Source organism: Pelodiscus sinensis, chromosome 21 (genome assembly GCF_049634645.1).
Source record: "Pelodiscus sinensis isolate JC-2024 chromosome 21, ASM4963464v1, whole genome shotgun sequence".
In the NCBI taxonomy this organism is placed as follows: Eukaryota; Metazoa; Chordata; order Testudines; family Trionychidae; genus Pelodiscus; species Pelodiscus sinensis.
This window is the reverse complement of record NC_134731.1, coordinates 21,052,371-21,629,086: the sequence shown is the minus strand read 5'-3', so window position 1 is coordinate 21,629,086 and position 576,716 is coordinate 21,052,371. Positions and strand designations below refer to the sequence as shown.

Below are 576,716 nucleotides of genomic sequence, written 5' to 3'. Positions count from 1 at the left end.
AGGATCAGGGCCAGTGTAGACGCTCTTTTCCGGCTTTTCTAAAAGCCGGAAAAAAGCGGCGGACATTTTTATTTAAATGCCGCGGGGGATATTTAAATCCCCCGCGGATTTCCCTATTGCGATCTCTGAAATTAACATGCCCCTTCTGGAAAAGGGGCCAGTGTAGACGTAGCCCTACAGAATAGAGGGGTTGGTTTGTTTTCAAGCTATAGAAAGGAACTAATTTGTACTACATGTTTGGTGTTTTGTTAATATTTCCGTAGAGTCCTGCTTGCTTAAACTCTTTCAAATTCCATGACTATTCCCTAAGGACAAAATTTGGTCAATGGCAACATACCCTTTTTTTTACATGCTGAAAGAGGCTTTAAATGATCACATCAGTGCTCTTGAATTAAAGAAAAAAAGACAAAAACAAGGGGCACATATATTTGATTTCAGAGGAGCTGCTCTATTTTACACCTTCTGAGGATTTGGTGCTTTATTCTTTTAGAAAAATTAGCCTCATACATAGAATATGGTATAGTCCAACATAAGAAACTTGCTCAAAAGGAAATTGAGGATTCAGTCACATCAATCATTTGAGTCCCTATTAACTTTCATTAATAATTAGAATTTAAAAAATACACTTAAATGTTATCAGGCTTTCACTTGCAGAAGCAGGGATGGTTGTTGTGTGGCATATGAACTGGAGATCCAAAGAAATATTGCAAACCAGAGAAATCATGCATGTAATTTATAGGCCTCAACTTAATACTAACATATATTTCTTTAAAAAGATGCTGTTAAGTAACTTCAGAACCCAAACTGAGACAATTTAAAAAGGGGATAGGATAGAAGGCTGGAGACAGGATTGGTTAACAAACCTAATACAATTAGATATATTTGTATGGGACCTATCTCTGTTCCCCTTTCTCATATGAATAGCCCCTTGAATTCACAGGTTTATCACTCAGCTGATTAGGCAAATAAGTTTCTGCCCAGGAACACCTGAATTTAAGTAGAAAGAGTTTTACTGTAATTCCAGACATCTCTTCAGTGTTGGAAGTCCAGGCAGATTACAGGTTGAACCTCCCTGGTCTAGAACTCTCTGGTCGTCCAGAATGATTTTAATTAGATGGATATTCACTTTTCATGGGCCAAGATTCCCGTGGTCCCATAAAGTTTGTTGACAGCCACCAGACCTAGCTCCCAGTGTTCAGTGCTGTTGTTTAGCTCTAATTTACCTCTCAATGTCTTCTAACCGCCCAGTAAGCAGTGGAAGTGTTGGTAATGCTGCTAGACAATATTGGCCTCCTGTGGTCCAGAAAATTCTCTGGTTTGGAACTGGTCAGATCCTGGAGGCTGACTAGAGAGGTTCATCCTGTAGTATGAAGTTAGTGCATGATTACACCTCACCTTCACAGTGGAAAACCAGTTTTGCATCTTGTAAAAACAAGCTGCTGAATTTGTGATCATTTCCACTTGATATTTTACAGTTAATTTCATAGAGGTGGTTGTTAGCAAGAGAAGCAAAGCAGTTTCAAAACTGTTTTTTTTAATTTCTACTGTGCCTTTAAAAATTGCTTTGGAACCCTTCACTGTAAGACCTAGGGGAGAAAATTCTTGGCTGTGCAGAACAACTTCACAAAGGAAACACAGTGTTATGTGGCTAGTGAGTTATGGATATGACACCTCTCTAGGGGAATAAATGTGTTATTCTTCTGTATAAACATATCACACAGCTCTTTTTATCCTTCATATATTAAACTGAGCTGTCATGCTAAATTCGATCAGTGTTCATAAGGTGATACTTTTCAAGCTGCTTTTGAAAGCCAGTTTTTATTCAAGCTCATTCAAGTAATCCTGTCACATCCAAGCCGGATGAGCCAATGTCATGAGCATTTTATGGAAGCTGTGTGGCTGAAGCAAATCAATGGGCCAGGAAGAGGGGGATAAAACCAATCTATTTTTTCATCTTGGTGCCTATGAGAGAATGACTTCTATGTTAAGGTGAGCTGGAACCTATTGACAATGGGACATAAAAATCCAGCTTTACCATCATGTCTGTTTCTTCTTCCTCTTCCTCGTTTATTTATCAATTTTTATTCAGTATTTTTTTAAAAAAACCTCCCTTATTACCTCTCCTTAGTGGTAATTTTAGTAGGTAAGCAGTATTATATTAGTTATATGTATTGTATACAGGCAGTCCCCGGGTTACATGGATCCGACTTACATCGGATCCCTACTTACAAACGGGGTGAGGCAACCTCGCACTAGCTGCTTCCCCCCAGCAGACCAGGGAGACGCGAAGCTAGCACCCCTTCCCAGCAGACCAGGGAGATGCGAAGCGGCTTTTCTCGGCAGACACCTCAGCTTGAGAATAAAGGACTGAGGGAAGTGAGGTGTGGGAGAATAAAACTGAGCTCTGGAGAAATGTTTGGCTAGAGTTTCCCCTACAATATGTACCAGTTCCGACTTACATACAAATTCAACTTACGAACAAACCTACAGTCCCTATCTTGTACGTAACCCGGGGACTGCCTGTATATGTTATGAGAGGGAGAGTCCTATGCCAAGCAAAAATACCCCAGTGTTCTGTGTATTGGAATTAATAGGCTGAAAATATCCTAGTGCAAGCAGTAACTACTCTCCGAGGGTGTGTCTACTCAACACCCTAAATTCGAAATAAGAATAAGAGTTGTGCTCTGCAAACTTATTTCTGTTGTATTTTGAACTAGCTTATTTCAAAATTTGGTGTATTTTCACAGCACCAAAATAACATGCTATTTCGACACAACCCTTAACGCTTGTGGAAAGAGGGTTACAGGGATGCCAAAATAACGTGCCAGTTATTTTGAAAAATATTTAAAAATAATGGGTACGTTTAAAAGACACGGGGTAGCTATTTTGGGGTACCTCTCGTATCCCCAAATAGCCCCGCTGTCTAGAGAGAGGAAGGAAGGTCTTATGGTTACAACGTTGGACTGGCACACAGGAGAGCTGGATTCTGTTCCCAGCTCTATTACAGTTTTGATTACGAATGCTTCCGTTTTTTGGGGATATCCAGTTTGGGACACATTGTACCTGGTTTTCAGAGGTGCTGAGCCTCTGTAGCTCTCATTGACTCCTTTAAAGGTCAATTCAGCCCCAAACATCTCAGATTAGGGAGTTGTGCAGTGAGGCAACAGATTCAGCGACCACTTTGGAAAATGTTTACCTTAGACTTTCTGCATGCCTCCCTCCATCCAGTGAGATAAGGGTCCCTACTTCACAGAGACTTTCTGATAAATGGCCTTTTTCATTACATGCATTTAATGCACAGAAGGAATTTAGAGATTCTGTTGATGAGGATCACTAGTAAAGCCTCGAAATAAATATATACAGTTGTCCAGCTAACTGTGGTATAAACTATGCTCAGTAAGGCTATGTCTACACTATGTAACTATTTTGAAATTAGTAAATTCAACTTAATAACTTCCAATTTCACAAATTCAAACTAGTATGTTCACACTATGGGACACCTTGAAATTAGAGATGGAATAGTGTAGCCAAGTAACCGATAAGCAAAAGCTTATAGGTTAATGCTATAGAATTCACGCATCTCCCCATCCCCCCCTTGCCTGTTGATTTTTTAGCATGCTGGCCAGCAGCCCGGCTCAGTCCTGGCTCTTGCCAGGTCTGGGACCTACCCCTGCTCAGCTCTGCATTTAAAGTGTATTAGGAGCCAGGTGGGCAGGCATCCTGGAGCAGTTTTGGCTCGCGCCGGGTCTGGGAGCTCACCTCCCACCCCCGGACAGTGGCTGCGGCCACCCTGTGCTGCTGCCTCTGTATCAGAGGCAGCAGCATGGGGTGACAGGCAGCCAGTTTGTGAGGGGAACTGGTTTTTAAACTGGCTCCCCTCATGGACCAGCTCCTGCCTGGCAACCCACGCTGCTGCCTCTGATACACAGGCAGCAGCATGGAGTGGCCGGAGGCTCCTCGGGAGTGGGGCTGGAGCGCACTGGCTGCCGACCCCACCCCTGGGGACCATAGAATGGTGGAGTAACTGATAAGAATTCATGAAGTTAATCGACTATTCAATTAAGCAATATTTAACATCCCTACTTGAAATTAGTCCGAGGCAACTCTGTTAATGTGGACGTTCTACCTCTATTTAGAGCCCGAGGAAGCACTAGGGCAGTGGTTCCCAACGTCATGCCCCCTTTTTGAGAACCCCTCATGCCCCCCTCCTCCCCCCAGCAGCAAAACTTATTGAGCCAAAACAAATAAATAAAGGAGCTGACCGGGACCGAAAAACAAAAATAACAGCAAAACTTGGGCGGCGGGAGAGAGAGAAATTAACCGGGGGGGGAAAGGGGGGGGGCGGAAGAGCGCTTGGGTCACCTCCCCTCCCCCAGTTTGTAACAGAGCTGGGAACAGAATCCAGCTCTCCTCCTGCAATGAGGAGTAATGGTAGTTCAAATTAGGAGCTTTAATTCCACGTGTAGCCGCGGGCAGATAGTTCGAACTACAGGGCATTTAAAAATGCATATTTAAATCCCGGGCTTCATTTGCAAGATCGAATGACTACATTAGCCACCCTAGTTGAAACTAGGGTGGCAGTGTAGACATACCCTTAGTTAGGTCATTAACCTTGCAACTCTTTATAGCTTCTTAGCTAGATAGGTTAGAAAGTTGAGTTGTGTGTCTGGAAATTAACCATTTTTGCTGTGGTTATTTGTTTCTATAGGTGGTTGGCTCAGGATGGAGTTTTTACAATGTTGTTTACAATGCCAGGGGATGTTGTGAAGACTAGGACGTTGTAAGGGTTCAATAAAGAGCTAGATAGATTCATGGAGGGTAGGTCCATTGATGGCTATTAGCTAGGATGGGTAGGAATGGTATCCCTAGGCTTGCTTTGTCTGCAAGTGGATGACAGGAGAGGGATCACGTGAGGATTACCTGTTGTGTTCCCTCCCTCTGGGACATCTGGCATTGGCTATTGTTGGCAGACAGGATACTGGGCTAGATGGACCTTTGGTCTGACCCAGTATGGCCGTTCTTATGTTTTCTCTTCAGAAATTGCATGTTATTTCTTTTTCATTTCATGGGATTTTTGCAATAGGTTGTGGATATTATGCATATCACCTCTATCCTGTAAAGCTACGACCCTAAGCTAAGTAAAGAGGCTCTGTAAGTGTACATCTACACAGCAACATTATTTTTTAATAACTGACATTATTTTGAAATAACAAAATGTGCATCTACACAGCAAACCATTATTTTGAAATAATGTTGAGCTGGAGGACGTCTTACTCTGACTCCTGTAACCTTTATTTTACAATGAGTAAGGAAAGTCGAAGGAAGTGTGTTCTTCCTTGGACTTCCTGCTGTGTAGACAGCGCCAAAAGCCAAGTTAAGCTGTTTCGACTTTAGCTACACAATTGACTTAGCTGAAGTTGCGTATCATAATTTGTCTTATGCCCTGCTGTGTAGATGTGCCCTGGGAGAAAAAATCTAAATCAAGGACTTTCAGTCTGATACTCCACATATACAGAATTTCAGAGGCAAGTTGTGATATGTGCTCTGTTTAACAGCTGAATTAAATACATTGTTTTGTGTGAAATGTTGAAGCATTTTGCTTCTATAGCTCCATGTCTACAGAAGTGTCAACAGGTTGTTCAGTTTCACTGAGTGATTCTTTTCATTGATCTTCACATTTATTGTTTACAATTAAATCCAGTTCAATGCAGGAGACAAACATTTTAACAGGCAATCGCAAGATCTTTTGTACCAAAAGACATTCTTCTCTGTTTGATGCGTAAGTACAGTTTGTCACAAGGCTTGCTATTCACTTGTACCGAATACGTGTTTAATTTGGACTGAGTAGTATCAGCAGATGACAGAGCAGCACATAATCATATTCTAATTTTCTAATATATATGTTTTAATTTGGATAATCAAAAATTTCATTACTGTCCTTGAGATTCAGGATGAAAGACAGTTACATGCTGAAAACAGAAACATTCTGTTTAACGTATACTTTATCCAGTACAGCAAATGGGTGACTCTGAGGCTGTTGTTTTTTGAGATAGGTGAGACACCTAATACAATCTGTCCTTTCCAATAATAATTTTCTGTCTCTATCTTATTTCAGTTTGAATAACTGTTGCAACATAAATCCCTATATCTTCAGACTGATTCTCCCAGATGGACAAAATAAGAGCAATTTACACCAGATATAATATGGTAGAGAAGTTTACATCAAATATAAAAATTTATACCAGCTGAGGATCTATCTTCTCTGTAGCTGAGTGAATAACAGATTTTTTGCTTTGCCTGCAGTTCCAACCCTCTCCTCCCCCCCCCCCCCCCAAAAAAAAATCACACCAGGTCAATCTGAAACCAAACATTTTTGGCAAATCAAAAAATTCTGTAAAACAATGTTTTGGTTTAAACAATCTGTTTTGTTTCCATCTGAGCATTGTAAAAATAAAACCAGAAGAAACCGCCAAAGGTAGAAGAATAGCCATTGCTTCTCTTCAGACCTTTAGCCCAATGGTTGAAGGACTCACTGGGGTAGGAAACCTAGTTTCAGTTTCTGTGATGCAGAGCAGGGATTTGAATGTGACCTATCCACCAGGTTATGGGATATTCTGAAGGAGGTACTGCTCAGTCTGTTCTCTTGAAGCTATTACAAAGCTCTTACAAAGAGCTTCCCCCTTCAAAGTGAACTTTAAGGTGGCCAGTTGAGTTATGTCCGGATTCCAACTCCCTTTTACTGCCTGCATGGTACAAAGGATCCAGATTTCAGAAGAAAAATATTTCCACGTTTTCTTCTGTGGAGACTAGGAAAACTGATAAAGTGATTTCAGGAGGATGCCACATACATACTTCATTCCTTATACAAACCCTGGTGGTTTAATTAACGTGTGTTTGGATGCATTGTGTGTTCTTTCCTGTGTACATAGCTATTTACAATATTTTTATGGATACTGATTGATAGATATAAAAAGTAGGGTTGTAAAATGCCATTTCATTAGTTTCCAATTAAACGTTAAGTTTAACCGGTTCACTGATTACACAGGTGTGTGCGGGAGGGCAGAAGCTGCTCCAGTTTGGCTTCTTCCAGCCTCGCACAGACTGGGAGTCAGCAGCCCATTACGTGTGATGCTTAACGAGTACCAGGTGAAGCGGTTATCTGTTAACATCCCTGGTACGCACGCACATATATTACCTATTACAGATAGACTCGTGGAAACACACGTGTGCATATTTTGAGGTGTATACGTACAGAGTGTTGGTATTTCACACGCAGGCCTGTGGTTGTATTACAAGTCTTCACAGTCTTCATTTCTTGAGTGTGGTTGAGGAGATACTCACGTAGCAATCATATTATAATATTATGCCCAGTTCTCTGGTGGTTTTGAGCTGACAGAGCAGGCGTGGGCAACCTGCGGCCCATTGGGGTTCTATGTGTGGTCCACGAGACCTTTTGTTTACTGTTGCCCAGGGCAACCAAATTCCACTGGTTTGTGTCCATGTAGGTTTTTCCTCCTGGCGTTACGCACGTGAAGCAAGGGCATGTGAACAGAGGTGCATGCTGTTTGCACGCAGCATTGACTGTGAGAGCTATGCGTCAAATCAGAACGCTGCTACGGTTCCATCGGCATACTCTGCAAACTCTAGGTACAGAAGCGCAGCTGGCAAAACTATCTTAGCCCAGGAGACCATCTTGGTTACAATGGTCTTGCAGCCTGCTGAGATGGAGGGCTGTCAGCATGCTAGAGGAATAATTGTGTTGTCCAGTGGTTCTCAATCTAGGCTGTTTGGTAGGGATGTAAACAGTCTAGGTTGAGAATGGTCTAGGTTGAGAACCTGTCCATGGTAGGCCCCTGCAGGGCTGGAGTATTCCCCGGCCGTTAAGGGTGATGTTTACCGGTTAACCTGTTAACCTTTCAAATCCCTACTGTTGACTGTTGTGGCCCACATATATGGCCCCCGGCAACGTCTACACTGCTCCCGTTTTGCGAAAAAAATATGCAAATGAGGCAAAGCATGGAATATTGCCGCACCTCATTTGCATAATTAATTAGGCTCCATTTTTGCACAAAAACCCCCTCTTGTACAAGAGCCATTCTTCCTGAAAAAAAATGCGGACGATCGGCTCTTGCGCAAAAGCCTCTTCAGCAACAACAGAGCCTCATAATTATGCAAATGAGGCACAGCGATATTCCACACTTTGCCTCATTTGCATATTTTTTGTGCAAAATGGGGGCAGTGTAGACATAGCCCCTGTGTTTTATGTAGGCTGCATCCAGTACTACCTGTGTGGTCCTGAGGATGTCACATGGGCTGCAGGTATGTGCTGATTGGGTTGGAGGTCAAGAACCACTGATGTAGTCGCAGCAAACTATCTGGTAACTTCATTTGGATTGATCTGAGATCCGTGTCCCGTAATTTGAGAAATCGCAGTATTCTCTGCTTCACGTGAAAAGTGGCAAAATTAAAAGACGGTGGGTGAGAGAATAGAATGCAGATTCCCCATGCACACCCTTTGTCTGCTGCTGTAGCAGATGGGTTTTTTTCCAAATACTTTTTAAAAATTCTTCTTTTAATAAAACTCTCTCATAGCTAATTGGCACAACATCACTATTGTAGGGAGAGGAAATCTCTGTCAACATACCAGTGACATAATTATTATGTTTCTAATTACTGGTTTGGTAAACCGACTTTTTCCAAACCTGTATATTGAGGCTGCTTAATAATAAGGTTGGGGAACACACCATATTTTTTCATTTGCTTGGATGGAAAGAAACTCCTGTGTGGTCTGAAAGAGAAAAGAAAACTATGCAATGAGTGGCCAATATATAAAGAAATAAAGTTCTCCTCCTTCCAATTTCCAGTGGTTAGTGAATTAAATATTCAAAAATAATGGTGCCGATAAAAAGTCTTAGAAGATTAAGGGAAAACTTGTATCTGTGACCTTGAAATGCTACTGCTGAAGATTTAAAACCTTCCACAAAAATAATAAAGTAGATAACATTCATCATTGCGCTGGGATTTTAACTCCCTAAATAGGATACTGTGGACTACATTGTTCTCGACGGACTATATACATTAATTATTGGTTATACAAAGATATATTTATTTGGAACATGGATACAAGAAAAACTTCTAGGCTTTGGATACCATTTTGTGCTGTAGCATACATGTAATGGTTGGTAGGAAATAGCAGGTTCAGTGTTTGACATCTCCCAAATAAATTAAATGGGGAACAACTAAATGTTGCATCCCCTAAGCTGTTAACTAATGCACCTGGGAATGGTAGTTAAGGGGCTGCACAATGAAGATATAAATAACAACGTGGAAAAACTACACAGGGGACACCACGACTTCTAATGTCTTTTTCTCTAGGGGAGAAGTAGGTATTGTGTAAGGAATATCACTTCACAGCAGAGGGCTGTGCTGAATACATTTTGTGCACCCAAGAGAGACTAAAAATATCAGATAAGAAGGTTAAATGAAGGGCTCTGAATGCAAGGTATTTCCCCTGGAATTGGTGGTGTCACCTCTGCTGTGTTTTCAGACCACCACTGTATTCACCTAGTAGGCAGTTTCTAATGATAACACAAATCCCCTAAAGCCATAATTGGCATGCCTTCTCACTAAAACTCAGCTAACACAACTTAGCCCTTTGGGGACTGGGGACATCTATCCATGTCCTCCGAAACAATCTCTTGCTTTTGCCCCGCTCTTTCCATACTTGGGCCCTAGCTTAACAAGTGCCATGATTTTGTTCTGTTTAACTTCTAATAGCATTTGATCAAACACAACTGATCCAAAGAATTAATGCAAACTGAGTTTCTGGTATTGATAATCTACAATTTACCCTCATTGAGTTACGCCTTGGGCACACATCAGAGTAACTACTTGTTATTCTTATAGAGTCTTGGTGCTGCTGTATTTTTCTGAGCCAGATTCCCTGCATCTCTTATTGCAAACTGCAAAGTGCCCTTTTGGTCAACTTTAGGGGCACCAGTAGTCAAAATACATCAGTATCAACTAGGTATGTTAGGGTCTGTCTACACTACAAAGTGCATTTGAACTAATAGCTGTTAGTTCGAATTAACTTTCATAGCATCTATACATGCAAACCGCTAGTTCGAACTTAATTCGAACTAGCAGAACGCTTAATTCGAAATAGGTAAACCTCATTCTACGAGGACTAACGCCTAGTTTGAATTAAGCAATTCGAATTAAGGGCGGTGTAGCCATTTAATTCAAACTAGTTGGAGGTTAGCCCTTCCCAGCTTACCCTGGTGGCCACTCTGGGCCAAACCAGGGAAACTTTTCTGCCCCCCTTCTGGCCCCGGAGCCCTTAAAGGGGCATGGTCTGGCTATGGTGCTCGTGCCAGTTCCAAGCCTGCCAGCACCCAGCCAGCAGACCCTGCACCTGGCACAGCATGAGCCAGCCACCCGCTGCCACCCAGCCCTCCGCCTCTTCCCAGGACCAGGCAGGTGGCTCCCAGGAGCCTGCCCGGGGCCGCAAAAGGCAGGTGCACGCCTGGTCTAGTGCGGAGATTGTGGACCTCATCGAGGTTTGGGGGGAGGCCTCCAACGTCCATGACCTCCGCACTAGGCACAGAAATGCAGCTGTCTAGGGCAGGAAAGCTGCCAGCCTGGCCACCAAAGGCCACATGCAAACCCAGGAGCAGGTCTGCATGAAAATCAGGTTGGTCCAGTGAGACCCCCAACCCTGAGCCCTGAGCTTAGAACGTAAGAACATAAGAACGGCCGTACTGGGTCAGACCAAAGGACCATCTAGCCCAGTAGCCTGTCTGCCGACAGCGGCCAACACCAGGTACCCAGAGGGGATGGACCGAAGGGGATGGACTGAAGACAATGACCAAGCCATCTTGTCTTGTGCCATCCATTCCTTGAAGTAGGAATAAGAGATCCTCCGGAAAAGGGCTTTATTCCGGAGGATCGCGCCAGTCTGGACGCTCTTTTCCGGCTTTTCCCCAAGCCGGAAAAAAAGCGGCGGCCATGTTTATTTAAATCCCGCGGGGGATATTTAAATCCCCCGCGGATTTCCCTATTCCAAAGTTAGAAATTAGCATGCCTCTTCCGAAGAAGGGGCCAGTCTAGACATAGCCTTATAGTTCTAGCCTTCACAGCCTCCTGTGGCAAGAAGTTCCACAGGATGACTATGTGCTGTGTGAAGAAGAACTTTAGTTTTAAACCTGCTGTCCATTAATTTCATTTGGTGTCCTCTAGTCTTTCTCTTATGGGAACTAATGAAGAACTTTTCTTTATTCACCCTCTCCACACCACTTGTGCTTTTATAGACCTCTATCATATCCCCCCTCAGTCTCCTCTTTTCTAAGCTGAAAAGTCTCAGTCTCTTTAGCCTCTCTTCATATGGGACCTGTTCAAACCCCTAATCATTGTAGTTGCCCTTTTCGGAACCCTTTCCAAGGCCAAAATATCTTTTTTGAGGTGAGGAGACCACATCTGTATACAGTACTGAAGATATGGCGTACCATAGTTTTATACTTCCCCTCCTCCCCCTTCCCCTGGCTTCCCCTTCCACCTCCCTCCTCCCAGGTTTCCCCTTCCCCTCTTCCACCCTCTCTCTTTCCCTCTCCCACCTCCTTTTCCCAATCTCCTCAGAGGTTAATCCCCCCCCTCCAGTTTTGTTAAATAAAGAGAGTTTCTATTTTTGAACACACGTGTCCTTTATTTTGTACATCAGGAAGGGGGGCTAGGGAGGGGTAAGTGGAAGGAGGTGAGGGAGGAATGGGGTACGAGCCCCCGATAGGGAGGACTGGGGTGGCTCTGCGGGCTCCTCAGGCTGGAAGCTCTCCTGCAGGGCCTCCTGGATCCTGACAGCTCCCCATTGACCCCCCCCCCCCCACCCCCTCCGATGGCAGCCTACGGCAAGTGCAGCCAGGCTGATGGCCGAGTGCTGTGATGTGCCGAGTGTCGACTAGCGGTAGTTGTTTCCCTTCCCTGTATCAGAGGCACCAAGAGGACGGGGAGCAGGTGCCGTTGCTGGGGGGAGCCAGGTTAAAAGCCGTTCCCACCAGCACCATCTTCCTAGCTTACTCCACCAAAGTGCTTGCCACTCGGATGAGGTAGCAAGTTGTTCAGTGCCACCGAAGTACAGGCTCCTTACTGGGACACATTTGTCTTGTTTTAAATAGTGATAGAAATGTAGCCGTGTTAGTCTGGGGTAGCTGAAGCAAAATGCAGGACAATGTAGCACTTTAAAGACTAACAAGATGGTTTATTAGATGATGAGCTTTCGTGGGCCAGACCCACTTAAGTGGGTCTGGCCCACGAAAGCTCATCATCTAATAAACCATCTTGTTAGTCTTTAAAGTGCTACATTGTCCTGCGTCTTGTTTTAAGATTTTTAAGTCTCGGCATGACAAAGCCCTGGCTCGGTTGTTTTAGTTGCGATTGGTCCTGCCTAGAGCAGGGGGCTGGACTTGATGACCTTCTGAGGTCTCTTCCAGCTCTATGGTTCTATGATTCTATGTTCTCGTTTTGAAACTAATGGCTGAATAATCCAGTTATATACATTACTAGCTGATTTACTGGCATTACTCAGGTTCTTAACTCAATGAAGAGAGGTTTTTTTTATGTAAACAAAAGGAAAATGTACATGTTTTATTGAAATTATTTGTATTTTTCAAACACATAGTGTTATTTTAAATAACTTAATTTTTATTTTGGATTTCTGTAAAAAAAAAAAAAAAAGACTATTAAAATGCATCCGCTTAATTTTTTTTAGTACATTTTTAAATCAAGTGTATTTTTTCTTCATCCTTATACACGCTTATCATTTGCTGTGTTTTAACAAAAAAGACAATCTGGTTTTTAACAACATTTTCTTCTAGTTTTCAAGCCTTAAGCATTCATTTAGCTGTGCCAAAATCGAGCACTACTCCAAATTTCTCAGTGTTATCTCTTTTCTGTACGGTCTATTGAGAAGCCATCCTATTTCAGGTTCATTCTATTTTTTCTGGCTCATCTTGGTTCAGTCTTTTTCACCATTTGCTCAGTTATGTCAATTTTGAGGATTGTGCTTGATTTATTGATTGTGTCTCTTTTCTTTATGAGAAGCAAACCTGTTCCAGGCACATCCTGTTCTCCTAGCACAACCAAACCCTTATGTTGCTTTAAAGTTATACGAGGAAGCTGTAGACTGAATTTGGTGGTCCTAGTTCTTACTGTTTAGGAGGAATTCTTGATCAAACAATCAAACTCTCTAACTATATAGCAGACTAGAAGATTTACCCAACATTGCTTCGGTCTTTAACTCAATTAGTTTTTTGGAAAATACTAGGAGGCTGCGCCCTCCTGCTCGCTATGCTTGCCAACCCCCTCTCTTTGTGGGTAGGTGTCTGGCCAGGGGGTGGGAGCAGGAGTGGACTGGAGGGTGCAGGGTGTTTGCTTCAGGAGTTCTGGGTGAAGGAGCTGCAGGCTGTTGGCTTGGGGGGTATGAATGACGGGACTGGGGGTGCAGCGTCTCGGTGGAGGGGGTGAGTGAGCGTGGTCTTGGCAGCATGGTATGTGAGGGGGTTGTGGGTGTAGGGTCTCGGCGGAGGAGGTAAGTGAGCAGGGAGGGGGATGCGGGGTCTCAGCAGGGCAGTGAGTGAGGGGCTGGAAATGAGAGGTCTCAGCAGGGCAGTGAGTGAGGGGCTGGGAGTGAGGGGTCTCGGCAGGGCAGCGACTCGTAGGGTTGCCAGGTGTGCAGTTTTCTACCGGATAGTCCGGTATTTGCACCGTCTGTCTAGTAGAAAAATTCAGAAAATACTGGACATGTGCAATGTCCGGTATTTTCTGAATTCCCAGCTGGGCGCCAGACGGAAGCCTGGCGGGGGCGGGGGCGGGGGAGCGACTGGGAGGCGGGGCCGCGATTGGCGTTCGGAGCCCTGTGGACCCATGCAAAAGCGGGGTGGGTGGAGTGGGACTCCCAGCCGCTCCCCCCGCCCGGCTTTTGCACGCGACCAGAGGCTCCCAGCGCCAATCGCGGCCCCGCCTCCCAGCTTCTGCTCGCAATGAAAGGGAGTGCCTGCCAGGGGCATGGCCCGAAGGACTCCGGCTGTGACCAGTGGCTGCACCCCCCTCCCGCCCCGCCAGTATTGCTTCCCGCCCCCCTTCCTCCGGGCCCCCCTCTCTTTCTGTCTAGCCCCGCGGCCCCAAGACACCACCCCCCACCAGCTCTGCTTCCCGTCCCTCCCCCTTCCTCCCGTCTAGCCCTGCGGCCCCCGAATTCCCCCCCCTCCACCAGTTCTGCTTCCTGCCCTGCCCCCCTCCCGTCCGGTTCTTCCCCCCACCCACGACCAAGTGTGTCCGTTTTTTTGGCGGGGTCTACCTGGCAACCCTAGCAGCAAGTGAGGGTGGGAGTGAAGGGTCTCAGCAGGGCAGTGCATGAGGGGGCCGGGAGTGAGGGGTCTCAGTTTGTGGGGGGGGGGGGGCACTTGCTTTTGTGTGGCTCCCAGCACCGTACCTCAGGCACCGCCTATCGCTGCTTTTTAAAATCTAGCTCATTTGTGTTGCATTAATCTCTTGAGTTCACTATGATTCATGGAGAACCTTAATTTTCATACTACTCTATAAGCTGAGAGTTTGCCCTCTCCTGCAGAGCCGACTGTGTTCCCTTCTGGTTCCCTTACTTCCGAACCTAGAGAGATTTGCAAACCAGGCAGTGAACATGGTTAGAGACCCAGAAAGGTTCTGTGTGAGGAGAGACAGAACAGACTGGAAATGCATCGTGCTGCCAGCAGACAGCTCCCGGGGCCTGCCAATGCCACACACGCCAATGAATAAGCAGGCCCACAATGGAGGCCCGGATGGCGGAGGGGACCCGGCAAGGCCCAGGGAGGGCGGGGCCCGGGTGGTGGAGGGGACCCAGCAATGCCCAGGGAGGGCGGGGCCCGGGTGGTGGAGGGGACCCAGCAATGCCCAGGGAGGGCGGGGCCCGGATGGTGGAGGGGACCCGGCATGGCCCAGGGGAGGGCAGGGCCCAGATGGCGGAGGGAGGGCCGGGCCCGGATGGTGGAGGGGACCAGGCATGGCCCAGAAAGGGGCCTGGGGCAGTCCCGATGGGCGGAGGGGTGACAGCACCCCAGCCTGCCTCTGTTGAAGACATTGCAGACCCAGTTTTTCCACAGTTGTTAAGCCCCAGTTGCCTGCAGTCGGAATTGCGCATGCCCAGCGTTTCTGAAAATCAAGCCCCCACGTGCAAGTGCAGTCGTGTGAGACTCTCCCTCTAGCAGAACCTTTTTAGAACATTTGGATTCAATATAATCGGATACCGTTCAGGTGTTGAGAATGGATGAGCATGGTCTCCACTGCACGCTACGTATCACTAAAGTCACTGTTATTAACGAGTGGTCCTGTGGCACCTTAGGCTACGTCCACACTGCACATCAATTTCCAAATAAGCTATTCCGAAATAGTTATTCCGAAATAGCTTATTTCGAAATCGCAAGTCTACACTGCAGGGAAGTCTCGACATTAGTCCGAGGCAGGTTTCCCTAATGTAGACGTGCTATCTCGATTTAGAGCCCCAGGAGGCACTGGGGAGGAATAACTTAGCCCCTCGCTGGGGCCATTCTATTTCGAAATAGCAGCAGTGGAGTGTCTACACACGCCTTTTTTCAAAATAGGCATTATTGAAAAAGGTTACAGTGTCCCCCACTTTATTTACTTTGTTCCAGTTGGACCTCCTTGGTCTGGCATCCTTGGGACCCGACTGGTCCCGAATGAGGGAATTTTCTATATCAGGGGAGGTCGATTCTGGCTCCTCTGCTGCCTTCCTCTGGGCTCTCCTGGCGGGGGGGGGGCTACCAAGCTCACAGCTGGACTCCCCTCAGGGTCGCTAGTCCTGCTGCCGGTCCCTACTCCCCACCTGTCCAGGTTTCCTGCCTCACCACTGGTCTGGCTGTGCTCCCAGCCCTACTCCCAACCCCACTGCTGCCAGACTCCCAGCCGTCCTGCTCCTAGCCTCTGGGGTTCTCTGGTCCAGCAACATCTGTGGTCCTGCAGGTCCTCCCGGAGCCATGGGATTATATGAATATGTCAGCTTTCATTTTTAAAAAACTGTTTCCAGCCCTCACATCTGCAGAGAGAAGCTTTAAAATATGAACCTGAAAGACCTGAAAAGGAGAAGCATATTAAACCAATCCTAAACTGTACAATAATGTTTTCCTTTTAGCCAGTTGGATGATTTTGGGGGCCTGACATGATTTTTGAAGGCTTGGTCTTAGCAGTATTTCTACTCTTTATCTCAGTGATTACTCACATATAGATATAAGCCTGTGCGTAAGCGTTTGCTGGATCAGGGATGTGGTCAATTTCTGCCGTTTATTATTTGCATTTTCACAGTGCCAGGGAGCTCTGTTAATGGACCAGCATCCTGTTGTGCTAGATGCTATGCAGATCTTTTCTGAAATAATAGAGGCAGGGAGACACTATATACAGAATTGTGGATGGTGAAAGGAATATCAGGGGCACATGTACTGTGGGAAATGACTTTTAACATGGTTTTTGAAGTTGATACGATTTCCAATTGACATTATCCCTGTAAAAGCCAACTATGACATTGTCTAGAATGGAAGCGGGCCAGTGGCGTCGCTTGGTTTGTCTCACCTCTTTGCACACGTAGCCATTTTGTGTTTCTTCCTCTCAACATTGCAGGTCAAGAATTAGGGGTCAATACACTACCTGAAAATGACAACCAAGGTGCTAGGGGGCTGGCTGTCCCAAAAATATCAGGCTTAGAAAGGAGCCAAGAGAAGAGCCAGGACAGCAGTAAAGAACCAATACTCGAGCCTGTGGTGCCTAAAGACACTTGTCCTCAGGTTTCTCAGCCTTTGGCCCAGCCTGAAGCGCCTTCCCCAAGTCCTGTACTGGGTCAGCGTCCAGAGGTTCCAGCCCAACCACCGCAGTCTCAACTCTCACAGCCGCTGCAAGGTCCAGAAGAAGCCCAGCGTCCGCCTGTACCTCAGCCTCAAGTACAACGTCCACCCAGGCCACAGTCCCCTCTGCAGTCTGTCCATCAAAACCTGCCGCTGGTGCAGCCTCACCCTTCCTCACAGAGTCTCTCTCAGCCTTTGTCAGCGTATAACAGCAGCAGCTTGAGCCTCAACAGTTTAAGGTGGGTACCGTCTGAACTGTGGCCCAAAGGAAAGCCTATTAAAATGTGGTGAAGATGCCCCGATTGTTAGCTGAATAGGCCCCTAAGAGGACATGCTTTTCAGGGACACTCCAGAAAGTTCAGAGGGGTTCACAAAAGGTGCATAGTTAAAGCACATTAAACCCCTGTGTGGATGCTCCTTCAGTGATAAAGTGGCCTTAGTTTCCTTTAGCTCAACGGCTCTCAAATTTTATGGCACCGCAACCCCCTTCTATTAATAAAAGTTACAACAAGACCCCACGAGAGGGGGGCATTGGCTTCAGCCCAGGGAGTAGGCCTCAGACCCAGGCCCAGTGAGCCTAACGCCAGCCTGCGTTGCAGTAGGGTCGCAACCCACTTTTATTTGAGAACTGCTGTGAGCTGAATCCCCTTTGCTGCATTGGGGTGAAGACCTAATGACAAAAGCAGAGTTACTACGCCGGCTCGGTATATCTATCTTACATCCTTTAAGAGCTCCCGTTACTGCAGCATTTAGTATATTTATCCTCACCATCAGGGCTTGCCGAACCGCGGCAAGCCTCACTCGCCAGGCACGCTGTCTGCATGCACAGATCGCCCAAACCTGGCTCTTCCAGGTTACAATCTACTCGCCACAGGTGAGTAGATTGTATTAGTTGTCGAGCCCTGCTCACCACACTCGGGCGAGGTATTATTGCATTTCTACAGCTGGGAAATGGAGGCACTGCGCGGCTAAATGTTTTGCCCCAGAACACACGGAAAGTCCGTGGTGCAGCAATTACTTGATCCTAAATCTCCCCAATCCAATTCGTGTCCCCACAGCTGGACCCTCTTCCGTCTATCCAAGCTGGCGCCAGTTAAAACAGCTTTCTAGCTGCTTTTGCCTTAAGTTGGCGGTGCAGAATGTGACCCGAGAGTGCTCAAGATCTTGATTTACCTTGAACCAAAATCAGGCTATTTTCCTGTAGGATCCCATGCAGCAGAAGTATGAATGATGAAATAGTGAAAAGTAAAACAGAGCACTAACTATTTTAAGACATTAAAAAGTTGTGTAGTAGTTCATTCAACTGGAAAACCCGCAACCAGTACATACACAAATATTTATTGCTGTGTAATCTACCTAAGGCTTCATGTTGTTTTCAAGAACCTAAAAGGGTGTTACAAGGAGGAGGGAGAAAAATTGTTCTTCTTGGCCTCTGAGGGCAGGACAAGAAGCAATGGGCTTAAATTGCAGCAAGAGAGGTTTAGGTTGGACATTAGGAAAAACTTCGTAACTGCCAAGGTGGTTAAACACTGGAATAAATTGCCTAGGGAGGTTGTGGAATTTCCATCACTGGAGATATTTAAGAGCAGGTTGGATAGACATCTGTCAGGCATGGTCTAGAACAGTGTTTCTCAACCTTTTTTTATAAAGTACCCCTTAAAAAATTGTAAGTATCCCCAGTACCTATAGTTTTTAGACACACACCATTTTTTTCTACCATTGCAACCCATTTGTTTAAACAACTTAATCGTAGCTGGGCGGGCGATGAAATTTGTGGGTGTAAAAAAGTACAAAAATAATAAAACGCTGTAAAACTTAACACACAAATTCAGTTTTCTCCAAATGTCAGTTGTGTTGACATACCCCCCAGACTTCTCTCGAGTACCCCTAAGGGTACTCGTATCACTGGTTGAGAAACACTGATCTAGAAGGTGCTTGGTCCTGCCGTGAGGGCAGGGGACTGGACTCGATCTCTCGACGTCCCTTCCAGTTCTAGTATTCTATGATTGTGGGAGGAGAGAGGAAGGCATTCATGATATAGACATCACCATTTTTCCGGCACACCTCTCATCTTCTACAATCTTTCATTTTATTTAGTGATAAAAGAAACTGAAACGGATTTATGAATGTGAAGATCACTCTTTTGAGTTCAGTTACCTGAAACAACAGTGCGGGAGCATTTGTGTAGAAAGGAATTGACAAGTAATAAATGTACACAGGCGATTGTTCCTTTGTGTGTCATTCATGTATTGCTTCAAGGCTGATACCATTTAGCTTTCCAATTCAGCCTCCTGCCACCTCCATTCCTCTGACGGGAGAGTCGATGGGAGGTAAAAGATACCGTAAACACGAAGGGGGCAGGTGTCAGGGAATGTCAAAGTTCCGGTGTTCTTAGCGTGCACTCAAAGGAAATTCAGGCAGGTGTGTGATGGGAGGAGGGTGCAGAGCGTCATGAGACTTTTCTTCCTTTCTTTCCTGGCTTAATTATTTCCCCTCCACCTCTTTTCATTAACAGCAGCAGCAGAAGCAGCACTCCAGCCAAGACTCAGGCCCCTCCTCCACACATAGCCCACCACCCTTCCGCGTCACCATTCCCCCTCTCTTTACCTAGCCACAGTCCATTGCACACCTTCACGCCCACCCTCCAACCCCCTGCTCATCCGCATCACCCCAATATGTTTGCCCCTCCTACGGCATTGCCTCCTCCACCTCCATTGACTTCAGGGACACTGCAGGTTCCAGGACACCCCGCTGGTAGTACTTACTCAGGTAAGAGGAGAAGAAAAACATTTCCCGCGTGAGACATACAGCGTAGCGCCTGGTTTTACATCGCGTGATTTTTTTAGCCAGTAGAAAGGGGCTGGCTGCATGACAGAGGATGTGCCCATCGCTGATATGCTCAGGGCTGTGTTAAAATGGGAACCACCAGTCCAGCGTTTCCCAAAGGTATTCCCTCCCCTCTGGGAAAGAATATTTCTGGGAGGCTGTGTTGTGTGTTGCTTTTTCCCCCCCTGCATGGTAAGATCATGGTAAAGTGCCTGTGTGCCGGCCCACATTACATAAACCCTTTGGGGAGCTGTCTTCACTGCACAATTAACTTGAGTCCTTCCACTCCAGTTAGCCCAGAGTGAGAGCAGGACAATCGAGGCACCGTACCCATCTTGGTGCTGTACTCGAGTATGACACTAAGAGGTCTGGGGTGGATTCCATGATGCTTAGTGCTATGGTAAGATGTGTCCCTTCTCTGTGAACTATTGGGAGAACTTTTTCCTGGAGCCACGGAAGGAATTGTGGGAAGGCGCTGGAGGATTAGCTGCGCTTAAGTGATGGTAACATTACACAGTGGTCATGTTAGCAGCTGACAAGTTAGGCTCAGTCAGTTTTTAGCTGGTTTAGTCTTGGTCCAGGAAATGCAAGTTAATAACCCCACATTCCCTGATAGAAGGACTTTTGCATGTAGGCCTGTCCCGATTTAGAGACAACACTCCCATTATAAATCGAGTTAAGTTTGCAGTGAAGACAAACCTAGGAGAAAGGGGAAATTGGTGGTTCTCATGCCCCGAGTGCATTTGGGGAAAACCCTCATGGTTTGTGACACAGTGATTGGTAGCAGATAGTTTTCTCCTAATAAGGAGAAACCTAAAGTTAGTTTTGGCAGCCAAACCCAGCAGCCACCCATAGGGACTGCCAGCAAATGCCTGAGCTCACAGCTTTCTTCTTTGTTTCAGAGCAAGATCTTCTTCGGCAGGAACTCAACACTCGATTTTTGGCCTCCCAGAGTGCAGATCGTGGGGCCTCCCTGGGACCACCTCCCTACCTGAGGACCGAGTTCCACCAGCATCAGCACCAGCACCAGCACACACACCAACATACACACCAGCATACCTTCACGCCTTTCCCCCACGCCATCCCGCCCACAGCCATCATGCCAACGCCAGCACCGCCCATGGTGCGTACCCCAGGCAGAAATGTGAGGATAAGTAGAGCACAACTCTATTCTTTATTACAAATACAAAAATGTCCGTGTTAAGAGAAGAAAATGCTGTTGAGCAAGATAACCCTTTGCCAGAGACTCCTTCCTCAAATGGGTCCTGGTAACTAACTTTAAGTACCACGTTGCAGCATTTAAGCTGATGATGTCAGCCTGTTGACCCTGCGTCCTATAGTGCTTGGAATATGTAATGCTTTTCTGGTGCCTGTTCCCCTCCTCTATTGTATGAAGACCTCATATTCCTCAGACGGATGCAAGATCCAAAGCATAGACTTATGCAAAATGTGCTTGTTATGTATTTGTTTATCACTGTTGGTTGCTAAATAATAGAAAGGCAGGCTTTGATATTACCAACAGAAGCGAAGGTATGAACAAGGAAATACAAAGTAACTAGTTTGTGCTTTGATCCCTTTGCAGTTTGACAAATATCCAACAAAAGTTGACCCCTTCTACCGTCACAGTGTGAGTTTTATTACTGTGTTTAAAAACTGACTTAATTGCTTTTCCATACTGGGCTGGGTTTGCCACTCAGTAGCAAGAGGAAATTTCAGTCTGTCCTTAATCATCACTCCAGAAATGATCATTATCATTCTTAGTCACTTTAGCTTTTGCTTTTAAAGGCTTGCATTTGTGGTGCTTGTTTCTGATAAAGGTGCAGTCTCATCTTTTTTAATCAAAAGATCTTTTGCATATAAACCATTTAAAGGCAAACTGGATGTGAAGATGAGGCAGGAGAGCTGTGTGCCCCATAAAGCAGGATGCACCAGTAATTTCATCACCGTTTTTCAGTTGTGTCATAAGCCATTAGCCTGAATTTCTTCCTAAGAAATGTGTAATGAAATGACAAACCACCCTACATACCCTTCAGGGTTAGATAATCCAATAGATTTACTAATATATTTTATTTCACTATATAAAAACTGAATCCTCATCTTCTGTGTGCTTCAGATTTCAAAAGTCATACCGTTCCACTGGGCTTGTTATATTTTGAAAGCTCTATTTTATGACGGTAATGAAAATGTAGCCCTGTGGTTAAGAGCTGCAGGATAAAAACATTGTAATGTAATAACCGATGTGTTATAAATCAAAATATATTATAAATCAATAGATTTCACTTAATTTTCAAGCTTTTTGTTTTCACAGTTGTATCATTGATTCATTTCCTGCTGAAATGTAGGTTGCTCTTTCCCATTGTAAGAAGCTTCATCATTTTGGGGGACAAAACAAGTACTTGATTGGCTGTAGAGATACTTTCTAAGTCTCTGATGATGTTTTGATTAGAGAACGAGTACTGCATCAATATTATTCAGAAATTTGTAAAGCACTTGGCTTTTTGTGTTGGCTCTGTTTAGAAGTGGAACTGGGCAAGAAAAATGAGATGATTGGGGTTTTTTTTGTTTGTTTTGCTCACTCTGGAACCTGTTTAGGTCCAGATGCTGAAAAAAATTACTCACGTACTTAACTTTGAGTCTCTGAATACTCCCTCTGACCTTCCATAAAACTCTCATCTGTGTAATTCTAAGCCCATATATACATGTTTTGCAGGATCAAGGCCTGTATATGAAATTGTGCAATTGTGCAAACATGCATGCATGGGAACAGTTTACTCACATGAGTGAAATCACTCACAAGCTTGAATGTTTTGCTTGAATCAGGGCTTCCTTCCTTAGTCATTAGGTTTTACATCAGTTTATAAGACACGTTGTCAGTGCGGCATGTTGATTCAAGCAAGAATGCAGAACTGGAGAAATAGATAAATGTGCATTAAGCAAATAAAGAACAAAAGCCAATGATGAATACAGGAAATCACTGAGTGAGTAATCATCCATATAAGCTTTTTCAAACTGATGATGGTGTGTTCTCTTATGAAAACTGCAGTTACTACAAATCCTACCAAACTAAATCACGAGGTTTTCCTTCTAAATGTAACAAAGGGCGTCATGTTGTAATCTGCTTGTGCAGGGGCAAAATCCTTAGCTAGTGTAAATTGGTGGGTCTCTGCTGTAAGGTCTCACATCTTGCCACTCTCTTCTGCAGGAGACAGCTTTCCTGCTGGTAGAATGAAACCATCTGCACCAAGCCTCTCTCACCGATATATTGCTGTTTACCCTGGCACTTATGTCAGTCAAAGGGGTGTTTTTTCACACCTTGACCAACAAAAGTTTTACCAACAAAAGTGCTAGTTTAGCCCTGTGTTCCCTTTAATTTTTTTCCATCTGTGGATGCACCAAATCATATGCAGATATGCACCACCAGTACAAACATGCTACCAGCTGTGGGCGCTCTGTTAATCAGCTGGGCGGTACCTGAATCTCTCTTGGGCAGCCGCCCAAGTGCCCAGCTTACAGGGAACACTGGTGTAGACATAGTCTTAGAAATCATTGCCCTTTCTGATTGATGCTCTGTGAAGTCTGTTAAGTTTTTTAGCCTTAGGAGTAGTCAGGCATTTTGTCACATATTGTCACTGGATTCATATTCTTATTTCAGCTAAGACCTAGTCTACAGTAGAAAAAATGCTTGCTGGTGTATACTGGGAAATTCTACTAGTATAGATGTAACTTATACTAGCACAAGAGATGTAGCTTGTACCTATTCCCCAAGCGATAAAAGCTATACCCCAAAAGCACTTTAGGTTCCTATAACTGCAGTTACATTTGGTATTTTGGCACTATGGAAATGTCTTTTAAAAAATCGCATCCCGACTGTACCAGCAGAAGTTTTTAGTGTAGGTCTGCCCTGAGAATTAGACTAAGCTCAAGAAAATCTGGCAGTTGTCTTAAAGCCAAAGAAGAATCCTTGACCATATAAACGATCACGGAAGCAGAACAAATGTGAGGCCCTTTTTGGAGTTGAATCCAATCTATAGTAGAACTGGAAATGCACAGGGAAGGAATGTAATGTGGTCTGGTGCAGAGGCTCAAATAATTTGTTTCTCCTTTCTTGACCTCCTTGGTTATAGTATCACTCTCTGTTTCAGGTCTTTACACCAGTAAGAAATTATCCTTAACTGTTGATGTTAGGTCAGTATTAGAGAAACAGCCACTAAGATTTGCATTATGGTTAGAGTGCACTTCAGGGGAATTTAATTTCACTGCACAAGTGGCCACTGAATTTTCTAATGAGGAACGCTAAAGAGGAAAAGTGTGCGCAAATAGATGATATTGAAGGGCAAAAGGAAACACTGAGGATGGAAAGTTATTTATAAAAGCCGACCTGGTTTGATTGATTAATTGATAATTGAGAAATATCATCTGTATTTTATAATAATTCTACTACTACTTTCACTTTCGAAAGACCTGCTTTCGAAAGTGACATCGGAAGAAGATATGCAAATTTCCGGGGAATTTGCATATCCTCTTTCAAAAATAGAGTGTAGTCTAGACATAGCCTAACATATTTAAAACACATTTTAGGCATTAGAAGTAAAGGAGGACACTTGTCTCTAATAATGACTTTTCAAATGCCTTCAGTTGAAGATTAGCTAATCTGGAAATGTTTTCTGCAGCATCAAAAAAAGTGGACTCAAATAAAACAGAGTTAAAAGCGACGGTGGAAATGTGTTATGAAAGAAGGAAACTTCATACCACATGTTTAGATAATAAACGTTTGGGAACAGATACAATATTGAAATCATTTGTCAAATCTCAGTCACTATAATATGATTAACTGACCTTGCAAGAAGATAATGAGGGGGGAGAGGAAAGGAACTCAGAAAAAAAGTGTCTCTTCATGTACAAAGGTATATTAGATTAAATAAATTGGCCAAAACTTTTGAAATATTTGGTTTGCATGGGAAGGTGTCTTACTCAGTGTAGGCCCGTTCTGCAGGTCCAATCTTTTATTTTGCCCAGTCCCACTTCTGTTCAATTAGCCATTAACTCATGGAACTCAGCATTTATTTTGATCTTAAAAGTAGCATGCACAAGGCTTTATCTTAGAAGAACTCTGTTAGGAAGTGGATTTTTAATAGACATACATGATGTATGTGCCCTCTAGTCTGGGTTTAAAGCACCACCAAATCGGCGTTTTTTCACATGTGGCCATGAAAGTGATTAGGAGCAACACCCAGGTAAGATGCCAGGGTAACTCTTCAGTGAAGATGTACAATTAGATCACGCTGTCATCCCCTGATTCCTATAATAGGCAGCCGCCCAAGTAGACTCATTGACTTTAGTGGAACTGAATATGCGAGGAACTGTTCCTTGGTGTGTCCAGTCTGACCACAAATGCAAGATGAAATAGATGGTTAGGGTTGATCCTGGTTTGTTTTCAGTTTGTATTTGAGCACTACAAAGAAAAACTTTTATGACTGAGCCCATTTTGTCGCTTCAAGGCCCATAAGAAGGTGCCTTGACGCCATCTGACTATATTTCAGGGATATGTTCCCTAGGGATTTGTCTCTCTCTGTGCTTCAGGACTCTAGAAATTGATACTCTAAATTTGGAATTTTTTTGCTGCCACAACTACTTGTTTAAATGATGGGCTTTGAGAAATCAAATTCTCTCTAATATCAGATGTGACAGGATATCTTCTAAGACAGGCTAATGAAGTAGGAATTGTGTGTATTTTCTCATTTCTTACAGATACTATTAAAATCTAAAGTACTAATTGAGTTTTAATGGGGTAAAATCCTAGAACTCATGAAGATATTTTTTTTCAATTAAATAGTAATTTTCTATTAGTCTTATTTGGTTTAGTCTTCCTCCCTCCTTTTTGATATAGTTTAAAATGTATTATTTCGATCCAATTTAAAAATTAACAATTGCAAAAAATCTTTTTATATTATGATGTCCTCACCCAGGGAATAGCTTGCTGACTATTGGATGTATAAACTACTTTTAAGTTCTAAAGTAAACATTCATGACATTTGTGAACATTTCATTGACTGCTTTAACTAACATTGTTGCACACAGATCACGTCTTCAGTGCTTTTCAATTTTCTCTGTGTCTTGTTATACAGGAATGCTCCTTTCTTTCTTTCTTTCTTTCTTTCTTTCTTTCTTTCTTTCTTTCTTTCTTTCTTTCTTTCTTTCTTTCTTTCTTTCTTTCTTTCTTTCTTTCTTTCTTTCTTTCTTTCTTTCTTTCTTTCTTTCTCTCTTTCTTTCTCTCTTTCTTTCTCTCTTTCTTTCTCTCTTTCCATCTACTTATGTTTTTTTTTATCTTTTGATTACAGCTGTTTCACTCCTATCCTCCAGCTGTATCAGGTATTCCTCCAATGATTCCTCCCACTGGTCCTTTTGGCTCACTACAAGGAGCATTTCAGCCCAAGGTAAAAATCAGAATTACCTGTGCATTCATTCACATTTGGCTCAGATTTAGGGTTTGGATCAGATTGAAATATCAGTTACATTAATGTAACTGAAGAGTAATTCCACAGATGAGAGCTGGGTAACTCCAGTTTTACATTGGTAGAACATACGAACAGCCATCCTGGGTTAGACCAACGGTCCATCCAGCCCAGTATCCCGTCTGCTGACAGTGGCCAATACCAGATGCCCCAGAGGCAGGGATCACAACAGATAATCCTCACATGATCTCTTCCCTGTCACCCACCTCCAGAGAAGCAGAGGCTAGGGACATCGTTCCTACCCATCCTGGCTAATAGCCATAGTGTAATTGAAATGGGTAATAATTTAACTGAGTTCAGCTTTATATTGTAGTAGCTGAGTTCAGAATCTAGCTAAAACTTATTTTCAAATATAATGTGAAAACTCAGGCATTTAATAAACAAGTTTTTTTAAATTCCTTTTTTTGAATGTATTGTTATCTGCTAATTCCACTGCCACTGAAAACCATTAACCTGGTTCTCCTCCATCATCGAAAACCCTGGACCCTGGTTTTCCTCTCACTTATATCAATGTCTATAGTTATACTCTGGAGATCAATCTTCCGGGGTTCGATTTAGTAGGTCTGCTAAGGACCCGCTAAATCAAACACTGATGGCAAGTGAGGTGGCGAGGAGTAAAGGAAGTCGATGGGAGAGTTTTTTCCATTGACCTCCTGTGGTGGGGCTGCTGCAGAAAGTCCATTTAAGGTACGTCAACTCCAGCTACGCTATTCTTGTAGCTGGATTTGTGTATCCCTCCCCCCAGTGTAGACCTGGCCCCAGTCATGAACCAGTATAATTCTTTTGGCTTTAATGAAGTATCCTTGAGTAAGAAGAGAATCAGATTCTATAGCCCCATGGTCTTTTGTTGGATCAGGGCCTAAATATCTACAGAGAAGAGCCTCTCTTTTTTCTTAAATAGACCCATCCAGCTTATTGATTGAATATGTAGATTGCAGTTCATTAGCGGAGTTCTTCATATGTATGATAATCAGGCTGTTAACAACTCTGCTGCTTAATTGTTAGTTGTACTGCAGCTGATTTCTATGCTTTTTTTTAATGTGGGAAGTTACAATGCCTAGAGGTGGTACTTCCCCCAAAGTAATGCATTTGACTGAATATTTAAATCTAAGCCATGGGCAAGGCTCTTTGTTTGTTTAACGAAGTGTTGCCATTTTTTGATAGCTGTGTGTTAACCAATCATTTTAGTGGTGTTTAAATCATTGGAACAACTAAAAAAAATTACCGATAAATTGTATATTGACAATGAAGTAAGAATCCTTAGTTTGTTTCAGTGTCTGGATGCCACAGCCATCAGTGGATTATTTCCAGGTGATAAAATTGATGAGCATGACAATAGAAGCTTGATGCTCCAGACACCACTGCGGACATTATATAAGTGTGGCTAATCAAGTTTTGAACTAAGGCCTGAACTTTCATTGTAACTATTGCTCTTCTGTTCTTTGTCTATTTACCCTGTTGTGAATAGCCAGAAGACCTCAGACAATGAAGTTTGGAAAATTGAGGCTGTATGATATATTTTACTAAACCATGATGTGAATCTTCCCTTTTAACATGCCACCTTTATTCTTTAGGGAGTATTAACTCTAAACGGGGTAGTTTTCTAATGATAGTTTTCTTGTGACATTTGTAGACTTCCAATCCTATTGATGTCGCAGCCAGACCTGGAACTGTCCCACATACCCTCTTGCAGAAAGACCCAAGGGTATGTTGGAAGTGTTACGCCAGATGAGATCGGAATGCCGTTCAAATTAATGATCCAGATAAATATTAGGAGTACAAGAGCCTCCGTCTTCGAATGATAGAATTGTAGGGTGGGAAGGAACAGTAGAATTCCTCCAGCACTGAGGCACAACCGTCAATGGTAGCTGGAGGAGCGTCTTAAGTTAGGTCTACACTTACAGCAGCTTGTGGAGTACAGACACTGCTCACCTAGCCGAGAGAGGTATCAACAGCAGAGTAGATAGTGATGCCTCGCTTAGGTAGGAAGAATAGAGTGCACTACACATTTGAACCCTAGGGAACGTACCATACCTTGCTCTTTACATGCCCGAGCAGGGCCTCCTACTTCAATACAGATATTTTTAAAAGCATATTGTTCCCACCGTCTTCCTTCTGTTGGGGCTTTACCCTGTAGCAGGGAGAGGTTCTGGCAGTTGGAAGGATCAAACCTTTCCCTGCTTCCTCCCCTTCCTTTCATGGCCTTATGCAGCTACACACTGCAGTGACAAGCAGCTAGCCTTTCACGGCAGCCAGGAGCCTATATACTACGCACTGCCATACGTGTAGACAAGGTGCTAGAAATGCTTCATCCTGCACCATTAAAGGCAGTGGGAATTATACCATTGACATCAATGGGTGCCGGATCAGGCTCAAAGCAATTGAAAGGCCTGGCCTTTAATCATCATCACAAAGCATAGACCATGCAATGGAAAAGCCCTTTTCTGTGACATCCTCCCACCTCAGAAGTAAAAGGATCAAAGTCCAAAATCTATCATATGGTTTATAAACATCCATAGGATTGATGCTGATAGGCTGCAATTCTTCTGCAATGCTCGATAGTGACGTGTATTCCCATATTTACTGTACTACTGATTAGGCTGATGAAATACTGGTGCACTTATCATTTGGCGCACTTGCATTTTTAAGTCCAAATTGCACCCATTATTTATTTATTTTAGCCTTAACTGCTTAGCTGTCGGTATTTTTCCATTTTGCAGCCAAATTAACCCTGGTGTTGAACGGCCAAAGGAAGGCTAGGAATTTATGTACACATGTTGCTTACTATCAGGCTATGTCTACACTACAGAGTTTTTGCACAAAAAACAGCTATTTTTGCTCAAAAACTTGCAGATCATCCACACCTCAAGCACGTTTTTGTGCAAAAAAACCAAAAGAACAGAGGGGTTTTTGCACAATGGTTATTCCTCTTTCTATGAGGAATAACTCCTTTTTGCGCAAGAGTTATTGTGCAAAAAGGTGTGTGGAAAGGGCAACAGAGCTTTTTTGCGCAAAAACAGGAAAGAGGAAAAAGCACAGTTGCCCTGGTGGCTATTCTGTGGATAGCTATCAGAGCTTTCTTTTGAGAGAGCATCCATGCAGTGTGGACGCTTTCTTGCACAAAAGCACGCCGCTTTTTCAATGTGCTTTTGCAGTGTGGTCGCGCTCTTGCGCAAGAAGGTTTTGCGGAAGATCTCTTCCCCAAAAAACTTCTTGCACAAGAAGCCTGTAATGTAGAAATAGCCTCAGTTACATCATTCTGTCGGTTTTTAAGCAAAACTCGCAGTTTGAAAGCAACGGAAAAAAACCAAAACAACCCATGCTGCTATAGATGGCTGGGCTTTTATGTGTTGCAAGGCAATTTGCAATTGTTGATTGATGAGTTACACTGGATCCCAGTTGAGCTATGAGTTATGCTGGGTCCCAACTGAGCTGTTGCTGCACTTTGGCTTTGTACCAAAAGAAAGTATGCTTTTTGGTCTCTGTGAATTCTGTGTACTTGAAAAGATAATGAGAGAATCTTCCATTAAGTCATTTAGCTGTATCCTTCCTTTCAGCTTGTAGCGTAGTTTTGATTGTTCCAAGATACTATATTATGCAGTCACTGCTTCCTGCAAAGCATCTTCTTATATCCGTAAACCACTCTTCCCTTTTAACACTCCATTTTAAGAGGGGTATCCAAACATACCAGAAATAACTAATAAATTGATTTTGTATTTTCATTGTGAAATATTGAAACTAGTCAAAACCTAAACAGCTGATGTATGAGCAGAGGAGGAGGAGGACAGAAAATATTCGGCCAAAAAAAAAAAAAAAAAAATGCATATTGTGTAAACATTCTTTATCCACATTTGTTCCAGTGTGAAAATCTCTCTTTTAAGTCAAAGCTGATCCGTTGCAGAGAAACCATCGACAACCGGTCCATGCCAGTCTGTATTGTCTACTCGAATTGTATACGTAGAGCGCCAGATGCCCTTTTTAAAAAACCATACTCACTGAATGGACACAGCTGCTGGTTTGTGGTGGCACTTTCAAAGTACCATGCCAGCCAGTTCCAACCCAATCCTTTCCAGCAGGTCTGCAGAAAGGTGGCCAAATCCCCTTCCCAAACACCACCCTACTCAGCCCCTTTAGAAATAATATGAACAGAAATTTGCCCCAAGGCCATGGCCGTGTTTTCTCCAGAATAGCAAAGTTTCCATTTTTATAGTGTTAAATAAACAAATTAATAATAGTGCTGGAGGGCAGAACACTCTTCATAAGACTTGTTTAGTTGCTTGTCAACACTTAAGTACAACAGTCACGGGGGAGGGAGGAAAAGATTGGCTCTAATACCGAGGAAAAGGGCTAATTATTCTCCAAAAGGACTTCATTTGAAAGTAAAATTATAACGTTTTAATTTTATCTCCTAATGAAGCAACACAAATTTGTTAATTAGAGCAATTGTTTGAGTGACAGGCATGTAACCAAGTTGTCATTTTTTCTTCACAGTTGACAGATCCGTTCAGGCCCATGTTGAGGGTAAGGAACCTTCCTCTGATACACTCTTCCCAGTGGGTTAAAAAAGGAGACTAATTAGGAAGGAGTGCCCTGTTACAGCAGGAACATTTTGTGGCATGTTTGTTAAACAGCGTGGTAGGTCCCTCTGTACCTGTATCTTGTGGTCGCTCAAGTGAAATATGCATGGGTTTGAAGTTGTTTGTGCTTCGTCCATGACCTGCAAACATGATGAATTCAGGAGGTTAAATATGACAAGCTTTCTGTCTTTCTGGATCACAAGGTTTATTGAGCCAAATCTTGCTGTACTAGCCAGACGAAACTCCACTGTTTTTTCGCCTGAGAAAAGAACGCTGCAATTAGCCTTTTATGATCTATTTTGCAGTATCAGTCTTATTCAGTGCTGTACCATATTTGGACTAAGACAACTGTCCTATCCCAAGAAGCTTACAGTTAAATTTAGACAGACACTTTGGATGAGACCTGGAAAGCCAAAAATTAAAAGGATATCTCAAAGCATTAATGATGCCTTTTTTTATGTGCAGAAAGTTGGGAGGGTTTTTTTTTTTTTTTTAAATAATTGCTTGCTCTATAAAAAGCTCTAAAATCACCTCAGCACAGAATATAGGGCTATTTGCCATGTTATGCTACCCGTGAAGTACAGGCTTGTAAGAATACTACCAAGTAGACAGCTTTTAAGTCACATGTGGCTTGAAGAATTCCCCTCATCCTTGTGACCATTTTTATATCTGAATAGATATTAGATGTGGAGTATATACTCTTAATTAGGAGTGTTTGGGAATCCCAGATGTGTCTTTTAAAGAGGAGACTTCCTGAACTCTTAGCAGACAAACAAATAGCTCTCAGGTGTTCTACAGCATGTGTTTTAGTAACAATCTGAAATACGGTTTAGAGGACAGACTCAGAAGGTGAGGTTAAGTAGGACTTCACTCACACAACAAGGGCGAGTTGATTGGCAAATATCCCACAGCTGAAAATAAGCTATGAAAGGACACAAAGACAAAGTTGACTAAGGAGGGAGTCAAAATCATTTTAAGCACTGGGCTGATTTTAAAAAAAAGCTATTTCTTTTCACCTCTTTGCTGGTAAAGCTGAGGTTTTAGAATCATGACTCTTGATGTAGCCTTGTGAAGTGCGCTAGTTGTGCAAATTAACTGGTGTGGGTTAGCAATTCCGCATCGCTGATTTCAGCGGAGGTAAGCAGCATTCTCAGCCCCCTGCATAGCGCTAGCTGACATCAAAAGGTTGTTCAAGTTGATAAAACCAAGATTGGAAGTAATTCTAGTATTTCTGGAAGGCTAAATGAAGCCCTAATCTAGGGGCAGAATCTCACCTCCACTTTGCAAAGGAAGCCGAGACTCCTTACAACCCTTTTGATCTGCCATTCTCTAGCCCCCAGAGCCACCTGGAGCAAGCTGCATGGTGCTCCGGCAGCAATTTAAAGTGGCCTGGGACTCCATCTGCTGCTGCTGCTGCTCTCAGGAGCCCTCAGGCCCCAGTTGCCCCCTTTCGCCACTCCTGTCCCCTGCATCTGTGACCCTCCTCGTGCAGGTGACAGGAGTCGAGAGCGAATGCCTGGCTATCTCCAGTGGGGAGATAATCCCCTAATCAAAATCTAACCTGGCACGGCACCTGGGAGCCATACGCAGCACCCTAACAGCCCCTTGACTCTGGCTGCTGCAGAGCAATGGCCCTCAGGGTTTCTTCTCATTTGTGACTAACTTTTAGGGAGTCCTTACTATAAGCTTAAGGAGGCGGCTTAATCAGTGAAGCTTGTAACCTATAACCACAGCAAAGTGTCGTGTGTCTCTGAGGGTTCTTGAGCTAATGTCACTTCTTTGTTTCCCCAGAAACCAGGAAAGTGGTGCGCGATGCATGTTCACATCGCTTGGCAGATATACCATCATCAACAAAAAGTCAAGGTCAGTCCCTTTGGCAGTCGAACCCCTGTGGGGTGTGCACATCTGGGGTGGAAAGGATTCACCACTCATCGCGAGCTGTGGGGAGCACGGAAACATTTTAGTCTCCTATTTCTATTTCACATTGGTGGCTTAACTGACCTGTAAGATCCTGGAAGCAATCGCTTGGGAAATGCCTGTGGCCAGGGTCACTATGGGTACGTCTACGCTGCAGGCTTATTTCGAAATAAGCTATTCCGGTATAGTTATTCCGACATAGCTTATTTCGAAATAGCACGTCTACACTGCAGGGGAGCCTCAAAATGAGTCTGAAGCAGGCTTCCCTAATGTAGCCACGCTATCTCGATTTAGAGCCCCAGGAGGCACTGGGGGGGAATAACTTAGAATGGCCCTGGTGGGGAACTATTTTGAAATAGCAGCAGTGGTGCGTCTATACATGCCTTATTTCTAAATAGCTGTTTCAGAAGAGGTGTTATTTCTCATAGATTTTGGAACAAGCTGTCCATTATTTTGAAATTATTTTGAAATAACGGAATGGCTGTGTAGACACTCGCATTGTTATTTCGAAATAATGCTAGTTATCTCGAAATAACGGTGCAGTGTAGGCGCACCCTAGAATATAAACTTTCAGGGCGAATGGGTGACTGAGAAGAGCTCAGTGGCGGTTGTATATGACCCGTGTGTGTGTGTGATTTGTTATAAATTTTTTACTTTAAAGATATTTCCATTATATTCATAATGGAAACCCAAATAATTAATAAATCCCTGCAGGTAATTAATAGTCATTAAGTTATAGAGACTCTCTGCTGTGAATAGTTTCATCTGCAGATGGAACAGTAGGCTGCGTTGATTCTCTGTTCGAAACTTACTGTCCAGAACGTGTAGCAAAATAAACATGGTGTTCCTATCATATTGGAAACCCTGAGCATAACAAGCCAGATCTATATGGTATATGGAGATGGTAAAGAGTTAGTAAGACCTGGAGCTAATAAAGTTTAAAAACAACCCTTTTAAGCAATGTTGACAGGTTAATTTGCTGTGGTAGACAGATCTCTCCTCTTTGCTTCCTTATGTTTCCCCTGCCAGCGATCTTCATTCATCTTCCCATTACCAAAAAAGCAATTATAGACCTAGAGAGTTATATGTCTGGCAAAGGATTTTTTTCTAAAAATGAAATGATCATTTCCATTTTTTTTACATCCTTTGACTCCTCTGTGATGTGATGTGATGCTCAGCAAAAGGTCATGTTGGCAAATATGTAAATCATACTACGGGCTTATTTTACATTGGTGTTTATTTTATCCAATGCTTCAGTTACACTCACAGGTTGAAATATGCAGAGTAGAACTGCGGAGGCTTTTGCTTGTCTGTGTGAGGCTGAGTCTATTAGCTTTCCAAACATAGCCAGAAAATGTGTTTTATTATTTCAGTTCAGTCTCAAAGTTATTTTTCAGACTTGCTGGTAGCAATCGCCCTCCTCGTTATCCAAAAACGTTCATTGGTTTCTCTTTTTTATCACTTCCATAAAACACAGTTTGCTTCCCGCTCTCCCCACCCCCCGAAGTTAATGGAACTGAGCTTTGCAACCTAGAATGTTAACATCAAACACAACACTTGTGCTGATATGGCTTGTTATGGCTATGAAGAGAGATTAAAAAGACTTGGACTTTTCAGTTTAGCAAAGAGGAGGCTAAGGGGGGGATATGATAGAGCTCTATAAAATCATGACTGATGTGAAAAAAGTGAATAAGTTATTTACTTATTCTCACAATATAAGAACAAAGGGTCACCAAATGAAATTAATAAGCAGCAGGTTTAAAACAAACAAAAGGGAATTTTTCTTCAGTGCACAAACAACCTGTGGAACTCCTTGCCAGAGGATGTGGTGAAGACTAGGACTTTAACAGGGTTCAAAAAAGAGCTAGATAGATTCATGGAGGTTAGGTCCATCAATGGCTATTATCCAGGATTAGTAGGAATGGTGTCCCTGGCCTCTGTTTGTCTGTAAATGGGTGACAGGAGAGGGATCACGTGAGGATTACATGCTGTGATCCCTCCCTCTGGGGCATCTTATATTGGCCATTGTCAGCTGACAGGATACTGGGCTGGCTGGACCTTTGGTCTGACCCCTTATGGCCGTTCTTGTGGTGTTATGTTCTTACAGCCAGGTCCACATTAGGGGGAAGGTCGGCTTAAGGTACGCCATTCCAGCTATGTAAAAAAGTTAACGGGAGTTGGCATACCTTAAGCCAAGCTTCATTGCCGTCCTCGCAGTGGGAGGCTGACGGGAGAAATGCTCCCATCAACTTCCCTTACTCCTCCATGCAGCCTGGCCCGACACTCACTAAAATCAATAGGAATCTTTCCAGTGATTTCAGTGGGCATTTGATCAGGCCCATAAGCATTGAGTTAACTTGAAATGCATTCTGCAGGATGTTCCCAAACAGGGATCTTTGCCTGTGTCTGGGGCACCATATAAAGTACATTAGCTCTTCATCAGTGCTCTTGTAAGGCTAAAGCCCTCCATTCAGTAAATGCTGCCTCGTTCTCAGTACATCTGTGGTGTTCCCCTTAGGAGAGCAATTCAGAGGTGTTTTGTGTTTTTCATTATTATAGCAGCACTATTTATACTGCTGCAGCTAACGTACCTGCCAGCTTTTGCTGTTCTGAGCAGCTATCTTCAGGGATCTATCAATGAGTGGTTGGATTTTTGGTTTTTTTTTTTTTCTAAGATAGGCTAAATATATGGCATGCAGGGCCTTGGTTGACAAGTGTGCATTTCTACGACTAGTTTTTAATTATTTGAGCACTAAAATAGTACATCTTGGAATGATGTGCCCTTAAATCAGATATCATTTGCATTTTAATATTTTGCAGGCTATTAGACCCAAACATATGAAAAGCCTTTTCTTGTTCGGACATCTACACGGACACTTTATTAGCACTTGAAACCCAGCGACTAGGCCTGCACATTAACTTGATCGTAACTTTTTAATATGCGTATTTATATCATTGTAAAATCCATACTCCGAGCTGGCAGAGTACTAAAAGGATTGATTTATGAGCTGCCGCATCCTTCAGTATTACGTGTGTTCAGGGCTGACAAGGGGAACGAGGGGAGGGGCCAAAGGGTCAGCTGCCAGTGATTTAAAAGGGGGCCTGGGCTCCTGGCCTCCACCACTGCTGCTACCTCTGCAGCACTGGATGGCACTGAAGGGCTGGATCAGGGAGGCTGGTCCCCAGCCCTGCCCCTTTGCAGGTACCTGGAGCTTGCCCCTCCCCCTTCCTGGCATGGTGAAGTCTCTTCTTAGATCTATGTGTATATGTCTGCACTTGCTCTCTATCTCGAGATAGGGATGCAAATGTAGTGTAACAAAATTGCTAATGAAGCGTGGGATTTAAATATCCCATGCTTAATTAGCGTAATCGCATCTGGCCACCATTTTGAAATCACATTATTGCAAAATAAAACGCCCCGTGTAGCTGCGTTATTTCAAGAGAAAACCCTTCTCTCGAAATAACTGTTAAACCTCATTGTATGTAGCCTCAGTCATTAACTTGCCCAGTTCTGCCTGTGTTTTCTGTCTAGGGTCACTGTTAAAGACTGATATTCATCTCAGACAGGAGTGGGGAAGAACTGCCCTATGGGCTAGACGTGGTGAACTAGGGTTTGTCATTAGCAGGCCGCCAGATGCTTTATTTACCTGAGCATCCATAGGTAGAGCGGCTTGCAGCTCCTATTGGCAGCATTTTGCTGCCAATGGGAGCTGGGAGAAATGGTGGCCCTGCCCATGCTGCTTCCTGCAGCTTCCATTGTCTAGGGATGGCAAACCGTGGCTAACGGGAGGTGCAAGCATTCGTACCTGTGGGCGCTGAAGTAAATAAGCATCTGGTGACCTGCCAGCGGTGAACCCTGTTGAACCATGTCTTGCTTTCAGGCTGCATGTTGCCCACCCCTTATCTAGGATTTGGCAAATAGGGTTGGGAGATTCACTATTAAATTTGTAGGCTTACGCTGTAAAATTAACATTAGTGTGTGCGATTCCTGTAATTATGAAAACGTAAGTTGACAAGATGACTTGTAAGCTGGTGGTATATCCATAAAACAGCTCAGGCTTGTACAAACATAGGCAGAATATTGTCCAATCTAACTCTTTCCCTGGGTTTTGTTTCTATTATTAGGTTAGGCCTAATTGATTTGCCCAGTTAAGCATGCGTTGGAATCCCTCGGAAGGCAATGAGAATTAAGCAGCACTTGCTTAAGTGCTTCACTGAGGCGGAGCCTTTGAAGGCACGTCTACACAGCAAAAATGCCCGGAGGCAGCAAGCCTCAGCGCCCGACCCAGCAGGTTTGGGCTGGTGCCACAGGACTAAAAATAGCAGCGGGAGATTCGGCTTGAAGCCTTGGTTACAGAGCCCAGCTCCAGCACAAGCCTGAACACCTGTGTGGCTATTTTTAGCCCTTGAAGACAAGCCCCAAGTCAACTGACTTGAGCTCTGAGGCTTGCAGCTGTGGGGATTTTTTTTTACTGACGTACCCTAAGAACACATCAGCCTGAGCCTGAGAATTATTCCCCCTCTCTGCCCTTCGATGGTTCTGGCTGTTGTGACTGTCTAGAACAGTGTTTCCCAAATGGTGTTCCACGGAACCTCAGGGTTCCGCAAAGGAAAATAAGGGTTCCGTGAGAGAGATAAAATTTTGTCATTTTCACAGGAGCTACAGTCAAGAAAAGAAGAAAAACCATTATTCGCATTGAAAACTGCCAATATAATGCATATTCGTTTTTGAGCTTTATTTATTGTACACATTACATGTGATTTTTGTTTTTAAATATGTGCAGTTAAATTAAATGTTGATCTGATCACCTTGTTTAGCATTTGTTTATTATTATCCTTACTTATTTGTGGTCTACTTTTTCACCTCCATATATTAGACTATTATTAGGGGTTCCGCAAAATTCTTTCGTGTTTTAAAAGGGTTCCATAGCCAAATAAAATCGGGAAACACTGATCTAGAAGAATCACCAGAATCTCTTTGCATCTCTGTTCAGGATCCCAGTATCTGACATCCTGTTACAATGCCATTCCCTGGCAAGGCATCTTTCCATGTTCGGTGTGACAGCGTTGCTGGAACCATGTGATTCTGAGGGCGCCTTGTACCGCTCCCACTTAGAAGGTCTCTTTTCAAATCCATTTCAGAAACAGATGCAGTCTGATCCGCACAAGCTGGACTTTGGCTTGAAACCCGAGTTCCTGAGCCGGCCACCTGGTCCCAGCCTCTTCGGAGCCATCCACCACCCGCATGACTTGGCCCGCCCCTCAACTCTCTTCTCTGCCGCTGGTGAGTACTCAAGAGCTCAGAGGTTTCTGCGTATCGAATACTAACGGGATGGCCGATGCCGTGGGTGCTACAGGAAACGTTAGGGAGCTCGAGGCCAAAACCTTGAATGACGATTGCGCTGGTGAATCTTGTAGCTGTTTTCCACAGGAAAAGGCAGGACCCCAATGAGATGCCGGGTGTACACTGAATGGTGGAAAACATCCACAGGGCTGTAGCTTATATCTGCATATTAGAAATATGACCAATTTGGGGGTCTCTGTGCTTTCTAGACTGCAGATTTCTGCATCCCCTTCCATCTAGCTAGGACCCCTTATTTAACAATATGGGAAGGACAGTATGGCTGCAACCCCAGGCATCTGTTTCTGATCTCTGCTTGAGGGTCACAGGGCCCAGGTGGAGAACACCTGCAAAAGAGAGTGAATCAGGCTGCGTCCAGGGACTGAGATAACCTCTCCCTTGTACATGTGCTCTCATTCATTTCACAGCAGGCGACCGTGGCTGTAGCCAAGAGCACGGTGGTTCATTTAGTGATTCAGGAAATGGTTTCCTTTGGCTTTGCTTGGCAGGTGCTGCTCACCCAGCTGGAACCCCGTTTGGCCCTCCACCCCATCACAGCAACTTTCTCAACCCAGCCGCTCACTTAGGTAAGTGCAAGAACTCGCGACAGGCGATCAGGAATGAACTAAGCTGAACACAGCTGGGAAATAATGGATAAGCACAGCTTGTGCCCTGCCAGATTCCAGTGTGGGCAGTTAGGTTACGTCTTCCTAAATAGCCGCTGGAATGACAACTCTCTATGATGTAGTAGTTCACCCTCTATTCTAAGCTGTTTTAAAGTGCAGCGGTTCCCAACCGCCGGTCCGCGGACCGGAGGCAGACCGTCAGCCTCTGTCTGCCAGGCCGGGGCGCACTGCCAGGCACTCCCCCAGCTGCTAATGAGCCCCTCCCGCTGGGGTTCCCCACGCAGTAGCAGGGTGAGTGGCCCAGCCAGCAACCGGGTGCACTGCGGCTGGAGCTTCAGTGAGGCCATGTGATGGTCTGTGCTCAGCAGGGGCCCAGCTGCCACGGCACTCAGCAAGAACCCAGCGTGCTGTTGGCTCTGTGCTCAGATGGTGTCTGGGAGGCAGTGCCAGGGCTAGGTGAGGGGGACAGGGCAGGCACCGGGGCTCCGGGGGCAGAGCTAGTGCTGGGGGGGTTCTGGGGGTGGGAGGCTCTAAGAGGCGGGGGGGGGGGAGGGGCTGACACTGAGGGGCACTATGACATCCAAGTTTGGGAACTGGCACTGGGGGGCTCTGGGGGTGGGGGTGGAAGTGAGGAGGGTTGGGGGCAGGGCTGGCACTGGGGACAGGGCAAATGTTGGGGTCTGGGGGCTGGCACAGGGGGATCCTAGGGAACCTGTGCAGTGGGGCTCTGGAAACAGGAGGCTGGCACTGAGCCATTTGGGGCACAGGGGTTGGCACTAGGGGACTCTGAGGGCAAGAGACTGGCACTGGGGTGGAATGGGGTGCAGGGGACTCTGGAGTCAGTGGCTGGCATGGGGGGGGCAGTGGAGGGGTGAGGAGCTGTAGGGGTTAGGCTGGCAATGGGAGATCTGGAGGCTGGGGCTTTTTTATACCGCGGACCAGCAAACCCATTCTCAAACTTTTGGCAGACCGGTAGCATTTTATTTGCATACTTGAATAGTCATTATTTGCATAATGAGTATGCAAATGTGGAAATATAATGTTACCAGCCTGCCAAAAGTTTGAGAATGGGTTTGCCGGTCCCCGATATATAAAAGATTGGGAACTGCTGCTCTAGTGGACATAGAGTATCATTAAACACCTGCCTCGCTTTACCCCTCTCCAAAATAATGCCCGTCTTATTTATTTATTTGTTTGTTTGTTTGTTTGTTTTCCTTTCCATTATGAAGACTATAAACTGCTCAAAGACTCTTCGTGCCCTACTGGCTATTCAAAATTTACAAAACTAAATAACAGCATCAATCAGTTCACTCTTTTCTATCAGGCTGGAACCCTAGGTACAAATAACAACAACCCAGAAATAATACTAGAAAATCACATTGAAAATGATCCACCTGGAATTTTGAGTGAAGACAGATACGTCTGATTCAGATTCACTGTAGTCATGACTACCAGAGATTTAAACTCTCTTGCTAAAATAATGATATAAAGTGAAATTGCCTGCACTGGTGAAAAGCAGCCACCATGATTTAAAAAAAGGAATAATTCAAGTCATTAAATGAAAAGCCATGTTCCGTGTCGACACAGCAGTGTTGCAAAAATACAACATGCTGCTCGTGAATCTGAGTGTGGGATCTGAAATTCGTCTTTCATTTCTAGACAGGCAGAGATTGAGTGAGCCACACAAATGACACCCTCAGCTCATGGGAAAAGTTTGTCACTCTACATAGGAATCCTTTAGCTTATCCCTTAGAAAACAGCAGGTCTGGTTCTCCTCTCCTTTTCACCAGGGTAAATCAGAAGTGACTTCACAAAAGTCACGAGACTTCTCCCACTGCCAAGTGAGAAGAGAGTCAGACCCCCAAAACGTACCTGTGTTGTACCTGGGTTAGATACTTAAAAGAAAAATAAAATTAAAAGACTGATCCAACATTTCCCAAAGAGTCTAAACTACTTTTCCATATGTAACATTAACAGTAACCTTGCAGCATGGGAAAATGGGGAGGTCAATCCCATGATTCAATAGCGTAGTAAATGTGGACATTCAGCCAGTTTGGCTATTCTAGCTGTGCCCTGCGTCTGGTTTAGGAGATGTGACCAGCGCTTAACCTAAGGCTATTCCTTAAAATCCAGGGTGCCAGTAATTCCTTGTTAGCAAGGTAAATATTTCACGAGCCCATGGCCTACATAATAGGGGTGTCAAATCCTGTTTAAAATGTTAACCAGTGGGCCCAGCCAGGTCAGGCACCGGTTACCTGGTTACCCCAGTGAGCATGCTGGTAAGGCAGTGCTTACCGGGTAACCAGTTTCCCAGGAGCAGCCTCCTGCACAGGGCCACCAGCAGGCAGCCCGCCCCGCATGGCTGGCAGCTAGGAGTGAGATCCCTGCGGGCCAGGGGGTGCTCCCGCTGGTCCCGCCTAGTATCCCACTTAGTGGGTTAACCACTTAACTATTAAACTAACCTAACATTTAATCAGTTAAATGATTAGCCGGGATTTTACATCCCTAGTAACCGATTAACCAGTTAACCCTTTGCTCCCTCTAAAACAAGTGGTTGTAGTGGAATAAAAAGGGATTAGTTTCAGCCCTTAATGCATTGGCAGTCACTCTCCAGAACGCAGGAACCCCCAGATAGTGTGTTCTTTGAAGTCCTGCTTTTGTTTGGAAGCAGAGATTTTCTAATCAGATGGTCCCATTTGTACTGTCATTGAAAAAAGATTTTTTTTCTCTGAACACAGCGGGGATGTTAGCCGGTAAGCATACCGGGAAGAATGAGACTTACCAGTATGCCTCCTCGTTAACCAGTTAACCATCTTTTGCCAGTTACTCTGACACTGACCAGCCACACCCAGCTGCAGCAGCCCTGGCCACAACAGGGCCAGGCCACAAGACCCTGCAGACATACCAGGGCCGGGCAACAAGAGCTTGGTTAAAATGGTTAAGTGGTTATGTGCTTTCATTTAATAACTAAACCATGGTAACTAAAGGTGTTAAAATGAGTTTAATCAAGTAAACGTGTAACTGCTGAAAATTTCACCAGGAGCCAGTGCCAGCTTTTAAACAAGCTCCCTGTGCATACCAGGAGCTTGTGTTTAATCGTGGAGGTTAATCGATGAGCTCAGGCTTATCGGTTAACTGCGTACCTGGTTACACTTTCACACCCCTAGAACACTGCCATATTTTGGATCCTGTTCAGCCAGTGATAGATGTGGTCTGTGTGATGTAGCATTAGTGAACTCTCCAACTGTAGTATGTTTGCATGAAATCAGGTACCACCTTGTCCGTGTTTTTCAACTGTTCCCGTTTGATTTCAGAGCCTTTTAATAGACCAACTACGTTCACCGGTCTCACTGCAGTGGGTGGTAATGCCTTCGGAGGACTAGGGAACCCAACAGTTAGTGAGTAGCCTCTTTCTCTAGAAATTTGCCTTTTGATTATTTTTGTTCATCGTGTGCCTCAGGCCGTTAAGTGAAGTTGACTATCTGCTGTGTCAAGACCAATTAGGTACATCATCACAACAGGTAGATCAATCTGTTGAAAAACAGATTAGATGTTTAAAAGGTGCAATTTTGTGCTCAGACACAAAGTATTATTATTGATGCTTGGGTGAAACCCACCACCAACTGGTGGCTTTACCTTAGGTACTTTAAAAGACAAACCTGGAACCCATGAATTTAAGTAACTTGAGAAATTCCTAAGAGTTCATTGTAATGTTCAAAAATAGTTAAGGTGTGTTTCTTTACCTAGCCTTAGATGAGGATATTTTTTTCCTTTTTCATTCTTTATCCAGAAAGTGAACTTGAAAACGTTCACTGGTTATATGCTTCTTTGCACCTACATCTTCCATAGTTTTAGCCAGGCACAAAAGATTGGTCCCTAAAATCACACTTGTCTACCTTTTGTCATGCTTCTCCCACTTTCAAAGCCATCATTATTTTCATCATTCCCATCTTGAAAAGCTAGAGCTAGAAGACAATGAATTAGAAGCCTCAGCTTCCAGACAGCAATAGTGGGTTAATGGCTAATTGCAGCTACTCAGAATCATGTCAAGAAAGTGAAATATGCCAGAGGGGAACCAGAAAGACATGATTTTAAGAGCTTCTCCGTAATGAGCAGCCCCGGCCAGAAATAAATGCCTTGTATACTTTTGAAAAGCTGAGAGTGCCTGTTTTCCAAATTCAGTTGTATACAACATGTGTTTCAAATGTGGCAGTTTTGCAAGATCGAAGGTGTTTGCAATGGTCTTGGACTGAATCTGGCAAATCCTGTAGCTTGAATTGGTATAATTTTCATTCCCTGATGCCTCCAACATGTTTGGAATAAGAAACGGGTCAATTTTGCTGGATACGTCCTCCCTTTATGCACAGTATTTGCATTTTGCAGTTCAAACAGCTGTCAGTTGCCTGTCCCGTGTCAGGAATGAGACCCTCTAATGAATCTCTGTTAATCTCCTTTCCTTTTCCAGCCTCCCATAATATGTATTCATTTTAACTCTGAGTGCTGTAAAAGTTTGTTTGGTAAGTACCTTCCCTAAAGCAAACCTTCTTCTTAAACCTTTTTGTTTTCCACTTCACCATTTCAGCACCCAACTCAATGTTCGGCCACAAGGATGGCCCCAGTATGCAGAGTTTTAGCAACCCTCACGAACCCTGGAACCGACTGCACCGAACTCCTCCTTCGTTCCCGACCCCTCCGCCCTGGCTGAAGCCAGGAGAGCTGGAGCGCAGTTCATCTGCTGCAGCTCATGACAGAGATAGAGATGTAGATAAACGAGACTCATCTGTTAGTAAAGATGACAAAGAAAGGTACGAAAGAATGCTTCCAAGAATTGTCTAGTTCAAAGCGTGGGGCTCTGTTCCGCTTTTAACCCTTCCCAGCCTGGCCCCTTCTTAACACACAGTTTCCACAGCCTGACTCATTCACTTAAGACTTGCAGAATTACCACAGTCAATGTGGATGGTGCTAGGGTAGTACACACTTTTTGTTCAGGTGCTTAGAAGGCTAGATGGTCCCCCTCTCCTTTGCACCAGTGTTAATGAAAAGTAACTTCACTGAAGTCAGGCGAGTTCTGCCAGTGTAAAGCAAGGCTAAAATCACAGAGTTTACGGTCCTTTGCAACAGATTTCCTAAGGTATTTCATGGCCTAAATATATAGATAGATGCCCAGTGCTGGGCAATTTTTTTGCTGACAAAGGTGCCAGGAATTTTTTTGAAACACGAGGCACCTATCTGCATCTTTAAGGTCATCTATATCTTTGTAAATCTGGGTTTACATTAATTAGCAACATTTTGTAAAGGGATTAATCCTTCATTTGCAACATTTAAAAGAAACAATTACAACACTGGAAACAGCTCATGCATGTCGTGGTTCAATGATATAATAAGTCTTAATTTTCGTACAATACATTACATTTTCCCAGAGTTCTTAAAAAAAACCAACAGATTTGCATGGGTTTTATACATTTCAAAGCATTGTTTTAATTCAGTGCCTTACATGGACTCAGATTCTAGCATAAACCTGTCCAAGCTGGAAAGGGTTAATGAAAATTAAAACATGATCAGTTTTTTTCTTCAGAAATGTTCCCATTATAATGACGTCAATAAAAATTCTTACTAGCATTTAAGAACCAAATTAAGATTTTTGTCAGTCAGTTTCATGTCCTGTTTGAAAAACATGCAGAACTGATTTCAGTTTTTTCAACAAGTGTAGCTTAGCAGCTTTCCTGTTAAGACAGGATAGTAGTTATTTTGCGAAGTGATAGCTAATTCATATTTCTGTCTTTGATGAATTTTTTGGCTACTCTACTGAGTTATTATGAGTAACTTTTTTTCAAGGATATCACATGAACATGTTGATATTCTAAAAATAAAATTTAAGCACTTTTTAAGTAAGGCATGCTACAGATCTTTTTAACTATATTTTCAATTTGGAATATTTTCTGTGATAGCATACCTCATTTTCTTCACCTCTATAGTTTTAATGCTTCAGAGGAAGTTGGGAAGTCAGTCCTGCAGACACTTAGCCATGTGAAGAATTTTACTTATGGGTGTGGGTAGATTTAAGAAATACATGAAAATTTCATTTGGTATGTGTTTTGTTACAATGTTGTCTGTTGCAGACAATCCCTTTCAGAAATATATTCCTTGCCAGCTGCTTTTGCATCACTCTGAACTCCATGTCATAGTTTCAAGCATATTTATTTTTAACAATCAGCCTAATCTGAGAGTCTGAAAAAATTAAGCTTCATTCATATGTCATACTTCTTTACAGTTTTATAGCAGTAGAATTTTGATTTCTCTAATTTAGTATGATCATGTATCAAAAAGAAAAAATGTGGTTTTTTTCAAGACTTTTCCTTTGCAATACAGTAACGCTATTATCTGTACTTGAAGATACTGAAAAATCCATTCTGGAAATGTACTAGCAACCTAGCTACTTCTGGGGCCACCATTCCACCATATCATAGAATCATAGAACCACAGAGCTGGAAGAGACCTCAGAAGGTCATCAAGTCCAGCCCCCTGCTCTAGGCAGGACCAATCCCAACTAAATCAACCCGGCCAGGGCTTTGTCAAGCTGAGATTTAAACACCTCTAGGGATGGAGACTCCACTACTTCCCTAGGGAACCCATTCCAGTGCTTCACCACTCTCCTAATGCCCAACCTGGACCTCTCCCACCACAACTTGAGATCATTGCTCCTTTGTCTGCCATCTGTCACTACTGAGAACAGCCTCTCTCCATCCTCTCTGGAACCTCCCTTCAGGAAGTTGAAGGCTGCTATCAAATCCCCCCTCACTCTTCTCTTCTGCAGACTAAATAGACCCAACTCCCTCAGCCTCTCCTCATAGGTCATATGCTCCAGCCCCCCATACTATCTGCTCGCCTTTCGTACATGAATTAATGTATTCTCACAACATATTAGCTTTACTTTATGGTTGAGAACTCGAAGTCCAGAGAAATCAACTAATTTGCTTAAGTCTGGGACTTATCCTAGTGCCTGTAGCGCAAGACTATCCTTACTTTTATGAAGGGTTTAGATAGGCTCAGATAATTACCAAACAATATTCAGGCTACATCTAGACTGCAAGCCTCTTTCGAAAGAGGCTTTTTTGGAAGTTACTTTCAAAAAAGCCTCTTTCAAAAAAGAGCGTCTAGACTACAATCAGTACTTTCGAAAAAGCACAGTTTGCATTACATAGCGCCTTTTTTCGAAAGATATTTTCGAAAAAAGGCACTATTCCTCGGAAAACAAGGTTTTCCGCCGTCAAAAAAACTGCCGTATTCTTTCAATTTACTTTCAAAAGAACATGACAGCAGTCTAGATGCAGGGGACGTTTTTTCGAAAAAAGGCCCCTTTTTTCGAAAAAACCCTGTCGTCTAGACACACACCCTTAGTTGATTACATTAGCCTGATTAGGCAATAGTGCCTGATTCTGATCTCATTTACACCAGTGAATTACAAGACATTCCACTGAAGTTGACACAGTTGCATTCATATGAAAGCAGCATAGGAAAATCACAGTCAGGCCCAGAATTTGCTGTATATATACAATGTTATATTTGGATATACTACATTTTTTATCCTTCAGTGTCACTTTTTTGTGTGAAGAAATCCACCACTGCAGTATAGCATGTAGAAAGAAAACAATTGCTAGTGAGTACAAGACGAGAATCCTTGTCTGATAGGTAATCGAAAAGGCACCAGAGAGCAATTTGCATTTGTGCAGATGACATTCAAGTGGATGTAATCCCAGAGCAGAAAACATCATAAGCTCTTTTATATCCATAAATACAGTAAATAATCATAGTGAGATGTCTCAATAGGCACCTGGCAATAGGTAGTTCAGCAACAGTCAGTACATGTTGTATTTAGTAATAACAGTACTTTGGCTGTTAACTTCAGGATCCCAAAGCAAATGTTGCCCGGTCAAAATACGGGAAATGAGTGTACGGAAATTAGGCTAAGTTAACGCAGTGAGCCTGTGGCAGGCCTGAAAATAAATCTGAGCTTAAATGACTCCCAGTGTCCAGCTCTACCCACTAGACTACATTTTACTTAGCTGAGTTATTTTGTAACAGTAGATTCTTAATGTTTCTTGAGGGAATGTCATCAGTTTGTGCTGGTGGTTTAATTGAATAGGACAGAATTGGTAGAGAAAAATGGTTATTTCATTTGTCCAAAAGGCTGGTAATTGGACACATTTATTCATCTTGGTTACAGAAAGCATTTCTTTTAAGCACAATTGTAAACATCTAAATTACAAAACAAACTGATTTAGCATCAGCCGAGGCCTCCATAGCTTCCACTTAAAATAAAAATGCCAAGAAGTCCCTAAATTACTCCCCCATGCAAAAGATTATCTAATAGGTGGTCATTGCAGAGGGCAATGAAAGTCCACAGACTTAGGCTCTTCTGGGGAAACAAGAGACTCATGACTCCAAGTTGAGGGATGTTCATTAAAATGCTCCGCCTCCAGCTGTTCAAATCCAGCTTTTAATGCCTCAGCTAATCTCAGTTGTTGGTACAGAGCATGAGGAGAGCATGTCTCTAAAGTATCCAGGGTCCCAACGCTGTTAGAAACACATTGCTGGGCAGCTCCATTTTGCTAGGACTTAAATTTCTGAGCAGATGTCTGATGTGGACCTATGAAGTTACAGCTGCACTAATCTAGTCTGGGGGTAGCAAAGGCCTGGAGGCATCAGCAAGAGCCATATCCAGGAGGTTACCCGTAGATGAAAGGATGTCTTCCTCTTGGCTGCTGCTAAGTGCCCTTCCAAAAGCAGCTGTGTTCTATAAGCAGGCGCCCTGGACAGTGCCACTTATTAACAAAAGGCAAGTCAAGGTGCTGAATGGATAGCGCAGGGTTACTACTGAAACATCCCCTCTGGCTGTGCCCACCAACCTGCAAGGTGGGACTTCCTGTCTTTTTGGATTGAGCTTCAACCAACTAGCCTCCCCAAAGCTTCCATCACCGCTAGACACTGAGAAAGCAGAGAGGTGGCCTCACTTGGCTGGAGACAGATGATGATACTGTTGCGGCTACCTTGTTGTCCTTCCTAATAACAGAACTGGATTCTGAAGTGCCCTACATCAGAGAATTCCCAACATTAGGCTTCACACAGAGCAAATAGCGAAACGACTTCATTTATCACAGCCAGAAACTGTAGCAGTGTCAACTATATCTTCTTGTTGTTGGTTTCAATGGAAAATTAGTCTAGCGAGTGCGCTACCTGAGTGGCCCTCTTACATCTCAGTGGATCGCAAGATTCTTGTGACCAAAGGACAGCTGATAGCGTAGAGCTAAAAGGATCAGTGCAGCTGTTTGGTCTTCATCTGTCATCAGGAGGAGATGGTTGTCTAATGCTGTTTCCGTACCATATGTCGATCGAAAATAAAATGGGTCCAGGAAATGTGGAGACTTTCTGGCAATGCCAGAGGTGCATGGCTACCACCCCCTCTCTGGTCTTCTCCAAAAAGGCAGGATAGAAGGGAGCATTGAACATGAGTGTCAAGAATTTGGTTACATGATTTGTAAAGCAGCTTTAGGGGTCTTCTTTCTCCTGGGTCTAAATAAATAGAACAAACACGGTGTAGAGAAGGGTTGTTCTAACAATGACACGTATGCCTCTGCCAAAGAAAATAATGCATTAAAATAGCATGTGTCTAGCTTTCTGCACAACAAGGAACAGGGAGTCAGGACCTTGGTACTTTGTTTTATTTGCAGAGTTTCTCAAACCTTAAACCTTTATACTTTGCTCTGTCTAGGGAGAGTATTGAGAAGAGACACTCCAGTCATCCTTCGCCAGCACCTATTCATCCATCGAACTCCCTCGGACATAACCGCAGCTCAGCTGAGCAGATCAGAAGCCATCTCAATCCTGAGATTCGAGAGAAAGAGAAACCCAAAGAACGAGACAGGGACCACTCTGAATCTCGAAAGGACATGAATGTGGAAGAACACAAGGTGAAGGATAACTATGCTTCAGAGAAAGAAGGCTTGAGCCATGAAAGCAGGGTGGTGGAAGAGTCTAAACAGATGTCCAGGGTACCTTCACCCTACGCTAGGCCCCCTGTTGTGGAGAGCACCAGGCCTAATAGTACTTCCAGCCGTGAGGCTGAGAGGAAGAACGAGCCTGCGTATGATAATCAGAAGAAAAGCAGTGAAGTTAAAGTGAAGGAGGAACGGAAAGAAGACCACGATGTTCCACATGAAGGACCTCAGACTCATAGGTCATCTGACCAACTGCCACCAATATCTACATCTAACGTCCATCCAGGTCCTTTAGTGTCTATGCCCATGACTGTAGGCGTAACTGGCATACACCCCATGAACAGCATCAGTGGCCTGGATAGGACACGCATGATGACACCTTTTATGGGAATAAGCCCAATCCCAGGTGGAGAACGTTTTCCCTACCCATCTTTCCACTGGGATCCAATGAGGGATCCTTTGCGAGATCCTTACAGAGAGCTTGATATTCATCGGAGAGACCCTCTGGGCAGGGACTTCTTGCTAAGAAATGATCCTCTTCATCGTCTTTCCACGCCAAGATTATATGAAGCCGATAGGTCATTCAGGGACAGGGAACCTCATGATTATAATCACCACCACCACCATCACCACCATTCTCTGTCCGTGGATCCTCGACGTGATCACGAGAGGGGCAACCACTTGGATGAGAGGGAACGGTTACACATGCTACGGGAGGACTATGAACATGCCCGCCTGCACTCAGTTCACCCTGCCGCCTTGGATGGTCATCTGCCTCACCCAAGTTTAATCACCCCGGGACTCCCCAGCATGCACTATCCCAGAGTCAGTCCCCCGACAGGACACCAGAATGGCATTCTCAATAAAACTCCTCCCACCGCAGCTCTCAGCGCCCCTCCTCCTCTTATTTCCACTCTGGGACCTCGGCCTGGGTCTCCCAGAAGGACTACTCCTCTGTCGACAGAGATGAGAGAGAGGCCTCCTTCTCACACCCTTAAGGACATTGAAGCACGATAAACAGAATAAGATATAAGGAGAGACTGAACATGATATAAAGACCTTCTTGCTAGTCATTGATACAGACTGTGGATGATACCCCACTGTATAAAATGTACAGACCCAAGCGCAAAGATTTTGAAATGGGTTTTTTGTATATTATATGTTGAAATTTTCCAGATCTTTTAGCTAAGTCCATACGTACCTTGTGTCTCCTACTCTATTTTCTTTCTCGTTTAAAAATTTCAAAATTTGAACTGAAGAACAAGCATCAAAACATCATAATTTGGTTAAAAACAAGCCAACAACAACCGTACAAAGTTCTTTCAGACCAGAAATGAAGACAATTGTAGATAGCTATGTAAAAAGATTGCTTCATGGGTTAATGGTTCATATATGCAAAAAGGGTAAGATGAAAGCTTTACTTTGTACAAATGTAAATAGATAAAATTAAGTAACATAAAACATTAATACTTCTTAAACTGTGCTATTTGCAAACTTAATATTGATCAACACAGTTTGCTTATACTGTGTTACATATATTGTTATAGACAGCTAAACCCCTTCAACTATGCAATGAATTTTAAGGCTTTTCACAAAAGCCTGTATAACTGAAAGGAGCCTTTTCAATACCCAACCTACATAAAGTCATATTTTCCCTGAACAAGTTCATGATACAAATCTGTTTTCCTTGCTTGTTTTGATGAAGAAAGGACCCATCAGAGGTGTAGTTCTCCATATGAACCCTGGCACCAAGATGCTAATGTTACTGTAGCTCATGTATTTCTTAGGTCTTGTGCAGGTTAGCAAAATATAATCGTCGACACTGTAGTGTCTAATATGATGTATGGTTTTTTCAGACTTATTAACCTGGGTTAAACAGAGTAACATCAAATGTGAGATACTTCCTGAAAAGTTTATCAGTTAACATGTCAAGTTTATTTTTGGAAAAAATGTCTGGTTATAGCTGTTTGACTCTGTTGTTCTGATCAGTGTGCCATTTTTATCTATACACACTTTTTGGGGGTACGTGAATTTAGCTACACTGAAACAAATCCTACAAGATAGCTAATACTTTCCCAAAGTGATGGATCTGTTTTCACTTTGGATCAGTAGTTTAGTCTGAACTCCAATGCAGATTTCATAATGGAATTTATTGTGTTTCAGTTGGTAATAACATCTGTGAAGAGCTAATAGGTCAGCTTTGTTTTTCCTTGATCACAGGAAAAATGGCACTTTTAAAAAAAATGCATCGATCTTCTGAAATTTCTGTCTTTTCATAATACACTAACTTATAATGCATTACGTTTCTTGTCTAAATCTTTGGAGAGAATATGACTTTATCAGAAAGAATACAATATCTTGTCTACTGGACTGTAAAATATATGTATGAAATAAAATTAGTTCCATTGGTCTTCTAGTGTATTAAAGTGCTATCTGAAGTTGTTATCTTGTTTTGGCAAAAAAAGAAAAAGAAAAGAAAAAAAGTCTAACTACAGACAGTTGTTTCTAATGATCAGAGATCTATTTTAGTAGTAAACTGAAGGTTTAGTTGTGAGCTTCAGATTTTGTGAATTCCAGATGTTGTGCAGTGTTTTTTTTAAAGAACAAAAGGAAAAAAATTAAAAACAAAAACAAACAAAAAAAACAAAAACAAAAAACCCAACCCAGAAGAATATGTACACTGGAACCGTAGTGGTAGCTTTCAGTATTGTAAAGAGATTGTTATATACAAACCTTTTTGCTGTTTATCCTGTATGTAATAAAAGTCCTTTCTAGATCCTATGTGAAAAGAAAAGTGAAGCGGCTCTGAATCTTCAGCATGTTTCCTCATCAGCGAAGACTTGTGTAATGTAAATTGTGCCATGTTATTAAAAAATGTGAACTAAACTGCCAGGTGCTTCTTTGTGTGGAGTGCCCCATCATTGCTACAGGGAAGAAATCATATTTCTTCCTAAGACTGGACTTTTGTTCCTAAGAAATAAGCAGCCATGAGAAAAATATAAAAGAAACCCTCTATGGGCCACAGTGTAGAAACAACCATGGTGCTATAACAAGGGGAAAAGAAAGAGGACGACAAATCTTTAGTTGAGTCCCAATTGTGCAAGGTATTTGAATGCCTGCCTTATCTAAGTGAAGCCAGGTGCTCAAAGTTAGGCATGTGCCTAAGGACCTTGCTGAATTGAAATGTGAATGTAAATTAGTGCAATTCCACTCAAGTCAGTAATGTGTTGCCAATTTACACCACTTGAGGATATGACTTTAAACATTTTTCCTCCATTAAAATAAACATCTTGGGCTTTCTTTCATGAGAAATGTCAGTTCATAGGAGATTGTTTTTAATTAGTCTATGAATATTTTTATGGCTAAAAAATTAGTCAGTCCCATTTATTCCTGCTCTTTCCTGCAGCTGTTCTGCTTAGAAATATCCATTCCTGCTGATGTCCGACTTTCAGTGTTTTAGTTGCGTTTATTATAAGCCCTTTGGAAGCCTTTAACCAGGCAACTTTTACCAGGAATTATGATGCTGAAATTTGTCATCTTGAACAAGACCTGAGTAATCTGTCCTCTCCCTCTCTAAGGCTATGTCCACACTACAAAGAAAAACCGGAAAAAGATATGTAAATTGTAAACCATAATTTGCATATCTTTTTCCACTTTTCTTCCGAATGAGGATTTTCTGACATTTGGCCTGCCTACATGGGGCCAAATGTCGGGGAAAAAACCTTCTTTCGGCACATCCCTTCTTCCTTGCGAAATGGGGTTTATAGGGATGCTGACAAAATGTGTCCACTTTTCCAATTTTTTTTTCAGAAAAGCAGACGCGTTCCTCCGGTATTCCAGAAAAGCTCCATAGTCTAGACGTTCCCTTATAGACACAACATGTCTCTTTCTGTAAGCCTCATTGCTTGTATACAAGCCTACATGCAAGTTGTTTTGCTTGTCAAATTATACTCATATATCTTTACTCCCGTGAAACATTATTGTCCAGAGATATTGTCTCCGTTGTTACACTCATATAAATCTGATGTTTAGCACATCTCACTCTACAATTTCATCTGTGTAGAAGAAAGCCCTATCACTTATTTAACATTCAACTTTGTGTGAACTCTGCATATTCTTGGCAGCATGTGCAGTTGTTGCATAATGAAACAAAATTGCTTCCTTTTCTTTTTGTATGGAAAAGGTCTTTTGGATCAGTATAATTAAAAATCGTTCTGACTTTCTGAAGGAAGCCAGAGTCCTAGATGGATCTGGAGGAATGAAAACTACTGAAGGAAGCTTGTGGAATTGAAGCATCTGCAGTAGCAGATCCATGGGGAAAGGACTTCAGAGGAGACATTGCCTAATGACTATACATTTATGTAGAGTCTGTCTTCCAGAAATATCCCAGGGCACTTTGCACCTCACATGACTGAGGCCATAATTTATATAAATCAACTAGGGGTCAACCTTTATTCATTGAGAGAGCTCCCGTGATTCTTAGCAAAATATGTTCCTGCTTATGGATTTCCCTTTCCTCTGAAGCCAGTGGACACTCGGTCATTCTCAGTTGTGGCATACATGAGAATGTGCTATTACCCGTAAAAGATGAAACAAGGTTTTAACATATTTTTAAAATAAAAGTCTGAAATGCAGACTTTAGCTGACAATCGTTTTAGCAGCGTTTCTCCGTTCAAGACCCATCTTGCTTAAATCCTGTTCTTGAAATGTGTAACGTTAAAGCAGTTAGGTTTATTCCAAGCCCAGCAGAAATAGTTATTGACCACGGGGTATATGGACCACAGGGGCGTCATGTATCATACAGCATGAAACACTCCCAAGTATAGAACATCCTTGTTTTGTTGGTGTACTACGCCCCCACAATCCACTGTGTTGGATTCATTTGTCAAACCTCTCTCCCTCCCAGGAGTTTGCTGTTTTGCAGATTTCTTCACATCACCAACAGGGATGCCAGTTAATGCAATGTGTGTATGAACTGATTCTTTGAGCACGGTCATAGCATTTGGTGCAATGTTTATCTTTTGCCTCACGTAATTTTTTGCCTTCTAATTCTCTTCATTGTCTTTGATTACTAGATATGTAGTTCCAGTCTGGTTTGCTGCTACCCAAACCTTATCAATACTGTAATTTCCTCTTGGCCTTTGTGCTGATGATGGTTTCTTTAATACCTCACCCCAATTAAAGCCATTGATACGCAATAATAGCAATTTTGGGTGATTCTCCCCTCCCCAAAGATCTTAGGTCTTTGCAGCTTTTTATTCCTTATTGCCCCGATCTAGACAGGGTAGTGAAAACAAGGAAAAACAACTGAAAGTTTAGTTAGATTTTTTAACTAGTGTTTTCCTTCTCTATGAACGGGACTTCTTACATAAATATACACACTGGTACCATGTGGGAGTACTTTAGCTCTCTATGCATGCAGGTGATCTCTGCTGAATGCTGCTTAAATTGCTGGCTAAGTAGTATTCCATTTAAAGATACTTGACTTGCTGAATCACGTTATGCCCCAATTCTCCATCTGCAAATTCCAGATAATATTTATTTTCTCCCGTGCTTTGGCTTTTCTATTTAGATTATAAACCCTTTAGGGTAGAATCTCTCTTTGACTATGTATCTAGCACTATGGAGCCTTAATTGTGAATGGAATACCTATGTGCTACTGTGCTATAAATGACAATAATTAGGCAGCATTAGGGACTCTAGTGAAGCTTGGGGCCCCACTGTTGTAGAAATTACATTTCCACCCCCACTAACTGGGAAAGAGTCTTGTGCAATGTAAATCGCATTCCATTTTCAGCACGATTCATGTGTAATCTACTCTGGTGTCTTATGCTTTTGATTTTAGCCCAATCGCTTGCCATTACTGTACAATGTACGATAGTTAGTTGTAAGAGAGAATAAACTCCACTGCACAGTGCAGTCGGTTAGGTGTCTATATTAAATGCACCCAGTAGGGTGCAGTAGTAATGGGTACTTACCCAATAAGCTGCAGAACATAGGACTATATAAACTCCTTCCTGCCCACATCCTCCTTTTCTAGCTGCCTGTTAGTGCCTCTCCATGCTCTGTTGGCTCCTGCTTATCTGACAATCATATCTGGTGTCATCCAGACTCTTCAAGTAAAGAGGATTCTACTGTGCCATTATTGCTATTTTACAGCTGCAAGGTGCAGAAAGGGATTAGCCTAAGACACAGACAGGAGTTAGCATTAGAAGTTCTGTTTTCCTATCAGAGGGGTAGCCGTGTTAGTCTGGATCTGCAAAAGCGACGAGGAGTCCTGTGGCACCTTATAGACTAACTGAAGTGTAGGAGCATAAGCTTTCGTGGGCAAAGACCCACTTCGTCAGATGCATGTAGTGGAAATTTCCAGAGGCAGGAATAAATATGCAGGCCAGGATCAGGCTGGAGATGATGAGGTGATCCAATCAAGGAGGATGAGGCCCACTTCTAGCAGCTGATCTGGAGGTGTGAATTCCAAGGGAACAGAAGCTGCTTTTGTAGTTAGCAAGCCATTCACAGTCTTTGTTTAATCCAGAGTTGATTGTGTCAAACTTAAAGATGAACTGTAGCTCAGCAGTTTCTCTTTGAAGTCTGGTCCTGAAGTTTTTTTGCTGCAGGATGGCTACTTTTAGATCTGCAATTGTGTGTCCAGGAAGATTGAAGTGTTCCCCTACAGGTTTTTGTATGTTGCCATTCCTAATATCAGATTTGTGTCCATTGATTCTTTTACGTAGGGACTGTCCTGTTTGGCCGATGTATATAGCAGTGGGGCATTGTTGGCACATGATGGCATATATCACGTTGGTGGATGTGCAGGAGAATGTACCAGTGACAGTATGGCTGATCTGGTTAGGTCCTGTGATGGTGTTGCTGGTGTAAATATGTGGGCAGAGTTGGCACCGAGGTTTGTTGCAAGGATTGGTTCCTGAGTTCGAGTTATTATGGTGCGGTGTGTAGTTGCTGGTGAGAATATGCTTCAGGTTGGCGGGTTGTCTGTGGGCAAGAACCGGCCTACCTCCCAAGGCCTGTGAAAGTGAGGGATCATTGTCCAGGATGGGTTGAAGATCACTAATGATGCGTTGGAGAGGTTTTAGCTGGGGACTGTAGGTGATGGCCAGTGGTGTTCTGTTGGTTTCTTTCTTGGGCTTGTCCCGTAGCAGGAGGCTTCTGGGTACACGTCTGGCTCTCTCAATCTGTCTCCTCACTTCCTCGTGTGGGTATCGCAGTTTACAGAATGCTTGTTGAAGATCTTGTAGGTGTAGGTCTCTGTCTGAGGGGTTGGAGCATATGCGGTTGTACCTCAGTGCTTGGCTGTAAACAATGGATCGTGTGGTGTGTCCGGGATGGAAACTGGAGGCATGCAGGTAAGTATAGCGGTCGGTAGGTTTTCGGTATAGGGTGGTATTGATATGACCGTCACTTAATTGTATCGTGGTGTCCAGGAAATGGACCTCCCGTGTAGATTGGTCCATGCTGAGGTTGATGGTGGGGTGGAAGCTGTTGAAATCATGTCAACAGATCAGCTGCTAGAAGTGGGCCTCATCCTCCTTGATTGGATCACCTCATCATCTCCAGCCTGATCCTGGCCTGCATATTTATTCCTGCCTCTGGAAATTTCCACTACATGCATCTGACGAAGTGGGTCTTTGCCCACGAAAGCTTATGCTCCTACACTTCAGTTAGTCTATAAGGTGCCACAGGACTCCTCGTCGCTGTTTTCCTAGTGGGTCTATGTTTCTATTCAGTATTTACTCCTCTCCACTTTACTTCCCCTCCACTTACCTATCCACCCACCCGTCCGTCTCTCTCCTCTCTGGATTACAGGGATTTTTTACAAGAAACTGTTAAAACCAAAGGAAGAGTCTGGTGCATTTATTTATTTAAAGATAATGGGCTCCAATGGTGTAAATTACCAGCAGAACTAAAATAGTGTCCTGGCTCTGGATTTGCTTCTGGAAATAGTGTGATGGAGATCAAGGCTGTCCGGTCATTCCTTTCTCTCTCTCTCTCTCTCTTTTTTTTTTTAAGAAGATCACACAGTAGATGCCAAGCTTATTAAAGTGGTAGAAATGATTAACTTGTTTGGATTGACAAGCTGCTTTTCACTCTAGAACCAGAAAATAATTTAGCAACAGTTAAGCAGAAACGCAGATCTAGCGTATCGAATATTCTCATCACAAAGAGCCGCCCCCGGCTTGCCTATTTCCACCTTCAAACTCCGCTTCAGTTCCTATTAAAGTCAGTGGGAGATTTTCTTTCACTTCAGTGGGAGTTTAATCAGCCCTAAATGCCTTGGAGGCAGATTTCTAAAGGTGTCTGAAAATGCAGATGGGCAGCTAATGAGATGACTATCTGTCTATAGGCACCTAAATGTCTTTAGAAATCTGACCCTCGGCACATGGAAAGACCAAGTCTGTAGGATATTTCAGACTAAAGGCCTGAATTTTCCACTGTGGCTAGGGATTTGGGCAGGGGTAGGCAAGATACGTCTCGCGGGCCAAATCCGGTCTGGCAAGCCACTGGATCCGGCCTGCGGACACCTTGCCGGGACCCTCAGGCACACAGCTGCCACCGTTTGAAACGCAGGGCTGCTTTCTGTGCCTCTCTGGAGGGAGGGGGAGACTTCGTGTGATCTCCGACCCCCAGCCCAATCCTCATCTCCTATTGGCCGCAAACAACCAGCCAATATGAGTTGAGAGTTTGACCTCGGGTACTGGAGCAGCACAAGCCTCTTTCCCCATCCTGGAGCTGAGACACACGTGGAAGGAGCAGTCTGTATTTTCAAGCGGTCTGGGGCTGCAGCAGGCAGGGAGCCCAGCCTGCCTTGTGGGTGCTGCAGGGCTGCTGGCCGGGAGACACTTAGGTAAGCACTTCCCAGGCAAAGCCTGCCTCTGGCACCTCTGCCCCTCCTGCACCCCAACTCCCTCCTCCAGGTCACCATCCAAACCCTCTGCACCCCCTGCCCCAGGTCACAACTCCCTCCCAGATCCTGTACCCCCTCCAACACCTCTCCCCGAGGCTAGAATCCTCTCCTGCACCCAAACTCCCTCCCAGACCCTGCACCTCAATCCCCTGCCCCAGCTCACATCCAAACGGTCTGCAGTCTGCACCTCCTTTCCCCAGGTCACAATTCCCTCCCAGACTTTGCATTTCCTCCTACAGCCCCTCCCAAAGCCAGAATCCTCTCCTGCATCCAAACTCTCTCTCTCTGATTCTACACCCCAGTACCCTGATCCACGTCACAACCCCTCCTTCACCCAAACTCCCTCTCAGACCCCACACCCTCTCCTCCCAACCCCTTACCCTGGGCACCCATCTGCACCCAACCTCCATCCTAGTCCCCACACGCCCTCCACAGAGAAGTGCAGCTCTTGACGACTTTCCAAACTCTTGGAGTGGCCCCCACCAAAAATCATTGCCTGCCACTGAATATGGGCCCTGTCCAACCTGAGAGTATGTCTAGACCGCGTCCCTTGGTCGGCAGAGGGCTGCAGATTAAGCAGGTCGACATTGCAAATGAGGCAGGGATTTAAATATCCTGTGCCTAATTTGCATAAAAATGGCCACCACGATTTGCCGACTCAGCACTCAAACCCTCCACAGCTTCAGCTACTAGCTCCCAAGAGCTGCCCTCTCTTGTATCCGCTCCCTGGTTGGGGAGAGGGCTAACTCGGGCCTGCCCTCTGTGAGTGGTCTAATGAAGGAAAATGGGGGTCAAAATCTCTACCGGCTTGTGCCACTGTTCCTCTCACAGCCGGGGAGCTGCCTGTTTTACCCCAGCAGGGCATTTGGCTCTTCTGCACCAGCCCTCCCCACTTCCCCTTCACTCTTTCCCTTGACTATCTTCTTGGCCCACCTCAGGAAAGCAGCAACACTGCCCAGAGCTTGTAAATCTGCCCCTGCCTGGCTCAGTGGAAACGGGGCTGAGGGACTTGGCAGAAGATTGACTGGAATGGGACTGAGTTCCCTCCGTGAGGCACCAGGAGAGGCGCAATCTTCCAGGGCCCGGACTGAAGAGGGCAGGATGGTACCTGGCCGGGATGCCCACACTGTGCTGGCTGTCGGTTGTGTTCAGGGTGCTGGCTCTGCAAGGTGAGAGGGAGGAGACAGGCTGGTTTTGACCACAGCAGAGCTGGGCAAAATACAACCCCTGGGCCGAATCTGGCCTGCCAAGCCTCCGAATCTGGCTCAGGGAGGCAACAGACTCCCTGCCTGCTCAGAATAGCGGCTGTGGACCCTGCTCACCTGTGAACAAGCCCGGGGGGAGGAGGAGCGGCTTCGTGCGCTGCCCCCACCCCTAGCACAATCAATCGGCCAATGGGAGTTGCCCGTTGGAAGACACACATGGCCCCTGCAGTCAGTGGGGGAGAGTGGGGGGAGGAGGCAGGCAGGGAGCCTGCCTGAGAAACCTGCAGGGCTGCTGGCTGGGAGTTGCTTGGGTAAGTCACCCAGCCAGAGCTTGCCTCTGGCACCCCCGTACCTCCCTCCCCCGCCCTTTACCCCCCTACCCCGCATAATCCAAACCCTCTGTCTCCCTCTCCTGCACCTATCCCCCTACCAGACACTGCTTCCTAATCCCCTGTCCAAACCCCTAAACCCTCTCCTACCCTCCAGGTCACAACCCTCTCCTGCCCTAGGTCACGGGTCCAAACCGCTACACCCCAGTCCCAGGTCACAACCCCCTGCCAGCCCCCACCCTCCCTCCTGCACCTCAGTCCCGTACCACAAGCGTCCTTCTGCTCCCAAACTCCATCTCAGAGCCCCTGCATCTCCTCATGAATATCATGGGAGGGTGCGGCCCTTGACCACTGTCCAAATTCTTGCCCGCTCCCAGCCCCCAGGCATGTGGGGGTCCCCTGAAGTGTCTCTAGCGGTGTCGCTCTTCCCTCGGAGTCTCCTCTGCATGTTGGCGGGGAGGGAGGCCAGGCACTCGCTGCCCTAGGAGTGGGCAGCCGCCGCCCTGTGCTCGCCTCACAGTGCTGTGGCCTGAGTGGGGAATGCAATAGGGAGAAGCCTGCAGGGCCCCCGAGGAACAGAGCAGGGAGGCCGCAGCGGGTGAGGGGTGTCAGCCAGCTCCTTGGAGGGAGGAGGGTGGTTTCACGTCGTGGGGAAGAACGAACCCAACAGGGGTCCCTGGAGAGAGGCATTTTGTGTGTGTGGCTCACAGCTCCCGTCACTGCCTCACCGGCCCACACACCAGTGGCAGACTCCCCCCTCCCCCCAAAGGCACCAATACTCCCCAGAGCAAGTTCTGCCTCTTCCTAGCCAGCAGCTGCAGCTGTGAATTCCCCTGCTGAGTTTGCTGCGGGGGGGGGGGGGAAGGGGACAGCCCCCTGGTTCTCTCTCATTGCCCTGCCCCGGGAATGAGGGTGAATTGACCTCCCTTGCGGTATCTGGTACAAAGAGGGCAACATTTGTGCTAGGGAGCCAGGCAAACCCTCCCTTGTTCCTTTCCAGGCTAGTGCCTGTCAGGGTATGTGACCAGGTGCTTTGCCTGCGTCTTAATCTGTCCCACTCACGCCCGTCAGACAGACCTGTGCAAGCCGGCTGGCTGGACACACACCCTGTGAAAGCAGATTGGACTCTGACCGTCTGAAAACACCGGAACTAGGGCTGGAAGAGGCCTGAGGAGGTCATCCAGTCCAGCCCCCTGCCCAAGGCAGGACCAATCCCAACTATCCCAATTTTGCAGCTGAGAATGGGGCTGTGGTAAATGTGCCAGGCCTAACCCTGGGCTATCACCCTGCAAGCGCATCAGTGATGAATGTCAAATCTCCTGTTCCTCTCCTCCCCAGTTAAGCAGCTTCTTAATAAGAATCTCTGGAAAATTCAGCCTTGAACGTGTGTGTCATCACCAGCTTTGGCAATACGTTATATGCCGGATCACCACGAGATGGCGCCAAAAGTATAAGAAGTGCTCTCTGAAGGCCGGAAATCCAGAAACCGCCACAATCCATGTGGTTGGACTCTAAAGAGAGCAAAGCTGGTCTCAGTTTTGAACGGTGTTGTTCACCTCCCGTGCTGAAGGACTGGGGCTTTGGCCTGGGCAGCGTCTTCTGCAGAGGGGCTCAAAAGGGTTTTGTATAAAACGTAACCCCTCAGCACTTCGTGTGACATTGACCAGAAACATCCCTGCTTCGTAGCTGGGTTACTGGGGTGACAGAGAAGTAATGTGCCAATGCAACAGCACGCCAATGGCAGAGCCAGGAACAGTCTTCTGCTTTGATAGCGCTCACGATTCAGCCCTTTGGACTCTATATAGTGGCTATTATGACTGCATCACTGTGCAACTGCTGGATCATTGTCGTGACTTGGGGCACTTACCCCAGCGATGCACTCAGGCTGTTTCCCGAAGCAGGAGTTTATCGTTGGAGCAACATTATTAGATTCCCTATGGTTTTAACTGACTCATATTCCACTTAACTCTAGTTTCGCTGCTTATAGCGCACTTGGAGCTTTGCAATGAGCTCTGCTGAATACATCACTGACATTTACTTGCATTTCTTTGGAAATTATCTTCAGCAAAAATACTGGGGAAGCAGAAATTTGTGAGCGTACCTACTAGATCCATGTCCACTTTCCATGGTGTTTCCATGCTCCCATTAGGACGCCTTGATTAAGTCTATTTAGACTATTGCAGTGTTTCTCACCAGTGGTACGAGTACCCTTAGGGGTACGTGAAAGAAGTCTGGAAGGTACATCAACGGAACTGAAATTTGGAGACAACTGAATTTTTGTTTTAAGTTTGACAGCGCTTTATTATTTTTGTGCTTTTTAACACCCGAAAATGTCATCACCTGCCCAGCTATGATTAAGTTCTTTACACAAATGTGTTGCAATGTTAGAAAAAAAAAATGTGTGTATCTGAAAACTGTAGATACCGGTTTGTTTGTTTTTAAAAAAAGGGGTACTTCATAAAAGGTTGAGAAACTCTGGACTATTGTATCAAATAGTGGACTATCTGCGTTACAGGAGCATCTCATTGTACTGTCTGAGACATCTGCACAAACGCTTGTGAGGAAGTTCAGTGTTGTTGCTCCCTGTGACAGGGCGCCTGCCCTGCACTGGGCCTTTAAGCCCCAGGCTCAGGCCCCGAGCCTGAGGGAAGCTGGAAGACCAGCTGAGATGGTTAGGCTAATGAGCCCAGCTGCCAGCTATAAAAGGAGAGGCCCAGTTGCTGGAAGAAGGAGGGCAGGGCTGACTGCAGAGGCAGCAAGAGCTCCTGGGAGGGGTACAGCTGCAGGAGACGGACTGGAGAGGGAAGCTCTCCCTCAGCAGTTGCCAGGGATGCCAGGAGAGGCCTGGAGGAAGGCAGAGGCGAGTTGGTGTCACCTGGAGACTACCTGCTGAGGGGACGCCGGCCGGGAGTTCACAGCCAGCTGGGCAAGGCCAGGTAGGAAGTGGCCCAGGGCAGGAGCGGGAGGCGCCCCTCTAGGCCCGAGAGCCTCGGTGGGTTTCGGCTAGCTAGCCCCACCGAGGGAGTGACCCTATACCCGGTCGCTCACAGGGCCCTGGGCCGGGACCCGGTGGAGTAGGGTGGGCCCGGGTCCCCCTACCGGGGGGGTGCCCAGCTACGACGAGGATCTGTGTGTGGACTCGGCCTGTTTAAAGGGCCAGTATAAACTGCTGTGAAGCCGATGATGAGCAACCCATACAGACTGTAACTCGCCCTGAGATGGGCCATGTGAAGACAGTCAGGGGGCACTGAGGCTACTGGGGGGCGTGCGCCCCGTGACACTCCCAGATTTAAGTCTCAGCTTGACAAAGCCCTGGCTGGGTTGATTTAGTTGGAGTTGATCCTGCTTTGGACAGGGGGCTGGATTTGATGACCTCCTGAGTCCTCTTCCAGCTCTAGGATTCTGTGATTCTATGACTTCACCACCATCCAGGGTGTCTCCTCTTGGTTGACTCTGTGTTCCCTGCTGATTTTTGTTTTTTTCCATAGACATGACTACAGGAGGCGGCAGGGTCACGGGTGTTGGTGCTGTCTAACGTTCTTTAACGTAGACCGTTTCCAACTCATTGCAGTTATTATTGTACTGTCCTTTGTCCTTGAGGATCAACGTTTCAAGGGACTAGGCCCCATATGTCCCAAGCCAGAGGGAATGGTTTTGCAGTATTCAGAAGGGAGGCTATGTTTCTTTCCATTTCAAATAACTGCTGTCCCATTAATGTGAGGTTTTCTGAGCTGTTAGCACCCACGGCTACGGAACCAATGCTAACCACACCCGCACAAGGAAACTCCCAGCGTGACATTAGCTATACTGACTGCAACACACTGCTGGTGGGATTGCTGTGTGGCTAGACAGGTTGGTCGAGGGTGTTTTGCCACACTCCTGAATAACTGACCTATGCTGATATGTATTCAGCGCGGATCCAGCCTGCAATGACGAGAGAATCCACGTCCCGTGCTACAACTACAGTTAAGTGTTTCCATGTATTCCCTGTAAAAGCGCTGCTAGAAAGCGGTTGTTTCTCCAGCTAGGCTTGAATGAAGTATAGGCATTTTATGGTTCAAAAGGGAGCATTGTTTTTGCTTGGACGCCCCGTGGGTAGGAGGCCTACATTTTCATTGAAACGCTTGGCCATGCAGTACTTGGCGATGTGCTGCAGAGGGCACCGTGGATGAGTTAAAACTGTCCTTGTGCAGTGGGTGATGTCTTCAGGCCCAGCGTATGGGGCGTGGGCCAGTCGCCGGAGCCCTGCAGGAAGTGTTCAGACAGTAGAGGGCGTTCGCTTCCCAGACTTGCGGCCAGGAGGAGCTGCTCATTATGCTACTGCATGGAACGCAGCCTGCTCATGGCTTGTACTTTTCATTTACCATAGAGAATCCCTTCTCCTGGCTCTGCGAATGGTTTTGAAGCGGAAGAGCTGGAATCTCTCAAATGTATTTGCTTTGGGTTTTAATTTTTAATCCGGGCACCCGGGCACCTTCGCACACCGATTCCCAACATGCCCCCTCCTCGGGCTCTTGGCTACATTCCATGGGCTTGCTCCTGTGTTGATTTGCACCCGTCGGACTCGCTGAAATCCACCCCAACGAGTGTGAAATCACAGACCTAGACGGAACCGTGAGAGGTCATCAAGTCCAGTCGCCTGCACTCCCGGCAGGACCAAGACCCACGTAGCCCCGTGGTGCCCAACCTTTTTTATACCGAGAACCAGCAAACCCACTCTCAAACTTTTGGCAGACCAGCAACTTTTATTTACATATTTGCATATTCATTATGCAAATAACAAATATGCAAATATACAAATAAAATAAAATGTTACTGGGCCGCCAAAAGCCCTGGCCCCCGGAGCCACCACACAGAGCCAGCTTCAGCTCCAGAAGTCGCCACGTGGCAAGCGGCTGCTGCAGCTGAAACCGGCTGTTGGTGGAGGCTCTGGAGCTCTGGGCTGGGGTACACTCCGGCCCCCTGAACCACCCAATGCCAGCCCTAACCCTAGGAGCCCCCCACCTCTCCACTGCCCCCCCCCAGCACCAGCCACTGACCCCAGAGTCCCCTGCACCCACCCCCCAGTCCAAACACCTTATTGCTAGCTCCTGCTCCTTAGAGGCCCCACCATCAGACCCCCCCTGTGCCAGCCTCCTGCTTCCACTGCATCCAACTCTCCTCAGGGCCTCCCCCAGTGCCAGCCCCCTGTCCCCAGAGCCCCCAGTGCCCCACTCCAGATGCCCCAGTGCCTCCCTAATGTCAGCCCCCTTAGGGAACCCCCCCTTAGAGCTCCCCAGTATTAGCCATGCCCCTGGAGCCTCACAGTATTAGCTTCATCCCCAGAACCCCCAGTGCCTGCCCCGCTCCCCTCACCTTGCCCTGTGCTGCCTCCAAGCCACCAGCTGAGTTCTACTGCCCAGGTCACAAAGACTGCCTTGCCTCGCAGTGAACCACTCTTCCACGTCTGGAAGGAGGCCCTGCCCGGTGCTGGTTGGCTGGGAGGAGAGGCAGGACACGCCTCCCTCCACAGCCATGGCAGGAGGGGCGGTGGGGGGCAGTGTACCCCAGCCCTGCATCCCAGAGCTGCTGCGGCCTGGCAGCCAGTGGTTCACGACCTGGCACCGGTCCACAGACTGGTGGTTGGGATCCGCTAATGTAGATCATTCCTTACTGCTTCTCTAACCAGCACTTATGCTACCACTCCAGCCCGGTAGGAAACATGGCGGGCTATCTGTGCCCTAGCCAGGCACGCCTGAACTATCCCATTCTTCTGACTTCCTCAGGCTTCTTGGGATTGGAATAGAACCCCATCCAAGTACTACCCTTGTTTAGGATTGGCTACAAATATGCCTATCTAAGCAAGTATCTTGGTCACATTTCTGAACACACTAATCCAGCTGCTAAAATCTATAGTTACCCTTCTTTTTGGAGGAACTAAAGGAAAAGGCATGCCAAGTGCCATTGGTTTTGTTAGTAAAAGACAACCAAAAAATCCCCTCTTCTATGTGATATTTTATTAAGGATTTCCAAACTGGCATGCATTGCGTTTCTGGGAAGCAAGGGCAAGTGATCGAAACAGAGGTCAAGGCGTCTTGTCTCGGTTTTCAGCCTTGCCTTAGATTGCTTGCGTGACTGCAATTTGTTGAGGCCTCTGATATGGTGCAACACTTAAACCCAAGTATTGTTACAAGTACAAGTAGCCCCATTTAGGGTATGTCTACACTAGCCCCCTAGTTCGAACTAGGGTGGCTAATGTAGGCATTCGAACTTGCAAATGAAGCCTGGGATTTAAATATCCCAGACTTCATTTGCATGTTCCTGGGCGGGCATCATTTTTAAATCCCCTTAGTTCAAACTGACTGCCCACGGCTACACGCGGCAGTCAGAAATTAATCCAAACTAAGTCCTTAGTTCGGATTAACTTCCGACTGCTGCGTGTAGCCGCGGACAGTCAGTTCAAACTAAGGGGATTTAAAAATGGCGCCCGCCCGGGAACATGCAAATGAAGCCCGGGATATTTAAATCCCGGGCTTCATTTGCAAGTTCGAATGCCTACATTAGCCACCCTAGTTCAAACTAGGGGGCTAGTGTAGACATACCCTTAGAGTGGGTGGGGGAAAAAATGTTTAAAAGAAACTCTCCATTTTCTATTAAACATCTGCAATCGCAAATTGTTCATTGTACTACCCCCCACCCCTTTTCTCTCCCTTTTCCATTTTGTGGTGAAAGCAGGGAGAGGGCAAGGGGGAAACCAGCCAAATTTGTTTCCGAGGCTGAATGGTTTTCCTGGATAATGACAAGAGTGAAACGTTTCCATGTAAGGCTACGTCTACACTGGCATGATTTTCTGCAAATGCTTTTAACAGAAAAGTTTTTCTGTTAAAAGCATTTACGGAAAAGAGTGTCTAGATTGGCACAGATGCTTTTCCGCAAAAGCACTTTTTGAGGAAAAGCGTCCGTGCCAATCTAGACGCGGTTTTGCGCAAAAAAGCCCCGATCGCCATTTTCGCCATCGGGGCTTTTTTGCGCAAAACAGTCCTGAGCTGTCTACACTAGCCCTCTTGCGCAAAAGCATTTGCGCAAGAGGGCTTTTGCCCGAACGGGAGCAGCATAGCATTTCCGCAAGAACACTGACAATCTTACATGAGATCGTCCGTGTTCTTGAGGAAATTCAAGCGGCCAGTGTAGACAGCAGCTGCTTTTGCAGAAAAAACTTGCCAGTCTAGACGCAGCCTAAGTGTTTTGTTTTAGAAAACAGGCCACTTTCTGAATGTCAAGCTGTGGTGGGGCAGCTGCTGCACACTGGCCAGACAGGGTTAAAGCAGGCAGGAGGGAGCCTGCGCAGTGCCCAGGCCAGTTCATGGGAGGCTTTTAAGGAGCCAATCAGAATGTGGCTTGCTGGGGGCAGCCCTGTATAAAAGGAGCTGCTCAGGAGAGTGTAGTTAGTTAGGCCCTGACCTGGGAAGGTGTGGCTCCTGGAGAAGCCCCTTTGGGAGAGCCGTGCTAGGCAGGTGAAGGGGGGAAAGAGGGCAGGTCCTGCTTGATACCTGCCAGGCTGCTGCCCGTGCCAGGAGGGTGCAAGGGGTCACAGGGGAAGAGGCCCAGGGAACAGGAGGCAGTGAGGAGGAATAGAGGAGGGCAGGACAAGGCTGCCACCAGAGGGTCCCTGGGTCAGGATCCAGAATAGTGGACGGGCCTGGGTCCCCTCCCCACTTCCTCCTTGCATCACATGTGGCCACCAGGGTGTGGCCTATGAGACAGAGAGGCTGGGCTTGGAGGCCACAGCTGGCCACAGTGGTGTGTGAATCAGGGGACTGCTGGGAGGAAGGTGTGGCCCATCCAGACTGTGGCTTGCCCTGGGGCAGAGGGGCTTGGCTGGGAGGCCACAGTGGTAGTAGAGACTAAGGCCTGCCAATACCACCCCGGAAGAGTGATGAGAGATCATTGGAGTGGGCACTGCCAGAGGGTTGCCAGATTGTCTCCCCAAAAATACCAGACACACGGTATTTTTGTCGAGCAAAAAAAAAAAAAAAAGGAACGCAGGATAATAACGGATAATAAATACGGAGACTCCCCCCGCCCCTGCCTATTCTGACGTGCCCAGAGTGGCGATCGCAACCCCACCAGGCTGGGAGGCGGGGCCACGATCGGCACTGGGAGCCTGTGATTGTGCAGAAGCCTTGCAGGGGCGTGGCTGGGACTTCCAGCTACTCCCCCCGCCCCAGCTAGGCTTCTGAAGTACCCAGAGCGGCGATAGCAGCCCTGCCTCCCAGTTGGGACTCCCAGTGCCAATCGTGGCCCCGCCTTCCAGCCACACCCCCCACCAACGCCAGGCTTCCGTCCAGAGCGCAGCTGGAAAAATCAGAGAATACCGAACATTGCACATGTTTCTGACTTTTTTACCGGACAGAGAGCACAAATACTGGACTGTTCAGTAGAATACCGGACACCTGGCAACCCTGCGAGTGTCCTGAAGAGGATGCCGTGGTCGGAGAGCAATGTGGGTCCAGAACTGGAGTGTGGAGCGAGGGGGGGAAGACACCAGCCGGAAGGAAGTGTGCTATGGACTACAGAACTAATTCCCTGGAGCTACCAGAAGGAGGTGCCGCAGTGGTGAGTTGACAAAAGCTGTTACCCCCTCCATTCCCCTTGCAGCCACTGGGTCGGTCTCATGCATATAAAGCAATGGCAGCGTGGAGGTGCTTTGCTAAATAAGGTTTGTGGTTTAACTCGGTTTTGTAAAGCGAATATGTTATTTGCCTACTCGCTGGGGGTGCTGAGGTTCGAATAATCTTTGTAAAGCACCAAGGGCATGTCTGCACGACAGAGAAGATTGACCCTCCAGAGGTTGTTCTAGCATTCGATGTAGCGGATCTAGTGTAGACCCCCAAGTTGAACGCTGAGGGCAGCTCCTGCCAGTGTCTGGTACTTCTTGATCTGAGAGGAGTAAGGGAAGCAGCGTAGATGCCATGGTGGCTCGGCAGAAGGTAAGCCGAATCCAGCTACATGTTTTTGCACCGTAAGCTGATCTGTCTGCTCTAGTGTAGACCACAATTAGAGACCTGCTGGTGGATGGAAGACAGAGAACAATGAAGTCGCATTATAAACTTTTGGACTGGGACACTAAATACATTGGTTCAGTTCTGGGCTGTTCCACTGGCTTGTTGGTGATGTTGGGCAAAATGAGTCTCTGCCTAGATTCTGAAGGACACAAATCCATGTTCTGGGTGTTCCTAAATCTCTGACTGCCAGAACGTGGGTCTGGACAAATGGGGTCGCTCCCTCAGCTGATTACCCTGTTCTGCTCATTCCCTCTGAAGCATGGACCAGGGAGCTTGCGAACAGGAACAGCTAACAGGAGAGTTTGGAGAGGGAGTTCTCCAGGTAAAAGAGGAGTAAAAACGGGACCCTTGTGGAGTTTCTAAAAGGTTTGAAATCTAGAAGCCTCTGTTAATTGGCTGAGCCTCAGTCAGGGGGAGGGGCTACCAGAGCTATATAAGCCTGTGACTCAGCAACCAGGGAGCTTGTAAACAGGAACAGCTAACAGGAGAGTTTGGAGAGGGAGTTTTCCAGGTAAAAGAGGAGTAAAAACAGGACCCTTGTGGTAAGTGGCTGCCTGGAGTGTGTGTTTGTGTGTGGGGGAGGTATTTGCTGTGTGCTGAGCTTCTGTTTGGTTTGTTTGTTTGAAGGAGCTTCTAAAAGGTTTGAAATCTAGAAGCCTCTGTTAATTGGCTGAGCCTCAGTCAGGGGGAGGGGCTACCAGAGCTATATAAGCCTGTGACTCAGCGACCAGGGAGCTTGTGAACAGGAACAGCTAACAGGAGAGTTTGGAGAGGGAGTTTAATGGGGGAGGGTAGAGGGCACTAGTGACTTCTGACCTTCTTTAAAAACATAACTCTTAGAATAATCTATATTACAGAGGTTTAAAAAGAATCCCAGTTTACACTTAAACTTATTCATTAGAAAAATGGAGACAGAAGCCCAGCAGCAGAGTGGGGGCTATCCTGTTTATTGCGTCGAGTGTAACATGTATGATTACCTGCCCTGTGGGCGGGTGGCGTATGTGTGCACCCGTTGCAAGGAGCTCTTGACCCTCAGAGACCGAGTTCGGGCTTTGGAGGCCAGGGTGGCTGAACTGGAGGAGCTAAGGGAGGCAGAGAGCTATGTTGATGAGACTTTCCGGGATACTGTAGGACTGTCCCACCTCCAGTCTGAGAGCCCCAGTGCTCTTAAGGAGGATGAAAGTCTCAAGGGAACAGAGCATTCAATGGGAGCAGAGGGAAACCATCCCGTAGTTGGGACCCTCCTCCCAGAGGATGTTGCGGTATCCTCTCGCACTGAGGATACCTCTGAGTGGGAGGAAATGCCAGTTAGGAAGAGGCAGGTGTTAGTAGTGGGTGATTCGATCATTAGAAACATAGAGGCTGTGTCTACATTGGCACCCTTTCTGGAAAAGGGATGCTAATGAGACACTTCGGAATTGCAAATGCCGCGGGGGATTTAAATATCCCCCGCAGCATTTGCATGAACATGGCTGCCGCTTTTTTCCGGCTCGGGGTTTTGCGAGAGAAAAGAGCCAGTCTAGACGGGATCTTGTGGGAAAATAAGCCCTTTTCCGGAAGATCCCTTATTCCTACTTGAAAGTAGGGATTTTAATTACCCCCATATTGACTGGATAGATGTCACCTCAGGGAGAGAAGCGGAGATAAAATTTCTCAATGGCTTAAATGACTGCTTCTTGGAGCAGCTGGTGCAGGAACCCACAAGGGGAGAGGCAATTCTCGATTTAGTCCTGAGTGGAGTGCAGGATCAGGTCCAGGATATAACCGTTACAGGACCGCTTGGGAATAGTGACCATAATATAATAACATTCAACATTCCTGTGGGGGGAAGAACACCTCAGCAGTCCAGCACCCTGGCATTTAATTTCAAAAAGGGGAATTACACAAAAATGAGGAGGTTAGTTAAACAGAAACTAAAAGGCACAATGACTAGAGCCAAATCCCTGAAAGCTGCATGGAAACTTTTTTAAGACACCATAGTAGAGGTCCAACTTAAATGTATACCCCAAATTAAAAAACATAGCAAGAGACCTAAAAAAGTGTCACCGTGGCTTAACCACCATGTAAACGAAGCAGTGAGGGACAAAAAGGCATCTTTTAAGAAGTGGAAGTCCAATCCTAGTGAGATAAATAGAAAGGAACATAAACACTGTCAAATCAAGTGTAAAAATGTAATATGAAAAGCAAAAAAAGATTTTGAGGAACAGCTAGCCCAAAAACTCAAAGAAATAACAATGTTTTTTAAGTACATTAGAAGCAGGAAGCCTGCTAAAAAACTTGTGGGTCCCCTAGATGATCAAACTATAAAAGGAGCAATCAAGGATGATAAAGCCATTGCGGAGAAACTAAATGATTTCTTTGCTTCAGTCTTCACGGCTGAGGATGTTAGGGAGATTCCCGAATCTGTACCGACCTTTGTGGGTGATGAATCTGAGGAACTGTCCCTGATTGAAGTGTCATTAGAAGAGGTTTTGGAACATAGAAAAAAACTTAGTTAACAAATCTCCGGGACCGGATGGCATTCATCCAAGGGTTCTAAAAACTCAAATGGGAAATTGCTGAGCTATTATCTGTGGCTTGTAACCTATCCTTTAAATCGGCTTCCGTACCTAATGACTGGAAGGTAGCCAACGTGACACCAATATTTAAAAAGGGCTCTAGAGGCGATCCTGGTAATTATAGACCGGTAAGTCTAACTTCAGTACCGGGCAAATTAGTCGAAACAATAGTAAAGAATAAAATTGTGAAGCATGTAGAAGAACATAATTTGTGGGACAAAAGTCAACATGATTTCTGTAAAGGGAAATCCTGTCTTACTAATCTATTAGAGTTCTTTGAAGGGGTTAACAAACATGCGGATAAGGGGGATCCAGTAGATATAGTATTCTTGGATTTTCAGAAAGCCTTTGACAAGGTCCCTCACCAAAGGCTCTTGTGTAAATTACATGGCCATGGGATAAGAGGGAAGGTACTTTCTTGGATTGAGGATTGGTTAAAAGACATGAAACAAAGGGTAGGAATAAATGGTAAATTTTCAGATTGGAGAGGGGTAACTAGTGGTTTCCCCCAAGGGTCAGTCCTGGGACCAATCCTTGTCAATTTATTCATAAATGATCTGGAGAAAGGGGTAAGCTGTGAGGTAGTAAAGTTTGCAGATGATACCAAACTGTTTAGGATAGTCAAGACAGAAGCAGACTGTGAGGGACTCCAAGAAGATCCCACCAAACTAAGTGCAATTTAATGTGGATAAGTGTAAAGTAATGCACATCAGGAAAAATAACCCCAACTATATGTACAGTATGATGGGGGCTAATTTGGCTACGACAGATCAGGAAAGAGCTCTTGGAGTTATCGTGGACAGTTCTCTGAAAGCTTCCACGCAGTGTGCAGCGGCGGTCAAAAAGGCAAATAGGATGCTAGGAGTTATTAGGAAAGGGATAGAAAATAAGACACAGAATATCTTGCTGCCCCTGCATAAAACTCTGGTACGCCCACATCTGGAATACTGTGTACAGATGTGGTCTCCTCACCTCAAAAAAGATATTTTGGCCTTGGAAAGGGTTCAGAAAAGGGCAACTAAAATGATTAGGGGTTTGGAACGGGTCCCATATGAGGAGAGGTTAAAGCGACTGGGACTTTTCAGTTTAGAAAAGAGGAGGCTGAGGGGGGATATGATAGAGGTCTATAAAATCATGCATGAGTGGTGTAGAGAGGGCCGATAAAGAAAAGTTATTTATTAGTTCCCAGAATAGAAGAACTAGAGGACACCAAATGAAATTAATGGGTAGCAGGTTTAAAACAAATAAAAGAAAGTTCTTCTTCACACAGCGTGTAGTCAACCTGTGGAACTCCTTGCCAGAGGAGGCTGTGAAGGCTAGGACTATAACAGAGTTTAAAGAGAAGCTAGATAATTTCATGGAGGTTAGGTCCATAAAAGGCTATTAGCCAGGGGATAAAATGGTGTCCTTGGCCTCTGTTTGTCAGGGGCTGGAGAAAGATGGCAGGAGACAAATCGCTTGATCATTGTCTTCGGTCCACCCTCTCTGGGGCACCTGGTGCTGGCCAATGGTCAGCAGACAGGATACTGGGCTAGAAGGACCTTTGGTCTGACCCAGTACGGCCGTTCTTAAGCATCTGGCACTGGCCACTACTGCAGACAGGATACTGGGTTAGGGGGACTATTGGTCTGACCCAGTATGGCTGTTCTTATGTGCCTCAGTTTCTCCATCTGTATAATTGCAATAATGATACTGATCTTTGTGCAGTGCTTTGAAATCTGCTCCTGAGAAGTGCTTTATAAAATCACAGTGGTGGAATTTGTTGTAGGTTTGAGTGATATCTACTGCCCAATTTGCGACCCGAACAATTTTGACTAGAGATGCAGTTTGTCAGTGTTTTGAGGTTGGGTTTGCTGGTTTGCTTGTAAGGATGGCCTATCAGGGCGAGCATAAGATTTTAAGCATTGCTCTGCAAGGATTTGTATACGTTCATACTACTTATCGCTTGCAAAGCACAAAATCAGTGACGTAAAATTCTGCGCTAGACAAATGTCATAGAATGCTTATTTAAAGTGGAGGTGTCATTTTTCTCCTGTTCATCATAGTTTTCAGTTTACTCTAATTGGCATCCAAATTGCTGTCTGCATAATAAAAGGAAGCATACTTAGTCTCCATTAGATATTGCATGAAACAGACAGATCTGTTTCTATTTGAACACCTAGATGATTTGTCATGTGCTTCCTGAGGCCAGGTACTCATACACTATATCAGAAGTGGTCAAACTTACCCACCATCTGAGCCACATAGGACAACCTTTAGACGTCTGAGAGCTAGAGCACACGAGCCGGTGTTTGGGGTATCAGCCCTGCTCCTGCCGAAGCCATGTCTCCTGGCACTCTAGTGGGCAGAACAAGCCCCCCTCTCCCTACTGGGCAGACGTCCTGCGACCCTTCTCCCAACCTCATCATCCAGCTGCAAGGGAGAGGTCCTGAGCACCCAGCCCAGTGTGGCAGATGGTGAATGGGGGAGGGGAACACAGGGGCTCTGCGAGCTGCATTTCAATGGTAAGAGTTGCATCTGGCTCACAAGCCACAGTTTGGCCACCCCTGTACCATTTGCTCTGGGCCAAACAGAACCTTGGCAGGGGGCATTAACTTCAAACTAGGCATATGCCAGAGCTGAATTTGCTGGTCTATGTATGGCAAGTTTATGAGTGCGTTTGTGCTCTGTCTTACACAGAAATCCCTGCCTCAACCCAATGTCTATACATGCATGTTTGGCGGGTGCATAGGCGTGCGCAGCACATGTCATTAGGGTGTGCACCCAAAGACTTTTTTTAAAATGTCCTTTGACCCCCCCCTTAGTCACACCCCGACCCCTGTTAACCACGCCCCTGGCCCCCATTAGCCACGCCTCGGGAGGTAACCCTCTCCGAGCAAGATGGGCACATGACCAAAAGTAAAAGTGGTATGTGACACCCCCCCACAAGGACTTTTCCCACCATCCTCCTACCAATAGGGATTAGTTTGGCCCCCACCAGCCCCCCTCCCCTTCATGCAACTATCCTGCAATTGCATTAACCCAATGTGTGTGACATTAATGCAGGGGTGGAGAGGCTGGGGTGGGGGGGGGGAGGAAGGGAAGTGTTCCCTCTAAGGGTGTGTCTAGACTGCAGGCTTCTTTCGAAAGAGGCTCTTTCGAAAGCATCTTTCGAAAGAGCCTCTTTCGAAAGATCGCGTCTAGACTGCAGGCGGATCTTTCGATAGAGGAAATCCGCTTTTTCGAAAGAGAGCACCCAGCGAGTCTGGATGCTCTCTTTCGAAGACAGCCTCTTTACATTGAAGAACGCCTTCCTTCGAAAGAAGAACTTTCGAAGGAAGGCGTTCTTCCTCGTGAAACGAGGTTTACCGCCATCGAAAGAAAAGCCGCGTTCTTTCGAAATAATTTCGAAAGAACGCGGCTTGAGTCTGGATGCAGGGGAAGTTCTTTCGAAAAAAGGGTACTTTTTTCGAAAGAACCCCTGAGTGTGGACACGGCCTAAGAGTTTTCTCCCATGAGCAGAATGAATTTTGTGTTGTGCACCAGTACTGAGTTCATGTGGCTTGTTTGGATGTGCCATTGTGGCACCCAAGTTATTAATAAATATCTACCTTTCCCCTCTGCTGCCATGTCTCCTCCCCTTGCTCCATCAACTCCCCTGGTGCCTGCTGGCCCCCAACCCCACAGAGGCCCTGGAGGTTTTTCGCCTTCCTCTGTAGCATGGGGTACAGATCACAGCGGGAGGGTTCTCTGCATCTTGGGGTCTTCAAAGTATTTGAAGGCTTCAATATCTGAGATATAGGTGAGAGGATTATTCTAGGAGGGGTGGGTGAGATTCTGTGGCCTACACTGTGCAGGGGGTCAGACTAGATGATCATAATGGTCCCTTCTGACCTTAAAATCTATGAGTCTATGAGCTCTATCCAGAGTGCTAAAAAAATGAGATTCCTTAGAAGTCAACCCAGAAGCAGAAGATTCTGTAATGCTGTTACTAGAGGAGGCTTTGTTTCTTTGGTCCATCATGGCTGCTGATTTCAGAACTAGTTCTAGCACTTGTTTAAAGTAATCTGATGCAATTCAGGATCAGTAGATCTGGGGAGGAGGTGCACATGGGAACCAGTCAGGCTGTGGCAGATGCCTTTGGATGCAAAATAAGCTTTCTTTGCAACATGAAGTTCTGAATTGCAAGCCCATATAAAAAAACCCCGGTTAAAAAAAAATAGCCAAGGAGTACAAAAGTGTTCTCACTGAAGCTTGCTGAGAAACTTCTGTCAAAAGAATTTACTGTGTTAATTCTGGCGACCTGTCAAAAATAATATTAATACCTTTTGGCTATTGGGTATCAGAGAAACCCCTGGAGTTTCTGAATCTGCCAAAGCTATAAAAGATTTATTACAATGTTGTCGGAAAAGTTAGGGCAGAATTGCCCTCTCTGATCCCTGCTACACAGCTGCTGTTTTCTAGACTCTAAGCTGGGGACAAGAGAGAGATGGATGGTCTTGTGGCCAGCGCACCGGAAAGGGAATGGGGAGAGCTGGATTCGTCTTCCCAATTGGACACAGAATTTGTGTGACCTTGGACAAGTCATGTAATTTCCCTGGGCATGGTTTGCAGCCGTCTGCCTGTATATTGCATTCTTCGTTTTGGTCTTGTCTAGTTAGCTCTTCAGGGCAGAACTGTCTGCTTATGTTCAGCACCTAGTACACTGTGATCTCTCAATACTCTTGCAATACAAATGGGAACTGTGTAAATTCCATACATGGAAGGCGTGCTAATGGTATGCTATTGCAAGCAGCACTACAGAGGAGAGAACAACGGCATGGGTCACGATTTATTTCCCATCCCATTCCTTCATCCCTCCCCTAGATGTCTTTTAATATTGTCCTCACATTATAAGGACCGGTTGGATACCTTAGGAGCCTGCTAAGCTACAGGCAGTTGATGGTGGAAGCTTGGGAACTGCTGATCTCACAGTTCTTTAGAGTTGTTTGAAAGAAAATATGGCCCTGACACTGAGGTGCTGCAATTGGCCAGCATACAAGTAGCTGTTTTACATTTAAAACTGCATGAACCTAGACTTAGGTCTTGTCAATACTAACACCTTGCCACCGACCTAATGCATGTGATTTGAGCTACGCAAATAGTGTGGTTGAAGTTGACTTACTTACTACAGCTTCTTGCATGCGTGCGGTAAGGTCGGTGGGGGCTGATCTTCCATTGACAGCCAGCCAGCCTTCCCATCCTAGTAGAGTACCGGAATTGACAGGAGAGGGCTCAGAGATTGATTTATTGTGTCTAAGCAGACACGATAAATCAACAGCCAGTGGATTTATTGCTGAACTGTGGATTCCTGGCATACTGGAAACAAGCCCTGAGGTAAAGCCTCTCCTGGTTTCGTCTGTGTAACTCCCAGGAACAGCTATGGGAGTTTGTGTCCATACACAAAACAAAGCAGGGAATAGATGTTTGTGTGACTGCACAAGAGACAAATCTACTTACAGACCACAGTAGTCTATCGACAACACATTGCCACTTTATTCTGGGCAACCACTTTAGTGTAAGCTATATGCTTAGGTTGAATAACAGTGGAGGATGAGTGAAAATTAGAGAGCAGCAGTGTATATCCCTGGAATGGTGGCTCAATTAAAGGGTGCAGTAATAAAAACAATAACGGGGGGCCGGAGAGAAGCTAAAGAACAACGTGTTTGGAGAGGCCTGGAAATAGGTGTAGGGAGGCTGTACAGGGGAAGGTTTGTGAAGTAACTGTGATGAGATTGTAGGAGGGGTGAGAGACCGCGGCTGTCTGCATTCTGAGCTGAGGTGTGATACCCAGTTGGAGGAGATGCAGCCACGCTAGGTCAATGGGAGTTCTTGTGCTAGAAGTACAGTGTAGCTGCCAGGGCTGGTCCTAACCAATTGGTGGCCCCAGACGACCACCCGACTCACCCGTAGGGTTGCCAGATGGTTTAAAAAAATACCGGACAAAAGTCTGTCAAGAAAAAAAAAAAAAAAACCAAGCAAGTCAGGGAAAATTTGTCGGCAGCCCCTTGAAAATGGCAGCCCTGGACAACCGCCCGGCTTGCTCACCCCTAAGACTGGCTCTGGTAGCTGCAGCAACACAAGAGGTAGATGGGGCTAGCCATCCTCAGTGTCTGCCTCTTACAGATACTAGGTACGTAGGCTGGGTTGGCTTGGGTCGGATGGTCTATGGAATTGATAAGAGAATTTGGAGTCACTTTCCCTCCCACCTCTTAAGTCCTGGCTTCAGATCTAGTGTGGCTCAGTACCCAGTGGGCAAATGTGTCTCTTACATGCATTACCAGTGTCAGCATTTTTGTGGGGAGAGTGGAGATTTTGGACATCTGATAATGCATTAGTGCAGGGCCACTCAACTTTGGAAGCCCTGGGGGGGCCACAATGATGCTCACAGCACATGCCGAGGGCCGCAACTTAAGCTTATTCTATTCACTCGCCGTTGTGGAGCGTGTTCCTACTGGAGGCCATGTTCAAAGAACCCCACCTGTGGGCTGCATGTTGAGCCCCGCGTAAACCCAAACCACACGGCGGGCCACAAATAAACGGGCTGCATGTCGAGTAGTCCTGCATTAGTGGATTGCCAGGTAAGAGAGATTAATTAATTCTGGCTGCCTAGGTACTGAATAGCCCTGGCAGCTGGAATACCTGAGCACCTCCCAATGGTATCTGTATAGCCCTGCGATAGACTATCGTCATTGTACACATGGGGAATTGAGGCCAACAGAGATGGGAGCTGCACGTGGCAGAGCAGGGAATGGTACCCGGGTTTCTGAAGGGCTTGGCTAGCATGCCAACCACTGGATGAGCCATCGCCCCCTTGCCCAGGTCACTGTAAATGTTGTTGGCTGAGGCCAGGCCTAGCCCAGGTGGGGCTTGGAGCCACGTCGGGAGCGAATGTCTGCGAAGCACCTGGGTTGGCATTTACAGTCATTTACGACACGTCAGCGCTGAGTTGTGGTAAGGCCGTGAGGGGTCACTGAGGACGTTCCCATCGCCACAACGGATCTTTTCCAGTCACAGCTGAGGTACTGTGGGCAGTGGTAAGAGAGGACATGGGGCGGGTTGAGGGTGTGGGGGAGGAGACACACCAGCCTATGCCCTTAGCCTGGCAGAGGGCCGGGACAACCCCCTTTGACCCAGGCCAACCTCTCCCCATCCCTGTCTCACCTCTCCCCACCCCCGCCCTGCCTCTTCCTCCCAGCCCCCCGCCCCCAACATCGCTTTGTTTGCCACCAGTGAGTGCAGGGGATCATCCTGCCTCTCCCCCGAGTGATGCTGCCCGTGAGTGCAGGAGGGACCTGACCCCTGCGGTGGGCACCAGGCCTCTCTCCTAGTCCCCTGGGCTGCCCAGAGAGTCTGCCCCTTGCCTCTCCTGACCATGGCACTCGGGGGAGGCACATGCCTCTTCAGACCTCCCCTCGCACGTCACCCCCGTGTGTGGGTGAACTCCTTCACATATGCTGTTTGCTCTGCAGTAAAATGAAGGCGTTCGGCCTCCAACGCTGGCACCTTTCACCAACCCTAAATTCATTTACGTTGAGCTTAATCGCTCTTTTTTAATAAGACCGGCCTCTTGCTGTTTCAGCAATAATGATCAGAAGTTAGAAGAAGTTAATCTGACTCTGTAGCCCCATGGCCTTATTTGTTAGTAATAAACCATAAGGCAAATGCTCTGTTGTGTTATCTCAAAAGTGCAGTTAACTTAATTCCTAATCCTTTAAAGAGATGCTGCTGCTTTTAATAATGTCCTTTTGGCTTCTGCTTTGCTTTCAAGTGACAGGAGAAACGTAAAAGCAAAAATGCTCAGGGCGGGGAAACTAGATCATCTCTACGTTTAAGTTAATTTTTGGTTGCTTCTGCAGCAACACGCAGGGAGAGGGAGTTTTGCCTAATAGCAGAGCATCACGTTGGTAATAAAGCCGTTACAGGCTGCTACACTGATGACTGTGCAGATCTAACATCTGCCAATGCATGGGCCAATGTAAATAGACACTATGGGGGAGAAATGGAATATTAGTCAAGCCTTATGTCTTAAACATTGGCAACTTCATTGAGAGCCTGGTTCCAGTCCAGCTGGTAGTATTTCTCTGAGCCCAGTCTCACTGTCCTCGTTTTTTACAGTTGCTTGCTAAAGCTGACTATACATTTGAGTAATTGTCAGGGACAGGTGGGCTGGGCACAACAGAATAAAATACGCTGTAGGCAACCAGCCCGGCAGGGGTGGTCTCGTTCTTTTCAATGCAGTGCAAATCAACAGTCACTGTGCTAATGTGCAGGACTCAAAGCAGGAGGCGTACAAGCAAGGACAGTATCAGGGAACTACTTAGCAATGCTTCTATCTTCTTGACAAGACGGAAGACAAACTATTTCCCGGATCCTGCTCTGGACGTTGCATGCAGACTGTCTGCAACACACACAGCTACGGGGCTTTATCTTCGCCCACTGAAGCTGGGCTCATCGGCTTTATTTCTCTTTGTGAGGCTAGTCACTCGTGGTGTAAGGCCACTGCAAGTCAGGTTGAGTGGAAACAGTCCCCTCTCTCTCTACCCTGCCCCACGGCCACATTAGTGATCTCGCCCCTCTGCTTTCCCTTCACTTTTACACCTCTCCAGCAAATTAGCCCCTTGAAGTCTTTGGCTTTACTAACATCCCCAACACTCATCTTAATCCACTCAGCTAATGGAATAGGATTCAAAACCCAGTAGGTTTATCCTTCACGATGGATTGGATAATCCCTACACTTTATTCTACTGTCAATTTTCTTATTACCCTTTATTGGCTCCAGATGGCCCTGTTAGATTTCAGTTTCCCCTTTCTGCTGCATGCACATTTCTGCTCCATAGTCTTCCATCCTCGCCCTTTCTACACTGTTCACAAGCACTTGATGGAAAACGTCAACAGGGTTAAAAATACCTTGCTAAATACAAAGGAGGCCCAATTCCCCACTGCCTTGTACACTTGTGTAGTTACTTAATGATAGTCAAAGTTGATGCCAGATGCCCCCAAATCAGAATGGTTGGGTGTGGGTTGCTATGGCAAGAATAGTTGGAGCTATAGGTAATGTTTCTACGTGTCGGGTTCTCTTCCCTAGGTTTAGGGTTCCCTTGGGTAAGGTTTCCCATCCTAGGGTTACAGTTTCTATGGGTAGGGTGAGCAGCCAGGAGACTTTTTGCTTTAGGGTTAGTGTCCCTATGGGTAGGGTATTTGGAGCTAGGTTTTGTGTTCCTGTCATTGGGGTACTTAGAGCTAGAGTTAGGGCACTATGTATAGGGTACTTGGAGTTAGGATTATGGCTATTATGAGTAGAGCACAGAGTGAAGATTGGGGCTCCTATGGGTACGGTACTGAGGGCTCCTATGACTGGAACAAATTCTACTAGCTCTCACATAACGTTTTTCATCAATAGACCTCAAAGGACAGCGATTTTATATGTGGGAAAACTGAGGCACAGTGTGGTGAAATGAATTGGGTCCTGACGCCATGATTCTCTCTAGTGCCAAGTAATTTTGGGTGCCTCAGCTTTAGCTATGTAGTGAAGTTCTGGGTTTTTTTAAGGGTGTTGGCCACCCTCGGGTTAGAGGACTGCCCTGGTTCCAGCTCCTGCGGGGGCGGGGGTGGGGGGAGTAAGCTGCTGAACCCCAGGAAGTCCCTCCCAATCAGCACCGGAGAGATGGGGGACCACGACAACTCGCATCCTAGAGCTAGTGCCCTGTACTTCCACCTTCACATCGGGGGTGATAATTGGCGGACCCATGTACACAGGTGACCTTGGTATTAGCTGGCTGGGCTTCACCACTTTCCTGGAGATTGGGGTGACTACTCTCCCAGAGACTGAGGGCCGTGGTCTCTACCCCGTCTACCCTCACTGGCTTGGTATAGTTGTGAGGGGTAACCGCAACCCTCACCAGACTGAGCATGGAGAATGGGTTGTCCCACCTCTGAGACTGCACTGAGTCGGCTCCTCGAGGTTGGGGTGGCCCAGTTCCCTGCACCTAGAGTGTCTTTTCTGGCTCCGAGGAGGGGTCAGCCTTCCCAAGGTCCTTCTCCTCCCCCGGGACCCCTGTGGGCCTTCACGCCCTCTTTTCCCCTGCCTAGGGCTCCCTGGGCCCCTGGGGGTGGAATTAACAGCCTATCTCACAGGGGCCCTCCCTAGGGGGGTGGCTCAGCACCCTGCCTGCGAGCTGCTGCTCTACCAATGTGATTGTCTCATTGTAGGTGATTGGGTTGGGTTGGTCTGTCCACATGCGAAAGTCTGGAAGCAACTTCCATATAAACGGCATGATGATCAGGGTCCCCAGGATCTCCTCTGGGCTATGTACCATGGGGCACAGCCATTTACGTGTGAGGTGGACCTGACCAAATAGTTGGGCCCTCGGGGGGTTTTCCTCTTGGTACTCTGAGCCCAGGCTGCTGTAGTCATCCCTGCCCGGGCCTGGATCTCTACCTTCAGACAGGTATAGTTGGCTACATCCTCAGCATGCAAATCATAGTAGGCCGTCTGTGCTTCCCCACAGAGGCATGGGGTGAGTATATGCTGGCCCCCTGTTCCTCCAGCCAGCCTCCTTGTGAGCAGTTCACTCGAAGGCCATGATAGGTCTTTCGTCTTCCCTGAGTCATCTTAGGGAGGCAATTCCTGGCTCTTACAGCTCTTGTTCCCTCTATCCTGGGTGGCTGGACAGCCAGTGCCCTTAGCTGGCACTCCATTCTCCATCACCTCTTGGAAGAGGGCTCGATCTGCGGCCACCTGGTCAATAAGTAGCCAGTTGTCGCCTGTTGCAGCCAGGTGGCCACCTGCTGGGTGGCTGTGGCCTGTTCTAAAGCCTTCACCAAGTCCTCCATTGTGATATACCCCAAATCTTCCACCAAACGGGGCAGGAGGAAAGCACATATAAGAAAGAAAAAAAGGGGAACCCCCAAACCAGCACCACAATGCACTTTTTTGGTGGGTTTTTTGTTTGGTTTTCCTTTTCCTTTTAATCTGCTGTGCTGTGAACAATCCCACCGCTGACACCAGTTGTGGTGGAGCTTGGGCTGTGCCCCCTCTGTCCTGAGTTTTCTGGTGGATTTTTGTATGCCTCAAAGAGGCTCATGGTGACACTACCACAGGCTCTTGTTTCTCTCAGAGGCAAGGGTACCCTGCACCATAGGCCAGTCACTAGCTTAGAGGGAAAAACTCCTCCACGGTCCAAAGGTCCTTTTCCTCTCTTGGTGACCTACCAGCCAGGGGAAGAGTTGAGGGGAAACTGGTCTCACTCACTCACTCTGGGCTTTGGTCAAGCTCCCTATCTAGCAGCTTCTAGTGGGGCTCTTGCCCTTGTGCCCACTGAATAGCAGCCCCTCCCTGGGCCACTTCCCCAACCACTCCCTCAGTGCCTCCTCCCTGGAGGAGGAAAACCCTCCTGCTTGCAGCCTGTAGATTTTTGCCTCCACTCAGTGCTTCCTCTTCTCCTTCCCCTGCCTTGTCTGAGGGGAAATCTTTTCTAGTGGGCCAACAGGCCTTAATTGGTGGCAGGTGTTCCATTAGGCAGCACTGGAGGCCAGTGCCTAATGAGTTTCAGGTGCCCGCCTGGCCGGATGGCCGAGCAGCAATGTCTGGCAGCCTATTCAGGGACCATGAACCTACATACACAATTACCCTGCACCAAACTCCTGCAGGCCGTTGCCTTCGGTCTGTCACAAGGGTCAATGCCTAGATTGCTTCATTGCTCTCTAAGGCTATGTCTAGACTGCAAGCCTCTTTCGAAAGAGGCTCTTTCGAAAGATACTTTTGAAAGAGCCTCTTTCGAAAGAGAGCGTCTAGACTGAACGCGGAACTTTCGAAAGAGCAAGCCGCTTTTTCGAAAGAAAGCACCCAGTGAGTCTGGATGCTCTCTTTCGAAGAAGCCCTATTTACATTCAAGAACGCCTTTTTTCGAAAGAAGCACTTTCGAAAGAAGGCGTTCTTCCTCGTGAAATGAGGTTTACCGCCGTCGAAAGAAAAGCCGCGTTCTTTCGATTTAATTTCGAAAGAACGCGGCTGCAGTCTAGACGCAGGTGAAGTTTTTTCGGAAAAAGGCTACTTTTCCCGAAAAAACCCCTGAGTCTGGACACAGCCTAACAGCGGTCGCCCAAAAACGTGAAATATCCAAAGTCATGAAACGATTTGTGAAAATCTTGGCCTGCCTACAGTAGGGAAGTTGTCAGCCGCTGAGCACGCAAGTTTGGCTTGTGTCCAACCATTGATGGTATTGATGGCTTGTCCAGAGCTCATCACATCAGCAGAATCCCTGCTACGGCTGCTGATGCTGCATCTCTAAAAAGACACCTTGGAGGCAGGGCTTTTGAGCAGTGCAGTCATGGTATGTGGTGGAGAACAGCCACCTTGCTGATTGCCGGGGACAAGAGTGGGTTCAGACATGCCTATCCTCTGCAGAGTTTTCACCTCACCATCTTTATTCATGGGAAGACCGATGTAACCAGGCATCAACAGTGCCTGTCGCTCTGGGCTGGATTGAGGTGCCATGCCTTGTTCTCCTTGCTGAGAGGGCCACATGCCAGTCTCCTATTGGAGGGCCCTTCAGTTGGACCGAGGCTTCTCTGGATACATCTAGCTTTTGTTGACAGAAGTTTTGTCTAGGCTTTTGTTGACAGAAGTTTTGTCGACAGACAAAGCTTCTGTCAACAAAGAGGGTACTTCTAAACTACATGGCTCTGTTGACGGAGCCATGTAGATTTGTTTGTTCGGCAAAGGGAAATGAAGCCGCGATTTAAATAATCGCGGCTTCATTTAAATTTAAATGGCTGCCCTGCTCTGCTGATCAGCTGTTTGTCGGCAGATCGGGGTAGTCTGGACAGTCCCCTGCCGACATGAAAGCCCTTTATCGACCTCCCTGGTAAACCTCATCCTACGAGGCATAACGGGGAGGTCGATAAAGGGCTTTCAGGTCGGCACGGGAGCGTCCAGACTAACGTGCTGAGCCGACAAACAGCTGATCAGCTGTTTGTCGGCTCAGCGCTGCAGCCATGTAAATTTAAATGAAGCCGTGATTATTTAAATCGCGGCTTCATTTCCCTTTGCCGATCAGCTTAATCTACATGGCTCCATCGATGGAGCCATGTAGTTTAGACACACCCAGAGCATCTAAACTACATCCAGGTCTGTCGACAAAGCAAGCTGCTTTGTCGACAGGACAGTGTAGACGCAAAGGACAGTGTAGATGCAATAACACCTTCCGTCGACAGAACTCTGTCGACAAAGGCATTATTCCTCGCAGAATGAGGTTTACAGCTGTTGATAAAACTGCTGAATTCTGTCGGCTTGCTTTGTTCAGGAGAGGAGGCCTCACCTGAACTTCCAGTTGGTGAGGGACCGACTCCTCTACACCAACAGAGACTGCACTGTGAAGGACCAACTCCCCCGTGCCAGCCGAGACTTGAAAGGTGCAACTATATAAGGGTATGTCTACACTTGCAGCCTATTTCAGAATAGGGCTGCAAATGTAGGCATTTGTAATTGCAAATCAAGCCTGGGATTTAAACCTCATTGCAGGAGGAATAACAGGTAGTTCGAAATAGGGCTTTATTTCGAACGCCCATTTCACTGCCTCGTGTAGACGTGGGCATTTATTCTGGGCTTGTAAATTTCAAAAAATGGCACCTGGCCAGGAAGATGCAAATCAAGATATTTAAATCCTGGGCTTGATTTGCAATTCCGAATGCCTACCTTTGCAGCCCCATTCCAAAATAGGCTGCAAGTGTAGACATACCTTAAGAGCTGATGATTAGATCCTCCAGGAGTTACAACATTCCCAATGACAGGTTCACCCCGTTCCTCCAAAACCTCACTCTGTGACATTAACTCACTGTTTTGTTAGGAGAGGGGGAGATGTTTGCCATCTGCTTGGCAGTCTGCTAATATCTGCACCAAAACGTTTTGAAAGCAGAGTTTATCCTGTTTTTCCCCATGCAGGCTGGCTGTGGCCACACAGCAGTATGGTCTGGCAGAGGTTAATGATTTCTTAAGCAGGATCTACCTGAATAATAATCAATTCCACCAGCGTAGGCAATTTCATGTTCTGCCTCATTCTGCAGTTGTCATGGAATTTTAAAGACATATTTTTCTCATAGTGTGACAGATATAAGACATTTCATCGGTTTGACAGTTTCTACATAAGCACCCTATTTTCATCTCACAAAATACATTTTTTTCATTTTCAATACCAACAGTTCACCTTTCTTTTTAAATCCAATGCTGTATTGCAAGGAGAAAGTAGAGGGACAGAGCAGAAGAAACAGGCTGACAACAAGAGATTTTTGGAAAAGCTGTCAGACTGAAGTAATAAAGGAAGATGAAATTGAGAGGGGAGAAGAAAGGTTGTATAGTATATGAAGATTAATCAGTTTCACTTTAGCCCATAAGTTTAAGGAAAAATATTTTTATGCTAAAACTTGAGGACTGCAGTGTTTTGTTTTTATTTTTACTCGCGGTAGCACTGGGTCGGAACCTCAAATCTCCCTTTGGGTATGTCTAGACTGCAGGCTTCTTTCAGAAGAAACTTTTTTCAGAAGAGATCTTCCAAAAAAACTTCTTCCAGAAGAGAGCATCCACACTCAAAAGCTCATCGAAAAAGCAATCTGCTTTTTCGAAAAAATAGCTTCCACACTGAATAGATGCTCTCTCACATTTAAGCTGTGTTTACTATGGACGGAGTGGCCACTAGGGCACCTGTGCTTTTTCCTCTTCCCTCTTCTTTCAAAAGAACTCCTTCTTCCCCACACACCTTTTTCCAAAAGAGCTCTTTCGGAAAAGGTCTTCTTCCTTGTAGAAAGAAGATTACCAATGCTGGAAAAACCCCTCTGTTATTTTTGGAAGAACATGATTGCAGTGTGGATGTAACTCAGGTTTTGTTGGAAAAACAGCAGTTTTTCTGACAAAACTATGTAGTGTAAACATACCTTTTGAAACTCCTTGGAATGGGTTACAACATGAATATACAGATAGCCCCTCTTGTCTTCCTGCATTTAGGTATAAATAGAAAAGTTTTCTGAAATTTAAGGTGTTTACACGGCTCCTATTTCAGTAGTATCTGAGCTCCTTGCAATCTTTTAATGTGTTATCCCTCCAACACACCTTGGAGGTAGGGCAGTGGAATTATACCCATTTTACAGATGGGGAGCTGAGACACAGGGTGACGAGGAGCTAGATTCACAAAGAGGTCTCAGTGTCAGTATTGTAAGTATTTAGGTGCCTGGCTTCCTAGTGGAACCAATGCCCCTGAGTTAGGTTCCTGTACAAGACACAGTGATAGGAGCTGGGTAAACTTTGCTGTTATAGGTTAAGCCTAAAAGTTAAGCACTTCTTTGAACAAAGGCATACGTGAGTCCACCCAGGTGTTTGAACTAAATGGGCAGAGGGCTTTGTGCGGGGTGGTATTTGGATACAGGAGGGTGCGGGGGAGGGAGGACAGTGCAAAGCAGGACCAGAGAGACTAAAGTAGAAAGCAAGCCAAGAGGTCCTAGTGTGGGAGCATAGTGTGTGGCCCTGGGAGAAAGGGTTTTGGATTGGTGGTATTGGCTGAAAGAGGTCCTTTGAGTAAGGAGAGTGTTGTCACAGCTGCACTGAATTTCCCCTCCGTGTTTCCCCCAGCGGCACCACCTCTGTGCTCCCCAGTTCTCAGCTGTTATCACCTTTATTGAGCAGAGACCTGGGTCTCCCTCCCTCCTGACTGGGTTTTTTCCAGGCTGCACAGTTCCCTGTCTACACTGTTGTTCCCAGCAAGTCAAACTGCCTAGACAGGCCAGAATCCTGACTTTGCTTTCTCTCAACCTATGAACCACATTATTGACCTCAGCAATAAGATACCAGACATCTCTTTGTATGCACACTGGAGTCACAGGCTACGTCTAGACTACATGCCTCTGACGACAGAGGCATGTATATTAGGCTATCAGGCATAGGAAAATGAAGCGGCGATTTAAATAATCGCCGCTTCATTTAAATTTACATGGCTGCCGCGCTGAGCCAATCAGCTGTTTGTTGGCTCAGCGCGGTAGTCTGGACGCGTGGGTGTCGACATCAAAGGCATTTGTTGATCTCCCAGGTATGCCTCCTGGGATGAGGTTTTTTTGCGGAAAAACTTGCCAGCTGTCTACACTGGCCACTTGAATTTCCGGAAAAGCACTGACGATCTACTGTAAAATTGTCAGTGTTTTTCCGGAAAAACTCCCGTTCGGGCAAAAGTCCTTTTCCGGAAAAACTGTTCCGGAAAAGGGCCACTGTAGACAGCACAGTAGTCTTTTCCGCAAAAAAGCCCCGATTGCGAAAATGATGATCGGGGCTTTTTTCCGGAAAAGTGCGTCTAGATTGGCCACAGAAGCTTTTCCGGAAAAGCATCCTGCCAATGTAGACGCGCTTTTCCGAAAATACTTATAATGGAAAACTTCCGTTTTAAGCATTTCTGGAAAAGGGTGCCAGTGTAGACGTAGCCATAGTGTCTGTCCCCCTCAATTGCTGGAGAAAACTGCCCAGCACAAAGGAGGGAAAAACCAAAAATTCCTTTGTCCCAGTTTGAAATTCCTACCTACATTCCTTTTGGCCACTCCACCTGGCTAGGTAAGGGACATAGTTAACCCCTTAGTCCCCAGGCTGCTGGCTAACTCTCATGATCATGATACCTGCCTAGACCATTTGTATTTGTTCTTCCCCCTAAAGCATTCATGGCTTCATTTTATATGCAGTTATGTGGGATGGGTCCACCTTTTACCATGCACCTCGTTCCTCAGTTACCCCAGTGCAACCATTCTGATTTGGGAGCCTTTTTAGGTCCACTTTGCTGTGGAATGAATGAACTTGCACAGTGCAGGGCAGTGACGAATTGGGTCTTTTACATCAAAATTAGCTTATAGAGTTAGGAGACTTTGCTATAAGAACAGCATCTGTGGGCCTAAAAAGGCTACCAAATCAGAATGGTTGAAAGGAACGAGTTACTCTCTCACTGTGTTGTAATCTGTGAGCGCAAAGCTTGGACACCAATGTTAAGCAGGCTCTGACTATGTCAAGCTGTTTGCAGACTCTCTAATTCTGTTTTCTTGACAAAGACCCTGCTAGAATTCTCACTCGGATCAGTGCTGCTCCTGTTTTCACTATGCTCAATCTTTTTCTCGACCAGGCACCTCTCTGGTCTGCATTTCTGAGACCTGGTGCACATAGCAACATTGATACAGTTGTTTGAGGGATGTGTGTGTTTGTGGGGAGAGCAGTTCTGCATTTTCAGGCTGGTGCCCTCAACCTACCCTGCCAGCTTTCATTGTCTCCCTTACAACCGTTTCACTTCACTGGGTGGTTCAGTTGGGTTGATATCCTCCCAGGGAAAAACAAATTATGCCGGTAGCTTCTTTGCGAGGTGTGATTACGAAACAGCCTGTTCACTCGGAGTGTCGGGTAAACCTTGGGAGCTCTGCCACACTGTTTTTAGGCAATTCAGGAATTTCAGACCAAGATATGTTTCCAAATGAAAACGCCCCCTCCTTTCAAACAGCTCCACCAGGGTCATGCCGCAGGAAATTGTAGAGGGAGCATCTTTAACACATCCCTGATCTGATGTCACACAGGAAATCCACACTTCTCAGGGTAACTAGACTTATAGCTGCGTTTCTCAAACTGTGGGTACTGACCCACCCAACTTAGAGGGGGGTCGTGGTATCACAAAGTTTGAGAACACCTGGATTATAGAAATGTAGGCACTGTAACCATGGTTTGGCATGGTCTTGTGATCCAACAAGGGGGCGCTAGACTTCAGAGAACTGATTGTGAGCGCAAGCAGGGCCTGACATGTATGCGCACACTAATTGCAGATGACTTGTCTGGAGCAGCTCCTAATCAGATCACTGACTCTGTGCTGACAGACTGATGAGTATGGCTTTCTAGTTTGAAATGGTAGTGCTCACAAACAAACAAACAAGCAAACAAAGGCTTGTTCAAAAACTCGAATTCACAAACTGGGGCTGTCTCTGGCAATAGCTTACCTACAATTTTTAAAAACTTGCTTGGCAAGAACTTAGATGTGGAAATAGTGGATCAGCTCTCCATCTAATATAAATTGGCAGTGAAGTCAAGGGAGCTACAGCAGCTAATACTCTGGTGGCTTAAGATTAAACAAGAACTCTGTTATCCTTAACTAAACCATGCTCAATCCATAGCTAACGGGCATACACTTCTCAAGGGTTTATTAGCTATTACAGGTATTCACAGTGGATAAAATTCATTTCTGTGGAGGGCCAAACATGCTACTTAAGCTCCTGTTATGCCTTTATTAAGAACTTCCATGTTCACATGGCTTATGTTTGAAATTGCATTGCTCAGAACATACTGTGCAAACTAGAGTCAAACCCTCAAATGTCCCTGTTTTCCTTCTTAATGCATAGCAGAACTATATCCGACATTCAAACCTAGTCAACTGACTTTTCCAGCTGCTGGAGGGCTGTAAGGCCATATCTATGCTATGATATTAGGTTGATTTTATTAAGGGTTTTTTTTTAGCACCCAATTTTGAAAATTCGAAGGTGCATGTCCCCACTGGGCACAAGATTTCGATGGGAGTGCATCCCTAGTAAGACGAGTACCTTAAACTCTGACAATGCACTGTGGATAGCGATCCCACTGTCCCTGCAACTCCTTTGCATTCTGGGGTAGGCTCCATGTGCCTGATGGGCTAGAATCATCGCAGCCGGTGGTTCTGGGTAGATGTCGTCATCAACGCCCCATAATGCAATTTTCTCCTCTCTCCCCTCCTGCTGGAAAGCAATGGCAAACATTTTCTTTCACACCCTTCCTCACCCCTAGTTATCCATGCAGATCCCATAGCAGGGCAAGCTATGTTCCACTTCAAACTGCTGTGGTGAGCATTGCAAACACCTCATCCATTGTGCTGCGGTACGTCCATAGCCTAGCCAGGATCCAGGTGACTTTCGCTGCTCTTTGAGCTGCCCCTCTGAAAAGCTGGCCACATCTCCAAGGACTTAAATAGTCACTTGGTACCACACTTTATGCGCACAGGTTTTAAAAAAACATTGCCCTTATCTGCGAAGTGCCATTTTAAAAGTATGGGCCAGACCCACTTCCTCAGATCAATATGTGGAAGAAAATCGGCACAACCCATATATACCAGAGTGATACAATCAAAAAAATGAACACATGTGAAATTGGCACATCAAATTTTAGAACAGAGTGGGGGTGAGGGGGGAAGGTTAGTGTCTGTGAGGTAATGACAGGGGTGATAATAGGGGAAGTTTCTGTGAGGTAATGACATTAGGGGTGATAATTGGGGAAGATAAAGATAGCTTTATAAAGATAGCTTCCCCAATTATCACCCCTAATGTCATTACCTCACAGAAACTTCCCCTATTATCACCCCTATGTCGCTACCTCACAGACACTAACCTTCCCCCCTCACCCCATTCTGTTCTAAAATTTGATTTGTCAATTTCACATGCGTTCATTTTTTTGATTGTATCACTGGTATATATGGTCGTGCTGATTTTCTTCCACATACTGATCTGAGGAAGTGGGTCTGGCCCACGAAAGCTCATCACCTAATAAACCATCTTGTTAGTCTTTAAAGTGCTACATACTTCTGTCTTTTGTTTCAGCTAGACCAGACTAACACGGCTGCATCTCTATCACTATTTTAAAAGTAGGCCTTGAAAAATTAGGAGGGACCATACATGTAATGTGGCTTTGGCTTGTTTTGTATCTAAACTTTTTGGCTTGTTTTGTATCTAAATTTTTTTAGAAGAGTCTATTGTACCTGTAGTTGGGATGAGATCTGATGTAGCCAACCAGTTTACATCTCCATCGAATTTAAATGGGTTGGAAAAAAAATAAGCTCTTGAAAAGGAAAACCTTGAGTAAAACTTAGCTGTAGCACATGGATATTACATTGCTGGCTACAGGGCCGGATTGAGACCTTTAGACTCCCTTAGCACTGAAAAGATTATGGTTCTCCCCCCCCCCCCCCCCATATATAATTCAAAATAAAAACAATACTATACCAAAAAAATCTTTTTTTTTTTTTTTTTTTTTTTTTTTTTTTTTTTTGTGTGTGCCCCTGCTTTGCTGGTGCCCTAAGAACATGCTTAGTCTGACTATTGGGTAATCCAGACCTGGCTGGCTAAGACGGCCAGTCTTCTCTAGGCAGAGGAAACCAATCTGTCGTACTAAAGGGATAACACTGCACCAGCTGAGCCTTTCAAGCTAATACCTGTAGTAATTTAAGAGCCACCACTGACATATTAAGAATCAGAATGTTACAAGTAGGGGAGAAGTGCAAAGAGATAAAAGAAACTAAGTATCAAGTTGTGCATCAATAATAAATTAACAGTAATCATGTGACCAGTATAACTAGGCAAATAAAAGTAAATTCTAATTTGCTTGGAGAGCAATTGTCTTGTTCAAAATACTCAAGAGGTTAACAAATTCTCTGCGTTCAGCCCGACTCTGCTGTGCAGCTGGGTAGACTTCCAGGCTCCAGCTATAGTCCTAACTCTGGACCTTTACACCCCGGTGGGCCCTAGAACTCAGGGTCCAATCGCTGCCCAGAAGTGTATGCAGCAACGAAACAGCACTGCAGCTGGGGTCGGCTTTGCTGTGCAGACAGACCTCTAGGATCTCAGTGCAGGATTGTGCTTTGTGCCGGTAGTCCTACATTCAATTAAATGAGGCCAGGTATAGATACAGGGTTCTGATTGTATAGAGCTCATTGTAGGATCAAGGCCAAAATCATAAATGCAACCAAAGCAAATGATTACTTTGCATGACAAATTGAACTCCCTTTAACATCACCTGAGATCTGAAATGGTTCCTCCAAATGGCAGCTGATGAGGAACTGTCTGAACACATCCAGCAGTGGGAAGTGCTACTGAAATGTTTTTGACACTGTGTATAGAGATGTCAAGCTTGTTTCTAATTCATTTCTGGTGAATTTACTTGTGATTCAAGGTGACTGTCCTACCAACTAGTGCACCTGTTTCAAAGAACACACCAGTTCTAAATACATTTGAGATGAAGTATGAAGGGTTTTTTGTGTTTTGTTTTTTTTTCAGAAGCAGAGAAAAGCTAAACTGGGTTTTGGAGTGGGTACCTACCTGCAAAACTTACTTCTGTATGTGGGTAACATCACATTATTGTAAAGCTGTTCCTGCCACCGTAAATATTAATGGCAAAATCTGGATGTGAGAGATCATTTGGAATAAGAATTTTATTCTTTGCTGTATTTCTATCTTGGGAATTAAAAAGGACTGCATGAAATTCAAATTATTGTTTAGGAATATGGGTCTGAATAATATTGCTAAGAATAAGTGGGATCCAATTATATGAAATATCAAGGAAGACTGACAAGTAGAATTCCCTGAACCTGAACTTGTGGGGTAGATCTCATGCGGGGAAGATGACTTCTGCCTCACAATTACACTTTTCTCCCTCAGATGCTTCATCTGGAGGTTAGAGAGGCACACTTTAATAAAATGGAGGCCTTTAATTCCCCATCTTTTGGAGAGGAAAGTTGGCAAAGCGTTAAGCTTTTCTATTAGGCACAAGCTAAAATCACTTCAACTGCATCTTGCATAGCAAACTGTCCTCCTTTTCTCAGTGTTAGCACAACGCTTGTCCATTTCCATTTCACTTACCCTCAGGCTCGGGTGTAAATTTCTGCTGAAATGTAATGCTGTAATTGCCTTGCCGTTTTAATCACATTTTAAATAGATAAAAATGACCTATCGATACGTAACGAACAGATGCCATGTAATATTTTATTCATGTTTTCAATTATTTCTGTTTGGGAATTGCTTGTATTTTGTTTTTTAAACAGGATTCAAAGAGCTGTCATTTCACCTATTTATTCTCAGTTAGAGTGTTTCACTTTATCAGTTGCTTGTGACTACCTACCTTTAGTTGAAATCAATAAGATTGCAATGGATTTTTACTTCATGCTGTAGTCTAAAAGTAATAAAATCCCCGTTTAGTCCAGAAGGCATAATTTCTTGTGGCAGGCTTCCATACATTCTTATACGAGCATTGGATGGTCACGGTTTTAACAATCAACATTGGGGGAAAAAAATTGCTAAGCAGGGCAAACATTAAAATCAATTTAACTCAATTGACCTCAAATGCAAATTAATAGAATACTGAGTTTGTGAGGATCCTGTAGACTACATTCCCACTTGTAACATATCTGATTCTTTGTTATAAATAATCAGACCCTAGCACATACAATATATGCCACTTTTAATTCAAGGCTTGGAAACTTAAAAGCTGGGCAAGACAGGTACAGAAAATTATCGGCATGTTACAGCTGAATAAATTGAGTCACAAAGTTGAAGTAACTTGTACCCAAGGTCATTCCATGAGTTCTGTGGGAGCATTGATCTCACAGAACAGGAAGCAATAAAGGTAGTCTGGTATGCTGTATTGATTTAAGGTTTTATTGATTTAAGGTTTTATTGGTGTTTCCATTATGAACCTTTTGGGGATTCATAGGTCTGCTACACAACATCTGTCCCTCTTGAAAACTTAGTTCCTGCTATTTCAAACCAGAAAATGAGCTTCCTTAAAGTTGTCCTCTCCCGGTAGGGTTGCCAGGTGTCCGGCATTGGCTTGTAAAATGTCAGGTATTTTCTGTCTGTCTTGGGACAATCTTCCCCTGCTGCATCTGGCAGGGATGGGGGGAATTTTGTGTGGGATAAAAGGGGTGCAGCAAGTCTTTTTGTGGTGCGGTTGCTATTTTATTTATTTATTTTTTTATTTTTGCTCAACAAGTTTGTTCCTCTGTTTTGGTGGGGTTTTTTTTTCCCTCAACAACTTTGGTCCTGTCCCCTGCCTCCTGCCCCCTTTTTTTTTCTCAACCAATTTTTTTCCTGCCATGTTTGGTATTTTTTTGGGAAAGTATCTGACAACCCTACTCTCCAGAACTCTGCCTGCCACAAAATATTTAGCATTTGCTGCCCTATCAAATGAAAGGGAAATCTTTCTATGTACAATGAGGTAGTGCGGGTGGGATAGGTGGGAGAGGGGAAGTAAGAAGGATAATGGCACATAACCAATGGCATGGGGAAACCTACCATGGTATTTGTTGCTCAAATGCAACTTGCAAATGAGGTGGCTGGATGACTGCAGGTCAGCTGCTAGAAGATGATAGAACAAATAGGGATTAGCTACATACCATAGGCTACATCTACACTACACAGAGAATTGACTTAAGCAATGCAATTCCAGCTAAGTGAATAAGATAAGTGACATCAACATACCTTAAGTCGAGTTACTGTGGTCTCTACACTGGTTTGCATGTATCAATGGAAGAAACTCCCCCATCAACTTCCCTTGCTCCTCTCGTCTGTAGAGCAATCTGTGGTCGATGTGGCATGTCTCACCAGACCCACTAAATCAACCGCCAGTGGATTGATTCTCAGAGCATCGATTCAGGCTGCAGTATATAGATGGCAACCATCCCAAGTAAGGTACTACTGTGTCTTTGATTACAGAGCCTTCAACCCGTCTCTGTGAAGAGCCCCGTGGCCTATCCAAGGTTTCTCATCAAACTGGGATGGAGGAAGAGCTTTGTTGGGCTGGCATCTGAAGCTGACATTCTGACTCTGATCTGCACAGATGTGCCTGCACAGTTGTGATGCCTGGATTTCCATTACACTGTGAATGCTCAGCTGCAGGCTTGGAAAGTTGGCAGGTGGGGGTCACAGAGACCCTGCCTTAGACATACCTTAAGGCACTGGAGTGGAGAATTACATTGTCATTTGTCTTAATGGAAATGTTGACTCATCTCCTTCTCCTGTAGGTCTACATGTTATTCCCCTTCTCTCCTGGGTCTCTGTCCTCTGCCTCATTTAAGTCATGCATTATATATATATTTTTTCTCCTTCCCTTTCCACAGCCAGGTTTCTGTTAATAGTAGCGGTAGCCTAGTATGATATTGGTTCTCCAAGGCTGAATTGAACTTCATTCTGGATCTTTAAAGAAGCCAATTGGCATTTAGGGGGTGGTTTTTGTTTGAAATCTTTTGTCAATGTTCCCTCTAATTTTTTCCATCCATGTGCAGAATAAATTTTATGTGCACCGAGGCATGTGCAGATGTGCACCACCAATAGAAACACACACTGCTGGCTATGGGCAGCTGTGGGCACTCTGCCAATTAACGGGGTGGCCCCTGAATCTCTCCTGTGAGGCTGCCCAAGTACTCAGCTTACAGGGAACACTGGCTTTTGTAGCTCATGAAAGGGCATGGGTGGTGGGGGAAGGCCCAGCTGGGGAAGGCAAACTCACCCCCATCCCTATGGAGCCAAGTCCAGTCCCCACCCCAAGTTACTGCCCTCAGCCCCCTGAACATCCCAAGACCCATTAGTTTCACCATCCTATCAGGTGGTGTGGCCCCAGCCCTCTGGACTGGCTGGAGAGCTGGGCAGTCACACCAGCCCAACCGAGCGACTGGAGAGCCAGGCAGCCCTGCTGTGGTCCAGCCCTCCTGGGCAGCTGGGAGCATGAGCAGTTTTGGGAAGGCAATGTCTTCCCTTGCCAACATTACCCCCACCGCCCGTGTGAAAGGCTAAGGAATGAAGGGCATGTGGAGAGTAGTTGCAGGGGAATTAAACCATAAGGGATGAACACAGTGTAGGATCTATGGGTGTGGAGTCAAAGTATGCAGTGTAAAATTGGCATTTCCTATGGTCCTGAAGTGCTTGCTTAAGGAAATCTTCTCTCACCATCCAGAGGAGTTTGGGCAAGTCTCGGAAGCCAGCTTTTAGAAGTAAACGTTCTGAGAGTCAGAGGTGGATGCAAAGAAGAGCTGGTGGCAAAACGAGCCTTGAGGAGACGTGGTAATCTGTACATAAATTCTTCCCTCCTGCCATCATCCAGAGTGACTGAGTCTTCTCCCGAGGGTTGCTTAAAACGTATTGGTGATAACAGGGCCTCAGTTTATATTATTTCCCATGGTCTAGATAGCCCTGCAGGGAAGATCTGTACTTTCCACTAACTGCTTCTCTAAAGGTGTCTCTCAGCGGCCATCTTGTCTTTAAACAGGCGTTGCTTTACTGGATGAGTATTCTATTTCCAAATTGGCCACTCCCACTTAGTTGCGTGGTTGGGCTACGGAGCCCATGGGCGGTAATTTTGGCATGCTCGTAGCACAGAAGTAGCTGGGGGTAGTGATGGGGGAGGACAAGGCAATGATATGGAGATTAAGGATGTTGTGGATTCACAACAAGCTTGATAACAAATTCCATCTGCTTGTGGTTACTCCTCTTCCACAGATTGAAGTGCATTGGGCTGTGTATGATTCTGTTCATTTACCTGCCCCCCCCCCCCCCCCGCTTCCATGGTGAGTTGTTTAATAGACTAACCTCCAACCCGTGTGTGTTTGTCTCCGCATGCTGCTTTGCAACAGCCTGTTATTAGTCTCTCAACACGAGGGATTGTTTTGCATCTGAGTTACTTGAACACTCTAATTTTTAAAGCTGGTTCCAGCGAATCCAGGCTTCCCCCTTCCCTAGGTCATCCTAAAATTATGACGTGTAGGTGCAGCTGTGTAATTTTCTGCTTTAATTTGTTTAATTTAGCTGAGGCTATTAGCTCCCTGGTGTTCATGGCATGTGTGGGGCTATATAGATTCCTCTATGCTAATATATGACCATACTGCATTCTCCCCTGTAGCTCATTTGTGAACTCTTTGATCTTGGAAGTCAACCCAATGGGGATAAGAGTCCAATATGGTCCCTTTTTAAATGGAGCTCTTCTTTAAAAAAAAAATACAGTAATGATCTCCATCACTGTAGAGATGCTGCCTGATGTGATAGTGGTTATGTCTTAAAGACTCTGCTTTGGGAGAGCTAAGCATCCAGTGTTCTCTCTCATTTTTTTCCATCCATGTGTGGAATAAAGTTTATTATGTGCCCCAAGGCATGTACAGATGTGCACCACCATTACAAACATATGCTGCTGGTTGTGGGCACTCTGCCAATCTGCTGGGTGGCATTTCAACATCTCCGGGACGGTTGCCCAAGCGCTCGTCTTACCGGGAACACTATCCACAGACGATTCCTCTGTACAAAAACTCAAAACCACCCATTTGAATGCCTCGTCTTGGGTTGTTTCCCCTCACACAGAGCAGGGCATTCCTGTTGGCCTGGGTCAATGAGGGACCACTTTAAACTTAGTGTCTTTTCTTTAGAACTCATGATTCTTAATATGTTCACTTCTCACTGGAATAAAGTTGTTTTTTCATCACAACTGAGCCTCTTTCCCCAATTAAATCTGAATATACAATCCTTAACTTCTATTCCTTGTATTTTTTCCCTACGGGGGCGATTAGATTCTGAACAAACAGTTTACTGATGAGCCTCCATAGGGAACCAAAGCCCAGATGTATAATCTATCAGAGGCATTGTACTATTGTTAAAAAGTTAATGCCTACAAAGGGTTTTGGCTTCAGTAATATTGCTTTGAGATGCACCCGATGAGAATTTTCAGCCTCACTGGTATTTTTATATTTTCTGATACAGGGTTTTCTTTAGAGTTTCCTTTCCATTCTTGGTGCTTTCTGATAGATATACAGGGTTCTGCATCCAGCCATCATGCAATACTCCTGGCTAAAGAGATGTTAATCTACATACACATCTGAAAGTCACTTCCTAATTCATGTGGGAAGTTACAATTTACTTGTGCGAAATACTCTCTTTTCTGCCATAACTGCTTGCACCAAGCCTCTCAAGTTAATGTACCACCTTGTGAAATATGCAAAATGGCTAAAAGTTATCTATCCAGGTGGTAAAGGACACAATAACTGTCTAGGAGCAGAACTCGCTAGTTCACATTTAGAAATCAGTCTGATGCAGCTGTATTTCATGCCTTCATCTCTCTTTTTAGGATCAGTGTCTTTCTCTGTTAATCATGTTACAAATGTGCTTCTTAATATTTGATGCCCTGCAGCTTCTGAAATGGGAAAGAACATTCATTTCTGGACACTTATTCACGGATACCCTTCTTTCTCATTATGCCAGGTAAACCTTGAAAGGCTTTTCACTCTGTTCAGGGCAATTCAGGAATCGCTAACAAAGATACTTGTCCCAGCTAAAAAAAAATCTTGAAACTGGGCCAGAGCAAGGAGCAGAAAAGGGAGACAGCTACCCATAACGTTCCTTTTCTTTTCTCGTTTCTTTTCTTTTTCTTTCCTTTTCTCGTTTCTTTTCTTTTTCTTTTCTCGTTTCCTTTCTCGTTTCTTTTCTCTTCTTCATTTGTATGTTCTATTACAGTAAAATATGTGTGTTGGGAGAACGGCAGCATGCAAAGCTGCTTCCCCTCCCCCACTCCCATAAAGTGGGGGTTTCCTGGGAATGTGGGGGTACGCAGTTCCGTGTGTGCCTCCAGGAGCAGAGCAGTGGGTAGTTACTCCATCCTCACTCCCTCATGCCCAGACCTCACAGCACCTCCCCGGCTTGGCCAAATCTTTAATGCGGCATACACTGTGTCCCAGGATTGTTACATTAAAGATGTTCAGGTATACTAACATGGGATGAGATGCTTAGCTCAGAATTGATGCCAACAGATTGAGGTAGGACGGGTGTTTCTGAAGGGGGTACCCCCTCTCCCTCCACCTACCTGTTGTGATACCATTTCAACCAGCTTACTTTACTGTGTGTGCCATCATGCGGCTGTTCAGACTTAGTTTTGCGAGGAAGAGAACATAGCAATGATTATTCACAGAAAGAATGCACCTTTGGGTACATCCACACAGTGGAGCTGTTCTTGGCTACCGGAAGTATGCCGAAACAGCTACTCTGCGTCTCTTGAAGCAACCTGTTATTTTGGAACGGATTTCAAAAGAACAGGTGGCTTCTTCTGACATCCCTCATTCCACAAGGCTTAAGAGGAATTTCAGAATAGCGAGTCATTTCAAAATTGGGCGCTGTGGAGACAGCACCAGATTATGAAATAAGCTATTTTGAAATACACTCGAAATGAGCTACGCAATTTGCATAGTCCGAATTGCGTAGCTTATTTCAAGCTAAGGTTGCTCTGTAGACGCACCCTTATTGTCTTGTCAGGACTAGGCACACACAGTCTTGAGATTCCTGGTCTGTGCCCTTCCATTCTCTCTGTCCGCACAACTTCCTTCCCGAGAGTAAGTGCATGGGCTGTCTCTTGTGCTATCTTTAAAAACTGCTCTTCTAGGGTATGTCTACACTACCCCGCTAGTTCGAACTAGCGGGGTAATGTAGGCATACCGCACTTGCAAATGAAGCCCGGGATTTGAATTTCCCGGGCTTCATTTGCATAAGTGGGGAGCCGCCCTTTTTAAAACCCCGCTGGTTCGAACCCCGTGCAGCGCGGCTACACGGGGCTCGAACTAGGTAGTTCGGACTAGGATTCCTATTCTGAACTACCGGTACACCTCATTCCACTACCTAGTTCGAGCCCCGTGTAGCCGCGCTGCACGGGGTTCGAACCAGCGGGGTTTTAAAAATGGCGGCTCCCCGCTTATGCAAATGAAGCCCGGGAAATTCAAATCCCGGGCTTCATTTGCAAGTGCGGTATGCCTACATTACCCTCCTAGTTCGAACTAGCGGGGTAGTGTAGACATACCCCTACTGACTCGGGCCATGGCTTAGGGCAGGGGTTGGCAAAAGGACCTCTGCACAGAGGCCCTGCTGCTCCCCTGCCTCCAGGCCAATTAGGGCTGGGGGGCGGGGGAATGCACACAGCCTTGTCCGCTCTGTCCCCCACCCTGCACTGCTCACAATGCTTTGCATGCTCCCTCGCCCCCTGGCCCTAACTGGCCTAGGGGCAGGGCAGTTAGGGAAGTCTCCTCCCATGCCAGAGGCATGCGCACCTTGGCGGAACATGGGGTGGGGGCAAAGGCACTCCCTCACCCCCAGAACAATCATTGTCTGGGGGTGGGGAACCCAAAATATCTTGACCCCGCCCCTTCCTGTGTGGTCTGGGGCTACTTCACAAATTTCCGAAGTGGCCCCCGGCAAAAAATTGTTGCCCACCCCTGGCTTAGGGTAATGGAAGACATTCATTTCCCCTACCACGCCCCAGCGGTCAGTGTTGCTGGTAGCACGTACAATTTTCCCTATTGCTTAGGTGACTAACAATGTGCAATTAAATAACCTCAGTCTGTGCCACATTCAAAGCAGAGCTGGTCAAAACGACTTCTTCTAATGAATATTCATGGGGCATTTACCCTCCTCCCCTGCTTTTTTTTTTTTTTTTCCTGCTCATAAACCATTTGCAGTCTGGTCACAGCTCACCATAACATTTCCTGTGCCTTCTAGGCAGCTATCTGACTGAGCAGATGTGCTTGAGTAGCACACAATGGTAGGTTTTGTAAAAGCCGGTTAGCAAAAACCTACGGATAGCCTCCCACATTCCTGCAGGAGCTCCGGGCTGACTGATTTCCTGCTCACTGGGGGAGAATGGTGCTGAGACAGGCAGCTGTCCTGAACCCCAAGAGATCTCACAAGGCTGTGATGGAAGGAAATGATCCAAGGACCCTCTGTAAAAGCTGCCCCCAACAACAGGGGTGTGGAGGAAAGGGAGAATCGGTTCTGAACATGCTCCCCCCCGCCCTGTTCTCCCCAGAAAAATTGCTACGGGAAAAGAAAGAGGGCAGAACACTGTTCTCCACAGATGGGCAAAGCATTTCCTTTACTCTTTATGGACAAAGCCATCCATCTGAAACTCTGCGCATATCTGCTTTACATCCGCGGATGTAGATGCAGACCATGTGTGCACATGGGGTGCAGATGCACAGGGCTCTATTTATGGATGCCAGTTTGCCATGCTGCTTTCAGTTTCTGTCAAATCTCTGGGGGGCATCCATTCGATATTGATCTGGAAGCCCAGTAGTCTCTCTGGGTATGTCTACACTACCCCGCTAGTTCGAACTAGCGGGGTAATGTAGGCATGCCGCACTTGCAAATGAAGCCCGGGATTTGAATTTCCCGGGCTTCATTTGCATAAGCCGGGCGCCGCCATTTTTAAATCCCGGCAGTTCGAACCCCGTGCCGCGCGGCTACACGCGGCACGGAGTAGCTAGTTCGGATTAGGCTTTCTAATCCGAACTAGCTGTACTCCTCATTCCACGAGGAGTACAGCTAGTTTGGATTAGAAGCCTCATCCGAACTAGCTACTCCGTGCCGCGTGTAGCCGTGCGGCACGGGGTTCGAACTAGCCGGGATTTAAAAATGGCGACGCCCAGTTTATGCAAATGAAGCCCGGGAAATTCAAATCCCGGGCTTCATTTGCAAGTGCGGTATGCCTACATTACCCTCCTAGTTCGAATTAGCGGGGTAGTGTAGACATACCCTCTGTTCTTCTGAGCAGTGTCCTTTCAAAGGAATAGCTGGTATATCACACACTGTTTCCTAGCTGCCTCTCCTCTGCAGGTAGTCATTGCGGATATCTGTCTTTTAGCTGTTACAGCAGTGCCAATCCCCTAGCAGCATTTCAACTCTTGTGGATTCCTATAGGCTGGTTTTCATTGACATTTAATGAAACTTTCTGGGGCATGCAGCCAGGCAGTTGTTAACTTGGGATTTAAAATTACCTGAGCCCTGTATCTGTTTACTAGTTATGGCACTTTTGGAAATCCCCTTTACTGCAGCTTTGGGAGGGATAAGCTAAACTGCTGCTGCTGCTGCTTCCCCGCTGGAAGAAGGTCACGGAAAATCCTACAGTGACACAAACATCCACATAAATCCTTCATCTCGAAAACTATTTGTAAAAATTACAATTGTGATTGATGCACAGATTTTGAACTGAGACAAATTTACATTGTTCTGCCTCTGATGTTCTTTGCCTGTGTCTACACTTATCTTGCGATCGATGCTCCAGAGATTGATCATCTGGGGTTTGATTTAGCAGGTCTAGTGAGGGCCTGCTAAATCAACTGCTTATGTCACCCCAGTTGACCCTGATACTTCATGGTATCATGAGAAGTAAGGGAAGTTGATAGGAGATTTCCCTCATCAACCTACTGTAGTGGTCATGTGGCAGAAATGTAACTTAAGGTATGTCGACTCCAGCTCCGCTATTCTCATAGCTGGAGTTGCGTTTCTTAGGTCAACTTTCTCTAGTACTGTAGACCTAGGCTTTCTCTTATGAATAGGGCAATATTTTACTTAATCTAATAGTAAAGTCTACTCTCTGCTTTTATTCTCTATGTTGAGTAATGAGTGAACAGGGCAAGTAAGAAGTGAGTTAAGAGACAAACTGCATGAATGACCTCATCACACAGTTCACTAATTCAAACTTACTTCAACTGCAGTTGCTATTCTTAACTCACTGGCTGCCACTGGGAACTGGATAGACATATAAAACCCTTCTCAGATCTCTTCCTCTGCTATTAAACTATTTTTTTAATCTCCTGAGCAATAGTGGGCATTATATTTTGTTCTGAAAATGTCCGATCTGCTGGCAAAAAAAAAAAAAAAAAAAAAAAAATCAGAAAATATACAACTAAAGTTTATTCACACAAAACGATTGTTTGATTTTTATACTGTTTTTGTATTTGTGCAGAATAGTTTAGACTCCTTCTGACAGAGAATGCTATATAAATGTGTGGGAAGACTAAAGGACTGTATTAGAATCCCGTCATTTTCTCCACTGAAGGCACAGTTTCATTCTACCTCTGTTATCTGGGATGCCCTAGTCCCAGACAGTTTATTCTGGCCTTAGACAGTTTATTCCAGTGTTTAACCACCCTGACAGGGAGTTTTTCCTAGTGTCCAACCTAAACCTCCCATGCTGCAATTTAAGCCCATTGCTTCTTTTTCTCCCATCTCCTTGTAACACTCTTTTAGGTACTTGAAAGCTGCTAGCATGTCCCTTCTCAGTCTTCTCTTTTCCAGACTAAACAAACCCAGCTCTTTCAGTCTTCCCTCATAGGTCATGTTTTCAAGACATTTGATCATTTTTGTTGCTCTTCTCTGGACCTTCTCCAATTTGTCCACATGTTTCTTGAAATGTGGCACCCAGCACTGGAGATAATACTCCCGTTGAGGCCAAATCAGGGCAGAATAGAGTGGAATAATTTTTTCTCATATCTTGCTTATGACACTCCTGTTAATAAATCCCAGAATGATGTTTGGGTTTTTTTCAGCAGTGTCACACTGACTCATATTTAGCTTGTGGTCCACTATGACCCCTAGATTCTTTTCGTTAATACTGCTATTTTATATGCGTGAAACTGATTGTTCCTTCCTATGTGGAGGACTTTGCACTTCTGTGTTGAATTTCATCCTATTTACCTTAAACTATTTCTCCTGTTCGTCCAGATCATTTTGAATTCTACTACTATCCTCCCAAGCACCAACAACCCCTCCCACCTTGGTATCATCCTCAAACTTTATGAGTGTCAAGTATCAGAGGGGTAGCCGTGATAGTCTGAATCTGCAGTTTCTGGATATTTCCACTACATGCATCTGACGAAGTGGGTCTTTGCTCATGAAAGCTTATGCTCCTACACTGCAGTTAGTCTATAAGGTGCCACAGGACTCCTTGCTGCTTTTGCAAACTTTATGAGCATACTCGAGAGAATGGCATAGAAATTGTTGATGAACTTATTAAAGGGAATCAGTCCCAAAACTGATCCCTGTAGAATCAGGGATCTTGTTATGCCCTTCCAGCATGACTGTGAACCATTAATAACTATTTTCTGAGGATGATTATCCAACCAGTTATGCACCCACCTTATCTAGGTTGTAGTTCCCTAGTTTAATGATAAGAAGGTCATGCCAGACTATATCAAATTCTTTATTACAATCTAGGTATACCACACCCACTGCTTCCCCCTTATCCACAAGGCTTGTTATCCTATCAAAGAAAGCTATCAAGTTGGTTTGACATAATTTGCTCTTTACAAATCCATGCTGTTACTTATCAAATTATTATTTTCTAGATGTTTTCAAATGGATTCCTTCATTATTTACTCCATTATCCTTCCTCACACAGCAGTTAAGCTGACTGGTCTGTAGTTTCCTGGATTATCCTTATTTCCCTGCTTGTAGATGGGTACCCTTTCCCAGTCTTCTGGAATCTCTCCCATCTTCCATGACTTTCCATTTTGTATTGAATACTAATTCTTTAAGACCTTCAAGTGGAAATTGAAAGATCTCCATTTTGGGAAATGGATAGTTTTACCTATACAGCCACAGTTTTAGTTGTTATATAACCAACTCAAATCTGAGTGAATGCTTGGTGCAACAGTATGAACTGCAAATGGGAACAGGCTATTTCTTTTCCTAAGTCTCACATGCTTGCATAATAGTGAATCAAGTGTTTTTCCCCCTCTCCCGTTTGTGGCTCATCCACAGAAGACAGCTGCCTACTTCTTCTTCCATGTAGTGGAATTAATCCTTTAGGTGTATTGATGTCAGTTCTGTGTTTTGATGCTGAAGGTTCTGCATTCTAGTCTTGCTTAGCACTATGAGAAGTGGTTTTGTTTGGCAGAAAGGGCCCTGGCTTGGGTGTCAAAACAAGTGGGCTCTATCACTGATATGCATTTCACCTCTCCATACACCTGCTTCTCTTCTGATTTGCTCCATCTCTTCTGTCGGTATGCTGGGAAACTCAGGAAGGGATCTACTGTGTACAGTTTCTACCACCAAATAGTTTAATCTTAGTTGATGGCTCTAGACAATATTGTAATGCAAATAACTAGTAAGATGCTCATATTCTGCAGTGATGGAAGTGGCCTAAGAGCTGCGATAAAACAGACATCTTCCATCTGTCTTAGAGAATCTGATATCTTTCTGCCTTGTTACAATTCAGGAATAGCGCCTAGAGTTCTTGCAAATGTATGAGCTTATGTTATAGTTCTCTGCCAAAACTGTTCAGGGATGATCATTTTTATTGTCCTGATCTCCATTGTCTGTTTTTCCTTATGATCTCCACAGCTGAATTTTTCCAGTGTCCATTTACTAATAAACCAAATGGGATCAAATTACTGCTTTCACAAAGAATTCCCTTCTCTATTCAGTTTGCTAGTACGTATAGTGGGGAACTGCCATTGTAGAATGCAGGGGGAGAGGACAGATGGCAGAGGATGGGGTCAGATTTACTGTATTTTAGGCCTGTGACTTCTTCTGTCAGTTTCTCAGTAGCCGTACTCTGTATTTGGCTGATAGCTGTCTTTCTTTCTCTTGTCTTGATGACCAACCTCAGCAACAGGGCTCAATGTTACTTGTTCCCTATGTCCAACTCTTCGGGTATGTCTACACTACAGAGTTTTGTTGGGAAAACGGCCATTTTTCCGACGAAACTTGAACATCTACACTGCAATTGCGTTCTTCCGAAAATAAATCAAAAGAATCGAGGGTTTTTTCTGGCATTGGTAAATCTCTACATGGAAGAAGCCTTTTTGAGAGAAAGCTCTTTCAGAAAAAGGCGTGTGTGGGCGGGGAAGGGGGAGTTTTTTCGGAAGAAGAGGAAAGAGGAAAAAGCACAGGTGCCCTGGTGGCCATTCTGTCCATAGCAATCACTGCTTACATGCAAGAGAGCGTCCATTCAGTATGGATGCTCTCTTTTAAAAAAAAAAAAACAGATCGTTTTTTCGATGCGCTTTGGCAGTGTGGACGCTCTCTTTCAGAAGACATTTTTCCGGAAGATCTCTTCCCAAAAAAGCTTCTTCCAAAAGAAGCCTGTAGTCTAGATGGAGCCTTCCATGACGGTTCTCAGTCACAGTAGATCTTGACGGTAGCCTAATGCAGTGTCCTCGAAGACCAGTTGCAGATTACAGCCCATATGACTTAACTAAGGTAATCAGTACTGATTAGTTCAGCTGAAACCTGAAAAGAGGCCCAGTTGCTATTTGTCGCAATAATGGGTGTAAATGGAGAACCAAGAAGGGATGCCCTGACAGTAATCTATTGCACCTTGTCCATGTGCTTCCTTAGGGGATATATTTCTGGTGCTTTCTCTAGTCCAGTATGAAATGACTTTCGTCAGTGATTGATTTCATGGTCTTCAAAGTTTCCCCTGTCTGCTTGGTGTTCCTGTGGGCAAGGCTTTCTAGCTCCCCAAGCTCTCAGCAGTGTGTTGCTTCTAGTATAGAAAAGTTGCATTTATCTTGTTTATTCTCTCTCCCATTTTTGTGACAGCTGAATTAGACTGGTTGTAACAAAATGATTTAAGCCCTCTGTCTAGCCCCGAGGGCTGAAGACTGACTTTTTCCAAAAAAATTATAAATTCAAAGGTAATTATTACCTTTCACATCTTACCTTTTCCATTTCTTTTGAAGCCATCATTTCTGTCCTTCAGTGGAATGAAAATATTAATTTTCAGCCTCACGGTTGATGTAAAAGGCTCTTACTTTATAAATGGCTTCCCGTGCTCTTAGTGGAGAAGTTACATGTACTAAAATAACTTGAAAACAACAAAAAGTCACTAAACATTTAACCAACTCTTAACATCAATGTCTAGCAAGTGTCAAATGAGAATTCTGTGGAATTTTTTTTTTCCTGGTGATTATACTTTCCTGCTATAAAATTGTGCTCTAAAGACTGATGAAATCTTCTATTAATGTGGTCTACAGAGCTGCTTGTGTACGGGGGGGAAGAATCCATCAATAACACTACTACCTGTCAAACATATTCCAGCCATATCCACTCAGAGGCTCTTATATGGGTGTATTAGCTAAACACCCTCAGCAACTGATCATGCTAAGTTTGAGATAAAGACTAAGGTTGTGGTTGCATGGATAAGCACTCAAAAGACAGGAAATGCAGGAGTTCAAGTTGTACATACACGCTTAACTTGACCTCCTTTTGTCTATGCTTTCAGAAAATATTTGAGAAACAGAATGTTATGTTATTTAACAACAATATGTCAAACTATGTAACTAACTTATACGGTACAACCCTCCTTTAAAAAATGTCGTGACGCTGAAGAGAATAATGTCAGTCTGTGCATTGTTGCAGAAGCTTCGTATATAGAAATCCAGATTGTAATTCTGACCATCAGGGGGAGTCCATATAGAATTATTTTTCCTTTGGTGTTGATAGGGGGGATCTGGTAGGTCAGATCGATGTTCATTGGTGGTTTGGAAATATTCTCGGAGGCGGCGAAAAAAAGCCTCAAGGTCACCACAAAATTGTATCTAGTTTGTGGGGGACGTGGGGCAGAAAGAGAGACCCCGGGACAAGACAGACTCTTCTACCGGTAGATCCCAATCAACTGGTTGGTGACCACTGATTTAGAATATTCTTCTCCAAAGGGAGCTCTGTTGCTTTAAAAAGTTTGCAGGATTAACTCATTAGCCATAAAAACAGTGTCATCTAGAAACTTTGCTGGTGATTAAGATAACTCTTTGTAATATGATAAGAGACAATAATGCAAAATTTTACTTTCCTTGCTCATGTAAGTAGTCCATTCATCATCTCTGTCTTTCTAGCTGAGATGATCTACAACAACCAAAAATTGTAGTCCCCTTAATAACAAAAGCACATACTGATTTGATTTTTATCTTTATTATATTTTTCAAATCTCCTGAAACCACAGGTCTTTTCAAATGTTGGCAGCATGATGCATGTTACTGAAATGCTATCTCTGCCTACTAGGAATGTGTTAGAGCACGGGCAAGCTAGATAGGTGGCATTCTTCATCTTCGACACGGAAAAGAGATGCCTGAAAAATCTGAAGTTCTGACCTCTAGCAAATCCATTAAGAGCAGAGAAATAAGTTTTGTGATGTCGGGCTTCTTCTAGAAATGACAGGGTTTCCAGTCAGCTCTGTAAACCAGAGTTAGGTCTCGGTCCCGTCCCACATCTTTAATTTGCAGACAGGACTCTATGATGCAGTCTGCTACCCACTCTGGCCCTGCAAGAGGTGAATTAGGCCACGTGTGCCCAACCAGCTAATTAGGCTGCAAACTGCTTTAGCCTGGAGACTGCTAATTAGAGAGCAGTTCAGGTGCAAGAGACTGGCATGGCTTATATCAATGCTTCTCATCCTTTCCCGGTGACTGTATCCCTTTCAGGAGTACCCCTATGTTTTACCTCTTTCTTACAAAATCAGACATAAAAGTACAAAAGCGTCACCGCACGCTATTACTGAAAAAAATTCTTGCTTTCTCGTGCTTCTCATATTATTATAATTTTAATCAACTAGAATATAAATATTGTATTTCCATTTCAGGGTATAATATGTGGCTCAGTATAAACGGTCATTGTATGAATTTTTAGTTTGTACGAACTTCACTAATGCTTTTTATGAAGCTTGTTGTAACACTAGGCAAATATACCTCTGATTTAGACCCACTCACCTATAAAAGACAGGAGATGGAAAGCGGGAGGGGGAGGACACATACAGAGAAAGAGTCTGCCCCCACCCAGAAGAAGGGAAGGGGTGTCTGAAAGGCTGCTGAGATGAGTTGCCTAAAGATATTCCTTGGGAGAAAGGAATGAAAACTGACAAACCCAGGTGGTTGGGAAGAGGCTCAGGGAACACCTGCTGGCAGGTACAGGGAATAGCTGCAATGCCTGAGAGGAAGGGGAGATACTCAGTGTGTACCCACTGGAAAGGGTGGAAACCTGACTGAGCTAATACCAAGAACCGCGAAGAGGTGGTGCCATCCAGCAGGGAGCAGAGCAACTGATGACAGGTTCCATTTCAGTTACTGCTCCCCGAGTTATGAACAAGTTACAGACTGTGATGGGGCTAGCCTGCCCCGCACTGAGCAGGAGGGAGGGGAGCCCGCCTATTGGGTAGAATACGCACCTCCCCCACAGCCCTACTGGGCATGCTCACAGTGCAGCCTCACTATAAAAGGCTGCTGGGCTGCTCAGTTGAGGCGGACTGCTGGGGAGGAAGGAGCTCCAGCCCCAGCTGCAGGGCCGCAGTCGGACCTGCTGCCAGAATCCGAGCTGGAGGGACCGCCGCTATTGCTGCTACCATCACCGGGGCGAGCACGCCCCCAACACCGACTCCGGGGGGCCGCCCGCCCCGCTGCAGTGGACATCCCCTGTGCTGCTGCCCCAGAGACGGGATCGGCTGACGTTGCCCCGCCGCCAGCCCAGCATCGCCAGGTGGAACCTCCGTCGGCCACAAGGCTGGGGTAGGAAGCAACCCAGGGCAAGGGGCAGGGTAAATCCCAGTGGGCTCAGCGCGTTTCGGGGAGGACCCCCCGCTGAGCCAGTGGTGGGAACCACCCACCACTATTAAGGCCCTGGGTTGGTCCGGTGGAGAGGGAGGGCCCGGACCCTCCTACCCCAACTCCTCAGGGTGTGGACTAGGCCTCAGGGCCTGTTGCGGATGCTGGACTAGGTCTCAGGGCTTGTTGCGGATGCTGGACTAGGTCTCAGGGCCTGTTGTGGCTACCAGACCAGGCCTCAGGGTCTGCGAGTTGGGTGGGCCTGCTTTAATCTCGGGGAGGAGAGGACGGGGTGGAGGGGACCCCGCCACACAGACCAACACTTGGTCTGTAACTTGAAGTGTTTGTATCTCGGATCCCACAGAGTTGCATGGCGACTGCGCTGTTCATGACTCGGATCCGCATTTATGACCACGTTGGTCGTAAGTGCGGATGGTCGTAAGTGGAGGTGGCCGTAACTCGGGGAGCAGCTGTAGCAATATGTAAAACACTGAGTCGAGGAGCCAGTGCAAAGCCACTTTGTACTATGAAAAAGGGCGTGAAGGTTGCCACTGGGAGAATCATAGAATACTAGAACTGGAAGGGACCTCAAGGGATCACCAAGACCAGTCGTCTGCTCTCACGGCAGGGCCAAGCACCTTCTAGATCAATCCTAATAGATGCCTTTCTAACCTGCTTTTAAATATCTCCAATGACAGAAATTCCACAACCTCCCTAGGCAATTATTTCTAGTGTTTAACCACCCTAGCAGTTAGGAAGTCCTAATGTTTAACCTAAACCTCCCTTGATGCAATTTAAGCCCATTATTTCTTGTCCTATCCTCAGAGGCCAAGGAGAACAATTTTTCTCCCTCCTCCTTGCAATACCCTTTTAGGTACTTGAAAGCTACTATCATGTCCTCTTCTCTTTTCCAAACTAAACAAGCCCATTTCTTTCAGCCTTCCCTCATAGTTCATGTTCTCTAGACCTTTCATCATTGTTGTTGCTCTTCTCTGGACCTTCTCCAGCTTCTCTACCTCTTTCTTGAAAGATGTAAAGAACTTGAAAGTTGTGTTAATTTTGGTATCAAAAATAGATTTCTGCTGATCCTGTTTTGTAAATATCAGAAAGTAGTATTTTGTGGGAGAGCTGACTGACTAGGAATAAAAGTAGCCACCTTTTTTTTCCTTACATCCTTATTTTCTCCATTTAATTTTATTTTGAGATCATAGAATCATAGAACTGGAAGAGACCTCAGAAGGTCATCAAGTCCAGCCCCCTGCTCTAGCCAGGACCAATTCCAACTAAATCAACCCGGCCAGGGCTTTGTCAAGCCAAGACTTATACACCTCTAGGCATGGAGACTCCACTACTTCCCTAGGTAACCCATTCCAGTGCTTCACCACCCTCCTAGTGAAATAGTTTTTCCTAATATCCAACCTGGACCTCTCCCACCACAACTTGAGACCATTGCTCCTTGTTCTGCCATCTGTCACTACTGAGAACAACCTCTCTCCATCCTCTTTGGAACCTCCCTTCAGGAAGTTGAAGGCTGCTCTCAAATCTCCCCTCACTCTTCTCTTCTGCAGACTAAATAGACCTAACTCCCTCAGCCTCTCCTCATAAGTCATATGCTCCAGCCCCCTAATCATTTTGGTTGCCCTCCGCTGGACCCTCTCCAGAGATGTTGTCCTGTCCTTTCTGAAACCGCCAGCTTCTAGTATTGGAAGAATAAAATAACCCCAGAAATGAACCCTGCAGTTTTTATGTTCCATTTTAGAATATGATGTCAGAGAGCTGTTAAAGTGCTATGCAAATAAGCTCTTTGCCAAAGTCACTTTACCCATTCCTATTGAATACAGCACCTATGGAGTGTAGCACTGCTAAAGCTTAGTAGAGCAGAAGTACTCTCTCCAACTATATTACAGATCCGAACATGAAGTGAAGAAAATTGTGTCTTGCTGAAACTGCCCATGGGGAAGTTAGGTAAGCAGAATGCATCTATTCATACTAGGATTAGAAATTGCACCAAGGGTCTTCCTTTGAAAATGTTCCCAAATCATGAGAGTACGGAGGAGCCAGCTGTGCTTCTTGTGTGTTTCTTTTGTATGACAGAAGAAATCAGTCACTGAGCTGGAAACCAAAATGAATGGGTTGTATTGTATTTTAAGGTGTTGCTTTTAATACTGTCAACCTTGACTTGCCACTGACGTAAAGTTTTGTAACTTGAGGAGGTGGAAGGGAATATGAACCAAGGTAAAACCAAAATGGGGTCAGCTATATATTTAGGAAGCTGTTAAAATATAGAAAGGAGAGAGGAATTGTTTTTAATTGGAAGGGACATTGGTATCTTCTCATGCAAATTACCATATTTAATTGACTTGTAGCGAAATGCTCTTTCTGTGTGGTTCTCTGCAGTGGGGTTGCTAGGAAATGTTGCTAGGCAACTGTTCATTGACTGACTTAAAGGAAAAATAAATATATTTATCTTGATGCAGTATAGCATAACTCTATGATTTAAGTCTTGTACTGGTGGGTCACCGGGCAGTGGAGAATATATGGAGGCAGGTGGTTATGAAGTAATGCTCTGCTTAAAATATTTGTCAACGATGTTTGCAGGCATCAACCTTTTTTTGGTGACACTGTCTTAATTCCTGATAACTCCAGTTCCTCTTTCAAATGCTAACAACTAGTGCTAGTCAGATAATATATGTGGAATAATCTGATGAATTTTGTGATCTTTAATGAATAAATCACTGAACAGTTGCAATAATTCACCCAGCTACACTGGTTGCACTATCAATGCATCTTGACAAATATGATTTTAAACAACCAAATGCTGACAAGGCTGTCTACTAATTGTAGATGGTAGGACAAGATGTGTATAGCAGCTGTGTCATAGCACACCTAGTGATAGTTCCTTATGCAAAAGGTCTTTAAGTTCACCTTTTAAGCATGTAAGTCTCTTGGTTATAACATTGTGCAACTAATTTTTTTATGTCTGTGCATTCTAAAATGAATAATCAAATATTTCTTTCTTTTCAAAGGAGCATTTAAAGAATTTGCTAACTACATAATACTAAAGTACTGCTAATAAATTCTGAACTGCAGATAGCCGAAAACTCTAGCTTCTTTATGTGACCAGGGCTAAAGTTTGAAAAGAGCCATATGCTTGCACTCTAAATATTAGTGCAGTCAGTTGCCTATGCAAACTATAGAACTTACACATAGTTACATATGAATTGGGTAGGGAGAAGTCTAGACAGACTCTCATCCTTAGGTGATATCAGCATGGGAAGTAGGGATGCAAGCGACTAGTCAGCTATCCGATAACTAGAACATTATTGGATAGTCAACTAGGGATGAGATTAGTCACTCCCCCCGCCCTCTGCTGCCTCTGTCAGAGAGAGGCAGCAAGGGGGGAGCAGGAACCAGTGTTGGGGGGAGCTGGCTTAAAAGCCGGTTCCCCCTGCACTGTTTTCACGGGGGTCAGAGGAGGTAGAGGCACAGCAGGAAACATCACGAGTGGGGACTGAAGAGGTGTCTGCTTGCACCCTTTTGCTGCAATTCTGCTTCTGAAATATTGTACATTTCTAAAGCAGAAGCCCTGTACAGAGCATGGGCCTAGCGGGGATTCCCCCACTGGCCCACACTCCCTGTGGAACTTTAAAAGGAGCTCGTTAAAACTTGGCTGTCCACTGTCATAATCAACCTAGGTAATGCAAATTGGCAAGCGAGTTCAGATTAAATGTATCCGCTGGAACCTTTGCTCAAAAGCTCAGGCTGAAGCTGTGCGGTGCCACCTTTGTGATTCAAACCTCCCTCCCTCATTTTATTCTCTTAGTCCTCCGTACTCCTCATCTATAAACGCTGCTGTTATTCTAGACCACAGTGGGAGCACTAGAATGCCCTGTAAGGATATTTTGGAGACATTTTCCAGACCACCGTCACAAACATAAGTCATTCTGGTAGCTTTGATGGCTCTTTCTAACTCTGAATTTGAATATATATGTGAATTTGAATGATTATTCCATGTTTGTATATAGCACCATAGACATGAATCAAAGATAAGAGACCAAAGACAGAGTAAATTCCTTTTAGTAGGGACTATTTATGGCTCAGTTCCTGCAAACATTTACACACATGCTTCACGGAAAGCACATGAGCGATCATATTGACATTATTATGGCACAGTTTTTACAGGTCATATAATGTCTGCAGAATTTCGGGCTTCACTTACCGTTGGTCTTGGATCCTCTCCCCAGCAGTAATGAAATACGGGAAATAGTATCTGCATTTTGCTAAAAGGTATGGAAACCTATCTAATGTTTTCCAAAATTCCTGTGTTATCAGATTGGGTTTGGTTCTGTCTCTAATACTTAGATAGTGACAAGAGAAATAAAAGAATGCAATTCATCAAGGGAAGATGTTTCAGCCAAATTATGCAAATTCACTTGTACTTGAAAGAATGCATTCCACAGCTCCCAGCTTGCAAAATGGTGGTCTGTCGTGGAATGAGAATTGGTGATTGATGTGAGAGAGTGGGTTAGTTTAGTACTTAACAAAAATATTGTGTAGTTTAGTACTTAACAAAAAATATAGTTTAGTACTTAACAAAAATATTAAAAACAAGTGTGATGCAGTTTACCACAAACCCTACAGTAGCTGTAAGAGAGTAATGCACTAACTTGGCAGCTTTAGACAGTATGTGCCATGGCCTAAATTGGGAACATTTCAGGATGAATAATTTACCACCTAGAGAGAATGAGCATGTCGTTTTCGGCTGCAAGAATAATAGCAAAATCAGCTTTGCAAACTGAGATTCTTTGTCTTCCAAGCTGAGTGTTTTCTTACAAGTTGAACCATCTGATCTTGAAAGACCTCAGGAGGCTGAGGCTTGTGAGAAATTTTTCAGCATATCAGGCAAGAAGAAATGTGCCTCTTTGATTCCCCCTGTATGAAAACATGAAAACTTCAAGATGAGGGTTTTTTGTTTTTCCTCCAGCAAAAGTATGGGCTGTGCTTCTTGGATTGGTAAATTCAAACTCTTACCACTTGATGCTCTGGCTAGCTGCTTGTGAACTGGAAAGCTAACTAGGGGAGGCAAATCAATATGCACATGAAAAGAAATTTCCTGAAAACTATGTGTTTGGTAGAAGGGCTTATTGCTTATAGGCATTCTTGAGACAGCCTAAGCTATACTACCTGTGCATGCTTTCCCTAGTTCCGATTAAAAGAATAAACACACCTACTACACTGGCCAAGCGATTTGAGCAGGTCAAAAATGAAATTTCCATCGCATGGGAAATTTTGAAATTTGATTTTTGTCTCTCATAGCAATGAAAAAAATGAAACCTCAAATGTTTAATCAAATGAGTAATCTGAAATCTTTTATTCGGACCTTCTAGAAATGTTGCTTTTTTTGATCGCTGCTGGCAAATTTTGATGAAATGAAAACATTCAGCTGAAATAGTCAAGTTTGTCTTCTTCAATGATTTAGATACTGGCACAGAGAGGCTATGTCTAGACCACACCTCTCTGTCGACAGAGAGATGTAGATTTGGCACGTCGAAATTGCTAATGAAGCAGGGATTTAAATATCCCACGCTTCATTAGCATAAACATGGCCACTGCTTTTTTTCGACACGGAGCTTTTTAAAAAAAAAAATCCCAGCAGTCTAGACACGGATCTGTTGAAAAATAAACCCTTTTTCGACAGATCCTGTAAACCTCATTTTTTGAGGCATACAGGATCTGTCAAAAAAGGGTTTATTTTTCAACAGATCCACATCTAGACTGCCAGGGGTGTTTTTCCAAAAAAAAAAAAAAAAAAAAAGTTCCATGTTGAAAAAAAGCAACGGCCATGTTTATGCGAATGAAATGTGAGATATTTAAATCCCTCCTTCATTAGCAATTTCGACGTGCCTGAGGGAAGTGAGGTGTGGGAGAATAAAACTGAGCTCTGGAGAAATGTTTGGCTAGAGTTTCCCCTACAATATGTACCAGTTCCGACTTACATACAAATTCAACTTAAGAACAAACCTACAGTCCCTATCTTGTACGTAACCCGGGGACTGCCTGTACTCCACTTAAGAAGGAACATTCAGTTTCACACATACAGAATGGGAAACAACCTTCTAAGGATTAGTACTGCAGAAAAGGATATAGCGGTAATAGTGGACCACAAGCTAAATATGAGTCAATGGTGTGACACTGTTGCAAAGAAAGTAAACGTGATTCTGGGATGCATTAACAGGAGTGTTGTGAGCGAGACATGAGAAGTCATTCTTCCACTCTACTCTGTGCTGATTAGGCCTCAATTGGAGTATTGTGTCCAGTTCTGGGCACCATATTTCAAGAAAGATGTGGAGAAATTGCAAAATTCCGGAGAAGAGCAACACCAGTGATTAAAGGTGTAGAAATCATGACCTATGAGGAAAGATTGAAAGAACCGGGTTTGTTTCTTCTGGAAAAGAGAAGACAGAGGGAACATGATAGCAGTTTTGAAGTACCTAAAAGGTTCTATGAGGATGAGGGAGAAAAATTGTTCTGAGGTATCCTGGAAAAGCTCTGCCCTCTCCAAGAAACGCGTCTGCTTTTCTGAAAAAAAATTCGGAAAAGCAGATGCATTTTTCTGCATTCCTGTAAACCTCGTTCTATGAGGAAGAAGGGATGTTCCAAAAGAGTTTTTTCCTGACATTTGGCCCATGTAGATGGGTCTAATGCTGGAAAAGCCTGTTTCGGAAGAAAAGCAGAAAAGAAACACAAACTGCGGATTGCAATTTGTGTATCTTTTTCTGACTTTTCTTTGTAGTGTAGACGTAGCCTAAGACTAGTTCTCAACTTTCTCATAACTTTCCAAGACCCAAGAACTCTGAACCGAAACTGATAGACACTTAACAAGTCCTTTTGACACAACCTGTCCAAAAGTACACATGGATATTTCTGCATGTATCTCTTTGGAAAATCTGATCACCTAGTTATAGGGATACACATAAAATGAGGATTCTGGGCTCTACTGCTGTGCTGTTGCCCTGGACTGCTGTAAGTTGCAGATTTTTTTTTTTATAACAACGAGTAGTCCTGTGGCACCAAAGGGTACATCTACACAGCAGTGTTATTTTGGAATAACGGACATTATTGTGAAATAACACAGTCCGCATGTACACTACAAGCAGCTACTTCGACATATTGTCAAAATAATGTCGGGCTGGAGGACTTCTTACTCCAACTCCTGTAACCTTCATTGTACAAGGAGTAAGGGAAGTCGGAGGAAGAGTGCTCTTTCTCGGACTTCCTGCTGTGTAGACAGTGCCAAAAGCCGAAATAAGCTATTCCGACTTAAGCTACGCAATTAACATAGCTCAGGTTGCGTAGCTTATTTTGGCTTTAGCTCTGCTGTGTAGATATGCCCTAAGAGACTAACAATTTAGTTTCTAAGGTGCTATGGACCCCTTCATTATTTTTAAAGTTTACAGACTAACACGACTACCCCTCTGATGTTTGTCTAGTTTTGCTGGCCCTCTGGATCTTTGGGTATGTCTACACTACCCCCCTAGTTCGAACTAGAGGGGGTAATGTAGTCATACGGAGTTGCAAATGAAGCCCAGGATTTGAATTTCCCAGGCTTCATTTGCATAAAGCCGGCTGGCGCCATTTTTAAATGCCGGCTAGTTCGGACCCCGTGACGCGCGGCTACACGTGGCATGGACTAGCTAGTTCGGATTAGGCTTCCTCGAGGCGTACAGCTAGTTTGGATTAGGAAGCCTAATCCGAACTAGCTAGTCCGTGCTGCGTGTAGCCGCGTGGCACGGGGTCCGAACTAGCTGGCATTTAAAAATGGCGCCGGCCGGCTTTATGCAAATGAAGCCCAGGAAATTCAAATCCCGGGCTTCATTTGCAACTCCGTATGACTACATTACCCCCCCTCGTTTGAACTAGGGGGGTAGTGTAGACATACCCTTTGTCTGTTTTTTAGGGGTTTTTTGCAGTCCAATTTCCTTCTTTTCTCAGAGATCCTGCCGAATAAACACTGCCTGCCTTTATTCTGTGCATGGCTTTGTCCCAAAGACAGGAGTGTGTGAACAGATAACCTTTTCCATAGTTTCAATTAACAGCATAAAAACAATTCATTGGACATATTCACCGTCTCCCTTTCAAATCTTACAGGAGTGAAGAAAGGACAAGAAATAGCAGTTCTGGGATCAAGCACTGTTATACAATGATGAAGACTTTGTCTATTAGTATGCATGCTCCTTGCTGGATAACTTTTTTGGCAGCCAGGAGGGCAGTAGTGTGAGTGATGGGGCATGCTGTTTACTAGACAAGCCTTTTCAATTCTTTTCTATAACAAGACATCCCAGAAACCTGGAATTTGTCACTTATAAGCAGTGGCTTTCCCCCACTTCATTTCCCAGCTTTTTTTCTCCCTCGTCTGCACCAAGAACTGTCTTTCATGCAAACCCATCCCTTCCTCCTGGCCCAAACTTCTCCACCCTCCTCTCATCCCCATCAGCCTCTCTAACTTAGAACCCAGCGGCAGTGATTGATGAGAGGGACAGGGAAGAGACTACCATATCGGTGGCCCACTGTCGCAAGAAATTGTCTCAAGAAATCACTTGACTCTTCTGAAATTTGGCTTGATGTATCCACAAAATCTCTTGCATAACAGGTTGGACCCAGAACAGTGCTATAAGACTATCTCACCTTTAGGTCTAACTTAACACAGTCTGGCTGTGTCTACACTGGCATGAATTTCCGGAAATGCTTAAAACGGAATACTATTCCGTTTTCAGTTTTTCCGGAAAAGGAGCATTTATATTGGCAGGCTGCTTTTCCGGAAAAGCCCTTTTTCCGGAAAAGCATCTGTGGCCAATGTAGACGCGCTTTTCCGGAAAAGAGCCCCGATCGCCATTTTCGCAATCAGGGCTTTTTTCCGGAAAAGACTACTGGGCTGTATACACTGGCCCTTTTCCGGAACAGTGGTCCGGAATAAGGACTATGCCCGAGCGGGAGCAGAATAGTTTTTCCAGAATAGCGGCTGATTTTGTACAGTAGAGCATCGTTGCTTTTCCGGAAATTCAAGGGCCAGTGTAGACAGCTCGCAGCTTATTCCGGAAAAGTAACTGATTTTCCGGAATAAGTGGCCCAGTGTAGACACAGCCTCTGTGTTTCAACAGAAGAGGGAGTCTCCAAATTAAAATCCTGCATAAGATGAGAATTTGATATCTACTCACCAGTATAATATCCACTCAGCATGTTAACTTCATCATGGTAGTAAAATAGAGGAGTTCCTAGAGGATTATAATTGGGTCAGCCACTGGGCCAACAGAATTGCCAGGGCCCTCGGACAAGATGTGGAGGGGCCTGGCTTGCACTTATTGAAGGGGCGGGGCTATGGGCAAAAGGGGCAGGGCTGGGGGCTAAGCTTCCTCTGCCAGCCCTTCAGTGCCAGCAGGGGTGTGCTGGCTGCAGCAATGATTGCTGGGAGCCCATGACCTTTTGAATCACCGGACCTCGAGGCAGCTGCCACCTTCCCTCCTGATCCCTTCAGTGGCCCTGAGTCCAGTTTCTCAGTAGGGGTGGAATAATTTTTAAAAGGGTTGCTGATGGTGGAAACCATGGATTTGGGTTATTACTACTTCAAGCCAGGAAGGTGCAGCAGCAGCTCCAGGATCCCCAGTTCCTGTGTTTAGGGTATGCAGTGGTGTTGTAACCATGTTGGTCTCAGGATATTAGCGACAAGCTGGGTGAGGCAATATCTATAACTGGGCCCAGCTCTATTGGTGGGAGAGAGAGGCGTTTGAGCTTACACGAATAATTAGGCAAAAAAGGAAAGTGAAGAACAGCTAGCCAAAAACTCAAAAAGTAATAGCTTTAAGTATGTCAGAAGCAGGAACTCTGCTAAACAACCAATGGGGTCATGGGACAATTGAAATGCTGAAGGAACATTCAAGGCTGATAAGGTCATTGTGAAGAAACTAAATGAATTGTTTGCATCACTCTTCATGGAAGAGGAGATTCCCAAACTTGAGCCATTCTTTTTAGGTGACAAATCTGAGGAATTGTCCCAGATTGACATGTCAGAACAGGAAGTTTTGGAACAAATTGATAAACTAAACAGTAACAAATCACCAACACTAAATGGCATTCACCAAAGAGTTATGAAAGAGCCCACCCGCCTGAGAAGAGAGCACACAGCCAACATAGGCCACCCCAAAGATGGAGCTAGTGCCCGCGTTAGAAAGGTGGGATAACGGAGCTGGTGCAGAGAAGGTAGCGGGTTGAGTTCTGGCATGGCTTAAGCGCTTGGGCTTTTGCCTGGGGAATTCAGGGTAGTGGGTTCAAGGTCCACCTGGGAAACAACTGGAGGAAGGTGGGATAAGGGTCCTGCCAGAGATAGGGAGGTGGGTTGGGTTGGGTTCGATTCTGGCATGGCTTAGGAGATAGGGTATTCTTCTTGGGAATGCAAGGTGGTGGGTTTGAGTCCTGCCCCCTTGGGAAGCAAGAACTGCTAACTGTACCAAATGACTGGAAGATAGCTAGTGTGATGCCAATCTTTAAAAAGAGCTCTACAGGTGATCCTGGCAATTACAGACTGGTAAATCTAATGTCAGTATCAGGCAAAATAGTTGAAACTGTAGTAAAGAACAGAATTATCAGACACATAGATGAACATAATTTGCTGCTGAAAAGTCAACATGGTTTCTGTAAGGGGAAATCATGCTGTACTAATCTACTAGGCTCTGTCTACACTGACGGGTTCTTGCGCCAGAAATATGCAAATGAGGCTAAGCATGGAATATCACTGAGCCTCATTTACATACCTAATGAGTCGCCATTTTTTGCAGAAGAGGCTCTTGCTCCAGAAGGAGCATCTACACTGCCCCTTCTTGTGCTAGAAAAACCCTCTTGTGCAAGAAGGGGCAGTGTAGATGCTCCTTCTGGTGCAAGAGCCTCTTCTGCAAAAAATGACGGCTCATTAGGTATGCAAATGAGGCCTGGCAATATTCCATGCTTAGCCTAATTTACATATTTCTGGCGCGAGAACCCGCCGGTGTAGACAGAACCCTGGAGTTCTTTGAGGCTGTCAGTAAGCAAGTGGACAAAGGGCATCCAGTAAATATAGTGTATGTAGATTTCCAGAAAGCCTTTGACAAGATCCTTCACCAAAGGCTCTTATGTAAAGTAAGTTGTCATGGGATAAGAGGAAAGGTCCTCGCATGGATTGATAACTGGTTAAAAGATAGGAAACAAAGGGTAGGACTAAATGGTCGGTTTCCAGAATGGAGAGCGGTAACTAGTGATGTCCCGCAGGAATCCATATTGGGATCAATCCTATTCAAAAGATTAATAAAAGATCCGGAGAAAGGGGTAAACAGTCAGATGGCAACATTTGCAGAGGATACTTAACTGCTCAAGACAGGTAGGACCAAACCAGACTGTGAAGAGCTTCAGAAGAATTTTTCAAAACTAGGTGACTGGGCAACAAAATGACAAATGAATTTTAATGCTGATAAATGCAAAATAATGCATATTGGAAAACATAATCCCAACTCTATGTGCAAAATGCTGGGGACTAAATTGGCTATTGCCACTCGAGAGATCTTGGAGTGATGGTGGATAGTTCTCAGAAAACATCCAATCAATGTGCAGCAGCAGTAAAAAAAGCAAACAGAATGTTAGGAATCATAAAAAGGGATAGAAAATATGACAGAATATCTTAATGACTCTGTATAAATCAATGGTACGTTCACATACTGAATGCTGCATACAGATGTGGTCGCCTCATTTCAAAAAAGGTATCTTAGCACTGGAAAAAGTTAAGAAAACAGCAACAAAAATGATTTGTACTTTGGAACAGTTGCGTATGAAGAGAAATTAAAAAGACTGGGACTTTTCAGTTTAGAAAAGAGGAGACTAATGGGGCGTATTATAGAGGTCTATAAAATCATGAGTGGTGGAGAAAGTGAACAAGCAAATATTATTTACTTGTTCTCATAAGAACTAGGGTGTCCCCAAATGAAATGAATAGGCATCAGTTTTAAAACAAACAAGAGGAAGTATTTCTTCATGCAACACACAGTCAACTTGTGGAACTTCTTGCCAGAGGATGTTGTAAAGACCAGGACTTTAACATGGGTCAAAAAAGAACTGGATAAATTAATGGAGGAGAGGTCCATCAATGCTTATTAGCAGGGCTTGTCAAGCGGTGGCGAGCCCCGCTCACCAGCTGTGCGGTTTGGTATGCTGCGCATGCGCTGATTGTGCTGCGGCGCCATGCCGGACTAAAATCTACTCGCCACGGGCGAGTCGATTGCCCTAATTATCGAGCCCTGCTTATTAATCAGGATGGTCAAGAATGGTGTCGTTAGCCTCCATTTGTCAGAAGCTGGGAATGGGTGACAGCGGAGGGGTCACTTGATGATTCCCTGTTGTATTCATTCGCTCTGGGGCACCTGGCATTGGTCACTACGGGTATGTCTACACTAGTCCCCCAGTTCGAACGAGGGAGGCCAATGTAGGCATTCAAAGTTGCAAATCAAGCCCAGGATTTAAATATCCCGTGCTTGATTTGCATCTTCCCGGCCGGTCGCCATTTTTGAAATTTATAAATCCAGACTAACTGCCCACGTCTACACGTGGCAGGGATCCGGTAGTTTGAAATAAAGCCCCTAGTTCAAACTACCTGTTATTCCTACAGGAATGAGGTTTAACAGGTAGTTCGAACTAGGGCTTTATTTCGAACTACCGGGTCCCTGCTGCGTGTAGTCGCGGGCAGTTAGTCCTGACTTGTAAATTTCAAAAAATGGCGACCGGCCGGGAAGATGCAAATCAAGCACAGGATATTTAAATCCCGGGCTTGATTTGCAACTTCGAATGCCTACATTAGCCTCCCTAGTTCGAACTAGGGAGCTGGTGTAGCCATACCCTATCAGAACACTGGGCCAGATAGACCTTTGGTCTGATCTAGTATGGCCGTTCTTATAGAGCTCTTCTTCAGAGTTAGTTTCCCAGACCTGAAGAAAAACTCTGTCTAAGCTGAAAAGCTGCTTCTCTCTCACCAGGAGCAGCAATTGGTTCAGTAAAAGATGCCAGGGGGCTGTGCCCCCTGCTTGCTATGCCCTCCAACACCCTTCTCTTGGGGGGGTAGGCAGCCTTAACTCTCCCCCTCAGCCGCCAAGGAGGGCCGGGCCACGACCATGGCATGGCAGCCCTGGCTTTCCCCCTTCCCACAGCCGAGGCTGCACCAGCCCCAGTTCCCCCCGCCCCCAGCTGCTAGGGAAGGCCAAGGCTGTGGAGTGGCAGCCCTGGCAGTCCCCCTCCCTCCTTCCTCTGGCTGCTCTACCAAGCCTGCGCCAGCCCTGGCTCTTCTCCTCCCCGCCCCCAGCCACCAGGTTGTGCCCATACAAGCCATAGATCCTCCCTCCCACCCCCCAGTCGCCGGGTTGAGCCTGCAGCAGCCCCGTCTCTCTACCCCCCGGCCTTTGGGCTGAGGCCGCAGCACGGCAGCCACAGCTCTCCCCACCCCCGAGCACTGGGAATGGGGGAGGACCCGTGGCGTCTACCTTTCCCCTCTCTCCCTCCTCCCCACCGCAGCACCAGGGAGGAAGGGAGGAGGCCACACAACTGAGGGTGGAGCAGACGGCGGGATGCAGAGTGATATGATGACATCACTCTTTTGTCCCTTAGGAAATGTATTTATATATATATATATACACATAGGAAGAGAGAGAGAGAAAGAGCGAGAGAGAGATTACCTCACCCAATTTGTGTCTCTCGTGTACTTAGTGATTATTTCATCTGAACACACTACACTTCAACTTGACCCAATATTTTAATAGTAGACAATAAAAATTATTTCCTGCCAACATTTTTCTAAATATGGAAAGCTAGAAAATATCTGTAAGCCTAAATATATGTACCTAGTTACGTAATGGATTCCTAAAAGTATATTGAATCAAGATGCAGCCAAGCGTATGCTAATTCTACTTTTTCTTTTTTCTTTTGCAGGAGAAGTCTGTTTCTTTAGGAAACCAAGAGTAACCTTTCGAGTAACACAATGAGGTAACTTTTTTTAAGTCTGACTATAGATTTTTGGTTGCCTCCACTTTTAGGTGCCCTTTTTGAAGACATAATAGAAAGGGGTTGATTTCCAGAAAACAATCCAACTCTTTCAAGTGGGGTATCCAAAGTGATTGGTCACTTTTGAAGTGGAGACCAACATATTTCAGCAACAGTTCATAAAGTGAAATCTGATGTTGGGCAAAGAAATCTGTTCAGATCACTTGCAGATGGCTTCAGTATTTCAGGTTGCCTTTTTCTGATAGGCACAATATCTTCTCGAATAAAGGAATCACTTTGGCTTTGTGGTGACCACCTGTTTCATTGCTGGTATGGTTTTATTTCAATACACATCACATTCTTCTTAAATACAGAAATGGTATGGCGAAGCATACGCATCTATGGAATACACACACACACACACACACACACACACACTCTGTTTTTCTTCTTCCTAGGAGGGTTTTCACTACTTCTTCAAATCAGCATATTTGTGTAGCAGGTACGCATGTATTTACTGTAGCCAATAATGAATAAATACCATATAATCACAAAAAAGTGCCAACTGCTTACAAAGCATCTACAGGTAGGGCTGTTAAATATTGCTTAATTGAATAGTCGAGTAACCTCATTAATTCTTATCGGTTAGTCGACTATTTTATGGTACCCTCAGGGCACGGCCAACAGCCAGTGCTCTCCGGCCTCATTCCTGAAGAGCCCTCTGCCACTCCGCACTGCTGCGTCTGTATCAGAGGCAGCAGCATGGGGTGCCAGGCAGGAACTGGTCCATGAAGGGAGCCAGTTTAAAAACCAGCTCACCTTGCAGACCAGCTGCCTGTTGACCAGTGCTGCTGCCTCTGACAAAGAGGCAGCAGCACAGGGTGGCAGCAGTCCCTATCTAGGGGGTGTCTGAGCTTCTGGACCCGGTGTGAGCTGGAACTGAGCTTGGCTGCCTGCCTGCCCAGCTCTTAATACATTTTAAATGAAGAGCTGCAGCGGGGTAGGTCCCAGACGCATCGCAACTCAGGAGTAAGCCGGGCTGCTGGCCAGCCTGCTAAAAAATGTACTGGTAGGGGAAGAGGGTGGGATATGCATGTAGTCTATAGCATTAACCTATAAGCTTTTGCTTATCGGTTAATCGATTAATCAACTGCACTAGTACATCCCAACCTAGAAGTGATTATTTTGAAATCATAAATGCCAATGACTCAGCTCTACCTTTGCTTCTAGCATCAGCTCAGAAGACGATAAAGAACAAACGAAGTCAGTCATTAAGGAAATGATGGAAATACTATTCTTTGCATTCCATCTTCTTTCTTATGCTATATGCCAACAGCATGTAATGGAAGTGCTTTCCAGTAGTGCAGTAAGCAAAGTAACTAACATCTGTCACCTGTCTGCACTCTCATCCTGTTCCCTTTGGGGTTTTTTAAATAAACATATAACTGGGTACGTGTGTCGCCTATAAATACGATCAGAAGGCAAGGCCAGAGAAATGTGCCTTGTGCTTGGAGAAGACTGTGATATTGGTGATGGGCTGTAGTTTCAGTGGGAGTTCATTCCATAATCTCAGGCTGGCCATAGAGACAGATCAGTCCTCTGCACAGATAAGCGTCCCTTTTAAGGCAGAAGTTCTGCTGTGCCAGAGGAGCCAAGCAGATGGCCACACTCTTCCATCCAGAGCTTTTGCTGATCTTTTAGAGCCCCTTGAAGATAACAGCCAAGATCTTGCATGAGATTAGATATTCTATGGAAAGTGAGCATGGGGCGTGGAGGACTGACAGGATTTGATGTACTTTGTGGTACTTAGTGTGGCTGAAGAGATATGCTGCAGCCTTCGGTACTGTCAACTCACAGGGGCAGGGCCCAGAGTTGTGGATTCGCTTCAAGACAGAGTTGATTAGGGATAGTTGCTTTTATTAATCTCAGTAGTTTGCTACTATTATAGGCTTAATACTGCCAGATGGTTACACGGCTACTACAAAGTAATACGCCAATAAGCATAGGCAGAGTAATGCATAAGAGTAACAGTCCCATTCTGGTCACCTCGCACCCGGTCGCAGCGAACGTGGCTCCAGCTAGGAGGATCCAGGGCACCCTTTGAGGTCTAGGTCCCTGGTGAGACTCACAGAGGGGTGGGACTCCCAGTGAGCTTATACTTTAGTTGTTTTTTGAGTGGGCGCGAGTTGGCCCAATGCCACTCTCAGCGTTCCTGTGGGGCTGAGAACAGAGGTCATGTTATTTATCCCATATTTGTCTCTCAGCAAGCAAACATAGGGGCTGTGTCTACATTGGCCCCTATTCCGTAATAGGGATGCAAATGTAGCACTTTGGAAGAGGCAAATCCGCGGGGGAGTTAAATATCCCCCGCGGCATTTGCATTAACATGGCTGCCGCTTTTTTCCGGCTTGTAGTCTGGACGCGATCCTCCGGAAAATAAGCTCTTTTCCGGAGGATCTCTTATTCCTACTTTCAAGATCGCGTCCAGACTGGCGCTTTTCTCCGGCTTATCTACAAGCCGGAAAAAAGCGGCAGCCATGTTAATGCAAATGCCGCGGGGGATATTTAACTCCCCTGCGGATTTGCCTCTTCCAAAGTGCTACATTTGCATCCCTATTACGGAATAGGGGCCAATGTAGACACAGCCAGGGAGTTGTGGCTGATGAAGGCCACCTGGTATTTTCACCATCATGGCTATCCTAGAGGAATACAAATTTAACCCGTGCAGCCCTACATATAGCTTTTTATGTGACAGGTACCAGCTGGAGTTTTCTATGTGCTAAAGGCTTCATGACCTCATACACAGCTTAACAGATCTAAAAACAGCCAAAGAAAGGACTCTGACTAGCTCTTATCTAGTGCTTCTAGTTCTAGGCAAGTGTCATTCTTTCCAAAATGGGGATATGGAAACGGATGCAAGAAACAGATGTATCCCAGCTCACAAAGGTCCAAGGCAAAGTAGGGAATAGAACCCAGTTCAGTGTCCTAGAGGATATGTCTACACTAGCCCCCTAGTTCGAACTAGGGAGACTAATGTAGACATTCGAACTTGCAAATGAAGCCCGGGATTTTAAACTTTCCTCGCTCTCCAGGTAAGTTTAGGCTCTTCTTTGCAGCCCCCATTTATGACAGGCTTCTTCTCCATGTTCAGGGTGGAGATGTCACACACATCACTATGATGGAGAATGTTCTCCTGGTACATTCCCGAAGGAATCCGTGGACAGTAATAACTCTGTTTTAACAGGCTGCAGGCTGAAAGATCCTAGACTACTAAGGGCTTTCTAAGGTGGCGGTAAAAACAACATTTACATAAAATCATAACTTGGAAAATGAGGTATGCAACCTAAATCTTTAGTCTCATTTCCTGAATATGCTCAGTTTTTCAGTCCATGCTTCTTATTGTTTTGGGGTCACAAAGGCTCTAAGGGTATGTCTACACTACCCCGCTAGTTCGAACTAGCAGGGTAATGTAGGCATACCGCACTTGCAAATGAAGCCCAGGATTTGAATTTCCCGGGCTTCATTTGTATTCCTCATTCCACGAGGAGTAACGGTAGTTTGGACTAGGAAGCCTAGTTCAAACTACCTAGTTCGTGCCGCGTGTAGCCGCGCGACACGGGGTTCGAACGAGCAGGGATTTAAAAATGGCGGTGCCCAGTTTATGCAAATGAAGCCCAGGAAATTCAAATCCCGGGCTTCATTTGCAAGTGCGGTATGCCTACATTACCCTCCTAGTTCGAACTAGGAGGGTAGTGTAGACATACCCTAACTAATTTCTGTACATGGCTGGGTCAGCCACCAGTCATGCAGATCAATAGTTGAGGTACAGTGAAACCTTTGTTATACGGCACTCTGTTAACCAGAAAACTTTGTTAACTGACATGACCCACAGCCACAATACTGTCACGTCTTCAGGTGCACTGGCCTGGCTTGGTTTGTCATGATTGGCTTAATATTTTTTTTATTTAAGAAGTACTAATCATCTTTAACTAAAAATAGAAATGTGAGACCAACTGCCTCACACTACAAAACTACCAATATTAAAAACTTGAGTTTTACAGTTATTGTCCATTGGTTTTTCCTAGGTTGATGGGACCCTCAGATAACCGGAATTTTTAGATAACTGGAATGTCCAAATCCCCGAGCGTGCTGGATAACACAGGCTTTATTGTATGTACTACTCATATCTTACAAAAACGGTTTTGTTTATGGAACACACAGCTTTTCAAAAAGTTTTGCTCTTCCGTATTGGTATTTTTGTTTGTTTGTTTTTTAAATATAGACTCTTGGGTTCCTTAGTTCAGGATCGACACTGATAAAGTTAGGTAAATAGAAGGACGTACATGCACGTGCACATGAATAGAGCTCCAGCTTAACTGAGAGATGCTGACAGATATGGTTTTTGGTTCTTTGTCTATAAAGCACCTAGCACAATGGTGTCCTTGTTATGACTGGGGCTTCTACAGCAAATAATAAGGAAGAGGATGAGTTTTTCCATGGGAATGAGAGGAACTGTGACCATTAAAACTGAGGAGTCATTTTTTCCTTCATCTTCCCTTGCTGGGAGGAGAGAACTGCAGTTTAGATAATTGCTTTCAGAAGGCTAGTGCAATATATAAGATTAAAAATGTACATACATACAGCTGATCTAATTTACTGTTTCCATGCATAGATAGAGCAAGTAACAATTTTGAAATCCTATTTTTGTTTTGAGTCCACAGGGAAAAACATAAATTCTTAATTTTCTGTGTCCAGAGTATGTGTAATAATGTATTATAATATGTCATATGCCTAGTCCCCTGACTATAAAGGATAAATATTTTAGGAGCTCTAATGAAGAAAGTTATCTAAATGTCTTTCTCACCCATAAAGAAATCTTCTGTCTCCGGAGAAGAGGTTTCATGTGTTTTGAACATCAACATTCTTTTTCAAATACCTGGATAGGCATTTGTTACATGGGACCCCAATGATTTTGTTTATGAATAAGGAAGAAGCTGTTAATCTATATATCTTCTTAAATAAGACACTAAGCAATGCCTGAAATAATATTGTATCCTGTTTAAGAATACATCAAGTGAATAGAGCTTAATGTTGTTCATAACCTCATATATTCATCTGCCGTTAAAATATCTTTATTAGGGTTGTGACATGCGTTAATGCTTGTGATTAACGCAGGGCAGGATTAATGCGTTCATTTTTTTTAACGTGTTAATTGTAGGCTTTAATGCTGTGTTGCCCCTTTGAAGTGCCACTCTGGCGCTTCAAAGGAGCAGCGCAACGTGGAGCCTGGGATCAGCTTTGCAGTCCCCAGCTGACCCTGGGCTCCAGGGTAGCTGCCCCTTTGAAATGCCAGAGGCAGCGTTTTAAAGGGGTGGCTGCCACACAGCTGAACCCCGGCTCATTTGTGAGGCTGCTGCCCCTTTGAAATACCGCCTCCGTGCATTTCAAAGGGGCAGTGTAGCCGATGGTCAGCTGGGGACTGCCCAGCTGATCCTGGGCTCCTTGCGGCATTTCCCCAGAACTCGGGGTCAGCTGATCCCAGGCTCCGCCTTGCACTGCCCCTTGGAAATGCCACCCCAGCACTTCAAAGGGGCAGCACTTCATGGAGCCCAGGGTCAGCTGGGCACTCCATGCAGTGCCACGGTGGCATTTCAAAGGGGAGGCGCACGCAATTAATCACGTGATTAGCCATGATTAAATTTTTTAATCACTTGACAGCCCTAATATTTATAGAAATTTTAAAAATCTATATATCGTAATTAAAAATTATTCTTACATTTAGGTTACTGTCACAATTTGGATCACGATTTGCTGTGGACGAGACAAATTATGCCTCGGATGTTGCTAATTAGGTATATAACTGTGACTTTGCTAGTTGTAGTTTTGTATGAAGACATAGGTATGAGTTCTTGAAGAAATACTTATTAGTTGTGAAGCAGTTTTTAAGAAGTTGAGTATTTTGCCAATAAAGTTTGTTCTGCTAAGTCGCTATGGCCTCATGGTTTCTCTCTCAGAATCATGCTGAAGCATGGGTGCTGCATATGTGCTATAACCAGACAAGCAAACCACAGAAGCAGTCTGTTACTGGATCCGTGCCCGAGGCAGATTGTATCTTTTCCCTGGCTCCAAGTAAGGGCAAGGAAGATGCTAGAGTGTTTTGGAGGGCAGTGGATTTCTCTTGGCTTCACACATTTGGCCTTAATATATATATTAAGCTTAAAACCTGCCAATGAGCACTGAAATGATAAAGGGAATTTTCTTCTGCTTAACGTCTTATTTTTTTATAAAAATGCCAAAACAGCCAAAGACTTGGGTTAAGAACTGCTAAAAATGCAAACATAAATTGGGACCGTTTTTTGTTTATGCTATTGTTTTCTTTTTTTCTCTGTACTTAACTAATGTGTTAATTAAAATGTGCAATTTCAACTAGCAATTAAGAGTTTGTATTACTAGTAATCAGCAGTTATCAGCAAAGCAACCTTTAGAATGCTCAAGGACTTGCTTTCCTTAAAAAAAACAAAAACAGAACAATGATTTTTGACCTACATAGCATCTGTGGTTTTTTTGTTACCTAAATTGTTACACAGACTATTAATTATAGTGTACTTATATCTAAATCAGTAAGCCATCTGTAAAAATTACATTAAAGGGCAGCAGTAATTTCTTGAAACCCTAATAGCACTTGCTTGTGATTTATTTTTGCAACAGTTACTCTGAAGTTTCCTGGAAATGATATTTCTGTGATGGTCATATAATATACTAAAAGACTACCTGGCATTGCTTGGCTCCTTCAGGGCATGGAGCTGGTGGTGTATAGGCTTGCCAGATAGTTTCACAAAAAATACTGAACATGGTGGGGAAAAAAATCAGTTGAGCATAAAAAAAAAAAAGAAACAGAAGTTGTTGAGCAAAAAAGAGTCACTGCATCTTTAACTCCCCATGCTCCCCCTGCCCCCACCAGATACAGCAGGGGAAGAATGTGCCAAGCTACCTTCCATCTGAGAAAAACAGAAAATACCGGGCATCTGGCAACTCTAGTGGTGTAGGGGGGGCAGGAGTCAGGACAGGGCCTTGGTGATGCGGGAGGGCGGGGGCGGGGAGGACACGAAAGGGAGGGTTGAGAGGTAAGGAGGGGCTCAGTTTGGGGGGTCCCAATTGGCAGGGCTTTCTTTCCCCCTGGCCGGAATGAGCCTTCCTTCCCCCCACCCTGCCCTCCTGGTTGGCATAGGCCCTCTCTCTTCCCCAGCCCCCCCAACCAGCACAGGCCTTCTCTGTCCCCCCAGCCCCTCCCAGCTGCCAGGGGCCTTCTGTCTTCTCCCTACCCCCCTGGCTGACAGGAGCCTTTTCTCTTCCCACCTCTGGCCACCAGGGGCCTTTTCTCTTCCTCCCCAGCCCACATGCTGCAGCCAAGGTCCAGGTAGGTAGGAGTAAGGGTTTGGGGAAGAGGAGCCACTTTCCTGGTCTGGTGGCAGGCAAGATGGTGGAACTCAGCCTGATGGCCGCTCTAGTGGTGCTGTGGGTCTCCACCCCTGGTGGCCACTCTTCAGTATCCTGTCCCTCCTCTCTGTGCCCTCTCCGTTTCCATGTTATAGAAAACAGTCCCATTCCCAGCACTTCCTGTTTTCTTGGCACCGTCCCATTCCCAGCACTTCCTGTTTTCCTGACCCTGCTTTAAGTTAGAATAAGAGGAAGCTGCAGCAAATTTGGTGGTCCTAGCTCTTACCATTTAAGTCTAAACTTTAAGAGTTCTTGAACAAACGCACAGATGGACAGACAGACAGATGTTTCTAAAATAATATAGACAGACATATTCATAATTTTCAGTTTCACTGCCTATTCATAGCTTCATTTTTCATCTGTTTAGGGCTATTCTTTTAATTTCCTCTGGGTATCCAGAAGAAGCACACATCACAGGAAAACTGAAACGGCCCATCCTATGGGAAATACACCAAAACAACCTCCTCCCCCCCAAAAACACAAAAACAAAGAATCCAGCCAAAACGTAAGTAGATCAGATTCTAAGAAAAAGGACTGAATTCAACTGAACTTGAATCATATGTATCTAGTGGGCTTCCAAACTTATAAAGATCAGCAACTGTCATTTTATGGAAGTAACTTTGCTTTTATGTGTTTCTCCAACACAGCAGAATTCTTATTGTGAATGGGGTCCATTCAGCTTTAAAAGAAAACCACATCCCTTTTGTTCTAAGAGTCCATGTGTTCAAAAGGTAAAGATTAATATTTCTTGGCATACATTGCATTTATTTGAAAACTTCGTTTTCAAGATATGATCAGCTCAGGGAAATAGTCGAAGCTTTATTGCTTGTGCTATGTGCCTGAGGCAAAACACTTAGATTGCTCTTGAAAACAGTTCTGTGGAGGAACGGACAAGATGACCCTATAGATTTCTGCCATCTTTAATTGATTCTGAGCTGACTGGCACTGTTGAAAGTCTTCTTTAAATTAAGATATAACACATGTGACTCTGGCATTCTGTAGGAAGCTCAATGGGGTACTTTTTTAAAAGATTGATTTCCATTCTGCTTTTCTCTGTGGCAACCTTCTGGCTGTCGGGAACTTATGCATATCAATAGGACTAGCAACAATACGGTCCCATGTTAACAGGCATTGCACTGAAAGCATGTGGTTTCTGTGTGCACACACAATAAAGCTCTGAAAGGTCCAGATGCTGTTTTCACTTACACTTACGTAAATCCAAAGTGCCTTGACACGAATGAAATGAACTTCACAGTTCTTTGGGGTAGGCTAAATATAGTTATTAACATTAAAATGTCATCGCCGGCTCAAAGTTAGCATCCTCCTATACTTAGACTGGAATAACTACAGTGGCCTAGTTGCCATGGAATGGTAGCTGGTGGTAAATGCAACTTGAAATCCTGAAATTAATTCATATTATAAAGAAAAGGAAAAATAATAGCAACTCTCTATTTTACCATTGCAAGGGGGAAACTGTAATATTTTAACTGCCAGTGGTTAATGGTAAGCACTATGTTATTGTCCCTGCTTCGATAGATGAGAGAATTCAGACAGAGGACTTAGTCTGGGTCACAGGGTGTGTGTGTGTGTGTGGTGGGAGGGAGGGGGGATGGAAGGAGAGAGAGAAAGAGAACAAGCAGAAATTAGAACACAGGAACTCTGGCTTCTACTCCTGTGTTAAGAACATGCTGCCTCTCTGTCAGGCTGAGATGTGTCCTCAATAAGCTTTTCTTTTTCAGTTGCACTTTGAACCCAGAAGGTGTATCCATCCTCCAGCCAGAGCCCTCCTTACCCATATGCAGAATGCAGTTACCTTGGGCATCTGAAAATTTGGGGCAACCCTGGGTCTTAATGTCCTCTTCCTATCTCTGTTCTGTGACTGCTTCTGCTGGAGAGAATCTAGGACTATGTCTACACAACAGAATTTTTTTCCCGAAATATGGCCGCTTTTCCAAAAAAAAAAAAAAAAAAGCACTTACATCCACACTGCAATCGAAAAAAAATAATTAAAAGAACAGAGGGGGTTTTCTGACATTGGTAAACCTCTTTCTATGAGGAAAAAGCCTTTTTGCAAAAGAGCTCTTTCGGAAAAAGGCGTGTGTGTGGATGGGGAAGAGGGAGTTCTTTCGCAAGAAGAGACTGCTGGCACTAAACATTAAAAAGGCCGTAGAGCAGTTTTTAAACTAAGAGATGGGGGAAAGCTGATTGGTGCAGAAAAGCACGTAAATCAGATGGAGACTTCACTTAGAGGAGAATCCATTGATAGAGATTCTCTAAGCTGTAGTCAGAAAGAGAGGAGGGGAGAGGACAAACCATGGGCCAGAGCAGACAAACAACCACATATAAAGGAATCCAATGCATCAGGGAAGGGCAGACAAATAATCAGTGGAAATTTTTTAAAGTGCTTCTACCCAAATGCTAGGAGTCTGACTAATAAGATGGGTGAACTAGAGTACCTCGTATTAAAGGAGGAGATTGACATAATAGGCATCACTGAAACCTGGTGGAACGAGGAAAATCTGTGGGACACATTCATACCTGGATATAAAATATATCGGAAGGATAGAGCAGGCCGTGTGGGTGGCGGAGTGGGAGTGAAAGATAATGTAGAATCAAATGAAATAAAAATCTTAAATGAATCAACATGTTCAATATAATCACTATGGATAGTAATTCCATGCTCCAATAATAAGAATTTAGCAGTAGGGATATATTATTGACCACCTGACCAGGACAGTGATACTGACATTGAAATGTGGGGGAGATTAGAGAGGCTACCAAAATAAAGAACTCTATAATAACGGGGGATTTTACTTATCCCCATATTGACTGGGTATACATGTCACCTCAGGAAGAGAAGCAGAGATAAAATTTCTCAATGGCTTAAATGACTGCTTCTTGGAGCCGCTGGTACAGGAACCCACAAGGGGAGAGGCAGTTCTCGATTTCATCCTGAGTGGAGCGCAGGATCAGGTCCAGGAGATAATCATTACAGGACCACTTGGGAATAGTGACCATAATATAATAACATTTAACATTCCTGTGTTGGGAAGAACACCTCAGCAGTCCAGCACCCTGGCATTTAATTTCAAAGAGGGGAATTACACAAAAATGAGGAGGTTAGTTAAACAGAAATTAAAAGGCACAGTGACTGGAGCCAAATCCCTGCAAGCTGCATGGAAACTTTTTAAAGACACCATAATAGAGGCCCAACTTAATTGTATACCCCAAATTAAAAAACATAGTAAGAGACCTAAAAAAGAGTCATCGTGGCTTAACCACCATGTAAAAGAAGCAGTAAGGGACAAAAAGGCATCTTTCAAGAAGTGGAAATCCAATCTTAGTGAGATAAATAGAAAGGAACATAAACACTGTCAAATCAAGTGTAAAAATGTAATAAGAAAAGCAACAAAAGATTTTGAGGAACAGTTAGCCAAAAACTCAAAAAGAAATAGCAAAATGTTTTTAAGTACATTAGAAGCAGGAAGCCTGCTAAAAAAACCGTGGGTCCCCTAGACGATTGAGATATAAAAGGAGCAATCAAGGACGATAAAGCCATTGCGGAGAAACTAAATTATTTCTTTGCTTCAGCCTTCATGGCTGAGGATGTTAGGGAGATTCCCAAATCTGCACCATTTATGGGTGATGAATCTGAGGTGCTGTCCTGGATTGAAGTGTCATTAGAGGAGGTTTTGGAACAAATAGAAAAACTTAACGTTAACAAATCACCAGCACCGGATGGCATTCATCCAAGGGTTCTAAAAGAACTCAAATGGGAATTGCTAAACTATTATCTGTGATTTGTAACCTATCCCTTAAATCGGCTTCCGTACCTAATGACTGGAAGGTAGCTAGCATTACATCAATATTTAAAAAAGGCTCTAGAGGCGATTCTGCCAATTACAGACCGGTAAGTCTAACTTCAGTACCGGGCAAATTAGTCGAAACAATAGTAAAGAATAAAATTGTCAGGCACGTAGAAGAACATAATTTGTTGGACAAAAGTCAACATGGTTTCTGTAAAGGGAAATCATATTTTACTAATCTTACTAATCTATTAGGGTATGTCTACACTGCCACTCTAGTTCAAAGTAGGGTGGCTAATGTAGGCATTCGAACTTGCAAATGAAGCCCGGGATTTAAATATCCCGGGCTTTATTTGCACGTTCCCAGGCGCCGCCATTTTTAAATGCCCCGTAGTTTGATCTCCCTGCCTGCGGCTACACGTGGCACGGATTAGGTACTTCGAATTAAAGCTCCTAATTCGAACTACCGTTAAACCTCCTTGCAGGAGGAATAAAGGTAGTTCGAATTAGGAAATTTATTTCGAACTACCTAGACTGTGCTGCGTGTAGCCGCGGGCAGGGAGTTCAAACTACGGGACATTTAAAAATGGCAGCGCCCAGGAACATGCAAATAAAGCCCGGGATATTTAAATCCCATGCTTATTTGCAAGTTCGAATGCCTACATTAGCCACCCTAGTTCGAACTAGGGTGGCAGTGTAGACATACCCTTAGAGTTCTTTGAAGGGGTTAACAAACATGCGGACAAGGGGGAGCCAGTAGATATAGTATACTTAGATTTTCAGAGAGCCTTTGACAAGGTCCCTCACCAAAGGCTCTTGTGTAAATCACATGGTCATGGGATAAGAGGGAAGGTCCTTTCATGGATTGAGAACTGGTTAAAAGACAGGAAACAAAGGGTAGGAATAAATGGTAAATTTTTAGAATGGATAGGGGTAACTAGTGGTGTCCCCGAAGGGTCAGTCCTGGCACCAATCCTGTTCAACTTATTCATAAATGATCTGGAGAAAGGGGTAAGCAGTGAGGTAGTAAAGTTTGCAGATGATACAAAACTGTTTAGGATAGTCAAGACAGAAGCAGACTGTGAGGGACTCCAAGAAGATCTCACCAAATTGAGTGATTGGGCAACAAAAAGGCAAATGCAATTTAATGTGGATAAGTGTAAAGTAATGCACATCAGGAAAAATAACCCCAACTATACGTACAGTATGATGGGGGCTAATTTGGCTACAACAAATCAGGAAAGAGATCTTGGAGTTATCGTGGACAGTTCTCTGAAAGCTTCCACGCAGCGTGCAGCAGCAGTCAAAAAGGCAAATAGGATGCTAGGAATTATTAGGAAAGGGATAGAAAATAAGACACAGAATATCTTACTGCCCCTGTATAAAACTATGGTACGCCCACATCTTGAATACTGTGTACAGATGTGGCCTCCTCACCTCAAAAAAGATATTTTGGCCTTGGAAAGGGTTCAGAAAAGGGCAACTAAAATGATTAGGGGTTTGGAACGGGTCCCGTATGAAGAGAGGCTAAAGCAACTGGGACTTTTCAGTTTAGAAAAGAGGAGACTGAGGGGGGATATGATAGAGGTCTATAAAATCATGAGTGGTTTGGAGAGGGTGAATAAAGAAAAGTTATTTATTAGTTCCCAGAATAGAAGAACTAGAGGACACCAAATGAAATTAATGGGTAGCAGGTTTAAAACTAATAAAAGAAAGTTCTGCTTCACGCAGCGTGTAGTCAACCTGTGGAACTCCTTGCCAGAGGAGGCTGTGAAGGCTAGGACTATAACAGAGTTTAAAGAGAAGCTAGATAATTTAATGAAGGGTAGGTCCATATAAGGCTTTTAGCCAGGGGATAAATACTGTGTCAGAGGCTGGACATGGATGGCATGAGACAAATTGCTTTTTCGGTCCACTCCCTCTGGGGCACGTGGTGCTGGCCACTGTGGGCAGACAGGCTACTGATCTAGATGGACCTTTAGTCTGGCCCAGTAAGGCCGTTCTTATGTAAGAGGAAAGAGGAAAAAGCACAGGTGCTCTGGTGGCCACTCCATCCATAGTAATCACAGCTTACATGCCAGAGAGCATCCATTCAGTGCGGATGCTATCTGTCGAAAAAGCCGATCACTTTTTCAATGCGCTTTGGCAGTGTGGACACGCTTTCGGAAGAAGTTTTTGCAGAAGATCTCTTCTGGAAAAGCTTCTTCCGAAAGAAACCTGCAGTCTAAACATAGCCTAAGCTTCTCCATCTTGACTCTTGTTTTCACAAGGGAAGCTTCAAGTGGGAGGGAAAGGCACAGACTTTGGCACAATCAGGTGAGTCTAAGCCAGGATGGCTGTCTCTGGCAGTAATAATGGAGCTGCTAAGGCAGTGGTTCCCAAACTTTTCAGCATCACGCACGCTGCCCCCTTATTGTTTTTTGAGAAACCCTCATGCCTCACCCCCCCAAAATAGCAGCAAAACTTGTTGAGCCAAAAAAAAAAAAAAAAAAAGGACCTGACCGGGACAGAAAACAGACAGGAGGGGAGTTTTTGGAAAAACTCTGTAGTGTAGTCATCACATTCCCCGCCCTGGAATTTCTTCACACCTCCCCAGGGGGACATGCCCCCCCAGTTGGGAACCCATGTGCTATGGGATGTTCAGCCATCGATCTCAAAGTGCCTTACAAAGTAGGTCAGTATTATCACCCTCATTTTAGAGAGGGAAAGTGAGCAGTGATATGGCCTGCCCCTAAGTCATCAGCTAGCCAAGAGCAGAGCCAGAACTGGATCCCGGAGTCCCGAGTCCCAGGCCAGGGCTCTATCCATTAGGCTGTGGTGGGTAGGAGTGGAGTTATGCCTCATTTAGAGGTAGTTGAATGGCTGGGTTAAGTGGTCCTTTGTTATGGACAACAGACTTTTTTTTTTTCAAGGCACATTCAGCTGGATTTATCAGTTGTCCTGAGCACCCACAACTCCAACTGACTCCAACTAACAGTCAGCCTTCCTGGATAGTAGGCCCATTGCTACTTTCAGTGGCAGAGCAATGCACGGGGTGGGGAAAGGGGCTTGTGCAATGACTTTGGAGCATGGGGAAAATCATTCTCATCGCTTCAATTTGTCCCCTGACTTCTGTATGCTTGAGCTAGGTTGCTGCTACTTACCAACTGGGAAGCGCCAAGTTAGCCTGCACCCCCATTGCTATAGACCTCCAAATGGACTGAGAGGGGACTGCAAAGCATTGCATCTGGCTAGCTGGTAATGAACACAAAGCCAAAATCACCCTTCCCGGCTCAGAGCAGGCTACACTGTTATAAGCAGATTTAGAAAAGTTTTTCAACCCCACCCATTGGTTAAACAGATGGGCTACGTCTAGACTGGCATGATTTTCCACAAATGCTTTTAACGGAAAAGTTTTCCATTAAAAGCATTTTCAGAACAGAGCGTCTAGATTGGCAGGATGCTTTTCCACAAAAGCACTTTTTGCAGAAAAGCATCCGTGGCCAATCTAGATGCGCTTTTGCACAAAAAAGCCCCGATCGCCATTTTTGTGATCGGGGCTTTTTTTGCGGAAAACAAATCTCAGCTGTCTACACTGGTCCTTTTGCGCAAAAGTTTTGTGCAAAAGGACTTTTGCCCGAACGGGAGCAGCATAGTATTTCCGCAAAAACCACTGATTTCTTACAGGAGGAAGCCAGTGCTTTTGCAGAAATTCAAGCGGCCAGTGTAGACAGCTGGCAAGTTTTTCCGGAAAAGTGGCCGATTTTCCGGAAAAACTGGCCAGTCTAGACACAGCCATGCAGAATGGCCAGGAATGTGACATATCTTTTTTTAAATCACTTTTTAAAAACTCGTATCGCAGACACATTTGGTAGCAGTGTTACCTCACGCTGGCACTCGTGAAGAGCACTGGATTGTCAGCAGTGGAGGCAAACATTTTCAGCCCCAAAAGAGAAACGGTATCAGGCTATGTCTAGACTGCAGGCTTCTTTCGGAAGAAGCTTTTCTGGAAGAAATCTTCTGAAAAAACTTCTTTCGAAAGAGAGCACCACACTGTGAAAACGCATTCAAAAAGAAATCTACTTTTTTGACAGATAACGTCCAGACTGAATGGATGCTCTCTCGCATGTAAGCTGTGATTACTATGGGCGGAGTGGCCACTAGGGCACCTGTGCTTTTTTCCTCTTTCCTCTTCTTTCAAAAGAACTCCCTCTTCCCCATCCACACATGCCTCTTTCAGAAAAAGGCTTCTTCCTCTTAGAAAGAGGTTTACTAATGTTGAGAAAACCCTTCAGTTCTTTCGCTTTTTTCTCCCCAAAAGAACACGATTACATGTGGATGTTTTTTCGGAAAAACTCTGTAATGTAGATATACCCTCAGTGTGTTTCTTAAGCTTAATATTGTTCACTGGCATAGATGGAGATTTTTTGCTGTTACCCCATCTCCTTCCTTTATGAAGTCTGCTTTAGGAGATCATAGCCATGACAAGCTTTGGAGTGACTTCTACTGGTCATGGGATACGTGGAGCTTTGGAGTCAATGGAAAAATTTTGATGGACTTAACCTGACCTTGCGCATGCCCTGACCAGCTCTCACTTAGACCTACAGTAGGGGCTGGTGTTAAACTAAGGTACACAACTCCAGCTACATGAATATCATAGCTGGAGTAGACATGAATAGCATAGCTGGAGTTGACATACCTTAGTTTGCATTATCATGGTGTCCCCACCACAGGGGGTTGATGGGAGAAACTCTGTTGTTGACTCTCCATACTCTTCTCACTCCAGCAGAGTACTGGAGTCAATGGGAGCAAGATCAGCAGTCAATTTAGCAGGTCTTTACTAGACCCACTAAATCAACCCTCGGGAGATCAATCCCCACAGTGGCAAGTGTAGACAAAGCCTCTGGTAAGAAATGCCTTCTTAATCCTGTGCAAAAACTGTGAGCGAGCCGCTCCTTGGGAAGTAGTTTGGTAATCTTTCCTCTGCCTCTCTGATTCTTGGTTCCAGACAGAAGTTCTGAAATACCCCACGAGGCTGGTCTTGCACATTTTTCTGGTCTGAAAAAGTGTCATCACGAGGCTACCCCATCGAGTTTTGCAGATTAAAATATGTCAGTCTAGAGGTGTGGTTAACTCTGTACGTTTTCTGAAATGCCCATTTTCAGTTACTCCCTGGCATTTTGCAATTAGATCTTCCTGAAAGAGTGCTGGTCACTGTTTTGTTGGCAGTCTGGTTGCTTGGGTCCCCTCCCCCTTTGTCAACTCCCAGTTTGACAAAGCCCTGGCTGAGTTGATTTAATTGGGGTTGGTCCTGCTTTGGGCAGGGGTCTGGACTGGATAACTCCTGAGGTCTCTATGATTCTATTATTCTACTATGGTAAGTGGAGACGGGTGGGATGGAGAGTCCTGAGTGGAAATGGGCATGGAATTCCCTTGGCTTAATCTTTGAGTTTCACCTTTGCTGCACAATGAGTTCATCCATCTAATAATTCTCTTGTTTTCTTCAAGGGGAAATGCGCAATGAAGACAAACTCACAGGTTTCTTTTCTCAGCATTCCCCTTTTTACTTTCACACTGTGTAACATTTTGTGGCCTCACAAGGTTAAGTCCTTCCTGATTAAAAACCTATTTGGGCATAAACTATTGACTCTTGCAGCTTGCAAGGTGGAAAAAAAGCAACGGAGGTTTATTATATTACTGATTTTAGTTGGAACATATTGTATCAAAGGGCATTCTTTATGGCAGTGTGCTCATTATGTATAAATGCTCTTTAGTAAGGTTGTCATAAATGTAATAAAAGCCCTAAATCTTCCTGAAAGTACTGCCATTTCAAATACAATGTAGAGAGAGTATGAATAAGGATGACATGTCTCCCAGTTCTCGGCCCTGACTCAGCCCCACAGTCCAATATTACCAGCTGCTCCTCTGCTCAATGACCTGTGTAAGTGACTTGTTGAGGGATAGGTGCCTATAACAGAGCTGGCACACACAGGGGCTCTCTCAGCAGAAAGTCTAAGGCACGGCTGTTATCGCAGGTCCCTCTGGATCATTGTGATTGCTGGTATGATAGGCTATAGGAGAGGGAGGCTTTCATTGCCATTACCTGCAAGGTACTTGATCTGTGGCTATGCAAAAGGTTTAAGTCTAAAGCGCAGAGTGGCTATTTTTACCAGCCCTTAATTCAGTTTGAGCCATTTGAGTTCACAACCCTAAAAACAACAACGTCATGGAAATGGGTACAACTGCATGTCATCCCCTCCCTCCGGAATGCCTTCCAAGTAACCGCCTTACTACTAGAGATTGAATTACTTTGGGGAGAAAGCTTTTTAAATTTTAATTGAAGATTCAAAATGCAGTTTTGGGCAGAGCACACAGTTATGACGATTCATGGTCAATAAAACGTCATGTTCTAAATCACTGAAAGGACTCAGATGCCTTGGCTCTATTATTCTATTGTTTAGAAACCGGTATTTCACATTCATAAACTTCTGCAGGGCAAACCTTATACATGAGAGTAGGACGTGGGTGTCGATGCGATTTCTGGCATGAAATGTTAGCTCTGGTTCCCAGTGGGCCAATCACACATGATCTTCCTGACAAGATAAACCTACGTGGGTCATACCAACAGATGTAAATGTTCATTTCAGCCCACTGTCAATTGATAGTCTCTTCAGTGCTGCTCATGTTGCCATGTCTGCCGGTCAAAGTTTCTACCAACCGGGTCAGTTTACCAGGAGTTGTGCTTCTTCATGGCAGCTTTTATCAGACCTGTCTCTTACTTACTGACTCTCCAAGATTGCGGCAGTATTTTTCAGTTCTGCATCAGCTGGTCAGCAGCACAATCTGATTAGCTTCTATGATGAGGCTCTGTGGATATGGGAAAGTCAGTGGATGTGATATACCTTGACTTTAGCAAAGGAAGTACGGGTTGGATAAATGGACTTTAAGATGGATAGAAAGCTGGCTAGACTGTTGGCCCCAAGGGGTAGTGATTAACAGCTTGATGTCACGTTGGTGGTTGGTTTCTAGCAGAGTGCCCCAAGGATTGGTTCTAGGGCTGGTTTTGTTCAACATCTTTGTTAATGACCTGGATGAAGGGATGAATTGCACCCTCAGCAAGTTTGCAGATGACAGTAAGGTAAGGGGAAGAGGTAGATACACTGGAGGACAGGGATAGGGTCCAGAGTGACCTGGACAGATTAGAGGATTGGGCCAAAAAAACCTTGATGAGGTTCAAAAAGGACAAGTGTAGCGTGCTGAACCTGGGATGGAAGAATCCCAAGCATTGTTACAGGCTGCAGATCAACTGGCTAAGCAGCAGGTCGGCAGAAAAGGAGCTGGGGATTACAGTGGATGAAAAGCTGGATATGAGGTCTACAGAAGTGATTATTCCCCCTCTATTCGACTCTGGTGAGGCCACATCTGGAGTATTGTGTCTTGTTCTGGGGCCCCCACTATAGAAAGGATGTGGATGCACTGGAGAGGGTCCAGCGGAGGGCAACCAAAATGATTAGGGGGTTGGAGCACATGACCTATGAGGAGAGGCTGAGGGATTTGGGCTTATTTACTCTGCAGAAGAGAAAACTGAGGGGAGATTTGATAGCAACCTTCAGTTTCCTGAAGGGAGGTTCCAAAGAGGATGGAGAGAGGCTGTTCTCAGTAGTGACAGATGGCAGAACAAGGAGCAATGGTCTCAAGTTACATTGGGAGAGGTCTAGGTTGGATATTAGGAAAAACTATTTCACTAGGAGGATGGTGAAGTACTGGAATGGGTTACCTGGGGAGGGGGTGGAATCTCCATTCCTAGAGGTTTTTAAGTCTCAGCTTGACAAAGCTCTGGCTGGGTTGATTTAGTTGCAATTAGTCCTGCTTTTGGCAAGGATCTGGACTTGATGACCTCCTGAGGTCTCTTCCAGCCCTATGATTCTATAAATTCTTATGGGGTACGTCTACACTAGCCACCTAATTGAATTAGCTGGTAAACCTCATTTCAGGAGGAATACCAGCTAATTCGAGTTAGGGCTTTAAATCGGAATCCTGTTTCACTGCCACGTGTAGACGCAGGCAGTTACTTCAGGCTAGTCAATTTCTAAAATGGCGACCAGCTGGGAACATGCAAATCAAGCACGGAATATTTAAATCCTGGGCTTGATTTGCAATTTCGGTCGCCCTCATTAGCCTCCCTAGATCGATCTAAGTGTAGAAGTGCTCATGGTGAATAATTCTCCAAGAAAATCAACCCTTGCATTCTGGCATAAGGAGAAAGCTGAGTAAATGAATTCTTGAGATGACAAATCTGTGCTTACTCTGCTATCTTACTTGTCCTTTAAAAATATAATATTTGTAAAGGACAGGGAAGGTAAGAAAAGCTTAGGAATTACTGAACAAATTTTCAACACCGACAGAAATAGGAACCTAAACTAATCTGGGTTTTAGAGCCAACAAATGTGCAAAGTGATAGATACTTTCTCAGTAGTAAATTATACTTTGACCAGTCTTGAAATGGAAATTGCACATGATGTAAAGGAGGAAGAAGGATATTTATAAATAGATCAAGTGGGAACAAGAACTAGTACAAAAGTGGGCTTATTAATAAGGAAGGCATTATTGCAGTGGATTGTTTTTTGGAATTTTTCGGTATTAACAATTTGGCAAATTTGACACATATTTGTTAAATGTTTCGGTTGACCTGCATATTTTGTTGGAAAAAAAGTTTCCATAAAAAATGTTGTGTAACGCTAGTAAGGACGAAAATAATAATGCTTATCTTTGAGATGCTGAGCTCCTTGCAAAAGTTAGTAAGGAAGAAAAGTAAGTTTTTAACTTAGAATTGAGATGTATAAAAAGTAGCTATTGATATGATCAAGTGTTGGGGAAATGCAAGCATCTGCCTTCACTGATATGCATACTAGGGAAGTAGTGAAATTAAGTTAACTATTGTAGACAGTGGGAGTTTTGACACTGACTCCCAGGAGAATAAAATTGGGTCCTTTCATCCTGATGTAGCAAGATACTGACCAATGTATATACCTTAAGTACAGATGTTTTTCTTCTGCCCCATTTCCTAATTGGACTAAATTGCTTACTGCAGAGTTAGGAGAAATTTAAAAGTGTGTGTGTGTGTGTGTGTGTGTGTGTGTGTGTGTGACTGTATTTATTGCAGAGTTAGGATAAATTTAGAATTTAGTCCATGGTTATAATCTCAAATCCCTATCAGGGGGATTCCATATAGTCTGGATAGCTGTGTTCCTTTGCGAGACTGTGTGTCCCATTGTTGATCTTGGTCCTGCCTTGAGGGCGGGGGGCTGGACTCGATGACCTCTTGAGGTCCCTTCCAGTCCTATTATTCTATGATTCTATGATTCTATGATCCTTGACCAACACCCAGAATCTAGGGGTGAGTGTAAACTTACTTTGTGTTCACAGTTCGATGTCAAACACGATCTTGCGAGATATGTCAAATAGGAGTGAGATAAAAAGTAGGACGAAAGCCCCTTCACAATGAGATCACTTTACAAACCACTTCCTCTCAGTAGTCGGATATTGGCTCTGCCCCAGCTCCCTCCCTGTGCATGGTACAATCTCATTGAGCTCATCCACAAGCCCATATACCACTCTGCCTTTGGTTGGCCATACGTACAGTGCCCCCTTTGGCCACACTAACTACAGTGAATTGAGTGGACTTGCTTGTAAATAGCTTGCTGATGCTGTTGTCCCATTCCCTAGTCTCTCTTGCCACATGTGTCTAACTGTCCTTAGTCTGTCAGTTCCTAGGATCAGGGACTATCCTCCCTTGACAGCACCTACTGGCCTCTGCAATAAACAAACCAGAATTCAGATCAGAGCTGTACATTGTTATGTCTCTGTTTGCCAGATTTATCAGGCAGCACAGCTGGCAGAAGCTTTTTAGTTAATTAAGTGTAGAGTCCCCATGGAAACTCACTTTCTTATGAATGCTGCACTGTGGGCTGGGTTTAATTTTTGTAATTTTCAGGGGGAAATGGTGGACTTAAAATAGTGAGGGGAAATGGAGTGAATGACCCACTTTTCTGTGACCATCTGAAGTTCAGAGTACATGTGTAATCACCCTGATGCATCCCTCCGAGCGCAGGGCCAGCCGTAGGGGCTTTTGGCATCCTAGGAGAACTATGCCTTTGCGCCAGCCCCCTACACCCGCACACACACACACATTCAGTATAGAGAAAAAGGAGAGGTCTAGAATGAACTTTTACCCTATTTACTTGGCATTCAAAATGAACACTGTAAATATGAAAAATCAGAGTAACATAAATCTGGTAAATTTTAATTTATTTTATCATTTGAATGTTCGCTTAAAGCTATTTAAAAAATTAAACAGAAGACATTAAACAGAATCATTGCTCTGGCATGGGGCTCAGGGTGCAGGTTGTCCAGGGAGAGAGGACAACCCCACCCTCTGACATGGCAGCAGCTTGGGGTCGGGTGTGGAGCACCTCTCCAAGGCCGCTGTAGCTCCAGTGGGCACAGGTGGGAAGAGGTGCATGTCCCACAGCTGGGGCAGGTCCAGGTTCACCTGCCCCGTGCGCTCCCCAGCCAGAGTGAAGAATGCAGCAAACTGTGCACTTTGCGGAAAAGCATCCATGCCAATCTAGACGCTCTTTTCCGCAGATGTTTTAACAGAAAACATTTCCGTTAAAAGCATTTCCGGAAAATCATGCCAGTCTAGACATAGCCTGAAGGTATCACAGATTGCTCTCTGGTGGCATCCCCTTTCTTTAGACAATGGATACTCAGATCTCAGGAGTCGAATTAGCAATCATATTATCCCCAAAAGCCACAGTCATGTGATTTCATTGTTTCATTTACCCCGTATATTATTATCCTATCAAAAGGACTGACCCAAGTAGGATTACTTTATCAGCTACAATTGGTTAATAAAATGTTTTTACTCACTTTGATTGGCCAGCAATGAAATCACAGCGTTTTATTAGCGTGTTCTGCGATGAGTTGCAGGAGATAGTTGCATTCCGAGAGCTTCGTTCTGAGTAACACTGCGTTAGACGGTCTTCCTTAGAGCCCTGATCAGTCGTCTCACAAGCAGAGAGAGCGGTGCTCTTTCAGCGAGCTGGCTGTCCGAACACTCATGGCCACAGAAGTTCTAGTGGAAAACCTGGTACTGCCCAGACACATGAATAAGCAGTGAACGAACACCAGCCAAACTATAAAGGAGAAAATTGTAACCTAGTTTCTCCCAGTTTACAATACAGAAATAATTGTGTTAGTAATTGATACATGGGGCGAAAGGAAAAGGTTACATGGGTATATTGTAGCCAATTACCCATCGCACACAGATTTCTTTTCAATTGTATGTAGCTGGGAGCAGGGGGGCAGACTTGATTGGCCCCTGTGCAAGGTGCAGGGGCACCTCCACATTCCCTGGCGGGGGCGGGACCTTGGGTGGAAGGGGCGGAGCTATGGAGGCAGCCAGCTCTCAGAACTGCCTAGTGCACACTGCGCAGCGCTCCACTGACAATGTAAAAGGCCTAGTGCTCCTGCCACTGCTCCTGCCCCTCTTGAATCCCCAGGTCCCTGGGCAACTGCCCCCTTAACTCCCTCCCATCAGCAGGCCTGGTTGGAGGTGGAACAAAATGGGCACAGCATGGGGAAATAGACCACTGTGTGTTCAAACACAGGCCCAGCATGGCAGTAAAGCAAACTAGGTTTCATTAGATCAATCAATATGAGCACTTACAGCTTACAATTCAAGGAAAAGCTGCAGGAGAGACAAAATGCCATCACAAAGGGCCCATGTAGAAGAGCTGACTCTCTGTGACACTGACGATGCTTGCATCGGGCTTCCAAAAGTGAGGCTATGGATATACCTGTGCATCCCACCACTAAAAAGTGTACACCTGGTGCGGAATCATGTACATCATGAAGGGTCCAGGGGAGGTCAAGCAAAATGATTAGGGGGCTGGAGCATATGACCGATGAGGAGAGAGTGAGGGAATTGGGTCTGTTTAGTCTGCAGAAGAGAAGAGTGAGGGGAGATTTGAGAGCAGCCTTCAACTTCCTGAAGGGAGGTTCCAAAGAGGATGGAGAAAGGCTGTTCTCAGTAGTGACGGATGGCAGAACAAGGAGCAATGGTCTCAGGTTGCAGTGGGGGAGGTCTAGGTTGGATATTAGGAAAAACTATTTTCCTAGAAGGGTGGTGAAGCACTGGAATGGGTTCCCTAGGGAGGGGTGGAGACATCCCTAGAGGTTTTTAAGCCTCAGCTTGACAAAGCCCTGGCTGGGTTGATTTAGTTGGGATTGGTCCTGCTTTGGGCAGGGAGCTGGACTTGATCATCTCCTGAGATCTCTTCCAGCCCTAGGATTCTAGGATTCAACATAGTCACCATCAACATTGTATAGGATCCCCTAGCTGTGCCTGCTCCTTTTCTTCCCCTTCCTTTGCTGCAGCTGGAAGTGGGTCAACTCCACTGAGACCCTATTCCTACAGCGGGGGTTGGGACAAGGGATTCTTTTTCCTTTGCAGCAGAGCTTTGTGGACTGATCCAAAGCCCAATCAATAGCAATAGCAGGCTGTCAGTGGGCTTTGAATCAGGGCCTTCTTCCATTTACCCTAAGGCTTTGCTCCCTTTTGTCAGCAGAACACCTCCTTTAGTTGGCAATGCCTGTATTAGGAAAAGATGGACCACTCCATGGCTCTGAACCACATACAGTTAGACCAGTGTTTCTTAAACTTTTTAAGACTAAGGAAGACCAAACAATCATTTTTTTTTAATGAGGAACACCAAGGATTTTTTTTAAGCAAAAAAAAGTCGGGGGGGGGGGGGGAGTTATTGAGAAAAAAAAGTCGCCTGCCCCCTTAAGGGTGGCCATTTTGAACTCTGTTGTTCTCCGCACATCTCCAACTGTCTCACGGCACACCGGTGTGCCATGGAACACAGTTTAAAAAACATTGAGTTAGTCCCTATTGTTCTTTAGTTGAGCCATTCTTTGGTATATCTTATGTGAGCATGAACAAAACCATCCTTAGTGAGCATGAGAGACGGGCTAGGACCACATTTGTGAAATATCCTCTTAGCCAAAGCCCCATTAGTGTTGCACAAAGGAATACAACTCCAGTGTTTGTGTTGCCCTTAGTCAATGGCGGAATCAGACTTCTTGAATAATTCATTTTGGGTATGTCTATACTAGCCCCTAGTTCAAATGAGGGAGGCTAATGTAGGCATTCAAAATTGCAAATGAGGCCTGGGATTTAAATATCCCGGGCTTTATTTGCATGTTCCCGTCCGGTTGCCATTTTGGAATTCCACTAGCCCGAAGTAACTGCCCGCGGCTACACGCGGCAGTGAAACGGTAATTCGAACTAAGTCCTTAGTTCAAATTAACTGTTACTCCTCCTCCTGAGCACCTCTCAAGGCTGTTCCCCACTCTGGCACGACGAATGTAGAAGTGGGAACCCATAAGAGCACTCTAAACCTTTGCCTCACAGCAGTTCCCAGCCTTCTCCAGATGGAGACCCATTTTGACAATTCAGGAAGACGTGGCAACCCAAAACAGTTAAAAAAATGTGTGAATGGCTCCTTAAGAGCCAACCTGGGGATACACCTGGCGACCTTTTTGAAATGTAATCGTGACCTATATTTGGGTCCCGACCCATAGGTTGGGAAACCCTGCTCTACAGGCTTTGGTACAAAAACTTCCCCGCAAAATCCTAATACCCGGATTTTGGGGAATCCGCTGCCACCATCAAGTGCTTTTGAATCCACAAACAGGAATGGACATGTGGCGGGCCCCTCCCGCCTGCCCTCTTGAGTCCAAGGCTCTCCGGCCTGAGTCCACAAAGCAGTTCAGGGTTGTAGCGGGGACACACCCCAGGTAGGGGAACCCGGGCCCACCCTACTCCACTGGGTCCCAGCCCAGGGCCCTGTGAGTGACCGGGTAACGGGTCACTCCCTCGGCGGGGCAATCCGGCTGAAACACGCCGAGATTCTCGGGGCAGGAGAGGCAGCTCCCGCTCCTGCCCTGGGCCACTTCCTACCTGGATCCCCGGGCTTCCTTCCCCTGTACTCGCCCAGCTTGCTGCGAGCTCCAAGCCGGCGTCCCCTCGACAGGCAGTCCCTGGGTTGCACCAACTTGCCTCCGCGTCCCTTCTGGCCTCTCCTGGAGTCCCCGGCAACAGCTGAGTGGGAGCTCCCTTCACCAGTCCTCCTCCTCCGGCTGTATCCCCCGACTGAGTCCTTCCCCAGGCTTTTATAGCACAGCTACAGCCCGGGCATGCTCGGTAGGGCTGTGGGGGAGGGGCCTCTGCAGCCAGGTAACCCTGGCTGGGCTCTGCAAGTTCAGAGCGGGGCTGCCTTGCCCCGTCACAGGACAGTTAAACCAGCCCCGGAGTCAAGCTCTTTTTCACCAAAAGAGCTTGAAAAAGAAAAGAGAAAAACAAGCTGCAGTCTCTGGTAGCTGACCCCTCAGTCAGGCATGCAGATCCACACAGACAAAGTTTCCACGACTCAAAGATCAACCGATACTGGTTAATTAGCAAAAGAAACAAACTTTTATTATCAAAACAAAACTACGGTTTCAAGCGTAGTAAAGTGGCTAGATGGAAAGAGCCACCAAATGATAAAGATACTCAGGGAAAGTCCTTGGGCTAAAAACTTAGTTACAAAAGAAAAAAAAACAGAGTTACAAGCTCAGACATTATTTCCACATCCTCAAACAAGGAAAACAATAAATCCTGACAGACTAGCGACACTTTTTCCTACTTGCATCTTGTAAGAAGTCCGTACTTGGAAAGAGACGTGTCTCCCATCTCCCTCAGTACTTGGAAGAAAAAACTGCCTCTCAAACACAGAAGAGAGAGAAAACCCCCTCTTTTCAGTTCGAAATTCCTACCTGCATTGTTATTGGCTGACTACCCGATAGCTGCCTAGGTACAGGGTAAACCCCTTAGTCACCAAGTGCTGGTCAGCACACCTGCTTATGACAGCACCCATCTCATGTTTGATGAGACCATGAAAGTTGTTAATTACACATGTAATGTTATTGCTTCTACCAGGGATCATGTCTGAGCTGTTTTGATGTTGGCACTGGCATTCTTCATGAAAATTAACTGATACTGGTAAAAGGTGATTTCATTTCATTACATGAGAGGAAGTTTTTATACACTGAACCTACAAATAGTTATAGTGACTTGAACTCATTTGAAACCCAGTTTGGAGAGATTTTTACATTTATTCTTGAAAACATCCAAAAGAAACTAGAAGGCTATCCTTATGGGAAAGCTGAAAAAGTGATTATGGGAAATCTACACTTGAGTGCATCGCTGATCATTAGCTGCAACATCAGATAGCCTAACCTTTAAAGGAGAATAAATGGAAACATTTTAGATATGCTGGAGGAAACACCCACCCTCTGGAAAGGAGAAACATCAAAAAGGGAAAAGAGGGCTTAATTGTAATGAAATTTAGGAACTTAAGAAATTATGGAGGCCCTGAAGCAAAACTGTTTCAAGACATCTTAGTTTTGGGACCTTCCTTATATATATTTGCAAGTCACAGACTTTTTTTTAACCTAAAGCAGTCTGAGAAAGATTTAACTGCTTTCTAACATCTGCTGTGTTCATGGCATGTAAAGAGAACTACCAGTTTCAGTTGCTGTTAAGATAAATGGAGCTGTCTCAATTTAGAAAAAGGTATTTAAACATACAGTTTGTCTATGTTTGTGCATTCTGTTGCCGGTCGCACATTCAGTAATAGCAATGAAGTCAGCTTGCCTTACTAGGGTTCTTTTTCTTTTAAAAGGAAATCAGGCTTTAGAAACAAGAGAAAATGTGCATGGGGTCAGTTCACGTGCTGGGATGAATTACAGCATCTGTTTAGCAGCAGGCAGTGACCCTTCAGAGTGACATGCTCCAACTGAAATTTCTAGGGAAAATTTAAGGAACCAAAATGTAAGTTAATTCTTTGAATCGGAAGGATTCTGCAATTAACTTCCATGCTCTCCCCTATTCAGAGCAAGTGCCATTGCATGATTAATAATCTTGTGGGAAATGAGGGAGTTATGTATTTTTCCCCGGGTCTTCATCATAGGTGATCTGTGGTAGCACTTCAGAAGTGCACCACCTCCGTGGGCCTTTGCCAAAATTTTAACTGCTAACTGGGGTGCCTTTTTATGCCCACTTCCTGTCCTTCTGGGTGGCCTTTCCTGCATCTTCCCTCCACCCCGAGAAGCACCAGTCACCTATGGTCTCCACTTATATGGTTAATAATATCCTGTCAGAATGAACAGAGTTAAATATCCAAGGGGTGAAAACAGGAAACAAAACAATGCAGAGATAAAGCTCTTTAAGGGATTGGTGTTGATGGGGAGATGTTAACTGGGAAATGCCCCGTCTGGATTCAAATGGGCTAGCAAGGCTTATTCTTCCCAGAACATGTTTAAAGGGGATATTAAACCCTTCAAACTGCTAATGTGGAGGGGGGAGGTTGAGTTGTCCATCACAGGGTGTACACACTGACAGACATGGAGGCTATGTCTACACTACAAAGATAAATCGGAAAAAGAAACCCAATTTGCGGTATGCAACTTGCGTATCTTTTTCCGATTTACTTCAGAAAAAGGCTTTTCTGAAATTTGGCCTGTCTGCACTGAGCCAAATGTTGGCGGGGGGGGGGGGGGAGAATCCTTTTTGGGGACATCCCTTCTTCCTTGTAAAATGAGGTTTACAGAGATGCTGAAAAAACATGTACACTTTGCCGACTTTTTTCCAGAAAAGCAGACAGGTTCCTTGACATGGTAGAGCTTTTCTGGGACACCGATCCCAGAAAAGCTCTGCAGTCTAGACATAGCCACATAGAAGGAGAGAGAAAATTCAAGAAGACAGTCTGCTGTCAACTCAGGGATGGCGGTAACTGAGTTGAATGGCACTTACCAAAGCATGCAGGAGAAGAGGGAAGTTTAGTTAAGGGGAAGCCTTTGTTTTTATCCTGTTGCTCTGCATGCTCTGCATCCTATGGATAAATAAATAATGCCTGGTCCTGAAGTTGCTGTTATTGAGTGATTTCAACCAGCAGCTGTCACACACTTCTGGAGCAAAAAGACTTACCTGTGCCTAAAACACATGGGCCCGTCAAATTAACTTGGTCAGCGGACTGGGGAGATCCAGTCCCAGAGTGACCGAATGACCCTTGAGAGATGTGCAAACAGCCACAAATATCACCTAAGGGGTGCGCTTGAGAAGGACTAACTGGGGTTTAAAATGTAGCTTGCCCAGTAAACTTGAGAAATCTCATAGGAGTCAGTGTAATGTTTATGCCACCATGAAATGTTTTGTTCGCCTCCATGGCTGTGTCTAGACTGCATCCCCTTTCCATAAAAGGGATGCAAATTAGACACGTCACAATTGCAAATGAAGCGGGGATTTAAATCCCCACCCCCTTCATTTGCATAAAAATGGCTGCCGCTTTTTTCTGGCTCGGAGCTTTGCCGGAAAAAAGCTCCAGTCTAGATGTGGATCTTTTGGAAAATAAAGCCTTTCCTGAAAGATCCCTTATTCCTCTTAAAATAAGGAATAAGAGATCTTTTGGAAAAGGCTTTATTTTCCGAAAGATCAGCGTCTAGACTGGCGCTTTTTTCTGGCAAAGCTCCGAGCCGGAAAAAAGCGGCAGCCATTTTTATGCAAATGAAGCAGGGGGGATTTAAATCCCCGCTTCATTTGCAATTGTGATGTGTCTAATTTGCATCCCTGTTATGGAAAAGGGATGCAGTCTAGACACAGCCGATGTGTATACCCTGCTGAAAGCTGCTGTGCAGAAGGAAAGATTCGGGCAGTGAACCTGAGTACCTGATCCAAAGCTCAGTAAAATCAACTGGAGTCTGTCTACTCATTTTAATGGTCTTTGAATCTACCTGGAAGGCAGAAAATAGACTTCAAATAAATTGCGCCTAAACTAACAATAAGCATTTATCCTGGTTATGGGCTTGTCTACACTAGCAAGTTACTACACTGTAACTGTCTCGCTCTCGGGTGTGAAAAAGCACCCCCTGAGTGCAGCAAGTTACAGCGCTGTAAAGCATCGGTGTAAATAGGCTCCCAACACTCTCCTTGAGTGCTCTTGTTGTGACCACATTGTCATGTTAAAGCATAGTCAAAGCCTAAGTCTATAGACAATACGTAAGACTCTGTAATAGTTTTGTTATGCTGGAAGGTTTTAAAGTGGGTCTTTATCTATCGAATATCATGGATCTGGGGGTGCTAAACACCCTCCACTCTGGCCAAGTGAAAGGGGGCAATGAACCCTCTTTTATGTAGCGATATTCGTCAACAATAGCAATGACTATGCTAGGCAAAGAGCCACGTGGCAGAGTCCCAGCCAGAGCTAACCCAGGGAGAGTAAGAAGAGTTTCCTGGAACTGGCTGAGAACATAGGGGTTGAAGGATTGTTGGGCAGGCAAACAATGTGTTCATAAGTGGTAGAAAGCCATCCTGTTGGCAAGAGAAGCAGACAGTCCAGAGCTCAGTTTTAAGAGGAAGCAGCGAGATAGAACTCACTCAGCATGGAACATGTTGGAAAAGCCTCCTTGGGGATTTCTGAGCAAGGACATTGCCTGCTGCTGTTCCGACTGTGTTCAGGGTGATGGATCTTTGGAGTTGGTGCTGTCTCTGTAAACAGGATTGCATCAGAGCATATGCCTGACTAGTATGGCACATTTCTCCTTCTAATGGAAACAGCCTTGCAAGGACTTGGACATTGATTTAATTGCTCACGTCAGAGGGGGGATGGTACCTTCTAGTGACTTTGTCAATTTCATGTCTTACCTGAAACAGCACTTACAGTCGCACAGTATTGCTGGGCATTCTGGGGTGGCAATAGTTTGGCACTGATTTGAAGAGAGAAGCTCCATTTCCTTCATGGCCATCACAGCTTCTGGCAACGTAAGTTTTTCTTGGAGAGACTCCTTCCAAGGACTCACCCAAATCTAGTCTGGTGTGCAAAGATCACAGTCAAAAACAGGGTGGTTCTAGCTGAAACAAAAGACAGGACTATGCAGCACTTTAAAGACTAACAAGACGGTTTACTAGGTGATGAGCTTTTGCGGGCCAGACCCACTTCCTCAGATCAATTATTGGAAGAAAATTGGCACGACCATATAGACCAGAGTGATACAATCAAAAAAAAAAGTGAACACATATCAAATTGACGAATCAGATTTAAGAACAGAGGAGGGGTGAAGGTTAGTGTCTATGAGATAATGACATTAGGGGCGATAATTGGGGACGCTATCTTTGTAATGGGTGAGATAATTAGCATCTTTGTTAAGACCCATACATAAAGTGTCAAATTTAAGCATGAATGACAGTTCTGAGGTTTCTTTTTGAAGTCTGGAGTTAAAATCTCTTTGGAGTGTTTTAAGGTCATTGAGAGAATCGTCAGTCTGGTTAAAATGGCAAGCAACAGTTTTCTTTCTGAGAGAGAGCCTGATGTCTGTTTTATGGGCATTGATTCTTTGGTGAAGTGTCTGAGAAGTTTGTCCAATGTACATAGCAGACGGACACTTTAGGCACATGATAGCATAAATTATATTTCTGGATGAACAGGAATATGTGTTCTTGATCTTGTAACTGGCATGGTTAGGTCCAATAATGGTGTCAGCAGAGTAAATATATGGACAAAGCTGGCACCGGGGTATATTGCAGAATGACCACAGAGAGGCAGCAATGGGCCAGAGATGGGGACCAGGGTAGCTTTAACCACATTGAGCCAGCAGGGGCAGGAGTGGAGAAAGGGATAGATATCTACTGTATAGTTCAGAGAGTTTGTCTGTGTGTCTGTTTATCTGTGCGTCTGTCCTCAGCCAGGGGACATGCACCCCTCCCCCAGCTGGCCATGGGCAGGTGCTTCTCACCTGGCCCCAAGCTCCTGTGATAAAAGAGGGCTGAGGTTATCTTCTCTCCCCGGGACTGCCTGCATACTGAACCCCAGCTCCACCCCAGAACAGTGACGTAAATGGAGAAAAAATAACGTATTTGAGTTAAAGACCTGAACAATGCCAGGTAAATCATCTAGTCTACTATGTATTTGAGAGAGTTTGTCTGTCTAATCAAAAACTCCTGCTAATCAGTAAGAGCTAGAACCACAAAATTTGGTAGACAGTTTCCCTTTATCATAGCTTAAAGCAACGTAAGGGTTAGGTTTTACCAAGAAAATGGGATGTGCCTAGAATGGGATTGCGTCTCATAAAACCAAACAGAATCACCAAAGCAAGTACAGTCCTCAAAATGGATATAGCCAAGAGAATGTCGAAAGAGACTGAACCAAGACGAACTAGAAAAACAGGATGAACCTGGAATAGGACTGCTTCTCGGTAACCTTACAGAAAAGCAATAAAACAGAGACATTTGGAGTAGTGCTCTGTTTTGGCACAGGTAAATCAATGCTTAAGTTTGAAAACTAGACGACAAAGTTACTGAAAACCATATTCCAATTGTTTATAGCCTTTTTTTGTTGTTAAAGCATAGCTCATGATAAGAGTTTATAGGGATGAAGAAAAAATACACTCGATGGAATTCCCATTTAAAAAAATAAAATGAACTTCATATGAATAACACAATCTTTTTGAAAAGTACAGTCATTTCAATAAAGCATTTAAAAAAATTAATTGAGTTAAGGTCCCAAGCAACACTGGGTAAATATGCTAGGTTGTAATATATTCTAAGGATTCTCATTAGCCCCAGTATGGTGACTCTTGCTCATTCTTTGACTTTATATATAAATTCCTATTTATATATACAGTTTCTGCCTGAAATATGTTTCGCATGTTAGTGAGAGATCTTTTTGTAGGCTTGAATAAATGATTATGGATTTCTGAGCTGCACACAGGAGAGGCTAGACTCTTACTCAGCAAAAACTCTGGTTGACTTTAATAAGAGATTTAACTGAGTCCAGGCTTGAGGGATTTGGCCTGAGGTTTTTAAAATTCTCATTTGCTGCTGTCTGATACCTGCTGCCCTGCATTGAGTTAATTAGTCTGTACTGAAGCGGAATTGTTCTTCCTGCTCACTACACACATACCTGGCATTGAGGTTGCTTTTCCTGGGATAAAAAAATTACCCTTTGTGAGCTAGAGATAATGGGATATAAAACTGTGAAGCAGAACAGTCCTTGTGGTAAATGAAGCAGCCTGTAAGTTCAATGAAAATTGTCCTGTGAGCAGGGTTTTCACTTTAGATGGTGTTCCTGCGGGGGCACTGAGGAATCTGCATATTGATGCTTTTAAAGCAAATACATGGCTCTTGTGGGGATAGACTGTTCCATTTAGACAGAAGAGGGGTTTAGTTTGAACTTCCTTGGATCTTGTTCTCTGGACCCAACTTTCATAAGGTTGGCTCAGCTCCCTCACCCGGCCCACTTCGAACGCTGACATGTGTTGGGTTTCAGGGATAAGGGCCCTGAAACTGACAACCTGATCCCTCTGCATGTATATGAAGGACCCCATGGCACTTCCATTACAGAGACAGAAGATTTCCCCGGTGTGTGAAATTAACATTTCCCCTCCTTACAGGAAGCTAGTCACCATGAAAACCACTAACATCATGCTTTAGTGCAGGGGTAGGCAATAATTTTTGCCCGGGGGCCATTTCAAAATTTTTTGAAGTAGCCCCGGGCCACCCCGGAAGGGGCGGGGCCTAAACAGGAAGGGGTGGGAGAGCCCTTTTGCCCTCCCTTCCCACTAGGCACCCATGCCCTGGAAGAGGCTTGGCATGCTCCCACCCCCAGGCCGATCAGGGTCTGGGGGCAGGGGAGTGCCGGAAGCCTCCTTCCACCCTGCGAGGTGCTGTGAGTTCCTCGCAGGGCTGGGGCAGGGCGAAGGCCCTGATTGGCCTGGGGTCGGGGGAGCGCATGAAGCCTCCTCCAATCTCCCCACTGCCCTGCGAGCGTTGCGTGGTGCTTTGAAGTGCCGCACGGTGCTCGCAGAGCGGGGACAGAGCGGAGAAGGCTTTGGGTGCTTCCCGGCCCCCAGGCCCTAATTGGCCTGGGGGAAGGGGAGCAGGAAGGTCTCCACAGGCCAGATCTACCTGCTTGGCGGGCCAGATCCACCCCTAAACAGGAAGGGGTGGGAGAGCCCTTTTGCCCACCCCTGCTTTAGTATCTGCAATACTGGACTTATTTCCTACTCTGAATACCGCACCTATCAATCTCCAAAACCTGGATCCTCCAAAGACTTATACAAGAGCTGAATTCTTTGCAGGATTGAAACAGCAAATACAACTGGGCAGTGTCTAGACTGGCCAGTTTTTCTGGAAAATCAGCCGCTTTTCCGGAAAAACTTGCCAGCTGTCTCCACTGGCCGCTTGAATTTCCGCAAAAGCACTGACTTCCTACCGTAAGAAATCAGTGCTTTTTGCGGAAATACTATGCTGCTCCCATTCAGGCAAAAGTCCTTTTGCGCAAAACTTTTGCGCAAAAGGGCCAGTGTAGACAGCTGAGATTTGTTTTGCGCAAAAGTGCTTTTGCAGAAAAGCGTCCTGCCAATCTAGATGCTCTTTTCCGAAAATGCTTTTAACGGAAAACTTTTCCGCTAATGCATTTCCGGAAAATCATGCCAGTCTAGACGTAGCCCTGTAGAATTGTAGGGTACATCTCATGGCAGAGAAATACCTGCAGTTGGTCCATGTCAGCTGACTCGGGCTCAGGGAGCTGGGGAATAGGGCTATAAAACTGCAGTGTCGACATTTGGGCTCAGGCTGGAGACTCTGGGATCCTTCCCAACTCATGGGGTCCCAGTGCCTACTGAGTCCAAACTGCAATTTGACAGACCCACAGCCTAGGTTCTGGGAGCCTGTTGCAGAGGCCAGCTATGGGTATTTCACTGCAGTGATGACATATCCTGATTGGCGATTACTCTGCACTTGCTTAGAGAAACTGAAAGGAGAGTATTTCCATCATTTAATCATCAGATTACTGTCCCCGTGTTTCCAATAAAGTTCAGAATTTGGGAAGTAGGAACTTCATGGACCCACAATGCTAAAAACGTCATGGACCCACAATGCCTCCAAATTGTAATTGCACAACTTTTCCCATCTTTCCCTTTTATTTTAGCTGATTGCTAGCATGTTCCAGCTGGCTTGAGCTGTTGTGATTAGTTGGAGAGGAGAGGAGAGAGGCCCAATATTTGAGCCCAGCAACATATTTGTCACATGAACGGTTTGAGTGATAGACGACTCCCTCGTTGTTGTCTTGCACAAAATAGAACAAACATGCAACACTTGAAAGAGCCACTAAGAGGCTCAGGTTATTTTACGTCTGTCTTACAGATCAGAACATAACAATAGCTCCCTCCAAACCTCTGTCTGGATGCTGATAGTGGAAAAGGTCACTGGATGGGAGCTGGGTGAATAGCTGATTTCTCGGTTCACTGGCAATTCTGAAAAATAAAATTAAAAAAAAAAAAAACCCACGCCTGAATTGAATCCAGACTTCTTCAGAATTTTCAGCTAATCAAAAAAAAAAAAAAAAAAAAGCCATTTGGGATTGAACTGAGTGTTTTATTCCAGCTGAAATGTTTTGTTTCAGGGCACTTCTAACGAGTTAGAGTCACAAAATTGCCAGAGGAGGAAGTAGTGATTGGAGCAAAAGAAATAATCATCTTGCTGCTGGCCCTTTTTTGTGACTCTACCTCCTGATTTAACTGTTCAGCAAGTTTGTGAATAGCTGAGAGTTTACTGAAACTGCATTTTTTGGCAAATGAATTATTCATCTAAAATATTTCACTGTGTCTTACCTTAGATACTTTTGCGTGGGATGGCATTTCACCTACCCTCATTCAGGGTCATATCCCAATATGTTTTCATTCTCTTCTAGCATAAAAATAACCACTATTCAAATGCTTCTGCTACAGTAGTGACAGCTCTCCTCCTCACCTGACTTTTCCCTCCACAGAGGTAACTCCTGCTATCTCATAGACCTGGAAGGGACCTTGGCAGGTCATGGATTTTAGTCCTCTGCCCTCCCAGCAGGACTAAGTACCATGCCTGACAGATTTGCCCCAAATGGTCCTCTCAAAGATTAGAGGAAAGAAATCTGACAAGATTAACGAGGACAAATGTAGAGTCCTGCACTTGGGATGGAATGATCCCAAGCATTGTTACAGGCTCGGGACCTACTGGCTAAGTAGCAGTTCGGCAGAAAAGGACCTGGGGATTACAGTGGATGAGAAGCTAGATATGAGTCAACAGTGTGCCCTTGTAGCTAAGAGGGCTAATGGCATATTAGGATGCATTCGGAGGAGTATTCCCCTTTATTCGTCTCTGGTGAGACCCTATCTGGAGTATTGTGTCCAGTTCTGGGCCTCTCACTATAAAAAGGATGTGGGTGCATTGGAGAGGGTCCAGTGGAGGGCAACCAAAATGATAAGGGGGCTGGACCACATGACCTATGAGGAGAGGCTGAGGGAATTGGATTTGTTTAGTCTGCAGAAGAGAAGAGAGAGGGGGATTTGATAGCAGCCTTCAACTTCCTGAAGGGAGGTTCCATAGAGGATGGAAAAAGGCTGTTCACAGTAGTGATGGATGGCAGAACAAGGAGCAATGGTCTCAAGTTACAGTGGGGGAGGTCTGGGTTGGATATTAGGAAAAACTATTTCACCAGGGGGGTTGTGAAGCACTGGAATGAGTTACGTAGGGAGGTGGTGGAACCTCCATCCCTAGAGGTGTTTAAGTCTCAGCTAGACAAAGCCCTGGCTGGGTTGATTTAGTTGGGTTTGGTCCTGCCTTGGGCAGGGGGCTGGACTTGATGCCCTCCTGAGGTCTCTTCCAGCTCTGTGATTCTATGATCCTATGAAAAGCTTTTGTCGAAAGAAGCCTGCAGTCTAGACGTAGCCAGTTTTAACAAGCTTTAACAAGTTTAGGTAAATGGGTTTCAAAGAGACACCACTGCTCATGCCTACAGAAAACTGCCCAATCAATAATCTCATGAGAGACACCTTTAATATTTCACTTTTATGGTCCACATTAGACAAAGTAAAATAAATAAAAATCTTCCTACCTATCTCTTTTTTGGTAGCTATGAGTTCTGTAATATAAATAGAATTTGTGTTAGTTAAACACCAGAACGTTAATTAGGTTTTGTGAGGTGTGATTATTTCTGCTCCATTTGTGCCTCATTGTTGCTTAAAAACAATTGAGCTCATGGAGTGACGTAGAATCAGTTTTCTTTCCTTATCCCCTCTTCCCCAGTTTATTTTGTCTGAGAAAAGTGGTCTTTCAGTACCACCAGATTCAGGACATGCATTAATAGTATCAAGAGTAGTATTTTATGTTCTACATAAATAACATGGAGCCAGTAATCTAAGAGACCTCAATCATTAGGGAATCCATTATACACCTCTCTCCTCACACAATACCTCTGCAACTGAAATCATTAGAGGTGCTCAAGCCGACCCCTTTAGTTTACAGGGATCAGCTGGCAGAAAATTCTCTGTGATGGGAGAAGGAAGGTCTAGTGGTTAGAACACTTGACTCAGTGGTTATAACGCAGGATTCAGGAGCTGTATGTTCAGTTTCTGGCTCTGCCATAGACTTTTTTGCAGGAACTGGGCAAACAATTTAATCTGTCCTGGGCCACAATTTTCCATCTGTGAAATGGGGACTGTGCTTCAAAGTGGTGTTGTAGGAATAAAGCCCATTACTGATGCGAGGTACTCAGTTATTCCATTAATGGGCAGAATGGGTCTCTGCTTTGGAAGTCACCCCCTTGCTGGTCCATCAGAACCCACCCTACATCATCTTGTGAGCATGATGTAAAGTCCTCCTTTTTGCAGAAGACTTGTTCAAACTGTTTTTGCGGGGAATTGTTTAAACTGTCACGGGTCATGGAGGTTTATGCATTATTTTGACGATTTGATGGTATTGTTGGATTGTCAGGAGGTCTGGGAGTAAAAAAAAAAGATGATGGAATTAATATTACTACTTAATATTGTTGCATTTGTATTGCGCACCCAGCGTGTTAAATAGGCAGCTTAAAATCGAAATAAACAAAATATTGACCCACTGTGGAGGAGACAAAATGTCCTAGACAAATATGTACTGCTGGTTTAATTAACTTAATCAAAAGAACAACTATCAATATCATATGCTGCTATTAAAGATTGCAAAGGGGCATGCCAGCTGAGGTATCGAGAATGCTGCTTTTTCTAATTGGATAGCCACACAAATGCATATTGTGGTTCCCAAGCGCATTAATAATAAAATGTCTGCATTTCAGAATATACCATTGTCACATTTAATCTGTATCATGGCCCTACACAATGCTGGCAGTTCTTATACTAACATTTTAGGTCTCCCTCCTCAACTAGCTATTTGGCTGCATTCTCACCCTCTCACTTTTCTGTGTTACTCCCTCAATCCCCTCCCACCCCCAAACTCCCTCTCCTGATGCCAAACGCCCTTCCAGACCCCACTCTCCTCACCCCCCGATTCCACCTTCTGCCCAGATCCTGCATCCCAGTCCCACTTGCTGGCAGCCCTGTCCCACACACTGAGCCCTTCATTTTTGTCCTCACTCCACAGCCTAAGAGGGTTCACAAAATCTACTAATTCTGGAACCCCAGAAAAGTAAATCTGGCCTGTGGGAAACCTGAACCTCAGTCCTCCCTGTCCCTTCCCCTCACCCTGTGAGGCTGGAGCACCAAAAGAGTGAGGTGTCTCAGTTGAGGGTCACATCAGTGAGGGTTGGGGGTTTTGGAAGGTTTTTTTTCACTTCTCACCTGTGTGGTCCCAGCTGACTTTTCTGTGGGTCAGTGGCCTTTGCCCCAAAAAAGGTTCCCCACCCCTGCCATAAAAAAGAAAACATGGAAACCTTTTGTGTTGGACATAAATTACTATTTTACTTTAGTTAAAATGAAGTTTGATAAACTAACATTAGAAAGTTAAAATGCTTAATCATTTAAATTAAACCATTCTCCTAGCTTCAGCTGGTTCAGAAAATATGGTCACTGTACCCAGCCTGATCCGTAAATAGAAGTGAATAAGTTAAATCGTGGCATGCTTCTTCTGCAAAGCTGCTGACCCCTGATCTAGATGGTGCAGGGGACTGGATGACCTCACAAGATCCCTTCCAGTTCTGGCATTCTATGATTCTATGAATGTTGCTGAAATACCTCTTTTTCTCCTGCCTAACCTGAATTGCAAAAATAGGATAAAATAGTAAGTTTTCCTGTCCTGCAAAACTGAATCATGACAGAATCTTGTTCAAAGGCAGATCAGGAAGGCGGAGAGCAAAATGTTAGAACTTCCATATTGCCCATATTTAATCTTGCATTCACTTTTCATGGACGTTCACTTGAGTGCAGGTTGGTTTGTATGGAAGAGAAGAGAAGAGAAGAGAAGAGAAGAGAAGAGAAGAGAAGAGAAGAGAAGAGAAGAGAAGAGAAGAGAAGAGAAGAGAAGAGAAGAGAAGAGAAGAGAAGAGAAGAGAAGAGAAGAGAAGAGAAGAGAAGAGAAGAGTGAGGGGGATTTGATAGCAGCCTTCAACTTCCTGAAGCGAGGTTCCAAAGAGGATGGAGAGAAGCTGTTCACAGTAGTGACGGAGGGCAGAACAAGGAGCAGTGGGGGAGGTCTAGATTGAATATTAGGAAAAACTATTTCACTAGGAGTGTGGTGAAGCACTGGAATGGGTTACCTAGGGAGGTGGTGAAATCTCTATTCCTAGAGGTTTTTAAGCCCTGGCTGGGTTGATTTAGTTGGGACTGGTCTTGCCTTGGTCAGGGGTCTGGACTTGATGACCTCCTGAGGTCTCTTCCAGCTCTATGATTCTATGAAAGTTTATAGAAAACTAATAGTCACACTTTATATTAAGGATTCAATTTACAAATGGTTTTAATGGTTTAATAGATGTTATAAGCATGTTACAGACCTGAGTAGTCGGTGCTGTAGGCAAAACCAAGAGAAGATCATAGACAAGGTTATAAGCTATAGTTATAAGAGACCCGTAAACCTTTTGGTCTCTAAAACAAGTAGCTCTTTAGTAAATAATCTGTTACTCATTTATTTATACTTCATTGTTTATTTAAAATTGGTGTGACCCAAATAATTTATCCCCTAACTGAAATTCATGAAATCACAAAACAGAGTTTGTCTTATGACTCAATTACAATTTAGAGCTGCTGGTTCATTCAGTAAGCTGCAGAAATAATATCAGGCTATTCAGGTGGCCAGAGAGTGTTCACATGGAATTGCAGGATTCAATGCAGTGAAATTTAAATGTGGGGCTTAAATGTGATTGGAATGGTGCCTAGGTCTTGTGCTGGTCCTTTGCAAGGAACACATTTCCCCTTTTGTGAGCAATAGAGGATACAATTTGTGCCCCCCAAATACCCATTGAATTATAGAAAATATCAATTAGCCAAGTAAAATCAGCTTGTTCACTAGCAATTCAATGAATTTGGTAATTTCTCCTGTTAATGAATAGTTTTCTCTGAGACTACGTCTACACTACAAGTTTTCTCGGCCAAAAATATGCTAATGAAGGACTCACTTACATGAGCCACGATCTCATTTGCATATTTTCTGCCAATCCGTTTTTGCATTAGGGGTTTTTGTGTGAAAGCAAGTAGTGTGGACGTTTTCTTTTTGTGCAAAAAAACCCTTTTTCCGCAAGATCCTTATGTCCCCAAAAAGGAGGTATACCGATCTTGCGGAAAAAGGGGATTTTGCGCAAAAAGAAAAAGTCCACACTGCTTGTTTTTGCCCCTAGCGCAAAAACGGATCAGCAAAAAATATGGAAATGAGATCGTGACTCATGCAAATGAGTCCCTCATTAGCATATTTTTTGCCGAGAAAACTCGTAGTGTAGAAGTAGTCCGAATGATTGTCCCATAGGCAGTAAAAGACTTAAAAATAGCCTAGCTATAGTGTAATGGGCTAGCACTCAGCCCCCGCAAATGCCCCTTCTGTGCCTGTATTCTCTCTCTTTTAAGCCTTCTTCAGCCACTCAACTTATATTCTTTGGCAACTCAGCCCTCTGGCCGAGTTACACCCTGTGTGTATCCATGAGCCCCTTCCAGGGTACGCCTTCAACAGAGGCTCGTCTCAGTGCCCTCGGTAGTGTCCCAAGTTTGTTCTCCACTCTGAATCAGGGTAGTGCCCCCAGGGCTTCCCTTCCTGGCCACAATGTCTCCGTCCTCACTTCAGGGCTTTCTCTAACCCTTGCCAGAGGAGGCTGTGAAGGCTAGGACTATAATAGAGTTTAAAGAGAAGCTAGATAATTTCATGGACGTTAGATCCATAAAAGGCTATTAGCCAGGGGTTAAAATGGTGTCCTTGGCCTCTGTCTGTCACAGGCTGGAGAGGGATGGCAGGAGACAAATCGCTTGATCATTGTCTTCGGTCCACCCTCTCTGGGGCACCTGGTGCTGGCCACTGTCGGCAGACAGGATACTGGGCTAGATGGACCTTTGGTCTGACCCAGTATGGCCGTTCTTATGTTCTTATGTTCTCCAAGTCCCAGCTCAGACCCTGGTTTGTGATAAGCTCACCACAGGCAGCTTTCCTCAGTACTGCTGCTCTCTCAGCCTCACCTAGTTTGCATCTCGAGCTCTGCACTGAGACTGACTGCTGCTCTGCACTGCAGATCTTTTTATAGGGCCTTTCTGGTCCCCGATTGGCCACTTCTTCTGCTGCCATTCTAGCCTGCTTGGAGAACTTCTCTATTGTCTCTCTGGGGGAAGGATGTAGCAGGACCACAAGGTCTCCAGCAGGGGGCCCTCAGGATTGCATTCCTCCCATGTGAATAGGCCCATTGACTTGCTTAAATTTAGGCACATGCTAAAATGTTTGCAGGATCAGAGCCTAAAGTCCCACTTCTGCAAGTTCTTTAATGCAGGTGGACCCCCGATTACTTTAAAGGGGCTCTCTGTGGGTGTGCAGATTCATCCTTAGGCTCTCGGGATCTTTGGATATTGCCTTCTGATCTTGCCTGTGGCTCCTCCTTCATCTAATGCTATGTCCTTACAGACAGCTTAGTAGCAAAACTGAGTGAATAGAGGCTTTTCTACTTTACTTTATACACAAACACAATTTCCAAAATGACTTAGTCGGTGCTTTCTTTTATCTAAATTTGACCAGCCAGCAAAAAATCAACTTGCATAATTTTTAAAAACATAAGAACGACCATACTGGATCAGACCAAAGATCCATCTAGCCCAATATCCTGTCTGCCGACAGTGGCCAATACCAGATGCCCCAGAGGGAGGGATCACAACAGGCAATACTCACGTGATCCCTCCTCTGTCACCCACCTCCAGAGAAACAGAGGCTAGGGAAACCATTCCTACCCATCCTGGCTAATAGCCATTGATGGACTCCAAGAGCTTTCTGTTGAGTAGTTGTAGCCAAATTCGTTCCTGTCATATTGTATCTATAGTTGGGATTATTTTTTCCAATGTGCATTACTTTACATTTATCAGCATCACATTTCATTTGCCATTTTGTTGCTCAATCACTTAGGGTATGTCTACACTAGCCCCCTAGTTTGAACTAGGGTGCCTAATGTAGGCATTCGAACTTGCAAATGCAGCCTGGGATTTAAATATCCCGGGCTTCATATGTATGTTCCCAGGAGGGCACCATTTTTAAATCCCCTTAGTTCGAACTGACTGCCCGCGGCTACACACAGCAGTCAGAAGTTAATCCGAACTAAATCCTTAGTTCAGATTAACTATTCCCTCTCTGCAATTAGGTGTAACAGTTAATCCGAGCTAAGGACTTAGTTCAGATTAACTTCTGACTGTCGTGTGTAGCCACAGGCAGTCAGTTTGAACTAAGGGGATTTAAAAATGGCACCCGCCCGGGAACATACAAATGAAGCCCGGGATATTTAAATCCCAGGCTTCATTTGCAAGTTCGAATGCCTACATTAGCCACCCTAGTTCGAACTAGGGGGCTAGTGTAGACATACCCTTACATTGGTGAGATCTTTTTGAAGCTCTTCACAGTCTGCTTTTAGTCTTAACTATCTTTAGCAGTTTCATATCATCTGCAAATTTTGCCACCTCACTGTTTACCCCTTTCTCTGGATCACTTATAAATAAATTGAGTAGGATTGGTCCCAGGACAGACCCTTGTGGGTCCCCAATAGTTACCTCTCTCCACTCTGAAAACTTACCATTTATTCCTACCCTTTGTTTCCTGTCTTTTAACCAGTTATCAATCCATGAAAGGACCTTCCCTTTTATCTCATGACAACTTACTTAAGAGCCTTTGGTGAGGGACCTTGACAAAATGCACAGTTTGAAACCCGCTTTCTGCCCATTGGTGTGCACAAGGAGGACGTGTCAGGCATACACGTGAGCTCAGATCTGTACCCATTTTAAATCTGTCATATGCAGCTAATTCTCTGTCTGTGCTTTCACATGTGCCTGCCTTTTCTTATAGTTACGTGCAGATGGTGCAAAGGGGGATTTAAAGATGTAACCTAATGAGTTGGGGATAGAGAATGACAACTAGGGCATGTCTAGGCTAGGAAATTATTTCAAAATAACTAAATTCAGCATCATTCTTGAGTTAACGAAATTGAAATAGTGTGTCCCCACTGCAGGGATGCATTGAGATTAGTCAGAACTCTTTCAAAATAGCACCTCCATACTGACTTACACCGCCTCTGACTTAGAGTCCCCCGAAGCATGCCAGGGACAGCACCAGGAGGGTGGTCGCTTCCTGTGGCTGCTTGGTCAGGCAAACTGCGACGCGAGTTTTCAGGGACTCCTCTCTATGACCATGTCTCACATGCTCCTCCTCCACAGCCTGGTGGGCTCCTCCTCATCCACAACCCCACCCTCCTGGAGGCTGACGCTGGGCGTGTCCTGGCCGGACTCCATGACAATGGTGGGAGGTGACTGTCCCCCCTCCCAGAATGGCATCCAGCTGCTTGAAGTAGCGGCAGGTCTGTGGTGCTCTGCTCCCTGGCCTTATGGTAAGCCTGCTGGAGCTCCTTGGCCTTCATCCGGACCTGGTCCAGGATCTAGTTGTGGCCTTTGTTGGCCAGGTTGGCAGTGATCCGGCCATAGACATCTGCATTTTGCTTTCTTGTCCAGAGGTCCTGGAGATTGGTCTCCTCCCCCCAGACCTCTATGCGGTCCAGGATCTCCACACCAGTCCAAGCTGGAGCTCTCCTGCGTCCCTTACCAGTGGCAGCTGAGGGAGCAGCAGGAGTGCTGGCAGCCGTGGGAGTCTCTGAGGGAGCATTGGGGTCAGTCATGTCTCCCTCAGATCCTGCTGTGTGGTACAGGGCTTGCAAAGCTCGTCATATGGCACAAGCTCTTCTTCTGCTGCCTGGAGTTTTAAGCTCCGCAGGAGAAGAGGAGCAATGGAGACGCCAGGTGTGGCCAGAGCGGTCAGAACTGCAGCTGTCAGAGGCCTCTGGAGGTCAATTATTTTGAATTAGCAGCACCAAGTCATCCATGCTAATGCTCTTTCGAAAAAAGCGTTATTCCCCGAGGAAAGCAGGAGCATAGATTTCGAAATGACCAACCCGTTATTTCGAAATAACAGGCTTGGTAGTGTGGACACTCTGTGCATTAATTCAAAATAAGGGGGGCTATTTCAAAATGATTCCCTACTATAGGCCAGGGCACCAGCTAGCAAAGAATCACTCTTCTGCCTTTCAGAAGCTGATTGTTCTACATTCACCCACTAAAAAGCAGAACTACAATCTGTTAAATGTGAATTGTCTACAGTAGCTTTGGAGAATATCAACTGAAACAACCACACCACGTTGTGTTTTCCACAAGTACATTGGTGTATAATACAAGCTATGTTTAAACAGCTTAGCCTTACAGCTTTTCAGTGTGTACTCAGGAGATAGAAGTATATTTACTAATAATGGCAACATGATTGGCAAAGTTACTGTTAGATTCTCTTTAGTCTCCCAGGCTGTTGATGTCTGAGTGCTTATTTACTAGACATCCGTGGGCTGAATTAAAATTTCCCAGGGCTTGTCTCCTCCTTTATTCAAATGCGTCCTGTTTTGAAATATTTACACTGCCAGTGACATTCGAATGAACCAGCTCTTGCTTATGCAGGGATGCTAAGGATTTAACTTCAGTACTAGAGTAGCCTATTTCTGACTAGATCTAAAATTCTGGGTGAAACTGTTACAGTCCTTTCACCATCATATATATATTCACGTTAGTTCTGGTATCACGCCTAAGCTGATCTATATATAGCAGAGCCATGTCGTCTATGGGAGTGCAAATTCTATTGTTTGCACCAAAGGAAATCTGGACTAATGCCAATGAAATCAATACAGTTACTCCAGACAGACACTGGTATAAAAGATAGCAGAATCATCTTTCCATGTTTCAGGAGTTCCCTAATCCAAATCCTGCTACAACACATCCCTGTTGCTCTATTTTCCGTCTCCCTTTTCCAGCGCTCCCTGTCTCTTTCAAGTACCCCTCCAGGTCTTCCTCTTGCTGGATGTTGGATTGACGTTCCCTACCCACCTGCCAACTTCTGCAACAAATAATAATAATAATCCCTGGCTCTTCTAGAGTGCTTTTCCTCAGTGGATCTCAAAATGCTGTAAAAGGAAGTCAGTATCAAGAGAAGCAGGGATCCTGCAGACAACATATAACATCCCCCACAACGCTTGCTATTTTTCTCCTCTTCCTGCCCCCCTTCAAGGAATGTGTGCTGTGACTGGCAGGTGGAAGCTGTGAGCTTCTAATCAAGATTTGAAATCTAGAAACTTCTGCTCATTGGTTGAGCCTTAATCAGGGGGAGGAGCTATCAGGCAGTCCAGGGCTTTATATAGCAGTGAGTCAGCAACCAGGGAGCTTCTGACCAGGGGCTGATAACAGGGAGTTGTGCGAGGGAGTTGGGTAGGGGGCGCAATACACTCGCCATTCTTTAAAAAATCTTTTCACTAAACTGTTATCAAAACTTCCTGAGCTCTGGTGGGCCTTCAGGGGCTGAGTGCCTCAGAGGCAAGGCTTTGAGCCGGGCCTAGCCTCAGCCTTCTAAAAAAGGCAGCCAGAGCGAATGCAGAGAGCAGCGAACAGGGCAGTGGCCAATGCGGGAGTTTGCCTGGGACCACCGGATCAGGTGGATGAGGTAGACAAGGCTTTCTTCAGACAACTGAAAGAAGCTTCTAGATCACAGGCACTGGTTCTTATGGGGGACTTTAATCGCCCTGACATCTGTTGGGAGACCAATACAGCAGGACACAGGCAATCCAGGATGTTTTTGGAGAATGTTGGGGATAACTTCTTGGTACAAGTGCTGAAGGATCTGACCATGGGCCATGCACAGCTTGACCTGCTGCTCACAAACAGAGAAGAACTAGTGGGGAAGTAGAGGTGGGTGACAACCTGGGAAGCAGTGATCATGAGATGGTAGATTTCAGGATCCTGACCAAAGGAAGAAAGGAGAGCAGCAAAATACACACCCTGGACTTCGGAAAAGCAGACTTTGACTGCCTCAGAGAACTGATGGGCAGGATTCCCTGGGATGCTAACATGAAGGGGAAAGGAGTCCAGGAGAGCGGGCAATATTTTAAAGAAGCCTTATTGAAGACACAGGAAGAAACCATCCCAATGAACAGCAAGAAAAGCAAATATGGTAGGTGACCAGATTGGCTTACCAGAGACATTGTTGGTGAGCTTAAACACAAAAAGGAAGCATACAAGAAGTGGAAAATTGGACAGATGACTAGGGAGGAGTATAAATATATTGCTCGAGAATGAAGGGGAGTTATCAGGAAGGCGAAAGTGCAGTTGGAATTGCAGCTAGCAAGGGATGTGAAGGGTAACAAGAAAGGTTTCTACAGGCATGTTAGCAATAAGAGGGTGATCAGAGAGGGCGAGGGGACCTTACTGAATGAGGGTGGTAACCTAAGGTACCTCTAGACTACATGCCTCTGACAACAGAGGCATGTAGATTAGGCTACCTGGCATAGGAAAATGAAGCGGCGATTTAAATAATCGCCACTTCATTTACATTTAAATGGCTGTCGCGCTGAGCCGATCAGCTGTTTGTCGGCTCAGCACAGTAGTCTGGATGCTCCACAGTCGACATCAAAGGCATTTGTCGACCTCCCAGGTAAACCTCATCCCAATTGCCGCTTCATTTTCCTATGCTGGGTAGCCTAATCTACATGTAGTCTAGACGTACCCTCTAGTGACAGATGATGTGGGAAAAGCTGAAGTACTCAATGCTTTCTTTGCCTCTGTCTTCACGGACAAGCTCAGCTCCCAGACAAATGCACTAGACAACATAGTAGGGGAAGGAGTTGGACAGCTCTTGGTGGGGAAAGAACAAGTTAGGAACTATTTAGAAAAGCTAGACATACACAAATCCATGGGTCCGGATTTAATGCATCCGAGGGTACTGAGGGAGTTGACAAATGTCATTCCTGAGCCTTTGGCCATTATCTTTGAAAACTCATGGAGATCGGGAGAGATCCCGGATGACTGGAAAAAGGCAAATGTAGTGCCCAGCTTTAAAAAAGAGAAGAAGGACAATCCAGGAAACTACAGACCAATCAGCCTTACCTCAGTCCCTGGAAAAATCAAGAAGGGGATCCTCAAGGAATCCATTTTGAGGCACTTGGAAGAGGGGAAAGTGATCAGGACTAGTCAATATGGATTCACAAAGGGCAAGTCATGCCTGACCAATCTGATTAGTTTCTATGATGAGGCAACTGGCTCTGTGCACATGGGAAAGTCAGTGGATGTGATATTCCTTGACTTCAGAAAAGCTTTTGATATGATCTCCCACAATATTCTTGCCAGCAAGTTAAGGGAGTATAGAGTGTATATATGGACTGTAAGATGGATAGAAAGCTGGCTAGACTGTCAGGCCCAACAGTTAGTGATCAATGGCTTGCTGGTGGGTTGGCAGTCAGTTTCTAGCAGAGTGCCCCAAGGTTCAGTTCTAGGACCAGTTTTGTTCAACATCTTTATTAATGACCTGGATGAGGGGACTGATTGCACCCTCAACAAGTTTGCAGATGACACAAAGCTAGGGGGAAAGGTAGATATGTTGGAGGGCAGGGATAGGGTCCAGAGTGACCTGGACAGATTAGAGGATTGGGCCAAAAGAAATCTGATGAGGTTCAACAAGGACAAGTAAAGAATCCTATACTTGGGACGGAAGAATCCCAAGCATTGTTACAGGCTGGGAACCAACTGGCTAAGTAGCAGTTCTGCAGAAAAGACCTGGGGATTCCAGTGGATGAGAAAGTGGATATGAGTCAAAAGTGAGCTCTTGTAGCCAAGAAGGCTAATGGCATATTGGGGTGCATTAGGAGGGGCATGTCTAGCAGATCTAGAGAAGTGATTTGACTCTATGTCCCCTTTTTTTCCCACCAGACTTCTGATTTATTCATTGCAGAAGATGAATAATGCTTTGGGATTAATAGAATCATAGAATCAGAGAGGTAGACGAGACCTCAGGAGGTCATCAAGTCCAACCTACTGCCCAAGGCAGGACCAATCCCAACTAACTCAACCCAGCAAGGCCCATCTCAAGCCGAGACTTAAAAACCTCTAGGGATGGAGATTCCACTACCTCCCTAGGTAACCTATTCCAGTACTTCACCACCCTCCCAGTGAAATATTGTTTCCTAATGTGCAACCTAAACCTCTCCCACTGTAACTTGAGACCATTGCTCCTTATTCTGCCATCCATCACTATTGAGAACAGCCTCTCTCCATCCTCTTTGGAACCTCCCTTTAGGAAGTTGAAGGCAGCTATCAAATCCCCCCTCACTCTTCTCTTCTGCAGACTAAACAAACACAAATCCCTCAGTCTCTCCTCATAGGACATGTGGTCCAGCCCCCTTATCATTTTGGTTGCCCTCCGCTGGACCATCTCCAATGCGTCCACGTCCTTCTTATAGTGGGGGGCCCAGAAGTGGATGCAATACTCTAGATATCAGAGGGGTAGCCGTGTTAGTCTGAATCTGCAAAAGTGGCGAGAATTCCTGTGGCATCTTAGGCTGTGTCTAGACTACATGCCTCTGTCGTCAGAGGCATGTAGATTAGACACATAGGCAAAGGCAAATGAAGCCGCAATTTAAATGATCGCGGCTTCATTTAAATTTACATGGCTGCCGCGCTGAGCCGACAAACAGCTGATCAGCTGTTTGTCCACTCAACGCGCTAGTCTGGACGCTCCGCTGCCGACATCAAAGCCCTTTGTTGGCAGCCCCGTTATTCCTCGTGGGATGAGGTTTACCGGGGCTGCCGACAAAGGGCTTTGATGTCGGCAGGGGAGGGTCCAGACTAGCGCGCTCAGCGGACAAACTGCTGATCAGCTGTTTGTCGGCTCAGCGCGGCAGCCATGTAAATTTAAATGAAGCCGCAATCATTTAAATCGCAGCTTCATTTGCCTTTGCCAAAACAACAAATCTACATGGCTCCGTCGACGGAGCCATGTAGTTTAGACGTACCCTTATAGACTAACTGAAGTGTTGGAGCATAAGCTTTCGTGGGCAAAGACCCACTTTGTCAGATGCATACTCCAGATGTGGTCCCACCAGAGCCGAATAAAGGTGAATAATCACTTCTCTAGATCTGCTGGCAATGCTCCTCCTAATGCAACTTAATATGCCATTAGCCTTTTTGGCTACAAGGGCACACTGTTGACTCACATCCAGCTTCTCATCTGCTGTAATCCCCAGGTCCTTCTCTGCGAAACTGTAAGTAATGTGTAAGCAATGTCTGCCATTTGCACACATGCACACAGGCCATATTAAGGCTACTTTGGCAACCTTAATTCAGGCTTTATGTAAGTTTTGAAAGTTTGACTTTTCAACCATAACACTCTTTTAATTTTTATATGTAATACAAGTCCACGTTGACTGCATATGGTAGCATTGGAGCTCTCCTCTGTTCTGTAGTGTTGGAGGTGTATTGCACAGTGGGTAGTATTGCATCTACAGAAACACCTAATACATATAGGTTACGTCTACACTGGCACCCTTTTCCGGAAATGCTTAAAACGGAACAGTTTTCCGTTATAAGCATTTCCGGAAAAAGCACGTCTACATTGGCAGGATGCTTTTCCGGAAAAGCACTTTTTCCGGAAAAGTGTCCGTGCCAATGTAGACGCGCTTTTCCGCAAAAAAGCCCCAATCGTCATTTTTGCGATCGGGGCTTTTTTGCGGAAAAGAAATCTGTGCTGTCTATACTGGCCCTTTTCCGGAACAGTTTTCCGGAAAAAGACTTTTGCCCCAACAGGAACAGCATATTTTTTCCAGAAAAACACTGATGATTTTACATTAGATCGTCAGTGCTTTTCCGGAAATTCAAGGGGCCAGTGTAGACAGCTGGCAAGTTATTCCAGAAAAGCGGCTGATTTTCTGGAATAAGTGGCCACTGTAGACACAGCCATAGTGTCACTTTTTGTGACAATTTATATACAATATATAATCATGTTTCATTCTAATACAGCATCTTGGACCCCAAACCATCTCACAGGCTATGTCTACACTACAGTGCTATTTCGAATTAACATAATCTGAAATAGTTAATTCGAATTAAGCTAATTCGAAATAATGCATCTAGATCCAAAAACTATTTCAAAATAGCGTTTTGCTATTTCAAAATAGAGCGTCCACACTGAGTGGACCCTGAACAGAAGTTAAGGCTGGCTGGAACCAGTGCTGGCAGGGCAGGGCATGTTAGGACTTAGTGCGTGGGGCTGCTGCCTGAGGCTAACTGAGCTCAGTGCTTAAAGGGACCCTACCCCCACTCCGGACAGACAGTTCTCAGGGTTCCCCGCTTGGTTGTCTACCTCGATGAGGGACAGCATCCCCCTAAGTGGCATCCCACCACAACCTGAATAAGGTCAATGATCTCCTCCCTGGACCAGGAAGGCACCCGCCTTCTCTAGCCCCTGTCAGGCTCCTGGGAGCTGGCAGACTGCTCCTGGGGAGCAGTGGAGGGCTGGCTGCCAGTGGCTTGCTGGCTCATATTTTGGGGCCACTGGGTCAGGGGCCCCGGTGGCTACTGCTGGCTCTGGGCTGGCAGGCTTGGAGCTGGCACAGGCACTGCAGTCAGGTCTACCCCTTTAATGGCTCCGGGGCTGGGGGAGAGGAGAGTGAGTTTTCCTGGTTGTGCCCAGAGTGGCTCCCTGCCACTTAATTCGAAATAGCTATTTCGAATTTGGTGTTACTCCTCATAGAATGAGGTTGACCAAATTCGAAATAAGGGCTCCATCTGGTGTGGCAATTCAAAATCATGTCCCCAAGACAGCATCGTTATCCAGGAGCCTGATGTGGCCAAAAAGCCTTGTCAGTGTCCCCCCTTTTTTTTTTTTTTTTTGCTCAACAAAAATTTCTGGTGTGGCTCTTTCCTTTTTTTCCTCCACTGTTTTAGCTCTCTTCATTGAATGAGTTGGCCAACCCTGCTCTGAAGCATCTAGACACTCTCAGAAACTGGATACTGGACTAGATGTTCTATTGGTCTGGTGCACTGTGGCAATTCCTGTTTCTCCATGCACCACATATCTTTAACCTTGAAACAACCAGAGGAGCTGGGAGCTGCTCAGGGCTGAAGGGAGGAGAAGTCTGTTCCAGTTGGGGGGCGGGGGGGTGGTGTTCCTGGAGACAAATTTGCAGGAAAAATCCAAAGGGTGTGCTTCGAACCAAGAGGAGCAGAAAAGCACCTATCGTTCCCAGTCAGAGCTATGACAAAGGAGATGTCTCCATGGACACAAACGATTGTCCCCAAAGAGCATACAGCCAGTAGAAAGGAGGTCACACGCCACACCAAGCAGCACTTCAACAATAAACATGACTTCATCGTTGATTCCTATGTCCCAGGGACCGTCTGTGGCTGCCGCTGTGACAGTAGCTTCTGAATCAGTCAGGCTGCTGGGATTTGCCTCTGGTGACTGCAAGCCTGATGACTGGATCCCGACCCCATCATTTCAGGCATCCCAACAGGAGCATGAACACACGCTGCTGGAAATGGAGGCCTACTGTAAAGTCAAGTACGTGGCGTGGTTCTGCTTGCAGAGAAACAGGTGCAAGTTGCTGCCCGCTGTGTAAAATCAGCCGCAGCTTGTCTGAGCCCAAGGGCGATGCTGGTTGCTGACTTTACAAGCAGCACTGTGTGTGTGTGTGTGTGTGTGTGTGTGTGTGTGTGTGTGTGTGATCAGAGTGGCATTGCTGAAACTGTTAATTTTCACGCCCCAAAAGGTGCAGGTGCGGCAGCACAAAATGAGCCATCATTCCTGTTAATTATCCGGGTGTCCGCCTGCCCCCTGCGTAAGGCACTAGGCATGAGCTCATCTTTGCAGTACAAAGATATTTCTTCTTTTGCACATACTCAGCAGCCTCCCTGCGAAATGCCAACAATATGTCCCCCCACAAATACGGTCCCTTTTGCAATATCCGCTATGGGCTGGGAATGCAAATCTGCTGCACACGCCAAAAATCCTCCCCCCCCCCCCCTCCAAAGAATGCAGTCACTACCCGCGCCCCAGTGCGGGCCTGTTTCTTGCTGACCCCAGCCTCAGTTCATTACAGCTCTGGCACCATCACTGGGTAAAGAAAAGCGGTCCGAGTAGAGCAGTAGTCTCCATCCTTTTTCATTCGTGACCCCCAAACCTGGGAAAATTTTTGTGGAGCAAAAAAACCAACAAAACATTTTGTTGCAGCCTCTTTCATTTAAAAAACTGGTCCGCTTCCCTGCCACTCCCCCCCGCCCCCGCGTGTGTATGCCAAGCCAGGAAAAGAAAATGCCAACCGGCCACTGCGATCCCACAGGAAGACAGCCATGGTGGTCATGACCCACAGGTTACGCACCGCTGAAGAAGAGAATGAGGAGCCAGGAACCTCTCCTGACCTCTACTCACTACATGAGCACTAACACCCTCTCAGGCCTGCAGAAAAATCATCTGAAACCTGAGGCTGAGTGTGCGCCTTCCCTTTGCCTCATGGAAAACATGAGAAAGGAATCGCCTTCCCTCTGTGATGCCAGCCTCTCACTCCAAGCCTCCCTAGCTGTCTGGCCTCTGTACATGGCAAAATTCCTTGTTCTTGGAAGCAGAGGCTTTTATCTACTCCCTCCTTCCCTGTAAGCTGTGGACTTGGGCAGCCCCCCAGGAAAGAGTCAAGTGCCACCCCAAGCCGGTAGCATGTGTCTCTATTGGGTGGTGCACAGCTGTACGTTTCTTGGTGCACATAACAAAATTGATCCCACACCTGAATGGAAATAAATCGCTGCCATCCACTCTTTGCTGTCTCCTACTCTGCTTCTGTGGCTACAGGGACAAGTGGGGCAAGACTTGCAGGAAGAAGAAGGGAAGACTGAAATGTCCAGGAAGCTAAGCCTGGACTGGCTTCTCGCTGGCCTCCTACTCCTTCTAGTGTCTGCACGCTGTCTCTCCTCCCTATTACAGCCACCCCTCTAGGCCCAGTCTGGAAGGTAGCAGCAGCAGAGGTAACAGTCCAGCCATCTGGGGGTTAATGTAGGTGCTTCTGCAACATGGAAATAATAATCCTTACATTGGAGAATTATTCAGTTAGGCTACGTCTACATTGGCAGCTTCTTGCACAAGAATTCTTTTGCGGAAGAGTTCTTGTGCAAAAACTCTTCCACAAGAGAGCGTCTACACTGGCACGTGCTTTTGCGCAAGAGCATCCATGCCAGTGTAGACGCTCTCTTGCGCAAGAAAGCTCTGATGGCCATTTTAACCATAGGGGCTTCTTGCACAAGAAATTCATGCTGCCTGTCTACACTGGCCTCTTCTGGAAGAGCTCTTGCACAAGAGGGCTTCTTCCTGAGCAGGAGCGTCAGAGTTCTCGCACAAGAAGCCCTGATTTTCTACAGTACAACGTCAGTTTACTTGAGCAAGAACGCGCGGCCAGTGTGGACAGGCGACATGTTTTCGCGCAAGAGCGTCCGTTTTCATGCAAGAACACTTCATGTAGCAGAACAAAATAGGTACCAGTTCTGTTCCAGCTCCTTCCCCCTACACATCATGTATGGTTCCCAAACAATTTCAGTATTTCAGAGTGCTTGCCACCAAATCAAATTCTGTGTTGCTTTTGGTTGAAACGGCACGAATAGGTTTTAAAAATGTCAGCGGCTGCTGGTGATGGATTGAAGATTAGCTGTGTATCCATAGTTTCAGGAAGTGTACAGCAATCAACTCTGTAGAGCAATACACTTTATGGAGAGTTCGACGAGCATTCCTGAGTGTGTTGTGTTTTTAAAAAGCAGTTAAGGAAGGAAGATCACAAAACACAGCTTTGAAAATGAGAAGTCCTGTGGCACCTTAAAGACTAACAGATTTACTTAGGCATAAGCTTTCATGAGCAAAAACCCACTTCATCACATGCACACAGCATGCACAGATGCACAGCAATGTTTCATCTCATGGTCCAAGATCTTTCCCAGGATGTCACCGTTAGCAACCAAAGAATACTGCTGATCACTGAGAAAATTTTCCTCCCCAAAAGCCAGCTTTGCAGGAGAAGTCTTCTAGAGGCATTTGAGTACTAACCTGATGAACAGAGAGACTGGTGTCAGAGCCAGCTGTGTGTAAAAGAGAACCCCACTCTTGGGCTGTGTCTAGACTGCAGGGTTTTTTTGAAAAAAGTAGCCTTTTTTCGAAAAAACTTCACCTGCGTCTAGACTACAGCCGCGTTCTTTTGAAATTAAATCGAAAGAACGTGGCTTTTCTTCCGACGGCGGTACTCCTCATTTCACGAGGAAGAATGCCTTTTTTCGAAAGTGCTCTATCGAAAAAAGGCGTTCTTGAATGCAAACAGGGCTTTTTCGAAAGAGAGCATCCAGACTGCCTGGGTGCTCTCTTTTGAAAAAGCGGCTTGCTTTTTTGAAAGTTCCACTTGCAGTCTAGATGCTCTTTTTTGAAAGAGGCTTTTTCGAAAATATCTTTCGAAAAAGCCTCTTTCAAAAGAGGCTTGTAGTCTAGACGTAGCCTTGGGGGAGAACCTGGAAATGGTGCTAGAAATCACCGCAACGCCAGGATACAAGATGGCGAAGTGGATGAACTTCCCTTGGGTTGTAGTCAATGTACTTTTTTTAAGTGGCTGTCTGAATAAACCCTTATTGTTGTTGCTTTGATCTTCTCGGGTTCTTTACTCAACAGGACGGCCAATGTGCCTCTCTGCGAAGGGAGAGCGCCAGGTCCCATTTTAGGGTGCTAGTGTGGGATTTAAGAGACCCAGGTTCAATTGCCTGTTCCATCACAGACTTACTGTGTGATCTTCAGCAAGGCTTTTCATCTCTCTCTGCTTCAGCTCTCTCCGCTGTAAAAGTGGGGATAATAGCACTTCCCTCCCTCACCGGGGTGTTATGGGGATAAATACAAAAAGGTGAGAGGATTGTTGGTCTAATAAAAAATTAGCACTATGATAATGGCGGATAGACTTTACGTGCAGCATTGGTTGTTGTCATGTACTGGCTATCTGCCTTCAACTAGAAGGAATTCTTCCTTCCCAAATATTTATCTAAGGCTGTGTCTAGACTGGCCAGTTTTTCCGGAAAATCAGCCACTTTTCCGGAAAAACTTGCCAGCTGTCTACACTGGCCGCTTGAATGTCCAGAAAAGCACTGACGATCTCCTGTAATATCATCTGTGTTTTTCCGGAAATACTATGCTGCTCCCGTTCAGGCAAAAGTCTTTTTCCGAAAGACTTTTGCGCGAAAGGGCCAGTGTAAACAGCATATTGTTTTCCGCAAAAAAGCCCCGATCGCGAAAATGGCAATCGGGGCTTTTTTGCGGAAAACCACGTCTAGATTGGCCCCAGACGCTTTTCCGCAAAAAGTGCTTTTGCGGAAAAGCATCCTGCCAATCTAGACGTGCTTTTCTGAAAATGCTTTTAACGGAAAACTTTTCCGTTAAAAGCATTTTTGGAAATTCATGCCAGTGTAGACGTAGCCTCTGTGTCTAGAAACTGGAATACCCAAAAAAGAGGGTATAAGTCCCGTATTTATGAAGGGAAAAAATTCCAGAGGCAGGGGCTAGGACCCAGAATGCCTGCTCTGCATGTCTTGTGAGTTTTACCACATGGAAGCAATTGGCAACCTAGACTAGTGAGTGGGCCTCATGAGTAGCCCTTCTTCATCTCACTGGGCCACAAGCTTGTCACAACCAAACCAGTCTCCCAGGATAGGGTCGTGTTGCCAACTGCGCTTGTGTTCCTAGAATGAGCTGGGGTGCCGGTTGGAACCATAGCAACAGTTTGATTGGATTCAGGGGGAGCGCACATCTCTGTCAGTCAGTGTTGTGTGTAATTAGCATGCACCTCACTTCGCTTGCTTTCTGCATGTGTCATTTTAGTGTTACCGGTAGGAAAAAACCCCAACATGGATGGAAACCAGCAAAATTTGGCAGCTCTGCATGTGAGCAACAGTGAGTAAAATGTATTGCGGGCCATGCAAGGAACCCCCAAAGGCCAGATGTGGCCCATGGGTCACAGGTTGCCCACCACTGCCGTAGGGACAGCATGCCCAAATGCTCCAAGTACGCCTGTATTTTAGAATAGGTCAGAAATAGTGAAGCGGCATTTTGCACTTACCCAGGCAAAGGCTAACAACTGCTTTAACAATCGGGTCTGTGTTGGTTCAGAACATTGTGTACACAGGCTGGACCTCCCTAGTCCGGCACCCTCGGAACCTGAGCGGTCCCGAACAAGGGAGCTTGCCAGACCAGGGGTGGCTAGACTTCCGGACTCTCTGGGGACTCCCCTCCTGGTCCCACCTGGTTCCCCGGCCCACCTGTATGGGTTCCACTGCTTCACTCTCCCTGGCTGCCAGGGCTCTGCTCTGGCTGCCAGCCTCACTCAGGCTGCCAAGCCCGCTAGTGGGGTTCTGCTCCTGGCTGCTGGCCCATGGGCTGCTGGCTAGGATCCCTGTCCCCAGGCAACTGGCCCCCTGGCCATTGGCAACCCCTGTGGCTGGGGCTCTCTGGTCTAGCAACATCCATGGGCCTGCTGGACCAGAGAGTCCCAGACCAGAGAGGTTCCACCTGTACCGATTTCAGCTAACAGTTGGATTGGCAGTGGCTGTGGCGAGTGGAGCACACGTGCTACCTGGGTGTTGCTTTCACTATAAGTCTGTTGTCAAATCCACTGCAGCAATTCAGACAAAAAGCTAAGAATGTCTGTGAGTGCGGGAGGGAAGAACAGCAACTGAGAGCAAGGGAGCTGGCCTGGTGTCCCATACAATCCCGAAGCAAGGGTGAAACGCATCAGATCTTGAGAGCAGGGATTATTTTGGTGGTTGGGCATGCATAAACCCTCGTTTCATCAAGCAAGATGCGAATTTTGCCAGGTTCTGCACAGCTCTGTTCCCTCACCTCCAGTGACTAGGTTCTCCAGAGTCTTGACCTGATTGGCTTTCGTCAGGTTTCCATTTTCTTCTGACTTTGAATAAACCCGCTGGCAGTAATATAAGGGTTGGATGAGAAAAGACTTGGCATTGGGAGACATCATCAGACTGACAATGTTTTTGTCTGTATCTGCTTTTAATCTCGCTGAGTAACTTCACTAAACAGAAGAAAGTGATTCTGCAAGATCCTACAGGCAAGAGAAGGCTTGGTGATCAAAAGCAAATATTTATCACCACTCTGAGCACTGTTCCCTATAAGGTGAACTTGGGCAGCCACCCAGGAGAGATTATGATGCCACCCTGCTGATTAGCAGAGCACCCACAGCCGGCAGCAAGTGTTTCTACTGGTGGTGCACATCTGCACATGCCTCAGTGCACACAACAAAATGTATTCCACGCACAGCTAACAAAATTAGAGGGAACATCGACTCTGAGGGACTACTCTAAAAGAGTCCTTCCAGCCCTACCAGGAATTGCATGCACAAATTACCTTCTTCAGCTGGTGCTTTGCAAGGTAAAGTACTTTGCAAGACCGCCTAAAGATGGGAAAGTAGCAACAAAGACAGAAAAGCTCAGCACGCAACAGTTGGGGTCAGATCTCTACACCCGCTCAGCTCCCATCTAGGCACCACAATAAGTGGCCAGAGTTTTGAAACAGCTTAGCATTCCGAACCTGAGTAGCAGGAAACTTCCTTTTTCCTATTTTTAGTGTTTTATATATATATATAGTCATATGTATATATAACTACAACATATTAAGTCAGGGGTGGCCAAAAAGTTGTAGAAAAAAAAAGGACTGGCCCTTTAAGAAGGCTTTTTGAGGCTTTTTGGTCTTAGCAGGGTCCTGTCGGTGGCCGCCATATTTGATCCGCCCTTTTGATCCGCAGAGCTCCCCTGCCTCGGAGAGCACAGGGTAGCCGGGAGGCGTGGGCCGTGTTCAGAGGGTGCGTGGGTGGCTTCGCGAGCCTCAGGGGTGGTTTTGTGAGCTGCACTGATGTGAGGGAAGAGCCGCAGGTTGACCACGCCTGTGTTAAGTATTCAAATCTTAATGTACTATGGGTACGTCTAGACTACCGCGTTTTGTCGACGGAAGTTTTGTCGACAGATACGGTCGACAAAACTTCCGTCGACAAAGAGCGTCCAGACACATTGAGTTCTGTCGACAAAGCAAGCTGCTTTGTCGACAGAACTCCGTAGTCTGGACGCAACGTTACAGGCAATAACACCTTCTGTCGACAGAGTTCTGTCGACAGAAGGTGTTATGCCTCGTAAAATGAGGTATACCAGCGTCGACAAACCTGCTGAGTTCTGTCGACGTTATGTCGACAGAACTCAGCAGTAGTGTAGACGCTGGTATAGTTTTGTCGACAAAAGTCCACTTTTGTCGACAAAACTAGGTAGTCTAGACACACCCTAAGTCTTAATATGTTTTATGTTATATTCTGCTAAACCAGTGTTTCTCAGCCAGTGGTACAAGTACCCTCAGGGGTACTCAAGAGATGTCTGAAATTTGGAGAAAACTGAATTTTTGTTTCAAGTTTTACAGCGCTTTATTATTTTTGTACTTTTTATACCCACAAATGTCATCGCCTGCCTGGCTACGATTAAGCTGTTTAAACAAAAGTGTTGCGATGACAGGAAAAAAACGTGGGTGTCTGAAAACTGTAGGTTCTGGGGGTACTTATAATTCTTTTTAAAAGGGGGGTATTTTATAAAAAAAAAGGTTAAGAAACACTGTGCTAAATCATTCTGAGGCAGAAATAGTCTGAGATTCTTGTGGTCATTATTCTGTTTCTAGTTTTGAAGTAGATATGGTACTGTAGTTGAGTAAAATAATGTAATGATCAGCTCTTTTAAAATTGCCTTTGTCTACCCTGGTGTGAGAGTGAGGAATGTGCAGAGATAAGTGTGAAGGCCATCCCTGGACCAGATGCTAGGAGAAGGACCCAACAACCGATCAGCTGTGCCAGAGATTACTGCATATCAAAAGGGAGCAGATCGGCAACCCAGGGGAGCTGAAAATTTATCAACTGGGACAAAACATTTGTGATCGAAACCAGCTTAGCATGGCAAAAGGAACATGAGGGACAACTGGAGATAACAAACATCCATCAGAAAAACAGAATGATGATGCAAAACTCACTGATCCTGATGAAGAAAAACCATTATAAAAGGATAGAAATGTAGCTGTGTTAGTCTGGTGTAGCTGAAACAAAAAACAGGACTATGTAGCACTTTAAAGACTAACAGGATGGTTTATTAGGTGATGAGCTTTCGTGGGCCAGACCCACTTCCTCAGTTCAAACAGTGGAAGAAAATTGTCACAACCATATATACCAAAGGATACAGTTAAAAAATATGTGTTCCTTTTTTTAAATTGTATCCTTTGGTATATATGGTTGTGACAATTTTCTTCCACTATTTGATCTGAGGAAGTGGGTCTGGCCCACGAAAGCTCATCATCTAATAAACCATCTTGTTAGTCTTTAATGTGCTACATAGTCCTGTTTTTTGTTATAAAAGGAGGGCTCCTTTTCCATACGGGCCAGGTTATTCCTGCCATTACCACTGACTGGAACCTTGGTCCGGACCGAAGTGCACCTAGTTCCTCCCACGCACTTAGCCTACTTGGCTGGCAGGCTAATGTGAGCACCAGACTGGTAACTATACCATCATTGGCAGGTGTGTGTATGTGCGTGTGTGTGTCTGTCTGTCTATGTAAGCATATGCTAACTGCTTTGCCATTGTACTTCAGTAAATGCAGCATATTGACTTTCCCCCCTGAAAAGAGCCCATGTGCTTCTTAAAGGCATAAGACATGAGCGCCTTTGAATATCTGGCTCCAGTTGTGGATACTGTAGGCCTGATAATCTGACTTTTGAGAATGTGACTTGCCCAAGGTTACAGAACAACCCAGTGTCTGAGTTCAGAACAGACCCTCGTTGGATGCTGTTGCTCCATTTGAAGAAGCATTGCAGAGGTACATGATATCTATTTATTTATTATCAAAGATGATAAAGTCATTGTGGAGAAGCTAAATGAATTCTTTGCTTCAGTCTTCATGGTTCAGGATATTGGGGAGATTCCCAAATCTGAGCCATTCTTTTTAGGTGACAAATCTAAGGAATTGTCCCAGATTGAGGTGTCATTAGAGGACGCTTTGGAACAAATTGATAAACTTAACAGTAACAAGTCACCGGGACCAGATGGCATTCACCCCAGAGTTCTGAAAGAATTCAAATGGGAAACTGCAGAACTATTAACTGTGGTTTGTATCCTATCCTTTAAATCAGCTTCTGTACCTAGTAACTGGAAAATAGCTAACGTGACGCCAATATTTAAAAAGGGCTCTAGAGGTGATCCTGGCAATCACAGACCAGTAAGTCTAGAGTCAGTACCTGGCAAATTAGTTGAAACTATAGTAAAGAATAAAATTGTCAGACACGTGGATGAATATAATTTCTTGAGGGGAAAGTCAACATTGTTTCTGTAAAGGGAAATCATGTTTTACTGTTCTACTAGAGTTCTTTGAGGGGGTCAACAAACATGAGAACAAAGGGGATCCAGTAGATACAGTGGATTTCCAGAAAGCCTTTGACAAGTGACAAGTGACAAGCTTCATAAATGGCTCTTAAGTAAGTTGTCACGGGATAAGAGGGAACGTCCCCTCATGGATTGATAACTGGTTAAAAGACAGGAAACAAAGGGTAGGAATAAATGGTTAATTTTCAGCGTGGAGAGAGATAAATAGTGGGGTCTCCCAAGGGTCTGTCCTGGGACCCATCCTATTCAACTTTTTTTGATAAATAATCTAGAGAAAGGGGTAAACAGTGAGGGGGCAAAATTTGTAAATGATACCAAACTGCTCAAGATAGGTTGGACATTAGGAAAAAGTTCCTAACTGTAAGGGTGGTCAAACACTGGAATAAATTGCCCAGGGAAGTTGTGGAATCCCCATCTCTGGAGATTTTTAAGAGTAGGTTAGATAAATGTCTATCAGGGATGGTCTAGACAGTATTTGGTCCTGCCATGAGGGCAGGGGACTGAACTCAATGACCTCACAAGGTCCCTTCCAGTCCTAGTATTCTATGATTCTATGATTCTAAGACCAAAGCAGACTGTGAAGAGCTTCAAAAAGATCGCATCAAACTAAGTGATTGGGCAACAAAATGGCAAATGAAATGTAATGTTGATAAATGTAAGGTAATGCACGTTGGAAAAAATAACTCCAACTATACATACAAGATGGTGGGGACTAATTTAGCTACAGCTACTCAAAAGAGAGAGATCTTGGAGTCATTGTGGATAGTTCTCTGAAAACATCCACTCAGTGTGCAGCGGCAGTCAAAAAGCAAATAGAATGTCAGGAATCATTAAAAAAGGGATAGAAAATAAAACAGAGAACATCTTATTGCCTCTCTATAAAACCATGGTACGCCCACATCTTGAATACGGTGTACAGATGTGGTTGCCTCATCTCAAAAAATATATAGGCATTGGAAAAGGTTCAGAAAAGGACAGAAAAAAATATGTAGGGATTTGGAATGGGTCTGATATGAAGAGAGATTAAAAAGACTGCGACTTTTCAGCTTAGAAAAGAGGAAACTAAAGGGGATATGACAGAGGTCTATAAAATCATGACTGGTGTGGACAAAGTGAATAAGGAAAAGTTATTTACTTATTCCCACAACATACAAACTAGGGGTCACCAAATGAAATGAATAGGCAGCAGATTTAAAACAAACAAAAGGAAGTTTTTCTTCACTCAGCGCAGTCAACCTGTGGAACTCCTTGCCAGAGGATGCAGTGAAGACTAGAACTTTAACAGGGTTCAAAAAAGAGCTAGATAGATTCACGAAGGTTATGTCTATCAACAGCTATTAGCCAGGATGGGTAGGAATAGTGTCCTTAGCCTCTGTTTGGAAATTGGTGATGGGGAGGGATCAAGTGATGATTATTTGTTGTGCTCACTCCCTCTGGGGCATTTGGTATTGGCCACTGTCGGCTGACAGGATACTGGGCTAGATGGACCTTGGGTCTGACCCACTGTGGCCATTCCTATGTGCTATGTACGGCTGGTATATGAACATATACACACGACATGACAGGAGGAAATGCAACTCTTTAATTGAATGTAAACAAGCATTTATTTTTCTTGACCTACTTGCATTTCCTAAATCATCAGAACTGCTTTAAAGGATTTCTTGCTGAGATGCAAGCTTCTAGACATTTTTATAGGAAGCATCTTTGAATCCTGTAACAGGAAGTTTCTTTGTGGATCTCATTGAGATGAAATTAGAATGATGCCATTGCTGCAGAAGACTAGTATTTGATGACAATTTCTTGCAATTTACAGTAATTGGGAAGGATTTTATTGGGAAGGATTTAACTTTGTAAGGTTAAAATGATGTATTACTTCCAGATAATCACAGTAGGGTAAAAACTGCCCTTGCATTACTATAGCATAGCTTAAGGAAGAGATCCTTTAATTATTGTATAAAATATCTCATTTTAAAAAATACAGAAGCAAGTTATTCACAACTCCTGCCTACAACACTAGTGGGTAAAAAAAAAATCTAGCAGCCCTACTGAACAGCTGCCAATCTGCAAATTACTCCCTTCATAACTGAGGCAATAACATATGGCAAGCTTTAGTAGATAAGAAGGCAGAATTAAGTATCTGTTTCCCTTTCATATCTGTCCACAGAAGATCAATGCCTAGTCCTTGTCTTTTCCCCACTACATGTCACTGAATGCTCCCACCCAAAGTGGAAGGTTTGCAATTCCTCCCCTCTCTTCTTGCAGCAAATTGCCCCAGCTGCAGTAGACCCAGTGGAATTCTGGATTGGCGCATGCTGCATACTGGGTGTACATGACCTGCATAGGGAGGAGCCCATGTCAGTGCGGACGCAAGACACATCCCCACCAGCTATGCTATGCTAGGGCATTGGGGAAGGCCAGGAAGTAATTCTTCATGCAGCGCAGAGTCAACCTGTGGAACTCCATGCCAGAGGATGTTGTGAAGACCAGGATTCAAAAAAAGAACTAGATAAATTCATGGAGGTTAAGTCCATCAATGCTTATTCGCCAGGATGGGTAGAAATGGTGTCCCTAGCCGCTGCTTGTCAGAGACTGGAAATGAGTGACAGGGGAGGGATCAAATGATGATTCTCTGTTCTGTTCACTCCCTCTGGGGCACCTGGCATTGGCCACTGTGGGCAGACAGGACACTGGGCTAGGTGGACCTTTGGTCTGACCCGGTGTGGCCGTTCTTATGGTACACGGGAGCGTCAGGATCTTGGGGTTGCAATCCTGGCTGTGACATAGCTCTGCTAATCTGCACCTGTGAGAGACGATTTCTCTCCCAGAGCCCTGTGGAGTGCCCCATTGCTAAGCCCATCTGCATAATGGAGGGTAAAATTTGAATATTGGCTGCAATATCTAGAAACCAGCTCTGAGCCCTTTTAAACAGGAAGCTTTTCTGACCAGGAAGGATTTCTTTCTGCACTCCCTATAAAACTATTTCCAGCACTGGCAAAAGAGCTAACAATTCTGTGTTGCTGGAAGGACGAGGGAACAGTTCTGTGTACTTCAACGACATTTCAATTGAGCTCTGACCCTCGTCTCGCTGAAACAGTGGCTGAACTTCCAGTGACATCAGTGGAAGCAGGATTAGGCCTTTAGTGACAGGTGACCCTTCAAAGATGTGATTATACACTGCATGATCAGATCTGCGACTCTGCTGCAAGCCAAGTTAAAGGGAATTTTGCCATTAATGGCACCAGGATCAGATTCTTAGACCAGAAATCTCTGGAGAATTGGTTTTCATGAGGTTTCTGGATTGCTCTACTTTCGGTTGGCTTGGAAATATTGTTCTGCAAAAAGCAGCCTTTCTTGTGAAGGGAGGCAGGATGCTAACCCAGCTCTAGATTCAGTTCTCTCCTCTATTGTACATTTCCTGTGTGACCTTGGGCGAGTCGTTTTCTGACTGTAGCCGCTAGGCCAGACCGCCTCATTGGAGACGGGGTGTAGTTATTCAGCCACAATTCAGTCCACAATTCATCCGTGTGCGGGTTCCTGCACTGCCTCAGCCTTAAAAGCCTTGTGGCTACTGAGCCCTCCAGCTGAGTCACACACGTGTGCATTCACAGCCCCCTTCCAGGGGACATCTCTAACAGAGGCCCATCCCGGTGCGCTCTGCAGTGTCTCTCAGTCTAGTCCAGTCTCAATCAGTTTCCTCTCTGTCTCTTTCCCCACTCGGTAGGAGAGTGGTGCCCCCAGGGCTTCTCCTAGAGACAATGTCCTGAACAGCCCCCCACTGAGCTATCCTTGGTTCTTCCTTGACCTTCTCCCTTCCATATCTGGGCTGCAGCTGCTCTGCCTCTGCTCCTGCAGCTTCTCTTATAGTCCTCTCAGCTCCTGATTGGCCAGTTCCTCTAAACCAGTCAGAGGTGTGCCGCGGAGAACAACAGAGTTTAAAATGGCTGCCCTTAAAGGGGCAGGCAACCTTTTTTTTTTTTTTTGCTCAGTAACCCCCCCCCCCCCCAAACCTTTTTCCTCTCCTACCATTTTTTTTTTTTGCTCAACAAAAAATTGTTGGTGTTCCTCATAAAAAAATTATTGTTTGGTGTTCCTTAATCTTAAAAAGTTTAAGAAACACTGCATGAGTCGCTCTCTAGCCTCCTGAAGGACTTCTCTATGACCGTAGGGCCTAGCCCCATTACACCACCCCATGACAAGGATAAGTGATCTAAAATTACAAAGTGAAATATTTTGAACAGTCTCATAGAACTGTTTCACAAAGTCAAAGCTTGACATGATGACAAATTTGAAAGTTTGGTTTCCTTTATCCCATTGAGGTCCAATCCAGTGTGGGAACGAAACACCTTGCAATATTGGATTGTAAAGAAAGCCTTATTAAAGTTGGTCTCTAAGGAGTCTTCCCTTTCTCAAGTCCATGTGTGCAGGTATTCATCACCCAAGAGTAAAAATCTCTTGAGTTTAAGCCTTCCAGCTTCTTCTCTTTCTCTCACTACAGTAGCAGGTACATCAAGAAAGAAAGATTCTTTGCAGCTAAATCTTTAAAGCTTTGGGGATTCACTTGGTTTCATGCTACAAGCATTCTATTCACATTTTATGAAATTTTAACCAAAGCATGTGACTGTGAACAGCTCATCAAATTATGGCACATTAGTGAAATGGACTAGAAAATGGACAATGTTTTGCATTGTGCTTTTGGCTTGTGAGAGAGGGTGCACAGGCTTTTTGAGACAAAAAACAGAGGTTTCACCTACTTCTGACAATATCTTTAGGGCCCAACACTTCTGAGGTTTCTTCAAAAGGTTTGTAGAGGCTTTCATTTTTCACTCAGATAAGGGATAAAGAAGCTATTTAGAAACGTTGCTGAAAATTGGCCTCAAATTTAATGTTTTTTCTCTTGCTGCTCTCCACATCAGTGTTCCAACTAGAATAAGAAGCAGCTGTGTTACATTATCAGTATATAATTAGAGCACTTGTTCATAGGAAAATGCCGTAGAGCTGAAACTAGTCATGGGAAAGGGTCATCAGTTCTGATGCATCTGCCTCATTGAACTTTGTTTTTTAAAACAAGTTTTGAACCTGGACAATTGGCAGGTACAACAAGAAAATCTTGATCCTCCACAAAACCACATTGCTGCATAACTTCATCAAGTCATGCCAGGGGCGTAATTTCTCAGAGTGTAACAGTGTTATTCTGCAAACTACCCTGTGCCTTCAACTCCTTGTGGTTTTGATGGAAGTTGAGCAGATTTGACATCTTGTAGAAATGTCACATTTTTTAGGACTGAATTCCAAGTCCAATAAAATTTTCAAAAGTCCCCAGGTGGCAGGGGAAATTTGAATCTTCAGCATGGACGGGGAACAGAGCCTTTTGCCAGTCATTACACATGGTAGGGAAGTAGAACTACATTTAAACAGGAACAAGGAATCCTGAGGAGTGAAACAGAAATGCTAGAATGCCAGGTCAAGTGGATTGATAGCAGAAGACCCGACTGTCCTTTTGTAACCCACACATCTAGTATGGTTCACTGTCCCATGCAGTGGCACCTAGACTACAACAGACAAACCCAAGAGACCTCTACAGCATAGTCCGAGAAGTAGCTAGCTTTTAGCTCAAAGGGTAGAAGCTCCCACACTAAGGGTGTGTCTAGACTACCTAGTTTTGTCGACAAAAGTGGACTTTTGTCGACAAAACTATACCAGCGTCTACACTACCGCTGAGTTCTGTCGACATAACGTCGACAGAACTCAGCAGTTTTGTCAACGCTGGTATACCTCATTTTACGAGGCATAACACCTTCTGTCGACAGAACTCTGACGACAGAAGGTGTTATTGCCTGTAACGTTGCGTCCAGACTATGGAGTTCTGTCGACAAAGCAGCTTGCTTTGTCAACAGAACTCAATGTGTCTGGACGCTCTTTGTCGACGGAAGTTTTGTCGACAGTATCTGTCGACAAAACTTCCGTCGACAAAACGCGGTAGTCTAGACGTACCCTAAGCTCCAGAGATCCCAGGTTCAAATCCACCTGGTAGTGGTAAGCGTGGGCTAAGTGGCGGTTACACTTTCACTTACAGTAATGAAATTAAACTGTTGTGTCAAATTGACATGCAGGGAGCCAGTTATAACCGCCTTTTTCACACTTATGTCCCGGGATCTGGTTAGAGCGGACTGGAGTCAGCTCTAACCTGTGCAAGATGACAACAGGGACCATTCCCAGTGGATCCTTCACCAACTGGAGAACAGACTGCTCTGGCCTCTTTTCCTTCTCATCACTCTGTTCCTGAGGGGGTACGTGAACTAGGCTCTGTGCCTTTCTGGGAACTCCCGAAGGGTATGTCTACACAGCAAAGTTATTTCGAAATAACTTTCCTAGCATCTACACAGTCAAACCGCTAATTCGAAATTAATTTGAAATAGCTGAGGGCTTATTTTGAATTTGGTAAACCTCATTCCATGAGGAATAACGCCAAATTCGAAATAGCTATTTCGAAATAAGTGCTGTGTAGACACTTATATCGAAATAGGGGGCCTCCAGCCTTTCCAGGGGGCCCTGGTGGACACTCCAGCCTCAACCAAAAACACTCCTCTCCCTCCCCTGCTCCCCGGAGCCCTTAAAGGGGTTGACTTTGGCCACAGTGCCTGTGCCAGCTCCAAGCCTGCCCGCCCAGAGCCAGCAGTCACTGCCCCTGACCCAGTGGCTCCAAAACATGAGCCAGCAAGCCACTGGCAGCCAGCCCTCCACCGCTCCCCAGGAGCAGTCTGCCAGCTCCCAGGAGCCTGCCAGGGCCTGGAGAAGGCGGGTACCTTCCTGGTCCAGGGTGGAGATCATGGACCTTATTCAGGTTTGAGGAGATGCTCCCAATGTCCATGATCTCTGCACTAGATGGAGGAACACGGTCATCTATGGCAGGATAGCTGCCAGCCTGGCCACCAAAGGCCACATGAGAACCCAGGAGCAGGTTCACATGAAAATCAAGTTGGTCTGGCGAACCCCCCAACCCTGAGCTTCCCCTCTTCCTTGTTCCCCTTGCTTCCCCCTTCCAGCTCCCTCCTCCCACGTTTCCCCCTCCCCTCTCCCACCCTTTCTTCTCCCCTCTCCTGCCTCCTTTCCCCAGTCTCACCAGAGTTTCATTCTCACTTCCCTCCCCCCAGTTTTGTTAAATAAAGAGAGTTTGTGTTCATGGGTTTGTGTTAGGACTGGTCCTGCGTAGGGCAGGGGACTGGATTTGATGGCCTTCTAAGGTCTCTTCCAGCTCTATGGTTCTATGATTCTAAGAAAATATGTGTATTTTATTTGACATCAGGAAGGGGGGTTAGAGAGGGGTAAGTAAAAGGATGTGAGGGAGGAATGAGGCACAAGCCCCCAGTGGGGCAGTCCAGGGAGTCTCTTAGTGCTCCTCAGGGTGGAAGCTCTCCCGCAGGGCCTCCTGGATACTGACAGTCCCCTGATGGACCTCCCTGATGGCAGCCTTCAGATAGTGCAGCCAGGCTCGCAGCAACGCATCCACAAGAAGCACCAGAGTGCCCAGGGGCAGCTCTGGCTCCATGTTGCAGAGTGCTGTGGTGTCCTGAGTGAGGGCAACCAGAGCATACAGAGACAAAATGCTTTGCTGTCCTCATCGAGGTAGGCAAGCAAGCAGGGAAAGCTGAGAAAGGTGGTGGTGGTGGGACCTTTAAGCACAGGCCTCAGATAGCCTCAGGCAGCAGCCACACAAAGTAACTCCTGACCTGATGCCCTGCCGGACCTGGTTCCGGCCAGCCTTAAATGCGATTCAGCATCCACTCATTGTGGACGTGCTATTTCGAAATAGCAAAACGCTATTTCGAAATGCATTTTGTGTGTAGATGCATTATTTTGAAATAACTTATTTCAAATTAACTATTTCGAAATAAGATATTTTGAAATAATGCTGTAGTGTAGACATACCCTAATGTTGATGGAATCTCCAGCAACTGACTCCAGGACAACCTTTGCACCCTAAACAGGGGCGAGCTTCCATGGAGTTCCTTCCCATTGATGACCCTGCCATCAAGAGGACAAGCAAGGCTGCATAAACTCAGAAAGCCAAGTTACTTTGCCAAAACTCTTGGGCTGTGTCTAGACTGGCCAGTTTTTACGGAAAATCAGCCACTTTTCCGGAAAAACTTGCCAGCTGTCTACACTGGCCGCTTGAATTTCCGCAAAAGCACTGACTTCCTACTGTAAGAAATCAGTGCTTTTTGTGGAAATCAGTGCGCAAAACTTTTGCGCAAAAGGGCCAGTGTAGACAGCTGAGATTTGTTTTCCGCAAAAAAGCCCCAATCGCGAAAATGGCGATCGGGGCTTTTTTGCGGAAAAGCGCGTCTAGATTGGCCACAGACGCTTTTCCGCAAAAAGTGCTTTTATGGAAAAGCGTCCGTGCCAATCTAGAAGCTCTGTTCCAAAAATGCTTTTAACGGAAAACTTTTCAGTTAAAAGCATCTGCGGAAAATCATGCCAGTCTAGAGGTAGCCTTGAAGCAACAGTGCTCATGGCATTCAAGGAGCAGAGCTTTTAGCTAAGTTAGTTATATCAATAATTGAGGAATGATGGTTTGGGGGATTTTTTTTGTCAGCTACAGGGAAGAGATTAATTTTGCCAGCAGGTAAAGTGCTATTGACTTTGATACCCTAGTGTGTTATGCACAAATGGAGTTTTTCCTGTGTATTGGAGACACTGATTGGCCGTCTGTCCTCATGAATGGCAAATGTTTCTTTGTTCCACTTCTTCTTTGCTCTGAACATTTTTTTATGTAGCACATTCTAGGAAGAAAAATAGAAATGGGCAAAGAGAGAAAAACAAAGCTATGACTGGAATTTATCTCATCCCCATGTGAACCAACACTCTAAATTAGTGGAATTATCATGGTAGATGTTTTCAGGTTTTCCCCACCTGTAGAAAATTCCTACCTTGTATTTGGAGAATTTCCATAGGTGTTTTATAAATTGTATCTTATTAATGTAGAATTGGCTTGTTATCCACACTTAAAGTATCCTTTGTGTGCACATGGTATTTTTCTTCTAGAATTTCATGCCACAAAGCATAACCTTTTTGATCTCTTATAATCTTATATGGCACCTTCCTCTATATGGCTATGTCTAGATTACAGAGTTCTATTGAAGAAAGATATGCAAATTGCGAACCATAATTTGCATATCTTTTTCCATTTTTTTTCCCCAGAAAAGGCTTTTGCAAAATTTGGCCCATCTACACGAGGCCAAATTTTAAAAAAACCTTCTCTTTCGGAACATCCCTTATTTTTCATACAATGAGGAATACAGGCATGCGGAAAGAACGTGTCTGCTTTTTCAGGGAAACTGTTCCCCAAAAAAGCTGAAGTGTTTCTTGGATGCAGCAAAGCTGCGCAGTGTAGCCATAACCTATGCTTCAGTGGCCTTTTTTCATTATCATCAGTTAATCACAGATGATGGCACTTTATTGTATGTCAGCAGAGTTTTGAAGTCCTGGAGAGAGGTGATCTCTTTTCCTTCCTCTTTACTTTTCTTCTCCTTTACTTTTCTTCTTTTTAAAAAAAGAAACAGGAAATTCCCTTAAAAAATAAAGTATGAAGAGCATATGAAGGCGGTCTAGTTAATTCTATATGCTACTGCATGTGCATTCCTAAATTCTTGAAAGAGCACATTATATTCAATAATAATAATAAATTACGAGACAATTTTGTGCATCTTTTTCTACATGTGTAGCTTGTTATATTACCATGCATTACCCATGTACGCTACACAAACTCTTACTGGAGCTGGGGGTGCTGGAAATGTCCTGGAAGTGCCGGGCTACACAACATGGGCGGTGGCTTGCGTTAGATCGACTGCAGGACCTGAGAGGTTGGGAGTGTAACTATGATTCACTATGCAAGGAGAGAAGACAAACACTAATCCCCTTTCCCCACAATGAACTGAACACAGGCTTCCCTTGTTAGCTCCTGTCGGTAGACTTTTCTGTGAGGAAGCAATCTAGCAGTAGAAATGAAGAAGCTGAGCAGAATATTCTTAGAAAAGCAAGTTATTCTGCAACAAACTCTTTGCACTAGAACCTAAGAGTTTTTTGTATTCCAGTGGCAGAATTTTCAGCTAGACAACTCTTCTAGCAGTAATCAAACTATTGAATATTCATGTTGTAGTGGAATTTTGTTTTCATAGAAATTAAGAATTTACATTTTACTTTTGAAAACATTAACAGCATTAAGGCCCTATTGTGAGCTGTGTGTCCATTTTCTTTTAAACCTAAGCTTTTATTTTGGAGGTTTTATCATTCAAACTATTTTGCTCCATATATATAATGCAACTATGTTTATTTGAGTGAGAATTCTGTGCGGTGAAGACCTAGTAGAATCGATAGGGTACTAAGTTTCTAAGACTAAATCCCATCTTTCAAAAAGCAGCAGTTAAAAATATGTGGGTAAATAGGACATTTTCTCTCTTATGCCGCTTTTCTTTTTAGTAAACAATTCTACCAGCTCAAATTATTATGATTTGAATAAGTACATTTAACTGCTGGAGGGAGGTGCTTGGATTGACAGCTCTGGAAATGGAAGTCTCCTGTTTCTTAGAATCAAAGAATCATAAAATACTAGAACTGGAGGGACCTCAAGAGGTCATCAAGTCCAGTCCCCTGCCCTCACAGCAGGACCAAGCACAGTCTAGAGATCATCCCTGATAGATGTCTGTCTAACCTGCTCTTAAATATCTCCAGTGATGGAGATTCCACAACCTCCCAAGGCAATTTATCCCAGTGTTTAACCACCCTGACAATTAGGAAGTTTTTCCTAATGTCCAACCTAAACCTCCCTTGTTGCAGTTTAAGCCCATTGCTTCTTGTCCTATTGTCAGAGGCAAAGGAGAATATTTTTTCTCCCTCCTCCTTATAACACCCTTTTATATACTTGCAAACAGGTATAATGTCCCCTCTCAAGTCTTCTCTTTTCTAAACTAAACAAACCCAGTTCTTTCAGTCTTCCTTCATAGCTCATGCTTTGTAGGCCTTTAATAATTTTTGTTGCTCTTCTCTGGATCTTCTCTGATTTTTCCACATCTTCCTTGAAACGTGGTGCCCAGAACTGGACACAGTATTCAGAGTAGAGCGGAAGAATGACTTCTCATGTCTTGCTCATAGCACTCCTATTAATGCATCCCAGAATCATGTTTGCTTTTTTTGTACACTGATTCATATTTAGCTTGTGGTACACTATGACTCCTAGATCCCTTTCTGCAGTACTCCTTCTTAGATAGTCGCTTCCCATTCTGTACATGTGACACGCAGTGTTCCTTCCTAAGTGGAGCACTTTGCATTTGTCCTTATTAAATTTCATCCTATTTATCTCAGGCCATTTCTCTATTGTGTTCTGATCATTTTGAATTATGACCCTATACCCCAAAGCTGTCGCAACCCCTCCCAGCTGGGTATCATCTGCAAACTTAATAGGCCTACTCTCTATGCCATCATCTAAATCAGTGATGAAGATACTGAACTGAACTGGCCCCAGAACTGACCCATGTGGAACCCCACTCGTAATGCCCTTCCAGCATGATTGTGAACCGTTAGCTGTTAACCATTCTCAGAGTAGTTATTATCCAGCCTTTTTCACATATGAGGAAAAAAATGAGCAGAAGCAATGTAGACTTTCTCACATATTCTTGCAAATCTCCCTTAATTGTTGTCTGAAAAAGGTTGAGTAGTTTACTTTTCTTGGCAAACACAGTACCCACATCTTAGCTTGTCTGGTGAAACTCTCCATAAGGGTGTGAATGGTGGAAATGGATTTTGTGTTGTGGACACGTGAACACTGGAAACTTGCCGAGGGACCATTTCAGGCAGGCTGTTGCAAAGTTTGGTCATTTATCAACCTGACATTGGATTTGAACCAGAGAGGCACCATTATAAATCATCTGAAATGCCAAGTCTCCTGGTGTGTGTGTGTGCGCGCGCGTGTATGGGTGTATTTGGGGAGAGGGGGGTATTTTCAAAGTAAATCCAATCTGCCCATCTCTACTTTGACACTGTGCTTCAACTTGGATTTGAATTTCTGCTGCATTTTATACGGTGCTTCCTCTGAAAATAAAGCTTCATAATGACACATTATGATGGATCAGTCATGACAGCTGTAACTCTAGGGGGACTGTCCTCTTAAGAGTCCATGATGTGGGGTTATAATATGGCATCTTATATAAGTTTTACAGTGGGAATAGTTTACCCCTTCCCCTGTCCTCCAGGGATTTATTTCAAACCCATCCCATCTTCCATCTGAAAATGTGATCATGTGTAGTGCCAGGGTCTCCAGCGCTAGGGACTAGTGGGCAAGTGTCCATATTGCAAAATCCACTATTCCAGTCAATATCCTCCCTGGCTTTCCCCCAGGAAGGGGAACATAACGTCATAGAAATGTTGAGCAGGGTGGGGCCTCCGGAGGTGTCTAATCCACTCCCCTGTTCTGAGGCAGAATCATGGAGCTCTGAAGACTGAACAACTCTCTCCAGATGTGGATCAGGGGTTGTGACGTAGTGGGGGTACCTGGCTGGTTTCTATGCGGCTGGCTCTGGGGTAACCCCCACTGGCTGCCGTGGGTACCACGACCCAGCAAAACAGGATGAGTCACTATGCAAAGGGATCTCTCAACCAGTATGGCCAGACACCCCCCATGGAGAGGAACAAAGGAAGGTGGAATGCTGCCCTGGCTGGGGGGCAGGGCTGGAAGAGTGTTGGTTAGTTGCTGTCTGGGAGCATGGAGGAGACAGCCTAGGGAAAGGGGCTGGAGTTTAGGGGCCCAGTCTCCCCCATCTCAAGGGGGCCTGAGGCATCCTAGCCCAGCTCTGTGACCAGATTACATCTGTGCTGTGCTGTATCCTAGAGAGGCAATAAACTTCCTCTATTCCACCGGCTGGTGCAGTCTGTTTGTGCCATTTCGGGGTGCAAGAGACGGGGGACCCCCAACGCGCTGTCACAGGGGTCATCAGATTAACAACACAGAAAGCTTTTTTTTAAAGGTAAATTTGTGTGTGCACTCACGTGGTTTCCCCCAGTCTCTCACTACATATCATTTTGCTGGTATTATATCATTTTGTGTTATGTTAATCTAAGATGATTTTTTTATTATGAGGATCGGACTGCGTTGGGTCACTTGTTTCTAATTAGGACAAGGTAAGGAAGAGAAAGGGATGCATCAGACTGAGAAAGTTTCTCATCTCTTTACCAAACGCTGGCTGGTTATAAAATATAGACCCTGGCGCACATCTTCAGGTCTGCCTCTCTGTAAAGAGAAAACGCATGAGCTCAGAGTTCAGTATAAAATCATAGAACTGGAAGAGACCTCAGAAGGTCACCAGCCTCTATCTGGCTCCAACCTTCAGTTGTTCTGGATAAGTGTCGATCAGTTGATTTCAATGGAGCTACGCCAATGGAGGATCTGGCCCGTGTAGATTTTGAACGTGGATTAATTCAGTTTGCTTGTTGCAGGACAGTATTTTAAAAATGTGTTTGTTCCCATATCTGCCTGGCATTTGAAGGACTTTGGGGGCAGGTGCTGCTGTTTGTAGCTTTAAAGCCAAATCTAATCTCCAGCTGGCCAGTGCTCTGCAGATTATTTTTAAGAAAAAAAAGGAAGAAGAGTCACCCCCTTCTAACTAAGGAGAAGTCTTGTGGTACCTTATAGACTAACAGATTTATTGGAGCATAGGCTTTCCTGGGCAAACAAGTGGGTCTTTGCCCACGAAAGCTTATGGTCCAATAAATCTGTTAGACTATAAAATGCCAGGGGATTTCTCGTTGTTTATGCAGATTCAGACTCACACAGCTCCCCCTCCGTTACTCCTCCCCTTCTAAGTGTGCATTAAAAGGAAATGCAAAGGTCTAAAGCTGGAAAAAGCAAAGGGAATTGCACGGAGTGGAGCTGGCTGGCTGGAGAACTGGTCACTTCTGGTGCCTCGGCTTGAAGTGCTGCTGTGGAGGAACCTCAACCGTGCCTCAGTTTCCCCGACTCTGCTCGTCTCCCGGGATGTATGTTTGTCTCGGGGGAAGGCAAGGGCAGGGCCAGCCTTGATTCCGAAACCGCGTCTGTGCTAGCTCTCCAGCCGCCGGCACAGCCAGACAGGCGGACACCCCCGCTCTCCCCGCCGCCCGCAGGCTCCCGCGGGCCGGTAGAGTTCAGCCCGGCCACCCATCCCCTTCCTCCAGCCCAGATTTTCCATGCAGCCCGGGCGCAGGCATGCAGCGGGGATTCAGGCACACGGGAGGGATGGTCTCCGCATCAGCCCACAGCCATGGCAATCCGGAGGCGAGAGCGAGCCGCGGCTCCACGCACCGGCCCCCGAGGCTGCCCTGGACCGGAGTAGCCGCAGCCACCATGCCCCGATCGCTCTCGCCGGGCCCCACGCACGCCCCGCCCGCCGGCCGGAGGAGGAGGATGCTCCGGGCGCAGCGGTGCTGAGGTCCGCGGGGGGAGGGGGGGTCCCCGTTTTCCTCTCGGGGCGCGCGGCGGATTTGGAGAGGGGCGCGGCGGATTTGGAGAGGGGCGCGGCGGATTTGGAGAGGGGCGCGTTTGCCGCAGCGCCGGGCTCCCGGCGGGACGGGGGGTGGCTCCGGGGCGGGCGGGCGGCGGCGGCAGCGGGGCGGGGGGATGCGTGGGCCCCCCCCCTCCTCCTCCGGTCCTGACGGTCTCTCTCTGGATCCGCAGCGGAGCCCGAAGTGGCGCAGAAGCGGCGCAAGGCGGCGAGCGACTCCTGGCCGGGCGCGCCCCGGGAAGCGCGGGGCCAACTCCCGCGGCCGCGGGCTCCTGCCCCCAGCCCCGCAGGGACGCGGCGTGGAGCGAGGATGGGGCGGGCGGCCCCCCGGGAAACCCGCCGCCGCGGGCGCCTGAGCCGGGCGTGAAGTTGCTCCGGCAGCCTCCAAGAGGACTTGCGGCCCAGCCTCGCTCCTCCCCAGACGCCGCCCGCTGGGATCCCCATCGCTCCTGCACCTGCTCGCCCCGTCCGCCAGCACCCACCGGTCCCTCCCCGCTGCGCCCAGCTCGGATGCTGTGACCGGGGCGTGAGACGGCTCCCGGGCAGGTGGGATGCGCTCCCACCTGCGGCCGCCTCCCACGCCAGCCACCTTGGCATATCTAGCCAGGAGGCGCCACGCTCTGCCTCATTTGCCAAGCCGCAGCTGAAGTGGCCACGCTCCGGAGTTTGATGGCTTCTTTGAGGAGAGTCAAAGTCCTGCTGGTGTTAAACTTGATTGCGGTGGCTGGCTTTGTCCTCTTTCTGGCTAAGTGTAGACCCATCACTGTCAAGAGTGGGGATTCCTTCCATGAAATCCATCCCAGGGCAGAAGTGGCCAACTTGACCGCCCATGGCAGCAGTCCTATTCAGGATGCAGTCCTGAAAAGGCTCTCCCTTCTAGAAGATATAGTCTACAGGCAGCTAAATGGTAGGAATAGCTGTCATTCTATTAATACCTTGTGGGCACAGACATCCTTGGCACTAGCTATATTTAAAATAGAGACTCAAGATCCTTGAAGTTAGCAAAAGTAGAAAGCCACTTTTCGGTGTCCTCATGCAAGCTGTGTCTTTAGCAGATACATCGGGGCAAATGAATCAGTTTAGTCACTAATTTCTGAGCTATGTTTGTGTCTTAAAAGATTGCATGTACTTTGCACTGAAAGGGAAGAATGTGTAATAACATAATGCTGGCTCTCTGCTTTGTTGTTCTCGTCAGGAAATTATACCATCATGACTTTTTCCTCAGGAGATCAGAAACCAGTTCAGCAGCCAACTATAAGGTTGAAGAAGCATGTTGTATATTGAATGAGGAAATGTTGTTGGCTTTTTACCACCATACATTTGTTATTTGCAACCTTTTAAAAAAATCTATCCAGGAGGTAGTGTGGGGATGCAAAAGATTAAAGCATTTTGCTTCATCCAAGTTCAGACACCAGACAGTAAATGCACTTTTCTGTAATAAGTTAAGCAAACAATTCAACATTTCCTATGGTTCAGCCTTGACAGTTGCTAATTAAAACCTCAAGTAATGCTTCTCTTTATAGCACAGTGCAGGGATTTCCATTAAAATCTCACCAGGTTCAATAGTTTGGAGATGTAGACAGGGAGTTTAAAGATGCCATGTGGAATAGAGAAACATGTAGTAGAAATGTAAGAAATCTAGGTGAGATATCTAATTAAAACACAGACAGTGAAGAGCTATTTTTTTAAGTGTTCCCCATAGATTCACTAGTGGCAATGTGATCTCAATGAAGAGACTCAAAAGTCGGTGGGTTTAAAGGCTACAGATTTAGTATTGCAAAGTTAATGTAGGTTGATATTTTTCTGTAATGTTGGTATGTCCTCCCCTCCTGTGATTCTTAAATACTAAACTAAGGCATGATTCTGTACCATGCACATTGTGTATTTCTTTTGTGTACTGACTCAGAGCTGTTACTGTTGGCAGTACTGTAACAGCGGATGCTAGGCATGTACTGGAATGCAGCATACATATGCTGGTGTTTTGTGTTTGGGAATAATCCCAAGCGTGGTCAATCTCTGGATTTTGGGGTTGTATAAATTGAGATGCACTAAGACAGTCGAGAGTGGATCATTGTACATTACTACTCCGTCCACATGCGTGAGAAGAATTTCCTGCTTGTGAAGGGGGTTGACACCTCATCTAAACCCAGTGTTATCTGACAGAAGCAGTTGAGACAATGTGGCGTGGCAATGTGAGGAGCGAAGTAAAAAGATAACGAGATTCTACAGTGTTTGGTGTAACAAACCTGTGAAAAGCATTGCTGCAAGATAACAGGACAAACAACTGAATGGTTTTCAGAAGGGATTGGGCACGTCTGTAAATAAGTCTGCAGTGGTATTTATTTTTTTTAAATCAGTGGGATATCAATCCTCAATCTTCAGAGCATAACAAACAGCAGGCGAGTTCCTCCCATCACTTTCGTTATTATTTATTATGTGCAGTGGGGTGGCACCTCGCAGTCCTAGTGGGAGTTATCCTAAGCACTGTGCCTGCACAGTAGTACATAGTCAAGTGCAGACATTAGCCACTGTGGGAAAGAAGATGCCCAGCTAGATGCACCAATGCTCAGTTCCATTGTGTAACAGAAGGGAATTGAAAAGGAACACTAGGATATAGGGTATCTAAATGATAGTGCTATACAAATATTTGGGAAAATGAAATCTGATTACTCTGGTGGAATATGTAACACTACCTGCAGTACTTGACAAGGGAGCTCAAAGCAAGACCTTAGCTGGCGTTTGTCTCCTGGTATTCCCAGAATGAGAGAGAGGGAGTTCATCAGAAATTTTCCCTCTTTTCCTAAGACTATATCTAGATGGCAGGCTTCTTTCGGAAGAATCTTTTTTCAGAAGAGATTTTCTGAAAAAACGTCTTCCAGAAGAGAGCATCCACACACAAAAGCGCATCGAAAAAGCCATCTGCTTTTTCGAAAGATAGCATCCACACTGAATGGACGCTCTCTCGCATTTAAGCTGTGATTACTATGGACTTGTGTAGACATTGAGAGCTGGGGAGTTTCTCAACAACCCTGGAGGGTGCAAACTAGACCTTTCGGTGCCTATTGATGCCTCCAATGCTCCATTGAGTACAAGAGGTGTTTTCTTCCTCGGGCTGAATGGCCATCTCTTAGTACCCTCCCAGCAGGTGTGCGGTTGGAACGTAGAGTAAAGATAGCCTGGTGCAGCAAAATGCTGCCATGCACTTAAACTCTGTGAAAGGTGATGGGATCAATCACTATGCTTGTCCAAACCACAAATGATTTCCTGAGGTGGGCTATAATTCAAGTGTATGAAGGTAGCTACTTATCTATATGGCCATTGCAAGGGCTGTTTGTAGCAATATTGATGAGTGTGGCTCAGGTTTAGCTGAGGTGTGAGGAGTGTTGATCAAATGTATATTTCAGGGTTCAAGTACAGTTTATTTCGGTTAATTTTGCTTATGCACCCTGTCCACTGATTACTGCATGTAAACGCTGTGCTTCAGCAAGGTATGCAATTAGACACAGGTCAATGACAGACAAACAAAACAGGCTGATACACCAATGCTCCCTGGAGCCCATCCTCTGTCATTGCAGGAGGTAGTCAGAGGTGCCCAAATGATCCTGGCCACTAATGCCCCAGAGGAAGTTGGAACCACTCCCATGTGGAGAATTTCCTGTATCTATATTTGGAGGTAAAATTAATCCCATTCATGAGAAAGAGTTACCGAACCTGAAACTCTACAGCAGAACCTCGGAGTTATGAACACCTCGGGGATGGAGGCTATTCGTAACTCTGAACAAAAAGTTCTGGCTCTTTTAAAAGCTTGCAATTGAACATTGACTTTATACAGCTTTGAACGCTACTATGAAGAAGAAATACACTGGTTTAACTGTCCTACTGTAAGTGGAAAAGCACAAACAATTGACTTACCTTGTCAATTCTTTAAAATATTTATATTGTTTTAGGAGTTTACATTTACATTTAGATCATTAGGTATAGAGAACATGACCTATGAAGGAAGACTGAAAGAATTGGGTTTGCTTAGTTTAGAAAAAAGAAGATTGAGATGGGACATGATAGCCGTTTTCAGGTATCTAAAACAGTATCATAAGGAGGACGGAGAAAACTTGTTCATCTTGGCCTCTGAGGATAGAACAAGAAGCAATGGGCTTACACTGCAGCAAGGGAGGCTTAGGTTGGACATTAGGAAAAAGTTCCCAACTGTCAGGGTAGTCAAACACTGGAATAAATTGCCCAGGGAGGTTGTGGAATCCCCATCTCTGGAGATTTTTAAGAGTAGGTTAGATAAATGTCTATCAGGGATGGTCTAGACAGTATTTGATCCTGCCATGAGGGCAGGGGACTGGACTTGATGACCTCTCGAGGTCCCTTCCAGTCCTAGGATTCTATGATTCTATGATTTAACATGGTACTTTGCAGAGGGGTGGTTTCTATCTGATTGGGTGCGTCTAGACTTGCCAGCTCTCTACACTGGCCGCTAGAATTTGCGCAAGAGCACTGACGTTCTAATGTAAGAATTCAGTGCTTCTTGCGCAAATACTTTGACGCTCCTGCTCAGAGATAAGCCCTCTTGCGCAAGAGTACTTGCACAAGAGGGCCAGTGTAGACAGGCACCTTAATTTTTTGTGCAAGAAAACCCGATGGCTAAAATGGCCATCGGAGCTTTCTTGCGCAAAAGCGCGTCTATACTGGGCACGGATCTAGACTTTTCCATTAAAAGTATTTCCACAAAATCATGCCAGTCTAGACTCAGCCATTGTGTACTTCCGGTTCCAAATGAGACAAGAGGTTGACTGGTCATTTCCTAGCTCTAGTGTTCATAATTCTGAGATTGTTCTGTTGTACTGTGCCTAGAGACCGTGCAAGTTTCTGAAAATGTACACTTTACTTGTGCTTTTTAAAAATTGTATTCTTTAAAAATGGCATTGTGGTGACAACTGACTGACTCATAGGCCCTAATCGGTGCATTTAGTATAGCTCCCTACAAAATCCATCAGCCACTGAAATTCTTCTTTCATGCTACCCATTCACATTTTAACTTATAATTTGCCTGAGGCCTTGATGTTATGTTTTATGCCAAACTTCAACTACCAGAGAATGTAGCATCCTCTTACTTTGAGGGAATCCTGTGTTCCTCCTATAGTTTTGCTTAGTTGGAGAAAACAGCTGGTGTTTGGGCAAACCTGGTCCAGGATTAGGGCTTCTACATGCTAAGAAAATACAGATAATAATCATAAGTTAAGTCTAAACTGTTGTGTGCTGTTCTAATTTGCTGTGTTGCACTCCGAGTTGGCTGCATTTCAGTGGTAGATGAAGTGATTCCTAAATAAGTGCACTATTTATAAAGCTCTGTTGTATAAACAGACGCTTGTTATTATTTGGATGTAGCAATTCCTGTGTTTCCGATTGTTTCAAGTATAAAGCAGGCCTGCCAAATTATCTATCCACAATCTCTCCTTTGAAACTCTTTTGTGAATGTTGGCCTTAAAAACAGAATCAATGGAATTTTTGTGCGGATAGTCTGATAACTGCACTGTGCTACAGAATTAATATTTGATTAGTAATGACATTTTGTAACCAACACCACACCTCCCCTGCCCACAAAGGACATTTCTGGGAAGGGCCATCCCAGATCTGCAAGCTTAGTCTAGTGGATACGGACTAAGTAGAAAGCATTCAGTCCTTACTTCAGCCATAGACTTTCCTGTGTGACCTTGGGATTCTCCGACATGAACCAGAACTGGTGTTTTTAATGACTCTGCAGACTAGGAGAAACAGGAGAGACCGTGTAGGTTTCTGAAAAGGGACACTGGCAGCTTAAAATTGGTGAGCTAGTTAGAACCTGCTTGCCCTTGCTTTGCAGATGTTACACATGGATGAGGCTGGATGGAAGTGGGGTTACTTCTTATATTTGGCGCAGCACAATCCACTCTGTAATTTAGCCCTCGGAACGCTGACCTTTTCCAGACTGCCAGCCAGATGAATGCAGCATGTGTGTACAGTATTGTATTACGGCTGGGTAATTATTCATAGTCAAGGGTAGATTTGTTTAATTCATTCCCCTTTTGTTGTTCTTAGATTATCTATGAATGGATTTATATCTTCACCCATTTATTTGCTCAGATTTAGTCAGTGGACATATTTCAGCCTCGGCTTGCTTGTGAATGATTTGCTATAAGTATTGCTCTTTCTCATTTTCTATTTCTATTCTATTTCTGTCACACAAGTCACATGCGCTGTCTTGCCCCTTGGTCAGATAATTTCCATACTATCCAAGAACTTCCATACGTGTGGCTATGTGTTCCCGCCTTCCCTGGATATTTTGGGGAATATATATATTTGTAAGAGTATTTAAGAGACTTAAGTTCTGCCGTCTTTTTTTTAATAAGTAAACATTTTCCTTATTCTCAGACGTACAGAAAAAAGCTAATGAAAGGATTGTGAATGCTGCTGAAAGGAACCTGTGGCTTTTATTCCAGTGAATGTTTTGCAATTTTCTTTTTCACTCCCACTTAATCTCTCTCCCTGCTTCTACATTTGCATAACATTTAGCAATGGTTTTGATCCATATAGCTTCAAAAGAGGTGGACGTTCATACTGAAATATCAAGAACTTTGCAACATGAACCCCCTTTCGTGGAGGGGAAGGAGAGAGTGTGCACGTGTGTGCGTCACGGACCTAGGTTAAGGAAGATGGTCTAACACAAGAGTCTCCAACCTTTTTAAGCACAAGGTCACTTTTTGAATTTAAGTACCATCCAAGATCTACCTCAAATATAAATACCTTTGCCCCGCCTCCTTCCCGCCCCTTCTCTGAGGCCCCGCCCCTGCTCACTCCATGCTCCCTCTCTTGCCCATCTTCACTCACTTTCACCAGGCTGGGGCAGAGGGTCGGGGTGCAGGCTCTGGTCTTAGATTAAGGGATTTGGCGTGCGAGAAGGGCTCTGAGCTGAGCTTGGGGCAGGCCAGTGGGGATGTAGAGGAGGTTCTAAGTGTAGACTCTGGGACGACGTTTGGATGCAGGAGTGCTCGGGGCTTGACATTACAGGAGGGGGTTCATGACTGGGTAGGAGTTAGAGATGTGGGCTCTGGCTGAACACTGTTTACCTCAGGAATCTCCTGTGTGGTGGTGCAGTGGGGCTAAGGCAGGCTCACCCCTGTCCTGGCCCTGGCCCTGGCCCTGGCCCACTCCCTAAAGCAGCCAGCAAACTCCCTCCCAAGTCCTGTTGGGCTCCCCCCGTCTGTTCTGTGGTGAAAAGATACAGAGTGAGAGGGGGCACCTGACATCAGCACCCCTCCTCTCTCTCCCCTGCCCTGCACAGAAAGCAGGAGGCTCCCTAGGGGGAAAGGCAGCTCCAAGGCAAAGGGCAGGGGGTGCGTAGCCGTAATGGGAGGGGCAGCTGAAGTGCGGGCACTTGGTAGCCTCTTGGCCAAACTAGTCAGGATGCTCTGTCAGAGGCTCCAAGATCTACCAGTCGATCCCGATCGACTGGTTGGTGACCCCTGCTCTAACAGATGAAGGCTCAGTAGGAGGCGTTCATGTCTTTCCTCCGCCATTGACTTTCCATGCAATCTTGGGATTCTCCAGATTCTTCTGTTGACCTTGCTACCACCTCCCAAGGGGGTGGCTTAATCTCGGTGATGGGAAAACCCCTTCCACTGCTGTAGTGAGTATCTGCATGACGGCTCTATGCTGACTCAGCTGCAGCGCCATCGCCAGACCCGGCGTAATGTAAACATCACCTGTGTATGTTTGCGCTCTGCTCCATTCAAGAGGGCTCCCCTGCCCTGCCAGAATTTCAGAGCAGTCGGTGTTTCAATCAAATCAGCCTGCGTGTAAACACCTCACTCCTCCCAGAGAGGTTCTGCTGCGGAAGTGTCTTGCATTTACTGGGTTAAACTGGAATCTCCAAAAACAGACATCAGGATGAATAGCCTGAGTTGAGAGCAACTCGGAGTCTTCATTCTGGTCCAGCAGACAGAGAACCTGCTGTCCAAGAGGAACTCAACCGTTCTGTGTTTGCACGTTTTCTCTGCAAGGCTTTTACCAGAAAACCCAATGTGTGTGCTTAGAAGGAGTCGGGTGGTAACCTGTCGCGGCTGGTAACGTGCCGCTCACACTGAACGTAAAGCCCAGGCACCGGCGTTTTCAGGCAGACTGGGCATGGAGTGTTCATCTTGAAAGGCCCGGTCAGCAGCTGGTCTCTGGCCAAGAAAGGTGAAGCCCGTTCGTGCAGACGGTCAAGGGATCCCCAAGGGATAGGACAAGTTCATTTACCCTGAACGTGACGCGAGCCGGAAGCTATGAAATCACTATACAGACAGTTCGCTAACTACACAGCCGCTGTCATTTGAGAGGAGGGCTGGTGGTCTAGCACAATAGTGGGAAACCTGCAGCCTGAGCGCCGTGTGCAGCCCACGGTGTTTGCTGTCGCCCAGGCACAGGGCTGCCAGACTCTGCTGGTTTCTCTCCATGTCGTATTTTTTTTCCTACTAGGACTACTAAAGTGAATCATGCATGTAAAGCAAGGGCATGGGAAGTGAGGGGGGTGCTGCCAGCACGCAGCCTTGACTGAGAGCCGTGTGCTCCCCCTGCATCCAATCACAGCTCTGCTGCAGGTCCGTCGGAATCTACACCCTGCAGATTCAACACCCGCAAATTGAGGTAGCAAAATTGAGTCCATCTGGGTTATGACAATCTTGCAACCCACTGAGATGAACGAGGGCCACTCATGCGGCCCACTCACTAGCCTCGGTTGCCTTCACTGGTTTGATGGGTAGGCCACTGAACTGGGGCTCAAGAAACCAGGGTCTATTTCTTAGTCAGGGTTCCTGTATGAACCACTTAGTCCAGTCTGTGCCATAGTCTTCCATGTGTAAAAATCCTTCACTATCTCAAAAGGACAAAACCCATTAAGGGTTGTGAGCGCCTCGGATTCTAACAATTGGGACCCTGTAAGTATGTAGCTAGCCGGGCCCAGAATTAAGATCCCGATTTGGACATTCCCTGAAATTGGGGTTGTTAGAGACCATCTTTGTTATTTGCAAGTTCAATGAGTCTTAGTCCTGAAAAACGAATTCTGTTTAGTGCTTTCTGTTTGATTTACACAAATGGTTCGACATGGAAATGTGTATGGTGCGTGAAAGCCATGGGAGTGAAGGTGGCCAGCAGAGAGAAATTACTTGTTAATTCAAAAACTCTGTGCACTGAGCCAAATATTTACAAGAATACTAACAAAGCTTTAAAGGGATCCCCTCCCCCAACTCATTTTAGGCCCAATATTTACCATTTTGATTACAAACAAAATGGATATTTTACAAAATTTAATAGGAATATAAATTATTTTAAAGCTGCTTTTAACAGATGTATCTTTGAATGTTCAGAGTGAAACATCCTCCTGCAGCAGCGTGGATGTTTGCTGGGCTGCAAGACTGTCCTAACCAAGATGGTCTCCTCGGATAGGGTAGTTTTACTAATTGCACTTTTGTACCTAGAATTAGCGGGATGTACCAACTGAACCATAGCAGTGCTTTGAACACAGAGGGCGCGCACGGCTCTCATAGTCAATGTATGCAATCAGTGCATACCTCACTTCACGTGTTCCTGCTTTAGGTGTGTGTCACTTTAGTAATACTGGTAAAAACGAGGCGGACAGAAAAAAATGATGCGGACAGAAACCAGCAGAATTGTGGGCCATAGTAAACAACGTCTCGTGGGCCACATATAGAACCCTGATGGGCCACATGCAGCCGTTCCGTGCAGTTGGCCCCCCCACCAATGTCCTGCAGTATTAGAATTTCAAACTGGACTCTTGTGCCAGTGCACAACATGAAACTGACCGGAAAGAAAGTCAATTTCACGTTCCTTTCTAGCCACTTTCATGCTGTACACTGGCAGCGAAGTTGGCTACCCCCATCTGGAAGAACTGCAAAAAAAAGAAAATAGGTATTGTATAAATGTTAAAAAGTTGAATAACTTTTTTAAACTCCTTTCCAGTTGAATAATGTAGGCTTATATTTTGAAAAAAAGCATCCGTTAAATTTACATCTGCAACTTTTCACCTCCAATAATTTGACACAGTCCAGTTTGAACTGGGGCAAGCAAACAGCATGCGTGTACACAAACTGCATAATTATCTTTTTACTCAATTGATACATGAAACTTGTGGGGAGTGCAAAACTGAGGAACTTTCTGAAATGTGGCCTTCTGGATGAGTTTACTGAAATACATATTTTCTTTTTAAAATGGCATTCATTTTAAAATACTTTAAAGAAATGTGAATATGATCACAATACAGCACATAATAATGCTTGACACTTATAGCACTTATCTTAAAAGTACTCTACAAACATTAGCTAATGACTGACTATGAAAACTCTATATGTAAACAAAAGCCGACTGCCATCAGAGCCATCAGCTTTTACTGGAATGAAGCAGTGTGGCACCCACAGAGAATAACTGCATACAGATTTCCTAATGACTAAGTAATTACACAATGAAAGGGTTGGTTCTAAGGCCTGTTTTGTTCAACATCTATATTAGTGACCTGGAGGAGGGGATGGATCGCACCCTCAGCAAGTTTGCAGATGGCGCTAAGCTATGGGAGAGGTAGATATGCTGGAGGGCAGGGATAGGGTCCAGAGTGATCTAGACAAATTGGAGGATTGGGCCAAAGGAAATCTAAGGTTCAACAAGGACAAGTGCAGAGTCCTACACTTGGGGCAGAAGAATCCCAAGCATTGTTACAGGCTGGGAACCGACTGGCTGGGTAGCAGTTCAGCAGAAAGGGACCTGGGGATTACAGAGCATGAGAAGCTGGATAGGAGTCAACAGTGTGCCCTTGTATCCAAGAAGGACACAGGCATTTTGGGGTGCTCTTAGCAGGAGCATTGCCAACAGATTTAAGGAAATGATTATTCCCCTTTATTTCACACTGGTGAGGCCACATCTGGAGTATTGCATCCAATTCTGGCTTTCCCACTACAGAAAGGTTGTGGACGCATTGGTGAGAGTCCAGAGGTGGGCAAAGAAAATGATTAGGAGGCTAGAGCACATGACTTACCAGGAAAGGCTGAGGGATTTGGGATTATTTAGTCTAGAGAAGAGTGGAGGGGGATTTGATAGCAGCCTGAAGGGAGGTTCCAAAGAGGATGAAGAGGAGCTATTTTCAGTTGTGACAGATGGCAGAACACGGAACAATGGTCTCAAGTTTCAAGTCTAGGTTGGATATTAGGAAAAACTGTTTCACCAAGAGGGTGGGTAAGCACTGGAATGGGTTCCCTAGGGAGGGGGTGGAATCTCCATCCCTAGAGGTTTTTAAGTCCTGGTTTGACAAAGCCCTGGCTTATATTTAGTTGGGGTTGATTCTGCTTTGGGTGGGGGGCTGGACTCAGTGTCTCCTGAGGTCTCTTCCAACCCTGCGATTCTAGGATTCTAAAACAGGGCTAAAAGATACTTTGATGTAAGATAAACAGATAAAAACAAATAAGGAAGAATGTGGAAGTACTATTTGTAAGGCACATGGGCCTAACCCAGGAAAGCTGTACTCACAAATTATGTCAAAAGGGTTTCCATCCTCATAATGAGATGATCTTGCTGCGCAAGGCCTATCGGTAGGGAAACCGTTGTTATGAGAAAGTATATATAATGGTGTGGTAGATTCTGGTGCTAAATTGTGAAATTTCATCAACAGATGTCACACTGTGGTATGAGACCTTGATTTTTCCCCTCACCTGGGGCTCTGCTCATAATATGAATTCTGTGGTATCTCACATAGCAGTGATTTTTTCCCCCAAAACTTTTTAGGCTGAATACCCCTTTGCTGCTAATTTAGTCTACAATGTTCCCCCCATCAGAAAGAGATGTTCCCCCCATCAGAAATAATATGGCTATCATTAGATTGCCTAGTCTTACTAAAGAGAAGTGTTTGTCTGCCGTTATAGGATTTTCCTCACGTACGCCAGTTTGAAAACCACCATCCACCTAAATCACAAGGTTGTAACTCCTTAATAAATGCTGAAGCTGGTTTTTTTTCAACAGGTGCCTAAAGAGATTTGGCTCCCCGATTCCCATTAAATTAATGGAAATTGTACATCCTGTAGGTACCTTTGGAAATCTCAGCCTAACTTTTAAATGGCAGGATAATGGATTTTATAGACTTCACTCATCCCCTGAGGCAACATGAGAGCTGTTGACTTCAGAGTAAATTGTTCTTATCCGGAGCATCTAAAGGCAGTCTCATATCCATCACAGAATGATAAAAATAAATACTTCTTAAAGGAATAATAGAGTTAAAAGACTAGTCTTCTGGTAGTCTGTCAGTTTAGAAGTTAATGTGACATTTGGATGACAACCAGGCTGACGAGGAATTGATAGATAATTTTTGTTTTCAATTATTGTTTGGCATTATTATCCGAATATTCTTTGATATTGGCAACGGATGAGTAATAAACCGGGAACACATTCATCATGCAGAGACAACACACTTATCATGAGCTGTAGCCGCAGTGACTAGGCCGCAAATACAGCACTCTGGTGTTTTACTCTTGTATATTAATCTGAATGTACATCAGCAAAAGTTTAGCTACATGGGAACCTACGTCTCTTTGACTTCTAATGGGATTTAGATTTCTACATGCCTGAGATCTTTCTGAAAATGGGATTTAGGCTCCAAACTCATTAAGATGTTTGAAAATGTTACCCAAGGGGAAAAATTGTTAATTATTAATCGTGTTACTTGGACCTAATCAAGACCAGAGCTCTGTTGTAACAGCTACTGACTGTACATGGGAACGGCCATACTGGGTCAGACCAAAGGTCCATCTAGCTCAGTATCCTGTCTTCCCACCGTGGCCAGTGCAAGATGCCATAGAGGGAGTGAACAGAACAAGTAATCATCAAGTGATCCCTCTCCTGTCACCAATTTCCAGCCTCTGACAAACAGAAGCTAGGGTCACCATTCCTATCCATCCTAGCTAACAGCCTCATTAAGTATGCAAATGAGGCCCGGCGATATTCCACTCTTCCCCTCATTTGCATATTTTTAATGCAAAATGGGGGCTATGTAGACATAGGTGTTTAGCTGTTCTGTTCATTCCCTCTGGCATTGGTCATTGCTAGAAGGCAGGATACTGGGCTAGAAGGACCTTTGATCGGACCCATTCTTGCCACGTTTATCTTCTTATACATCTATCAATGGCTATTAGCCAGGATGGGTAGAAATGTTGCCCCGGTCTCTGTTTGTCAGACGCTGGAAATGGGTGACAGGAGAGGGATCACGTGATGATTCCTTGTTTCTGTTCACTTCCTCCGGGGCATCTGGCATTAGCCACTGTCAGCAGACAGGATACGGGGCCTGATGGACCCTGGGTCTGACCTACTACGGCCGTTCTTATGTTCATCTCTTGAGCAATGTTAATCAAGGCAAATTGTGAACTCATTTTGTCTTGTACATAACCAAAGACATGAATGTGAGCACCAAACGGATTGCCGTTGTGTTCTGGGAGCCAGCATGCTGAGATGAAAGGCCAGTATGTTACATTTGGGCCATACGAGAGGTCTTTAAGGAAGTTGTGAAGACCTCTTGCCAGTGTGTTCCCATAAAACTCCACCACAGGTGAACTCTGGGGAATCAGCGTTAGTAATGTATTCTATTTTTGCTATGTTATTTTTCCTAAACAGTTTTGTCAGTGCAGGCAACCATATTTTATAACCTCAGCTCCCTGTTGTCTAATTTTCTCAACAAACTGTCATCCACTTTCTGTTTTATTGACACGTCTGCTGCTCGTTCTGACAATAAATCTAATGGCCATCGACCCATGTTCTGACATTACAGTGACAATTATCTAAAAATAATGTGGTAATGAAGTGACAAGAGCCTCTACGTCGAAGGTTAAATTAAAGCAAAGTGCAAACTGGGGTGAAGCTCCCATGCGGTACTTAGACAATGACACACTCGACTCCGGAGGCTGTCCAGCAGCTTTTACATTTCAGTCAATGGGAGATGCAAGGGAAAAAAGACCCTTAAAACTCAGAGTGGGGTGAATTAAATCAGATCCTTTGCCTCCCCCAGACTTTGCAATGACGGCTTTAACATGCCTGCATTTCCTCTGTACAAAATAAATGACACAGTGGCCTGTAGATCTGTCTCCTACGTCTAGACAGCATCCCTCTGTCGACAGAGGGATGCAAATCAAACACGTAGAAATTGCTAATGAAGCCGGGATTTAAATATCCCGTGCCTCATTAGCATAAACATGGCCGCTGCTTTTTTTTAAACTGAGTTTAAAAAAACCCGGCAGTCTAGACGTGGATCTGTTGAAAATAAAGCCTTTTTCGACAGATCCGGTATTCGTCAAAAAATGAGGTCTCTTGCACTACAGTTGGCAGAATTCATTTTACTCAGGTTTTAATCTTAGATTCTTGTGTAGCGTTTCACTCAGCCTAACCTCTCAAGGTGTGTGTGTTGATGATTTCAGTGCAGAAAGGTGAAGAGAAAGGTTGGTTCAAAAATGGAACAATTAGAATTTCTTTCTGGTTCTCTGCTTGTGTGGTACTTTAAATTAAATCATGATAGCATTTACGTTTGCACCAAACTACTACACGAGCGTCCCAAACAATTGCTCAGTTGTGCTCGCAAGATAAGAACAGTTAAAAAAAAGATGTGGAAAGCCATTTAGCAACGCTGTGGGCTTGCTAATTTGCCATAATCAGTTTTCAAATAACTTTGTTCGACCTTTGTATATTTCAACTGTGCCACCTACTTTCATACAATAAGCCAGGAGCTGAGAGACTTAAAATAAGCTGTTCCATATAAAAAGCCTGTTCTATTAAACTTCACGTCTATTTTGTCGTGTGCGTATTGCTAGGGAAATGGGGGGTGATGATTCATTCCTTGCACTGGCCAGATACTCCAGTGAGACCCATTGTGCCAGGAACCATGCAAACATAGACAAAGAATGAAATTCTGGCTCCACTCAAGTCAATAGGAGTTTTGCCACTGACTTCAATGGGCTTAAGATTTCATCCATAAACTCTACCCCTGAAGGATTAGAAGCTCAGCTTCCAAACCTACAATGTACAGGCAAACCGCTGCACCTGCACAGAGCCTCGGAGCAGGCTCTGCAGTCCACCGGCGACGCCAAAGAAGGATGGTCCAGTGGTTAATGTGCTGACTTAGAAGATGCAGATTCAATTCTCTGCTCTGCCACCGAGTTCTCGTATGACCTTGGCACAGAGCAGTGGAAGGACCATTGAGATCAGAAAGGCGCTGGGGGAGGAGGAAGCCTGGGGCTGGGTGGACAAAGAGCCAGGGAGGAGGCACAGAGGACGCCTCTGGTCCACACAGAGGCTGTCGACAGAGGGATGCAAATCAACCACGTCAAAATTGCTAATTTAAATAGCCTGCTCTTCATTAGCATAAACATGGCTGCCGCTTTTTCGAAACAGAAGATCCTGTAAACCTCGTTTTTTGAGGAATACAGGATCTTTCGAAAAAGGATTATTTTTCGACAGATCCACATCTAGACTGCTGTTTTTCGAAAAAAAGCGCGGTGGCCATGTTTATGCTAATGAGGCATGGGATATTTAAATCCTGGCTTCATTAGCAGTTTTGACATGTTTGATTTGCATCCCTCTGTCGACAGAGGGATGCAGTCTAGACACACCCAGAGGGTGGAACCTTCTGCCTGCTCTCAGTTACTCCATGAGCTGAAATGGTCGAGGTCTGTGTGGTGGATCAAAATGTTCAGCCCTGCTGATGAACTATGTGCATTGCAATATGAGGCTATGTGATGGAATTTCAGGTTTTTCAGTTTGCCTAACCCCTCCCTGCTAGGAAATGACACATCAAAGACGCTGTGAAAAGAATGTCGTTAATGTGGCTTTGCAACCTGAAAAATGTTCTTTTAATGTATTTTTTGTTGCATAGGGACATTTCAAGACAAAAAACTTAAAATTAAGCTTGTCACAGTAGGTAACAACTAAAAGAATACAGCATACCAAAGATATTTTATAAAATATAGCCTCAGCATTATAATGTATGGAAATGTAAACATAAGGTAAATGATTCTAGTACCCATGGAGTCCATACATTCTCTAACACCGTGGTCACCAACCAGTAGATCGCGATCTACCGGTAGATCTCGGAGGCTGTAAGAGTAGCTCTTGAGCCCTCTCTGAACTGCGCACCTGCGCAGTACATTTACATTTAGATTTCCTCATTTGAGGAGCAGCTACTCACCGAGCAACAGCACAGGTGAGTAGCTGCGAGGAATGGTGGGATTTTTTTTTAAAGTAGCAGTATAAGGATTGGGGATAGTAAGTGATGGAGAGAAGGAGAATAGAGAGGGCGGGGCTTCAAGGAAGGGGCGGGGCAGTAGCTCTTGGCTTGGTCTGTCATTTAAAAAGTGATCTTAGGTATAAAAAGGTTGGAGACCACTGCTCTAACAAATACATAAGTGTGAAATTTAATGTTAAACATCCCAATAATCTTCATTCTGACCTCCATTTTTCTTTTAATTATCATTAGGGACAGGTTAAGATACCATATTAGTTCAATAGTTTTTATAGTCAGTTGTGGAAGGACAATAAATGCAAAGATTGTGTGTTTATTTGTAACCATATACTGGATATCAAAGCAGTATTTCTCAACCAGTGGTACAAGTATCCTTAGGGGTACTCGAGAGAAGTCTGGGGGGCACATGAACATGACTGAAATTTGGAGAAAACTAAATTTTTGTTTTACATTTTACACATCTTTATTATATTTTGTATTTTTTACACCCAAACATTTCATCGCCTGCCCAGCTACGATTAAGTTGTTTAAACAAATGTGTTACAATGGTAGACAATTTTTTTGTGTATCTGAAAACTGTAGGTACTAGGCGTACTTATATATCTCTATATTTTTTTAAAGAGGGTACTTCATAAAAAAAGATTGAGAAACACTGCATCAGAGCAATGCACTAGAAAGATCTGATTTACATTAACGTCAGTTAAAAAGTTCTTGTCGTGTCTCCTTAATTTGATTAAATTATTTATATTCCACACAGTTTAAAAGATGTGTGTACACTAGACCACGAAGGGTATATTTGTTATGTTGTACAAGACAGTTGTGCTTTTTGTGTTGAAACAACTTGAAAAAAAAACTTATTAAAGAAGTCCTGCATTACTCAGTACTGTCTTGGTGGTCACAGTTAAGGTGGTGAGTGGAAAGCAAAGTGAGAATTTTCATATTTATGTATTAAATGTGGCGGTGGTAGATTCGTCATCAGAATTAGTTTTTTTTCTCTATTTTCTTATCCTTGACTTTCAGTTATTGTCTCTGTCGTTCTCACTTGTAGCCATTATGGTTTCCAGCAGGAACATAACTTCAAGTTGCAAGCTAGGTCTGAGTTTTGCAGCTAGACTCCACTATGCTCACAAGTCAGGCCTTCCAGGGTGCCAGACACTGCCACAACATTAAATGTGGCTGTCATTCCTGATGAGGCTATAAAAAGATGATTTATGCCCCTTCTGTTGAATCCAATCCCACCAGCCCATGCCAATTCAAGTGCCCAAAGAACAGCATCCAAAAGAATGGGGAACCTTTTCTGGGTCAGGAGCCACTGACTCACAGAAAAATCAGTCAGGGGCCGCACAGAAATGAGAAGCAAATAAAAAACCTCAAACCTTCACTGAGGTGGTCCCTAACTGAGAAGGATTTTTTATATATTTATAGTAGTCCCCTTACTAAAGGTGCCTCTGCTTATTTTCTGGGAAGACACTGTGTGCTGCAATCCAGCCTCACAGACTACAATTCCCATGAGCCCTTGGGAAAAAACAGGAAGGAAGTGACTCTTGTGCAGGAGCTCTGAGTCTCTCCACCTGCGTGAGAAGAGAGGTCTAGCAGTCTGGGATTCTGCCCCTGGATTTTGAAACAGAAGGGGAGCCAGGCTGCTGTGGAGGAGTTTGATCCAGTCCAGGGGCTGTTGGATGCAGCTACAGACTGGGACTGTTTGCCTTTGGAACTGGGGATCCAGCAGCTGCTTCTGATAGGCACAGCGTGAGACTGTAAGTAATTGGGCATTTTGGGGAAAGTGCTGCCTAGCTTGGACCCTCATACACGCTGCCTGCAGAGAATCTCCACTATAGCTGCAGCTCGTCAAGCGTGCCCATGCAAGCAAGAGTCTGTGGCTCTGTGTCCAGGGGTGTGCAAACTCTGGGGTGGGATCAATATTGGCAGTGCAAATGCCAGATCTATAAGTTCCAATTATTGTTGTGCCCTTTGTTAATTGCTAATCTGTTCAACCCTGTGTCTTTACGTTAAGTAAAGATTGTTTATTTTCATGTAATCTATTAGATGTATGTGATTTGTAGTTGTTGCTCTGGAATTAGATCCAGATTATTGCTGGAATGAGTTTATTCCTGGAGGCTCTCAAGGCACACCAGTAAGTGTGTACAAGGCCAGCCAGGTGGAGGCACTGCCATTGTACTGTCTTTATAAGCCAGGGACTGGATAGGTTTTCCCCAACCAAACAACATCAACACTGGGGTACTCAGGATTTCCTTTTACGTCAAGACCATCAGGTGCCCTGGCACACCTGTGAGTGTGACCTGCTCCTGAGTAACCGGGGGAGGAAAAAAGGGGTGACACGTACACACTCTCAGAGAGCTGGAAGGGACCTTGAGAGGTCATGAAGCCCAGCAGGACCAAGTACCCTCCCTGACAGATTTGCCTAAGTCCCTAAATGGCCCCCTCAAGGATTGAGCTCACAGTCCTAGGTTTAGCAGACCCATGCTCAAACCACTGAGCTATCCTACCCCCTTTAAGCTGGAAGACATTCTCTACATTCCCCTTGCCCACCAGAGTTTAGTGGGGCACAGGCTAGTAGACTGTGTACTCCAGCCCCATGGGAGGGCAGCAGGGGGGCTGGCGCACGAGCACAGGCTCCCCAATGCTGGGGGAAGGGGAAGCCCTGAGGCTCTGGGGCCAGATCTAGGCAAGCTGCGGGCCACATCCGGCCACTGGGCCTTAAGTTCCTCACCCCTGAAATAGACCCTGTTCCTTTTTCCTCTTCTTTACGTCACTATGATAAGAGCACGTGTCTCTTTGCAATCGTTGTGGCTTATCCAGGGATGTCTGATGGGAAGAATTGCTGCCCAGCACACAGAGATGAGACAGTTCTGTGCCAAGATATGCTGTGCGCTCGGGGGCTCTTTTTGCTAATAATGAGCCAAGACGGAAGCACAGTCAAACATTTTAGTAATAAAAATGGAAACATAAAACTATTAAAGATGGTTGCAAGCAGGGTTCATTTAACTGTCCTGGGAGCCTGGGCCGACTAGATTTTGTGGGGCCACCTAAGTTTGGTGGTGGAGCCAAAAATTAGGGGATCAGTGTATGAGAGGAGGCTGAAGATTGAGGCAGGAGGATGAGTGTGGGGCAGGAGGCAGTGAGGGCTCCAACGGGGGGTGAGGGATGGGGTGTTGGGTGTTCGGGGGTCTTCAGGCTGTAGTGAAGGAATTTGGAGTGTGGAAGGGGGCCCAGGACAGGAAGCTGGAGTGGAGGTGGCAGGAAACGGTGGCTCCAACCAGTCTGCAGGCACCGCTTCCACAGCTCCCATTGGTCAGGAATCCCAGCCAATGGGAGCTGTGGAGGGCAGAGCCTGCAGCTGAGGGCAGAACTGGGACAGCGCTTTCCTGGCGCGGTGCTAGTCGCGGCGACGCAGCTGGGTAGAGGTTGGAGGAGTGGTCATGCTTGGCGTGCCCTCCTTCCCCCGCCACACAGGGCTGGCCCAGAACACAGCACATAGGGGCTTTAGGGGCTGCAGCCATGGGTGCAAGCAACAAAGCTGAAGCCAAAAAGTTCTGAGGTCTAGAGAGACTGTGTTTTGCATTGGCTCATTATGGATTTGTCTACACTATGGCGTTTGCCCTGGGGGGCGCAAAATGGAAACGTCCACGCTGCTTGTTTTTGCGCAAAAACCTCTTGTGCAAAACCGGCTTGGAATAGATTATGCAAATGAAGCACGACAAAATGCTAATCAGTGCTTCATTTGCATACTCTCTGCTGGCAAAAGCCAGCAGTGTAGACATAGCCTATGATGTTTGAGTCAAATTTCCAAATTCAGATCTGGGGTTTGAATCTGGCCCGGTCCAAAATTAGAGGGTGTTTTGAATCAGGGGTTTTGTTTTGGCTCATCTTTAAAAAGCAAAAAACAAAAAAACTCCCAGTAATAATTCTAGTAACTTTAAGACTTTTAATATTACTTTTACTACGACACTGAAAGGAGTGAATTCAAATGGCAGGAAACACGTAAGCAGGATCATTATTTCCTGCAATACTTCCTAGGCCAAACCTGTAAAAGTAAATGCTGAAACTTTGGCCCCTAAATTGTCATTTCACCCATTTGCTTGTGCTGTTACCTAATTTTCAGGAGCAGCTCTGTGTGCCATTTTGAGAATGTGACCCATCAGTGGATTAAGTAAATCATCTAGAATGTTCAGTGCTTTGCCCATCCAGTTAATTGCAAGTACTCGATGGGTGTTTGGTAATAACATGTATGGCTTTGTGTGAGCCTGTAAACACCTACATGTGAACAAAGAGGTCACCCAATGGAGTTCATGCTGATTTATTAACCTGTATACTTAGACCTAAGTAGTGAATATGTATCTTCTACGTGCCATCTACCCTGCCTCTTCTCCATCACCTCCCTTGAAATGATAATTAACTATGACTTGAGAGAGTGAACTGTTTTCAGGGCTGGGGTGATGTGCTGCAGTCCAGCCATAACTCCTAGGCTTCGTCTTCACTGCAAGTTCTTTGGGCAGAAAATATGCTAATGAAACCATGACTTATGCTAATGAGTATCTCATTAGCATATTATCTGCCGGAAGAACTCTTAGTGAAGATGTAGCGCTAATGTTGCTTGGGGTTTTTTTTAATCCAGTTATATATTTTCAGTACTTGCTTCTTGCCTTCCTACCCACTGACTTCGTTTCTATCTCGGCTATGGCAAGAGCTTGATGCTAGACTCACTGATGGATTAGGAGTTTGGTCTCTGCTTTTGAATCTGTATGTTTTTTTTTTTTTTTTTTTTTGCCTGCCCCTCTATTTGCCTTTATCCGGTCTCTGAACTGAGACTTAACATGAAACCTTCAGAGCTGAAACAGCATGAAATGGAAACCTCCCAGATCAGCTGTTTTCAAGCTGCTGATCAGTGACGCGATGGAGGATGCCAAAGTTGCACAGTTGAGAGCTAGGAGGACTTTGCTGGATTCCCTGTGTCTAGATCTTGCACCACTGAATGTGTTTTGTCTCTGGAAATCCCCTCAGACACTCAGGTTTGAAATTGCTGCTCTTTACAGTTGCTTGTAAGAGCATGGGCCTAATAATAATAATGAATAATGCATTTATTGTTCATCATCTTGGATTTCGTTTCCACTGTTATTAGGTGGATGCCTTCACTATTTGTCTATGAGCACTGGAGTTTCTTTGCTGCTCTTCCATAGAATCCTACGGCTGGAAGAGACCTCAGGAGGTCATCGAGTCCAGCCCCTGCCCAAAGCAGGACCAATCCCAACTAAATCAACCCAGCCAGGGCTTTGTCAAGCCGAGACTTAAACACCTCTAGGGATGGAGACTCCACTACTTCCCTGGGTAACCCATTCCAGTGCTTCACCACCCTCCAAGTGAAATAGTTTTTCCTAATATCCAACCTAGACCTCCCCCACTGTAACTTGAGACCATTGTTCCTTGTTCTGCCATCTGTCACCACTGAGAACAGCCTCTCTCCATCCTCTTTGGAACCTGTATGCACAGGTCGAGCCTCTGGCATTCTCCTCGCTGGTCCGGCAACATCGATGGTCTGGCATGATTTGAGTTAGCCGGTTGCCCATTTATCATGGGTGTCTCCAAGCTTCCCATGGTCCCTTAAAGTTTGTTTACAGCCACCAGTTCTGGCTCTCAGGGTTCTGTGCTGTGACTTAGCTCTAATTGACCCCTAAATATCTTCTGGGAGCCCAATCACCAGTGGAAGTGTTGACGTGGCTGGACAACATTCGCCTCCTGCAGTCCAGCAAATTCTCTGGTTCACTGGTGAGGCCCTGAGGGTGCTGGACTCAAGAGGTTCAACCTGTACTGCCATGTGATGCTCAATGCAGCCATGTGCTGAGAAGCACTGTGTGCCATCCACAGCCATGGGAGTGCCTACATGTGGGCCTTCTGATGAGGGAGGGGCAAAGGGGGCACCCACCCCAGAGACCGGCAACTATTGTGGCAGCAACAGTGGCCGGAGTCCTGGGCCCTTTAAATACACTGTTGGGGCGCTAGGCGGTACCAAAGGGCTGGAAATCGGAGAGGCACTGCCCTACATGCCCGAAGATAGCTCTGTTACATCTTACTTCTAAGATTCTCTCCAAACATCTCCTAATATCAGGGGTGGGCAATAATTTTTACTGGGGGACAATTTTTACTGGGGCCCCTGGAAGGGGTGGGGCCTCAGGCGGAAGGAGCGGGGCCTCAGGTGGGAGGGGCGGAGCCTCGGGAGGAAGGGGTGGGGTCAGGACACTTCTGTGCTTCCCCATCCACAGACCCTGATTGGTCTAGGGATGGGGGAGCGTACCCCCAGGGAGAACCATCAGCTATTCTAAACAGCTTGCGGCTCTCTCTAGGTACCCGTGCACCTGGCGGTGGGAGGAGACTTCACACTGTCCTCACTGCTGCCCCCAGGTCAGTCAGGGTCTGGGGAGGGAGAGCACGGGAAGTCTCTCGCTCCCTGCCCCCTGCCCTGCAAGGGAGCGCTGCGCTTGGTCAGGTGATGAGCCCCCTGCAAGGCGGGAGGAGTGGCAGGGCCTCCGTGGGCTGGATCAACTTGCTTGTTGGGCCAGATCCAGCACCCGGAGGCCCTTTTGCTCACCCCTGCCTAGTATCCATGTTTACTGCCTTTGCTCCCTACTCTTCACTTTCCGTAACTTTTGCCTGTGGATCCACGCGACCAGAAGAGGATACGCATGTTGTCTATATTGCATGTCGATAACGCAGATAGCCTCTTCTCTACCCCTCGCCCCGTTTCCCTCTCTCCAGTGCCACATTGGAAGCTCAGTCTTCCAGGATGGATTTGTGGCCTCTCAAGCCTGACGTGGCTAGGAATAAGCGGAGCCCTGCACAGATACAAAATTGCTATCGGCGTGTGTATCTGCACAAAGGATCCGTGGCTACCCCGCGTCCGGACGTGGATGCAGATAGCTGCAGATTTAAAAAGCCACATAAATAAGATCGTTCTCTCTTCTCTACTTTTCCCGCTTCTGCTACCATCAGTCTCCTTATCGCCAGGGTCCCAATCTGGGCCTGGCTTGACTCCCTTTCTTTCTCCTCTCACCCAGAATCTGCTTCTACTTTCCCATCGTTTGCCCCCTTACTGTGTGCGTGAGTCACTGTCGCAAGCTATGTGAAATTGTTCTTCTTTGTTCATTCATTGTTTTGTATGTAGGCCACTCAGAAAGGAAAAAAAAAAAGATTGGAGGAGGAGTGGAACGTAAAGGGATGGCTGAAGTGAGCCTTGTATGTGACTCTTCTTTGCTAACACTTCACTGCTGCTGTGGGAGGACTGTAAATAAGCTGCTACTGTAGCTTGAGTTAAAGATCAGCAAGAATTGTAGTTCTAACTATGAGATCAGATGGTCCTAAGCAGAGCAAAAATGAAAACTTTTTCCCTGTGTCTCCTCATTGTCAGTCACATACCATTGTGCAAACCGGTAAGCCAGGAAGTCTGGCTTTTAAACCCACCCCATGTCTGGGTGCTGAGCTTCCAACTTTGCTGTTCATTTGGGAAATTAGAGAAAACCCACAGAATTCTAACTCACCCAGAAGAGCTGCATGCTGCTTTTCATGCCATCCATGTGGGGCCTGACCCAAAGCCATTGACAGGAAGGAGGAAAACGCCCAATTGTATCAGCGGTATTAGGACCAGGACTGTGGTAAATGAGTCATTAACCGCTCGTTCAATTGGTTACAAGACTTAGGGCTACCATTAACCCACAGGACACATGCTGTCCATTAGGGTTCTACGTATGGCTCACAAAACATTTTGTTAATCTTTGCTCAAGTGCATGGCTGCCAAATTCCACTGCTTTCTGTCCGCATTGGTTTTTTTCCTACCTTTATTGATAACATGACGTGTGCACCACGGAAAGCAAGGGCACGTGATGTGAGGTGAGTGCTGACTGCACACAGCATTGATTGTGAGAGCTGTGTGCTCCCTCTGCATCCAGTCAAAGTGCTGCTACGGTTCAGTCGGCACACCCTGAAAATTATCATAGAATCATAAAACCATAGAGCTGGAAGAGACCTCAGAAGGTCATCAAGTCCAGTCCCCTGCTCTAGGCAGGAACATTCCCAACTAAATCAACCCAGCCAGGGCTTTGTCAAGCTGAGACTTAAACACCTCTAGGGATGGAGACTCCACTACTTCCCTAGGTAACCCATTCCAGTGCTTCACTACTCTCCTAGTGAAATAGTTTTTCCTAATATCCAACCTGGACCTCTCCCACCATAACTTGAGACCATTGTTCTTTGTTCTGCCATCTGTCACTACTGTGAACAGCCTTTCTCCATCTTCTTTGGAACCTCCCTTCAGGAAGTTGAAGGCTGCTATCAAATCCCCCCTCACTCTTCGCTTCTGCAGACTAAACAGACCCAACTCCCTCAGCTTCTCCTCATAGGTCATAGGTCATATGCTCCAGCCTAATCATTTTGGTTGCCCTCTGCTGGACCCTCTCCAATGCGTCCACATCTTTTTCTAGTGGGGGGCCTTGAACTGGACACAATACTCCAGATGTGGCCTCACCAGAGCCGAATAAAGGGGAATAATGACATCTCTGGATCTGCTGCCAATGCTCCTCATATTAATGCAACCTAATATGCCATTAGCCCTCTTGGCTACAAGGGCACACTGTTGACTCATATCCAGCTTCTCATCCACTGTAACTCCCAGGTCCTTTTCTGCAGAACTACTACTTAGCTGGTTGGTCCCCAGCCTGTAACAATGTTTGGGATTCTTCTGTCCCAAGTGCAGGACTCTACACTTGTCCTTGTTGAACCTCATCAGATTTCTTGTGGCCCAATCTTCCAATTTGTCTAAGTCTCTCTGGACCTTAATTCTGCCCTTGAGTGTATCTACCTCTCCCCCTAGCTTAGTATCATCTGCAAACTTGTTGAGGGTGCAATCTATCCCCTCATCCAGGTCATTAATAAATATATTGAACAAAACTGGTCCTAGAACCAATCCTTGGGGCACTCTGCTAGTAACCGACCGCCATCCTGACATCGAGCCGTTGATCACTACCTGCTGGGCCCGGTCTTCTAGCCATCTTTCTATTCATCTTACCGTCCATTCATCCAATCCACATTCCCTTAACTTGCTGGCAAGAATATTGTGGGAGACCGTATCAAAAGCCTTGCTAAAGTCAAAGTATATCACATCCACTGACTTTCCCACGTCCACAGAGCCAGTTACCTTATCATAGAAGCTAAACAGATTGGTGAGTCACGCCTTTTCCTTTGTGAATCCATGCTGACTATTCCTAATCACATTCCTCTCTTCCAAGTGCCTCAAAATGAATTCCTTAGGGACCCCTTCCATGATTTTTCCAAGAACCGAGATAAGACTGACCGGCCTATAGTTCCCCAGATTGTCCTTCTTCCCTTTTTTGAAGATGGGCACTACATTTGCCTTTTTCCAATCATCCGGGATTTCTCCCGACCTCCACGACTTTTCAAAGATAGTGACCAAAGGCTCCGCAATGACATTTGCCAACTCCCTCAGTACCCTTGGATGCTTTAAATCCGGACCCATGGATTTGTGTACGTTTAGCTTTTCTAAATAGATCCTAACCTGTTCTTTACCCACCAAGGGCTGTCCATCTTCATCCCATCTTGCGTCACTTAGCGCATTAGTCTGGGAGCTGACCTTGTCTGTGAAGTCAGAGGCAAAGAAAGCATTGAGTACTTCAGCTTTCCCCACTTCAACTGTCACTAGGTTACCTCCTTCATCCAGCAGGGGCCGCACACCCTCTCTGATCACCTTCTTCTTGTTAACATGCCTGTAGAAACCTTTCTTGTTATCCTTCACATCCTTAGGCAGTCAAAATTCCATTTGCGCTTTCACCTTCCTGATAACCCCCCGGCATTCTCGAGCTATATATGTATAGCTCTCCCTGGTCCTTTGTCCAAGTTTCCACTTTTTGTAAGCTTCCTTTTTGTGCTTACGTTCACCAAGGATTTCCCCTGTAAGCCAACCTGGTCTCCTACCATGTTTGCCTCTCTTGCTACACATTGGAATGGTTTCTTTCTGTGCTTTCAATAAGGCTTCTTCAAAATACTGCCAGCTGTCCTAGTCTCCTTTCCCCTTCATGTTAGCATCCCATGGCATTCTTCCCATCAGATCTCCGAGGGAATAAAAATCTGCTTTTTTGAAGTCCAAGGTGCTCCTCTCTTTCCTTCCTTTGGTCAGGATCCTGAAATCTACCATCTCATGATCACTGCTTCCCAGGTTGTCACCCACCTCCACTTCCCCTATTAGTTCCTCCCTGTTTGTGAACAGAAGGTCAAGCTGCGCATGGTCCCTGGTCGGATCCTTCAGCACTTGTACCAAGAAGTTATTCCCAACATTCTCCAAAAACTTGGATTGCCTGTGTACTGCCGTATTAGTTCCCAACAGATGTCAGGGTGATTAAAGTCCCCTACGAGAACCAGGGCCTGCGATCTCGAAGCTTCTCTCAGTTGTCCAAATAGAGCCTCCTTCACCTGATTCGGTGGCCTGTAGTAGACACCAACCACAACATCACTTCTGTTGTTTGCTCCTTTAAACTTAACCCATAGGCTCAACAGGTTTTTCTCCCTCTATATACTGGAGTTCAGAGCAATCATAGTGCTCTCTTACATATAGTGCAACTCCTCCTCCTTTTCTCCCCTGCCTGTTCTTCCTGAACAGTCTATACCCTTCCATGACATCACTCCAGTCATGCGAGTCATCCCACCAAGTCTCTGTTATCCCAATTACATTCTAGGTACGCAAGCGCAGTGAGCAAAATTATCCTGTCCCAGGAGATCATCCTGGTTACCACCATCTTAGAATCTTAGGCTGTATCTACACTGCCCCCGTTTTGTGCAAAAAATATGCAAATGAGGCAAAGAGTGGAATAGTGCCGTGCCTCATTTGCATAATTAATGAGGCTCTGTTTTTGCGCAAGAGGGGGTTTTTGCACAAAAAAGGTGCCACATAGACAGCTCCTTTTTGCACAAAAGCCTCTTGTGCAAAAAGCAGCCACTCATTCATTATGCAAATGAGGCACGATGGTATTCCATGCTTTGCCTCATTTGCATATTTCTTGCGCAAAACGGGGGCAGTGTAGACATATCTCTAGAGTACTAGAACTGGAAGGGACCTCCAGAGGTCATCAAGTCCAGTCCCTGCCCTCACGGCAGGACCAAGTCCTATCTAGATCATTCTTGATACAAGTTTATCCTGCTCTTAAAATGAGCGATGGAGATTCCACAACTACCCTAGGCAATTGATTGGAGAGCTTAGCCACCCTGACAGTTAGAAAGTTTTTCCAAATGTCCATTGTACCCTTGCTGCAATTAAGCCCTTTGCGTCTTGTTCGATCCTCAGAGATTGAGGAGAAATTTTTTTCCCCTCCTCCCTGTAACACCCTTTTAGGTACTTGAAAGATATCTCACTAGCCTAGGTTGTCCATTACTGACTTAGGAGTTATGGTAGCTTGAAAGTTTTCCATCTTTAGCTGCAGCAGTGAGTACTCAGCCCCTCTGACAATCAGCCTTGTAAACTTTTGCAAATGAATTGAAATGGTTATTTCATTAGGGGCATATATGCTTTAAGTTCCTTTGCAGCATGCAAAAAGTTGGATGCTTGGATTTCTTAAATCCAGCATCAAATTCAGAAATCACTGTGCTGGAAATAACACTCCAAGTTTTCATTGACTTGTCTCACAATTTTCCCCCCCACAAGTTAATGCTGCTTCATATTTATAACCGTGCAAGAAATAAATCAAATGAGTCTGAAATTAGTCTTTGCTGTTACTATGCTGTGCACATTTCTAGCATTAAGGAGATAAAGCAGGAGAGAAGCAAACCTGCTTTGAAGAGAAGCTGATTTCCATAGCTAGCAGACTGACCTACTTAGAAGGGGGAAAATAGTTCAAATGAACTATTTGGTAATGTATTTATTTTAAAGATCTGCTTCAAGGCTCCTATCGCTAAGCCCTGTCCTGACATTCCTGCTGCAGAAATCTGAAGGACATCGAGCCAAAACACAAACATGTCCTTCAAGAGCTTCCTTTGTATTACAAGGTTTCTTGTTTGTATTGCTAGAATTTGTCCTTAAAGAGCTTCCTTTGTGTTAAGAGGTTTTTGTTTGTGTTGCTGGCTGTGACCGGACCACATAGCACAGTACCAAGGCATTTGGTAGCTTACCGCTAGCCACGTTGTCTGAAATATTAGGAGCAGGAGGTCAAAGTGACCCTTCTCACGGCCACACACACACACACACACACACACACACACACACACACACACACACACACACACACACACACAATCACCTCTGAAATCCACCGAGCTCTGTTAATCAAACAGTTTTGCACGACACGCAGGGTACACAATGTTAATCTGTTTGTTTGTCATGTACATTTCAAAGCCTCTCCATGCAGCCAGGATGTTTGCCAAGGCTGTATTACATAACACATTGCAAGGGCCACACGCTTTCTGTTTCTCTCTCTCTCTTCATTGAAGAAAAAGGACGTTGATTATCACATGGTTTGGCATTGGGGGCCTAGTCGTGAGGTGTGATTCTGCATTCTGTCCGGACGGCTTTCTGCCCAACAATTTCATCTCCCATCTAATTATAGGCAGGGCCCCACGGACCCTTTTGTTGCTGCCGGGAAAACATGTCAAAGGGCTTCTTAGATCTAGGCAAGAAGGGAAAAGTCAAAGATCTGACTTTGGGGGATGTTAATCACAGTTTAACACTTGTAGGAAATCTATTTAATTACTTCACGTAACGGAGAAGTCACCGAGTGCCTCGACTCTCATGCTCCTGGGGGTCGCTTTCGAGAGCCCAGACTGTTCGGGAACACATTCTCAAGGAGTGAAGGGAGAGACCTGCCAAGTGCTGCAACCGATCCTAAAGACTGCTTAATGGAGCCAAGCAGGAGTTCAGCAATAGAAGGGCCCTAAGGTATATGGAACATGTTAGCTTTTGCACTAGTGTGAATCTGGTAAACAAGGGCAATGTGATTTTATAACTATGATCAAATAAGCAAAGTGCATGGACGCGCACACAAATATGCACCCACACGTGTGCGCATGTACACACATGCACGTGAGTGTGCACACATGCACACGCGCATACACCTACGTGTGCGTGCATGCACACGCACACACGCATGTGCACGCACACACACGCACCCATACGCCTGCGTGCACACACTCTCTCTCTCTCTCTCTCTCTCTTTACCTGAAAAGGAATGTTGCTCCTGCTAATGAGCCTGGAATATTGTGTTCCTCTGGGTAGGGTGGGCAACAGCTCTGTGAAACAAATTGAGCGCACTGAGCGCTGATGCTGTTCTTGGGACACTGGGGTGGGGCATGGAAAGCAATTGCCATCATGAATACCGAGGCAAAGTGGATGTAAAATGTGCCCAGCTCAGACTGTCCGTGGTGTCGCCTGACTTTGCACTGGTATAAGTGGCTACACAAGCTGAGGAAATGCATCCGGGTCAGTGACCGTCATGCTTATTTAAGGGACCAGTATTTGGTTGGCCAGTGAGAGCTGCTAAGCTGCCCTCAGTGGAGTAGCTTGTGCCCTAAGGACTCCTCGCTGTAGCATAAGTTAAATTCTGCTCAGTTGGGCTGGGCTCAGCAGCTCTCGATGCCACACTGGAAGGGACGGGGAGGTCATGTGCAAGACAACCTTACCAATCTCTCTGACTCCGAACTTGGTCAGGGGCAGCACTTTTCCTGCCAGAAACCATCCTGAGCTGGGTCTTGCAGTGGCCAGAAGTGTATTGCTATGCGGCTGTGGCACTGAACTGGACAGGCAAGCGTCTCAGTCTAAGGCAGGAGTCTCCAACCTTTTTAGCCACACGATCACTTTGCCACTTCCTTCCTGCCCTTTCTTTGAGGCTCTGCCCCTGCTCCACCCCTTCTCCGAGGCCTCACCCTGCCCATTCCATCCCCCTTCTTCTCCGAGCCTCACTCGCTTTCACCAGGCTGGGATGGGGGTTGCGGTGCAGGCTCTGGTCTCGAGCCAAGGGGTTTGGCATGTGAGAAGGGCTTGGGGCTTAGCCCAGAGAGGGGAATTGGGGTCCAGGAGGAGTTTCATTGGGCAGGCTCTGGGAGGAAGTTTGGGGGCAGGAGGGCTCACGTCTGGGGCAGGAGGAGGTTCAGGGCTGGGACAAGTTCAGGAAGCAGGCTCTGGCTGGACACTGTTTGACGGAGACGGCTTCCAGGTGGTGGAGCAGCGGGGTTAAGGCAGCTTACTACTTACACCACTCCTGAGAGCAGCTGGCATGGACAGCAATGGCGCCATGGGCTCCCCCTCATCTCCAGGCACTCAGCCCACAGTGTCTACTGGCCATAGCTCCCCATTCCTGATCACTGGGAGCTGCAGGAGCGGTGTCTGCAGGCAAGAACAGCATGTGGAGACCCCCTGCTCTGCCTCTCTCAGGGGCTGCAGGGACATGCCAGCCACTTCCAGGAGCAGCAGTTTCCACAGGGATAATGACTCCAGCCAGGACAGGTTCGGCATTTCAGAACTCACTGCTCAAAGAATTAAATGAAAACGTAAAAGAGAAATGATAATTAGGCCGTGCACAGACCAGTCAAAACCAAATATAACCCGCTTTGCCAGCAGAAGAAGTAACAACACCCCCCAGGTATGTGTGGTGTGGGGAGAGGAGAGGGACGGGCAGTGCCTGTTTGTGAGAATGACAGACACACACGGTGTGTGCGTGTGACAGAGATTTGCATTGCCGAGCTCTCGCCATCCCCTTTTCTCTGTGTGGAGACGGGACAGGAGTGGGGGGAGGAGAGACACCCTGGCATCAGCACCCCCCTCTTCTCACTCCAATCACCCCACTCCCTCCCACACAAAAGCAGCAGACTCCCGGGGGGCAGCTCTAAGGCAGAGGGCAGGCGCAACGTGACAGTGGGGGGGGGGGGGGAGGAGGGGCAACTGAAGTGCCAGCGTTCGATAGCTTCCTGGCTAAGCCAGTCAGGATCCCCTGTCAGAGACTCCAGGATCTACCAGTAGCTCTTGATCTCCTGGTTGGGGAGCAGTGGTCTAAGGTGACTGAGACAGTCTTGCTGAAACAAAAGACAGGACTAGGCAGCACTTCAAAGGCTAACAAGATGGTTTATCACCCAATAAACCATCTTGTTAGTCTTTAAAGTGCTGCCTAGTCCTGTCTTTTGTTTCAGCCAGACCAGACTAACACGGCTGCATCTGTATCACTCTGGGACAGTCATGGCTGAGTTGTTTATCCTAGCAAGGTGGGAAAGAGGCACTGAATTCCATGCAGTACTTTTTGGGTGGTTCCTGCAGATGACATCAAAACAGTCCTTTGTGTTCTGTCTTCAGAGTGACCTCCTGGCATCCTTCGTAAGAGCTGAAGTTTCTCCAATTACAGTGGTGGTTTGCTGGTTTGATTGGTTTGCCAAGGCTTTTCACTTTGATCATTGATTAAGAATTGCAAATCGGAGGCGTTGCATGGGTGGGATTTTTCTTTTTTAGTAGGCTTTGAAATTGAAGTGACCCATTGCAAAGAGGAAGTTATCCAAAGCCACAGCTAGGCTGGGGCCATGAGGGGCAAAGAGAATGCCTCTCTGCAACATGAACTGTAGAACTGGCTGCATTGTTCCATGCTCCTTCCTCCAGAGACTGAGCTAGTTCCAAGGGCTTGTTGGTTGCACCACTTTCTACCAGCATATAGACTCTGTGACTGCAGCTCCTGAAAAGGTTTCTGTGACATACGATCCCACCGCACTCCCTCCTTGTACTTCCAATAAAAACAGTGAACAAACAACGTGGCTAGGTTCCATGGAAAGCTCTGAAGTTCCGTCCCAAGTACACAAAACCGATCCGGGCAGAGGTGTCCAGAAGAGGAAGGGTGTGGGCTGGGAGCGGGCGGGGAAAGGCGATCGGTAAGAAAAACTAACTCCCCATCAGCCCTGTGATGCCCTCACTTCTTATTGTGAAGCCTGAGGAAATGAGGAGTGACCAGTAAGTTCTAGGATTGGGCCCCAAACATGCGGCAGGAGCTAGGACATATGTTGGCAAGATGACTCTCACATTTCTAGGAAAATGGAAGGAGCCCCTTAAATGTATCGCCAAACATTTCTGCACAAAGAAATCCAGTCCTCCGATGCTGGAGACATTATTTATAGGATCTCTTCTGATCTTTCTTACTTTTGATGTGTTGGGTTTTCAAGCTGGAAATCTGGACTTTTATTTATTAGAAGAAAATAACTTCCATTTCCCCTCCATGTTGCTTCTCAAGTCTTTGTTTCAGGCTGTGGGTTTGATTCCGCAGTGCCGATAGTGTTGGGATTGCTGACACAGCTGGTGCTGTTGCAGCCGTATATTGCAATGAACGAATCAAAACAACAGGCAGAGTGGCCAAAGATAATGCATATTAGGCATGCAGGAGAAGGAAGCGAAAGGGTAAGGGAAGGACAGCAGGAGGAGGAGGGTAAAAAATGTACATTTCCAGTCATTTTGGCCTATCTGTGTTAGTGGGGTATTACACCTTTTCCTGACAGTGGCTGTGTTCCAGCTGACTTCAGTGGGTACAAGGTCAGGGTTTTAACTTCTGGGATAACCACACTGCTGCAGGTTTTGTGAACTTGCACATCTCTGTGGCTTCCCATCGTGAACAAGGGCCTCCTTGTCTATTACAGATTCAGGGTCAAAGTCTCTTTTACTCCAAAGCACGTTTATGCGGCTCTAGTTGTAAATGCAATTCCATCCCAAATGTTCAAAAATGTCCAGTGATTTTCAGTTCTTCCATTTTCAGGTGCCTGATTTCATTCCACTCCCTCTCCTAGGGCCTTGTTTTTGGAATTTGACGAGCTCCAGATGTCAAGTCAATGAGACACAGGTTTTTAACAGTGAGAGTCATTAGCTGTTGGAACAACTTACCAGGAAGTGTGGGGGACACTTTATTGCTGGACAGCTGTAATTTTTTCTAAAAGAACTGGGTTCACTGTAGCCACTGACAGCCGCTGTGGGCCCTGAGGCAAGGTGTGTGGGGGCCCAGCTCCATGCCCTTGAAGGGGCGGGGCTTTGGGCAGAAGGGGCGGGGCCAGAGGCAGCAAGTCCTCAGTGCTGTCTGGATTGCAGTGCACTCTCCCCTTCTCCAGCCCTTAGAGCCACGTGGAGCTCCCCGCATGGCGCTTCAGTGCTTCGGTAGTGATGCAAAGGGAGCCAGTGCTCAGCAGAAGCAGCAGCTGGAGCCGTGGGCTCCTTTGACTCCCCAGTCCCAAGGACAAATGCCCTCTTTGCACCCCCACCCACTGGCCCATCCGTGGGCCTGGCCATGGACTTGATGCAGAAATTATTGGGCTAGGTTCTTTGGCCCTTGTTATGCAGAAGGCTATGAATCGGTTTAAAGTGTATGAGTAGGAGCTGCAAAGTTTTAATATTTGGAAAAATCAGACCCAAAATGCCATAGGCTGGGACTCCACACTGAAGGCACCAAAAATCATTGTCCGATTTTACAGAGATTGACCTTTGAGGTGTGTCTAGACTACACCTCTCTGTCGACAGAGAGATGTAGATTAGGCATGAGAAAATTGGTAATGAAGTCAGGATTTAAATATCCCGCGCCTCTTTAGCATAAACATGGCCACCGCTTTTTTTTTTAAACAGAGTTTTTTTCGAAAAAAAACCCCGGCAGTCTAGACACGGATCTGTCAAAAAAGGCTTTATTTTTGACCAAGCAGCATCTTGATTACCGTTTTTTTTTTAAAACTCCGTTCTGAAAGAAAGTGGTGGCCATGTTTATGCTAATGAGGCACGGGATATTTAAATCCCTGCTTAGCTAGCAGTTTCGACGTGCTTGATTTGCATCCCTCTGTCGACAGAGGGATGCAGCCTAGATGTAGCCTTGTTGTTGGTATAATTTTTTAGATGAAAGCTTTTGAAACTCTGCAGATATTGATGCCATTGTACAGGAAAGTGCAGATGAGGAGGCAAATGGATTTTTTTGAAGCCCCGAGTGTATAGAATCTGGAAATTTCTGTAATTCTCAATGTGTAAAGTTCAGCAAGTTGGATCTTGTTCTCTTCCCAACTACATAACTTACACACAAACTATGAGACTGACTCATTCTTTTCAATATCCTACAATCCAATTACTCCTTATATAATGTTAGAAATCAATAAGTTATTGAATTCTATAGCAGTTATATGTAATATTTATATTGACATTCTGTACATTTATATGCCGTGGAATATAAACAATCCAACCCCAAACAGATAATCAGAACAAGCTCTGTACTGTACTATAATTCCACACCAGTGGAATGAATGTTTCTACAATGGAATGGTTCATTTCTAGAGGATGTAATTTAATTCAGTACTTACAAAAAATGGACTTTTATTAGCCCTAATGTCTGAGCGATAACAAGGCAATGGCTTTTGATCTATTTTCCCATTCGCTTGTGTGGGAAAATGGGTATGTTTAATATTAAGAATCTTTGTACATCCATGGGGCTCTTAATTCTCCCGGTGCTTTATAAATGCTCACTAATTCATCCCCAACTCAGCTCTGGGTAACTGAGAAGTACCGGAAGTTTCCAACTTATTTACAGGTTGTGTTCCTAAAGTTAGTTTGTACATCGGTTGTTTGGAATATGGAACACATTTTCCTATAGAAACAATGTTATAAATGGTGCGTGTCAAAGCCAGGATTAGAATTCAGAACTTCCTACACCTCATCCCTTTGCTCATGTTACTAGAGCTTCTTCCTCCTATCCTTCCTCCTCGTAGCTCCTCCTATCCTTCCACTTGAGTTGACTTAGTCCTGCTGTCATTTTGGAACATCGTCTCTTCAGAGTGCTTGTCCATTTCCTTCCATGGGTTTTAAGTAACAAGTAATTCCCATTGTTGCCACTAACTTTCTGTCTTACCTGTTTCCTGGTCAATGGAAGTGGATGAAAGTGAGAATGAGGCTTTGCTTTGTAAGTAAAAGGGACCATGTATACATGAGAGGCAGAAAATCCCAGGAATGCTCAAGTTGAGATTGCAGTGTCTGGGGACCATGGGTGAGTTTAGAAGGGAGTATTCCAGGAAGATGCTGCTGCCACCTTGCTCAATGGAGTCCCAGTGCTGACCGGCATGGACGATTTCAGCCCTGGTCACAGAACTGATAATGCACCATTGTGCCCACAGAGCTGTGTTAGTTTCAGTAGAGCTTTTGGAGACATGGTACCCTACGGCTGTGTCTAGACTGGCCACTTTTTCTGGAAGAGCAGCCGCTTTTGCGGAAAAACTTGCCAGCTGTCTACACTGGCTGCTTGAATTTCCGCAAAAGCCCTGACGATCTCATGTAAGATTGTCAGTGCTTTTGCGGAAATACTATGCTGCTCCTGTTTGGGCAAAAGTCTTTTTCCGAAAAACTTTTGCGCAAAAGGGCCAGTGTAGACAGCAGAGATTTGTTTTCCACAAAAAAGCCCTGATCGCGAAAATGGCAATCAGGGCTTTTTTTTGCGGAAAAGCGCGTCTAGATTGGCCACGGACGCTTTTCTGCAAAAAGTGCCTTTGCGGAAAAGCGTCCTGCCAATCTAGACGCGCTTTTCCGAAAATGCTTTTAACAGAAAACTTTTCCATTAAAAGCATTTCCGGAAAATCATGCCAGTCTAGACGTAGCCTACGTCTTTCTGTACTTGCAGGATTGATGCCTTTTTGCTACTGGTCCCAATGGAATTATCTGCAAACCCATGTTTTACTGATCTCTAGCTAGAAAACTGATGAACTTGCTGGACTGTATACTTTTGTTTAGTGCATTTTGTGCTGGCACTTGTATTGTAACATGTGGAGTGCAGCATCGATGGACTATCTTTTAGCTTGTGTTGGGGCCTGCAATTACCTTATCTCTGCAAAAACTTAAACAACAAATCATCTTGCAGCACCTTAAAGACTAACAAAACATGTAGATGGTATCATGAGCTTTTGTGGGCACAACCCACTTCTTCAGATGAATGGAGTTATTAAAGGTCCAGTTTCTAAATAAATAGGGGATGGAGGGGGGAGAGAGAGAAAAAGGAGGAAAAAAAGAAAAAAGGGGGAAGAAATAGTCAATTAGATTGTCCATGCTACAAGAAGCTGATAGAGAAGGTACTAACAGTTCTTAAGTACCCATCGTTTGTTTTTCTGTTGTTAGAATGGGAAATGTAGAGGGCCATCCAGCCAATGACTTTATTCATACCTCTGTGATAGGCTTCCCTGTGCAGTTGGCTTGTGAAATTGACCCGAGATAATATGGTGACTTTGAGATCCATTGATGAGTGTCTGGGCAAGTTAAAATGTTCTCCAACAAGTTTCTGTGTGTTGCCTTTTCGGATAGCTGATTTGTGTCCATTAATCCTTTCTCGTAGAGATCATCTAGTTTGGCCAATACACACGGCAGATGGGCATTGCTGGCACTTGATGACATGGTTCACATTGGTGGATGTGCAGGTTTATGAGCCTCTAATGTGGTAGTTTATGAGGTTAAGTCCTGTGATGATGTCGCTTGCATAGATGTGTGGACAGAGTTGGCACCGGAGTTGATTACAGGGGTGGGTTCCCTGGGTGAGTGTGATGGAGTGGACTGCGTGGTTGCTGGAAATAATTTGATTGAGGCTTGGGGGTTGTCTGTAGGCAAGGATTGGCCTGTCCCCCAAGGCCTGTGAGAGTGAGGGGTCACTTTCCAGGGTAGGTTGTAGATTGTTGATGATGCGCAGGTAGTGAAATTATAGTGCTCGGAAATCCATGAGCATGATCTCCAACCCCTACCACAGCGGCATAGAAAACATATTTCTTCTCTCGTGTTAAAGAAATGCAGTGACTCTCGGGAGTGATTGTTTGAATAAATGATGCATGAAATAAGACATAAGTGAAATGACCAAGAGATTCCACCTTGGTAGGTAAGGTACACAGAGGGCATTTGAAGACTATTGCCTAAATTAAACTTGCGCTAATGAGCAAGAAAACAAGCCCCTCCCACACCCTGTTTCTGGGCTTGAAACTTGTTAAACTGCAAAGTTTGAGCAGGGCTGAAGGTATTGAATGCTAATCGAGACCTGTATCTACTGCATTCCACAGTCTACGCTGCAAAGAAAAATCTGCTGTGAGGAGTCTCAGGGTATGTCTAAACTATAGAGTTTTGTTGGAAAAAGTCCAAACCCACAAGAGGAGAGGCAATTCTTGATTTAGTCCTAAGTGGAGCGCAGGATCTGGTCCACGGGGTAAATATAACTGGACCTCTTGGAAATAGTGACCATAATGTTATAAAATTTAACATCCCTGTGGTGGGAAAAACACCTAAGCAGCCAACACTGGCATTTAATTTCAGAAAGGGGAACTACAGAAAAATGAGGAGGTTAGTTAAACAGAAATTAAAAGGCACAGTGACAAAAGTAAAATCCCTGCAAGCTGCATGGAAACTTTTAAAAGACACCATAAGAAAGGCACAACATAAATGTATGTTATAGAAGACTAGGACTGGAAGGGACCTCGAGAGGTCATCGAGTCCAGTCCCCTGCCCTCATGTCAGGACCAAATACTGTCTAGACCATCCCTGATAGACATTTATCTAACCTACTCTTAAATATCTCCAGAGATGGAGATTCCACAACCTCCTTGGGCAATTTATTCCAGTGTTTGACTACCCTGACAGTTAGGAACTTTTTCCTAATGTCCAGCCTAAACCTCCTTTGCTGCAGTTTAAGCCCATTGCTTTTTGTTCTATCCCCAGAGGCCAAGATGAACAAGTTTTCTCCGTCCTCCTTATGACACCCTTTTAGATATCTGAAAACTGCTATCCTGTCCCCCCTCAATCTTCTCTTTTCTAAATTAAACACACCTAATTCCTTCAGCCTTCCCTCATAGGTCATGTTCTCTAGACCTTTAATCATTCTCGTTGCTCTTCTCTGGACCCTCTCCAATTTTTCCACATCTTTCTTGAAATGCGGTGCCCAGAACTGAGCACAATACTCCAATTGAGGCCTAACCAGCGCAGAGTAGAGCGGAAGAATGTCTTCTCATGTCTTGCTCACAACACACCTGTTAATGCAGCCCAGAATCATGTTTGCTTTCTTTGCAATGGCATCACACTGCTGACTCATACTCATATTGTGGTCCAGTTCCCTTTCTGCCATACTCCTTCCTAGACAGTCGCTTCCCATTCCGTATATATGAAACTGATTGTTCCTTCCTAAGTGGAGCACTTTGCATTTGTCTTTATTAAACTTCATCCTATTTACCTCAGACTATTTCTCCAATTTGTCCAGGTCATTTTGAATTAGGACCCTATCCTGCAGATTAGTCGCAACCCCTTCTAGTTTGGTATCCTCTGAAAACTTAATAAGCGTATTTTCTATACCAATATCTAAATCATTGATGAAGATATTGAACATAGCCGGTCCCAAAACAGACCCCTGTGGAACCCCACTTGTTATGCCTTTCCAGCAGGATTGTGAACCATTAATAACTACTCTCTGAGTATGGTTATCCAGCCAGTTATGCGCCCACCTTATAGTAGCCCCATCTAAGTTGTATTTACCTAATTTATTGATAAGAATATCATGCAAGACCATATCAAACACCTTACTAAAGTCTAGGTATACCACATCCACCGCTTCTCCCTTATCCACAAGACTCGTTATCCTAATAAAGAAAGCTATCAGATTGGTTTGACATGATTTGTTCTATACAAATCCATGCTGGCTGTTCCCTATCACCTTGCCACTTTCCAAGTGTTTACAGATGATTTCCTTAATTACTTGCTCCATTATCTTCCCTGGCACAGAAGTTAAACTAACTGGTCTGTAGTTTCCTGGGTTGTTCTTAATTCCCTTTTTATAGATGGGCACTATATTTGCCCTTTTCCAATCCTCTGGAATCTCTCCTGTCTCCCATGATTTTCCAAAGATGATAGCTAGAGGCTCAGATACCTCCTCTATCAGCTCCTTGAGAATTCTAGGATGCATTTCATCAGGCCCTGGTGACTTGCAGGCATCTAACTTTTCTAGGTGATTTTTAACTTGTTCTTTTTTTATTTTACCTTCTAAAACTACCCCCTTCCCACTAGCGTTCACTATGTTAGACGTTCTTTCAGACTTCTAGGTGAAGACCGAAACAAAGAAGTCATTGAGCATCTCTGCCATTTCCAAGTTTCCTGTTACTGTTTCTCCCTCCTCACTGACCAGTGGGCCTACCCTCTCCTTGGTCTTCCTCTTGCTTTTAATGTATTTATAAAAAGTCTTCTTGTTTCTCTTTATTCCCGTAGCTAGTTTGAGCTCATTCTGTGCCTTTGCCTTTCTAATCTTGCCCCTGCATTCTTGTGCTGTTTGCCTATATTCATCATTTGTAATTTGTCCTACTTTCCATTTTTTATATGACTCCTTTTTTATTGTTAGATCATGCAAGATCTCGTGGTTAAGCCAAGGCGGTCTTTTGCCATCTTTCCAACACATCAGAATAGCTTGCTTTTGGGCCCTTAACAATGTCCCTTTGAAAAACTGCCAACTCTCCTCAGTTGTTTTTCCCCTCAGTCTCGATTCCCATGTGACCTTACCTATCAGCTTTCTGAGCTTACCAAAATCCGCCTTCCTGAAATCCATTGTCTCTATTTTGCTGTTTTCCCTTCTACCGTTCCTTAGAGTTGTGAACTCTATGATTTCATGATTACTTTCACGCAAGCTGCCTTCCGCTTTCAAATTCTCCACTAGTTCCTCCCTATTTGTTAGGATCAAATCTAGAACAGCTTCCCCCCTGGTGCCACCATGGCTTAATAACCACAAGGGATAAAAACAAGCAGTGAGGGATAAAAAGGCATCATTTAAAAAGTGGAAGTAAAATCCTAGTGAGGAAAATAGAAAGGAGCATAAACTCTCAAATTAAGTGTAAAAATATAAGAAAAGCCAAAAAGAAGTTTGAAGAACAGCTAGCCAAAAACTCAAAGTAACAGCAAAATGTTTTTTAAATACCTCAGAAGCAGGAAGACTGCTAAACAACCAGTGGGGCCTGTGATGCCCCCACGCCGTTCTGCGGCGTTTGTCCCGAGGGCTCTCTACTGTCCTAGGGTTCCGAGTTTCACAGTTTCTCCTATTCGCGCGTTTATCTTCGTTTTCCCACTCCCTAGCAAGGCGGGAGGGGAAGGGGGGCCCGGGCCCACCCATTCTCACGGGCCCCAGCCCAGGGCCCTAAGGGTTCTGGTCCAGTAGTCCCGAACCCGGCTGACGGGGTGCGATCCCTTAACTCGTCAGCCCACCAGTCAATCCTGACTCTGCCCTGGGCTGCTTCCTTCCCCTCCGGCTCCAGCGCTCCCCGATACCCCGCTGTCTGCTCCAACCTCTCACTGGGCTGAGTGCTGCTGCCGCTGGGTCGCTCCTCCAGTCGGCGGGGCGCTCCGCTTGGCTCCTTCGCTCTCGACCCCCTCCCTTTCCTCAGTGCTGTGGGGCCATTTTAAAGTTGGCGCCGGGGTCGTGGCCCCGGCGTCCTGCGGCGGTCCCGCCCCTCGTACCGGGGCGTCCTCCCGTTGCCAGGGCAACGTGGTTCGGGTCTCCGGGGCGCCCGGATGATGTCATCCGGTGCGCCTAAGGCCGGCGCACTCCGCGCTGCCGCCGAACACCGCGGGCAGCGGCGGGCAGCGCATGGCCTCCCCCTGTACAGCGCAGCTTGGACAGGGACCCCCGCCGCGAGCGGGGCTGCCCCGTCACAGGGCCCTTGGATTATCAAGATGCTAAAGAAGCACTCAAAGATGATAAAGTCATTGCCAGGATATGAAGGCTATGTCTATACTATGATCCTCTTCCGCAAGAGGAAATGCAAATGTAGCACTCATTTGCATATGTTGTGCTCTCATTTGCTTTTCCTCCTTGGATCCCTTTTGCGCAAGAGGTTTTTGCGCAAAAAAGTGCAGTGTAGACGGCTCTTTTTTGTGCAAGGAGAAAGGGGTCAACAGTGAGATAGTAAACTAAACTGCTCAAGATAGTTAAGACTGTGAAGAGCTTCAAAAAGATCGCATCAAACTAAGTGATTAGGCAACAAAATGGCAAATGAAATTTAATGTTGATAAATGTAAAATAATGCACGTTGGAAAAAATAATCCCAGCTATACATACAAAATGATAGGGACTAATTTAGCTGCAACTACTCAAGAGCGATCTTGGAGTCATTGTGGATAGTTCTCTGAAAATACCCACTCAATATGCAGCAGCAGTCAAAAAAGCAAAGTGAATGTTAGGAATCATTAAAAAAGGGACAGATAATATCTTATTGCCTCTATATAAATCCATGGTACACCCACATCTTGAATACTGCAGACAGATGTGGTCACCTCATCTCAAAAAAGATATATTGGCATTGGAAAAGGTTCAGAAAAAGGCAGCAAAAATGATTAGGAGTTTGGAAGGGTCCCATGTGAAGAGAGATTAAAAAGACTGGGAATTTTCACCTTAGAAAAGAGGAGACTAAGGGGGGGGGGGTATATGAGAGAGGTCTATAAATTCATGATTGGAGTGGAAAAAGGGAATAAGGAAAATTTATTTACTTGTTCCCATAACATAAGAACTAGGGATATGTCTACACTACCCCCCTAGTTCAAACTAGGGGGGGTAATGTAGTCATACGGAGTTGCAAATGAAGCCCGGGATTTGAATTTCCCAGGCTTCATTTTTAAATGCCGGCTAGTTTGGACCCCGTGCCGCGCGGCTGCACGTGGCACAGACTAGCTAGTTCGAACTAGGGGAGTAATGTAGACATACCCTCGGGGTGTCACCAAATGAAATTAATAGGTAGCAAGTTTAAACCAAACAACAGGAAGTTGTTCTTCATGCAGTCAACCTGTGGAACTTCTTGCCAGAGGATGTTATGAAGACCAGGACTTGAACAGGGTTCAAACAAGAACTAGATAAATTCATGGAGGTTAGGTCCATCAATGACTATTAGCAAGGATGGATAGGAATGGTGTCCCGAAGCCTCTGTTGTCAGAGGCTGGAAATGGATGATGGGAGATGGATAACTGGATTATTCCCTGTTCTGTTCACTTCCTCTGGGGCATCTGCCATTGGCCAGTGTTGGAAGACAGGATTCTAGGCTCAATGGACCTTTGGTCTGGCCCAGTAGGGCCATTCTTATGTACTTATGTATGTAACCTTTTGGGGCTCAGGATGCATTTGTAAATGTTTATGGTCTGTCAAAACTCTGTAAATAGTAGAGGCCCTGAGATGGTGTCAGTAGGAACCTGCCCCCTGGAGGGGAGAGGTTCTGCCAAGCACTTACCCCACAGAGGCAGCTCTGGTTGCTCCAATGCTGTGAGGTAACTGGGCCTGGCAACCCCTAGGACTGCAGCACTGCGTGAGTGTAGCCCTGCCCCCTGACTGAGCTAAGTTTGTGAGAATGGAGCTGCGACCTGGCCTGTGGGGTTGCAGGGCCACTCTCTCAAATTTAGCCTAGATGGGCTCCCATCATCAAGGCCCCAGAGGTTGCACTGTCTGGAGCAGGGAGAAAAGCCCCATGAAACGGGAATCACAACAGCCACCATGTGACCCTTTGAAATATTCTGTTGATACATTTTTGGGACCCACCCCCTGGGTTGAAAAAACCCTGATATAAACTGCCCAGAAGGGGCTAGATTGAGGGAGGTGCACCACACTGGTGGTGGAAGCGTGGTACCATTCCTGTGCATGCCTCTCCTCTTGGTTGTTACCAATTACAATTGCCCATGCCCATCCACTGCCCCTGAGAAGCAGCCGGGTGCACTGAGGAAGGAAAAGTGGACTATCCTGAAGAGTGGTGCAGTCTTTGAAACCACTCAGTGGTGCACAGAGAGGAATTGTGCCTATTTACTTCTCTCACCATTTCCGTAGCTCTGCAGTGACGTACTGTTTTTTAAGTATCCAGAGCACTGGGTGGCTCAAGAGATGGATAAACCTTTCAGCGGCCTGCATGAAATGAGTTGCTGAAGCGCTGTCTGGCTCCTCGTAGTCAGCTGTCCATGTCAGAAAGCAACAGCTATTCATTTTGCACCCTTGTTAGCATTCGTGGCCTATTAGGCCAAGACTCAATGAGTGAGGAGACTGAATTCCTCTGTAAAGTATTTTTATTGCGCTTGGTCCTTCTTGGTCAATGCTGAGACATTGTCTGCAGTTAGTGAGGCAATGTGGGATAAGCTGTTGAAAGAAGAAGGATGGTCCACTGGGTAGGGAGCTACCACAGGCTTTTGGAGACACAGGTTCACGTCCTGGCTCTACCACAGGGTTTCTAACCGGAAAAATCACTTTATACAGATGGGGAACCTGCTGTACAATGGGAACAACTCTTCCATACCTCACAGGAGTGGATCCAGGGTGAGAATGAGTGTTCAAAGTCTACGACTGTGTGACAACTGGTGTGGCCAATGTGTGTGTGATGAGGTTGTGGGGGTAGCGTCTAAATGCCTCACCTAGACAGCACATGTATTGCTCATGCCTGAATTCCATAGGAAGGATTTGAATGCCTTGAGAGCAATAAAACATCACTACTATAAAACTAATGGTAAGTGCCGAATGAGTTTGGAAAGGTTAAGAACATATTAAGCTATTAAAGGAAAAAGCTGCACCTATGGTCTACGGCAGTGTTTCCCAAATGATGTTCCATGCAACCCCGGGGTTCTATTAAGTGAAAATAAGGGTTCCACGAGAAAATTCCATTACAATAACATTTTATGATTTAAAAAAAAAAATTTAAGCATTTATGAATTTTATTGAAAACAATTTTCATTTGTGTTGATCTCATGACCTTGTTTTAGCATGTGTTTATTATTACCCTGGCTTATATGTGGTCTATTTTTTCAGCTCCATCTATAGGACTGTTATTAAGGGTTCTGCGAAATTCTTTCGAGTTTAAAAGGGTTCCGTGGCCAAATAAAATTGGGAAACACTGATCTACAGAGTGTCAAGTATCAGAAGGGTAGCCATGTTAGTCTGAATCTGCAAAAGCGGATGATCTACAGAGTGAGTCTCTTTCTATGTGGAGTATCCCTAAAGCCGCCGCTAAGAACTGTTCCATTGTTTCATTCAGTTAAATTGCTAGCTGGATGTAGGGAAGGTGGGTGCTTTTGTTTTATGTCGAGCCTGTGAGACGCAGCTTCCTTTTGGCAAGAGATCGCTATGTCTTTCCAACCACTTTTGCTTGATGGCTTAATTTCTCTTGGTTTACCACAGTTTGATTGCACCATGAGGCCGTGAATCATTTGTGTCTATTTCTAGGATGGGTGTTTTTAATTAAACAAAACTCATTCTCACCCTGGATCCACTGCCGCCAGGACTGTGTAATCAGCAGCTAGTTGGAAGCCGTCTCAAATGGCCCCATGTAGCAGGTGGCAGAGCTGTGCTGCGGGTGTTCCTGGGCCACGCCTGTGTGTGGTTTGCATGGCTCTTTTCCTGTGATTCATCCAGGATCAGCCACTCACTGCTGTGCTGCCGCTGCCACTTCCTCCATTCCCTGTGCTCTGGCGGGTCCCTTGGACCAATGTGGGTGCAAAAGACGATGTAAGAGGCTCAGTGAGAGGCTTTCGGCTGGACCACGAGGGAAGGGCAATGTTCATGCAAAGGGACTTCCAACTAAGAGGAGCTCAGCACTGCTGCTTCTCGCAGCCCAGCCAAAGAAAGCTCTTTTTATTTTTGGCACTCAGGTTAAACATCTCCCTATGACAATCAAGGAGATCCAGCTTCAAATTATAATAAGCAGGACATGTACGCAGCTGGCAGGTACCAGCTGTGGGACTCTAAGGCTATGTCTACACTCGCAGCTTCTTGTGCGAGTAATATGCAAATGAGGCTAAGCGTGGAATGTCATTTGCATACCTAATGAGCCACCATTTTTTTTAGAAGAGGTTCTTGCGCAAGAAGGAGCGTCTACACTGCCCCTTCTTGCGCAAGAAAAACCTCTTGCGCAATGCCGTTACACCTATTACTTTTCAGGAAGAACGGCATTGCGCAAGAGGGTTTTTCTTGCGCAAGAAGGGGCAGTGTAGACGCTCCTTCTTGCGCAAGAGCCTCTTCTGAAAAAAATGGTGGCTCATTAGGTATGCAAATGAGGCTCGGCGATATTCCACGCTTAGCCTCATTTGCATATTACTCACGCAAGAAGCCACGAGTGTAGACGTAGCCTCCGTGGTTTACAATTACTTTAGTATCTGCCCACCAAAAATAATAATAAAAAAGAATCCCACTGGTTGTTGAGTATCATGCAGGTCCAGGAGGATGAAGCACAGAATGGAGGAGTCCCTAGTGTGCAGGACAGCTGGTAGGCTAGCAAAGCTCTTACTGGCTTCCCTGGGCAGCGGAGGGCTGCCTTTTGGCTCCTTCCATCAGCCGCTGCCTACCTAATGAATAAAATCTCCACTGCAGCAACAAGTACACCACATGAGTCTCTCTCTGATGCTTACCGTTGAGGGTTAGAAATGGCCCCAAGACACAGATCCAGATTGAAACTTCTTCAAAAATGAGATCTGTCGTTTTGGTGCAAGCCCGTTTCTGGTGAGATTCGCTGGACCGTCGTTTTGTTTCCTGGAGCAGCTTAAGCTGGATCCCAGCTGCTGATTTTGGCTTGCAAGACTTAGGGGCATGGGAACTTTTGTAACGTGGCAGTGCGGAAATCCAGCCCCCTTATCTCTGTCCAGCTTCCCCCCACTCTCGGCTAAGGCCAGGAGCAAAGCCCTGGCACGTGGGTCAGCAGCCAAGATCCCAGGAGCAGGGGTGGCAGCAGATTCTGCCAGTGCACAGAGACAGCAGCAATGATGCTGGGCATGTGGCCAGGAGTCTGCGGGTGCTGCAGCACCTTTTGCACCCCTAGATCCCATACCAATGGCAAGACATATCAAATGATAGGGTATACCAGGTAGGCAGAATGATACGGTATACCGTGTATAAGTGCAGCTTGTTTAATCTAGTTTGTGTTCTCTTGCTGTATTTCCTCTCCGGTCTCCGCTAATTACTGATAATCAGTATGTTGAGACAGAAAACAGAGGTGCGTAAATGACATTGCAATGCGCTTTTCCAAGATTAACTCTCCTCCTCTATTGTTTTTAATTTCCTCACCACCATCCTGTCGTGCCTGTCCCCAAAGTGTAAAACCTTTAACACCCTTCCCCTTTTCCTGCTTCTATATTTTTTTTCCCGCCAGCCCCATGTTTAAAAACTGAGGCTACGTCTACACTGCAGAGTTTTTGCGCAAAACCAACGCTTTTTGCGCAAAAACTCGCGGAGAATCCACACATCAAGCATGTTTTTGCACAAGAAAATGTACAGTGAATCCACAGAACAGAGGGAGTTTTGTGGTGTAGATGTTCCTCTTTCTACGAGGAATAGCTCCTTTTTGCGCAAGAGTTATTGCGCAGAAAGGTGTGCATAGACAAGCAGCAGGGTTTTTTGTGAAACAAGCACAGGTGTCTTGGTGGCCATACTGTTACTGGCAATCAGGGCTTTCTTGCGAAAGAGCATCCATGCAGTCTGAATGCTCTCTTGCACAAACGCGCATTGCTATTCTGATGCGCTTTTGTGGTATGGACGTGCTTTTGCACAGGAAGTTTGTGCGGAAGATCTCTTCCGCAAACATCTTCTTGCGCAAGAAGCCTGCAGTGTAGACGTAGCTGAGTGAAAATACTTTAGAACGGTGATGTCCACCCAGTTCTGAAGCAGTAGCCACTGAGACTATAGCAAACTAGCCACGTTCAAATAGCCACATGTGCCTAGTGGCTAGCGAGTTGGACATCACGATCTTAGAAAGATGGTTCTGAATTGAGAAGTTTCCTGGCTGAAGTCCGGCATTGGCATTGGTGAGGCAGGTTTGCCTCACGTTGCTCCTGAGTGTGTGTGAGGGAAGAGTTACTCTGGATGAAAATTTTCCATCCAACCTGTTTTGATGGAAAGTTAGGTCTCCAACAAAGCAAAATATTGCGCAAAAGAGTGTTTGCTTTCTCTGGAACACTTTGAATCGTAATTGGGAACAAAATTAGAAGGCTGTTGGGTGCATCATTTTGTGTTGCTGGAACTTTTCCAACCAGTTTGGTCCCAGGCTTTTCTGGAGAGATTGCAGCCAAGGAACGAAGGGGCGCTGGTTTTATAATGGGAACGTCTGCTTCCTAGAAACAGGAGTGAGAGTCACATTTCAGACAGGCTGTCAAAGACCTTTCTGACCTTAACTGAATTCAGGCTGGAAGCCCAGCAGTGAAATCTCAGCATCTGAGCAGTGGTCCGCCCCTTCTTAAAATTTTACATTTCTGCTCCGCGCTCCTCTTTCCTCCGACGCTTTTCTGTCCCCTTTCAAAGGGGAGTACGGGTGTGCGGCTGCCTCTTCCTGGGCACTGGACCTCTGCCACAGATGCACAGCATGTCTTCTAGCCTCATCAGGTTTACACGCTGTATTACAAAGAGGGGTCTTTCTGCCAAGCTGTTTAATGCAGGTGGTGGGGGTGGAGCAACAGGGTGAACAAGCAATTTAGATAATCTTTAAGCCAGGAAAGAGAGCTCCCATGCTGAACCCGAACTTGCCAACGCTGGCCACGCAAATGTAATTATTACTTTGAATGGTTTAATTCTGTGAGAATTGAGAAGGGATGAACAGTGAGGTTGATATCAATGGTATCTCAGGATATATGGATGAGATGGGATACTGAATCATACGGACTTTTGATAACACATGAGCACTGATTCTTCTATGATAGGTTGGGAGACAGACCTTCAAGTCATGTGTTTTTTTTTTTTCCTTCTTCTTCTTTCTGACGTAGCAACGAACTCATGTAAGCTTTTAGGAGCAGGTGCATGTATCCTGGGTAGCCATTCTCCAATTATTGCAAGGATCTTAGTCTTCCCTATCTTTAACCTGTGTTTTTCTATTAAGGGCCAGTGATTGTCCTTGCAACTCATGGTGTGGCTGCACAAAGAAATCTCTGCTTGGTATCTCCAGCCTTTCCCCTTATCTCCACAAGAATGGATTTCTTTTTGTGTGTATGTGTGTTAAGGGCATGTAGTGACTTTGTGGAAGCACCACAGGAATAAATGATGTATGAAATGAAAAATCTCTGCCCAGTGCACACAGACATAGCCACTGCTGTAAAGTGTTTTGCTCAGAGGTAGCCAAAAAAGCCCAGAAGTATCAGACCTGATTCTTTCTTCCTTTTCCTTCAGTATTTTTTTTTTAGTCTTGTTGAATCACAGCATTTTTCCTCTCTTGCTGGCCTCACATAATCTGACTGCGCATTTGAGTGAGAAATTTCTGTCCCAATTTATCCAAACCGCTATTTGAAAAGGTCTTAAAATACTTCAGAGAGACAAGACAGGTGCGCGAGTGTCTTTTATCGGACCAGTTTCTGTGGGTGGAAGGGGCAAACTTTGGAGCTTCCCTGAGCTCTTCCTCAGTCTCAAAAAGGCAACCAGAGCATCTCAGCAGATTGTTAAATACACATGCTACAGGAGACCACTCACAAGGAAGTGGGCAATTAAGGGGTAGGAAGCAGCGGGGCGTGTTACAAATCACTGCGATGAACTTTAATACCACATCTCTGTTAAGTCTATGGTTTTGCGTGCTTAGCGGAATTAGGAATGTCAGTGTAAAGGTTCATCTTCTGGAAGCATTTGTGTAGGTTTCCTTTGAGGGCAAGGCCTGACAGGGCTGACACAGAGGGATGGTTTTGTGACAAGTGTTTGCCCAGGTGCGATAGGGTGTTTCTTTCTTTTGTCATTTTTCTACACCAGTTCATTTGAGAGTGGAGCGCTTGTCTGATTTCATTCACCTCGTTGCTGTTGAGGCCTTCAGTGTACTGGATGAGGGACAACTCAAGTTACCATAGGCAGGCGTGGGTCTGACAGCTCTTCAGAGGTTTGTTATGAGGGGTATTGCTCATGGCAGCATTGAAGACACAGCTGCAGGTTTTGCATCTGTTGTTCTGGTAGGTCAGGTGCTGCTTTGAGTTGATATGTCCCAGTCTTCTGAGGATGGGTTTGGAGAGGCTGAAGGGTTGGTTGAAGACCAGCTGAGGGGGGTCAGGGAAGATTTCTGTCCAGATATGGTTCCTACTGAGTACGGATTGTAATTGTTTGGTGGGATCTGTATTGAAGCAGATTCTCTTGGGACATTTAGGTGGTTGGTTGCACAATGTGATCTACTTTTCTGGTGGAGTGTTCTTGTCGAGGGGATTCCATTTTAAATGTACTTACTTGTGCATCCTGGACTTGTTCTTCCGAGCAAAAAGAGCACTGGGAGAAGGAATTATTCTCAGGGGTGCATCTACACAGCACCCTAAACCTGGAATAAGATATGCAATTTGCACTCCATAAATTGCATATCTTAATTCAGTTCAATTTCGAAATAGGCTATTTCAAAGTTTGACACATCTACATAGCGCCAAATTTTGAAAAAAAAGAAGCTATTTCTAGACATCCCTTAATCTAGAAATGAGGGTTTCCGGAATGCCAAAATAGCATTATTTCGAAAAATATTTTGAAATAACGGGTGGCTTGTTAAGATGCGGGTAGCTATTTTGGGATACCTCTGGTATCCCGAAATAGCCATGCAGTGTAGATGTACCCTCAGAGACAGAGGGAAATTGTGGTGGGAGGAAGCTTCCTTGTACAAAACCTACGTTTGCTTGTGCCCCAACTCCAAAGTTCCTCCTCTGCCAACGCAGGTTCAAGTGGTTGATCCAAACTACGAACAATGACAGGTTGGTGCTGAAGTCACATGTGCAATGCTCATGTGGGTGTTTTTGTTGGGGGGAGCCAAGTTTTTGAGATTTTTCTGCTCCTTTAGGTATATCTGGAGAAGCCTGTGGCTTGATGTCAGACCTTGGAGCACAGAGCGATATCATCCTTGGGTCTCCTCCCCTTTCCTTCTTAAAACAAAATGAACAAACAAACAAAAAGGCTAGTGCTTAAACTGTAAACAGGTCATGTTCCCCGAAGCGGTTATTCATGACTTCACAGGCGAAGTTGGCTTTGTTTCTTGGCATGACTGATCTGACAAAGGATGGGAGAGGTTAAGACATAAGGAAAAATTGCTATAGTGATAATGATCATTCACTTTCCTAATGATATCAGCAGTACAAATAGGACTACAGGAGGATAAAGAAGTTATACAAGAGAACTGCAGCCACAACAGCCTATCAATATAGGGACCAGCGTGGCCTACGCTATTGGTGTGATGTTGCTTAGCTTGAGTAACGCCAATCACTTTCCATGGCAGAAGGCTTTGACTAGTCATAGGCATTGGCAGAATCCGGCCTCTAGCAAGTGTCTTAACTTGCCAATGTTCCAGAGTTGCTATACAAGCCAAGAGAGACAGATCAGACAAGTCTATGGAAGACAGGTAGGTAGAGTTTGGTATCTTTTATACCTCAAAAGCAGGGTTTTTTTTGGCTATTATAGCAGCATAAATCCCCATTCTTGTGGGAGCTTTTTTCAGAAAAACGGCCATTTTTCCAAAAAAACCTTCGATTACATCCACGCTGCAATCACGTTCTTCTGAAAGAAAATCAAAAGAACAGACGGGTTTTCTTCCATTGGTAATCCTCATACTATGAGGAAGAAGCCTTTTTCCGAAAGAGCTCTTTTGGAAAAAGGCGTGGGTGGACAGGGAAGAGGGAGTTATTTTGAAAGAAGAGGAAAGAGCAAAAAGCACATAAGAAACGGCCGTACTGGGTCAGACCAAAGGTCCATCTAGCCTGTCTGCCGACAGTGGCCAGCACCAGATGCCCCAGAGAGGGTGGACCAGGAGGCATACCTGGGTGGTCGACAAATACCTTTGATGTTGACACCCGCATGTCCAGACTAGCGCGCTGAGCCGACAAACAGCTGATCAGCTGTTTGTCGGCTCAGCGCGGCAGCCATGTAAATTTAAATGAAGCGGTGATTATTTAAATCGCCGCTTCATTTTCCTATGTCTGGTAGCCTAATCTACATGCCTCTGGCGACAGAGGCATGTAGTTTAGACGTACCCTTTCTTTCTCTCTCTTTTTTTTTTTTTTTTTTTTTTTTTTGAAGAATGCACACAATGGGTACGTCTACACTACATGCCTCTGTCGGCAGAGGCATGTAGATTCGTTTGTTCAGCAAAGGTAAATGAAGCCACGATTTAAATGATCGTGGCTTCATTTACATTTACATGGCTGCCGCGCTGAGCCGACAAACAGCTGATCAGCTGTTTGTCAGCTCGCCGCTAGTCTGGACGTTCCCCCTGTCGACATGAAAGCCCTTTGTCGGCAGCCCCGGTAAACCTCATTCCACGAGGAATAACGGGGCTGCCGACAAAGGGCTTTGATGTCGACAGGGGGAACGTCCAGACTAGCGGCGAGCCGACAACCAGCTGATCAGCTGTTTGTCGGCTCAGCGCGGCAGCCATGTAAATGTAAATGAAGCCGCGATCATTTAAATCGCGTCTTCATTTGCCTTTGCTGATCTGTCTAATCTACATGCCTCTGCCGACAGAGGCATGTAGTCTAGACACAGCCAATGAGTTAAAGTAACCCATCCACTACCAGTCTTGCAAGCATCCCACTAGCTGTAGTTTCCCAGCCTCATCAATTTCAGTTTGCACTGACTTCAGGGGGTAGCCGAGTTAGTCTGTTACAGAAAAAAAAACAGCAAATGGTCTGGTAGCACTTTATAGACTAACAAAACATGTAGATGATATCATGAGCACTTGAATGCTCACACTTATATAGGTGGACTTGGAAGCAAGCATTTGTCCCACATAATTTTTTTTGGTGGGGAAAGGCTATTGGCTGGTGGAGTGGTATGACCTGATGATGAGAAGGTGGCTTAAAGTGAGATAGGAGGAGCCTTGCCTCAATTGGACATGTAAACAATTGCAGGTCCATTGTCTCATTATGGGGAAGGGAAGGGAGGAAGAGAAGAAAGATGAAGATGGTCTTTAAAAGTGAACTAACAAGAGCTACAGCTGAATAAAAAACCTACAGATGAGTATGTTTTTCAAAAAGCGATCTGGTGAGGCCACATCTGGAGTATTGTGTCCAGTCCTGGGCCCTCCACTACAAAAAGGATGTGGATGCATTGGAGAGGGTCCAGAGGAGGACAACCAAAATGACCTATGAGGAGAGACTGAGGAAGTTGAGCCTGACATCCCCCCTCACTCTTCTCTTCTGCAGACTAAACAAACCCAAATCCCTCAGCCTCTCCTCATTGGTCATGCACTCCAGCCCCCTAATCATTTTGGTCGCCCTCCGCTAGACCCTCTCCAATGCGTCCATGTCCATTCTATAGTGGGGGCCCCAGAACTGGACACAATATTCTAGATGTGGCCTCACCAGAGCTTAATAAAGGGGAATCACTTTTCTGGATCTGCTGGCAGTGCTCCTCCTAATGCACCCTAATATGCCGTTAGGCTTCTTGGCTACAAGGGCACACTTTTAACTCATATCTAGCTTCTCATCCACTGTAATCCCCTGGTCCTTTTCTGCAGATCTTAGGTCCCCAGTCTGTAAGAATGCTTGGGATTCTTCCGTCCCAAGTGGAGGTCTCTATACTTGTCCTTGTTGATCCTCATCAGATTTCTTTTGGCCTCTAATCTGTCCAGGTCACTCTGGACCCTATCCCTGCCCTCCAGCGTATCTCTCTCTCTCCCCCTAGTGTAGTGTCATCTGCAATCCGTCCCCTCATCCAGGTCAGTAATAAAGATGTTGAACAAAGCCGATCCTAGAACAGATCCTTGGAGCACTGCGCTAGAAACCGACCGCCAACCTGACATCGAGCTGTTGATCACAACTCATTGGAGCTGACGGTCTAGCCAGGTTTCTATCCATCTTACAGTCCATTTATCCAATCCATATTCCCTTAATTTGCTAGCAAGAATATTCATAGAATCATAGAATAATAGCACTGGAAGGGACCTCAAGAGGTCATCGAGTCCAGCCCCCCGCCCTCAAAGCAGGACCAAGCTCCGTCTACACCATCCCTGACAGATGTCTATCTAACCTGTTCTTAAATATTTCCAGAGAGGGAGATTCCACCACCTCCCTTGGCAATTTATTCCAATATTTGACCACCCTGACAGTTAGGAATTTTTTCCTAATGTCCAATCTAAACCTCCCCTGCTGCACTTTAAGCCCATTACTTCTTGTCCTGTCCTCAGAAACCAAGAGGAACAAATTTTCTCCTTCCTCCTTGTGACACCCTTTTAGATATTTGAAAACCGCTATCATGTCCCCCCTTAATCTTCTTTTTTCCAAACTAAACAAGCCCAGTTCATGAAGCCTGGCTTCATAGGTCATGTTCTCTAAACCTTTAATCATTCTTGTCGCTCTTCTCTGTACCCTTTCCAATTTCTCCACATCTTTCTTGAAATGTGGCGCCCAGAACTGGACACAGTACTCCAGCTGAGGCCTAACTAGTGCAGAGTAGAGAGGAGACTATGGGAGACTATATCAAAAGCTTTGTTAAAATCAAGGTATATCACATCCACTGACTTTTTCCCATATCCACAGAGCCAGTTACCTCATCATAGAAGCTAATCAGATTGGTCAGGCATGACTTGCCCTTCGTGAGTCCATGTTTACTATTCCTGATCACTTTCCCCTCTTCCAAGTGCTTCACAATGGATTTCTTGAGGATCCCCTCCATGATTTTTCCAGGGACTGAGGTAAGTAAGGCTGACTGGTCTATAGTTCCCTGGATTGTCCTTCTTCCCTTTTTTAAAAATGGGCACTACATTTGCCCTTCTCCAGTCATCCAGGATCTCTCCCGATCTCCATGAGTTTTCAAAGATAATGGCCAAAGGCTCTTCAATGACATTTGCCAGCTCCCTGAGTACCGTCGGATGCATTAAATCTGGGCCCATGTGTTTGTGTATGTTTAGCTTTTCTAAATAGTTCCTAACTTGTTCTTTCCCCACCAAAAGCCGTCCACCTCCTTCCCCTACTGCGTTGCCTAGTGCATTGTCTGGGAGCTGACCTTGTCTGTGAAAACAGAGGCAAAGAAAGCATTGAGTACTTTAGCTTTTCCCACATCATCTGTCACTAGGTTACCTCCCTCATCCAGTAAGGGCTCCACAACCTCTCTGATCTCCCTCTGATTGCTAACATGCCTGTAGAAACCTTTATTCTATTCTATTCTATTCTATTCTATTCTATTCTATTCTATTCTATTCTATTCTATTCTATTCTATTCTATTCTATTCTAGTCCTTATTCTTTGCCCAGAATCATAGTATTCTATAGATGCCCATTGTTCATACCATGCCTTCTCATGGGGAAGACTTTTTAGATTGTTCACCTATCCTAAATATTTATTCTGCCTAAAACACCATAGCAAATGATTATTTATGTTGGCTCAGCTCATTTACAAGATTGTGGATTGTTGAAGTTTTGATTTTTTTCTAACCTGACGAGGCGAGTGTTGCTGCAGATATTTTCAAACGCAGAGTTAAATTATGTACACTGCTCATGGGCTGTTCATGGGCTGTTGGACGTAGCAGTTCAATAGTTAGTTTCCAATTAATTTCACTCTGGCCCTCGTTTAACCTCGTCTTCACACATAGTTTTGTTGTACCAGACAATACAATGTAATGCCGTTCTCATGCAGTGACTAACGGCGGAGATGATATCATGTAAGTGGGAAAGTAGCTACAGTATTGGCTCCAACCAGAGAGCTGCACAGATGGGTTCATCTATACACTGCTGTTGCCTGCAGCACCGCATGATGAGTTTTAGCTAGTATCTGTTATTCACGTTGCTCTCCTACCTGAAATGTGTGTGTGTGTGATGGGATGGGAGAGTCCTACAGCTGGAGATTTTCACACAGCTTCTCTGAAAATCAAACAGTAATCATTCTGCAGGGCGGTCCAACAAATGTCATTTGATATATGATTTTTCCATAAGGGCAGTGTCAGTGCTAGAAATGACTAGTACTCTTAATAACGCACAGAACATGTATCTCATGGTCTGCAGTTGTATACATTTCCCCACTAAACAGAGGTTTTCCATGAAAGTATAACATGTCTCCGGGGTACAACTTGGAACTGGGGATGACAGTATCCTCTCCACTCTCCTCCCTGGGCTTTCTCTTACAATGCCATGCTAGTAAGAAGCAGCAATCCCCTCCAATTGCATGCAGACACCCAGCCAGCTAACTTGTACAAATGCTCCCTAAGCCACTCATGAACTACATGGAGCGACACTAGGAAATATCCCCAGCCTCAAGGCCTTGCATCCCAGAAATGTGCTGTCTCACACTGCTGAAGACTAGTGAGAGAAATGTAACCGTGTTAGTCTGGTGTAGCTGAAACAAAAAACAGGACTATGTAGCACTTTAAAGACTAACACGATGGTTTATTAGGTGATGAGCTTTTGTGGGCCAGACCCACTTCCTCAGATCAAATAGTGGAAGAAAATAGTCACAACCATATGTACCAAAGGATACAATTAAAAAAATGAACACATATGAAAAGGACAAATCAAATTTCAGAACAGAAGGGGGATGGAGGGAGGGGGAAGGTAAATGTCTGTGAGCTAATGGTATTAGAGGTGATAATTGGGGAAGCTATCTTTGTAATGGGTATGATAATTAATGTCTTTGTTTAAACTTAGGCGTAAAGTGTCGAATTTAAGCATGAATGACAGTTCAGAGGAAGACGTTCTTTTAAACAATGCAAACTCATTAATTAGTCTGCCATTTTGTCAAAGGAGTGTGATTATGCCGGAGCCTTTGTAATCTGAGCAGATTCCCCAAGCATTGTACATAGCTTCACGGGTGGGGTTAAAACATTAAAAACAGGTTTATTAACTACAGAAAGAGAACTTTTAACTCTTTATAAGTGTTTGGGATAGAAGTCCAAGTTGGTCACATAAGAAATAAAAAGAAAAGCATGGTCTAAATTCTAAACTTTATAAGAATTACTTATAAAGCCAGACTTGAATCAAACAGCTTTTTTCACCCCATTGGATGTTCCAGGCAGTTTCCAGTTCCTCATACACAGGCTGAATTCTCTTTTCAGCCTGAGATCAGTCTCCCCAGTTCAAACTCTTTATCTTCCAAACAATCTTCCAGATGTTGAGATGGGAGAGGAGAGGAGCCCTGGACTGATGTCATGGATTCCTGTTTATTCCCCTCCTGAAACCAGGGGCATGGAAAGATACTGGATGAAACATGGAATCGGGGATCACATGTTCTGTATCTACTGAGTTAAACAGTTCCCATCGTCTACATGCATAGCAGTGGGGCCCCCTGCGGGACTGGGTTCGTCTTAATATTCCATCAACATATGGCCAGCTAGTCCAATGTAAATAGGTTTTAGGGGAGTATTTGCTCCTTAGTTGCTAATGAAAAGCCAGCTGTGGGTGTCTCCCAGACTAACAAGATAATACACATATAGGAAACTTTAACTTCAGATACAACAATAACACGCACAATGCGACAGGAGAGTAATATTCCACAAATCATGACTTCTCAAATGGTACCTCACAAGGCTTACTTTGTACAAAACATACCACAATCCTATCCCATTGGTGTATATCATGGGAGTGCCAGGGTGCTATACTGAGATATAGAGTTTCACAGCATGCAATTCATGGAGTCTCAACTTTTGTGTGTACCAACTTGACTCACCTAATAAATCCAACCTTGTGTTCTGCTGCAATAGCAAAAGTAGAGGATCAAAGTGTTTCTTTTGCAACTTTCTTTTTTACTCAACTTGTGAATGAATGTAATGCGGCATGAAAGAAAAGGGCTAATACTACTTCTCAAGCCCCATTTTGTTGGCACTTGCAGTGCTCACTTACCCAGCAGCACTGCAGGTATCTCTCCGTCTTGACTTTAAACACCCTCTGCTATTTCAATTCTGAACGGTCTTAAAAGAAAATCACTAGGCTATTGTAGGGCATTTAAAAACCTCTCCTGTCTTCATTTGTATTAGAAAGAGCATTTGTACCAGTCTCGCTCGACGGTACCTTCCGCCCCTCCCCCCTGGAGGAGGGGTAGCCTTACTGACGCTCGTGTGCCCTTGTTTACGGGGCGTCGCGGTGTTCTCCCAGCTGCAACTTTTCCCACGACCGTGGGGTGAGGGAAAGGGGGGCCCGGGCCCACCCTCACTCACGGGCCCCAGCCCAGGGCCCTAGGGACGTGGAACTGTCTAGCTCCGGTCCGGCTGACGGGGCGTCCTGCCGTAACTCGTCAGCCCACCAGCCCTACTGGGCTCTGCCCTGGGCTGCTTCCTTTCCCCACACCCGGCTCTCCCACGCTGGGAGGTTTATCTTGCCTTTGGCCAACAGGCTGTTGGTGCTGCTTTACCCTCGACTAGGGGGTTGGTTGCGCCTGCCGGTTGGGGCTTCCCCCAGCCCCGTGGGTGCCGATTTGCAGTGCTGCCCCAGGGCTTCCCCGCCGGCTACCCGTCCTCTACCCATCCTCTATCCCCCCTCTCTCCAGCCATGGCGGCGGCGTTTTAAACGTCCCGCCGCTTACGTCCTCCCTGACGTCATTGGCCTGGGTGGGGGCGGGGCCGGCTGGCTCCGCCGCGGGTTGTCTGCCGCCTGGGGCTCTCTGGGCGGGGGAGCTCCCCCGCGCTAGCCCTGCTTCTATTGCCGTGCTCCAGAGGCGAGCCGGCGCATCGGCCGGCTCCCTGAGCCCCGGCGTGGCATGCGAACACGCCGCGCAGTGTCGGGCTGCCTCCCCCTGGGTGCCGAGCAGCGCCTGCTCGGCGGGATTCGCAGTGCGGGGCGATGCTGCCCCGTCACAGCATTATATTGGACCCAGAGTGGCGCCAGGAGAAATGGCCCGTTTCCTTCCTGATTAGGAAGAGTTTTGAAAATAGCACCCCGAATGCTTAATTCCTGGTTGTACCTTTGGAGAGCTCTCCATGAATCTGTATGTATTTGGGAGGGGAGGGGGGAGAGAAGGAAACAGGAGAGTAGGGCTAGAGGGCATTACTAAGACTAGGATGGGGGAGCAAACAGTCATCCTGTTTCCTGCTCCCTAGTCCAATCCCTGGCCTCACAAAGGCCTGTGGATCTTGCTCTTCCCTCTCCCTACGGCATGTCCAAGTTTATGACCATGTGATGCCACCACATTATTTCCATTGCAGCAATGCTAAATGCACCTTTGCCCCTCTCTCTCCCTCTCCTGTTTCCACCACCCCTGCCTACTATGGTTTGCGTTTGAGGTGTTTTACTGTAGGAAACCCCATTTGCAAATGGTGGCCTTACCGATATAGTTTTACAGATACAGACTAACATGGCTACCCCTCTGAGACGTTCTATTTTTAAAAAGTCTGCTACATTATGACTAAAATCTACTATATATTTTGGAATGTTTCTCTGTCTTCCTATCAGTTTGTGCAAGTACTCCTCCTAAACGTGATAGAAATGTAGCCGTGTTAGTCTGGGGTAGCTGAAGCAAAATGCAGGACAATGTAGCACTTTAAAGACTAACAAGATGGTTTATTAGACGGTGAGAGGTAGGACCACCACATTCGGTACACAGCTTCCTGTTATTATAACTTAAAGCAAGGTCAGTGCCAGGACAATAGGATGTGCCTGGAATGGGACTGCATCTCAGAAAAACATACAGAAAAGAGAATCACCAGGCAGGTGAAAGGGAATGGCTGGGAATGAGCCTCCCACCCCCAGGCAATTTGAAGGGGAGAGTTTCTGGGGCCTGAAGTTCCCCACCCCAATTTATACGGGAACATTGCTGGTTGTTCTTCGCCTGAGTGAGAGGAAAGTGCACAGTTTGCTGCATTTCTCACTCTGGCTGGGGAGTGCAGGGAGAAGATGAACCCGGACCTGGCCTAACTGGGGGACATGCACCCTTCCCCTGCCTGTGTCCACTGGAGCTGCAGCGGCCATGGAGAGGCGCTTCTCAGCTGGCCCCAAGCTTCTGTGTTGGGAGAGTGCTGGGGGTGTCATGGGCGTCCGGTGGCTTAGGCAGGGGAAGGCTCTGCTTTCCCAAACCGCCAACCTGGCCCTGCCCACCATCTGCCCCCAGAACACTTACTGTAGGTGCTCCTGGCCAGGGATGCTGGAACCACGTGAACGCCTCTCCTACCCTGATGCTCCAGGAGCTGCACTGCACACATGCTCCCCTTGCCTCTCTGCCCCTCCCCAGTGCTCTGCGGAGGCTGGGGAGTGCTTGGCGCACTGCCCTGTCTCCTCCCCTGGGGGGGCATGTTCAGTGAGCTGCCCCACCTCCTCCCCTCCCCATGGGGGTGGGGCCTCAGCAGAGGGAGCAGGGCTGTTGGTGGGGTTGGAAGTCTGCCTCTTCCAGCCACAGCTGCACCAACCGCCTATGGGGGTTGTCCTCTGTCCCTGAGGCAGCTTGTCTATTCAACCCTTCATCCCCAGCCACACCCCCGCCCCAGAGCAATGATTTAAAGGCAGCACGGACATTTTTGTTTTATTTTCCAAAAAACAAAAATGAATTGAGTTAAGGACCTGAGCAATGCCAGGTAAATCTCCTAGTATTAACATAAAACTAAGCCTCAGACGTTTTGTGCTCTGTTGCTCTATTCTGTCACTATGAACAAAGCCAAAGGATTTCAGTTAAGTTTTCTGAAACATTAGCTCCTGGGCAGGAACTTGTATGCCAGGTTCCAGCCTGGAGCAAATTTCTACGTTCAACTTAAAACATGATTTCGTGGAAAAAGTGACAGCATTCTAACTATCCAGTCCTAGCGAACACCCCGGGAAGAATGCATGCTGGCATAGATCTTCTATAGTGTTAAGGAGCTAGAGACTCAGTGAGTCTTATTATGCCAGTCCTTGACTGTTAGGTTTAACCCTACCCATAGAGATAAATGTCAGGCAATACCTGAGCCATTGTGTATTCATCGGTCGGTCTTTCTGAATTACTTACCGAGGTGCACACATTTTTGTCCTACATTATTTCTAAAGACTGAATGGCCAATGATTCTATAGCTGTATAAAACTCCAGTGTAAAATAGCAGTTTGCAAACAGCCTTTGCTGAAAAATGTATCTTTTTTTATCCATCTATTCTGTCTAATCTGTTCTATAATGTTGCAACTTTCTTCTGGCAATGCAGCAGTAACTTATTTTTCTTTTCTTATCTATTAGAGTAATCATCTCAATTACTTTAAAATTAAACTGTATACCTCTGTCCATAGGCAGTATGGCTCAGTGGGTTTTAGAACAGGGTCGAGCAGCTGAAGAAAGGAAGGATGACCCACCGGTTAGGACATGAGCATAGACTTCGTGAGCTCTGCAGTCAGCCTGCTGCCTTGCCACAGACTTCCTTTGTGACCTTTGTCAAGTCACTCAGCTGTCCTCTGCCTCAGTTGCCCATCTATAAAATGAGATTAATAGCACTTCCTTTGCCTCACAGGGATTGTATGACAATAAATATATTAAAGGCTGTGAGATTCTTAAACGCTACAGTTTTGAGAGCCTTCAGAGTACCATAAGTAGCCTCTAATACTTGAATGGCGACTAAGACTTGTATGTTGCATCACATATATCCTATTTTCCTGGTGTAAATCATGATGTGGTCTTTGTTCAACAATAATTTAGGGTATGTATCTCAGATTTCACTTTTGGTGAGTGATTGTAGCCAGTTTGGACACAACTGTGCAGTGTTTTTTACTGTATTTATCGATTGAGTAGTTCTTGCAATATCATTGGTGGAATACTAAAGAAAGGTCGCAAGAGAATTTTTATTGTAACAGATGTTTTCAAGTGTTCATAAATTTCTAAAACATTCACCTCACAAGCTGACATTTCCCAGACTTGGTCTTTTTTGTTTTGTTTGTGTGGTTTGCAAAAGGTCATGAAATGCTGGCCCTTACACCAATTACTAGACTATTGCCAGTTTTACACCTTAGATGAAGGTGACTGTGTGTGGAAGATTGAAAAACATATTAATTGCAAGAATTAAGCTGATCCGAGCTGTGGAATATTAATTCGGGTTGGGGGGGAGGCAGATAATGGATTGTTGGGCAGAATATAGCTGGCACACACCATCAGGCTCTACATAGTATTTGCCTGGGCACTGAAATGTTACTATTCAACCATTTTCTCTACTAAGCATTTATTGGTAGCTCTGCTCTGACCCCATCGGCTAATAGTGATTTGCAGTGTAGTAAGTTGATCTTCTCACAAGCTCATTTATCTTCTTTTTCTTATTTTACTCAATTTTTTTCTTTCCCTGTTTTTCTTATTAAATTAACGTACATCATGGACTACTAACATATTTCACAAGTTGAGTATGGCTTAATGTAGTTATTGCTTGGATGAAAGACCTATGAAGAAACCCAAAGTACTGCGGGTCGTGTTAATACATAATTCATTAGGTGGCACTATGCCCTCTGAACTATAGCTGGATCATCTATAACCGTTTGGAAGATCAAGGCCCATGAGTGATGATAACAGTATGCTACTGAAGATGCCATCTTTTGGAAGAAACTTAAATCCATCGTCTTGACTGCTTGTGGTTATTAAAGAACCCAGATTTATCATAAGTAAAGTGATGTCAGTCCAACTAGTTGAATTCAAGAATCATTCTGTCTCCCTACAACTTTGGTACACAGTATGCAATTTAAGATACAGGGGCGAGTATTTGTTTTTTCACTCCTTTGAGCAGATTACTGCATGGTATTGCTTTATGTTATATTCAGAAAACAGTGCTCTTCAGAAAGTAAACGAGACAGCCTGGATTTCTGTGCGGTAACTGATTCTATTTTTTTTCAAACATAAATGTGACAGTGATGTGTATTAAAGATGTGTTAATGTAAAAACATAACAGAGCTATTTTAGATTGAAAACCAATAATTACACTAATCACAGCACTGACGTACACAAGTTGTGCCAAATCCCAAAGAGGACTTGCCTGAGTTTTTTACATAGTCATTACTCAGGATTAAATAAAAACTCAACAAGGATTTTTGGACTTGACCTCTTGACCGTGGCAACAAACACCATGTAATACTTTATTTAAAAAACTCTATGCTTCTGCAAGGCCAGACTTTTTATACTTGCCATGATTTCCAGCTGCATTATACTTTATTTGATTAATCTGTAAATTAATACAAATTCACACGGGGCGGTTTTAACCAGCGGCATGCACAATAGCAGGTTCTTTATCCAAACAAGTGGGTCGATTTCTGTAATTGGTGATATCCACATCACCTCCTGAACAGCAAATGCCATAATGAGGGCTGAACTCCAATTCATAGGTGCATATGGAAAGCATTTATCCTACCAGTCTGTGCAGAAATTGTATGCAACCCACTTTTCAGTATAGATGCGGAGGGTTTTGCATTGCAGTCATGTGTCCTCCATGCCACATGCACAGTTCTGCATTAAAATCATGTTTCATTTTGCTAAGTTTTTTAGGGGAAAGATTTAAGTTGCCTTGAAAATGCTCCACAGGGCTTTTTATTCATGTAGTGGAGTCTTTGAAAAGTTGGCTTAAACACTCCATGGCCCTATTCAAAATATTTGTTTGTATTTACTAGCTTTTTTAAATACGAGGACAGCTTATGCCAAGGATTCATCAACAGTCTCTTCATAGAATACCAAGAAGTGGCCTTACACATCTCACAATCTATTAAGCATGTAATTCTGGTATTTCCTGGAGTCCTGGTTATTGGGCAATAGTAATGTAGGACAGAAAGGACATAGACTTGAAGATATTTTCCATTCCAAATGAGGAACAGCTGGTTTTTTTTTCCCCAACACAGGAGAAGAGACTCATTCATTTTTTAACATAAAGATATAGGGAAGTGTTTAAAAACAGGTCAGCGGAGCTGCAGCTAGAGATGTAAATTATGAAAGCTTAAAGATAAAAATAATTCTCAGTAACAATGCCCTTAAATACTTGAAACCAGAAATATATTGATGCAATTATTAATTTTTTATAGTTTAGAGCAGGGGATCTCAAACTCCCAGCCCGCAGGCCATCCCCGGCCGGAGCAGTTGCTCATTCCAGACCAGGGGAAGGAGTGGAGGAGACTGTCCATTCCTGCTCCCCAAGCCTCACCCCTTCCTGCCATTGCCCCTCCCTCTTCCCACCATGGCTCCTCATCGCCCAAGGGACGTGACTTCAGAAATGACCAGGGCGGGGGGCCTGGAGTGAGGTGGCAGCAGCAGTCAAGTCTCCCCACACTCCCCACAGCTTGTGTGACCGCCAAGTGTCCTTTGCTTCCTCGCATCTCCTGCCAAGCATGACAGTGTGAGGTATCTGACAGCTGCCGCCGCCCCATGCCAGGCCCCTCCCTGGTAATCCTCCAGGCAGCTCTCTCGGGAGATGGGGTGAGGGGCAGGGCTTGGGAAACAGGATTGGACAGCCTCCCTGCCCCTCTGGACCACTGGGGTGCCCAGGCCAGATTGGGGGAACTGCACCAGTTAGGGGTGGCCTGTGGGCTGAGCATTTGAGAGCCCCGGTTTAGTGTGTCACTCCAGGATTCTGGATTGGCGTCATTATCTTTGTGTTTGTATTGAGGTAGCACATAGAGGTCCCCGCTGAGAGACATTTTACTCACAATAAAAGAGAGGCTGTGTCTCTAAGAGATACTTGTATACTGATTAGCAGCATCTTCATGAATTATCCTACTGTCCACAAAACAGTTTGTAATAATTGCTTAGGGAAGCCCAGTTATGTACCAAGATCCCTGCATTGTTAAGCACTGTACAGTCGCATAATAAAACATCCCAGCCACAAGAAACTTACATTCTAATTAATTAACTATTAACTAATTGTACTAATTAAACCATCCAGAAAATGCAGAATCTGTTTTTTTTTAAAGTTCTACTCTATGAAATCCCTTCAGTCCCCAAAATGGCAGACACATCTTTGCAGGTGTGCCCTGGTGTCTGCTTGACAGCTATTGATTTCAATCAGACTTGTTCAGTTGTAAGGAATTTGCCTGCATGGATCCTGATGCAAGATGAGGGCCTTACTGTGTATTTTTTTTGTTGTTTGTTTCTTTGTATAAGATGTGTTAATTGCCTTGCTTTCAAATGAGTCTGCTCTGAGAAGATCAATGTTAAGAGTATAACTCAATGCTTTGGACCACTTTTCCTACAAGAATGTACAAATTCAAAACCATGTCCAATTGTTTAACCTAGGGGACTTGAGAATGTCCTTTTAAATTCATCCTTTTAGAAATCTGACCTTTAAAAAATGAAGTAAATATGTATTTTGGCAAAGTTTTAAACACTAAATCATATTAACATGCTTCTTGATTGCCAGCATTGTAACTAGAGCTCTACCAGAATGTGCTTAGAGTTTTCAAAAAGAAAACACATGTATTATTTGTAATAATATATATTTTATATCTGCACACACTGAAAAGTACTGTTCATGCTGTTGTTTACTTACTAGTAAAAGAAGCGGGGGACTGTTTGGTCTGATTTGCAGCTTTTCAAGGTGTGTAAAAAGCGAGAAAACGAGTAAAAAGAGAGAAAATTGGGTTAGGTACAAAAAAAGACAGGGTTCATATGTCTGAAATCGGATTGGTCTAGTTGTGCTATAAGGGCTACATTCATCCCTAAATTGACCTACAGTGGTCATTCGTATCAGTTGCTTTAGGGCTTGCCTTCACCAACAGTTAATGCACAGGAAGCAGGCTGTAAATCTGCAGTGCGCTAGCGTGCCATTCACTAAGGGTGCATCTACACTGCACCTATAGCTCAAAATAAGTTACGCAATTTGAGCTACGCCAATTCCAGAGCTTATTTCAACTTAATTTCCAAATAGCTTATTTCAAAATTTGGCATTGTCTACATGGTGCCAAATTTTGAAATAGAGCACTATTCCGAAACGCCCCTTGATCCTCGTGGAATGAGGTTTACGGGGATGTCAGAATAGCACGCCCATTACAGTAGAGTCCCTATCATCTGACCTAAACGGGACCGACACGTGGTCGGATTACCGAATATGTTGGATGATACAGACTCTACTGTAGAGAGCAACGAAACAGCTGATGCCGCTCCTGCCGGGGACAAAGTCCCCTAGAGCAGCATCAGCTGTTCCGTTGCTCTCTAGGAGAAGCTGCTGCTGCTGTCGCTCCTGTCTGGAAGCATCTCGGCGGCAGCAGCAGCAGCTTCGCCTAGAGAGTGACGGGGCAGCAAGTGGGGCCATTCTCTCGGCCCGCGCTGTATCCGACCCTGCAGCTCCCAAGGACAAAGTCCCCGGGAGCTGCAGGGTCGGATAAAGCGGAGTGTCGGATTACCGGGTGTCGGTTAATCCGGACTCCACTGTATTTCGAAAGCGATTTTACAGTAACGGGTGTGCTGTCAAGACACAGAAAATGCTATTTCACGATACTGGAAATATCCCGAAATAGCGCTGCTGTCTAGACACACCCTAACTGTCCACAAGGCACTTGTTACAATGCCCTACAATAGGGGTGGGGAACCTTTTCCTGCTCTCGGGCAGCGTTCCCTCTAAGCTGCTCCTCAGCACAGCTTCACAGGTGGTTAATCAGCCCTGCCCCGTCAGGGGCTCAGGCTTCCATACATGAGCTGACTGACTGGGCGGGGCTGATTAATCACCTGTGAAGCTGTGCGGCCCTGCAGCTTAGAGGGAACGCTGCTGAGGGGCCACTGACCCACAGAAAAATCAGGGGAGGGATGCACAGAGGTGAGAAGAAAAAAACCAAAACCCAAACCAACCCCCACCCCTTCATGGCTGTGAAGGAAAAAGACGCTCCCCTCCTACCCCTCACACACAAGAGCCTGGGGGGGGGGGGCAGTCTAGTAGATGTTGCGTGTTCCAGCCCTGCGGTGAGGCAGCAGGGGGCTGGAACACAAGCCCAGGCTGCCCATTACTGGGGAGGACCTAATCCTCGAGGACCGTATTCAGGCAAGGCGGGGGCCACATCCAGCCCCCAGGCCTGAGGTTCCCCAAACCTGCCCTAAAAGTTTCCTTGTGTGCGCTGATAAACTCCTGTTTTAAAGCCAAGCAGATCCATAAGAATGTAAGAACGGCCATACTGGGTCAGACCAAAGGTCCATCTAGCTCATTATCCTCACTTCCCACAGGGGCCAATGCCAGAAGCCCAGAGGGAGTGGATAGAATAGAATCCTAGAATCCTAGAGCTGGAAGAGACCTCAGGAGGTCATCAAGTCCAGCCCCCTGCCCAAGGCAGGACCACTCCCAACTAATAGGTAATCATCAAGTGATCTCTTCCCTGTCACCCATTTCCAGCCCCTGACAAACAGAGGCTAGGGACACCATTCCTACTGATCCTGGCGAATAACCATTGATGGACCTATCATCCATGCATTTATCTAGCTCTATTTTTAACCCTGTTAAAGTCCTGGTCTCCTAAACATCCTCTGACAAGGAGTTCCACAGGTTGACTGTGTGCTGAATGAAAAAAAACCTTCCTTTTATTTGTTTTAAGCCCGCTGCCTATTAATTTCATTTGGTGAGCCTAGTTCTTAAGTTATGGGAACAAGTCAATAACTTTTCTTTATTCACTTTCTCCATACCTGTCATGATTTTATAGACCTCTATCATATCCCTCTCATCTTCACTTTCCAAGTGCATTGGACCCTGTTAGTGAGCACCGAGGGTGGTTAGTGCATGCTTCTACTAATCATTGTGTAATCCACACACCTAGGCTGTGTCTAGACTGGCAAGTTTTTCCGCAAAATCGTTTGATTTTGCGGAAAAACTTGCCAGCTGTCTGCACTGGTCGCTTGAATTTCCGGAAAAGCACTGACGATCTCATGTAAAATCATCAGTGCTTTTCCAGAAATACTATGCTGCTCCCGTTCGGGCAAAAGTCTTTTTCCGAAAGACTTTTGCGCAAAAGGGCCAGTGTAGACAGCATAGTACTGTTTTCCGCAAAAAAGCCCCGATCGCGAAAATGGCGATCGGGGCTTTTTTGCGGAAAACCGCATCTAGATTGGCCACGGACTCTTTTCCGTAAAAAGTGCTTTTGCGGAAAAGCATCCTGCCAATCTAGACGTGATTTGTCCGAAAATGCTTTTAATGGAAAACTTTTCCGTTAAAAGCATTTTCGAAAAATCATGCCAGTCTAGACGTAGCCCTAGTGTGGTTCACTGACCAATACAGTGGCACCTAAACCACAGCAACAGGACCAAGAGACCTCTACAGCATAGGCTGAGAACCAGCTGGCTTTTAGCTCAGAGGGTAGAGGCTCCTATACGAAACTTCAGCAGTCTCAGGTTCAAATCCACCTGGTGGTAGTTACAATTGCTTGTGCTAGCAGGGTTACAGTACTGTTCTTGGCGTGCTAGCCTGATGAGAGTGAGCATGTCTGCTCCACTTGAGAATCACACTCCCAGTGCAGATGTTGCCTAAATAGCCTTAAAAAAGACAAGTAGTCCTATTGCACCTTAGAGACTGACAGGTGTATATATAAGCTAAATTGAAGAAGTGGGTTTTGCCCATGAAAGCTCATGATACTATATGCATTTTTCTTAGTCTGTAAGGGTATGTATACATTGCATTCCTCCTGCGAGAGAGGAATGCAAATGCAGACAAACAAAATTGCAAATGAAGCGTGGATTTGAATTTCCCGTGCTTCATTTGTAGAATTGTGGCCGGACACTTGTCCAAAATACCGTATTTTGAGAAAAAAACGGGGTTCATTTGAAAAGAAACCCTTCTTTCGAAATAACCCTTACTCTCTAAAAAATGAGGTGCATTTTTTTTCTCGAAATACAATATTTCGGAAAAGCGGCCAGATGCCATTATGCAAATGAAGTACGGGAAATCAAATCCATGCTTCATTTGCAATTTTGTTTGTCTGCATTTACATTCCTCTCTAGAAGGAGGAATGCAATGTAGACATACCCTAAGGTGCTACAGGACTACTCATTGTTTTTAAAGTTACAGACTAACACAGCCACTCCTCTGAGACTAGGTAACCTTAGTTACCTAGGCATTTGCTTGAGTTTGGATAGGCAAGTGTGAAGTACTGATAAACTGTTGGATAATAATCATCCATAAAAGCCCACAATGGTTGAAGTGGAAAGACAAGCTTTCTGCTATGTTGTCATGTCAGAATTAAGGAAGCCATTTCCTCCCTCATGGGAAAAAAATGAAAGTCATAATATCCCTTTTGGAGAAACTATAACAGATGCTTTACTTCTGACAGTGGTCCTCCGAGTGGATTTTCCCAATGCTTAAAACGAGTTTGTTTTCGCTTTGTCAGGGGTAAGGAACCTTTTTTGGGTTAGGAGCCACTGAGCCACAGAAAAATCAGCCAGGGGCTGCACACAAATGAGAAACCAAAAAATGACCAAAAAACAAAAGAAACCTCCCTCAAAACAAATCCTCACTGATGTGGTCCCCAACTGAGAGAGAAAGACACTCCCCACATTCTCCTCACACATCAGAACCTAGTGGGGCCCAGGTTAGTAGATTTTGTGTGTTCCAGCCCTGCGGGGGTGGGTGGTGGGGGTGGAGGGCCAGCATAGACTCTCCAATGCTTGGGGGGAGCCTTGAACCTCAGGGGCTGGATCTAGGCAAGCCACGGGCCCCATCCAGTCCTGGGTCCTAAGTTCCTCATCCCTGAATAAAAACCGTAAGTACCATGTCGAAAACGTATTGGTACAGCCGCTGGCTTCCTCATCTCTTGTTCCCTTGATTTACTCCCAGTCATTTGTTATTTCTTTTGTTAGGCATTGGAGGAAGGTGGTGTATCCTTCATAAGCAAATTTGTATCACTTTGTCTTTTCTCCTGACCTACATTTGCAGCACAAATATGTCCCAATTGATAAATAAATCATGAGCAAATAGAGAAACAATAAGTGATGATATTTCTTTAGTCTAATATGAATAAGGAATAAATAGAAGTCTCATCTCTTTCAACACAAGTATTGGTCAGTTTAGGCATTATTCAAGCTGGGCTGAATCCTTATACAATCTCTCCTTAAAGATAAGATTTAGTCTCCACATATTTGTTTAGATTCATGTAGGTCACTCCCTCTGTCATCTACTTGGGAATTTGAACTGTTCTGATTGCTATGAAACAGCAGTTGAGTTGTGGAAGACATGTCTTAAGATCAAGGGGCTGTTATATATAATGTAAACAAATTTGGCTAAGCAAAATAACTAGGGATTTCAATAGTCAAGAAGAACTACTGTATGTTTCCGTGTATTACCTCATCTTAAAATGCAGCAATTTACAATGAAAAAGGCAAATTTACAAATTTACCACAGGAAAAAGACATGGTGCAAAATGTAGTTTGGAAGAGAGAATATCTTAAGGGGAAGCATTGTGACCCAAGTATAACATTATATATTTAGACAACAAATAGTCTGGTAGCACTTTATAGACTAACAAAACATGTAGATGGTATCATGAGCTTTATCACAGCCCACTTCTTCAGATGACTGGAGTGTTGGATGGCTAGGATAAAAATATGTATATATATAGGACATTTTTCATGTATATAAATAAGGCTAGCAGATTCACCCGGTGTTGGTCAGGTACTTAACTCAATTAATTTTTTTCTTTGGAAAATAAAAGGAAAATGTACATGACTTATTTAAACTGTTGTATTTTTCAAAAATACAGTGCTATTTTTATGAAGTTATTTTTATAATTTCTTTAAATGGGAATTCCATCAAGTGTGGGTTTTTTTCTTCATCCCCCATACACTCTTATTATTCGCTATGTTTTAGCAAAAAGGGGCTCTGGACAATTTGGTTTCCAATAACATCGTCTTCTAGTTTTCAAACTGTAAGCATTGATTTAGCTGTGCCAAAACAGAATGTATTTGTGTATCCCATATTGCTCAGTTTTATCGCTTTTCTGTGAGGTTTAGTGAGACGCAATCTTCTTCCACGTTTATCCTATTTTTCAGGCTCATCTGGCACTCTTTCAAATTAGCTCAGTTATGTCAATTTTGAGGACTGTATTTGATTGGGTGATTCTGTCTTTTTTCTGTGCGGTTTTCTGAGAAGCAATCCTATTCCAGCAGCCCTCTTCATAGCCTGCAGGTTTTCCATGGGGTTGGAGGTTCAGGCTCTGGGTTTAGGGCAGGAGAGCTCCTTAACTGGTCTGGTGGCAGGCAAGATGGTGGAGTCCAAGCCTTGCCGGCCACTCTCTTTGTGCTGTAGCTGCCCCCAGTGACTATTCTCAGTATTGCATCCCTTCTCTCTGTGCCTCTCCCTTTCATGTTTCTTCTTTCTCTGCCCCCTCCCTTTCTGTGTTATGGAAAACAGTCCAATTCCTGGCACTTCCCATTTTCCAGGCACAACCAAACCCTGATCATGGTTTAAGTTAGGGTAAGGGGAAGCTGCATACCAAATTTGGTGGTCCTAGCTCTTACGGTTTAGGAGTTCTTGAACAAATGGACTCAAAGATGCACAGACAGATGGCTTCACAAACAGACAGATGCACTGTAAAATATATAGAGAGACTGCATGAAGTCCAATTATCCAGGTTTTTTTTCGCTGCAACCAGAACATTTTTTTAGGTTTCATAAATTATATGTGAGGTTTACTGTTTTGATGAGAAGGTTTGGCAACAGGCCACTTGAGTTCTGTTTCTACACATTGCCATTTTCTGGCTGAATTACCTAGAACAAGTTATTCAACCTCTGTTTTACCATCTGAAAAATGGGTGTAATTTGTTGTTTATTTGTACTTCAGCAGCGTACAACTAAAATGCTAAATATGGAATAGAAACCCAATATGCTAGTTGCTGGACAAATATTGAAGAAAAAGATGGTACCTGCCTCAAAGAGTTTAAAATCTAAGTAATATATAACCCTTCCTTATAGGGTTCTTTGAATCTTAATAATGTCTTAAAACACTGAGGGTGTGTTTACACTTGTAAATTATTTCAAAATAGCTTATTTTGAAATAATAACTCCCAAAATAACTATTTCAAACTAGCACGTCCACACTACAAGGCGCCATTGAAATAGTGCAGGTTTATTTTGAAATAGCATGTCCACACTGATTGGAATCTGCATCGCATTTAAAGCCCCCAGAAGCACTCCGAGGAGGGCACCAGGAGGGCGGACACTTCCTGTAGCTGCTTGCTGCGGGTAGCTGTCACATGTGCTTAAAGGGCTCCTCTCCACAGTCTCGTCTCACACGCCGCTTCTCCACTGCTACCCCCTGCCTACCAAACTCACGCCGCGAACTCCGGTTACCTTTGAGGACACCGTAGCACTCACAACATGGAGCTGCTGCAAAGCAGTGCCAGGCTCACGAGCCTCGTGCTGCGCCTCATGGCACAGTTGATCCGCACTGTCCACGAGCTGCTTGAGAATGATGATGACCAGCCCAGATTGGGAGACCTCTTCCCCCAGGCCCTGATGCTCCTGTTATAGAAAATGATCCTATGCTCTGCACATCATGGATCGCCACTTCAGGTGCAGGGAGGCCAGCTCTGAGTGGTGGGACCACATCATCCTGCAGTGATGGGATGACCAGCTGTGGCTGCAGAACTTGTGCATATGGAAAGCCACCTTCCTGGAGCTCTGCGAGTGGCTTGCCCCTGCCCTCAGGTGATGGGACATCACATGAGACCTGCCATCCCCCTACAGAAGCTCTTTGCCTTTGCCCTGTGGAAGTTCGCCATGCCGGACAGCTATCACTCTGTGGGGAACCAGTTCAGCATGGGGAGGTCCATGGTTGGGGCCATGCTCATGCAGGTAGTTATGGCTATCCACATCATATTGCTGTGGAAGATGATCATCCTGGGGAATGTTGACCTCCATCATGGATGGCTTTGCTGCCATAGGCTTCCCCAGCTGCAGGGAGGCCATAAACAGCACCCACATCCCCATCCTGGCCCTTGACCACTGTGCCACAGGCTATAGAATCATAGGGCTGGAAGAGCAGGAAGGGGTACTTCTCGATGGTGCTGCAGGCCCTCATGAACCACAAGGGATGGTTCGTGGACATTTGCAGTGGCTGGTCAGGAAAGGCGCACAATGCCCACGTATTCTGGAACTTAAGCCTGTTCCAGAGGATGCACATCGGCACTTTTTCCCGTGACCACACCATCAGGGTTGGGGACATGGACATGCCCATATGCATCCTGCGTAATGCAGATTATCCCTTACTCCCATGGCTGATGAAGCCCTAAATGGATAGCCTGGACTTCACCAAGAAGAAATTAAATGCCAGGTGCAGGAGGTACCATATGGTGGTCGAGTGTGCCTTTAGTCACCTAAAAGGGAGGTTCCGTAGTCTCCTCACCCACCTGGACCTTGGCAAGTGAAACATCCTGTACGTGGTGGCAGCCTGCTGTGTGCTCCATAGCATATGTGAGAGCAAAGGGAGACTTTGCTGCCTGGGGTGCGGGTAAAGCAGCTGGCCAGGCATACAAGATGCTGGCCACCAGTCAAACACCAGTTCATTCGACGAGCACATCAGGGGGCTGTGCTCATCCAGGAAGCCTTGAGGGAGAGTTTCAGACAAGGCTACCTGTGAGATTTTCCCCTGGGCCTATCTACAAGGGATCCTGCTTTGTTCTACAAGGGAACCTTTCCCTCTCCCACCCCTCCCTTCTCCACCCTCTCTTTCCACTTTCCTCTCTCCCCTGCAGACCAAATAAAGAAGCCATTTTTAAACAAACAAGTGTGTTTATATGGGGGATATAAAACAGGAGGGACTGGGGAAAAACTTGGAATGGGGGAGGAGCAGAGAGGAGGTTCAGGGATGGAGCTGGGCTTGGTGTCTGCCTCAAGTACCTTGGAAGGCTTTGGCTGCCCAGGAGGTCCCACTGCCATGTGGCCCCTGGGCGGGCTAGGAGGAAAAGCCGGGAGGAGGGGGGATGGGGAGGTGGCTGGTGGCTCACTCCATACATGTGGCCAGGCATTCCGTCACAGATGTTATGGAGGAGCACATGGCTTCACACTGGTGTGACAGCTGCTCCCACATGGCCTTCCACTGCTCCCAGTCAGCCTGGCTCTCCTTGCAGGTGGCAGCCCGCACCCAGCACTCGTCATCAAACCCACAGATGAAGGACTGGAGGCAGGACATCTCATCCGGCTGCAGGTCTTCCCTGGTACGCTTATTGCGGTGGATCCTGCAGAATCGGGAAGATGGCATTGGAGGTGGTGGGTGCACTATGCTCTCAGCTGGTTCAGCTGTGAAGAAAAGTGACAAGGGCAGTCGTTCCAGGAGACTCTGTATCTGAAGTCTAGCTCTAATCTCTGAGCCAACACTGAACGTCTCGGTTCAGATGATGGTGATGTGCTTTGAGCAAGGCCATCTGTTGCTTACATAGTAGGCACCTTCCCGCAGGAGCACCAACATCCCAGGGAACATCACTACCCCCGCATCCCAAAGACAAGCAGGCATGGAAAGGTGCTGGCCAGACCAGGAGCCTGCGGGAGGGGACGGGGTGGCTTGGACTCCTTCAGTGTCCTGCACATTCCGGGTCCGGCACTGGTGGCATCCCACAGAGAGAGAACTTCTAACCCTGCCCACTGGAAGGGCGGGAGGTGTGTGTGAATGACAGAGGCAGCTTGGCAGAGGGAGTGCTACTGGGGTTTCCTCCTCTTCTTCCCCCTGGAAGGTTCCCATTCAGGAGATCAGACTCCTCTGCATCACCGCGCTTGCCAAGGAGCGGATGCTGCCTGAGTGTGAGCATGAGGCTGTGCCGTGTGCAGCACTGTTGTGTGTTTCCATGACCCCAGCCTCCTTAGCGGTGGCTTGGCATGGGAAGGTGTCCCACCCCGGAGTCAGGAGTAAGGCAGGCCTCTCCAGGAACCTTGTGAGAAGGACCGAGGGGTTCTTGTGTGAGAGCATCATGGAGCTGAGTGCTCTGGACTGGTGCTCCATGTGCACCAGCGAGGAGTGCACAGCCCCTTGTAGCCCGCCACCTGCCCCCATGTGTATATAGGGAAAGTGACGGAACTCACCTGAAGTGCCTTCCCCAGGATTGTCCGAGCCCTGGGAGACATCCTGGGAGAAGAGGACTGGCTCCAGAGTGAGCAGCTCCAGGCTGGAGGGCATGGTGTCCTGTCTGGCCACCTCCTCCTCCTTCTCCTCTTCCTTCACAATCCCACCCTCATGGAGGCTGATGCTGGGGGTGTCTTGGCTGGAATTGATGATGGGGGCGGGGAGAGATGACTGGCCCCTCATCCCAAAATGGCATCCAGCTGCTTATAGAAGCAGCAGGTGTGCAGTGCTGCCCCAGACCAAGAACTTTGCTCCCTGGCCTTAGTGTAGGCCCACTGGCACTCTTTGGATTTCGTGTGGACCTGGTTGAGGGTCTGCATGTGTCTTTTCTCTGGCAGGCTGGCAGCCATCTGGTTATACACGTTGGCATTCTGCCTCTTGGTGCAGAGATTGTGGAGGTTGGTCTCCTCCCCCAGACCTCAATGAGAACCAGGATCTCCACATCAGTCCAGGCTGGAGTCCTCTTTCATCCCTGGCCAGGGGCCTCAGAGGTTGCTGTGGGCGTGCTGGCAGCCATTGGGGGTGCACTGGGTTCAGGCTTCTAGAAATTCTATATTCTCCTGCTGCACAGTCCGACCATTCATAATTGTGCATTGACAGTAGCAAGCAAATGATGAACCTCTTGCTTCAAGACACTGGTCTCACCAAGCACATGTGCACATGCTTAACTTTAAACGTGTGAATTGTCCCGTTTACTTCAAGGGACTGGATTAGGACTCCAAGGCATTGGCTTCTTGTACTTAATCTAAATGACACTCTGCCTTCACTGTAAACAGCAGAGAGAGTTGAGCGGTTATGATTCAGTCTTATGAAAGGTGCTGATATGCATATACCGAGGTACTGTTCATTAAAAGTATGTTTTTTGGAGCCAAGGGGAATTACAGTACCAAATATTCCTCTCCCGTTTCTTTTATAAGTGCCCTCAGATATTAAAAGTCTTGTCATGGCACCCTTTTGACCTATTTGAAAGCATAAAAAAATGAGAAAAAGTTGAAAGAGCAAAAAGAATCTCTAGGGTGACGTGAGTATGCGAATGCACCAAATTCCCACTGGTAAATGACCAGTAAATTAAATGTCCAATTTAGAATGGTGAATAAAAACAGCTGGGGTGGGGTGGAGGGGGGGAGGAGGAATGATATAAAAGATTAAATATACTGAGCAAAAGCCTGTAACATAGATTTTCTTGACTGTAAAAAAGTAATAAGCTCATAGCTCAGTAACAGGTAATTAGTAGCCTATCGTTGTTTGCATCTATTGACCCAAAGTTTCTCGCTCTACAGAGCTATTTGCATAACAATTATATATTTGCATTGATATGTTTTGGGTTTTTTTGGCTTGACCATTGTGGGAGACAGAGTCCAAAGTAACCAGCATTTTAATGAGAAGTGTCGAACTGTAGACCTGGGAAGGATGATATGGAATGTGGCTATGTTGGCCTTCTGCAGAAACTTCAAGTAAAAATGTATGCTGATCCCCATTGTAAAATTCTATGTATCTTACGTAGGATCTTTGTACCTAAATTAGATCTGCATGGTGAGAACTCCAATGACGTTTATGGATTTCTGTGCACTTTCTGTGGTTATCAAAGGCTCTGTTACGGAACTATGGCTTACCTTGGTGTGAATGAGAATGCACAATATGTGCTCATTCACCTAACCAAGGGAATGAAGTGAGCTGGATTTTTGTTTTTATAATGCGTACACTAAAACGTGGCACTTTCTTTCTAATATGTAAGGGTATGTCTACACTACAGCATTAATTCGAGTTAACTTAATTTGAAATAGTTAATTTGAATTAAGCTAATTCAAATTAATGCAGCTACACACAAAACCTATTTTGAAATAGCGCGTCCACACTGAGTGGACCCTGAACTGAAGTTAAGGCTGGCCGGAACCAGTGCCGGCAGGGCACCAGGTTAGGACTTAGTGTGTGGGGCTGCTGCCTGAGGCTAACTGAGCTACATTCTTAAAGGGATCCTACCCCCACCCCAGACAGACAGTTCTCAGGGTTCCCCGCTTGCTTGTCTACCTCGATGAGGGACAGCAAAGCAGTCCTGTCTTGGAATGCCCTGAGCGCCCGCACTCGGGACACCACAGCACTCGGCCACGTGGAGCCAGAGCTGCCCCTGGGTCGTTGCCATCAGCCCAGCTGCACTTGCTGCAGGCTGCTATCTGGGGGGTCCATCGGGGGGCTGTCAGGATCCAGGAGGCCCTGTGGGAGAGCATCCACCCCTCAGAGCCCTCAGAGCCACCCCGGTCCTCCCTCCCGGGGGCTCATGCCCCATTCCTCCCTCACGTCCTTCCACTTACACCTCCCTAGCCCCCCTTCCTGATGTCAAATATAAGACACGTTTTTTCATAAACACGAACTGTCTTTATTTAACAAAATTTGAGGGGGGGGGAAGAAACTCTGGGAAAAGGAGGTGTGAGGGGCTAAGAGAGAGGGTGGGAGAGAGGAGAGGGAAACCTGGGAGGAGGGAGCTGCAAGGGGGAAGCCAGGGGAAGAAGGGGGAGGGGAAACTCAGGGCCCAGGGTTGGGGGTCTCGCCGGACCAACTTGATTTTCATGCAAACCTGCTCCTGGGTGCGCATGTGGCCTTTGGTGGCCAGGCTGGCAGCTTTCCTGCCCTAGACGGCTGCATTCTTCCATCTAGAGCGGAGATCATGGATGTTGGGAGCATCCCCCCCCACCTGAATAACGTCCATGATCTCCACCCTGGACCAGGAAGGCGTCCGCCTTCTCCAGCCCCTGTCAGGCTCCTGGGATCTGGCAGACTACTCCTGGGGAGTGGTGGAGGGCTGGCTGCCAGTGGCTTCCTGGCTCATGTTTTGGGGCCGCTGGGTCAGGGGCCCCGGTGGCCACTCCTGGTTCTGGGCTGGCAGGCTTGGAGCTGGCACAGGCACTGTGGCCAGGGTCTACCCCTTTAATGGCTCCGGGGCTGCGGGAGAGGAGAGTAAGTTTTCCTGGTTGTGCCCAGAGTGGCCACCAGGGCTCCCTGGGAAGGGCTGGAGGCCCTCTATTTTGAATTAAGTGTCTACACAGCACTTAATTCGAAATAGCTATTTCGAATTTGGCGTTACTCCTTGTAGAATGAGGTTTACCAAGTTCGAATTAAGAGCTCCGTTATTTCGAATTAATTTCAAAATAGTGGTTTGCATGTATAGACGCTATTAAAGTTAATTTGAAATAATGGCTGTTATTTCGAATTAATTTTGCAGTGTAGACATACCCTTCGGTGATTTTTCTCTCCTATAATTGTCTCCTTTGCAGACAAAATGAATGGTTCGCAAAAAAGTATGGAAAAACTATGGATTTTTTAAAAAACAACTTCTGATAAAGGTTGAACTGAAAATAATAGATCCCGTCTGAAGAAAATATGCAGAATCATTCCTTTTAAGTAGTAGTTTTACAGAAAAGGACGTGGGGGTTATAGTGGATGAGAAGCTGGATATGAGTCAACAGTGTGCCCTTGTAGCCAAGAAGGCTAATGGCATATTAGGTTGCATTAAGAGGAGCATTGCCTGCAGATCCAGAGATGTCATTATTCCCCTTTATTCAGCTTTGGTGAGGCCACATCTGGAGTATTGTGTCCAGCTCTGGGCCCCCCACTACAAAAAGGATGCGGACGCATTGGAGAGGGTCCAGCGGAGGGCAACCAAAATGATTAGGGGGCTGGAGCATATGACTTATGAGGAGAGGCTGAGGGACTTGGGTCTGTTTAGTCTGCAGAAGCGAAGAGTGAGGGGGGATTTGATAGCAGCCTTCAATTTCCTGAAGGGAGGTTCCAAAGAGGATGGAGAGAGGATGTTCTCAGTAGTGACAGATGGCAGAACAAGGAGCAATGGTCTCAAGTTGTGGTGGGAGAGGTCCAGGTTGGATATTAGGAAAAACTATTTCCCTAGGAGGGTAGTGAAGCACTGGAATGGGTTACCTAGGGAAGTAGTGGAGTTCCATCCCTAGAGGTGTTTAAGTCTCGGCTTGACAAAGCCCTGGCCGGGTTGATTTAGATGGGATTGGTCCTGCCTAGAGCAAGGGGTTGGACTTGATGACCTTCGGGTGTCTCTTCCAGTTCTATGATTCTATGATAAGGGGATGGTTTGATGAGATAACATGATCTTGGTAACTAATTGACTATTCATTATCAGTGGGAAATAGGTCAATGGAGGGATGATAGGAGTTACAATAGAGAACTTTCTGGGTGTCTGGCTGGTGAGTCTTGCCCACATGCTCAGGGTTTAGCTGATCGCCATATTTGGGGTCGGGAAGGAATTTTCCTCCAGGGTAGATTGGCAGAGGCCCTGGTGGTTTTTCACCTTCCTCTGTAGCATGGGGCACAGATCACAGCTGGAGGATTCTCTGCATCTTTGGGCCTTCAAAGTATTTGAAGGCTTCAATATCTGAGATATAGGTGAGAGGATTATTCTAAAAGGGGTGGGTGAGATTCTGTGGCCTGCACTGTGCAGGGGGTCAGACTAGATGATCATAACGGTCCCTTCTGACCTTAAAGTCTATGAGTCTATGAGACTGATTTATGGCTCTGAGTGGATATTTATGGATTCCAAGGGCAGAATTGGGCTAAGGACTGAACCCCAAGTAACTCACAGTTCCCCTTGAAGGTCACACTAAGGTCTTTTTACACCATTCTGGTATCATCAAGGGACTTTGGAGTAGGTGAAAATGCAATGTAGTTTCCACCCATCTCTTCTGGGTTGGCAGTAAGCAAGCAAGTCCTAGACCTAAACTCCACATAGCTCAATATGGGTGTGTAAGGATGGTCTTCGTTCCTTGCCCAGGTACATAGTCAGAATCTAGCCCGTGATTGGTTCAGAATCTAGCCTGAGTCAGAATCTTGCCTGTGATTGGTTCATTAGGGAAATCTATTTAGATGAATGAACAGATATGCACATGCCTGAACATGGAAACCACATAGTTTAACGAACTCATGGCCTTCAGCGTTTTAACAGCATGGCCTTCTCTATCTCTAACTGCTACCGTTAGCTCCACTCCTCAAGATGGCATACCAATCCAGCAAGCACTGAAGTGGGTGATCAGATCTGGAACTACAGTTGCCAGGTGTCTGGTTTTCTACCAGACAGTCCGGTATTTGCACCGTCTGTCCGGTAGAAAAATTCAGAAAATACCGGACATGTGCAATGTTCAGTATTTTCTGAATTTCCGGCTGGGCGCCAGACGGAAGCCTGGCAGGGGTGGGGGGAGTGACTGGGAGGCAGGACCACGATTGGCGCTAGGAGCCTGTGGTCACGTGCAAAAGCTGAGGGGGGCAGGGGCTGGGACTCCCAGCATGTGACCAGAGGCTCCCAGTGCCAATTGCGGCCCCGCCTCTCAGCTGGGAGCTGCTGGCTGCATGCAGAAGCCGGGCGGGGGGAGTGGCTCCCAGCTCCTCCCCCGCCCCCGCTCAGCTTCGACTAGCAACTCGAGGGAGTGCCTGCCGGGGGCGCGACCCCTTGGACTTTGGCTGTGGTCAGTGGCTGCACCCCTCCCCCCGCTGCCAGCTCCACTTCCTGCCCCTCTTCCTTCGAGCCCCCCCCCCCCCCCGTCCACCCTGCGGGCCCCGACCTTCCCCAGCTCTGTTTCCTGACCCCCCCTTCCTCCCAGCCCCCCCATTCCTCCCGTCCAGCCCCGCGGCCCCCCCAGCTCTGCTTCCCATCCCCCCCTTCCTCCTGGCTAGCCCCATGGCCCCCGGACCACCCCTGCCAGCTCTGCTTCCCGCCCCAACCCTCTCCTAGCCAGCCCTGCCCCGCCCATGATCAAGTATGTCTGTTTTTTTGGCAGGGTCTACCTGGTAACCCTATCTGGAACACTGTGGGAACGTGTGCATTTGGTTACTGGTGGCCATGTTTGCTAGATAGGGGTGGAAGACTGAGGCTTTGTGGGGCAAAGGTCTTTTCTTTCTTTTAAAAATGTAAATTAGCCATCTTGTATTTAGAAGTTATCAGGATAGCTACATTGACTGCAATGCAAAATAATATTCCGTTTGTTATACTAAATAAAATATAACACAAATATTTATCTGTATCACATTTTAGATCATATATGAGAGCATATATCTCATGCTACAGACTTTGCAGGAGAAATCTTTAGCATCTCAGCTGAACCTCATGGCTTCCATCAGTGTTAATGGGAGCCAGGTGGTTTAACTCGGTGCAGAAAACTTACCTGCACAACAAGACAGCAAGTTAGGTATAGCAATGACAGTTGCAACTGCTTATGTTTGGCTTCCCCCTTCTTGCCCTGGAGGTTCAACAAATAGCCACCAGATTTGTATTGAAACAGACCCAACCAGCCATTTCTAAGAGCTGCCCATTCCTATGGGGAAGAAAAGAGCAAAGGGCTTTGTGAGTATTTCTTGCCTTTTGCCATGGAGCAAATTGTGACACTTACAAATCAAGCAAGTTACACCACACAATAAACTGCAGTGAGAAACTTGGGGAAAACAATGTGTGTAGCCACCTAAGAGTCCTAGAGGTGATGAAATACACTGACAGGTGTATAGAGTGAATCCAAACTAAATGAAACCTGGATTGCCAACGTCTTTGTATCCCTCCCCACCTTTAACTTTCCGTCCAACATTGTCTAGCCCACCAAAAGATTTTGCATTCTCAGTTACCCTTCCCCAAAATGATTCTTCATCCTGTCCTAATGATTCTTGCTCTCCTGCCTCGGCAGGACAGACATTTCGCCTTTTGATATTCAGATGCTTCTCCCATTTAAATCAGTACAGGCATCCAGGCAGAAATTGGCTTTTTAAAAAAAACATGTTGAGACCATTGGCTCCGGATCAGTGTTGCCTCTAATTTTTTCCATCCATGTGCGGAATAAGTTTTGTTATGTGCACCAAGACGTGTGTGGATGTGCACCGCCAAAAGAAATACAAGCTGCCAGTTGTGGGCACTCTGCTAATCAGCGGAAAGAGTAGGCTAGAAAAAAAGGGAAGTGCTCTCAAAAGCAACAATGTGAGTAGAGTTATTATTTATTATTTGTATTACGGTAATGTCTGGGGACCCCAATCATAGACATTCCCCCACTGTTCTTTCTGCTGTAAAAATCAATGCCTAGAGTTGTCTGGGAAACAGGATTCACTAGAATTTCTGCCATTTCAGGATAATAATTATTCCATCTTGAAACGAAACATTGAATTTCAACATTTCCCAAGACACGTCATTTATAAAAAACAGCATGAGTCAGCCGCACAAATTATTATTATATTTTATGTCATTTTATTTTTAATGATTTGATGAAAGAAACCATAAAAATGTAAAAACTAAATGAAATATAAAAAATCAACTAATAACATATAAAATAAACATTTTAAAAAGTGCATTAATAAAAATAAAATTCCCAACAAAGTCAAAGAAATATCAAATCATACCAGTCTGATAAGGTCAAAATAAATCGGATTGAAATGGAACCAAAATGATTTGTTTCCATTTTCTCCCCCTAAACAAAATTTCTTCAAAGTTGTCATAATCCCCTAGAATCTTTTAATTTGGACAAATAGTTATTTTCTGATGGAAAAACAGTTAATGGGAAAATTTTCAACCAGCGCTATGTACAACCCAAGATGGAGTCCCTTCTTCCAAGTGCTTATGAAGAATTAACAGGGCTCAGGAGCATGACATACAGGAAAAAGTTAGAACAACATAATAACTGTAGCTGGCCAGATCCTCAACTAAATGGAGCTATGCCAATTTACATCTTCTGAAGATCTGCCCCAGTATTTGTACTAGGGGAAGCCTACCAAGTTCATAAATGTCTAGGCAGATCTGGACATTGTATATGGATCAGGTAGACATTTTTCTGTAGGGCACCAACACGCAGTTGGGTCCAAAAGTCCGATTTACTGATCCCGGAGACAATTTTGTGCCTTGAGAAATGACAGTGCAACACTGGCACCCATACTACATTTCTATATGTTATTACAGCTTTCCGTTTTGAACATGAAGCAGCATGCTGTAGATTTTTCAACATAGAAATAACTGTTTCCCCTTTCCCCCTTTTGATGCAAGCTCATGCAGGGAAGTTTGTTAGACTGGCTTAGACATCTGATGTAAAATCAAGCCTGTAAAAGGAAAAAAATGGATTGTGTCTGTATCCTAATAAGAATGAATCTCTGGGGGTTGGTCTTAGGTACTTGAATGTCTTCTTGGATTTTATGCCAGTCACATCCATACAGATCTTGGCTGGGTCTTTGATGCTGAGTTTTCTTTTTGTTGAACATTTCATACCACTACTTGATCAGCTTTTTAAAAAAATGAATAGCACTTATGTAACAATGCCAGGCTAAGGTGCTCCCTTACCTTGTCCAGTGCTACAAGTTTTATTTATGACTGTCATTATAAATAGTTCTTTCTCTTGGCCTTCCTGCAATTGCACTTTCTGTACCATACAGAACCAAACACATTATCCAGGTGTCTGCATAGACTGTCATCTTATCATACTGTTACTTGGCAGTGGCCCAGACTATCCATCCACGGACTGTAAAATGTAGATCTTTTCTTTCAGATTGTGTATCCTGTACCTTCTGCTTTAGTGTGACTTATTATGGCCTATGTCCTATTGAGCATTAGACTATAGACCCGTGGTGTCCAACCCGCTAGCTACTAGCCACATGTGGCTATTTGTCTGGTTGAGTGTGTCTATTTGGCCAATTGAGTGTGACTCATTCTCTGTAGCGGTGGCTACTGCTTCAGAACTGGTTGGACACCACAGCTATAGACCATGTTTAAGAATCTCTTTGCCACTGGTAGGTAGGAACTTTGGACTGGAATACAGCAGCTGTTCAAACACCCAGCAATAGGATACAAGAGATGAAGAGGAGCAAAGGAATACTAGATCCATTTGACACCGCATGGGAAATTTAGGCTGGTACCATGTACATTTAATCAGAATTTGGATGAGACAACCATCCTCTTGGAGGAAAAAAAGTAGCATGCATCTTTAATGATCAGAAGTGATCAGTGTGGTGGTTCCAAGGTGCATTTCAAAGATGGGACGTTCAGAAAGGCAGTATCTGCTGGGGGGCAATTTGTTTCAGTAGAAGCTTGAAAGGAAAAGTGCCCTAATTAGATCACCAGCTGAATCCAGCTTTTATTCTACTAATAATGAAATAAGGGTCTGAACAAAAATTCTGGGTGCAAATGGCCTCAAACTTTGGAGAAGTTTGGAACTGGTCCAAACTTTGCAGCTGGCCCTGATCCCTGTAATTGGCTGAACCCCAACATTTGATCAGTTCTGACCTTTTAGAGGATCTCAGTTCTTAATTTGGATCCAGTTAGGGATCCAATTGTTAGGGAGACAATTGTTGCCAGTAAATAATTATTTGCACCCTTAGGCCCTTTCTGTTTCAAACTCAGTCCTTTTCAGTGAAGGCAGTTTACTCCCTTTAATAGTTATACAAGACAGATTAATGTTTGCCTTCAGTTGTGCTGAAGTACAGCAAAATGCTTTTCCCAGTTGCATTGTACATGGGCTGTCTATTTGACTGGATGCTTTGTAAATGAAGACTGTGTATCACATTGTATTGTGTTTTTCCAAAGCTTTGCTCTGTCCAAGTAAGCTACTGTCTCCTTCTGAAATATACTGCTAGTTTAAGAGTAGAATAATATAGCTACTGTAACTGTGGTAGTGTAGGAATAATTTTGCTATAGAAATTAAATTTTTATACCACCATGAAGAAAACTAACATTTTGTGAGTCCTTGGAGAATATGATTTCTGGCTTTTCAGCAGGAATGGCTCAGATCTTTAGAGCTGTAGGCATAGATTCTTTCTTACTGCAGCAGTGTAAGAGGTGGACGTTCCCCAAAATTGAAATGACCAGGGGGACGTTGAGTAAAGTATATTTTCTGAGATGTTCTTTGAGAGAAAGTAGTTTAAGAATGAGTGTAGCTTAGAAATGTTCAGAGATCCAGTCCAGATCAATGCCTGACCTTTATCCAAACTATCTGAATCTCTTGAGTTTATAAAATTGGGCAGAGAATCACCTAAAATCAGGCTTGTTGTGTGTGATTAATGGTGATTATCATTCCTAGACAGGATGGAAGAAAAGCAAAAAAACACCTTTCTGCAGTTTGGCAGTTATGTTTCTGTGCCTGGCCAGAATAATAAAGATTTAGTTTTCATGTTGGGAAAGGTTCGTGCCAGTTCTATTTTTATCAGAATCAATTCACTCTTCCTTGCTACTAAACCACCAAAAGCACCTAATGATTCATTCTCTGTCAGCAGCATGGACCTGGTAGGGAAGATCACTCCCTCTCTGAGATCCAGACATAAGGTCCCTAGCAGAATCAAAAGGCAAATGAGAATTAAAAATATAATTACTACCGATAAAGGCCTTAAGCACATATTTCACTTGAAGCATGCAACTCATCCCATTGAATTCCTATTCATAATACCACTCTTGCTTAAAGTTGCAAGCTTGTTGTAGGTGCCGAACTGTCAGAGCTGATCTTAGCAGCGAGGCTATCACCTCAGTCCCATTGTTATGAATATGAGGGGGTGCTGTCAGAGCATTCTATTTCTTGACCTTGTGTCATTGCAAATAACTCTTCCTTTTGCTCCAAACAGCCCTAATCTGATCTTCAGCACCCTAGTATTATTTCTTTGCGCTGAGTAAGGCCTAGAATGTCCTTTCACAAACCAGAACCCTGTTATGATAGGTGCTGTGCAAAACACAGAACAAAGAGAGCTTGCCCCTGACAGTGTGTGATCGAAGTACAACGCAAGAAAAAGTAGCTAAATACAGGGGAAGGGATGGGTATGGGAGGGGAGAGCGCAAGCAAACAATGAGGTCCAATTAACATGTTGGAATGTTCTGTGAAAAGCATGTTTGTCAGGGCAGGTCAACACTTCCTGGGAGATTGGCACTGTGGCAATAGATTCCCCTGGGGTCAATTTAGTGGGTCTAGTAAAGACCTGCTAAATCAACTGCTGATCAACTCTCATTGACTCTGGTACTCCACTGGAACAAGAAGCATGAGGGACATCAACAGGAGAGTTTCCCCCGCAAATCCCCTACAGTGGAGATCCCGTGTCAACTCGACTTAATGTACATCGACTCCAGCTATGCTGTTTGCATAGCTTACGTCGACATTGCTCCGTGGTGTAAATCTGCCCTTTGACTCATCTTTTTCCCCCCAGGCATTTGAGGAGGATTGAGTTTTGGCTTCAGTGGAGTTGTTAGTTGGAATTGTACTGCTGCACTTAAGCTGTGTTTTAGGTGATATCAATGATGCCTAAAACACTCGGAGAGGCATCTTTTTTAACCTAAATAATATATAGCAAAAAGGATTAAGTAATTTGCTGGCTCGGGGTGTTTATCTGAATATTTCTCTTCAATCCCATTTCTTCTGAGACAATCCATTGGAAATAAATGTTGTCTCTTTCATTTTCCTCTTAGAGTTGGGCTGTTAACATCCTTGCCAAACATTTCCTGAGCCTTAGTGCCAAGCATCTTAAAACAAAGTGACACACTAACGGCATTAGTGAACCTTTCTGACAGCCTAACCTGGGGAAGGGAGGCATGGGAACTACCCTGAGTAAAATGTATAGATCCTCGTCACATCACACCTGGGGATTTTCATTTTTTTTACTCCAATTTTGGTGCCTCTGATACACCAGATAGGACAGTTCTAAATATGTGCTCCTTGCAGATCTCTTGCCTAATGTTTGCAGAATGATTGTGTTGTGCATTTAATTTATTGCACTGATTAAAAGGTTTGACATAGGTTTTAGTTTTTGCCGTAAAACCATGAGCCGAAGGAAGAGCAATGCAGAAAAGTGCATATCTGGAAATTCACTTCAGTGACTGTTTAGTTGGTCGATATGAATCAACACTGGTTCAATCAATGCGGGTGTGTCTTTCTGCCATGAATAATCTCCTGAAATAAGAGCTATACACTTTTTATTCAAAGCTGATGAGCTGGACGTCAGTTCTTGCTATTTATTCTCTAGAGCCTCCCCAGTTAACAAGGTTTCATGTTCACGAGGCATTTATTTTGACTACACTAGGGCTTGTTAGTGAAATCGTCCCTGCATTACTAGCACCAAACACAGATTCACCACTGTTGGTGCTGGTGGGAGCACTAATATGGATACTTCCTGTGACCGTCAAAGTTTTTACACCATATCATTTAGACCTGCTTAGAGCTGGGTGGGACAGGATATGAAAAGTTCTGACAGCCATTCCATATTCGTGAGCTATTCTGGAGCTAGCAACTCTAGGCAGCTTTTGCTTAAAAAAATAATCCCTAATGCAGGTATGGCTCAAATCCTTGTCAACATGTAGATTCAGGGTCATCTAAGGAGTATCCAAAGAGGAAGAAAAAACCATTAGCTCAGCAGCTTTGCATGGAGAGCTCATAATTCTATTACGTGATTCTCTGAAACCTATTAAAAAAAATTATAAATGTTTCAAGGAAAGAATACAGTTGTAAATTAAGTAAATCAATGAATAAAACCCAGCAAAGCTAAGGGGTCAGAGATTTACAAGCTAACCAGTGGGAACATAATGCACCTATAATAAAATGTACCTGCATGCAAGACATCCAGGGAACATTTCATAATTGTGTGCTATATTCTTACCAGCCAAGAAATAGCATTGATGGAGTGTAGGGTAATTTTGCTCATCAGAGGGTACGCCTACACTACACAGCTATTTTGGGATGCCTGAGGTATCCCGAAATAGCTAGCTTGCGTCAACACAAGTTGCCCGTTATTTTGAAATATTTTTGGAAATAACAGGCGCACTATTTCACCATTCCAGTAAACTTCATTGCATGAGGGATAAGGGAGAGTTCAAAAGAGCATGTTATTTTGAAATTTGGTGCTGTGTAGATATGCCAAATTTCAAAATAAGCTATTTCAAAATAGATTTGAAATAAGATGCGCAATTTGCATAGTGCAGATTGCGTATCTTATTATGAGTTTCGGGTGCTATGTAGACACACCCATAGAAAGTTCTCAGTAGAGAGATTTCATGAACAGGTTGAACAAAATGAATTAAAATTTTGGGTCTGAAATCGTATCTGTTACAATGGTTAAAATCTGCAGATTTTTTCCCATCCACATGTAGAATACATTTATGTGTGCACCGAGACACGTGTAAATGTGCATCATGAGTAGAAGCCAAAACCTAGCTGTGGGTGCTCTGCTAATCAGCTGGGCAGCACTTGAATCTCTTCTGATTCAAGCGTGCAGCTTACAGGGAACACTGATTGGCTACGTCTACACTGGCATGATTTTCTGGAAATGCTTTTAACGGAAAAGTTTTCCGTTAAAAGCATTTTCGGAAAAGCGCGTCTAGATTGGCACGGACACTTTTCCGCAAAAGCACTTTTTGTGGAAAAGCATCCGTGGTCAATCTAGACACGATTTTCCGCAAAAAAGCCCCGATCGCCATTTTCGCAATCAAGGGCTTTTTTGTGGAAAACAAATCCCTGCTGTCTACACTGACCCTTTTGCGCAAAAGTTTTTCGGAAAAAGACTTTTGCCTGAACAGGAGCAGCACAGTATTTCCGCAAAAGCACTGACAATCTTCCATGAGATCGTCAGTGCTTTTGCGGAAATTCAAGCGGCCAGTGTAGACAGCTGGCAAGTTTTTCTGCAAAAGCAGATGATTTTGCAGAAAAACTTGCCACTCTAGACACAGCCATTATGTATTAGGCCCCCCAGTATCTCAAGGGCTGTGTCTAGACTGGCAAGTTTTTCCGCAAAAGCAGTTGCTTTTGCGGAAAAACTTGCCAGCTGTCTACACTGGCCGCTTGAATTTGCGCAAGAACACTGACGATCTAATGTAAGATTGTCAGTGTTCTTGTGCAAATACTATGCTGCTCCTATTCAGGAAAAAGCCCTCTTGTGCAAATGTATTTGCGCAAGAGGGCCAGTGTAGACAGCTAAAAAGTGTTTTGCACAAAAAAGCCCTGATGGCGAAAATGGCGATCGGGGCTTTCTTGCGTAAAAACATGTCTATATTGGCACGGACGCTTTTCCACAAAAAGTGCTTTTGCGCAAAAGCATCCGTGCCAATCTAGACGCTCTTTTCCGCAAATGCTTTTAACGGAAAAACTTTTCCGTTAAAAGCATTTGCGGAAAATCATGCCAGGCTAGACGTAGCCAAGTGGTTTAAAAATCATGAGATATTTTAAAAAATAATACCTTTAGGATTTTTAATTTTCCTTTTTTGAGATTTTCACAGACTTGCACAGCCCCAACCCTTAAATATCATGAGATTCATGATAAAATCTGGAGAGTTGGCAAGATAGAGATCCCTTGTCAGAAGCTGTCATAATAATAACACCTCCTGTCACAGGATTTCACAGTGATTTATGCTCACAAATGATTTTCATTTAGCCTGGCAATAATCCTTTAAGGTAGAGAAGTGTTAAAATCCCCATCTTGCAAATGGGAAACATGATGCATAAAGAGACTCAGATCATCTGCTCAAGGTCACCCATGACAACCAAAACAAATTTGGGAGTAGAACTCCGACCTCTGAATTCTAACTACTGTGCTTTTGCGACAAGAACATCTTCTCTTGTCTTATGTATTAGCAGGGGTGATGAAGAACCCTGCTTTGAGAATCAGGGCTCTCTGAAATAAAAATGAAGAAGGAAATATCAAGGTTTAAAAAACCCATCCATCAAACGTTGTAGCATCTGCCAAAGAGAAAGGTCTGAATCTTCACTTGTGAAAAATGCTAACATGTCAGGTGCTATATATCAGTAGTGAAGCAAGTCTGAACTTGGCTCCCCATCACCTCCCTTATCATTGCTATTATTGTCCTTGATTCATTCTTGAACCTTGCTTACGTCCTACTGCTGCGCAAATACGAATGAGTAAATCCATTCGATAAAGGTCTTAGAGAATGTTGTTACACCTTAAGAAAGCTAGGAGGGAAAATTGTTTTAATCTGCAACATTTGTATGCTATTCACTGTTCAAACTAAGTAAAAAAATATTCACTTGGCAGTTACCCAGCATGTTTCTATTCTTAGACCATATTCAGTCCATTCTCCTTCTGGGGACATCTAACCTTATATGTAATTATCCCACTGAGAAAGGGAAGTAGGTATAAATAACCATAGTTTGCAGAGTGGAGAGATCTCCAGGAGGGGTTGTCATGTTGGCTCCTGACGGGAAACTTTCTTCCAGGACTGCGTTTTGGTGAACTGATGGGATATGTCACCGCATATGATCAATTTCTCAACTTCCTTTCCTGCCTAGCACTGAAGCACTTACCTGCACTAGTGATGGACACTAAAACAGAAAATACGCCAACAGACAGACACACCTAACAGTATATTCTTTGTGAAAATGTACAATCGCTCCAAACAAATGGGACCGTGAAGATGAGTAGGACAGATTCTCTGAATAGCTAACTTGAATCCTCAATTAAAATAGCCTTCATCTGATTTACTGGGCCACACAGACATTTATGTAATAATGGAGAAACCCGTAGAACTATTTGGCTGCAACAACAATGGAAGAGCATGTCTCTACTGCCCCATGGAAGGGTGGTGGGGGTGATTTGATACATAAGCACTCTACAACAATTATCTTTTTTTTCTTTCCCAAGGTTTGTCGAAGTCACTCGGTCTCATTGAAGGCTATGGTGGGCGTGGCAAAGGTGGGCTTCCGGCCACCCTTTCCCCAGCAGAGGAAGAGAAAGCTAAGGGCCCACATGAGAAGTACGGCTACAATTCCTACCTCAGCGAGAAAATTTCACTGGATCGCTCCATACCTGATTATCGTCCAACCAAGTAAGTCTCCTTTAGCATCAACATCGTGGAAGCACCAGGGTGAGCGATAAACAGCAGTGTCCAGGAAAGTCTCCTAGTTCTGTATTTGCACAGCACCAGGCACAAGGGCATTCCAGTCCATGACAGGGGCTCCTTCGTAGGTGTCACAATCATACACAGAAAGACTATTCATAATCTGAGGGGGGTGCTGGTGACAGTCCCTTGCAGCCCTATGGAGGGGGTCACCAGACACGTCACTTGCAATACTGACAGGCCCACTGACGGGGGGCAAAGAGGGCCGTTGTCCTGCGACCCAGCAGTTTAGAAGGTCCCGGGGCTACTGACAGCTGCCTCTGCTATGGTGGCCAGATCCCCAGCTCCCTTTGAGTCGCCACCAGCGTGCTGCTCCTCGTGGCTCTGAGGGCTGCGGGGGCGGGGAGGGGATATGCTGAGGCCTGGCTGCCCCCAGCTGTGCCCCTTCCAGCAAAGGCCTTGCCCCTTCCAGGGGGCGCGAAGCTGGATCCTCCCATACCTTGCACTGGTAATGGGATATATGTCCACCTTCCATGTCATTAGGCCTGAGGTGGCTGTCGGCCCTGCTGGTTACCGCCATTTGGTTTTACATCTCTGTCAGTTGCTTCCTTCACCAATTGGAGACTAGTCACTCAACTACGCAGCTGTAACAGAAGGGAGGTATGAGGAAATGCCCACAGTATGGGTCACAAGAGAGACCTTTGCAAGGCTGCGTGATCCACCTACGTATTATTTCCAGGTTTGGGCTCTGTAGCTAAGATGTGATGTATTAAGGAGGAGTGTTGTAAGCAAGGCATGAAAAATAATTCCGCCATTCTGCTCAGGACAGATAAGGCCTCAGCTGCAGTATTTTGTCCAGTTTTGGGCGCCAAACTTTGGGAAAGATGTTGACAAGTTGGAGAAAGTCCAGAAGAGAGCAATAAAAATGATCCAAGGCCTAGAAAACATGACATGTGAGGAAAGACTGAAAAAAAAAATCCAGGTTTGTTTAATCTGCGGAAGACTGAGGAGGGACATATGTCTTCAAGTATGTAAAAGGTTGTTATAAAGAAGAGGGTGATAAATTGTGCTACTTAACCACTGAGGACAGGACAAGAAGTAATGGACTTAAATTGCAGCAAAATAGATTTAGGTTAAGCACTAAGAAAATCTTCCCAACTGTCAGGGTGGTTAAGCACTGGAACAAATTGCCTAAGGAGATTGTGCAATCTCCATCACTGGAGGTTTGTAAGAACTGGTTAGACAATCACCTGTCAGAGATGGTGTAGATGATGTTTAGTCCTGCCTCTCTGCAGGTTCCTTCTGGTCCTACATTTCTCTGATTCTGTGTTTAGACCTGATGGGGTGGGGGAAGGGTTGACTGCCCCAGGGCCCAGAGATTTGAAATGGTCTGGGGCGCCTGGCTGTTGCTACTATGGCAATAGCAGCGTCCGGCACCCTGGGCCCTTGAAATCATCAGTGACCTGGGCAGCACACGCTGTGTGGGGCTGAAGGGCTGACTGGGGAAGCCACACTCTTTCCAGTGACCTGGAGCCACACTTGTCCAGGGCCCATCTAAGTCTGTTAGCAGCCCTGTGAGAGCACAGTTAGCTCATGGAAGAATGCTACGTCCGTATAGATGCTGTAAAACGGAGGCTCCAAATGTCTCTGAATGGTGATGTGCTTTTTTCCCCCAGATACGTTTTAAGATGATAATGATGCTAAGCCCATAGAGATGTGAACACAAATGAGATGCCAACTCAGTCTGTTAGGCGTCTGGGCAGGGCCATTACTGGAGCTTATTTTTATTAAGGTTAATTTTAGATATGTTTAATATAGAGTGTTCTCTGAAATGGAAAGCGTCAGTATGTCTGTGATGAAACAAAAGACAGGACTATGCAGCACTTTAAAGACTAACAGGATGGTTTATTAGGTGATGAGCTTTCGTGGGCCAGACCCACTTCCTCAGATCAAATTGTGGGAGAAAATTGGCACAACCATATATACCAAAGGGATACAATTAAAAAAAAGTGTATCCCTTTGGTATATATGGTTGTGCCAATTTTCTTCCACAATTTGATCTGAGGAAGTGGGTCTGGCCCACGAAAGCTCATCACCTAATAAACCATCCTGTTAGTCTTTAAAGTGCTTCATAGTCCTGTCTTTTGTTTCAGCAAGACCAGACTAACATGGCTACATCTCTATTACTTTGTCTGCGATGTGAGTGAAGGCACCGAAAAAAATGTATCTAGAAAGATTAAAACACAAAAGATATATGTCCACCTTCCATGTCAGTAGGGCAATGATAAAAATATTGGTTGGAATCTGCAGACCACTGATAATGATGCAAAAAGGAGATAAGGACACATCACATGTGGGAAAGGGCTAAGGACTTAATGTCTTGGCAAACTGAAGTTCTTTACTTGCCTGCCTGCTGTTTAACTTTCCAACTCCACCCGAACAATGGAAATGGAAAATTTGCCCAGATGTTTCTAAGGGACTAAGGCTGTAACTTCCCCTTGTACAGGCACAATTTGCACTTGCATGTTGCATTAGCAAATTTGCAGATACAAATCAAAGGATTTGCACATACAGCTACCTGATTTACAAATCCTACTACAGTAAAACTCCAATAGTCCGGCATCCAATAGTCCAACACTCCTGATAGTCCGGCATCAAAATGGCAACAGCCTAGTGAGTGACAAGGTAACAGCGGCAGCAGCTGAACTGAGCAAAAAGGGTAAAAAAGGCTTAAAAAAACTAAAACATTACAGTATACTGTATAGAGCATGTACAATAAAAAGGGTTAAAAACACTTTATATACAGTATATAATATATACAGTATATATATAACCAGTTTATAGTACCTCCTGATAGTCCGTCATATCTGATAATCTGGCACCACCTACGTCCCATAGGTTCCGGATTATCGGAAGTCTGTTGTACATTGAAAAACTCTTGGGGTGGGCCTTCCGGATAGGAGCCCCTGACACAAACCAGAATTCCTAGTGGTAGCACAGCCACAGCCAATTTGTGAGATGAGTTTGGGAATTAATGTTCTTTGAGATCTTGGATGGGGGTTGAATTCACTCTTACATGGTTAGTTCTCACCGCTCCAGTTCGTTTTTCCGCAGAAACAACGGTCACGTCTGGCATGTTATTTTGTCTTTCCTTCCCACGGAGTTTTTTGGGTTGTTACATACATGATTGTGTGACTTGGCTAATATTTTGGGAGAGAGTTGATATGGGACATTTTGGAGTTCAGTACTTCTGTGTTTGTCTCTGTGAAGCATTCCCTGGTATATTTTTGCACTTGGATTTTCAAGATTGAGTATTCTGGCATTTTAAGTGGGAGCTTTGTCTGGTTGGGGAATGATTATAACTTTGCTAGAGGATTTGGAAAAATATCATTTCTCCCCTCCTTTCCGATTTCAAGATTTGCTCCTCAATTTTCTGATGCCGCATGCTCTTTTATTGCAGATTTTATGAAGAGTTTCATACAAACCATTTAAGTCAAGTATTCTGGTCTCTGATTAAAATAGATTCAAGTTGAAGGAAATTAGCCTAAATGGATTTAAAATTGCTGCATTAGTAAGGAAAACTGTTTAAAAAAGCCCTGGCTGATAAGCATTATAAAGCATGTATTAATTTTAAATATAACTGTGAAAACATACTCAGCTCTGCTGGAGACTACTTGGCAATTATAATGCCCACAGACTCAAACTATTCATAGGTAGCAATTCCTGCTACTCAGTGTCTCTTGTTCTTCCTTTTGTTATTTTAATAAAAAGATAAAAATGAGTGCATGGCTTTTTCCTTCATGAAAATAGCTCAGCTCCAGAACTGAACTGTCTCCCATTTTCGGAGTACAGAATTCAGGGTTTCAGTCCAGGCCCCTTTCTGAAAGCAGGTTAACAAGAATATCGGATCATGCCCAGTATAAAACTGGCATTGACGCCATTTAAACGTCCTCAGGATAATTCTGCTTGTAAACCCACAGTCCCGATCTTTTGCAACATTTATTCTTCTGACTCCAGGCACCTGTTGAGCAAAAGTTGCTGGTCTGGTCAACATAGCATGCAATGATGCAGTGTAAATTACATCCACATGGAGGGTCACGACCTACCAGCTAATGGAGTAGTGAAGAGTGAATATTTGAGATCTGAAGGTCTGAGGTTCAAATTCTGACAGTAGTGTGGATTGTTACGTCCAATAGCATCGTGCATAGCTTGGGGCTTCACACAAGCTCAGTCAACTCATTTACTTTTTGACCTAAGGTGTCCGTCCTCATCTTCTGCCTAGAAAAGCGTATTTACCAGTAGACCAGCTATGCACAAAGTGCTACCCAGTGGCTCGACATGATCCACAACACCCTGATGTGCAGGCCACGGTCACACTGTCCTGCTGCGTTCTGGTATGTGACTAGTGTTGAAGGCAAAAGCTGATCATGTGTCGTTTCATTGCTGACGAAGTCAAGCACCAGTGTCTACACTGAAATCCAGATAAAACGTAGCTGCTGGTGGATAGCCACTGCCATGCATAGTGGTACTAAAGGCACTGCTTTACGCATGAATCCTCTGCTTTAATAGAGTATAACACCCTCCTAAGTGAATTGGGAAAGTAGAACTTGCCAGACTTGCCAATGGTCCATCTACTCCAGCATCCTGTCTTTAGGTAGGGGTCAGCACCAGTGACTTTGGAGGAACGTTCTAGAAACCACAGAATGGGCAGTTGTGAAACCATCTTCCCTGAGGGTATATTTCTTCCTCAGCCCTTAACCACGTATTTTTTTAAATCCCTAATTGATATGGCCGGAAGCAGGGTGACACCCTGCTTAATAACTATGGAGTTTTCATTATCTAGGTAAGTGTCTAATCACTTTCTGAATCCTAATAAAATCTGGTTCAGTGATATTTTGGCCTGGAAGTAACACGAGATTTAAGAAAAAAACAATGTCCCCAAGTGTTAGGTCTGCCTAGAACTGTGACAAGTTGGGGAAGATGAAATCGTCCTGCTGTATAGAATCTCCATTTGTTTGCTGTTAGCATGACCATGTTGTTAACGCCGCCAGAAAAAGCTAAAGTGAAAGGGGAAAAAATGGCATCGCTTTTTAAAAATGATTTTGAATATTTAATGGAACAGTCTCTTCCGTTCTCCAGCTGCCCACGTGGTGCTTCCAGTCGCTGGGTAAGCCGTGGTGCAGATAGACTGGAGTCTGCTCAAGCTTGTAGTTGCTGGCCAATGGGGGTAGGGGAAAGAAATGAGCAGGAGAAGCAAATCATCCCCCACAGTCCTTTCTAAGAAATGCCCAATGACATGCCAGTGGCATTAATTATTATAATCACTCTGAGTAACAGGTTCAGAGGTTTAGTCATAGCCATGGCTCTGCACTGTTCATTTCTGGAGCTGCCTTCCCAGCTAGTCTGTGAATAACGGGCTCTTTGCCACCACCCTAGCCTCAAATTCCTGCAGGCTTTGCTCTAGCTCTTGGGCTCCAGGCATTTCTCCGAGTGGAAGGCTTAAGAAGGTTTAAGAGATACAGGGAGGCTTTTTTGTTCCAACTGGCATTCTTGTGTGACGCATATTGCAGTAGATGGTTTTGCTCTAGCTGCTTGAATGCAGATGTCTAGGGGTTAGCTAGAGTGGGCTGATATGTTGCCGCTCTCAAGCAGTATCTTGACTCCATTTCCCCCTTAAAGGGGCTCCTTATATAAACTCCACACAAGCTTTTGTCCAGTCATGCTCCCTTCTCCCAGGGTCCAATTTGTTGACGCAAAACAGAAAACGAAATTCTTCTTTCCCACTCTCCTCAAGTCTGTCTACTTAACCTCTTATGTATTTTTCCTCTTGAGTACAAACGGTATGTCTAGACTGCATCCCTCTGTGGCCAGAGGGATGTAAATTAGACATACTGAAATTGCTAATGAAACAGGGATTTAAATATCCCACACTTCATTAGAATAAAAATGGCTGCTGCTTTTTGCTGCCGTGGCAATTAGCTGGCAAAAAGTGGCAGTCTAGACGGGGATTGGTCGACAAAGAAAGCCTTTTCCAACCGATCCCTTATGCCTTGTGTAACGAGGTTGACAGGATTGGTCGGAAAAGGCTTTTCTTGTTGATCGATCCCCATCTAGACTGCCGCTTTTTTTCCGGCAAATTGCTGCGGTGGCAAAAAGCGGTGGCCATTTTCATTCTAATGAAGTGCGGGATATTTAGCAATTTCGGTATTCTTTAGCAATTTCGGTATGTCTCCTTTACATCCCTCTGGCCACAGAGGGATGTAGTCTAGACATACCCTAAGTGTGTCCACACTATCAGGTTTTGTAGACAGAACTTATGTCGACACCCAAGAGTTGACAAAACAACAATCAGCAGATGGTGTTCACATTGGTTCCCTCTGTCTACAGATCCTGTCCCACAGTGGGGGCATCCTCATCGACAGTGTGAGCAATGCATTGTGGGTATGTATACCATAGTGCAGTGTTGTGGGAAGGCAGAGCTGATCTCTGCTCTTCCTGGGATTCCCTCCGACTTCTCCCACAGCATTCTGAGCTCCCCATGCCGAGGAATGTTAAAGCAGTGCAGCATCTGTCCCCCTCCTCCTGCAGCAGCAGTCTGCCTGCCAGTGTGTTCCTCAGGGCTAGCCTTATCATGAGGCGAACTGAGGTGGTCGCCTCAGATGCCAGACTGGGGGGGGGGGGGGGCACTAGGATCCAGAGTGTAGAAAATTGTGTCTGCTGCTGGTGCAGCGAGGGGGGATGGGGGTGTCATTTGAGCTCCCCGCCTCAGGTGCCATGGGCCGGCCCTGGTGTTCCTAGTGCAGGGCGTAACAGAAGCAGTCCAATAATTTGCTCTTTGTTGGTTACCCAAAGGGAGCAGCTCAATCATTTAGCAGTTCCCAGAGCAGAGGTTAATACACTAAGCAAGGCAAGTATTGTGGGATACCTGCAAAAACCAGTTCTGTCAACAAAACAGACAGCGGAGTCTACACTGGCTCTTTGTCGACAATGAAGGGAGGGGAAAATAAAAAAGTCTCCCATGGGGTGGACGTTTTTTGTCACCAAAACTGGGTGTTTTTCCCAACAAAAGTCACATTGCAGTGTGAAAGCTCTCACTGTTTTGTGGCCAAAAGGCAGGTTTTGGTGACAGAACTTGGTGGTGTAAACAAAGCCTCAGTCCCGACTCTTAGGATTGGCTGGAACCTGCTCACTGTTAGCAGCCTCCAATCTCTGTTGAGCAGTGCCTTCTTAGTAGTCAGGGTTGGCTGGACTCAGATTTTATTCCTAAAAGAGCAAGTCACCCTGTTACCCAATATTCATCATCTTATTGTTAGAAAATAAAGTCAGGTTTCGACCTGTCAGAGATAGGTAAGGTTGAAAGCCTGGGCAGGTAGCGTCCAAATATTATTATGAGCTGATTTTAAAAACACATTACCCTGGTTATTTTAAAAGTGATTTTTAAAGTATTTTTGTTCTTGTTTCTTCAAGATTTCATCACAAAATTTTTTATTGTTGACATATTTCAACTGGCTCTGTAGCTGCTTGAAATCCTCCAACATTTTCAACAACATTTTGATCAAAAATCAAAATTTCAATGAAAAATATCGTAGAAAATTGGAAAAGAATGGAATTTCAAACAGTGTAATTGCTATGTAATTGTTAATGCATATGGTTGATAAGCATTTAATTTAACTGTATCTTGACAGGTTCACGGCCCTTAGTAAGAGGGGCTTGGAATACCTCTGACATTCACAACTGTGATCCCACAACATGTCTTAATATCTCTCTTCCTCAGGAAGCAAGAAACAGTGACCCCAATCATGTGTGAGGGAGACAAGGCCTTTTAAGTCTCTGGAACCTGTTTTCACAATATCTAAGACCGATAGTGAATTATGTCACCTGGCCTGCATTTAAACAGGCCCATGATGGAACCCTAGTAGTCCTAAGAAGAGGTTGAGATGTTTAAGCTAAGTTAAGAAAAGAGAGACACTGTTTCCTTGCAGTGGGGTTTTAGGCAGACATGAGCATGACTTAATAAAGAAAACGCCTTTTGGGTATCCTGAGGAATAAATTTCATGAGGTATGTTTTGGGTTGGGATGGGAGCATGAGATGACTCTTAAGACCCCCATAGGATTTGTAAGTATTTCAGTAGAGGAACACCCTCCAGGATACTAGTGAAAATTCTCTCTCGTAACTATCTTGGGAGTTAGGTCTTGTAGATGAATTTGAGAATGACCTTTTAGGCTCCTATGTATAGCCTTATTTTTCTCTCTTCCATCAATATCAATATGGGCATGTCTACACGGTATCCTAAGCTCGAAATAAGCTACACAATTTGCGCTATGCAAATTGCGTAGCTTAATTCGATGCTATTTCAAAATACCTTATTTTGAAATTTGGCACTGACGACACAGCACCAAATTTTGAAATAACTTGCTATTCCGAAATTCCCCCGAACCCTCGTGGAAAGAGGGTGACCGGGATGTCGGAATAAGCCACCCGTTATTTCAAAATCTATTGCTGCTTCAACAGATGCGGAATAGCTATTTCGGGATATTTCCGGTATCCTGAATTAGCTCCACAGTGTAGACATACCCTGTGTATCCAGATATTTTTCTAAAGGAAGAGGTATACAGCAGGGGTGAGGAACTTCAGGCCCAAGGGCTGGATTCAGCCCCCGGATTTCTTGGATGTGGCTCCGAGGCTCACGCCCCCGTCCCTGCATTTGGGAGCCTGTGCTGGTGTTCCAGCCCCCATGTTGTCCCCACCATGGGGCTGGAGCACACAGAATCTACGAGGCTGCACGCCCCCCAGCTGTGATGTGTGAGGGGGTGTCTTTCTTCTTTTCAGTCAGGCACCATGTCAGTGAGGGGTCTTTGTGTGTGGCCCCCGACTGATTTTTCGGTGGTCAGTGGCCCCCGACCCAAAAAAGGTTCCCCTCCCCTGGAATACAGGCGCTAGGAGATTGTTGACAAAGTGCTCTTTGTTCCATCTGTAAGTAAACAGGCTTCTGTAGGCAACTTAGTTCTGGTGAATGTGGTTCCAAACCTGCAGCAGGTTTAGACCTCGGGTAGCAGGTAGGAACATTCTTCTCCGCAATTTCCTTCATTTGATGAATGGATGGAACGCGTCTGTTCATGCACATTTGTGTCATAGTGTCAAGTGCTTAATCAAGTCCTGCCCATGTGTCAAAGCTCTTTGTGTTTAGCTAGCGCTCATGAGATGAGGATGAGGGGAAAGTCAGCACACTTTTTATCATTTTTAGCACTTCATTCACAATTGCGAAAATGACATTTGCCAGGGAATGGAGTTTCAAGGCCGTTTCATCACAATCTTTGTTGTTCGTTGCAAACAATAGAAAGAACTCTTTTGACCTCAATATCATTCTCACATTACGTTCTGATAACTCTTAGCATGCATATATCAGCAAGCAGAAGCGTTGCAAAGCATAGTGATTTTCTTCTACTGTCAAATGCAATATTTTTTTTTTCTTGTGAGGAATGCAGGAGAGCCTAATCAGGGAGAAGCCACCACAACATTTATAGGCTGTAAAGGCCCATTTAATTTTCATCAAAAACTGTGCAAAAGAGGACCTCTGCATTTTCAAGCATCATTCACTCAGTCAGGGCAAAGCAAATATCAGACCCACGTTTATAGATCCCCTACCCACACCAACCGTGCTGATGTAGACTGATTTATTGAAAACTGTGTTAAAATTACAAGCTATTACATTACGTGTAATGGGTTTCCTAGTCTTGATTGCAGGCTAGAGGTTCTGTAGGAAAGTGTGAGATCTGGATTTTCAGCAGCCAGCCAAGGGTGAGCTGGAGTGAGCTGTTCATCACGGCGTTCCAGAGCAGACTTGTTTGTTTCTCTCTGTTTTTGTTGATGTTTGTTGTAGTTCTGCGTTCTAAGAAACAAAGTAGTGTCACGTTGTAACCTCTCGTTCCTCTCTAACAACCCTGTGCGCATACTATGAACATAAAAGGGTCAAGTTAAGGAACCTTGGGAAGGTTGCCCTAAGATCAAGCAGTTTTTGCTTTTGCATGTCCTTTTTGTAAGTATTTCACAGCTGACCTCGTTTCAGGGCATTTCTCAGGGACAAACAGTGGAGTCAAATATAAAGCTCAGATTGCTACTGGAAATAGCAGAGCTGTGCTCCCCATTGTATTCTTTTAGACCTTGGTTGATGTGTGCAAGGAGGGCTACTCATGGCAGACTTCAGTCCTGATCCTTTGCTTGTGTAAATTGATGTGGGTCCATTGATTATAGTGGTGTTATGCCTATTTACACCAGCTGAGGCTGTGGCCCTTACTTAGGCCATGTCTTCACTAAATGGAAGATTGATGCTACTGTGATTGATCGTCCGGAGTTTGATTTAGCAAGTTTAGTTAAGACTTTCTAAATCAAACTCAGAGGGTGCCCCCATCGGCATCCGGTATTCCTGCTCCTGTGAGGAGTAAGAGAAGCTGATGGGAACATTTGATCCTGTGAGCCTCCTGGTGTGGGGATGGCGAGGAAACTTGAAACAAGGTATGTCAACTCCGACTATGGAATTAACGTAGCTGGAGTTGTGTATCTTGATTCTACCTTCCCTTTTAGTGTAGACCTGGTCTATGATTCTAAAGGCTGATTTGAACACTGGAGATTTTTCCATCTTAATCTCTTCTCTGTAAATGCCAGAGGAAGTTTGCTTTAAAGATGCTTTACCAAATATTAGCCTCGCAGACTCAACATGAGATCTGAAAATCAGTCTGGGCTCTTTCCTTTTCATGCCTCATCACCAGCATATTATGCTCTCATTTTCACATGCAAACTCAATCTGAAATCTGAAAATCAAAATGTGCTCTGTCTGTCTCTTAAATAAAGATGCTACAGTTAGCATTTAGCGGCTTCTTATGTTGATGATGCACAAAGCACAGACGCATGCAACTTTCTCATAGGTTGCTATATTGGCTCTAATAAAATATTGATATTAAATAACCAGTAATATGTTATCTTTGTTCTTAAATGTATCCACATTTTGTGAGCACATGGAGAAAATTATTCGATTTTCCATAATTTCCGTATTTGTATAATATTTGGTTCAGAACCATGAACTATACTGGCATAGAGATCCGAGACTAGATTACTTGAATTTGTATGTAATCCCATTTAAATGAATACAATTTAAAGATCATCACATAATTAAAGGTTTTTGATTTTGGGCGTTATAGCACCTTGGAGATAAAAACAAACCATAGTTTAAAAATCTGAATATAGCGATGGGTAGAGGAAAAGGTAAAAGTCAAATGAGCCTTTTTGCTTGCTGATGGGAGTTCATTGTCCAGCTTTTACCATTATTTTTCAACCAAAATTTTATACTTGTACAAAGATACTCGTTTGCAAATATGTGTGTGTGTGCATTGCTGCCAGCTACAGGAGAAAATCGGAATTGCTTTACAGTCCATCGTAAGCCCTCCACTGCTAACAAGTGCTGGCGGGCCTCCTTTAGCTTATTTGATTGACGGATACTTTTGCAATAGGCGTCTCTGGGTTCTATTTCCTTTTCTGTGATCAGATTATCTGTGGTCATGATATGCAGCATGAGTGATAACTTTGAACTTTTAGTAACACAAGAATTTTCACATGCTTAATTGTTATATATATAAAATTGTCATATATATTTATAAATATAAAATATCCTGTGGCTAGTCGATATCACTAATGGTCAATTTTCTGATCAGTTCTACTTTTTATAGCAAAAGGCTCCTACTTCTTAAACATTTCATGGCAGAAAGTTGCCATGATGTCTTATATTACCAAACCAAAATTCTTTTTACAAAACGTACTATAGGACATTTGCTAACAGAGGTAGGGTTGCCAAGTGTCCAGTTTTCACCTGGTCTGTCCGTTATTCGGGTCCCCCGTCAGGTAAAAAAAAAACAGAAAAATGTCTGGTATTTCCTGTTTCCCTAGGATGGAAGCCCGGTGGGGACAATTTTCCCCTGCCGTGTCTGGCGGGGACAGGGCAGTGAGGAGCGCAGCAGAGGTGTAGCGAAGGGGGGGCAGGAGGGGGCACTCTGGTCTCCCTCCTTTTTTTTCCTCCACAGAATTTTTTCTCTGTGTTTTTTTGGGTGGGGGGGGGGGGCGTGTTTGGTATTTTTTGTTAAACCTTCTGGCCACCCTAAATAGAGGGCCTGAATTAGTTAAATTAAGTGCTTCGGTGCATTGTGGAATAGGGATGGGATTCAACTTGTGTTTAAAGTTAATCACATGGCGATATGTTTGCTGAATTGGGGCCATTGAAATCAAGTTCTTGTATTATCACAAACAATTACAACTAAACTATAATTGTGACTATAAATGAACAATGTACATGTTAGGTTTGGTCTTCTTAAAACTGTGCTTGTTCATTTCTTTTCCAATTCATAAAATCCAGTGAGACTGTATTTTTTCTAGTCACTAATGCAATTTGACAAAGTGTGTGTGTGGGGGGGAGGGAGGGTGGCATAATTGTAGTTGGCAACTGCATGACTGTGGTTCTTTCCCTTACTGTTATCTACCTGCTGCACAATAACTTAATTATGGAAACATTTTACAGAAACAATCTGATTCCCTATGTTTTGATTTTACATATTGCTCAGGAGATTATTTCTTGATGGAATGTAAATGGCTCCTTTTTAGTAAATAATGCACATTTTAAAATGTCCCTACATACTTACGTAGTTAAATTATAATGCCTTTTTCAGTACTTATTTCAGAATTTCTTGCATTACAACTTAAAAATATGACTGTGTGCTGGAAATAGATACTTTTAAATGCAAATTTCATGGGGAAATCTTTCAAACTATATCTTGCTTAAACCTCTAATCTATTTATCTAATTTTAAAATTTTTTGCATATAAAGATCGGAGATGCAAAATTTGCCTGAATACTTGTGTTCTGCATTCTTTAAGCATAAAGCTGTCTGTGCACCATTCTATTTTAGGCCATTTAAGAGTATGTTTGTGTGGAGAGAGGTTCTACTTCCCCCTCCACTTTATAAATTATGTAATTGATTTTCTATTGATAACTCCTTTTACAAGAAGACATGTGCCACTGAATCAGCAAAATAGAAACTAAAATAAACCTCCGCATCAGAGAATGCAGCGTGATTAGGAAAGTACATCATGAATAGCAGTCTGAAGATTTTCTTTCTTTTAAGCCTGTTCATCATTTTGCAGATGAAAATGAGGATCATTTAATGTCCTGGGTACACGTGATATTTGTGCAGAGCAAGTGAATTGAACATTCTTCAAATCAATAGGTTTAGTTTATGAAATTACACATCTATCCAATTTAGGGAGACTAGTAAGGATTTTTCTTTTCTGGCAAGATTAGAAGATAGTAAAGAGGCCAAGGTTCATACATGTGCAACAGTGTATTACAAGGAGAAAAACAGTGGTAACTGGGTAAGAGCATATAAAGCAGGTATGGTCACGTGTGTTTAATGCACACACATGCAATAAATGCCCAGTCGGCAGGTTAGAAGAAGATTATAGCCTAATTTATAACATGTAATATTTTAGCTGTTGTGCTTTGCGTCTGATCATGACAAACACATTCGCCCAATCAACCCAGCACTGGATGTTGCTATGTAAGAACGCATCTCCCAACTTTGTGGCTGTATCAATAAAACATGCATCTCAGTGCAAAGAAACTATATGCCTGTACTGAAAAGGGTCTCCTAACAGGGAAGTCCTCAGTCCGCTTCTCAATATCTCCTCCTCCCCTCCCCAGCCCGCCCCTAGAGCCAAACAACTTTGAACTCAGGGGACATTTGAATCCAGTTTCCCAGCTCTGTGGTTTGGACACATTTGTACATGCTGAGTCCTGCTTTTTTATACGTGAGTGAATAATGTTTGAGCTGAAAATTTCCTGAGTTCATTAAACTCTTACTGGCCCTGCTCATGCATGTGTATAAGATGCATTTTGTATTTGGTATGCCTTGGAGGTGTACCCAATGACACATTCTATATCCAAACGACACATACGAATCCGTACAATATATTGCACACGCACACTTTGTAATTGTGTCACTATTATGTCAAATCTAGATTATGATGTGGGCCATTTATGAAAAATCCTACGTCGCCATCTACCTCTGCAGGCCCCCTGACAGGAGAAGGGAGGAGGCAAAGGGAGCAGTTTCCCTGAGGCCTGGTGATTCAAACGCCCTGGCTGCCATCGCTGCTACCACAGGCGCAGCAGCGACGAGAGCCCCGGGCCCTTTAAATCGCTGCTTGAGCTAGGTGGCGCACGCTGGCAGCTCTGAAGGCTGGGTGGTGGGGATGAGTGGGGCGGGCAGTGTGGTGCACTCTGGGCAGGGCTGAGGGCTGGTTGCCCCCACTCCACCCCTTTTGCCCGAGGCCCTGCCCCCTCGGGGAGTGTGGAGCTGACTCCACCGCTACCTTGCCCAGGGACCCAGGAAATCTGTCAACCACCCCGTCCCCCATAGAGCTGTAGTACATGTGTTGCAGAGAGACACCGGTCCTTTAAGAAGGAGCAGTGCCAGTGCACCTGTGACCTACCTCATGCCAGCTGGGCACAAAAGAGGGTCACTGGGTCCTAGTGCGAGAAGAGACCTGGTGAGTCAGGGTTTCTAGAGGCAGTCAAGAAGGGCACGTGAGAGCTGCCGGGAGTGGGGAACGGGGGAGGAGAGAGTCAGGAGACTTGCAGTGCTGCCGCAGACCCAGGGTTCCCGAAGGAAGCTGTAGTTGCTTCCCAAGAGAAGGCGGATGGCAGGAGAGGGAGTTTTGCTGGTTAGAGTCCCCAAGCCGGAGAGCTGGGGCGAGAGGACTGAAGGCCAAGGAGCAGCAGAGGACTGACGAAGAGCTAGGTATGGTAAAGGACACAGGAGTGTGGTTCATAGGGTGCTGAGGGACTAGGTGCCCTAGGATTTTAAGGCTTACATGCAATGGGGTAACACGTGGAATTTATGTTGGGACTTTGTTTTGAATGACTTTCACTATATTTTGATAATAAATCATTCCCACAGAGGGGAGTTATTGAGGCGAGGAAGCTCGTAGTGGAGTTATTGGGGGCTCTGAGTAGGGAAACTGAGGCAGGCACGCCTGTCGTGCTGTGGCCTGCTGCTGGAGGGAGCTACGGGCAGGGCAGCTCTATGAAAAGAAATACAATAATGGAGGTGTAAGCTGCAGTACGTTGTTTATAGTTTGCTTTTTAAAATGTCTCTATAAGTGTATCATATGTGTTTTTTCTGAGTGGTACAGGCTGTCCTCGCTAGAAGTCCAATATACGTTCCAGAAAACTCGGACTTATAGCGAAACAATTTAAAGCTGCTTAATTTTTTTCCCGCGGCTGACCTCCATTTAAGAAGATTGGGGAGAGTGTTTTGCACAACTTATAGGGAGGAATGGGAGGATTTATAAAGCATCAGTTCCTACAAACGTCAACAATTTTAGTGTGGAACGATGTATACCGGGGCGACTTTTAGTGGGGACGCCCTGTAATTCTGTAAATCCAGAATAAGCAATTCGGAATTTACAACTTGTAATTATAGTGCCTATATTTATTTCCTCCTAGGATCAACATCAATGACAGGAAGGAATCCAAAGTACTATTTCAGTACTATTACTCCATGTGACTCATTCAGAGATCTCTTCTAATTTAGCTAAACAACTGTGCTTTCAGAAATGCTGATGAATTTATGTTTTGTATGCGTGTGTACACTTCCCCAAATGTTAGTGTGGAGGGCATACAATTCCCGTTGAAGTCAGTGGTATCCAAAACTTTTACATCTGACTGGCCATCGCCTAAAGATCCTATCCTGGATAACTCCCGCCTCTTGCCATTGAGTCAACTTGCTTCTGCTATGGCTGGTTGGTCCCTCAGTTATACTGGCAATAAATGTGCATAATTTATAGTTTTAAATATGTGTGGAATCTTCATAAGTGCCTTCTCAAGATAGGTACTTAGGGCATGTCTACACTAGGAAATTATTTCAAAATAACTGATTTTGAAATAATAACTCCTGAAATAACTATTCTGAACTAGCATGTCCACACCACAGAGAAGCCTTAAAATTAGTCTGAGGCAGGTTCCCTTCATGTGGACACACGACTTTGAGTTAGAGCCCCAGGAAGCACTGGGGAGTAATTACTTTGAAAGACTCTGGGGAGTAGTTATTTAAACAGTGGAGAGTCCACACTATCCCTATTCCGAAATAAGCGTTATTTCCCATGGAAAGCAAGAGTACAAATTTCAAAATATGTAGGTAGCGTTTCATTAAGCTGTGGGGTTTTGTGATGCATGAGGTGAGGTGTGAGCAATGGAACTATTTGTGTAGCTCATGTAAAGATGGGCTTCTGTTTGCTGACCCTGTTTTTTCAAAGACCTTTTCAATTTCAGATTCTACCGGGCATCAAATTGAAAGCTTGCCAAGCACTGCTCAGAAACACCAGGGTGGTGCAAGCTAACCAGTTTGATGAGAGTACTTAAGTGAATTTATATGAAATTTTCTACAGGCACCAGTAAAAGGAAAAAATTAATTTAATCCATCCTTAAACTATCCTCCAAGCAGTCAGTAATATGGATCCATTATTAGAGAGAAGAATTATCTACGAATTCAGTTATTTCTTTTACATTTCTCATTTTTATAATACCTATCACAGCAATGGCATCATTCCCCGCACTCTTACAGTCCATGCACAATTTATCGTCACCTACTTTATACATTTGTCCTTACCACATACGGGATATGTCACAACATTGCCTGCCTGCTAGGACATTGCCTGCCTGAGAAGTTTTTCCAATAATGGTGCATACAAATCATTGCACTTTAAATTTGGCAGGCAAAGATTCCAGCAGTTATCTATCGATCTGCATAGCAAGGAGGCAACGAGCAGCTTTTCAGTAAACTCCCACCAGTGTCACTAATCTAGAGTAAATTAACTGGGATTCTCAGGTGCAATATTACAGTTAAATTGCACGATGAATCCCTAATGTGCCCAGCAGTGAGTGTCAAAGCTTGGGTGCATGTAGACTGGCAATATTTTGTGCAAAAGCAGGCGCTTTTGCGCATAAACTTACCAGCTGTCTACACTGGCCGCTTGAATTTGCGCAAGATCACTGACTTTGTAATGTACAAAATCAGTGCTTCTTGCACAAATAGTTTCACACTCCTGCTCGGGAAAAAGCCCCTCTTGTGCAAGAATCCTTGCACAAGAGGGCCAGTGTAGACAGGGAAGAACTGTTTTGCTCAAAAAAGCCCCAATGGCTAAAATGGCGATCGGGGCTTTCTTGTGCAAAATTGTGTCTAAACTGGCCACGGATGCTTTTGCACAAAAGCACTTTTTGCACAAAAGAATCCGTGCTAATCTAGATGCTCTTTTGCGGAAATACTTTTAACGGAAAAACTTTTCCATTAAAAGTATTTCCGCAAAATCATGCCAGTCTAGACGCAGCTCTTAAGATTTATTCAATTTACATTTCCCTAGATCTCAAAGCGCTTTAATGTAAAAGTCTCAGAAAACCCTTTTGTGGTGCTGTCAATATGCTTCCCACTTTCCTAGGCTATGTGTACACCACAGGACTTTTGCACAAAAATGGCTGGTTTTGCGCAAAAACTCGCGGCGCATCCACACCTCAAGGGTGCTTTTGTGCAAGAAAATATATAGTGAATCGACAGCACAGAGGGGTTTTTGCAGTGTAAGTATTCCTCTTTCTATGAGGCATAACTCCTTTTTGAGCAAGAGCTCTTGCACAAGAAGGTGTGTGTGGATGGGAAACGGGGGTTTTGTGCAAAAATAGCCTATCGAAAGAAGCAGAGGTGCCCTGGTGGCTATTCTGTGATAGCAACCAGGGCTTACTTTCGAGAGAGTGTCCATGCAACCTGGATGGTCTCTTGCGCAAAAGCACATCGCTTTTCGGATGTGATTTTGCAGTGTGGACGTGCTCTTGTGCCAAATGTTTCTGCAAAAAGCTTCTTGCGCAGGAAGCCTGCAGTGTAGACGTAGCCTAGTGAGTAAACTGATGGGACACAAGTCCTCCAGTAAACTGGACCAGGGTGTGTGTTCAACAGGTCAGTAGCAAAGCCAGGAACAGAATTTGGAAGTACCAGCTCCGAGATTCCAGTGGCTCAGCCCCAGCCTTCAAGATGTGGCATGCTCTCATCTTCCCATTAGGTCACATGGGAGTTGAGGGTGCGTAGCTCTCTACAGCCTCAAGCCACATATCTGTAATGTGCTGGACGCAGATCTTCACCATCAAGGCCACTGGCTCTGGTCAGTGCTTGTTTTCAAAAAAGCATGTCTGTGTTCAGCTATTTTCTGATAGAAATTTCCATACTTAAAAAAAAAAAGTCCTACCTGTACCCCATTCTGAGAATTCAGTTTTGTAGTAATTTTAGCAGGTAGTCTGGACTCCTGTGTTCTGTTCCACCATGCCAGCCAAGTTGGGGTTAACTACTTAATTTTTGTGCACCGCAGTTTAAAGGACTAATCATGCTAACCTCAGAGGGGGACTTGTGGAGCTTAAATAATTAATGACTTAATTAAAGGGTGCAAAAGCTGTGGTTAAACTCTTGACTGAGACTCTGGACTTGTCTATGCCACGGGTGCTACAGCAACACTGCGAAAGAGCTGTAGCTATGCTACTGTAGTGCCAAAGGGAAGGCACTTCTCACACCAACATCAGAAGCTTTTTTTTTCTTTAATTGAAGGTGGCCTTGGGTGGTGGTTGATGGGTTGATGGAAGCCTTCTTCCATCAACCTGGCTGTGTCTACACTGGGGGTTAAGTTAGCATAGCTATGGTGTGCAGGGGTGTGACCATCCTTGAGCCACATAGCTATGTCCATATAAATTTCAAGTGTATCCTCATAAGATGTCATTTTAACTCCCAGCTCTGCCACAGACTCCCTGTTTGGTCATGGGTAAGAAACCTGTCTGTGATCCTCATTTTCCCAGCTGAAAACTAGGAAAGTGAATCTTTCCTACTTAACGGGGATATTGGGAGGATAAGTTCATGGCTGCCCAGGAGGTGCTCAGATATTTTAGTGATGGGGGCCAACTAAACACAAAGATTGCTTGATAGTTAGGGACTTTGGCAAAAGTATAAGGGATAATTAATACATCTTTTCATGTACAGAATATCCTCCTTTCACTTAATAATTCATGGTCAAGTATGAATCTATATAAAATTAGGATAATTTCTGTGAAATGTTCATCCACAAATTAGCAAATATTCTGCAGAGTTCTTTCTTACACTTCACACTACTCTTGCATTTTAACTGATTAAAAATGGTTGTGAATTCCATATTTACTCAGAACCTTTTAGGCTACAGGACCTTGGTTTAAAATTTGTTTTAAATATTTTATTAGTATGTTGCTGAAGGTTATAAAAATCACGCCACAAACTTGCTTCCAAATTCTTCCTTTCCTTTTTATCCATCTCTGCTGCAATCTTTCCTCCCCTCTCCTCCCGTTGAAGAAAGTTCTTAAAGGGATAACACCCCTTTTCTTTGAGCAACTGAGTTTCTATTTCTTTACTTCTGACTATTTGATAAGCTAGTTTTAAGAGAACCCTCCAGAAAAATCAGTACCCTAATGAGATACAAAATCCTTTGTTATGACTAAAATCTTTGAAAATACATTTTTTAACATAAATATATGGTGAAATTTCATCAACATGTCTATTGCTATGGAAATCCCACAAAATAAATTAGTGTTCCCCTTTTTCTAAAAGCAAAGAGCATTGTTATGAACACACTAAACTTCTCTGGCTGATTAATTTAAAATATTGTCTTTGTTCAGGGCTTAAAATATGTAGTGATCTGGAATGGTTACATTATGAAGGCTTAAGAGTACATTTAAGATATGCAATCATCTTAGAAATACCAATTAAGAAAATGTAATCCAGAGAAGAGCTGTGTCCATGTATCCTATAATATTTAATGTTATATTCAACAGGACAGCTGACTTGCCTTTTCTACAAAGTTGTTGCGAATAAACCTCTGACAGACTGCAAGGTACATAAAAATGGTGACTGACATTTTTTTTTATTCCCAAATTTAGGGCTTTTAATTAGGTACCTTCTGCATGTCCAGTCTTCACAATGTGGCATGCAGTGGAAAGCATGCTTTGTTTTCTTTAGAAAGAAATTTTAGAAGAGTGGGGTTTTTTTCAAATGTCATTTGCTACATTTGGGTTGAGGGGTTTGTCAGGAAGAGGGTGAACAGGGAGGGGAACCATGGAGAGGGTGAGACTATGGAGGGAGAGAGGATGATAGATGACAGATACTTCTTCCTGTATGCTGCATGGAGCATACTAGAGAACTGTTATCATAAGGCAACAGCATCCAAATTGTCACTGGCTACGTCTAGACTGGCATGATTTTCCAGAAATGCTTTTAACAGAAAAGTTTTCCGTTAAAAGCATTTTTGGAAAAGAGCATTTAGATTGGCACGGACGCTCTTCCGCAAAAGCACTTTTTGCAGAAAAGCGTCCGGGCCAATCTAGACGCGCTTTTCCGCAAAAAAGCCCCGATCGCCATTTTCGCGATCGGGGCTTTTTTGCGGAAAACAAATCTCAGCTGTCTACACTGGCCCTTTTGTGCAAAAGTTTTGCACAAAAGGACTTTTGCCCGAACGGGAGCAGCACAGTATTTCTGCAAAAACACTGACAATCTTACATGGGATCGTCAGTGCTTTTGCGGAAATTCAAGCAGCCAGTGAAGACAGCTGGCAAGTTTTTCCGGAAAAGCGGCTGATTTTCTGGAAAAACTGGCCAGTCTAGACACAGCCACTGTGTTTACATCTACACTGGAGAAAAACGTTCTTCAGCAGTGAGTCTCAGAACCCAGGTATGCTGGCGTGGGCTGGCAGGATGTGTTCTAAAGAGCTCAAAAATGATGTTGGAGACCTACAGGCTCAGGCCACAGGGAGGTCTCCTCACCAGGGCTCAGAGCCCAGGTCCACGCCCAAGTGGGAAGGTCAATACAGGCAGTCCCCGGGTTACGTACAAGATAGGGACTGTAGGTTTGTTCTTAAGTTGAATTTGCATGTAAGTCGGAACTGGTACATATTGTAGGGGAAACTCTAGCCAAACATTTCTCCAGAGTTCAGTTTTATTCTCCCACATCTCACTTCCCTCAGTCCTTTATTCTCAAGCTGAGGTGTCTGCTGAGAAAAGCCGCTCCGCGTCTCCCTGGTCTGCTGGGGGGGGGGGGGGGGGAGGCGCTAGCTTCGCGTCTCCCTGGTCTGCTGCGGGGAAGCAGCTAGTGCAGGGTTGCTTCACCCCGTTTGTAAGTAGGGATCCGATGTAAGTCGGATCCATGTAACCCGGGGACTGCCTGTACTGAAATTTTCAGTCCTGTAGCCCAAGCCCAAGTCTGCTGACCTGGGCTCTGAGACTCACTGTTGCTGCTATTTTAAGTGTAGCTGCACCCATAATGTCTATACTATGGCTGGCTGCATGCTTCCCAGCTCAGGTAGACAAACACACCTAGCTCTACTCGAGCTAGCTTGCTAAACATAGAAGTGACTTGGGGACAGCACAGGTGGCAGCTCAGGCTAGCCGCCTGGTATATCTACACGACAGAGTTTTTCCGAAAAAACTTCACTTACGTCCACACTGCATTCGCGTTCTTTTGAAAAAAATTGAAAGAACGGAGTTTTTTTCTGACATTGGTAAACCTGTTTCCACAAGGAAGAAGCCTTTTTCCAAAAGAGCTCTTTCAGAAAAAGGCGTGTGTGGACGGGGAAGAGGAAGTTCTTTCGGAAGAAGAGGAAAAAGGAAAAAACACAGGTGCCCTGGTGACCACTGTGTCCATAGCAATCACAGCTTAAATGCGAGAGAGCATCCATTCAGAGTGGACGCTATCTTTCGAAAAAACAGATCACTTTTTCGATGCACATTGGCAGTGTGGATGCTCTCTTTTGGAAGATGTTTTCGCAGAAGATCTCTTCCAGAAAAGCTTCTTTCGAAAGAAGCCAACGGTCTAGACATAGCATGGCATACCAACCTGGACCCCTGGGTATGTACTTGGGTGGCTAAGCAGAGCCGCTCTCTGAGCTGTCCTGGGTGAAGTTGCTCTTTCTAGAGCGTTAGTTCAAGCAGAGCTTGTGCACTTCTCTTTCCGCAGCATCAGAACAATGGTTCCAGCAGCAAAGTAGCTGCATCCTCAGTCAAAGGTGGATGTGCACCCCAGCTTTCTACGGATTGGGTGTCCATGTGGATAAGCACTCTAATGCCTTTTCTCGGTTTGTCCTTTCTGGGTTTGCATGAAAACTCGATGCCCTGCTTGAATGACCTTTTAAGTTTAATAGAAATGCCAGTCAAAATATCACATGCCTTGTCTCCTATGATGCTCTGTCTGGCTTACATAACACTCTTGCTTAGCCGCTGTCTGCATTGCATTCTCTGCTGTATTTATAAGCATGAGATTTGCAAGTGCTGTTTTGCCAGGTGCTGTGGCTGTTGCAAAAATGTTGGTAATCATCTTTTTTTAGGAACACGGGAATTGTGACACAGATATCATCTCTGCCACAGAGCCCAGTACCAGATTGTTCAGAAGAAGGTGCAAACAAAACATAGTGACCAAATTTAGAATAAAGGTCGAAGTAACTCATTAACTTCCACCAGTTTAAAATTAGCTTCTGCCCTGCAGCATGAGGGCTTCTATCACTTATAATTAAATGTCACCTCGGATGTTCTCATTAACCATAGAAATGTCTAATCTTTTTCTGAATCCTTCCCAGCTCCTGACCTCACTGGTTATCTGGCGGCAAGTAGTCCCACGTGTTAATGAACCATTGTTTTAAACCCTATTCTCTTTCATCAGCTTTAAATTGCATCATCATTCAGTTTCAGTGCTTGCCCTTTTGTGTTGTATTACTACAGTGTTTCTTTTGGATCACCCAGTGCTTGCAATCAAAATTAAGTAGGGACTCTGTCCTTACTAGAGTTTGAAGCAGTGACTCAACCGAACTTTGCCCCTATCACTCATGTTCCCATGTGAAATAAGCTAGGAAAGATGTTTTTTCTTAAACGTAATGTTGAAAAATGGTTGAGTAACATGGCAAAAATGTAGTGGAGCGGGGACCCAAGTCCTATTGTTACAATCATACCAATTTAAGCTGGAAGGAGGGCTTTTTCGATTCACATATAGTGCATTAACAGCAACATTCCTCACCTGCATTGGCATTTCTCAGACTTGCCCTTTGGTTCAGAACTCTCTAATGCCGATCAGTCAGCGTCTGGGATGCTAAGAAGATGAGCTATGGATGCAGAGTAGGAAATGAGCTTTGCAGAAGGGCCAGGCACAAGTGCCCTTCCATAGAATCATAGAATAATAGGACTGGAAGGGACCTCGAGAGGTCATCGAGTCCAGCCCCCCGCCCTCAAGGCAGGACCAAGCTCCACCTACACCATCCCTGACAGATGTCTATCTAACCTGTTCTTAAATATCTCCAGAGAGGGAGATTCCACCACCTCCCTTGGCAATTTATTCCAATATTTGACCACCCTGACAGTTAGGAATTTTTTCCTAATGTCCAATCTAAACCTCCCCTGCTGCACTTTAAGCCCATTACTCCTTGTCCTGTCCTCAGAAACCAAGAGGAACAAATTTTCTCCTTCCTCCTTGTGACACCCTTTTAGATATTTGAAAACCGCTATCATGTCCCCCCTTAATCTTCTTTTTTCCAAACTAAACAAGCCCAGTTCATGAAGCCTGGCTTCATAGGTCATGTTCTCTAGGCCTTTAATCATTCTTGTCGCTCTTCTCTGTACCCTGTCCAATTTCTCCACGTCTTTCTTGAAATGTGGCGCCCAGAACTGGACACAGTACTCCAGCTGAGGCCTAACTAGTGCAGAGTAGAGCGGCAGAATGACTTCACGAGTTTTGCTTATAACACACCTGTTGATACAACCTAGAATCATATTTGCTTTTTTTGCAACAGCATCACACTGTTGACTCATATTCAACTTTTGGTCCACTATGACCCCTAGATTCCTTTCTGCCATGCTCCTTCCTAGACAGTCGCTTCCCATCTTGTATGTATGGAACTGATTGTTCCTTCCTAAGTGGAGCACTTTGCATTTCTCTTTATTAAACCTCATCCTGTTTACCTCTGACCATTTCTCTAACTTGCTAAGGTCATTTTAAATTATGTCCCTATCCTCCAAAGAAGTCACAACCCCACCCGATGGTTCCTCTGCAGAGTTTAGGGCCGTGAGAGCTCAGAGCGAAGATGGTGAAATCTTTTGAGAGCCTCGCTGGTGTTACTCCTCAGATTTCTATAATTTTGGGTAAGGATGAGCAAACTGGTTTAGAGAGAGCAAGAACTCCCAGAAAATCTTCCATCAACCCAAGCTAGAAACATCATGGTTTTGTGCTCACATGCACTTGTGGTTCCACAGTTTGCAAAAGCTTATTTTGTACTTGAAAGCACTTCCATGCTTCCTCTTAACTGCAGCAACAGGGCTAGGCAGCAGATGTAGTCAACGGTCCCCCTAATCTTTTCCACCCATGTGTGGAATACATTTTTGAATGTGCACCGAGGCATGTGCCAATGTGCACCACCAATACAAACACAAAACGTAGCTGTGGGTGCTCTGCTAATCAGCTGGGTGGCATTTGACTCTCTCCTGAGCAGCCTCACAACTGTACAGTTTACAGGGCACACTGGATGTGATCCACATCTTGTTAGAGCTAGGAATGCTGACAGATCCCATTCTCAGACAATTCCCTGCCCATAGCGAAAAGTTACAAAAAGGGAATCTAAACTCCTGGACACTTAGCAGAAGCCATCGATGTATAAACACTCTAGTGTTCACCAGGGTCGAATTTTGTGTTCAGTTATCAGCATCTTTATTCTGTTCCCCTGCATAGGTGTAAAGAATCATAGAATAACAGAGCTGGAAGAGACCTCAGGAGGTCATCGAGTCCAGCCCCCTGCTCAAAGCAGGACCAACCCAACTAAATCAACCCAGCCAGGGCTTTGTCAAGCCGAGACTTAAAAACCCCTAGGGATGGAGATTCCACCTCCCGCCTAGGGAACCCATTCCAGTGCTTTATCACCCTCCTAGGGAAATACTTTTTCCGAATATCCAACCTAGACCTCCCCCACTGTAACTTGAACCCATTTCTCCTTGTTCCGTCATCTGAGAACAGCTGAGAACAGCCCACTACTGAGAACAGTCTCTCTCCATCCTCTTTGGAACCCCCCTTCTGGTAGTTGAACGCTGCTATCAAATCCCCCCTCACTCTTCTGCAGATTAAACAAACCCAAATCTCTCAGCCTCTCCTCATAGGTCATGTGCTCCAGCCTCCTAATCATTTTGTTCCACGAGGTGTAACGATAGTTCGGAAAAGGAATCCCAGTCTGCACTATCTAGTCGGTGCCGCGTGTAGCCGCGGGCACGGAGTCCGCACTAGCAACATGCAAATGAGGCCCGGGAAATTCAAATCCCGGGCTTCATTTGCAAGTTCGTATGACTACATTAACCACCCTAGTTCGAACTAGGGTGGTAGTGTAGATATACCCTCAGAGACTAACTGAAGTGTAGGAGCATAAGCTTTCGTGGGCAAAGACCCACTTCGTCAGATGTATGTAGTGGAAATGCTACTTGCTAGCCTGGGGTCTCTCTGTGCTGTAAGAACATTTGCTGTGAAACAGGGATATTTTTCACCTCAGCAGGATGACCAAGCAGTAAATTATATGAGATCCCCTTTACTTTTACTGGGACAGACAGTAAATATTCTGCTCTCACATGCCATCCACAAGATTAGATTTACAGCCATGTGGCAAGGATAAAAGTGAATGATCGATGGATCTCAGGACAGAATTGTCCAGCAGATGCAAACTAACGTTGCAACAAAATTTTATTGTATTGTGAAATTTGCTGATGTGATTGATATGGCCTGATATGCACAAAGCCAGTCAGCATAAAACCAGTCATTTCTTTCTCTCTCTCTTGTGCGCGCTCTCATCCTTTTTTTCCAACTTTAATAGTGCTTTCTGTGAAGGAGTTGTCTAATATGTGGAAAGAGCTATTTATGAAAATATCTCTTGTCCCGTATTCAGCTGTAATCCTCCTCTCTGGTTGCTTCCTCGTGCATTCTGGTGGTTACAAGTTTGGATCTGAGGTAAAATAAAAGCCTTCTCTACCATTGCTAGGGCTCAGAGTTGTTGACTCGAATCCCACAACTTGAACTCGAGTCCGACTTCAGTCGCCTAGGTGACTCGACTTGAGACTCGACTCGGGTTCATTGTGTGTGACTTGAGACTCGATTTGAGACTTGCTAATTTTGTTAAATCGACTTGGTGAAAAACTTGTCCGAAAATGCCGATATTGATGGCTTGTACAAATGTGACTTGAGATTTTTTAAATTAAGACTTGAGACTCGACATGGGACTTGACTCGAAAGTGACTTTAGGGACTTGAGACTCAACTTGAGACTTGAACTGCAGGGACTTGAGACTCGACTTGGACTTGACAATGACGACTTGAAGACAACACTGCCAGGGCTACCGTGGGAGTTGTTCAGATTCCACAAGCCCATGTCTGTGCATATGAAGCGTTCTGAGGGCATTTCCCAGCTTGGTTTTACTTCTGCACTGAACGTTAGGCAACTGTGTTTCCACTATATAAGGGGGCTGTTTGCGGATGGTGCAGCCTATTGTATCCATTTGAGCAAACCCACAGATGCGCTAAGTTAAGATCTGCCAACTTACATGCCAACTTCCTCATTGTCCACCAGTAACAGTCGTGGGTCAGGGCCGAACTCTGGTGCTGACAAAGGGATGAGCTCACAGAGGACAGTAGCGTCTTTGCCCCATCACTTATATTTCAGCATGCGTGAGAATATTTCTCAGAGCGGCACTGTCGGCTGCCCAAACCACAGCTGGTAACTACCAGACCACACAGTCTGCACGGAGTGCAGATCGGACCCTTTTTGCTGCAAGCGCTAAGGATACAAAAAATAAAGCCGCTTCCAATATAATGGACCCCTCATTATTTCTGCTGCTTTTAACAAGTTCTCCATTGGCCCCTCTAATTAGGCCCGAGCTGAAGCACTGTGGTTTTAAAAAAATCTTTTCTTTCCTTCAGCCCCAGGAGAGAACAGAAGTGCCAGGTGTTTTCTTGAACGAACACAGGAATATTTGTTGACTTGTCAGCCTGTCAATTACAAACCATTGCGGTGTCCTCTGGAGGAGCTGAAGTACAATCGCACATGGCTACAGCCAAGTGCTGCACTTGAACCAGCTGCTCCTTGTGCCGGTGAGCACAGGCAGAATGCTGGAAGCAGGCCGATGCTTAAGTCTGAGTTAGCTGCTTAGAGACGAATGTGGTTTTTTTATTGTGACTTTGCTGTTTATCATGGCTGCAGCCATGATGTCCTACTAGCTTGCCTTATGAGTATTGTGCGTGTTAACAGGCCTGGTGTCTGTTGTCCCAATCTCTATGCACGTGTTATAGGGGGCAGATGGAATACGACAGGAACGGTGCAGGGTGACTGCAAATTAATAGCAGGCAAACCTTAAATCACTTGGCTTGGACGTTTCTCTGAGCAGCCACTAAGGGTATGTCTACACTACCCTCCTATTTTGAAATAGGAGGGTAATGCAGGCATACCGCAATTGCAAATGAAGCCCGGGATTTGAATTTCCCGGGCTTCATTTGCATAAGCGGGGCGCCGCCATTTTTAAATCCCGGCTGGTTCGAACCCCTAGTTCGTGCCGCGTGTAGCCGCGCGGCACGGGGTTCGAACCAGCCGGGATTTAAAAATGGCGGCGCCCCGCTTATGCAAATGAAGCCCGGGAAATTCAAATCCCAGGCTTCATTTGCAATTGCGGTATGCCTACATTACCCCGCTAGTCCACTCAGTCCTACTTTTTGTTCAGCCAATCACTCAGACAAACAAGTTTGTTTACAATGTCACCTGAAAATGAGAACAAGCATTCACATGGCACTCTTGTTGCTGTCATTACATGATATTTACATGCTAGATGTGCTAAAGATTTATATGCCCCTTAACACTTCAGTCACCATTCCAGAAGACATGGTGATGACAATTCAGTTCGATACCAAATCAATGTAGTGCTGAAAGATGTGTGTTGATTTTCATAATATGAATCAGATACCCTAAGCAGATGGTTGGTTTTCTTATCTGGTGGTTCAGGTTCTATAATTTTCTCATTGGAGTGTTGCTTTACTAAGACTTCTGAAAGCATGGTCCACATACCTTCCTTCTCAGATTTTGGAAGTCACTTTAGATTCTGAAAACCTTGGGTTGAGTGCAGTAGCTTTCTTTTAGAAATCTTACATTAGTACCTTATTTGTGTGTGGTCAAATCTTCGGTGAAAGTATTCTTTAAATGAATAACATATCCGAGACTACTATAACTTGAAATATATAGCAGAATGTGGGTATAACAGAAATTGTCCTCCAAGGAGTTAAGTCACAAATGGAAGCACGTCCTTTGGAATGGTGACCAAAGCATGAAGGGGCATACATGATATTCTAAATATTTGTATCTCCTTTGTAATCTATAATGGTCTTGTAGATGATCACCTGTTCACATCCTGTAATAAATGTATTAAGATTGGTTAGGATCAAAGGCAGCATTAATTTAATACCTGCTACATCTCAGTGGGACACTATATGCTGGCCTTGCAGGGAAACAGATTTAATTATCTGAAAGGTCTCTTCCATTTCTAACTACTTTAATCCTGTTCTTCATGCTCCTGTTCCCAAACTCAGGTGTGTCTGTTCATGTAACATAAACCTGCAGATTGTCAGTAAAGAACTTGGCTGCAGAGTGAAAACCTCCCAGCTCCAGCACAGAGAAAAGTAGCTAAATAAAAATCCAGCCATAAAAGCAAAGCTCATTTGGAACAGTCAGTTCTGAAACACTGCGAGGTACTTCTGGAACTGCATAAAAACTCACGTGCAGATGTGAAGTGCAGAGACGCCAGTTCAAGTTGACACTTGAGTCGAATGTTCCCGGGGAAGAGAAAATGCACAGGAAAGCCAGCAAGAAGCATTGCAAACATTTGCTAAAGCTGTTTGGCCGTAGGTCACTAAATTCTTTTCCTTCTGGCAAATCCCAAAAACCAAACAGAAAGAAACACACTAGTGCAGCAGCTTAAGAAAAAGGCAAATTTCTGAGCATCCATTTATGGTAACACTAGGTCGGAATGGTAGCTTTACTTTCAATGATAATGTTTATAAAATTATTAGGGGGCTGTGCCCTCTGCTCGCTATGCTTGCCTACCCCCTCTCTGCCAGGGAGGGCCCGGGGGTAAGGCTCTTCTCTCCCCCCCCATCGCCGTTGAGGGTTCAAGGCCACCCTGGCCCTGACTTTTCTCCCCTGACCTCTCTACTGGGGAGGTCCTGGGGTGGCCCTGGCCCCCCAACCCTCCTGGTTGCTGGGGAGGGTCCTAGGCCACCCCGGCCCTGTTTCTTCTCCCCACCCCATGCTGCCTGGGAGGGCCTGAGGTGGTCCCGGCTCTTCTCCCCACCCCTAGCCACAAGGGACGGTCTGAGGCCATCCTGGCTCTTTGACTCCCCCCTCCACTCCCGGCCAGCCCCGGCTTTTGGGCTCCCTGGCTCTTATCTGTCCTCACCCCAGCCATCAGGAGAGGGGAGCCTGGCCAAGGCCATGCAGGGCCTGGCTCTCCCCCCAGTGGCCAGGAAGGTCTGGGCCAGGGTTGGTCCAAGGGGAGTAGAGAGTTCGAATTCTGTGGCCCCTTATCCCAGAATAACCGGCTTGGTAGTGTGGATGCACTACTTACAAATTCGAACTTGTGGGGGTTATTTTGGACTAAAGGCCCTATTGTAAACCAGGCCTGTAGTCCTGCTTTTAATGAGGAATAATGCTATTGTGAGCCTGAAATAACGTTCTTGTGCTCCAGTGCCGCTCATTCGAACTAATTGGTTGTGGGAGGCCTCCCACAGCTCCACCGAGGGCTTCCTGGGGCTTTGAGTCCACGTTAATAGACCCTGCCTCAGACTCCATTCAATTCTTCCCCTTAGTGAGGATACCAAACTTCAGATTTGTAAAATCGGGTGCCCAGAAGTTGAACTTAGTAAATTCAGATAATCTCTTAGGGTATGTCTACCCAGAAAAGTTATTTCGGGATGCTGGCAGTATCCCGAAATAGCTACCCCACGTCTTTTGAACACGTTCACTATTTCAAAATATAGCAGATGCGCTATTTCACCATCCCTGTAAACCTCAATCTACGAGAAGTAAGGGATGGCTCAGAATTTGGCACTGTGTAGACAGCACCCAAATGATGAAATAAGCTATTTCGAAATAGACTTGAAATAAGCGACGCAGTTTGCATAGTGCGAATGGCGCAGCTTATTTATAGTTTCAGGTGCTGTGTAAATGCACCCCGAGTGTAGACATGGCCTTAGACAGTCATATTCCCTGAGGTTCCTTAGTGGGAAATTTTCCCCAGTGGTGCTGGCTATATTTGGAGCTAAGACACTAGACACATGGACCATGGGTCCAATCTAATGTGGCAATTTCTGTGTTCCTAGGGGCTTGTCATGTAGAGCATAGGTTAAGGGTGGGCGATAATTTTTGACCGGGGACCACTTCAGAAATGTTTAAAGTGGTCTGAGGCCACCTCAGAAAGGGCGGGACCTCAGGTGGAAGGGGCGGGGCCAGGACACTTCTGTGCTTCCTTGCCCACAGATCCTGATTGGTCAGGGGGTGGAGGAGCATTTGAAGTCTTTGTCTCCCCCCCCCCAAAGAGAACCACCAGTTATTCTGAACAGCTGGTGGTTCCCTCAAGGTGCCTGTGCCCTGGTGGTAGGAGGAGACTTTGCACACATCCCTGCAGGCCAGTCAGGGCTTGGGGTGGGGGAGCATGTGGAGTCTCCTCCCACCCTTCCCCCATCCTGCAAGGAGTGTGCGGTGCTTAGAAGCACCTTGCAGGGCGGGAGAAGATTTTGAGCATTCGCCCCACCTCCAGGCCAATCAGAAGGTGCAAAGTCTCCTTCCGCCCTGCCCCTTTTCAGCAAGGCGTAGGTAATACATGAGCTCCGCAAAAATGTGCTCCTTTACACTCTTGCAAAGTCTGATAACTTGCCCTTTACATGTGTGCTCAGCTTCTAACACGGCCACACTCCAGAATGTGTCCTGTTAACCCACGTGCCTTTTGTGTCTTTTCTTGCTGCAGGTGCAAAGAGCTGAAATATGCAAAGAATCTGCCCCAGATTTCCATTATTTTCATCTTCGTGAATGAAGCGTTATCGGTGATTCTGCGCTCAGTGCACAGTGCCGTCAATCACACTCCAGCCCACCTCCTGAAAGAGATCATACTTGTGGATGACAACAGTGATGAAGGTAAGAAGGGCAGACCTCTTTAAGAAACTAAAAACAGTTGCTTCCTGCAGGGCACAGAGGTTCAATATGAAAGGAGAACAGTGGCTTTGGGCTGAAGAGCTGCATGCGTTGGAAGATCAGGTGCTGTTCAGCATACAATTCTACCCTCTCATTACTCAGAGGCCATTCTGCAAGCTGTCATGGTAGACGCAGAACCAAAATCAAATGTCATATTAGACTTCTGAATGAATTTGCAAAGCAGCCTGTATTGCGGGAGAAAAACAGAAACTATCTCAGTGGCTTGAAAGGAGACCAAAGAGCATTAATGAATAGTTACTATTACTGTAGTCATTATCAAACACATTGTAAGAGACAATCCCTGCTGCAAAAGATCAAGTTCAGATGCTCAAAAGTATTTGGGCCCTGACACCTGTTGATTTCAATGGGGGTTAGGCTCTGAAATACCTTTATGGATCTGAGCCTTGCGATGTGGTAGCGTGGTCTCATGCACTGATCACCAAACTGGAACTCTGGAGTTCTGCAACTGGCTCTCCCCCTGGCCTAGAGAGTGAGCTTAAGAAAGCCATGTCACCACTCTGCACCTCAGTTTTCCCATCTGTGAATTGGGGACAATGGCACTGATCTCCATTTGCAGAGCAGTGGGAGACTTCTGGGTGAAAAGTACTGCTTAAGAGCTAGGTGGTGTTGTAAGAAATACACAGGCAAACAGTAGAAGAGCCAACAGAGAGAGTAAGCGACTTGCCTATGGCTATGCAGCAGATCAGGGACTAGAGGCTAGGTTAGTAGTAAATGGCTCGATAGCTCTCATCACTGTCTTCGTTTGACAAGTGCCCCTCCCTCCGTTTCCGCTATCAAGCCATTTACTACTTAGGTCTCCTGTGTCCTATATATTGAACCAGTCTGTTTACAATTTCTGGTGATGCACGTTCTCTTCCTGCCTTTGAGATCCTGAGTCTCTTTGGATTTTTAATGGGAGTTCTGTGGTGGTATTTTCAAAGTCCAAATTATTCCTCCATCCTGATTCTATTTACACAAATTACAAAAATAGCAAACCACCAAATCATGTTCAGTCTAAAAAAATATATTTATTTTGTAAAAACTTAATGAAGACCCACAGAGGGTTAAATCATCATCATCACCCCCAATTCCCCTCCCCCCACCCCCTTCCCATTTCTGTTGTATATGCTGACATAGTAAAAAAAATTGTGGGCTCTACATCCTGCGATACATTACAACTGGAAGTGAAGCACTCGGGGGATGACAGCTGATTTTCTGTTCCAAAGAAGGCAGGGAGGTTGCACTTACTGCGTGACAAGATAAAACTGGAATAAAGTAAGCATCTCAAATCTGCACAAATAGGCCCTGCAAGAATAAGCACCATAGAAAACTGATGAGTTATAATAATTGCCAGTGGGCAGGGAAGAAATGTGCTCAGCTCCTCAGCTGATAGAAGACAGTAACACTCATTGGTGATTTACACAAGCAGGGCATTTCGCTCCTCTTGTGACCTCTAAAGAAAGGTGAAGGTGATTTGTGTTTGCAGGCTGTGGCATAGCCTCTACTTTACAGGGGAAAACGATATTTGAAAATATCGGAATGAAATCCTGCATGCACCCCCCGCAAGTTCCACTGCATTGACTGAACAGAGAGTGAGTTAAAGGTGCACCCATGTGTATTCATTATTTATCTTCAATAGTGCCTGGCATGTGCAAAGAAGTATGTGGCTAAACAATCTCTACCAGCCACTCAGTATGCAGCAGAGAAGCTAATATTGTAACAAATGCTGTTGGGAAGCTCGAGAGACACTTCTGAAAGGAATAGGACAATGAAACGAATCCTTTTTAAAAAACATCGCTCCCTTGAATAGCAGAGACTGCAGCTGGCAATGAGAATACAAAATTAAATAACTCTCCTTCTTTGTCTGCTGCTGAGATTAAAAGGCGCCATCTTCATCAGCATCTGCCCAGAAGAAGATGGGGCTAACTCAGGCAGGTCAGAGGCTGGGTAGGAACCAGAGCATGAGAGAGAAAGAGAGAGAGAGAGAGAGAGACTGAGTTTGGTTACCTTTGGTGCCCTTAAGAGCTTTAGAAACAGTTGGCTTGTTTCACATTTTTGCTGCTTTGTCAAAGCACTCCAATTTACATCACAGAGCTTTGCAGCATTGCTCAGTCGGAGTCGCAAAGGTAAGCTGTATAACCTTCACTCTGCCCTCCCACACGATGCCAAAATAATAATAATTAATTATACAAAGCAACATATGTAGCTGAGCTCTACAAATCACGATGCAAGAAGCCTCAGTGATAGAAGATAGTTACTCAGAGCAGGAATAAAATCTTAGGAGCTACTCGTCTAATATGACAACAAATGGATATTAGAAAAGGAGTAAGGTGCCGAGAGGGAAATAATTCCACATTCCAAACTACAGGTTATAGTCAACACTTCTACGGGAATCCTAAGAGTAAACAGAGGGCAGAGATAATGTTATCTGGGTATGACTTTGTAGTTGTGTAGAGCTGGTTTGTTAAAGGAATAGGCAGCTGCATTTCTGAGGAACTGTATGAGAAGGTGACTTGTAGATATATGGCTTTAACACTAACCTCAAGATCCGGGTGCCTAACTTCAGATACCTGCAAGGAGCCTGATTTTCACAGAGCCGATGCTCTGAACTTTTAAAAAGTCAGCACTCTTTCAGGCATAGAACCCCCAAAGTGAGGAACCTAAAATTGCCAGTGGCCTTTGAAAAGTTAGGGTTCTGTTTCCTGGTTTTCAAATTTTGGAGTTTGGTGTGTATGTGTATGTCTGTATAAAATACAAAGGAAAAAAAAACCCACCCAAAACCAGACAACCCCTGCAACCCTACATTAAGATGGAGTTAAGTTTGAGAGTATATCTCAGTAATTTAACAGTTGACATTACATGAATGTTTTAATTATCCTAAAATCAAGTGCAACAACCCTGGGAAATTGAGAGTACTATTACATGTAACAGAAATTCCAGCGTGCCGAGATAAGAAACACACAGTTCAAGCATTCATGCATCTTTAACTCAGCCTTCTGACTGATTTTTTTTAAGGCACATTCGATTTTTCTCCATCCTAGTATCGCTACATGGCAAGATATACAATAAACATGGCAAACGACAAATTGTACAAGTGTTTTACAGAGCTATATCAAATGTACCAGTTCTTAATGTGTATACCTGATTTGTAAAACCAATCAAAAACTCAAATGTCCTGCAAACTCCTCCCCTAAAGGCAAATGCTGAGGGAGTTTCAGTTTTGAAACTTTTTTTCATTGGCATTCACACTATACTTGTATGTAAAGACTTGTTTTGTATTTGCCGTTGGGTTTTGTTGCGGCTGCTTTATAATTGCAAAGACGCTGCGCCGCTTGTGTTTTTGAATGATAACCCATTTCCGAGGTCGCTGGCGGCATACAGCAGTATGCCCCTGAGACAATATGTTATCTCACAGTCACACACCTTGTTTGAGACTGTTTCTTAGCCATCGCCTGCCTTTCTGTGGTCTGTCTGTATAAGTGTTTATAATCGGGAATAATATCTCTTTGAAAAGAAAACCTCATACTCTAAAAGAAAACTTGAAGATAAAAGGCTACTTAAAATACAGAGGTACATTCAGTGATGCATGTGGCAGGTTGTAATTTACTTCAGCATAACAATATTTGCTGAGACTGGATAGATCCTTATCTTGCTCCACAACTCATTTCAGCAACGACAGTGCTGCCTTATGTGTTCTCTTGGGAGTTTGTTTTACGGGTTTGGAAAAATAGGAAGGTTTTAATAGGCTTACATGGAGTAAAGAGCCATGTTCCAAGTCTTGTTAGGCATTAGAGTTGCCTGAGCCAACACAAACCCCAAGGTAATTCAAATGTCTAATTAACAACAACTTGTTTAATTACAGCTAATATTATACTGGTTACTTTCTGGCCGGTTTAGAGTTTTACGGACCTTACAGTCACAGTGTACACAGTGACACAGCAAACCTTCTGGTTTGGTTTGGTTTGGTTTGCATCCCTCTGGGTGTTGCTGTGAGTTAGGGACTATTGAACCTACGGCTTGATGCATAATGCAGCCTACCAAGCCTAAGGCACCACATTTTGCTCAGTTTTATCCATGTTATAATTCACTTCCTGGCAGCTGCTTCCCTTCCCTTCCCTTAGCTTCACATAAAAGATTCACAACCAAATAGGAGAACTCAGAGAGTTTTGCCAATTTCCAAGTCTCGTTACAAAACATTTCTCCCCAACTCTAAATCAGCCTAACTCAATCTAATCAGTCAGATGATCCTTTTCTTCCATTGTGTGTACTGTTCCTCTGTGTTTCTTGCACATGCCTTTGGCTGAAAATCAAACCAGTATCCTCACAGCCATAATTTTTGGTGCTAACCTGTGAGCCAGAAGTAACCTTCTCACATGACTATATATCTGTCCAAGCGTCCTCTATTAGCAATCCCATTCACAGCATAACTGATACCAGTTTCCAGGTCATATCTGAAGGCCATATAGCAACCAAAAGCAAACGAAAACAGTGAAATGGTTATAATGCTGAAATGTCTCCTTGAAATGCTGTGAGGTGTAGTGTTTTTGTGAAGCTAACTCTGGTCATCAGTGGTAAGATGCAAGATCAGAATGTTGTTACGGGTTGACCCTCTCTCATCCGCCATCTTTGGACCTACCCGGCGATGAACCAGAGAATTTGCCAAACTATGGGAGGTCGATATTGTCTAGTAGTATTACTAACACTTCCACTGCTAACAGGGCTCTTAGAATAGTGATAGAGATGCAGCCGTGTTAGTCTGGTGTAGCTGAAACAAAAGACAGGACTATGCAGCACTTTAAAGACTAACAAGATGGTTTATTAGGTGATGAGCTTTCGTGGGCCAGATCCACTTCCTCAGATCAATATGTGCAAGAAAATTGGCACGACCATATATACCAGAGTGATTGGCAAAGTGATTACTTTGGTATATAAGGTCGTGCCAATTTTCTTCCACATATTGATCTGAGGAAGTGGGTCTGGCCCACGAAAGCTCAAACAAAGAACCCAAACAAAAGACAAGACAATGCAGCACTTTAAAGTCTAACAAGATGGTTTATTAGGTCATCACCATCTTGTTAGTCTTTAAAGTGCTGCATTGTCTTGTCTTTTGTTTGGGCTCTTAGAAGTAAATTTAGTAGTACATTGGAGCTAAATAACCACACAGAACACTGAGAGCCGGGACTGGTGGCTGTAAACAAACTTTATGGGACCTCAGGAAACGTGGCCACGCCCATGGTAAGTGGACATCCGGTTAATTAAAATCATGCTGAACCATGACTGTTGCTGGACTAGAGAGCTATAACCTGTATTACAAAGTGCACAAGAGAACCGATCAGTACTGCAGACAGTTCTTTGAGCTGTAAGATGTTTTCTCCTTTACGCCAATTAGCACAAAGCCTTCAAAATAGCAAAGCCAAAGGCAGGATAACCAATTTACGTGAATGCCAACTTCATAAGGGAGGCTTCTCTTCCCCCCACTTTGTTGAAGTCATTGAATTTCTGCTGTGCTATTTCCCGACCTTCCAAACTTATTATATAATGTGGCTCTGGGCTACACGACAAAGATTCAATATTTTGGGATAAAGCAGCTTCCCTTAATTTATATGACAGAGAATAAATTTGCTGTTACTGACCTAATGCAATAGCCCTCTGGATTCAGAGCCTAAAATTTGCATGTTCTGACAATGCCATGTTGGCAGACATTAAGTTATTTTCCTGTTTTGGAAATGTTAGTCATTAAATTGACTGCTGAATACAAAACATGCAAGATAATATTAGGAGTAATTTACCCTGATTTAGATTAAGAGTAGCTGCGAGTGCGACTTCTGATTTACCATCCAGCAGAGTTCACGGAGAGGGAATGCTGTGCTTCCGGTGTTGCAAAATCAACCTCTGCAGAAACTGAGCGGTGTTGGCAGTACGGGCGTCACAATCCTGGGTGCATGGTAGGTTGCACTTGAGTACAAGCCAGGCACGGCTTTGTATCTGAAAGCATGTGAAGGCCCCAAAATCTTAGGTTCCTACCAGTCCCCACCCACCTGTTAGGAGGAATGAAAATCTGGACCCTTGACTGAAACCGGATCCAGCAAAGGCCATGAGAGTTTTGCTGTTGACTGCAATGGGGCCTGGTTTTCATCCTTACTCTTGTACCTGAGTTTTACAAGTAGGACCTCTCTTTCTAACGAGCCACACCAGGACCCGAGGCCCCATCTCCATATGGATCATCAGTGTTAGTGTAACCCACACGCCTAGGCTATGTCTGCACTTCAGAGTTTTTTTGGGAAAAAAAGCCGTTTTTTTTTAAAGTCACTTACGTCCACACTGCAAATCATGTTCTTTTGAAAAAAAAAAAAAATCAAAGAACAGAGGGGTTGTTCCGACATTGGTAAACCTCTTTCTACGAGGAAGAAGCCTTTTTCCGAAAGAGCTCTTTCAGAAAAAGGTGTGTGTGGATGGGGACGAGGGAGTTCTTTCGAAAGAAAAGGAAAGAAGAAAAACCACAGGTGCCCTGGTGGCCATTCCGTCCATAGTAATCACAGCTGAAATATGAGATAGCGTTCATTCTGTGTGGATTTTTTGAAAAAGCAGATTGCTTTTTCGATGTGCTTTGGCAGTGTGGACGCTTTCTTTTGGAAGAAGTTTTTTCGGAAAGATCTCTTCCACAAAAGCGTCTTTCGAAAGAAGCCTGCAGTCTAGGGGTGTGTCTAGACTACTGAGTTTTGTCGACAAAAGTGGACTTTTGTTGACAAAACTATACCAGCGTCTACACTACCGCTGAGTTCTGTCGACATAACGTCGACAGAACTCAGCAGTTTTGTCGACGCTGGTATACCTCATTTTACAAGGCATAACACCTTCTGTCGACAGAGTTCTGTCGACAGAAGGTGTTATTGCCTGTAGGGTTGCGTCTAGACTACAGGGTTCTGTTGACAAAGCAGCTTGCTTTGTCGACAGAACTCAATGTGTCTGGACGCTCTTTGTCGACAGAAGTTTTGTCGACGTACCCTAGATGTACAGTGAGAAATGAGAACAAGGGAGCCCTGCAGCTTATGCTGGCAACCGGTTGGTGTTATAGCTCAAACAGTAGAAGCTCTTCTCCTAGGTTCCAGAGGTCCCAGATTCAAGTCCCCCTGGTGTTGGTTACATTAGCTGCAATTTGGTTAGTATTTACTTACCAAACGAATCTTCCGTAGCTAAAACAAAGGAAGAAGGTAGCACTGGGCAAAGGCCTGTAATTGCCCCTTGCCAATCCAGGATGTTTACATAAGCATCTACACTGCAGAGTTTTTGCACAAAAATAACCATTTTTGAATAAACACTCGCAGAGCATCCGCACTGCAAGTGTATTTTTGCACAAGAAAATGTACAGTAGATTGTCAGAAGACAGAGCCTTTTGCGCAAGCGCTACTCCTCTTTCTATGTGAAATAAGCCTTTTTGCGCAAGAGCTCTTGTGAAAAAAGGCGTGTGTGGATGGACACCAGGGGTTTCTTGCACATGAAACCCCTATTGGAAAAAGCACAGGTGCTCTGTTGACCATTCTGTGAGTGGCCATCAGAGCTTTCTCGCGCAAGAGCATCCATGGCAGTGTGGACACTCTCTTGTGCAAAAGCACATGGATGCGCTCTTGTGCAAGAATTTTTTGCGGACGATCTCCTCTGCAAAAAGTTCATGTGCAAGAAGCCTGAAGTGTAGACATAGCCCAGATGTATGGGGAACATAGATCCTTGGTAATACAACATGAATGGCTGACTTTCTGTCCAAATCATGTTAGAAACTGATGCTCTACATGTAGGGCTTTGTCTATCAAAAAACCTCTGCCTGGCTACATCTAGACTACAGGCTTCTTTTGGAAGAAGCTTTTTTCAGACGAGATCTTCCGACAAAACTTCTTCCGTAAGAGAGCGTCTACACACAAAACTGCATTGAAAAAGCAATCTGCTTTTTTGAAAGAAAGCGTCCAGACTGAATGGATGCTCTCTCGCACGTAAGCTGTGATTGCAATGGACGGAATGGCCACCAGGGCACCTGTGCTTTTTTCTTTTTCCTCTTCTTCCGAAAGAACTCCCTCTTCACTGTCCACACGCGCCTTTTTGTGAAAGAGCTCCTTTGGCAAAAGGCTTCTTCCTCATAGAATGAGGATTACCAACGCCGGAAAAACCCCTCTATTCTCTCCATTTTCTTGCGGAAGGAAGTGATGGCAGTGTGGACGTAAACTCAAGTTTTGTTAGAAAAACAGCTGTTTTTCCGACAAAACTCTGCAGTGTAGACCTACCCTCTCTTCCTCTGTGAAGCCACTCCCAGCAGTCATGACACCTGCGTAAAATATTGGTTTCCTATGAGTGGCTCAGCATGAAGCTAGTTGCCCCAATAATAAATGTAAATGATGCAGACGCTTCGGGTTGCGAGTGTTTTATTCCCTTCTGTCTCATTTCAGCATAAAAGACAGAGCCTCTGGCTGAGGGGAGGAGGAAGAATGCCAGAAAGTCAAGCTCATGAAAGCACAATTTTGATGTGCTAGGAAGAATGTGCAGAAGGAGAGGGACTTGCTGATCCCATTTCCTTCCCTTGCTCTGGCTAAGCCTGATCGATGGGGTTTACTGTTCACTCCTCTGTTCTCCATTGCTGTTTTCTTAAAGGACTGACCTACTTTGCCACTCATTTCTCAGCAGCTACGCTGGCCTGGTGTATTGCGTGAGCAGTGAGCTTTCTACAAACGGAGGAGAGGGGAGGGGAAATGGGTCAATAAGCCACCCATGGAAATTCCTAGATATCTAGACACACAGGGGCATTGGCCATAAGGGTGATATCTTGGAGCCCTTGAGCCGAGCAGACATGAGAGTCAGTCTCCAGCAATTTGTTATACCAAGGTGATGGCTACAGTCTGTCTTGATACATAATAGAACTTCATGCTAATATTGCACTTCCCATCAGTAGATCTCAAAGTGCTTTATAAAGGATGTAAATATTTGAAATATTAGGAAACAGAGGCAGAAGCGATTTGCTCAAGGACACCGAGCAGAACTAAGCACAGAACCTGCATATCCTGCATCCTAGGCAGTCCGCTACTCGTGACATCACATGGCCTCCCTTGGTTGGCAGGCTTTGATTGCAGTCATAATTGTAAATTATTTTTGTACTGTTCCCAGCATACTAGAGCATATGATTGGCACAAGGGAGCAGAAGTACCAACAATGTGAAAGATTATACTCTGTGTTGTGCATTTTATTTTAATGATTCTGCGTTAGTTTATTTTGTGGACAAATCAGATATACCACCATATGCAAGGTTTCATGGGAGAGGGCCAAGTCTCTGATAGAGTCCTGCATCCTTAAAATTCCTCTTATTCTGCAAAAAGGCACTGGTACTGCATTTTTTTAAAACAGAGAATCCAGTAGAATTCAATGGAATATTCTTTGCAAAAAGGGTTTTAGGATCCTAGCTTCAGTGTTTTGCACGTTATAACTCAAAACCAAACCTTATTTTGAGAATAAAAAACTCTCAGTACAATTTTCCCTTTTTTGCATGCAGGTTATATCTAGGCCAGATGCAAAACTGCCATGTGTTCTAATTTAGTTGGAAGCAGGAAGTACTAGAAATTTCCCAGGAGTGGCTAGTCTTATGGGTCTTCCAGTCCAGCTGTAAAACCTTAAGAGCTTTGGTCCCAATCAGGTGTGGATAAACACCCAGGCTACGTCTACACTGGCCCCTTTTCCGGAAGGGGCATGTAAATTTCACCAGTCGTCGTAGGGAAATCCGCGGGGGATTTAAATATCCCCCGCGGCATTTAAATAAAAATGTCCGCCGCTTTTTTCCGGCTTTTAAAAAAGCCGGAAAAGAGCGTCTAGACTGGCCCCGATCCTCCGGAAAAAGCGCCCTTTTCCGGAGGCTCTTATTCCTACTTTGAATTTAAATCCCCCGCGGATTTCCCTACGACGACTGGTGAAATTTACATGCCCCTTCCGGAAAAGGGGCCAGTGTAGACGTAGCCACAGACTTTGGGTTGGTTTTCTATAATTAAACTGACACTTTGACATTCAAAATGTATTTCTTCTTTTTATATGCTTCCGTATGCCTACACTAGAGATTGTTTTTACATTGCATGTCTTTTATATGCCATATGCATCAGAAAGTACTAAGTTTGGTACCAGTTGTGACTCTAGAAACTTAGGCTATGTCTAGACTGCAGGCTTCTTTCGGAAGAAGCTTTTTCAGAAGAGTTCTTCTGAAAAAACTTCTTCCGAAAGAGAACATCCACACTGCAAAAGAGCATTGAAAAACCAATCTGCTTTTTCGAAAGAGAGCATCCACGCTGATGCCTTTCAGAAAAAGGCTTCTTCCTCGTAGAATGAGGATTATGAACGCTGGAAAATCCCGTTTTTTCGATTTTTTTTTTCAGAAGAACGCAATTGCAGTGTGGACGTAATTGAAGTTTTTTCGGAAAAAGGGCCGTGTTTCTGAAAGAACTCTGTAGTGTAGACATACCCTTAGAGCCATTATGTGTTCAATAGTACAGCATACACAGTACAGAAAACTTAATTAAATGACCAGCAGTTCCCAATAAGTAGAAATACTTATAGGTTACGTCTAGATTGCATCCCTTTTTCGTAAAAGGGATGCAAATTAGACGTATCACAATTGCTAATGAAGCGGGGATTTAAATCTCCCCGCTTCTTTAGCATAAAAATGGCTGCCGCTTTTTTTCGGCACGGAGCTTTGCCGGAAAAAAGCGCCAGTCTAGACGCGGATCTTGTGGAAAATAAAGCCTTTTCCGAAAGATCCCTTATCCCATAGTGCACGATATTTAGGCTCTGCTGAACAAATCAGAAATCTCTCCATTGCTAGCTATAAAAGTGGAAGGATTCAGCTAGTCCAAGGGGAATGTTTCGTAACTGCATGCAGCCAGCTCAGATTGAGATGGCAAGGCTGAGCCACAGGAAGGGGGGAAACTGAAGGGTGCAGCTTGCAGCAATTTTAAACTACATTGGCTGATTAAACTGGTCGACTGATCGCATTTTGCAGTGTTCACAACAACCCACTCAAGCTTGCAGGAGGCAAAATCACTAACATCAGCCATGGTATTTCTTTGATTCTTTTAACAGTGTTGGTGACCTTTTACTTTTTCAATGAAACAGCGCCCTGTATACTGCAGGGAAATCTACCTGGTCTCCTGCTACTCTGCAGAGGGCTGGCTCTTCATGTTTGCTCTAACCCTCTCATTTTTTGCTAAGAGGACAGAGTGATAAAAAGCCTGGGAAGCAGAGATAGTCCAAAGAGAGGGAAGACCCAATGGGCAAAAAGGTAAAATGCATTTAGGAGACAGGGTAAAGCCAATAAAGATTAATTTTCTCTGCTGTTGGGAATCACTTGACACAGGAGAGTTTGGAAGGGAGACCACAGAGCCAGAGTTTGACTCTTCCATCCTGTTGGTTTGATCTGTACCAAACCATTTCAAATTGCAGCATAAATTAGAGTAGCCTAGGCACTATCCTAGGTTGTGTGACTTGGCTGCGATCCCAGAGAAAATGCTTCAGACACACCCAGAGCCATCCTTCCCATATGCAATATTCGCAGCTGTGTAGGGCACCCAAAAATTTGGGGCACCACTGAGTCTTAGGCTATGTCTACACTGCATTCTAAACTTGAAATAAGTTAGGGTATGTTTACACTAGCCCCCAGTTCGAACTAGGGAAGCTAATGTAGGCATTTGAAGTTGCAAATGAAGCCCGGGATTTAAATATCCCGGGCTTTATTTGCATCTTCCCGTCCGGGCACCATTTTTAAATCCCCTTAGTCCGAACTAACTGCCCGCGGCTACACACAGCAGTCAAACGTTAACTCGAACTAAGTCCTTAGTTCGAGTTAACTGTTACACCTCATAGAATGAGGAGGAATGAGGTGTGACAGTTAACTCGAACTAAATACTTAGTTCGAGATAATGTTTGACTGCCGTGTGTAGCCGCAGGCAGTTAGTTCAGACTAACGGGATTTAAAAATAGCGCTCGGATGGGAAGATGCAAATAAAGTCCGGGATATTTAAATCCCAGGCTTCATTTGCAACTTCGAATGCCTACATTAGCCTCCCTAGTTCGAACTAGGGGGCTAGTGTAGACATACCCTTTTGTACTTATTTCGAGTTTATTTTGAAATAGGCTATTTAAGGCACTAGTCCATAATAAGGCACGACGGTTACAGGGATGCCAGAATAGCGGGTGCTTTTAAAGACATGGCATTGTTGTTTCGGGATACTTCTGCTATCCCAAAAGAGCAATGCAGTCTAGACGTACCCTTACAAGTGAAAAAGCCTTCCAGAGCTATTGGCAGACACTGAAACTGTGAAAGAGCCGTTCAAGTGGTAATCAAGCCATTTAAGAAGCACTTGCCAACCCTAGATATATACTGTCAGTTTCCAAATTTACTCTGTTAAACTAAAATCTGTAGACTAACATTTGCTTTAAAACGGTTTTATTAGCGTGTTGCTGAAGATTATAAAATCACATCTCTAAAAAATGTCACCCCCTCCACTCTGCCATTGGGCATAGGGGCACCAATGTAAGAGTGTGTCTAGACTACAGGGTTTTGTCGACAAAAGTGGACTTTTGTTGACAAAACTAAACCTGTGTCTACACTACCGCTGAGTTCTGTCGATATAACGTCGACAGAACTCAGCAGTTTTGTCGATGCTGGTAAACCTCATTTTACGAGGAATAACGCCTTCTGTCAACAGAGTTCTGTCGACAGAAAGCGTTATTGCATCTAAACTGTCCTTTGCATCTACACTGCCATGTCGACAAAGCAGCTTGCTTTGTCGACAGAACTGAATGTAGTCTAGATGCTCTTTGTCGACAGAAGCTTTGTCGACAGTATCTGTCGAAAAAACTTCTGTCGACAAAAGCCTGTAGTCTAGGCATACCCTAATAGTACTGTGTAGGGCCCCATAAATCCTTAGGATATCCCTGAACATCCAAAGGCAATTCCTATTCAGCAGTGGCATAGGCCCCAGTTATGCTGGCTTTACACCTTCTGTGTGTGTACTCTCTCCCCTGGAACGTTCAGCAGGCTAGCTGTGGCTATACATCTACCTTCCAGCTCATTGTTCTGCCTCAGTGCCTCAAAGGAGCTGGCTGGGGCAGCTGTTACTGAGGCAAATGTTACTAACAAACATCCAACCAGGAAAGGGTGTGAAGAGCCTGTCTAAAACATTGATTAGGAAATTAAGAACAAAGATATAGAAGTGGGGGTGTCATTTCAGTGGGTGCTTAAGTCCCCCTTTCTAAGGCAGAGAGGCACTTCAGACTCTAAGGCTATGTCCACACTGCACAGTTTTGTCAGAAAAATGGCCATTTTTCTGACAAAACCTGAGTTACGTCCACACGGCAATCACGTTCTTCCGAAAGTAAATCGAAAGGACAGAGGAGGTTTTCCGGCGTTGGTAACCCTTTTTCTACGAGGAAGAAGCCTTTTTCCGAAAGAGCTCTTTCGCAAAAAGGCGTGTGTGGACGGGGAAGAGGGCGTTCTTTTGAAAGAAGAGGAAAGAGGAAAAAGCACAGGTGCCCTGGTGCCACTCCATCCATAGTAATCACAGCTGAAATGGGAGAGAGCGTCCATTCAGTGTGGATGCTATTTTTTGAAAAAGCAGATTGATTTTTCGATGTGATTTTGCAGTGTGGACGTTCTCTTCTGGAAAAGCTTCTTCCGAAAGAAGCCTGCAGTGTAGACATAGCCTAAGACACTTTGGAAAATGGTATTTAAGTGCCTTAGTCACTTTTGAACATTTTGCCCTGGCAGTAACACAATGGCAACATCCCGGTCGAAGACTTGTCCTTTTAGTCACTCCCTTAAGTCTTCTAACAGCTCCCTGAAATTTCTTTTTCCCAAATTAACATTGACCAGGCCTAAAACTTTTCTGGCTTATTGCGTTTCCTACTAGCTGCTTCTCTGAGATGTCCTGTACCCGTGAGCTCTGCTAGCGTTCACCAGTGACAAGAGCTGATGAATGCACTACATTCTCTGGAAATGATTGCTCCTTTTGAATGGGCTCTCTGGGTTTTTTCCTCTAGAAGAATTGAAGGGCCCCCTGGAAGAGTATGTCAACAAACGATACCCAGGGCTTGTGAAGGTGGTGCGCAACCAGAAAAGAGAAGGCCTGATCCGTGCTCGGATTGAAGGTTGGAAGGCTGCCACTGGACACATCACTGGATTCTTTGATGCTCATGTAGAATTCACTGCAGGCTGGTAGGTATAATAATAAAAAAAATCAGGCGTAATGATTTCATGATCTGGTTAGATTATCGACTGTATATTTTTTTGTCCGTCTGTCTGTCTGTTCGAGAACGCCTCCTAAACAGTGAGAGCTAGGATGGTAGACAGTTTCCTTGTATCATAACTTAAAGCAAGATCAAGGTTTGGTTGTGCCAGGAAAACGGGATGTGCCTGGAACAGGATTGCTTCTCAGGAAACCACACAGAAAGGAGACAGAATCACCAGACAGGTGAAAGTGGATGGCTGGGAATGCCCCTCTCCCTCCCATCCAGGTCTGCCTCAGCCCTGAGCCTCCCACCCTCCAGGTGCCCTATAGAAAGGGGGGGTGGCCCCCTCCCACATTTGTACAGGAACATTGCTGGCAGTTCCCTTCATCAGGGAGTGAGGGAAAAGTGCACACCCTGGCTGGAGAGTACAGGGGGCAGACAGTCCGTGCACTTTGCTCTTGCTCCCTGACAGGGACAGGGAGGGGAAGAGCAAGCAGCTTTGGTCTCGGTTGGGGGCGATTTGCCCCCTATCCACCCTTCCCACCCTGCCTCCACATACACCCATCGTGTCCTTGCTAGAACCCCTCCCCATCCTCCACCTCAGACTTCTGTAACACCTACACCCCCAGCTCCCTGCCCTGAGTCCCTCATTAAGGACTCGAGCAACGCCAGGCAAATGTGCTAGTAAGGGAACAAATCAGGCATGTTGAACATGCATAATTGAGCATGGACATTCTTGCAAGTGTGTCCATTAAATTAATAAAGTAGGTCCTTCCTTAAATCCAAGGTACTGTGGATTGTGTGAGGCCTGCTACAGCCCCTGTTTTCTGTACCCCTCCTAGCCTCCACTCATATTTTATTTTGTTCAGCTCAGTGCCCCTTCCTTGACCTGAGTGAATTCTGTAAGCTAAAAAGACGAGGCGGCAGGGAATTGAAAAAGAGAATGGTTCCAATGTTACAGTCCTTTCTACCTTTATCTCTCTGGGGAAGGTTTATGTTTTGTATTGGTTTGATTCTTCTTAAATTGAAAATAAGTTCAAAAGTGCAAGGACAGCAGAAAGTATTTCAAAGGGACTCTTTCAGAGGGATTGATGCATCTAGAGCTCAAAGTATCAGAGGAAATTCTATTACATTTCTCAGTCTGCACAATAAGAAGGTTCCACAAATGATAGTTTTCAACAAAATGTGTATTTAAAAATATGGTCTGTGCTTAGAATACTGGAGACAGGAGAGGCTAATGCACATTTCATTGTGTGACATGAAAAGAGGAAAAGAAAAACTCATCTACCAGGAAAATGTTATCACCTGCAAATAGAAAACACATTCTCATGTCGAGTTATCACATTTTTTGTGTGGCTAAGGACATGGGCAGAGGCTGTTTCTAATACCAGTACCTGTATTCACTCCTAAAGGCTGCAATGATTAGGCTGCTAGCTTTTCAAAACTCAATTTTATGCATGTGTATGGGAAGCTGTAATTGACTGAACGCACTGTTGAAGCAGCTTTTTCTAGCAGTAAGGGACGAGAGCAGCAGATTGCTCCTTTGACTGCATTATGAGCTTGATCTTGGCAGACTCTGAGCACCTTCAGCACTCAGTGAAGGAATTAAGATGGCTTAGCACTTAGGCAGAAGGAGCCCTGTCTGTTGGGAACCCATCCCCCCAACTCTGAACACTCCCAGCTGGCTGAGACACAGGCTTGTAGTTCAGAATATTGTGGCTTGGGTCCCTGTCTGGTTTTCCGTGTGCATGTTTCAAGGATAAAAAAGGGTTATCCAGATCCTTTCCGTAGTGGGTGGGCAAAACTGGACGCAATGCCCCAGATATGGCTCCACAGTAGTGAAGAGTGGGAAATAATAGCTGGAGGCAAACGTGCAGTGTTCTAAATAAAAAATGTGTATCCACATCTGCATCTGCAAAAATGAGCCTTGGATATCTGCATGGATGAGGATGCCATGGACATAAAGCAGAGAGCCATGGATTTGCAGGGCTCTACGCATAGCCTCCTTGCCTATATTTACTTGTATTTAGAGACATGTTTTCAGAAGGGAGGGTGGGGAAAGATGAGGCAAACTGCAACCAGAAGGTTTGCCTATGCGCACTGCAAATATCCACCTGTGGAAGCACGTCAAGGATTTCAAGGGAAATTTAAACATTCACATTGGGAAATCTAGTCCTTATTGTCATGCTTTTCAGAGTGTCTCCAGCAAAGTGTGCCTGCAAAATTTATGTTCAGACTGTCACCATCGTGTGCAAACCAGTTAATTGTATTCCCAAACACAGATAAGCAATTAGGCATCCTGCATATGGAAATACTCCCTTTACACATTCTGCCTCTGTCTGCGAAATATCGGATGACGGTATTGACAAACTGGCTCTTATCATCTAATCTAATCCGTAGATTGCCTGGTTCGATACCTTCTTTAAAACACAGATGAATCCATGTTTAATACCACTTTGTACCTAAGTCAAGCCACTACAAAATGCATCACAGGCTGTGTCTAGACTACATGCCTCTGTCGTCAGAGGCATGTAGATTAGACACATAGGCAAAGGCAAATGAAGCCGCAATTTAAATGATCGCGGCTTCATTTAAATTTACATGGCTGCCGCGCTGAGCTGACAAACAGCTGATCAGCTGTTTGTCCGCTCAGCGCGCTAGTCTGGACGCTCCCCTGCCGACATCAAAGCCCTTTGTCAGCAGCCCCGTTATTCCTGGTGGGATGAGGTTTACCGGGGCTGCCGATAAAGGGCTTTGATGTTGGCAGGGGAGCGTCCAGACTAGCGCGCTGAGCGGACAAACAGCTGATCAGCTGTTTGTCGGCTCAGCGCGGCAGCCATGTAAATTTAAATGAAGCCGCAATCATTTAAATCGCGGTTTCATTTGCCTTTGCCAAAACAACAAATCTACATGGCTCCGTCGACAGAGCCATGGGCTACGTCTACACTGGCCTCTTTTACGAAAGGGGCATGCTAATTTTAAACTTTGTAATAGGGAAATCCGCAGGGATTTAAATATCCCCCACGGGATTTAAATAAAGATGTCCGCCGCTTTTTTCCGGCTTGGGGAAAAGCCGGAAAAAAGCGTCTAGACTGGCCCGATCCTCCGGAATAAAGCCCTTTTCCGGAGGATCTCTTATTCCTACTTTGAAGTGTCCAGTTCCCCGCTCAAAGTTGGACCAACTGCAACTAAATCATCCCAGCCAGGGCTTTGTCAAGCCGGGAGTTAAAAAACTCCTGGGATGGAGATTCTATCACATTCCTATGTAACCTATTCCAGTGCTTCACTACCCTCTAGGAATATAGTTTTTCTTAATAACTTAATAATACCACAACTCCATTGTTCTTCGTTCTGTCATCTGCTACCACTGAGAACAGCCTTTCTCCATCCGCTTGAAATACCCCCTTCAGGTGGTTAAAGGCTGCTGTCAAATCCCCCCTCACTCTTCTCTTCTGCAGACTAAATAAGCCCAACTCCCTCAGCCTTTCCTCATCAGTCATGTGCTCCAGCCCTGAATCATTTTTGTAGCCCACTGCTGGACTCTCTCAAATTTATCCAGATCCTTTCTGTAGTGGGGGGAGGGAGGATGGAGGAACTGGATGCAACAGTCCACATATGGCTCCACCAGTGGTGAAAAGTGGAAAATAATTACTTCCCTCATTTTGCTAGCAATGCTCCTACTAATGCAGCCCGATATGCCGTTAGCCTTCTTGGCAAGAAGGGCGCACTGTATACTGTGGTGTTTCTGCATGCAAGGAACATCTCCGGCTCCGGAGGGGCTCATAAAGCTGCCATACCTTGCATTCTTTCCGGCTTGTGAAATTGCCTTTTTGTGTGTCATGTGGTATCCTCCACCGAGTCCGTGAATTTTGCACCGGAATATTCAACTGCATAAGAAAGAGCCTAAACCCTAGCACTCCTGGGTATGTTGTTATTTGAATTCATGTACAGCCACTGTCCCCTGTAGCCTAATTGATAATAGTTTCTCGTAATTGATGTGTTCATGCTTCTCCCTGGCAGAAAATAGCATGAAGTGGAAGCTCAGAAACTTCTAATGCCTCCCAGGTGGCTGACAAAGCTGCATTGCAGACCTTAAGAAGGATCCATTTAGTCTCAGAAAACGGAAGAACTTTCCTTTGCCTCTGGTATCCGTGTTCACGTCCCACTCTCCAAAAGGGTTTATCAGAGGGTGGTTTAATGGACTGAGCCCAGCGTTGTGAGTCAGGGACTCTCCAATTTAAATGTAGGCTTTGGCACCGACTAGCTGTATGGCCTAGTGCAAGTCCCTTAACCTCTGCTGGCTGGAGTCTGCTGTCTCCTTCACCTCTGGGCTGTGTCTAGACTGGCCAGTTTTTCCAGAAAATCAGCCGCTTTTCCGGAAAAACTTGCCAGCTGTCTACACTGGCTGCTTGAATTTCCGCAAAAGCCCTGACGATCTCATGTAAGATTGTCAGTGCTTTTGCAGAAATACTGTGCTGCTCCCGTTCGGGCAAAAGTCTTTTTCCGAAAAATTTTGCGCAAAAGGGCCAGTGTAGACAGCAGAGATTTGTTTTCCGCAAAAAAGCCCCGATCGCGAAAATGGCGAAAAATCGCAAAAAAGGTGCTTTTGCGGAAAAGTGTCCTGCCAATCTAGACACGCTTTTTCGAAAATGCTTTTAACGGAAAACTTTTCCGTTAAAAGCATTTCCGGAAAATCATGCCAGTGTAGACGTAGCCCTGTAGTTTCAACAAGTCAGAGGAATGATGTCATCTTAAGTGGGAACAGAAATGGGTCCTTTTTCTTTGTCCTTTCTGACAGGGATGCTGTCTGAGCTAGCAGAAATAAGGTGTTCACGATGGCTAAGTTGGAGGTGTGATTGCCTTGGCTTTGGTGTGGGCTGGCATTGTGAGCAGCGTTCCCTGTAAGGTGTCTGCTTGTGCAACCATTCAGGAGAGATTCAAATTCTGCTTACCTGATTGTCAGGGCCGTACAGCTAGGTTTTTGCTTCTACTGGTGGTGCACATTCCACATGCCTCCGTGCACATAGAAAAATTATTCTGCACATGTATGGAAAAGAATAGCAGCAACACTGATTGTGAGTACAGATGCAGAGTCCCTGGCAGACTTTGGCAGCCCACACTGAAAACATATGGCCGTGCCTTTATTGCTTAGTTGTTAGCCATGCTGGGTACGCCATCCTGTGCTACAGTCACATTGTCAACTGAAGCAGACACACAACCTAAGTGTTGCCATCCGGCATGGGGGTTGTTAAAGTGCTGTCCATGTCCATGTGTGTTGCAACAGCACTCCATGCCCCTTTTCTGTTTCCTTCCTTTTGCCTTTTAGGGCTGAGCCTGTTCTTTCGCGAATCCAGGAAAACCGGAAAAGGGTTATTCTTCCATCAATCGACAATATCAAGCAGGACAACTTTGAGGTGCAGCGCTACGAGAACTCTGCCCACGGATACAGCTGGGAGTTATGGTGCATGTACATTAGCCCACCCAAAGACTGGTGGGATGCTGGTGACCCTTCCCTGCCAATCAGGTACGTGGTGGAGCTGGGGACATGTCTGGCAATCAGAGAGCCAGTGAAATGGTACGATTTGTGGAATGAGGGAGAAGGCAACAGTGCTGAAACGAGGGATTTCACTTTTCCAGGTGGAGGAACATTATTTCACATTGCAGTCACACTCAGGGTACCAACAAGGGATCGGGTCCCACTGCATGACATAAGCACAGGTTTTTATGGCTGATTTTAAAATGTGTCTTTACAGGAAAGCAATTCAGGTGATTATATTTATTGTCAACTCTTTTAATTCATGGGAAATCAGATGATTTTTCTCCTAAAATCTAGTTTGTTGGACAACATCTAAGCAACCACTGGAGTGTACTTATCTGCTGCCGTATATTGCTCTTTTATAATATGTTGCTATGGACTTGGCTGCAAGGAAGGGGTTACCGTTCTGCATATTTTGCCTCCTTTTGAGAAAACACCTACATTTTATCGCAACTCCAGGGACACAATAGCTAAGCCTTTAATCCATTTTCTTTACTTATGGATTTAAAGCCCGGCTGACAGCAGAAGGATGGGGATATCATCTCATTAAAAAGGTATATCCTGGAAAAATCTGTCTCAGGCAAAACTGGGCGTATGTCTACACTGCAAAGTTTTTTTCAGAAAAACGGCCATTTTTCCGAAGAAACTTCAATTACGTCCACACTGCACTCGCGTTCTTCCGAAAGAAAATTGAAAGAACAGAGGGGTTTTTCTGACATTGGTAATCCACATTCTATGAGGAAGAAGCCTTTTTCCAAAAGAGCTCTTTTGGAAAAAAGTGCATGTGGATGGGGAAGAGGGAGTTCTTTTGAAAGAAGAGGGAAGAGGAAAAAGCACAGGTGCCCTGGTGGCCATTCTGTCCATAGTAATCACAGCTGAAATGCTGTGGACACTATCTTTCAAAAAAGCAGATTGATTTTTCGATGCGCTTTTGTAGTGTGGACACTCTCTTTCGGAAGAATTTTTTTTGGAAGATCTCTTCCAGAAAAGCTTCTTCCGAAAGAAACCTGCAGTCTAGACATAGCCTGGGCTAACGGAGACAGACCTAATGGCTGGAATCTGAAGCCAGACAAATCTAAACGGGAAATAAAGCAGGTTTATTTAACAGAATGTGGGAATAACCATTGAAACAAAGGACCAGGGGAAATGGCAGATTGTCCATCTCTTGGCATCTTCAAATCTAGACTTAGATACTTTTCTGGAAGTGATGTTTTAGCCAAACACAGGTGCAATACAGGGAGAACTGGGTGAAATGTAATGGCTTGTGATACACAGGAGGTCAGATTAGATGATGCAATGTTGCCTTCTGTCCTTCAGCTGTAGGAATCTGGGTTCTAAGGACATGCTGACCACACGGGCACCCCTAGCGTTTCCTGTTCCACGGTAACATTTCAGTGAGCAAAATGATGCATATGGAAGTCGTAGCAATGCAGAAGATGACAAATGCAAGTGGGATGCTTAGCTCCCATGGACTTTACAGTGGGACCTGTGCTCCAAATTTCCTAATATACCTTTGAAGGTCTTCTCTGAAGAACCTTAAAAGACCAGAAGAGAACATAACGGGTGGGAATGTCGGTCTGTTTTTGCTGTGGTTCACTTATGAATAGCATTATTATTACTGGTACATTACTGTTCCTATCTTGATGCTGCACGGCCTCAGTATTGGTTGATGTGGCTCTTCATAGTATACAGAAACTGGTGCATTCCTTCCTCCTAAGAATTTACATTATAAAAAGATACGGGATGTAGGAAAAGGGAGTGAAAGGGAAATTGGTGTTCCCTGTAAGCTGAGCACTTGGGTGGTCAACCAGGAGAGATTCAAATGCGGCTCAGCTGATTAGCAGAGAAACCCCAGCTAGCAGCATGGCTACGTCTACACTGGCCCCTTTTTCGAAAGGGGCATGCTAATTTTAAACTTCGGAATAGGGAAATCCGCGGGGGATTTAAATATCCCCCGTGGGATTTAAATAAAGATGTCCGCCGCTTTTTTCCGGCTTGGGGAAAATCCGGAAAAAAGCATCTAGACTGGCCCGATCCTCTGGAATAAAGCCCTACTTCAAAGTAGAAATAAGAGATCCTCTGGAATAGGGCTTTATTCCGGAGGATCGGGCCAGTCTAGACGCTTTTTTCCGGCTTTTCCCCAAGCCGGAAAAAAGCGGTGGACATCTTTATTTAAATCCCACGGGGGATATTTAAATCCCCCGCGGATTTCCCTATTCCGAAGTTTAAAATTAGCATGCCCCTTTCGAAAAAGGGGCCAGTGTAGACGTAGCCCATGTGTTTCTACTGGTGGGGCACATCTGCACATGCTTTGATGCACATAACAAAATTTATTCCTCACCTGGATGGAAAAAATAGAGGGGACGTTGGCAATAATATATCTGATCTCTGTTAATGCACGAATAGACATTTCTATCATTTCCCCTCGCCTACACCTAGCTGTCATTTGTTGATAGATTTCTTATTGGTATCAAAGGGGATTGGTAGGTTTGGAGCAGACTTCCATGAACAGAGAGCTGCCTGGAAGCACAAAGACCTCAGCAGGAAAGTGTTCCGAAGAAGGCTGGCAATGTGTGCAGCGTGGACGAGAGGGGCCACACACTCAGAGGGAGGAGAGGCTGACCGAGGAGGCAGAGGGCTGTGCAGGGCTGAGGTGTCAAAGGCTGGCTATGAACAGTAGGGATGAGGTGATCAGGCCAGGAAACCATAGGCAAGTAGCAGATTGCACCGGAGTGTGCGGTATGGGGGGGGGAAGGGGCAAAACGGAGAAGTTGCAGCAGTCGCAAGGGCTGTGGGTGAGGTATAGGCAGAAAAACAAGGCCCGATTTCAGGTGCAAATCAAACACAGCCTGAATGTGTGTGCGAGGGAGAAAGCGGAGTCAGAGATAACCCCCAGACTGCGGGCCTGAGACCGAGAAAGGGAGGAGTGGAGTGGATTTTGGAGGAAAGATAAGGAGTCCAGCCAGGGGCGGCCCAAGGCAGGCTGCCGGCAGCTGGCGCCCTAGGCGGAATGTGCGATCGGCACCCCCGCCTCCACAGCCCTCAATGGCATGATGTCATCATTGGGTGCCCCGTTTAACGCGGCACTCTAGGCGACGGCCGAGTCGGCCTATACGCATGGGCCACCCCTGAGTCCGCCTGCTCTGACTACTTCTTACCTCACGCATCACCTCTCTAGCCGCTGCTTTCTGCATGAGTCAGGAGTCAGTCGCTGGCCCTGTCTCTCATGCTAGGGCAGCTAATCCAGTGTCCCCGCCAGGTAGCTCACACTTCTAAATGAATGTAAGACCAGAGCAGGTCTCTTTTTATCCAGTTCTGCATTTTCCTACCCTTGCTGCTGTTTATGGGTATGTGGTAGCTCTCCCATGTAGTTCCGGGCGCATCTCTGGAAGGAGGCCAGATACTTCTCTTCAGATAAAGAGGTTATCAGGGTTTTTTTTCCCCCAAGAAAGCGAATGGCGAATACAGAAGATCATCCAGTAGTTGCTTCTGCTGTTAAGGAGCGGGATCTCTGAGTGGGGGTTCCCCAGCTATGGAATTCGTTGAGGCCAAGAATGCAACGAGGTTGAAAAACGGTTTGGACATTTATATGGATTTTGAGACTATCTAGAGCTGATCATTAATTCTATGGATGCCATGGCTTTGTGGAGCATTGGAAGGTGTGGTGCTTTGTATACAAGTGGTCGGAGGTTTATATGCCATCTGATCTGTCTCAGAGCAGATCAACACTCTCCACAGGAGTTAGGGGGTTGGTGCAGAAATGCTTGGGTCAGGGTCTTTAACCTAGGTCAGACTAGATTGTCATCATGGTCACATCTGACCATAAACTTTACACATGATTAAAAAAAAATGAGGAAATGATATTAAACCCCATTCTTGAGGGTTTAAGACAATCTCAAATGATCAGCGATCGGGAGAAGCCCTGATGTGGAGGGCAGATGAGCTCAAATCTGCCTCCTTCTGGCAGCTTTTGGGTTCACGTCAGTGCTGGGGCCATTCCCATGTTTCTGACTGCACTTTTGCAATTGTGAAAGACACTAAGGAGGACAAAACAGAAAAGCAGAGGTCTGTGATGATACACTGTGGACCCACACTGTCTACACAGCATATTTTCTGCCACAAAAACTTGCAAACGAGGGACTCATTAGCATGAGTCACGATGTCATTAGCATATTTCCTGCCGATCCTTTTTGCGCGAGGGGTTTTTGCGCAAAAAGAAGCAGTGTAGCCACTTCTGGTTTGCGAAAAAAAAAACCTTTTGCGCAAGATCCTCCTGGAAAGCCATAAGGTTCTTGCGCAAAAGGGTTTTTTTTGTGCAAAACGGAAGGAGCTACACTGCTTCTTTTTGCGCAAAAGCCCCTTGCGCAAAAAGAATCGGCCAGAAATATGCTAATGACATCGTGACTCATGCTAATGAGTCCCTCATTAGCATATGTTCTGCAGCAAAAACATGCAGCAAAAGGTGCACGCAGCAAAAACATGCAGCAAAAGCCTAGCCGCAGCAAAAGGTGTCAGTACAGTCATTTGTCTTCACTTCATTAGGGAGTCCAGTCCCATGGAGACTGGCCCCTCAGGCTGAGAAGAGGTGAATCACTAGAAAGCAAGAGTCAAAGGCTTAGGGAGACCGTGGCTTGCAGGGCACAGTGCTTTCTTTCCACTGGCTATCTCTGGAAGCAGGATGCCAAATCAGAGCCGGGTGCCTCAGAGTGGTGTTAAATAATTGAACAACTTGCTATAACAGCATGATGACTTTGGAATAGGAGAAGCATTATGAAGAAGATGAGTGTGTAATATACTGCCTCTTCCCAGGATAATGGGTGATTGCTGACAAAGAGACATAAACAGCTTCTAGGAGCAGGTAGAGGAGCAGTATTTGCTCTGTAATACCGGGCTCTGAACATTTTATGGCAATGTTGACTTGAAAGGAATCGCTCTATTTTACTCTGTAATCGTCAGTTAGTTGGTACCAGCAAGGAAATGGCCAGCAATGTCTGGGGTGCCATGCCAGCTATTTATAGCCAGGACAGCGTTTTGGAAAGACACAGCACGTACCACCCCCAGCCTCCCATGGAGCTGCCTCTCCTCTGGCTCCCTCTGTCCAGCCCCCAGCAGAACAGAACCAGGGGTGGCAGCGGAGCCTGCTCCTCCCAGCGGGGAAAGGAGCCCCAACACTGCCCCCCCTCCTGGCCCTGTCCTCCATCAGGGCTGCTGGTGTAGAGCTGGAGGAGAGTGGGTGGAAGGGCAAGGGGCAGAGATGGAGCTGCTGTGCCTTTCCACAGTGGCAAGGGCAGAGTGGGGGAAAGCCGAACAGTCGGGAGCTCCGCCAGCTGCTGTACCCTCCCCAGACCCCTCTCTCTTCCCCGGTAAGATGGGATGGGGGAGGGGAGAGAGCATGGGGGGCCTGGGCTGGGGGTGAGGTGAAGTTGTGTGGGGAAGTCACATGGCCCCCCTTACTTGGTGTCCTCTGCCCCTTGTACCAGAAAGGAAGGAAATAATTTTGCTTTCAGCCTTGGCACTTATGAAGTTATTGGTATGAGACAGGAGCCTGGAGCCATCTTGATCTTGGGCCATACTACAGGTGAGTTGTAGTGGGAAAATTACGAATTATAATATGCAAAAGAAGGTTCAGCACATCTTGCCTCTTGCAGACAGTTAACCTTACGATAAAGGATGGGAGATGAGGGAAGGGGGCAGGTATTTTCTTCTCCAGTTTTACATTTTCCACATGCTCGGTTTTTAGTAAAAGTCCTTGAAGAACCTCATATCTGGTTCTGCACAACCTTTATTCTGGACAGAATATTCTGCAGCTGAGGTTGGAAACAGACAGCTGGGATAATATGTTCAGAGGCAAATTTCTCCCGAGGACAACACAAGATAAAATTATCCAGTCAAAGAAAGCTTGATGGCGTACAACTCATCTGTAGTATGGCCCAAGCTCAAGATGACTCCAGGCTCCTGTCTCATACCGATAACTTCAGCACAAAGAAGTATGCTCAGGGCCAGAATTAGAAACAGTTGACCGGGGAGTTTGGAGGGCGCCGGGCTTGGGGTACTGTTTTTGTTTAGTGATGATGGGGAAAAGAGAATGGCTGAAGTAAAATGATTCAGGTATTCCGTATGTGGATTCATTTTTCACTAACCTTCTAGAATGTTCTGGACCTTTGAAGAATCTTTTGGAACTTTCCAAACTATTTTCCTCAAACTTCTTAGAATGTTGTCAGCTCTGCCCTTACGGGTAAGTAAGGGGCAAGGCATCACCAGTCAGTCTTATATGACGGGGATACATCGTGCAGGCAAATTGTGGATCAAAGCCCTGGCACCCTCCAACTGCAATAAAAAAATAAGATATTCAAAAGTTTACCAAACGAAGGGCGGAAGGTGCCACCAAATAGGCGCTTTGCCTGGAGCACCCTTTCATCCTAGGACAAGCCCTGAATAGGCTCTTTAAACGTTTGTCTAGTCTAAGCTTTAAGGAAGCAGGCTCCTCTTTAATTGTCTTTTGTAGCTCAGCTGCCCAGAGAGCTAGTTGGGATTTTACATCACCTACGTCAGGGGTCTCAAACTCAATTAACCTTTGGGCCAATGCCAGTCCTCAAATTCTTCTAGTGGGCCAGTGAGCACCGCCCTCTGGCAGGGCTTGGGAGAGGTGGGGGTCTCTGCATGTTCCTCCCCATGCATCCCCCAGCTCCACCTACCACCCCCGTGTGATTTAAAACCTGTCGGGGTCCCTACCACCACCACTGGCAATGCAATGGGATTAGAATGTGGCTTCCTAGGGTATGTCTAGACTGCATCCCTCTGTCGGCAGAGGGATGCAGATTAGGCAGGGTGACATTGCAAATGAAGCGGGGATTTAAATATCCTGTGCTTAATTTGCATAAAAATGGCCTCCATTTTTGCCAACTCAGCACTTTGTCAGCACAAAGCAGCGGTGTAGAGGGGGATCTGTCGAGAAAGAAAGCCTTTTTTGACAGATCCCTTATGCCTCCTGCAAGGGAGTTGATATCTACGTGCCTCTACCTGACATAGTCTATGAAATTCCTCATCGACCGATCCGCGTCTTGACTGCCGCGTTGTGCCAAGGATCAGCAGAGCTGGCACAGCACGGTGGCCATTTTTATTTTAATGAAGCCGGGGATATTTAAATCCCTGCTTCATTGACTATGTCGGGTAGTCTAATTTACATTCCTCTGCCAGCAGAGGCATGTATTGTAGACATACCTTTATTGTCCATTTGCTAAAAGAGTAATTATTTGAGATGAACTAACGAGGAGTGACGGACTCTGGGACCAAGCACCCATCTTCCTCTTGAATAGCATGAGACCCTGAAAAATGACACAGGTGTAATTTTGGGATTCCATAAAACGTCTCCCCTTTCATGTTTCCTTCTATGATGTGAAGAATTGGCTATAGAAAGATATCCTGCCTTCTAGCACTTTTTTACGCATGCAAACAATTTGTCACTAGATCTTCCTTGCTAAGCTCTCTGAGCTACTATTGACCAACTGTACCGAAATGATTACAATGTAATGGCTCACGTCTAAATGAGAACTCTGACAATGAGAAGTCAGCAAGTGACACTTGAAACAATCCTTCATATAGGTGCTTTAAATCATCACCATTGGACTAGAATTGCATTTCTTGATGGAGTGTTGTGTGTGTGTGTGTGTGTGCGCACTCACGCAAAACATTGTGTCTGTGTATCCAGTGTTTTGTCATTAATGGTTATTGATCAGCATTTACTGGGAGTTCAAAGAAACATAAGACTTGAAAGGAAGAAAAGAGCCCCAGTACCTCATGTACTGTTCAGGTTGCACCGAAAGGTCACTTGGAAATGCTGGGAAATCACTGATTGATTACCGTGTCTAAACACAGCACATTGCCAAGCTGAAATTTACCTTCTCACGATGCTCAAAGAATTATTAATTTCACAGCTGGTAGAGTCTGAGTTCTAAGCCTTTTACAGGGCAGTGGTTGGCCTTCGAGCCTCCCACAACTGGGACGTTGTTTCGAAAGGTATGATTCTCCTCTCTCCTTCTGTCAGTTCGCTGAAGTCATGTGCCCTGCCATAGAGCCATATCTGGAAGATTTATGGTCAGATACGCTGATCATATGCTATGCACGCCAGCCTTATGCTTTATTAGTACCGATGCATTAGCAGGACGTCTCAGCCTCCGTTCAGAAAAGCAATTAAACACTGGCTTAAATCCTTCCTTAATCCAGAAAGCAGTTCAGCAGATGCTTGAAGTTAAGTCCCTCGATTAGGGACAGTGACCTGACTTGGGACTTGGAGCTGTTGTGTTTCTCTGGCAGTGGTCGTAGAACATTGCCCATCCCTGTGCAGTAGAAGGGAATCTCTTGGGGCGCTGTTGTACGGGCTGTGGGGCAGTTGACAATGTTGTGAGCAGAGCATTCCCAAATGGTTATAATGGGATTTCCAGATGCACCTTTCCACACGACTGGACAGATCAATTCATTCTGCCACGCAGACACGCTGCTGCTTAATACCTTCATTTACTTAGCTGAACAACCACCAAGGATACACTTTATTTTCGAAAGAGGGTATGCAAATTCTCTGGGAATTTGCATATCTTCTTGTGATCTCACTTTCAAAAGCAGGTCTTCAAAAGTGAAAGTAGTCTGGATGCTTTTTTTTTTTTCAGAACCCTCCCCCCCTTTTTTTTTTGAAAAGCAGCTCTTCCGTAAAAAATTAGGTTTACGCGTTTTTTTGAAAAAGGGGGCTTTTTTCCAAAAACACTGTGTCCAGACTACTTTCACTTTCGAAAGACCTGCTTTCAAAAGTGAGATCGGAAGAAGATGTCCAAATTCCCATGCATTATTATTCCTCTTCTGTTATTCCTCTTTTGAAAATAAAGTGAGATTTATACGTACCCTTAATGTCCTTCAGCTATGAAAGCACACGCAGGGTATGTCTACATTGCAGTATTTTTCTGGAAAAACGGCCATTTTTCTGGAAAAACAGTACTTACATACACACTGCCATTGAATTCTTTCAACAGAAAGTCAAAAGAATGGAGGGGTTTTTCCGACAGCGGTAAAACTCTTTCTACGAGGAAGAAGCCTTTTTCCGAGAAAGCTTTTTCGGAAAAAGGCGTGTATGGATGCAGAAGAGGGAGTTCTTTCGAAAGAAGAGGCCTCCAGGAAATAACACAGGTGCCCTGGTGGCCACTCTGTCCAAACTAATCACAACTTAAATGTGAGATATCATCCAATCAATGTGGATGCTATCTTTCAAAAAAGCACATCGCTTTTTCCTTGTGCTTTTGCTGTGTGGATGCTCTCTTTCAAAATAAGCTTTTCTGGAAGATCTCTTCTGGAAAAGCTTCTTCCAAAAGAAGCTTGCAGTCTAGATATAGCCTCAGAGATGACAAGCAAAGGGTCGTATTTAAGCACCCAGCTGATTAAACGGGATAATGTTATATTATTTTCTTGTTGTTTTACTTAGTATTTCATTTATTTGTATTGAGAGACAGTGGGTTTGTTTGAATGCTGCAATTATTTTTTAAAAGGCCATTGCAAAAAACGCTAACATTTGAAATCAGTGATGGAAGTCATTGATTGCCAAAAACAAGGTATGCGGGAGGGATTTCTTTAATGAAAATTTAAAAAAATGGCCAAGGTCCATTCTGAATGAACTCACCTAATGATCCATCATCACAATCTCGGAGTGCTTTGCACACATTAAGGGGTTCATATTCACATGGTACCTGCCATTATCCTTGTTATACAGACTGCAAAAATGCCAAGATTGTCAAGAGACCAGTGAATTTGGGTAACTCGGTTCATTGCTGCCCTATATGAGACCTCTTGCGAGTGCACAGTTTTCAGAGCATGGGTGTCCCGTACGTTCTGAACATCAAGCCCCATGATGGTGTCTCCAGTTGAACTGTTAGTGAATCTCGAAAATTTTGACGAGGGGAAATTATGTCGCTTGCCCAAGGGGAGACATGGCCATTGGCGGAGCGGGTAATAATCTGTATCTTTTAGAAATGTGCATCTCTGTCTGTCTGCCTGTCTGTGAGTGCATTTATGCAAGAACTCCTCCTAAATGGACCACCAAATTTGGTGTGCAGCTTCCTCTTATTCTAACTTAAAGCAAGCTTAGGGTTTGGTTGGGCCAGGAAAACAGTGTGTGCCTGGAATCCAATTGTTTTCCATCACATGGGGAGGGGAGGGACTGATCGGAGAGACAGTTGTACAGCAGAGTGACCACGGGACGGCTGCACCAGCAAGACAGTGGCCAGCTGGGACCAGGGATCACCTCTTGCCTGCCCTCAGATTGGGTAAGTGCCTCCCCCTGCCTCAAATCCCTCCCCTGACCCTCAACTACAGAGCTGGATGGGGGCAGCCCCACAGCCACCAGCCCCATTGCAATGGCTCCCTGGATCATCCTTGGGGCAGGGCAGCGCAGCCATGCCCCCCTCAGGAGACCCCAGAGGGGGTTAGAAACTGGCCTGGCACCACCCACACAGTAGACACTAGTGGGAACCATGACCCGGCCTTGCCCCCCCTACAATGAGACGCCATGAGGGCTGCGAACCAGAGCCTCGCCCCTGGCCCCCCTGCAACTAAAGCCCAGGGAGCTGGGAATCATGGCCCAGCCCTGCCTCCCCATGCAAGGAGATACCATAGGGCTGGCAACTGTGGCCTGTTCCCACCCCCCACAGGGAGCTGCCAGAGGGCAGCCCAGCCCCACCCCAGCCCCCTGGAGGAGTCACCCCTCCAGGAACTATTTCACTAGGGGGTGGGGAAGCACTGGGATGGGTTCCCTAAGGAGAAGGTGGAATCCGCATCCCGAGAGGTTTTTAAGTCCTGGCTTGACCGAGCCCTGGCTGGGGTGATTGAGTTGGGGTTGGTCCTGGGCGGGGGGCTGGACTTGATGACTCCTGAGGTCTCTGGGATTCTATGACTTGGGGGGGGGGGGAGGGAGGGGTTGGTAGTGCAGCATCAATCCCCTGGGTGGAGCCACGGCCCCAGAGGAGTTGCTAGGGCAGCACAACCCCATTCCAGCCACAGCTGGAGCAGGGCCACCCTGGTAAAGCCCCCCCCCCACCTCCCAGAGCCCTGCCCTAAGCCCCTTGGTTTAAGCTCTCCCCGCACCCTGATTCCTGCCCCCCTGCTGGCTGCATGCACAGCTGCTGCCCTGCTGCCTGCTCGTCACATCTCTCTGCCACCCTCCTGCTGACTGTCAGGCACCATCTGCTGCCATCCCCTTCTTGGCAGTGACTTCTGCCCATCAATCTCCAGTGACTGCAGCAACCAGTGACTGAAGCTCTTACCAAACACAGCCCCCAAGGCCTTTCACATCAGAAAAGAGGCACCTAACGATGCCTGTTCAGCTCTGTTCTTTGAGGAGTGGGGGGAACAGGGCAGACTAGTCCAGGCAGGGACGGACATACAGTCTCCTGAGGAGAATAATCTTCCCTCGCCCCTCTTCTCTCCGAGAGCCCTGAAAGCCCACCCCCTGCTTAGCAAGGTTCTCTCTGCTCACTGTGAGCCCTTCTCTTCGGAACAGCGTTAACACAGTCCCACGGTCCTGCATCCCCACACAATTACAAACAGCGGCGACCATCTTTCAGCCATCCTGCATTTCATGCAGACATCGCTAGTGCTAGGTCGCAAATTATGTTGATTGCAATGAACAAATGACCTCTCCATCTGCTGCATAGCTAACAGCTCAAAGCAAAGCAAGAGCAAACTGTATTTACCTAGACACCGTGCTTTTTTTGTGATGCTACTGCCTGGAATGGCATTCCATCACCTATTTTCCCAGCCGACAGAAAAGGAATGGGATTTTCCCCGCATGTACCGGTACCTGTTTTCCTGGTGCAGCTTGGCTTCTGACGTAAGCTGACGCACGGTGGGTTTTTTTCTTTTTTTGCTCAACAAGTTTGCCATAGAGTACCGGCACCGTTTTTTGTACAAAAAAAGTACTACCTAACCATACCCAGGATCACTCCCCACTTCCCGCTAGCTGTAAGGGAAGCATTTCTTCAAATCCCGCTTACAGCTGGAGTCTGTCCGCTACCAGGCTAGTCCTTGAGAATCCTTGCAGGCTGCACTGCTTTTTGAAGTACTTATTTTGCATAGGACAAGCACATATTTTAGATTGGACGTACTATCAAATAGATGTCCCAGAATAACCTCTGTGGTCCTGCATTCTGATGGCAAATGAGTTTTCAGGCTCCGGGGAGCTCGCTTCTATGCTCCTTCCAAAGCGTTTGCAGGTTAATCTACTACGACAGCACATCAAAAGTGCAATAGATTGATTTAGGCAAGCTTGCTTAGCTATTATGAATGTTTTAACCATCATTCAACTAATAGTGTGGCATTTTTATCAGAAGGCATCTCGTATCTCTGAGTTTATGCAGACAATTAATCATAGATGACAATGGCAGTACCTCTTAAGATTAGGTAGAATTATTGTGGTTATTTATTGTTTCCTCGGTGTTGTGTATTCTGATAAGTTCCAGAACATTTCTGGAAACTGGCATTTGATGAAATGCTGGGATTACTTTACTTTTTGTTTTGGAAGGCTTACTGCTTTTAATGAGATTGTGCAAAGTGTACATTTTTTTATTTCTTTGTAAACACAGTGACTGGAATTTTCAAAACCATTCAGCAAGGAATGTCAATGGTAAAACTCCCCTGGATTTCAGTGTAAGACAGTGACAGACCAACACTGAATGGTTTGAACACACAGTATTCCAGAATTATACTTTTGTAGGTTTTTTTGTGTGTAGTATGAAAGATATATGAACACAATGACATAACGATTATATAGCTATCATCTGAGCTATTTATATAGATTAGTCCTGAAAGCAGAAGAGGAGTATCTATCCAAAGCTGTGTTACACCGAGGCTTCAGTAAAGCATTAGACATAGTCTCGCATGATCTTCTTATCAATAAACTAGGGAAATACAACTTAGATGGGGCTACTATAAGGTGGGTGCATAACTGGCTGGATAACCATTCTCAGAGAGTAATTATTAATGGTTCACAATCATGCTGGAAGGGCATGACAAGTGGGATTTTGCAGGGGGTCTGTTTTGGGACTGGTTCTGTTTCATATCTTTGTCACTGATTTAGATGATGGCATAGCTGGTACGCTTCTTAAGTTTGCAGATGATACCAAGCTGGAAGGGGTTGCAAGTGCTTTGGAAGATAGGGTCATAATTCAAAATGATCTGGACAAACTGGAGAAATGGTCTGAGGTAAATTGGATGAAGTTTACTAAGGAAAAATGCAAAGTGTTCCATTTAGGAAGGAACAATCCGTTTCACACATACAGAATGGGAAGCGACTGTCTAGGAAGGAGTACTGCAGAAAGGGATCTAGGGGACATTGTGGACTACAAGCTACATATGAGTGACCAGTGTGACGCTGTTGCAGTGAGCAAGACATGAGAAGTCATTCTGCTCTACTCGGCACTGATTAGGCCTCAGTTGCAGTATTTGTGTCCAGTTCTGGGCATCACACTTCAAGAAAGATGTGGAGAAATTGGAGAAGGTCCAGGGAAGAGCAACACGAATGATTAAAGGTCTAGAGAACATGACCTGTGAGGGAAGACTGAAAGAATTGGGCTCGTTTAGTTTGGAAAGGAGAAGACTGAGAGGGGGCATGAGAGCAGTTTTCAAGTATCTAAAAGGGTGTTACAAAGAAGAGTGATGCCTTTGAGGATAGGACAAGAAGCTATGGGCTTAAATTGCAGCTCGGGAGGTTTAGGTTGGGCATCAAGAAAACTTCCTAACTGTTGGGGCGGTTAAACACTGGAATAAATTGCCTAGAGAGGTTGGGGAAACTCCATCACTGGAGAGATTTAAGAGCAGGTTAGATAGATAGGATGATCTAAACGGTGCTTGGTCCTGCCGTGAGGGCAGGGAACCAGACTTAATAATCTCTTGAGGCTTCTTCCAGTTCTAGTGTTCTATGGCTCTATCAAATCAAACCTCATATCAACACCCAACATCCTCTCCTCTCAAAACCCACCCCTGCAGCAGCCTGCCCTTGCACCTTGCTCTGAAAATCAGTAAATCTGGATCATTTCAGATGAACAGAGGAAGCCTATTCCAGACCAAAGGGCCCTTCACAGAATATGTTCTATTGCCATCTTCTTCTTGTAAACGGAGGCAGATCCTAATTCTCAGTGCAATGATATCATGCTATAAGAACTGTTTTTATTTACAGAAGATGGAATACTTATATTGCGTAGTAGGGCATAAGGCAATAGCCATACCATACATATTGTGTGGTCATTGTTTGAGTGTTTGATCCCTCACTAATTGAAATCAAAGGCAAAATTCCCATTGACTTCAGAGCATGTAAGATCAGGGCCTTAGGCCAGTCTGAGAAATTCACTTTCAGGCTTCTGTATGATTTCACTGTAATTTATTGTTGCTGGAGAGGCCTTTGGCAATAAGCACCTACACATTTAAACGTTGTAATGAATAAATCATAAGGCAGCCCTATTTAATTCAATTTCCAATGATTCTGGCTTCCAAATGAGCCAGTCATATCGCAAAGTCATTCTTTCTGAATGTAAGTCAGAACTATTCCTTCCAGCTCTGCCTGGAATGAAGCAGATGAGAGGTGTATAAAAATAAAAAATAATTTTGGGAGATGGGGAATGAACTGATGTAATTTTTGGATTGGGTTCATTTTACCAGACGTGGCAGATGTGGGTTAGGATTTTATTTTGTGAACTTTTTTACCCACCCCAAGGTTAAACCACAATTATTAAATTTCCCATCACCTTCAAAGCATATTATTTTACAGGAAGCTTTCATTTCCTTTATGCTGGATTTATCTCTTGGTGATAAGCTTTGCAGTGACAATCCAAGCTATGTGAAAAAAAAAAACTTGTTGATTTTCTTGATTGTAGTTTTAAATCTTTTTATGAGAGAAAATAACTAAGGACGTATTTGAACAAGAGAACTGAGCAAGGCTACTATTGAGAAGGTGGAATACCTCCTGCTGTACATACAAGGTGACTTTACTCTGCAGAGGGACAGTTTAAACTCCCAAACTTTGTAGAGATTTCCTGAGGCATAGGGAACTCTGTGTGAGGTTTGAATAATTGAAGGCTATCACAGCTTTGACTGTCTGTCAGCAGTTTAGAAAGAATTTGATGCCCGGTTATTTTTAATGTTGTGGAATTTCATGCTATGTGTTAGGAAAAGGAGCGTCTGATAATCTGCAAAGTTGTCTGGTTTAATAAGATTAACAGATTTGTCTCATTACTTGAAGAGCAATTATTGAGCGGTTCGGTTAGGTCTAGATGCTTCTTTTCATAGAATCATAGAATACTAGGACTGGAAGGGACCTCGAGAGGTCATTGAGTCCAGTCCCCTGCCGTCATGGCAGGACCAAATACTGTCTAGACCATCCCTGATAGACATTTATCTAACCTACTCTTAAATATCTCCAGAGATGGGGATTCCACAACCTCCCTGGGCAATTTATTCCAGTGTTTGACCACCCTGACAGTTAGGAACTTTTTCCTAATGTCCAACCTAAACCTCCCTTGCTGCAGTTTAAGCCCATCGCTTTTTAACTAAAACAAAAGACAGAACTATGTAGCACTTTAAAGACTAACAAGATGGTTTATTAGGTGATGAGCTTTCCTGGGCCAAACCCACTTCCTCAGATCAATATGTGGAAGAAAATCGGCACAACCATATATACCAAAGTGATACAATCAAAAAAAGTGAACGCATGTGAAATTGACAAATCAAATTTTAGAACAGAGTGGGGGTGAGGGGGGAAGGTAAGTTTCTGTGAGGTAGTGACAAAGGGGTGATAATAGGGGAAGTTTCTGTGAGATAATGACATTAGGGGTGATAATTGGGGAAGCTATCTTTGTAATGGGTGAGAAATTAGAGTCTTTGTTTAAACCCATACATAAAGTGTCAAATTTAAGCACGAATGTCAATTCTGAAGCTTCTCGTTGAAGTCTGCAGTTAAAGTCTCTTTGAAGCAATATGCATGTTTTAAGGTCATTAAGTGAATGATCAGTCTGGCTGAAATGGCAGGCAACAGTTTTCTCTCTGTGAGACAGTCTTATGTCTGTTTTGTGTGCATTGATTCTTTGGCGAAGTGTCTGAGACATTTGTCCAATGTACATAGCAGACGGACACTTTAGGCACATGATGGCATAAATTATATTTCTGGATGAACAGGAATATGTGTTCTTGATCTTGTAACTGGCATGGTTAGGTCCAATAATGGTGTCAGCAGAGTAAATATGTGGACAAAGCTAGCACCGGGGTTTGTTGCAAGGGAAAGTTGGTATTAGTGTGATATGTCCTGTGGTTGTTGGTAAGAATCATCCTGAGGTTAGGTGGTTGTCTATAGGGGTACGTCTAAACTACATGGCTCCGTCGACGGAGCCATGTAGATTTGTTTGTTCGGCAAAGGGAAATGAAGCCGCGATTTAAATAATCGCGGCTTCATTTAAATTTAAATGGCTGCCGCGCTGAGCCGACAAACAGCTGATCAGCTGTTTGTCGGCTCAGCGCGCCAGTCTGGACACTCCCCTGCCGACATGAAAGCCCTTTATCGACCTCCCTGGTAAACCTCATCCTACGAGGCTGCTCAGCTCGGCAGCCATTTAAATTTAAATGAAGCCGCAATTATTTAAATCGCGGCTTCATTTCCCTTTGCCAATCAGCCTAATCTACATGGCTCCATCGATGGAGCCATGTAGTTTAGACACACCCTAGGAGACTATGGGTCTATCTCCCAGATCCTCTTGGAGTGTAGTATCCTGTTCCAGTATAGGCTGTAGTTTATTGATAATGCTTGGTACGAGTTTAAGTTGGGTGCTATAGGTGATGACAAGTGGTGTTCTATTGTTGGTTTTCCTGGGTCTGTCTTGAAGTAGATGGTTTCTGGGTATTCTTTTGGCTCTTTCAATTTGTTTTTTTTATTTCTCCGGGTGGGTAATTGAGGTTTATAAATGCTTGGTAGGGATCCTGAAGTTTCTGGTCTCTGTCAGTGGGATTAGAGCAGATGCGATTGTATCTAAGGGCTTGGCTATAGACGATGGATCGTATGGTGTGTTCTGGATGGGAGCTGGAGGCATGTAGGTAACTGTAGGAGTCAGTGGGTTTTCTGTAGAGAGTGGTGTCTAATTTGCCATTGGTGATTTGTACTGTGGTGTCATCTAAACCATCTTGTTAGTCTTTAAAGTGCTACATAGTTCTGTCTTTTGTTTCAGCTACACCAGACTAACACGGCTGCATCTCTATCACTATTCTGCTTTTTAACTAGTGTGTGTGTGGGAGGGAGATGTTAGAAATAGACCCACGAAAAATTATAAACCCTTTCTAGGTGGATCGGTGCTCTACATTGTTTCAAAGATTCTTCTCTTTTCTAAGGCTGTCTTGATGAGGATTGACAGCTGTGAGTGGGTCTGCTTGATGACAAGGATATAATCCGGCACCTGCTGGAGCCAATGGGAAGACTCCCATTTACTTCACTTCCGTATTTTGTCTGTATGGCAATACCGATGTGGTGATGACAGAGATTCTGAAATACACTCACCAAGATTTAAAAAGTTGCAGAAACTGAGGAGAATGGGGTCTTCTTGTCTCCTTAAGAAAGGCATCTCCTCCATTCCTCTTTTGACACAACATTCCTAGGTGGAGATTGGTGCCAAAAGCCAAAAGAAGCTATTTCGATTTACGCTACGCAATTGACGTAGCCCAGGTTGCGTAGCTGGTTTCGACGTTAGCTCAGCTGTGTAGACCTGCCCTGAGGGAAGTGATTACTCTTTCACGTCACAGTTCTGCAAACCAGGGAAGCATGTGCTTCAATTCATCGCTATTCAGCAAAGCATTTAATCAGATAGTCAGTTTCAGGCACACGCACAAACTCCATTGACTTTAGAGGAATAGAAACTTGTGTATAACTGCTTTGCTGAATTAGGGGTCTATTTCCGGCCATGTCTGGAAGCTCTTATTGAAGCAATGCTCCCATGGATGCCAGCGAAACCTTTCTTGTAGGCTTTCAAACTGGGCCCAATACAGAGAACCTTCAAGGCTTGTCTGCACATAAAAATTGTACCCAGGATAGTTCAAGTAGTGCGACCCTCCTAGCATGGACACAGTTATATTAGTATAAAAGTGCTTATACCGCTAGGCTACGTCTACACTGGGCATTGTTGCGCAAGAAGATATGCAAATGAGGCGCTATTTTTGCGGAAGGGGCTTTTGCTCAAGAAGGAACTGTCTACACTGCTCCTTCTTGTGCAAAACCCCCCTCTTGTGCAGAAGCGGTGATATTCATCACCACACCTCATTTGCATATCTTCTTGCAATGTGCACTATAGACTTAACCTTATAGTTTATTCCCATCTGGGAAGAGAAATAACTATACTATTAGCATCCTAGTTATACCAGTAAACCTTGTAAGCACAGAGCAGCCCTCTGCCATACAAATAGCCATAGTGAAGTCAAAGTTACTTGCAGAAGAAAGTCAAGCAGGATTTGACCCATAATCAAATGATTTATGGGATGAAAATCACTAAAGATAAATAACAAATATTCTCGATAATAATTAGAAACCAAACCAAACCAGGGCAGGAGAAGTGGAATGAATGTGTGTCGTGCTAGAAGAATTGCTTCTAACTTTTTCTTAGAGTGGATCTGTTAAATCAAAACCAAACTGAGCCTTCTCTGTGGTCTGTGCGCACACCTTCTAGAAGCAAAGCTGTACTGGATGGATTATTATACATGATACAAATGTCTTTTAGTTTAGAATGTCTTTAGAGAAAATATGCTGGGGGAGGGGAGGAGAAACTGACTGAAATTCCTTTTCATTTTAGCAGATGGCATTTAAATGATTTATTGGCTAAGAATAAGCTATTCTGATTAAGAAGCTAAGTATTTAATAACTTCGGAGGTGGGTGTTCAAAACAAAGACGTGATAATCGAATTGATTGCACTTAGTGACAATATACAGCAGCCCTTCATCAAAGGGACTTAAAAGGGAACGTTTGAGAGTGGAGGCTGAGGGCTATGAGTCCCTTTTATGTCCACTTTCATTCACTGTCTTTTTCACTCAGTGGTGTGTAAACAGGCCTCGTTTAAATTAAAAGATGCTTATTATCACATCTGTGGGAGAAATAAGTGTTTGCTCTGCTGCCTGGCCTCATCTGGGAACATTGGAGGCTTTACAAACCACATCAGCCCAGTTTTGCCCAACACTCCAAACTTCTGATCTCTCTATTTGCCTGTCTACATGAGGCTACATTCTGAAACAAGTGCCTAAGTTGTGCCTGCAGAATTTACACATTGCATCACCAGAAAGCAAACGGAATTATCCACAGAGCACAGAGGCTAGGGATCAGAAGACCGGTGTGCTAAGCCCAGTGCTGCCAATCTACTCTATTTTTGAGTTTGCCTGTTTGTTCAAGAACTCCTCCGGGATGGTAAGAGCTAGGACCACCAAACTCAGTTTGCGGCAAGGGGTTGGTTTCATCCGGGAACATTGCTGGCTCTTCCCCTTCATGAGGAAACAAGGGGAAAGTGCACGGTTTGCTGCATGCCTCACTCTGGCCGGGGAGTGCAGGGGGCCGACAAACCTGGATCTGCCTTAGCAAAGGACCCGTATCCCTCCCCCAAGCTGTGCCTGCTGGAGCTGCAGAAGCCATGGAGAGGTGCTTCTCACCTGCCCCCAAGCTGCTGTGGTGAGGGAGGGCTGGGGCTGTCCTCTTTGTCCTCTCTCCCTGGGGCAGCCTGCTACTGAATGCCTCATGCCCAGCCCCACGCCAGAGCAATGGCGTAAATGAAGCCTGCACAGTGTCATTTTATGTTCCAAAAAGCAAAAATGAATGTAGTCAAAAGACCCAGACACCACTGGGTAAATCTACAGGTTGAATCTCTTTGAACTGGGACTCTCTGGTCCAGGAACATCCGTGGCCCTGGTGGACAATGGATGTGCCTGGACCACAGAGTCCCAGTGGAGGGCCAGGAGTCCTGAGGGAGCTGGGAGCCCAGCTGGGCTGGCTGCAGCGGGGCTGGCGGCTGGGAGATCTGCCAAGGGAGTCTGGCTGGAGCAGCAGCAGGGGAGCTGGGGCACAAGAGGGCTCCAGAGGCCGGTAGGGCAGCAGGATCCGCTAGCCAGGAACACGATGGGGCCAGCACAGCAGCAGGCTCCAGCAGGGCTATGAGCCTGGAGGGGCCAGTGGTTAGAACATAAGAACAGCCAGACTGGGTCAGACCAAAGGTCCATCCAGCCCAGTGCCCTGTCTGCCCACAGTGGCCAATGCCAGGTGCCCCAGAGGGAGGGAATCGAACAGGTAATGATCAAACGAGCTCTCTCCTGCCATCCATCTCCACCCTCTGACAAGCAAAGGCTGGGGACACCATTCCTTACCCATCCTGGCTAACAGCCATTGATGGACTTAACCTCCATGAATGTGTCTAGTTCTCCTTTAAACCCTGTTCTAGTCCTACCCTTCACAACCTCCTCAGGCAAGGAGTTCCACAGATTGACTACGCGCTGTGTGAAGAAGAACTTCCTTTTATTTTTTTAAACCTGCTGCCCGTTAGTTTCATTTGGTGGCCCCTAGTTCTTATTTTATGGAGACAAGTAAATAACTTTTCCTTATTCACTTTCTACGCACCACTCATGATTTTATAGACCTCTATCCTATCCCCCCTGAGTCTCCTCTTTTCCAAGCTGAAAAGTCCCAGTCTCTTTAATCTCTCCTCATATGGGACCCAGCAGAGGGTTTGTGAACCCAACAGAGCAGTGGGAGCTGGGAGCTTGGTGGGCCGGCGGGGCAGTGGGCTCCATCGGGGCCAGGAGTACAGCCCAGTAGCAGGCTCCGGCACGGCAGTGGGTTCCAGTGGGCCTGGCAGCCTGGAGGGGCCAGCACGGCTGGTGGCAGGGAGTTGGCCAGGAGGCTGGTGGCAGGGAGTTGGCCAGGAGGACAGCAGCAGGCAGGGACGGCAGCCCTATTGTGCTGCAAGCCCTGTTAGGTTGGGGGCGGGAAGGAAGCCAGCCAGGAGGCCAGTGGCCACGAGCAGAGTCAGGCTGGGGGGGCCAGTGACTGGTGGGGAGGCAAAATGGACCTGCTCTAATCCGGCAAACTCCCTCGTTTGGGATGGGTCGGGTCCCAAGAGTGCCAGACCAGGGGCTGAGAAATCGCTTAAAACTGCGTCTGCCTCACTGGTAAAACAAGGTGACGTGATAGTTACCGACTTTCCTGCAACATTTAGGCTATGTTTACACTGCGCCTGTTTGGCGCAAGAAATATGCAAGCGAGGTGAAGCGTGGAATATTGCTGCACCTCATTTGCATAATTAACGAGGCTCCGTTTTTGCACAAAACCCCCCTCTGGAGCAAGAGCCGTTCTTCCTGAAAAAACTTTGGAAGAACGGCTCTTGCGGAAAAGGGTTTTTTCACGCTAAAGCCTCGTGCACAAAAACGGAACCTCATTAATTATGCAAATGAGGCATGGCAATATTCCACGCTTCACCTCATTTACATAGTTCTTGCGCCAAACGGGCGCAGTGTAGACATAGCCTTAAAGACAGAATTCAAATGTCCAATGTGCTTTGAAATCCTTAAATGCGATATGCTATGGAAGGACTATTTTGTCATTGCTTTTGCTCATGCAAAGGTTGCTGTTGCTCACCCAGCAAGTTACTTGTGAGCACATAAACACCTGAATCTTAGTTCGGACAATTTAGCATCCCCCTCTCTCTTTATATTTCTGGAGAGATTGCTGCTAAAGACAAAAGGATATTTCAGTGCTGGAGACCTTTCGATACCTGCCCTCAGTACTCACACCACCAAATCTTTTCATCAAGAGCATCAACACAGCACTTGCAAGTTTATATATTTTGCCTGCTGTGAGGTCTTTCGAACCAAAACCTGACGTAGGATTCTCAGAAGCTGTCGCTGTTGTGCATGTCACCTCTCTGGGCTTTGTGTTTAGTAGTTCTCAGCTCGTCAAAGAAATCCTTTTTTCCAGTGAAAATATTTTCTTTCTCCAACTGGCCTCATGCCCTAGCGTTTCCCTAGCCACGAGGATTCTAGAGCGCTCTCTTCGTTTAACAGTTTTTACTCGTTCAAGGGGCAGGTGTGTGAAGCGTGTGCCGCTGAAAGTGACAGTGAAGCTACTGATCTAAACCAAGATTAAAGCAGTTGCCCTTCCGAATCTATTTATTTAATGCCAGATGGTCCCTGATGCGTTCCCCGTCTGCATTTCCCCCCGTGGCTCATTGCAGCTGCAAATCAGAATCTCTGCCTGCCTGATGGGTTTGGATCAGCAGTTGAGAAAACAAGTCTCTTGGATCTGGAGCATCTAAGTGATATGGAAAGTCAGTTAATAAGCTAAAAGTTTGCCCGTTGGCTAGTAAAGGCGGAAGATCACACTGTATAGGGTAGCATCCTTAGGCCGAGCAGTGGTGGTAGCTGATAGAAGATGACTCCACTGATGGAGGATGTTCAAGCTGCAGGCTTTGTCAGAGTAAGTTGCTGTTGGAAGATTCAGACGTCTCTCTCCTCTTGGGCGCAATGCACTAAATCAGATCAAACCAAAGGGTTTCCTTTGCACATGAACGTAAGGCTCTTAAACCTTAGCAGCTATCACGGCTGCTGTTACTGAGGGCAAGCAGGGTCTCCTGCAAGGCACGTTGCTACGCCCTGTGGGCCATGCTCTAGTCTCGTGGCTGAGAAAGGACAGAGCTTCGAAAGAGCCAGTTTTCAGAACGCTGGACCACCACGTCCCGAGTGCCTGCATTTCTGATACAGCTCAGGCATGAACCCAGCACGGACTTTTCACAGCATATTGCGAGGAAAGCACTTTGCGCATCACCCGCAGGAGGTGTCTTTCAGAAAGGCTCGGGAAGGGAGCCAGCTCTTTTTTATTATCCCTGGGCCATCTTTTTCCCCCAAAAGGAGAGACCGGCATCTGGCTCACTTCTGTGCAATTAGCTGTTACCCTTCAGAAAGCCTGAGGAAGCAGAGCACTTAACAGGTCCTTCCAAAAAGGGTTCAGGACTGTGGGGTATTGTGGCGGCTGGTATCCATTCATAGGTAATGAAAACATGCTCCAACAAATGTCAGCTGAATTGTTGATTCTCCAGAACAAATCTCTTTCCAGGGAATACCACCAAAGCCTCTCCTCCAAAGGGCCAGAGGGTTGAACTGCTTTGGCTCTGAATGGGAAGTGCAGGTATCCAACCAAGCAATCTTGTGCTGCCCAATTAATACGCCAATGCCATGATACTGGCTTTACAGCACGACTACATCTACACTGGCATGATTTTCCCGAAATGCTTTTAACGGAAAAGTTTTCCGTTAAAAGCGTTTTCGGAAAAGAGCGTCTAGATTGGCAGGACGCTTTTCCACAAAAGCATTTTTTGCGGAAAAGCGTCCGTGTCCAATCTAGACGCGCTTTTCTGCAAAAAAGCCCCTATCGCCATTTTCGCGGAAAACACTACTGTGCTGTCTACACTGGCCCTTTTGCGCAAAAGTTTTTCGGAAAACGACTTTTGCCCGAACGGGAGCAGCACAGTATTTCCGCAAAAGCACTGACAATCTTACATGAGATCATCAGTGCTTTTGCGGAAATTCAAGCGGCCAGTGTAGACAGCTGGCACGTTTTTCCTCAAAAGCAGATGATTTTGCGGAAAAACTTGCCAGTCTAGACACAACCCAACACCTTCTTTTTCTCTTTCTCTCTGGTTTTGTTTCCACTGCCAGGTTTTGCGGCAGAAAATATGCTAATGAGGGACTCATTAGCATGAGTCGTGACATCATGAGCATATTTTCTGCCATTCCTTTTTGCGCAAAAAGAAGCCGTGTGGACGTTTCCTTTTTGAGCAAATCACCCGTTTTGCTCAAGATCCTCAAGAGCCTCTCCGGGACAGGCATAAGGGTCTTGTGCAAAACGGGGTTTTTGCTCAAAAAAGGAAACATGCACACAGCTTCTTTTTGCGCAAAAAGAAATGGCAGAAACTATGCTAATGATATCGTGACTCATGCTAATGAGTCCCTCATTAGCATATTTTCTGCCGCAAAAATTGGCAGCGTAGACGTCGCCTCTCTCTCTACATATCACATTTTTCTGTGGGGTGATAGAATGATGTCATCAGCATCCACATGCTACTGCCGCTGTCCGCCTCTGCCTCCGTCCTCAGATGCTTGCTGTGGCCAGCCCCGGTGCCGTCCCCTCTGGGCATAGGGTACTCCACCTCCAGCTCCCACTTCACGCCACGAGGGGCTGTGGTGCCATGGAAGAGCTGCTGAGGCTGGGTCCCCTCCACCATTCGAGCCCACCCTCCACCTTCCTCTGGGCCACACCGGGTCCACTCCGCCACCCGGACCTGACCCTCCCCCTCCCCTGCAATCCCTCTCACCTCTTCTGCTGAGACCCCACACCCCCAGCCCGCTCCTGCCCCCTCCTCCCAGGCCAGACACCTACCCCCAGAGGGGCACAGCCCCCTACTTTATCTTAAATATTTTATTAGGGAGTTGAGTTGTGGTCGTTCTCTATTTTCCCCCTCAAGCATGATGCAGAGCACAGCCCTGAGTACATGACAACACGTCCTGCCTCCCGGCTGCTCGCCATATGTGATTTCAGACGCTGTGTTTTGGGCTCGACACCTATTTTTAGTTCCCAAGTGCCCTGTAGTCAATCCACTCTTGAGAGATGTACAGATTCTTCCTTCCGGATGGTGGGATTACATTTGTTCTTATTTGTCTCTCAATAGCACACCCTCTGTTCTGCTTAATTCCTGAATGCATACATCATTTGCTTGACTAGTTAAACCCTGCCACGCCACGTTCAAATAATTAACATATGGGAGGCCACAACATGCAGGAGCTTCGAGGTTCACTCCCTTACCATAAGCCTATGAGACATCGTGTATGTCTCTAGCTTTTGGTCTGATGAGGCCCTCCTCGGTACTTTGTTCTGTAACATAGCCCCCAGCAGTCAAGCCAGACTGAGCAAAATATTCACCAGGGATCCTATTGCTTGGAGGCAGAGGCCTGCAGCTGACTGGCTGGCTGAGTAGACCTACCCATTGCACTTGAGAAAGGGCTGCACCTGAATTAGCTGGCCTGTATAAAAGAGGGCAGCAGGAACTAGAGGACCAGAAAGCGAGGAGACCGGGCACCATGCTCTGAACAGAAGGCTGCTGCAGCTTCAGCAGAGATGAATTGTTCCAGAAACCAAACAGACAGAAGGGGAAACTGTGTGGAGTCTTTTATTGCTGAGGCTCTGAGGTAAGGGCTAGGCAATGTGAGTACTTGAAGTAACTGCTGTGAGGGACAGACAAGGAAGCAGTGCCAGATTTATGCACAAGCTAAGTAAGCCCCTTCTGTTACGAGGGGCCTCCAAACACAAGGAAAACGACTCGTTTTTAGTTGCCTCCTCACCTGTGCACCAGTATATATGCAAATATAAAACTTTAATATTTCTGTTGTCATTGTCCTTTCTGTTTGAATAATACCCATTTTTTGGTAGCGTTATGGGGCCTCTTAAACTTGACATAGTTTGGGGCTTCAGCATGTCTTAATCCAGGGGTGGGCTACAAAAAAAGGGCAGCTCGCTAGGGTTCGTCCCTGGCGGGCCACAGCCGCTATAGTTACCTGCGCCTCCATGGGTATCGAGAGCGCTCGTTGATGTCGATCACCATTCCCAGCCAATGGGAGTGATGGGAAGTGGTGTGAAATGGGACACTGCTTCCTGCTGCTTCCACTGGCCATGAACGGCAATCCGCAGCCAACGAGACCTGTGATCGCCCTCTAGCTGCGGGGTGCAGGTAAATATAGAGGTGGAAGCTCACCAGGGACTGATTGTGTGGACCAGATCTGGTCTGCACACTGGAATTTGCCCACTCCTGTCTTAATCTGGCCCTGTGGGGAAGGGACTATTTGGCTTGCACAGACATTGAGAAGGGAAGCATTTGCAGGTTTTTGGTTGGTTTGTTGAGAAGGCTTACAAGAAAAGAACTGATTCAGCAGGGAACAACTTCCCTGGATTCCTTGAGAAGGCTCAGGCAGAAATAACTCAGGAAGGAAACTTGTTCAAGGGCAAAACCTGGTCTAGAAGGAGGAGGGTTCTCTAAGGATAGCGCTCAATCATTTTACACACGTTTCAATTTAAGTGTGGTGACTAGTCCCATTGAAGCCAATGGAATTGGCCAGAGCTGACAAAGTATGTGTTCAGTGCGGTGTCACACTAGGAAGAGGATGTCCTGTCCTGCTGGCGGATCGGACTCAGATGGCTTTTCCATCTGCATTTCCTGCAGTTCTGTAACCCCCTGTGTTTCACTGAGAGTACGTCTAGACTACATGGCTCCGTCGACAGAGCCACGTAGATTTATTTGTTCGGCAAAGGGAAATGAAGCCGTGATTTAAATAATCGCGGCTTCATTTAAATTTAAATGGCTGCCCCACTCTGCCGATCAGCTATTTGTCGGCAGATCGGGGCAGTCTCGACGCTCCCCTGTCGACATGAAAGCCCTTTATCGACCTCCCCGGTAAACCTCATCCTACGAGGCATAACGGGGAGGTCGATAAAGGGTTTTCATGTCGGCGCAGGAGTGTTCAGACTAGCGCGCTGAGCTGACAAACAGCTGATCAGCTGTTTGTCAGCTCAGCGTGGCAGCCATTTAAATTTAAATGAAGCCGCGATTATTTAAATCGCGGCTTCATTTCCCTCTGCTGGTCAGCCTAATCTACATAGCTCCATTGACGGAGCCATGTAGTTTAGACACACCCTGAGTGTCTGGTACTATGGTATCTCCCTACCCTTCCATCTTTTCTGCAGGCAGGGCAGTCTGCTGGCTGTCAGAAAAGTACATGGCATGACTTCTGACTTTACCCAGCGCAGTCCTTTTGCGATGGCATTTACCAGCCAACAGCTTGGGACTCAGCAACTGTAACCTCAATGTAATCCTTCCGCTTTATCTGTGTCTTCCTTCCCGGGCAAGTAATTCAGAAAGAAATGGCAATAAAATAATTAAGCACGTGACTGTCAACCTCTTGGCTTGGTGCAGCAAGCGCCGAACATTTTGTGTTCACTTTCCCATTGTGCTAGAGAATTAGAATTAAATCACCAGCCATCAGTGTTCAAAAGGAATTCTTTCTTCCCATAATAATAATAATCTCTCCCCGCCCCCATCTCTGCCACCACCATGCCCTTATTTTCCCCTTCAGTTAGAAAAGTCATCAATCAGTTTCACAAATGGGCACTGTATCACTGCCTTGTATCACGTTTGCTATTTAAAATAGATATGCCTGCCAGGGCCAGCCTTGGAGAGAAATAATGTCTCACAGGTTTCCAGGTGCTCTGTTCAGATTCTTCACAAACAGACTTTTCCACGTGGGATTTCCACTTCTCCCTTTTTTTAAAAAGAGGAAAGAAATGAGGCTGTCTTCTTCTCTTTTCTTTCTAAGGTTAAAATGGGTCCCTTAATGATGCAGATGCACATCTCCCATGAAGTGTGAAAAGTGAGCTAAGACAGCGTGTCAGGAATCCATGTTACGGGTGGCCCAGCATGCCAGTTATGCCTTTTACATGGTGCTGTGTGAATTAGAAAATGTGAAAGCCTCTGACTCTACTGTAGTGACCATTCCCTCTTTAGCATTAGAGACCTAACGACAGGATTTGGATCTGAACTCTTCCATAGATCACGACTGTTTTGGAACAATCCAAAATACAGAAGTGAGTAAAGGGCTTGGGGATATGGACCATTACTCTTATGGTACCAGTTTGTGGAGAATTTTGTTGGCTTGGGGTTCATTGGACTGCTTGCGTCTGAAGATGGGAATGGAGGAACTTGACAGAGCACGCTTACTGTGAGATACTAATTCACATGATACCGTTAATTAATTGCACATAAGCACACATGCCTACACACAGCACCCATTTGCCTGCGGTAGAAAACTCAAAATGGAAGGTACCAAATAAATTGGCTCCATAGAGCATTGATCAGTGAGTTTGAAAAATGTGTGTTGATTCCCTCTAAAATGGAGCCGGGGGTGACACAGCAGTTTTGCTGTTTTTTCTCTCATTTTTCTGTGCATAGTTACTGCATTTTTCTTTTTCTTGGTGAAGGAAAGGAATAAATTCTAATCTATCAACTTGAGTTCAAACTGACAGAGGGTGACCAGATGCCCCATCCCCATCCCTGGGTAAGAAGGATGTACAGGAATGTGTGTGTGTCACCTCTTCCCCATGCAAACCTTAAAGATAGGAAGGTAAAGAAAATACTCCAGCTGTGCAGAATTCCGAATTCCTTTTTAATGGGGGCTCAGCCAACTTGATGTTAATTTGAACGTTTGTACTGCATAGTTCTGACTGAATGAAGTTGAACTCACTTAAATACAAGTAATTTTATAGTGTCCCTGTGACGGGGCGGCCCCGCCCTGCACTCAAGCCCAGGGAAACCACCTGGGGCTGGGGGCGGAGAAGGCCCCACCCACACAGCCCTACTGGGCATGCTCCAAAGGGAGCACAGGTACAAAAAGCTGCTGGCCTGCTCAGAAGGGGCAGACTGCGACCCGAGCTGGAGCTAGCGACCACTGGCCAGAGAGGGAGTTGCCAAGGGAGCTGAGCGTGCTGCTGCCGGGCCTCAGCTGGGCTCGGCCCCAACGCCGGAGCTGCCGACCGACCCCCCGTGACCCGAGCACCGGACCGGACTCTGCCAACTCTGAGGCGGCCGGGGGAAGTACCACTACAGCCAGTCGACCGACGCCAACAGGTGGGACTGCGGCAGGCCGAGAGCAGGGGGTAGGAAGCGACCCAGGGCAGGGAGCGGTAGAAGCCCCTGAGGGCTCGGGGCGTTGCAGGGAGGAGCCCCCGCCGAGCCAGTGGTGGGAGCCACCTGCCACTACTAGGGCCCTGGGTCGGGACCCAGTGGAGAGGGAGGGCCCGGGCCCCGCTACCCCTGCTGCCCGAGACCCTGGCAAGTGGGGACTGGGGTAACAGACACTGAACTGTGGACTAGGCCTCTAGGCCTGTAAACTGTGGACTAGGCCGGGAGACCATATTTCCCCCAAAAGGGGGCATCACGCTTTGGGGCCGAGGCCCCGGTTGGTTGGATGATGCCTCGGAGGCGGGTGGCAACCCCCGTCAAGGGGGGGACACCCGACAGTCCCATATTCAACATACTGAAATATAGTCACCCTAAACTGATACCATTCTTTTTGATTGGTTGACTTTTTTGACACGTGTGTGTGCATGTGTATGTGTGCCTGAGCATGTTTGTGTTTAATATATTTGTGTACATATGACAGCGAGGGCAGTCTTTTCGAGAAGCCTAGAAAAAAACAACTGGATTTTCCATTCAGCTCTGAATGTGACACGTTTAGTGTTTGTCCTTATTTCATGTGTCAATGAATGCCATAGTCCAACTCGGGCCAACTCCTCCCCTTAAAGTTTTGTCTGCCACGGTTTTGAGGCTCCTTCTGTCTATTGCTCAACAGTTGAACTGTTGTAGTGGAGTGCAGCTGTCCTAGGAGGTCATGGTTGTGGAAAGAGTGAGAGATGCACACAGCACAAAGTACCCATTAGTGTTAGGGAATCAGACCCTGAGTGAAGGAGGATCTAAAATGGAAGGGAGGGTATGTCTGTACTGTGGGGGGTTTCTGGGATACTGGAGGTATCCTGAAAAAGCTCAGCCGCATTCAAGGAACACATTTGCTCTTCTACTTTTTTTGTGGAAGAGCAAACACGCCCTTTTGGGGAGCCCTGTATTCCTTGTTCTACGAGGGATAAGAGCTCTGCCAAAAGAGGAGGCTTTTCCACCATTTGGCCCAATCTAGACTGGGCCAAATGGCGGAAAAGCCTCTTCTGGAAAAACGATCAGAAAAAGCTATAGTGGAGAGCTAACCAGACAGGGGGAAGAGAGAGATTCTATTTGTTACTGAAACATAAATAGAGTTTGGGGAAGCAGATAGCTGGCTCCCTGGAAGCCAGAAGCTGATTTTTCCAGCCAATATTGGGAGGGTCTAGTTAAGTTACTGGACCACCGCCCCAAGAAACACCAATTCAGGAGAGCACCTATATGTTCAAAACACACAGAGTACCAAAAGAGTGATCAAAGATAATTCTTAGAACTGCATGCAAGAAAATACGAATTTGCCCCCCTTCCTCGGGAGATGTTGGCATACATCAAGGAGCTTTTGTAGACTAACTTTTTAGAGGAATCTATGATAGAAGCACATTTTCCATTTTAGCGAGAAATAGCCTCATGGCAAGATGATGTAATATGACTGCTTTCCCCTGCGAACATTATTTTCCCTTCCTGATTAACGATTAGCTTTGACAAGGAAACTGCAACATGCCTCGCCTCAATGAAGGGGTACATTTTTCTTTTTATACAGAAGCTTTTGTAATGTCAGTGAAGTAGCATAGAAATAAACCACAGCCGCATTGTTATACATTTTAAAAATAAGATAAAAACAAAATAAGATTATGTTCTATACAAAGTTCAAAATCAGTTGAGAAGATCAGATCACAAGTTCGTATCAACCATCCAATCTCCCCTTGACTTTATTTTGAATTTAAATACAGTATCTGCACTTAATAACGATTTCATAGTATTTATATCTAATTGAGTTGGCGAGTTGCTTTAGTTTCTTGATCCTAATGTTCTTCTTTTGTGTCACATGCGTCATTGCACTAATATACTGCTACTGTACTCCTACATGCCATAGTTTATTTGAATGTAAAAGAATTATGCTTGCTTGGAGAAGACATTAGTAGCAAATTTGGCTCTTTTTTCTTTAGATTAGCATTTTCGGTCTGTTATACTTTACTTTGACTGGTTCTGAATTTCATTTGCTGACACATTTTCTCAAAGTGTTGATTCATTGGTGTTGAGAAGTTTGAGTCACAGCAACAAACTGAAGCAAGGGAGGTTTAGGTTGGACATTAGGAAAAACTTCCTGCCTGTCAGGGTGGTTAAACACTGGAATAAGTTGCCTAGGAAGGTGGTGGAACCTCCATCTCTGGAGATATTTAAGAGCAGGTTGGATAGACTATCAGGGATGGTCTGGATGGTGCTTGGTCCTGCCATGAGGGCAGAGGACTGGACTCGGTGACCTCTCGAGTTCCCTTCCAGTCCTAATTTCTATAATTCTATGATAACGGGAAAGACTACTTACCAATATCAGCACATAACTCATCACTTAATAGTCATCTCGGATTAGATTGACAAAGGTATTTAGGTGCCTGAAGAAGCTACACATTGCCTAATGGGAACTCCAGAAGCACCTAAGTATGTTAGACTCCTAGGCCTGGTCTACACTACATGGGAAAGTTGAAGTAAAATACACAACTTCAGCTACGTACCTTAAATTTGCATCCGGAGGTTGATGGGAACAAGCAATCCTGTCAGCTTACCTTACTGCTCGTGAGGAGTAGGAGTAGGATGGGGGTGCCCTTTGAGTTGGATCTAGTGGGTCTATACCACACCCACTAAATTGAACCCCGAAAGATCAACTGCGGCAGCATCAATCTTCTATGTAGCATAGATGTACCTCTGCTAACTCCTGTGGATCTGTTTAGGGGCTTTTGAAAATCTCTCTGGATACCTGATGCCAAAATATTTTTTGCAAGTCTAGAGAGGTACGGTGGGTGAAGTGCTATATCATATTGGACCAATTTCCGTGGGTGAAAGTGACAAGTTTTCAAATGTGCAGAGAGCTCTTTAGGCCTCTGAAAGATACTCAGAATGTCACAGATGAAATAGAAGAGGTGTTAACAAGATACCTCTCAAAGTGACGTGGGCTGTTAATATCTCTACAGTTATCGGACAAAGGTGGGGTTAGTGGATTACAGATGATTGTAATGAGCTATAAATCCAGTGTCTGTGTTAAGTCCAGGAGTTTTGGTGTGTAGGAGAAAGGGATCTACGGGTCAAAGTGGACCACAAGCTAAATATGAGTCAATAATATGATACTGTTGCAATAAAAGCAAACATGATTCTGGGATGCATTAAGAGGCGTTTTGTCAGCAAGACACAAGAAACCATTCTTCTGCTCGACTCTGTGCTGATTAGGCCTCAATTGGAATATTGTGTCTAGTTGTGGAAGCCACATTTCAAGATGTGCAGAAATTAGAAAAGGTCCAGAGAAGAGCAACAATAATGATTAAAGGTCTAGAAAACATGACCTATGAGAGAGGGCTGAAAGAACTGGGTTTGTTTAGTTTGAAAGGGTATGTCTACACTACCACCCTAGTTCGAACTAGTGGACATTTAAAAATGGCGGCGCCCGGCAACATGCAAATGAAGCCCGGGAAATTCAAATCCCGGGCTTCATTTGCAACTCCGGTTGCCTACATTACCACCCTAGTTCGAACTAGGGTGGTAGTGTAGACATACCCAAAAAGAGAAGACTGAGAGGGGACATGATAGCAGCTTTCAAGTACCTAAAAGGGTGTTACAAGGAAGAAGCAGAACAATTGTTCTCTGATAAGACAAGAAGCAATGGACTTAAATTGCAGCAAGGGAGGTTTAGGTTGGGCATTGGGGAGAACTTCCTAACTGTGAAGGTGGTTAAACACTGGAATAAATTGCCTAGGGAGGTTGGGGAATCTCCATCAAAGAGGATATTTAAGAGCAGGTTAGATAAACATCTGTCAGGGATGATCTACATGGTGCTTGGTCCTGCCGTGAGGGCAGGGGACTGGACTTGATGACCTCTCGAGTCCCTTCCAGTTCTAGTATTATATGGTTCTATGGTTAAAGTGTTGTGCAGGTTCCTTTGAGGGTGAGGACCGAAAGGCCAGATATGGAGTAATCGTTTTTAAAAAGCGTTTGCTTACAAGTGATACCATTTCAAAAAATAATTTTATATTTTTTCAAATCTAATCCTTCATCCCTCAGCACTTCTGTCTTGAAAATTAGATGCATGACAATTTTTTTCGCCCGGTCTTCCATTCTCATCTTATTTAGCTTCCCTCCAGCAAAGCATGTGAGTACCTATCTAGCTTTGAGTATAAGGGTAGCCATAAGTGGAATTATCACATGCTTAATGTGATAATGTGCCAAAATATTTTGCTGCTTCAGGACCATATGCTCATCAGGACTTGAACTATCTCCTATGTGCTTTATAATGAGACTGTGATCTCAGTCAGGTCTCTATGTGTTACAAATAGTACATTATAATGATCATAGAAGCACAGTGCTGGCCTTACCATGAAGCGAACTGAAGCGGCCACCTTAGGTGCCGGACTGTGGGGGGAGGGAGCGCCAGTAGGACCCAGAGTGTAGAAAATTGTGTCTGCTGCTGGTGCAGATGTATTCTCTCTGCTCTAGATGCACAGAGATGGTGGAGCGCCATGAGAGGAGTAGAACAGGAAGAAGGCAGAATTGAGACCTTTCAAAGTTTTGGCCCAAGCGAGAGGGCATGGGGGCGTCATTTGAGCTCCCCGCCTCAGGTGACAAAATGTTGTGGGCTGGCCCTATAGAAGCATTAATGGAAGTTATATTTTCCTTTGATTGAAAGGATCATGGTAATTGAAGTTAGTTGGATAAAATAGAAGCCAGCTAAAACTGAGTGGGCCAGTACACTTTTTTTACTCCCACGTTTTTACAAATAAAACAAAACCAAATTGGTGAATTCTTATTTCAGCATTTTCCTCTGAAAGATTTGGGTTGCCAAAAACCAAACCAAAACATTTTTCAACAACCCCACCAGAAGTCTCGCTTGGGGTAACTTTTCACTTTAAAAATGTTTTGATTAGAAATGCTGACCACTTCCAACTGCCTCTTCCCCACACTTAAACCAGGCATAGATAAATGCTTCCAGCACCCTGGAGAAGTATTTATATGGTGCCTTAACTCACTGGCACCGCAGTGTGTGGAGTTATTTACATAACACATTTTCAATTTCATATGCATGAAGGAACACCACACCGGGATAGTTTATTTAACAGAAAAATGATTTATTAAAGGGAAACTGCAAAAAAACTCAAATGAAAATTGAGTTAAGTCTAGAAATACTTGATGAGCTTGTGGTGATTCCATTACTTCTATGCATCTTGTAGTGTGTCATCCAAGAGACTAATCAGTGATGTCACAGAAGGATGGCTCATTAAAATGTAAATACACACCAAGGGACTACAGGCGTTATCTTGCCCCTGTCTGTCTTCCTGGCAGGACTTCAAACTGAGGCAGGTTCACTTGACTAAGCCCTTTGCGAGAAAATTGGGCATTATACTGTGCTACAGGCAAACATCTAAGGTAAGGGACCATGTGCCCTGAATCCTCAGCATTTGATCATACTATCCAATGACTCAAATCATCCTGAAATGCTAAACTTAAAGCCGGGATTATCTGGCTTGAACATATATAACAAAACTTGGTTTATATGATGATGAATGCAGAAAAACTTGTGTTTTTTTACTTTTAATCTTTCTTTTTCCAGATGGATTTTATTTGTCACTGTGGCATCCTCCCAACCTTAATCATGTGCACCTGCCCTTTACAAAGCTTTGAAATGGAGCCAGGTGTAAAATATATCAATTAGAATGTCAAAGCAATAGGTAACAGATCGAAAACTTAGACATACAAATCCCTCTTTCACTCCAGTTACTCTGATGAGACTCAATTTTGACCCAAATGAACCAAAATAAAAGTGAAAAACCATCTGCAGGCGTCCAGTAAAAGAGCTCATTGCACATGCGTGCACATGTGTGCACACAGGCAGATGTGCCCACACGCTGTATTTGGATGGAGGTGGATGAAATGTTCAGTCATTCTGTTTCACTAATGTTTATCTTCCCATATGCCGGTTTCCCATCTACTGTCATCCTTCATCCGGCTGTTTCACATAAATCAGGCTCTTTCCGAAGGCTTTTCTCATGCGGCACACAAGTGATTCAATGCTTCCAACAGAACGGTTGTTTATCAGATGCGGATCAGTCACGTAAATGGTTTAGAGAATTTAAATCCAGTTCCTTCTCACGGGATTCTTGGTGACAGTGTTAAGTGTGCAGCCCTGTGCTTTTTTTGGGGTGAGGAGAAAGGTTGGGAATTGAGAGCATCTAATTGTCCATGGAGGTTACTTCATTTCATGGGATTTATGTGTAGCCTCGGTAAAGTGTCTCCTAAGTCTGAATCCATGGCTTGGGGGAGTAATTCCCCTTCCTCCCTGCTACTCGCTTTGCCCTCCACGCCCTGCTGCCTCTGTATCGGCAAATGGGGGGGAGACAAGACCCAGTGCTAGGAGGAACTGGCTTAAAAACTGGTTCCCCCCAGCACCATCTCCACGATGGAAGGGGAGGCAAAAACGCAGCCATCTGGGACCTGTCAAGAGCAGGGACCGCTCAGTCCTGGCTCGTGCCAGGTCCTAGACCTACTTCTTCTGCAGCTCCGCATTTTAAAATTGAATTTTAAATTACATTTAAACTGCAGAGCCACCGCGGTCTGGGACTCGGCCTGAGCCGGGACTGCTCTGTCCCGGCATTACTCCCGCTGTGGCTCTGCAGTTTAAATGTCAAAATAATGTTGAAATGCTCAAAGTAATGTAAAGCTGGAGGACTTCTTACTCTGACTCATTTCATGTGGAGTAAGAGATGTTGAAGGGAGAGTGTTCTTCCTTTGACTTCCTGCTGTGTTGACGGCACCAAAAGCCAAATTAACCTATTTCGACTTGAGCTACGCAGTTAACGTAGCTGAAGTTGTGTATCTTGTTCAACTTCAGCCCTGCTGTGTAGACGTTCCCTTAGTGTGTGTCTAAACTACATGGCTCCGTCGATGGAGCCATGTAGATTAGGCTGATTGGCAGAGGGAAATGAAGCCGCGATTTAAATAATTGCGGCTTCATTTAAATTTAAATGGTTGCCGCCTGAGCCGACAAACAGCTGATCAGCTGTTTGTTGGCTCAGCGCGCTAGTCTGGACGCTCCTGCACTGACCTGAAAGCCCTTTATCGACTTCCCCATTATGCCTCGTAGGATGAGGTTTACCGGGGAGATCGATAAAGGGCTTTCATGTCGACAGGGGAGCATCCAGACTGCCCCGATCTGCCGACAAACAGCTGATCGGCAGAGCGGGGCAGTCATTTAAATTTAAATGAAACCGTGATTATTTAAATCGCGGCTTCATTTCCCTTTGCCGAACAAACAAATCTACATGGCTCCGTCAACGGAGCCATGTAGTCTAGACGTACCCTTAGAGTCCAGAGGGAATTTGCCAGGCTGGCAGTTAGGAACAAAAATCTTTTAACTTGCAAATTACGAGGAGACATGCATGTGGGACCCTGCCATACCTGTTGACAGGTAAACCACATGTTACTGGGAATGGAGGGATGTAAAATGAAACACGAAAACGTGTTATACATCAAAGCAGGCCTTTAGAAATCACAATAAGTGTCAATAGAGATTGAATGGGAGCCTCTAACTATTCACAAGGATAAATCTTAGAACTAAGTTCTCTTCTTCTTTGCCTCTTAATTGCACGATTAAAGCCAATATCAAAAGGGCCATATGCAATTGACTGCAGCTGCCCAAGATGCTAATATAATGAGAATAGTCCAACCCCATCCAAACTCGCAATGTACTATCAATTCAGGTTAAATTGGGAGACTGAGCAGAAAATTGCTGTCTGGTGTTTTGAATGGTTTTTGCATCTTTACATTATCTGATATTGGATCATTATGTACTGATGCAAAATGCCAGCAGATAATGGCACAACACGGCAAGTAATGACTCTGAGACTCAGGAGAAGGAAACAGTGAGTGTAATTTAATTTCTTATGCAGTTTCATGAACTAGAAGTCAACTCAGTGACACATTTGTTCAGATTAAATATAATGATCTGTATCTGCAACCTAACTCTACGGGGAATGCATATCTAGAACTAGGGAGGGAGAGCGCGCAAGAGAGAGTGTTACCATGGAAATTTGACTGATGTCATAGTTGCAGTGCATTGCAAATGGCTCGTGTGTCATGGCTCATTTTCCAGATGGAATTAGGAGGACTGAGAATTGAAAGAAAAATGTCTCCAGATGTTTGCAGCAAGAAATGTCGGCAACGGCACAGGGATGTTTTAATAGGCAAATGTTGTGAGTCTTAAATTCCTTGTTAGGATAATCAAGGCGAAAATACTCCCCAAGGGAAACCGTCACAGCATTTCAGACACAATTTGTGTATCTAAGTAACAGAATACATTCTGTGCTCTCCTTGGAATGACTGACATTTGGGGTCCATTTCTCTTGGGCGGGTGCAGGAAGAGATCAGATGGAGCCTCTGCCCACTGGTCTCATAGACTCATAGACTTTAAGGTCAGAAGGGACCATTATGATCATCTAGTCTGACCCCTGCACAGTGCGGGCCACAGAATCTCACCCACCCCCTCCTAGAATAATCCTCTCACCTATATCTCAGATATTGAAGCCTTCAAATACTTTGAAGACCCCAAGATGCAGAGAATCCTCCAGCTGTGATCTGTACCCCCATGCTACAGAGGAAGGCAAAAAACCTCCAGGGCCTCTGCCAATCTACCCTGGAGGAAAATTCCTTCCCGACCCCAAATATGGCGATCAGCTAAACCCTGAGCACGTGGGCAAGACTCACCAGCCAGACACCCAGAAAGTTCTTTATAAGAACATAAGAACATAAGAACGGCCGTACTGGGTCAGACCAAAGGTCCATCTAGCAATAGCTCCCAACTTTGTGTCATCCGCAAATTTTATCAGGACACTTCCACTTTTGGTACCAAGGTCAGCGATAAAAAGATTAAATAAAATTGGCCCCAAAACTGATCCCTGAGGAACTTCACTAGTAACCTTCCTCCAACCTGACAGTTCACCTTTCAATATGACCCGCTATAGTCTCCCCTTTAACCAATTGCTTAACCACCTCTCAACTTTCATATGAATCCCTGTCTTTTCCAATTTAACCAATAATTTCCCATATGGTACTGTATCAAATGCCTTACTAAAATCGAGGTAGATTAGATCCACTGCATTTCCTTTATCTAAAAAATCTGTTACTTTCTCCAAAAAGGAGATCAGGTTGGTTTGACACGGTCTACCTTTTGTAAAAACATGTTGTAATTTGTCCCAGTTGCCATTAGCCTCAATGTCTCTAACTACTTTCTCCTTCAAAATTTTTTTCCAAGATCTTGCATACTACAAATGTCAAACGAACAGGCCTATAGTTACCCGGGTCGCTTTTTTTCCCTTTCTTAAAAATAGGAACTATATTAGCAATTCTCCAGTCAAATGGTACAACCCCTGAGTTTAGAGATTTATTAAAAATCTGTTCAAGGTCTCTATGGACCTCAGCAGGAGTTCCGTGCTGAGGGAGGACAAGCGCTGCTGTGTTGCCCTCCCTGCCACCAAGTTTTCCACTAGGTAGAGACGGCTTTAAATTCCACCAGGGGTTCCACTGGGAGTGATTGTGATGCTTCCCTGAGGCTGTGTCTACATTGCAGGCTTCTTGCGCAAGAAGCCTTTTGCGCAAGAGTTTTTGGATCTCGCACAAAATGGGGGTTTTGCGCAACCCCCCCCCATCCACACTGCTTGTTTTTGTGCAAAAACGGCTTAAATAAATTATGCAAATGAAGAGTGGCGATATGCTATTTTGCGCTTCATTTGGATAGGCTCTTGCAGCAAAAGCCACAGTGTAGACAAAGCCTACAGGTTAGCAGAGTGCACTTTCCAACATCCAGCCTGTCTCTCTGACTGTCTCTCTTGAGCGTCCAGCCTCTGTCCAGTACATGTAGTGTTCACAGGTTTACTGCTTCCAGGAAAGTAGGGTACCCAGCTTACTGGATACGTCCCAGGTCCTCATCACACACAGCATTCCAGTGTGTGTGTAGTGAAAACAAGTATGACTTTATATAACAAAGCATTCATGGGATAGCAAATAGAAGTATTGTGAACAAATGGCTACATATCAAATCAAAAAATAATGTGCATTCTGGAGCCAATCTGACGTCACTGGCTGCTTGCCTGTCTTTTACAGCAAAGCTCCCCCAAAATCCCAGCCTTTTACAACCAGGCATGGCTAGTATCTGTTCAAGACAAATCAGGCTGTCAGCTTGCCTCCAGGATGAAAGATGCGGGGTGTCTGCACCTCCAGATATATCAGACCAGTGCTTTGTCCTTGTTCACAAACGGGACATCCCTTGCTGACTCCACCTCTGGGACTTCCCTCTCATGTCGATTTTGCAATGGTTTTATCAGCATCATGCTCAGAATGCAAAGAGACATGCATTGTGAGACACAATAACCAGCACACACAGCCAGACACAGAAATAAGCATCTGTTTTCTGTGGCTTGAGAGGAACCTACGGCATATCGCTTTCTGGCCACCTGACTTAAGAATGCAATTTTCAGTATAAACCCAGGACTCCTTAGCTACTTTTCATCCATACATTTCACACGGCGAGTGATGACAACACAAGCTATTGGTCTCAGAAGAGACTTATGTCATCCTTGAGTGAATTATTTATGAATATATCCAACTCTACATCCCCTCTACCTGTCTGTGGGTCTTGTGAGGTTCCTGGCTTGCCGGGGTATACTTCCACCTGTGCCTATCATTACCTTTCAGTCTCTATCTGTCTCTATCATTCCCTTTCAGTCTGTAATAAAACAGGACCCTTCACAGAATTAAAGTTGATTACAATGGTGAAACGAGTACCTTTATTTTTCAAAGTTGCTTGCAGTATGACAAGTAGGCTGAACCTTTTGTCTGATAAACGCTTTTAATTGACCATTAAATAGCTCTCTTGTGTGGTCTAATGCTGCACTCATGTTTGCAATTGGAGGAGACTGTCAGATTTTTTCAGATTCAATGGGGAATCGTTTCCTTGCCACCAGAAAATAAGTGAGGCCACTTGAGAAAAAGCACAGGTTTTTGCTGCTTTGAAATATGTTATTATGGTAGAGGCCAGGTTTTCCTAATGACAACAAACAAATTAAAAAACAGTCAAGTTCCTTCGATTGTATTGCACTCATCTTCTAGTGTGCTGAGGCTGTATGCATCACATTGGTTGGAAGAGCAGGATTTCCAAGTTTGAGGCTACGTCTACACTGCAGGTTTCTTGTGCAAGAAGCTTTTTTCAGAAGAGATTTTCTGCAAAAACTTGCAGAAGAGAGTGTCCAGACTGCTTAGATGCTCTCTCGCGCATAAACAGTGATTGCTATGGACAGAATGGCCACCAGGGCCCCTGTGCTTTTTCCTCTTCCCTCTTCTTGCACAAAAAAACCCTCTTCCCCAGCCACACATGCCTTTTTGCACAAGAGCTCTTGCACAAAAAGGCGTTCTTCCTCGTAGAATGAGGATTACCAATTGCACAAAAACCCCTCTGATCTTTTGATTTACTTGCACAAAAACACACTTGAGATGGGGACACTACGCAAGTTTTTGTGGGAAAACGGCCATTTTTCTGCAAATACTCTGTAGCGTAGACATAACCTGAGGCTATGTCTACACTGGCAACCTCTTCCGGAAATGCTTAAAACAGAACAGTTTTCCATTATAAGTATTTCCAGAAAAAGAGCATCTACATTGGCAGGATGCTTTTCCGGAAAAGCCCTTTTCCGGAAAAGCGTCCGTGGCCAATGTAGACGCGCTTTTCCGGAAAAAAGCCCCGATCGTCATTTTCGCGATCAGGGCTTTTTTCTGGAAAACACTACTGGGCTGTCTACACTGGCCCTTTTCCGGAATAGTTTTCCGGAAAAAGGACTTTTGCCCGAGCGGGAGCTGCATAGTTTTTCTGGAAAAACACTGACAATTTTACAGTAGATCGTCAGTGCTTTTCCGGAAATTCAAGGGGCCAGTGTAGACAACTCGCAGCTTATTCCGGAATAAGTGGCCCAGTGTAGACAGAGCCTGAATGTTTAGAGTGCAGGTTTCGGCATCAGAACTCTGTGAATTTGGGCTAGTCGCTGTACTTGTCAGTACCTCTGTTTCCCCAGACTTAAGAATGCCTGCCTCTCAAAGGGTTAATTTGTATCTGGAGAATGGTTTGAGATACGTGGATGAAAGCTGCAGCAGGTAAAAACTTTCCTAAAAGAATCAGTGCCCTCTCTTTCCATCAGCTGACTATATATTCAGATAATTTTAAATGTGTATCTGCACTGAGAAAAGAAAAATCTTTCTCACATCTTCCATAGTAAATGAGGAAGAAAGAACTATAGCTGTGAAGTAAACATACGGTCTGGACTAAGGAATAAATCAGTGCATTTTATTAGAAAAATGCACCCAGAACTGTAAATACAGCTTCTAATCAAACTGTCATTTGTCTAGTGTCTGGGTTTTTTACTTTTTTGAAGTCTCACTTTTCAGCCAAAAGGTCCTGTCTTGTGTAGCAAAACCCTGTGATTGCAGATCGGGTTTTGTAATAAAAAAAAACCCCATTCTGCCTCTCTTTTGATCTGTGCAAATTCAGTGGGAGTAGTTCTACCCTTAGTCAAAAAGCACATGCACTGTGCTATTCAGTGGGGTGGCAATGGTGTCACGGAGGCATGAGTTAGCCCAGAGTTCCTCCAACATGAGACATAAATGTGTGAGAGATGAAGCATCTATTGTTTGTACCGTGATTTGCCACACTCCGCACAACTCCATCAATGTCAGTGGGGTTCCAAGCGGCGTGAGTCACAGCAGAATTTGATCCCTTGCTGCTGAGTCACCTCTTAGCTGCGTGTCTGGAGAGTTATCACACAGCAATACCTCTTCATGAAACACCTTACTAGATAGTGATAGAAAGCTCGTCACCTAATAAACCATCTTGTTAGTCTTTAAAGTGCTACATAGTGCTGTGTTTTGTTTTACTAGACACAGTGCCTCCCCCACCGATAACGGTACTGACCCTAATGCCGCCTTCAGCTTTATGTGTGTGTCTGTCTGTCTGCCTGCCAGGCCCACGCTGCCAGGAACCTCTGCTGAAGTTGACTCTGCCTGCCCAGGGGTAGCATTTGGTACACAGTCGGTATGATGTGCTCATTGTTAACACCAGACAACAAACGCCGTGCCTTTGGGCATGTCTACCTGCACACTTATTTCAGAACAAGCTATTTTGGAAGAAAAACTTTGAAATAACTTATTTCGAAACAGCGCGTCTACACAGCAAATGCCCATCGAAATAGCCCCAAGCACTTTGAAATAGAGCGTCCACACTCATCGGATGCTGAATTGCATTTAAGGCCACCTGGAAGCACTTTGGGTAGGGCATCTGGACAGGAGTTACTTCCTGTCTTAAAGGGACCCCCCTTCCCCGTAAGGCCTTGTCTCAGGCTCTTCTCCTTTGCCTACCTCCTCGAGGGACAGCAAAGCGTTTTCTCAGCCTGCAGGGGTTGCCCTTGCGGACACCTCAGCTCTCTAGCCGTGTAGCTGGACCTGCCTCCAGACAGTCAATGGCTCTTAATGTCTCATGCTGCACCTCCTCCTGAAGTTTCTGTGGGCTGCCTTCATGGTCCTATAGGAACAGGACCCCCAGCATATTGTGGGGCACCTCCTGACCTCTCTCTGGGCACTGCCGCCACCCGTCCTCCCCTGTGCGCCGTGCACCACCGCTTCTGGTGACTGGACATGAGTTCCAACTGGTGGGACCATGTTGTTCTAGAGCAGTGGGAAGACCAGCAGCTGCTCCAGAATGTCTGCATGCGAAGGACACCTTCCTGGAGCTGTGTGAGTGGCGTGTCCCTGCCCTGAGGTGTCAGGTCACCCACATGCAACCTGCCCTCCCCCTCCAGAAGCGGGTCACCATCACCTTCCGGAAGCTCACCTCACAGGACAGCTACTTGATCCATCTGGAACCAGTTCAGTGTGGGAAGAGGACTGTCGGGGCTGTGCTAATGCAAGTATAGTGCTCTCCCAGGAGGGCAGTGAGCTGTTGGAATGGGGTTCCCTAGGGAAAGGAGTGGTGGTGGTAGAAGCCCATCCCAGGGAGGTTTTTGAGTCCAAACTTCACAAAGTCCTGCCAGGGGATGGGGCAAGTCGGGGTTCCTCCTGGTGTGTGTGGAGGAGGTGAGGTTGGGGTCGGGGATGTCCTGAGATCCCCTGTGATTCTCTGTGGGTACGTCTACATGTCAAAATTATTTTGGGATACCAGAGGTATCCCGAAATAGCTTCCCTGTGTCTTCACAAGCCACCCGTTGTTTCAAAATGTTTTTTGAAATAATGGGCATGCTATTTCGGCATCCCAGTAACCCTCATTCCCCCAGGGTTAAGGGATGTCTCAAAATAGCACTTTATTTCGAAATAAACTCGAAATAAGTACCTTAGCACAAATTGCGTATCTTAATTTGAGTTTAGAGTGCAGTGTAGACATAGCCTGCGTGTTTCCTTCTACAGTGTCAACACTGTCCTGGTGCGCAGGGTCATCAACCTGGGCAACGTGGACCCCCATCGTCGCTGGCTTTGCCGCCATGATCTTCCCCAACTGCAGGGGGTGCTGTTGATGGCACCCATATCCCCATCCGGGTCCCGATCACCAGGCATCCGAATACATCAACCACAAGGAGTACTTTTCAGTGTTCCGCAGGCCCTTGTCAACCACCATGGTCAGTTCATGGGTCGGGAACGTGGACATGCCCATGTGCATCATGGGAGATGCAGCCTACCCTCTGCTCCCATGGCTGAGAAAGCCCTACACCCAGACCCCTTGACCCCGCCAAGGAACGGTTTAACACCAGGCTAAGCAGGGCCCACATTGTTGTGGAGGGCACCTTTGGTGAGAGGTTCCATTGCCTCCTCACCCGGCTGGACGTCAGCGAGCAGAACGTCCCCCAAGTGGTGGCTGTGTGCTGTGTTCTCCACAACACATGAGGGGGAGATATTGGAGGCTCGGCAGGGCCTTTGAGAAGCTGCACGTAGCTGCCATCTGGCAGGCCCATCAGGGGCTGTGTGCATCTGGGAGGCCCTGAGGGAGAGCTTCAGCCAGGGACAGCTGTGAGACTCTCCCCTGGGCCTCCCCACAAGCGGCCTCTGCAGTGGCCCAGTGCACCTTTCCTCCCCCAACTCTCCCCTCCCTTCCCCTTCCCCCCCATCTGCCCTTCCTCTTCCCTGCAGAGACAATAAACCATGCTTTTTGTTTTTGAACAATAAAATGTTTTTTTATTTGGGGAAAATGTCACTGGGGAGGGACTGGGGAAAGAGCCGGGGAGGTGGAGAGGGGAAGAGAAGCTCAGGGCTGGGGCTGGGAGTGGTGCCTGCCTCTGGTGGTCCCACTGCCTCTTGTGCTAAGGGGAGAAGGAGGGTGGGGGGCAGGATCAGGAGCAGAAGCAGCAGCAGGAGCGGTCACCAGGCAGTCGAGGGCGGTGGTGAAAGCCGCTCACGTGGTCTGGTCCTGTGGCAGCATCTCCTGCCAGGTGATGTAGCAGAGTAGCTGGTCCTCCTGCACTCTCCGGTCCTGCCGGTCCTGGGAGCGCTGCAGGGCATGCAGGCAGACGATGTGCTCTCGCTCGAGGGCCTCGTGGGCTCGCCTTTGTCTGCAGGGCACGCAGGGTTGGGAGGATGGCCCAGGGGATGGGCTCGTGCCCCTTGGGCAGCTGGTCCTGCTGTGGAGAACAAAGAGGAGGGCAGTCACCCCTCTTTGACAGCCCCCATCTCTGAGCCGAGACCGAAAGGTCTCAGTTCAGACGAAGGCGGTGGGCTTGGAGAGAGGCCATCAGTGGCCTAGCCAGCGGGCCTTTTCCTGCAGGGACACACAAGTCCCGGGGGGAGTCTCACTACCGCCACATCCCGGGACAAGCAGGCATCGGAATGTACCAGCCACACCAAGAGCCTGTGGGTGGGAGGGTAGCCATCAGGCAGCTGGGCTTCCCTGCGGGCTGCACACACGCTAAGTCCTCAGAGAGAGGACTTGTATCCCTGCCCACTGGAGAAGAGGGGGGAAGGTTTTGGGGGGAGGTGTGTGTGTGCGGCAGACACTCCTCCCCCTCGCCGTGCTGTCCCCATGAGCAGTTGCTGCCCCAAGGGAGTGGGCATGCATGTGTGCTGTGCACGACACTGCTGTGTGTGTGTGTGTGTGTGTGTGTGTGTGTGTGTGTGTGTGTATCTCCGTGGCCACGGCCGCCTTCTAGTGGTGGCTTGTGGTTGGAGGGTGTCCCACCCTGGTATCCAGAGTATGGCAGGCCTCTCCAGACACCCCGTGAGCAAGAGAACAAGGGTCCTTTGTTGCAGCCTCCTGGGGCTGTGCGCTCCAGGTGCACCCACGTGCACAGGCTGCTGTGCGACCCGCAGGCTGAGAAAGCCAAGTGAGGAGCATGCAGCAGTCCCTTGCCGCCCACTGCCTCCACCTGTGTGTGTCTAGGGAAAGTAATGGCACTCACCTGAGGGGCTTCGGCTGATGACCAGAAGACATCTTGGGTGGGGGGTGAGCATGACCTCTTGCTTGGCGGGCAGTGAGTTGGTGCTGTCCTCATCCGGCTCCTCCTCCGCACTGGCTTTGGGCGACAATGGGCGTCTCCAGCCCTGAGTCCACAATGAGCGGGGGAAGGGACAGGAAGTGGAGAAGCTGGGTGTAGTAAGGGCAGGCCTGTGGTGCTGCCCCAGAGAGGGAGCTACACCCCCTGGCCTTGCCATAGATCTGCCTAAGTTCTTTAACTTTCATGCGCACTTGCCCCTGGATGTGCGCGCGGCCCTTTTTGCCCAGGCTATCAGCCATCTGGCTGGAGACATTTGCATTCCCGTGTCTTGTGCGGAGATCCTGGAGGTTTGCCTCGTCTCCTCAGACCTCAGTGAGGTCCATGATCTCCACACCAGACCAGGAAGGCATGCACCTCTTTCGTCACCGGGCCCTTTCCTCTGCAGGTGCAGCTTTAAGGGCTGCAGGAGAAGGGGGACTGTAGAGTTCTGATGCGTGTGGCCATGGGAGTTCCTGGAGGCCTCTTATTTAAAAATAACTCTAGCTGCCCTGTCTACACATACCCTATTCCGAGAGAGCTATTTTGGAATAGGTGTTATTGCTCATAAAATAAGGGTTACAGAATCCAGAATAAGGCACCTGGCATTTCGTATTATTTCAAAATAACGGTCTTGCTATGTAGATGCTCACTTTATTTCAAAATAACGCTGCTTTGTAGACGTGCTCATACAGTCTAAGCCCAACTGAGCGTGAAGCTGCGGATGGATAGTCCTAATGGTAGAATGCAGGAGCCTAATTTACTCTCTGAAGCAAAATCTCTGAAGATTATATACCACTTCTGCTTTCTCACTGATCTATTTTCTCTCGCTGCAAATGGAAACTGTAAGAGAAAATTAAGTGGAATTTCCTCTTGGTTCAAGTGCACTAGAATAATAAATAGGGCTCAAAACAAACCTCCTTGTCTTCACAAATCAATTAATCCATCTTTCCCATACTCTTGCTCTATGGATTTAGTTTTCCATTGAACTTTAACTAACTAGCACAGTCTGCACGAGTCTGCACTTGGATAAATAACTAGAGGCATTCTTTTAAAATAGAACAGCGTTTCTTTTCATGCTATGCAGAAGCAAATGGAAAAACAGCCTTTTTTTTTCCTTCTTCTTCTTCAATGAAATTGCTCAAGATTTGTGGCATAGGCTATTCCAGATCAGACCTTTGTTTTGGAATTGCTCCCTGGATGATAGTGTGTGGCAGTAGGGTTGAACTGTGAGGCTGTGTCTAGACTGGCAAGTTTTTCTGGAAAATCAGCCGCTTTTCCGGAAAAACTTGCCAGCTGTCTACACTGGCCGCTTGAATTTCCAGAAAAGCACTGACGATCTCATGTAAGATTGTCAGTGCTTTTCCAGAAATACTATGCTGCTCCCTTTCGGGCAAAAGTCTTTTTCCGAAAGACTTTTGCGCAAAATGGCCAGTGTAGACAGCACAGTACTGTTTTCCGCAAAAAAGCCCCGATCGCGAAAATGGCAATCGGGGCTTTTTTGCGGAAAACCGTGTCTAGATTGGCCACGGACGCTTTTCAGCAAAAAGTGCTTTTGCGGAAAAGCATCTTGCCAATCTAGATGCATTTTTCCGAAAATGCTTTTAACGGAAAACTTTTCCGTTAAAAGCATTTTTGGAAAATCATGCCAGTGTAGACGTAGCCTGATGGTAAAGGCCCTTCTTTGGTTCTTTCCCCCACTCCTAAGGCTTCCTGTGTTTTGTGGAATGTTCTTAGGGAAATCTGTGCTCATCCAAGTGAGGGAAGAGAGAGAGTAGACTGAGCATCGTGCTGGACCCTGCACCTTTGTTGATGTAGCTCAACCTTCCTGCTCTCCCAGTGCTGGGCATCTCCTGAAAGGAGGATTTCAGTGATGCCAAATTGTGTGTGTGGGGTGGGGGGGGGGAGGGTTTCAAAGGTGCTCAAATGGTCACCAGGGCCTGGTGGTGGTGGTGGTGGTTGTTTTTTCATGACATACTGTGCTGCCCCTGCAAGAGCTGACTGAGGCCAAGTGGGCCCAATCAGCCAATTAGGTAGCAATCTGGGAGAATTAAGCCTGGAAGGAAAGCCCGAATTAGGGGGAGTTCACCTGTGTGGAGGCAGATGGTGCTTATATGAAGACAGCAAATGGGATGCACGGTGAGGGGGCTGGAATGAAGCAGTCTGCAGTCCACCCTGGTGGGAGGGAGGTGTTGGGTATAGCCCACATGTAGTCTCTGTGAGGAGAAAACGGAGAAGCTTGCAAATCCAGAAGAGTGGGACGAGCCAAGAGGTGAAGAAGAGGCTCAGGGAAAGGCAGCAAGGTGCAGAAGGGAACCACACCGTGGCTGCTCTTTAGAAAGTCTCCATATAAGAACAGAGACTAGAAGGCAGCCCATGTTCCTCTACCAGCAACTGCTGGAGTGGCACCTTGGTCAGTTAATGGGAGGACTGAGACTTCTGGTGAACAAGCGGCTTTGACACATACATGTTTCCCCATATCCTACCAGTATGCCATCTGTAAAGAGTCCTTGCATGTGAGTACAACAGGAACTAGATGGTTGGCACCCTACAATTCATGATGGTCTGTTGCCCAGGTTTGGAGGGCAGATGTAGCATGAGATAAGTATAGTCAGTTGTGTATACTGCCTCTGAAATGTCACACAAAGCAATTGGGTGATGATCACTATGAGAGATTGTTTCTGAGGAAAATTGTGTGGGCTATAGATCTCAAGCTGGTCAGAACTGTCATAGATCCATTGTTTTCAATTCCAGCTGTGGATTTGCTTCATTAGGTTGTAACTAGCTTCCACTAGTGGATGCTAATTGCTGAGAAGTCTGTCAAGGGGCCATGTGGACTATAAAAAGAGATGGAATCTGGTATATCATTTATCTCCTAAAGAAGAATTTTACAAAGGCAATGTGAGTCATATGAGCCAACATTAACTTATAACGACATGAAATGCTCCTAAAAACTACAAACAGTAATGACTGAAAACATTAGCTGCATTTATAGCTGATATAAAAGCATAACAGATGGTATATAAATTTAAGCAAGGTCTGAATCAATGCTTCCATTACAGCCAGCTGGAATGGGAAGGAAATCCTAGGTGTGGTTCTGTAAATACAGTTCACTTAGTTTGCTTATGTCTGCTAGATATTCAACTGTTAGAAGTGTTTTGCCCACTGTAACCAGTTTGGCTGGTGTGGGGTCAGAAACCCTGTTAACACTAAATGCAGGAAATGTGAGATATGGTCACCAATGCTTGCAGTTATTGTGGGAATGCAGAAAAGACAGACTATGTTCAACTCAGTTAAAAGGAGAGGCCCTGTCAGTGTAAATACACTGAGGCTGCATCTAGACTGGCATGATTTTGCTTTTGCGCAAAATCTTGCCGCCTGTCTACAGTAGCCCGCGAGTATTTGCGCAAGAACACTGACTTTGTAATGTACAAAATCAGTGGTTCTTGCGCAAATACTCTGACACTTCCACTCGGGGATAAGCCCTCTTGCTCAAGTATTCTTGTGCAAGAGGGCCAGTGTAGACACGCAACATTAATTTCTTGCACAAGAAAGCCCGATGGCTAAAATGGCCATCGGAGCTTTCTTGCGCAAGAGAGCATCTACACTGGCACGGATGCTTTTGCACAAAAGCAAATCTTTTGCGCAAAAGCACATGCCAGAATAGACGCTCTCTTGCGCAAATACTTTTACCGGAAAAACTTTTCCATTAAAAGTATTTGCGCAAAATCATGCCAGTCTAGACGCAGCCTGAGATGAACAGAGGTTTGTCTCCCAGAGCCCTATAGATTAAGCAGGGAGGTGAGTCAGCAGGCTGCATGCCCTCCAGGGGTGAGCTGTAAGATTGGTTCAAACTTTTTCTCCTCACTGTTTCAATGTTAGAGTTAAAGGCTCTACAAAAAATAAATTTACTCCAGTGGCTGAAATCACTAGGTTTGGCCCACAGCCAAATCCACCACAAACCAGCAGAAGATGTGATGAGCAGGCAGCAGGGTGGCGATGGAGAGGCGCGAAGAGTGGTCAGCAGAGCGGTGGCTGCAAGGGGCAACCAATGGCCAGCAGGGCGGCGCCAGAGAGCAGCGAGTAGGTAAATGGCAAGTGACCAGCGGAGTGGGTGAGATGCCTCCTACTTCCCACCTCCGCATTCAGGATGGGAGGTGAACTCTGCAGATCACCTCTGAACTCTGGTCTGCCCTGACCAAGGGCAGCGACTGGGAGTGGTGCGGAGAAAGGTTGGGCCTGTGAAGGGGACGTTTACATTGCTGGACTTGAGAGTTTGAGAAGAAAAGGACATGGCCCAACCTACTTGACCTGGGACATTTACTCATGTCCAGAACCTTAATCATAAAACCTTCATCCATACCCTTCTGCTCTAGCTCCCCCAGTGCATTCTCCATACTGTGTTGGTCATATTTCGTCTGGAAGCTCTTTGTCTTCTGCCTTATAAAAGCATCAAGCACTGACGTATGGAAAAAATTGCAGTGCATTGTATACAGCAGTGGCGGGCAACGTGGGGCTTGCATGTGTGATCCATCAGGGTTCTACGTGTGGCTCACGAGACATTTTGTTTACCATTTCCTGATTCCACTGGTTTCTGCCTGTATAGTTTTTTTTCTACTGGTAATATTAAAGGAACATGCGCGTAAAGCAAGGGCACGTGAAGGGAGGTGTGTGCTGATTGCATACATTGACCGTGAAAGCCTCGCGCTCCCTCTGCGTCCAATCAAAATGCTGCTATGGTTCAATCGGCAGACCCTGCAATTTCTAAGTACACAAGCATAGTCCCCTTGGTTATAACTATCTTGTGGCCCACCAAGATGAAGGAGGGTAACTCATGCAGCCCCCTCATTAACCTAGGCGGTCCGTCACTGGTGTACAGCTTCAGAAGAAGTCTGCCACGTTTGGGTACCTCTTCCCGGAAAGAGTCTATTCCCTGTGCCCTCCGACTTTAATGTCAACATGCTCTAGAGGAAACCAGCCAGTGTAGAGTAATGCTATCCTACAGTATTGCTAGAATAATACAGGGTACCTGATAAATAATCACAGCTCCATTTGCTGACATCCACTCTGACATTACTGTTCAATTAAATGCTTCATATCATAGCATGACATGACCTATTCTTCATGGAACTGTGTTGACTGAAGTAGTGTAATGAATTCAGAGAAGCACGGCCTGTTTTCCATGTATAATACATGAGGCTCATTTTGTGACAGGAGACAAGGCATCTTTGTCACTTCTGAACTAGGTCTCTCGGGCCCGGACGCAATGAGGCAGAGCGATTGTCAGGTATTCCATGCCGCCAGTAGAACAGGAGTCACAAATGAAACAGGTGGAACATTTTCCTTTTGTGATAGTGGACAGGCAACACAACACACCTCTGTAACACACCAGAAAAGACTGCTATGTCTCCCTTTTTACCCCGGTGGCACAAAAGCCATTGTACCTGGAAGGAGAGAGATTTAAATCTGGAAAAGCAGAATTCTCATTTATTTCATTCAAATGATAAGCAGTGATCTCATTTGCTAAGAATGGAGGAAAAGCGTATGCAGTAATGCTACCTCCCTATAAAATATCATTCTCCAGGAAAGCTCTGAAACGGTTCTTTCCCATTTGTGGGCGCAGAGGTCTCCCTCTGATCACAGTGCTATATCGCTGGCATAAGAAATTCTGAAATCAATACAGTCGGCATTTGCACTGCTATGTCTGAGACCGGAATCTGGCGGAAGGTCACTTGATCACACTGAAACAGCACACAATGTCCTTCAAGAAGCCCTCAAAGGGCAGCTGAGGATACTCCCAGCAGGGGGAGATCTGGGAAGGCGTAAAGCTGATGTAGAAGGGGGCTCAGGCCTTGCTGTGATAAGGGGAGGCAGGGTCAGAGCATGGTGCACTCCACCGATCATTGTCTAGCAGCATGGACCACTAAGGACTTTTCATCTTTTACGTCAGACCAGCCATAGGGCTGCTTTGATTTCTTCCAGATGCCAATTCAGCCCCAGTCCCTAACAGAGCAGGATTGTGGGGAAGCCTGATGCCTGGACGGTGTCCCTAGCCTCTGTTTCTCTGGAAGTGGGAGACGGGAGGGATCCCTGAGGATTAACTGTTGCATCCCCTCTCTCTGTACATCTGGTAGTGGACACTGTGTGCAGACAGGACAGTGGGTTAGATGGACCTTTGGTCTGACCCAGCATGGCCGTCCGTAGTGGTCCATTCTAAGGCCTGAGGCCCCTCACAGAGCCATGGAGGAAAAATAAGAGAAAGAACTTCACATGACAAATGCTATTACCATCACTTAACACCTGCCTGGAAGGCAACGGTGAGAGCAGTGTAAGAACTAGAATAGACTAGAAGGTGGCTTAAAGATAATAATAGCTAGTTCTTATGCAGGGTTTTTCTATGCATACATTCAAAGAGCTTTACAAGGGAGATTCATTTTTTATTCCCATTTCCATAGCTGGGGAAACCGAGGCACAGAAAAGTGACAGACCTTGCCCAGAATAAGTGAGACTAACTCGCTTTTGAAAATGGGACTTAGGCTCAGTTAAACATTTTCCCTCAATAGGGTTGCCAGATGGTTTAACAAAAAATGCTGAAGACCCGCCTTCCCCCCCCCCCAAAAAAAACCCACCGGGAAAAAATTCTGTTGTGAAAAAAAGAGGGGGGAGACCAAATTTGTTAAACAAAAAAAAAAAGAGCTCGCTGCACCTTTAAATTACAGCGCTCCTCACTCCCCCTGCCCTCAGACGATGCCGGCCATCCGTCCGAGGAAAACAGACGGATCCTTTGGTTTTTTTTACCGGATGGAAGGCCAAAATACCGAACTGTCTGGATGAAAACCGGACACCTGGCAACCCTATCCCTCAATAATAAATGAACGTGTAGCTCAGAGTTAACATATTTTCACTGTAAACACTGTAATTTTTTTCTGGGCTTACTGGCCTTTCTTTTTCTTTTCGCTGGACAGAGTTCCCAAGAAGTGGAATTAAAAAAATATATACTTTAAAATCCAGCCTCACTATTTTCTTTTCATGATCCATATAGGCCTCACTGGAGTCTATGCTACACCTCTTTGGTGTAGAATGCTGCTTACTCAGGTCCAGTGTGTGCAGAGAGAGAGAGGAAAAGAAATGAGGCAGTGAACTTGAAAACGAACCTTGAGAGCAAGCGAGGGAAGCTTAACTCTCCCAGCATGCATCAGGAACTCACTAGTGGGGGAAAGGCCCTGAGCAGGCTCCTCTCACACTAACTGAAATGGATTTGCAGAGGCTCAGCGGCTCAGATGAAGAAATCGGTAACTCGCAGGCTCAGGCTCATCGGGACTGTTCTTTTCTGTTCTTTATTACTGATGCTTTCCTTTCCCAGTGCAATGTGGAGATGGATCTTGAATAATTCACCCTCTGCTTCCTATGTGGATCAGCGGCGCAACCAGAAGGGCCCACTTGGGTGGGCCCCAGCATCAGGTGGGTGGGAAGACTGGGGGCCAGGGAGAACGGGACAGCAGGAAGGGGGTCATAAGCCCCAGCCCTATGCTCTGGCTAGCTCACTGGGGCTGTGTCCAGACTCAGGGGTTTTTTCGAAAAAAGTAGCCTTTTTTCGAAAAAACTTCTCCTGCGTCTAGACTGCAGCCGTGTTCTTTCGAAATTAAATCGCGGCTTTTCTTTCGACGGCGGTAAACCTAATTCCACGAGGAAGAATGCCTTTTTTCGAAAGTGCTCCTTTGAAAAAAGGCGTTCTTGAAAGCAAACAGGCTTTTTCGAAAGAGAGCATCCAGACTCACTGGGTGCTTTCTTTCGAAAAAGCAGCTTGCTTTTTCGAAAGTACCGCGTGCAGTCTAGACGCTCTCTTTCGAAAGAGGCTTGCAGTCTAGACATAGCCTGGGTGGAGCAGGGTAAACCCTGGCACCCCCGCTCCTTTCCCTAGCTGGCTCACTTAGGGTTTCCAGGTGTCTGGTTTTCACCCTGTCAGTCTGGTAATTGCGTCTTCTGGCCTGTTTTTAAAAAAAAACAAAAAAAAAACAGAAAATACTGAAGCGCAAGAATTTAAAGGTGCAGTGACTCTTTTTTTTTGCTCAATGACTTTGGCTCCCTGTTTTTTGTTCAACCATGTTTTTCCCCACCATGATCCCACTCCCCAGCTAGAGGCCCAGATGGCTGGAGGGGGATGAGCCTATGTGTGAAATGGTGGGCCACACAGCCCACTCAGGCCTACGCCCTGGATGTCAAGCCTGGCTTCTTTTCCCTCAGGCCTTAGGGCACCTGAGAAATCAAACAAGTGCCTACCTCAAACCTTATTCCCATGTTTTTGCTGATTTTGGTTGCAGACTTTGTTAACAACATCCTGACTCCCCTTCCTCAGTTGCCCCTGAACACCTGGCAATCAGCACTCTCTGATTTGCCATCCTGACCTGACCCAGCCTGGGACATGAACTCATTACCCTGTCGTCCCCAGGTGAGCACCCTAGGACACACGGGTGCCTGCCCCACCACCCCCGCAATCAGCACTCTCTGTGGTCAGCATGTGTGGCTTTTAATTCAAAATCACTTTGCCACCCCTTCCCCAAATGGTCAGTAAAATCATTTTCACAGCAAAAGATCAAGGAAGCTCCAGGTCTCTTTCATCCCTGACATCTCCGGTGCTTTCCTTGCAGGCTGACCCACTTAGCTGGCTAAGATTACTGGAGAAGATGGAGCAGAATGTTGTGTTTTGTTGCTTTTGGTTTTCATGCATCAGGCCCCAAAGTAAAAAGCTCCATCGATAAATTAAATCTGAGATCTGTTCAGTCCTGTTATTATCATATCATTATTTCAAGGTTTTTAAGCTAACCAAGCACATTTTATGTGCTTCTAACATATGGCCTTAGCAAATAATTACCCTATTTATAACCCTGGAGTTTTGTCAAGCATCTGCTCTAAGGGGAAAGTGGCAAGCATGAAATCTTTGGTCACCCAAACGTAATATACTGTATACATTTGCTAAGAACACAGATGTGATTTCTAGGTCAAATGTCTGGGGTAAACAACTTTATTTAGTGATTTTTTAAAAAATACTCATATGTATAGTAAATATCTTTCTGCTTATAATAAGACATAAGCCCGATTCATTCTTAGATCAGCCCAGAAAACATCCAGTACAGTCAATGGGAATTTTGGACCAGTTTTTCAGAAGATCAGAGGAACTGGCCATAGGCATTATTGGGTGTTGAAAATATGGCCTGGGTTTAGATGGCTGTGTGGCACTGACCTCGTTTGAAAAGCTGGCCAACAGTGGTGGGTAATAAACTCTTGCAAAACTGGTCCTAGATGTCCTCTGAGGCCTGGATTAAGCCCTTAATTTGTAAGAAGACTCTTGAATAACTAGTGTTCTTCCTCCATCTCACCCCATATGCAGTGCTGTTAGCATCAACTTAAATGTCATGTAGCATTATTGTGATTAAAATAGTATGATGATTCTGGATTAATTTAAGAAAAGTAATAAAAAATCAGAGTTAAGACTGCCCGTGCATCCTAAACTCACTTCATTGGTGCTAAGTAAAGCAGGTTGAAATTTTACCAATTTTTAATGTTTTCAGCTACATTTTTAGTTGAAATGTAAGAACATCAGAATGGCCATACTGGGTCAGACCAATGGTCCATCTAGCCCAGTATCCTCTCTGCCAAAAGTGGCCAATACCAAATGCTCCAGAGGGAGGGATCACAGGTAATCCTCATGTGATCCATCCCGTCACCCACATCCAGAAAAACAGAGGCTAGGGACACCATTCCTACCCATCCTGGCTAATAGCCATTGATGGAACTAACATCCGTGAATCTATCTAGCTCTTTTTTTGAACCCTGTTAAAGTCTTAGCCTTCACCACATCCTTTGGCAAGGAGTTCCAGAGGTTGACTTGTTCAATGACAACCAAAGGATTACTTTTCTCTGAGCATTTCCCCACAAACTCATTCTGTTTTCAGGACAGTTTTAGATTTGGTTAAAATGGGGGGGAAAGGCAAGATTTTGATACAATTCTGAATTTCTTGATCTCCCGTGATTGGGCAAATTCTCTGGTTCAGCACCAGTCAGGTACCAAGGATGCCAGACTAGAGAGGTTCAACCTGTATTATAAATCAGAACCTTTGTTCCTTCTTGTCATTATTCTTCGGTATAATAGCACCTCATATATGTTTAAAATGTTGCTTTTTAAAAAGCATCTGATGTCCACAAAGCTCTATCTATCTGTCTATCTATCTGTCTGTCTGTCTCCTGTTTTAAAATTCTAAACAAATTTAAAATGAAGACTACAACTTTGTCTCGAGCTTCTGCCCTTGGGCATTTTTATAGCCAAGTTGTAGAGCTCCTGAAGCTCATGATGAAAACATTGGGACTCTTGTCTTGATAATGCATAAAATCATCTTTCATTGTCTTAATAGTGCCTATAAACTAGGCTCTTACAATGAACATTCATATCATAAATCTTCATTTGCCCAATGGGTTCTAAATCTCTGTGGAACCAAATACAATGACACTGAGCTCCAAACACTGTACTTAAAAAATTCCTACTTTCAAGTCCACCTAATAGAATATGGCAAACAGCTCAGCAGAGTGCACAGAAGATGCAATCAAGTAACCTAATAACATTGATTTAAAAGCCTTTAAACCTGCCGCAAAAGATCCTTCCTCTTCCTTGAAGTGATGAAAGGAAATGATCAATCACCATTATCAGTCTTCCTTTTTTCCCCCTGACGTGACAGAAGGAACAGATTTCTTTCAGTATCAAATTAATCTTCTTTTAAAAGGTTCACTATGGAGTGTGTTTTTGCAAGGTGCACATCTCCTGTTACCCAGCCAGCCTGATCGTATTTCAGAACCTTGTCGTCTTTATTTACATTGAAAAGTTCCCAATGCTGTTTAAACATTGGGATGCCGGTCTGCTCTGCTTACCCTGATCACATCCAGCAGTGCAAAGCTCTAGTGTAGGCAGGGAAAGCCAGACTGGAGGAAGAGGGTTTCAAAGACACAAAAGGCAGCTGGGTACCCTTTTCCCACAGCGTTTCAGTGAGATGTAGTGTAGGAAGCTTCAACTCACCGGGTCCCTCTCAGCGTTGTGTAGAACTGAGATAAAATCAGCATTAAAGCCAGAATCTCTCCTAGATCTGTTTAAGCTCTCATGATCATTGTGACAAACAGGAGGCTATCCCAGGCAAGGATATATCATAGCTATCCATACACAGAGGCTACACTGGCACCCTTTTCCGGAAATGCTTAAAATGGAACAGTTTTCCATTATAAGTATTTCTGGAAAAAGCGCGTCTACATTGGCAGGATGCTTTTCCGGAAAAGCACTTTTTCCAGAAAAGCATCCGTAGCCAATGTAGACGCGCTTTCCCGGAAAAAAGCCCCGATCGTCATTTTCGCGATCGGGGCTTTTTTGCGGAAAAGACTACTGTGCTGTCTACACTGGGCCTTTTCCGGAATAGTTTTTCCGGAAAAGGACTTTTGCCCGAACGGGAGCAGCATAGTTTTTCCAGAAAAACATTGACAATTTTACAGTAGATCGTCATTGCTTTTCTGGAAAAGCAAGCGGCCAGTGTAGACAGCTGGCAAGTTATTCCGGAAAAGCGACTGCTTTTCCGGAATAAGTGGCCCAGTGTAGACACAGCCAAAGTCTTGTGTACAGGCTTATGACATCCTATTGCCACTTAGCGTTGTAAGGTGTTGTGTGTGTTTATAACATGCTTGTAAAGAGTGTGTCATAGTTCCACCCCAAACTTATGTTGGTGCCTGGTCCATACAGGTGATGAGTCTACCGGCAGCTAATGGACTTAGTCCTTTAGTGTTAGTAGTAGAGGTCTATGCTTTGGTACTGAAGGTCCTGGTTTCATATCCTGATGATAAATTTGGATGGGTCATCAGATATTCGCCACAAAACTCCCAACAAATATTAGCATCTGCTTCCTTCCACCACCGAGAGAATTAGGGATAAAAAAATCAATGTCATCAGCTAACTGGTTCAACGTTATGTTTAACTGGTTAACCACTGATACGGGGGCGGCCAGGGTCCGCTCTGGTCAGCCTGAGCCCACCGTGGATGAGGACTGCTCCAGCTGGGTTGGAGTGCTTCTGCCTGTGGCATGCCATGCCACGCCTGCTGTGGGCAGGGCTGCTCCAGCCCCTGCCAGTTAACCATAACTGGTCAGCATCACCCAGCAAGCATGATTCATGCCAGTTAACCGGTTAACTATTCACATCACTAGTCAGGATTCATTCGGGTAACATTCACCAAGCCTGACGCTGTATAAAAATGCAACTTACATAAGTAGAAATGAAGCCAATATTGTTATATAAAAATAGAGAAGTAAGTGTGTGTGTGTGTGTGTGTGTGTGAGAGAGAGAGAGAGAGAGAGAGAGAATACAGATATATCCATGAATGCTAGAGACTTTGCTACTGCTATTGATTTTAACTCCAAGTTTCTCTAATTTCACTCTCCCTATGTTTTTAAATAGGAATGATCTGGCGGAGGTCTGGAGTATAAACTCTCTGGGCACCGACGACTTAATCTAATCCAAATATAAACCTGCTAGGAACTGCAAATCACAAGCCTCTCTTTAAAAGTAGCAGAAAATCACATTCTTCTGTGTGGTCCAGGATACCTTTAAAGAGTCAATGTAAACACACCTGAGTGAGTTAGGAGCCAACATCCCACTGAAATCAACACACTGCCTAAGTCAAAGGAAATGGTCTATGTTCCAATGGCAGTGCAGTTCAGGTGGTGTATACTGATTGGTTATGAAAGTATAGGGAATCATGGTGCAGTTGATATTTTTAATGTGGTCCTTATATAGCTGTTGAGTCAATTCTGATCTGTCTTATGCCAGTGTAAATGAAGAGTAACTCATTTGCCTATAATGGAGGTTCTCTGCATTTATGTAGCTGATACCGGGATTTGGCAAGACAAGTTTCTGCTTTATGCCCCCAGTGGGATGGAGCCATATCTACTTCAGATATTCAGGGATACCTATATAAGATGTTAAAATCGTGTATTTAATAAGTAAAATCCTGGCCCATTTAAACCAATGGCAAAACTCCCATGGAGTTGAGGGTGGCCATAGGTCTCTAAGGGCATGTCTAAACTACGTTTTCTTTCGAAAGAGAATTCCATGGGAATTTGCATATCTTCTTCTGATCTCACTTTCAAAAGAGCACCTTTTGAAAGTGAAAGTAGTCTGGACACGTTTTTTTCAGGAAAAAAAACCCTTTTTCGAAAAAAGTGCATAATCTCCTTTTTTAAGGAAGAGCAGTTTTTTTGAAACAGGGGTTTTTTTTCTGAAAACCCCCCCACCACATTTCCTCTTTTGAAAGTGAGATCAGAAGAAGATATGCAAATCACCGTGGAATTTGCATATCCTCTTTCAAAAATTCTACATAGTCTAGACATAGCTTCTAAATGTCACTTAGGCTATGTCTAGACTGCAGGGTCTTTTTTGAAAAAAGTGTCCTTTTTAAAAAAAAACATCACCAGCATCTAGACTGCCTCTGTGTTCTTTTGAAATTAAATCAAAAGAATGTGACGGGTTTTTCGACAGCGGTAAACCTCATTTTACGAGGAAGAACGCCTTTTTTCAAAAGAGCTCTTTTGAAAAAAGATGTTCTTGACCGCCAAGAGGGCTTTTTCAAAAAAGAGCATCCAGATTGCGCGGCTGCTCTCTTTCAAAAAAGCGGAGCGCTTTTTCGAAAAAACTGTGCCTGTCTGGGTGACCTCTTTCGAAAGAAGCGCGTAGTCTAGATGTACCTTAGGCACCTACAATGGGCATTATTCACATTCCTAAGTGCTGACTTCAACATCCAAATGCACAGTGTTGTTGCCCCATTTTCATATCATTTTCATATCTGTCAATTAGCACTGCTGGATCGAGTCTCTGCATTGACTGGCAGAGAACTAAGCCTGATTATTTTCAAATAAGATAGGATCAAGATACAAATTGACATGACCTTCAAGTGTGGAAGCCTGTAAGTTCTGGGATTTGATTCAGCCTATTATAAAGAGAAAGGGTATCCACAACGTTTTTGGAAAAGCTGATAACTAGAGAGACTATTTTTAGAGTTCAGGGATGTTCAAGTATGAGATTTTTATTTTGGTTTGTTTCTGGACACATCTCTGCTCTCCAGAAACATTTGTATGTTTTGTATCAATGACTGGTTTTTAAACCTAGCCAACAATTGTAATTAACCACTGGGAAAGTAGTTGAAACATTCTGCTCCCTCTGTGAACTACCATTGCTTGTACAGAATATCTGCCTAAACATATAAATCATTAGTAAAAGTAATGCAAACAAGCAGAAGGATTTAAGAGCTTGTATACAAAAACTACTGTTAAATTCACACACTCTTGGGTGTAATACTCTTGGACCTTATAAGAAGCAATTTTTCTTCATGCACTTTTATTTATTTTGAAGTAGCAGGATTCAAATTTGGTTTTGTCTACTGGTTCTGAGGAGGCAATGAGGAGAAAGAGTCTGATTACTCGATTAGTGAATTACTGCCAAATCCACTGTGAGTGTATAAATAGGCAATCTTACAAAATATAAATGTATAGAAATGTTACCACTCTTTTTAGCACGCTTGAAGCAGGAGGGATCCTAGCCAACAATCTAGAATCTTTAGCCAAGTTCTTTGACTCTTAAATGGGTCCTGAATAAGTAATTAGCAGTGTACAATGCTAATTTCTTTGATAGGATAACGAGCCTTGTGGATAAGGGAGAAGTGGTGGATGTCATATACCTAGACTTTAGTAAGGCATTTGATACGCTCTCGCATGATATTCTTATTGATAAACTAGGCAAATATAACTTAGATAGGGCCACGATAAGGTGGGTGCATAATTGGCTGGATAACCGTAGTCAGAGAGTTGTTGTTAACGGTGCTAAATCCTGCTGGAAAGGGATAACAAGTGGAGTTCCGCAAGGGTCTGTTTTGGGACCCGTACTGTTCAATATCTTCATCAATGATGTAGATATTGGGATAGAGAGTACGCTTATTAAGTTTGCAGATGATACCAAACTGGGTGGGGTTGCAACTTCTTTGGAGGATAGGGCCATAATTCAAAATGACCTTAGCAAGTTAGAGAAATGGTCAGAGGTAAACAGGATGAGGTTTAATAAAGAGAAATGCAAAGTGCTCCACTTAGGAAGGAACAATCAGTTCCATACATACAAGATGGGAAGTGACTGTCTAGGAAGGAGCATGGCGGAAAGGGATCTAGGGGTCATAGTGGACCACAAGTTGAATATGAGTCAACAGTGTGATGCTGTTGCAAAAAAAGCAAATATGATTCTAGGTTGTATCAACAGGTGTGTTGTAAGTAAAACTCGTGAAGTCATTCTGCCGCTCTACTCTGCACTAGTTAGGCCTCAGCTGGAGTACTGTGTCTAGTTCTGGGCGCCACATTTCAAGAAAGATGTGGAGAAATTGGAAAGGGTACAGAGAAGAGCGACAAGAATGATTAAAGGTTTAGAGAACATGACCTATGAAGCCAGGCTTCATGAACTGGGCTTGTTTAGTTTGGAAAAAAGAAGATTAAGGGGGGGACATGATAGCGGTTTTCAAATATCTAAAAGGGTGTCACAAGGAGGAAGGAGAAAATTTGTTCCTCTTGGTTTCTGAGGACAGGACAAGGAGTAATGGGCTTAAAGTGCAGCAAGGGAGGTTTAGATTGGACATTAAGAAAAAATTCCTAACTGTCAGGGTGGTCAAATATTGGAATAAATTGCCAAGGGAGGTGGTGGAATCTCCCTCTCTGGAGATATTTAAGAACAGGTTAGATAGACATCTGTCAGGGATGGTGTAGATGGACCTTGGTCCTGCCTTGAGGGTGGGGGGCTGGACTCGATGATCTCTCGAGGTCCCTTCCAGTCCTATGATTCTATGATTCTATGAATGAAGTCTGTTATTGTTTTAGTGTAACTTGCCTTAATTCAAAGCTTTTTAAGAAAAAAGCTGATTTTACATATGCGATAGGTGTAAAAACCAGCCCTCTTATAACATATAAAGTACAGGAAATGTGATTAAAATAGGAATAGGCACAGTGTACAATAACACAAAAGGAACAGTTGGTTAAAGCTAAGGGCCTTTTACTTTGGCTTGAGTTTCCATTTGCCTTAAAATATTTCCACTGTATGTCCACTTGTCCCAGGGGAGCCAAAAGTCTTCTTGCTATTTCCTTTCAAACTAAATCAGTGGGAAAAACATTTGAGATCCTCTGAATGCCAGCTGAATGCTAGAGAGTTTGGGCTCTAGCAGCTCCTCAGTTTGGTTCAGTAGCATCACTGGGGATTCTAATACAAAAGAAAAAAGTTACAAAGTTTAGATTGCAACTCTGAGTTATATTTTGTGTGTGATCATCCTGGAAGCTTGCATGCTTGCAGTTTGTCCTGAGGTGAGGGCTCAGGTCCTGGATGCGGGACAGTGTGCTGCTAATTAACCACTGATTAATTATCATCTAATTAATAATGCACAGAAAGATGTTCTTTTCTTTGAAAGCATTGGAGACCCTAAAAACATGCTGTTTATTTGGAATATTGCAATGAGTCACTGTTCTAAGGAAAAGGAAAAGTTGAAATGTAAATAACCATGCAAAGTGACAAATTCCAACTTGGTTTTTTATTAGATTATTGCTGCTCTTCAGACCTTTGTCAGCTATCCATCTCCCCATTTTACTTACAATCCTCTTTCAGAGTGTCCCTGAGTCTGTCTCTGTCTCTGTCCTTGAGCTATACCAAAGAAAGTTTTTCTAATGGGGTAACATGAATGCAGCAGAAAGAAGCCACCCGAAAGACCAAAGATTGGAACTCCTCTAGTTTCAAAGAGCACTGAGCACTTATGAGAGCAGAGCAGATGCCTTGTTAACTTTACCGGCTGGCCTAAGTTTCCAGGAACACTTATAATCTTATCTGTGCCCTATTACTGTTCACAGTTTTCACGAGTGTCATTAAGCGGCTCCAGATCAAATAGCCTAAATAACAGACGTCCATTAGCATAAGCTACTGCAGCTGCATAATTCTGAAGTGGTTACAGTGTACTATAGACACAGGTGTTATTTCACACAGAAGAAATAAATAAGGCAAAGGTAATGATAGTTGCATTATGTCATCAAGGCTTCTGTTTTCAGAACTGTGGGGACCTCCAGAGGTCATTGAGTCCAGTCCCCTGCCCTCATGGCAGGACCAAGCACCATCTAGACCATCCCTGATAGATGGCTATCTAATCTGCTCTTAAATATCTCCAGAGATAGAGATTCCACAACCTCCCTGGGCAATTTATTCCAGTGTTTCACCACCCTGACAGTTAGGAAGTTGTTCCTAATGTCCAACCTAAACCTCCTCTGCTGCAGTCTAAGCTCATTGCTTCTTATCCTCAAAGGCCCAGGAGAAAATCTTTTCTCCCTCCTCCTTGTAACACTCTTTTAGGGTATGTCTACACTAGCCCCCTAGTTCGAACTAGGATGGCTAATGTAGGCATTGGAACTTGCAAATGAAGGCCGGGATTTAAATATCCCGGGCTTCATTTTCATGTTCCCGGGCGGGCACCATTTTTAAATCCCCTTAGTTTGAACTGACTGCCTGCGGCTACACGGGGCAGTCATAAGTTAATCCGAACTAAGTCCTTAGTTCCGGTTAACTGTTACTCCTCCTGCAATGAGGTGTAACAGTTAATCCGAACTAATAGTTAATCCGAACTAAGGACTAGGGGGCTAGTGTAGACATACCCTTAGATACTTGAAAACCGCTATCATGTCCCCTCTTGGTCTTCTCTTTTCTAAACTAAACAACCCAATTTTTTCAGTCTTCCCTCATAGGTCATGTTCTCTAGACCTTTAATCATTCTTGTTGCTCTTCTCTGGACCTTCTCCAATTTCTCTTCTTCTTTCTTGACATGTGGTGCCCAGAACTGGACACAATACTCCAACTAAGGCCTAATGAGTGCAGAGTAGAGCGGAAGAATGACTTCTCATGTCTTGCTCAAAACACTCCTTTTAATGCATCCCAGAATCATGTTTACTTTTTTTGCAACAGCGTCACATTGTTGACTCATATTTAGTTTGTAGTCCACTGTGACCCCTAGATTCCTTTCTGTAGTACTCCTTCCTAAACAGTCGCTTCCCATTCTGTATGTGAGAAACTGATTTTTCCTTCCTACGTGGAGCACTTTGCATTTGTCCTTAGTAAATTTCATCCAATTTATCTCAGACCATTTCTCCAGTTTGTCCAGATCATTTTGATTTATGACCCTATCTTTCAAAGCAGTTGTAACCCCTCTCTGCTTGGTATCATCTGCAAACTTAATAAAAATACTCTCTATTCCAATATCTAAATTGTTGATGAAGATATTGAATAGAACCAGTCCCAAAACAGACCCCTGCGTAACCCCACTTGTTATCCTTCCAGCATTGTGAACCGTTAGTAACTACTCTCTGAGAACAATTATCCAGACAGTTATGCATCCACCTTATAGTAGCCCCATCTAAGTTGTATTTGCCTAGTTTATTGATAAGAATATCTTGCGAGACAGTATCAAATGCCTTACTACAGTCTAGGTATACCACGTCCACCGCTTCTCCCTTATCCATAAGACCTCCTCTATCAGCTCCTTGAGTATTCTAGGGTGCATTTCATCAGGCCCTGGTGACTTGCAGACATTTAACTTTTCTAAGGGTATGTCTGCATTAGCCTCCTAGTTCAGACTAGGGAGTCTAATGCAGGCATCGAAGTTGCAAATGAAGCCCAGGATTTAAATATCCCGGGCTTTATTTGCATCTTCCCGTCCGGGCACCATTTTTAAATCCCCTTAGTCCGAACTAACTTCCCGCAGCTACACGCGGCAGTCAAACATTAACTCGAACTAAGTCCTTAGTTTGAGTTAACCGTTACACCTCGAACTAGGGGGCTAGTGTAGACATACCCTAAGTAATTTTTAACCTGTTTTTTTTATTTTATCTTCTAAACCTACTCTCTTCCCGCTAGCATTCTCTGTTAGATATTCCTTCATCATCAGACTTCTTTGTGAAGACCAAAACAAAGAAGTCATCAAGCACCTCTGCCAATTCCAAGTTTCCTGTTACTGTTTCTCCCTCCTCACCGAGCAGTGGGCCTACCCTGTCCTCAGTTTTCCTTTAGTTTCTAATATATTTATAGAAAGTCTTCTTGTTACCCTTTATGTCTCCAGCTAGTTTGAGCTCATTTTGTGCATTTGCCTTTCTAATCTTGCCCCTGCATACCTGTATTGTGCTTATATTCATCCATTGTAAATTGTCCTAGTTTCTACTTTTTATATGACTCCTTTTAGAAGTTGAGATCATGCAAGATTTCCTGGTTAAGCCAAGGTGTTTTTTTGCCATACTTTCTGTCTTTCCTACGCAGCGGAATAGCTTGCTTTTGGGCCATTAATAATGTTCCTTTGAAAAACTACCAAATCTCTTCAGTTGTTTTTCCTCTTAGTCTTGCTTCCCATGGGACCTTACCCACCCGCTCTCTGAGTTTACCACAATCTGCCTTCCTGAAATCTCTATTTTACTATTTTACCTTCTATCATTCCTTAGAATCATGAACTCTATGATTTTTATGGTTTAAATTTGATTTTTAAGTGAAAAAAGCTATGGTAGAGGGAGAATGATCTATTTCATTGTTTTGTGAAATATTTCTTTGCTATATAATAAATGAGGAAACCTGTAACCAGAAAGAGGAAAGCACCCTGTCAGTCCTACGGGAGTGTAAGAATAATTAGGTGCACGCTCATGTGCTTAGATTAATGTTGTAATACGAAAAATAATTGTAATAAGGGACATAAAGATCATTCTGCTGCAAAATCATATTGTTACTTTACACTTTCTACATGAGCTAGATCTCTTCCTGATAGATGCATCTTCACATCTGCCTGATATTTCACGGTTTTTTTGTTTTGTTTTGTTTTAAGCCTTCTCTTCTTATATGATGTTTGCAATGTTCATTATCATTACTGTATTGACCAGAGAGACTCGGGATTGGTTTGATTCTGTTGGCTTTAGTAGATGAGTAAAGTTACATGGATAAGTGTTTGGAGGACAGGGCCTTTTTTGTTTTGGCATTTTAAAAAGAGCTATAGAAACCTTCATTTGAATGGAAAGGTTTCCATGATTACTGATTAATTGCAATGAACGCTTCTCTGGAATTTGAATATTCCCAAGCAGACTTTGAAGCCAACTCTGCAGTACTGTGTTAGGGCATGAAAATTACCAGAAGAAGGCCAGTGACACTTAATCATACAAACCGAGGCTTTTTAATTCAGTAAAGCATTTACAGGTGGGCTTAACATGAAGCATGTGAGTACTCCCACTTATGTCAATACAGTTAGAACATAAGAATGGCCATAGTGGGTCAGGTCCATCTAGCCCAGTACCCTGTCTGCCGACAGTGGGCAATGCCAGATGTCTCAGAGGGAGTGAATCAAGCGATCTCTCTCCTGCCATCCATCTCCACCCTCTGACAAACAGAGGCTAGGGACACCATTCCTTACCCACACTGGCTAATAGCCACTAATGGACTCAACCTTCATGAATTTATCTAGTTCTCTTTTAACCCTGTTATAGTCCTAGCCTTCACAACATCCTCAGGCAAGGAGTTCCACAGATTGACTACGCACTGTGTGAAGAAGAACTTCCTTTTATTTGTTTTAAACCTGCTGCCCATTAGTTTCATTTGGTGGCCCCTAGTTCTTATATTATGGGAACAAGTAAATAACTTTTCCTTATTCGCTTTCTCCACACCACTCATGATTTTATAGACCTCGATCATATCCCCCCTTAGTCTCTTCTTTTCCAAGCTGAAAAGTCCCAGTCTCTTTAATCTCTCCTCATATGGAACCCATTCCAAACCCCTACTTATTTTAGTTGCTCTTCTCTGAACCTTTTCTAATAACAGTATATCTTTTTTGAGATAAGACCACATCTGTACGCAGTATTCCAGATGTGGGCGTAACACGGATTTATATAAGGGCAATAAGATATTCTCTGTCTTATTCTCTATCCCTTTTTTAATGATTCCTAACATCCTGTTTGCTTTTTTGACTGCCACTGCACACTACATGGACATCTTCAGAGAACTATCCACAATGACTCCAAGATCTCTTTCCTGATTAGTTGTGGCTAAATTAGCCCCCATCTCATTATATGTATAGCTGGGATTATTTTTTCCAATGTGCATTACTTTACATTTATCCACATTAAATTGTATTTGCCATTTTGTTGCCCAGTCACTCAATTTGGTGAGATCTTTTTGAAGTTCTTCACAATCTGCTTTGCTCTTAACTACTTTGAGCAGTTTAGTATCGTCTGCAAACTTTGCCACCTCACTGTTTACTCCTTTCTCCAGATCATTTATGAATATGTTGAATAGGATTGGTCTTAGGACTGACCCTAGGAACACCACTACTTACCCCGCTACATTCTGACAATTTACATCTACCCTTTCTTTCCTGTCTTTTAACCAGTTCTCAGTCCGTGAAAGGATCTTCCCTCTTATCCCATGACAACTTAATTTATGAAAGAGCCTTTGGTGAGGAATCTTGTCAAAGGCTTTCTGGAAATCTAAGTACACTATATCTACTGGATCCCCCTTGTCCACATGTTTGTTGACCCCTTCAGAGAACGCTAAGGGTATGTCTACACTGCAAAGTTAATTCGAACTAACAGCTGTTAGTTCAAATTAACTTTAATAGCGGCTATATATGCAAACCACTAGTTCGAATTTAAATCAAACTAGCGGAGCGCTTAATTCAAACTAGGTAAACCTCATTCTACGAGGACTAACGCCTAGTTCAAATTAAGTAGTTCGAATTAAGGGCTGTGTAGCCATTTAATTTGAACTAGTTGGAGGCTAGCCCTTCCCAGGTTGCCCTGGTGGCCACTCTGGGCCAAACCAGGGAAACTTTTCTGCCCCCCTCCTGGCCCCGGAGCCCTTAAAGGGGCACGGTCCGGCTACAGTGCTCGTGCCAGTTGCAAGCCTGCCAGCTCCCAGCCAGCAGACCCTGCACCTGGCACGGCATGAGCCAGCCACCTGCTGCCTCCCAACCCTCTGCCTATTCCCAGGACCAGGCTGGCGGATCACAGGAGCCTGCCCGGGGCCGCAAGAGGCGAGTGCCCGCCTAGTCTAGTGCGGAGATCGTGGACCTTATCGAGGTTTGGAGGGAGGCCTCCAACGTCCATGACCTCCGCACTAGGCACAGGAATGAGGCTGCCTATGGCAGGATAGCTGCCAGCCTGGCCACCAAAGGCCACATGCGAACCCAGGAGCAGGTTTGCATGAAAATCAAGTTCGTCCAGTGAGACCCCCGACCCTGAGCCCTGAGCTTAGAACATAAGAACGTAAGAACGGCCGTACTGGGTCAGACCAAAGGTCCATCTAGCCCAGTAGCCTGTCTGCTGACAGCGGCCAGTACCAGGTACCCCAGAAGGGGTGGACCGAAGACGATGACTAAGCGATTTGTCTCGTGCCATCCATCTCCAGCGTTCCAGAAACAGAGGCCAGGGACACCGTTCGTACCCGCTGGCTAATAGCACTCCATGGACCCAACCTCCATGAATTTATCTAACTTCTCTTTAAACTCTGTTATAGTTCTAGCCTTCACAGCCTCCTGTGGCAAGGAGTTCCACAGGTTGACTATGTGCTGTGTGAAGAAGAACTTTCGCTTATTAGTTTTAAACCTGCTACCCATTCATTTCATTTGGTGTCCTCTCGTCCTCCTATTACGGGAACTAATGAAGAACTTTTCTTTATTCACCCTCTCCACACCACTCATGATTGTATAGACCTCTATCATATCCCCCCTCAGTCTTCTCTTTTCTAAGCTGAAAAGTCCCAGTCTTTTTAGCCTCTCTTCATATGGGACCTGTTCCAAACCCCTAATCATTGTAGTTGCCCTTTTCTGAACCCTTTCCAAGGCCAAAATATCTTTTTTGAGGTGAGGAGACCACATCTGTATACAGTACTGAAGATATGGCGTACCATAGTTTTATACTTCCCCTCCTCCCCCTTCCCCTGGCTTCCCCTTCCACCTCCCTCCTCCCAGGTTTTGCCCTCCCCTCTCCCACCCTCTCTCTTCCCCTCTCCCACTTCCTTTTCCCAGTCTCCCCAGAGGTTAATCCACCCCTCCCCCCAAGTTTTGTTAAATAGAGTTTCTATTTTTGAACACACGTGTCCTTTATTTTTTACATCAGGAAGGGGGGCTAGGGAGGGGTAAGTGGAAGGAAGTGAGGGAGGAATGGGGCAAGAGCTCATGATGGGGAAGACTGGGATGGCTGTGTGGGCTCCTCTGGGTGGAAGCTCTCCTGCAGGGCCTCCTGGATCCTGACAGTCCCCCGATTGACCCCCCCCGGATGGCAGCCTGTGGCAAGTGCAGCTGGGCTGATGGCCGAGTGCTGTGGTGTGCCGAGTGCGGGCACTCAGGGCACTCCAAGACAGGACTGCTTTGCTGTCCCTCATCAAGGTAGACAAGCAAGCGGGGAACCCTGAGAACTGTCTGTCCGGGGTGGGGTCGGGTCCCTTTTAGCAGAGCCCTCAGCTAGCCTGAGGCAGCAGCTCCCACTCTAAGTCCTAACCTGATGCCCTGCCGGCACTGCTTCCGGCCAGCCTTAACTTCGGTTCAGGGTTCACTCAGTGTGAACATGCTATTTTGAATCAGCAAAATACTAATTTGAATTAGTTGTTAGGTCTAGATGCACTAGTTCGAATTAGCTTAGTTGAAATTAACTAACTCGAATTAAGTTAGTTCGAATTAGTGCTGTAGTATAGACATACCCTAATAGATTAGTAAGACATGATTTCCCTTTACAGAAGACATGTTGACTTTTGCCCAACAAATTATGTTCTTCTATATGTCTGACAATTTTATTATTTACTATTGTTTCAACTAATTTGCCCGGTACTGACATTAGACTTACCCGTCTGTAATTGCCGGGATCGCCTCTAGAGCCCTTTTTAAATATTGGTGTTACATTAGCTATCTTCCAGTCATGGGGTATGGAAGCTACAAGGATAAGTTACAAACTATAGTTAATAGTTCCGCAATTTCACATTTGAGTTCTCTCAGAACTCTTGGATGAATACCATCTGGTCCCAGTGACTTGTTACTGTTAAATTTATCCATTAATTCCAAAACCTCCTCTAATGACACTTCATTCTGTGACAAGTCCTCAGATTTGTCACCTACAAAGGACAGGTCAGGTTTGGGAATCTCCCCAACATCCTCAGCTGTGGAGTTATTCCTGTGCTTAATGGTAAGCCTGTGCTTTGGTGAATCAGTACATGAATGAAGAGCAGCTGTAAAATATATATATATATATGTATATGTATATGGTTAAAAATAGATTCAACATATATAATCATTGTACTTTAGATTTTATTTTTAATTCAGTTCATTTTAAAGTAGGAATTTCATTGCAAGATCAACACCTAAATGTGTCAAATTATTTGCTATTCTTTATTTGCTCACATTTAGGCATTAAGGAAAGTAAAGAGCTTTTTTGTTTGAATACAATGAATGGCTTTAAAACTGGCTATTGACTAAGCAGCCAGACCTCATTCACAGTGTTTACAGTGATTCACGATGTTAAGTACAGAGTACCACAAATTCCATACATGATAATTGTGTTAAGCACATTAAATGATTGGCTTTTAAGAGTCACACTCTGTATGATATGTAATTTGATAATATCCTGCTTTCCTTTTCAAGACAACCTTCTAAAGACATATAGCAGACAAATTAGTATGTTTTTCAAACTGTTACCAGAAAAACATTTTCCTCTAGGGATCTGGCTACTTTAAGTACTAGAGTGAATTCTTTAGTCATATTCTACAATCTTGGGTTTGGCTACTCTAGTTTTAAATGGTTGAATTCTTGCTCTTTATTTCCAGAAAATACGGTAATATTAAGAAATGAAGAAAGAAGTTTCTTCAGAATGAATTCGTACATTGAAGTATTTAGTTATATTGATGTATCCATGTAAAGTACCTGGTTTATATATTATTTGTATTATCATAGTACCTATGGGTACGTCTAGACTACATGGCTCCGTCGACGGAGTCATGTAAAGTAGTTTACTCGGCATAGTCAAAGAAGAGGGGATTTAAATAATCCCCGCTTCATTAAAATAAAAATGGCTGCCGCGCTGTGCCAATGATCAGCTGATCCGACACAGCGCGGCAGTCTAGACGCAGCACGGTCGACAAAGGAAGCCTTTGTCGACCGCTCCTGTAAACCTCGTTTCAAAGGCTTCCTTTGTCGACCGATCCACGTCTAGACTGCTGGATCAGCTGATCGTCGGCCCAGCGCAGCAGCCATTTTTATTTTCATGAAGCGGGGATTATTTAAATCCCCGCTTCTTTGACTATGCTGAGTAAACTATTTTACAGGGTTCCGTCGATGAAGCCATGTAGTCTAGACACACCCTATGAGCCTTACTGGGAGACTAGAATTCTATTGTGCTGAGTGGTGTACAAGGAGTTTTGTATGATTCCTGCTTAACTTGCCCCTTCCATTTCAGTGGGGCATGTTTTTACTATTCGCTCTCTGCCTTGTGATCTGTGATGTTGCGTGCTATTAAACAGCAGCTGCTTTCCACTCCAACAGATGCTGCTCTTCAGCTGTGAGTGAAGTTAGCACAGACCTTGCGACCACTGTGTCAAATCCTCCCAAGTTCCTTCCCAGTCCTTACTCAGATAAAACTCATGTTATACTCAACAAACATTTGGCCTGAGTAAAAACTGAACAAAACCAAAAAAAGTGTTTTTTGACTCTTTTGGCATGAAAGACTGCGTCTAGACTGGCATGATATGGCTGCGTCTAGACTGGCATGATTTTCCTCAAATACTTTTAACGGAAAAGTTTTTCCATTAATAGCATTTGCAGAAAAGAGCGTCTAGATTGGCACAGATGCTTTTGCGCAAAAAACCCCGATCGCCATTTTCGCCATTGGGGCTTTTTTGCGCAAAACAGTTTTTAGCTGTCTACACTGGCCCTCTTGCGCAAATACATACAATCTTACATTTAGATCGTCAGTGTTCTTGTGCAAATTCAAGCGGCCAGTGTAGACAGCTGGCAAGTTTTTCTGCAAAAGCACCTGCTTTTGCAGAAAAACTTGCCAGTCTAGATGCAGCCTATGTAAATAGCAGACAGAAATTTTATTCCATGCAATATCTGGCAGTGATTTCTAGCATGGCTTCTTTTTCTCTTTTCTCCAGCTGTAAACTTTATGTAAGCAGGAACTTGTTTCAAAAAAATAATTCCAAAATGGAATTTAAATCAAAGTCTCTCCCCCTCCCTCATGACCACATCAGGAGCCAGTCAGGACTAGAAGTTTTGAAGCATGTTAACAATATGAAGAGGAATCAAAGACAAACTCATCATGATTAGACTGCTTCTAATTCATCTTAGGAGCAGGACTCCACAGACGATCCCCGGATAAAGGCTTCCCTTTCTAGTCAGAACAACTTCTCCTTTTGTAGGAGTTCAAACACACATGTCGCACCCCTTCAGCTTTTTCCAGACTCTGGATTCACGAACGGTCTTGAGTTGTTTAAAGCCTGCAGAGTGCTGGCATGCTGCCAGGGCAAGCTGTGGATTCTCTGTGCCAAGGAATCTGGTACTGCTTAATTTTTAGGCAAAGCACAAGTAAAAGATTCCGTCCTGTGGCCGTGAATGTGCTGCGGGGTGAGACAAAGGATCAGTGAGCACAACAGAAATGGTAAAGCACTTTGAGTCCCCTTTGTAAAACTTAAATCCTTCTTTTGCTGTAAGAAAATATGAATCATTCCTCCCACCGCTCCCTTCGGCAGTTCTCTGATCCGCACGCCAAGACTAGGGAACCACAGTGTTCAAATTGGGGACCAAGCCGTCACTCTGATGTGAGCCTTTCCTAAAAATGAATCGCATCGGGAACGACAAAAGGCCTCACCGCCCTTCGCTTTGTGTGTGCTCCCTAGAAAGAAAGACAGTGTCACATTTCAACACAACTGCACCTGTCTTTCCCCTCAGTGATCTAGCAAAGACAACTACCGTCCATCTTCCAGCTCCCCAGGAGCTGCTTCTCTTGGGTGGAGACCTGTATCTCACATTCTTCTGACCGGTCTGTCCAGGAGTTCCCTACCTTCACAGGCTGCCCAAGCATACCTGCTCTCTTTCTCTTCAGAGATGGTTATGAGCACAATTGCCCACCATTAGAGATACCACACAGCTTTTTGGGGCTTGCCTATTTTATTCTCGAACTGCAGAGAAAAACATACAAAAACCAAGAAAAGAACCTACATGGACTGGACTTTACTCCAATTCCAACATGGGCTCTGGCAGGGGCAGGCCTTCAATCCCTCCCTCCCCCCAAAAAGAGTTTTTTCTAGGGTTCTTAATAGCCTCAGTTCAGAATCAGCATCCAGTTTATTGGCCTCAGTAGGTCAAGTCCTTCCAATTGTTTTCTAAAGATTGAGGATTTCCATGGACCAGAGGTCTTGGCCATTTGCTGGATCAGGAAGGGTATGTCTACACTACCCCCCTAGTTCGAACTTGGGGGGGTAATGTAGTCATATGGAGATGCAAATGAAGCCCGGGATTTGAATTTCCCAGGCTTCATTTGCATAAAGCCATCCGACGCCATTTTTAAATGCCGGCTAGGTCGGATCCCGTGCCACGTGGCTACACGCGGCACGGGGTCCGACCTAGCCGGCATTTAAAAATGGCGCCGGTCGGTTTTATTCAAATGAAGCCCGGGAAATTCAAATCCCGGGCTTCATTTGCATCTCCGTATGACTACATTACCCCCCTCGTTCGAACTAGGGGGGTAGTGTAGACATACCCGAAGAAGGCCATAAATCACTTTAAAACAAAGCTATTTATCCACAAATCCTTCCTCAGGTAGTCCCTGGAGGATCCAGTTTGAATCTCTAATTGAGTGATGTTTCTCAGGTGAGAAGCTCCTGTCCTTGGCCACTGCAGCGCCAGCAGGCACAGCCGGGGGCAGGCTGCATGTCCCCCAGCTGGAGGACAGACACACAGAGAAACGAACACACCAACAAACTCTGTGAAATATACAGTAAATAGCTGTCCCTGTGTCCACCTCACTCCTCCTACCAGGCCCCCTCCCTTTCCATTTCATGAGAAACTATCGAACTCCAGGCACGTCCCATTGTCCTGGCGCAACCAAACCCTTATCTTACTTATCTTAAGTTATTGGTAAGAGGAAACTGCCTACCAAATATGATGGTCCTAGCTACTATTTAGGAGAAGCTTTTGAACAAATGGACTCACAGATGAATGAACAGAGAGACAGATGCACATTCCTACGGAAGGAAGGTGGACGCATTGGACAGGGTCCATTGGAGGGTGACCAAAATGTTTTGGGGGCTGGAGCACATGACCTATGAGGAGAGACTGAGGGATTTGGGTTTGTTTAGTCTACAGAAGAGAAGAGTGAGGGGAGATTTGAGAGCAGCCTTCAACTTCCTGAAGGGAGGTTCCAAAGAGGATGGAGAGAAGCTGTTCTCAGTAGTGACGGATGGCAGAACAAGGAGCAATGAGCTCAAGTTACAGGAGGAGATTGAATATAGGTGTAGGTTGAATATTAGGAAAAAATATTTCACTAGGAGGGTGGTGAAGCACTGGGATGGGTTCCCTAGGGAGGTGGTGGAATCTCCATCCCTAGAAGTTTTTAAGTGTCAGCTTGACAAAGCCCTGGCTGGGTTGATTTAGTTGGATTGGTCCTTCCTTGGGCAGGGGGCTGGACTTGATGACCTTGTGAGGTCTCTTCCAGCCCTAGGATTCTAGGATTCTAATAGAAGCACCTTGGATAACTTATCCAGTTACATCCTGATTTGACAGGGTGACGCAAGTAGCCCTGCTGAAGCCAGAGCAACAGATCTTCATCTTGAGTAAATCATAACAACACTGGTGTGGTTCATGTTGACGCACATCAGCTGTAGATCTGGACCAGTGTTATTGCTCTTTTGAGCAAGATCTCCTGCTGCTAGGAAGAGCACACAGATTCAGGCATTGGTAAATTTTGTGCAGATAGATCTGTTTTCTTCATGATGGAAATGAATCCAAATATGATCCCCTTTCAGCTCCTCCCCTCACCTGTCAGTGACCACAAAGAGGGTCTGTGTTTGTTCTTCTTTGTACCCTCTATCCAGCTCTACAGGTTCCAGTTTCCCTTCCTATCTGCTTTATTCACTGTTTCTCTCTTTAGATTCTCTGTGTATTCCATCCTTTGCCCCTCCTGTCTTTTTTTATAGCTTCCCAGGAAAAGTTAATTATGCTGCTAAAATGTGCATGCTTTGTGTCCAAGGGCACGTCTACACAGCAGCGTTATTTTGGAATAGCTGACAATATTCCAAAATAACATAGTGTGTGTCTACACTACAAGCCTTTATATCAAAATAATGTCGAGTTGCAGGACTTCTTACTCCAACTCATGATAACCCTAATTTCTCGAGAAGTCAGGGAAGTCAAAGGAAGAGTGTTCTTCCTTCAACTTCCTTTTGTGTAGTCAGCACCAAAAGCCAAATTAAGCTATTTTGACTTAAGCTATGCAATTCATGTAGCTGAAGTTACATAGCTTGAGTCGACTTTAGCCCTGCTGTGTAGACATACCCTAATTATAGATAACTGGACCATACATTTTCAAAATAGGAACATCATTGAAAAGGGCAAAATGCAACTGAGCATTACCCCTCCCTGTGAACAGACTCTCCTAAAGTATTTGTCAGAATAAATACATCACTCAGGTGCTTACAGGGCTTTTTCGATGTGCTCTCATTTCCCCCCACTGTGGGACTGCTCGCTAAGTCAATATCCATTACGCATTTTCCTATCCATAGTAACAGACTGAAGGGAACATAAACATATTGGGCTAAATTAAGTCTTCACATCTGTCTAGGAAATTCTCTCTCCGTGGTGTAGGCTTCTATATCCATTACCTGTACATAGCTGAGAGCAGTGCTGGCTTGTATGAGACACATTAATAATAAAGGGTCAGCTCATCAGCTGTATATCTGTGTAGCTCCACTAAATTCAGCGTATAGAAACTAGGAATCTAGCCCAAACCATTTTAAAGGAAAGCAGTACTGCTTGCCTTCTTACATACCACTTCTATTACTTGTGTATTCAGAAGACTAGCCGCTAATTTAGTCACATAATCAAGCCTAGATTGCTTTTTATTCCAGTTATCCCTACAGAGCCAACAATAAAGATAATTGCTTTTTAAACTAGGGTGCGTCTACACAGCACCCTAAGCTCAAAATAAGATACGCAATTTGTGCTATGCAAATTGCGTACCTTATTTAAATTCTATTTCAAAATAGCTTATTTTGAAATCTGGTGTGTCTATATGGTGCCAAATTTCAAAATAACGCACTATTTTGAGACATCCCTTAATCCTTATCGAATGAGGGTTACAGGGATGCTGAAATTTCAAAATAACGGGGGGCTTGTTAAGACGCGGGGGTAGCTATTTCAGGATACTGGAGGTATCCAAAATCACTGTGCAAGGTAGATGTACCCCCTAGACTGAAAAGCAGGTTAATTTGCACAGGTGTCACTGAAGGCATTGTTTTGGCCTGCAAAGCCTTTTCTATAGGAGATGATGGATGAGCAGAGAACTGTAGACTTTCAGGTTCCTGGTTGGGTTGGCAGAGCCCACAATAAAAACATATTTCTTTACTCATAAACAAAGTGGAGTTGACCTAGAATCACAGAGCGGATAATCTCCTGCACATACCCAAGGCACTATTGCCATTTTTAATACCAATTTTCAGATTAGTACTGCACTTTCAAAGGCATAGGGCCAATATAATAGAAGTTTTGTTTACTGTCAGGGTTAAGATAGTTGTAAAACATGATTTCCTTAATAAAATGGTGTGGAGAGATTTGGGTAATGCAGGTGATTACTAATGGGATATCAAGCCATGGTCCCCGACACATGGATTCTGATTCAATCCTGGTCGTTGCCTATTTAGGCCAGGTTTACACTAGGGGCTCATACAAACTGCATTCCTCTCTCGAAAGAGGAATGCGAATGAAGCAGATTGAAAAAATGAGGTGTACATGTTCTTTTGAAAACGGGTTTTTTTTTCCTCGAAAGAACCCAGTCTAGACTGCGCTCAGATGCGATTATGCGAACCAAGTGAGAGATTTGTAAAACCGCGCTTCAGTTGAATTTTCGATCTGCTTAATTTGCATTCCTCTTTCGAGAGAGGAATGTAGTCTAGACATAGCCTAGGGGACAATGTCAAAGGAGATATGCAACTCTAGCTAGATGAATTGCGTAGCTGGAGTCGACGTACCTTCGTTTGAGTTACCGCAGCATCCCCACCATGGAAGGTCGACAGGAGTTTCCAGAGTCAACAGGAGCACACTCAGTGGTCAATTTAGTGTGTCCTTACTAGACTTGCTAAATCGAACCCTAGGAGATCAATCTCCACAGAGTCGATTTCCTGGTAAGTGAAGACAAGGCCATAGAGTCTTGGGTGAATATGATCGATTTATCATTGCACAGTTCTCCATGGAAGGTTTGAAAGGCAAGGAAACTTAATTCACCCTGTCTGTCTAAGCAACTGATATCACCCCATTCCCAGAGGTGAAAATAAGCAGGTTTGCCCATCAAGAGCTGGCTGAGCTGCATCAAAAGCTAGCTGTTTAAAGATCTGTAAGGAACCTGGGTTGCAATAGGACAGTACCTATTTTGAGAGTCTTCCGAAAGTGATTAAACCTTTGGATTGCTACCCCTTCCTGCTTCTCCATGTAGCAACTAACGATATGGCCAAGAATGACCTTGAGTGAGTCACTGCAGATTATGTAGCATCAAGGAAGTGCAAGTGGTGTTCTCGTTCATCCTTCCAGTTGAAGGAAAAGGTCCAGGAAGGGATCGTCAAATTGAGGAAGTAAATGCGTGGTTGAGCAGGTGGTGTCGGAGAGAGGGCTTTGGTTTCTTCGACCATGGGGCCCTATTCCAGGCACAAAGATGGTTAGGAAGAGATGGGATCCACCTAACCAAGAGAAGAAAGAGCATCTTCGTGGGCAGGCTTGCAAACCTAGTGAGGAGGGCTTTAAACTAGGTTTGTTGGGGGATGGTGACCAAAGCCCTCAGATAAGTGAGGAAGTCAGACACCAGGAAGGATCACAAGGAGGAACGAGCAACAAAAGAGGACCCCTGATTCGGATGGAGAAGGCAGGGCAATTAACTGATTATCTAAGGTGTTTGTACACCAATGCAAGAAGCATGGGAAACAAACAGGAAGAATTAGAAGCCCTGGCCCAGTTAAAGAACTGTGATTTGATTGGAATAATGGAGACTTGGTGGCATGACTCCCATGACTGGAGCACTGATATGGAAGGGTATAAACGGTCCAGAAAGGGCAGGCGGGGGAAAAAGGAGGAGGAGTTGCACTGTATGTAAGAGAGCACTATGATTGCTCGGAGCTCCAGTACTTAGAGGGAGAAAAGAGTCTATGGGTTAAATGTAGAGGTGGAAACAACAGTGGTGCTACTGTGGTTGGTGTCTTCTATAGACCTTTAGATCAGGTGGATGAGGTAGATATAGCTTTCTTTGGACAACTGAGAGAAGCTTCCAGATCACAGGCCCTAGTTCTCATGGGTGACTTTAATCACCCTGACATCTGTTGGGAGACCAATACAGCAGTACATAGACAATCCAGGAAGTTTTTGGAGAATGTTGGGAATAACTTCTTGGTACAAGTGCTGAAGGAACCGACCAGGGGCCATGCGCAGTTTGACCTGCTGCTCACAAACAGGGAGGAACTAATAGGGGAAGTAGAGGTGGGTAACAACCTGGGAAGCAGTGATCATGAGATGGTCAATTTCAGGATCCTGACCAAAGGAAGAAAGGAGAGCAGCAAAATTCACATCCTGGACTTCGGAAAAGCAGACTTTGACTCCCTCAGAGAACTGATGGGCAGGACCCCCTGGATGGTTACATGAAGGGGAAAGGAGTCCAGGAGAGCTGGCAGTATTTTAAAGCAGCCTTATTAAAGACACAGGAAGAAACCATCCCGATGCGCAGCAAGAAAAGCAAATATGGTAGGTGACCAGATTGGCTTACCAGGGACATCCATGGTGACCTTAAACACAAAAAGGAAGCCTAGAAGAAGTGGACACTTGGATTGTTGACTAGGGAGGAGTATAAATATATTGCTCGAGAATACAGGAGAGCTATCAGGAAGGCGAAAGCACAATTGGAATTGCAGCTAGCAAGGGATGTGAAGGGCAATAAGAAAAGTTTCTACAGGCATGTTAGCAATAAGAGGGTGATCAGAGAGAGTGTGGGGCCCTTACTAGATGAGGGAGGTAGCCTAGTGACAGATGATGTGGGAAAAGCTGAAGTACTCAATGCTTTTGTTGAAGCAAAAAAAAGCTCCTCTCTGTTTAGGCAGCTAACAAACAGCTTTATTAATTAATAAAGCACAGCATGAGCCAAACGTGGTCCCAGCAAAGCCAGGCCCAGTAAGGCACGCTAATACAATCAATCCTAGTATCTTTATACCGTTAACCAAACAGTCTAACGTCAGGGCATCCAATTACAGAAATCCTCAATTAAACTTGGAAAAACAAAGCCTTATCAACAAGATGGCGGACAGGTACGAGGGAGTACATCTCCTGTCCCAACCAGCCCAATTAACATATACCAATAGCCCATCCTATAGGCCTCTTCTCACGGGGTGACAGAAAGTTCATTTTGGTCTACGTGCTTGAGAGAAAAGCTGAAATGGTTTCTGTTATACAAGATGGCTTCTAGCTAAACATGAAAATGGTTTCTACAGCTTCTACACTTTCTTTGTCTCTGTCTTCATGGACAAGGTCAGCTCCCAGACAAATGCACTAGGCAATGCAGTAGGGGATGGAGGTGGACAGCCCTTGGTAGGGAAAGAACAAGTTAGAAACTTTTTAGAAAAGCTAAACATACACAAATCCATGGGCCCAGATTTAATGCTTTCGAGGGTACAGAGGGTATGTCTACACTACCACCCTAGCTCGAACTAGGGTGGTTAATGTAGGCAACCGGAGTTGCAAATGAAGCCCGGGATTTGAATTTCCCAGGCTTCATTTGCATGTTGCCAGGTGCCGCCATTTTTAAATGCCGGCTAGTTCGGACTCCGTGCCCGCGGCTACACGCGGCATGGACTAGGTAGTTTGGATTAGGCTTCCTATTCCAAACTACCGGTACACCTCGTGGAACTAGCCGGCATTTAAAAATGGCAGCGCCCGGCAACATGCAAATGAAGCCCGGGAAATTCAAATCCCGGGCTTTATTTGCAACTCTGGTTGCCTACATTAACCACCCTAGTTTGAACTAGGGTGGTAGTGTAGACATACCCTGAGGGTGTTGGCAAATGTAACTGCAAAGCCTTTGGCCATTTTCTTTGAAAACTCATGGAGATCGAGAGAGATCCTGGATGACTGGAAAAAGGCAAATGTAGTGCCCATCCTTAATTTCTTAAAGAAGGACAATCCAGGGAACTACAGACTGGCCAGCCTTACCTCAGTTCCTGGAAAAATCATGGAGGGGATCCTCAAGGAATCCATTTTGAGGCACTTGGAAGAGAGGAAAGTGATCAGGAATAGTCAACATGGATTCACGAAGGGCAAGTCATCCTTGACCAATCTGATTAGCTTGTATGATGAGGTAACTGGCTCTGTGGATATGGGAAAGTCAGTGGATGTGAGATACCTTGACTTTAGCAAAGCTTTTGATACGGTCTCCCACAATATTCTTGCCAGCAAGTATGGATTGGATACATGGACTGTAAGATGGATAGAAAGCTGGCTAGACTGTTGGGCCCAAGGGGTAATGATCAACGTCTTGATGTGAGGTTGGCGGTTGGTTTCTAGCGGAGTACCCCAAGGATCAATTCTTTTACCAGTTTTCTTTAACATCTTTATTGTTGACCTGGATGAGGGGATGGATTGCACCCTCAGCAAGTTTACAGGTGACACTAAGCTACGGGGAGAGGTAGATACACTGGAGGACAGGGTTAGGGTCCAGAGTGACCTGGACAGATTAGAGGATTGGGCCAAAAGAAATCTGATGGGGTTCAACAAGGAAAAATGCTGAGTCCTGCACTTGGGATGGAAGAATCCCAAGCATTATTACAGGCTGGGGACCGAATGGCTAAGTAGCAGTTCTGCAGAAAAGGGCCTGGGGATTCCAGTAGATGAGAAGCTGGATATGAGTCAACAGTGTGCCCTTGTAGCCAAGAAGACTAATGACATATTAGGGTGCATTAGGTGGAACATTGTCAGCAGATCCAGAGAAGTGATTATTCCCTTTTATTCTGCTCTAGTGAGGCCACTATGTGGAATATTGTGTCCAGTTCTGGACCCCCTGCTATAGAAAGGAGGAGGACGCATTGGACAGGGTCCAATGGAGGGCGACCAAAATGATTAGGGGGCTGGAGCACATGACCTATGAGGAGAGACTGAGGGAATTGGGTTTGTTTAGTCTGCAGAAGAGAAGAATGAGGGGTGATTTGATAGCAGCCTTCAACTTCCTGAAGGGAAGGTCCAAAGAGGATGGAGAAGGGCTGTTCACAGTAATGACGGACGACAGAACAAGGATCAATGGTCTCAAGTTACAGTGGGGGAGGTCTAGGTTGAATATTAGGGAAAAGTATTTCACTAGGAGGGTGGTGAAGCACTGGGATGGGTTCTCTAGGGAGGAGGTGGAATCTCTATCCCTAGAGGTGCTTAAGTCTTGGCTTGACAAAGCCCTGGCTGGGATGATTTAGTTGGGATTGGTCCTTCTTTGGGCAGAGGGCTGGACTTGATGACCTCCTGAGGTCTCTTCCAGCTCTGCGATTCTATGATTGTATACCTGTCAGACATTTTAATCTACTTTGACCACTGTCCATTCCTATGGAGCAGTGGTGCGCAACCTGCAGTCCAGGAGCTGCATGCAGCCCATCAGGTTCTATGTGTGGGAAGGATGTTAAAGAGCAGTTATCTGGCTAATCGTATAGTCGACTACATGATTAATCAATACAGATGCAGCAGGTGTGGCTTCCGCAGCCAGCTCGAGCGGCTCACACCGACGTTGGACCACTGCGCTGCTGCATTTTAAATATAGCAAGAGTCACTGGACTCTTATTACATTTAAAATGCAGAGGCACAGCAGTCCCGGACTGGCATGAGCCAGGACTGCTCAGGCCTAGCTCGCACCAGGTCCAGTAGCCCCTGTTTACAGACAGCCCCGGCTACTGCCAGAGCAGCCTCCCCATTCACCCCCTGCTGCCTCTGATAGATGTATGGGGGGGAAGGCAGCACCGTGGCGATGGTGCTGGGGAGAACCGGTTTTTAAACTAGCTCCTCCCAACACTTGCTCCTGTTTCCCCCCACTTGCTGCCTCTCATACAGAGGCAGCAAAGGGTGGGGGAAGCAAGTAGTCAAGCATTCCACTCGACTACCTGATAAGTTGATCAGGTAGTCAAGTAGTCATCGACACACGTATATTCCTAATGTGTGGCCCCTGAGACATTTTGTTCACCATTGCCAACATGCTCAGAGTCCACTGGTTTCCATGTGTGTAGTTTCTTTTCTACCAGCATTGCTAAAGTGACACCCACATAAAGCGAGGGCACGTGAAGTGGGGTGTGGGCTGATTGCACACAACATTGACTGTGAGGGCTGTGTGCTCCCTCTGCAGCCAAACAAAGCCTTGCTACAGTTCAGTCAGTTCACCCCACAAATGTTAGGTGTGCTAGCGCAGTGAGCATGACTAACCTATCCCCTAGAGACTGTCTTGGTTATGACAATCTTAAGGCCCTCTGAGATAATGGGAGGCCACTTTAGGAATGTTAAATATTGGTTAATTGAATAGTCGATTAACCTCATGAATTCTTATCAGTCGACTATTCTAAAGTCATAGAATCCTACAATCCTAGGGCTGGATTTCATCATACTCCCAATGAAATAGTTTTTCCTAGTATCCAACCTAGACCTCCCCCACTGCAACTTGAGCCCATTGCTCCTTGTTCTGCCATCCATCACTGCTGAGGCTGGCCCCACTCTGGAGGAACCCCCTGCCCTGTGTACTGCTGCTGCTGTAGCAGAGGCAGCAGTGTGGGGTGTCAGGCAGGAGCTGGTCCGCAAGGGGAGCCAGTTTAAAAACCTGCCTGTATCAGACCCCTGTTTCAGAGGCAGCAGAGCAGTGTGGCTGCAGCCCCTGTCTGGGGGGAGCTGAGCTCCCGGAGCCAGCATGAATTGGAACTGAGCCAAGCTGCCTGCCCACCTGGCTCCAAATACAATTTAAATGCATAATTTATTGGCAGGGGGAGGGCAGGAAATGCATGTAGTCTATAGCATTAATCTATACACTTTTGCTTATTGGTTAATTGACTCCACTATTACATCCCTAGGCCACTCCTGCAGCTCACTCACTGTTCAAGGTTGCCCATTGCTGCTGTAGGGTGTGAACACCTCTCAGAGTTCAATGCATTTAACTTCACAGCACCTGTGAGATACAGATGGCAATACTATTATTCCCATTTTACAGAAGGGAGACTGAGTCTAAGGGTGTGTCTAGACTACAGGGTTTTGTCGACAAAAGTGGACTTTTGTCGACAAAACTATACCTGTGTCTACACTACCGCCAAGTTCTGTCAACACAGCGTCGACAGAACGCAGCAGTTTTGTCGATGGCTGTAAACCTCATTCTACGAGGAATAATGCATTTTGTCGACAGAGATCTGTCAACATAAGTCATTATTGCATCGACACTGTCCTTTGTGTCTACACTGTCATGTTGACAAAGCGGCTTGCTCTGTCGACACAACTGGATGTAGTCTAGATGCTCTTTGTCGACAGAAGCTTTGTCGACAGTATCTGTCGACAAAACTTCTGTCGACAAAAGCCTGTAGTCTAGACGTATCCTTAGTGACTTACTTCAGGTCACACAGGCAGTCCAGGGCAGAGCAGAGAATTGAATCTAGATCTCCTGAGATCAAATTTGCATCTCTAACCACTGGGCCACCCTTTCCTCCACTTATTGCACGGTTGCCCTTCCGGGTAATGTCTGAAGCAGAGTGTTGGGGAAATTGAGGAATGTGCTCTGTCATTACCTGAGTGGATAAATACAAGCTGTCCATTTCCAAGTCTTTCATTTTGGCATCTTTAACCAGACCTAAATTAACATTGAAAAGAACAAAGTAAATAACACGTTCCTGAAGAGTATGTTAATTACACACATTACATCCGAAAGCAATTATCATGTAATCAGCAGACTGGTGATAATATACGTACAATGAAGTGGAAGTTACAGTAAGTTCATTACCAGTTACCACTACCAAATAAATGGATATGTTCATGGCAAAATGATGATAAAAGTACTGACATAAATCAGCCTGACTCAACTGAAGTCTCTGGAGCTACCTGCTGACTTCGATGGTGCTGTGCCAACGGAGGCTTGGTTTGGAGGTGGTAGCAGAATTGTTCCAGTGCCAGCTGCTAATTTGTTGTACGTGGGGGTTTGCTTGTTCTGCAACAAAGTGCTTCCATTGGAAAAACAACTTGATGAGGACTAGTTGATCCTTACCCGAGTAATAGGTGCCCCCACAAATATCTCCACCCCAAACATTTTTGAGAATTAAAACCATTAGATACATATTCTCTTTCTTGTAACCCAATCTCGGTTTCTTGTGCCCCGTCCAGAAACAGGTGGACACCATACCAGAGGTGGTTCTCACTCGATTTCTGATGCAAGGGGAAGCAGGAGATACCAAAATGCTCACAGGAAGGACTGCTCGATTTTGTAGAACATCAAATAAGCATCAAAGCATTTGGGACACCTCTGGAATTTTAGAGTACACCTCGAACTAATTCTCAAAAGGGGCGAGAGAAATTTGGAAAGAAGTTTTCCTGGGAGGTATCTGGAAGTGGTGCCCTTTTGTGAAATATGATGGGTTTGTTAACTAAGGACATATCCAAATACAGCTATCTTGGAGCTCTGTTGAAGCCACTAATTGTTCTATGTGAAATAATGATGAGTTTTAGGATTTGTCTACATGAGGGATACTCAGGCAAGTTAATCCGCATTAACTGAAGCCTGGTCTATGCTGAAAAGTTAGGTTTGACCCAGTTATGTCACTTGAGGGTGTGAGAAGTCCACGCTCCTGAGTAACATAGTTATGAATGCTTCCATCAACCTAGCTACTGCCTCTCAGGGAGATGAATTACCTATGTCACCAGGAGGTCGCCTCCTGTCACAGAAGTTCCATGTTACACTGAGTTGCTGCTGCAGTGTTTCATGTGCACACAAGTCCTATAGATATGAATTTAAAGTGGATTAGTTAAATTGTATTAAACCTCTATGTGGACACAGTAATTCAGAACTAAAGTGGCATCAAGTTGATTTAGCTCAGTTCTCTTTGTACTTAAGTCCTTAGTCACTGTCACCATTATGAAATTGGCTTTTTAGACAAATTTTCAAATAGGCCTCAGTTACCTCCCTAACTTTGTGCCCAGGAGTTCTGTTTCTCACGAATCATATAAATATCTCTGATTTGCATATGTCAATTGTGATTGCACACCATATATGGAAATACACTTATGAATAGGAATATGCCTAACTTGAATATGTTTTAAGCAAAATATGGCATTGGAAAGCTTGTAATTCACTGAATATGCATATTCTATTTGTATGCATGTATTATTTCTGAGTTTGAAATCAGAAATATGAAGTCTAAATTTGTTTACTAATGTAGATCTGCTAATGAAGGCCATTAGTAGTACTCAAGGAACTTAATGCCCCAGTACTCAGGACAATGATCTGTGAATAGACTTGCTTTTCCTGTAATCTTGGGGTATGGTTGATCCTCTCAAGACATGTGGCCAGGTCACATGATGCTGGAACCTATTTTGAATGATGTACTTTTCCATGGGCAGTGTGAAAAGTTTAAACTGAACACACAAGATACTTCTCTTGGGCAATATGTACATGTGTTATGAGTCAACAGGGTGCCCTTGTAGCCAAGAAGGCTAACAGCACATTAGGGTGCACTAGGAAAAGCATTGCCAGCAGATCTAGAGAAGTGATTATTCCCCTTTATTTGGTATGGCGAGGCTGCATCTGGAGAATTGCATCCAATTCTGGGCCCGCCGCTACAGAAAAGTTGTGAGCACATTGGAGAAAGTCTAGTGGAGGGCAACACAATGATTGAGGGACTGAAACACATAACTTACAAGGAGAGGCTGAGGGATTTGGGCTTGTTTAGACTACAGAAGAGAAGAGTGAGGGGGATTTGATAGCAGCCTTCAACTACCTGAAGGGAGGTTCCAAAGAGGGTGAAGAAAGGCTGTTCTCAGTGATGGCAGATGGCAGAACAAAGAGCAATGGTCTCAAGTTACAGTGGGGGAAGTCTAGACAGGATATTAGGAAATACTGTTTCCCTAGGAGTGTGGTGAAGTACTGGAATAGGTTCCCTAGGGAGGGGGTGGAATCTCCATCTCTAGAGGTGTTTAAGTCTGGCTTGACAAAGCCGTGGCTGGGATGATTTAGTTGGGTTTGGTCCTGCCTTGGGCAGGGGGTTGGATTTGATGACTTCCTGAGGTCTTTTTCAACCCTAGGATTCTATGATTCTACATATTTTGGTAGGAAATCAAATAATAGAGGCTGTTGTCAGACACTAGGATGCCCCCTGCTTACCACCCAAAATGATGACTGGAAACATCTAAGACTGTACAGGGGAAGGATCAAGCCCAAGTTGGAAGGCTTCCCAGCTTGCGAGAAAAAGACGATTAGAGCTACTGGTAGGGAAAGAAATGGCAAATAATACGTTTAGTATAGTATTAAGCTTGAGTGTTTTCTTTTAGTAACTTACTATCTGTTTTCACTCACACCCCCTTAAATCCTACTTTGTTACTAATAAAATCACTTTTGGTTATTATTAAACCCAGTGTAAATAATTGTTCAGGGAAGGGGAAGACAACAGCTGATAAAGGGTTTGTACAATTTATGAGTTTGCTCTTTATAAAATTGTGGTTCCATTGGGGCTGTGCTAAGTCATTCTGACTGAGCCTCCCCATTGCTGAGCAGATCTCGGTGCTGCCCTGCTGCGGGCTGTGACCCCAATTCTGTGCTGTCATTGGGGGAGGCCAGAAGTTCTGTCCCAGCAGGACATGTCGGTGGGGCACCACAGAGGGCAGGTTGGTAGGTTCCGTGGTAATTTCAGCACATCAAGAAACATTCTCAAGGGGATCTCTCCACTGAGCCTGTCACACCAACATACTCTTGTGAATGGAAGGTTTGTATGAGCCATAGATTCCCCCATGAGATAGTCAACAGGGCTTGAACTCATGCTATTTTGACTCAAGGCATACACTTCTACCACCTGAGCACAAGTAACGACATTAGCCGAGGGCGGTAGCTGTCTGTTATCTTCTAGCGATGCAGAGTCACTTGGGAAAAGGGTGCATTCTTCCCATGTTTTAATAGGTTGACATGCTGACTATAGAAAAGTAAAAAATTTAGCTAACGCATGTTACAGTTACACTAGCATTTTATGTTGCATTAGTTACCATGTGTTAGCTCGCATTAAGTGAAAAACACCTTTTGCCTAACTCAGTCAAGGCCTGCGTGACTAGTCACTAACAATGCGATTGTCATGGTTACACATGCATATAATATATGCCGAAGCCATTTCAGAGGCTGTTTTTGAATGTTCGGTCCTTTAAGTCTAATACTAGTTGACGTTTGCTAGAAAATGCCTCACCTGTTAGCCTTTGTCATTCATAACATTCCGCCTGCGCTTGGCAAGTTGTGATTTATTTGTAAGAAGGCATGTCTCCTTTTTAAGCTTTCTTTTTTTCCCGATTTCTGATATTCAGTAAGATCCCAGATGGGATCCCAGTTTCTCCTTCTAGTTTTCTGTATTATTTGGCTTATATATTAAAACGATACACTGTATATATCTCCATCTGACATTCCAAGACCTCTGTGTAGCTTTCTCTCCTGTAGCGCTATTACGAATAAATCAGTGTATGTAAGTGCCATATTATTTCCCACAACTCTGCCTTTCAGAAATGGGAGAATACAAGGAGAAGAAATCTTTCTGGCACGGTGAGAAATTCTCCTGCACAGCCCTATTACTGTGACTTTCAGTGGTTGCAGTACGTTGTCAGTTCTGTCAAAGCAAGCCCAGCCTTCCCCTCTCTGGTCAGAGGCCACCACATGCAATCCCATAATCTCAAGCCAAAGATTCTGTGTTAAACTTTAAAAGGATGAGGTTCTCCCTTTTCGTTTATCTCCCCAGTGTGAGAGGGTATGTCCACACAGCAAGCTTATTTCGACATGACATAGCTGTTATTTCAAAATAACTTTACTCGCGTCTACACAGCCAAACCGCTGTTTCGAAATTAATTCAAAATAGCAGAGCGCTTATTTTGAATTTGGTAAACCTCATTCCACGAGGAATAATGCCAAATTCGAAATAGCTATTTCGAAATAAGCTCTGTGTAGACACTTATATAGAAATAGGGGGCCTCCAATCTTCCCAGGGTGCCCTGGTGGCCACTCCAGCCTCAACTAAGAACACTCCACTCCCTCCCCGACTCTCCAGAGCCCTTAAAGCGGTTGACTCTGGCCACAGTGCCTGTGCCAGCTCCAAGCCTGCCAGCCCAGGGCTAGTAGTCACTGCCCCTTACCCAGTAGCCCCAAAGCATGAGCCAACAAGCCACTGGCAGCCATCTCTTCACCGCTCCCCAGGAGCAGTTTGCCAGATCCCAGGAGCCTGCCAGGGCCCGGAGAAGGCGGATGCCTTCTAAGTCCAGGGTGGAGATCATGGACCTTGTTCAGATTTGGGGGGGGATGACCCCAACGTCCATGATCTCTCTGCACTAGATGGAGGAATGCGGCCGTCCATGATAGGTTAGCTACCAGCCTGGCCACATGCGAACCCAGGAGCAGGTTTGCATGAAAATCAAATTGGTCCGACGAGACTCCCAATCCTGAGCCCTGAGCATCCCCTCCACCTTCTTCCCCTTGCTTCCCCCTTCCAGCTCCCTCCTCCCAGGTTTTCCCCTCCCCTCTCTCACCCTCTCTTTTCCCCTCTTCTGCCTCCTTTCCCCAGCCTCACCAGAGTTTCATTCTCCCCCTCCCCAGTTTTGTTAAATAAAGAGAGTTTGTGTTCATGAAAATACATGTATTTTATTTGACATCTCTAAGGGGGGTCAAGGAGGAGTAAGTGGAAGGACGTGAGGGAGAAATGAGGCACAAACCCCTAGGCTATGTCTAGACTGCAAGCCTCTTTCGAAAGAGGCTCTTTCGAAAGATACTTTCGAAAGAGCCTCTTTTGAAAGAGAGCGTCTAGACTGCACGTTGAACTTTCGAAAAAGCGGCTTGCTTTTTCAAAAGAAAGCATCCAGTGAGTCTGGATGCTCTCTTTCGAAGAAGCCCTATTTACATTGAAGAACGCCTTCTTTCGAAAGAGGAACTTTCGAAAGAAGGCGTTCTTCCTCGTGAAATGAGGTTTACCGCCATCGAAAGAAAAGCCGCGTTCTTTCAATTTAATTTTGAAAGAACGCGGCTTGAGTCTGGACGCAGGGGAAGTTTTTTTGGAAAAAGGCTACTTTTCCCGAAAAAACCCCTGAGTCTGGACACAGCCCTAGTGTGGCAGACCAGGGAGGCTCTTAGTGCTCCTCAGGGTGGAAGCTCTCCCACAGGGCCTCCTGGATACTGACAGCCCTCCGATGGACCTCCCAGATGGCAGCCTGCAGAAAGTTCAGCTAGGCACGCAGCAGCGCATCCAAGAGAAGCACCAGAGTGCCCAGGGGCAGCTCTGGCTCCATGTTGCAGAGTGCTGTGGTATCCCGAATAAGGGCAACCAGAGCACACAGAGACAAAATGCTTTTCTGTCCCTCGTCAAGGTAGGCAAGCAAGCAGGGAAAGCTGAGAACCGGCTGTCCAGGGGGGTCCCTTTAAGCACAGGCCTCAGATAGCCTCAGGCAGCAGCCACATAAAGTAACTCCTGACCTGATGCCCTGCTTGGACCTGGTTCCAGCCGGCCTTAAATGCGATTCAGCGTCCACTCAGTTGAAATGGCCTTTGAAATGCTATTTCGAAATGCATTTGTGTGTAGATGCGTTATTTTGAAATAACTGATTTCGAATTAACTATTTTGAAATAAGATATTTTGAAATAACGCTGTAGTATAGACATACCCGGAAGGAGTCACTTGCATTGATACAGCTCTGGTACATGGCTTAAAATTAGCTGAAGTTGAATAGCATCTTTTAAGGTTATCTTAAGAGAGCTGGCCTTTTAAGAATCAGATAATTGATGTAAAATTGTCTCAAGACCTTTGCCAAACAGTCCCATTTTAAAGGGTAACTTCAAATGAGTCTTATCTAATGTGACTTTTCACAGCAGGGCTGCCACATCCCTTGGGTTGTGGTATCCTCAAACTCGTAACAACCTATTTATATGAATTTGTTGCAGCATTGCTCCTCTCTTCTCTGCATGTTAATAAAGCCTGGAACTCAAACTATGGAGACAGAGGGGTAAAATGCCTTGCTTAATGTTACCCAATGAATCAGCTACAGGCCTGGGAATAAAACATTGGATCCCTTTGCTAAGCAGTGTGATGCACATATAGCCTGTTAAGGTTTTTGCTTTAATTGGCAAAACCAAAGGAATTCAGAGTAATAGTCAGCACTATTTTACTTCTGCTTTGTAAGCTTGTGTAGTGGGGTTCAACATGCCGGCATGGCGCCTCCTGCTGGTCACACTGGGAATTAGCTCAGTCTTCAGCAGAGCGCCACCTTCTGACCAGTGGCTTGCCTGTCGTTGCTCTGCACTTTCTCCATGCTCTGCTTTCCATGCAGGATCACCGCATCCTCTTCAGGAAACTGCCATTCAGCAGTGTCCACTACTCTGGTGTCTCGCCCCCTTCTGGGGGTATCCGCAGTCCTCTGTCTTGAACCTGCCACTGTGTCCAACTGCAGCCGCTGCCTGGCCCCTCACCTCTGGGGCAAGCTATGTGCTGTATACGCCATGTGCCAGTGGTGACTAGATGCTGTGTAAAAGGGAAGGGGAGATTTCCCCACTAGTTTGGGTCCTAACTCAGGGACCTTCTGGCTGCAGCCTTGTTCTGCCCTCCTTCTCTCCTCTCTACTGCGTCTTATTCCCTGGGCCACTTTCCCATGACCTACTTGACCCTTGTGTTAAAGTCTGTAGCCTGGCAAGTATCAGGCTAGACTGAACCTTTTTCTCTAGCTCCAGCACTGCTCTTTCAGAGGCACTTCCTCATTCAGATGGAGCAATATCGTACCCCACAGAAAATCTGATCACTTTCAGTGAGATTCTCGCTGGTATTTCTAGCCTCGCACAGTGCCAAAAATACTGAAATCTCATGAGACAGACTGATGGTGTGATGTTTCCAGATGACTTCCCCATCATTAGATTTGGAGGTGTAGCTGACAATTGTCCAAACCCTTAGGATATGTCTAGACTACCGAGTTTTATCAGAAAAAGATATGCGTATTGCGAACCGCAATTAGCGTATCTTTTTCCACATTTTTTTTGAAGAAGCTTTTCCAAAATTTGGTCTGTCTACACGGGGCCAAATTTCATAAAAAAACTCCTCTTGCGGAACATCTCTTATTCCTCTCACCGAGATAAATACAGGAATGCCAAAAGAATGTTCCTGCTTTTTCGGAAACTGTTCCGAAAAAGCAGATGCATTCCCTGGATGCGAGTGGAAAAACTCTGCAGTCTAGACATAGCCTTAGAGATGTCTCCATCATTCTGGTTTCATTCATGGTATGGGAGACTTATTTCTACCAATATCTGTTCTTTTTATTTTTAATCTAAGGAGGTTTGATCAGAAGAAAGTCTGTTATACTCAGAGGTGACAGATGCACAAGAAAACTGTTATTATGACTGATCTCTTTTTCTATAGCCTTGCTTTGGGCAAGCAGAAATAGGCTGCTAGATGGCTACTATCAGTTACTGAATAAGCATCTGTGGCCAAGATATTAACTTCTTTATGAACTGAAAAGGTGTTATTCAATACCACATGCTAGGATATGATTTCTTCTATACTGTAATCAGAGCACACATTCCCTACAATAAACCCCTATGTTATGCACCCAGTTCTTTATTTACTCTACAGTATGTACATCAGCCTATGTAGAAACACACATGCACAACAGTGACAAGCCATTTTTGTTTACAAATTAGGCCCTTAATTTTGTCCATGGCTAAAAGAAAATGAGCCAAATAGCACAGGCATAACGTGCAAAGCAGATCTGGAAGGCTTTTAAATGTAGATTACTGTGAACCACGGACTGAACAAACTCTTTGTCCATTCTGCAAACTGAAAGGGAGGTTTGCGTTTTCTAAATGTGCTGATTTTTGTGTCTCGTAGTTCAGAAAGATCTGAGTCTGTAATCAGAGTTTCAGGCAACGTCTAGACTGCAGGCTTCTTTCGGAAGAAGCTTTTCCGGAAGAGATCGTCTGAAAACATTTCTTACGAAAGAGAGTGTCCACGCTGCCAAAGCGTATCGAAAAAGCAATTTGCTATTTTGAAAGCTAGCATCCACACTGAATGGATGCTCTCTCCAGGGCTGGCCTCAGGTGCCAGACTGTGGGAGGGTGCCACTAGGACCCTGAGTGTAGAAAATTGTGTCTCCTGCCAGTGCATATGTATTCTCTCTGCTCTGAAAGTTGAGTGTTACTTAAAATTTGGACCAAGGCATTTTAAGTTGTTAGTTCTCCTTTATTGGGGTAGGTAGCAGAGCAGTACCATGAGAGGAGTAGAACAGGAAGAAGGCAGAATTGAGACTTTTCAAAGCTTTGGCCCGGGCAAAGGGGCGTCATTTGAGCTCCCCGCCTCAGGTGCCGAAATGTTGCGGGCCAGCCCTGGCTCTCTCGCATTTAAGCTGTGATTGCTATGGACAGAGTGGCCATCAGGGCACCTGTGCTTTTTCCTCTTTCCTCTTGTTTTGGAAGAACTCCCTCTTCCCCATCCACACACGCCTTTTTCTGAAATTGCTCTTTTGGAAAAAGGCTTCTTCCTCGTAGACAGAGGTTTACCAATGTCGGAAAAACTCCTCTGTTTTTTTTTTTTTTTTTCAAAAGTACGCGATTGCAGTGTGGACGTATGTGAAGTTTTTTCAGAACGCCAGCTGTTTTTCTGATAAAACTCTGTAATATAGACATAGCCTCAATGATGTACAGGAGATTCGCCAATAATGTGGTTAACATAAAATATCTCTGGCTATATATAGCACGTGCCCATAAATACAGCCTCTTTTTTTAAAAATCAGTCAACAATATGACAGAAAGCAAATGGAAATTTGCCCGAAGACTAGCTGTCTATAAAATCTATTTCTCTTAACTTCAACATAGAGATCTTCTAAAGAGAAGAACATAACTGATAATCCACCACATCGGAGCCGTGTTTTAATATAACCAAATTAGAGAACTTATCTGAAGCTTAGTAGATAACATGAGCTTAATTCTGTTCTCCCTTCAGTGTAAAGCCAGATGCAATAGCAAAGCAGGCAGTGTAAATCCAACTGAAATCCCAGTTCATCAGTGTAATTAAGAATGAACATTAAATTTACCCAAACTCGCTGAATCTCCTCATGAGTTTGCAAATTTGGGCCAGAAATTTTGGGAGAACAGGCTTGTTAAGGATTTTCCCTGTCTTTCCTTGGTCCATATAAGCCTTGCAGTACCTCCCAGCTACAATATGAAAAAGTAACGGGTGCAGATTTCCTATGGTTTTGGAACCTGAAAATCAAAATGTTTGTTTGACTTTGGAGTGGGGGGATGGGCAACAGCCAAGGATGAAGCAGAAGCAGGGCAAGAGGATGTGTTTCTAGACAAACCCTCCACGTTTATCCCAAATGTGGCATCCATGGGGCATATGGGGGCTTCGGGACTAGATTGCTAAACACAGAGGCTGCGTCTAGACTGGCATGATTTTGCGGAAATACTTTTAAAGGAAAAGTTTTTCTGTTAAAAGTATTCCCGCAAAAGCACATCTAGATTGGCACGGATGCTTTTGCGCAAAAAGTGCTTTTGCGCAAAAGCATCCGTGGGCAGTCTAGACGCGATTTTGCGCAAGAAAGCCCCGATCGCCATTTTAGCCATCGGGGCTTTTTTGCGCAAAACAGTTCTTCCCTGTCTACACCGGCCCTCTTGCGCAAGAATTCTTGCTCAAGAGGGCTTTTTCCCGAGCGGGAGTGTTGAAGTATTTGCGCAAGAAGCACTGATTTTATACATTACAAAGTCAGTGCTCTTGCGCAAATTCAAGAAGCCAGTGTAGACAGCTGGCAAGCTTTTGCGCAAAATCTTGCCAGTCTAGACGCACTCAGAGTGTTTAGCACTGAAGCAGCATTTTAGTGGAAACTAGACACACCAACTATATTCAATATGTCTGCATCAGTCTGCTTGTAAGATGATGAGTCATCGCTGAACTAGAGCCTGATTGAGCCACCGGTGTTGAGGAGGGGTCTCTGCACTAGGCTGCAGCCAATCCACAACCCAGGAGCTGGTCTGGTGACTCCCAGGGAAGGTATATAAACCTAGTGGAAGCAACAGTAGCTCAGTTTGCTTCATGGATTGGATCTCTCCCGTGCCTCACAGTGATAACACACCCTCTACACCTTAATCTTCTCCTGCCTCACTCTTGTTCCTAGTCCTGCTCTGGTCTTGCCCCATTCCTGGTTCTGATCTTGCTCCTGCTCGAGTTTTGCTTTTACTCTGGACTCCTGATTCCAGCTGTGACAACACTGTGCTCCACCCGCTAGATGTGACCACCAGGACACTGACAGTGCCCATCCTGGTTTCTTACACTGCAAGCCCTTTCTTGTGTAGACATGAAAATGGAAAAAAAAAATTTCAAACCCACCCAAAAACCTTTATTTCCTATATACATATTGTCACTTGTAATTTAAATGTATTACTAATTGTATAGGAGACTGAATTAGACTGTGTCCCTTCTTCAATTGAGAAAAATGGTTTAGAAGTCTAGAATATAAGTGTGCATGAGAAAGCAAGAATATTAAAGTCACTTAACAGACTTGGATAAATATTTGCCTCTGTGTCTTATTTATCTTTATTTAGAGATTCACGATGAGGATAGTTCAGCCAGCTTTTTCTGACCTTTTGTCACTTATTTGTGTATAAGAGCCAAGTGAAATAATAGCAAGAAACTAACAAGCCATGAAATTCAGGACACAATGCCAATAATTCTATTACATATGAATCATTTTGGTTAACATTCTTTCTGCCAAATTCTACTTTTCGCATCACATTAAAGAAAAAATAGCGATCAGGACAAATAAAAAATGCATTGAGCGCGAGTTGATCTGTGTGTTTTCAAACCAAACTATGCTAATGTTTTTAATTAAGGGATAGGAAAAATGAAGGGTTTTATCATCCAGTCTCCTAGGGCTATTATTTCATTGTGGATGGGTCTTCTGTTGTTCTAAATGTCCACCTTTGTGAAGGATTTGCTGTTCAATCAAATGTAGTTTGTATTTAAATTCCAGCATGCCACATGAGTCCTCATTTATTTGATAAGGAACCATTGTTACCAGGAAGAATGTAGCATTTAATTTGTATTGCTTAAGAGAGCTCAGGAATACTCCATTTGCTCATTTTGCATGTTAACTGTATCATTTAGTCGGAAGTGAATGTGCAGCACAATTCAGTTGGGCAAAATTTGGAAATGAAATTATAAAATCTCCATCAGATTAGTCACATGCCGAGTCTCCGAAAGGACAAGTTTTCTGTTGTATATCCAGAAAATGAGCACACAAAGCAGGGCTGACAGCTTCATCACTGTTTGAATCTCACTTGGCTATGGAAAGAATGGTATTTAGCAGAGATGAGAGATTGAATCCAGCTTTCATGTACATGTAAGATCTGATCTACTGCTCAGAAAGATCAAGGAAAATACTCCCGTTGACTTTATTGGATGCTTCTGTTGGACCTTTATGGCTTGATCCAATAAATCATAGGGAAAGACTGTGCACTAACTTCAAGATGCAGTGGATTAGGGCCTGAGGCTTTGTTCCCACAAAGATGTGTATACATGCTTAATTTTATGCATTACAAGTACTCCCATTGATTTCTGTGGAACTACTCAAGTACATAAAGTGAAGCACGTCAGTGAATATTAGCAGGGTCGGGGCCTTCACCCTTAAAATATTTGCCTGTAGAAAAGGATAACAGTTTGTGGTTTGTCTGCTTTTGTAGTTTTGTGGAGTGGGCCCAGAGATGGCCTATAGGGAAGTGTGTAGTGAGGATAGCTAGGCTTGCCAGATGCTTTCAACAAAAATCCTGAACATGGCAAACTTAGTTGATCGAAAAAAAAAAAGGTTGTTGTGCCCTTAAATGGTCCCGCGCTTCTCATTCCCCCACCCCCGCTAGACGCAGCAGGGGAAAACTGTCCCTGCTGGGCTTCCGTCTGAGGGAAACAGGAAATACAGGCAGTCCCCAGGTTACATGGATCCGACTTACATCGGATCCCTACTTACAAACGGGGTGAGGCAACCCCGCACTAGCTGCTTCCCCCCAGCAGACCAGGGAGACACAGAGCGACTTTTCTCAGCAGACACCTCAGCTTGAGAATAAAGGACTGAGGGAAGTGAGGTGTGGGAGAATAAAACTGAGCTCTGGAGAAATGTTTGGCTAGAGTTTCCCCTACAATAGGTACCAGTTCCGACTTACATACAAATTCAACTTAAGAACAAACCTACAGTCCCTATCTTGTACGTAACCCGGGGACTGCCTGTACTGGACATTTCACGTGTCCGGTATTTCCTGGTTTTTTTTTACCTGACGGGGGAGTCAAATACTGAATAATCCGGGTGAAAACCGGATACCTGGCTACCCTATGCTCAGCACAAGCCAAGCAGCAAATCAGGTTGTGGGGGCTTATCTCTTCATGCCCCAACCATACCTTGCCTCTGGTTGTGCTATTGTTCACTAAGAACTGGTCTGGTCTTTGTCCATCAGCTGATTTCATTCAAGTCACTAGTGATGAGATTTTAGTATTAGAACTGGTTAGAAAACTGGGAGTTTTCTTCTCGGAAAAATGTTGATTTTTTTTTATCGGTTAAAGGTACTGAAATCCGGAAAAAAAAAAGGCCAAAAATAAAATATTTTGATTTTCAAATGCGGACTTGGTGCCTTAGGGCAGTGGCTCCCAACCTTTTTGAGCATACGGACCCCTTTTCAGTCTATTAAAATTTTACCGCCCCTCTCAAACAATCTATCTGTGCCTGCAGCCTGCATGTCCCTCAACAAACACTGCTTCCCAAGCCATAGGAAGCAACGTGTGTTGCAGGACGTGCTGGCTGCGAGAGGCTCCGTACGTTTATTTTAATTTCTATTTTAAATTTTCTGCAGACATAAGAACATAAGAACGGCCGTACTGGGTCAGACCAAAGGTCCATCTAGCCCAGTATCCTGTCTGCGGACAGTGGCCAGCACCAGGTGCCCCAGAGAGGATGGACCGAAGACAATGATCAAGCTATTTGTCTCCTGCCATCCCTCTCCAGCCTCTGACAAACAGAGGCCAAGGACACCATTTTATCCAGCACCACTGGCCCCACAACTAGATCCCCAAGGGTAAGTCTGCACAGCCGCTAGATGCCTCCAGAGGGCCAACGCCAGTTGACTCGGGCTCCGGATGCAGGGTTATTTCATGACCATGCAGACTTCTGGGCTCAGGTCAAGACCCGGCCTCTAGGATCCTGCAAGGGGGAGGCTCCCAGAGCTCAGGTTCCAGCCTGATCCTCAATGTCTACTCAGCAATGAGAGAGCCACAGCGTGCGCCCTGGTGAGTGGACCAGCCGTGGGAGTCTAGCTGCTGTGTGGACCTTCCTAAAGTGTGCAGGCCAGGTTCCCAGATCAGAAGAGAGCTGAGAAAAGGGACATTCCGGGACGGAAAAAGCGTGACTGTTCCTTTTGTTTAATCCATGATAAGGGAACTATTAGATCTTGGCATCTCTAATGTGATTATCATTTCAAAATGAATTGTTTCTGCTAATGGCAGTAATCTGGCTACAACGAAAGCAATGAAATTGAATTCTTAAGTGTTCGAGTTGCAGCAACCCATGAAATATTGTGCTGCTTATTGAAAGTCAGGCTACAATAGCTATCTGAAAAAGAGTCTGCTCAACGTAAGCAGGGGAACGGTCCCGCTATTGTGGGGAGCTTTCCTGGCTCCTACCCTACAACCCCGGTGAAATGGGCACGCGAAAGGGCCTGAGTTGCCGCTCCCTCTTCTTTTACCCAGAGACCTCCCTGACCTTGAGGGCTCCCCCCCGCCACACACACACTCTCCTGTAACTCCAACAAGGCTGGGCCCAGGATTCCTGGGGCTTGACCCCTAACCTTGTGGTGGTCACCTCAGACAGGGGCTGAGTGCTTTCTTCTCACTGGCCTTTTCCCCGACTAACTGATGGTTACTTACAGTTCAAGCAAATGCAATTTATGAAACAGCAAACCTGCGAGCTGCCTGCATCCCAGTGTGGTTCTGTGTGTGGCCTGCTAGACATTTTGTTTACTGTTGCTCACATGCAGAGTTGCCACATTCCTATAGTTTCCTCCATGTAGGATTTTTCCTTGCGGTATTACTAAAGTGACATTCACTTAAAGCAAGGGCACATGAAGTGAGGTGCGGGCTGATTGCACACAACAGTGACTGTGAGAGCCAGGCGCTCCCTCTGCAATCAATCAAAGCACTGAAACAATTCAATCGGCACCTCCCACTCGCACACAAATTCTAGTGCAGTTCGAAAAACGAACCTATCCCAGGAGACCATCTATGGTTCTGACAATCTTGCGGCCCACTGAGATGACGTGCTACTCACTAGTTTAGATGCCCATCGCTGCATTACTGTTTTATAAGTATTAGGAAAATATCCAGTGTATTTCTTCTGTATCTTTTTGTGCATATGTTAAAGTCAGCACCCGACATGCATTTCTATGAATCTTTTCTTGTAATGGATATCTTTGGCTTGGCTGGCCTTCCGGAGGATGAGAGCAATAATTCTGATTCATCAATCAGAGAGCAAGAACTTTTGCAGGATACTGGGGTCAAATCTTTCACTCCCGCTCACTCAAGAGTAACTGTTTCTGGCTATTGGAAGAGTTGGGAAAACAATACAATAATTCCTCATTTAACACAATAGATATATTTCAGAAAATGATCATGTTAAGTGAAAACGTTTTATGCGGGGTCAATTTTCCCATTGAAAATAATGGAAAAGGTGGGGGTTGCATTTCAAGCGGTGGTTTCTGTTGGGACCGGGACATAAGGTTGGGGGAGAAAGGGGACTGGGTTACAGCAGGGAGGGGAGGTGTTTGGCTCTGGGGAAGGAAGGAGAGGGGAGGGGGATTGGGTTGGGAGTATATCCCTGTGGCGGGTCTGCCGGGACCCGCACTGCATCCGGTGAGGCAGGGTCGCCGGGGAATGGCACGGTGAGCAGCGAACCCTCTGCCACTTTGCAGGGAGGCGGGAAAAGCCCTGCGCAGCCGCCAGCAACAGGCCAGCCTGCAAGCTGGGGCAGAGGAGAGGGGACAAGGCGTCGGGCGAGCGGGAGTCAGTGGGGAATGACGTGGTGAGCGGCAAGCCCTCCGCCACCTTGCAGGGAGGCAAGGGAAGCCCCGCATAGCTGCCGGCAATGGGCCAGCTGGGGAAATCGTATTATTCCAGGGACGGTCGTATAATTCTGAAAACGTTCCCTAAAAAAAATCACGCTATCGCGAAAATGTGTTAAGTGGGCACGTGTTAAGTGAGGAATTAATGTACAATAAAATATTGTGTGAATATTTGTTCAATTAACGTGGTTCATCCGCATGATTAGTGTTATTCATTAGTGAGGCATATTCCCGTCTCTGGAATTATATTATTGTTGTTATTTACATTGCCTTGCAGATTCCACCCATAGCCAGGGCCTCATTTGATGGGACATAGTGCAAGTACATAGCAAAAAACCACTGGTGTTCTGGAGCTTGTGTTCTAAAGACACAAGAGAAAAAAGGGGGAGTAAAAGATAGTTGTGGTATTTCTACTTTACTCATGGGGAACTGAGGCACAGAGGGATTAAATAACTTTCCCAAGGTCACACAGGAAGTCTGTAACCCATCAGAGAATTGAATCCAGATCTCTTAAGTTCAGCGCCTTCACCACAGAACTCCCGTTCCTCCATGTAATGTATACTGGCAGTTGAGTTTTGCGCCGTCTTACTCAGGGGTGAAATGTATGAAGGTACTGCCTGATTGCAGGGGGAGGCTAAGGGCAGGGGGCTGAGCGATGTGGGGGTCTCAAGGCAGGGGGTGGGAAGTGCAGGAGATGAGTCAGGGTTGTGGAGGGTACAGAATCAGGGCAGAAGTGGGGGTTCAAGGCAGCTGCTATGAGGTGTGCAGAAGTCAGGGCAGGGGGTTGTGAAGTGGAGGGCTGCCCATGGCTGCCGGTGGCTGCAAACAGAGAACCACAGCCGCTGGGAGGCTCTGAGTCTGCGGAGCCCGTAAATAAACAAACCGGAGCGGCCCAGGTAGCAGCTTTCTCAGACCACTTTGAGAAACACTCTTCTAGGTATTAGGTAACTTCCCTTGAGTCCATTGATCCTATTGTATAACTAATAACTACATGGCTGACAATGCTCTTCCTATTGATTTTTCCTCTTCCAACAGGACACCTGCTATGATTGGCTGCTCGTTTGTTGTGAACAGGAAATTCTTTGGAGAAATTGGTCTTCTGGATCCCGGAATGGATGTGTATGGAGGAGAGAACATAGAGCTGGGGATCAAGGTTTGTGAGATTGCGACAGTTATGGGCAGTGTTTCTTGAAAATGTATTTTTAAAAGACTCCTGCGCTTGGATCTTTTTTAAAGACTAAAAATCAATTCGACTCTGCATTAGAATCGAGCACATGATGCTGTCAGCGGCTCCTTAAATACAGAATCAATACAACATTTAGTTACTTATTAGGAGTATATATTTTTCTCCTGTTCCCCAACATTTCCACATGGGGCCTATGCAAAGCCTGCTAACGCCAGAGAGCATTTTCACTGACTTCGCTTTGGATCAGGTCTGTAGCTCGAGTTCATGATAACGAGCTATAGATATGCTACGTGTCACATACACTGTCAATAACTAGCCTGCTTGTGTCCCTTATGGAAAGTGATGGGGCCAGAGCCGTCCCATCCATGGGACAGTTTGGAGTGGTGTCCCCAGGGCCTGTGTTTTGAGCGGCTCTGTGGTGGCCGCTTCAACCAGCCTATAGACGGAGGGACTCAAAGGATTGTGGTGCCTGGTGCGAGGTGGTAGCAGAGGTCGGGTCGCCCTCCCCCCTCGTGCATCCCTGCAATGGGATCTGGAGCGGCCGGGCAGCCTGCTCTTCTCCACCCTCTCCTGACCGGCTGTGCTTGGCTTCCATGGAAGTGGGTGGCAGAGGGCCCTGGCTCTAAGACACTCCGCCAAGAAGCAGGATGCAGTGGGCCGGGAGAGGGCGGCAGGGCACTGCAGAGAGAAGCAGACTGCGGGATCGCTCCAGCTCCTATCGCCACAGAGAGAACGGGGATGGGGGGACCCCCACTGCTGCCCTGCCCTAGGCCTTGTAATCCCCTGGCTCGTATTGCTCGGGGGAGAGTGCAAGGGGCAGGAGCGGGGTACAGGTGGGTGGGGTTTGGGGGAAGGGATGGAGCAGAGGCAGGGCAGAGGCAGGATCTGTGGCAAGGGGGTTGCCCTTGGCTCAATGCCTGGGGCACTAGGGGTGGCTTGCCCTAGGCCCTTGGCCCCATCCTAGAGACAGCCCTGCATGGCGTTACTTGCTGTGAATACTACAAGCATGATCTGAATGCCCCAGAAGGAATGAACGAGACAAGGAATCATCAAGCGATCCCTCCCCTGTTCTCAATTAACGTATCTAGTTCTTTTTTTTTAACCTTGTTATAGTCTTGGCCTTCCCAACATTCTCTGGAAAGGAACCCCACAAGTGAACTGTGTGTTGTTTGAAAAAATACTTCATTTGTTTGTTTTAAACCTGCTGCCTGTTAATTTCATTTGGTGACCCCCTAGTTCTTGTGTTATGAGAAGGCGTAAATAACAGTTCCATATTTATTTTCTCCACACCAGTCATGATTTTATAGACCTTGATCAGATACCCCTTTAGTCATCTCTTTTCCAAGCTGAAAAGTTGCAGTCTTATTAATCTCTCCTCATATGGAAGCCGTTCCATGCCTCTAATCCTTTTTATTGCTCTTTTTTTCTGAACCTTTTCCAATTCCAGTATCTCTTTTTTGAGATGAGGTGACCACATCTGCATGCAGTATTCAAGATGTGGGCATAGCCTGGATTTATATAGAGGCATTATGATATTTTCTGTCTTATCTAACATTTTTCTTAATAATTCCCAGCATTCTGTTTGCTGTTTTGACTATCGCTGCACATTGAGTGGATAGTTTCAGATAACTATGCACAATGACTCCAAGATTTTTCTTGAATGGTAACAGTTAATTTAGACACCATCATTTTATATGTTCGTTGGGACTACGTTTTCTGATGTGCATTAATTTGCATTTAGCAACACTGAATTTCATCTGCCATTTTGTTGCTGAGTCACCCAGTTTTGTGAGATCCTTTTGTAGCTCTATGCCAGTGGTCCCCAACCATTTGGGGTTGCTGGGCGCCAGGGGGTGTGGCCGTTCGCCTGCCGGGTGCCTGGGGGGGGCCCCCCCATAGCCGCATTCCGGGGGCCGGCGCTCTCCCCTCAAGCACCGCGCGCCCGGGGCCGGCGCTCTCTCCCCCCCCTCCCCCAAGCGCCGTGCGCCCGGGGCCAGCGCTGGCGCTCTCTCCCCCCCTCCCCCAAGCGCCACGCGCCCGGGGCCGGCGCTAGCGCTCTCCCCCCCCCCCCCAAGCTCCGTGCGCCCGAGGCCGGGGTCGGCGCTAGCGCTCTCTTCGCCCCTCCCCCAAGCACCGCGCGCCCAGGGCCGGCACTAGCGCTCTCTCCCCCCCCCCAAGCGCCGCGCGCCCGTGTCCGGGGCCGGCGCTAACGCTCTTCCCCCCCCCCCCCCCCCCCCCGCAAGCGCCACGCACCCGGGGCCAGGCCAGCCCTGAGCACTTGGCGGACCACGGCTCTATGCAGTCTAAGTAATTGTGTAAAATCTACACATTTTACCCCACTTTATAGATCATTAATGAATATGTTGATTACTACTACTGGTCCCAGCACAGACCTCTTGGGAACACTACTATTCACATTTCTTCATTCTAAAAATTGGCCATTTATTGCTACCCTTTGTTTCCTATCTTTTAATCAGTTAGGCTGCGTCTAGACTGGCATGATTTTGCGGAAATACTTTTATCGGAAAAGTTTTTACGTTAAAAGTATTTCCGCAAAAGAGCGTCTAGATTGGCATGGATGCTTTTGTGCAAAAAGTGCTTTTGCGCAAAAGCATCTGTGCCTGGTATAGACGCGCTTTTGCGCAAGAAAGCTCCGATGGCCATTTTAGCCATCGGGCTTTCTTGTGCAAAAAATTAAGGTGCCTGTCTACACTGGCCCTCTTGTGCAAGTATTCTTGCGCAAGAGGGCTTATCTCTGAGCAGGAGCGTCAAAGTATTTGCGCAAGAAGCACTGAATTCTTACATTAGAACGTCAATGCTCTTGCACAAATTCAAGCGGCCAGTGTAGACAGCTGGACACTCCAACCAGGTAGTTATTGCACTAAGAGCATGTATTTGTGTAGAGGCATCAAACTCTCTTTTGACCACCCTCATTTGTTTGTTTCATTTTTTGTGTTGCAATCATTTGGCAATTAACAGGGCTGGTATAGAATTTACTAGAACTATTCTTTTTCTAGTTAATAATTCAACCCATCTGTTTGGTCTTAGAGGATTTAATGTGCGATACCTAGAAAAATAAGATTTTCACGCACAAGCAGTGATCAGAGATGAAGTTTTATTGTGGGTCTGTTAAAAGATAGCTATGATATCTCTACCTGAAAAATGTTGAAGATTTCCACACCTCAACCTAAGCTTTATTATTCCAATATGTAGATACGCGTGTACGTTATATATGCACACTATGGCCAACATTTTCAAAAGTGACGAGTGATTTTGGAGGCCTAACCCATTTGGGATTCAAGCTTATGACACTTTATAAATAGGCCTGAGTTTCAAACAACACTGAGCATGCACTCGCTGACAATCTGAAGTGCAGCACCTTAAAATCGCAGGTAAATAAAATCTCTAGTCACGTTTGAAAACGTTGGTCTTTGTGTAAAGCTTAGTTACCCACGAGGCCCAGTCTTGCGCACATGAAGTCGCCAGCTGTTTTGCTACTAAATTCAATAGAGCAGTGGCCCTTGTCGCAATTAGTTTGGTGTGCACGGTATGTGAAAGGTTCCATTTATAAATGCTTTATGCAGGGTTAATAAATAATTAATAGACATTGTACTAAATGGTTCATTAATTATAGATTGTTAAAACATCTGACCAACTAATACATGGTTTGTAATCCCGGTTTGCCATACCTTATATCACCTATTAACCCTCAGAAAGCATTCTTAAAGTGAACCTTAATTGGAACTGTTTGATTGGTTGCTGAATAACTTTAAAGTGTGGCAGTTGTCAAAAAGTAATTGTGTGGTTCTTTAGTTACTCTGTCTCCGTGACTCTCAGCTCAAAACTGGCTCAGTTGACAAGTCAGAAAATAGATAATGGTTTTCTCTTTGGTCATGATGAAAATTCCACCTTCTTTCTGAAAAATCATGTTGCATGTTTAATATATTCTAATATTTATATTACTAAAAAGCCCATTACATGTCTCTGGATGCATGCATACATTTGTTTTAAAGTAGAGACAAAGGACAAATAAATCCCATTATCTCATACATCAAGCAAAAACATGAGTTAAACATACTATGAGACAATAAAGTGAAGGAGATACCGTATAAAGAAAAGATCAAGGTAAAAAAGGCTTTATGTAATCCTATATTTAAAAAGAACATATATTTTACAAGAGTCTAATTGATAGATATGTCCAGACATAGGTACAGCATGTAAGACTATAAAATGCAATAAATAAATATCGACTGCACTGTTTTAACTAATTAATGGAAATGAGAGCCATGACAGATTACTTAAGCATTGCGCTGTGACACAACAGTTTTCCATCGTTAGGGCTCTAGGATTTGCGCTGTCCTCTACACAGTGGAAAACATCCTCCAACCCTGTAGTGACTCAAATAATAATAAACCCACTGAACATTTTTGCTGCCTCTAATTTCTTGCTGCCCTAGGCAATTTCTTGTTCCGCTTGCAGGGTAAACCTGGCCCTGACATGAAGTGCAGATTGTTCTTTGTATTACTGTAGTTCCTTTTATCTCTCTACAGTCACTCCAGAAGGAGTCCACATCTTGTGCTTATTCTCTCTCCCTGTCCCTAAAGCCAACTACTTCATATCCTGAGGCAGCATTAAGAAAAGAAAAGAAAAGAAAAGAAAAGAAAAGAAAAAAGAAAATTGCTGTCAGCCTGTTCTTGGCAGAGAAAATAGCGGTGTCCCCTAGGCAAAGGAGTTCAGGGTAATATTTCAACTGAGATATTTTCAACAGCACCTATCTGCCTCAAAAAAGATATACTGGCATTAGAAAAGGTTCAGAGAAGGGCAACTAAAATGATTAGGGGTTTGGAACGGGTCTTATATGAGGAGAGATTAAAGAGACTGGGACTTTTCAGCATGGAAAAGAGGAGACTAAGGGGGGATAGGATAGAGGTATATAAAATTATGAGTGGTGTGAATAAGGAAAAGTTATTTACTTGTTCTCATAATATAAGAACTAGGCAGCAGGTTTAAAACAAATAAAAGGAAGTTCTTCTTCACACAGCATATAGTCAATCTGTGGAACTCCTTGCCTGAGGAGGTTGTGAAGGTTAGGACTATTAGCCAGTATGGGTGAGGAATGGTGTCCCTCGCCTCTGTTTGTCAGCAGGAGGAGATGGATGGCAGGAGAGAGATCACTTGATCATTACCTGTTTGATTCACTCCCTCTGGGACACCTGGTATTGGCCACTGTCGGCAGACAGGGCATTGGACTGGATGGACCTTTGGTCTGACCCAGTACGGCCATTCTTATGTTCTATCTATCTATCTATCTATCTATCTATCTATCTATCTATCTATCTATCTATCTATCTATCTATCTATCTATCTATCTATCACCTAATGTGAAGCTATTCCTGGCAGTTGAGATATCCAACTGCAACGTCTTACCTCACTTGCCACACACCAGGTCTGTAAGTTTGAAGAATTCCCTAGAGTTAGCAACAAATAATTTCCATAGCAGACGATTTTATCAAAATTCTACCCACCACAGTTATTCCACATCAGCAGAATTGGTCACTGCAGCGGCAGGAGAATTTTGAAGCCTTAATACTTCAGCTTTTGAACTCTGGACATTTTCACTTTACTAATACCAAGCTCTTGAATGCCATCTTAGGATTCCCCTTGACTTCACTGCTAGATTTGGCCTTTTACCAGTGTCAGAGTTGTATGTTGTGCATGGAATTGCAGCCGTGATGCAGGAAAGTTTTCATGAAAAGTTTCATCGCAAATCCAATTTTCCAATATAAAACAGTTTTAACAGAAACTTTGTGATTGGCTGTAGTATCATTCTTACCTCCAATAATAAGAAGGACATTTGCTTTAGTAGCTTCTTTCTGGAGGTGGCCAGCAATTTGGCAAATTAGTATGAATTTTCCATTCATTTCTTAATGGAAACAGATTTAGTCCAGTGACATAGGCCTGTGAGAATCTATAATGCATTATACAATTCCCTCAAATAACCCGTCTCCTCAACATACATAGACGTTTCTCCGTGCCCGTGAGGGTCTGGGGAATCTGTCTGCATAACTTATGAATTCTGTGTCTGATTATGAATGTGCTGCAGCTTTATTCAAGCTGCAAACTCTATTTGGCATGTGCAGTTCCCTTCTCAGTTGTCTCTTTGCCTCCATGTTGAATAGAAATTCCAAAGGCTGGTGACAAATGTAAGAGAAAAGACGGCTGTTGACTTAACGTTCACTCCCATGGAAATAGAGGGGCTCTAAAAATAGGCTGACTCCTATCCAGAGGTGTGTCTAGACTACAGGGTTTTTTTGAAAAAACTTCCCCTGCATCTAGATTGCTGCTGTGTTCTTTCAGAAGTAAATCAAAAGACTGCGGCAGTTTTTTCGACCACGGAAAACCTAGTTTTACGAGAAAGAACGCCTTTTTTCGAAAGTGCTCTTTCGAAAAAAGGCGCTATGTAATGCAAACGGTGCTTTTTCGAAAGAGAGCATCCAGCCTGCCTGGGTGCTCTCTTTCAAAAAAGCGGCTTGCTTTTTCGAAAGTACTGGTTGTAGTCTAGAAGCTCTTTTTCGAAAGAGGCGTGTAGTCTAGACGTAACTCAGGAGAATGGGTCTCTCAGAGGAGAGTTTGCCTTGGCAATTAAGTCACCGGAGAAGGCTGAGCCTGAGCCGGATGCCACTCGACAACAGGGATTAAACATTATAAAAGGGCGGGAACTGCTTTCCTCAGGGGGCCATTTTTCTCCAGCTCAATATGAGGAAGAAGCAGCCCAGCAGGTAGAAACTTGTTGAGACAGGGAACCCTGCCGGCTTGCACTCAAGGTCTCCCAAGGGAATGGTGAGCTGAGTATTCTTTTCTCATTATCTGGACTTTCTTACGCCTTAGCGGTTAGGCGAAAGAGCAAGGATGTTAGAATTCTGTGCAAACTCTGTGTTGGATGCTCTTGGCAAAACGTGCCTTCTGAGAGACTGAACCAAGAAACCAGAAGGCTCAGCACCTTAGGTGGGAACCTGGGAGAGGGTGTGTTCAAGCTAGGGAAATAGATAGCTGGATAATAGGTACGAGCCAGAGATGTTAAATATCGGTTAATTGGATAGTCGAGTAATCTCATGAATTCTTATCGGTTAGTTGACTAGTCTGTAGTCACTGGGAGCAGGACTGGCAGCCAGTGCACTCTGCACTCACTCCCGAAAAGACGCCACCACAGTTTAAAAGCAAGCTCCCCTTGTGGACCGGTTGCCTGTCACCTCGTGCTGCTGCCTCTGATAACAACGCAGCAGCACATGGTGGCAACAGCCCCTGTGTAGGGGGTGGTCTGAGCTCCCGGACCCAGTGTGAGCCAGAACTGAGCTGGGCTGCCTGCCCGCCTGGCTCCTAATACGCTTTAAATGCAGAGCTGCAGCAGTGGTAGGTCCCAGACCCATTACAAGCCAGGACTGAGCCGAGCTGCTGGCCAGCCTGCTAAAAAATTTACTGGGGGGGGCGGAAATACATTTTCAGTAAAACCTGTGTTATCTGGCACACTTGGGAATTAGGGCATGCTGGTAACCTAAAAATTCTGGATATTCGGGGGGTGGGGGGAGCCGTGCAGGGCCTACGGGGGCAGGGCACGTGTGCCATGCAGGGGCCAGGATGTGGCCTGCTGGGAGGGCCATGAGCCATGGGGGGAGGGGGCGGGATGTGGCCTTGTGAGCCAGGGGGTGGGAGGTGGAGATGGCATAGGTGGCCTGCCGGGGGGGGGAGTCATGGGGGGAATGGCCTACCAGGGGTGCCAGGAGCAGCAGGAGGAGCCAAGATGCTTGCTGCTTGCTTCCAGCTGCTGTTTGCCCCTCTCCCAGGTACATTCTGCACGTTTGTCTGAGGAGTAGCCCTGCACTTAAAGGGCCAATTTTCCTTTTTTTTTTTTTTTTTGCTTTTCCCGGTGTCAGAAATTTGCCGGTTTCTACAGTTTTCCAGATGCTTAAGTTCTGGATAGCACAGGTATTACTGTAGTTTATAACATTAACCTATAAGCTTTTGCTTATCAGTTAATCAATTAATCGACTACACTTTCACATCCCTAGTACCAGCCCTCACAAGGAAGTGCTATACACTAGGACCTGGTCTATAATGGGAAGCTTGGTTTAAGCTATGCAATTCCAGCTATGCAAAATGCATAGCTGGAGTCATTTACCTTAATCTGAGCCATGGAGGTGTCCACACAGTGGGAGGCCAATGGGAGCAAACGCTCCGGTTGGCTTCTCTTACTCCTCACAGAAGAAGGAATACTGGCCACTGATGGGGGCTACCCTCAGCGTTTGATTTACGGGCCTATACTAGACCAGCTAAATCGAACGCTAGAAGATTGACTTTCAGTGCATCAGTCTTCTGGTAGTATAGACATGCCCTGAGTGTGCATAGTAGCTCAGTTCCATTCAGGTTCCTGGACCTGTAACAATGCCTCTTTTGCGTTTGCAAAAAAAACCCCAAAATCAATTCAGACAACTTCCACTCCCATTTTAGTTTAAAAAATAAAAAATAAAACTTGTATGTGGATACAGCTTTTATTGAATGTTTGAACTACAAGGAAGCCATTTGCTTTTAATATGCATCATGCTGTTCCTTTGTCTGCGAGGGTTGCATGGATTTTCACGGTTGATCACAGAGAGTTACTGAGACGCCCCAGGAAACTATATATGGTGTTTGTTTTGAACAAAGGTTTATTTTGTGTGTGTTGCCATCATTTCAAGCCCTGGGGATGGGTTACAAGGTTGTTTTCAGCAATGTCATGCATTGCTAATTAAACTCATTGGAGCTGTCTTTTAGAGATTAATTTAATCAATAAGGATATTATTACTCCTTTGATAGTATCATTTGTACGAATCATCACTTGATGAAGACAATTAACTCAGAATGCTTATTAGTTGATCCACCCTACACCTTATTTGTGTAGTAGGAATCAGTCATAGAATTAATTAAGGAAAGTACTATTCAAGGATTTCTTTGAGGCTCAGTGAATGACACAGTCTTTGTTTTATGTGAATGTTTAATTGATTGTAGTTTGGGTTAGGTCATTTATTTCGATGCCTTTTTTTTTCCAAAGGGAAAAAAAGCATTTTCTCATTTCAAAAGCAACATTTTCCAAACTAGCCGCTTAAATGTCTCATGTCAATCTCGAGATGTGTGCATGCAAATAAGCAGTTGTGCATGCAAATCAGGTAAACCTGCATGCATTTAATTAGTTATTTATTTAAAATATTTTTACCCAGCCTCTCTATCTAAAATATTCGAGGCGGCTTATAAATAAATGTGTATAAAGTAAAATACAAGATCCCAAACTGGGGGGGAACATAAAACCTGCTAAAACATCTCAAGAGGAGGGACACACACACACCGGAACACCAATAAAAGCACAGATAAAAAGCACATTCATATGGGTTAATGGAGGACTGGTCTCAATGAGGATAGTGAATTCTGAATGGCTGGTTCCAGGTAAGGTATGCAAATCGGAGGAATCAAACATTTTGGAGGGGATGTTATTTTATTTATAATCAATTAGGGTCTAATTCTTCAACCATTCATACACATTAGTAACTTTATAGTGTGGGGGGGGGCGAGTGAAATTTACCGTGTGCAAGGGTACAAGGACTCTGCACCCATTAACTGCCACATAAGCTCTCCGGGGCATTTCAAGGGAATATAAGATAGATCTGAGCGCTGTGCACAGGGTGAATTTTACCCACAACTTGTCTCGTTGAATGTATATTAGTAAGCTTCCTCTTAAGCTTAAGTATATGTATGTGTTAAGTTGCTTTTTTAACACAGGAGCTTATGGTCTTCTATATTTAGAAAATTATTTAGAAATGTATTTTCTCTGGGTGTATGTTTTACATGAAATTAGTATCATCTGTCACTCTTTACTAAGAATAAGATAAAGAATTCTGTCTGGGCTTTTGAAAGCAGCTGAATCTTTCATTTTCCACTGAGTTCCTCCATGCTACCTGGACAGTTCATAGTCGGGTTGTTAAAATAGTTAACCAGTTAAACATTAGCACTTAACTAGTTACTTTAGGGCCCACCACCTGGACCTGGCTTTGGGGTACTGGCACAGTGATGAGGTCCTGCTGCCAGTCCCACCGGTTCCTCCACAGCTGGGGCCGTCTGGTCTGTTATGGCCGGCCACCACGGGAGTTCACTGGAATGGGCCCGTTAACTGGTAAGCATACTGGGAAGCCTCATGCTTATGGGTGTGCTTGCTGGTTAACTGTTTGAACCTCTCAAGTATGAAGTCTAAGGCCAAAAGGGACAACTGTGAATCTAGTCTCACCTGGCCATAAAATGTCCCTATATCTTAGGGCAGATATTTCAGAAGAACATGCAGTCTTGATTTTAAAATTGTTAGTGATGGAGAATCCTCCACAAGCCTTGGCCAATGGTTAATTAAGCTCACTATCAGCAAATGTACATTTTATTTCCAGTATGAATTTGTATAGCTCCGGCTTCCAGTCAGTGGTTTGTGTTAGCTCTTGCTCATCAATGTTGTGGAGCCCAATATTAAGTATTTGTTCCCCACTTAGATACTTATCAACTGTAATCAAGTCAGCCCTTAATCTTCTCTTTGTTAAAGGAAATAGATTGAGTTCTTTGAGTCTCTGACTGTAAGGCTTGTCTTCTAGTCCTTTGTTCATTCTCATGATTCTTCTCTAAACGCCTTGTATTGTGGGCTCCGGAACGAGGCACAGCGTTCTAGAAACAGTTGTATCAGTGCCAAACACAGAAGTAAACTAAGCTCTTTATACTTATCATACATATAGTAGCCCAATGTCTGTGACCCTGTAACGCTGTACCGTGACGTGTTGCCTCTGGGGGGCGCTGTTGCCTCCCGCCATGGCGCTCGGCTGAGTTCTGTGCCACTCAGCCAGGCCGCCGCAGGGGAGCCCAAATGGCCGCTTGTTCCGCATGCTCCCCCGCGGCAGCCCAGCTGAGTGGCGCAGAACTCAGCAGAGCGCCACCGCGGGAGGTGAAGGGGGGCAGGGTGGTGATATGTGGCGTGACAGCAGCTCCAGGCCCTGCCCCCTGGCCATGAACAGACCCTGGTCAGGGGGAGGGCAGGGGAATGAGGAGAAGGGGGAGGTGGAGGACAACTGGGAGGCTGCAGGATCAGTGCTGGGGTGAAGGGAAACAGTGCAGGGGGGCAGCTGGAGTTCATAGGCAGCCATTCAGTTGGGCTACCACGTGGGAGTAAGCAGTGCAAACAGCCGCTTGGGCTCTGTGCTCCCCAAGAAGGAGGAGGAGGAGAAGAGAAAGAGAGAGTGAGAGGCAGGAGGAGGAGGAGGAGGAGAAGAGAGAATGAGAGGCAGGAGGGGAAGAAGAAAAAGAGAGATGGAGAGAGAGGTAGGAGACAGAGGAGAGCTGAGGGGGGGGGGGAGGCAGTAGAAGGATGGGAGAGAGAGAGAGACGGAGCGAGAGACCGGAGGCTTAGGAGAGAAGACCGAGATAAAATGGGAATAGGATGTGGAAGAGAGACCTGAAAATCCCATTTTATGACGGGCTAATTGGCTAGTCATTTAAGAGTCCTCTGTTCACGCATCACAGGATTGCACTAGCTCTTTTGGCCATGCTATCACATCGGTAGCTCATGTTCAGTTGATTAGCCACTATGACTCCCACGGCTATGTCTACACTGCAGGCTTCTTTCACAAGAACTGTTTTGCGCAAGAGCGTGTCCACACTGCCATGTGCTTTTGCGCAAGAGATGGCCATTTTAGCCATAGGGGTTTCTTGCGCCTGTTGCCCATCCAAACTGCCTTCTTGCACAAGAGCTCTTGCACAAGAGGGGTTATTCCTCGTGGAGAGAGGAATAACTCTTGCGCAAGAAGCCCTCTGTGCCAACGCTTTACTGTAAATTTACTTGTGCAGTGTAGACGCTCTACAAGTTTTTGCGCAAAAACAGGTATTCTTGCGCAAAAAGTCTGCAGTGTATACGTAGCCCAAATATTTTTCAGAGTCTTTGCTTCCAAGAAGAGAATCCCCCATCCAATAAGTCCCTAGTAGGTGTGGAGAAGGGCAACTCTCTCATCTTCCCTGCCTCTTCTCACCACTGCTCGTCCTGCACCCCACTCCCACTCCACCCCTTTCCCAAAGCCCCCTCCCCTGAGTGATTCAGCCCAGGAGACTAGCGGGATACCTGGTGTGACGGACCCCTCCTCCCCATACTTTTGGAAATGGACTCATGGACATGAATATACATAACTCAAAGGTGGTTTGAGCAAATTATTTCATGTAACTCATCGATCTTCATGTAATGATCTGCTGGTTCTGTTTATCTTACTCTGTTGTATGTATCATCTGTGTGTGGAAAATTAGACACATGGCGTGGGGAATACTTGGTGAGTTTCAAATGTATGAATGGGAGACATGAAAGCTGTGTCTACACTGCATCCCTTTTCCGGAAAAGGGATGCAGATTAGACAAGTCGGAATTGCAAATGCAGCGGGGATTTACATTTTCCCCGCTGCATTTGCATGAACATGGCTGCCGCTTTTTTCCAGCTCGGGGCTTTGCCGGAAAAAAGCGCCAGTCTAGACGGGGATCTTTCGGAAAATAAAGCCTTTTCCAAAAGATCCCTTATTCCTCTTTTTTTAAGGGACCTTTCGGAAAAGGCTTTATTTTCCGAAAGATCCCCGTCTAGACTGGCGCTTTTTTCCGGCAAAGCCCCGAGTCGGAAAAAAGCAGCCATGTTCATGCAAATGCAGCGGGGAAAATGTAAATCCCCGCTGCATTTGCAATTCTGACTTGTCTAATCTGCATCCCTTTTCCGGAAAAGGGGTGCAGTGTAGACACGGCCGAAGGGTGTTACCTGCAACTTCTAGATGAGCCACTGTTAAACAATCTTTTGTCCTTAAGTCTGAGCAGTGATTGGTAGGGAGTGGCCTCAACTCCTTAACAAAAGGGATGGGAGGGGAGAGGCCTTGGTCTTTTGGCTGGGCTGCACCTGAAGGAAGGAGCCTGAGACTCCAGGGTGGGGGGCAGCCCTGGTTTAGAGGGGCAGCTGGAAAAGAGGTTTTCGGGTGAGTTTAAGTTTGCACTGAGGTTTCAGTGGAGAATTAGCCAAGCGGTTTTATTTCTTTTGATTTGTAACCTACTTTGCTCCGCCTACTTTCACTTATTACTATTTAAATCCTACTGTTTCCACTTATTAAAACCATTTTTATTTTCTATCAAACCCAGTGTAAGCAATTGTTACCGGGGGGGGGGGGGGGGCAACCAGTGTGCACATTCCCCCTTCCATTGCTTACAGGGGCTTACCTAATTCTTTGGGGTTTGATCCCATCTGGGGAGTGCTACCTCAGGAGGCTGGGAGCTAAACTGCACTCTCCTTAGACCTGGAGTGGTTCTGTGTCTGTGCTGCTTCTCGGTGGGGCAGGGACCTCAGCTCGGGGCCTTGGCCGGGGGAGACCAGCGGAGCTGGCCCAGCAGGACCGGGTGGAGAGGAGCCCCAGAGAGCAGGAAAGCAAGTGGCAGTGGCCGTGTCAACACCCCAGGAGGCTCCCCCGAGGGGTCGTCTGTGACCGCCCCCGTCACACCTGGTGCCAGCAGCAGGGGTTGGGCCCACTCCTGCACTCACCAGCAGGATGGGGGGAAGTGGAGCAACCCAACCCCAGCCTCCTCCGCTCCCCCAGCTTCCAGCCACGTCACTCCATTTCCGGCCACCACTGAATGCCGGGCCAGTTGCTCCCATTCCCCACGCCCCCCTCCCCTGAGCGACACGACTCAGGAGCAGAGCAGCGTTCTGGGCCTATGGACGGGACGACTCTGCCGACGGTGTTTGTTCCTCGGTGTATACATTCACATTTAGCCATATTCGAATGCATGTTGTTTGCTTGTGCCCAGTTTATCAAATGATCCCAAGGACTCCGAATCAGGACCCTCCCTGAAAGACAGGCGCGTGATATCGATTTCTCATCTACAACCCCACATGGGAACCCATCTGCAAGGCTGTAATCCTTTTAAGATGTGCCAGGTTCATTTTATACTGTTCTCGATCTTTTTAATCCAAATGTCTTATGATACCAAGTTGCAGCTAATTGCTAGTCCTTTTGTGCTATGTGGGTGGCACAAAGGCAGGGCAGAGAATCTGCTCTAGGATGTTCTGTGCCTGAGTGAGTACAAGAAGAGTGGTCCTATAGGCAAATTTCTAATCCGGACCATGGGAACTCCAGCTGCAATTCCCTGCTCTGCCATGGGCTTACTATATAACCCTGGGCAAGTCACTTAGTCTTTCTGTGCCCACCTCTAAAATGGACAAATCTCGGAAGGCGTAATGAAGATAAATATTTTAATATTGTGTGGTAGGGATGTAAAGGACTAGTCAACTAGTCACTCTTCCCCCTCCCCCCCCGGCCTCCCTTGCTGCCTTAATCAGATAGAGGAAGCAAGAGGGGTGGGAGGAGAGGGGGTACTTATACGCAGCAGTGCCACAGGGAGCCTGGGGTCAGCTGGGGATTCTGGGCTCTGTGCGGAGTGCCAGCTTTTGAAATGTACAAAAATCCCCGGGGTGGGGGAAGGGGCTCTTCTGCATTTCAAAACGAAAGCACCTACGTAGAGCTCTTGTACATTTCAAAGGTGGAATGTGGCAGTGTTAATCGACTAGTCGAGAAGTCGTTGGAAATTCCATCGACTACTCGACATGCAAATTAATTGCTACATAACATCCCTATTGTGTGGTGCTCAGGTACTATAGAAATGGAGCCTTATAAAAAGGTTAGATAAACAAACACTGAATCGTAGAATCCTAGGGCTAGAAGAGACCTCAGGAGGTCACTGAGTCCAGCCCCCTGCTAAAAGCAGGACCAATCCCAACTAAATCAACCCAGCCACGCCTCTGCCAAGCCAGGCCATAAAAACTTCAGGGATGGAGATTCCACCACCTCCCTAGGGAATGCATCCCAGAGCTTCACCGCCATCCTAGGGAAATCATTGGTACTTGTCTCTATGACTCTCTTGAAGGCCTGGCATGCTCCCCTAAGATTCCACTCCCTGCTCTTTACTTCCCTGTGGGGTCAAGACTGTGACTTGTACCATGGCTGTCTAATGACTATTGTCCAGGGAGTCCATTCCCCGGCCCACAGGGTGACTCGCAATTGTTCCCTGTGGCAGAAATCCAACATGCCTATGTTGGTGAAAAGAAAAAAAAAATGAGAGCGAAGCCGAGCCCCTGGTTCGCAGCATATCGCCTTCCTTTGCGTTGAGGGCACCGGGGATCCTCAGAAGTGGCCATCTACGCCAACCCCATCTACTCCGGATAGGGCCTGCAGTGAATGCCTGGGGTGCACCCTGGCTTGAGTGGGTGTGCAGCCTGGACTACCTCACCTTGGTTGGTGGACCCGGAGATGGCAGTGTTTGTATTAAACACTTGGGCTCAATCACTGAGGATGTGCACGGACGCATGCCAGACCTGAAGTAGTGGAGGTGGTGGGCCTAGCCTGAAGTAAAGGACTGGACAACCGGGAAACTTTGACCTCAAACAAGGACTGCCTTGGCTGTGACACTACCGCCAAAGAGGGATTTGAAGACCAACGTCCCATGAGGTCCTATCCCCCGTGTGTTGTCCTCCTCCATTTTCCCTCTTTATCTTAGCCAAGCTGTCTATCCCTCCCTTTCAAGGATTATGTTCACATGTTCACTGTTGCTGGACATGACAGACTGGGTTGGATGGGCTACCCATCTTGTTCTGAATAACCCAAAAGAGAACCCCGCAAGGGTGTTGAAAAATAGCCTAGGTTTAGTCATATGTTATTTTTATAATACTGCAGTACTCAACAAATACACAGACACCTACTGTAATACATCCCCTTTCGGCTGGGCAATAAGCATTGTCTGCTGTCATTCAAAATGTGCTTGGCTCGGGCTTCATGTTGGATCTTTAACTCTCTAAACCCTGAGTGCAATCAGGGAGACAAGAAGGCAGAACAATCCCTGAAATTCATTGGATTAAAATAGTAAATCAGTCCACTGAGAGGAGTATCTGATGGCAGGACTGTACCTGAAATTCTTTTTTTAGCACCTTGCCCATCAGCACATGGCAGCATAATTCCTGTGCCTGCCAGGAATTTTGACTAGGCATCTGCAGTTTTGTGTCCACATGCTGCCAGTTCCTGGGTGTGCCAAGTGGGATAATGGGAGATCTGTTATGTTAGCTTCTTATTTTTCTCACTCTTAAATATATGAAGCTGAAAAATATATCCTAGAATCATAGAGCTGGAAGAGACCTTAGAAGGCCATCAAATCCAGCCCCCTGCCCAAGGCAGGACCAATCCCAATTAAATCAACCCGGCCAGGGCTTTGTCAAGCCGGGACTTAAACACCTCTAGGGATGGAAACTCCACTACTTCCCTAGGGAACCCATCCCAGTGCTTCACCACCCTCCTAGGGAAATACTTTTTCCTAATACCCAACCTGGACCTCTCCCACTGCAGCTGGAGACCATTGTTCCTTGTTCTGCCATCTGTCACTACTGAGAACAGCCTCTCTCCAGCCTCTTTGGAACCTCCCTTCAGGAAGTTGAAGGCTGCTATCAAATCTCCCCTTACTCATTCATATGGGTTTATTAGTGAGTGTCTATGAAGAGACAATGATTAGCACAATGTGTGATTTTTTACCTACCCTAACTTTGCCAAAGTGAAACTGATCTAATTGAAATTCCACGTGCAAGATCTTCAAACTTTTTTGAAAAGCGGTGGGCAAATCAGTCAAAATTGCTGAGGGTGTGTCTAGACTACCTAGTTTTGTCGACAAAAGTGGACTTTTGTCGACAAAACTATACCAGCGTCTACACTACCACTGAGTTCTGTCTACATAACGTCTACAGAACTCAGCAGTTTTGTCGACGCTGGTATACCTCATTTTACGAGGCATAACACCTTCTGTCGACAGAACTCTGTCGACAGAAGGTGTTATTGCCTGTAACACTGCGTCCAGACTACGGAGTTCTGTCGACAAAGCAGCTTGCTTTGTTGACAGAACTCAATGTGTCTGGACGCTCTTTGTCGACGGAAGTTTTGTCGACAGTATCTGTCGACAAAACTTCCGTCGACAAAACGCGGTAGTCTAGACGTACCCTTAGAGAGATTGAGGTTCAAAACTTAAATGGGCTTCACTCTTTGATTATGTCTTTGATTTTATTTCTTAGTTTGCTTGATTCGTTTTTGGTACATCACATCTCCCAACTCTCTTGGTAGATAGACCCCCAATTCCATATATTTAGTCAGGCCTCAAGAGGCGCTGTGCCTTAAAACTAGTTTGGGGAGTTGCTGAGGCTTGAACTACAAGATATTCATTCTGTACATTATGACATCTTCATGGCCTAATGAACTTGATGTTTGTCTGTCTTATCTGCCTAATCGGTTGACCTATCTAGATATTAATACTGAACAGCTATAAACTTTATAAAGTGGGTGTAGGCCAGATGCAGTTGATCATGATGCGAGGAGTGGCAAGCAGGGTACCACAGTGGCCTGATGAGGTCTTAGGAGAGGATACTTGCAGAGTTTTTGCACTGTCAGTTTCATTGTTGATAGGAAAGCGGTAAAAGAAAAGTGCCGATTTGTGTTCTCAGTTACTGCCACAGACATCAGAGAGTGTTGACAGTTCCAGCTCTTCCATCACAGATGAGAACAACACCCTCAGGGCAGCTATCCCGCAGTGCAGCTCTCTTCAATTTGATGATAGGTCTTGTGGGAAGTGTGTGTGTGTGTGTGTGTGTGTGTGTGTGTGTGTTTGTGTGTGAGACACGGCAGGACATGCTAGGTCCCTGCCCAGCCTTGGCTCCCCAGACACTGATCAGCACCAGTAGCTCAGCATTGCCACAAGCAGGAGATCATCTTCTCTGTGGAGTAGGCATGTCATCTGGCCAGAAAAGTGAGCACTTACCAAGAAAAGAGGAAAGGAAGATTGAACATTCCCAGGACTTTACAAAGGGAGGGGTGGATGTCTATTTAACTGGCAGAGCTGCTGGCTGGATTGGTCACCTACTCACTCTGGGATATCGTCCAGATGTAAAAGCTCTAAAACAGCAAGGGTATGTCTACACTAGCTCGTTAGTTCGAGCTAGGTAGGCAAATGAGGGCAACCAGAGTTGCAAATGAAGCCCGGGATTTAAATATCCCGGGCTTCATTTGCATGTTCCCGGGCACCGCCATTTTTAAATCCCCCTTAGTCCAAACTAACTGTCCACGGCAAGACGTGGCAGTTAAACATTAATTTGAACTAACTCCTTAGTTTGAATTAACTGTTACTCCTCGTGGAGTTAGTTCGAATTAATGTTAAACTAGTTCGAATTAATGTTTAACTGCTGCGTCTAGCCACGGGCAGTTAGTTCAGACTAAGGGGGATTTAAAAATGGTGGTGCCCGGGAACATGCAAATGAAGCTCGGGATATTTAAATCCCGGGCTTCATTTGCAACTCCGGTTGCCCTCGTTTGCCTACCTAGCTCGAACTAACAAGCTAGTGTAGACATACCCCAAGTCACAAAAGGAGGTAAATGGTCTGGAGATGGGTCCATCATATGGAGATGGGTCCATATCCTCTTTGCTTTGAAGGAACCAGAAGGTCCCTGAATACTGTGCAGGATTCATTAAAGACTCTGGGTGGCTCACACAATACTGCAGAATCTAGGTGCAACTTGCAAAAGCTGCCAGGATTACCGAAAGTGGGGAATTTTAAACATTGTTTAAACTAAGGACAGTTCCAGCTAAAAATACTCTTAACTCAGAGCAAAGGAAGAAACAGAATAAGACTGACCTTGGAAAATGTCTTAGAAGCATAGCTGTAGAAATAACGTAGCCGCCAATCCCCATGTGCACGTGTGTTGGCCAAATGGTATTTGTCTAACGGTATCCCCATTGTACTAAGAGGTTGATTTCATTCTCCAGTCAGAATTATTGTGGTGTGGCTGAAAGAAATATGCCCATTGCTGACAAATAGCCAATCAGGAAAAACATTTATTTTAACCACAGAAATGGGTACTATTGTGAATTTAGAAGGTTTGTTCCATATTGTTGTCAGTGGCACGTTTTCCATAGGGGCCTGAGAATGTTTTATAGGAAATGTCAGTCTAATTTTCCGACGCACTGAGCGCCAGACATTTACACCATTTTCTTCTATTAGAGTTTCAGTGGTGTGGGCAATATATAGCTGTCTCTTAAGGAAGGGAAATTGCAAGCAGGCAGTCATGTAGCTTATGCCGCGTGCTCTCTTGTTCTCTCCTGATAGAAAATGATTGATTGTCCCTGCCCATTATCTCCATTCAAATAAGGAAGGGCGAAGGGAACGTTCTCACCCACTTTGGTTCTAGTGTTTTGACCGACAATATCCTTTTGTGTAAGGAAATAATTGATCATTTCCATATTAGCTGTTACCATCCACCAGACAATATACGGTGGATCAAATTCACGTCTGTGTCCAGCGGCCCTGCTCTCAAGATTTGGCATCTTTCAGTTTCCACTTGAGCGTTTGGCACATACAAGGCACGTCTGGTCTTCCGGGGAAGACTAATTAAAGAATTGCCAAGGGACTGACTCGATGCCCAGAACCAGATGAACAACCCTGTCGGTCTCCAACGTAATTGCCTGGCTGTGGTTGGGGATGGTCCAGCTGTGGACCTGACCCACCGTTTTCCCCTCTGCTAAGGGGCCTGTTGATATGTGTTCTACAGAGCCCAAAGGGGGAGGAGCGCCTGCTGAGAAGGCAGTGGGGACAGAACCAGAGCTGCCAACGGGGATGGGGGGAAGCAAAGAGGGCAGTTGCCTGGGGCCTAGTCACTTAAATGGGCCCAGGACACTGAGGGCTGCCTTGGGGAGGTGTGGCATGGTCCAGGTGACACTGAGGACTGGCTGGGGGAGGGACTGGCTACTCCAACCCTGCCTCTTTCTCCCGAGGCCCTGGCCCTTCCAGGGAGTCCTGGAACTGAGTCCCACACACTCACACGCATTGCCCATGACTGGGTGAAGTCTATCTCCAGTCCTGGACAAGACAGTCAACTTAGCGTGTACTCCCAGCGGCTTCCTCTGGCACATCTCCTGTAAAGTGCTGGCCAAAACCGGAGCCTCCCCATGCCTACCAGGGATGTTAGTTAGCGTGTAACCGAATAGTCATGTCTGCCTCAATTTGTAGCTGTTACACAACTAATCCCTGGGGGAGGGGCAGCAGCCGGTGCACTCCTGGCCCCACTCCCGGGGAGACCCTGATGCCCCAAGGTGGCAGGGGGGATCCAGTCGGCGAAGGGAACTGGTTTAAAAACCGGCTTCCTGCTCAGATCCGTCTGCCACCCCACACTGCTGCCTCTACTAGAGACAGCAGCCCGGGGTGGCAGCGGCCCCCGTCCACAGGGCTCTGAGCTCCCTGCAGACAGATCCAGCTCCATGGCAGCACTCCCTTGTCTGCTGGGAGCTCGAAACACCCCCCCCCCCCCCAGACAGGGGGTGCTGCTGTGGCAGGCCCAGTCTCACAGCGGACAGAGGCTGCTCTGTGGGATGCCAGATAAAGGAAGCAGCACAGGGCGGGCGGGAGATGGGCAGGCAGTTCCACGGACCTGGTGCTGGGGGGAACCAGCTTTTAAGCCAGTTCCCCTCAGCACCGGCTCCTGCCTGCCCCCCTGCCTCTGTGGGAGGCAGCAAGGGGGAGGCAGGCGGGTCTGCCCTGGCACACGCAGAGAGTCGGCTTCCCACGCATATCAGCTCCCGCCTGCCTCCATCACCCTCTGTGCTGCTGCCTCTCTATTAGCACAGAGGGTGATGGGGGCTATCAGCTCCTGCCTTCCCTGCCCTCGCTACCTCCAATACAGAGGCCAGTAACTCTGTATTGCATTAGTCGACAGAATTAACCGATAAACCCAGTCTTACTGGTTAATCGCGTAGTTGACTACGTGTTGACATCCCTAATGCCGACCCCTCAAACAGAAAACCACCAGGCATGGTGACAGCGGCAGCACTGTCTCACATTCCAGGGTACAGGGAATTTGATAGCTCTGGCGAGGGATGATTTACACTTCTCATTATGGGCTTATTTGGGAGAATCTGGTCTAGTATCTATGGTCTATCTCTTCGGGGTGAGATTTTCATAAGCACTCAACACGGGTAAATAATTCCCATTAATGTCAATGTGTGTGTGTATGTAAATTATTTAACTTGCCTTTGAAAATGCAGTAATGGCCCAAAAACAACTGGGAAAGGAACATCTTATTTCACAGGTCTGGTCCTTCAGTGAATTGTAAGTTAGATCTTCTTGTGTCTATGATTCAGATACGTTTTTACTATGTGGCTTTGGGAGACTGAGTTGGATCCCTTCGCTGTCGTCTTCTACAGAATTGTTACATTTCCCTCGCTGAACATTTATTACTGTGGTCATGGTGCATGAGCCCGAATAAACCCAGCTCTTAGAGCATTGACTGAGATTGTTGGGCTGACAGGGAAATAAACCTTCTTTTACTATCAATTACTGAGCCATCAAAAAAATGGAACAGCACCATGTCGTTTTTACAGAATCCTTTTCAGAGTACAACTGCCCTTTAAAATATCTCTAGATGCCTGAAGCAATAATCCAACTTTCCTCCCACATTTACTATTACAGTGGGCTAGCAATTCATCTGAGGTTCCTGGAGTGTCTAGGATATTAATTGCCCTACAACGTGGTAAACAAAACATTAAAAACAAGACCAAACCGAACTGAACATTAAAAAAATTCTTATTAAAAAACAGCACATGTTGGGAAAGATAAAAGACATATGAAGTTACACTCTGAAAAGTACATATACTAAATAATTACAACTAGTAACTATAAATCCAATGTGGGGTTTCATATCTGTCCTCTCTCCAGGACTTCCTGAGTAAATCCGTTCATTTTTCTAAGTCAGAACCCTATTTTCAAGTGTCAGCACCGCAACTATAAACCTGGAGCCTGGCAAAAACTCAAGCTGTTCCTTCTGCCTCTGAGATCATCACGAGAACCGTAAAGACACAGCTGATAGTTTGGTAAATGTTGTTTCTAGACAGAGTCGACTCCAGCTTCCTTGTCCATAGACATGTTGCCTCTAAAGGTCTAAAATAATGTCTGGGCCATTCCTGCTTCCTGGTTTTTTTTCCGAACAAAGAAACCATGCAAGGAACGAATATGTTGAACAACAAGATAGCATTGCCCTCCAATCAGCTTTCTGAAAATAATTGCACAGTATTGTTTTGAAAGGCTTGGTGCCGCTTACGGCCAAATGTTCTCATTATATGGCTAGAACAGTAGGCTAGCTTCAAAAGCAGGTGTAGCACAAGGCTATGATCATAGGCACTGACTTCTGCTCTAGCACCGCCCCCGGCCCTGCCCCCACCTCTTCCCACACCTACTCCACCCCCGCCCCGACACCATTCCTTCCCCAAATCTTCGCCCCTGCCCTGCCTCTTTCCACCCCTCCCCCAAGCACATCTCATCCTCAACAGCTGTTTTGTGATGTTCAGAGCTCTGGGAGGGAGGAAGGAGCAGATCAGCACTGGAGGTAGGGGACAGAGGGGGGAGCATGACTGCCAGTGGGCGCTCAGAACTCACTAATTTTTCCCCATGGGTGCTGCAACCCTCGAGCGCCCATAGAGTCGGTGCCTATGGCTGTGGTGCCCCAGGACGAGGTCTGGGAACGCACAGTGACTCAGATCACAATTTGCCTCCTGCTCCCCACTTGTTCTGAATGACTTCCTCCCTTTTGGGGGTCGCGGCTCAGATTGGCCGTCTGTTATCACTGACCCCTTTTTAATACGTTGCCCTCAACCTTGTAGACGGCTGAAAAATATACACTACAATGGCAGCGCCTTCCAGACGCACCACTTACCTTACAGCGGCTTTCTTCTGCTGACTGCGGCAGGTTGTTCCAAGCTTCCTTTCTGGAAAGAAATTGGGTCTGAAGAGTTCATTTGCCAACTTTCTCCTCTCTGACCCTTTGTTTTTCATTTAGCTACTGGGCATGGTTCTCTGTTGCCTGCACCACGAGCTTCCATTTTCTTGTGACAGCCAAGTGAGTGTAAAACAGTGAGGCCGGGATTTTTACAGGTGTTTGCTGTTGCAATGCCTAAGTGATTTAGGTGCCTAAATCTCATTCCCAAAAGAGATTTAGGTCTTTAGGAGCATAAATCCAATGGGATAATGTGGGTCACAGTCACAATGGTACAGGTTGAAGGAGAATGAGGCTCACTCTCTCCAACCCTTGGGTGTTGGTTCAATTAATCTTCAAGATTTCTTTTGTGAAACTTTGGGCACCACCAATAATGAGCCTTTCTTTAATAGTCATATCTTCAGCCACCGCTCTCACAGTCCCAGCAGTCTCAGGTAACCTTTTCAAAGGCACAAAGGGCAACTAGGCTTCCATCGGAATTCTTATCTCCTGAAGTCACCTTTGAGAATCTCACCTCTCCTTGGGGCAGTAAATGACCAGGGACGCATGCATTATTCTCAATGTGTTATCGCTGGAGACTTAGTCTGTGTGGCGCTTATAGCCACAGAGCAATTTCTGAAGGTTTATCTCCTGCATCCCTGTGCATTTATCTTCCTCCTTTGTGTGTCTGCTTTGTGGAGACTGCAAGGGTATTGCTCCTGGGGACTCATTTTGAATCACAGCCACGAGCAATGTTCACTATAATATGAAGATATCAGAGTGCCACACTAGCTGCCTTCCCATTGGTGCATTGACGAGTCAAGGCGAGCCTTTTAATGCATGCAGTGCACTTGTTGCCATGATACATGAAAGGTGGTTAACCCCAATAACTCAGTGCACTGAGTTCTCGTTTGTCTGCTTGCTACTTCTCTCTCATCTCTGCTTTCCCAGCAGTTCCAAGCCGCCAAGAGTTGTTACAATCCAGCCACTTCATGGGCAAGAGATTCCTCAGCCTTATTTAATCACCATGTAAAGATACAAGGTACATTTTTCATGTGGAACGGTCCATGGTTTTAGAGGGTTAGCCACAACTGCCCTCCGTTCTGTACTGTGACGTGCACTGTGCTCCCTTTCTTGCTTTCAGCATTACCTTTGTTGCTGTTTTCCAAATGTATGATCCACCCTCTGCACCTCGCCCCGGCCCATCACTTTTGGTAGTAGACTCATGGTCGTGTTCCACTTTTAAGTGCTATAACAACTTGACCAACAGAAGCATTGCCCTTCATTGCTTTCATTTATAAACTCAGACACTATGGTGGTGGGTGCAATAGAAGAACCAAACGAGAACAGAAAAGAATAAGAACTTCAGGATTTGACCCAGTATTTTGCCCACATAGGCCAGGCTGGGGCTAATCTCTCCTGGGCAGCCCTCAGTGCCTCCTGAAGCATGCTGTGTGGACTCCGTGGTGATTTAAAAGGCCCGGGGCTCTGACCACCACTGTTGCTATGGTAGCAGCGATGGGAGCACTGGGCCCTGGGGCCGTTGTCTCTCACTTTGGCTATAGAGGCCCTGATCCAGTAACTTTATAGCACATGAAATAAATCAGTATGCTGTAAAATGTAGTAAATGGACTAGAGCTTTCAAGAGACAGGGAACTTTTTTTCAGCCACTGGCCACTGACTCACAGAAAAATCTGTTGAGGGCCACACACACATGAGATGCATAAAATATAGGATACACTTTAAAAACAGTTTGGTAGCATTTTAAAGACTAACAAAACGTGTAGATGGCATCATGAGCTTTCATGGGCACAGCCCACTGCTTCAGATGACCAGAGTGTTGGATGTTCAGAACCAAAATTAAATGGGGGGTGGGTAGGAAAAAATGGGAAGGAGGGACACGAAGAGGCAGTGGGTATATAAATATCAAAGGGAAACTGAGCTGATATGTAACAAGAAAAACTGATTCTGGTGTTATTACTCTTCCTCTCAAAATGCTAACTAATGGTCCTTATCTGCTTCCCTTAGCTATCCAGTCTTTAGGTGTTTATAGACTATGGCTGTGTCTACACTGGCATCCCTTCCGGAAAAGGGATGCTAATGTAGCACATCGCAATTGCAAATTCCGCGGGGAATTAAATATCCCCCGCGGGATTTGCATTTACATGGCAGCCACTTTTTTCCGGTTTGGGGAAAAGCCGGAGAAAAGTGCCAGTCTAGATGTTATTCTCCGGAAAATAAAGGCTTTTCCGGAGGATTTCTTATTCCTACTTGAAAGTATCTTACCCATTACAAAGATAGCTTCCCCAATTATCACCTCTAATACTATTAACTCACAGACATCTACCCTTCCCCACCTCTAATATCATTAACTCACAGGCATTCACCTTCCTCCCGCCCCCCCCCCCCTCCGGATTCCCCTTCTGTTCTGAAATATGATTTGTCCTTTTCATATGTGTTCATTTTTTTTAATTGTATCCTTTGGTATATATGGCTGTGACTATTTTCTTCCACTATTTGATCTGAGGAAGTGGGTCTGGCCCACGAAAGCTCATCATCTAATAAACCATCTTGTTAGTCTTTAAAGTACTACATAGTCCTGTATTTTGTAATATGCCATTAGCCTTCTTGGCTACAAGGGCACACTGTCGACTCATATCCAGCTTCTCATCCACTGTAACCCCCAGATACCCCCAGGATTACTGGATACTGGACAGGATACTGGGCTAGATGGATCTTTGATCTGCCCCTGTACAGCCGTTCTCATGTTCTTATGATGTACCGGTTGCGTAAAGACGTATCAGCATTTCTTGTATTTCTTCCAAGGAATGCAACTTACAATATGTCTTATTTCTCCCTATTGGAAAATGAGTGTAAGTGGGGAGACAAGACTGTTAGGAGCTAGTAAAGCTTCAAATGCATTGCAAACTCTGACCTTGCCATCATGAGCAAAGATGTGAAGAGGATGATAAAACTGCTCATTGCTGGTTTCAGCTGCAGATATCACAGCCTTGACAAAGCCAAGTAGCTATCATTATCTCCAGGCTTGCCGATGGAAGACTGAGGCACAAAAAGGCAAAGTGTTTTTTCCAAGGTTGCTCTGCACAATGGCAGAGACAGATCTTCTGACTCTTAGCTGTGCACCTTATTGGCATCACCATTTTGTCTCCAGAAAGATCAGCAGAAGAGACGAGACTGTTCCCAATTCCTTGGATCTGAGCTCTAGTCTCTAGACTAGCTGATCAAACAGGCAGCTCAGAACACCTGTCATCTTAGGGAGGTTGGGTTCCCGACCTGAATTTGAGGCAGTCACTGGACAGTTTTGATTCGGGTGGATTTGGAGCCCGTGTGTCCTAAAACCTTATAGTTCTCATCCAGGACCACACTGTTTTGCCTGTTTTGGTGTCAAACCCACATACACCCAACTAGCATCTTTCAATTGAAACTTAATGCCAGTTTGCAGAAAGCCTAGTGAACCTTAAGTCTGTCTACCCTAGAAAATTAAGCTTAACTACATCATTCGGGGTGTGAAAAATCCACATCCCTGAGAGGCGTAGTTAAGCCCACCTAAGACCCTGTGTAGACAGAAAAAAAATCTTTAAAAACAATGGCCCTGTAGCTCCTTAGAGACTAACCAAAAATACATAGACAGTCTCATGAGCTTTTGTAGGCACAATCACTTCTTCAGGTGACAAATATAGCTTTAGCTCGAGGACAGAATTATTCCATCAATCTAGCTACCGCCCCTTGGGGAGGTAAATCACTTAAGGTATGTCTAGACTATACCTCTCTGTCGACAGAGAGATGTGGATTAGGCACGTCGAAATTGCTAATGAAGCGGGGATTTAAATATCCCGTGCTTCATTAGCATAAACATGGCCACCACTTTTTTTTAAAAAAAAATGGCAGTCTAGATGCGGATCTGTTGAAAATAAACCGTTTTTCGACAGATCCTGTATTCTTCAAAACATGAGGTTTACAGGATCTGTCAAAAAGGGTTTATTTTCGACAGATCTGCGTCTAGACTGCCAGAGGGGGTGTTTTTTCGAAAAAGCTCCATTTCGGAAAAAAGTGGCAGCCATGTTTATGCTAATGAAGTGCAGGATATTTAAATCCCTGCTTCATTAGCAATTTCAACGTGCCTAATCTACATCTCTCTGTCGACAGAGAGGTGTAGTCTAGACATACCCTTACTGTTTACACTATTCTAGTTACCAGTAACTCAGTTAAAGGTACTTTAGCATATTACTGAGGGGACTTCCTGGCAAACCTTGAATTTGGCAAGTATCGAAGTGTTGTTTTATTCCTGCCAGCATCAGCCTACAGTCAGGCATACTGCGCGACTTGTGCTGACACTGTGCAACCCCCTGCAGGTTCTCAGTAGTATTTTAATGATGATTACAGATGATCATATTAAGCAGAAATGAATTTAATAAATTAGAATAAAAATAAAAAATCTTGAACTTGAACCATCTTTAGAAAAATGCTCATGTAGCACTCATTAAAGGCTGAACTGTGGTTTTGTTGTGCTGCCCCAGAACAACCCAGAAAGCAGACTCACATACTGTTTCCAGGTTTCCCTGTGGCTCTGAGAGCTGGAATATTTCTCTAATATACACTGGCATGTGGAGAGGGCGGCAGCTTTGCTGTTTTTCTTCCTGAGTTCACTTCCTCTCCATGCACCCGTGGGTTTACTCCCTCCTCCATGCTCTGGGAAGGCTGCTTTCTCCCTTGCATCGTCTTAAGACAAACCCTAAACACAGTGTGCAACCATACCCTGAAGGGGTCATAGCTGCCCCAGTCAGATTTGGTAACACTTGTATAGTAATCCATGCCGATAAAGTCTCATTGTATTGAATTTGAATTGTCAGCTTGGGATGCGGAGAGCTCCCCTGCCAGGGAATATTAGGCAAACCGCAATCTGGTCTAGAATTTCATTTCCATATACCTCTGTACTTCCGGAACAAGGAACAGAAGTTCCAAACTAGGGCATTGAAAAAAATCAAGCCTAATCCATCATTTCTTAATCTATTCATATCTATTTTAGAGAGTTTGTGCATCTGTCTGTCTGTCTGTGAGTCTGTTCAAGAACTCCTCATAAATGGTAAGAACTAGGCCCACCGAATTTGGTGTGCAGCTTCCCTTTATCCTCACTTAAAGTAAGGCCAGGTTTGGTCATGCCAGGAAAATGGGATGTGTCTGGAATGTGATTGTTTTCCATAACATGGAAAGGGATGGGGCTAATAGGAGGGACACTTATACTGGAGAATGACCACTGGGGGCAGTTCGCATGAGGGATAGCTATACTGCAGAGTGAACATAGGTGGGCTGTCAAACCAGGAAGAGAGTGGCAGCTGGGGCTTTCCATGTTTCCAGTCCCCGGCCCAGGTAAGTGGACTCCCTGGCCCAAACCCCTCCCTTTACTGCCCTCAGCCATAGCGCCCGATTGTGGGGGCTGCTAGCCCGAAAGGAACACTGCCAGGGGCCGGGGCCAGGCTGTGCACCCCTCCCACCCGAGGAGCACTGCCAGGAGATGAGGTCGGGATGCACAGCCCCAGACCCCCTCCCTCGAGAAGGTCTGTGGGACATGCCCCCAAGCCTCGGCCACCCCCTGGGAGGAACCCTGCCAGTGGCCAGGGCTGGCCTCTGCAGTCTTAGCTCCCCAGCTGCCTCTCCCCCCACTGCCAGAGGAGCTGGCACTGACCCAGCCACTTGGCTCACCCCTGGAGGAGCCAGTGGCCAGGTCCGGGTACCCCAGCTCCAGCCCCCCAGGAGGAGTCAGGGGGCCAGCAGCTGAAGCACCATCCTTGTTGCCATGGGCAGCCATGATGACCCCCTCCCAACCTCCACTCCCCTGCCCTGAGCCACCTGGCCTTAGCACCCCACCCTCTTCCCTAACTCCTGCACCCCCGCCTCCTGTCCTGAACACCCCTACACCTCCCACCCCTCTGCCCTGATTCCAGCACCCCCCCTCCCCCCACACACACTGCCAGCCCCCTGCCCTGAAGGACCTGACCAATGCTGGGCACACCTTCTAGTGGTCTGTGAGCTTTCCAGACTTGTGAAAAGTCCATAAAGCAATATTGAACGCACCTGTCTGAGATGGGACAACGCAATGACAATTTTGCTGTCAGTGAAAACCTAGATACTGAACGACTTCACAAAGCCTTTCCAAACTGTTCATTTACATCATCTGATACTTTCGCCAGATTTAAGGCAGATTGCCGTGTCTTGTCTCATCTCGTCATATTCTTACAAGAGTTATGTTGTCTGCTTCGATTACATAAGAGCAGCAAATGGCTCTTCATCAGGGATTAGCAGTTATACAATATAAAAGCAGTGTTTGTGAGCGCTAAAAAGAAATCTACCTTTTAAGTTAAAGACTTGCTGTTAAACAAGACGGCTGGAAAATCATCTGATTTTCCAGAAAAACTTGCCAGCTGTCTACACTGGCTGCTTGAATTTCCGGAAAAGCACTGACGATCTAATGTTAAATCATCAGTGCTTTTCTGGAAAAACTATGCTGCTCCCGTTCGGGCAAAAGTCTTTTTCCGAAAGACTTTTGCCCGAAAGGGCCAGTGTAGACAGCATAGTTCTGTTTTCCGCAAAAAAGCCCCGATTGCGAAAATGGCGATCGGGGCTTTTTTGAGGAAAAGCGCGTCTAGATTGGCCACAGATGCTTTTCCAGAAAAAAGTGCTTTTCCGGAAAAGCATCCTGCCAATCTAGACGCGCTTTTCCGAAAATGCTTTTAACAGAAAACTTTTCCGTTAAAAGCATTTCCAGAAAATCATGCCAGTGTAGACGTAGCCAACATGTTATTTTTTCCAAGCATGTAAGCATATTTAGCAATTGCTAAAGTTGCATATGGTATTAACTCTCTGCACCCCAGTGCTAGGATGAGCAATAACTAGCATTTAATACTCAGATTCAATTTCTGGAGGCCTAGACCAGAGTTTCTCAACCTTTTTTTATAAAGTACCCCTCTTAAAAAAAAAAAAGTACCCCCAGTACCTACCGTTTTCAGACACAAAACTTTTTTCTACCATTGCAACACATTTGTTTAAACAACTTAATCGTAACTTGGCGGGTGAAGAAATTTTTGGGTGTAAAAAGTACAAAAAAATAAAGCCTATCAAACTTAAAACAAAAATTCAGTTTTTTCCAAATTTCAGTTGTGTTGACATACACCCAGCCGTCTCTCGAGTACCCCTAAGGGTACTCGTACCACTGGTTGAGAAACACTGGCCTAGACCAATCACCTGAGACAGGATGGAATGGTTTGCTTTCTGTGTGTATATTATTTGAGTGGAAAGGAGGGTGAGTTCCCATTCCGTGTTTTTTGGTTTTAAACTTTTGTGATTGATTTATCTGTATTCTTTAGTGTGGGTGGGAAGTTCCTCTTATGCAAAGCGCCCTGTAAACCCTCTTGAATGCAGATTACCCCTCATTGCTTGCAAAGAAGGAAAGAATTTCCAGATGAGGACAGATTACTGGTGAATGGGAAGGTGAGGGAGCTGAGCGAGTGTGAGCATGCATCCTCATCTGGTGGAAACCCGCTCAGCTTAGATCACACCATTGCATGGAGTCCTGAACTCGAGTGGCCCCCGCTAAGATCCCTGTAGGAACGTCCGTGGTCTTTTTCTGACTCTGTCTTCTCCTGACTTTTCTTCAGAGTATTCTATGGCTTAGTCCTCTCTCTGGCCTAGTTACCTAAAAGTCTAAGGCTCTTCTGGTAATGCCTGAAAAATTCAAATAAAGGTTCAAACAAGTCTTTAAATTAATAGCCCTTCTGCCCCCCACTCCACACACACCCCCCTCTCCCCCCGTCTCCACAAGTTTCACTATAATTCCTGTATCAGAGGGGTAGCCGTGTTAGTCTGGATCTGCAAAAGCGACAAGGAGTCCTGTGGCACCTTAGGGTACATCTGGACTACATGGCTCCGTCGACGGAGCCATGTAGATTTGTTTGTTTGGCAAAGGGAAATGAAGCCACGATTTAAATAATCGCGGCTTCATTTAAATTTAAATGGCTGCAGCGCTGAGCCAACAAACAGCTGATCAGCTGTTTTTTGGCTCAGCGCGTTTGTTTGGACACTCCCCTGCCGACATGAAAGCCCTTTATCGAACTCCCCGGTAAACCTCATCCTACAAGGCATAATGGGGAGAACATAAGAACGGCCATACTGGGTCAGACCAAAGGTCCATCTAGCCCAGTATCCTGTCTACCGACAGTGGCCAACACCAGATGCCCCAGAGAGGGTGGATCAAAGACAACGATCAAGCGATTTGCCTCCTGCCATCCCTCTCCAGCCTCTGACAGACAGAGGCCAAGGACACCATTTTATCCCCTGGCTAATAGCCTTTTATGGACCTAACCTCCATGAAATTATCTAGCTTCGCTTTAAACTCTGTTATAGTCCTAGCCTTCACAGCCTCCTCTGGCAAGGAGTTCCACAGGTTGACTCCACGCTGTGTGAAGAAGAACTTTCTTTTTAGTTTTAAACCTGCTCCCCATTAATTTCATTTGGTGTCCTCTAGTTCTTCTATTTAGGGAACTAAGAAATAACTTTTCTTTATCAGCCCTCTCCACACCACTTATGATTTTATAGACCTCTATCATATCCCCCCTCAGTCTCCTCTTTTCTAAGCTGAAAAGTCCCAGTCGCTTTAACCTCTCCTCATATGGGACCAGTTCCAAACCCCTAATCATTTTAGTTGCCCTTTTCTGAACCCTTTCCAAGGCCAAAATATCTTTTTTGAGGTGAGGAGACCATATCTGTACACAGTATTCAAGATGTGGGCGTACCATACTTTTATACAGGTGCAGTAAGATATTCTGGGTCTTATTTTCTATCCCTTTCTTAATAATTTCTAGCATCCTATTGGCCTTTTTGACCGCCGCTGCACACTGTGTGGAAGTTTTCAGAGAACTGTCCACGATAACTCCAAGATCTCTTTCCTGATTTGTCGTAGCCAAATTAGCCCCCATCATACTGTATGTATAACTGGGGTTATTTTTCCCAATGTGCATTACTTTACACTTATCCACATTAAATTTCATTTGCCATTTTGTTGCCCAATCACTCAGGAGGTCGATAAAGGGCTTTCAGGTCGGCACGGGAGTGTCCAGACTAACGTGCTGAGCCGACAAACAGCTGATCAGCTGTTTGTCGTCTCAGCGCGGCAGCCATTTAAATTTAAATGAAGCCGCGATTATTCATTTAAATAATCACGGCTTCATTTCCCTTTGCCAATCAGCCTAATTTACATGGCTCTATCGATGGAGCCATGTAGTTTAGACACACCCTTATAGAATAACAGATGTATTGAAGCATAAGCTTTCGTGGGCAAAGACCCACTTCGTCAGATGCATGTGATATAATTCCTGGTGTATCCTGCCTGTTAAGCCCTACGCCTTTCTTTATCAGAGACCTGTCTCTCGCCGTATTAAGGGTACGTCTAGACTACAGGCTTTTGTCGACGGAAGTTTTGTCGACAGATACTGTCGACAAAACTTCTGTCGACATAGAGCGTCTAGACACATTCAGTTCTGTCGACAAAGCAAGCTGCTTTGTCGACAAAACCCTGTAGTCTAGACGCAACCCTACAGGCAATAACGCCTTCTGTCGACAGAACTCTGTCGACAGAAGGTGTTATGCCTCGTAAAATGAGGTTTACCAGCGTCGACAAAACTGCTGAGTTCTGTAGACGTTATGTCGACAGAACTCAGCGGTAGTGTAGACGCAGGTTTAGTTTTGTCGACAAAAGTCCGCTCTTGTCGACAAAACTCAGTAGTCTAGACACACCCTAACAGAGTTCCCTCAGTCTAGCCAGGAGACGATGAGTTACCCCACACGTGTGCAGAGCATGAGTACCTGAATTCTTTCCTTGTCCTTGCAAGTGATGAGGGGTAAGCCACCTCAGAGAGGGTTCAAAGGGTGGCTTTGCATAAGAGGAAGCAGCAGCAGGGATTGCATGTCTAAAGCCACTGAATAGGGTTACCATATTTGAACTTTTGAAAAAGAGGCTGCCTCTGTGACGTAGTGGGGGGGCTGCCTGCTCTGTATCCCGGGGTTCCCCTGCGCTGTGATGTGCGATTCCCTCTGACTCACCCACGTGTGTATTGGCCCAGACACCTAGTCCCAACCTAAGCAGTTAGCAAAGCTCTTCCCAAGGGGAGAGACGAAGGAAGGGAGGCAGAGACACCTGGCCGGGGGGCAGGGTCTGGGAGCAAGGCAGTTTCTGTCTGGGAAACATAAAGGGAACAGACTAAGCTGTGTGCTGAGGGTTGAGGGGGGCAATGGATCCCTTAACCCAAGGGGTCTGAGGCTGCCTGGCCCGGACTCCTGTAGCCACATCACATCTGTGCTGTGCTGTATCCCGGAGAAGCAATAAACCCTCTCTATTCTACTGGATGGCGGAGTCTATTCATGCTGCTACCGTGGTGCATTATCAGGGGGAACCCCGACATGCCATCACAGCTTCTGAGAGGGAGTGTATCTGTATCGTTATCTACTAACTCACACTGCATTCATGTGTTATATATTAATGTTATATATTACATAACACATTAATACAACATGCGTTGGTAGATACAGATACACTCCCTCTCGGGGTGTCCTCTTTTTTGAAAGTTCAAATATGATATCCCTACCTCTGAATCCTCCAAAAATCACAACCACTGGTAAATTCCTCAGGGCCCCACTGAAAGCAAATTTATTTTCTATTCCATGAGAGTGACACTTTAATAGAATCTCCTTCCCTCTACCCCAGAATCCTTTTGCAGAATTATAAGCAATTTTTATGCTGGAAGGAAATATGAATAGTTGTAAACCTCACATAAGAAATTGCCTGATTAGGAACTGCCATTTAAAGTTTGGTCTTTGATGTATCTTGTTTGTCTCTTCTTGAGCCTCCTCCACCTTTTCACACAGAAACGCATATGTACAGCTTTCAAGTACCTAAAAGGGTGTTACAAGTAGGAGGGAGTACAATTATTCTTCTTAACCTCTTATAATAGGACAAGAAGCAAGGGGCTTAAATTGCAGCAAGGGACGTTTAGGATGGACATTAGGAAAAACTTCTCAACTGTCAGGCTGAGAAAACAATTTGTGGAACCTCCATCATTGGGGCTTATAGAATCATAGAACCATAGCGCTGGAAGAGACCTCAGAAGGTCATCAAGTCCAGCCCCCTGCTCTAGGCAGGACCAATCCCAACTAAGTCAACCCAGCCAGGGCTTTGTCAAGCCGAGACTTAAACACCTCTAGGGATGGAGACTCCACTACTTCCCTAGGTAACCCATTCCAGTGCTTCACCACTCTCCTAGTGAAATAGTTTTTCCTAATATCCAACCTGGACCTCTCCCACCACAAGTTGAGACCATTGCTCCTTGTTCTGCCATCTGTCACTACTGAGAACAGCCTTTCTCCATCCTCTGTGGAACCTCCCTTCAGGAAGTTGAAGGCTGCTATCAAATCCCCCCTCGCTCTTCGCTTCTGCAGACTAAACAGACCCAAATCCCTCAGCCTCTCCTCATAGGTCATATGCTCCAGCCCCCTAATCATTTTGGTTGCCCTCCTCTGGACCCTCTCCAATGCATCCGCATCCTTTTTGTAGTGGGGGGCCCAGAACTGGACACAATACTCCAGATGTGGCCTCACCAAAGCCAAATAAAGGGGAATAATGACATCTGTGGATCCGCTGGCAATGCTCCTGTTAATGCACCCTAATATGCCATTAGCCTTCTTGGCTACAAGGGCACGCTGTTGACTCATATCCAGCTTCTCATCCACTGTAACCCCCAGGTCCTTTTCTGCTATTTAAGAGCAGGTCAGGGATTATGAAAAAGTGCTTGGTCCTGCCATGAGTTCCAGGGACTAGATGTGATGACCTCTTGAGGCCCTTTTCAGTTCTAGTATTCTTGACTCTATGAGAGAATTGAACTTATATTTCATTGCGCCATAAAGGTGAATAATACAGCACTAGTTTCTGAACCACAGAAGTCTATACAAGGTGACAGGGGCCTATGGTTCTATATTTTTATTAAACCAGCCCCTCACTTAAAGTAATAAATACATTTCCATTTCGGGGTCAGATGGTATGGATGAGAATGATATCTCATATGGAGTTGCTCCCGCATTTTCCTGCCCAGAGCCTCCCGGCCAAACTCAGGTTATGAAATGTTATGAAATTCACATGCACACACAAACACGTGAAGTGCAAATGTGAGCTAGTTTGATTTAATCTGAATTGTATATGTTTCCTGTTTGCATAGTAGTTCATACATTTATTGGGCTTGCATAGAAGCTTTTCTTGGACATTTTAAAAGTGAAAACAGCTTTTTTGTTTGTTTGTTTTTGCTAATGGAAAATTCTGAAGACCTTTACCAGTTAAGATTTTTTTTTAAACAAATTCAGTATAAAGCCAGAAAACTCTCTCATGGTTTTACTGAGAAGAGTTCTGTGATGTGGTTATTAGCCAAGTCTTATAAAGCTGAATGCATAATACAGTACCCACAACATGTCATTTTCAGTTACATTACCACAACTGGTATTTATCTAAAACCAATAAGTACTGAGTGGTGGGGAAAATATATATTTAAAAAATAAAGTTCTTTAGATGTTGAAGCATCTGCAGGGGAAACAGAAATAGTAATAAGCTATAAACCACACTTGCTCTTTTTTTTCTCATGAAACGATCTCCTTCTTTCTCCTCTGCAACTGACCTGCTTTCTACTACACAGGCTTAAGAAGAAAAATGATAAACAAAATGGCATAAGTGAAAAGCCTATTAAATGACCTGTTTATAAGCTACATTGAAAAGGATAGTGAGTTATGTACATACATAGAGTACATATTGATAGGGTAAGGCTAGCAGAGTTGACATGTCATCTGGTCTCCTTCATATTACAGGCCATAGGACTTTGTTTGCACTAGAACATACATTTAGAAAAACATTCAGGCTTCTTTTAAAAATTGCCAATCATCGCTGCACCGCAGCTGTTGGTAAAATGTTCTAATGATTAATTATGCTCATGATAAATGCTTAGATATTGCTTGTAATACTAGTACTCACACACTCACATTGTTATCTAGGTAGACACTGATGTCTATATTTATTTATAGGAGCTGATCCTCAGCTGATGGCAATCAGTTTAGCTCCATTGAAGTGCAAGGAGCTATGCTGATTTCTAGAAATAGAGGAACCTTTAAGGAACGTGTATTTTGAGCTCTATGCAAAGCCCATTGAAATAAAGTGAAAGGTTACCTTTAATGTTTGTGGGGCTTGAATCAGGCCCTTAGCTGTATAAATGGGTCATTCCTGCATTTCTAGATGTCATTCCATGCTAGAAATAGTTTTAACAAACAGTTCTATGAGAGCGGTGGGTACTATAGCAATTCTTACTTTCTTTTTTTTAAAAGAAAAACAACCCAAATCCTGCAGAAAGAATATCCTGCTACTGGAAAGATCCTGGAAAGATTTGGGACTCCCTATTTTCATTATTGCATAACATCACTGTAAAGAAATAAAGAGGAGTCCCTTCCAAACCAGTACCATTGTTCTCTTTGAAAGCATTTAGCTCTTGGCACACGGGCATCGTGTAAATAGAACAGACCGAAATGAATAGCTGATCGCTTACACCACGGAAGCATGAAAAGCCTGTTTTGTAAATGACGAGTGTTTCAAAAGGAACCAGGGAAGGTTTGTGTTGGCTGCTTCTTTACAAACAGTTTTCAGATGTCAGAACTGAAGTTACCCTCACACGTTGACATTAGAGGGCACCTAGTACACCCACTGCATAATGCAGGATGACATGTAGAAAATAGGGTTTCTCCCACTCTGCTTTTCTGTATGGTTATGCCCTGCATTAGCTTTGCACCCACTTTCTTTTGTGGGGGAGGAGGACAAAGGGCCCCTTATTTTTAAAAAAAGAGAGGACTGGAGATAAATAAATATGGCTCATTTTTGCAGATTCCATGGATTCCAAACATCCGGGTATGAGATAAAGGTAACAAAGAAGTATCAAGTAAGATGTGAAATCCTTGTGCTCTCAGAGGCAATGGAACAATGTTACCAAGTTTGGACCCTGAGCAGAAGAAAGGCTTGCTTTGTCTTGCACTCTTCTCTTAGGGTGTGTCTAGACTACATGCCTCCTTCGACGGAGGCATGTAGATTAGCCAGATCGGAAGAGGGAAATGAAGCCGCGATTAAAATAATCGCGGCTTCATTTAAATTTAAATGGCTGCCCCGATCTGCCGATCAGCTGTTTGTCGGCAGATCGGGGCAGTCTGGACGCGACGCGCCGACAAAGAAGCCTTTCTTCATCGGCACAGGTAAGCCTCGTGAAACCAGGTTTACCTGTGCCGATGAAGAAAGGCTTCTTTGTCGGCGCATCGCGTCCAGACTGCCCCGATCTGCCGACAAACAGCTGATCGGCAGATCGGGGCAGCCATTTAAATTTAAATGAAGCCGCGATTATTTTAATCGCGGCTTCATTTCCCTCTTCCGATCTGGCTAATCTACATGCCTCCGTCGAAGGAGGCATGTAGTCTAGACACACCCTTAGGGTATGTCTACACTACATGCCTCTGTCAGCAGAACCATGTAGATTTGTTTATTCAGCAAAGGTAAATGAAGCCGCGATTTAAATGATCGCGGCTTCATTTACATTTACATGGCTGCCGCGCTGAGCCGACAAACAGCTGATCAGCTGTTTGTCGGCTCGCCGCTAGTCTGGACGTTCCCCCTGTCGACATCAAAGCCCTTTGTCGGCAGCCCCAGTAAACCTCATTCCACGAGGAATAACGGGGCTGCCGACAAAGGGCTTTGATGTCGACAGGGGGAACATCCAGACTAGCGGCGAGCCGACAAACAGCTGATCAGCTGTTTGTCGGCTCAGCGCGGCAGCCATGTAAATGTAAATGAAGCTGCGATCATTTAAATCGCGGCTTCATTTACCTTTGCCTACAACCCAAATCTACATGCCTCTGCCGACAGAGGCATGTAGTGTAGACACAGCCCTAGGGTGTGTCTAGACTACAGGGTTTTGTCGACAAAAGTGGACTTTTGTCGACAAAACTATACCTGCGTCCACACTACTGCTGAGTTCTGTCGACATAACATCGACAGAACTCAGCAGTTTTGTCGACGCTGGTAAACCTCATTTTACAAGGCATAACGCCTTCTGTCGACAGAGTTTCTGTCGACAGAAGGTGTTATTGCATGTAAACTGTCCTTTGCGTCTACACTACCATGTCGACAAAGCAGCTTGCTTTGTCGACAGAACTGGCTGTAGTCTAGACGCTCTTTGTCGACAGAAGTTTTGTCAACAGTATCTGTCGACAAAATTTCTGTCGGCAGAAGCCTGTAGTCTAGACGTACCCTTAGTTTCCTTCTTTGCTGCAATCCCTTTCTGCTCGCTCGGTTTTAAGGCGCATTCATTTTACGCTTGAATGCCAAATCTGTACAACTTGCAGTACACCTGTCTCCAACTCAGTGAGCCTTCCATTTATGGCTCCACTGAGTTTGGCTTTTTTTCGGTTTTCTTATTGCAGGTATCACTGTAGCATCCCAGTTCCAGTCTTTACATGGTCCCAGATTCCAGAAGTTTGCTGTATGCGCAGAATAACTGTGTAATTTAGGAGCACTATAAAGCACAGACAGTGCACAGATATTTTTAGCAAGTGATTTTCAAGGGGCCTTTGAGTTCTACCGCTAGTCAGGTCTTGAAATATATCGGAAGGTGCACACCAGTAAGGATTTCTTCTAACAAAACAAATCTGAAAATTTCTTTGCAGGGTTAAGCAATCTGGACCCACATCTGTCAAAGCTAAACTCATTTCATCATCAAGACAGATATCGTTCTCACATCTGCAGTTAGAATTGTGGTTTTTGCTAACCCTCCACCCACATCTTTCCTATACCTCTGCCCATCAGTAACTTGCTAATTAGATTAATGTGCTTGGCTGCACATGACACGTGTCTTTTGCTCAGCTACTATGCCACCTGTTTGTCTGAACCAATAATAAATGGGTATCAGCAAATAGTGGCCTTTTTGTTGGACTTTTCTCCTGGGGCTGCTCATCATCCCATCTTTCCTCACAAGAGAGTCCTCAAGCTTTATTTGAGACTCCCATTCTGTGGCCAGGGATAGTGTGTCAGCATTTTCATTTTAACCTTTTTGGAGGGTATTAACTGTGCCATAAAATTGTGCGCTGATCTAAAACCACAAGATGTATACACACAGAGGGTATGTCTACACTAGTGCCCTAGTTCGAACGAGGGAGGCCAATGTAGGCATTGGAAGTTGCAAATCAAGCCCAGGATTTAAATATCCCACGCTTCATTTGCATCTTGCCGGCCGGTCGCCATTTTTTGAAATTTACAAGTCCGGACTAACTGCCTGCATCTACACGCGGCAGGGACACAGTAGTTCGAATTAAAGCCCCTAGTTTGAACTACCTGTTATACCTCCTTGCAGGAGGAGCAACAGGTAGTTTGAACTAGGGGCTTTAATTCGAACTACTGGGTCCCTGCCGCGTGTAGTCGCGGGCAGTTAGTCCGGACTTGTAAATTTCAAAAATGGCAACCGGCCGGGAAGATGCAAATCAAGCGTGGGATATTTAAATCCTGGGCTTGATTTGCAACTTCCAATGCCTACATTGGCCTCCCTAGTTCAAACTAGGGGGCTAGTATAGACATACCCAGAGAGATTAATATCAACAGGAGTGTTGTGAGCAAGACACGAGAAGTCATTCTTCCACTCTACTCTGCGCTGATCAGGCCTCAATTGGAGTACTGTGTCCAGTTCTGGGCACCAAATTTCAAGGAAGATGTGGAGAAATTGGAGATGGTCCAGAGAAGAGCAACAAGAATGATTAAAGGTCTAGAGAACATGACCTATGAGAGATGACTGAACTAATTGGGCTTGTTTAGTTTGGAAAGGAGAAGACTGAGAGGGGACATGAGAGCAGTTTCAGGTATCTAAAAGGGTGTCACAAGGAGGAAGGAGAAAAATTTTTCTCTGATGATAGGACAAGAAGCAATGGGCTTAAACTGCAGCAAGGGAGGTTAAGGTTGGACATTAGGAAAAACTTCCTAACTGTCAGGGTGGTTAAACACTGGAATAAATTACCTATAGAGGTTGTGGAATCTCTATAGAGATATTTAAGATCAGGTTAGATAGACATCTATTGGGGTGGTCTAGATGGTGCTTGGTCCTGCCATGAGGGCAGGGACTGGACTTGATAACCTGTGAAGGTCCCTTCCAGTTCTAATGTTCTTTGATTCTGTGTATTATGGAGAGATTGCAGGCAAAGCAGTCAAAAAGCAAACTTTTCCTGGGATGTCATGTTGAGATCCAAAATTTCACTTTGTCACACACCCATTAGATTCAAAAAAATTACCTTGAATGTGCAGTTTGAGTTAAATACCAACATATTCTGGGAAATAACTACTGTGGCAAAGTCCCTTGTTAGCTCCCTGGGGGTTCTCGCTTCTTGGCGGTTACTTGTGCACCTCAGAGACTCACAGAGCCCCCTTCATTGCCCTGGGACTTACCTAGAGGCAAGGGTCCTCGCTTACTGAGTCATTCTCGTCACAGACAAGTCCTTGGGGTTTTTTCCTGCTCCTGCTCCTTCCAAAATTCTCCCCCCTGCTGCATGGGAGGAATCCTTTAATAGGGACCCATAGGCCTTAATTGGCAACAGGTGCTTAATTAACCCCTGTTGCAGGCTGACTCCTAATTAGGCCTCTATTTTCTACGCTGGCTATTGGGCTGTGTTCAGGTGAGGCTAATTGGGAAACAAGAAGGCACCTCCCAATATGGCTGCCTTATATAAGAGCTTTGCAGTTTGCAAAGACTTCCCTTGTCAACCATGGCGCATCCAGATTGCCCCGCTATGCTGCCAAACAGCTGATCGGCACAGCACGGTGGCCATTTTGATGTAAATGAAGTGGTGATTATTTAAATCGCCGCTTTATTTTCCTATGTCTAGTAAACTCATCTACATGGCTCCGTCGACGGAGCCATGTAGTCTAAACATACCCTAAGAAAAGCAAATATGGTAGGAAGTTTGCAAGAAGTGGACACTTGGACAGATGGCCAGGGAGAAGTATAAATATATTGCTTGAGAACGCAGGGTTGTAACCAGGAAGGCCAAAGTGCAATTGCAACTGAAGCTAGCAAGAGATGTGAAGGGTAACAAGAAAGGTTTCTACAGCCTTGTTAGCAATAAGAGGGTGATCAGAGAGGGTGTGAGACCCTTTCTGGATGAGGAAGGTAACCTAGTGACAGGTGATGTGGGAAAAGCTGAAGTACTCAATGCTTTCTTTGCCTCTGTCTTCACAGACAAGGTCAGCTCTCAGACTACTGCACTAGGCAACATAGTATGGGAAGGGAAGTGGGCAGCCCTCAGTGGAGAAAGAACAAGTTACGAACTATTTAGAAAAGTTAGACACAAATCCATGAGGCCGGATCTAGTGCGTCCAAGGGTGCTGAGGAAGTTGGCTGATGTGATTACAGAGCCAGTGACCATTATCTCAAGGAGATCCAGGTAACTGGAAAAAGGCAAATGTATTGCCCATATTTAAGAATGGGAAGAAGGACAATCCAGGGAACTACACACTGGGCAGACTCTCCTAAGTTCCCAGAAAAATCATGGAGGGGCTCCTCAAGGAATCCATTTTGAAGCACTTGGAAGAGAGGAAAGTGATCAGGAATAGTCAACATGGATTCACCAAGAGCAAGTGATGCCTGACCAACATGATTCCTTCTATGATGAGCTAACTGGTTCTGTGGACGTGATAGACCTTGACTTTAGCAAAGCTTTTGATACGGTCTCCCACAGTATTCTTGCCAGCAAGTTAAGGAAGTACAGATTGAATAACTAAAACCCAGGAGTGGAGGTAGATGGAGGGCACATCACAACTCCAAAGCTATACAGAAACTCTATTGTTTTCTATACATGTTCACATCTCATTACATTTACTAACCATTATATCATAGGTTTCAGGTTTGGCTTGGTTATTTAGCAGGAACCAGTGCCTGTACCCCAAGCTCAGCCCATGCAATTTCCATGTTTTAATTTCTTCTGTACCTCATCTCTACATTCTGAATTTATTTTGTGCCTGGTTATTTAATCCATAGGAAATAATTCCCTGGGTGATCTCCCTCTTATCTTAGTTGGCTCAGACATTCTGTCATCTTAGCTTAATGACCCTATTTATTTTATCCAGCACAAATGTTCTGTTTTCAAATGGGTGATCCATTTGCCTCCCTAATTCTGTTTTCCAAGAAATGAGGTTTCCTTCCTTGTGTTAATTATTCATGTCAGGCCAGGCCTTAGCTACACATCCTGTTTATATCATGTACCTGTATTCTTTGTACCTCGGAACTTGTGTTGGCCCTAGTCCTGCAGTGAGAGTCACTCAGGTGAACCCTGGCATGTAGCTCCACTTGAGGTTTGTAGGGCTCCACCCAGATTCAGGGGTCTTGCCTTGTTCACATCTTGATCTGGGATCAGGGCTCTGGTTCCTGAAATGTTTCCCTGCTTCTGTGTATGACAAGGTATAGAAGCCTCACACGGGCAGAGGAAGAGTGAAGGGGGACAGCTGGGGCGAGTGTGGTCAGGCAGAAGCAGGAACCTGAATAAGTGCATGTCACTCCGGAGGAGGCTCTGGGCTCTCTCCTGACATGAGAGGTTGGATAAGGAACAGGACAAAACAGGTATCGTGGCAGGCGGCAAGATTAGCCCCTGAAGTGACATCAGACGCTGTGGCCCTGCCACTTGAGGACAGGCTGGTGAGGCAGAAACGTCAAACACGAGTGGGAGGGGTGAATGCTATTCGGGCCCGCTGATGGGGAGGAGGGAAGGAGGCATTTGCCTTGGAGCCCAGTGATTCAAAAGCCACACGGCACGTTCCAGGCAGCACTAAGGGCTTGCAATCTTGTGGTCTGGAAAGACAGTCCCTGCCTGCAGCTTTCTGCACAGGTGTGACACACCGCTCCAGACTGTGCCGCGCTGCTGTCTGTGAATGCCCGCAATGACCCCTCCCTGTCGTTTACTCGGTGGAATGTGGGCTGAGGCTAAAATAAGGATATGTCTTCCATTTATGGTCCCCACCACGGCTGGGCAACCCCATGCCCACAGAGCCAGCCACTATGTCCTGCACATTTCCCAGAGTACCGGCCCTACGTAGCAGGATGTGATTTATTGCCCCGCACACTCGCCGTAGTACAGCTCCCGCAACAGACTTCCCCACTCCAGACAGATTTGCAATTGAATGGCAGCAATCAAGTCACCAGCTTCCACACAATGGCCACATGCTTCTCAGGCGAGAGGGCGGCTCTCATTCGGGTGTCTGGGCGCCGGCTCCGCACACAGCTCCGGGAAGGTTGATTTATGCATCCTAAAGTTCTGTAGCCAGTGGTCTTCATCCCGCGCCTGCACAATGATACAATCCCACCAAGCTGTGCTGGTTTCCCTAGCCAGAAGCATCCATCTACCTGTACAGCTGCTCTGTGAATGCCAAATGCAATGACAGGTTGCCACTGTACACATCCTGTCAAGTTCCTCTGAGTCTTCCTCCTCTGTCAGTAACTTCCAGATGATCTCCCCTGCCCTACGCAAGGCCAGAGCCATCCCCGTGGGAATGCGGGCCCAAGGCGACACATGTATGGGCCTCCACTTAACACAGAATCATAGAGCACTAAAACTGGAAGGGACCTCGAGAGATCATCAGCTCCAGTCCCTGATCTCACGGCAGGACCAAGCACCACCTCATCCCTGATAGATGTCTATCCAACCTGCTCTTAAGTATCTCCAATGATGGAAATTCCACAACCACCCTAGGCAATTTATTCCAGTTTTTAACCATCCTGACAGGCAGGAAGATTTTCCTAATGTCCAACCTAAACCTCCCTTGCCAAGGAGAGGCCAAGGAGAACAATTTTACTTCCTCCTCCTTGTAACTCTCTTTTAAGTACTTGAAAACAGCTATCATGTCCCTTCTTAGTCTTCTCTTTTCTAAACTAAATAAGCCTAATTCTTTCAGTCTTCTCTCATAGCTCGTGTTTTCTAGACCTTTAATCGTTCTTGTTGCTCTTCTCTGGACCTTCTCCAATTTCTCCACATCTTTCTTCAAATGTGGTGCCCAGAACTAGGCACAATACTCGAATTGAGGCCTAATCAGTGCAGAGCAGAGTGGAAGAATGACTTCTCGTGTGTTGCTCACAACACTCCTGTTGATGCATCCCAGAATCATGTTTGCTTTTTTTGCAACAGCATCATACTATTGACTCATATTTAGCTTATGGTCCATGATAACCCCTAGAATCCTTTCTGCAGTACTTCTTCCTAGACAGTCGCTTCCCATTCTGTATGTGTGGAAATGGGTGTTTCTTCCTAAGTGAAGCACTTTGCATTTGTCCTTATTAAACTTCATCCTATTTACCTCAGACCATTTCTCCAATTTGTCCAGACCTTTTTTGAATTATGACCCTATCCTTCAAAGCAGTTGCAATACCTCCCAGCTTGGTATCATCTGCAAACTTAAGAAGCATCCTCTCTATGCCAATATCTAAACCGTTGATGAAGATATTGAACAGAACCAGTCCCTCAACAGACCCCTGCAGAACCCACTTGTTATGCCCTTCCAGCATGATTGTGAACCATTACTAACTTCTCTCTGAGAACAGTTGTCCAGCCAGTTATGCACCCACCTTACAGTAGCCCCATTTAAGTTGTATTTCCCTAGTTTATTGATAAGAAGGTCATGCGAGACCATATCAAATGCCTTACTAAAGTCTAGTTTGGGGAGGGCAAGAGAGACTCTACGGGCCGGATCCGGCCTGCTAAGCGTGAAGTCTCCTCCCGCTGCCAGGGGCATGGGTGGCTAGAGGGAACTGCCAGCTGTTCAGAACAGCTGGTGGTTCTCTCTGGGGAGCGGGGAAAAGACTTCACATGCTCTCCCACCCCCAAGCCAATCAGGATCTGTTGGCAGGGGATCACAGAAGTGTCCTTGTCCCACCCCTTCCCCCCGGGGTCCTGCCCCTTCCACGGTGACCCAGGGTCATGTCAAAAATTTGTAAAGTGGCCCCCTTCTAAAATTATTCCCTTCCTCTGGTCTAAGTATACTACGTCTACCTCTTCTCCCCTCTCCATAAGACTTGTTATCCCATCAAAGAAAGCTATCAGATTGGTTTGACGTGATTTGTTCTTTACAAATCCATGCTGGCTGTTACCTATCACCTTATTATCTTCCAGATAATGTTTGCAGATGAAATCCTTCATTACTTGCTCCATTATCTTCCCCGGCACAGACATTAAACTGACTAGTCTGTAGTTTCCTGGGTTGTTTTTATCTGCTGCCTTTTTATAGACGGGTGAAATCTGGTTACAGTGAACTTCAAGGGCAGCTGCTGGCTGTAGGTTAAATATTGATAGTGCCCAGCTGTACAATTATAATGTTATATTGTAGCTCTTTTTTATAATTATAATTAAGTTCATATAAATAAAAAACCTCCCTGGTCATACTCAGTGTCGCACTGCTTACATTCTGAAATCTATCTTCCTGGACTTCCTGGCAGCAAACTCTTCTCTCAGACCCTGGCAATGCCGGTTTGATGCTACATCCCTCTGGGTATGTCTACACCTGCACCCTAGCTCGAACTAGGGATGCAGATGCAGGCATTCGAAATAGTCAATGAAGCAGGGATTTAAATATCCCGCGCTTCATTAGCATGATCTTGCCGGCATGTTACTGCGAATGCCAGCTGTTTCGAAAGTGAAAGTGCATGCCAGGTTGCATTAGTTTGAACCAAATCCCTTGGTTCGAACTAACTTTACTCCTCATTTTTTGCTCAGAAAGGTTGAGTTTTAAAGCTCCTAAAATGGTGGAAACCCGCTGTTGTTCTGTCATTTGCCAGGCCTGTGGGTGGCGGTGGAGCTGTGGGTCCCTAGGTCCTCGTACTGTGGGGAAGGGAACCCCAAGGCTGGAGAGCTGGTAAAGGCTAGGAGGACCTTGAGGCTGGGGGTGTTAAGGCTAGGAGGACCTTGAGGCTGGGGGTGTTAAGGCTAGGAGGACCTTCTGGCCTGGAACCTGGTGGCAAGGACCCCTCCTCCCCCACACCCAGTGTGGGGAGAGGGGCCCTCATGGAGACTTGCTGCTGGAGCTCACCTGTGCTAGGAGGGGTCCCACTGCTAGACAAGGGAACGGTCTGTCCCTCCAACACAGACGTTTGGATGTGCAGGGGTACTAGTAAGGTGCAGGCGCAATGCCAGCAGCCAGAAGAAGAAACAACTGAAAGAAGAAGGACTAAGACTGAGCAGCTTGAGCCTGGGAGTGGAGGGGATGCTGCAGGCAAAATAAAAAAAAGAAATAAAAGCAGGGCGACCCCTGCTGCAGGCACCAGCCCCTGCCTACACCCCCTCCCCCGCATGCCTCTGAGGTGTGGTCCCCACCCAAAGTGCAGGGCCTGGGCAGTTGCCCCATCTCATCCCATGGACAGGACGGCAGCTGCCTACTGACAGTTAAGGGATCATGCGAGAGAAGGGGGGGTCCATGCTTTCTCGCCGCATACACTGGACTGCACAGCAGACAACGCCAGTTGGAAAAGAGGCGCAAACGGAGACTGGAAGCCCCTGAACAAAGCGGTGTCTGATGGGACGTTTTGCATGCTCCCAAGATGCCCCGCGCTGTTCTGTGGTCCCGCAACACCTCGCAACAGAGGGTGACCCAGGCACCGTGGGATACATACCCACAGTGCATTGCTCCCGCCGTCGCCAGGGGAGCTAAAGATGTGGACACAATCTGTCTGCCCTGCTGCTGAGGCCCCACCCCCGCCCCACCTCCTCTATGGGGAGGCGGGGCAGAGCACCGCGCGCGCCCCTTAATAATGGGGAGGGGAGGGAAGTGGGAGGGTGTGAGCTCACCCCAGCATCCCCAGCCTGGGAGCACCCAGGGGAGGGAGGAGGGCACGTGGCACACCTGAGCCCCAGAGCCCCAGAGAGGAGGACGCGTGGCACGGCCCCAGCCCTAGAGCCTCAGAGAGGAGGGCGCGTGGCACGGCCCTAGCCCCAGAGCCTCAGAGAGGAGGGCGCGTGGCACGGCCCCAGCCCCAGAGCCCCAGAGAGGAGGGCGCGTGGCACGGCCCCAGCCCCAGAGCCCCAGAGAGGAGGGCGCGTGGCACGGCCCCAGCCCCAGAGCCTCAGAGAGGAGGGCGTGTGGCACGGCCCCAGCCCCAGAGCCCCAGAGAGGAGGGCGCGTGGCACGGCCCCAGCCCCAGAGCCCCAGAGAGGAGGGCACATGGCACGGCCCCAGCCCCAGAGCCCCAGAGAGGAGGGCGCGTGGCACGGCCCCAGCCCCAGAGCCTCAGAGAGGAGGACGCGTGGCACGGCCCCAGCCCCAGAGCCTCAGAGAGGAGGGCGCGTGGCACGGCCCCAGCCCCAGAGCTCCAGAGAGGAGGGCGCGTGGCACGGCCCCAGCCCCAGAGCCTCAGAGAGGAGGGCGCGTGGCACGGCCCCAGCCCCAGAGCCTCAGAGAGGAGGACGCGTGGCACGGCCCCAGCCCCAGAGCCTCAGAGAGGAGGACGCGTGGCACGGCCCCAGCCCCAGAGCCTCAGAGAGGAGGACGCGTGGCACGGCCCCAGCCCCAGAGCCCCAGAGAGGAGGACTCGTGGCACGGCCCCAGCCCCAGAGCCCCAGAGAGGAGGACGCGTGGCACGGCCCCAGCCCCAGAGCCTCAGAGAGGAGGACTCGTGGCACGACCCCAGCCCCAGAGCTCCAGAGAGGAGGACGCGTGGCACGGCCCCAGCCCAGAGCCTCAGAGAGGAGGACTCGTGGCACGGCCCCAGCCCCAGAGCTCCAGAGAGGAGGACGCGTGGCACGGCCCCAGCCCCAGAGCCCCAGAGAGGAGGACGCGTGGCACGGCCCCAGCCCCAGAGCTCCAGAGAGGAGGACTCGTGGCACGGCCCCAGCCCAGAGCCTCAGAGAGGAGGACTCGTGGCACGGCCCCAGCCCCAGAGCCTCAGAGAGGAGGGCGCGTGGCACGGCCCCAGCCCCAGAGCCTCAGAGAGGAGGGCGCGTGGCACGGCCCCAGAGCACCAGGGGTGAGACAGGGCGTGTGATGCAGCCCCAGCCCCGGAGCACTGGGGAGGGAGGAAGCCATGTGGCTCTAGCCTCCCCAGTAACAGGGAGGGAGAAGGCTCCAGCCTCCCCAACCTGGAGCACGGGGAAGGCAGGTGCTGGGGACAGCAGCACTCGGCCCCCAGAATGCCGACAGCAGGCGTTCTGGGTGCGGAGTGTGGGCGGGGCCATGCCTGGTGGGTCGGGAAGGCAAAGCCCTCCCTTGCCAAGACTACCGGACACCCGCACCTGTTTTGATGTTGATTCCCCATGTTGGTGCACTGCCTCTGAAGGGAAGAGCCATGGAACCGACTGGGCTAGAGCAGGGGTGGCCGACGGGAGCCTGAGGAAGAGCCACCGTTTACCAATGTGCATTGCCAAGAGCGACAATGATTTGTCAGCAGTCCCCATCCGGTGCCTCCTCTCCCGTCTCCAGTATCTGCTGCCCACCAGCAGCCCCACGGATCAGCGCCTTCCCCACGCCTCCTGCCCACTGCAATCAGCTGTTTCATGGCCCTCAGGAGGCCCTGTGGGGGAGGGAAGGAGCGAGGATGGAGCCAGGAGTTGAGCCCTGGGAAGCTGGCACCTGTAGCTGCAGCCCCGGAGTCAGTGCCTGAGCAAATTAGCTGCAGAAGAGATACAGGTGGCTCCAGAGCGGCAGTTTGGCCACCCCTGAGCTTGAGGGCCAGCGCACCAGCCTGGGAGGCGTTGACGCAAGAGGGAGAGAGAGACTGCACCGTGCCTAGGTGTGAATTGCTGCCACGTGGTGAGCTGATGCCCTTCACAGCCTCCTGTGATAGGCTGCGAACTTTGGACATGTCCTGGGGAGGACTCTCGTCAGTGTCAGACGTTGCATGGCCTTTACGGGGACGTTGGGCTGGAGCCCAGTAAAACGTGAAGGCCTGGACGCCCCTCCTGCTGCATGTTGAAGGCCCAAAGCCCAGAGCACTGGTAGCGCCCGCCATGGCCAAAGAACCTCCCAGGCCTGCAGCTCTACCCTTTGGGGACTTCTGCCTGCCGACATGAGTTCCCTTAACAAAGCTTGGTAGTGTAGACACACCTTGAGACAAAAATCTTTGATATTTTGCCCTGAAGTTGCTGTGGGCTGTAGATTTACTACACTTGCAATTAGTAACGCACGCTAGCACTAAAATATTTCTCCATTAACAAAGGAGCTAACTTATTTTACTATGAGCACAGTTTTATGGTTTTGCAGGCGGCGTAAGTGACCTCTGTCCTTACTGTTAAAATGTAACTTTTGTTACAAATCTGCTTTATTACACCACGACTTCTTTTTGCACTAAAATGGCCTCATTTCCTGGTCTCAGTCAAGACCAAGAGGGAATTTTGTTGTTGATAGAGTCAGTAAAATCTATCCAGCTGTGTGTTTTTGAGTTTTGTGCATGTAAGAAGCAGGAGGAAGAACACTTTTCCCAAGGCTCCTGTTAGATACGTTGTACAGTGCACAGAAAACTATGGAAACAACTTTTCCCCAGCTTGGTATGTGATGTGGCTCTCATTAAGGAACAACTCTGAGAATTTGTAATGAGCCAGATCTGGAAGCCTTATGCAGCTTTTGTTTAGAAAAACTCGGGTTCCGTTCAATTACTATTGCTTTCTGTGGACGCACACAGTAAAGATTTAAATATTTGGGTTCCCAAACCCAGGAGCAAATTTCATCTTATCATTCTGAGAACACACAGTGCCTAGTATAAAGGAATCCTGATCCGTCACTGGGGCTCGTAGGCCATGTTCTGCCCTCTAGTTTTTTCCAACCTTGAGCAGAACGGATTTTTGTATGTGCACCAGTGTGCTGCTGATGTGCCACGTCACCTTCCTATTGGTGCACATGACAAATTCCTGTGACGGTTTTATGGGCTCTTGCACAAAAGGGGTTTCCCCGACAAATGGCTCCGTCTACACAGGGCTTTTTAGTGCAAAAATCTCTTCCGCACAAAGGATCGGAAGAGGATATGCAAATGAGAGTGTATGATATGCAAATGAACACCCATTTGCATATCTTCTGCCGAAACCCCCCCGCAGTGTAGACGTAGCCTGAGTGTGGGAAGGGGCTCAGGGATGTGACAGAGGGTTGGGGTGCAGAAGTGTGAGGGTGCTGGCTGGCAGTGCAGGCTCTAGGGTGGGGCTAGTGTTGAGGGGCTCAGGGCTGGGACAGAGGGCTGAGGGTGCAAGGCTGGGGATGCTCTGGAGTGGGGCTATAGCTGAGGGGTTTGGGTGCAGGAGGGAAGCTCTGGGTTTGGGAAAGGGCTCTGGGCCTTGGGGTGGGGCTGGGATGAGGACTTGGGGTACAGGAGGTTGCTAGGGGCTGAGAAGAGGGCTCAAGTTGGGGCAAGGAGTCTGGGTTTGACATACCTGGGCTGCCCCCTGCTGGGGATTGTGAAGAGGGGCCTCCCCTCTGCCGCCCATGGGTGCTCCCCTAGTCAGGCCTCCCTCACTCTGCCAGCTGTTGCAGCTCTGGGCTGGGGCTGGCGGGAAGCCTCCTCCCCCCAGTCCTATACCTGCAGGGCTTGGGGAGAGACCTCTCTGCACTGCAGCCCTGAGCCCCTTGCTGGGGCATGTTGGGAAGCCAATGGGACACTTAGCTCACAGGGACCACTACAGCTAATGATAATACCCCTGGGCTGCAATATACTAACAGGAACTGTTCACCCGCCAAGGATACATGTGCACTTTTTAAATAAAAATCACGGTGTGTGCACTGATCGTTCATAAGCAAAATACTGGGCTAAGTATACTGGATAAACCACCCCCTAGGAATAGTTTACCCCGCTCTATAACTAGCCCGTATGGCATTTAGGATTAGTTAACGTGTTTTGCATTAACTTGCACTACCCGCATCTAAGTAAAGGATGGTCCTACGCTTGTTGGAGTCAGTTCAATCAAAGAAGTGAGAGAAGGTGCCATTGCTCAGCAAGTCGCGGTGCTGATTTTCTGATTAAATGTGAGCTTTTTAACATACTATGTAGATGAGATGCGCTGTCAAATTAATAAACTGTGAACTCCAAATAATTACTTGAAAGAATGAGGAGGCTGGAATGATGGATTACTTACGAGAAGACCGATTATTCCCAAGCCGGAAGGCAGGCTGTTGTTTTTCACTATATTATTTCTCCTTGAAAGAAAAAAAGACGTTAAAAGTGCCTATTGATTGCACATAATAGTGCAGATTCAGTTGTGTCTTCTTGTTTAAGTATTTGTTTGAACTATTTTCACCAAAAAATGGATAGCCTGTTACATTAGTTAGCACATTTTTCTCCCTATTTTCTTTTCTGCAGCGATGCTGAAATAATTTTTATAGTAGGGGTGCTAAAGATAAAACCCTTACATCTGGGTTTTATTACTAATTTAAGAGATATGCCAGCACCCCTAATTTCAGCATCTATTCTTATCTCTACCTGATCTGCAGAACAAACCATCTGACTTAACCAATGCTGAATGAAGAAATCTGATTGCGGCACCGCATCGGAACAAAGAAAGCTTTTAGTCACCGTTTCTCCCCAAAGTCACATTTCTTCTGGATTATCTTGTTCGGCTGCCCCGATTTCAGATCATAAGTGGACATTTTTAATGCTATGTGTTTACAATATAGTAAGCTTAAACAACCCAGAATGAACACTGTTTTATCCAATTTAGGGCAACTGCATTACCAGAGATCAAATTCCCTGCCAGAATAAGTGCATTCCGATATATAGGAAATCCTTTCAAGTGGCAATCACTGTGTAACAGACCAGATGCAGTGAGTGATCATTAATAGCAAGAATTAGCATTCTGAAATTATTAGGAAGCCAAAAAAAAATCCCTCAAAGTAGGGTCTTCCTTTGGAGATTGCTTTGCAGTAGAACTATTTTCCATATCACAGCGCAAGCTTATTAGAAAAAATGAAAAAAAACCCTGCCTTTTTTCCTGACATCTCAAACCCTATCTCTAATATGAAAACCAGGAAAGAAAATATCAAACAGTAGAAAATAATGTGAATACAAGCACTCTGGAGAAATGCCATTTGGAAAAGTTGAAGTCGGGAATAATCAGGTTTGTTCTAAGAACCGGATTCTGGTCTCAATTAAATTGGTCTGTGATGTAGATCCTAGTGATCTATGAAAATGGGGATAGCCTACTCCATAGGCCAGAATAAATGAGATCATAATCTGGCCCTAAAGTTCTATTTTCAGACACTTGGAACAAAACAAGGAAAATATAATTTATGGGCTATTGAACTCACTCAGAATTTTCATTGACTTCAGGGGGCTTGCAATCAGAGTACTCTCTGAGCAGCTGCAGCTGAAAGGTATTTTACTCTGTGGCAATAGTGAAGAATCAGGGAATGAGAGAGACACATTCTTCTAAACCTGAATGCTGTTCCCAAAATAATTACTGTCTATCTCTCCCTTCTTCAGTGGAGAGCCTTTCATAGAATCGTAGAATAATAGCTCTGGTAGGAACCTCGAGAAATCATCAAGTCCAATCCCCTACACTCATGGCAGGACCAAGCACCATCTAGACCATCCCTGAAATGTTTGTCTAAACCATTCTTAAAGATCTCCAATGATGGAAATTCTATAACCTCCCTAGGCAATTTATTACAGTTTTAATAACCCTGACAGGAAGTTTTTCCTAATGTCCAACCTAAACCTCCCTTGCTGCAATTTAAGTCCACTGCTTTTTGTCCTATCATCAGAGGTAAAGGAGCATAATTTTTCTCTCTCCTCCTTGCAATACCCTTTTAACTACTTGAAAACTATTTTTACGTCCCCTCTTAGGGTATGTCTACACTACAGAGTTTTGTCAGAAAAACAACCATTTTTCCGACAAAACCTGAGTTACGTCCACACTGCTATCGTGTTCTTCCAAAAATAAATCGAAAGAACAGAGGGGTTTTTCAGAAAAAGGTGTGTATGGATGGGGAAGAGTAAGTTCTTTCGAAAAAAGAGGAAAGAGGAAAAAACACAGGTTCTCTCTTTATTGAACAAAACTCGGGGAGACTGGGAAAAGGAGGTGGGAGAGGGGAAGAGAGAGGGTGGGAGAGGGGAGGGCAACTAAAATGATCAGAGGTTTGGAACAGGTCCCATATGAAGAGAGGCTAAAGAGACTGGGACTTTTCAATTTAGAAAAGAGGAGACTGAGGGAGGATAGGATAGAGATCTATAAAAGCATGAGTGGGGTGGAGAGGGTGCATCAAGAAATGTTCTTCATTAGCTCCCATAATAGAAGGACTAGAGGACACCAAAGGAAAGGAATAGGTAGCAGGCTTCAAACTAGTAACAGAAAGTTGTTCTTCACAAAGCAAAGAGTCAACCTGTGGAACTCCTTGCTGCAGGAGGCTGTGAAGGATAGAACTAGTACAGAGTTTAAAGGGAAGTGAGATCAAGTGATGGAGGTTGGGTCCATGGAGTGGTATTAGCCAGGGGGTAGGAGTGGTGTCCCTGCCCAAAGTTTATGGAAGGCTGGAGAGGGATGGCACGAGACAAATGGCTTGGTCACTGTCGTCGGTCCATCCCCTTCAGGGTCCCTAGGGTTGGCCGCTGTCGGCAGACAGGCTACTGGGCTAGATGGACCTTTGGTCTGACCCAGTACGGCCATTGTAAGCTCAGGGTCGGGGGTCTCAGTGGACCACCTTGATTTTCATGCACACCTGTTCCTGGGTGGCCAGGCTGGCAGCTATCCTGCCCTAGACGGCCACTTTCCTGTGCCTAGTGCGGAGGTCATGGACGAGGTCCACGATGTCCGCACTAGCCCAGGCGGGTGCTCGCCTCTTGCGGTCCTGGGCAAGCTCCTGGGAGCCGCCAGCCTGATCCCGGGAAGAGGGGGAGGGCTGGGGGGCATTGGGTGGCTGCCTTGAGCCGTGCCAGGTGCAGGGTCTGCTGGCTGGGTGCTGGCAGGCTTGCACCTGGCACGGGCACCGTAGTCAGCCCGTGCCCCTTTAAGGGGTCTGGGGCCGGGAGGGGGGCAATAGAGTTTCCTTGGTGTTGGCACCAGGGAAAGCTGGGGAGGGCTAGCCTCCCACTAGTTCGAATTAAGAGGCTACACAGCCCTTAATTCGAACTAGTAAATTCGAACTAGGCTTAGTCCTCGTAGAATGAGGTTTACCTAGTTCGAACTAAGCGCTCCGCTAGTTCGAATTAAGTTCGAACTAGCGGAGCGCTAGTGTAGCGCCTATCAAAGTTAATTCGAACTAACGTTCGTTAGTTCGAATTAACATTGTAGTGTAGACATACCCTCAGATGTCTCTTCAATCAACTCTTCACTCGTAGTCTAGGATGCATTTCATCAGGTCCTGGTGACTTGAAGACATCTGAGTTTTCTAAGTAATTTTAACCTGTTCTTTTCCTAGTTTAACTTCTGAACCTACTTCAGGCATTCACTGAACCTACTTCAGGCATTCACCTAGAATAATCATCACCAACCACCTTTAAGCGTCTCTGACATTTTCAAGTTTTCTGTTATTGTTTTTCCCTCTTCCTTGAGCAATGGACCTACTCTGTCCTTGGTCTTCCTCTTGCTTCTCATATATTTGTAGAATGTTTTTTTCTTCCCCTCTATGTCTCTAGCTAATTTGAGCTTGTTTTGTGCTTTGGTTTTTTTCCTAATTTTGCCCCTATAATTGTTATTTGTTTATATTCATCCTTGGTAACTTGACCTAGTTTCCACTTTTTGTCGGACTCCTTTTTGACTTTTAGATCATTCAGGACCTCCTGGTTAAGTCTCTTGCCATACTTCCTACCTTTCCTACATCGCAGAATAGTTTGCTCTTGTCCCCCTTAGTAATATCTCTTTGAAAAATTGTAAACTCTCTTCAGTTGTTTTTGCTTTCCGTAGACTTTAACTACCAACTCCCTGAGTTTGCTAAAGTCTGCCTTCTTGAATTCCATTCTCTTTATTTTGATGTTCTTCCTCCTACTATTCATTAGTATCATGAACTCTGCCATTTCATGATTACTTTCATGCAAGGTGCCTTTCACTTTGAAATTCTCAACAATTTCCTCTCTATTTGTTAAAATCAAATCTAGAACACCCTCCCCCAGTAGTTTTCTCCATGTTCTGAAATAAAATAATTGTCTCCAATACATTCCAGCACCATGTTGGATAGTCTGTGCCCTGCTGTGCTGTTTTCTCAACAGATGTCTGGAGAGCTGAAGTCTCTCATCTCCACCAAGTCCTGTGCTTTGGATGATTTTGTTAGTTGTCTAAATAAAGCTTCATCTATGGGTACGTCCAAACTAGAGTTTTGTCAGAAAAATGGACATTTTTCCACCAAAACTTGAGTTACGTTCACACTGCAATCGCGTTTTTCTGAAAGTAAATTGAAAGAACAGAGGGTTTTTTCCAACAGCTGTAACTTTCTTTCTATGAAGAAGAATGCCTTTTCCGAAAGAGCTATTTTGGAAAAAGGCGTGTGTGGATGGGGAGGAGGGGTTTCTTTCGAAAGAAGAAGCCTCCAGGAAATAACACAGGTCTATAGTTCCTGTCTCTTAAAGATGCAGGCACCCTGAACAAGCCTTGTGGCAAGAAGATGGCCTGGAAGCAGCACCTCACCGTGTGGCTCTCCCTGCCACAGGCCTGCTCACTGATGGTGGAGCCACAAGCCCTCCAAGACCTCTTTTACCCTCGCAGGGAGCAGCCCCAGCGGTCCCAGGAAAAGGGGTGGTCTGGAGCAGAGATCCTGTCCCTTCTCGAGCTGTGGGGCGAGGAGGAGACATTGCAGGATCTCCGCTCCAAGTGCCGCAACACTGATATCTTTGAGTGCATGGCCGAATCCCTGGCGGAGCAAGAACATCCACCCTGGACCTTAGAACAGGTCCAGAGTAAGGTAAAAGAGCTCCGTCAGGGATACGTCAAGGGCCAGAGAGTGCAGCTCGCACTCAGGGGCAGGACCCCACACCTGCCTCTGCTACCAGGAACTGCACCAACTCCTCGGGGGTGAGGGAACGTCTCCCCCCACATCGTAGTGGACTCCAGCCCTGTCATTGCCCTGCCGGGAGTCACAGCAGAGGAGCAGGACCAGGGACAGCAGGAGGAGGAGGAGGCGAAGCAGGTGGGCAAGATGTCCTGGTTCAGGTGGGCATCAAATTGGTCCCTGCTAGGGTCCAGGTGGCCGATGTATGGCTTCATTAACCATGGCATCAGGGGGTAGGCTGCATCGCCAATGGCACAGTGGTATGTATACATCCCCAATGGCAAATCCAGAGCGAGGGAAGAATGTGCCCACCTCCAGTTTCCCGTACAGGCTGGCATCATGTGCCCTGCCCGACCACCCAAAAAAAATGTCTGTGAACTGTCCACATTGGTCAACCAGGGCCTGCAGCACCATGGAGAAGTAGCCCTTCCTATTAAGATACTGGGCCACTCTACATCGTGGTGTGTGGATCGCTATGTGAGGTTCCAAAGAGGATGGAGAGAGGCTGTTCTCACTAGTGACAGATGGCAGAACAAGGAGCAATGGTCTCAAGTTACAGTGGGGGAGGTCCAGGTTGGGTATTAGGAAAAACTATTTCCCTAGGAGGGTGGTGAAGCACTGGGATGGGTTCCCTAGGGAGGTGGTGGAATCTCCATCCCTAGAGGTTTTTAAGTCTTGGCTTGACAAAGCCCTGGCTGGGTGGATTTAGTTGGGATTGGTCCTGCTTTGGGTAGGGGGCTGGACTTGATGACTCCTGAGGTCTCTTCCATCCCTAGGATTCTATGTGGGTCCCATCAATCACTCCAGCACAGTTCGGGAACCACAGGGCAGCAAATCCGTCCACGATGGGGTCCAGATCTCACAGACAGATGACCCTCCACAGCAGGGTGGAATTTATGGTCCTCACAACCTACAGAAGGAGACAAGCAAACACATACAATACAGAGAATTAGAGAGGGAGTGCCTGAGCTCTTGGGAGGTGCCCGTCCTCCTTCTCCCTTCCCCCCCAAACACTCCAGGAGCCACCCCCTGTGAGGCTGCCCCCCCCCAGCAACAGGGTTGTGTGAGGGTGGGATAGCACAACCACCTGGTGACGGGGCTTCCTCCCCACCCCAAAGCCTCCCTTTTCCAGGACTTCCCCTTCCCCCCACCCAGGGTCTGCTGCCCAAGAGTGCCTTACCTCCATGGGGAGGGCCCTGACGGTGGACTTCCCCACCCCAAACTGATTGTCCGCTGACCAATAGCTGTTTGGGGTGGTGAGCATCCCCACGGTGATTGCGACCTGCTTCTCCAGTGGGATGAGAGGCCACAGGTGGGTTTCAAGTCGTCGGAGGGCAGGGGCAAACCAGGCACATAGCTCTAAAAAGGTGGCCTTCCACATGCAGAAGTTTTGGAGCCACTGCTGGTCGTCCCACCACTCCAGGACCAGCCAGTTCCAACAGTCCGAACTGGTGTCCAGGCTCCAGAAGCGCCTCTCCACTGCGGGTTGCGGTCGCACTGGAGTTACTCCCGCACACAGGGAGAGGGTCCCGAGAATATGCTCCATGCAGGACCAGGAAAGCAGCTTGTACAAAATGCTGCAGAAACTGCAGCCTGGCTGTGTGGGGCCATCACATGCCCAGGGGCAGCTTCAGCTCCATGGCACCAAGAGAAAGGCTGTGGCATTCAAAAACAGCTGGGCAACCACAGCAGGCACTGCGAGAGCCTTATCGTCTCTCGAAAAGGTAGCAAGCAGGCAGCAGAAGCAGAGAAACGGCTGTCCAGGGGGTCCCTTTACCCGTGTCTCTCTGCAGGGCTCCAGCACCAGCACTCGGAAGCAACTGGTAACCTAAAGCCCTGGCTGAACTGTTTCGGGGTGGCCTTATATGCGGATGCTTTCTTTCGAAAAAGCAGATCATTTTTTCTATGCACTTGGCCAGTATGGACGCTCTCTTTCGGAAGATGTTTCTTGGAAGATCTCTTCCGGAAAAGCTTCTTCCAAAAGTAGCCTGCAGTCTAGACTTGTTCCTGGTTAGGTGGTCTGCATCAGACCTCTACCAGGACACGTCCCTAGTTTTTTTAATCATTTTTTTTCTTACTCAGGGCCTCTCAGAAGTCTGTCTCCTTTGTCCATGAAAGTTAAGGGAGTATGGATTGGATAAATGGACTGTAAGATGGATAGAAAGCTGGCTAGTCTGTTGGGCCCAACGGGTAGTGATCAATGACTTAATGTCAGGTTGGCAGTTGGTTTCAAGTGGAATACCCCAAGGATCTGTTCTAGGACGAGTTTTGTTCAACATTTTTATTAATGACCTGGATGAGGGGATGGATTGCATCCTCAGCAAGTTTGCAGATGGCACTAAGCTTGCAGGAGAGGTAGAGACACTTGAGGTCAGGGATAGGATCCAGAATGACCTAGACAGATTAGAGTATTAGGCCAAAAGAAATCTGATGAGATTCAACAAGGACAAATGCAGAGTCCTGCATTTGAGATGGAAAAATCCCAAGCATTGTTACAGGCTGGGGACCGACTGGCTAAGTAGCAGTTCTGCAGAAAAGGACCTGGGGATTACAGTGGTTGAGAAGTTGGATTTGAGTCAACAGTGTGCCTTTGTAGCCAAGAAGTCTAATAGCATATTAGGTTGCATTAGAAGAAGCGTTGCCAGCAGATCTAGAGAAGTGTTTATTCCCCTTTATTGGGCTCTAGTGAGGCCACATCTGGAGTATTGTGTCCAGTTCTGGGCCCCCCACTGTAGAAAGGATATGGACCCATTGGAGAGGGTCCAGAGGTGGGTGACCAAATGATTAGGGGGCTGGAGCGCATGACCTATGAGGAGAGACGTAGGGATTTGGGTTTGTTTAGTCTGCAGAAGAGAAGAGCAAAGAGGGTTCTGATAGCAGCCTTCAGTTTCCTGAAGGGGAGGTTCGAAAGAGGATGGAGAGAGGGAGTTTTCAATAGTGACGGATGGCAGAACAAGGATCAATGGTCTTAAGTTACAGTGGGAGAGGTCCAGGTTGGATATTAGGAAAAAGTATTTCACTAGGAGGGTGGTGAAGCACTGGGATGGGTTACCTGGGGAGGTGATGGAATCTCCATCCCTAGAGGTTTTTAAGTCTCAGCTTGACAGAATCCTGGCTGGGATGATTTAGTTGGGGTTGGTCCTGCTTTGGGCAGGGGGCTGGACTCCTGAGGTCTCTTCCAGCTCTAGGATTCTATGATTCCATCTCCACCTCAGTCCAAGAGTATACTTTTTTAATACATAAGGCAATGCATTCTCTATTTTTATTCCTGTCTATCCTTCTTGGTCAAGCTATACTTTCCTATGCCAAAATAGTCTCTGTGATTCCAACTCTGTCATAGTTGTGTTTATTTACTGGCATTTCAAGTTCGTCTTGCTTATTCCCCCATACTTCTTGCATTAGTATACAGACAGCTAACATACTGATTTGATTTTGCCCACTGGTTCTGTCTTGTCTCTCCCTGAACTTCATAAAGATTTCAAGGAGTTATTAAATTGCAAACTTTTTAGCCTTTTACTCTAGTTATTTTAAATATATATATATATGTCCCCATGAAAAGTATTATGAGAAAACATTAAGAAAATGTGCACAAGCTTGCAGTTAATTACACTTTTTGCTTTTGCTAGGCAAAACACCTGGAAAAGCAGTATGTGTCTGTTGTTTTCCCTGATAGTGATGGCAGCTGTTCAAATGCCCCAAAAGCACGACCAGCGGGGTTGCAAGGGAACATTGCCAGTGATTAATATTACACACTGGTTGACCTGCTCTAATCAGTAAGCTGTTTTCTAAGATAAAGTTAGAAAATATTTCATTCTCACCTTAACGTGCATGTTATTCAACTGCATAGTCTACATTTATTTCCACATTCACGTTACAATAATTATGCTGAGGGCTGAATGTAAAATTGAATGTTATTCCCCAGTTCCTGTTCTTTACTTTAATTATAGTCTAATCATTTTTATATGAAGTAGAGCTATGCCAGGTTGGACCTTTTGTGTATGTGTGTGCAAAGTCCTCTGAAAAAATATTTTCTAATGAAATGTTTTCAGCGCCAAAGTTTTGTCTTTTCCATTAAATTTTGGGTAATGGATTTTTGTTCAGATTGATTCCTTGAAAAGACATTGCGGGTGCACCTGTGAATAGGGATGTTAGATCTTGGGGAATAGAATAGTTGAGTAACTGCATGAATTCTTATCGGTTACTTGACTATTCTCTAGTCCCTGGGGCAGGGCTGGCAGCCAGTGTGCTCTGGCCCCATTCCTGGGGAACCTGCTGCCACTTTGTGCTGCTGCCTCTGAATCAGAGGCAGCAGAACTCCCCACAGACAGAGGCTGCTGTGAAGAGGGGCAGGGGGAGGAAGGGAGAGGAGCAGGGAGCTGCCAGGAAGCAGTGCCTGTCTTCAGGGGGTCTGAGGCAAGGTGGGGGGAAATGTGAGTCATGGACCGATTACCCACTAAGCCTAGGCTTATCAGTTAATTGTTTAGTTGACTCCTCATTGACATCCCTGCCTGTGAACAGAAGAAAAGATGGGACAGTTGCCACCTTTCACGTTTCCATTTTGTGGGAATTGTTTGTCAGATTAAAGATTTTGCTGAGCCAGGGAAGGAGTGAGGGGGATGGGGTAAGGGGCTTATCTGGAGCTCTGTGTGCCCAACTGCTCTCAGGCACCTGCCCCCCTGGGGGTGGAGGGAAAAGCCTCTGACAGAGCATGTCACTGCATGGCTGTTCCCTCAGCTTGGGGGGGGGGGGCAGTGTACAGAGCCGCTTCCACCGCTGCCTGCCAGGGTCCATACCATGAGTGCGTCTGAATTAGGACACCAGGACTATGGAGGTCATAGAGTGTATTTACTGAAATGGCTTTGGTTTTGAAACAAGTGCATTTGTGCATCTCCCTTAGGGTTGCCAGATGGTTTCAACAAAAATACCAGACCACACTTGATCTCAGATCGGGGGGGTGGGGTGGGGGGAGAACCAGCCGAGGGGGGAGCAGGGCTGGAGGGGAGAGCAGGGGGGAACCAGCTGGCAGGGAGCAGGGCTTGCCAGGAGGAGGTTGTGGGGAGCGGAGCTGGTCAGGGGGGAAAAGCAGGGGGGGAACCGGCCAGTGGAAAGTAGGGCTGGTTCAGGTGCACGCAGATACCTGGGCACTGCCCGTCCCGTGCACAATCCTGGCAGGGCGCATGGATGAGTCTGGCCCCAGGGACTCCATCCCGCCCCGCCCTCCCTCCCCCACTGCATAGTTGCGTACTGCCTGGCTGCAGTGTGAGCATGTCTACCAGCCGGGCAGTACGTAACTACATACTAATACTCATGATAATAATGCAGCTTACTTAATTAGAAAATTTCAATTTTTTTCCAGGACAGAAAGCTCAAATACAAGACTGTCCGGTTCAAAACCGGACACCTGGCAACCCTAATACCCCCACAGAAGTCCTCACACTTGGGAGGTGCTCCCCATAAAACACCCATAGACGTGCCATTGTCCTCCTGCAAATCCCTCCTTCAAGCTGCCCTTTCCTGCGATAGCTACCAAAAACTTGACAACCGGCATTTGCATTAGGATAGTGCTGCCTGTCGTGCTGACCCTTTTTGTTTTGGCGTTTCCTTATGCTCCACCTCTGCATACACCCATTATTCTGGCTTTCTGTTTTGATAGCTCTTTGGAGTAGGGACCATTCTTATGTTCTGTATAAGTACAGTGCCGAGCACAATGACTGATTCCTAGCTGCTACCTCAACAAACAAGCCAAATACGCCAGCAAGAGTGGAATCAGATCTTCTCAGGTGTGTATCACGTATGTCTAGACTATATTGTTTTTTCAAAAAAATGGCCCTTTTTTCAAAAAAATATCACCTGCGTCCACACTGCAATCGCGGTCTTTTGAAATTAAATCAAAATAACACAGGGGTATTTTCAACATTGGTAAACCTCTAATTAAGAGGAAGAACGCCTTTTTCAAAAGAGCTCTTTTGAAAAAAGGCGTGTGTGGACACAGAACAGTGACATTTTTCGAAAGAAGAGGCGATCGAAAAAAGCACAGGTGCCCTGGTGGCCATTCTGTGAATAGCAATCAGAGCTTTCTTTCGAGAGCGCGTCCATGTAGTCTGGACACACTTTCAAAAAAGCAGATTGCTTTTTTGATCCAATTTTGAGGTGTGGATGTTCTCTTTTGAAAGAAACTTGCAATCTAGGAGTGTGTGTGTAGACTACAGGGTTTTGTCGACAAAAGTCCACTTTTGTCGACAAAACTATACCTGCGTCTACACTGCCGCTGAGTTCTGTCAACATAACATCAACAGAACTCAGCAGTTTTGTCGACGGTTGTAAACCTCATTCTACACGGAATAACGCCTTTTGTCGACAGAGTTCTGTTGACAGAAGGCATTGCATCTACACTGTCCTTTGCATCTACACTGTCATGTTGACAAAGCGGCTTGTTTTGTCAACAGAACTGGCTATAGTCTAGATGCTCTTTTTCAACAGAAGCTTTGTCGACTGTATCTGTTGACAAAACTTATGTCGACAAAAGCCTGTAGTCTAGACTACCCTAGATGTACAGAGCTTACAGCTGCTGGAAATTCTTCTGTACGTCCAATAGTGGGGGAATTTCTTATTGGGACCGAGGTTCCGACTCTATACAACAGAGATGAAAAGTTTTATAGAAAGTCTACACCGCATTTTCTTTTGGCACAGGAAAGAGTTTTTTTACTGGCATGTTATTTCCACCTCCCAAAGCACTATGTGAAACTCATGAAAAAGTTTCCACATTAAAAAATAGTTCCATTGTTCTATTCTAGTCACTTTTGCAGCTAGTTCAACGAAACATGGAAACATTGGAACAAGCTCTTCTGCACTCAGAAATTGAAGATTCTTTCCCCACAGATGAACAGTTCTCAGATGGTGACTTATTCCAAGTATCTTCAACTCTCACTGCAAAGAGTCCACGTTTCTGAGAGTTAAGCCTCCAATTCCCTTCCGGGAATGTCATGTCAAACTTTGCCAAGCAGATTTCACAATCCAGGCAAGGCACATCCTTTAAAATGGTTTTAGAGCAAGGGTTGGCAATAATTTTTGATGGGGGAGGGGTTTGTAGAGGGTCAAGGGCTACACTCCTCCATGATATTAATGGAGGAAGTGTGGGGTTTGGCATGGAGAGTGGGTGCAGAAGGAAGCTCAGAGTAGGGGATTGCAGTACAGGTGGAGGTGCAAGTCCAGGACGAGATATGGGTATGGGTGCAGAAGAGGATGCTAACCTGGAGGAGGGGTGTAGGAGGGGGTGGAGGGTTTGGGAGGGGGTTGTGACCTGGGGAAGGAGATTGGGGTGCAGAGCCTGGGATGAGGGATGGTATGAGGAGGAGCAGAGGGTTGTGACCTGGGGCACAGGCGAAGGAGGGGGTGCAGAGGGCTGGAGGTGCTCAGGTGCCAGGTGTGGACTCTGGCTGGGAGATTGTGTCCTAGGCAGCTCCCAGCCAGCAACCTAGCAGGAGCTTCTGGGCGGCTCCCTGCCTTCCGCCCCCGGCATGCCATGCGGAGCGTTTGGCTGGGGGGCCACGTGCTCTGCGTACTGTATGCCTTGAGGCATTGTGGTGTGTGGGATGCAGCAGGCAGGAAGCCTGAGTCTCCCGCTGTGCCTCAGGCTGATAGCAGCGGACTGCATGCAGCCCATGGGCCGCATTTTGCCTGCCCCTGAATTAGAGGGCTGCAACGTGGTTTTAACTTCTGAAGAAGCTTCATAAGAGCTCTCTGAATCAGAGAACCTGATTGCTACCTCTTCTGGCACTAAGTTACAAATTTGACTGCAATCAGCCTATTTCCGGCAGTACAAAAACCAGACAAAAACCACCGGAGGAAACTAATAGCAATGTACCTTTTGCTCTTCTAGGCAGGAAAGTTCATGAAATTCAGGGGTGCAAAAGCGAAGTCAGGGAAAAATTCAGCAGCTGAGAGTGAGTTTCATTTCAAGGTTTTGGGGATAAGCCCACTGAAAAGAGCTTGTATGAACCTGAGGGGATGTGTCTTCGGTGGACAGCGGGCAGGAAATGGGTTCAGAGGAAGTTTCTGAGCAACTTAGGCGAGGTGTCCACTACAGCTTTTTCTGATTTCCTTTCAGAAGAGGTATTTCCGAAATTTGACCTGTCTACACTGGGCCAAATTTCAGAAAATTCCCCTCTTTCAGAAGGTCCCTTGAGGAAGACAGGGCTTCTGAAAAAGCACGTCTGCTCTTCCGCAAAAAAAAAAAAAAAAAAAGCGGAAGAGCAAACGCTTCCCTGGACACAGCAGAGTTTTACCAGGATACCTACATTGGAAAAACCCCACAGTGTAGACGTACCCTTAATGGCTACCTGTCTGAGTAACAGACTGCTTAACCTAGACCTTATCTACACTTACTAGCACTTACAAGCTCAAATTAGCTAGAGACATAAAGGGTGTATCTAGATTACAGATTTTTTTTTTAAAAAGTGGCCTTTTTTCTAAAAAACTTCCCCTGCATCTAGACTGCTGCCGCGTTCTTTCGAAAGTAAATCGAAAGAACACGGCAGTTTTTTCGACCGTGGAAAATCTCGTTTTACGAGGAAGAATGCCTTTTTTCTAAAGTGCTATTTCAAAAAAAGGCACTATATAATGCAAACTGTGCTTTTTCGAAAGAGAGCATCCAGACTGATTGGGTGCTCTCTTTCAAAAAAGCAGCTTCCTTTTTCGAAAGTACTGTACTGGTTGTAGTCTAGATGCTCTTTTTTGAAAGAGGCTTTTTCGGGCTGAGCTAGATGGCGCTTGGTCCTGCCGTGAGGGCAGGGGACTGGACTTGACTTGTTAAGGTTCCTTACAGTTCTAGTATTCTATGATTCTATGATCCCGAGTTCTATAACTCAAAAGAGAACTGATCTTTTACAAAGAGTCATCATTACCAACACCTGGCTACAACTCTGGGTCGGCTGCATACCAGTTGGTTTTCTTCGTACAGAAGGATGGGTGGTTGGCTGGTTTAATAATCAAGGAATTTACTTTAAAGAGGGATAAGCCATCTGAGATTAAAAATACGGGAAACTCCAATTACTCAGCTCAATACCATGTGTCTTTGAGAAAGTGAGCCCTGGCTTGTGTGTTAATTGTCTTCTCATCCAGAGAGCTTAAATGAGTGGCTAGAACACTGGAATAGAAGTCAAGTGGCTGGCTGACTGTGTGATAAGTCATCATATCTCTCTGTGTCTCAGGCTCGTCATCTGTAAAATGAAGGCAATGTTTCCTTTGTTCATCGCTTTGAAAGCAATGAATGAGATATGCTAACAGAACACTGATCCCCTGGCTAGGACATTAGTCTTAGATTTAGGGGACCCAGGTTCATTATCTGCTCCACCAAAGACTCTCTTTATAACTGTGGACAAGTCATTTAGTGTCCCTGTGCCTCAGTTTCCCATCTGTAACTAGAAGGCATTGCATTTACCTGTAGAGCCCTATGAGGATATACATTTATATTCATGGCAGCTCCTTGAGGCTGGCTCCTCGAGGCCCTGCCCCCAGCCCTTCCATGCAGCTGTCTGTGTCTCCTGTCCACAGTTGTGAGCCTGATGCCCACCCCCAGGAGGCGGGGCTTAGGGTGGTGTAGCTGTGCCGGTGTGGAGTGTGCACTCCTGGGACTGGCAGCCCCAAGTTCCACTCCTTTGGCTGCTGCAGTTCACAGGAGAGTCCTGCAGTTCCACAGATACTGATTGATATCTGCGGATAGCCACAGGGGCAGATATAAATGTGTATCTGCACAGGCCTCCACTTCCCCTAGCAAGTTGTGAGGACGACTGTTTGAGTACTTAAAAATAAATCCAAGTATGTTAGGATCACTTTCCCAGAACTCTTCTGTGGTCCTGGCTTGCTCTTTGCACAGAGGAAAGATGTCTTTCCATTGTGGCTTCTTTTTCCCAGAGCATCATTTTTTCCTCTAATAGCCATCACAAAGACGCCTCCAATCTGTTAAGCAGATTGCACAGAGTACACGGGATAGGCCTGTCCCTGTTTAAACTCCTAGGCTGTGTCTAGACTGGCAAGTTTTTCCGCAAAATCATATGATTTTGCGGAAAAACTTGCCAGCTGTCTACACTGGCCATTTGAATTTCCGCAAGAACACTGACAATCTCATGTAAGATCATCAGTGTTCTTGCGGAAATACTGTGCTGCTCCCGTTCGGGCAAAAGCCCTCTTGCGCAAATCAAAGCACAGTACTGTTTTCCGCAAAAAAGCCCCGATCGCGAAAATGGCGATCGGGGCTTTTTTGCGGAAAACCGCGTCTAGATTGGCCACGGACAATTTCCGCAAAAAGTGCTTTTGCGGAAAAGCATCCTGCCAATCTAGACGTGCTTTTCCGAAAATGCTTTTAACGGAAAACTTTTCCATTAAAAGCATTTTCGGAAAATCATGCCAGTGTAGACGTAGCTCTACTGTGTTGTAGCAGAGGTGCCGATGTCTCCAGTATATGTGGTTTCCACCACACACCTGAGAACGGCTTGGAGCTGGTGGATTGCTGGGAAAGGAAAAAAAAATCATCATCTAGCTTTGGGATTTGTTTGAAGCTCTGAATAAAATAAGCTTCATGGCCGCAGTTAAATCTTTAATGAACAAACGTCAACTGCTTCAGATAAAAAGTCACCACATATCTGAAAGGCCATTTTGATTAGCAGTCTCAGCTCTATGGAAGTCTCAGAAGTGAAACACAAAGAAGCAGAAATGAACCCTGCCATCCTCCTTCACCTTTCTCTTAATATTGAGCTTGAAGCTTTAAGTGTTTTTTTTAAAACTCCTAACATTTGATTTTACTTTCTGGAAAACTACAAGGGCTTCACACTCATTAGCAGGTTGATCATCATTAACGCGTTCCAAAAGTCTTCACTAATGCCTGGATTACTCATTAAAAAGGCTTTTTTAAATAAATGGAGTGAAAATAATTGAAGAGGGATGAAAATGCAGGGAAACAAATTCAAGGCAGAGCACACCGCAAAGACGATGGCATGGCGTCAAGGTTATTCAGATGATGTTGCTCTGTCTGTGCAGCTCCATAAACCTCCCATCTCTGCATTCACTTGCGTTTCCCCCCTCCAAACGCCCTCTCTTGTCGTTTTCAAGTTTTCACCAGCTTCACTGCCGCATACTTTAAACACTTTTTTCAGGCTGGTTTGGACAACGCTGACAGAACGGCCGATCGACTGGCAGCAGCCTTTGCCTGGAAGCCGAATATGAATTTTGGTCAAAAGTGAATGAGGTTTTCTTTCAGGAGCCTCGATTTCCTTCCCCCCTCCCGTCCACTCAGCTAATTGTGGGCAAAAATGAATGTTCCTGTCTGCAGGCAGTTCTGTGAGCTGGAGTATTCCAGGGCTCTAATTGAATTCTTATGCCCCAAGAACCTTTTAGTCTGTGAAGAATATTGGGCCTGATTACACGACATGCCAAGGACTGAGCCACTGCAGTGCCCCATGGCGAACGGAGGGGGCCGTGCTCAGCGTGAGATGCTCAGCATCTTGCAGGATCGGCCTCTGAGTGATACAGAACCTGAGCTTTCAACATCTGTCTGTGTCTGGCTCTGTTGCTCTCCTAATCCTGGTTTCTGGTGCGTGCAAAGAATCTGTAACGATTACCACAAAAGCCACATCTGCTTTGAGGGAGTGGGAAGGGGAGGGCCGGATTAGCGAGGACTTGGCAATTAAAATATAGGGGGAAAGCATAGGGGATGTGGCGCTGTGAACCTGGCCAGATCTGTGGAGCTATGCTAATTTAAACCAGATGAGGATTTGTCCCCAGGGTGTGTGTGTGTGGGGGTGTGGGTGTGGGTGTGGGCGCGCTGAAAGGCAGGGAAGCTTATCTAAGCTGTAAATACAGAACCAGCATGACAAATCACTTTCTCTGCCTGTTCCCCTGTCAGGGCTTTAATAGCTCCTGAGTGTAAATGTTGGTTTTTGCTAATCCACTGAACACATTTGAAAGGAATTCCGACCCCCTCTCCCACCTCCCATGATATTCACCGCCATCTAACTTCCTGGCCACGTACATGTCTATGTCCCATTGCGGGGCCATCATGAATTTCACCACAAATTTCCTGAAATAAAACCATCGCCGCACAGTTGCACTCCAGGACGAAGGGAGCGTGAGCACAAGGTAGCGTGAGAAGTGGCTGTTTCTCTGAGGGGGAAGAGAGTAGGAAAAGGACCCCTCCCCAATCCATCCCTCCCATCTTCGTCTCCCCTTGTAGTCAGTTGTCCCTCTGCTGGGAAGACTTGACTGGCTCCAATGGCCTGTCACCCCCTTTATTCCAGAAGATGGTGCAGGAAAGTCATGTAGGCAAGGAGCGAGTTATTGAAGGCATTTGTACACAAATCCACGAAGTCTGGAAAACAAGTAGGAAGAGTTGGAAGTCCTGGTACTGTCAGTGTGTCTAGGCTACAGGGTTGTTTTGAAAAAAGTGGCCTTTTTCAAAAAAATGTCCCCTGCGTCTAGACTGCTGCCACGTTCTTTTGAAAGAAAATTGAAAGAACGTGGCAGTTTTTTCAACTGTGGAAAACCTCATTTTACGAGGAAGAATGCCTTTTTTCGAAAGTGCTCTTTCGAAAAAAGGCACTATGTAATGCAAACTCTGCTTTTTCGAAAGAAAGCATCCAGATTGCCCAGGTGCTCTCTTTCGAAAAAGGGCCTTGCTTTTTCAAAAGTACTGATTGTAGTCTAGATGCTCTTTTTCAAAAGAACGGCGAGGAGTCCTGTGGCACCTTAGGGTACGTCTACACTACATGGCTCCGTCAACAGAGCCATGTAGATTTGTTTATTGGGCAAAGGGAAATGAAGCGGCGATTTAAATGATCGCGGCTTCATTTAAATTTACATGGCTGCCGCGCTGAGCCGACAAACAGCTGTTCAGCTGTTTGTCAGCTCAGCGCGCTAGTCTGGATGCTCCCCTGCCGACATCAAAGCCCTTTGTCGGCAGCCCCGGTAAACCTCATTCCACGAGGAATAACGGGGCTGCCGACAAAGGGCTTTGATGTCGGCAGGGGAGCGTCCAGACTAGCGCGCTGAGCCGACAAACAGCTGATCAGCTGTTTGTCGGCTCAGCGCAGCTGCCATGTAAATGTAAATGAAGCCGCGATCATTTAAATCGCCGCTTCATTTCCCTTTGCCTATAACCCTCATCTACATGGCTCCGTCGATGGAGCCATGTAGTCTAGACACAGCCTTAGAGACTAACTGAAGTGTAGGAGCATAAGCTTTCGTGGGCAAAGACCCACTTCGTCAGATGCATGTCATCTAACGAAGTGGGTCTTTGCCCACGAAAGCTTATGCTCCTACACTTCAGTTAGCCTCTAAGGTGCCACAGGACTCCTCGCCGCTTTTTCAGATTCAGACTAACACAGCTACCCCTCTGATACTGGACACCATTTTTCGAAAGAGGCTTTTTCCAAAGTATCTTTTGAAAAAGCCTCTTTGGAAAGTGCTCTTGCAGTCTAGCTGTAGATTCACAGAACTATGATTTGATTGGCATGACGGAGACTTGGTGGGATGACTCATATGCCTGGAGAGCCGACATGGAAGGGTATAAACTGTCCAGGAAGGGCGGGCGGGGGAGAAAAGGAGTTGCACTGTATGTAACAGAGCAGTATGATTGCTTAGAGCTGCAGTATATATATAGAGAAAAACCTGTTGAGAGTCTTCGGGTTAAGCTTAGAGGCGGGAGCAACAAGGGTGATGTCGTGGTTGGTGTCTGCTATAGGCCACGAGATCAGGTGGATGAGGTAGATGAGGTTTTCCTCATACAACTAACAGAAGCTTCCAGATCGCAGGCCCTGGTTCTCATGGGGGCCTTTAATCACCCTGACATCTGTTGGGAGACCAATACAGCAGGACACAGACCAGGGGTTGGCAACCTACAGCATGTGTGCCCCTTATGGCGCGTGAGCTGGTTTTCAGTGGCACACGGGAGGGAGCTCAGCCCCACCCCAGCGGCCGCGCAGCTGCTGGAGAGCACTGCCTCCTCCCTGCAGCAGATTAGGCTGTGGAAGGAGGAGGCAGCACTGGGGCTGAGGCTCCTCAGCATGCCTGGGCCGGCCCCAGATGGATGGCCAAAGACTGCACAGCAGCAGCAGCGGTGCCTCTAGCCTCCGGCCCCAGACCACAGTAGCAATGGGGCCTCTGGGGCTGGCCTTGGGCCATGTGGGCAGTGGGGCCTCACTCCGGGGCGGCCTGGAACAGCGTGGCCACAGCTGTTGCTGCAAGGGGGCACAAAGCCAAGTAAGTTCCCCCCTTCATGCCCAGCCCCCCACACCCTAATTCCCGCACTCACCTCCCTCCGCCAAGACCCCACTCCCCCAGCTTGCACTACCTTCTTCCTGCACCCTCCCTCCTGGCCAGACCCCCCACCCTGCTCCTACATCCACCGTTGCTCCTGCACCCTCTTTCTTGGCCACACACTGCACCATCCTTTGCTCCTGCTCCCTCCACCTAGCCAGACACCCTACTCCCATCCTGCTTCTACACCCCACCTCCCACCCAGACCTCGCAACCTCTCCCCCTTCTGCACCCCCACTTCCCTCCCAGATCCTGCACCCCATCCCTATCCTACTGCTGGCAGCCCTGTCTCATACACTGTGCCCCTCATTTTTGTCCCCACCCCAGAGCCTAAGGGTGTCCACAAAATCCACTAACTCCGGAAAAGTAAATCTTGCCTGTGGGAAGCCCTGAATCTCAGTCCTCTGTTTCCTTCCCCCTACCTCATGCGTCTGGGGCACCGGAGGAGTAAGGTGTCCCAGTTGGGGGCCACGTCAGTGAGGGTTGGAGGGGTTTTGGAGGAGTTTTTTTGCTTCTTACTTGTGTAGTCCCCAACTGATGTTTGGTTGCCCTCCTCTGGACCCTCTCCAATGCTTCCACATCCTTTCTGTAGTGGGGGGCCCAGAACTGGACACAATACTCCAGATGTGGCCTCACCAGCGCCGAATAAAGGGGAATAATCACTTCTCTAGAACTGCTAGAAATGCTCCTCCTAATGCACCCTAAAGCGCCCTCAACCTTTTCTTTCTTTTATTTATAACCCTTTAGATTTTAGATTCTAAAGGATTGGCCCAGCGTGCTCTTGTGGGTAAGATCTAAAATGTAAATTGTCCTGGAACTGTGGCTGGTTCTTTGGGACTGGGAGGATCTGTTCAGAGTTGGCGAGTGGGGGTTTTGTAACTTCTCACCTGTGTTTAAGGCCTGGGTCTGATTGTGGCATAGGGAAGGCTAGAGAGTCTGAGGGGTTTTGCTTGTGAGGCTTCCCACAGCCAGATTGGCAGCTGGAGCACTCTGCATGACCGGTTTCTGGCCTTTCTGGGAAAGGTCTCCAGTCCAGGAGTGTAAGTAGCCCTGATATTGAGCAATTCACCCTGAAAAGACCCTCTCAGCTGAGCTCAGACCCAGCCCAGTCCATTACAGGGGAACAATAACTTCTCTGGATCTGCTGGCAATGCTCCTCCTAATGTACCCTGACATGCCATTAGCCTTCTTGGCTACAAGGGCACACTGGTGACTCATATCCAGCTTCTCATCCACTGGAATCCTCAGGTCCTTTTCTGCAGAACTGCTACATAGTCAGTTGGTCCCCAGCGTGTAACAATGCTTCGATTCTTCCGTCCCAAGTGCAGGACTCTACACTTCTCCTTGTTGAACCTCATCAGATTTCCTTTGGCCCAATCCTCCAATATATCTAGGTCACTCTGGACCCTATCCCTGCCCTCCAGTGTATCTACCTCTCCTCCTAGCTTAGTGTCATCTGCAAACTTGCTGAGGGTTAAATCCTTCCCCTCATCCGGGTCATTAATAAAGATGTTGAACAAAACCGGCACTAGAACCGATCCTTGGGGCACTCTACTTGAAAGTGACCACCAACCAGCTATCGAGCCGTTGATCACTACCTGTTGGGCCCAACAATCTAGCCAGCTTTCTATCCACCTTGCAATCCATTTATCCAATCCGTATTTCCTTAACGTGTTGGCAAGAATATTGTGGGAGATTGTATCAAAAGCTTTGCTAAAGTCAAGGTAGCTCATATCCACCTACTTCCCCATGTCCACAGAGCCAGTTACCTCGCCACAGAAGGAATCATGTTGGTCAAGCATCACTTGCCCTTGGTGAATCCATGTTGACTTTTCCTGATCACTTTCCTCTCTTCTAAGTTCCTCAAAATGGATTCCTTGAGGATCCCCTCCACATTTTCAAAGCTCCCAATATAAGGTGCTTTTATGAAAATCTGGCACTTACTTGACTGCTTCTAATAGGATCTGAGTTCTTTTGAACCTTTGAGCACAGCTGGGGCTTCTTTGAGCTTTCCTAAAAATTCTATCCTGGCTCCCCAAGCCTTAAAATTCACTGAGTCACAATCTGCTTTCTCACCTTTGCAGGTCAGTGTGGTTTTACCCTAATCCTACAAGGATCACCAGACATCAGGGAGAATGATCAGGTTTATACTGCCTCCCTCAGTGAAGCTCCTAATTGTCAGTGGGAAAGAATGGAGATCTATTGTCGTGCCTACTAGAAAATAATTAGATTCACAACATGAGTAGGACCTAATTCAGATCAGAGTCATAAAGCAACATACCTTGCTTGATAGAAAAACAGCTAATGTAGGCAGAGAAACTCTTTTTTGTAAGTAAGACTTGTGTTGTTCGGAATGCCTATTACTTCTGGCGGCTTCTACTCTTTAATCTGTTCCGGACGCATTCTTCTGGCCCCATTCTTTTCTGGGAAGAGAATCCTCTACAAAGGAGGAGGGGGACTGTGTAAAAATCAAATAAATACCTTTCAGCTCCTTCCAGTTTGGGGAATGTACTCCTCTCCCAGGCCCTGCAGCAGCTGAATTAAGCCTTCTGCACTGCCTAGAGTGTGCCCCCCCCCTTAGAGCCGCATGGTGCATGCAGCGCTCCAGTGGCAGTTTAAAGGGATTTGGGCTCTGGCTGCTGTAGCAGCAGGGGTGGCAGCTGAGAGACCTGGACCCCTTTGAATCGCCAGACTCTGAGGCAACTACTGCCTCTTCCCCACCCCACCCCTCGTCAGCGGACCTGGTCGAAGCCATAAGATCGGTAGAGATGCAGACCCTATGGCCAGGTTTCCACTGAAAGGGAAGGTTGAATTATGATACCCAACTCCAGCTATGTTCATTATATAGTTGGAGTCAACATACCTTGTTGCAAATTTCCCCGCTGTCCCCACAGTGGGAGGGCAACAGGAGCTAATACTCCCATTGGCTTCCCTTACTCCTTGCAGGAGCAGGAGTATCGACCACTCACAGGGGGCACCCTCTCAGCTCGATTGAGCAAGTCTGAACTAGACTCACTAAATGGAACTCCGGAAGATAGATCGCGGTAGCATTGTTAATGACAGGGCTATGCACTGGAACCCAGAGTAGAACATGGGACTGTTCTCCTCACAATCACTGCAGAGTAGAAGTGCTAAGGATAATGAATAGGAAGACTGCAGGAGGGTGTGAGGGTTGTCAGACACTACTTGTGAAAGACACTTTCAAAAATCCCGCTGGAAGGGGAAACCACTAACCACTAGCCCAGTCTGGAAGGCTGAGTCCTGAAGCAGAGGCTGCTTTAGAGAGAGTGGTGGAGAGCAGCTGTACGAAGGGACATTGTCCTGGTTAAGCTAATCCTGAGGAGGTACGTTCAGCAAGGAATAGTTCCTCCCCTGGGAATCAGCTCGCTTTTGGATTGTCTTTCATGCGAGGGTTGGTGTTTTTTTAAGTCTATTTGCAGAACCAGACAGCAACAGAATGCTTAATTACAGGCTCGCTCATCACTGTCACTTAACTTATTAATGTTTGCAAGCACTCATCAAGGACTAATTAAGCAACTCACTTTATAAAGGAGACACGAGGGAATTGGGGCAACAGGGCATTTGTTGAACTAGTACAAAGCAACTCTTTGTGTTACCTGACCAACTATTATGATTCGCTTTGTACTTTGGGCAGTAGCAATAGGCCTGATAAATGTATGTGTTGGCAATGTGGATGCTCCAGCTATAATTGAGTGTCAGATAACAAACGCTTCTAAATGATTACTTGTGCCTTTGATAACTGAAGGAATTTATTTTCAAAGTGATGTGTGGATAACAATCGCTTAGATTGATACTGCGCCTTTCATCCTGAAGGATACCAGTGTTGCATTACAAGCTATAAGCAGGGATCGTTTCACCCGCAGTAAAAACACAGCCTCTTCTGGTTTGAATGCAGTGACTGTTGAGAAGCGTACAGCAATGCTGCACAGCAGTTTCAGAGAGGAAGTTCAGAACTGAATTGAATTTAGGCAGGTTGACTGTCTTCACACGAGCTTGTGTTTGGCCAGGCCACTGACGGCTAGCATCCATTTTCTTATTAAAACTGTTGCAGGATCATGAATGATCACAAGTCACTTTTAAATCTCATCCAAGAGACACGCAGTCATATATTCAAGTGGTGTAAATTAGTGTTGTCTTCAAGTCGTCATTGTCAAGCCCGAGTCGAGTCTCAAGTCCCTAAAGTCACTTTTGAGTCAAGTCCCAAGTCAAGTCTCAAGTCTTAATTTTAAAAATGTCAAGTCACTTTTGTATAAGCCATCAATATCGGCATTTTCGGACAAGTTTTTCACCAAATCAATTTAACAAAATTAGCAAGTCTCAAGTCAAGTCTCAAGTCCCAAAAATGAACCCAAGTCGCGTCTCAAGTCGAGTCACCTAGGCGACTTAAGTCGGACTCGAGTTCAAGTCGTGGGACTCTAGTCAACAACTCTGGTGTAAATTAGGGCCAATTTACATGAGCTGAGGATCTGTCCTTGAATGCACATACAATTTCTGTTTGAGTTGGGAAGCTTCTAACAGTGTATCTAAGTCAGAGAGGAGTGGCAGGGAAGGGTGTTGCATGAAATCCTTTAGGGGAGATTAACGAGGAAATACGGCCTCTTTCTAACTTCTCCTCCACCTCAAACTGTTTCAGGGCCCTGTGAAAACTGCCAAGACACAGAGATAAGCAACACTTGAATCCAGCTATTCTGTAGATACTTGTGCCGTAAGAGGTGCTTCTTAAGATCACCCAAAGCCAAATGTAAGAATTTTGTGGCCATACTTATTCCCGGTAAGATTTCCCTGCTCCCCTAGTATGTGGTGCAGTATTTAGCAACTATCAAGATAGTCGGAATCCATCTAGTAGCTTCAGTGAAAGCAGCCATTCTGGCTGATTCATCGGATATGTCGTCTCTCACATGCATTATGTGGGCGTTCTATTGGAAATGCATTTTGTTTACCCGACTGTAATAGACAATTAGAATCAAGTGTTTCTACAGGACGAATAAAGGAGTTAGTTAACAAGTAAGAATGTGAGATTTCACTTACTAGTGAAGACATCTGGAATAATTGGCAAACATAAGAGTACACTAGCAGTGAACATGCAAAATATTTTGAGTACTCAAACTTGAAAAACGTGCCCAGTTTTTTAAACAATGACTTTACAAGAGTCATGATGAGGGGGGAGGGGAATGGTTCTGATGGTCAAATGAAATCCAGGGCACTCAGAAATATGTTTCAGTTTTGGATTAAAAAATAAAATAGCCTCTAGGAGTATAGTTTTAGGCTGAAGAAAAACAAAACAAACATCTCTCTTCAGTATTTAATCTAGGTATATCTAGTATGCCCATCACTGAGGGCATCTAAGTGCGATAGAATCGGTAATCCCAGGCACTAATGTCTAGGTACTCATCTAGTGGTTCTTCTTCATGAATGAAGTGTTCTTAGAGGTTCAGGGACATAGTGTGGGCTATGGAACTTGTCACTCATAGGTCCCTGTTAGAATCTTGGAAATGCAAGTCTGGAAAGGACCTCGAGAGGTCGTCTAGTCTCGGCATAGAGCTATTATACCTGGATAACGGTAACTCGAGTTGGAGGGGAGTAGAATCACAGCGGGGTGTAACTACGGGGCCTGAGCCCCCAAATCCACCACCTGGCTGCATTGTTCTTCTATGGGCACCGCATGCTTCTTCCCTATCTCTAGCCCACTGCTAGCCTCGGGGAGGGGGGTGGCTCATGAAGAAAGGTCTGGGCATAGCTGGTGCTGGGGCCAGAAACTGGGGCAGTAGTACAGTGACGGCAAGAGAGTGGTGTGGCAGGGCTGGCTACTGCGCAGTAAGAGAGAGAAGTAGGGAGAGGCAGATCCCCCTCCCCTCACTGCCCCACTTCCCTGGCCACAAGACCCCTTCTTCCCCCTCCCGTTCCTGCCCCTCTTCCCCGGCCACCAGATCCCTCCTGCCCCCTTCCCTTCCTGCCCCTCTTCCAGGGCACCAGACCCCTCCTGAATACCCAATCCTTCCTGCCCCCGCCAGAGGACTCCATCACTCTCCCCAGCTCCCCGTCATTGCCCGCCTACCTGAAAGCTGGGCCCGCCCTCCTTTCCTGTTCTAACTATGCAACTGATACATATTCATGGGAATGTTTATTTTTGACAGAAATATACTGGTTGGTTGCTTGTGACCAAAATATTTCCGAAATTTTGTGCTGGGTAGAAGTTTCAAGATTTCTGGAATCAGAACTATGTTAGGGGGTAGCTTTTCAACAATAACTATTTGAGACATTTTGACCATTTCCTGAAAAAAATCATTGGCATTTTTAGCCAATTCTGGACATGTATGACCAAAAGCCAGTGTCTATTTTTCATATGTCCACTGCTCATATACTGAAGTCTTTCAAAATGGCCTTTATCTATGTCTAGACTGCATCCCTCTGTCGGCAGAGGGATGCAGATTAGGCGGGTTGACATTGCAAATGAGGCAGGGATTTAAATATCCTGTGCCTGATTTGCATAAAAATAGCCGTTGTGTTTTGCCGACTCAGCACTTTGTCGGCAAAAAGTGGCAGTCTACAGGGGGATCTGTTGAGAAAGAAAGCCTTTTTCGACAGATCCTGTAAACCTCCTTGCAGGAGCCATTTTTATGCAAATTTGGCATGGGATATTTAAATCCCTGCCTCATTTACAATGTCAACCTGCCTAATCTGCATCCCTCTGCCGACAGAGGGATGCAGTCTAGACTTACCTAAGGACTCTTTGGATTCTGTCTGTCTACTTGGCTGCTACTTCAGAGGTTCCTCTTCCCTCCTTTTTGCTCTATCCTCCTGTTTCTTCCTCCTTGACTCATTTCTTTGTGTTCTCCTAATTTGGACAAACTTTGGAAATTAAGTTGCATGTTTTGGGAAACAGGGACCTTGCCTCTATCTCTGCAGACGTATGGGCTATGGGAATAATTGCTGGACTATGTGGAATGAATTTTTGGCCTCGTTCAAATTCCTAGTGACCAATGGCCGTGTCACAGAAAGCACTTCCATCCCAGTTTTGTCCCTTGTAGCCTCAACAAGGGCCAGGAACTGAATAACCATGGAGGCTTGAGATGGTTGTTCTATTAGAGTTTGGTGCATGTTGTCAGTGTGAGTTATGAGTAGGGTGACCAAAAAGCTAATATGAAAGATTGGGACAGGTTCAGAGGGGGTAATAGGCACCTTTACAAGACAAGTCCCTGAATATCAGGATCATCCCTATAAAATCAGGACATCTGGTTACCAAGTATGGGGAAGTTTGCATTGGCTTTGCAGAAGTTTGCATCTGTTCTTTAAGCCTGTGCTATAGAAAATTACTGTCCAACTGCAACTTTCAGGAGCACTAAATAAATGTCTTGTTTGTTTCTTTTTCTGAAGACAAAGCTCCTTCTCTCGAAAGGTCAAATTGAGGCAATAGAAAGCTTCATTAGACTAATGTATTTAAATGTCATAGCCTTAGAATAAATTAGTGTAGCGCTGAGAATCCATCTTTGAAATCCTCCCTTAACTACTCCCTTTAGGCACTGTGGCCAATGCTGTTCTATGGGACTTTCAGCAAGAAGCATTGTTCTCCCAAACAGCACAGTGCCTTCATCAAATTGAACAACAAAAGTTCATCTTTCTCCTTTCATCTGCTACTGCTTTGGCTGGAAGCAATAGCTCTGCAGGCCCCCACCTTTTTAGCATGCCAGGTGTTTTCCTCATCTCTTTATCTTCCTCTTTTCCTTACCTCCTTATCCTTCTTCTTCAGACAGACTCATTTACGGTGACCACTGTTCAGGGGATGCAGAGCAGCCAGACTGGGGATTTTAAAGAAACTAGTTATCTGAAGATTAAGCAGGGATTGCAGACAGCGTGCCCTGGTTTTATCTGCTTCGCTCCCTGGTAATCACTATTCCCAAGGAAAAGGAGCTTTGTTTTCAGGGATGGAGCACGGATAACTTGCCTTGCCTCCCCTCTCACTTTTTCCAGTCTTGTGATTCACACTTGCCATTGTGAAAGTGAGTACGAAAGCTCGCACTAGATCCCAGCCTCGCACACTCTTCCCTCAGGCTAATCACCCTCCTTGCAAATTGAGCAAAGAAATGAGCCACCAAGCTAGTGCCACCTGGGCCATGTCATACACCAGTGGTCCCCAATACGGTGCCCGCGGGGCCATCTGTGTGTGCCCGCCAAGTGCTCGGGGCTGGCCTCGCCCCAGGCACGTGGCGCACGGTAAGCGCCGGCCCCAGGAGTGCCGCGGATTGGCCGCCCCCACTCTGGGCACGCGGCGCATGGGGGGAGCGCCGGCTCCGGGTGCGTGGCGCTTGGGGGGTGTGCGCCGGCCCTGGGTGCGTGGCCCTTGGGGGGGGGCGCCGGCCCCGGGCACGTGGCCCTTGGAGGGGGCCCCGACCCCGGGCGCGCGGCTATGGGGGGGGGCCCTGCCCCCCGCCCTGCCCCACCCTCTGGCGCCTGGTGGACGAACGGCCACGCCCCCTGGCGCCCAGCAACCTTAAATGGTTGGGGACCGCTGTCATACACAGTGACCTGGATCGGGAAATCCACCACATGTTTGTTCACTGATACCTTTTATCTTCAGTTCAGTAAAAAGCCTAACAATTTCCACGCACAGGTGCTCACCTGGGGTACTAAGGGAGGTGTGGGGGAGACTTCAAGCAGGACGGGCCGAGGGAAATGTCCTGAAACAAATGAGTAAGGGGGTAAGTCTTTGAGGTCACCCAAATCCTTATACTTCTTTTAACCACTATTTTTTGGAGAGCCTACTCTGGCATCATGGAATATACGACCTGATTTGTCTCCTTACATCACTTACACCTGGAACTTAATTAACTTGAATGCAGTTGACCCCTTACATACCGTAGTGTGGGGAGTGGAAAGTCAGGCCCAGAAACGAAACCTGCACCATGCATCCTATGCCTGATGGGCAAACCTGTTTCTTATGCAGTGCCTTTAAAATATCCCTTTGTGCTTTCAGAATAATTTGGTGCAACCTGTACTAAAAGACAAACCAGGCAGCCGGTTTCTTCTGGGTCTTAATTTCGTCATTTAATTTAAATTCTCCAGTCTTACGGGTGCTATGGCACAGTCACAAACAAACCTTTCCCTTATTTCTAGGGGGGGTTCCTTCTGCACTGGGGGTCTTGAAACCCGGTTGCTGGAGGGAAACGCTAGCTTAATTCACGGGTGCACATAAACAAATGTTCTTACTGGTGCAGAAGGGGGAGGGCACACCTGCTAAGGAGGCCATGTGATTCAGCCCTGCCCCCAGCCTGGGAACCCCACGCTCTTCCCCGCCCTTCCGCACCCCACATTACCGGCGGTGGGGACAGAAGGCGGTATGGCAATTGGAGGAGCTGCTGTCGTTCTGCTCCTTTGCCCACTGCCCCTCTTAGCAGGGAAAGGAGCAGCATTCCTAGCCCTGCCACACCCAACGCGCGCCTTTCCCTGATGGAAGGGCAGGAGAAAGGAGCAGAGCACGGGGCAGCTCCTCCGGCTGCTATGCCACTCCCAGCCCTCCCCAAGTTCCTAGAGACGCAGCAACCAGTGGAGGGGCTGGGGCTGGCTGGCAGGGAGTCTTTCTAAGACGCTGTACTGGCTTACGGCATCCCAGCCCACTTGCATCACCGGTTTAATTAGCCCCAAAGAAAAGTTCTGTGGCCTTTCACCAACAGAAGCTGGTCCAATAACAATATTACCTCACCCGCCTGCTGGGTCTCTCTATTGACTCCAATGCCTGGGTTGAAACACTCAAATGGTGGCAAGATCTGGGCAAACACGTCCCTCCGGTGCTCTGAGTACTGAGTAATGTTAAAGACACAGCGAATCTCCTCTGCAATGCAGCTCGGCTCCACGTGTCCTCCAGGAGGTCTGGAAGGGGATGGTGATAGAAATGTAGCCATGTTAGTCTGGTGTAGCTGAAACAAAAGACAGGACTATGTAGCACTTTAAAGACTAACAAGATGGTTTATTAGGTGATGAGCTTTCGTGGGCCAGACCCACTTCCTCAGATCAAATAGTGGAAGAAAATAGTCACAACCATATATACCAAAAGATACAGTTAAAAAAAAGTGAACACATATGAAAAGGACAAATCACATTTCAGAACAGAAGGGGGAGGTGGGGGGGGGGAGGAAGGTAAATGTCTGTGAGCTAATGGTATTAGAGGTGATAATTGGGGAAGCTATCTTTGTAATGGGTAAGGTAGTTGGTGTCTTTGTTGAGCCTGACACGTAGAGTGTCGAATCTTAGCATGAATGCCAGTTCAGAGGATTCCCTTTCAAGTGCAGATTCGAAAGGCTTCTGGAGTAGGATGCAGGTAATTAAGTCGTTGAGACAGCGTCCTTTCTGGTTGAAATGGCAAGAAACTGGTTTTTCTTTGTGATCCTGTCTAATGTCTGTTTTGTGGGCATTGATCCTTTGGCGAAGTGTCTGAGACGTTTGTCCAATGTACAAAGCAGACGGACACTTTCGGCACATGATAGCATAAATTATATTTCTGGAAGGGGATGGTGATTCTTATCCTGTTGGGTGTCGCATGCCAGCTGCTAGTTTGCACAGATCCCATGGCTCATGCTAGAAGGGGAAAGATTCGGGTGCGTATCACAAACCACGTTCAGACTCCTGCGGCGCGCTGTGGGAAGTTCTGAGGTGAATTTGCCCATCAATAGGCGCACATAGGTAATTGTCAGACCAGGAATCTCCTCCCTTCACTTAGGCCTCTAATAGGAAGTCCTGTTCAATGGCTTCATCTAACCTATTTTGCCCTTTCTTACCACCATTTGCAATTAATTATTGTTATGCTGCCAGGTAATTGTTTGCAGATGGCAGTGGAAGGACCTTCCAGGAATGTCTTTCATGCTTTTTGGCTAGGGGTCTGTAAACAATAGATTTGAGTTAAAATGAAATCTCCAGGGACTTAGCTGAGCCTGCCAAACTCATTCCACTTAGACCCTTATTTCCTTTGGTGGATGGTTACACATATGAACAGCCTCATTCCCAGATTACCCATGGGAATCCAAAGGTTTGCAATCTAGCCCTACATTTGTCATTCTCTGCTCAAAGATATCAAACTGCACCATCTCCATCCCTAGAGGTGTTTAAGTCTCGGCTTGACAAAGCCCTGGCTGGGTTGATTTAATTGGGATTGGACCTGCTTTGGGCAGGGGGCTGGACTCAATGACCTCCTGAGGTCTCTTCCAGCTCTATGATTCTATGATTTCAGTGGTATAACTCATGTGAGTAACTGCTCACCAGTGTAATCAGGGGGTTCACGATTCAGCTCTTATATTACAGGCTAAATTTGAAAGCGTTTATTCACTAAGTAGCTCAGTTCCCACTTTTCCTGCCAGCCTCCAGTTTCTACAAACTGGCACTAGCATGGATTTTAAAAGTTTTCAGACAATTTTTACTCTGGACTCTATCTTATCTTTTACTGCATTCTATGTGCAGTATATAAATGACTGCATACATGAGGCCAGAAAACCTGTAATCTTTTGGACAGCTACAGTGGTGGCTGATTCTAATTATGAACATGTTTGTGCAGCATTTTTGTTTGTTTCTGTACTCATGGCATATAGCGTAATATATGTGGGAGGGCCATGTGAAAGTATAAGTGCCCAAAAATGCATTATTTTGAGAGGCCACGAAGAACAGTAACCAATTTTATTTTCTCCCTTCACAAAGCCCGAGTGTATTTTGCCTAAGTGAATCAGAACTGGTGTGCACCATAGTGTGGGATTATTATCCTACACATTTCTTCACTAAAATGAGAACAAAGAACAAAATAAAAAATGGAATGTTGAAAGTGGGCTTCAGATGGTTAGTGTGTATCAGACAAGGGTCATTATTTTGCTGAGATCTAAAATATAGATCTTTGTTAACCATAGAATCATAGAACCATCTGTCAATGAAAACAGTCCCTTTTTCTTTGAATTATTTCCTGTTTTCTTTGCAGGCCTGGTCAGCATGCTTCAAATTTTGTTGTAGTAATGATCGCTTGAATCAACATTTTGAATTTTGGTAAGAGTGAAAATGTCCATGATATTTTTCTGTTTTTTTCCCCTTTGTTTTTAACCACCTGTAATTGTTTATATCTCAGTGAGACTCTTAAAAGGTCTTAAAAGTGGCCTTTTTTCGAAAAAACTTCCCCTGCGTCTAGACTGCTGCTGTGTTCCTTCGAAAGTAAATCGAAAGAACATGGCAGTTTTTTCGTATGTGATAAACCTCGTTTTACGAGGAAGAACGCCTTTTTTCAAAAGTGCTCTTTCGAAAAAAGGCGCTATGTAATGCAAACTGTGGTTTTTACAAAGAGAGCATCCAGACTGCCCGGATTCTCTCTTTTGAAAAAGTGGCTTGCTTTTTCGAAAGTACTGGTTGCAGTCTAGACATAGCCTCAGCCTTTGAGCAGCTACAATTATAAATAATTTTATATTTTATAATTTTATAGTTATGTATACTGCCTTAGCAAGTGAATAGACTAGATGACCTCTGAGGTCCTTTCTAGCCCTTTGTTTTTATGAATTTATAATTTGGGAGCTATGTACATTCAGATAATTTTAATATTATTCTGTGTGGGCACACGTGCCTTGCCAGTACAAAGACCAAACTCCTGGAACCATGATACTCCTCAGTGATTCAGGAGCCATATTAGTGATCAACATTACCCAGAAGAGCAACAGTAGTAACAGCTACTTGTTTCATTTATTATAGTAGTACAGTAGAATCTGGGTTTCTGGCAGGAGAGTTACAAACTGACCCGTCAACCATATCCCTCCTTTGGAAGCAGAAGTACATGATTGGGCAGTCATAGAGACAAAACAAAGCAAATCAAGTACAGTACTGTGGTAAACATACATTTCTTTTGTTAAAAAAAGAAAGCAGCATTTTTTCTGTATAGTAAAGTTGAAAGCTGTATCGAGTCGATATTCAGTTGTAAACCTTCTGAAAGAACTATGTTCTCATAGTTCCCAATGTGTTTGTAACTCTGAGGTTCTACTGTATTACAGTCTAGGACAGCATGATTGGAAATCCTTAGTGTATGTATATAGTCTCGCAGCAAATAAGTGAATCACTTCATTGGATAATAAAGTAAAAGTATCCTGACTAGGTAAGAATTAAATTACACAGAATTTTAATATTAGGTGCTACAAAAAGGAGACACATTAGAAAAGTTGCTGCTCATTAGCAGGCCTAGCCAATAGGGTTGGGGGGGAGGGGCAACTGCCCCATGGCAGGTCTAGCCAATAGGGTTGGGGGGGAGGGGCAACTGCCCTGTAGCAGGCCTAGCCAATAGGGTTGGGGGGGAGGGGCAACTGCCCTGTAGCAGGCCTAGCCAATAGGGTTAGGGGGGAGGGGCAACTGCCCTGTAGCAGGCCTAGCCAATAGGGTTAGGGGGAGGGACAACTGCCCTGTAGCAGGCCTAGCCAATAGGGTTGGGGGGGAGGGACAACTGCCCTGTAGCAGGCCTAGCCAATAGGGTTGGGGGGAGGGGCAACTGCCCTGTAGCAGGCCTAGCCAATAGGGTTAGGGGGAGGGACAACTTCCCTGTAGCAGGCCTAGCCAATAGGGTTGGGGGGGAGGGGCAACTGCCCCATAGCAGGCCTAGCCAATAGGAGTGTGGGGGGGAAGAGGGCAACAACCCCAGGGCCCGGTTATTCAAAGGGGCCCCAGACTCTTTGAATTGCCACCCCCACTCTGGGGGGTGCTGAGGGCTGACTCCCCTGGCCCTGCCTACGTAGCCAGCCTCCCTGCAACCTTGCCTAGAGGCCTGGCAAGTCTGTTGGCCCCTGCTCACTAGCCACAGACCAAGTATCCTTGCCGTGGCAACTGAAAATAGTTCTGGCTCCAAAGAGTTCTTAGTCCTGCAAGCAGGGTTGCTTGTGCACATTAAAGAGTATCTGAGGCGTATGAAAAGTCATCTTTCTGCATTCAGGGTACCCATCTCAAAGTAATTACACAGAGATTAACACACTCGGTGACAACCAACGTGCTAGCAATGTGAGTTCATCTTCTCATTTCATGGTAGCATGGGGATGAGTAATTCTAAATAGCTCTAAAGACATTTAACAGCGCCCAAACCATAACAGACAGAATACAGCAAATAAGAACAAGGATACTTCTATGCTTTCCGAACATGTACAAAAACCTGTTCTCCTTGGTACAATGTGCAGCGTGAATACTCGCAAATTGTGTGTGTGTGTGCATGAGGGGAGTGGGAAAGTTGGATACCGGGAAGAAATGCAAAGAGGAACGAGCAAGAAACGAGGACCCCCTGATTCGAATGGAGAAGATAGGACAATCAGCTGTTTATCTGAGATGTTTGTACACTAATACGAGAAGCCTAGGCAACAAACAGGGAGAACTGGAGGCCCTGGCCCAGTCCAAGAAATATGATTTAATTGGGATAACAGAGACTTGGTGGGATGACTCGCATGACTGGAGCGTTGTCATGGAAGGGTATAGACTATTCAGGAAGAACAGGCAGGGGAGAAAAGGAGGAGGAATTGCACTATATGTAAGAGAGCACTATGATTGCTCTGTACTCCAGAATATAGAGGGAGAAAAACCTGTTAAGAGTCTATGGGTTAAGTTTAGAGGGGCAAACAACAGCAGTGATGTTGTGGTTGGTGTCTACTACAGGCCATCAAATCAGGTGGATGAGGTAGATGAGGCTTTCTTTGGACAACTGAGAGAAGCTTCCAGATCGCAGGCCCTGGTTCTCGTGGGGGACTTTAATCATCCTGATATCTGTTGAGAGACCAATACAGCAGTACACAGGCAATCCTGGAAGTTTTTGGAGAATGTTGGGGATAACTTCTTGGTACAAGTGCTGAAGGATTCGACCAGGGGCCGTGCGCAGCTTGACCTTCTGCTCACAAACAGGGAGGAACTAATAGGGGAAGTAGAGGTGGGTGACAACCTGGGAATCAGTGATCATGAGATGGTCGATTTCAGGATCCTGACCAAAGGAAGAAAGAGAGGAGTAAAATACACACCTTGGACTTCAGAAAATCAGATTTTGACTCCCTCGGATTCCTGATGGGCAGAATCCCCTGGGATGCTAACATGAAGGGGAGAGGAGTCCAGGACAGCTGGCAGTATTTTAAAGAAGCCTTATTGAAGGCTTGGAAAGAAACTATCTGCCCTAGCTCCTAAGCCACTCCAGAACCCCCCCCCCCCCCACACACACACACACACACTTTACATTCAGCGGGTCCCTTATCCTGCCTTCCTAATACAGGCGCCAGGTCCATCCCTCCGGCAGCCTGTGTTGGCAGCCCAGCCATTGCCTGAGTGGGTGGAGGGGGGGGAGGTGGGATTGGGCCCACCACCGTGTGCTCTAGAGGCTAATGCCCATCCCTAAGTTCACTGGAGATCCCACTCCACCTCCGTACCATCAAGCTACCCCCTCCGCCCACCCTGGCAGTGACCAGACACAGGATTAGGGCCCCTTTGAAGGTGAGGCAGACTAAGGGATAGGGCAGCTGTCTAGGGAGCACAGAGTGGGAGCTCTGACAGCTGTCTAGGGAGCAAGTCCTGCCCACCCTGAGAGCAGCTGGACAGCTGCCCCACAGATAGAGCAGCAGAGCCAAAGCAGCCCCTCCTCTTTCTCCACCCCCCGCCCCGCCAAGCAGCTGGCATGGGCAGCAATGGCTTCACATGCTGCCTCTCCTGCAGAGGCACTGGCCACAGTTCTCCATTATTGATCAATAGGAGCTGCAGGAGCAGTGACTGCAGACAAGGACAGCATGTCGAGAACCCTTGCTCTCTGACCTTCTCAGGGGGCTTCAGGGACATGCCTGTGGCCTCAGGAACACAACTAACCCCAGGGATAATTACCCCAGACATGACAGGTGAGGCACTTTAGTACTCAAAGAATTAAATGTAGGCAGAAGAGAGAAATGCAAGTTATGAAATGCCCAGACCAGTCAGAAACCAAAAATAACCCACTTTGCAAGCAGTAAAAGGAAGGCCAGTGCGTGTTTGTGAGGATGACAGAGACACACAGTGTGTGAGAGTGACAGATTTGCATTGCCACGCTCCCTCCATCCTCTTCTCTCTGTGTGGAGACAGGGCACAGGAGTGGGGGGAGGAGGGACACTGACATCAGTGCCCCCCCCTTCTCTCTCCTACACCCTGCACAGCAAGCAAGAAGCTCCCGGGAGGGCAGCCCCAAGGCAAGAGGACAGGAGCAGAATGACCGTGGGGGGAGCACTTGAGAGCTTCCTGGCCAAACCAGTCAGGATCCCCCGTCAGAGGCTCCAAGATCTACCGGTAGATCCCGATCGACTGGTTGGTGACCCCTGCCCTACTGGATCTCTGCTCCAACTGCCACAACACAGACATTTATGGCCAGATGTTCAAGGCCCTGGCAGAGCGGGGACACCCACCTTAGAACAGGTCCAGAGTACGGTGAAGGAGCTCCGCCAGGGCTACGCAATGGCCAGAGAGCACAGCTCGCACTCCAGAGCAGGACCCCAATCCTGCTCCTACTTCAACCAGCTGCATCAGATCCTGGGGGTGGGGAAGCCCTTTCCCCACCTGTGGTTGTCGAGTCTGGCCTCAAGATGCCCGTCGTTGCCCAGCTGGAGGTCATGGAGGCGGAGGAGGGACAGCAGGTGCAGGAGGAGGATGACACGGTGAACACAGTTACACTGACCCTGGAGCCCGTACCCATGAACCTGGACGTGTTGCAGGCATCATCTGACGCCGGGGAGGGATCCTCAGGTGAGCGCTCTCAGTTTTCCACACACACAGGGCGGGGGAGGCGGGCGCAGAGGGGGAGGAGTGCGAGTGTCGCTCGGCCTGCTCAGACTGGACATCGTGCTGCAGTCGGTGCACGTGGAACCAAGCGCAGCGTTAGTGCGCGCCACGCGGACTCAGCAGCAGCCTCTGAGCACCCCCAGGTTCCTGCTCCCAGGCTCAGGGGAGGCCACACACACGTTTGGCCACCCGCTCCCGTGGACAGCGCTGCAGGGCGCTGGCGTGTGTGCGGGCCACAGGGAGGGCCAGGCTGCTCAAGGCTCCTCTGCTGCCCATGGGATCCCACTGGCTGGACACTTCCCCTGCCTGCTTGTCTGTGGGAGGAGGGGGGAAGAGGGCAGTATGGGCACCTCAAGACCCCTGTGAGGCAGGGCCTGCGTGCGGCCCACTCATGGCCTTGCTCCTCCTCTGGCCCGAGGCCTGTTGTTCGCTGCTCACAGAGGAGGGCACCGTCTCAGGGACAGTGTCCGCATGGATGACTGACCGCTTCTGCCTCTTGTTATTCTCCACAGCTGGACCAGCCGTGACTGAGGGGTGATCTACGTCACCTGAGCCAGCCGCCCAACCCGGGGGACCTGAAAGCCCTCCAGGGTCCAGGAAGACCTGACGCGGCAGCATGTGAGCGTCCTGCGTGACATGCAGCAGACCCTGGCCCAGAAGGTCCAGGGGGACGCAGAGTGGCAGACCTGCATGTGGGACCAGCTTGTGCGGCAAGGCGATAACATGTGTGCCGTCATGCGCGAAATGATGGCACACCCGACTGCTGTCCCTGCTCCTGCCCCCCGCTATGCCCATTCCCCTTCCCCCTACCCCCAAGCGATGCCTCTGCTCCCTGTCATCCACAAATTTTCTGTCATCCACACATTTGCCAACCAGTTTTCAAGCTTGTTCCAGTACTTCTCAAGCCAAGTGAGTGACAAATATCCAAAAGCACCGAAACGATGCTCCGCATGTGTGTCACTTGTATTCTTTGTGCAGCAGAGTCTCCTAGTGGGAAAAGGAACACTGACATTGCTGCTCTGAAGCTACTCTTACAAACTGCATGTTAACCAGCAGCCTCCATTTTCGACACACGTTCAAATGCATTTAAAAGGAGTTAAGCCATGTTAGCACTTAAGCAGAATTTTGATTTAGTCACAGGAAGAGAAAATGTAATATTAAGAGATGCAAGGTTGAAATGAGGGTCCTTCACTTTGCAATTTTGGCTCAGGAAAATTTTCTTGTGGTTTTTAATGAACTACAGATAGCTCATGAATTTTGAGCTGGCAATTGGTGCTTCGAAGAGGCAGGAATAAAGCTTGAACTGGAGTCCAATCCTGGATAGAGCTCCTGTTTGGGCACAGACAGAAGTTGGAAGGGAGCTGGGAAAACCACACATGCTCTGGTTACTCTAGAAATATCTGATATTTCATTCACAATAAAATACAGCTTGGAAAATATTCTGTACACACTAAACAAAAAGCTGTGGACTGAATCTGTTAGAGTTGGGTGAAATTTTTATGTCAGAGTTGGCAAGTGGCTCTATTTATCTAAATGAGATGTTTTCCTTTGGAAGTGACTTTTCTATTATTTTTTTCAGGTTTCCATTGAATAACTGAACATGAACTAATTAATGGAAAACTAACGTTTCCCATGGAAATTTCCATTGAAACATAATAGTCATTTTCAAACTGGTTTATGATTTTTAGCTTTTAGTCACTTAAACATTGAAGTTTTTTTGTGGGGGCTGGAGAGAGGTTGCATTTGAAAAGCCCAAGGTTTTCTTTTAAAGAAACAGTGATGAATATTAAATTTTTTTCCCCTTCAAACTTAGGGGGGAAATACTCCTTTCCTGGACACTTCCAGTTGCTACTCAATAGTCTTCATGGGCTATGTCTAAACTGCATCCGTCTGTTGGCAGAGGAATGCAGATTAGACAGGTCGACATTGCAAATGAGGCAGGGATTTAAATATCCCGTGCCCCATTTGCATAAAAATGGCCGTCACGTTTTGCCAACTCATCACTTTGTCGGCAAAAAGTGGAAGTCTAGAGGGGGATCTGTGGAGAAAGAAAGCCTTTTTCGACAGATCCCTTATGCCTCCTGCAAGGAGGGTTACAGGATCTGTCGAAAAAGGTTTTCTTTCTCCACAGATCCCCCTCTAGACTGCCGCTTTTTGCAGACAAAGTGCTGAGTCGGCAAAACGCGGTGGCCATTTTTATGCAAATTAGGCATGGATATTTACATCCCTGTCTCATTTGCAATGTTGACCTCCCTAATCTGCATCCCTCTGCCGACAGAGGGATGCAATCTAGACATACCCCTAGATATCAATATTGTGCTAAAAGCACAGAGTCAAAACCTCTGCAATGGGTATTAATTGGCAGGCTTAATAGGGGAAGCTGACAAATGACTGGACATATACCAGGATCCCTCTTAAAATAATCGAATACCAATAAAAAAAGGCCATTACCCAGGTTTGTTGCACCCATGCAATGAACTGGGAACTTGGTTTTCAGAGTTGCCAGTCTTTTATGAGAAGTATATTCACTAAAGAGTGGAATAAATGCAATGTAAACAAAGAAAGAAAGAAATAGGAATGTAAATGTTTGTGGTTACAGTGCATTTGGGGACTTGGAAGAGATTTTTAAAAATCTATGAAATGCCTAGTGGGACCCTAGGGAGTGGAAAGTGCATGTTTGTGATAAGCAGAATGCTCTTAAGGGAGTAAATAATGCACTCTCACTTTCACAACTATAGAGATGTAGCCGTGTTAGTCTGGGGTAGCTGAAGCAAAATGCAGGACTATGTAGCACTTTAAAGACTAACAAGATGGTTTATTAGATGATGAGCTTTCGTGGGCCAGACCCACTTCCTCAGATCAAATAGTGGAAGAAAATAGTCAGAACCATTTGGTATATATGGTTATACATGTATAAACATTTGGTATATATGGTTGTGACTATTTTCTTCCACTATTTGATCTGAGGAAGTGGGTCTGGCCCACAAAAGCTCATCATCTAATAAACCATCTTGTTAGTCTTTAAAGTGCTACATAGTCCTGCATTTTCCTTCACAACTATGGAAGCTTTCGCATATAATTTTGGCTTCTCTGCATATTTCACACAAGAAAATAAAGTTAGCCCCAAAACGCCTTACAAACGAGTTCAGTCTCATCATTGGAACAGGCCTACCGAAACAGATAAAACACTTGAGTCTGGAAGCACTGGATGGGTGTGTCTAGACTGGCAAGATTTTGCGCTTTTTGCGCAAAAACTTGCCAGCTGTCTGCACTGGCCGCTTGAATTTGCGCAAGAGCACTGACTGTGTAATGTACAAAATCAGTGCTTCTTGCGCAAATACTTTCATGCTCCCGCTCGGGAAAAAGCCCCCTTGTGCAAGAATACTTGTGCAAGAGGGCCAGTGTAGACAGGGAAGAACTGTTTTGCGCAAAAAAGCCCCGATGGCTAAAATGACGATCGGGGCTTTCTTGCGCAAAATCGCGTCTAGACTGGCCATGGATGCTTTTGCGCAAAAGAAAATCTTTTTTGCAAAGGCATTTGCCAATCTAGACGCACTTTTGCGGAAATACTTTTAATGGAAAAACTTTTCCGTTAAAAGTATTTCCGCAAAATCATGCCAGTCTAGACGCAGCCGACATGTTTTACAAAAAGACTCTTCTCAGACATCTAAGGTTCACCCCAAAGACTTGAACAGCCCAGACAAATACCGAGATGGCTTTGGTGTTGATCTGATTTGTTTGTTAAGGTTTGTCCAATGCTTTGAAACATGGGCTTGTTTCACCAATCTCCCTGCAAAGTAGCAGAGCCAAATTCTCTACTGGTGTAACTCCCATTGAAGGTTTGTTCTATCCAGGCTAGGATAGAATTAAAATAGCTATTCTAAATATTTCTTTCTATAAATTAGTTTCTTATCTGGCTTAACCTCCATGGAGACCAAGCTAGCAATCTTCTGGGACAGACAGATACAAGTGGCATCCTAACACAGAAGACTGTGCACTCTAGTTTATAGCTGGGCAGACTAATAATAACAAAAGTCATCTGGGAACATCTCTGAGAGAACAGTTCCTTTGGATCTCAATGCCATTAAATTCCACAGACAAGATCTGGCAGAATGAGCACAACAGTGCCCAGCATTTGCTACACACAAAAATCATTAGTGAGGATGCTCAACAAAGTAATGTCCATGCTGTGACCATACCCCAAGGTAAACAGAATTCTGTTCAGTGGGCCCCTTTTGGCTGAGGTTTCTGGAGTGAGATAGCAAGCAAACAGCTTTCAAACATGTTACTGAGGAGTGGGGTGCCAGCTGTAAAAAGCTAATGAAGCCAGCCAGTGAGAAAGATGACACTTAAAAATCATTTTGATCTCTACTAGAGCAATTTGATCCTTGAGATCAAAGGAACAATTTGCAATATAGGTTATTGCGAGGCCTAACAAAGCAGCATGATTTTTCTGTGCAGTCATGAAAGCTATTTTGTACAAGAAGCAGTCTGCCCCACCTCCTCAATCTCAGGCTGTCATTTAGTAGGAGATGCAAAAGAAGTCAGAGGACACAAGCGGAGGATGATAGTATCCAAACTATCGGACCTTTAGAAGGTCAAACTTTCCAGCAAAAAAGGTACAAACAGAGCTCGTGGCCCTAATCTAGGGAAGTATCTCTGTTCAGGAAGGATGTGCGCATGATTTTAAGCGCATCTTCAAATCTTGTGCAAGTCAGAGTCAGTCTTGGACAATATTTTATTGAAAACCCCAAAAGTATTGGGGTTTGAGGGGGAACACACACAGTTGTGGGAAATGAAAGACATTTCCTGCAAGAAATTATTGGCATTTTCCAACCAGCTGTAATTACTGTAAGTTATCAATACCCATATGTTCTTGGTAAATACAGGTTTCTGGGTCAAGATCAAGGAGAATTTGTATCTTTTGTTTCTTGAGACTACAACACAAGACTCCGGTTTGCACTGACCTCCCCATAGTAATGGAGAAGCCTCAGTTTCTCTCTCTTTCCTCCCTCCCATCCCCACCAAAGTCATAGCTTAGACCATGCTGATACTTAAAACCACATTGTCTGTGGTTATTGGCATTATAGAGACAGGATGATATCCTGGCCTCCCACCAGAGTTTTGCTGTTGACCAATTCATTGAGGATTTCATGCTCAGCCTCTAAACAAGCCTTAACTTGGAACTAGATGTGACAGAAAGTGTTGAATATTGCTGTTACTAAAGAAAAAAAGTGTTGCTTAGCCAATAACTCAAAAGGAGAACAAAGAACACACAATGTTAATAAGTGTTGTCTGTCTGGAACTGACTTTTTTTATTTCCACAGACAAAGTTAAACTCTCAGTCCTAACACCCCTCATGATAAGTTACCTAAGCAATTTTTCTGTTTTGGTTTTCAGTTAGAATAGATTTGAGTCACTTACGTGAAAATGGATGGCCTATGGAATCATTCAGTCGCTTCCGTTCAATGCATCCTCTGTTCAGCCCAGCGGATAGGCTAGCTATAATTAAAGCTTACAAAAGCCACTTGAATGATGCACTGGGGTTGAGAGGAATAATAATAGACTGAAGGAAGTGGGCACTCTGTCAGCATGGGAGCTGCCGTATCACACTTGATGCCTGTCTTTGCATCAATAATTCTGTTTCTGAACTGCCTCATATGATTAAAACTTAATATGACATGCACACAAACAATGTTGAGTCCTGCTAGCCTAAATAACAGATTATGGCTAATTTGCTGTAAAGACTCTTTGCATTAAAAATAGATTAAAATTCTGTTTCTCATCTTCCACCATTTTTACTTGTATCACTATTTGACTGGATACAACAATCCCGTTTTCCCATTAAGGATATTTTGGTGTGAGAGGTGCCATAAACATCTGAGTAGATTATGGTCCATTTCTGGAGATGCTTTTCTATGCTAGTAACACCAACGGAGTAGCAATCGTGGGTCATAGTGTTTTTTAAGCACTTGTCTTTTTATAAACCTATCATGTACTATTAAAACATAATAAGGTCCTCATTATGCTGGCAATACTGATCATATCACCTCAATGTGTTAGGGGAATGTAAGTACTTTTCATATTTGTCCTACAAAACTGTGAATAATTTATGAGCACAAATGTTTTGCATATTCAAGGGCTATAGAACTTAGCCATGTATTAGTGGGCTTGTCTGACCCGTTAGTAAGAGCACAGCAAGCTGGGGCATAAATGTACAGCACGCTAGTGCTAAGTCAGCGATAGGCAACTGAGGCTAGTGAGTGAGCTACATGAGTGGCCCTCCTCCATCTCAGTGGGCCACAAGATTGTCATAACCAAGATGGTCTCCTGCAAACTGTGCACCTAGAATTTGCAGGGTGAGCCGACTGAACCAGAGCAGTGCTTTGATTGGATGTAGAGGCCAGGCTATGTCTAGACTGCAGGCTTCTTTTGGAAGAGATCTTCCAAAAAAACTTCTTCCGAAAGAAAGCATCGACACACAAAAGCTCATCGGAAAAACAATCTGCTTTTTTGAAAGATAGCCTCCACACTGAGTGGACGCTCTCGCACATGTAAGCTGTGATTTCTATGGATGGAGTGGCCACCAGAGCACCTGTGCTGTTTCCTCTTTCCTCTTCTATCAAAAGAACGCCCTCTTCCCCATCCACACACGCCTTTTTCTGAAAGAGCTCTTTTGGAAAAAAGCATCTTTCTTGTAGAAAGAGGATTACCAACACCAGAAAAAACCCTCTGTTCTTTTGATTTACTTTCAGAAGAATGCAATTACAGTGTGGATGTAACTCAGGTTTTGTCGGAAAATCAGCTGTTTTTCTGATAAAACGCTGTCATGTCGACATACCCTCAGTCAGTGTTGTGTGCAATCAGCATGCACCTCACGTCGCACGTGTCCTTGCTTTAATTGCATGCCACTGTAGTTATATCGGTAGGAAAACACTTATGTGGATGGAAACCAGTAGAATCAGGCCATAGTAAAGAAAATGACACGTGGGCCACACACAGAATCCCAATGGGCTGCTGGTTTCCCACCAGTGCACTAAGTGGCCATCTTGACCCCGCTACCAAAGACTAAAAGTTCCCTAGTGCAGTTCGGAGGTCTCGCAGAGTTACCATGAGAGTGTGTACTCAAGTTGGGGAGTCATACCACGGGCTCACAGTGTAGATGTAGCCTTAGGGTTCACCAGGCTAGCCTATTGCACATTCACCTTGCATTCTGCATGCTAAGTCACGGTGTGGACAAGATAGAGATGGATGTAGGAGATACGGTTTTTTGGATGCAGTTTAGGTTTGAGACAGGATTTGGGACTTGGGTTTCAAGGTGAATTTAGAGTTTATTTTCAGATTAAATACGTTCCAAGATGCCTGCTTTAAAAGAGTTGAATGTACAAAGAGGAACAGACTATTTACAGAGTAAAGATTATAAAATTATGGTCTGATCATGCAGTTGTCCTAGATGTCAGCAGCTTAACAGTGTAGCAATTAAGTATCAGCCCCAAAGAAGTTAAGCAGTGGTACATTCCTTTTCAGGGCTTAGAGTAAAGAAATTCAACATAGCAGCTAGTGTGGGGTATTTGCAATTAAGAGTTTCTTACCTATAATCTTCCACCAAAGGTCATCTGTTTGTCTGTCTGTGAGTCTATTGTTCAAGAACTACCCCTAAACGGTAAGAGCTAGAACCACGACGTTTGATATTCAGCTTCCTCTTATCCTAACTTAAAGCAGGGTCAGGGTTTGGTTGTGCCCAGAAAATGGGAACGGCTGGAAATGGGACTGGTTTCTATAACAGGGAAGGAGAGAGGAGGGACGTGATACTGGGAGTGGCCACAGGGGGCAGCAAGTCGGCAGGGGAAAGATCCTCGGGCTGGAAGAGACCTCAGGAGGTCATCACATCCAACCCCCTGCTAAAAGCAGGACCAACCCCAACTAAATCATCCCAGCCAGGGACTACCCTGGACCCTGCAGAGTAACCACTTAGGGCAACCACTCCACTAAGGGTATGTCTAGACTACATGGCTCTGATGCCAGAGCCATATAGATTAGTTTACTAGGCATACCCAAATGAAGCGGCAATTTAAATAATCGATCCGTGGTCGACATCAAAGGCATTTGTCGACCGCCCCAGTAAACCTCATCCCACGATGTTATGCCGGGTAGCCTAATCTACTTGCCTCTGTCGCCAGAGGGGCATCCTGCCTGCCACCAAACTGGGTAAGTAGCCCTCCTGCCCCAAACCCTTTCCTCCCCCAGTCCTTGGCTGCACAACCAGAAGAAGGGAGGAAGAGAAAAGGCCCCTGGCAGCCAGGGAGCTGGGGAAGAGGGGGGAGAAAGAAGGCGCCTGGTGGAAGGGGCGGGCTGGGAGGAGAAGGAGGGCCACTGGTAGCCAGAGGACGGCTGGGGGGGGGGGGGGGAAACAGAAGGCCCCTGACAACTGAGAGATCTGGGTGGCTGGAGGGATTGGGGGAGAGAAGTCCCCTGCTGGCCAGGGGGCGGGAGGGATGGGGAGGAGAAAGGCCTTGCCACCTGTGGGGGAGACAATGCCCTGTTAGATGGGACCCCCACTCTAAAACCCTCTGCAACCCCACACTCTCTCTCTCACACACACACATACACTCCCAGCCTCCTGCTATGCTGTCCCCCATATCCCCAAGACCCTGCCCTGAGTTCTGCACCCCCCACACCACCAGTCCTGTAGGTCCTGGGCAATGCCGGGTAAGTCGTCTAGTTCTTTAAATGTTCTCTCTCGCTGATGCTTTCAAATGAACGCCTCTTGTAGCTGGCAATGGTGCCTTATTGAAAACTGGTTGGGGGTTGTTGGGGAAATGCAGCATAAATTGGTAATTTGTACAAACCCAATTACCAAGTGTATGCATCATTCTGGTTGGACAGGTGGTGGTACAGAACTCTAATTGCTTCAGCTCTCCCAACTGTAGGATGCATAGACATACAATGTTTTCCTCGAATATTCCCCACCATATCAAATGTTAAGCTGGTTATATTCCTTGCACACTGGCAGAAATCAAATGTGCTTTATATCAAATATTCTGGGCTTTGTACAGTGAGATGCTGGTCTCAATCCAGTCCCTACTGGACAGGTGGGTAGATCATATGGCCACCACAGATGGCTTTAATTTGGTAGTCTCATCAGTAAGGCCAAGCTGTTGTTTACATGTCACCAAAAGAGACCAAAATAAAACATTGTCCTGCCCCATAGATCATTCAGTTTAAGGGGGAGAAGCAGGAAAGCATCACAAGATTTGTTTTTAGTATATTGCTTCCTATTTTCCTTTTCCTTCTCCCACCCCCTGCCAGCCTTGTAAATGGTCCTTCATGTGAGGATTTGAAGCATATTGATCGGGCATGAGCTGGCTGAATCTGACACTACCATTGTCCTTTTTTATATAGAAAAGCCCTTAGTCATCTAGGTTTTCAATCTGGCACCTTTCAGAACACCAAACAAATAATAATAAATCCCTGTTACGAGTCATGTCTCTGTTTTGAGCCGTATGCTTCCCCTGAGCATGTACCTGGCATAGCCTTTGCATCACATCTCACTTGGCGAGCGACAACTTTTGACTGAGTATAGGCATAGGGCTCAGGTCTTAGACCCCACCTTTTGTCTTCTCTACGGCCACGTCTACACTCGCGGCTTCTTGGGTGAGAAATGCAAATGAGGCTAAGCATGGAATATCGCTTCGCCTCATTTGCATACCTAATGAGCCATCATTTTTGCAGCAGAGGCTCTTGCTCCAGAAGGAGCTGTCTACACTGCCCCTTCTTGCGCAAGAAAAACCCTCTTACACAATGCCGCTACGTCGATTATTTTCAGGAATAACAGCATTGCACAAGACGGGGTTTTTTGCGCAAAAAGGGGCAGTGTAGACAGCTCCTTCTGGTGCAAGAGCCTCTTCTGCAAAAATAGCGGCTTATTAGGTATGCAAATGAGGCTCGGCGATAGTCCACGCTTAGCCTCATTTGCATATTTCTCACGCAAGAAGCCGCGAGTGTTGACATAGCCTACTTGTCCTGGAAGGTTGAATGACTCTCATCTTTGAAGGGAGCCTGTGTGGAATACCAGTCTGCTAGCTCTCTTCTTACGCAAACAGGATGGCTGTGTCTACACTGGGCCACTTATTCCAGAAAATCAGCCGCTTTTCCGGAATAAGCTGCGAGCTGTCTACACTGACCCTTGAATTTCCAGAAAAGCAACGACGCTCTATTGTACAAAATCAGCCGCTATTCCGGAAAAGCTACGCTGCTCCCGCTCGGGCATAAGTCCTTATTCCGGAACACTGTTCCGGAAAAGGGCCAGTGTAGACAGCCCAGTGGTCTTTTCCGGAAAAAAGCCCCAATCGCGAAAATGGCGATCAGGGCTCTTTTCCGGAAAAGCGCGTCTACATTGGCCACCGATGCTTTTCCGGAAAAAGGGCTTTTCCGGAAAAGCAGCCTGCCAATGTAGACGCTCCTTTTCCGGAAAAACTGAAAACGGAATAGTATTGCGTTTTAAGCATTTCCGGAAATTCATGCCAGTGTAGACACAGCCGATTTGTTTAAAAAACAAGAAAATCAGGTGAAAAGAAATGGTTTACATTTCATGTCCTATCCGTATGCTTGACTGACTTTGTCTACACTGGCTTTGTCTACACTGCACGGTTTTTGCACAAGAAGACTTTTGCGGAAGAGTTCTTGTGCAAAAACTTCTTGTGCAAAATCGCATCCAGACCTCAAAGAGAGCGTCCACACTGCATTGACACTCTTGAGCAAGAAAGCTCTGATGGCCTTTCACAGAATGGTCATCAGAGCACCTGTGCTTTTGCCGATAGGGGTTTCTTGTGCAAAAACCCCTCTGGAGCATCCACACCTGCCTTTTTGTGCAAGAGCTGTAGCGTGTGGGGAGAGGAATAACTCTACCGGCAAAAGCCCTCTGTTCTGTCGATTTTCTTGTGCAAAAAAGTGCTTGAGGTGTGGACACTCCCCCGGTTTTTGAGCAAAAACCTTGTAGTATAGACATAGCCCCAGTGAGAGAGGCTTTCCATAGCTTAATTACCATAAAGAGAAGCAAATCTACATCTCTAAAAAGAAGTCCATTTCTGAGACTTCCACTGCTAAGTCCAGGACGCATTTCTTCCCCACCCCCACATCACTTCTCCACTTTAACAACCAGGCTGAGCAAGAAAAAATGATTTTTTTTTTTATTCAAGAGCCAAACCAAAAGTGGGTGGCTTTTTCCCAAAATCATTTGATTCAAATCAAAACTGGTGTTTCCAAAAATTGTCACTGAAATTGAACAACTCCAATGTTCATTTAGAATCCATCAAATCATTTCACTTGACTTGAAAGTAGGAAACATTCTTTGATCTTTTTCATATTGATTCAGGGGTTATTTTAAATATTGGCCAAATTCTAAAAATGAAATGCTGTTTCTAAGCAAACTCAACATGAAATGTTTCCTCCTTCTTGTGACCCATTGCAAGGGATCCCTTAAAGGGGCAAATATTGTTTCAGCAAGCTAGACAACCTCCTTACCCCACCACATAAAGATTACTGTAGCTGCATTTCTAAGGAGATAACAAAAAATGCACCTTAATTAGCAGAAGATCTCATTCAACAGCTCTGCCTTATCTTTTATTTAGCAGTCTCTCCATGAAGGGGAAAAATACTATTATCCCGAGCAACAAAAACAACAGAAGTAATTCAGAGCAAAGGCCTCAATATGAAAAATTAAGGACTATTTGAAAGCTGAAGGCATAATTAGCTTCCCATATGCTCCCCATTGCAATTTTGAGATGTGGTTTCTATATAAAGGATTCCTCTTATGAAAAGAAACAGATTTCTATTATACATATTTGTAACAATTTCTTTATCCTGCGCTTTTAATCTGTGTCTTGCATACTTTGGCTGTATTTTCACTGCAAAAAAGATGTGTGCTTTTAAAGTTCAAGTATCTATTCTCCGTGTTAAAGCCCGATGCAAACAAGGCACCTTTAATCCTTATCTGGATACTGCTAGTGCAAGTCAGTCCGCTACCTGGAGTTTTACCTTGACTGTATACACTGTACTGCCTTGCCTCTAGGATTTTACATTGAGATAGCCCGACAACTTAACTAGCCTCAGATTACTTTGTATAATTTGTGTCATTGGAGCATACCGGAGTCTTAATTGTGAGCCAGGACCCAGTTGTGTCAGGTGCTGTACAAACAGACCCAAGAGAGGTTACAATCTAAGAACAGTTGGGATTGGTCCTGCCTTGGGCACGGGTCTGGACTTGATGACTTCCTGAGGTCTCTTCCAGCTCTAGGATTTTATGATCCTATGATAAGATGACTGTCGTCCTACAGATAGATGAAGGAGCACAAGGCAACAGTGAGGCCATAGCCAACATGCTGAGAGGGAGTCGTACCAGCACAATACACAGCACAATACGTCAAACTTTTGGCAGGTCTCACGTAGCCACTCAGTCTGGAAGGGAGCTGAGTAAGCAGATCCAGGGTCCTACATATTGTACAGTGAAGAGCTGATCCCCTTCCTTTTACTTAGCCCCCTCCCAGGGAGCTGAGAATGAAGGTTTGGGGATGCTCTCTCTGGAACCGAGGGGAGTCCATTTCGCTTGTTCTCTATCCCCCCTCGCCTCCTGCACTGAGTGAAATAGACAGGACTTGGTTGGAGCTGATTAGTAAATGATTAAGAAAAGGATAACGACCCTCACTGTACTAGTTGTTAGGTATTTTTTAAGTGAATAAAGTTATGGCCTACTGACATCACTTCTATTGCCCGTCTTTCAGTGTAGGGAGCTAAAAAAGGCTGGAGGCTGATGAATAAAGGTTAGGATGGTTCTGTTCTGCCTCCCCATTTTTGGCCAGAATTTATCTTAAAAAACCTCACCAAAACCAGACTGGTTAGATGTTGCATATAACATCTGTTTATGTGAACTGTAGGCAGGGTTTACATGTTTCAGTACATGTTTCAGCCTGAATGTTATGGTTTGTCTCAATATTAAGAAACTGAAAACAGAGTCTTATACCGGAACATGTCAGGCAACCTTAACTAAATGTGCTATTACCAGCTCTGCCTACAATTTTTTACTCAGTATTCAGTATTGCGTTTCTCTCCTTTTTATCACTCTAATATTGCTTAGTCAAAGGAACTGCAGCATTATTCAAGAGTTGCAGTTAGGGTTCCCTCTAATTTGTTCCATCTATGTGTGGAATAAATGTTGGTATGTGCACTGAGGCAAGTGCAGATGTGCACCACCAAAAGAAACTCAGGCTGCCAGCTGTGGGCTCATCAACTAGGCAGAACCAGAATCTCTCCTGGGCAGCTGCCCAAGTGCTCAACTTACAGGGAACAGTGGTGACGGCCAAGTGTGATCCAATGGTGGTTTGGCGGTACAGATAACAATGCACCTATCTTCTCTGCAGGGAAAAATGACTAGTGTTATAGGAATTATTATTTATCTGGGGTGTCTCTTTGGCACATATTTGATTTTTAATTTGAATATTGTTCTTTCCGTTAAGGGTCAAACGGTGAAAATCACCGCTGTTTCCCTTTCAGTGATTATTGTGATAGAACTAGCTCAGGTTGGACCTCTCTGGTCCAACACCCTTGGGACCTGACCGGTCCCAAAGGAGGGATTTTACCAGACCAGAAGAGGTCATTTCTGGCTCTCCTGCCACCCACACCCCCAGCCCAGCTACACTCTGACCCTGCTGTCCTGCCAGGCTCCTGGCTCCGCCGTGGCAGACTGCTGCCCTGCCAGAGCCTGCACATACTCTGGCTCCCCTGACACCAGTGCAGCCAAAATCCCCCATAGGGCTCCTTCTCCAGGCCTTCACCGGGACTTTCTGGTCCAGGTACATCCATCGTCCCGCTGAACCACAGAGGTTGCTGGACAAGAGAATCCCAATTTAGAGAGCTTCAACCTGTATTGTTTCCCTGTGAATTGTTCGGCGGGTTATTTATAAGCTAGACTCTTCTTTTTAATTAGTCCACTTCCTAACGTTCTTTGACAGGGCTGTGGAATTATGCTTTCCCTTTGCCAGAAAGTCATTGCTTGAGCAAAGCAAACCCGCTCCCCTTTTCACCCGCCACAGAGCAGAGTAGTGGGGAAGGCCGCTAGGTAGCTTGGAGTGGATACACAAAAGCAACCGACTGAGGGGTTGTTGTAGGGCAGGGTTGCAATACTCCTGCCTTTACTTTTGCACTGCTACTGGTGAGCGCTACAGTCAGAGCTGGGCACCCAGCCAACAGCCACTTTAGTCCAGTGCCCCCCGCCCCCAGCTGTGAAGACAGTGCAGAAGTTAAGTACCAGGACTCTCCCCCCACCCCCAATCTAGGGAGTTCTCTTTGCTGCATCTTGTGAGTCCTGAGAAAGTGCAATCCCTGCACCCCACTGCTTGCACAGGGGAGTGTTCTCACTGAACGTTGGTGTTTCACGGGGAGTTCTACCTACATCACCAAGGCAGGATCAGCCCCTAGCACTAGACCTGGGTTATGCTTTTTGCTTGACAAGTTACTTTGATGCTAGACTGATTGTGAAGGGTCATTTAGTTTAAAAAGCATTCCTTTCAGATGATTGCAGCTGCTGTCAAACAGGAGCAAAGTAAATTGATGGTTACAGCATTTCTTTGAGGGCAAAGGGAACAGGAAAGGTAATTGTTCGCAACTGCTTAATATTTTGGTGGCAGTAATGATAAGCTGATCTGTTAACCTGGCATTTCCTAGGTGGGTGTATGCATTTCTCTCTCTCTCTCTCTCTCACACACACATACACACGCACACACCATTTGTGCATTGCATTTCCCATAGTACCAACTATTTTGATTCTATTTAAGCGAGTTCAGTAATCTTAGGTGGCAATCGAACAGCAAATAGCTTTCTTTCTTCTAGTGGGCTGTTGAGTGCTTCATCTCCTGACAGCTTCGCAAGACTCCTCACTGAGGCCTCTGGGGAGCCAGGCCCGAGTACCCGGGAAGGGGCGGGGCCTCAGGTGGAAGGGGCGGGGCTGAAGGCTAGCCTTCTCCAGACAGTGCTGCTGGAGCTGCAGGGCTCATGCCGCCAGGGGCTCCAGTGGTGATTTAAAGGGCCCAGGTCTCTGACCGCTGCTGCAGCCAAAGAAGCAGTAGCGGTAGAGGCAGCCAGGAGCCTGCGGCCCTTTTAAATTGCCAGGCCTCAAAGCAGCTGCCCCCTTTGCTCCTCGCCTGCTGGCAGCCCGGTCCCCTGATCCCATCTCAGCCGGGAGGGCACAGACCTTGCTCTCATGCCATATTTTGCGGGCTATGCCCGAGCACAGTCGTTCCCCGCTGTGACTCGGGAGGAGTACATGCAAATGGCTTCCCTCTCCTAATGCACAAATGCAAAGGCCTTCCCAGACGCACACTGCCCTGTCGCCGGGCTGAGTTCCTCTGAGGAACGCTGGGGTCTGGCGTAGCACACACAGCCCAACCCTCCCGCCCGCAGGACCCGTCGTGCAGGCACACATGCTTTCCCCCAAGCGGCTTTCTCTGCTGTCGCATCCTGGCTCAAGCTGTGGGCATTGGCACAGCCGCCCCGCCCGGGATAATGCAGGCTCTTTTCCTGGGCCTTGACCCAACGCCTCTTGAAACTCTGGGGCATTGAAGCAGGCTCCTGATCCCTGGCATTAGGGCAGCGTTGGGGCCAGAGGGAGGCAAGGGGCCCAGGAGAACCTCCCCTCTCTGCCGCTGTTCCTACTCCTCCTGTTCTACCCCTCCCCCAACCCTGGCTCTGCTCCGCCCCTGCCCCGCCCCCTTGTCCACTCCCCCAGGTAACGTGGCCTGACGGATTTCGGGGGCCTGGCATGGTGGTGTCAGCAGGGTTTGCCTTCCCTCCGTTCACCCCGTGCCGCTCTCCCGAGCTGCTGTGTCTCACTTTTCTATGGCAGCGGGCACTGGAACGCCATGGGTCAATCACAGACTCTTAGGGTTGGAAGAGACCGCAGGAGGTCATTGAGTCCAGCCCCCAGGACCAACCCCAACTCAATCATCCCAGCCAGGGAAACAAAGGAACTGCAAGTGAAAGCAGCACTGTTTCTGCCTGGCTCTGCTTGTACTCTGCCTCCCGCTGCCTCTCACACAGTGGGCCAAAAGAGTACGGTGGGATGGAGCAGACCAGGCTGCTGGGTCTCTCCAGCTCCTGCTGCCCACCAGGTCCCCGTAATCCCTCGGGTCTCTCCTGTCCATTGGACAATTGGGGCAGCCACCGTGGGGGCCCCAAGAGCACGGCTACCCCAGTTCATCCTATGGACAGGACAGCTCTGGCGGGGACCACCGGCCTATGGAGTGAGACTGGTTACTTGGTAGGAAGGTGGCATCCATGCCCGTGCAGACCCTAACTCCCTATTTCCGTGTCCAGAATCAGTTCTCCATCCTAGTTTAGTTCCCCACCTTGGCCTGTCTGTATCCTCAAGGCAACTGAGAAGCCAACAAGCTCACGGATCTACTGCCACACCAGTGATGTTTTCCTGCTTGGAAAGGGTGATTGGAAGGGAAAGCTGAATACCCCCCGTACCATAGTGAAAGTATGTCACACTTGGTTCATCGTGTCCCTACCATTTGTTTTCCTTTCCATATACAACAAAAATGTCTAGAAAAGAGATTACTGCTCCCATTTCAACATGACTAGTAAAATTCACAACACGAGACAAATCATTATACATTCTCTCCTCATTAATTCCTAAGGCACTACACTTTGGTTTGGAAGATAATTGGAAATGCATCACCTACCACACTTTTGTTGTGTACTTCAAAGGTCTGTGAAAGATTTGTTTCTCTGAGATTTGCTACATAGAGTTGATTTTGAACAAATTATTTATGTATTCTAGTATCCCCATGAGCTGGCTTTGTATGTTTGATTACTACTGGGTTAAGACCGATGGAGAAGTTACACAGTCATCGCTATCAACTACTGGAGGGAGATGCATCCAGGTTTAATTCTTTCTGGATGGATGAATGGCTGGCTAATAGCTATATTACATATTTGAAACTTGTGCTGCAAAATAATAAAGATTTCCATGATTCTTTTCCCCACCAGGAAATATACCCTAGTAAACTATTGAAACATGCATTATAACATATGCGTGCTTAATTTTAAAAAAATAATTTGATCCTTTTGTAACTACGTAAAAGGGATACGGGACGCTGCTTAGATAAATAAGCCAAATGTGTCTTAATTTAAAAGTGGATTTTTTCCTCATCGATCTAAGTGTTGTGCCTTTGTGCCTTTTTGTTTGTTTGTTTGTTTTTTGGTTCCCCACTGAGTGATGGTAAAAGCCTCCATACAGTCAAATCACTGTATGGGACACATTAACCTGTTAATGTGAGCTACTGTAGCCAACAGTGACTTATGGCAGCACAGTTTTCTTTGTTATGATCAAGATTTCTGTACACTTAACTGGGAAATCCATTTCCTGGATTTCTCTGGTCTCCAGAGAACCAGTCTATTTGTAAGCTTAATTCAGGGAGCCACTCAACAGGGGAGTAAATGAAACATAGCCTTCCCAATGAACTTCTCAATTACACATGCAAAGCTGTCTAAAGACTTACGGCCAGTTAAGACACTGCAACATATAGGTAGCTTTAAGTAATAATATGTTAAAGGCTTGTGGCATTTCAAGCACATAAGGCTACGTCTAGGCAACACCTCTCTGTCGACAAAGAAATGTAGATTAGGCATGCGAAATTGCTAATGAAGCAGGGATTTAGATATCCCGTGCTTCATTAGCATAAACATGGCCAATGCTTTTTTTCGAAATGGAGCTTTTTCGAAGGAAAAAAAGAGAAAAATGGCAGTCTAGACGGGGATCTTTCGAAAAATAAATCCTTTTCCGAAAGATCCTATATTCCTCAAAAAATGAGGTTTACAGGATCTTTCGAAAAAGGGTTTATTTTTCAAAAGATCCGCGTCTAGACTGCCATTTTTTTCGAAAAAGCTCCGTTTTGAAAAAAAGTGGCATCCATGTTTATGCTAATGAAGCGCAGGATATTTAAATCTCCGCTTCATGAGCAATTTCGAGGTGCCTAATCTACATTTCTCTGTTGACAGAGAGGTGTAGTCTAGACACAGCCTAAGTCACGTTAAGACCACAAGAGGCTCTGCAGATGACTGGGAAGATGGCTTAACTGGAAGATTAGTTCTATATTCATTTCCTATTGGAGCAAAGAGAATAATATCTGGATATCCTTCTTCTAACACCTGTATGGAAACTCTGGGCTTGTCTCTGCTATGTTGGGTTTCAACGCTGCAGTGATCAATCCACCATCCATCGATTTATCCCACCTGCTTAGACACAATAAATCGATCTCTGAGTGCCCTCCTGCCGATGCCGGTACTCCACCAGGATGAGAAGAATAGCTAGAGTCGACAGGAGAGCAACCCTCACTGACCTTACCACACAAGAGATGCCACAGGAAATACATCGATTTCAGCTATGCTATTTGCATAGCTGAAGTCATGTAGATTAGATCAGTACCAGGGGTTAGTGAAGACAAGGCCTCGGTGTTCAAAATATGTTACCATCTAATAAACCATCTTGTTAGTCTTTAAAGTGCTACATAGTCCTGTATTTTGCTTACGCCTCTGAGACTTTTAAAGTATGTTACTGAGAGTCCGGTATAGGTCTAACCAGCCAAACAGGGTGTGGCTATGCATATAATCACTTTGAATTTATTGAAAAAAGTATGGCTAGGTGTAAAGCTTAGGTAACAGGAAGGGAAGCCAAGACTCTTGGGTACTGTTCCTTGCCAAGTCACTCTGGGACTTTTCGGTGCAGCCATTTACGTGCCCACCAATGGCAGTAAGGGAAAGCCAATCTAGCTTTGTGTGCACAACTACAAACGACAGCCTCTCTGTGCTTTCTGCTCACAGTACAGATGGGAAGACTAATAATATGTGCTTACTTCACAGGAGTTTGGTCAGATTTAATGCCCATGAATGTTCTAGAATGAAAGGTTCTATAAAATACAAAGTAGTGAAACAAATATGGTTTTAAATCATATTGGAATTCTTTCTCTCTGCTACAGTTCTTACCAGGTAGGAACTGTAACAAATATCCAATCAAGATATTTATTTATTTATGTATTTATGACAGCTTGATCAATTTGGGGGCCAAGCATGGTCATTCCTATTCCAAAATTTTAAAATGTAACCAGTTCTGAGTTACTGCAACAGACTTGCCACCGACTATAGATTTGAAAGTGTTGGTTTGTGAGTGTGCAACTCTGTCTGTCTGTTGGTCTGTCTGTTCAAGAACACCTCCTAAACTGTAAGAGCTCGGACCACCAAATTTGGTATGCAGCTTCCTCGTATCATAGCTTAAAGCGAGGTCAAGGGTTGGTTGTGCTCTGGGAAGTCAAAGCTCCCCTCCCCCAATGAGTATAGGAACGCATAAAGACATATAGAAAAGAGACAGGTGAAAGGGGCTGTCTGGAGACTCCCCCCCCCTCCGCCCCGGGGCTGGTCCAGCCCTGAGTCTCCCACACTCCCAAGTATCATTCTGGGGGGGACGACTGCAGCTCCTCTCCCACCTATTCCAGCCTCCCCCCATGATTCATACGGGAACATTATTAACTCTTCCCCTTTGTCAGGGAGCGAGTGGAATGTGAAGTTTGCTGCATTTCTCATTCTGGCTGGGGGGCACAGAGGGCAAATGAACCTGGACCATGAACCTGGATGAACATGGGACATGCCCCCCTCCCTTGGCTGTGTCTGCTGGGGCTGCAGCAACCTTGGAGAGGCACTTTTCACCTGGCCCCAACCTGCTGCAGTAAAATAGGGTTGGAGTCGTTTTTTCTTCCCAGGGCAGTCTGCATCCTGAGTCCCTCATCCCCGCCCCCAACCCAGAGCAATGATTTAAATGAAGAAAAACAAAAATTAATTGAAAGCTTCAGAGGAGTAGCCGAGTGAGCCGGTAACAGGAAAAACTTAAACAACAAATAGCCTAGCAGCACCTTATAAGACTAACAAAACAGGTAGATGTTATAATGAGCTTTTGTGGGCACGCTCATGATACCAGCTACATCTACACTGGCAGCTTCTTGTGCAAGGACTCTTTTGTGGAAGAGTTCTTGTGCAAAAACTCTTCCACAAGAGAGTGTCTACACTGGCACGTGCTTTTGCGCAAGAGCATCCATGGCAGTGTAGACGCTCTCTTCCGCAAGAAAGCTCTGATGGCCATTTTAACCACAGGGGCTTCTTGCGCAAGAAATTCATGTTGCCTGTCTACACTGGCCTCTTCTGGAAGAGCTCTTGCACAAGAGGGCTTCTTCCTGAGAAGGAGAGTCAGAGTTCTCGCGCAAGAAGCCCTGATTTTCTACAGTACAACATCAGTTTACTTGCGCAAGAGCGCACAGCCAGTGTAGACAGGCAGCATGTTTTTGCGTAAGAGCAGCCATTTTCACGCAAGAACACGCCAGTGTAGACACAGCCTATATGTTTGGTTAGTCTTTAAAAATTAATTGAGTTAAGGACCCGAACAACTCTGAGTAAATCTTCTAGATGTATATAAATCAGTGCCTTTCAAATGATACCTGAGATTTTGTCCCTTAGTTTACGGCCATATACCATTATCCAGAGATTTTCTTTATGCATTTATTCTTCAAACACAAACTCTTTAGCCCATAGGAAAAATTTGTGATTGTGAGAAAAACACAAGACTGTAATAGTCATGTCCCAAGCCACTAACCTGCTTGCTTGCCTGTAGATATAGATATATTTATAGGGTTTTAAAAAAATTCATATGGTTTTGATTACTTGCTTTATTATAATAGATTTATAGTTTGGTTGTAATGCAAGGGACCTACAGGCCACATCCTGTGTATTGAGTTAAGGCAAAGTTAGCATATCTATGTTCGGGATCATTTACCCAGATAACGTAGTTGGTTTTCATATATTTGGAACCTTTCACTTAGTGTATATATTCAGAATCTTTCACCTAAATAGATAGTGATAAGATAAAGCAACCTTTATAGCATAGGGGCTTTCAAATATACTTAACAGATACACCAGATACTGGAAACCCCCCAAATAACTGGTTAAGACAACACTGAATAGCTGGTTAGGGCAGAAATAACAAATGTGATATCTTACCACGAAAGAGGCCATGGTAAGAAACTAAGTTAAGAACATTAATATATTGGCATATAGAAAAAGATACTTTGCCATTAGTATGGTGAGGAAAGGCAAATAAGGATAAAAGAAAACATCTCCTTCTGAATATACATCAAACATAAAAACATCAGTGTAACATAATATAAAAGCGGCATCCCAGTCTAAAGACAGTAGAAGGAGTTCTGATCCTTTGAGAGGTGTCAAAATGATAGCCACTGGTAATTATGAGAAAGGTCATGGTGGTAAGAAAAATAATGAATAGCACTTCAGGCTGTTCTAGAAGGAAAGTAATTAATTATATGGAAATATAGATATAAATCTACATCTTGTTGCATTTGGGATGTTTGTAACGCTGTTAAATGTATTAATAAACTATATTTGTAAATTTATATGAGTTCCTATAGTGTAAGTGTTGCAATTGTGCTTAGCAGTGTTCCCGGTTATAGAATAAATACTGGTCTTGATCCTAGGATAAAATCTTGTCAACCCTCAAAGTATTAACTGAAAATTCGTACATTTGAGATATATATATATATAAGGACCAGGCAGCAGAACTAGTAGTATTGGAGAAAATAATTTTAGTTCTGTGATAATTTTCATATAGCCAGAATTATTCTTTGTCCTGAACTGGGATGAAAAGCCAAAATCTCAAAATTTGTCTTGGAATTCAAATCCCATAATATTCCATTTTGTAATCACTGAAATGTGGTGATTCTGAAACAAAATATGCTATCAGTGATCCTCAGCTGCATGAAAAGAGACACAATTCTGAATTCTCTAGTGGAGGTGGTGTTAGAGGTCAAATAGGGGAAACCTCTGGATTGGAATAGGTTTGGATTTTTTATTTTATGCAACACCTAGCACAGTGGGACACCAATGTGTGATTTGGGCTCCTAAGAACCACTGGAATACAGTGTGTATGTGGTGTTGAGAGCAAGCCAGGTACAGCACTTGATCCAGGTATTCCTGGAAGAGATGTACTTGCTCATTGCAGTTCCACGCTTGTGCATGAAAACAGACGTTTGCACTTATCCATTTGAATAAACGGGGATGCTTAAAAACTTGCTAGTTGCCTTAGGTAGCTAACTATTTATTTTCAATTTTGGCATTATTAACGTAGGAAAATGCAAGGGGAAACCTCAAAGGTACAAGTAGTGAGCTCTTATAGGCCAACTCTCTGATCATGGTGTTCTGAACAGATACACATACATGCTTTTTTTTTATGTGTTCCTAAGATTTGTGCATCTGTTAAACCAATGTAACATGTTCATTTAGTTCAGCATAACTGAGATCAGAATCTGACATAGCAGGCGTACATGGCAAATCTGCCTCTAGGTAGCGCTGGGTTACCGTACTAAAAGAGACCAATGTAACTCAGGGAATACCAATGGGATTAAAAAGTGGTAGGCCTGAAAACAATCTCCAACTCTAGGTTATAATAATTATGCAAAACGTTATACAGTCAACCATGATCATTAGGCATAGCTGGCACGTGTGTCTGTCACAACTGTCTAGTGCTGAGAGCCCTGGATATGATCCTTTATCAATTTAAAATGGATAAAACAATGAAAAATACCAAGGATTGTAGAGTACAGACACTTTACATAAAGGTTTCTGAGAAGAATATAATGTGGGCTGTATACCTCAGTCTGTTTCTGTATGAGAGAAAGAAGGCTTGAAATTAATCACAGTTGACATTTTAATAGGACAAAGGAGTTTAAACCATTTGGGGTGGGAGGAGGGTGAGTGGGCGGGAAGCATGAGCAAATGTGTCCTTACAATCTGTTTCAATGAGTCACCTTTCCTGTAGATTCAAACACTGCCAGTGTTCCATTGGTTACCCAGAATTCCCTAGGCACTGACAGACGTAGAAAAGGCTTGGGGCTTTGCTTCTTTTTCAGCAGATTCAAGGCCCAATCCAAACCAATGGAAAGTCTCCACATGAAGACAATGAACTTGGATTGGGCCCCTTTTCAGACTCCTGTTGCCATGGTTGGCCGCAATAATGTTGAGACATCACAGACATCACTATGGGTACGTCTAGACTACAGGGTTTTGTCGACAAAACTTCTGTCGACATAGAGCGTCTAGACTACATTCAGTTCTGTCGACAAAGCAAGCTGCTTTGTCGACAAAACCCTGTAGTCTAGACACAATCCTACATGCAATAACACCTTCTGTCGACAGAACTCTGTCGACAAAAGGCGTTATGCCTCGTAAAATGAGGTTTACCAGCGTCGACAAAACTGCTGAGTTCTGTCGACATTATGTCAACAGAACTCAGCGGTAGTGTAGACGCAGGTATAGTTTTGTCGACAAAAGTCCACTTTTGTCGACAAAACTCTGTAGTCTAGACAGACTTGAATAAAGGAAGTGGTGTGTTCACTCACAAAATGTTTTTACTTTACTTACTCTATTGGCCAAAAGTAACAGCCATGTAACCTAAGGGCCTGATCCTGCAGACATTTACCAAATGTAGGGCAAATTCTTGGCCCAATTGAAGACCAATGGGAGTTTTGCCATTAATTTAAATAGGGCCTAGATTCCTCCCCACGTAGGTCTTACTACCATGTAGAGTCTCACTGAGACAATTTACAGTAGTGAGCACTATGGTGACAGTATTTGCAGGATGGGGCCCTATGGGTGTGTCTACACTACAGGGTTTTTTTTTAAAAAAAAAAGTGGCCTTTTTTTTAAAAAACTTCCCCTGCGTCTAGACTACTGCTGCGTTCTTTCGAAAGTAAATCGAAAGAACACGGCAGTTTTTTCAACAGTGGAAAACTTCATTTTATGAGGAATAATGCCTTTTTTCAAAAGTGCTCTTTCAAAAAAAGGCGTTATTGAATGCGACCTGTGCTTTTTCGAAAGAGAGCATCCAGACCGCCTTGGGTGCTCTCTTTTGAAAAAGCAGCTTGCTGTAGTCTAGACACTGTCTTTCGAAAGAGGCTTTCAGTCTAGACGTACCCTATGATATTACAGAGCCTTTTCAGTTTATCACACTATGGTGCCATCCACACTATGGTCAACACACAGTGGTAGTGTATGATGGTGGAGGGGAGAGAAACATCCCTTTTTCCTCTTCCTCCATTTTTAGAGGCTGTACTCTGAGAGCAGCAGAGATTAATGTGCTGGATTCTCATCTGAAAATCAGCCCTTACATTGACATGTCACATGTCTTATTCTGGTATGTTTCAGGTATGGCTGTGTGGTGGCAGCATGGAAGTCCTGCCGTGCTCCAGAGTCGCTCACATCGAACGCAAGAAGAAGCCCTACAACAATAACATTGGTTTCTACACCAAGCGGAATGCTTTGCGAGTGGCCGAAGTGTGGATGGACAGTTACAAGTCTCACGTTTACATTGCGTGGAATTTGCCACTGGAGGTACAGCCATCCTTGTTGTCTTCTTTTATTGAAATTAAACAGTATATAGTATCCTGATTCAGAGGAATGCTCATGCTTGTTTACACCATCGCTCCATTGACTTTGATGAAGGATGTTACTGGAGGACATGAAAGTCAGTGAAGCTATGCCAATTAACAACAGCTGAGGGTCTGACTTGTTATTTCTGAAAATTAAACACATTTACTGTGTATTGCTGTCACTGACATTACCCAGCAACTTTAGTCTTTCTGTAGGAGTAGTGCACCGAAAATGATCAACTCTTTCTGCAGAGTCAGTAAATGTCTTTTTAACTCACTACTTCACGTGATGAATGTACATTGCAGGTCATGGTGCACAGACCTATAGTAACAGGAAACCATTGTTTCCATAATAACAACATCATTGTAAATTCTCCAACTTGTAGCCAAAGCTCATTCTGTTGAGAACATATTCGACTAAAATTGTTGAAAAACAGTTCCTGTTCCTCGCCTTGAACACAGTGCTTTACAAATCCAGGCTACATGGGGTCTCTTTCCTGAAGACCTTATAACTGAGACACAAATATTTTCGTAACGCTATGTTTAGATATCTTAGATGCACAAACATACAAGACAATGGAACATTTATTCATTAAATGGGCTCCAATTCTAACAGATATGTATTTGTGTTAGGGATGTTAACGACTAGTCGACTATCTGATAAGCAAATGCTCTTGGATAGTCGACAGGATAGTCGACTAGTCACATTCCCCACCCCCTTGCTGCCTTTATCAGATAGAGGCAGTAAGAGGTGGGGAAGAGGAGAGTACTTCAGAGTGGCAGTGCTGCACAGTCCCAGGCTCCATGTGGCGCTGCTACTTTGAAACACCGCGGCTCTTAACACCAGAGAGAATCTCATTAGAGATGGTCTTAAAAGAGTGACTGAATCTTTCAAATGGTTCAGGGATTTTCCCTGGACATTATTAGCTGCTTGGCAAGGATTTAATTTTAAAGTACATTTGTTCAGAACCATTACAAAATATCCTCAGTGCAAACATTTATTGACGTGTATATTAAAAATAGTTGAAAACACATTTGCTCGTGGTATGAAGCGCCAAGCACCATTGACTATTTCAGGATTTGTGGGCCTGATTAGCATGTCATCCCATCTTACTTCATCCAGATTTGATATCATGCCTAAGTTGAACCATATTTATTTTTACCTAGTGGCTCCCAGTAGTACATTGTAAAATGTTTTCTTCTGAAAAGCAGAGTGAAGAATTCATTAAAAGATCATTAGGAGTGTTGTCATGCAAAATTGCTTTCCTAACTGCATCTAATGAACTTTGAAAAGACAAGAGGATAAAAGAAAAAAAACCCACTTTTTAAGAGAATAAGGATGGTTGCAGCCTGCCTCTAATTTCCCACTCTGAACTATTACACTACTTCCTGAAATTAGATAAGAAAAGTTCAAAATGGAAACAATCTGTTAAGCAATTTTTCTTGTCCACTGGAGGTTTGTTAATATTGGGATATATACATACTTTTGTCCGCTTTCAAATCAGTCAAGCAATGGGGCTTCCTCTCTTTCCTTTGGGAGACTTTCAGGAATAATAGTTGAAATCATTAGGAGGCTTTCCCCAGGTTCAGCTTAAACTTAATCATCTCCTTTATTTTATTCTATTACTGTTGGTTATATTCCCCCGTGATGTCCTGGGTTTTTCTTTGATACCTTTCTACACATGCTCATTCCTCCACCATCTCTCTGCAACATTTTACATATTTAGTTCTTTTGGGGAGGGGCAGATTTTTAGGAGTACAATACCCACAATTGAGTACCACTCTTACAACCTATGTCCTGCACAGATTAGCACCTTGGCTACTGACCTTTTTTGGAAAGATGGCCACTTACTTTGGTGCCTAAATGGGAGCTGAGTTCTTCTGGCCTCAAAAGCCAGTTCTTCCAGCTTTCTAAATCTTACTTGTCTTCTCTAAAATTATGCCCCATTTGCCTGAATTTCTTGAGTGTTGAGGTGTTGGCAATTAAAATAATTATTATGAAACATTTAAAAATGTGTATTTCTTCTTGCATATGGTGGCTACGGTATGTGCCTTTCTACTGACCTTTTTGGACAATGTTTTTTTCTAGAGTTGGACATGCATGCATGGGTTCTGAATATAGCACAGCATGATCATCCACCTGTTTGTAGAGTCACTGAGCTTTTGGAAATCATCAAGCTCTCTGGAAACAATAGCAAAAGTCAAGGAAACCTGGTCACATCCTTTGTAAAATAAAATTGCGAGATACCTTCAGTACCTTAAGTAAGTTTGTCTTTTTTTTTTTTTTTTAAGAATCCAGGCATTGACATTGGAGATGTCTCGGAGAGAAAAGCATTAAGAAAAAGCTTAAAGTGTAAGAATTTCCAGTGGTACCTGGACCACGTTTATCCAGAAATGAGAAGATACAATAATACTATTGCCTATGGCGAGGTAATTAAGACAAACCATGTACTTAACTCAGATTGAGAAGTATACTGTATAAAGGAACGACACATGAGCATAATGGTATATAGAATCATAAACACATTTTAAGATGAACTTGATTAGTTGCATTTTCAAATATGTTCCCTGTTCTCTTTAATATTTCTGTCTTTAAGTTCATTTGCAATTTTGGGGTCCCATATATACTCTAATATTTAAATAGTTACCATCACATACTGTTGACTTCATTGGACAAGCAGCAGAATATGTTTTTGTGATGTTCTGTCCCATTGTATCAGAGGGGTAGCCGTGTTAGTCTGAATCTGCAAAAGCGACGAGGAGTCCTGTGGCACCTTATAGACTAACTGAAGTGTAGGAGCATAAGCTTTCGTGGGCAAAGACCCACTTTGTCCACATGCATCTGACGAAGTGGGTCTTTGCCCACGAAAGCTTATGCTCCTACACTTCAGTTAGTCTATAAGGTGCCACTGTCCCATTGTAGCAATTTCTTAACGTTTACCAATTTGCAAGGGCTTGGACGATATGTGGTACTTTGTACATATGTGCCCTGCTGGGTGGAATATCTTTGCCCTAAAGCCATATCATTGTGCCATGTAAAGAGACTGAATTCAGTATTGATGGGCACTGAGGGTGCAGCCTACAGATCTGTTCCACTCCCCTCCGTTCCCCGGGCCCGAAGGGTGTGTATACGTCGTTTCCCAATTCCTGGTTACCGTCCTTCTCCCAAGTTCCATAAAAGTGCCTGATTGATGGCAACACTGCTATGGTGTCTCTCCGACATCCACAGCGTGGGTCAGTATTATGGTCTGGGTGACTTAAGAGGAAGAAACGCCCTGCTGTGTCCTGCCCACAGAAGGCATAGGGGTCCATGCAGTGCTCTTCCAAAAGGGGTGTTGCCAGTGCTTGCTGCCAGCTGCAACATGGGTTCAAGAGCATAAAGCTCTGGCCATGTATGCAGAAGGGCTGACTGCATCCTCTGGGTCCCTGAGCCAGGAGTTGGGAGTTTTGCCTCATCTCTAGGGCTGTGTCTACATTGCACACGTCTTGGGCAAGAACAGGCATTCTTGTGTAAAAGCTTGCCGGCTGTCTACACTGCACGCGCGTTCTTGCGCAAGTAAATGTACATTCTAGCGTCGGAAAGCAGGGCTTCTTCCAGAAGAGTTATTCCTCTCCCCACGAGGAATAAGCCCTCCTGCACAAGAGCTCTTCCACAAGAGGGCCGTGTGGACAGGCAACATGAAATTCTTGCGCAAGAAGCCCCTGTGGTTAAAAAGGCCATCAGAGCTTTCTTGCACAAGAGAGCGTCCACATTGCCATGGATCCTCTTGCGCAAAAGCACATCTCTTGCACAAAAGCACATGGCAGTGTGGACTCACTCTTGCGCAGGAATTTTGCACAAGAACTCTTGCGCAAAACAGTTCTTACGCAAAAAGCCTGCAGTGTAGACGTGGCCTAGGTGTGTATCTCCATCCTGCTCCTGGTTGGGGAGTCTGAAAAGGGTTCGGGTGCCCTCTTTTCCATTGCATTTCAGGGCTTCTAGAGCACTTCGGAATAAGGAATAAGAAGTGTTGCATCGACCCCAAATCATTCGGTGGAAAACTTGTACATTGTATATCCTAAATACAGGGAAAGCTGAAATCTTTCCAGTTGTCCGTAACTAATCATTTGAATGGTGACTACTGTATGGATGCAGGTCATCATTTAAAACCTAAGTTTTAATAATATCAGGTATGCAGCCCACAAACCTATTGCAAAGGATCATGCATAAAGATGTGGTAAAGCATCTTCTCCTTTCCGTAACACTAAAGGGCAGGGATCATGCCGTGATCATGGGTTACATTCATCCCCCCACAAGTGGTGTACATGGAAATATGCCTTGTTTTGTTTCCACAGCTTCGTAACAATAAAGCAAAAGATGTATGCCTTGACCAGGGCCCGCAGGAGAACCACACAGCAATACTGTATCCATGCCACGGATGGGGACCTCAGGTTAGATTTTATTTTTGTTATACTGTATGCGCAAGTAGCAGACAATCGGCTGAATAAATCGGTAGAATATGATCTGGTCATTTAGACTTTCAAATGACAAGGCTTCCCATTTAAGAATGAAGGGCGGAGGTATATTTTTCCCATTCTCTCTCAGAGCAATTTTCCAAATTAAATTACCATAATCTTGAGAGAGCTATGAATAAAATCTTAATTCAGAAAAGACGTGGATGAATAATGCTGAAAGCAAATAGCCAATCGGCAAAATAGAATGTGCACAAACAGCACATTGTGAGGCATTTTCTGTTTCTGTTCATAAGCCAGCACGATAAGGAGAGACACATGGGAAAACAAAGCAAATGGTGGTGGGTGTTTGGTGGCATAACAGGAATGTTCTTAACTGGAGCCTTAATGACCTTAGCCTCATACTTGCAGGAGGATTCTTAATTATTCAAAAAAAAAAGGGTTGAACAAAAGGCTCTTTAGATCATTATCATAATTCGAATCACATTCCAGGCTAAAGATAACAGCTCCATAACTTCTGCTGTTGTCGCAGTGCATTTGTGTGATGTTATGATGGGCCAGCCTTAGCCCATGATAGTTCATCCTTCAATAATTCTAAAAGCAATGTAATAAATTCACTGCACTTGAGTTGTGCAGGCTGGATAGCCCTGGAGTTGGCAATCCTAAGTTGAGCCATAGACTAGGTTGTGCTAATGCAGTTGTTCTTAAAGCTAGCGTGCTGGATCCTGTGCTATGCTTCCAAGAGAATAACTTGCCAACCCTCCTTTGCCACTTTGCATCCTTCTCCCATTCTGACCTGTATGTCTACCTTGATAGCTGTCCTTTTCGCCTATGTCTTTCAAATCCCTCCTCAAAATGTCCTTCTTCCATTGAGCTGACGAGAGAGACTTAAGCAGGTTCCTGATCCTTGCCCACATGCTCAGGGTTTAGCTGATCGCCATATTTGGGGTCAGGAAGGAATTTTCCTCCAGGGTAGATTGGCAGAGGCCCTGGAGGTTTTTCGCCTTCCTCTGTAGCATGGGGTACAGATCACAGCTGGAGGGTTCTCTGCATATTGGGGTCTTCAAAGTATTTGAAGGCTTCAATATCTGAGATATAGGTGAGAGGATTATTCTAGGAGGAGGTGGGTGAGATTCTGTGGCCTGCACTGTGCAGGGGTCAGACTAGATGATCATAATGGTCCCTTCTGACCTTAAAGTCTAGGAGTCTATGAGAAGAGCCATAATACGACAAGACAAGGGGTTATTTGTTATTTGTTTTGGATTTTGGCTTTGGTTTTTTCCTATCTGACCAAAAGCAGAAGACACCCAGAAACCACGGCATTGCAGCCCAACCAAACCCAGGAAATATCGGGAGCTTATTTTCATAGGATCTGCAACCCAAACTCTATACTCAAGAACTTTTCCAGATAATGTAGCTAAATTCCAAGCTTTCGGATGTGTATCCAACTTCAGTCTTGGACGCGTTTGAGATTTACCCATCGCTATATGAACATCACCAAGTGAGAGTGTAACCCACAAACCTACTAGGTGTGGTTCATTGCCCCATGTAATGCCACTTAGACCACCTACAGAGAGAAAGAATGGGTTTCCTCTGCAGCCTTAGCTGGGTAATTGAGCTTTATAACTCAAGCTGTAGAGGCTCCCAGAGATCCCAGGTTGCGTTCCGCCTGTCGGCATTACAATAGCGTCAGTAGAAAGGGTACAGATGGCGTTTCCCACTGTCGGTGTGCACCAGCAGATCTGGGCTGCCTCTGGAACTGGGAAGACAAACCAGATGGCACCTTGTTTGTTATAGTTCCCTTTTCTTCTGTTGCTTCCCTTTCTACCTCACTGTTCAGGACCGTACATAAATCTTATAACCAGGTCAAGCATAACTCACCCTGCTTCCTCTGGCTCAACATCTGAACTAACGGCATTTCATCATTTGCCTTCTGCCAGAAACACTTTACCTGAACATTAAGGCTACAACTGTTCTTGTGCAAAAACTTGCAGAGCGTCTACACTGCACGCGTGTTCTTGCGCAAGTAAAGTTACAGTAAAGCATCAGAAGAGCGGGCTTCTTGTGCAAGAAGGCAGGGTGGACGTGCAGCAGAGGTTTCTTGTGCAAGGAAGCCCTATGGCTAAAATGGCCATCAGAGCTTTCTTGTGCAAGGGAACGTCCACACTGCCATGGACGCTCTGGCGCAAAAGCACATGGCCGTGTGGACGCGCTCTTGCACAAGACGCAAAACAGTTCTTGTGCAAAAAGCCTGCAATGTAGACGTATCCTAAGTTTGCCAAGATCCACTCGAGGTACATTTAACATCCAAATAGCATTTTATTTATCAGAAGGCAAATCATCTACCTTTGTATGATGGCATTTTTTTTTTTTTTGCAGGGGTAGGGCTGGGGGAAGGAAGTGGGAAAGGACTGACTGTCATTCTTTACCTTGCTTTACCATGTTGGGTTTGGGTTTTGCTCCCCCTACCTTCCAGCTAGAGAGCCTCGTGAATGTTATCCTGTACATGACATTGTCTTCTAATGAAATCCACCATCTCAAAGCAATTCTACCCAAGCAAAGCACTACGCTTCCACACAGCTTTCCCCCTGGATAGAGGATGAGACAAAATGAGCCTCGTATGACACATTGATAAACGCACCATGGAACAACATTCAGATGCAACAGTACTGAGGGGGAGATCCAAGATACCTTTGTCATCTGCCACCATTTGACAAGTTTACTTTATTCACTGGCTACGTCTAGACTGGCATGATTTTCTGCAAATGCTTTTAATGGAAAAGTTTTTCCGTTAAAAGCATTTGCAGAAAAGAGCGTCTAGATTGGCACAGATGCTTTTCCGCAAAAGCACTTTTTGTGGAAAAGCGTCCGTGCCGATCTAGACCCGGTTTTGTGCAAGAAAGCCCCGATCGCCATTTTCACCATCGGGGCTTTTTTGCACAAAACAATACCGCGTTGTCTACACTGGCCCTCTTGTGCAAAAGCATTTGTGCAAGAGGGCTTTTGCCCAAACGGGAGCAGCATAGCATTTCCGCAAGAACACTGACAATCTTACATGAGATCGTCAGTGTTCTTGCGGAATTTCAAGCGGCCAGTGTAGACAGCTGGCAAGTTTTCCCGCAAAAGCAGCTGCTTTTGCGGAAAAATTTGCCAGTCTAGACGCAGATCCAGAGTAAGCCCCCTATCAAGCCTTCTTCTCAAAAGAGAAGTACATAAGTGTCCCAGAAGGACTCAGTTAGACGTCTTTATTCTGGGTCCCAGGTTTCTAATAAGTCAACATCTTTGTGTTCTCTGGACAATGAGGTTCTCATTAGAAGCTGTGAGCAAGGGAGGCTCGAAGGTTTATTCTGCTGTTTCTTCAATCAGTGTTATACCAGAGAGCTCTGGGCTGCAATTGCATTCATTATGGACAAAACTGTGAAATATAACATCATAAAGTCCATCACTGTTAGTGCTCACCCGATATTTGCATAATAAAACACTTGCCTAAGGAAATCAGTTTCTCCCATGTATCAAGAAGGAATGCAGGGATAAAAGGTCTCCTGCAATACAGTAAGGTTGCTAAATTTGTCTGACATTCATTGAAAAGATTTGCAGCAAAAGCCTTGCAAAAGGTCGTTGTAAGCCATTTAACAGATCCCAGCCATGCTGAGGCACCACTGTGTAGCTTTAGTGGGGGCAGGACAGGCTACTCAAAATGTGTGTCCAACTCCTGTTTGAAAATGGACTCTCTCTTCTCTTTCTTCTGGGAAGGCTTGCAAAGAATAATAATCGAGATCTTGTACAGGTTTTTCCTTCTGTCCGTCATAAAGTTTGTTATTCCCCTTTGATGAATGGGGAGCTGATTATGGTAGCGCTCAAGTTGAAAGCCAGGTCCTAGTGTCAGAGGGTATGTCTACACTACCCCCCTAGTTCGAACTAGGGTGGTTAATGTAGTCATACGAACTTGCAAATGAAGCCCGGGATTTGAATTTCCCGGGCTTCATTTGCATGTTGCCGGGCACCGCCATTTTTAAATGTCCGCTAGTGCGGACTCCGTGCCCGCAGCTACACGCGGCATGAACTAGATAGTTCGGATTAGGCTTCCTATTCCGAACTATTTGTACACCTTGTTCCACACCTCGTTGGCTGCCTGTATCTAGCATGAGATCAATTCACATTCACCGTTAAGCTGTCAGGTGAAAATGGAAAATTCTTCTAAAGAGAAAGATAAATTAGATCAGCCAATATAACTAAATATACTCTCATGGCTAAATATAATCTAGCTTCTAGCCACTGTTTTGAATGTGCCATTTAATCATGAATTATGCATAAATTGCATATTTGTAGATGGAAAGTTATACCTTTAAATCTCTGACTCTTTGAGAAACTAAACTGTGATACTGCCTGCTAACCCCAGACTTTGAGATGAATGACTAAAAGCAGGTTATTTCTTCCTTCCAGTGCTTTTTGATTAAGCTTAATGATGATTTCTTTTCCTCTGTGGTGATCTGAATGAAAATGTTTCAAAGCAGGCGGAAAGAAACCAGCTCAAAGCAGATTTTTCTTCTTGTTCTTTCTGATCCACATTGTCCCTTTTCTCTCCCTCTGAAAACCAGCTTTGTGGCAGTGTTTTTGTTTCAAACTAATCATTTTAAATGTATTTTCAAAAGGCCATGATGCAAAAGTGGGTGTGAACACAGAAGCTTTGAAACTGGGCTCTTAAGAGTGAGGGCACATCATGCAAAGGAGGGAATTGGATTTTCACCACTGTTTGGTTTGTGGCTGGTATCGAATTTAGTATTAGAAACTAAGTTAGACCTGAATATGAAGATTGTTGAACTGCCTGGTAGTATGTATTTAGCAATAAATATCAACAGTTCCTAACATTTTGGGGGGCATGTAGCAGCTGTTTAAATTTATATCAGACTAAAAATTTGCCTTTTCGCTCGTTTTACAATCATGCACTTTCACAGAAATCTATTTACTATTTAAAAACTGTGCTTATCAGACCAGCTTCTCACCAGGCTATAGCACTAGGATCTGTGGAAACACCCAGGACTGTTACGCACCAAACTCTCCATAAGGGCAGTGCGGCATGCAACTCTCCCTTGCCTTGAAAAATGTTCCCCTTTGAACCATTGAGATCTTTGAATGAAAGGCACTTTGCTCTTAAACATTAATTCCTACATCATCCCCAATAGTTTGGTAATTTAACATATTTATTCCTAGAAGATTTACCCAGCATTGCTCAGGGTGTGTCTAGACTACAGGGTTTTTTCGAAAAAAAAAATGGCCTTTTTTTGAAAAAACTTCCCCTGCATCTAGACTGCAGCTATGTTCTTTCGAAAGTAAATCGAAAGAACGCGGCAGTGTTTTCAATCATGCTAAACCTCATTGTACGAGGAATAACGCCTTTTTTCGAAAGTACTCTTTTGAAAAAAATATCCGAGGTGTAGCCATGTTAGTCTGAATCTGCAAAAGCGGCGAGGAGTCCTGTGGCACCTTATAGACTAACCGAAGTGTTGGAGCATAAGCTTTCGTGGGCAAAGACCCACTTCGTCAGATGCATGTAGTGGAAATATACATGCATCCTTCGAAAAAAAGGTGCTATTGAATGCAAACTGTGCTTTTTCGAAAGAGAGCATCTAGACTGTCTTTCGAAAAAGCGGCTTATTTTTTTGAAAAATCTGTTTGTAGTCTAGACACTCTCTTTCAAAAGAAGCTTGTAGGCTAGGCGTAGTCCCAGTCCCTTAACTCAAAATCAGGGTTTTTTTTCTTTCTTCTGGGATGGGACTGGGGATAAGGGCTTCAGTGTGCAGGCTGCCCTGGGAGAGAGGACAAACCCAGGCCTCTCTCACAGCCGCAGCGGGGGCCAGGTGAGAAGTGCTTGTCCATGGCTTCTACAGTTGCAGTGGGCACATCTTGGGGAGGGGTGCATATCCTCCAGCTGGAGGACAGACACACACACAGACAACAGGTACACAAACAAGCTCTCTGAAATACATAGTAGATAGCTGTTCCTTTCTCCATCCTTGCCCCCTGCTGGTCCGAGGGGGTTATAGCTGTCCCAGTCCCCATCTCTGGCCCTTTGCTGCCTCCCTGTGGTCATTCTAAACCATAAATGCCCCTCCTACCAGACCCCTCCCTTTCCACTACATGAGAAACAATCAAATTCCAGGTTCATCCCATTGTCCTGGCACAACCGAACCATTGCTTTGTTTTTAGTCACGAGAAGAAGCGGCATACCAAATTTGGTGGGTCCAGCTCTTACTATTTACACAGAGGTCTTGAACAAACGGACTCACAGACAGACACGCACACTCTCTCAACTATATAGCAGAAGGTAGTGCCTAAGGGTCACACAAGAGCAGAACCCTGTTGTATTCTTCAAAGAGAGGAAAGTGGACCCTACCCAAAAGAACTTTCAGTCTAAATAAAATAAACAAGGCAGACGCAAGATGGGGCTGTGTGATATCACCTAGCACTGTTGCTATCCCCAATTTACAGAGGTGTAAACAGAGGCAACATGAATTTTTCAGGCTCTAAATAAGTCGAAGATAGAGCCAGGGTACAACCCATGCATCCAAACTGTGAAAGAAACAATAATTCCTCAATTAATGGATGTTAATAGCATTTGGGCACAGAAAGCAAATATTTACAAGCCATGCCACTAGTCTGAGTGGATGAATCTCTAGTTTTGGTATTCTGGTAAAATACAATCCGGCTTCAGAGTTTGGTTGGTCAGGTTGTCTCTTCTGTTTGTGTTGTCTTTGCTTTCCTTCCTCCCTTTTCCATAAATGGTTTTCTTTCATTCATTTCTAGGTTAATTCATCACCACGAGTGAATGATGAAGAATGCCTTTATCCGTAATTAAATTGAATCTGCTCTTGGACTCACTTTTTCTGATAGCTTCATCTTTTAAGTGATCTATCATTACGGCAAAGTGTTTTGATGATGTATTACAGTAATGTGTCAGTGCAGTGACAAGACTGCGGTGATATTAGCATAATAGAAGGCACTATAAAACACAAGACTGTCCCTCCAACAGAGCATTCCATTTAATCATAGAATAAAACGTGTTTTCCTCAAACAAATTTATTAAGCATCAGGATGCTGGGACAAAGCCACTAATAGTGAGATAATCCAAAAGAATGGTGTCATGTGGGGGCTAAGTAGCATTTAGATTGAATTGTGGTTAAAAAAGAAAACACTGTACTCTGCAGAGAAGAAGCTGTACAACCCCACATTGTTTTCAGGGGCGTCAAGGAAGGTCATCAAGACTTATTTCCGAGGTCCTAAGAAGTCTAATTACAATTTACTCCATCACAGAAGAGCAACCAGCCAGAGCTAGTGATCAAAGAGTGTGTATTGTTAATGTCAGGTTTACAAATGAGACCAAACTGAATGAGGCACCGGTGCACTTACAGAATGGGGGGTTTACCTATCTCCTAGGCTCTCTCCCTCTGTACCATCAGGGCATCTCTTAGCCTGCTTTCCTAATGGGGGAGACAGCTCTGGAGTGGCTTAGGGAACAGGGCATTTGCTAGGAGTGTCTGGGTCATACAGAGTACTGGGTTCAAATCCACTTGCTGTAAGAGCACCTGGGTAGCCAATGCAGGTTGCTCCAGGGTTGGAATTGGCTCCTGTATTAGGAAGGCAGGATACATTTGTTGGAGCTGCAAGGGAGCTAAATAAATGCTGTACTATTTTTCCCTCATAAGAAGATAGGCAGCTTCTACCTCCTTTGAACAGAAGCATAACTCCACCATGGTCTGCTGGATTGGAAAGCTTTGTAGAAAAGTCATACGTGGAGGTTATATGGCCTGACCCTTAGCATGTATTCATTTGGCCGTAGTGTTCTGAAACCCTATTTCGGCATTGCTTGGAGGCCTAGTCCCATGGGGCTACTTGTGGATATACTCGCCCTTACTAAGGTCAGCTGTATTCTGAGGCAGGGTAATTCCCTATTAGTTTCCTGAAGTGGTTTGTCACGGGAGTGGGGGGGTCGTTTCCTTTTAGGGTTCCTCGTGGATTCTTTCCCTTCCCCCTCTTACTCCTCCCGCCCATCGTTCTAAAAATCCTCCCATTGTACATGTGTGCACACGCCAACCCCAGGCTCCGGGCTGAGTTCCATCCCCCCTTCTGTCCACATTCATCCATCTGACTCGGGCCTCGCTAGGACCCTGTTGCAGGGATTGATCAGAGCCCCTAAGTCCCACTGAGACTCGGGGCGAAGCCCCATTTGGCAGTGCGGACACAGGCCAAGCCATGGTCTCAAGGCAGAGGATTGGCAGGAGGCATGAGCATGGCTGTCAGGCCTGCGTTCCGTGCTGTGTGCATGGTCAAACACTGGCTTAGAAACATTGAGTCCCCAAGCCCGGGTCTCTCAGAGTCAGGGCTGCAATGCAGTGTAGACATACCAAAGAGGTCTGCTGTGATCATCCCTGTGTCTTTGCTCCCTCTCTTTGCGGCTCCCCAATCCCTAGAGATGCCCGTGTCTCGGCAGCATAGGCCGTCCCTGCCAGACTGGGACCAGTCGTTCTGTAGCAATCAGCAGTGCAGTGAACCTCCCTTAGAGGTAAAATCTCAGCCTGAAGTTTTGGTCTGTGGAAACTGACGTCCAACACACCCCGTGATTATTATTTTTTTGCAACCTCCCTTGTTGAAATGTGGGCTGGGCTCTCCTCGTGCATATCGTGGGGGTAAGTGGGAGAGGCAGGGGAGATGGGGGATGGGGCCGGGCTCCCCTCGTGCACATCGTGGGAGTAAGTGGGAGAGGCAGGGTAGGTGGGGGATGGGGCCGGGCACCCCTCGTGCACATCGTGGGGGTAAGTGGGAGAGGCAGGGGAGATGGGGGATGGGGCCGGGCTCCCCTCGTGCACATCGTGGGGGTAAGTGGGAGAGGCAGGGGAGATGGGGGATGGGGCCGGGCGCCCCTCGTGCATATCGTGGGGGTAAGTGGGAGAGACAGGGGAGATGGGGGATGGGGCCAGGCTCACTCTGAGAGTCAGGCCCAGGCTCTGCATGCAAATTGGAGGCTGGTTCCCAGTGGTCTCACTACCCTGGCTGTGTGGCAAGTGCTGAGGCCTTGCAGGTCACCCAAGTGCAGCCCCCCCTCTGCCAGCTGATATGGGTCAGGCCAGCCAAGCAGCACCAGCTCCTGATGACCACAGGCCCAACCGGAGAGCAAAGCTGGGAACTTCAGTCTGAGATGCACCAAACCTCTGCCAAACAATCTGCAGGAGTCAACGAGCTGTCAGTAAATAGCATGTTGTTGTAGACAGAAGCCACTCGAGGGAGACCCAGTCATGCACGCCAGCCCAGAGCAACGCGCTTGTATGACTAACGCCAACACTGTGAAGTAAAGACTGAATTAGAAATAAACACGTTACTCATCTGCATCTGCTTGTATTGTATCTGCAAGTCAGACCCCTTCACCTTGTTTTTAAACTTGATTTTTTATGTTTAATTATTCCAACAAAGAGAACCATAACTCCCAGTGTGATTTACTGCCTCTCTTTAAGCATCTGGGTCACGATATATTCAGTTAATTAATGTGCTGACTACGTCTCATTTGTCTGCTGGATAATAGATGGATTCATAATTTAAATAAGCAGCTGTGTATATCTTTCCCCTGAATGATAAAAGGCAGACGGCTGTCATTCATCTTTTTCACTCCCTGGATGTAAATACATGTAGGGAAATATCCTTTTAAAACATTGCAGATATCTTGGCCGTTTGTCTTAGAGAACCGTGCACATCATTGGCCAATCGACAAAAAGGGACATTCAGGTGGGGGTAGGGAACAATTTTTTTTCTACCACTAATTTCTGCCCAGTATCAAGATTTTTTCCACAGCTGAGGACAAGACAACTCTGATGCCTTCCTCTGACGGTATCAGTCATCATTTCCTCCAGAACAAACAGAATTTCCAGGGAACATGAGAGAGGCAAGATACATAGTTTTGCGTTAGCTGGGTATTGATGGACACTCCAGTGTTTGGAAATGATCACACCAGGAGACTTTAATATTATCTACAGCTAGGGCCCTATTAAATTCAGAGTCCATTTTGGTCAATTTCATGCTCTCATGAGTTTTAATATGGTAAATTTCACTATTTGAGATATTTAAATCTGAAATCTCACCGATTTGTAATTGATGGGGTCCTGACCCAGAAAGGAGCTGGGGAGGGGTCACAACGTTATTGCAAGGGGGGGGTGATGTTGCTACCCTTATTTCTGCACAGCTGTTGGCGGTGGCACTGCCTTTTCAGCTGGACAGATGGACAGTGGGGCTCTGAAGGCAGAGCTACTGCCAGCAGCTGTGCCAGAGTAAGGACAGCCTGGTGTGGTGTTGCCACTCTTATTTCTGTGCGGCTGCATGCAGAGCTGGGCCTGTGAGGGGGTCACGCACCACCGTAGCAGGGGTCCGTCGTCTGTCCCCCGGAATCAGTCCATTCCGCCCGCACCGGCCTCCGCTTACGTGGCGTTTCCCCTCTGGAATCCTCTGGTCGCGTTGCTCTCTTCCCCACACTGCCCTCCGGCAGTGCCCAAGTCACTCGCTCTGAGCCCCCCCTTCCGGGGGTTTGGTGTCTCTCCAGCAGGCCTGTCCGCAGGCCTAGCAGGCTGGCCGGTTGGCTGTCCGAGCGCCCTGGCCCAGCCTAACTCTCTAGCCCTGCCCTAGCTCCAGAGAGCGTCCTGCTCCCTCGGCAGCCAGGCTCACAGCCTTGCCGCAGGCCTAGCAGGCTGGCCGGTTGGCTGTCCAAGCGTCCTGGCCCAGCCGGACTCTCTAGCCCTGCCCTAGCTCCAGAGAGCGTCCTGCTCCCTCAGCAGCCAGGCTCACAGCCTTGCCACAGGCCTAGCAGGCTGGCCGGTTGGCTGTCCAAGCGTCCTGGCCCAGCCTGACTCTCTAGCCCTGCCCTAGCTCCAGAGAGCGTCCTGCTCCCTTGGCAGCCAGGCTCACAGCCTTGCCGCAGGCCTAGCAGGCTGGCCGGTTGGCTGGCTGTCCAAGCGTCCTGGCCCAGCCTGACTCTCTAGCCCTGCCCTAGCTCCAGAGAGCGTCCTGCTCCCTCGGCAGCCAGGCTCACACTGCCTTGGCTGAAGCAGCCCTTCCCTTTTATAACCTCCAGCTGGGCCTTAATTGGCCAACACCGCCCAGCTGGGCTGAACTCCCCGGGCCTGCTCCAGGCTGGGGTTTGGCTCTTAAGGGGCCAGTACAGGGCAGCTGCCCTGTTACAGGCCCTCCGTCAGCAGCCACCACTCCCTGGCCACCCAGCTCCAAAAGCAGCAGGACAGAAGAAAGGGTGACATGGGGATGGTACTGTCACGTTCACTGCTGCACTGCTGCTGGCAGGTGCTGCCGTCCGAGCTGGGTACCCGGCCAGCATTACAGCCACTGCTCTCCAATAACTTGCCCCTCCTAAAATAACCTTGTGATATATAGGCTAAAGGCACACAAAAGGCCAGATGTCATGGGAGGACACCACATTTCACAGTTTGTGACACATTTTGCTTGGCTGTGAATTTGGTAGGGCCCTATCTATAGCTCTATACACAGATGGGGGAAAATACGGGGGATTTAAAATCGGGTCCGTTCTTGAGGGGCATGCCTGCAAATCAAATCCCTCTCATGGTTGCCCTTATCTATTGGTTGCTATTTTCCACCGAGGACTAGAATTGCTGGAGGGCTGCTCTAGACATGCCAGTAACAGCATGTAATTGTCAAAAGAAGGACCCATGCTGCAGATTGCTCATGGAGGGATGATAGGAGTTACTAGAGAACTTTCTGGGTGTCTGGCTGGTGAGTCTTGCCCACATGCTCAGGGTTTAGCTGATCGCCATATTTGGGGTTGGGAAGGAATTTTGCTCCAGGGTAGATTGGCAGAGGCCCTGGAGGTTTTTCGCCTTCCTCTGTAGCATGGGGTACAGATCACAGCTGGAGGACTCTCTGCATGTTGGGGCCTTCAAAGTATCTGAAGGCTTCAATATCTGAGATATAGGTGAGAGGATTATTCTAGGAGGGGTGGGTGAGATTCTGTGGCCTGCACTGTGCAGGGGGTCAGACTAGATGATCATAATGGTCCCTTCTGACCTTGAAGTCTATGAGTCTATGAGATACCAGAAGCATCAGAATGGTCCAGCCTGGCCAAAATAGCCAGGTGGCTGCAATCTAAAATCTAGCTTGGAAACTGGAAGGTCGTTAAGTGACCAGCCTAGTATCAACACCAAAGAAAGGCCAAAAGCTCCCTCCCCATGGGGTTGTTAGTAATTAACACTCAGATCCATAATGTGTCAAATTCTCTCTCAGGCTCCCCGCCCTGCACCCTCCTGTGTGTGTCTGCAAATCTGAGCTAGAAATTTCCTGAGAACAGGTTTTCACATTCATTCCCACGTCTCATGCCATCTTTACAGTGCGTCTCCCCATCTCACTAGCTCAGTCCCCTCTGAATTCCGCTCCTGAGGTACTAACTGTCTTTTTCCCCTCACCTCTCTCAGCTTGCCCGCTACACCAGGGAGGGATTCCTTCACTTAGGCGCCCTGGGGACCACAACTCTCTTACCGGATACCCGCTGCCTGGTGGATAACATGAAAAGCCGGCTCCCTCAGCTCCTGGATTGTGACAAGGTCAAGAGCAGCCTCCATAAACGCTGGAATTTCATACAGGTTTGTGGTGGTGAGGTTTTCGCCTGCTTCCTTTCCTCCCTTTCATTGTGCCTTGTGTCACATATTCTCTTTACAGCCGTGGTCACCAACAGGTCAATCGCGATCGAATAAAAACCAGACCATTTATTTCATAACTATAAACACCTGATTTTAATTTTATACATTGCATAATTTAAAAATAAACTGTTTATCAGAGTGTGTAAGTAAGGGTTGGGGATAGCAAATGATGACAGGAGGAGAAAATAGAGGGCAGGGCTTCAAGAAAGGGGCGGGTCTTCAAGAAAGGGGCGGGGCAGTAGATCTTCGCCTGTTCGGAGATTTAAAAAGTGGTCTTGGGTGTAAAAAGGTGGGAGACCAGTGCTGTACAGCATGGAAGAAGGTAGTTTCTTCAGAGACAGGGGCTACGAGCCAATGTCCTGTGTGAGGAGATGTTCTTGTTCCCCTTTGCTACTTTTACTCAGATAGGTCTGGCTCATCCCGGGAATGATTTAACAAATGTGAGATTCAAGGTGTTTCTCCTGTCCCCTGAGTCGTTTACCCTTGGAGCACAGGGCCCTGAATTCAATAGCTGTGGACCACTGCTGTGCCTATGAACCTATGCAGCCATAGATTTGTTACAAAATGGCCACCCAGATGGGTCTCACAGACCCTAGCTCCTGAAAACTGCCGGTGTCTAAGATGGGACTGTCTAATATATTGGCTCAATCTGTGTGATCATGTCTCCCTCACACAGAGGATAAAAAGCCCTGCTCCTTGCAGGTGACAGATTTCCTGTTAGCTGAAGTGGCTGGGATACAGGGATACATGCATTTCGGCCTGAAGGGTGTCATGTATGATTTTAGTGGAGATTGTTTCATAGTTTGCATGAGGGTGTGTCTAGACTACAGGGTTTTGTCGACAAAAGTGGCCTTTTGTCGACAAAACTATACCTGCGTCTACACTACCAATGAGTTCTGTCGACAAAACGTCGACAGAACTCGGCAGTTTTGTCAACGGCGGTAAACCTCATTCTACGAGGAATAATGCCTTCTGTCGACAGAGTTCTGTCAACAGAAGGCGTTATTGCATCTAAACTGTCCTTTGCGTCTACACTCTCATGTCGACAAAGCGGCTTGCTTTGTCGACAGAACTGGCTGTAGTCTAGATGCTCTTTGTCGACAGAAGCTTTGTCGACAGTGTCTGACAGTGTCTGTCGACAAAGCCTCTGTTGACAAAAGCCTGTAGTCTAGATGTACTCTTAGTGCCCACCAAGCACTAAGCACTAACCCAGCCCAGATAGGACACAGGCCCTGTCCCAGCAATTGCAGGCAGCCAGCTGTGGGCTACACAGAAGGTCCTTACCTGTGTCTTTGATTTTAGAACGGTGCGATCCTGAATAAGGGGACCGGGCGCTGCTTGGAAGTGGAGAGCAAAGGCATGTCTGGCATTGATCTCATTCTTCGCAGCTGCACCGGACAAAGATGGACAATTAAAAACTTCATCAAGTAAAAGTGCAAAGGCCAGAGCAGTCTGAAGATCGTCACTCAAGGGACGCTTGACACAAGTGACTTGGGCCACTCAGACTGGGATCCTTTTCACCGCTTGGGAGAGAAAGAAATATAAAACCGGAGCTTTATTCATGGTATCAGGAGAGGACGTTGGGGAAAGTGGCTATTAGTTGGCTTTTTTTATGGTACATTAGTCTCTCGCACCTGATTCCAACTGGGTGAAATTGGGTCAGAACTGTTCTTTTTTCAAGGTATCCCTTATTTTTGCTGGAATGAAGCCTGTGCAGTCTTACGGATGCTTTATTGACAGGGAAATGCTGCTTTCATTAATGACTTGAAGCTCTAAGCTTTATACTAGGACCAGAGCCAAGAGACTGTGGACAACCCAACCTGGCAAGCAAGAGCACTTGTCTGTCTAAAACAGAAAAAGATTGCCCAGTGTGCAAGCCTAAAATGAGCTGAGTTAAAGTCACCAGGTATTTTAAAATGTCCCCTCTATGACCCATCTTCTTCTTCGGCCTGGAACAGATGTGCTCTATAGTGTCAGGTCTCAAAGGCATCCCCAAATAGCCCATTGGTTTCCCTCTCCCCAGGGCAGGATACAAACTATGCATACAAAATGATGGGGTTTCAATTAGCTGTTCTAATTCAAGAAAGAGATGTGTGAAGTCATTGTAGATAGTTCTCTGAAAGTGTCTGTGACAGTCAAAACAGTCCTGCACCATTAGACAGTAAATATCATAATGCTAATATAGAAATCCATGATACACCTACTTCCTGAACATTGTGTCCAGTTGTGGTTGTCCTATCCCCAAAAAGATATATGAGAATTGGAAAAGGTACCAAGAACGCAACAAAATATCAGGGGTATGGAACAGCTTGCATTTGAGGAGAGATTAAAAAGACCAGGACTGCTCAACATAGAAAAGAGATGACTAAGGGAAGACATGCTAGGGGTCTATGAAATCATAAATGATGTGAAGAAAGTGAGTAAGGAAGTGTTATTTATTCCTTCATATAACACAAGAACCAGGGATCACCCAATGAAATTAATCGGCAGTAGGTTTAATGCAAACATAAGTATTTGTCAAACAATGCACAGTTAACCTATGGAACTCATTGCCAGAGGATGTTGTGGAGGCTAAAAGTATAAGTGGGTTCAGATAAGAATTAAATAAGTTCCTGGAGGATAGGTCCAGCAATGCTTATTAGCTTAGAGGCTCAGGGATATAACCCCATGCTCCAAGTTTCCCTAAGCCTCTAACTGCCAGACTCTGGTCATGGATCACATGGTAATTCCTTGTTCTAGTCATTCCATCTGAAGCATCTGGCACCAGCCACTGTCAGAAGACAGGATAGGGGGCTAGGTGGACCAGAAGTTCAAGACAGTGTGGCTGTTCTTGTATTCTTTTCTCATGCCAATTCCTTTGTCAAACTAAATTAGTTGAAATTAAAAAAAATTGATCGTTGTTGCCTTACCCCTCTACTTACATCCATGCCACCTCTGGCAACAGCAAAACTTCGCTTCCGTGCACAAGTCTGTTGAGAGTAGTTCTCTTCTGTATCTTCCACCTCCTAAGAGTTGCACTAAATACAACTCTCTCTTCTCCCGCATTTGTGTGAGAGATTTTCTCTTCTCACGCATTTGCCAAACAGCATCCAAAACCCACCACCTCTGCCCGGATGGGTTCTCCTCTAATAACACCTTCCAGTTCCCCTCTTCCCCAAAGTGACTGCTGCCCCTTCACACTGATTTCAAAATGCTGCCCCATGGCAGAACTAACCCAGCGTGCGTTTAGTGAGGAGGCCAATGGAAGTGTCTTGACCCACCAATCGTATGCCAAGCAGTGACTGCATAGGAATGGACTCTCCTGCAACACTTCGTTATCCTGTTGCTGTTCTGTACTTTTAAAAGGGAGGATAATTATGCTAGTTTGCCTGCCACGCCAAGAACAAGTAACAGGAGAGCAGATCCCAGCAAGGCAAGCTTCTGAGAGAAGTAGTGGGACTGATTTTAAAATACCCTCCCGACAAATGAACACAAAATAATAATAAAAACTCCTCTGCTTTGCAGCGCTTTTAGTCTTACCTCCTCGTGGTGGATGCTTGAGCCACTATGTTTGGTGTATCTCTGTCATTAGGGCCTGCTTATCACAATCCTGGTTTCTGTGATTCTTCATGAGCTTTGACTACACCAGGGAGTTAGACACAGAGACATGAATGTCATTTGGGTCCATACTGATTTGCCACAAGTTCCTGCCTTGGCACTATCACCATGGGTACGTCTACACAGCAGGACAAAAGTCGAATTAAGCTACGCCACTTAAGGTATGCCAATTGCGGCGCTGAAGTCGAAATAGCTTGCCTTGGCTTTTGGCGCTGTCTACACTGCAGGAAGTCAAAGGAAGAACCCTCTTCCTTCGACTTCCCTTTCTCCTTGTGAAATGAGGGTTACAGGAGTCCGAGTAAGAAGTCCTCCAGCTCAACATTATTTCAAAATAAAGGCTTGTCATGTAGCTCTGTACTAGGGTGGGAGGGATAGCTCTGTGGTTTGAGCATTGGCCTGCTAAACCCAAGGTTGTGAATTCAATCTTTGCGGAGGCTGTTTAGGAATTTGGGGCAAATATTTGTTGGGGATAGTACTTGGTCCTGCTGTGAAGGCAGGGGACTGGACTTGATGACCTTTCAAGGTCCCTTCCAGTTCTACGAGATAGGCAGTCTCCATTATAAAAAATGTTCTTTCAGAATAACGTTCGCTATTCAGAAATAACGCTGCTGTGTAGACACACCCTGCCTGGGTTTTGAACCAGATGAGTGTTTACTACCCAATTTTTAGCCATGATAGGTATCCCTCCATCCAATATTGAGTTTGGATCTTGGTGGCAGGGCAACTGAGAAAGGGGACTATTGACATACCAAGCTACCTGTGTTTTACATGGACGTTAAAAGAATTCATTTCACATCGAGCTGTGTCAGTCATGGGGCAGAGGGAGCCTCCTTTCTTTTCTCACAGAATAATAATTTTTCTGGTTGCCCTCTGGTCAGGGTGAGCTAAAATATATTAATATATGAGATGAACATGTAAATATCATTCCCAAAGACTGGATGTACACAGAGTTGTTTGCTGCAGAGCACGCGTGCCTGTCTTCCATTCGGGAAAGGATAAAGCTACCTTGATGTTTAATGAGTTTCATTGTCAATGCCATGCAATAGGTTTATAGCTGATGTTTTAGTAATTTATTGAAAGAAGCAGATGTATTTCATTGTTCCTTCTACAGCAAAGAACACCATTGTTCAATCATGCTTGACAAGACTCCCTCCTTCATTGGCATTTCTCTGATTTTTTACCCCCGCGCTCCTTAATGAAGTGAAATCTTTAGTTGTCCTGAATTGCACAGTAAGGAGTCAATGTAGAGCTTTGCTCTCTTATTAGCTGTCGCATCATCTCTTGTGTAATAAATTTTAGCACTTACAAAACCAGCATGTGTATGTTTTCAAATGTCTGAGAGTTTCCCCCTTTGTTCATTGCCATCTTGTACTGAAAATAATTTGCCAAGAAACTTTTCACGGAAAATGCTTGCGGGGGAGGGGCATGCTACAAAGTTAATGATAAATGCAATAAAATTACCTCTGACTGAGTAAATCATTTCCTAAAGGCCATCAGTGGAAATAATGTATTGCTTAATGTTGGGAGAACTCAAAAGCTTTCAGCATAACCACTCAAAAAGCTCAACAGTTATCTGAAATCTTTATGCCTATTCCAAACCGAGAGGCCAGTCCCGTAACACTTAGGGTATGTCTAGATTGCAGCTCTCTGTCAGCAGAGGGATGCAGATCAGGCAGGTCGACATTGCAAATGAAGCGGGGATTTAAATATCATGCGCTTAATTTGCATAAAATGGCCACCGTTTTTGCCGACTCAGCACTTTGTCGGCAAAAAGCGGCAGTCTAGAGGGGGATCTGGTGAGAAAGAAAACATTTTGACAGATCCTGTAAACCTCCTTGCCGGAGGCATAAGGGATCTGTCGAAAAGGCTTTCTTTCTTGACAGACTGCCGCTTTTTGCCAACAAAATGCTGAGTTGGCAAAAATGGCAGCCATTTTATGCAAATTAAGCACAGGATATTTAAATCCCTGCTTCGTTTGCAATGTTGACCTGCCTAATCTGCATCCGTCCGCTGACAGAGGGATGCAGTCTAGACATACCCTTAGGCATGTAGGATACTCTACTAAAACAAAGTTACATCAGTAGTTGAATCAGTGTTTGCCGGCCTGGGGTCCCAGTGAGGCTGAGCAATTGGACCACTGATCTCACATTGAACAGCGTTCTATATGAGCATTCTGTTCTCCTTTCTATGTGCACTAAAAATAGCTTGAGAAGAACCTGTTTTTATCAGTTTTGCTTCCAACTTGGAATAGAAGTAATATGGTCAGCGTCAGGCAATAAGAACCATCTCATTGCACCAGAATTTGTCTGGATTTGTTTTGTGCTCGGGTTGCATTTTATGAGATTGTTAATAAGTTTTTTAAAGTTTTGAAACTATTTGATAAGATCATTTTATAAATCATAAGTAAATGCAAAAAATGAAGAAGATTTTGGAAGGAAACAAGGCATTTCTGAACCTTCTGATTCGGGACTCAAATGGATGGAAGTTTGGGAAGAAAAAGAAATTCCCCTAATTTGGTTTCCAATCAGCATACATGAAAAGCTTTAAAAAAATCAAGAAAACTTCAGTGGACAAGCTCCTGGGTGAAATTCTGGCTCCGTTTTACCACTAACTCTCTTGTATTCATTTTGTTAAAGTTCTTACATTTAGGACTGTAAACTCCAGAGAGAAGTCAAAAGCAAAACCTGAGGCTATGTCTAAACTATGCTGAAGTTTCGAAAGAGGATATGCAAATTCCGCTTTCAAAAGTGAAAGTAGTCGGGACGCGATTTTTTTCGGCAACCCCCCCATTTTTTGAAAAGCTGCTCTTCCTCAAAAAATGAAGTTTACATGGCTTTTCGAAAAGGGGGAGGGGCTGCCGAAAAAACTGCGTCCCAACTACTTTCACTTTCGAAAGCTCTGCTTTTGAAAGTGTGATCCGAAGAATTTGCCTATCCTCTTTCGAAACTTCAGCATAGTCTTACAAATCTGGATCTAACTACTGCATCTTGGGGTGTGCCTACACGGCATTGTTAGTTCGAGATAACTAATGTTATTCTGAGATAACAATCTGAGCATCTACACAGCCATTCCATTATTTCAAAATAATTTCAAAATAATAGACGGCTTATTCCGAAATCTGTAACCCTCATTCTACAAGGAGTAAACCTGTTCCAAAATAGCTATTTCCAAATATGGAGTGTGTAGATGCTGCACCGCTGCTATTTCAAAATAGTCCCTCACCAGGGCCTTTCTAAGCTATTCCTCCCCAGTGCCTCCTGGGGCTCTAAATCGAGGTAGCACGTCTATATTGGGAAGCCTGCCTCAGATTCATTTTGAGGTTTCCCTGCAGTGTAGACGTGCAATTTCAAAATAAGCTATTTCGGAATAATTATTGCGGAGCCTTGCATCTCCCTACTAATTTGTTAATTGCTTCCTCAAGCAAGGTCTTGGTGTTTTACCTCTCCAGTCCAAGGATTGGATGATGCCACAAAAAGGATTGGATGCCATGAAAAGATGGAGGAACTCAATGTCCCTTCCTCCCTATTTTACACAAAGAGGATTTTAGAAAAATGGAACTTAGGTTTTAGAAAAATCAACACGAAAGGGAGATTGTCTATGCAGATTAGTTCGCCATTCCATTCTGTCAGTCACAAAGCTAATGAAAATATATACTGAAAGGTGCGAAATCACCGAGTCAGATGTATTGTTTGTGAGTCATTACGCACAGGAGATGGACTCGGGGGGGTCATGCTAAAAGTTCTTTTTAAGGGATATTACAAGGCTAATGGAAGAACACCTGCCTTGTCATTGCAATGTAATTATGTAAGTTCTTGAATTTATAACAAATCAGTGAAGGTCAGAGGGAACTTCACAAATCCAACCTACTCTGTGGAACTTCAAGGTCAAAAATGAGCTTGTATCCCGACAGTCAATACTCTTTAGCAGTATTTTTTGCCACTGCCCTGGGCAGATAGCCAAGCTTTCAGAAACTTCATTTTCCAGTTTAACTCATGAACTCCCAATAGAAAAGTGTCTCTCCTTCACCACAAAGTCACTGCTGATGTGTATGGCATTAAGCACTCCATCATGCAGTGTGAAATTAAACATTGTGAAATCCCTATCCTGAAAGGACTGAAGCATCTAAGAAACCGCAGATGAGACTTCTTGGCATGCTTTCGAATGCCACTTACAGAATGTCTGCGTGACCATGAGAAGCCTTAGATGCAATTTCGGAATAATCCATTGAAATAATCCATTGTGGGCCAGACTTTCTTAATTTGAACCAAAGTGTCTTAGGGTATGTCTACACTAGCCACCCTAGTTCGAACTAGGGTGGCTAATGTAGTCATTTGAACATGCAAATGAAGCTCGGGATTTAAATATCCTGGGCTTCGTTTGCATGTTCCCAGGCGCCGCCATTTTTAAATGCCCGGTATTTCGGACTCCCTGCAATGAGGAGTAACGGTAGTCCGAATTAGGGGCGTTAGTTCGAACTACCTAGACCATGCCGAGTGTAGCCACGGGCAGGGAGTCCGAAATACCGGGCATTTAAAAATGGTGGCGCCCGGTAACATGCAAACGAAGCCTGGGATATTTAAATCTCGAGCTTCATTTGCAAGTTCGAATGACTACATTAGCCACCCTAATCCAAACTAGGGTGGCTAGTGTAGACATACCCTTATAAACTTACATAAACCATTCCATTCCATTGTTGTCAGGCTCAGGGATCTGAATTTTCCTCCCTTGTAGCTCTGCCTACCTGACAACTGAAGAAACGCCTGGCTTCAAGACACGCCCCAGCTTTGCAGCATTTACAGCTTTGGTAGAAAACTGGAAGTTGGGGTGAGAGATTTGGAGGCATTTATTTGGATGAGATGGTTGCCAAAATCGGCCCTCCACACCTTCACAGACAAGAGTTACACAGCACTATAAAGTCAATGGACTTAAGTATGTGCAGACAGATAGCAATGTGTGTAAGGGTACGTCTAGACTACCACGTTTTGTCGACGGAAGTTTTGTCAACAGATACTGCAAGCTGCTTTGTCAACAGAACTCCGTAGTCTGGACGCAATGTTACAGGCAATAACACCTTCTGTCGACAGAGTTCTGTCGACAGAAGGTGTTATGCCTCGTAAAATGAGGTATATCAGCGTCGACAAAACTGCTGAGTTCTGTCGACGTTATGTCGACAGAACTCAGCGGTAGTATAGACGCTGGTATAGTTTTGTCGACAAAAGTCCACTTTTGTTGACAAAACTAGGTAGTCTAGACACACCCTAAATGTTTTGGGGACTGGGGTCTGCAATGGAAGCAAAATAACTTGTTTCAGAAACAGAATGACTTAACATCTTAACCCAACAGAAACAAAGTTGCTCTTTTTGTGTTCGTTAAAGATCTCTTTTTTTAAAAAGCACACAGGTGTTGAATGCAGTTTCCTGGATAGATTCCTTCAAAAATTCCTACGATAGCTTCACCTGGATGCAGCTCCTGGT

The 576,716-nt window shown here is 45.4% G+C and overlaps 2 protein-coding genes and 1 long non-coding RNA gene across 15 annotated transcripts in view; 2 read left to right on the top strand and 1 right to left on the bottom strand.

The window, feature by feature from the left end:
• AUTS2 (activator of transcription and developmental regulator AUTS2) overlaps positions 1–51,575 on the top strand; it is a 1,132,674-nt gene extending 1,081,099 nt beyond the window's left edge. For 4 of the 9 annotated variants that reach the window (XM_075904278.1, XM_075904275.1, XM_075904283.1 and 1 more), the window contains 13 exons: positions 16,675–17,134; positions 19,411–19,664; positions 20,624–20,865; positions 21,304–21,348; positions 26,060–26,155; positions 27,867–27,938; positions 30,725–30,754; positions 32,602–32,673; positions 37,870–38,011; positions 38,578–38,655; positions 42,009–42,092; positions 43,277–43,499; positions 48,464–51,575. In XM_075904278.1, the coding sequence (XP_075760393.1) occupies positions 16,675–17,134; positions 19,411–19,664; positions 20,624–20,865; positions 21,304–21,348; positions 26,060–26,155; positions 27,867–27,938; positions 30,725–30,754; positions 32,602–32,673; positions 37,870–38,011; positions 38,578–38,655; positions 42,009–42,092; positions 43,277–43,499; positions 48,464–49,706 (3,041 nt within the window). In that variant the 3' untranslated portion in view covers positions 49,707–51,575. The remainder of the gene's footprint in view (positions 1–16,674; positions 17,135–19,410; positions 19,665–20,623; positions 20,866–21,303; positions 21,349–26,059; positions 26,156–27,866; positions 27,939–30,724; positions 30,755–32,601; positions 32,674–37,869; positions 38,012–38,577; positions 38,656–42,008; positions 42,093–43,276; positions 43,500–48,463) is intronic. The other 5 variants (XM_075904276.1, XM_075904277.1, XM_075904280.1 and 2 more) reach the window with 5 other exon arrangements.
• A 61,482-nt stretch (positions 51,576–113,057) lies between these two features.
• GALNT17 (polypeptide N-acetylgalactosaminyltransferase 17) lies at positions 113,058–572,695 on the top strand. Of its 5 annotated transcripts, XM_075905119.1 has the most exons (16): positions 113,058–113,179; positions 122,885–122,938; positions 127,021–127,105; positions 128,718–128,787; positions 130,800–130,937; positions 131,080–131,163; positions 287,352–287,535; positions 318,709–318,875; positions 332,991–333,165; positions 338,506–338,703; positions 438,791–438,908; positions 550,269–550,454; positions 552,785–552,922; positions 554,828–554,923; positions 567,421–567,588; positions 568,948–572,693. In XM_075905119.1, exons 6-16 carry the CDS (start codon positions 131,151–131,153, stop codon positions 569,074–569,076), a joined length of 1,572 nt encoding a protein of 523 aa, XP_075761234.1. In that variant the 5' UTR covers positions 113,058–113,179; positions 122,885–122,938; positions 127,021–127,105; positions 128,718–128,787; positions 130,800–130,937; positions 131,080–131,150; the 3' UTR covers positions 569,077–572,693. The 5 variants fall into 5 exon arrangements, with proteins under 5 accessions (XP_075761234.1, XP_075761232.1, XP_075761233.1 ...); XM_075905117.1 differs by lacking the exons at positions 113,058–113,179; positions 122,885–122,938; positions 127,021–127,105; ... (1 more) ...; positions 130,800–130,937; positions 131,080–131,163 and adding exons at positions 197,012–197,142; positions 197,819–198,552; XM_075905118.1 differs by lacking the exons at positions 113,058–113,179; positions 122,885–122,938; positions 127,021–127,105; ... (1 more) ...; positions 130,800–130,937; positions 131,080–131,163 and adding exons at positions 197,160–197,573; positions 197,819–198,552 and having other exon boundaries at positions 332,994–333,165; positions 568,948–572,695.
• Positions 457,757–479,457, bottom strand: LOC142819294 (uncharacterized). Its single transcript, XR_012897153.1, has 3 exons — positions 479,394–479,457; positions 461,792–461,843; positions 457,757–457,876 (listed from the first exon to the last, which is right to left on the bottom strand). It is a non-coding gene; the product is annotated as an uncharacterized LOC142819294 (long non-coding RNA).
• Positions 572,696–576,716: the final 4,021 nt, after the last annotated feature.

What these genes read in the sequence shown, in the direction of transcription:
- GALNT17 (XM_075905117.1), top strand. Translation starts at nt 198,315, where the DNA reads ATGGCTTCTTTGAGGAGAGTCAAAGTCCTGCTGGTGTTAAACTTGATT. An exon ending in GGATGACAACAGTGATGAAG is followed by an intron (nt 318,876 to 332,990) that starts GTAAGAAGGGCA and finishes TTTTTCCTCTAG; the next exon opens with AAGAATTGAAGGGCCCCCTG. An exon ending in ACATAGAGCTGGGGATCAAG is followed by an intron (nt 438,909 to 550,268) that starts GTTTGTGAGATT and finishes GGTATGTTTCAG; the next exon opens with GTATGGCTGTGTGGTGGCAG.